This window comes from Balaenoptera musculus, chromosome 1, assembly GCF_009873245.2.
Source record: "Balaenoptera musculus isolate JJ_BM4_2016_0621 chromosome 1, mBalMus1.pri.v3, whole genome shotgun sequence".
In the NCBI taxonomy this organism is placed as follows: domain Eukaryota; kingdom Metazoa; phylum Chordata; class Mammalia; order Artiodactyla; family Balaenopteridae; genus Balaenoptera; species Balaenoptera musculus.
In genome coordinates this window covers 105,030,273-105,597,956 of record NC_045785.1, presented here as the reverse complement: position 1 = coordinate 105,597,956, position 567,684 = coordinate 105,030,273, and the positions used below count along the sequence as shown (strand labels likewise).

Sequence of the window (567,684 nt, the reverse complement as noted above, 5' to 3'; positions counted from 1 at the left end):
CTCTCCAGACCCCTCACTCCCTCCCTTCCCCTGACCCCAGCCCCTTGGGAAGAGAGCCTGATCTGATTCTGAGTCTGGGGGAAAGGTTGAGTGTGAGCCCAGGTCAGCCCTTTCTTGGCTCTCTCTCTTGGAGCTGGAAGCCCACAAAATAACGTGCACTCTCCTGCTTCCTTGTGTGTGTTGAACCCCCCCAACGCAGGCCCCACTCCACGCACTTGAGGGTGCAGGAGCTCCAGCCGCCCAGCTGCTCTGCCTGTGGATGACAAGGTCCATGGGCGAGGGGCAGCCAGAAGTAGGAATCCCATTTTTCTACTTGGAGCCCAGCTGCGATCTCCAAACTCACCTTAGGAATAATAAAACAGATATTTTGAGAGGTAGACGATGAATTGTCATCTGTAGAATATGCACATCTGGATTTGAATTCCAGCTTCTCAAATTACTGATTATGTGACTATGGGCAAATTACATTGCCTCTGTAAGACTTAGTTTTCTTCTCTGTAATATGAGACTGGCACTGGGATAGTAGTGCTTATTTCACAAGATTGTTGTGAGGATTAAATAAGGCAGAGCACACAAATGACTGCTTGGCTTTCATTCATTCAGTCAGTCAATATATATTTATTGGGAAACTGTAAGCTAGGCACTGCTGAAGGTGCTGGGAATGAAGCTTTGAATGAGACAAACACAACCTCTGCCCTCCTGGAGCTTATGTTGAAGAGAGAAAATAAGTAAATAAATAGATGAAAAATTTTAAAAGATAATCTCAGGGTGTAAGTACAATGAAGAATATGAAACTGAGTGATGTGATAGAGGATTGGGGTGAGGGGACATCTATTTTAGTCATTATGATCAGGGAAGGTCTTTCCAAGAAGATGACATTTGGGTTGAGACTGAAATAAGAAGTCAATTATCCAAAGAAATAAGGAAAGAGAATTATAGACAGAGCGAAAAGCAGGACAAGTCAAGGAGCACTTGAGGGACCTGCCCAGCAATATTTCGGTAGCTCTTCCTGTGTGCCAGGCACAATGCCAGGCTCTGTGGTAACGATACTGAGCAAGTCACGCGAGGCCCCTGCCCTCAGGGAACCCGCAGTCCAGTGTGTGAGAGCATGTGCTGCATGTTTGGTCTATATTGGACAGTCAGGGAAACCTCTGAGGAGGCAGCACTGAAGCTGAGATCTGAAAGTGGAGGGAGAGCCCTGGAGAACATCTGGGGGAAGGAGAACAGTAAGAACAAAGTCACTCAGGTGGGAAAGAGCATGGCTTTTTCTAGGAACTGACAGAAGGTCCGCACACCTGTCATGTAGGGAGAACAAGGGGGAATGGGGCCCGAGATGAGGTGGGGAGGTCGGCAGGGGGCCAGACCATTCAGGCCATGGGAATAGTCTGGACTTTTGTGGATGCAAAGAGTACCATTTAAACTGCCCTGAGGGAAAAAAAGGGATCACTCAGGTCTCTGAAAAGATCAAGTGCAGACAGAAATGAGTTCAAATGGTGTCACTGGTAATCTGTGTCCCTCTCCTGTCTCTGTCTGCCTCTGGGTTTGCTTAATTTCCAGAAAGGCAAGATATGGCATAAATGTCTGCAGAGAGTGAAGAACAGAATATTCAGCTGTATATTCTAGCAGTTTAGCATCCTGGAAGACTGCACTAGTCTTCCAATGGTTGCTGCAAAATGTCCAGACCTGATCCTCATTGGGCCAACTTGGAACATGTATCTGTCCCTGAACCATTCACTGCGGCCAGCGGAAGGGACTTGCTGACTGGCCAGTCCTAGAGAAAGCACCCACTTCAGATCTAGGGAGAGGAATTGTTCCATCGGAAGTGTACACTAATAGTGTGAGAAAAGTGGGTCCCCCCTAAAAAATTCAGGGTGCTGAACCAAAAGAAGGGGAGTGGGGGCTGTAGGACAGGCTGGCAATACCAATCGTTGACCACGACACCATGGTAAGGAGTTTGGATTTTATTCCAACTAGGACAGGAAACCATTGAAGGATTAGTTATAAGAAGGGGCAAGTATTAAGAGAAAATAAACCATCCTGAGAGAAGGTAAATGCCTGAAATAGGAGCTTGGGGAACCACCAGATCAAATGAAGGCAAGAAGAATACTATTTCATCCAAATACAATTGAACGTTAAGGGGAAAAAAACCTCGTAATATAATCAATTGTATTATAATTTTTCTGAAAGGAATATATTAATAGAAAGGCCGTTCTGCTTGTTCAAAAGGGTGATTCGAGGCAAGTCTTGGCTTTTACCCAGCACTGTTCCAGGAGAAAAAGAGGAAAACAGTGCATGTGACACACAGGAGTGCCGAGGTCATTAGTAAGGTGTACTCTCATGTGGTACAGAGAGAATTCATCAGAGAGTATCATAGTCTGTATAAAAATACCCCTGCTGACTATGCACCTCTTTTTCTTACCATTTTTCTGAGTAATTATTTGATTTTCCAGATACCCTTATGCCAGTAAGGGGCCACTGGGTGGATCTGTTTCTCAGCAGATCCCATCATCTTTGACTCCTGTAGCAAAAGGAGAAACAGGCAGAAGCTAAAAGGCTGTTTTGTGAAGGGCGCCTATCACCAGGGGAAAGCTGTGAGTGACAGGCGCAAGGGAACTGGTATGGCAGTCACTAGGCAGGCAATCCCCGTTCACGAACACGGGAGCTTCCGGGTTTATACTCTGGTCTCTTGTGAGTTAGGCTAGCGAGAATCTCTGAAACTCTGATCAATACTAGGGGCTCTGATAAAATCAAATTTTTAAACTTATTGACCCAAGAATGAACCCTGAGCTACTACCTTGGGAGTCTAGTAGTCAGAGGGCTTCCTTCTGCTATCTCAAGCTCTCCCCTCTTTACCTTCAACTGCAATGTCTCGAAACCTCTTTAGGTCACTGAACTCTACAAGAATCTGATGAAAGCTACAAACCCTCTCACCTCCTAAATTGTGCAGACAGTTTTGGGGACTAATGAGCCTCCTGAAGGCTATTCATAAGGCTTACAGTATTCCATGAACCTCTTGCTAATGTTAAAAAAACGAAATTCAACCAAATAAACTTGAAGGTCTAATTGCCTTTATTCAACGATGTACGAATGAGCAATATCCCATCTAACAGCTAGAAGGGCTCTCCTGAGGGGTGCAAAATGGAAGGCTTTCATGGAAAAGAGAGTGGGGCAAGGAAGTCATTAGCAAAAGAAAAGAAAAGTTTATATGGGGCCAGGATATCTTCTTTTGGGGACCAGCAATAATCTTTATCACATACATTGCCTCTTCTTGGGGAGGGAGAGGGAAATGGAGAGGGCCCACAGGACAGACTACCTCGTTGGTGTTGACCAGAACCTGGTCTCAAACTGGTTGATTAAGATTACATTTCTAGGGAAGGTTGAAACTGTTATTAAGTCATATATGAAGTCTAGGTTTGGTATCATGGGCTTTAACACACTGATGCCATTTTGGGCCTGAGGTTTTCTCTTTAACATAAGAAACCCATACTTTCCATGGGTGAAACATGGTAATAAACTGCAAAATAGCCACAGTAATAATACAAATATTTACTGATCATTTTTAAGTGCTAGATAAATATAATTCAGTAAATCCTCATAGCAACTCTATGGAGTAGGTACCACTATTCTCATTTTATAAATTATAAATCTGAGACACATTGCTGTGTTTTCCCCAGCTTTACAATTTAGAGAAGTAAAAATGATTTAAAGTCACAGGACAATAAATTGTAAAGTTGGGATTACAGCATTTCTTTAAATCTCTAGTTAAACTTCTAATTGTGCAGTCCTTAAATCTTTCAAAATGAAATTAAAGATCTTTCCACTTCTAGAACACCATATTCAATTTAGAAACAACAGCACAAAAGCCTTGAATGTTATAACTATTGATGACAGGCAGAAATCAGGGATTCTGTGTTGCCTGAGAAGTTGTCCAAGATACCGGTGTTTACCAAGAAATGAGAGTCATAATGTGGTAGCAGAATAATGGTCCTCCAAGATGTCCACATCTTAAAGACCAGAACCTGTGAATGTACCTCATATGGCAAAAAGGACTTTGCAGATGTAATTAGGTTAAGGAGTCTGAGGCAGGGAGATGATCCTTGGTTATCTGAGTGGGTGGATCACAAGGGTCCTCATAAGAGGGACCCAGGAAGAGTCAGAGTGAGAGAGAAGCCATGTGACGGTAGAAGCAGAGATTGGAGTGATGTGCTTTGAAAATGGAGGAAGAGACAACAAGCCAGGAATGCAAGTGGCCTCTAGAAACTAGAAGAGGCAAGGAAACGGATTCTCCCTAGAGCCTCCAGAAGGAACCAGCCCTGCTGACACCTTGACTTTGGCCCAGTGAAACTGATTTCAGAATTCTGAACTCTAGAACTCTAGGAGAATAAATATGTGTTGTTTTAAGCCACCAAATGTATGACAATTTGTTACAGCAACAATAGAAGACTAATATACTTGGAAACCATGCAAAATGAAAAGAACAAAATTTTCTAAAAGAAACAATGAAATTCTAAAAGATAGGAAGGGTAGGTGGAACATTAATGGTCTCCCTGCCCCCTTGCCTCTAATTAACCATGGAATTTACATAAAAACAAATAAACATCCTAGGTAGTTCTAGTTAAGCCTAAAGTGAGACAGGATGGATAGGACCAGAGAACTCTCCTCATCTTTCCCTTCCCATTCCTTAATCATCTATTTCCTGGAGCGATTAGCTGATTAAGGGTACCTGAGGCCAGAGATGAAAGAGAAAAGAAATGAAGGGCTGATCATCCCCCAACCAGTTCAAAAAGCTGGCTTTTGAACCATTGTAGTGTGGCACTATAGGCAAATCTGAAGGAGCTATTTAAGGGAGGTGATCCTGAGTCACAGGGGAATGGAGCACCCGTGCACTCAGGTGACAGAGGTGGGAGAGGGGAGGGGTGCACTACCCCCACTCCTCATTCATTCTTTCCACACACACTGCATAACTGAGTAACTACAACATATCCGGCAGTTGTAGGGCCCTAGCTTTCATGGAATTTACTTCTAGTGGAAGTGACAAGCATTAAACAAATAATCACACAAATTTGTTGGGGACATAAATATTCAGTCCATAGCACCCTCCAAAATCTTAGCATTTTTCCCCTCAAAACCTGGGCTCCAATTTCAGCCTTCCTCAACGTATACTTCAAGCCCAAGAGTCCATACAGCTCAGTGCACAGCAGATTTCAGAATCAAATATACATGGATAAGATGAGTTACAAATTCAAAGTCTCCATTTATGCAGTTTACATTGACTGTACTGCAAGGCATTAATCTTTCTTTTTTCCAGGCCCTTCTAATTTTATTTAATTTTATTATTCTTCCAGATAGCACAGTCCCCATTTCTTGCTTCAATAGTAGGGAAAAATTAGCCCTAGACTAAGCATTGTTTTGTTCTTGCCTAACAAAGATTAAAAGAAATATCTGAAAGGAGAAAACTGTTCCCAATTAACTTAACCACTTCCCAGAACAACTTGAGAATATATATAGAAACACAATAATAGTCAGCATGCAAGGTGGTAAAATTTGCAATTATAGAATTCAATTAAAATTACCAAGCAAAGCAACAGGAACATGTTATTCATAATGAGGAGAAAAATCAGTCAATAGCAACAACCCAGAACTTGACACAGATGATAGAATTAAAAGGCAAGGACATAAAAACAAGTATGATAACTGTATTCCATATATTCAAAAAACTAAAGGAAAGATTGAACATGTGAAGTATATACATGGATGATATAAAAAGAGTCAAATAAAATTTCTAGAGATGGAAACTACAATGTTTGAGATGGAAAGTCTCAGGATGGAATTAACTGCAGACTAGACATTATAGAAGAAAAGACTGGTAAATTTGAAGACATGTCAATATAAACTGCTCAAAATGAACTACTACACAGGATATTATGACTGGGAAAAAATTAATAGTGAGTAGTTAGAAAACTTCAAGTGGTCTAATATAAATGTTACTGAAGTCCCCAAAGGGGAGGTGAGGGGTCAGGGGAAATAAAAAACACTTGAAGTAACAATGGCCAAAAAATTTTCCAAGTTTGATGAAACTATAAATCAACACGCTCAGAAGCTCACTGAACTGCAAGCACAAGATATATGAAGAAAATTACACCAACTATCACACAATTAAGTTGAAAAAAAACTGACAAAGGAGACTTCCCTGGTGGTGCAGTGGTTAAGAATCCACCTGCCAATGCAGGGGACACGGGTTCGAGCCCTCGTCCGGGAAGATCCCACATGCTGCGGAGCAACTAAGCCTGTGCGCCACAACTACTGAGCCTGTGCTCTACAGCCTGTGAGCCACAACTACTGAAACCCACGTGCCACAACTACTGAAGCCTGTGCGCCTAGAGCCCGTGCTCCACAACAAGAGAAGCCAGCGAGATGAGAAGCCCGCGCACCGCAACAAAGAGTAGCCCCCGCTCGCCACAACTAGAGAAAGCCCGCGCAAAGCAACGAAGACTCAACGCAGCCAAAAGTAAAAAATTAAATAAATTTATTAAAAAAAAAAAAACTGACAAAGGGAAAATCTTAAAAGCAGGCAGAGGGGGAAAAACACATGATGTTCTATACAGAGGAACAAAGATAAGAATTATGGCAGACTTTTCATTAATGCAAGCCAGAAGAAAGTAAAACAGCCTCTTTAAAGTACTGAAAGGGAAAAAAAAAATCTATCTACCTAGAATTTTAAGGCCAGCAAAAACATCTTTCAAAAATGAAGACCCCAGCAATCCCACTACTGGGCATATACCCTGAGAAAACCATAATTCAAAAAGAGTCACGTACCAAAATGTTCATTGCAGCTCTATTTACAATAGCCAGGACATGGAAGCAACCTAAGTGTCCATCATCAGATGAATGGATAAAGAAGATGTGGCACATATATACAATGGAATATTACTCAGCCATAAAAAGAAACGAAATTGAGTTATTTGTAGTGAGGTGGATGGAGTTAGAGTCTGTCATACAGAGTGAAGTAAGTCAGAAAGAGAAAAACAAATACAGTATGCTAATACATATATATGGAATCTAAGGGAAAAAAAAAAAAAAGGTCATGAGGAACCTAGTGGCAAGACGGGAATAAAGACACAGACCTACTAGAGAATGGACTTGAGGATATGGGGAGGGGGAACGGTAAGCTGTGACAAAGTGAGAGAGTGGCATGGACATATATACACTACCAAACATAAAATAGATAGCTAGTGGGAAGCAACCGCATAGCACAGGGAGATCAGCTCTGTGCTTTGTGACCACCTAGAGGGGTGGGATAGGGAGGTGGGAGGGAGGGAGATGCAAGAGGGAAGAGATATGGGAACATAGGTATATGTATAACTGATTCACTTTGTTATAAAGCAGAGACTAACACACCATTGTAAAGCAAATATACTCCAATAAAGATGTTAAAAAAAAAATGAAGACAACATTTTCAGACATACAAAAGTTGAAAAATTAATCATCAGCAAACTTCCACTATAAGAAATATAAAAGGAAGTCCTTCAGGCAGAAGGAAAATGACACCATCTGGATCTACACAAAGGAAATGCTAATTATATGGGTAAATACAATGATGCTGCACAACTTGCCCAAAGTCAGGGAGTGGCAGACCAGGGACTTGAGTGCAGGTCTTTTGACAACAAGGTCAATCTATACCCACTACATCATGCTGCTGTGCATAATACTATGCCATTTATTTAATTAACAAACACTGCTTACACACATATTCTGTACAAAGTGCTATGCAAGTTTGGCAATATGGAAGACTCCAAGAATAAATAAAATACATGTATGGGACTTCCCTGGCTGTCCAGTGGTTAAGACTCCACACTCCCAATGCTGGGGGCACGGGTTCAATCCCTGGTCGGGGAACTAAGATCCCACATGCAGCACAGCATGGCCAAAAAAAAGAAGAAAAAAAAAACAACCCCATGCTCTCCTCCCAAAGGAGTTTACATTCTGTCTGGGGAATCAGACATGGAAAGGAAGGGTCTAAGTTTAGGGAAAGGCATGGGAAGTTCTGAGAATAACCTGAGAATGGAGCTCCACCATCAAAATTGTAAATTAGAGTACTTGTATCATTGGTCCACATTTTTTTTTTTAATTATTATTATTATTATTTTTAAATTTTATTTATTTATTTATTTATTTATGGCTGTGTTGGGTCTTCGTTTCTGTGCGAGGGCTCTCTCCAGTTGCAGCAAGTGGGGGCCACTCTTCATCGCGGTGCACGGGCCTCTCACTAGCGCGGCCTCTCTTGTTGCGGAGCACAGGCTCCAGACGCGCAGGCTCAGTAGTCGTGGCTCACGGGCCTAGTTGCTCCGCGGCATGTGGGATCCTCCCAGACCAGGGCTCGAACCCGTGTCCCCTGCATTAGCAGGCAGATTCTCAACCACTGCGCCACCAGGGAAGCCCCATTGGCCCACTTTTAATCAAGAACAAGACCACTTCATTCTTTAGGCATTAGAGGCTCAGGGCTCAGGAACTGTGACGGTCCTAAAACAGTTCTTACTGACAGTTCAAACTGACTCTGACATTAGAAGATTTCTTTTCTTTAATATTTATTTATTTATTTTGGTTGCACTGGGTCTTAGTTGTGGCATGCAGGATCTTCATTGCAGCATGCAGGATCTTTAGTTGCGGCATGCAGACTTCTTAGTTGTGGCATGTGGACTCTTAGTTGTGGCATGCGAACTCTCAGTGTGGCATGCATGTGGGATCTAGTTCCCTGACCAGGGGTTGAACCCAGGCCTCCTGCATTGGGAGCATGGAATCTTATCCACTGGACCACCAGGGAAGTCCCTGGCATTAGAAGATTTAAATGAAAGCATAACCCCTATTCTTTTATTTGACAAGCATTTTTTAAGGGCTTTGTTATGAGACATAGTAAACGTTGAGGATACAAAAATTGTATCATAAGGCACTATGTTAGTATTATCTTCATCATTTCATACCAGGAAAATGGAATGGATCATATGTTTGGTGGTTAGCTCAGAGGAGGACTACATCACCGGAGGCTAGCATTTCTGGAAGGCTTCATGGAATTGCTGGGCTGGGTCTTTAAGAAGGAATAGGATAGGATAGGGCAGGCAGTGAAGAAGGGTGAGCCTTTCTAGAGGGTTCTAAGCAGAAGTATGGAAGGAGCAATGTGCATAGGAGAGTGGTGGGGGGAGAAGGGGAAGGAACCTGGCCTGGCTGTAGTAGGCATTATTGCTGGAGAAGAAAGGAGATTAGTTTGGAAAGGTACATTATAAAAAAACTTTTCATATCATGCAGAGGTTTTAAATTTAGAGACTGACACAGGACTCAGGCTGTTAATAGAGGGGGGAAAAAAAGACAAGCTAACTGTAAATTCTAGAATCAAGCCTGTGATTATATCTTCATTAGCAACTTGCTCAACCATCTGTATAACCAGTAATTAGGCAATGTATATATGCAGATAAGCCATATGTTTCTGTGTTCCCTAGAAGGCAATCTCTTGGGAAATTAGATAGGCAGATAAAGTATAAATTGGCAATCTGATAATCAGAAGCTGTCCCAATGACCCCATACTGAGTGAAAGACCTGAGCTGATAGACATTCAGTTTGGTCATAAAGTGGCTATAGGATCTTTGACAGATGTAGCTCATTGTCCTCATGTGAAGAACAGAGTTGTTGTGAACACGTCCTGAAAAAAATGGTTGTGTAAATGCTTTGAAAATACACATCCTAAACAACTGTTACTTGTTGTTACTGTTCAGTGATGAGAAATAAGAGCCACTATTGTTTTGCTTATGTTTGACAAAAAAAGGCAAATGTGTTCAAAGATGACCATTATTTTCTGTTATTCTATAACCATTTCCTTCAACCTGTTTTTCTTGAAGCCATTTTATGTATTGATCTTTGTTTTACTCCAATATCCCTTCCTGCTTTGCCCACCTGTACATGGTTATAAGAGGTACCTCAAAAACAAGTCAAACAAACAAAAGAGTTGATGCATATGACGTGAATATTGATTTATTCATTTATGTATTTGTTTATTCACATTTATGGTTCAATTAAAATATGCCAGGAACTATGCAAATAAAAAAGATGCTGCATCCTTAAGGAGCTCACAGTGTGTGGGCCACACAGTCAGGTAAATCAGCAACACGATTACCAAGCAGTGTGGAAAGCACTGATGAGGGTATTCTCATATGCTCTGAGAAATCAGATGGGTTGTCTGAGCTGTGGGGCTGGGCTGAGGAAGCTCCCAAAGGCAGGGACACTGAGCTGAATATTGAAAGATTACTGGTAGTAAGTAAATCACACCTTGTGCAGAGGGAAACTGCAAGTAGAGCAGTAATATCAGAGTGTAGGATGTGAGGGAGTAGTGATGAGCAATGACACAAAAGAATGGACATTGGTGAGGTCAGGAAGAGCCATGCAATCAAAGAGTGTGTATGTTATCGACAAAGAGATAGGGAAGCATTGAAGGGATAGAGAGTGTGTTCAGGTGGGGGGGTTTTATCTGGAACACACATACATGCATGTATGTATGTATATACATGCATATATATATATATATATGCATGTATGTATGATAGATTCTAGGTGTGGAGGTGTTGACAGCATTCAGTTATAAAATACTGTGGAGTCTTTGATCCTACTTGTATTGTCTGGTCTTTTTACTCTCTTCCTGGACCTCCTACTGAATGTCTTTGGACCTTTTCATTGTCTATAATCTTTGTAACATGAGAGTAGGATGAAGAAAAAGATAAATGTGAACATTTTACGGTACTAAGCCTGTGAATGAGTGAAGTAGCTTTACCACTGACATCCAAATGACTTACGTGGTAGGGGTGGACCAAGTAGGGTAACGTATATGGAAGCAGTTTGTGAGCAACAGTGACCACCAAGTGCTAGCTATTATTATTATTATAATATATATTTTGTGTCTAGATACTTTGGTTAGAGAGATGATGATAACATAGGCAGCATTTCCAATCCATTTGGACAATCAAAGCGCTATTACGAGTAAATCTGGCAAAACCACGTAGCGAGGCAGGAAATTCACTGAAAGATCATAAACATAGTTCTGTGAACTTCTCTGGCATGAAATGCTGTGCATAGTGATGAGTTTGGTGCAGAAACATAGCAGAGAGCAAAGGGACAGCTTGTAAATTGGAATCTTACCCAAACCCTTAAGGGTCAACAGATGTCCACAAATAATTATCCAGAAAGTGGAAAAACTGGCTTGTTGAAGTTTGGGGATATTAATAATGCTCTGTTTCTCCAGTGATCCTTTCCCTCAGGGGAACTGGGAGTGGTTGGCATGCATCCTCATTACTCACAACTTTGTTCCTGCTGTGGCTGGCAAGATTGGGACGCATCGTTAAACACACAATGGTTGGTACAGCAGCAGCAATGAAAGGTACGGGGAGTCTTCCTCAGGCCACCCCAGGAAGTTAGGTCCATTCAATAGTTAAGAAACATTTACAGAAAGTCTGTATTTGCCTGGCACGTAGTAAGTGCTCAATAAACATTAGTCTCATATTCTAGCATACAGTAAGTACTGCATAACTATTGTTGTGGAAGGGATCTAGAAACAGACTTACCATGCTCCTGGGCCAGAACTTCTGCTACCACGTGTGCCTTCTAAGTCCACCACAGCAGATACTGCTAGCTAACCATCGATTCTGTTCTTCTCTAGGGCACACTACCTTATGGACACACACATAGACCATATTTCCAGCCTTCTTAGAGTTAGCTGTTATCACATGATTGAATTCTAGCAACAGAATGTAAGCAAAATTGATGAAAACCAATTCCAGTCCTGGCCCTTAAAACCTCCTTCATAGTTTCTGCTTCCCATAATGAGAGAGCAAGATGCTACAGGACCAATTCCCCCACAGAAACAACTATCAGATCTGAAAATAATGCAAAAATCAGCTGTCTCATGGTATTGGAAAGTACTAGATAAGGACTAGTATACTCTTTGCTTGTATCTAGAATATATAAAGAACTCTTACAACTCATAATAAGAAGACAACCTGATTTTTTTAATGCGCAAAAGATTTGAACAGATACTTCACAAAATAAAATATGCAAATAGCCAATAAGCACATGAAAAGATGCTCAACATCACTAGTTGTTAGGACCATGCAAGTGAAAACCCAGATTCTATTACATACCCACTAGAATGGCTAAAATTAAAAATACTGACAGTTCCAAGTATTGATGAGGACCTGGATCAACTAGAACTCTCAGACATTACTGGTGAGAATGAAAGATGGTACAGTCATTTTAGTAAACAGTATAAAATTGAGAATACACTTACCTTATGACTCAGTAATCAGACTCCTAGGTATTTACACAAGAGAAATGAACACATAAGACATACATCTGCAAATCATAGCAGAACTATTCATAATAACTAAAACCTGGAACTCATCCAGATGTCTATCAACTGGTGAATGGATTAACAAATTGTGGTATATCCATGCAATGAAATACTACTCAGCAATAGAAAGAAATGAACTACTAATACAATCATCAACGTGAATTATACTGAGCAAAGGAAGCATGACACAAAAGAATACATATTGTATTTCATTTAGTATGTAGAATACAAGAACAGGCAAAACTGATCTATATTGACAGAGAGTTGCCTGGGGCTAAGGGTTGGGAGAAGGGATCAGATGTAAAGAGGCGTCAGGAATGTTTTAAGATATTGAAAATGTCTATATTGTGATTGTCACAGTGGACATACAACTGTATACAATTACCAAAAGTTCATCAAACTGTACCATTAAAATGGGTGAATTTTATTTTATGAAACCCTCACTTGAATTTCTCTCTCCTACTCACCTGCCAGCTAATGGTGGTACCCAGAGAGGTCTTGGAAGCCCTGTGTTGACAATGGTAGAGCCCCCATCACCCTGGCTCCCTAGAGAATGTGTGGGACATAACACATTAACATTGCTGACCAAGAACCTCACACTAGATGGTTATGTGAGTGAGAAATAAATGGTTAGTGTTAGGTCCCTGAAATTTGGGGAGTTACAGAAACTACAATTTCTTTAAGTAATCTATCCCCAAAGTAAAACATACTGTCAAGACCACTTAAATTGGGCTTCCCTGGTGGCGCAGTGGTTGAGAATCTGCCTGCCAATGCAGGGGACACGGGTTCGAGCCCTGGTCTGGGAAGATCCCACATGCCGCGGAGCAACTGGGCCCGTGAGCCACAGTTACTGAGCCTGCGCGTCTGGAACCTGTGCTCCGCAACAGGAGAGGCCGCGATAGTGAGAGGCCCGCGCACCGCGATGAAGATTGGCCCCCGCTTGCCACAACTAGAGAAAGCCCTCGCACAGAAACGAAGACCCAACACAGCCATAAATAAATAAATAAATAAATAAAAAGACCACTTAAATTGTTCTTGCTCAATTCATAGTATTTAAATTAGAGGAAAATTAATGATAACCTAAATGTCCAAAAGAAGGGAACAATTAGATAATTATGATATATTCATCCTATGTAATGTTTATCATGTAACCACTTACATAATAATTATGAGAACTATGTAGTAACCTGGATACACACTCAAAGTGAGAGATGAAAAAGGCAAAACCCCAAACTGTGTCTATGCTATTGTATTAGGAGGCCCAGACACCTTAACTTGTGTTGGCCCCAGTCTTTAAACATATTTAGGCCTCTCTGAAGAGACCCACCTGGCATATGTTTGCTCGTTGGACTGAGGAACCTATTAAGTAAAATTCCATCCTAAGGAGAAGGGAATCAAATCACGGAAGCTCAGCCCAGGAACAGAGTCAGCAAAAAAAGAAAAGGTGTTGATAAGAAAACTGTCTGTCATTTAGTTTGCCCTCCTTCAAACTCCAGACTCACAGGTGCTCAAGGAAGAATGGACTGCAAGAAAAAACTGGTAAAAACCACAAGTGCGGTTTCACTAAAATCTCCACATTTGTACTGCTTTCTAGCCTGTGTCCCTGATTCTATCACAGTGGGTTTGTTGATGGAGTAGAAGCAAGCTAACCAAGAAGCTGAACTGGCCCTCCCTGGCTGATGGAAGAGGGAAGCAAGAGGGAGGAAGTGGGGCAGTTTCTGAGGTTTCAATGGCAGCATCAGCAACAGGAGACGTTTCTAAAGGGAGACGCCAAAAAGCAGGCGGAAATTGGAGATGGCACACGATAGCTGGGAAGATTACTTCCCGAAGACTCAAGAACTAGTTAAGAGGGATTTAAGTACTAGAATTTCCGCAGAATGAATAGGGGTGGAACCAGAGGAATATTATCTGATTATCGTTAGTGCGACCTGCTGTTCACCCCTAGGCTGGTCTCACCTGTAGACACACGATTTCTCTGTGTGGGCTTATGTTTATGCATCTGTGTGTTTTTCATTATCTTTGTAAAAAAATTGGCAAACATTTGAATAAAGTATGAAACATATAAATTAAAACATAGTAAAACAGTAGGTTTATACATACTTTTTACTTTTGTTTTGATTCTGTTCCTGTTATTATTATTTTAATAGAAACTGATAATTACATATGCACATATAATTATATGTATAAAATTATATTTGCATATATATATCTCAGGGTCTACATTCAATCCTGTTCCTTTTAAAGACCAACTAGCAAAGTCATTCACTAGCTTTAACACGTGGTGCTTGATTGGAATTAGTTTAATTAATTTGATAACATAATAGGCTTCTTAATAAATGAAAACAGAAAGTTTGAAAAAGACCACACCCTGGGGAAAAGACGAGAACACAGAGGCTTGATCCAGTTCAGATCACAAGACACAACAGGCTGCAGAGATGTGTAGCAGAGAGAAGCATGGGGGAAGAGAGCTGTATCTGGGTGGAGTGGAATGGGGGGCCGGGTGGGCATGGGGGCTGCGCTGGAAAATATTTTACCTAAAGAGAAGCACTTTGCTATTTTCCCTAAAGAGAAGCTCACTGTCCTGAAACTTCAAAGAAAGAGCACCTGACCTTGTGGGTCATATTGAGCTAGGATTATCAATTGACCTCATTTCAAAACTAGCCATGCATAGATGTGGGCAGAGGTCAGAGCCGCAGTGGGTCAGAAGAGTGGAAAGAAGCCTAGAGATCCTCTAGTTCATGAGTCACTCACTGTTGGCCACAAACACACGTGGCTTTTGGCCCATTGAGTGTTTCCAAAGTAATTTGAGCCAATATTGGAAAATGAAGTGATTTCACATACTAATCAAGATTTCCATTTCTTTTGAAAAGTCTGAAAACATTGCAACACTGGTCTCAGGTACCCACTGGGCCCACACATTAGCAGCTGTCCTCATTAGGAGGGAAGTGCTTGCCAGGTCCCCTGGGGCCCACTCTGGAGGCCGGGAATTGTGTTATTGGGGAATTGAGTGGGGCAGAGCTGAAATGGCAGGGACTAGTTAAATTACACCCCAGAGCACTTGTGCACCTCATGGAGTCTCATCCCAGAGGGGGCCTGAGTCCACCACCGTCAAACATTGCCTAGGCTCCGGGGAATCATATTGGCTCCCTGTGTGTCCCCCGGGAGTCTGTTTGGGATTTCAGAAGCGCTTTGGCCTGGAGTTGGTTTTATTCCTTAGTTGCAGGCATTGCACTCACCCTTGGCAACCAGGACAACTTATTTCTGGCTCCTTCTCCCAACACCTGTTCAGGCTGGATGCCAATATCCATTCCCAGCTTATAATGGATCAATATTTACTCTTTCAACAAACAATTTCTGGTGGCTTATAATCTGTCAGTTGTACAAGGTGCTGAGGCAGTGACATCAAGCCATAGCCCTGCCCAGAGAAGACCTTAAAATGTAGACAGTGATTTACTGTGACTAAAATGTTCTTGGGGAAGGCGAGGACGTATCTGAGTTGGTAATCGAAATCTTTCCACCAGATGGCGCTCAAGAGATTCCAGTTTAACAAAACGACGGGGCGGAAAATAAAAGCAAAATTTACCCCTTGGAAGACAAATAGCGCTACCCCTTCCGTTTCACATGTGCTTTCATGTTCTATCACGCCTCTTACTGTTACTTGTTCCAACCCCCAGGACTGTGGGTGTGGCGTTTGGACAGAGAGGAACTTCAGCTCCCACAGCGCACCCCTGACCTGCCAACCTTAATCTCCTGAAGGCAGAGCATTTCCGAGTGAGACCGGGAAAGAACAGGCCATACTTGAGGTGTGCTCTGGGGAGGAAATTCCTCGTTGGTTGGAGGCCTGATTCTTACCTGAGTTCATTACCCAGCTCGGTGGCGTCCTTTGCGAACAAGCCACGCCTCTCCTCTCTGGTCTTGCCCTCTCCCTATCTGCTCATCCAGATTTGATTAAATATATTGATTTTTTAAAATGTGCCATCTCTTCCAACTATTTATAGCTTTTCGAAAACTTTTTTCGGATTATAATAAACTTATCAAAAGAAATGCAAAGAGAAATTAATGACTTAGAAAGGGTGTAATTCCTCCATAAATCAACCCTTGGACATACCCACTGATAACAGTTTGTCATACATTCATCTGGAACAGGGTTTTTTAACCTCGACACTGCTGGTAGTTGGGGCCAGAAAATTCTTTGGACAACTGCCCTTGGCAGAATCGGGTGTTTAGCCTCAGTAGTAACCCCACTCCATCACCACTACCCAGCTGTGACAACCAAAAATGTACCCAGTGCCAAGCAGTTTCATACTATACATCCTTTCCTGCAACTTCCTTTTTTTCTCTTTTTTAACTTACTAACCCATCTTGGCCATCCTTTCCATTCCAGAACATCTGGATTTATTACATTCTTTATTGTATCATGATTTATTTAACCTGGTGTCTTCTATTAATGATCATTTGGATCGTCTTTAATTTTCTTACTATTACAAATGTAGCTGGGTGAAAAAATATTATTTAAAACCAAGACTGTCTGTTGCCGCTTTTGTTTTTTTTGTTTTTTTTTTGGTTTTTTTTGGCCTCACTGCACAGCTTGTGGGATCTATCTTAGTTCCCCAACCAGGGATCAAACCCGTGCCCCCTGCAGTGGAAGCACATAATCCTAACCACTGGACCGCCAGGGAGTTCCCCACTTCTGCCTTTTAAGGGAAGAGGAAAGTTATATTTCATATCAAAGGGAGAGCAAACGTCTATACTGCTTCCCTTTTCCTTATAAGAAAGAGAGGAAGTCTGAAATATGAAAATCTCTACTCATTTTCCATGTTGCGAGAGCTTGAGGCCAAATTAATGGGGTTTTGAGTAGTCTGGCCAATTACCTAAGCTTTAGATAGGCTGGGGACTGGGGAAGGTGTAGAAAGAAAAACTGCTCTGAATAACAGAGGGAGGCATTTCCCTTGTCCCAACACAGCCTAAGGAGGCGGTAAGCCCTGGAAAGACAGCCTGATAAGATGTGAGCAAAGTCCAGAGGTGAAGGGAGGAGAACAAGTGACCATCAGGACAGGAGTCCATGGGAAAATGCAGCCAGTGAGAAATTCCTCATGAGAGTGTCCAAAGAACTTTTATGTATGAGGATGTTTAACATTAATTTTTGAATGAGTCCATTTGTGTGGCTGTAAAAACCCCTTTTGTCATCTCAAACCTGTAAAAGTTGCTACACATCCAAGTGCCTCGGGAGGCGTTTTTGTTGTTTGGCTCTGTCTTGTTTTGTTTTAAGAAGATGGAAAATCAGGGAAACGGGACTTGTGTAGGTTTGTTCAGATAAAAAAGACGAGACTAGCTGTGAGAGGTGAGACCCAAGTGGGATTAAGGATTCAGACAGAGCCAGAACTCTGAGCAAGATAGAAGTAATGATGAGAAAATAAAACAGCCAAAACTTACAGAAATCATGAGGAGGGCAGTGAAAGGCCGGCAGGGTTAGAGTCTCGTGTCAATTTCACTTAACTCTCAAGGCAGAGAGTGACTGCTGGCAACTGACTTACACAACCAGGACTGCAATGACATCCTTGTAGATACAGCTTTATGTTCTTGTGCAACATTTTTTTGCTCATTCCACAAACATTTATTGAATTCCTACCATTCTCTGGAGAGAGCAATAAACAATAGTCAATGGTCTTAGATCCCTAAAGATGAAGTTTGCATTCTCTTAGGTAAATTGCTGGGTCAAAGGACATGACAATTTCAAAATTCTGAAAGATATTTCAAAATGTTCTTTCCCATCCAGAAATGAGACTCTTCCAGGCTTTGTTTATATTTGCTAATGGTTTAATATGTTTCCTCATACTTAAGTCTTATCTATCAAAAGTGTACGCATCATGTGAATCTCTAAATTGATTTTCTCCCCAAACGTCCAACTGGTTTTTTGGAGCCACAATTTATTCAGTAGTTCAACCTGCCACCATTGATTTGTGATGTTTTCCTCGTGATATTTTATCTTCTGTGTGATAGAATCTGTTTCCAAGCTATTCCTTCTGTTTCATTGATTTGCCTATCTTTTCTTATGCCAGAACCACAATCATTTTTTTCATTATTTTAGCTTTATGAATAATTTAATATCTGGGGAGGCAAGTACTCCCTCTTTACTCCCTTCTTTTGTTTTAAAAACTCTTAGTGATTCTTAGCAATTTATTCTTTCAGTTGAAGCTAAGAAAAATTTTATTAAATTCAAAAAACCCATAAGAATTACACTAAAACTATCACCCAACTGGGGAAGTTGAAAATCTTTACAATAGTCAGTCTTCCCATCCTGGTATGTCTCTCCAGATGCAGGAAGGGTCTGCAATTGTACCCTACTTGCAGACTAACAAGTTAACCTGCAACCATTTTATGGATGTTGGCAGCAGACAGGAGATACCCAGGTCAGAGACAAAGGACTTTATTTCTCACAGCATTAGCAGTCATCAGAGTATCCACATTTGTTATCAGTTTCCTGAGCCCCAGTTCCCATTCGGCAATGTGAAGAAGGCCAGGTACCACCTGCATATGCAGAGAGTTGCATTACAGAAGAACTTTGAGCTTAGGGAAACCACATCTTTACAAAGGACCTTTTTCCCAAAGGAAGATATTATCTTTATTACACTGGACAGCAAACAAACCTGTTCTTTGCTCTGGATGGAGACTCTATCTCTAGCTTCCAAGGCTATTCACTATACAAACAGCCTGGAAAAGATAGGAACAAAAGCTGCCAGTTCTACAGCTCATAAGATGTGCAGAAATGGGTGAGACTATGAAAAATTGTCTCCCAACACTTTCAGCCTATGATAATTCAATAGATAATAATAATAAGAATAACTGTAATATTGATAGTGATAATAATGAAGAATGAGGCTTAGTTGATTCTAGCTTTGCTTTACACTAGCTTTGTGACCTTGGGCAAGTTAATCTGCTTCCCTAAACCCGAGTTCCCTCTTCTACAGAATGGAGATAATGATAGTACATATCTCATAAGTGTTGCTGTGAAGTTTCATTAATTAATGGCTAAAGGGTTTTTTAAAGATTAAATTACATTGTGAATGAAAAGAACTCACACGGCGTCTGCCACATAACCTGTGCTCATGTAATATGGGTATTATCATTAATGTTATCAAAAGAAGATGCTGAAGTATACTGACCTTGGGTTTGGCCATTGTATTTCCTGTTCTTATTAATTTTTTTTAATTTATTTATTTATTTATTTATTTATGGCTGTGTTGGGTCTTCGTTTCTGTGCGAGGGCTCTCTCCAGTTGCGGCAAGTGAGGGCCACTCCTCATCGCGGTGCGCGGGCCTCTCACTATCGCGGCCTCTCCTGTTGCGGAGCACAGGCTCCAGACGCGCAGGCTCAGCAATTGTGGCTCACGGACCCAGCCGCTCCGCGGCATGTGGGATCTTCCCAGACCAGGGCTCGAACCCGTGTCCCCTGCATCCGCAGGCAGACTCTCAACCACTGCGCCACCAGGGAAGCCCTGTTCTTATTAATTTTAACTATTTTTTTTAGTTTATTTGTTCGAGTTTTCTAGTGGATATTATCATTTGTTAAACAGTAATTATTTGTGTTCTCCTTTCTAAAAGCCACTCTTTTTATTTTTGTGACCTATCTTAATGCATATTAACCAGGACCTTTCAAATGATAACAATATTAGAGATAGTAGATATACGATGAGATGACTTTCAATGATTCACTATTAAATACTGTTTCTCTTGCTCTGAAGTATATATTCTTTATCATTTTTAAGGAAGCCTTCTTGTATGAGTGGGTTTTTTTTTAACAGACAATTTTTTCAAAGAAGTTTTAGATTCACAGCAGAATTGAGCAGAAAGTACAGAGAGTTCCCATACACCCCCTACCCCCACCCATGTACAGCCTCACCCCTGCCCCTGCCCTGTATCAACACACCATACCAGAGCATTATGTTTGTTGATACAATGCACGGACCAACACTGATACATCATTATCACCCAGAGTCCATAGTTTACATTGGGTTCACTCTTTTATTTTTTTTTATTTTGGTAAAAGTCACATAATACAAAACATACTATTTTAACCATATTTAACTGTATAGTTCAGTGGCACTAAGTACATTCGCGTTGCTGTGCAACACTCACCATCACCCATCTCCCAAATTTTTCACCTTCCTAAACTGAAACTCTGTTCCCTTTAAACAGTAACTCCCCATTCCCCCCATTCCCCCACCCCTGGCCCCTGGCGTCTACCAGTGTACTTTCTGACTCTATGAATTTGACTATTCTAGGTACCTCGTATAAGTGGAATCAAACAGTATTTCTCTAAACCCAAGAATATGAATAACTAGTTTTTTATAGCCTTTATCAGGAATAGATATTTTATCAAATGCCATTTTAGCATTAACTGAATTGGTATGGTTTTCTTTTTTGACCTATCTTTAATATTAATAGACTTTTTAATAGTGCTTTGTCTTTGCATCCTTGATATAAAACTGCCCTTTCATCATGATTTTTTGATTAATGGTACTGTCACATTTGATTCATTGGTATTTTTGGTCAAGATTTTCATATGCATGTTCATAAATGGGTTAAACTGTAATTTTCTATTGTGATATGTCTTGTGAGACCATGCAAAGACCTTCCAAACACTCTGAGCCTTTCTCCCCTCAATTTAATCTTCTTTCTATTTAAGAAAATCTGTTTTTGACAATTAGTTTGCCCCTTTCAATTTGCAAAGAATACGCTCTCTCAGCTCTTCTCATGGTTCTAACAAACATTTAAAAAAGAATTAATACAAGTTATTTGCCAATTCTTCCATAAAATAAAAGAGGAGGGAGTACTTTCCAACTCATTCTCTGAGGTTAGTATTACCCTGATCCTCAAAGCAAAGACATCATAAAAAATCTACAGACCAATATCCTTTATGAGTATAGACACAGAATTCTTCAACAAAATACTAGCAAGCAGAATCCAGCAACATGTAAAAAGAATCATACACCATGACCAAGTGGCATTTATCCCTGGAATACACAATTGATTTAACATGTAAAAATTAATTAAAACAATACACTACATGAATAGACCAAAGTACAAAAACCATATGATCAGTTTAATAGATGCAGAAAGAAGATTTCATAGAATCCAATACCCTTTCATGATGGAAATACTCAACAAGTAGGAATAGTAGGGAACTTCCTCAACTTGATAAAGAGCATCTATGAAAGACTCACTAGTAGCATCATACTTAATGATGAAGACTGAATGATCTCTCCCTAAGATCAGGAGTACTGCAGGTGCTAGCCAGGGAAATTTGGCAAAACGTGAAATAAAATGCATCCATAATGAAAAGAAAGAAGTAAAGCTATTTCTATTTGAAGATGACATGATCTTGCATAAAGGAAATACTAAGGACTTTACTAAAAAAAAAAAAAAAACATTAGAATTAATAAGCAAGTTGTAGGATTTAAGACTGATATTCAAATTATCTTTCAATACACTTTATGAAAGATCTGAAAAAAATAGGAAAACAGTTCTATTTACAACAGTAACAAAATGAATAAAATAAGATTATAAAATAAGACCAGGAATTTAGCAAAAGAAGTGTAAATTTTGTTCTCTGAAAACTACAATATATTGTTGAAAGAACTTAAGACCTAATAAATGGAAAGATTTCCCATGTTCATGGATAAGAGGACTTGATGTTGTTAAGATGGCAATACTCCTTACACTGATATTCAGATTCAACACAATACCTAAAAATTCCATCTGGCTTTGAGCAGAGCTTGACAAATGAATCCCAAAATTCATATGAAATGCAAGGCACCCAGAATAGCCCAAACAACCTTGAAAAAGGAGGAAAAAGTTAAAAGATTCATACTTCCTGATTTCTAAACTTAGGAAAAGACACAGTAATCAAGAAAATTCAATGGGGGAAAGAATAGTCTTCTCAAGAAAATGATACTGGGGCAACTGGATATCCACATGTAAAAGAATGAAGTTGGACCCTTCCTCAAATCATTCATAAAATTAACTAAAAAATGGGCCATGAATCTAAGTTTAAGAGCAAAAACTATAAAACTTTTAGGAAAAAAAGAAACATCGGGATAACTTTTTGTGACCTTGGTTTAGGCAAGGCCTTCTTAAATATGGTACTCAAAGCACAAGCAACAAAAAAAAAATAGATAAATTATATTTCTTCAAATTAAACACTTTTTTACTTCAAGAATGCCATAAAGAAAATGAAAAGACAGTTCACATAATGTAAGATAATATTTTCAATCATAAAGCTTATTAGAGATTGTATCCAGAATATATATATATATATATATATATATATATATATATATATATATATATAAAGAAAAAAACTCTTAGAACTCAACAGTTAAGAACAACCCATTTTTTTTTAAAGAGCAAAGGATTTGAACAGACATTCCTCCCAGGAATATTATACAAATGGCTAATAAGTACATAAAAATATGCTCAACATCATTAATCATTAGGGAAATGCAAATCAAAACCACAAGAAGATACTACTTCACACCCACTAGAGTGGGTAATAAAAAAGAGAGATAATATCAAGTATTGGTCAAGATATGGAGAAATTGGAACTTTCATACATTGCTGATGGGAATGTAAAATGGTACAGCTGCTTTGGAAAAGAGTTTGCCAGTTCCTCTAAAAGTAAACATAGTTAACATATGAGCCAGAAAATCCACTCCTAGGTAAATAGTTAAAAGAAATAAAAACATATGTCCACAACAAAAACTTGTACACACATGTTCATAGCACCATTATTCATAATAACCAAGAAATGAAACAACCCAAGTGCTCATCAACTGATCGATGGATAAATAGGGTATGGTATAGCCATACAATGGAATATAATTTGGCCATAAGAAGGAATGAAATACAGATACATGCTACAATGTGGGTGAAGCTTGAAACACTATGCTGAGTGAAAGAAGTCAGTCACAAAATATCACATATTGTATGATTCCATTTATATGAAATGCCCAGAATAGGCAAATCTACAGAGACAAGAAGTAGATTGGTGGTTGCGTAGGACTGTGGGGAGGGGTTGGGAGGGGTAAAGGGTAGAATGGGAAGTGACTGCTAATGGGTACGGGGTTTCTTTTTGAGGTGACAAAATGTTATAAAATTGATTTTGTGGTGATGGTTACACATCTTTGTGAATATACTAAAAAATCACCGAATTGCACACTTTAAATGGTGAATTTTATGATGTATGAATTATATCTCAATAAACCTCCCTAAAAAAAAGATTCCAACATTCATCTTTTTCTTTTGTCCTATTTTGGAATATAGATTTATAAAGTGACTCAACTATTTTAAGCTTGTTGCTGTGAGCAATATATAGTCACAAATATAATTCATATGATGTATGGTTACTGATGTGATATTAATCTGGATTATTTTTAGAATTCAGTCTCCAAGCTCAAAATTATACTGGGATCAATTTGTCATTGGTGGCATCCTCAAGATAGAATCTATATTCACCTCTATTATCTCAATATGTACCACAGTGCTAGACATGCAGTAAGTGATCGATAATTATCTGTCAAATGGGCATTTAAGTAAATAAGGGGCTGACTTTACATTTATGGTCACTGTATGTGGGACTGAGGAAAAAGACAGGAGAGAAATAAGACACTGAAGTGGAAAGACAAAGAAAATTGTGAATAAAAAAAAACACACACAAGTGTGCCCCCCTTCTCCTACACATACCTGCACACTGAAGCAACTCATGCACAGATACAGATAATTCGCTCTGCTTTCAACTTTTTCTTTAATCTTCCCTTACTCTCCTGAAAAGAGACAACTGGTATCTCCTGCAAGATGCTAAACTCTAGGTTAGGTTGCTGTAAGACTCATCCCTAAAATCTGAGTATTTAAAAACAACACAGATTCATGTTTTGTGTATGCCACACGTCCATCAAAGGGCAGTTGGTGGCTCTATTCACACTGGACCCAGGTTGACAGGGAGACCACTGTCTGAAAGGTTGTCAGTTGTCATGTTAGAGGAGAAAAGAAACCTTTGGAGTGTCTCAGGGTGGCAATTCAATGCACTGGCCACAAACTTATATCTGCTTATAATTCCTTGTCCAGAACTAGCTACATGGCCTTAAAAGGGGGCCAGGAAACACAATTCTATCATGCGCCTGGAAGACACATAATTGGAAACATTTGGCCAACAGCATCAATGACGACCACACTGAGTAATTCCAGAATTTCTACAGAATTCCAGTATGTATGCACCTGTGGGTAGCCTCTGTTTGCCCTCTCTCTGGCCCACTGCTGCCAGAGCTCTAACCAGCAATGCAGCATCAGCAGGTGAGAATGTTGGGAACTGCCATAGGAACAGGTCTGGGCAAAAGCTAACTTACCTAACACTGACCCTTGTGAAGTCTCACCTGCCTACCCCTAACCTCATGGAAGAATTGATCAGCTATTCCTTGGCACCCTCCTGTATGCCAGACACACGTCGATCGATGCATTTGTAACATTTCCTTCTACGTATTTGTCCACATGCTTTTGTTTTCCTTAGCAATCTAATGATTATAAACATGTTTGTACCTTTCATACTTGGCACAGCACCTGGAACGAAGTAGAAGCTCAATTAACATTTGTGAAATTAAAGCATTTATGAATGAAGAGACGTAGTCCAGAAAGGTTGTAGACCTTGTGGTGTGTATTTCCAGCAACAGAGTGGGGTGGTGAGAGCAAAGGGGGTGGACCCGCCCCATGTGCACGAAGAAAGGCCTGTGAGGGAGAATATGTATTCAGGCCAGTGCTAATCCAGATAAGTGATTGGCATCATGAGGGGACAGCAAAAAAGTCCAGGGTGTCTCCAGAGGAGGAGAAGAGAGTTCCCAGGATCCTGAGAGCAGGCACTGGTCAGGGATTCATATAAGTGACTGACACTAGCAAGGTGCATAACCTGACTTAGGAATGCACGTCCTGTATCCAAGCACCTACCCTCACACCCTAGGTTAACTATACAATTGTCCCAATGGCCCCTCAGCAGTGGGGAGGGCAGCTTCGAATGTTTCCAGATTTTTCTGCCTGATCAAGATCCCACCCTGTGAGTAAGTTACCCTATAATAAACTGATCCATAGATTACATGGAGCTACAGCCTCGTTTTTCGGTCTCAGGATGCCTTCTCAGTTCGGTGGGCACTTTTGTTCCCTCCGTCCTCCAGCAGAAGATCTGAGAGCAGGAAGGATCATCCTGCCACCCACAGCACCAGGCAGGTGCTTAACAAATTTTTTGAGAGAATAAACAGTCCTTGCCCTCCAGAGGCTTGCAATCTGGTTGGGGAACAAGGCTATTGTACATAATCTGGGAAATTAAGAGCTCTTAAGAGGCAGTCCTTCAGAGAACAGCTGGGTAATGTGTCCCTAGTTCCTTCCTTGCAGCCAAACCCAAAATTTCCTACAAGGCTTTATGATACCTAAGTGATCTGGAGGAAAATGCTAATAATATCGTGATTCTTAAGAGTTCTCAGGTAACCTCTTTCCTGTTTCATTTCATGTGCTTCCTCATTACCATGGTCATGTTTGGTTTCTTAACTGTGCTTGTTACCAGCACTGGAAGAATGAAGCCCATTTTGCACAAATGCATAAATTTGGTTTCAGTTTAAAAAAACAAAAACAAAAACATTATTTTTAGGCCCCAATTCCATCTCAATCTTTTCAATGTTCTGATACACCGGTCCAAGTATGCTAATACTTCGGAGACAGCTAAGTCAATGACCAATGTAAAGGCAAAAATAGTACTGCAGAATTCAGACTCTCTGGGCCAAAGGTGATAACAGAGAAAACCAATCATGCACATTTTGTATATTGATCTCTAGAGTAGAAAGGCATGAGATCCTCATGCCATACCAGATTTGTTTCACTGTCTGCTATTTGGTCCTAACAGATTCTTTCCACTTAGATTAACACAGCTGCCCTTAGAAAAACGCTCTATGAGAAAACCCTTCCCTCTCAAGATCAATTATAAGAAAAGCCTTGCAGTTCCCCTACTAACACTGGCAGCAGTTCTCCGGCAATAATCTTCTCTGTTCTGGGATGTGTAGATTCAATGAAAGGTCCATATGTTACGGTATAGTAGCCAGGCATCTGAAAAGGCAAGGTACACTCTAGTAGAAAGGGTATAACGTTGAGTCCTAACTGTAGATGTCTTATAAAGAACCAGCTCAGGAGAGAAAGGAAAATTTCTTATGTGGCCATCCTTACATCTGCTTTTTTTAAAAATTTTATTTTGTTTTATTTTAATTTTGTTTCTGCATTTAGAACGTAAAAGATCTTAAAGTCTCAAAAACAAAGAAATGCTTTTTCAATAAGCCACATCTTTTACAAACATTCGATTTCCTCAGAAAGAGAAGATCAGTTGGATCTTTATATTGAAGATTTCATCTGGCCAAACTTAAGAAAAACTTTAAACTGGGAGGCACACTTCAGGGAATCTGCCAGATCTGAAGATAAAACTAAAAGTTTTATGTATTTATTGTACTTACCAGAATGGCCAAAATGCAAGAAAAGATGGTGTTGCAGAGGAGAAAAAGCAACTGGAACCCTCAAACATTGTTTGGAGAGTCTAAATAGCACAAGAAATTGCCAGTATCTTCAAAAGCTGAGCATACATATGCCGTATGACCTAGCAAGCCACTCTTAGGCGTATACCCAGCAGAAACACATCATATATTTACCAAAACACGTGTAGTAGAAAGTCCATGGCAGAGCTGTCCAGAAGATCCCCAAACCAGAAATAACACAAATGCCCAACAGAAGTAGAATGGATAAATAAATAGTGGTATATTCATAATGGAATCCTATACAGCAAAGACAACAAATAAACCACAACCTCACATAAGGACATGGATGAACCTCATAAACATAATGTTGAGTGAAAGAAGGCAAACAAAAGAGTTGCGTGTGTTTCCATTTATATAAAGTTCAAGAACAGGCAAAACTAATGTACAGTGTTACAAGTCAGGATAGAGGTTACCCTTGGGAGGGTGTGGTTACTAAGAGGGGGCGAGAGGTGGGCCTTTGGGGTGGTAATAACCTTCTGTTTCTTAATCTGGATTTGGGGTACACAGGTGTGTTCTCTTTGGAAAAATTCATTGAGCTGTACATCTGTGACTAGTGTGTTTTTCTGTAAGTACTTGTACTTCAATGAAAAGTTTACTTTAAAAAGAAGTTTAATGATGAAAGAAGCCTAAATGTCCATTGACAGAGGAGTGGATAAAGAAGATGTGATACATATATACAATGGAATATTACTCAGTCATAAAAAAGAACAAAATAATGTCATATGCAGCAACATGGATGGACCTAGAGATTGTCATACAGAGTGAAGTAAGTCAGGACAGAGAAAGACAAATATCATATGATATCGCTTACATGTGGAATCTAAAAAAATAGTACAGATGAACTTATTTACAAAACAGAAATAGAGTCACAGATGTAGAAAACAAATTTACAGTTACCAGGGGGAGAAAGGGGAGGGAGGGATAAACTGAGAGGTCGGGATTGACATATATACACTACAATATATAAAATAGATAACTAATAAGGACCTACTGTATAGCACAGGGAACTCTTCTCAATACTCTGTAATGACCTATGTGGGAAAAGAATCTGAAAAAAAAGTGGATACATGTATATGTATAACTGATTCACTTTGCTGTACAGCAGAAACTAACACAACATTTTAAATCAACTATACTCCAATAAAAATTTAAAAAAAAAGAAGTTTAATGTAATTATAGTCTGTATGCCCCGAGCTTTACTAGGCAGTTTTATATAATTATAGCCCAGGGTCATGTTTATAATAATCATCATCTATATCTCGATCCTCCATGCCTACAACTGCTGACTAGCGGGAAGGCTTTTGTTTTTTCACTCTTTATTTCTCCAACTATTTCTAAGAATTCCCAGAAATGTGTAACTTTAGTGGAATCACCAGTTTTGGTGGTCTCTTCCTCTGAGATTTCCAGAAGGTAGATCACCACCTCACATATAATCAGAGCCCCTGCTGACCCTCCCCTCTGTTGTCCACCGCCACTTGGATCATCTCTGAGACCTGGTCTTGCCACTGCTGTCCTTCTCTGGACATCTGAGTCTCTCTCAGTCTCCTGTGCTCTATTCTCTCTGACCAGTATATCCACGTGTCCTGTTCTTCTGGGAGGACTACTACAGCTGCGCTCTGTGAGCCCTTAGAAATACAATTCTAGCATTTCTACCACAGCCCTACCCTGGGTCTCCAGTTTTTTTTTTTTTTTTCCAGGTGGCTCCCTGAGGGCTCCAGGGAGGTTTTCAACAAACCTCACTCAGCAACTACAGAAGTGAATTATTGACGAAGGGGGAGGGGGATGGCCAGCCTGTTGCACATGAGTGTCCTGTGACTCCAAGTGGAGGCTTTGGAAAGAACCATTAGGTCTTCCCTGTTGGGTGGCTTGGCTTACCAGCTGGAAGACTGCTTTGCCTAGATGACGTCAGCTCAGTTAGAACCCTTTTGCAGTGGGAGAGTTTTCAGTGAGATGGACAGATGGTTTCTTACTGTAGATCAATTCGTTCCTGTGTTGGCAACAGGGAAAACTCAGAGGGTGAGCAGAGCCTCCCACTATTTGCCCTGGTTAAGCCTTAATCACTTTGTCCACCCCCCCAATATCCAGCCTGCTCTCTCTCTCTATTGGTTTACGCCAGGAAGGGTGACCTTGGCTAAGTCCTTAACCACTTCTTTTTCAACTTCCTTAGGAGCAAAATCATCCCACAACGCAGTTGTTGATCAAATGAGGTCACATGAAGGGGGCTTGTAAAAAGTAGACTGCTGGGGGACTTCCCTGGTGGCACAGCGGTTGAGAGTCCAGGCTCCCAATGCAGGGGGCCCGGGTTCGATCCCTGGTCAGGGAACTAGATCCCACATGCATGCCTCAATTAAGAGTTCACATGCCGCAACTGGGGAGCCCACATGCCACAATTAAGGAGCCCACCTGCCACAGCTAAGACCTGGAGCAACCAAATAATAAATAAATAAATTAAATATTTTTTTAAAAAAGTAGACTGCTGGTGAGGTATATTCATCTTCGTTAATCCTTTCTGGAGAATGAAACGAAGAGAATTCAACGGAATTCTGTAAGTGTCCATTAGGGGGCGCCCTTTCATTCCAAATTCCCCCAGCAGTTCTATTCTAAATTCAGCAGGTGGACTTCCACTGCTTTTTTCTTAGCCTTAAGTGGCAAGGAAAGGGAGGGTACTGCCTCATGCCCTCTCAGCCTAGAAATGGGACATGGTTCTCCTTTATTATTATTATTATTTTTAATTAATTTTTATTGGAGTATAGTTGCTTTACAATGTTGTGTTAGTTTCTACTGTGCAGCAAAATGAATCAGTTATACATATACATATATCCCCTCTTTTTTGGATTTCCTTCCCATTTAGGTCACCAGCACTTTACATTCTTTTTTTTTTTTTTTTTCACACACACACACTGTATCCTTTATTATTATAACCAGGAAGACTCCCTTTTCTTTATGCCTTTAGTAAACCATACCCTAAGGAATCTATTGATTTTGAAGCCCATTTTTATGAGATAATATTATGGCCAGCACTGAAGAAAAACAAGTGATAAAGAATATATGCATAAGTATCAACTACATCAGGGTGTGGTAATGGGGTACAAGCCACTTTGGGGGGCAAAAGGAATTAGCAGAGGTGGGAATGGTTATTTAAAGCCTATTTTGTGCTAGGTGTTTTACAGATATAATTTCACTTAATCTTTTATAACAGGGGTTAGAAAACTATGGCCCAGAGGTCATATTCGGCTGGATGGCAGTTTTGTAAGTAAAATGTTATTGGAACATGGCCACACTCATTTGTTTACAAGTTGTCTGTGTGCCTTCACTGTACAATAGCAGCAACGATATGGCCCATCGGGTCCAAAATATTTACAATCTGGCTCATCACAGAAAAGGTTTGCTGACTCCTGCTTTATAACCAGGTGAGATGGGAATTACTGATGAATAAACAGCAACTCAGAAAAATTCAGTGACTAGCCAAATTCACACTGCTAGTAAATTACGGAGTTAGACTTCGACTCAAAGTGGACCTTCTGTCCAAAGCCCTTGTTCCCCCTGCTGTTGCGGCACAACAGCCTCACCAGGTGATCCAGTGCCTCCACAGGACTGGGGTTTCACACCATGAATCTTACTTATTATCATGATTTCAAACCACTTTGCATTGTTTCCAAGGATCTGCACAATCTAATTTCAGCTTGCCTTTCCTGCTTCGTCTCCTACTCCTCCCCCAGTGAGCCTAGCTCAAGTGACCTGGTGCCTTCACTGTTTCCAAACACTCCTTTTGCTTCCTTGCCCCATGTCTCCATTTCATGATTCCACTACCTCCAAATAAATACCCTCCCTCACTCTTCAGATCCTGCCTCGTCCTCCAGGAATCCTTCCTTGACCGTCTACTCGGAGGTGATCTCTCCCTCTTCCAACATGGAGAGCAGTTCTCCTTCCTGTTGATTTAGCACTTATGGTATGCTGCCTTGGATACCATTTGATAGGCCTGTCTTATCTCCTGAGAGTGAGAACTGTATGTACCCCACCCCCTGGTAGACAGTATCATCCACATAGGGACCATGTAATGGCAGGTCCATTGATCCATGAACATTCTTCCATAGAGATAAACTCTGTTCACCCTTCCACACAACTCGGCATGTAACTAAAAGCGCAATATTGGCATCTGGATATGAGGTGTAAATGTGATAAAACGAAGAAAACTGGGGACAGGAAATAAGCAGCTTACCCTTATTTTTTAATCTAGGACTACAAGACTAGATGTCCCTTCAGGTGCCTTTCCTATGACAACACGAGGAGTAGCAGCACGAGATCTGGAGTCAGACCTGGGTTTGAAATCTGACTCTGTTACTCACTGGCTCTGTGACCTTGGGAAAATTACTGAGCCTCTCTGAACTCCGGTGTCCTCAGATTTACAGCAGAAAAAGCAATAATGCCTAACTGGTTTGTTGTGACCAGTAAATGAGGAGATACACTTAAAGCTCCTAGCACAGTCTCTGCACATATGAAACTCTTAATAATTACCAGCCATTATTTTTCCAAAGCTCTGCCCCTAAATAGGCACCAGATCTCAGCATTTAGGACTGATTTGACCCTGTCCATCTTACTGCTATGCAGTAGCCATCTGTCCTGACCATGTGATCGAACAACTACCAAGTGGCTCACTGCAATTTGAGGGGTGACCAAGAAAGGAGATGATGAATACCCTGCCCACAGCAGCTAAATTTGAATAGAGACATGGGAAGCAGAAAAACAGACATGGCATCTCCTCTCCTTCTCTCCAAACACCATTTATAGCAGGTATGTGTTTCCAAACTGGAGCCAGAGTTGGGAAAGAGTCATATGTGCTAGTCTGCTGATGTAATGCCTCAGGGTCTCTTGGGTAGGGAACTCTCTTTGGTAACAATAGGTTCCTTCATCTGCCACCTCCAAGAGAATCCAGTTACTTATTTTTGCTCTGTTGTTACCTTGGGGCTGCAGCTTAGCCCCACCCACCTATTCCTTTCTTCCCTACACTTTCTCAGCTGTTTATCAGTTCCAGGATACACTTAAGTTTTCAGATTTAAAAACGGACTCAACTATAGGATGAGGAATTGGGGTTGATGTAAGTGGTGTACAGATAGAGAAGCTCCTGATATTAACCATGGGCACTGAATCCAGTCTGAGTCACTGAAATCGGGCTTTACAGCTCCTGGCTCTTCCCCTTTCTACTTGGTCAGCCAACTTTTCAATATGGTCCTTGAAAACACCTGGGGTTTCCTGGTGACCCTGAGGTTTTATCTCTGCTTCTGGTTAAAACTGCATTCTTTGTAACCGTCGAACTCTTAGAATAGTTATTCCCCTGGATTCTGTGCCTTTAAAACACTTCACGTAATATTTATCTCTGGAGACCCTAGCCTGGGACAAACCCTTGTTCTCATTTTCACATGGAGTAAACCCAAATATCACAACAGATGTAGCTAAGGGCATAATCCCAATTAACCACCTGGCCTGCATTCCCCTCCCCCTCCAAAAAGCAGTCTTGACATGATATAATAATAACTCTCCATAACTCTTCCATTTATTTTTAATGAGCACACAGGTTGACTAGTTCCTTTTTCAGTTGACCTTTTGAAGCAGTTAAACTGGTTTATTTATATCAACAGCTGAAGCAAATGACCATGAATAAAATCTCACGGGGAAAAAAAAAATGTGCATTATTTTCTCTTCAAAGTTAAATCACTTTAATTCTGGACAGACCATGTTCTAGGCCGGAGAATATGCTAGTATGATCCAAACACATAAGACACAACCATCCTGGGACACAATTTCCCTTTTCATGGGCCTGACTGGAGGCAAACATTTCATGGGCTGGCGTGGGTAATCTCTATAAATAACTATCAGTGTTAATGATTAAAGCAACTATTACAGAGCCCGTTGGCAATGGATGAAGTGTTTCTGGAAGCAGCCAGAAGAAACAAGCTCATACAGTACAGGAGAGGGAAACAAAGTTAGCAAAAGAAGAGAATGTAGTTGAAGTTCTGGACCAGAAAGATTTCTGGCTGAGAGTAGTCGGGAATTAAGCCAGGAACTCAGTGCAGCTGGAGTACTGACTATAGGAACAAAAAATGTCGACTTTGGGGATCAGGGCCAGGAAGAGCCTTAGTGAGTTTGTGGAGGAGGACAGCCCTCAGAGCTCAGACACCCAGGGCCAGCCAACACTTAGCTCTACCCTGAGAAAACGTGAGCTCTGCATCTACTCCGGGGTGTTGCCCACCTCTGGGAAGTTTCTGCTGCGCTAGGGATGAGAGAATGCAGCTGCTGAGTTCTCTTGATACTGACAAGGGTTCTTGGCCTTCCCCAATCAATAGAAATTGATTAGAGGCCAGACAAGGAATTCAGGCAAGGCTTTATTGGGGCCCCTGCTGCAGCAGCGGGGAGTGAAAACAAGAAACAGTTTCCCTTGCTTGATCCTGAAGGGGGATAGGGGTGCGTCCAGGGGTCCAGCCAGAGGGGGGCTTAGGTGGTTTGCCCACCCCTTTGGTTGTGGTGGGTGCAGGGGGCATGCTTAGTACCCTGCTTTTGCTCCCAGTTCTTCAGAAGTGGCAGTTGGGTTTTTTTTGGTCTTTTTGTATCTTGTTGTCCATAATTTGCCCCAACTGCCAATGCATGCAGTTATTTTTAGTCCCTTACTGTTTCTTTGTATTTTGTTTCTCAAGGAGATGTTTGTCCAGGTGCAAGCACTGTGGCAAAGGGTCCCAGGTCCCAGGTCCCAGCCTGTCTCATGCTGTTGTGGAGAAGAGAAAGAGGAGACTACACTCCCCTTGGGATTGTGAACCTACTCTGTGCACACTGCAGCAAGGACACTCAGTGGGGGAGGCAGGGAGAGGATAAATATGAAGCGAGATTCCTCCGCCAAGAAGCTTTGAGTTTAGCTGGGGAGACAGACCAACAATTTGTACAAAACATCTCATGAACCAATGAAAATAGTACAAAATAAAACACAAGTGTTTTGTGGCACAGTCTATCAGAACTCCAGGCATTCACAGGGTGGGAAATATGATAGTGGAAGGAGCAAAGAATTTAGAGTTAAAAAAATATCTGCAGTATAAAAGAATGGAGTCTCAGCCAATGAATAGAGGCCTCAAGGGGCAGATCCAGATCCTGGATAATGTGGTGTCCCTTTAAATTAATATTATTTAATAGAGAGGGGTGACAAAGATGATGACTATTTCCATTAATGAAAATCAAATCTCTCTTTGTGCTCTAATAAGGGATTTATTATTTGCACCACGTATAGCAGAATATTTTACTTATTTTTCTTTTGTTTCACAGTTTTTCCAGCATTCATAACTGGAAAGCATTAGTCACTCACACTCACCATGAGCAAAGAGAACTTACTTGGATATAGTTACACAGTCTTGTTCAAGATATGGATATGGTGCTAAAACAAATATTTTTCTTAAATCACTGGAAGAGTCTCAAGACCACTCATGGTATGTGAAGAATGACTTTTATTTTTAATCTAAATATTTAACTATTTAATTCCATAATAGCAAGAATGTATTCACACCATCACTTGTATAATCTATAATGTGAATATATATATAAAGTTTCTTTTCCATTACTTATTTATTGGCTTCATACCAATTAAACATTTACCACATTTCTACAGTTTTTTTTCCTCTCTTCACTTTTCCTTTCCAACAAGATGACTTCATGGGAGGTATATTAAAGGAATTAAAATGTATATTAAAAAAAAAAATCCGTTTCCCTGCACAATGTCACACACTGTTTGGTTTTGGAATTCAGCTGTCAGTTTCAGGTCCTCTTGGAATTGGGGCAGGACTCTGATTACACCAAGAAATATGCATGTGTAGATCACAGAAAATCTCAGCAAAGATAAATCTGCAGTCCTGGGAGTGTTTTTACATTTCTATCCAAGGAAACTTCCTTCTTCAGTGGGAATAGATCCAGTTTACATTTCATCACTTGTGTTGGGAGTGTTGGTAGAAACCTGAGTTAAATGGCACAGAATCTCGGGTTTATTCCCAGGATGTTTGAGCGCCTCTGGGTTTGAGGTCTGGGGCAGCTGATCCTGCCCTTCTGGCTCTTACTTTGTAACCGTGCTCATGTCACTGGAACTCTAAAACTTATTTTCCTCATCTCCATGGGGATGTTAATGTCTACAGAGTCTACTTCTTAGGGTCCCTTGAAGCTCAACTGAGATAATAAATGTGAAAACATTTCTGTAAACTGGACAACGTTGGCCATAGGTAGGCTGTTACCTTGTGAGCGGGGGAGAAGGTTAGATTGGTATAGAAGGGCTCCAATGGGAATCCTGACTTACAACACCCCTCGACTTGTTGGCAAACACTTCTCTTGAACGCATGGCTCAGAATATATAAGGGAGTGAGGTGTCACTGGAAAGAGTAATGGCTTGGGAGTATGACCCTAGGTCAAGTCACCAGCACCCCACTACACTGAGGTATATGAATTTGGGTAAATCACTTAGTCTTCCTTGTTTCTTCATCTGTGAACTTAGATGTTTGGACAAAAAACCTTATATGTTCTATAAGTACGAAAACCATGCTTTCAGACTTTCTAAGATACTTAGGATTTGCTGCAATATGCCTAGTGCAAGCTCAAGGACCTGTTATCTTCCCTGAGGTGTCCTCTGGTGTCATACACTAGGCCTGACATATAGTAGGTGCTCAACAAATAAATGTTGAATATAAGAATGACCTTTCAATCATAGTGGTAATTGATTTGTGGGGTAATTTTATACCTAGTTTTAATGCAATTTTATTCCTTTCAGCAAAGATGAATGTTTAAATACATACCTCCATGTAATTAATAAAGTAATTAGTAAGAAATACTTTTCTAAAACTTATTACCTAAATGAATCCATGAATCCAAAAAATGATTCTGATTTTGCTTTGAAGAAAAAAGGTCATCATGCCTTAAAAGGGATATAATATTTAAGCTCAGGGTTTTCTGGAACTCAGTTCCATTGTCTTGTCTATGAGATTTCTTCTAGCCCTAAAATGTGAAGTAACACCAACTTTACTTCTATTCTTCCCCACCCTCACGCCCACCCCCTCATCCTGGCCTCATTTTAATCTTTCAGGATACTCTGCTGTAAATGCCAAGTCTTTTCTAGGCTCAGAATCTTTGCACAGAAGATTCCTTTAACCCTCCCTTCCTCTGTCATCTAGCTAGCTCCTACTCCTCCTTCCAGGCTCAGCTTGAAACTTTCCCAGAAAATGTTTCCTGACCCCTAAGACTGGGTTAGTAGCGCCTTGGATACTACTCTGATGCAGCTTGTCTGCATCATGTTATTTATCACATTAGATTGTCATCAGGCCATTAAGGTGAAAGGGATGAGAGCACAGACACTGGAGCTTTACTGCTGCAGTTCCGAGCCCACTAGCAGGGTGAATTGGGCAAGGGTGCCTCTTACAGCCTGCCTCATAGGGTTGTTGAGCGTATTAAATGATTGAAGGATTCGTATATGGAAGCATATAGAACAAGGCTTGTTACATAGTATCATATAATGTTTGCTGATTTTGGTGTTAAAATGTTATTATCTGTTTGGTCAAATTGAGCCCACAAGCTCCTTGAGAGTAGGAAGCATGTTTTATTCACTGTTGTACCCTAGCACTGTAAATATTTGTTGAATAAATGCATTTATCTTTTCTGCTTCACTGGAACCATACTGGGGGACCTTCTTACTTGATAAACCTAGTGATGAAGCTACAACGCTTCAAAGAAAAGAGATGACGAGTGGGTGGAGGGTACCAGTTATCTAGTCTGCTCAATGCTAAAGCAAGCTTATTCAGAATAGGATAAAGTTTTAGTAACACCATTTAAAAAGCTGTGACTAGTGGTAAATTACAGGAAAATTAGCATGCCAATGGAAGTGATAATTGATGCTGTTGAGTGTAGACACAGTAAAAGAAAACAAATCGGTTTAACTCCACGCCCTCCTTCAACCTATAAGGAGTGAGCCATTTTCTTTTCAGTCCATCTCAGTACCCCAGTGCTGTGTCCACAATCCACATTCCTTACTTAGCATGGCTCACAATGTCATTCAAGTCCTGGGCTCATGCCTAAAAATACACTAGCCTCAGTCATTACCATTCTGCATGACCATCCTGCCCCACCCCCTACTCTACAGCATCTCCCTCACCTGATGCCCAGCTCCTTGCTCAGAAAACCTACTTCTACTCTTTAAGACTCAGCTCTGGTGTCACCACTGGGAAAGCAATCTCTGATGATTCCAATTTCTCCTGTGCCTCGATTGCTTGCTATGTGAGCTTAGTCACAGAGTCATCTCCTCATGTGGTATTATTCTTCCACCAGATTGCGATCAGGACATGCAACTTTCATTTCAGCATCCCTGGCACCGAGCAGTGTGCATGGAAGGGAGCAAACATACACTAACACAATAAGCATCCAACTACTGAATGAATGGTTGGATGGATGAAGGGACGGATGGATGGAACTTCACCGCTCTCTTCTTCACACTTTCACTGTAAATGTTCTTATTCTTTCTTCTTGCCTCATGAGGCCTTAAATTCAGCCTCTGAGGACTACTTCTGAACAACCTTGGGTAAACGTGGCCTCTCAGAACCTCATTTTCCTTATTTTTGAAATAGAGATGATTAGTGAATACTAAACAAATAGATGGTTCCTGGTTTATAATAAGTTCCATGTAGATAATATCATCTGCAAATAACAGTTATGTTTCTTCATTTTTAATGTTTATACCTTTGATTTTCTTCTCTTATTGGATTGGCATAGATTTCCAGTACCAAGTGGAAGAGTAGCATGATGCTGGGCATCCTTATCTTGCTTCTAAACTTAGAGAGAGGGCATCTAAAGTTTCTCCATTAAGTCAGATACAGACTTATTTTAAAAGATTAGTGAACCAAGTATCTTTCTAATCTTTGGAGTACAGAGGTGAGTGAAATCTATACCTTGACATGTATACCCATTTTTGCTGTGGCTCACAATTTATTTTTCTTCTCTCCCCATCCTTCAGGGATAAAGGGTTCCAGGCTATATGTAGCTCAGAAAAACAAAACAAAACAAAAACAAAAAAACCCACAGTCTTGTGCTCACGCTCAGGGGAACATGTGTAGGAGGCCGACTATTTCAGAGCCAGCCCTCAGCCCAGCTAATTCTGGTGAAAATGTCCTCTTCCCTCCACTGCCTTTGATCACATGGGAAATATTCTCACTTCCCCTCCCCCAAATTCTCCTCTAGGGAATAAGATATTCAATATCTGAACACATTCGATTTTAATGAAATATTCATTTTTACACATTATACTTTAATAGAAAGTTTACTTTAAAAAAGTGTATTCAATGGACTTGGAAGGCATTATGCTAAGTGAAATAAGACAGAGAGAGAAAGACAAATGCTGTGTGATATCACTTACATGTGGAATCTAAAAAACACAGCAAACTAGTGTATATAACAAAAAAGAAACAGACTCACAGATATAGAGAACAAACTAGTGGTTACCAGTGGGGAGAGGGAAAGGGGGAGGGGCAGGGGATTAAGAGGTACAAACTATTAGGTATAAAATAAGCTCTAAGGATATATTATACAGAGGGGAATATAGCCAATATTTTACAATAACTATAAATAGAGTGTAACCTTTAAAAATTGCAAGTCACTATATTGTACACCTGTAACTTATATAATATTGAACAGAAACTCTATTTCATTTTAAAAAGTGTATCCAAGAGAGGTTGCCCACGAGTGAACACTGATGCTCCTCTCAGCTGCTTAAAAAATATTTCTTTATTAAATGTACTCAACATATATCTTTTCTGCTATAAAAGCTGAGCACTGTGCTGGATTCTTTGGACAAAACTATGAATAAGACAGTCATAGAACTTACTCTCATGGAGTTTACATGCTAATTGCAGGAGAGAAATGAAACAGGGAAAACAGAGAATAAAGTGTTTCAAATATGAAGAAAATGAAAGGCTCACAGAGAAAAGGGGGAGACTATTTTAGAGAGAGTGGCCAGAGAAAGTCTGTATAAGGAAGTGACATTTAGGTTTAGGATGGGAAGGAGCTCCCCTCAGAAAGGTTGGGACTGGAGTTGGAGGGCTGACTCCAGGCAGAAGAGGAGAAAAGGCCCTGATGTGGGAATTCAAGTTTTAGGACTTAAGAGGAAGCAGCTGCATGCCACTAGGAAACAAAACAAAACAAAACATAAGACAAAAAAACTATATGTTACCTACTAACAAGCGAATCAGGCTAAACAATAACTGTAAGGGTTGAAAATCTTTTTTTTTTTTTAAGCAAAAGAACCAGTACAAGGAGGAAAACACGGCTGAGCTCTCCCAACAGTCAGGCACTGACTGATGGATGTGTCCGTGTCATTTCAATCCTAGAAGGTGGTCAGTTTGCCACACCAGCCTGGATGATGGGATTAGAAAGCTGGCACTGGCTGGCAACAACAGGGGGTCTACTGAGAAGAACACTTCATGGGTAGCTGTCGTTCAGGTGAGTCTATCCCTGTCCTATTTTCCCCTCCCTCTTTCCTGAGAATTTTCACCATGAGAAACACCGAGAAACGTTCCGAATCTCCGAGTTTAGTCAGAATTATTTCTCTTGAAACAGGCAGAAATCCTATTCAATTAGATAAGTAAACAAATCACATTATGATGGCGGGATGGATGTAGTTGTTCATGGAACTGAAAAGAACAGGGATAGATTAGGAATGGTTGAATTGAAGACCTCAAATAAACTCTTTCTGTGTTTCTCCCTCTCTCTATTCTTTTCTCTGTTTTGACTCGATGTTCAGGCTACGCCCTCCAGCATCTTCAGTTTGTGTTGTCTTTTCAATTAGCAATTCCAACAGAGAAAGCGGGCTTCTTTTACCTTAGCTTCCGGGTTACATGCCCATGCCTGACACCCCATCCCCCCACCCCACCTGCCCCATCACTGGTCTGTGGGACGTGGGAGGTGCTGACTGGCAGGCCTGGGTTACAGATCTAGCCCTGCAACTGGAGGATGAAGAGGTAGAGATCAATTTAACTATCTCCACTTTATTTCTCAAGAAAGATTCTTATTGCCTATTTTCCTATGTGACCACAACCGCGATGGGAATCGGGGAGAGTTCCCAACTTTGGGACTACACTGCTTTAGGCTTCCACTTGCTAATGTAGTTCAGTGGTGTGGAGTCCTTCTGCACTCTAGACACTGGCCTAGGGGGGTTCTGTCTTCCAAGGAAAAGCCTTAGGTCTGATTCACTTTCCAGTCTTCAGCTTAATGACTGCCATCCTGACCTCTGCCTAGGGGCAATTTGAATCAATTTACTGGGGGTGAAGGAGACTAACAGATTTTGGCCTCTTGATGCAAGGCTGTGTCCTAGTGGATGTGGCTCTTTTAATTAGGGTGACATGCTCTTGAGTGTCACTCCAGTATAATTATTTTTTTATTATTTTTTAAATTTTTATTAATTTATTTTTATTTTTGGCTGCTTTGGGTCTTCTTTGCTGCGTGCAGGCTTTCTCTAGTTTCAGCGAGCGGGGGCTACTCTTCGTTGCTGTGTGGGGGCTTTCTCTAGTTGTGGCGAGCAGGGGTTACTCTTCGTTGCGGTGCGCGGGCTTCTCACTGCGGTGGCTTCTCTGGTTGCGGAGCACAGGCTCTAGGCACGCGGGCTCAGTAGTTGTGGCTCGTGGGCTCAGTAGTTGTGGCTCATGGGCTCTAGAGCACAGGCTCAGTAGTTGTGGCGCACGGGCTTAGTTGCTCCCCGGCATGTGGGATGTTCCCGGACCAGGGCTCGAACCCGTGTCCCCTGCATTGGCAGGCGGATTCTTAACCACTGTGCCACCAGGGAAGTCCCCCAGTGTAATTATTAATAGCATCCCTACTCACGCTCAAAATTGTCCCATTTTGGATGATAAATGATATGGTCACCGTACTTAAAATGGGATTAATTCTTCCCTTCCTCAGACAGGAATGGCACAGTAGGAGGAGTCTGATGTAGACCCTGGAAACAGTCTTTTCATTATGTTTTTTTTTTTTTACCTTCATGCCATTGCTGTCACTCTGGAAGGAGCAGAGCATTTCATTTTTCCAACCTGGCATGGCTCAATATATCTGATTCTTGACCATTGGAGTTTGCCAGCTAGAGGCAGAAAGAGCATCTTTTAGCCAGGCTGTAATTTCTTCCTCACTGCTTCTACACAGGCACAGTTTGGACATCAGCATGTCTCTTTCTTTAGAACATTTATAAAAACTACAAGTAGCCCAAACCTTCAAAAATCCTGACATGTGTCAAACAAGACCTCTAAAACTCCACCCTTGAAATGCTGGGGTCTGAGACCTTTCACTCAGTTTTTTTGGTTACCATATCACAAGTATTTCCAATTCTCTCACCTGGTACAGAGGGACCCTTTCTACTCTCACCCTTCCTCAACTTAGCCAATTGCACATTTAAGGATCTGCACTACTACACCCCATGACCAGCTGTATAGAACTCTCTTGGCTGCAAGAGATAGAACTTAAATAACTTAAGCCCGAAGAGAATGTTTTAGCTCATGCAGCTAAAAAGTCTGGGGGTATCTTGGCTTCAGGCATGATCAACAATAGGGTAAGGATTTGCTTGTGATTATGTTCTCTCTCTCTCTCTCTCTCTCACACACACACACACGCACACACACACACACCTCTTTTCTCAGCTCTGCTTCTTCTATTAGCTTATCCCTTGTACAGCAGTGGAATAGATTGATTGGCAGGTGTTGATCTTGTACCCACAATGATCTGCCACTCTGTAAACCGCAAAGACTAAGGACTGGGAAGGGGGTTATTTTCCCAAAGTTGCTGTTATCAGAAAAGGGGAAGATGGATGCTTGTGAGGGTAAGAAAAACAACAGATGTCCACCTTATACTTGAAAGCTTAAAAAGTGTAGGCGCAATTCCCCTTTTGAAAGGTGAGGAAGGGAACAGTTATGTAGCCTACCTCAAAGTAAAGTTTAAAAAAAAAGGCAAAGGTAAAATATTTGCTTACTTTCATAATAAAACCCATAGTCTTAAAAGTTTAGACTTTTCTGAAGTTGCTGTGTGCTTTTGAACCTGTTGTCAAATTGGAAAACTTGACATCCATCCTCTAACAGCTGGGGAGCCCTTCTTTCCCTCCTTTTATCTGCTTGCCTGTTACCTTCCCCTGAGGACAAGGAGGTTGGGAGAGGGCCCATGACGAGGGACAAAGGAATGTCATTTCTGTCTGGTCTCACACTCTGCATATCTTTGCTGGGAATGTGCAGTTTATTAATTTCAATTTCAACATCTTCAGCAATGATCCGAAACAGGCATTAGTTAATTCAACAAGCATTTGTTGAATGCCTAATCCCTTATCCTTTCTCTCTTCTCTGTCTTCACCCTCTGCCTGTCTCCTAGACCTTTCCCATCAGCATTTAAACATGCACAAGGAGCTCTCATCTTAAAAGCCAAATAAACCCCCCACAAACAGAGAATCCTCCTTAGACCCTCCTTCCTGCCCAGCTACCTCCACCCGCTTCACAACCAAATTTCACACACTAAGTGTCCCTACATACTACCTGCATTTTTTCATCTCCTGTTCCCTCCTCTGGCCACTCCTGTCCTACTCCTGCTCTCCCTGGAACAAAAGAGTTTATGGAAAGAGCACCACTTTCTGGGAACGCAGACATCTTTGTTAACTACCATGTGGTAATTGTCTGTGTGATGTTAACTGGAGTATGAGCTTCTTGAGGGTAAGACATAGCTTGTAGTTAAGTTATTGATGGTTACTCTGCAGATATCTTACTGTTAAATGTTCTTTGTCTACTCCAGGCATAGTGAATAGTTAGTGTTAAATAAATTTGTTAGAGTAACGAATTAACTTAGGTTGGCAAAATAAAATGAGGGGCAGGTTTGGTATGCAATGGAGATAGTGAAGTTTTAGGTATCATGACCTGAAATTAGAAACGTAGGAGGAGGAGAGTGTACCATATTAGAAGCAAGGCAGAAAATAGCTTCAACCAAGGCCTGGTAGACTGTGGTAAATGCTACATGCAAGTGCATAATTTTTTTTTCAAGCTGAACACTAGAAAAGGTTGCTAGATTTGCCAAACCACCATTATCAATTATCCTTTTTTGGTGGGGGGCACGCTTTCACTGGAATGTTACCAGACTGCAAATCATTAAGGAGCAGTAATTTGTAGGGTCTGGAAAATTCAGGGATTACAGCCCCATTCATTTAGGTGGACGGTCAACACAGTGACATGCAACAGGAATTTTGGGGAGGAAGGTGATCATATTTGTGTGCTTCTCATCAATTCTACACCTTAAATTAATCCAGCCCATTTTATGCCTGTGTAAGTTAAGGACCTCCAAAGAAAGAGAACTACAGCAGAAAAGCAAAGTGGATCCACTTTTCTTAAATGTAAACTAAATCCCTCCACCATAAGTTCCAATTCATGTCTTTGAAATGTGAGAGGCCAAGTGGATATGACGGGTAATTATGACCTACTACCTTGTTACTTTTCAAACACATTTTAGAGGATCCTAGAAATCCTCCTTACGTCCTATCTCCATTCACTACACTCTGATCGCTCTCCTTGTGAGAGAACACAGTTTTTAGTCATGTAGTCTCTAAGTGGCCCTTCCTTGATTTTCCCACGAGGGTCCTGGGAATTAGACAGGAATTTGTGGAGGATGTTGCAGACCCTTGATAGTCTGGAAGCGGAGTTCCTCTCTGGTAGCCAATGTCCTCCTTCCCTAACCCCCTCACCCCACGCGCTCGCTATACAGCGGCCACATCTGTTTTGTAGGACCCAGGAAACTGAATCCTAAAGGGGAAAGGAAAAGATAAGCAGAAAGTCCAGCAAGTTCTTCATTCAGCAGCACACGGGTTTTTACGTGTCTTCTAGTTAATTCATGTAATTTGTTTTCAATCTCTTAGCTTAATTACTTTTCTTGAAAAGATGCCTGGGACAAGGCCAACCACGGAGGGAGGAATGTCATCGGGTCAGGATCTGGGAACAATCAGCTCTTATGGTTTTAAGGATGAAGCGCCAAGATCTTAAGGAACCTGAATTCCTGGTGAGCAGTCAAGTTATTTAATCCGCCCCCAGCAGGATTTCGGTGGCTTAAAACAGAAAAGGAAAAAGAAAAAGAAAATCTATTTTAAAAATCCCAGATGACCTAAAGCGAACCCATCCCCAACTTCCTCATTTCTAAAGAAAAGGCCTCTCCCCCCGCAGTCCCCCCGCACACTGCGACAGCTCAGCGGCAGGACCCCAGTTAGGGACTCCCGCGCAGAGACCCGCGCCCTCCGGGGCCGCTGGCTCGGCGTGCGCCGCGGGGCGGGGCCCAGGGTCGTTTCCACGCGCCGCCCCCTTCCCGGGAGCGCTTAGGGAAGAGGGCAGCGCCTCTCCTCCGGGCCCGGGGTCTTAGTCTGGCCGGAGCTGCCTCCCGGGCGCCCGCTGCTGTGGTGGCAGGAAGTCCCCGGGAACTACAAATCGAGGCATGCTGGGAACATTCCCCTGCTCCTCCCAGGAAATGTCCTTTGTCCAGCCCTACAGGAAGCCCCAGCGAGGAGCCAGCCGGGCGACCAGCCAGTCCGCCAGCCAGCCCGCGGCCGCTGCAGCCGCCGCCGCAGCAGCAGCACGAGAGCAGACGCGCCGCGGCGCGGGGCTCGGGCCGGGGCGCGCGGTGCCCTCGCTCCTTGCCGCGCCCGCCGCCGCGCAGGTAGGAGCGTGGCTGCGGCTGGGCTCCCACGCCTCCTGAGGATGGGGCTGATCGGGACCCGACCCGACCGCTGCGGGGATGGGGTGTGCGCCCGAGAGCGGGTGGCGGAACGGCTGGGCGAACTTGTACCGCTGTCCGCGCCCCGGGGGCGCAGGGGCTCCGGGGCCCCGGGCGCAGGGGGTTGTTCCTGGCGGCCCCCAAGCCCGGACAGAGGTCCCTTCGGGGTCTGTGGCGAGGGGCGGGGAGGAGGAGGCTGAGACGCGAGGGAGGAGGCAGCGCTTGGAGAGGCAGTCAGACCGTCCCGCCGACCACCGAAGGGGGCATCCGAGACCCTCGGAAAAACGAAGCCCAGGGAGGAGCTTGGGAGGCAAGGAGAAGGTGAAGGGCTTTGTGTGCAGCTGCGGACGGGGACCGACTGCGCTCCCCTCGCCTTGTCTCTCCGCGCCCCCAGCCCCACTCGGGGCTTTGGGGGGGTGGGGATGGGAGACTCCGAGGGGGGCCAGCGGGTCATCTTGGGTCCTTGTGAAATGTGTTCTCCCTTTTTCTCTCCGCTCCATTCTATCCTGACTCAGAGCAGCGGCTTGGGCAGCCATCAGACTGGGCAAATGGCACAATAAGGATGAGTGGGTAGATGGGCAGCAGCTCGTCGTCCTAGGGGTGGTCGCCGTTTAGCTCTGATAGGCTTCCCAACGCCGAATGTCCATGTGTGCCGGTGGGGCAAAGCCGGTACCTTCACCCAGGGAGAGCACCGAAGCTGAGGGCTGTGAGTGAAGGCACGGGGTGAAGTGCGCGTTGGGAGGAGAGGGCGAGTAAGAGGTTGAGGGCGGGAGCCAGCGGCAACAGGGGCGCGCTGTGTACCTTATAGCCACGCTTCGAGAATTGGATGACCACTTCCTCTGGGACTTTCCACGATTTTCCTTTTTCCTAACCGCCTCCACCCCCATCCCAAATAATGAATCACCCACCCATTGCTACGTGAGCATTAGACTGGATTCAATCTAGTGATGTTTTATCCTTGCTCTGATAGCTGGCCTATTTGTCTTTTACCTGTTAGGTGACATGAATACTCTGCGTCCCCTATGGCGTTATCCTCCTCCCATGGGACTAAGGGTGTGGTAAAGGCGGTTGGATAATGGCTAGCAAGTTAATATAGTCTTTGAGGAGCTGTGATGGATGAGTGGGCAACTTTGAACACAGTCCAAGTGTCACTCCTGTGTAACTGAACTCCCCCGCCTAAGAAGCCTCTGTTTCTCCTTTCTCCCCTCCACTGTTTATTTTACTGCTGTACTCAAGTGTTTGCCTTCTTCTCTTAACAAGCCAACATAGGGATATTATTTAAAGTGGAATACATTTTAAGAGCCAAATGAACCTTGAAAAATGCCATTTGGGTGGTGAGGCAGGAGTACCCAAGGCTCATGATGATGTGGTAGGCACAGAGCCCTGCATCCTATATAGGGGGATGCAGAACCTTTTCCACTGGCTTCTCTAGAAGAGATGAAGCATCTTGTGTGAGATAAGAACAGAGTGGGGAAAAACCCAGTTGTTGAGGCTGAGGGCATGAGAGTGGCGAAATGAAGAGAAAAGGCTCTGTGAATTCGGAAGATGATTTCTAGTTGGAACATATTGGCTGTGTGTGTGTGTGTGTGTGTGTGTGTGTGTGTGTGGTGGAGGTGGAGGTGGAGGTTGTCGTTGGGGGAAATTTGATGTTAGAAGTTCAGCTGGGCCCCGAAGAGAATATGATGGCACCATAGTGAACAAAGGTCATAAATGGGAAGTCTGGCTACCTTTTACTTTACAGAAAGGAAAACATAGATGGCCTTCAAAAACGACTGGGATTAAGGGAGTGAATGGAAAGAAATCAGACTGAGAAGAACCGGTGATGTAGCTGAATTGGCCTGGGACGGGTGACCTCGGCTGAAGGTTGGATGATTAAGGCTGATGGCGTTGCGTCGCATTTCCTCTCCCTCCCCCCACCCCCAGCCCTTTGGATTTCCTCAGAATCTACATATTTGCCCAATTTCTAATGTCTAGTAAAGGCAAGGAGAAAGGGTAAAAGCTGGTGAAAGGTGATAAATTAGGACAAGAAAGACCTTGCCTGCTCATGTAGAGTGAAAAAAAAAAAAAAAGCTGCAATGTCATTAAGAGGTCTGGAGTGTGAACCTATGTTAATGCCATTTGGGCTTTTCCTTTGATCTAAGTTCTTACTTCTTTTTTCTTTTCCTTCATTTTTTTCCCCTCTCCTAACAGGTTTCTTAGTACATACTACGTAGTGTTAATGTAATCAGGAAGGTAACTTCTAAGTTTAGCATTCGAAACCCTTAACAATTCAGTGTTTACTTAACCTCTATTCTCCGCTGGACCTGGGCCACCTCATATTACCTACCCGTTCTTGCAGCAAATAGCTCCCCAGACATTCTTCCACCTGTGTGTCTCCATAAAGTTGAACTCCATGCCTGCACTGCCCTGATGATTTTCTCCAAATCCTAGCCCAGCTGATGCACAAGTTTTGTAGAAGTCTTCCTAGACCTCTCAGTTAGGATTAATCTCATCTCCATGGTACTTTGCATCCTTTGGACGACACCCATCTCTGGTCTTCCTTGTGATAGTTAGATTATTTCTTTCTCCCCTTCAAAATGTAAATGCCTTGAGGGCAATGGCTGTCTCTACCCTGTCCTTTGTACCTGTCTGTGCACAAAGGATGTTATTTGAAAAACATGAGTAAATGAAGGAATGAGTAAAAGAATTAAAAGAATGTATATATCTTAATTGATGTCTTTCTTTTTCTGTAAAAAAGAGGATGAAGCCTTTCCCGTAGACCTGTAAGAATTCATCGCAATTGTGGCTCTAAAGCATCTTAGAGTTTTTCCTTTTGCTCCTGCATTAGGAGACCCTAAATGGATCTATCACAGTGTCTAGTACAAAGACACTCATTAAAAGTTTGTTGAAAAGGTTCTTTGCCAGCCTAAATTTTCAAACTCTATAGGCAGGGTATGGAATGGATTAATCCCAAGGGGATAACCGATGACTTTTGTCACGTTCCTGGACTGAAGAAGGTAATGGTTTCTTCTCAGTTGTGAAGGTTCAATGCACTTTCTAGAAAGTAGCACTACAAGGGTCATCTGCTACTTGCAACTAAGCCACTGACTCCCATTATGTCGATTTGACTTTATAGCCCAAGCAGTCTACTAGGATTAAAAATGTGGCATATAGAAGTACAAGACAGATCACACTTTCATCAAACATTCCTTAAAGACATTGCAGTTTTGTAGTTGCTCATTTATCTCTAACTGGAAAGTTTTTTATGCTTCTTTTGTACATGATGACAAGAGTTACTATTATTGAACATCTATGTATCAGCTGTTGAACTAGGGAATTTCTATGCATTGCCTTAATCTGATGATTTACATATTGTTATCCCTATTCTAAAAAGGAAGAAACTGGGGCTCAGAGAGGAGTTAAGAATCTTGCTTGGAGTCCCAGATTCTGGAGATAGACTGGAATTTAGGTCTGTCGACTCTCGAGCCTGTTCAGAGCGCTGTGTCTTTGTTCTCCCTGGGAGAAAACTGCTGGATCTATTCCTTCTTCCTCTGAAGTCCTTCACTTTCCAAATTTCCTTCCAGGAATATTGTTGGGCTTCTAAATGCATCCTAATGGATCTCATGTGAGAGGCCCTGGTTTTTCATAAATTCATTGTTTCTGTGCCCTCATAATCCCATGGCCATCATTTGGAAAGACCAGGTTTAGAATCCATAATAAGACCTTTGGGCACAGAACTGTTTACCTGGAATTCTTTTCCCTTTTCTCCCAGCCTATCTGAATTCTTTCTGTTCTCCCCCCAGGCCAAGTCTCACCCCTTCCTTAGACTTTCTTGACCACTCCAGGCCACATTTAGCCTCTCCTCTAACCTTTTGCATTGTCTGAAATACCTGAGGCTCAATGTCTTCTTGATGACTGTAAACTTGAATGAGCCTCCACCGTGTGCTGGAATATTTGCATATTCTCTACACATGGCAGGGACTTTATGTCCAGAACACAACCTGGCATATGGTGGGCTTTCAGGCACTGTGAGTTGATGATGAATTGGTAATGACTCAAAATGCAAAAATGTAGGCATGAAACATTACTTGCATGTTGCCAGTTTGTAGGAGAGGGATCAGAGGATCATTTTCTTAGTTAATTTTCATCCTTTTCGCATGACTGCCCAAAAATGTAAGCACCCTCTGGAAATATGTGAGAGCAGGTCTGTGTATTGCTGAGTTGTAGGAACTTGATCAGTGCTAAATGATGGTGTTTTATTGATGTTGGGTAGCATGGGTGGGGCTATTGCTTCAGTACCTTCCCCATTGCTGTCATGCACACCTTCTACCACATCTCCTAGGAAAGACTTCTTTGCTGCACATCAGAGAAAACTGGAGGGGTTTCCCTGCTTCTGCAGATATGAAAAAAAAAAAAGGCTGGGATGAGGAAGGAAGATAGTCCCTTCTGTTTTTACCTCTGAGAAGAGTAGCATGATTTGTATGGGGTATGGAATTGGGTTTTATTGCATCATATATTAATGCGGCTGCTAAAAAGATCAGCAGCCTCTCCTTTTTGGGTGAAGAGACTTTTACTTGTCACAAGATTGAACCCATTTCCTGAGGCTAAGGCCTCTCTTTCCCTGACCTCAAGGCCCCACAGTGCTTTGGAAGCCTCGGTATAAACATAGTGTGCAGGGGTTGTTATAAGCACATTAGTCATTTTAAATGATAGGACAGTTCTTGGGGGTCCCTGCACTTGTTCAGCAAGTCATGCATGGTGCATCCAGAGGCTAGCAACGGTGTTCCAGCCAGTGTGAGGAGGGCCACCTGCAACTCTCTAGTTTCCCCTTCCTGCAGAGGGTCAAGTCTGGGTCATCTGCTCACAGCTCTAATTTGCTAAAATGTGTGTAGTTAAGGGGGAAAGGGCCTACATTCATTCAGAGAGGCATTTTACATATATTTTCTTCTGAGAACTTTGTCAAGATCTTACCCAAACTTACAAAACAGGAACCATTCTTTCTGGGTTTTATTAACAAGAAACGTATCGCTTTGGTCTCAGTGTCCTGCATATTCAGGAGGTTAGCGCATCTTTGATGCTTGATCATGCGTAGATGGGGCACTCTGGGAAGAACACCTTTCCAGTTATTGACCTGGAAAGTCAACAGTTTTTCCCCACACCTGGGAACCTTGGTGAATTTCAACGGATCACTTTTAAAAAAAGTAATCCCTCTAGCAGGTATTGACAGTGATTTCTGGTAACAGTAGGTGGTTTTGAAAGCCATGGGTTTTAAAAATTATGTCATTAGAATGTAATCTCCACAAGGCAGAACTCAGCATAATGGGTAGCACATGGTAAGTGTTCAAGAAAATTTGTTGAGTGAATGAATACGTTATATTTTAAAACATTTCACCTTGATTCTTTCCTAATATGATGGCACTGCCAATTTTTTATAATGAGCTGTGACAAAGGGTGTATGCTTATATGTGATATAAGCTGGGGAAAGGATCTTTTATATGCACATATATAATTTTTTTAAAAATAGACTTTATGTTTTAGAGCAGTTTTAGGCTCCCAGCAGTATTGAGGAGAAAGTACAGAGAGTTCCCATATGCTCCCTGCCCGCAGCCCGCCCCGTGCATAGCCTCCCCACTTCAACATCCCACACCAGAGTGGTATGTTTGTTAAAATCGACAAACCTCTACTGACACATCATTGTTACCCCAAGTCCATAGTTTACTTTAGCATTTACTGTTGGTGTTGTACATTCTTTAAATTTGGACAAATGTATAATGACATGTGTCCACCACTGTAGCATCATACAGAATAGTTTCACTGCCCTAAATATCCTCTGTGCCCCACCTAGTCATCCATCCCTCCCTTCTAACCCCTGGCAACCACTGGTCTTGTTTGTCTCCATAGTTTCACCTTTTCTTTGATGTCATATAGTTGGGATCATACAATATGTAGCCTTTTCAGATTGGCTTCTTTGACTTAGTAATATGCATTCAAGGTTCCTCTGTGTCTTTGCATGACTTGACAGCTCATTTCTTTTCGGCTCTGAATAATATTGTTTGTATGTACCACCGTTTATCCACTTACCTACTGAAGGACATCTCGGTTGCTTCTCAGTTTTGGCAATTATGAATAAAGCTCCTGTAGACTTCCATGTGCACGTTTTTATGTGGAGACCTAAGCGTTCAACTCATTTGCGTAAATAGCCAGGCATACAATTACTGGATTTTATGGCATGAGTATGCTTAGTTTTGTAAGAAACTGCTAAACTGTCTTTCAAAGTGATTGTACCATTTTGCTTTCTTATCAGCAGTGAACGAGAGTTCCTGTTCTTCTACATCCTCACCAGCATTTGGTGTTTTCAGTGTTTTGGATGTTTTGCTATTCTAATATGTGTGTAGTGGTATCTCATTGTTTTAATTGGCAGTTCCCTAATGACATGTGATGTCAAGCATCTTTTCATATTCTTATGTGTCATCTCTACATCTTTGGTGAGGTGCAGGTTTAGATCTTTTGCCCATCTTAAAATCAGGTTGTTCATTTTCTTGTTGTTGAGTTTTAAGAGTTCTTTGTATATTTTGGATAACATTCCTTTATCAGATACCTATTTTGAAAATATTTTCTCCCAGCCTGTGGCTTATCTTCTCGTTCTCTTGATATATTTTTATATATATGAACTTGTCATATCTTTTTTCTTTTTGGGAAGTGTGAGTGTACCAGATCTATTTTAATATAAAACCGGTTTACCCCAGAAATGAGGAACCAAAGTGTGAAATAAACTTGAAGAAATGCTCCCCTACTTTTTAAAAACTAAGGTAAATGTCAGTTAAATTTAACCAGACTGTGGCCACAGCCTGAACTAGCTTGGGGGCAGTTACTATAGGAACTCTTTATTTCTGCTTCCCGGCTCCCTCATAGGTACTTGTGTTTGTTGATTGAATTAGTGGCTTGGTAAATAATTCTGGTCACCTACTTCCTGTGTGGCATGTACCCTTTTAAAAAACTTTTTTAAGAGCCTGCGTTTGTCTCATAGCTTAATTATGGACCCTTAGGAAAAGGGCTGATGATTATAAGTGAGAAGAGAAATCAAGACATACGTGCCCTTCCTGTCAGAGCAAGAAAACAAAACAGAACACAAAGCCCTTGAAAACTGCTAGAGAATAAACTTTGGTCTGAGTAGACACTCTAATGATAAACACAAATTTCTTCTGTATTCGATTGTGCTCCCTGCTGCCCTCTCCTCCCAAGCAACTTCTCATTTAGTCTCCTAACTACTCTGTAAAGGTTGGATGTTGGTCTTTTTTCATCCACACTCGACTTCTGCTGGTCTAGTCCTGTCTTTCCTCCAGGGGTGGGAGAGAAGTGGTTGTCCTGTCCAACCAGGAGAGCCCAGGAACATTTCCCACCATGAATGCAAACACGGCTCTGGGCCACCTCTGTTCTTTGCTGAGTTGAGTGGTAAAGGCTTGGAGAGGAGGCAGGGCACACACAGGACTACTTGATGCCAGCAAGGGGTGCTGGCATTTGGCCGTGGGGCGCAGGATTCTTTTTCGAGAACCTTCTAACTGTTGAAGCTAATCACCACTTTCTATCACGTCTACCTATTTAGCAGGATAACTAGGCATGCTTGGCTTCTGGTGCTGACAGGTTATTGGATCCAGTTAGGAGAGCTAGGTTGTTTCCAGGGCTCTGCTTTACCGGGTGTGATCTTAGCCAGATCACTAGATTGCCTGATTTTGTTAGTTCTTCATTTTGAGGCTGAAGGAGAGAAATAATTATCCCTGACTTTATCCATTTAAAGGACTCTGACAATTAGTTTGGGATCAGCAGATATAAACTAGTATATATAGGAGGGATAAACAGCAAGGTCCTACTGTATAGCACAGGGGACTATATTCAATATCTTGTAATAAACCATAATGGAAAAGCCTATGAAAAAGAATGTATATATACATGTATAACTGAGTCACTGTTCTGTACAGCAGAGATGAACACAACTATACATCAATAAAATAAATTTAAAAAAATACAGAGTATTTGAGGGCTCATTTTGTGGGGAATCATGAACGTGCATAAACCAATATGTTCCCACCAGGACTTATAATTGGGAGGTGGTAGGGAGGGAGAGAGAGTAAACAATAAGGTACAAATTATTATAACTATGATTATATTTTAAAAACTGACATTAGGCAGAATGAGATAAAGAAAAGTACCTTAAGGAATCGTACAAAGTGAAATAATAATAATTCTTTCTGAGCACTTAACACTAATCCAATAAAATACAGTTGTTTTCCGTGTTTTATAGATGAAAAAGCCCAGGCTCAAAGAGGTTGAGTAACATACAGAGCTAGAGACTGGATTCACACGCATGGTCTGGCTCCAGAATCTGAGCTTTTAACCACTAAGAGTATTGCTTCCCTCCAGGAAAGGAGAGACTGCATCAAACCGTTGTTTGAGAACGAACAGCATGGCAAGGGAAGAGAAACATAGGGTGCCTTCTGGAAGGCTTACAGCATCCCTTTTTGTCTGAGGTTAGCTGGCAGAAGTCAGGGAGAAGTTAGAGAGCTTTGGGCTACATTGTTGAGGGCTTAGAGTTTGTGCTTCTGCGGACTCACTGGCAGAGTCACTTAGAGGTTTCGGACACACTGGCAGAGTCAGTTAGAGGTTTCTGAGCAGGAGGAGAAATGGAGTGGCAACTATGTTTTAAGATGGATCCAGCAATGATATGTAGGTCCCTGTAACTGGTAAGAGTGTTTACTTCAGTGATAATGGAAAATAGAGGAGAGAAATAAAAGGAAGGACTTGGCAGCTGATTTGATTGAAAGGGGAGAGGGGAGGGGTCAAAGTTGACTCCAGGGTTTTCAACCTGATGAGTAAGAACGGAGAGGCATTAACAGAAATGGGCACTGTCAGGAGGAGTTGGTTTGTAATGAAGATTTGGGAGGAAAACTAATGCTTTTCAATATGACTAGGGTCAGATGCTTTACAAATGGAAATTCACTTAGTGTTTTCAACAACCTTTCAAGGTAACTTGTTTTTCCCATTGTATAGATGAGGGAACTAAGTCTCAAATTGGTGAATAACTGTACTAGGAGCATACAGTGTATCAGTGACAAACTTCTGTTCAAAACCAGGTCTGTTGATGCCTTAACATGTGCTTTTCCCCATTTGGGGCTGCCTCCTGTCCTGTGTCCCATGTGACATACAGGGCAGCACTTCAGGATAGAAGGGGCATTAAAGCTCCTTAGTGGCGTCGCTTGGTGCATCATTAGAAATGTGGACCTGGAGTACAGGTCAGGGGTTCGGTGTGGGGTGGGGAGTTTCACTTTCGTGGGGTCTGTAGACAGAGCAGTTATTTATTGAAAACTAGGGGAAGGGGCAAAACGATTAAGGGGAGTGGGAGAAGAAAATGTAAACAAAAAGCTGCAAGGTTGACCTGTTTTAGTAGATAAGAAGAGGGGCAGGGCAGTAAGGTAAGTAGAGAGAGACTAGGACAGTGCAATATCTTGGATACTAAGGAAGGAGAGAATTTCAAGGACAGCATCTGAACAGGATTTCTGTAGTCATTTGTGGAGTCTCGATTATATATGCCCAGCACTTTACAGTGTTGATGATGAGATCAAAGAAGAGACTGACCACTGGATTGGAAGATGGAAAGTTATAGCTGATATTGATGTGAGCCGGACTAAATGTTAGCAATGACTATGATCTACTGAGATGGCTCACACCCTGGAAGCCCATGGTTCACCAGGAAACTGATGTCTGTGGCGATGAGGTTAGAATTTATCAGGGCTCATTGACACCAGCCCTCCTTTTCCCAATAGCCTGTAAGACGTGTTGGCCAAAAAATGGCACTGCAGAAGGAGATGTAATATTGCTTGATAATTGGCTTTAGGCATTTAAAAAGTCTCTGCAGAAGAAAAAGTCTCTCCTTTCAATGAGAGAGTTTCATAGTTTGAATTTTTAAAAACGTCTTTAAAAATGATAGTCAGTACTGGACTTCCCTGGTGGTGCAGTGGTTAAGAATCCACCTGCCATTGCAGGGGACACGGGTTCGAGCCCTGGTCCGGGAAGATCCCACATGCCGCGGAGCAACTAAGTCCGTGCGCCACAACTACTGAGCCTGCTCTCTAGAGCCCGTGAGCCACAACTACTGAGCCGACGAGCCACAACTACTGAAGCCCGTGCGCCTAGAGCCCGTGCTCCGCAACAAGGGAAGCCACCGCAATGAGAAGCCCGCGCACCGCAATGAAGAGTAGCCCCCGCTCACCGCAACTACAGAAAGCCCGTGCACAAGAACGAAGACCCAACGCAGCCAAAAATAAATAAATAAATAAATATTTTTTAAAAAAAATGACCGTCAGTACTAATTGTTCAGGTTGATATGCCATAGGCTTTCTTTTCTCTCCAACTGTCTCTTTTATGATGACTTCTTTTTTTTTTTTTTGGTGATGACTTCTTTTTCAAATGCTGTACCAAGGACATGGAATTATTAAATGTTTACCATAACACTCCATTAAGTCAATACTAATTCAAAACGACTGCTTTTTTCTGGCCAATGAGATGTCTGTTTTGTCTAAGAAATACGGTAGATAATTCAAAACCTGTTAATTCAGAGGTCATTTCTGAGGTTCACATGAAGGTAAGTTTGAAGAATATCTTTTATGTTTTTCAGTGGAAAAATATTTAAAATCAAAATAGGGGGGAAAAGCAAGAGTCCAGAAGAGAACAGGAAAAATAGGAAGAAAGAAGTCAGCATCAATGAAATGCTATCAGCAAAGCCAGAGCACTAAAACCCATGAATACGACAGAGCTCGTTGGGAGAGTCTGGTGCAGGGGAGATTGTGCTTAAAAGGAATCAGGTAACCTGAATGGTAGTCCCAATTCTGCCACCAATTCACTACCTTTGTGAGTTCAAACAAGGCACTTATCTTCTCTGGTCCTCATTTTCCTTATCTGTAAAATGAGGGATCCTTTAAAGAAATTTTCAACAAAAAAATTGTGAGATTCTCCCATCATCTGTGGATGGAATCTCTTCATTTAGCTTATGATTGGCTTGCTCCTGTCACCTGGCCCACTTCTGCACCACCTCCCACCCAGAGAAGGCAAAGCTATTCAAACAAGCAAAAAGATATGATAGAAAAGAGGGTGAATCTGAGAAACTGTATTTGTCGTCATGGGCCATGTTGGGTGAGTATGGGTTGGGTGATACCCTTCCTTAATTGTCCTTTGGTGTGACCCAGGCTCCTTGTACTGGGGAGTTTGTTTTACTCCCAGAATCCCCTTCTTCATCTGGGTATTTCCATGTTATTCTGTATTTGCAGGCAGGATGACTTTGCTAACACTCTGAAGATTTGTTACGAATGAGTTGGTGACTTTGGCCAGATTTTAATTCATTTTGTTTTCAGAAGAGAAGGATTAACTAACAAAGTGTTTCGTGTCCTGGGTAGGTTATGGCTTGATTAATGTGCTTTGACTCATTGCCCAAATAAGCAACTGATGGGAACCATAAAACCGGGGTCAAACTCGTATAAATTAGCTCCATCCTAGAGAGGCAGTGTGTTAGAGGCTTGAAGAGCAGTTTACCATCCTCTCAGTGCACCTGCCATATAACAAGGAAGTGAAAAGCTGACGAACTACTGATGGCCAGGAGCCCAAGTCTCCAGCCTGAATCTTTCAGCCAAGCCCCATAGGCTATGTTGGGCTGTGTAGAAAGGGGATTGGAACAAAAATTGAGATGCCAGTGTCTCCTGTCTGTCCTCAACTGGTGCATTCGTGGGTAATTCACTTAACCTTTCTGGGTCTCTGTTGCCTGACTCGTCTGTAACATAGGGTACTAGACTAAATCAGCAAACTGGATCAGGCAGGTTGCGTTTGCCAGGTGCCTCCTTCTGCCCCATACCCTTTGAAACTTACTGATGTTTTTGTCTGTGCTACTGCCTGATTTGAGGTTTACTGTCACTATCTTCTTCACCGGCCCACCAAAAGTTCTTGTGGCATACAGTGGTGAAATTGCTCTTATCCCCCTTCCCCAAAACTGCTCTGGATGATTTCGGAAATGATAGGAATGTATCATGAATCCTCTGTAGTACTGGTTTATAGCAGGGCTTTTGTTTTGTTTTTGTGCCATCGATCCTTTCAGAGTCCAAGGGAAAGCTATGGGCCTTCTTATCAGAAGAGAGGTTCTGCAGACACATTCACATAAGTTATCGGGGAGTTCATGGACTCTGAAGGCCCTCAGGCTAAGAACCCAGGCCTAAGGAAAATACCATTATTCTGTTTACAAGCTTCTATAGGACTGCTGCTCTCTCCAGGAAATGCCAGGAACTAGAGGTAAAAGGATGTAAGGAACCCAAACAGCTGAGCCTGACGACTGACTTAGGAACTATGGTGTTCAAGGTGTGAGTGGGTCCTGGCCACTCCAACCTCCTTCTTGAGACAGTCGCCTCACTGCCTGGATGAAAGCTGTGTCCTGTCACTGCTTCCGTGCACCATAGACTTACCATGTCTCCTTGGCTAAAACGGAAACTATCTGCAAGCTTTTGGTTTCCAATATAAAGTGGGAGCATGATATCTTCTAGCTGTTCTCTTTGTAATGTGGTAGGAGTACATTTGGATGGCATCCTTAGTGTTTCACTGAGAAGGACACTAATTTAAAAGTTCTCAGTTTGGGCTAATAAAGTAATTCTGTTCCTGCTAGGGTTCATCTCATGGAGATCACTTTTTTCATAAATCACCAGTGTATTAGCTTCCTTTTCATCTACACACATTTTTTTATCCCCTTAGAAGATCATCCTGGAGATGATGAATTATCAATGTACTTAATCTGTTGGACCCTTGCCTCATTTTGTCAGCTTGACTTTCCTGGGGATAAAGCATTCCTCTCGCAGAGATGTCATGACCGGTGCCCCCAGCCAGGTTTATTTCCTCTCCCTCTTTTTTTTTTTTTTTTGGCTACACCATATGACTTGTGGGATTTTAGTTCCCCGACCAGGCATTGAACCCAGGCCCTTGGCAGTGAGATCAGGGAGTCAGAAGCACTAGAGTCTGCCAGGGAATTCCCTCCTCTCCCTGTTGCTGAACAAATGGTGGAAATAAACAAGCACTGGCTGTGGCAGCATCCTTCTTTGAGTTCTTGGGAAATATGCAAGTAGATGAAAGTGGAAACAGTTTTCTGATTCTATTTTGTATATTACAGCTGTTCCTCTATCTCATGAAAAGAAAAAAAGAGACTCAAAAGCATGAAACTTAGATTTCTTTCATCTCTTTTCCCCACTGCCTCTCCCCTCAATACCCGAGAGCTCCGTTCAATATTAGGCATTGTAATCACTCCTGACTTGGCATACTTTGTAAAAAGCAGACTAATCGTTTTGTGGAAGTCACTGACATTTTATTATGGTGTGCTCAGAATGTAAATGAATATAATCAACCTTAAATTTCAGAAAAAAAGAAGATTTGTTATGTTTTCTATTTTTAAACTTTATTAGTAAGTTTTGTAGCAAATAGAAAAGTAAAATCACATATACCACCATCCAGCTTCAACAGTGATCAATGTATGGCCATCTTGTTTCATCTGCATCCCTGCTACTCCCCTCTGTCCTGGAATTACAGACATATCATTTCAAATGAAGCAAATTCCAGACATAGCATTTCACCTGTAAATATTTTCCTGTGTATTTCTTAAAAACACAAGAGTAATTCCTCAATATCAAATATCTAATCCTCATTCACAAGTCCACAATTGTCTTATAATTTGTTGTTGCAGTTTATTTCAATTGGGATTCAAATAAGGTCTATCACTGAGGTTGGTTGATACATCTCAAGTGTTTTGACTTGTACGTTTCTCTCCTTTTTTTTCTTGCCATTTTTGTTATCATTTTTAAAAAACTAATTAATTTTTGGCTGCATTGGATCTTTGTTGCTGCACACGGACTTCCTCTAGTTGTAGTGAGCAGGGGCTACTCTTTGTGGCAGTGAGCGGGCTTCTCACTGTGGTGGCTTCTCTTGTTGCAGAGCACGGGCTCTAGGCGTGCAGGCTTCAGTAGTTGTGGCACACGGGCTCACTAGTTGTGGCTCGCGGGCTCTAGAGCGCAGGCTCAGTAGTTGTGGTGCATGGGCTTAGTTGCTCCGTGGCATGTGGAATCTTCCCGGACCAGGGTTCAAACCCGTGTCCCCTGCATTGGCAGGCAGATTCTTAACCACTGTGCCACCATGGAAGTCCGATTTTTGTTATCATTTTTGAAGAAACCGGGTTGTGTCACATATTTTCCTATGATCTTGGTTTTGCTGATACTGTTATTTTTAAGGAAATAAGAGTAACAAGTATATAATTTTAAAAAATGTGTACTTAAGTGTATGTAAATGTTTTACTTTATGCTGAAAACAGTCTAGCTATGGAGTTTAAAATTTAATCAGGCAGGAACAATGAAGCATCAGGTGATGTCTCCATTTTTATTCTCTCTTTATCTTTGTTGGAAGACACCTTGGAGGATTATATGCAGAGGAGTCACTTACCCACTGCTGAAATGAGCTGGGCTGGAACATGCCAGCCATTCTTTATCAACGATGCCAAACAGCTATTTTAGGCAGAGAATTGGAAGAGCCATTTTTCCTGTTGAATTTGCAGTGGGAAATTGGGGTGATTGAATGTATGCCTCAAACCCTTTGGTCCCAACATTCCTCTCTCCCTATTCACTGTGATGAACATTGCTTTGAGGGCTGTTCATTCCAGTGGAAATATGATCACAGAATCATCTGGGTTGGAAAAGACTTCCTGAGGTCACCTGACCCCATCTGGTAAACTTAACGAGGGATTCCAACATCAACTCTCCCAGAACAAAGCTGTTTGTTAACAACTCCCATATCCCCCATGGACCCCCTTTGCATTCTGTTTTCTCTTTTGTCCTTCAGTGAAATAGATTATTAAATTGCTCTTTCTGCTGTGGGGTTTGTATGCCTGTACACACACATGTCTGTAGATCTTTAATTAATTGATTCTTCCCCACTGTCTTTTACAGCACATATACCCTGAGACGCCATTCCACTCTCTGTATATAGTAATGGTTTTTATGAAAAATAAGATGTTTTCATGAGTAAATTTTGACATAGATTGGGATTATTGCAGACTGTGTTTTTTAGCTACAGTGTGTGTGTGATGGTTAATTTTATGCATCAACTTGGCTGGGACGGTAGGTACACAGATATTTGGTCAAACATTATTCTGGGTGTTTCTGTGACAGAGTGTTTGGATGACATTAACATTTAAATTGGTAAACTTTGAGGAAAGCAGGTTGACCTCCATAATGTGGGTGGGCCTCATCCAGTCAGGTGAAGCCCTGAATAGAACAAAAAGACTGATTCCCCTGAGCAAGGAGGAGTTCTCCAGCAAACAGCCTGCAGACTGGAACTGCAGCACCAGTTCTCCTGGGTCTCCAGTCTGCTGGCCCACCTTGTGGATTTTTGAGCTTGCCAGCCTCCATAACCACATGAGCCAATTCTTCATAATAACTCTCTTTCTGTATACACATCCTATTGCTTCTCTTTCTCCAGAGAACCCTGACAAATAGCGTGGGGAAAAAAAGACAAGTATATGCCCCAATTTATTTGGCTGTCTGTTTTTGAAGTGATGTTTTATATTAAAGAGATGGAAAGATCACTGGAGAAGCCATCAGAAAATTGAGATTCTGGCCATAACTTTTCTAGCAAACTGCCTTTCAGTCTCTGATCTGGTCACTTTCCCTCTCTGAACCTCAATTTCTTGTCTGTGGAAGGAGTTTCAGCAAACGGATTCCCCAGTATATGATTCCATGAAATACAAACATTGAACATTTGAGCCAACTACCGAGGAGTTATCTGAAGACAGTTTTTCTGAGGACTGCCCAGGTGCTAGATAAAAAAAGACGCTGAGGCTGTACACAGGTAGTGCTGGTAGACGATGCCAAGCAGAGCAGAGAAAAAAATCTTGAACAGAAGTATTCCCTGTGCATCAGGTAGAATATTCTATTTTAGTTAAATGTAAAATCTGGGACAAGTAAATGCCTGCATGAAAACCTTTAGCTTCTGTGCCTTCTCATCTGAGGGCAGATGGTCTAACTTTGAAGGAGCTTAGAATCTGTCTCTGCATTGCAATAATTCTTATTTAGTGCAGGAGTTGTGGGGTGGTGGCAGAGGCTTGGCAGCTGTGACAAGCTGAGGCCCTCCAGCCAAACTGAGGGGTCCTGGCCCAACCATTAGACAGGAAATGCCTGACCCCAAGGACATATGTGCTATTCTTGACCATAAAGATTGGAAAGAATCTCAGACTAGCTCTGGCCAGTGGGGTTGTAAATGGATTTCTCTGTTGCCTTGGTTTTGAGCCTGTGTCTTTTTTCAAATTGGGCTTCCCTCTCCAGGTAAAAAAGCAGTAACCACAAGGAGGAAACCATATTATTTTAACTTCTCCTGTCTGGAGAGTGGTCAATACTTAGCTGCAGTAATCTTTTAGCTCTGTCTGAAATTACCGTGCACCTCATGCAGCAGTCTGCCACTTGGGAGGTTGGCATTTGGGGTTGGACAGTCTGGGTGTGTGACTGGGAAGTCAGCTGGCCCTTGGGATGCAGACACATTCACCCCGTTCACTGGAGCCATCCCCTGCCAGTATGGCGAGGTGGAGTTCTTAGCCCTTTTCATTCTTTCTGACCACAGGCTCACCCATGAGGAGGCAGGACTCTGATGCCTGTATCCCCTGAGAGGCTGGTTGACTGTTTACCCAGTTGGTGCCTGAAGACTGACAAATGATTAACCCCCCGGAATCCCCCGTTAGACCCCAGTTATGGTCATGAGTTCAGCCTTTAGAGCCGCAGACTTAAATTGTTTTTCCAGCATTCTACGCTGCCTGCCGGGCGCCCCTGCCGGACTCTGCAATGGAAACCCTCCCTGGGGAGACCGTGGTGCGCAGGGGGCGTGGGAAGTGAAGGGAGGAAGCACTGAGGGCTTCGGGGGAGGCGGGATCTGAGCCGCGCCGAGGTAGGGAAGGGACCCGCCAGCGCAGAGGGGACCGGAAAGGAGCTGCAGCCTGGAGGAGGCCGAGTGGGAGCCGCTTCTGGCCGGCCGCCTGGCCGCTTCCTTTCCCTGACATGACAGCCCCGCCGGCCTGGCTCCCGGCCACCTGGCAGTGGCTGTGGCACATGACTGCCTGTCCCTCCTGGGAGGGGGCGGGGAGACGTCTGCTCTCCGGCGGTGGCCATCCCGCCTGCCCAGGGGCCGCAGGTGGGCCCGCTCCTCTCCGGGGGGTACGCCCTGGCCAGCTGTCCCCTTCCCGGGGAGTGGGAATGCCATGGCAAGGAGTCAAGAGACGCTGGGGAGAGACCTGACAATACCTAGGAGCTGTGTCACCTGGAGCTCAACTGGCTGAGCCTGTTCTCTTCACGTGGAAAACCAGGGTGGATGACCGTCGGTGCTCACCCGACGGAATGACTGGAGTCAAATGAGAGGGATCCGCTCCAGTGCAGGGTCAGCTGCATTGGGCATCCCAACGGGAGACGACTGGCAGCAGGGGGCTGTGAGCGCCGCACTCCACCGCTCCCATTCCCGCCAGCAGGGGGCGTGACACGGGGGGGGGGTCCTGCGCACGATGCCCCAGAGAAGGACGGCCAGTGGCTCATCTACCAGGAAGGTGGGGGAGAGGTGTGTGCTTGTGGGCTTCAACGCCTTGGCAGGAAGCGACGTTGAATCCTTAAAGTGGTGGCGCTTTTGCTGTTGGAAAGGAATGGGTTTTGCGTTTCTATCGGTCCAGAGGGCGCTGTTGGCAGAAGGTGCCAAGAAGCTCAGGCAGGTTAAGTTCCGATTCTGGCTCCGCGGCTGGCTCCACCTCCCCTTCCCCCACCTCATTCCCTCCCTCCCCGCTCCTTCCTTCCAACATACTTTATCACATTTACTTCCACTCTGTAGCAATATCTTCAGACTGATCGGATTCGTCTTTCGCAGGGGGTTGAGCTTGTCTAGAAGGCGCTTGAGCCTAGTGACTTTATAGAGTTAGAAACATTACTCTTTTCTGAGTTGGGGGGGGCGGGTAGGGGGAAAGGAACATGAAAATATTGCAGGTTCTAAAAACTAGAATTTGAGTAGTCTCGGCAAAGTTGACTGATCCTACCCTGACGTGGTCTGCGCCCTAGAGAAGGGTTTGGCGGTGGTGGTCTTGGGTGTTTGGGAACTTAACAGCTTGCTGTGGGAGTCAGGTAAACGAGCTGGAGTTGAACATGTCTAACGAAACTGACAGTGGTGCCTCCCTGGATTCATGCTCCTGCTTGTGGCATGACCAGGAGAAGAGGACTCGGGCACATTCATACCCAACCTCCTCATTGAACAGAAGCCCAGAGGGGCAAGTACTTACTGTAAGTCACATAGCACAGTGTCTTTGGTGGCCAAAACCAGGGCTCTCCTCATTACTGCTAGTTCAGTGATTAGAACCAGATGCAGAATGGATCTTCTTTGCCTGACTACTCCCACTCTTACCTCTGTTTGGTTTTCCCCCCCTTTAAACTTGTACCCCTTCTTACTGGGGGGAGAAGAGCTCCCTTATAGATGGTTTAAGTCAGGATTTGTTGGACCACGCATACTTTAGACGAATAATTCCTTTATGCAGGATGCGTTAACAGCATCTCCAAACCCACATGGAACTGAACCTTTTTCCCTCTCCCCAGCTCCCCTAAGCAGCCAACCCCTCCCTGGTTCTTGTCTCCACGTGGTGGGCTATTCATTAATAGAGCCTTTAGTGGCCAAGCCAGAGGAAGTTTTTTGTTCGTACTTGCCAAACACCATTCTCGGTGAATATAGCTGTGAAAAGGTGACCCCCAATTTGAGAAGTGTGGGTGTGTGTGTGTGTTCTTGAATCAAGTCATTGCCATAAGTTTCATATTATGACTACCATTTATTGTGTCTCTACAGTGTGCCACCTGCTTTTACATTAACCTTATATGGTAGGTGGCAGCATGCTTGTTTTTATGGATGTAGAATCTGAGGTTCAGCAAGGTGGAGTCACTTGCACAAGGTGAAGTAGCTGACAAAGAACAGGATTTGAACCCAGGTCAGTTTAGCCACAAAGCTATCACAATGTCCTGCCACCTACTCATTAGCCAACCCTGGCCTTGCCTCAGAAAACATGTTGCTAGTTCTTATTTTGAGAATGAATGGAACAAAATGTGCCTAGATAGCTAGTGACTGACAGTTCAGTTATACTGGTGTGTAGATAACATTTCTGAAAATTAAGTCTTCTAGGTTGAGCTAAGCACAACTCCTGTCCTTGTCTTCCTTTTTGCTGCTTTTGAATAATTGTAGGTTCTCCTATAATGTATTTTATCACGTTGAAAACAAAGTTGGCATCTTTTGCTGATAATAATACATCTTTATTGTAGAAAATACTGATGTTCACAAAAAGGAAAAGTTATCCCAAACAACACACCAGCTTCTGGTTAAGAATGTGGGTACTGGAGCTGGACATCAGGGGCTTTGTCCCTGCTGTGCCACTTATGATTTGTATGACCTTGAGCTAATCGCTTAAGTGCCTAGTTCCTCGTCTCTGAAGTTGAAAATCATACTCTGCTTCACTGGGTTGTTGTTAAGATTAAATGATGCAAAGCCCCTAGAAGTGACCAAGAGATATTTAACATTTTGATAAATAATCTTCTGGTTTTCCTCTCTGAACCTGTGTAGACATGTGTAACTATATGTTAGTGTGCATATACTAATAAACAAATGAGATTATTTTTAAACCAGCTAGTTTTCATCTAATAATATATTGTGACTACCTTTCCATACTTCTAAATAGCCTTCTCTGTTACTTGATAGCTGCCTAGAATCCTATGATGTGATGGTGTGAATGGAGCTGAATCCATATTGTGGGGCATGCATAGTTCCACTTTTGCACTAACATAATGCATTCTAAAACAGATTTGAGTAGATGTTGTACCATGAATGTATCTCTCTAGGCAACAGGAGCTTCCTGCTCTTTCCAGAACATACCTAATCCTCCCTCCCCTGGTGTGAATAAGGATCTGGACATGCTCCCTTTGGGAGCTCAGAGCCTCCTTAATCCTGAGTGGGGCAGCATTGTGAACTTCATAAGACAGCCCTAAATGGGGAACTCACTCAGATTCTGCCTCTCCCTGCTCTCCCCACTTAAATCTAAAAAAAAAAAAAAAAAAAAAAAAAAAAGTTTATTTATTTAATATCTCTGGTATGAACTATCTCTTGGTTCCCAAGAAATCACAAATCAGAAAGTCTGCTTGTTCCATTTTTGCTGTGTCTGGGGTGATCTCTAAGAAGGCGCTCTGTCCTTCGTAAAAGGGTTTGGGGTAAAACCTTAAGCTTTCCTGCTTCCCAGGGTAGACCGTTAAATCCTACCCTTTATGGTGGAGGGCTGCAGTTACTTCTGTACCATTCTGGGTACCATACCCTGCCATTTTAGTTTTATGAATTTCTGGTGACACACTTATTTGATTTCCTTTACTTTATTGATAAAATTCTTCTTGCTCATCTTAGATTGGCAGAAACCATTGACTAAGTCCCCTTTAAGTCCCTCTCCCACCTCTCCACTGCTTTCAGCCACTAGCAAACCAACAGGTCACATGTTTGAAAACCTTCTACCGCCTGTCTTCGGGGTGTATTATATCTATGCTGACTCAAGGGCTGTACTTGTCTATAGAGTCTGAGCTCCAGGAGGCAAGAGGGTGATGGGTAGAAGTGACTTGGGGTCAATAGTCCCTTGCGGGATAGACCTCTTAAAAGGTTTATGGCTTTAAAGGGATTTTCTCCTACAGCCTAATCCTGAGTGTTTGGGACCTGGCATTTTAAACAGTTATACATTCTAAAGGGACCAGCTGTGTTCCAGGACACTGCTGACTGACCATCCTCAGTCCAGCCATTTTCCTGTGATGTTTAAGAAGCAGGCTTGATGTTTCCCTCTAATCTAGGGAGCATATCATCAGCTCTGAGAAAGGATATAATGTGCTATTTAGGGCCGTGAGTCTGCCAAAATTACGGAGGGGCTGGTGTGTCTTTGAGGTGGGCTGGAATGGCATCAGGACTTAGAAAGAGGAATACTGTGTGAATTCCACATTTGGACTACTCAGAGTATCGAGTCCATGCCACAGTATTTTCCAAAGTGCTTCTTAATGTTTCCTTCTGACACCCTCCGTGTGTGAAAGGTTATGTAGCATTATCCTCCTTGCACTGATGAGGACACTGAAACAATGGGAGGTTAACTGACTCGCCTTGGGCTGCAGAGTAAGGCTGACTCCACCGGAAAGGCTGCTGCTGGTAACGCCTGCTTTCCACGCCGAAAAGTCACAGAGCCGGGGCTGCCTCTGGGAAGCCCTGTCAACAGAGGCAGGTAGGAAAAGCCACATGCTCAGCCATATTCTTGGGACTGCCAAGGCAGAGAGAGAGCTGTACACTTCAACGTCAGTCCAAGATCCTTGACCTGTAAACTGTTTTGCTGCCTTGAGCTGAGCTGTAAGAGTGATAGATGGCAGATGTCAATTATTTTTGGCTCAACTGCCCAGTCTTGGCAGGGCGCCCTATACTTTTGAAACGTAAACCTGCCATCTACAAAAGGTTTAGGAATCTGATGTCATCGTCTCCCTACAACTCACACGTTGGCCTGTTCTGTGGAGGGGTTACCAGTTGTGCCAGGGGACGTTCCTGTTAAGGGCTCTCTACAATTAAAGGATATAATAAGGCAAAATATTTCATCAGGCTATAGAGATGGCTTCTAATACAGAGGGTCCCTGCATCTCTTCCACCACCCCCAACAGACCTACTAAAGCTTGAACTACTTGGCTCACTGCTCACAGGAAAGCAGCATATCCTCACTGTGGAGCCAGGATGCTGCTGTTGGTGACACAGTCTTAGATAAGAAGTTAATATACCGATGCTTTTGTTAGTCTTGTGTCTTCAATGTACTTTTCCTCTGGTTCCTTAGAGGCCCCCTCATAAGTAGCTAAAATCCTCACAAAATTGCTGTGGGTTTGAGGAGGGCAAGCTGCACCCCCGCCCCCCAGCTTTACTGAGGTATAATTGACCTCAGTAAATAAAATATTGTATACAAATAAAAATTGTATCTATTTAGAGGAGGGCAAGCTTTAACTAGAGTAAGGAACTCATGGAACTTTGAAGCAGCACAATTGGTTTAATTCCCACTTTACTGCTTACAAGTTAGCCTTAGGCTAGTGGGGTCTTCTTTTTGAGGTTTAAATTTTCTCATCTGTAAAGTGGGAATACCACTGTTACCCCACTGTTAAGGCTATAGAGCCATGTTAATAGAATAATCCACTTCATATATGGAAGCAGATGGAATTGTAGTCCAGTGAGAGTTGACATGTGGCCTCATGAGTTGCCACTGTCCCTCTGCTACCCAGACCAGCCTTCTTTTCGCTCAGTTCTATTTACCTTAAAGCGTGAGATGGAGCAGAGATCTGCCATCTGGGGCTTGGAACTCTGTACATTTTATTGGACTGTGCCATTGATTTTCATGGAAATCAAAGCCAGACCTGGTAGGGGGATGAGGCCAGACTCACGTGACCTTTATCTGTGTGTTTTGTCTGGAGCAGGGATCCCTGGTCACCTCCCTTGTCCTGTTCTTCCTGGATGGAACGAGAAGATAAACGGGGCGTGTGTGAAGCCCAGGACTCAGAAGACAAGGGGATGGGCTCTGATTTTGAGAACTCTGAAGACAGGGAAGGGGACCCAGAAGACAGAGGAATGGGCTCTAACCCACATGACGCAGACAAGAGAGAATGCCACCTGGAGCAGGAGATGGGCTCCAACCCACAGGATGAAGCTCTAAGAGGGGACTCAGAGGAGAGGGAACTAGTGTCTAACATCTGCACAGGTGAGGAGAAAACGGCAATTTCGGTGGAAGTTGCCCCATTCACATTCATTTCTAGCTCCTCCAGAGTGATAACCAGGGGCAGCATTCTTAGGAGGCAGCTCTCTAGAGGACACCATTAAGCAGATTCTGTACGATCTTAAGCCTGAGGAACATCCTTTTCATCAGTCTGGTCTGAGGTGGGCTGTACTGGTAAACATGGGTGAAGAGGGTAACTCACAGGCGTGCACTTGACAGCATACAAAATACTGCCATAAAATCACACGTGTAACAGTACAAGAGGGAACACAGGTAACATTGGGACCTACGTCCTGGGGTTGCTGGAGAGTTAGATGAGTTGCTTAGCACAGATCCAGATGTTTACAGTTAACAGTCATCATCCCCACTTGCAGATAAATAAACACAGTGGTAAGGGACCTGCCCAGGTCCATGTGGCTAATACCCAAAGTGCCCAAGGCCTCTCCTAAATCCCTTGCTATTCCTGATCTGGAAAGAGTAAACGCTGGGCCTCCATCCGCTTCCTTGGTTCCATCTTTGGGCTTTTGTTGCTTTATCCTGCTCTGTGCACGCCTTGGGGACAGAAATGAGCTGAAATACCTTATGATCAGGGCCGTGAGGTTACATTCCTTCCCCAGGACACCTCCCAGACCCGCTGCTGCCCTCCGTTGCAGTGCACAGAGCACGTGGTCTTTCACATCCCAGTAACTTTCTCGGTTGTCCTCTGCTTGGGGATAAGCAGCCAGAGGCAGACAGATGTGTGTTCTGGATCAGCCTCTAAGTTGGACTCACCAGCTCTAGGCCCTGCACTCACCTCCCCTTTTTCCCAACTCTCCACCCCCCTTACATAGTAAAGCCCTTAGGTTGGGGTGTGTTTGGTTTGTTGTTTCATCTTAAGCGGTTGCAGACTGACCAATCATATTTAAAAACTCAGTTCGGCGCCTAGTTAGGTCGGGTGGTCTTTTCTTGTGGTTGGCTGGAGTGGCCTTGTCTTTTGAGGCTAGGGCCTTGAAAGGCATTGGTGGCTCTTGGAGTGGGCAGATGTCTTCCGAGATCCCAGAGAGTCCCACTTGGCCCAAACTTGACCATTTCAAGCTGACTGTCAGGCCTTCAGGTGGCCCTGGGGAACAGAGCCTCAGGTCCAGTGGGTGGGGCCTGGGCCAGGAGACAGCTGCCTGAAGAACTGGAAAGCCAGGGGGGCAGGTGAGCTCGCTCTCCTTTAGGCCTTCCCCAGGAGTCACCAGGCGGGAAGGAGGCTGGAATTGGGGGTGGAGGAGACAGGGACCTTGGAGAGAGAGGTTGAGAGTCCCTGGGGGAGGGGATTACCCCGTGGCCCACCCTCTTACTGAGACAGGCTTCCTCTGGGTTTACCTCTTGAGCGCCCAGTATAGTCTCCCCCATTGCCGCCTTTTCTGTTGCAGGGGGGCTGCTGAGCGAGGAAGAAGGGGTTGCTCTCCGTGAGGAAGAGGATGACCAAGCTGGAGTAGCTGAGATGGCGATGTTCGCAGGGCTGTCGGAGTCCGTCGGCATTTCCCGGAGCCCCCAGGAAGAGGAGGAAGAGGAGCAGCCGCCTCCTGCCGTGCTTCCCTGGAGGCGGCACCTCTCCCTGGGGAGTCGACACCGGGGTGACAAGCCCGCCCACCGCCGATTCCGCCGGCTCCACCACCCCATGGCCATGGACCTCGGGGAGCTCGACAGCCTGATGGCCAGCATCATGGACGCGCCCACCATCTGCCCCGACTGCGGGGAGAGCTTCAGCCCGGGCGCCGCCTTCCTGCAGCACCAGCGCATTCACCGCCTGGCGGAGGCCGCCGCGGCCGCCAGCCTGGAGCCCTTCGGCTTCGCAGGCGAGTGCGGCGGGGTGGTGGGGATGATGGGCGTGGGCGTGGGCGTGGCCGGGGGCTTCGGGGCGGGGCCCGCGCTGGCCCGGCCCCCGCGCGAGAAGCCCTTCCGCTGCGGGGAGTGCGGCAAGGGCTTCAGCCGCAACACCTACCTGACCAACCACCTGCGGCTGCACACGGGCGAGCGGCCCAACCTGTGCGCCGACTGCGGCAAGAGCTTCAGCTGGCGCGCCGACCTGCTCAAGCACCGGCGCCTGCACACGGGCGAGAAACCCTACCCGTGCCCCGAGTGCGGCGAGGCCTTCAGCCTCAGCTCGCACCTGCTGAGCCACCGGCGGGCGCACGCGGCGGCCAGCGGTGCGGGGCCGGCGGCGCTGCGGCCCTTCGCCTGCGGGGAGTGCGGCAAGGGCTTCGTGCGCCGTTCGCACCTGGCCAACCACCAGCGCATCCACACGGGCGAGAAGCCGCACGGCTGTGGCGAGTGCGGCAAGCGCTTCAGCTGGCGCTCGGACCTGGTGAAGCACCAGCGCGTGCACACGGGCGAGAAGCCCTACATGTGCTCCGAGTGCGGAGAAACTTTCAGCGTCAGCTCTCACCTCTTCACGCACAAGCGCACGCACTCGGGTGAGCGGCCGTACGTGTGCCGCGAGTGCGGCAAGGGCTTCGGGCGCAACTCGCACCTGGTGAACCACCTGCGCGTGCACACGGGCGAGAAGCCCTTCCGCTGCGGCCAGTGCGAGAAGCGCTTCAGCGACTTCTCCACGCTCACGCAGCACCAGCGCACGCACACGGGCGAGAAGCCCTACACGTGCATTGAGTGCGGCAAGAGCTTCATCCAGAGCTCGCACCTGATCCGCCACCGCCGCATCCACACGGGCAACAAGCCGCACAAGTGCGCCGGCTGTGGCAAGGGCTTCCGCTACAAGACGCACCTCGCGCAGCACCAGAAGCTGCACCTGTGCTAGGGCTGCGCCCGACGGAGGCTGCGCACTGGGGGGCGGGGCGGGGGGGCTAGATGTCCTGGGGACAGACCCTGTAGAAAGAAATGGGGAAGGGGGGGGCAATCGGAGAATGACTGGGGAGCCTTGAGGTGTTCGGGGTCCTGAAGGGGAGGGTTGAGTAAGACTTGTTCTTTCGGGGATGCTGTATTTTGCCTGCCTCCTCCCTAACGAAGAAATGTTTGGGAGATGTGTTTGAGCGTGGCGACGTCACCACATGCACGCTGCGGAGGATGAAGAGCGTGGAGGAGCGGGCACTTTGAGGACCTTGAGGAAGGGGAGTTAGGGGGGTGGGGGAGGGTACAGGATGACAGGCAGTAGAGTAGCTTGGGCAGTGATGGCCCGTGGGAAGCGGGGAGAGCGTGTGGTTGGAGTGAGGGTTACGGGGTAAAGTGAAAGGCGGGTGTCAGTAATTCTGTCCTGGTTTCAGCAGGTATTAAGCCACTGTTTACCCTGTTCCCACACATCAGCTATAGTCCCACGACAAGTAGAGGAACTTTGTCCGTCCTACAGGAGTGGATGTTTTGTGTGCTCTTCCCTTCCTTCCTCTGAGCCACAGCTAGCTGCTATTTTGAGGTGTCCAGGGGAAACTGGGCAGAAAAGCTACACACCCTCGTCTCCAGGGTGGAATCTCTGAGGTTTAGAAATTCATTCACAGCTGGTTTTCAGATCTGGGAAATCGTGGTCCTGCTCCTGGTTCTTTGCTACTTCCTTTAAAATAGTCTAGCTTCATGCTGGGTCAAGGTAGTCTGTGCGGATGACCAGACCCCTGCCGCCGGTGTCAGGTGTGTTCCAGGCCCAGTACTTCTTTCAGGTCTCATCTGTGATCTTTTAAGTGCTGGGAAATGGAACAATCGCAGCTATGTGTGACTTTTCCTTTCCCAGGTCAGCTTGATGCTTGTTTCAAGTGAAACTCAGGCCATCAACAGTTGCCCCAGCGACCTGCTACAAAAGTCAATTTGCTCAGAGTTTTCCTGAGAAATCCAGGAAAGCAAATGTTCCCATGTTGGGGCGCCAGGCTCCTTCGTCTCATTTGCCTTCATTTTGTATCTGTGTACCCCTCCCCCTCTGCAGTAATGGGGGAGACATTCGAACCCACACCTCCACCCATATTGATACGGGCTCTGGTCTGAGTAGAAATTTCTCTTTCCTGCACAGGGCGGCAGAGTAGAAAGCTCAAGACTTTACACAAGGAGGGCACAAGCAGGGAGAGGTGTAAATGCAAAATTGCCAAATAGCACAAGCAATGAATGTCCTCTGGTTGTTATATAAATGCCAAAATAGCACTTTTGTATTTGTAAAGTGCTTTCTGCTTTTTAATGCTTGTTAGTTGTTTCTCACTTCTTTGTGAGGTAGAACAGTATTATGACCCCTGTCTTAGGGAAGGCCTGGGGACAGGAGTGTGACAGTTAGTTCTGAAGAGAGGCTGATGACAGCGTGGATAGGTGTGGTCTGCCCTTTTGTGCTCTCCAGCTCAGCTGCTAGGAAGACTTACCTGTCGTGATTTATATAATAAGGACACTGAAAATTCTTATGCTTGATGGAAAATGTAAGGCTAGTCTAGAAGGGCCAAAGATGTCCTTGTTGACAAAGCTGGTCTTTGTCATGTAATTAGAGTGTCCTAGATATGTTCCATTTCTAGTAGGGGCTATAGTTAGATGACTCTTTGTATAGACTTCAGTTACCTATGCTGAAAATCCCTCCCTTAGGTTAGCCTTTAGAAGGTAGAGTTGTGGAAAGCAGTTTTGTTTTCTTTATTAGCAATTGTTAACCTATACTTTTCATGGAAGCATCTTCACAAACTGTTGGACACACTTGAAGGAAAAAAAAAAAACAACCCACAAGATTGTTTTTACGGTTTTAGCAAGCTTTCTATGGATGCTGGTAATTTATACTTGATCAGTTGTATTCTAGCAAAGAACCTCTTTGGGGACTCTAGGAAAGCATGTTTTTGCCATCGTAACACTTAAAAAAAAAAACCCCTGAGAATTCTGGGCTTGTATAATGCCTGTTGATCTTGCCCTCTTAATCAATTTGTTGTTATTCACAAATGCCAGTAGATTTTCAAACTATAGATAGTTTTGGAAGATACTAATTCCTTTTTATTTTAGTCAAGAGTAATCTGAGCAAAGCAAGCGTCCGTTATTTATTCTGACTCTGTAGTCTGAATACCAAGTGTATGAGACTCACATGAAAATAATATAGCCAATTTGTAGGTAATCTTATTACTTTGTGTTTTTTTTTTTTTCATGCGCATCTACCTCTTCCAGCTGTTTTAAGTTCTCTCGAGTCTGTGCCTATGAAATCTCATCCAACTTTTGATTATTCATGGGTTTATGATCCACATTCTGGCTCACTTGGTCTTTTGCTGACATTTTCATACTATTGCAGAGTCTCCTCTGCATCCAATGTGCTCCATAGCAGAAACTTTCGAGCATGGGTTCAATGGGGAGAGGAGATTGAAGCTAATGTAAAATAATTTACTGGCGGTGGAATTCTTCGGATCTCACTGACCCACTCTGTTCTTTCTGTTACCATAGATAAGAAAGCCAGCCACTACTTCACTATCCCTTCTGTGACCACGTCCCTTAGCAGAAGAAAACAGTCCAGCCACCAAACACCCCACTCTCATGGTGCAGCTAAAATGTGATTCCATTTTTCTTATAATTCTTCAGGGAACATAGCTGCATTAAGTGAGGTTCAGTGCATTCAGGAGGTTGTTTCTTGTATCTAGTTTTAGAAAAATAGTATTTCTAAAGCAAACCCTGGTAACTGGTTCACCCTTAAAAATGTTACTCTGAAGACTCCTTCCACCAACTCATTAATGATGGTGGAGGCAAATGTATCATTTGTTTCCTGGGGAGTTTGGTCAAGTGCAGGCTACCCTTTACTGAGAAGAAGCTAGAGCAGTTTTAAATAGGTTAAATGGCTTGATTAAATATTGAGCTCTGAGCTGGAAGGAGAAGATGAGAAGTTAACCCCTTGAGCCATGTGGCCTCTTCAAGATCCGGAGGCTGTACATATGTGAAAAAGTACAAATTAAGAACCTGTGTTCGTAGACAATCTGAACTGTGTTTCTGAAGTTTGTGCACATTTTCCTTCACTGTAATGTTATTTTACAGTTGTTTGTTAAAATGGTGAATAATTTAATGATCCTAAAAGTAACAGGTTTTGTGTGAGTGTGTACTTGTGTATGTGAGAATTGCCTTATTTTCAGGTTGTTTTATTTAATGATGGTTCCCTGGACAGCATTCTGGTGTTCAGCAACCAGTATGGAATATTTGTCATTAAATCCAGATCAGTCTTTTACCATGTCGGTCTTTCCTTTTTACTTGTCACCCATTAAATATCACTCAGTTCAATCTAGGAAAGCTATGCTCTGGTAGAACAGGAGTGAGCAAACTACCAAATCTAGCCTGTCCCTCTGTATGAATAGAATTTTGTTGGAATACAGTTCTACCCAGACAGCCTTCCTGACATAGTGTCTATGGCTGCTTTTGCACTAAAACGGCAAGGCTGGGTAGTGGTGACAGGGGCTATGTGATCCACAATTCGAAGATATTTATGATCTGGATCTTTACAGAAGAAGTTTGCTGACTCCTGATTTAGAATGTTCCAGTGGATCCTAGATCATCCTGGCTGATGTCTAAATAGCCTGTGCATTGTAACCAATAATTCAGTGCAACACTTGTGCACTAATGTGTCTTTGGGATGTTGGGAATGTGTTAATGTTATACTGTTGTACCAATTTCCAAAGATCTGTGTCTTCATTCCTTGTAAGAAGCAATCTGTGGGGAATTTCGGCAGTAGGCAGGGGGAAGATAGTCACGGAGAAGGCAGGCAGCCTCAGCTCCCATCTCTGATCTATAAAAAATGTATTCCTGAATCACATAACAAAGTATTTTCTTTCCCCCAGTTCTCGGAAATGCAGCTTAATGACTATAGATAATACTGAATGGAACTTATCAGCTAGACTGACCTTTTGCTCAAAATATTTTCTAGCTAGTCTCTGCCCATGGAGACAATGAGACAGCAGTTTGTAAGGAAGGGGTTCACAAGAAACAAAAAAGAGGAAGCGTGATAATAAAAACACCTTAATTTCTTTTAATGAGCACAGCTACCTCCTTGAGTGAATGTCCACAGCCCTTTCCCTGCCTAGCAGGGCCAACGGATGCTGGGTTCTGGTCCTGGAAGAAGGCCGTCAGTTCTGTGACTGCAGCATTCCTCCCCGAGCCTGACTATTCTGGCTTGAAGCAACCACCAGTCTAACTCCTAGTCCCTGGGAACCTACATTAAACCAAGCATTTGAAGTACTCGTTCAGCGTCCTGTGGGGACACAGCAGTAAACCTGGCCTTTGGTGCTGTACCGTGAGGGGATGCTCAACCTCAACTTCCAATTAGAGCAGCCCCTGTCCACGTTCCAGGTAGAGAAGGTGTATCTGGTCAACTTGGAATTCTCCAGGCTTGGTTAGTTTCAGACAGAGATTTTCTTAATTTAACATTAACTGCACAGTAGAATTACGTGGAGAGCTTTAAAAACAAACACCCCCCCCCCAACCCCACCCCAAAAAACTGTTCAAGACATTGATTAATTGGTCTGGGGTGATATCCAAGTACCCGTGATTTTATAAAGTCTTCCCAGGTGATTTTAATGGGAATCTCAACCAGGGTAGAGAGGTCTGTAGGATGAATTAAACACCTCCTTTCTTTCTTGGGGATTATGGTAGGTGAAACTCCTAAGCCGCAAATCCTTTCCTCTGCCTCTGTCAGAGGGCATCTGTCAGATGCAAAGGGTATTGTCAGATGCAGCAGGCTCTGCTGCCTGTCTACTCTTGGTAGGCGTCCGTTTCACAAAGGCCTTCCCCAAATAGTTAAAGATAATAAGTAAGGGCCAGGAAAAGTGTCTGTCTTTGCTGTTCATCAGATAATGCCCCAGGGGCATCGCAGGCTGCCACTGGCCCTTCTCTGTGTTTGCCAACCACAGACTGCCTGCCTTCCCTTCTTTCTGACCTTCATTCCCTGTCTCGGCTCACTTAACAAAGCAAAATTCCATTCATTTCTCTTTTTCTCAGCTGTGCTTGGCAGTCGAATTGTTTCCTGAATTTTGCTGCTGGAGGGAAAGGGGAGGAGGTCCCAGCTTGAACAGACTAGCGTCGTGCTCTTGTCTTTTCCAGCCAGAGCTAAAGTGTCTGCAGTCCCTGCTGCATGCCCCTGTTTCAAGGTCACCTCTGCTAACCCCAAACACATTCCAATGGTTTTCAATTTCCAACTGCCCTGATGGGATCCAGGTCACACTGTTCACAGCCCTCTGCATCCATTTGTGATGAGGTGACCTACCTCATCACAGCAGCCAGGATGCTCAGCTTTGGAAACCAAAGAGGTGGGTGGCAAGGTGTTCCATGTACCAAGTTGTCCTGTGCTTAAGAAGGTTGAAAAAAGGTATCAGCATATGTGCAGTGCTCAAGCTGGCATTCCCACAAATATATTTGGAGGGGTTTCATCCTGAGTGAAAGGACTGAAAAGTTCCAGGCCCCACCAGTTGCTAGAGACTTAGGGATTCAATGGAAGAAATTCAGTGCAAACATTTATTCACAGAAGATACTCCTTTGGGATGCTTTTCCTGACCTATGAGGGCTGGAGTAGTTCTGCAGAGATGTTCCCATAATATCCGTACACACATTCCTGGTGTCTGGGCGGTCTTCCTCGTGCCCCATAGCTGTGGCTTATTAAGAGTGGAGATCCTGAGAAGTTCACTCCATAGCATGCTGAGTGCGCATGTGCTGGGTAGTGCGTGATGCTGGGGATACAGGTATGAGAGGGAGAAGCTTCCATGTTCTAATACTCTACAAGGGTGAAGGGAAGACTGATTCTGTCCCCTGCCTAACATCAAACCCAGTTTCTTTGTGGTGATAACTTTGCAAACTGTAAGTATAACCTTTGGGATTTGGCCTCTGGTTGGGTTGGGGGGGAGGAACTTCTTAATATCAAGACTTCAAATGTTATGCCTAGGCAAGATGGTACTCCCAGCAAAGGCTCAGGATGAAGTAGATTCTCTGCTGAGGGCTTGTGTGACTGTAAGTTGGGGACACCACTGCTGCAAATCAGGTAGTGTCCACTCGATCTGTCTTTGCGGGTGGGGAAACAGGGCAGTGTGTGACCTTGGAGAGGCTAATGAAGCCAGGGGCTGCTAAGGGATCTGGCTAGATGTTTCTTTTGTCAGGTCTGTCAGGAGGTGTCTGAATAAAGTGGGACTTTGATAGACAAGAACCACCTCCAGGCTTGGGCTGAGGTAGCTCTACTGCTCCCTGGGTTGACACTAATGGACATAGTAGAGGTCGTGGACCTCACCTCATGGCCACAAAGCCTCTGGACTGAGGGAACCACTGTCCAACTTTGCTGCAGCCTGGGCTGGGCACTATGGGTGGACTTGATCTTGGCCTTGTCTGTCCAGTGGAAAGATGCAGGTGTGAGGTATGGAGAGAAGACCTTACAAAATAACACACAGGAAGGTTCTTGGAAGGTTTAGGGGCTTGTATCATAGCTCCTGGGAGCCGAGAAGGAGGAGAGAGGCAGTTGCTTGCATGCCTGTGTTCTCTCGAATTTCCAGCTCCTGAGGCAGGGGGATGAGGGGATGGGAGGCCATGGCCTTCACTTATCCAGGGACAGAGGGAGAAAGGAGGAACCAGTCCTGCCATCCCTTTGAGGGCGCGCGGTGCTGGGGAGAGGGCAGGGCATTCTGGTGTTCACTGTCTGCGGTCTGGAAAAAGGCTTGGATTTTTCTGGGTCTCTGTTTCCCCTTCAGGAGGCATTACCTCTATTGATTCTCCCTACTCTAGTGTCTCATAATTATCCAAGAGCTTCACACCTACTCGGGGCATATCCATAGCTCCATGCAAGAATGCCATCAGAACTCGGCTAAGTCGGCAGTAGGTTCTGCAGCTCAGCTCACGGGATGTCAGTGGAGGGTGGGATCCTGCTCAGCCACCGGCCTTGGACCTCCGCATTTAGAAGGGTATTATGTCCCTTTACAGATGAGGTGCCAGGTGCCAAGAGAGCTGGGGAAGGGCTAGGAAACCACGTTCTCAGCCTTGGCTTTGCACAAACAAAGAAATACTCAAGGGGAGGATTGTGTTATGGTGAAGGTTAGCTGCAGAAGTGCGGGGTACCAGGGGACACGCAGCCAACTTACAGCTGCCCGGTATCATTGTGATGAACCTTAGAAACGGGCCACAACCTTCATTTTGCAGGTAAGGAAACGGACCCAGGAAAGTAAAGGGATTTGCCTAACTTTGATGGCAAAATGGAAAGAGAACCCAGAGTTTTCACTCTTATTTGCGGAAATGGTCTGCTTCTAAAATAAGGGAATCCTCTCTTCCCTTTGCCCTCCTCTTCCCCCTTCCCCAGGCCCCCCTCACCCGATTACTTTTTTTCCTGTACCATGAAGCCCCTGCCTGTCTTTATTCACGCAGGACCCCCATTCCGCAAGCTGAGGAGGGAGGGTCGGCGCTATATGGGTGCCATAGAAAGCTCAGGCAGCTGGTGTGCTGGTTAAGCCTGCCCTCTGCCCTCTTTCCAAATGTTCTCTCTCATCCCCCACCCCACTGTTTTTCCTTAACAAATATGTTGGTAGGGCAGCCTCCTGGCTCTGTGCCTTCTCTACCACCAGGAGGCCGTGCTTCTCCCCACCCCCTGCTCAGCTCTGCGTTCTCAGGCCAAGCTCAGGGCAGCAAATATTAGGTCACCATTACAGGTGGGTATGGAGTCCAAGTTTGTCTTGCTTAGGGGACACTCATACTTGGACCACCTTCACTCCACTCCCTAAAATCCTGTTATTCTGGTCTGGGTCCCTTCCTTTAAGAACATTGTCTTCCTTCCTTCCTTCCTTCCTTCCTTCCTTCCTTCCTTCCTTCCTTCCTTCCTTCCCTCCCTCCCTTCTTCTTTCCTTCCTTCCTTCCTTCTTCCTTCCTTCCTTCCTTCCCTCCTTTCCTCCCTCCCTCCCTTCCTTCCTTCCCTCCTTCCCTCCCTCCCTCCCTTCCATAACTATCGGTTGAGTGTTTGCTTGGGGCCAGGTGTGCACAGGTGTCAGTGCAGGGTCCCCGCGGTGCCCTCCCAGAGCCCACAGTCTAGGCGGGGAGACAAGTCAATAAGCAACCACGCTGGACAGTGACAGGTGCCTATCGGAGGGTCACTCCCCCGCTCCCCGGAAGGTGGGAGACTTCCTGCGGAGGTGTAGCCTGAAGCAGGAAGCAGAGCTGCGGAGGGAAGGCTGCCAGGGGACTGTGAATGTGCTGCAGGCAGGGGCGGCTGTGGTGGAATGCGGTCCAGCAACGACGGGTAGAGATGTGCTGGAAGCTGTAATGCAATCCCCCACCCCCCTCCCGGATGTGCTGTCACTCTCCTCAAAATCTGTGAGTCTCCTGGCCCCAGGGCCCCTGCTACAAACTTTCCTCTTCTCCTTACCGTGGGGATTCCAGTGTGTTCTTGAGCGACACAGTGGTGAGATCTGGGATCTAGCCCGACTCTGCTACGGACTGGTTGGGTGACCTTGCAAAGGCACTTCACTTCTTGGGCCTCAGTTCTCTTATCTGTGAAATGGGGGGAGGGAAGGAGCCCACAGTTAAAAGCCAGAGCCTGTAGGGCCTTTTTTAGCTCTAAAATTGGAACTCCACAAACACTTTGACTTCCCCTGCAGGAGACAAGAGGTCCTCCCCTGTATACCTACAATTAAGCAAGAGCTGTTTTGCCCACTGCTGAAAGACATGCTCCTAATTAGGGCTGGCTGCATAATTTGCAAGGCTTAGTGCAAAATCAAAGGTGGGCCCCCTGGCAGAGCATGAAGCCAAGCACAGGGCCCCGGGTCACCGCACTGGCCACAGGCCTGTGAAGCTGCCCTGCTCACAATTACACCGGTGACTTCACACTCTGGCTGGTGGGAGGAGGAATCTAGATCCCAGCCCGTGAGCAGGCTATTCCTACCTTAATGGCCAGGGTCCATGCTAGGAGGGCCAGCAGCCCACCTCGTGGCCAAGCCCTGCCACCAGCACCTATTTTGGAAGAAGAGCTGACTTCACTGGTGCATGTTCTTCGGTTTCTTGTGGAAAGACTGCGTATGGGGAGCTTCAGGTTTCTAGAACAGACTGGTGACTGTCCAGAGTTTGCAACTGACCCCAGGGCCCCCTGCCCTTGGGGACAGAGTGGCCAGTCCACTTTTTGTTGGTCCTCCCTTCCCCCCTCCACTCTGTCATAATGAGCCTCTTTCATGCCTCGAAACACTGAGTCCATTCCCTGCTCAAGACCCCTGGGATCTTGGGCCATGGCAAAGGAAAAGGACTCCCCACGAACTTCCCCCAGAGACACTTGATGCTTTAAGAAGCACTTGCTTCTAGCCAGAGGGACTGAGTTGTCCTCACCCTGAGTCACTTAAGGGAGTGGGAGATTTTCTTCTGAATTCAGTTTTTAAAAATAGGATTTCCTTATTTTTGTAGTATAAAAACTCTCTGGGGGGGGCTTCCCTGGTGGCGCAGTGGTTGAGAATCTGCCTGCCAATGCAGGGGACACGGGTTCAAGCCCTGGTCTGGGAAGATCCCACATGCCGCGGAGCAACTAGGCCCGTGAGCCACAACTACTGAGCCTGCGTGTCTGGAGCCTGTGCTCCGCAACAAGAGAGGCCGCGACAGTGAGAGGCCCGCGCACCGCGATGAAGAGTGGCCCCCGCTCGCCGCATCTGGAGAAAGCCCTCGCATAGAAACGAAGACCCAACACAGCCAAAAATAAATAAATAAATAAATAAATAAATAAATAAATAAATAAATAAATAAATAAATAATTTTTTTAAAAAAGGCAGATACTTGCTTAAAAAAAAAACAAAAAACCTCTCTGGGCACGACATTGTTTCAGGTTGTGTATCTAATTTCCAGAACCTTAAAATCTTAGCAGCTAGGTTTTGTCTTCATAAAAGCCTTTTCCCTCTCATTTTCTCTTCACTCATGCACTCATCACTCACTCACTCTTTATATAGTGCAGATGAAGTCATCTTTCTACCTCTAACCTCCAGTGTCACTTCTCCTCTTTTTCCTGATTCTCATAGTGAAGATCCAGCTTCTTCAGGTTCATCGATGCCTTGACATGATCTCTGAATTCTTTCTCGCTTTGTCATTCCTTCTGCCTCCCTGATTCCCTTCGTTCCCCATCTCAGCAATTCAGTTGTTTGTTTGTGCTTTGTCTGTCTGTCTATTCACCACCCCCATCCACCTGTCCATCGTGTGACCACTTTGTGTCAGGCACAGGACTAGGCACTGGGGACACATAGAGATGAATTGGTGAGTTCTTGCCCTCAAGAACATAACCGTGTAGCCAGGGGGGCAGAATATATGCATAGCAATTAGATATACCCACGGTGCAGAGGTGAGAAAGTGGGGAGCTCCGGAGGATGAATAAGGAGTTGAGAAGGATGTGGTGGCAGGAAAGGTGGGCAATCTCGAAGCAGAAGGAACACCATGCATTGGCACGGGAGCATGTAAAAGCGTGATACATGCCAGCAGCTCCCAGTATTATTGGCCTATTATTGGAGCATAAAGTTGGAGAGTCTGGAGATAGGGCAGGGATTGGTGGGAATTTAGTCTGGTGAGGTAGGCAGGGGCTAGATCTTGGGAAGATTTTTTTTAAACTGAAGTATAGTTGATTTACAATGTTGTGTTAATCACTGCTGTACAGCAAAGTGATTCAGTTATACACACACACACACACACACACACACACACACATATATATATATATATATATATATATACATTCATTTTTAAAATATTCTTTTCTGTTATGGTTTATGATGGGATATTAAATCTAGTTCTCTGTGCTATACAGTAGGACCTTGTTGCTTATCCCTTCTCTGTATAAAAGCTTACATCTGCTAACCCCAACTTCCCACTCCCTCCCTCCCCCTCTCCCTTCCCCCTTGGCAACCACCAGTCTGTTGAGAAGCTTTACATGTTGTCCTAAGACACTCAGGGTGATCCTAAGTGTCCTGGGGCTCCACTGAATGGTTTTACGGAAGAGAGTGACATGGTCAGATTTTATGCTGGATGGACAAATCTGGCAACACTGAGAATGAATTTCATGGGTGACCCTCTGAGGCAGGGAGGCAAGGCAGGCAAGAGGTGATGAGGGCCTCAACCAGGCTGTGTTACCAGGGAAGGAGAGGACACATTTGGGAGGCATTTTGGAGGTGAAATTGATAGGACTGAATGATAGGCTGGTGGGAGAGTAGGGGAAGGACATCCAGGTTTCTGGCTTCAGAAAGTGGGTCCATGGGGTACGTGGGGTGCTGTGGTCACACTCAGGCATTGCCTGAAGTAGTGTCCATTCTGCCTCAGGCTGGCCTCAGCTGCCCCCTGTGTCCTCTTGTTAACACTACATAAATCAAGCCTTTATTTCTTGCCTAGATTCTTGAAGAACCCTCTTACTCTCTTCCAATCCACCCTACACATTGCTGCCAAAGTAACCTTCCAGGGACAGCCAAACGAGATCTTCAATGGTTTCCCATTGCATAGTGAATAATCTCCAAGTTCTGTAGCCTGACTACTGGGGGCAGGGGACATGGAGACATGCTCCTTGTTCTTAAAGAGTCTAATTTTCCAGAGAAGGTGAGGCATGTTACATGTGACGTAGTTAAATGTCAAATGGTCTTTGGAAGGGGGAAGAAGGAAGAAGGCAGAGTGTCTCCCAGAGGTGACCCAAGGTGACCCTGCTCTTTTCCCATCATCTTTTTCCAGGTGTATCTTCCATTCTCTCTTGCACCTGTGTTCTCTGGTCTGTCCACACTGGTCTCATAGTTGCCTGAGAATGACTCCCCTTTCCCACCTCTGTGTCTTTCCCGACTCCATCGCCTCTGCCTGCAATACATTTCCCCACATATCTGCCCGTTGAAATCCTACCCATCTGTCAATATCCAGCCCCAGTGCAAGGGCTCTATTGAGTCCCCTACCCAGATGGGACCCTCCAGAAGCACTTCACCTTTCTAAGGGCACTTGGTACATTTTACTGTGTACAGAACTTACCATGCCTTATATTTTATTGCTCCCACTAGACAGGGAGCAGAGAAGGAAAACTGGAAGCCTTAGGTGTCAGTCCAGCCTGCAGATGTGTTTTGTTAGTTTGAACTCCTTTTTTTTTTAAATCAAAATCAATGTCTTAAAAAAATTATAGCCTATACCAAACATACAGAAAAGTACAGAATATAATATCATGTGTACTTGGGACCTATCACCAAGAATGAACAGATTGCTTCGGATACCTTGCCGCCCATTTTTTTAAGAAATAAACTATTACACGTGCAATCTGAGTGCTAGCCCACACCATCCCATTCCTGGAGCTGGTTTTCACGCTGTTATTAAAATTTAGAATTAGTTGACAGTATTTAGAAATCAAAAGATTTCACATAAAAATTAGGAAGCTTTGCTTTCCTCGAAGAGTCAGAAGATCTGGTAACTTGGGGTATATTCCCACATGAGTCAGCAGGGACTCTGCAGCTGCCGTCTCCCTGACGCGAAGTATGTGCTCTCCAGCACACCACACTCCCCGCCAGTCCCTAAAGCCTCTTAGCTTAGGCTGCCTCACTTATACATGGCTCCTGGCTCCTGCAGGCATGTGTGTTTGCCATCTTCATGTAAAATCTTTGAAGTCAAAAAGCTTTATTTATTACTGGAACTGAACCACTATCTCGCTGGATGACCTTGAGCAAGTTACGGACCTCTCTGTGCCTCCATTTGCTCACATGTCAGACTAGGATAATAAGTGTACCTACTTTTGAGTGTTGATTGAGCATTATTATATAAAGTATTTAGAGCAATACCTGGCTCATAATTCTGCTGCTTGCTAAAAGTCCACAATCTTTTATCCAAAACCCTTGGGGCTAGATGTGTTTTGGAATTCAGATTTCTTTTGGATTTTAATAAGGTAATAAGTGTATATATCATATATTACAGTCCATCCCAGCAGGATCCAGGTTAGCACCTTGGAATTAAACACACTGAAATTTCTGCAGGAAAAAAAGCAAGAATACACATGAAGTGTGATACAGACTTAAACTGCTTCATGCATTTTGGGGTGGGCCAGGCTGCCTAGAAGCATTCAGGCCCTCGGGGAGAAGGCAGGTCCCAATCCCAGAGCTCCCAGACTTTGTCTCTTTTTTGGATAGTTGGGTTTTCTTATGAGAGGAGAAATCGTGAGGTTGGTTTTTGTCATTGTTCTCGATCTGTTTGTTAATAAAGTAATTGAGAATTTTGTAGTCGCCCCGGGGTTTCTACCACAGCTCGTTCTGTCTTGCCTTCCTCCCGCTCCTTCAGGCCCTCTGCCGCTTTTCTGCGGGTCCTCCCCCAGGCCAGCCACCCAGCTGCCAGCTCCACCTCGGCCCTCTGAGGCCTGCTTCCTCAAGTCCATTGCCGTCTAAGCTAAGTCAGGCAGCCTAAGCTGCCTAATCTCCCCTGGGCAAACCCTTCTCACCTGGCAGGCCTGCCTCCTCTCTTCCCTCCTCCCTCCTCCCCTGTCCCGGCTTCACACTCCTCCCCTCCCCCGGGCCCCCCCCTCCCCCCCGCACCACTGCTCAGCCTCTTCCCCCTGCCTGGACCACCTCACTCTCCTACCCAAGGCCCACCCCTCCTCCAAGGCCGAGCTGAGGTCCCACCTACTCCTTGAGGTTTTTCCCAGTAACTTCAGCTCAGCTCCATTTTCCGGAGTCAGTATACACAGTACTTAAGCTGCTGGCTGAGCACTTACCTGCCCTCCTTCACTCATTCACCTGTACTCCAAGCAGTCACCCAGGTGTGTGTGGGGCGGGGGCGGGGCGGGGGGGGCCGGCGGCTTCCTTCTTCCCTCCGGGCCTCTGCTGCCTCCGTGCGGTGCTTCCCTGCATTGCACCTCGGGCCCCTGTGCACGAGCTCGGACCGCCCCGCGCGGTTCATCCTGAGCCCGGTGCCAGTAAGGATGGGGCTTCGGTGGCCAAAACCTTCCCAGGTCTTTATGCTTATTCAGCTGAGACCAACAGCCGGCCAGATCCCCTCTCCTCTTTCTCCGCTCACACCAACCCCCGTTTGCCCTCTGGTGACAATGCCACTTCCCTTCCCTGGGAGAACAGCCCTGGCGGGTTTATAGTTGTGGGATTTCCCTGGGCTAAAAAACGGACGGAGGGGACTTTGTCCCAGACTCCACCACCCTCTTTCCTTCCTTCCCTATCGGTGTAAACATATGCGGGTGTGCACACCTCACCGGGTTGGCAGATGCTGCCTTTTGTGTTTTGTGCGCTGGAGGAAGGCAGGAAGGGAGTGTTTCTTCTCTCACCTTGTCTCACCCCCTGGGGCCACTCCACCCTGATCCCTGGGTGCCAGATCCTCTGTCTCTTGGGGTTTTGAAGGTGATGGAAACCTGTTCGTTTGGGCCAGAGTGTTTTTCCCCTTTCTCCTTAAGAGTGAATGCTTAAACTACCTCCTTTGTGGTAATCAAATTCAACCGAATCCATAATCCGTACATTCCCTGGGTAAGAAAGAGGCCATCTGGGTGTTGGTCGTGACTCTTGTTGTGTCCGTGGTTCATAAAGACAGGCAACACCCTGGTCTAGAAGGAGAGAGCTCCCCACTCCCCGCACTGAGCCCCACGCCACCTTCTCACCTGCTTCAGGTCACGTGGTCCTTGTTGGCCTGGCAGTGTTTCTTTTGACTGTTGGTCCTCCAGTCGGTTAACGAATGTGTCATCATTTAAGTCCCCAGACATGTCTCGATTGGCCTCCCTTCCTTAGGGGCATTGAGAAGGATGAGAAGGCCAGTGATTAGGGGAAGATGGAAGGAAGGGAAAGAGGCTAAGGAGGTGAGGGAAGACAGCATGCAGTGTGAGGGAGAGGTGGGGAAGAGGGAGGAGGAGGAGTTAAGTCTCTACTTTCTGCGCTGAGTAGGAGGGTTTACAACTGTCCCCTTTACTTTCCTAGGAAGCCGTGGTGCGGCTTCATTGTGTGATTTGAAAGGTTGGAATGTAGGCTTATGAGTTGCCAGAGTCGCCAACACACATAGATCCAAGTGCGTTCTAGGGACCTTCAAGGACACTGGCATTGGCAGTGGAGGCTGGCTGCACCTTTGCTTCTCCCTCTCCTCCCAGCTGACAAGGGTATGAAAACCTCCCAGATTCCCCCAAGGGGGCTGTCCTTGGTCCTAGGGTGTCTCCTGCACAGGACCGGGCAAGAAGTAGGTGACCCAAGGGAGCTGGGCTCTCCCAAGGATCAGTACCCCATGTCCAGTGCTCTGCTGCACCGCCGACAAACCATCCACCACCCCGTCCCCCCTTTTGCTATAAATTTTGGGCAGTTCAGGCTACACAATTCAGCGGATGGATAAGGGTTTTCAAGTCAGTCCATCTGGGTTAAACGGTCTCATAGCAGTTAGCGTGACTGTGAACGAGTTTCCTTATTCATCAAAGGGAATAGTCATCCCTACCTCATAGGTTTCTGGTGAGGGTTAAATAAGTGATCTATGTCGGTCATCTAATGCATGCCTGAAACGTAGTAAGTGCTTGGTCAATCCTAGGTTCCCCTTCCCGACACTTCTGCCCACCCCCCAGCCCCGAGCTACTTTTCTAAATAGGAGGTGCTGATTGGGCGGGGTGGGGAATAAAAAGGTATGCAATCACGTAAACCATAACTTCCTCAAGATTAGTCATTAAAACGTTTATTACGTTCATTGAGCTGTGTGAAGGAATATGAACTTTTAAAAGAAAAGGAATGCTTTTGCATTTAACAAAGGAAATGGAGCTAACAGGCAAAACTCTAAGTTAAAAGAAGCCCAAATAGCTCAGAATCGTCAACTGAGACGGTGGCACCAGCAGCTGCAGCAAATCACCTTGTCTGGCCGTCCCCTGGAGGGAGGGTAGGGCAGAAAGCTTCCCGTTGGGCCAGTGACAGGGAAAGGTTTCTGGTGGAGGGAGGAAGACAATAAGATGATCAAATGATGATCATCATTTTATCAGATGATCATCTGATAAAAGGGAGGCAGGAGGACCCGGGCTTGTGCCTGTGTTGTTTGCTGCATGAAACCGGAAGGGGAGAGCGTGACAGGCGTCTCCTAACCATGCCCACATCCACATCGTTCTCACCCCCAGATCAGTGAGTCTTTGTTTTCAGGGTCTCCTTGTGCTGTTTCACCAGGGAGCCGACCCACTCCTTGGTTTTCTGCTTGGCTTCCTCCCAGGTGAAGAGGGGCTCGTACCCCAGCTCTCGCTGAGCTTTCTTATAGGAGAAGGTGAACACACTGTTTGACAGGGTTACCAGGTGGCAGTTGAAGGGGGGTCGATATCTGTAAATTGGACTGAGCAAGAAGCTCACTATCTCCAGCAGGAAGGCAAGCCAATACTTCAGAGAAACAGGAAGGCTCATCCCGGAATCCAGGCAGAGGCCCCATTCTTTGCCCAGAGTGTAATTGAGGTCATCATAGCTTTGGTGAGGTGTGCCGTCTGAGATGTAGTAGAACTGTCCTTGGATGCTTGGGGCCTTTTGGGGGTCCCGAAGGGCCCTCAAGGCCAGAATGTGGGCCCAGGCCACGTTGCCAACATAGACTGGGTTGACTCTGGAGAACTTGCAGTGATTTGTCAGGATGCCATTGTTCTTCAGGGCATTTTCCACGTGGGCAAAAAGTAATGGGCTCCCCTCCCCATAGATATACATGGGCCTTAAGGCACAAGTGTACAAGGTGCCACCATTTTTAAGAGCCCACCCATTAGCTCCCAGCACAGCCTTCTCAGCAAGCTTTTTGCTGTATGGGTATGGAGAGGACCATGCCGTTTCAAGATGCTCTTCTTCGTGGCCGTCCTGGATGATCTCCCTGTAGGAGTTGGGCCCAGCCACCTCTATGGTGCTGGTATGGATGAAGACTGGCACACTAGCCTGCACACAGGTCTCCAACAGGAGCTGGGTACCTGCCCACGGAGAGCACACCGTCAGTGTCAGGAAAGCCATGCCATGGACCATGTCTGCCCCTCACCCTCAAGTGAGGTAGCTATTGCACATGAGGAGTGCATTCTTGTGTGTTTCTGGCTGAGATCAGATTATGCTAAAGCCACAGGACGAAAGCAAAAATGAAAAGAGGCCAAGATCTGGATTCTGGAGAGCAAGCATTTCTAGGCTTTTGGATTTCGTGGACCAGTGTACGTACTTTTAATTTCAGAAAAGGACAACGAGTTGCCACTTTATATTTTGCAGAGGAAAGAGATTTTAAAATGATCATTTATCCTGTCTACCACCTCATTAAAGATAGGCTATTTTAACTTAAAAAATTAGGAGGCCATACTCTTAGAATAAGGACAGCTCTGGTCCTTAGGCAAAAGAGGACAGCTGAAGGATTCACATCACACACACACACACACACACACAGAGTTGTATATAGGTAATATATACTCTTAAGTACGCATTGAATTGTTCGTATTTTTCTCCTTTTTTTTTTGAAGACCAATAAAAACTTGTCACAAGGACTTTTTTTTTGAGTCACTGAGCAAATGATTGGTGGGTTCTGGGGAGAAGCTGGAGATCCAGACTCTGTTTCTGATTGTGTGTTTCCTACAAAGTCCACTGCTAATTGTGGCTGTGGCTTGTTTACCCAGGTCTGAAAAGTCGGGGTGGCAAAGCTTCCTTTTGCTTAGCTTTCTGGAGCTAGCACTGGCCTTGTGTGTTGAGCCGGAGGAAGAAGCAGAAAGGAGTGCGCCCTCTGCTGGTAATATCTATCATGGGAGGATCTTGCAGAATCCCTTTATCTGGGTAGAATTTTAGCTCATGGAGGTAACCCAGAGCGCCTTCCTTACAAGAAGGAAGCAATTTCCTGGGCAAAGCATCATTTTTGGGTGGTATTTTAAAAAATCCTTTTTAAGGTCTTTGTGTAATTTGCTTTTCAGGAGAGACAGCCTCCTTTTTAAAAAATTAAATCTAGAAGCAGAGAAAATTCGGAGCTAATTTACCTGCAGAGGGAGAAATGGCCATGATTGTGAAGTATTTTCTAAACCTGTCAGTGATGCTAGTTTTAGTCAATGGAGGCCTCTAACACTTCTCAGGGATTTCAAATCCCCTGTTGTTGGGAGCCGTGGAGAGTAGAAGTTATGGGAGGGGGGCCGAAAGCTCAAGACTGGTTAAACTTAGCACCCTCCTGGCAATATGGGGGTGACCAGGGGTATGGCTTAGTTGAAACTAGAAATGGTCTTTTTTGAGACTGTGCAATTTTAGGCTGGAGATGCAAAAGCAATCAGTTGCTTTAGATAAGGAGTCTCTGAGTAGACTAACTCTGGCAGGCAGGGCGTGGAAGGCAGATGGACTGGGGTGCTGTGGTCCTAGAGAGACTGGCCTCCAGGGGTCAGAGGGAGGATACTACACAGCAAGCTAATAAGGGATTTAAGCTAATCCCTTGAGTGACTGTGTCTAGATTTAAAGTGAATTGGAAAGCCACAGTTCAGAAAGAGCCACCAAGCATTTAAGGGATGAGGATCTGAAGAGGGTATACTTTGGGCACCTGGCTAGGAGCTACTCTTCAGTAATAGATCTGGTAGTGAGCTGAAGAGATGGTATTACGGATAATGGGAAATTATTCTTGCTAAGAAAATATTACAGGAAGACAAGTGCTGGCTAATTCTGTACTGCCAGACCACTGTGAACCAGCTTTGCTAGTTCTCTTGTGAGGAATCCTTCTAGGGGCTGAGCAGGAGGGCTCTGGCATTCTCTTTACCCTTATTATCCTTCCTTTGCAGGAAGTCCTTATTATCCTTCCTTTGCAGGAAGTCCTGCCGGAAGGAAACCAGCCCAGAGCTGTGGCCCGTCACTCCTAACTGACTTGGGGGCACCTCATACCACAGAGCTCTTAGTTCTTGGCTGTATGGTGACCCTCAACTTACAGCCAAACAGAAAAGCTAGCATGATGCCCAAGGAAGCACTTGTAAGGTCTGGTTCCAGCCCAGTGGAGACAGGAGGTGGCTGGATAGCAAGAGTTTGAGGTTGGAGCTGAGTCAACACTTGATTGGACCAGCAGAAGGGTTTTCGTGGCCTTTGGACTCACACAGGCGTGGGTTTAAATTCTAGCCCTTTCACTCCTCCCCATAGGGCCTTGGACAAGTCACTTAGCCTGTCTCAGCCCTAGTTTCCTCATCTGAAAAACTGAGGATGATGACCTTGAATCTCTGTTGGTGGTGATGAGGAAAATTACTTGGTGCCCACCCAGCAGGTGTTCACCAGCCTCCTCCTCACTTATCCCAGCTTCTGACCCTTGCTTGCCCACTTCCCTTCAGCTCCGCCCCAGGATCCTGTACCTTTCACATTGACGTTCATGATGGTCTCTCGCTGGACGGCGTTCATGACGTCGATGACAGAGGCGGTGTGGATGACCACCGAGGTGCCCCGGCAGGCTTCCTTCAGGCACTGCTCATCCAGGATGTCTCCTTCCAGCAAGGTCAGCCTGATCTTGCTCTGGAGCTCTGTGTGAACAGGAGTCAGGTCACTGGAAGGCTTTCTGGATCTGGAAGATTCCTGATGACCCAGGTCTTTAAGGACAGGTAGATTGGGGGGGAATGAGGAGTGGGGAGGGGGGAACATCCCATGGAGGGACCAAGTCAACAAGGGCACAGAAATCAGAATGTGTAGCATGTCTTGGGAAAGAGCAAACATCTCTTTCCATCCCATCTCATTCTAAAAAAGAGAGTTTGAGCAGTGAGGAGTCAACAGTGCCTGGAACACAAAATTGTTAAAGAGACTCATGGGGAGTTTATAAAATTCATTAAGGAGAGGATCTGCGTTTAATTCGGTAGGGAATGGGGAATCCGGTATATGTTTGGAATTAAAGGAGAAGTGTAAACAGAGTTGTGCTGTAGGAAGCGAACCCTGGCTGCAGTATTATAAAGTGGATCAGTCTAGTGTATATAAGAGAAAGCAAGGTGACTGAGGGATTAATCACACCGTCTGTGCCACAGTTCACATGGGGAAGACTGGAACCGGGGATCCAGGAGTGGGAGCCGAGAAGGGGAGAGGTACACAAGGTTCGACTTTCAGACCTTACCTTGCCAGGTCCTGGTTCTTACTGGTGATGGGCTGGGAGGAAGAGTCAAAGGCAGCCCGAGTTTTTCCCACTTGAGTGATCAGGAGGATAGTGGTGCTTATTAACAGGAATTTAGGATGGGCCCGAAGGATGGATTTAACTGAAAGAGCTCTTATTAGATATCATCAAAAGCAGATATCAACGCTGAAAATGAGCCAGCCACCGAGGGACTAACATTCTGGCCATCTAGCCAAGGGTTGCAGAGACGACATCAGGGTCTCTGGCTCCTCTGAAGCCCGTGGGAAGTGGCGCTACTGTGCACTACTGGTAAGTAAGATCATCACCTCAGATTAGCCCACGTCATAAATGCCACGCTACATACAGTTTGTATAAATAACCTGCACTTATTTCGTGCTTTTTATTTTGCACACGACTTTCAGCTTTCTTATTTCCTTTCACAGCTATCTCATGAGATAGGGATTCTGATTTCCACTTTACAGGCAAGGAAACCAAGGCTCAGAGAGGGTGAGGAAACGCCCAAGTCACACTTCTAGTGAAGACTCTAGCCTGTCCCCCCGCCCCTCCGCCTTCAAGCCTTGCTTGCGCTCCCGTCACCCACACACAGGACTGGCACTTTTCTGGGGCAGAGTAAGGACGTCAATTTAAATGAAATTGGCAATGGACGGCAGAGAACAGTGAGAGAGAAATTCAGAGTGAAAAATTCAGGGCTGCAGAATTTCCTTCTTGGGTTACAACTTGGAAGAACCTTAAGCCTGCTCTCCTTAAGCCTCTGCAACATTAGCTCCGCCCCAATGCTTCCACTCCAAAAAGGCCACGAAGTGAGAGAAAGGCAGAGGAATTAGCCGCAGAGTGGAATTTTCTGATTGTGTCCCCACGTCTGCCCTGCCCCTCCCTTACTCTGCCTCTCTTTCAAGGCTAACTTCAGCAGACTGGCTCAAAGGAATTGCTATGCCCTGAAGCCCAAGGCCAAGGGAGGAAAGACCTCTTACCCATTAGTATGCAGGGCTGTAGAGAGAACAGCAGAGGGCGCTGTGGATGCCTCAGCGGTGGAGCCCTGGCTTCCTCCTCCAAGGCTCTGTGGACTTGGCCAGTGTTTTGCATAGACTGAATATGCAGTTGCTTACGTGGTGTGAGCTGGATTGGAGGGAGGCCCAGAGAGAAGCTACTAGACAAACTAGTGGTTAAGAGTACAGACGCTGCAGCCAGACCGCCTGGGTTCAAATCCAGCTTTGCCATTTTCCAGGTGGGGGACCTTGAACAAGTTAATTAACTTCTGCAACGTCTGCATGTTTGTGTCCCCTCAAATCCATTTGTTGAAATCCTAATGCCAATGTGATGCTGTTAGGAGTTGGGGGGATCTCTGGGTGGTGATTAGGTCATGAGGGTAGAGCCCTCACGAATGGGATTAGTGTTCTTATAGAAGAGACCCCAGAGAGATCCCTCGCCCCTTCCACCATGTGAGAACACAGTGAGAAGGCGTGGGCTATGAACCGGAAGAGAGCTCTCACCAGGACTTGACCCTGCCTTGATTTTGGACTTCCAGACTCCAGAACCGTGAGCAATACATTTCTGATTATAAGCTACCCAGCCTGTGGTATTTTGCTGCAGCAGCCTGAATGGACTGGATTCTTCTGTGCTTGTATTCTCATCTTTCAGAAAAGAAGGACGCTGTTCCCCATCCCAGAGGGTTGTGATGAGAAACAAATGAGTTGACACACGTAAAACACTTAGCGCAGCGCCTGGCACAGAAAGAACACCGTGAGTGGTCTCTGTTATTATCCTGACAGAGGCCCCTGCCCACCCATGACAGCGCCTGCCTTATTCACGTTGGGGAGATGTTCCTCTTAGGTTGAGCATTGCCCTCTCTGGGCATAAGTTGTCAGACTGCAAATATTGCTGAGATGTAGGGATTACAAACGGTTGATGTTGATCAGTTGTGAATTTTTTTTTAAAAATCAGAGACGCTGTTGAAGCAGAGGATAGAGGAAATAGGATGTTTGCAGAGGTCAGGGGAGAGAAAAGGAGAACAGAGCGGTGGGCAGGGTCCAGGAGAGCGGGCTGGGGAGGGGGGGCTTTGCGTGGGGAGAGGGGTCCTCTGGGCAGCCAGGGCCTGCATGTAGATAGCCAGTCCACTGGGGCCGGGGAGGGGGACAGGGAATTGGTTTGGGGGCGCCTAAGGGGGAAATGGCAGAAACTGAAGATTCACTTTGCCAAGCGTCAGCCCTAGGGCCGTGTGATTGGAGTTCTAGTCTAAGCTCTGCTACCCATTAATCCGGGTAGCAAGTCGCTTTACCTTTGCGGACCTCAATTTCCTCATTGTCCGGATGGGTGTTACCCCTCTCCTACCTTCCTCACAGGGTTACTTTGAGGATCTGGGGGGCGAAACAGGTTGGAAAATACACTATAAATCAAGCTTTTGCATTGGCACCATGGGCAGCAATCTGGAAAGAGAGGCGTGAGCTGCTTCAGCAGATTCTGCAGTCACTGCCTTGTGGTGATGAAGAGAGAGGCGAGTGATAAAAAGAGATGTACAGGGAATCCACGCGAGGTGTGTCTGCACTCATGCTGCCTCTTGTTCTGTTTCTGGCTCCCTTGTTGCAGGCCTGCGCATGCTCTGCACTTCCCTCTCTCCTGCTCCCTCTAATTCTCTCTCTCTCTCTCTCTCTCTCTCTCTCTCACAGACACACACACACACACACACACACACACTCGCTTCACCTTCTCTTCCTTCTATTTCACCATCACTGGAGATGCTCAGTGAAGCCACAGAAAGACCAGAGCAACCAAGAGGGGCGGGGACCCGCTGGTGGGGTCTCCAGGTTAATGGCACTTGCTCGCCCTTTGCAGATGGTACATAGCAAGTGACAAGACAAAAATCATCAGAACATTGAAGACTCGTTGACAAGGGAGAAAACTGAAACATGGTTTTCTGGATGAGAAGAACAGAGGCTGAAGTGGCTGGTCTACGGCCACCCTCTCTAATCCTGGGTCAGGACCAGAATCATCTCCTGACACCATCTGTGATTACACCATGGTATTACCCCATCTGTAATCTCCTTTCTGATAACATGGGATCAGCCTTGATTTGACTACAACTTTCCTTAAGTTGCTAGACAAGAACCCCCTCCCCACACCTATGCAGGGTTTAAAATGGAGCTACACACCCATGACTCAAGTTCACTTACTAGAAAATTCCTCCCGAACTTCTGGTCTGAAGACTTTGTCTAGCACCCGGATCTCCTGCAGCTCCTTCTCCTCCACCAACAAGCGGACGATCCTCTGACCCAGAAACCCTCCTCCTCCTGTCACAAGGCAGCTCCACCCTGCCATGGCCAAACCTGGGCACGGAGAAACACTTGCCAGGAACCAGAAAACACTGGGGAGCAGTTTGGATGAGAGGATGACACAGGAGAGAGCCTAAAAGAAATGTCAAGTGATTACATGCTCATAAAACCCCACTGTGTTCCTTCTACTCCATTTTTGCAAAAATCCCATGCACCCCCTCCCAGGAGTAGCTGAAAGAAAATGAAAAAGCTCTAACCTGTTAGGTTGTTGCAAGCCAGATGAAAGAGCTGGGTTCTGGTCTCCTGATCTCCCAAAGACAGGACTGAAGGGAGCTTTATGTGTTGTTGCCTCTGACTCAGCCCACTTCACCTTGAACTCTTACTCCATACTCATTGCTCACCCCTGGTCACTTCATCAAAAAGTGGTGAACTTTTAACTTGTATCTCTCATTCCTCCAAAGCACAGGAAGAGAAAGCAAGCTTCAAGGCCACAGTGTGATAAAGATTCTTGGTTCTACCCTCAACAGGACTCGTGGAGGTCAGTGTCCACTGTCTGGGATCCACAGTCTGTAAACTTAAGCTAGACTGGGAGAAATCTCCCAGCACAGTGTGAATTGCTGCTTTGTGCAGTAAATACATCTGGGTGGGGTGGGGCGGTGGAGGGTGCCTTCACTATGGAAGGCAATTTTCTTTCCCACCCAATATATCTGGAGCCTCAATTTCGATTTCCCCCTGGAGAGCTCTGGGTTTCTCTAGGAAGAGAACCATTGAAGGGAAGCTATCTGGTGATAACCACCTAGTTCTGTGACCTGTACAACGAGAGTAGGTGTATTGCTGTTAGCTTAACTGACACCATCTTGGTCCCTTACAGTTCTTCCTGTACTTTCACTGACCCTACTCAGAACTATGCAGTGAATTACTTCTCTGTCATCAAGGGCTTTGTAATAGATATTAATAGATTTTGTTTAATAACTATTAAGGCCAGGTGGCCTCTACGCTCTGTTAGTCCCCAAACAATGATGAAAACCTTTGCTGACGTATTCTCGGTGCCCATGTGACTAGTTACCCCTTCATAAATATTAATGTAGGAATGCACGTCCTGCTTCCAAGCGCTGACCCTCATACCCTAGGTTAGTTATAAAATTGTCCTGATGGCCCTCAGCAGTGCTGAGTGCAGCTGTGAATGCCTCTGGATCATTGTTTACCAAACCCTACTCTGTAAGTTACAATCTAATAAACTGATCCATTGATTACATGGAGCTGCCTGCCTCATTTTTCCTTCTCAAGATGTCTCCTCAGTTCGATGGGCACTTTTTCTTCCCTCTGTCCTCCAACAGTAGAGATCTGTAGCTGTGGGCCACAGTAGCTTTTATTATGAATGTTTGCACTCACCCCAGATTTTGGTTGCAAAACCACTCTCAGTAGATTCTGTTTTTTTTTTTTTAAATTTATTTTATTTATTTATTTATTTTCTTTTGGCTGCGTTGGGTCTTCGTTGCTGCACGTGGGCTTTCTCTAGTTGCGACGAGCGGGGGCTACTCTTCGTTGCGGTGCGCGGGCTTCTCATTGCAGTGGCTTCTCTCATTGTGGAGCATGGGCTCTAGGCGCACGGGCTTCAGTAGTTGCGGCACACAGGCTCAGTAGTTGTGGCTCACGGGCTCTAGAGCACAGGCTCAGTAGTTGTGGCACACGAGCTTAGTTGCTCCGTGGCATGTGGGATCTTCCCGGACCAGGGATTGAACCCGTGTCCCCTGCATTGGCAGGCGGATTCTCAACCACTGCGTCACCGGGGAAGACCCTCTCAGTAGATTCTTGAACTGAAGATGCCTATATGCTTCAGAAGCCTGTGCCCAGAGATGCCCAAATACCACCGCCATAAGCTTCGCAAGATACTGTCAAAAAAGTGAGGTGTAATTTACGTGCATTAAAATGTCCAGATGTTAAGTGTTAGTTCAATGAACCGTTACAATTATGTACACCTATGTAAGAAACCACCCAAAACAAAATATAGAACATTTTCTTCCCTGCAGAAAACTCTTTCCTGCCCCTTTCCAGTCAATTCCCATCCTTCCAATCTACCCCAGAAACAACTACACTCTGATATTTAGTGGATAGATACTCTCCTAATTTTTCTTCTAAATTTATGGGTCTGGGTATATATTTAAACATAGAATCCATTTAAAATTAACTTTTGTACACTGAATACAAAAAAATTTACTATTGTATTCCTTTACTGTCTATCCATTTGCTTTCATCAGTTTTTTTTTTGTTTTAATTATTTGCTTGCTTATATTTACTTTGGGTTTAATTTACACTTCTGTTTCAAGTTTCTTATGGTCAAAGATTGGATACTTGATTTCTTCTTTTTGACAATGTGCATTTGCATTTAAAGCTGCAAATTTCCCTCTAAGCATTGTATTAGCTGCATCCAACAGTTTTGATATATTAGATTTTTGTCATCATTCAGGTAAAAATATTTTCGAACTTACCTGTGATTTCTTCTTTAATGTGTGAGTTACTCAGAGCATGTTGTTTAATTTCTAAAATTGGGGATTTTTTAGGCATCTTATTGTTATCAATTTCTAATATAATACTATTGTGGTCAGAGCATATACTCTGTTTGACTTTGATTTTTAGATATTTATTGAAACTTGTTTCGTGGTCCAGAAAAAATGGTCTATCTTGGTGAAATGCCGCATGCTCTTGAAAAGAATTTTTCGCGTTTCCATCAGTTGTTGGGAGTAATGCTTTACAAAGAGTGGGTTTGACCCCCTACTCCAGGTCTCTCCCTCTCCCCATGTTATAGACATTCTCCTCTTCCCACTAGGGACCTGACTCCCAATGCCTCAAACACACTTGCTTAGGAAAGGTTGACCCTAGTCACTGAGTTATAGCATCTTGTTCCCTGAAGCTAGCAGCACTAACTAAAGGCCTTTGTCTTGCTGAGACCCATAGAGCCTATCTGAGGCCACCAAAGTGCATCATACAGCTTTGCCTGCTCTAGCAATGCTGTTAAGTGAACCATATACATCCCCCGTCCTCTTCGAGGCTGGCGTTTGTACCCATTCCCCCAGCTGCTGGGAATGTTGGAGGCTGGTAGATTTCAGCTAGTGTCTCTCTGGGAATTGCCTTCAGCCAAAGAGCCAAAAGAACAAGAGTTCAGCGTCTCTGAGTGGAACCAATAAACTCTACAGACAGTGAGAAATAAAATAAAGGGGAAGGCAGATGGGGACCACAACATCACCTTTCTTTTATTTCCAAACATTTTTACAGAGATGTAATTTACATGCCATAAAATTAACTTGTTTTAAGTATACAATTCAACTATTTTAAGTAAAATTATGAACTTGTATAACCATCACCATTGTCCTGTTTTGGAACATTTCTATCTCCCCCAAAAGATCTCTTGTGCCCATTAGCAGCCACTCCTCATTCCCACTCCCCAGCTCTGGGCAACTTTTTTTTTTTTTTAATTTTTATTTATTTATTTTTGGCTGTGTTGGGTCTTCGTTTCTGTGCGAGGGCTTTCTCTAGTTGCAGCAAGCGGGAGCCACTCTTCATCGCGGTGTGCGGGCCTCTCACTATCGTGGCCTATCTTGTTGCGGAGCACAGGCTCCAGACGCGCAGGCTCAGTAGTTGTGGCTCAGGGGCCTAATTGCTCCGCGGCATGTGGGATCCTCCCAGACTAGGGCTCGAACCCGTGTCCCCTGCATTAGCAGGCAGATTCTCAACCACTGAGCCACCAGGGAAGCCCCTGGGCAACTTTTTTTTTTTTTTTTTTTTATATATACAAATATTTAATTATGTACTGAAAATAAATTACAGGAAAGAACTTTAAAATGCAACAGAGGACAAAGTCACGATAAACATTCCTGGGCAACTTTTAATTGACTTTCCGACTCTATAGATTGGCCTTTTCTGGACATCATATAGATAGAATCATACAATATATGGTCTTTTGTGTCTGGATTCTTTTACTTACCATAATATACTTTTTTTTTAAAAATAAAACAGATAAGCAACAAGGATATATGGTACAGCACAGGGAATTATAGCCATTATCTTGTAATAACTTTTTTATTGGAGTATAATTGCTTTACAATGGTGTGTTAGTTTCTGCTGTGTAACAAAGTGAATCAACTATACGTATACATATAACCCCATATCCCCTCCCTCTTGGGTCTCCCTCCCACCCTCCCTATCCCACTCCTCTAGGTGGTCATAAAGCACCGAGCTGATCTCCCTGTGCTATGCGGCTGCCTCCCACTAGCTATCTATTTTACATTTGGTAGTGTATATATGTCCATGCCACTCTCATTTCATCCCAGCTTACCCTTACCCCTTCCCGTGTCCTCAAGTCCATTCTCTACATCTGCATCTTTATTCCTGTCCTGCCCCTAGGTTCTTCAAAACCTTTTTTTTCTTTTTAGATTCCATATATATGTGTTAGCATACGGTATTTGTTTTTCTCTTTCTGACTTACTTCACTCTGTATGACAGACTCTAGGTCCATCCACCTCACTACAAATAACTCAATTTCGTCTTTTTATGGCTGAGTAATATTCCATTGCATATATGTGCCACATCTTTATCCATTCATCTGTTGATGGACACTTAGGTTGCTTCCATGTCCTGGCTAAACAGAGCTGCAATGAACATTGTGGTACCATAATATATTTTGGGGGCTCATTTGTGTTGTAGTATGTATTTCATTCCTTTTAGGTGTTGAATACTATTTCATTGTATGGATATCCCATATTTTGCTTATTCATTGACCATTTGATAGTTGGAATGTTTCCACTTCTTGCACTATTATGGATAGAGCTGTTATGAACATTCACATACAAGTGTTTGTGTGGATACTTTCATTTCTTTTGGGTAGATAACGAGGAGTGAAATTGTTGGGTCATATGGTAAATTTATCTTTAACTTAAGAAGTTGCCAAACAGTTTTCCAAAGTGGCTGCATTTCCTACCAGTAATGAGTGAGTGACATTTCTGTTTTTCCACATTGTTGTTTCTTCATATTCTCCAATTGACATTGTGTATTTTTTAAATTATAGCCATCTTAGGGAGTAAGAAGTGGTGTCTCATCATGGTTTTGATTTGCATCTCTCTAATAACTAATGATGCTAAGCATCTTTTCATATGCTTATTAAACATTCCCATACCTTTTAGGTGAAATATCTATGTGAATCTTTTGTCCATTTTAAAATTGGATAACTTATTTTCTTGTTGTTGATTGTATTTTATATTCTAGATACAAGTTCTTTAATAGATATATGATTTGAAAATATTTTCCCAGTCTGTAACTTATCTTTTCATTTTATTGATAATGTCTTTTGAAGAACAAATATTTTTAATTTTGACGAAGTCCCATTGTTCAATTTTTCTTCTTTTCCCACTCGTGTTTCTGTCTGACTCAAGGTCAGAAAGATTTTAACCTGTGTTTCCTTCTAAGATGTATATAGTTTTAGCCCTTCCATTTAGGTCTATGGTCCATTTTGAGGGAATTTTTGCATGTGGTGTGAGTTAATGGTCTAATTCTGATGGTCAATTGATTTTGACAAAGATGCCGAGTAACTTCAGTTGGGGAAAAGTGTAGTCTTTAAACCAATGGCACTGGGACAACTGGATTGTCTACATGTTCAGGAAGGTCAGGGCATGTTATATAAATGGGGCCCATCTGGGTCACCACCGGTGGGCATCAGAGTTTGGGAAGAACTCCTCAGCATGGGTTGAATAATATGCTCTATCAGGAAAACTCACAAAGGCCAAGGGTAGGCAAAGGAATAGAGGGCATGATTTCCCACACTAATGGGACTCCCTCTATCTTCCTGTCTGTCTCTCCAATCTTAGGGGTAGCAATTTGCGCTGTGTCCTCCCCTCTTTTATGGATCCAGGAAGAGTTGTTGATTTTTCAGTCTGTTCAGCTTTTTAACCTGTTGTTAGGATGGAATGGCAACTTCTAAGCTCCTTGCCTGCAGAACCTACATGTATTATCTCCTTTAATTTTTAAAATAAACTTTATTTTTAGAAGAGATCAGGTGTGTTCAGGATGGTATGGCCATAGACATAAAATAAACTTTATTTTTAGAGCAGTTTTAGTTTTACAGCAAAATCAAGCAGAAAGTACAAAGTGTTTTCATATACACACACCCACAGCCTCCCCAACTATCAACACCAGAGTGGTACGTTTGTTACAATCATGGACCTGCATATAGAGTTATCACTCGATGTGCATAGATTACATTAGAATTCACTTTTGGTGTTGTACATTCTATGGGTTATGACAAATGCATAATGATATGTATCTACTATTATAGTACCACGTAGAACAGCTTCACCGCCCTAAAAGTCCTCTGTGCTCCACCTAGTCATCCCTTTCTCATTCGTAAACCCTAGCAACCACTGATCTTTTTACTGTGTCCATAGTTTTGCCTTTTCCAGAAGGTCATATGTTGGAATCATACAGTAGTTACCTTTTCAGATTGGCTTCTTTCACTTAGTACTATGCATGTAAGGTTGCTCCATGTCTTTTCATGGCTTGATGGCTCATTTCTCTTTAGCTTTGAGAAATATTCCACTGTGTGGGTGTACCACACTTTATCCATTCACCTACTAAAGGACATCTGGGCTCTCTATTATCTTCCATGGATCTATTTATCTATTCTTTCACAATGCTACACTCTTTTGATTACTGTAGCTTTACAGTAAGTTTTGAAGTTGGATAGTGTCAGTCCTGTGACTTTGCGCTTTTTCTTTAATAATGTGTTGGCTATTCTGTGTCTTTTGACTCTCCATATACTTTAGATTCAGTTTGCCAATATCCACAAAATATTGATAACTTGCTGGGATTTTGACTGGGATTGTGTTGAATCTATAGGTCAAGTTGTGAAGAACTAACATCTCGACATATTGAGTCTTTCTATCCATAACACAGACTAGCTCCATTTATTTAGTTCCTTTTTGATTTCTTTAATCAGAGTTTTGTAGTTTTCTTCATATAGGTCTTGTACACATTTTGTTAGATTCATACCTAAGTATTTTCTTTTATTGGGTGCTAATGTAAATGCTACTGTGTTTTTAATTACAAATTCCAATTGTTCATTACTGGAATATAGGAAAGTAATTGACTTTTGTACATTAACCTTGTACCCAGTAACATTGTTATAATAACTTATTATTTCTAGGAGAATTTTTTTGTCTATCACATTTTCTACCTAGACAATCATGTTATCTGTGAAAAAATACAGTTTTATTTCTTCCTTCCTAATCCGTATACTGTTTTTTCCCTTTTCTTGTCTTATTGCATTAGTTAGGACTCCCAGTGTAATGTTGAAAAGGAATAATGAGAGGGGACATTTTTGTCTCTTTCCTGATCTTCTTGAGAAAGTGAAAACTTCCTCACCATTAAGTGTGATGATTGCTGTAGGTTTTTTGGTAGATTTAAAAAATCAAGTTGAGGAAGTTTCCCTCTATTTCTAGTTTGCTGAGGGTTTTTATCATTAATGGGTGTTGGGTTTGTCAAATATTTTTCTTCATCTATTGATATAATCATATGATTTTTCTTCTTTATCCTGTTGATATGATGGTTTTACATTAATTGATTTTGGAATATTGAACCAGTCTTGCATACCTGGGATAAATCCCACTTGGTGGTGATGTATAATTCTTCTTACATACTGTCGCTAATATTTTGTTGAGGATTTTTGCATCAATGCTTATGAGAGATATTGGTCTGTAGTTTCCTTTTCTTTTAATGTCCTTGTCTGGTTTTAGTTTTGGGGTAATGCTGGCCTCAGAATGAGTTAGAAAGTATTCCCTCTGCTTCTATTTTCTGGAAAAGATTGTGGAGAATTGTTATGATTTCTTCCTTAAATATTTGGTAGAATTCATCAGTAAACGCATATGGGCCTGGTGCTTTCTGTTTTGGAAGGTTATTAATTACTGGTTCCATTTCTTTAATAGATATCAGCCTATTCAGATAGTCTGTTTCTTCTTGTGTGAGTGTTAACAGATAGTGTCTTTCAAGGAATTGGTCCATTTCATTTAGGTTATCAAATTATAGGCATGGAGACATTCATAGTATCCCTTTATTATTATTTTAGTGTCCATGCAATCTGTAGTAATATTCCCTCTTTCATTTCTGATGTTAATAATTTGTGTCCCCTCTTTTTTTCTTAGTTAGCCTTAGTTATCAATCTTTCCAAACATCCAACTTTTGGTTTCTTTGATTTTCCCTGTTGATTTTCTGTTTTTAATATCATTGACTTCTGTTCTAATTTTTGCTCTTTCTCTTCTTTTGCTTACTTTGAATTTAATTTCCAAGACTATGAAAGAGAATATATATATATAATATAAAAAATGAAATCAGTTTGCTATACATCAAAAACTAACACAACATTGTAAATCAACTATACTTCAATAAAATTTTTTTTAAATTAAAAAAATAGAATTATGTTATTTAATCTCCAAGTATTTGGAGATTTTCCAGTCATCTTTCTGTTATTTGTTTCTAGTTTAATTGGCTTCTAGTTTAATTCCACTGTGGTCTGAGAGCAGACACTGTATTTTTTCAAGTCCTTTATATTTGTTAAAGTGTGTTTTATGGCCCAGAATGTGGTTTATGTTGGTGAGTGTTCTGTATGAGCTTGAGAAGAATGTGTATCCTGCTGTTGTTGGATGAAGTAGTCTATAGATGTCAGTTATATCCAGTTGATTGCTGATGCTGATGAGTTTAGCTATGTCCTTACTGATTGTCTGCCTCCTGGATCTGTCCATTTCTGATAAAGAGGTATTGAGGTCTCCAACTATAATAATGGATTCATCTATTTCTCCTTGCAGTTCTATCAGTTTTGCCTCACATATTTCGATGCTCCATTGCTAGGTGCATACATGTTAAGGATTGTTATGTCTCCTTGGAAAATTGTCCCCTTTATCATTATGCAATGCCTTTTTTTATTCCTGATAACTTTGCTTGCTCTGAAGTCAGCTATGACTGAAATTGTTATTGAGACTTCCACTTTATTTTGATTAGTTTTAGCATCGTATATCTTTCTCCATCCCTTTACTTTTAATCTATACGTGTCTTTATATTTAAAGTGGGTTTCTTATAGATAATGTGTAGTTGGGTCTTGTTTTTTGATCCACTCTGCCAGTCTCTGTTTTTTAACTGTTGTATTTAGACCATTGATGTTTAAAGGAAGTATCGATATAGTTGGCTTAATATCTATCATATTATAAGAAATAACAAGTGTTGGCAAGGATGTGGAGAACAGGGAACCCTCCCTTGTACATCACTGGTGGGAACATAAATTGGTGCAGCCGCTATGGAAAACAGTATGAAGGTTCCTCAAAAAATTAAAAATAGAACTACCATATGATCCATCAATTCCACTTTTGGGTGTTTATCCAAAGAAAATGAAAACACTAACTTGTAAAGATATATGCATCCCCATGTTCACTGCAGCATTATTTACAATAACCAAGATATGGGAACAATCTAAGTGTCCATCATTGGGTGAATGGATAAAGAAATTGTGGTATATATGGAGAGTTAGTTTAAGGAAATGAACGTTATATCTTCTTGGATTGATCCCTTGATCATTATGTAGTGTCCTTCCTTGTCTCTTGTAACATTCTTTATTTTAAAGTCTATTTTATCTGATATGAGTATTGCTACTCCAGCTTTCTTTTGATTTCCATTTGCATGGAATATCTTTTTCTATCCCCTCACTTTCAATCTGTATGTGTCCCTAGGTCTGAAGTGAGTCTCTTGTAGACAGCATATATATGGGTCTTGTTTTTGTATCCATTCAGCCAGTCTATGTCTTTTTGTTGGAGCATTTAATCCTTTTACATTTAAGGTAATTATTGACATGTATGTTCCTGTTACCATTTTCTTAATTGTTATGGGTTTGTTTTTGTAGGTCCTTTTCTTCTCTTGTGTTTCCCACTTAGAGAAATTCCTTTAGCATTTGTTGTAGACCTGGTTTGGTGGTGCTGAATTCTCTTAGCTTTTGCTTGACTGTAAAGCTTTTGATTTCTCCGTCGAATCTGAATGAGATCCTTGCCAGGTAGAGTAATCTTGGTTGTAGGTTCTTCCCTTTCATCACTTTAAATATACCATGCCACTCCCTTCCGGCTTGTAGAGTTTCAGCTGAGAAATCAGCTGTTAACCTTATGGGAGTTCCCTTGTATGTTATTTGCCGTTTTTCCCTTATTACTTTCAATAATTTTTCTTTGTCTTTAATTTTTGTCAGTTGATTACTGTGTGTCTCGGCATGTTTCTCCTTGGGTTTATCCTGCCTGGGACTCTCTGTGCTTCCTGGACTTGGGTGGCTATTTCCTTTCCCATGTTAGGGAAGTTTTCGACTATTATCTCTTCAAATACTTTCTCAGGTCCTCTCTCTCTCTCTCTCCTTCTGGGACCCCTATAATGTGAATGTTGTTGTGTATAATGTTGTCCCAGAGGCCTCTTAGGCTGTCTTCATTTCTTTTCATTCTTTTTTCTTTATTTTCTTTCTTTCTTTATTCATTATTTTTTCTTTATTCTTTTCATTCTTTTTTCTTTATTTTTCTTTATTCTTTATCCACGACAGTGAATTCCACCATTCTGTCTTCCAGGTCACTTATCTGTTCTTCTGTCTCAATTATTCTGCTATTGATTCCTTCTAGTGTATTTTTCATTTCAGTTATTGTATTGTTCATCTCTGTTTGTTTGTTCTTTAATTCTTCTAGGTGTTTGTTCTTTAATTCTTCTAGGTCTTTGTTAAACATTTCTTGTATCTTCTCGATCTTTGCCTCCATTCTTTTTCCGAGGTCCTGGGTCATCTTCACTATCATACTGAATCCTTTTTCTGGAAGGTTGCCTATCTCCACTTTACTTAGTTGTTTTTCTGGGGTTTTACCTTGTTCCTTCATGTGGTACAAAGTCCTCTGCCTTTTCATTTTGTCTCTCTTTCTGTGACTGTCTCTCTCCTTTCTTAGGATATCAATTATCCTTCTTTCTTAAGTGGTTGCCCTAGAGTTTGCAATATACATTTACAATGAATCCAGGTTCACTTTCAAATAACACTATACCACTTCACGGGTAGTGTGAGTATCTTATAATAACAAAATATTCCTAATTCTTCCCTCCTGTCTCTTTTATCATTGTTGTCATTCATTTCACTTATACATAGGCATATATATAAATATATATATATAATTGTTACTTTGTTATTTTGAACAAGCTCTTATCTGTTAGATCAACTGAGATAAGAAAAATAAAAGTTTTTAACTTCACATATTCCTTCTCTAATGCTCTTTCTTTGTGTAGATCTAAGTTTCTGACCTATACAATTTTCTCTTTCTCTGAGGAGCTTCTTTCAACATTTCTTGCAGCGTAAGGTTACTGGTAACAAATGCTCTTAATTTTTGTTTGTCTAAGAAAGTCTTTATTTCTCTTCAGTTTAAAAAGGCAATTTCACAGAATACAGAATTCTATGTTGGTGTTCTTTTTTTTCTCTCAACACCTTGAATATTTCACTCCACTCTCTTCTTGCTTGCATGGTTTCTGAGAAGGATGTAATTCTTATCTTTGCTTCTCTATAGGTAGTGTCCTTTTTTTCTCTCTGGCTTCGGTCAAGACTTTTCTTTTAATCTTTGATTTTCTGTAATTTGAAGATAATATGCCTGCTTGGTGTTCTCTGACCTTCCTGGAACTGGGGTTTGGTGTCTGACATTAATTTGAGGGAAATCCTTAGTCATTATTGCTTCAAATATTTCTTCTTTTCCTTTCTCTCTTCCTTCTCTCTCTCATATTCGCATTACTCATACAATACACCTTTTATCGTTGTACCACAATTTGGGGATATTCTGTCCTGTTTTTTTTTCCAATATTTTTTCTCTTTGTTTTTTAGTTTTGGAAGTTACTATTGACATATCTTGAAACTCAGAGATTCTCTCCTCAGCCATGTCCACTCTGCCAATGAGCCCATTAAAGACATTCTTTATTCTGTTACAGTGTTTTTGATCTCCAGCATTTCTTTTTGATTCTTTCTTAGAATTTCCATCTCTCTGTTTACATAACCCATCTGCTTTTGCACGTTGTCTACTTGGCCCATTAGATCCCTTAGTGTATGCATCAGAGTTGTTTTAGATTCCTGGCTTGATAAATCCAACATCCCTGCCATATCTGAGTCTGGTTCTGAGGCTTGTTCTGTCTTTTCAAACTGTATTTTTCTGCCTTGTAATTTTTTGTTTAAAGCCAGACACGATGTACTGGGTAAGAAGAACTCTGGTCAATAGGCCTGTAGTGATGTGGTGGAAGGGTGTGTGTTGGGGAAGTGTTCTACAGTCCTATGATTAGTCTTGGTCTTTTGGTGAGCCTGTGCCCCTGGACTGTGAACTTTACGTCTCAGTCCCCCCTTCCCCCGTAAAGTGGGACAGGATTGCTAGAGAGGGCAGGAGTTGGGTATTTCCGGTCTCCCAAGTTGGTTAGGCTCTGATAAAACCCTAGTAGGTGAGGGTCTGGTAAAGTGGTTTCTTTTGAGGGCAGGCCTTGTTAAGAACAGTTTGCACTGGTGTATATCAAAATGGTTACTTTCCCCTCCCCCTGCTTGAAGCTCTAGGGAATTTTTCTCTGATATTCACTGTGAGAACCTAGTAGAGTTCCTGTAAGTAAAACAAAAGTATTGGGTGGGGGGGGGGGTCCTCCTCTGACTGGGTGCCCTCAGAGTTTTTTAACTCTCGGACGTGTCCACACCTAGCCTCCAGAAATTCATCAGTTACAGTTCAGGTTTTCTTTCTTTTTTTTTTTTTAAGGTTGCCTTTCTTTCTTTTTTTTTTTTAATTAATTAATTTATTTTTGGCTGTGTTGGGTCTTCGTTTCTGTACGAGGGCTTTCTCCAGTTGCGGTGAGCGGGGGCCCCTCTTCATCGTGGTGCGTGGGCCTCTCACTGTCGCGGCCTCTCGCGTTGCGGAGCACAGGCTCCAGACGCGCAGGCTCAGTAGTTGGGGCTCATGGGCTTAGTTGCTCCGCGGCATGTGGGATCTTCCCAGACCAGGGCTCGAACCTGCATCCCCTGAACTGGCAGGCAGACTCCTAACCACTGCGCCACCAGAGAAACCCCCAATTCAGGTTTTCTGATGCCAGTGCTGGTTTTCACTGAGGCTTCTGTTCATAGATTTCTGCTCAGATAAATTGTGATTCTCTGTATCTGCCAGTCTCTCCAGTTTGGGGGGGGGGGTGGTGTGCCCTGTGACCTCACTTTTCTGAAGGATCTAGAGAAGTTGTTGATTTTTCAGTTTGTTAAACTTTTTACTTGTTGTTGGAATGGACCGGCAACTTCCAAGATCCTTACCTCCTGGATCGGGAATCAGAAGTCCCCCATATTGTTTAATTTTCATGATGAGAATCCAAGGAGATTGGTATTATTATTTAGTAGAGGAAACAAAAGATGTTTTGAGTCTTGCCCAACATCTTGAGGACAGTGGAGTCAGAATCTGAATCAATACAACCTGACCCTGGGGTGACTCCAAAGCCGATCCTCTTTATCAGAAAACGATGCTTATCTTTTAGATACCCAGTGTTCTGTTCAATTGTTGAAACTTTCCAGTGGGGAAGATTTCTCTGCCTTCTTTATCCATGCATTCTAATGTAGGACATTTTTAGGGGCCTAGAAGTCCTTTCTGAGGTTTCATATATATCTCTTCCTGTGACTGTGGACATTCCACTGTCCACACTTCTGATGCAATGAGAACAGCCTTTGGCACTATCTTTATAACATCCCTGCTCATCTCCCTTGGGATCCTGGATCTTGGATCTAGCCCTCTGAGTTCGGAAGGAAAAGCAACTTAAAAAATGACACAAATGTGTCTAGGACCAAAAAAAGGAGTACAGTTATCACCCAGGTAGATGTATACAGGGAGAACTTATACTAGATTCTCTTGTAATGTAAGCTAACTCCATTATCTGCATCCCAAGTTGCCTTCTTGCTATATGCTATTGTGATTTGTTTCTCTCTTAACCCCAAACCAGTCTGGAATGACTCAGTCAAGCTGCCACCTGGTGATTTCAGGGCTGAAGAGACTTCCTGGCCATCATGCCTACTTAGAAGTCCCTATAATAAGTACAGTTATTACAGAGAAACTTGGGGAATTTTACTGCATGTTCATCAGCCAGCAATGTCTGAGCATGAAAAAAAATCTGATTTATGAGATTGTGGTGGGGTGGTTAGGAGAGTGGATGTTATCTTACCAATGATTTCTCTGGTTTCAAACCTTATTTTCAAGGCTGCTTATTTATTCTTTTGCACCACAAAAGACAATGCGGTTCTGAGATATTCTCATCTGATTTCTGACATAAGAGAATAATGAGACCAAAGTCATGGACTTAACACAAATTGGAAGAGGCTTCAACAAGTGGTATCTGAGACATAGTTCTGTGATCTAGAAGTGGAATTCCAGAGAATGAATTTCTAGGAAGTTCACCAAGCCCCAGTGGATGTGATGCTGAGTCCCAACTGGCGACAGGGGTATGAGGGTTGAGGAACAGGGAAGAGAAGAGCAAAGTCTATCTAGGTGCCGTCACATGCTGCTTGAGGTGGCTGGGTTGTCCAGTTCTCTCAGGAGTCTGCCCAAAGCCTGCCCACTGTCAGAGTCAATGTTCTTGGAGACCCCTGGGTAAGAGAATATTTCTCAGACTTTAATTTCTTCAGTTGGTTGAGCTCTTTAGTACTTTATTGAGAAAGCCTACATCTATCTAGTAAAACTATCCAATATGACTGAAATAAAGATGTCTCCTTTCTCATTTATTGGTCAAGGACTGGTATAGTCTAATTTGTTTCCAGAGTTCCTGAATCTCTTGTCTCTTTTCACTACCTCTCCTGGAGGTCAGTGCACTACACAGAGTAGACATTATTTAACAGGATCCTGTAGCATCCTAGGTCACAAAGACAAATATTTTAGGCTTTCATTTGTTTTTCTGTTCTCTCATGTCTCCGGCATTGGCTCTGTGAACTAGTTTCCCAAGATCCCTTGCAGTGGTGCATGAGTTAGGCTATACCAAGACCACCCCCACCCCATAACCCTTTTTGATCCTGTGAAGCTGCCATCTTTTCCAAGGCACATTGTTGCTACTCCAATCAGTGTGTTGAGGGCCTCCTGTCCCACAGTGCAGCTGTGACTGCCATGTCAGCCAGGCAGTTGCCCTTAGACATGGCACTTCCTTAGTATGTCCCTAAATTTTAGCATAAGCACCCCATCCTTGCTGCCAAATTAAGACCCCTTCTTGGCCTCAAAATGACCATCAGCCCAACAATGCAGGAGCCAATTTTAACTTTCAACTGAGTAAAAACTTAGGATCTAACACAAGGGTCATGGTCAATTATCTTTTTCCTTTTATCAACCCATTAACAATGACATCTAACTTAGTCTCCCAGGCCTCTTTTCAAAGACCATAATCCTATAGTCTACTACTCTTTAAGTGTTCTAACTACACTAGCTTTACTTTCCTTCTTTTATCTGGTTTGTCTGTTCTGCCCTGTCTCATAGATAAGGAATATGATTTTTGTTGGGGAATATTTTATATGGATAGCTCCTCTGTCCAGAGTGCAAATTTCCATAGTTATCTCATAGAGATATAGAGGATGTAAAAAAATATAGCTATTTAAGTCATTACTGATATTCCCTTTAAAGATTGTTTATTTAGAGAAGAATCAAAGGAGCTGATTATTTGGGAGTCTGGGTGTTCACTTCCCCTGTATTCCGGGTTCTGAATACACCCTAGTGTAGGCAAACAGGACTGTCTAATACCACCATACTTTATTTTCTCTTTATGAGTATGTAGGTGGCATATATTCCATACATTTGGGTTAGGCAGATGGCTATAGCATTCAGAGTTATGACCAGAGAGGCTGCTGCAGGACTGCGTTCTCTTTCTGTGTTTCCCATGCTATCTAATGTTCTCTTGACCTTGGTTATGTGGGATAAGCTGGGCAAAAGTGGAACTGTACTATGGCATGAGTTCACGCAGCAAAGTGTCGACCCAGGAATGATAGGAGACTTTTCATGTCTTTTGGCTTAGGTAGTGACCAGTTCAGCTTGGTTCTGTCCTAACTCACTGTTTTCCCTCTGGGACTTCTATACTTCTCCATATGTGACAATGCAGTTTGATCCAGCTTTGTCTTTTTGGATTAATTCATTTAACAAATATTTCCTGAAAGACTTCCATGGTGTTGGGCATGGTTCCATGCGCAGGGAATGAAGAGGTGACGGCAACTGATAAATGTTGCTGTGCAGCTGCAGATTAGCAATAAACAAACAAAGGATGAGTTAACTGCTAATTGTAATAAGTGCTGGGAGGGGAAAAAAAACAGGGTGATGCGATGAGTAAAGTAGAGCCTATTCTAGATAGGACAGTCAGGGAACCCTCACTTGTTTGGGGCAGTGACTTTTAAACTGAGATCTAAGTTTCTAGAAAGAGCCAATCATGGAAAGAGATTGGGGAAGGACATTTTATGTAGAGGGGATAGTAAAGGTGACAGTCCAGAGGCAAGAAAGAGTTTGGCTTGTTTAAGGAATAGAAAGGAGGCATTATGGCTGGGGCATAGTGAATGAAGGGGAGAGTGATGAAGCCTCAGCAAGAACAAGATCCTGCAGTGCCCTGAAGAGCTGATGATCAGTGTAGAATTGATACTGAGTGGAATGAGAAGCCATAGAAAGGCCTTAAACAGGTGAGGTATAGGATTTGCTTGTACTTAAAAAATCCATCAGATTGTTGTATAGAGAACAGAATGTAACAAGGAGTGAGAGAACATGGGGAAACCAGTTATGAAGTTATTTATTTAGGACACTGGAAATTCATCCTTAACTTTCTTGTTGACTTCAAGCGTCAGATATTATTCAGCTGGATGCCCCTGCTCTAGAAGTCTATTTTTGCTGACTACTGGTCTGGGGAATTTTTACTCTGGTAGGGCATCTATTCATTTTTCCATCTCTCCTTTCACCCACGTATCTTCAGTCCATCTACCCATCCATCCATCCATCCATTCATCTAACCATTCATCCATCTGTCCATCCCACAAACGTTTATTGAGATGCTGATATATGCCAAGACCAGTACCAAGTATATAGTTTCTTGCTCAGAGCCATGTACAGTCTATTAGTGGTGAGAGACAAATAAATAAACATAACACATTATAATAAGGATTGTAATAGTATAATGTGCAAAACACAATAGGAAACACTTAACAAGTAGCCAGGTAAGAATAGGTGACATTTGAACAAGGTCTTGAAAGATGAATAGGAATTTGCCAACTAATAATAATAAAAACTACTATTTCTTTTTTTTTTCCAAAGGAACATTTATTTATTTATTTATTTATTTATTGGCTGCGCTGGGTCTTTGTTGCTGCATGTGGGCTTTCTCTAGTTGCGGCGAGCGGGGGCTACTCTTCCTTGGGCTACTCTTCCTTGCCGTGCGCAGGCTTCTTATTGTGGTGGCTTCCCTTGCTGTGGAGCATGGGCTCTAGGCTTGCGGGCTTCAGTAGTTGTGGCACGTGGGCTCAGTAGTTGTGGCTCGTGGGCTCTAGAGCGCAGGCTCAGTAGTTGTGGTGCACGGGCTTAGTTGCTCTGTGGCATGTGGGATCTTTCAGGACCAGGGATCGAACCCGTGTCCCCTGCGTTGGCAGGCGGATTCTTAACCACTGTGCCACCAGGGAAATCCCAAAGCTACTATTTCTTAAACACACTAGAACTCTGAACTTTACATACATTATCTCAATCTTTCTCCCATCCTAGAGAGCTAGGTAGTATAATCCCCATTTTGTAGACAAGGACATGTAAGAACAGAGAGATCAAAAAACTTTCCCAAGTCACAGTCCTGTCAATCTTATGTCTGTATGACTCCAAAGCCTATGTTTTTAACTATATTATTTCCCTATTATCTACAGATAGGAGTATAATTTTTGTTGGGGAATATTTTATACGTATAGCTCTTCTGTCTAGAGTGCAGATTTCCATAGCTGTTTCATAGAAACGTAGTATATTCAAAAATTTTAATCCACTAGCTACTTCAGTCATTATTGATCTGCCCTTTTAAGATGTCTTCTTTCAGAGGAGGATTTTAGGCAAGAGAACAGCATATACAAGGCAGTGAGGCAAAGAAGAGCATCGGCACATTTGAGGAATATGAGGGATTTGGGGTGGAGTGGCTGAGGGTGCAGGGGGTGAGCCTGAGGACAGGATGGGACCTAGGCAGGATGGCATCACACACCCTATTACGATTTTGTCTTCTTCCTGTGGGCGAACTCAGCAGTCAGTCCCTTCACTCTCTTTCTCTACAACCTGGAGAACTGGATCAGGTCCCGACTGATCTCAGCAACCGACCGGCAGCCTACAAGAACAATGTAGTTAAAAAGCTCATTTCTCTAAAACCCCAGTCACCCATCCCACTGTGGGGAAGAGATGGTCTAGTGGGAACAAGCTTGACTTGACCCTTGTGCTCACCCTGATTAAATGTTATGTATACAGAACGAATCATCTAATTCTGAATGCACTGGGAATTATTTCGTGAGCCTGTGCCTGTGTCCTCCTTTAAAACAGCCATGTCAAAACGGCATGGTAAAAACGTAAAAACCGTATTTTGGCCTTTTGAAAAATCACTTTGTGTGCAGTGGATACACTTGACCTTTATCTCCGTCGTGATAAGGCTTCAGGACACAGGAAGTATCTGTCAAGGAGGGATATGACTCAGGGAAAGCAGACAAGATAGGGAGAGTGTTTCATACAACACTTCTAAGAAAAAGTTTTGTAAAACGCAACACCCGTCTTTGGTGGAGGAGCTTCATTAAAATGCAAAACTGGGACTGTCACTGAGATGTGAGACACAGGGACTGGAGAGAGTGACTCCAGACAAATGTCAAGAGAGAAGGGAGCAAGTGAGAACACGAGCTGGAGAACAGTAGGCGCAGAAGACAGTGAGAAATCACGGGTGATAAGAGGATGTATAATGTTTCACTTGAAGTTCTTTCCCCGTCTGTGATGTATGCACCGTCACCTCCCAAAACCTAACTGGCAAATTGTATTACTCACAAAAGTATAACTAATGAGAGGGTCTTTTCCCAAAAATGGAAGCAGAGGAAATGGTTGAGTTTCATGCCCGCGTGGATTATAAGGGACAGAAACAGCAGGTGTGGAATACATAAATAACTCGTAAAATGAATTAAGTCAGCAGAAGCAGGAATTCAGAGCCAGAGGTGCTCTCATCAGAATTGACAATGAGTTTGAGAGCTCTGGGTTTCCACAGGGCAGACAGAATAGTGCAGCTTCAGAGCAGGCAGACCTCCTCAAGGAGCACAGACATGCCAAAATATAAACTCTGCTCATATACTGTAGTAGAAATAAATATTTAAATTATGTAAAAATGTCTCAGTAGTTGCATCAAAGTGTTGTGATTCCATTTTGAGATGTGAAGCATCCATTCACATTTAAGCCCTGGTGACATCTGTGTACTTGTTATACTTATCAGTATAAACTCATCAGATTGGGTCTGGGTCTCACAAGGTACCATGGACATTGCCTTACTCTTGGTAGAGGTTCAGTAAAAGTTTAAGAGTGAATGCATAATTACAATGTATTCCTGCTTTTTCGTTACTGTAAATTAGGAGGATCGTCACACTAAAAAGCTTTGGCTAAATTAAAGCAAAGTGGTTAATTCCAAGCAATAAATCTCAAGAAGATTCATATACTCTTCCGATTTAGCCCCCTCGCCTTACGAGGGATGAGAACTGAGTAAGGTGGGCGCAGGCTTGCGCTGATATGATTTATATGTGCACGTTTTTGTTTTTTAAGACAAATCACAGTTTTACCCTTTCTATAAATATAATTTCAGCAATTGGGCTCACAGTTAGGAAAACATTAATTTTAAACTTCTTTTGCTTTCAACCATAGTGAAAATCATGTTCCCCTCCCAGGTCTGTGATGTCTCAGGGTTATAAGGGGAAAATATCACACATTTCTAGAGGAATTAGGGAAGAGAAGTCATATTGACTGATGACCTCCTGGGTGCCAGGTTTGTGTCAAGGCGTCTGAGATGCAGTGTGCAGGGAAAAACTGGGGGGTGACAGAATCTCTGGGGGTTCACATTATGATTTCGTACGTTAGTGAGTTCCACCAAAAACACAGCCCCCGCTTCAGCTGAGACCCCCCTCTCCCCGGGGACTAGCCTGTGGGGCGTCTTTCCTGGGGGAGCGACACACACAGAGGATGCCGAGGGATGGCCGTCGGCCTAGGTTTTTTATTCTTCCTCTTCCTCCCCAAACCCTCCTCTCCATCCCACATTTGGTTGTTGATTAGTAATTTTTCTATACATTTAAAACAATACATTCTCACTGTAGAACAATTAGAAGGAAAGGAATATAAAAAGTCAGGCATAGAAGTGTTCATAATCCTGCTTTTTCTTTCTTTTTTTCCTGCCCCCTTTAAAAAAGGGTGCTCTCCACGCTCTATTTCAGAAAAAGATTTTCCAGCCACCATTTCCACTGCAATGGTTGTTAAGTATAAACTTTTGGTGGAATAAAAAAGCTTCGTTATTGTGAACTCCCCCAACAGGCTTCTGTTAAAGAAGTTCAGATATCATTTCACAAGGACAGGAGAAAATATTTGGGGGAGCAGGAGAAGTCACCTCAATCTCCTGGAATCTGCAGAAACCATAGATCTTCCCATCCCTCTCCCCACCAAACCACCCCCCCCCCCACCGAGGGGCAAAACACACCAATACGATATTTGTTCACACTTGTGTTCTCCCCTCCCTCATGGGAGCGACTTGGGTCATTTATTGCCTTATCTTCATAGGCTTTGGCCCAAAATGGACAGTCCCGGTCCTTGATGCCTTCATCCATTTCCCTTTTTTTTTCTTTTAAACTGCTAAGTGGAAAGGGGCTGGTGCTGGCATTAATGCCCATCTAAGTTTTCTAGCTTGTACTACTCAAGCCCAAAAGGGTGAGTTTGCAGCCCCAGTGGACACTATGCAACTTGGACGCTGAGTACAAGATACTTGTCTAAATATCAGATCAAAACCAGACTTGAAAGGACCCGGACGTCTTGCCTTGTGCCTAGCACATGTCAGATGTTCAGTAACATCATCTACAGAAATAAGTTAATGGCGTGAAAGCAGTCTTCACTCCACTTCGGAGCTCTTGATCATTTCCTTACTTCTGGAGGAGGTTTCTGTTATTACCATAGTTTAGAATTGAGGCGTGAGTGGAGGTCTCATTGGGGTTCGTCTTGTCTGTCTCTCACATTGCAATTGATTACCATCTATAGCAGACAAAGCCAAAGACAGAGCTATTGGCCATTGGCATTTGGGCAGGACAATTCTTTTCTGTGAGACAGCTCCAAGCATTTTAGGATAGTCAACATCTCTGGTCTTTGAGCACTAAATACCTCCAGTACCCACCCTGCATCATTGTGCCGATGAGAAAAAAATAAATTAACCCCCCCCCGAACAAAACGCCCCTCAAGAGAGAAGTTACCATCATTAGTTGAGAACCACTATTTTACAGGATCCCTGGGATTCCAGGCTTTGCTAAACACGTATGTTTTTATGAGCACTGCTTTACAGTCATCTCATTTTTGACTGAAATAGCCTGCCTGTAACTTCGAGACATTCATGGTTATCTCGTTGTCTGCGGTTACGCAGGATGATGCTTCTTCTTCTCCCCGTTCTGTCCTCCTGTTTGTTTCCATCTCCCCAGCTCCTCCATGCTTCCCCTATGACATAACTTCTCTACTCTTCACAGTCCATGAATATTACTTAAAAGATGACACACAGAACCACATCTGACAAGCCTGATAGGATCTGAGCAGGCCAGAGTAAAACGGGACCCTCCTTCCCAAAATCTGAAACTGCATTTGCTTTTGTAGCAGATGTATCACATTTTGAGTTGGTGCTTAATCTTTGTCTGGCACGTTTCCTCCCTGTTCTTTCCTTTGGGCAGCCACTGGGTCTGGGAAAGACGAGCTAGAAGGGCCACTGCTCCTGTTATTTAGACGGCCTGTTTTCAGTTCTGAATCAGGAAAAGAATTGTAAAAACTTACCTGTCAGGGTCATGGAAGTGTGGAATTCATTTTTTAAAATGTTCAAAACTTCCTCAACACCATGTTCACCCTGCTCCCAAGACAGAGAGAGAGAGAGAGAGAGAGAAAAGGAGAGAGACAAAAAGAGGCATGAAGGAACATTCTGACCATGTGATGAGTATAAATTCTAGGTGAGCTCAGAGCTGTGCTGGGGACGGTGGGGCTACCTGTGAAATTAGAACTATGTTGGGAATCATGGAAAGCAACGAGGAAAATGTAGGGTGACAGCTCTTGAAAACGTGCAACATGCTGCAGAGGAAGCATGGTGGAGCCAGAGAGGGGTCACTGTCCTTCAGGATCTGTGGCACCTCCAACAAACGGCCAAGCTTGGGGGGTTAAACCACAGAAATGCGTGGAAACGAATGAGAAGCGTGGTACCTTCCGGCTGGTTTTCACTTTGCCACCCTCACCTTGTAGGCAAGACCCCATAGGATGGGTCTCCCCAGAAAAACGCATTTAGCCCCGAGGGCCAGAGCTTTCAGCACATCATTGCCGGTTCGGATGCCACCATCCAGGTACACTTCGATCTTCCCTTTCACAGCAGCTACCACTTCCGTCAAGGCATCGATCTGAAAAGGACAGACAAGTGTGGTTCCAGGGATTTCCCTTTTGACTCTCAGGGTGTCAGGGGACAGCAGTGCCCCATCAGCATGGGCTGGCACCAGGAGGTCCAAGTGGGGGCGATGCCTAACTGTTCCTCCCCTCCCGTGCTTGAGGCTGCAGGTGCCTGTCAAAGCAGTGCAGCCACGTTCCCAAGGTCCAGAGACTTTCTGCAGGCTCCCCGTTCTGCCATCTTCTGCTCCGACAGAGATGGAGCAGAAACCTCTTTGCTCCTCTTCACATCCCCTAGGGGACATTTTCCATTTGTAGCATTCATTTTAATGCTCTTCTTTTCAAAGAACATTTTGACTTTTGATTTTCTTCCACTTTTTCTGTTTCTAAGGTGGCACAGCTAGAAGTGCTTTCCATTGCTAAGGCCCTAAGTCTTTTTGGCGAAACAAGTGCGATCGGCCATGACCCTAGTGTCTGGACCACAGCCTGTTCAGTGTAACTGGGCTGTACATCATTCCTAATACGCCACATTTGAGCAACTTGTTCCTGACTCCTTTGGGGGTTATCTGAGACATGGGATAGGTATGCAGCAGCAACATTGTAAAACTAGGGTTGAAGACTTTGAAAGACAAAATAGAAACAGCTGATCACTCTGGCCTGGCTGCTCCACTGGACCTTTTCTCTCACCGTCTCTTTCATTCCAGGATCTTTGGTCAACAGGACTTTTGGACCTAAGGTGCCCCAGACCAAGCTGTGTTCCTCCAAGTCTATAAGGAGGAGTGACTGCAGAGTCTAGGAGGAGGGTCCTGGAGGAAGTGTTTCTGGAACTGCCTCAGGGGCTCCTGTTCTGTGCCTCTTTGAGGAATGACCAGAGAGGAGAAGTAGAAACTGGGCCCTAAGAGGACTTGTGCTGCCGAAGGCGTCAATTGGAATTCTACCTGAACAAGATGCTTCGCTGAGACTGAGCAGAGTATGAAATCAGGGAGGAAAGAACTTTGTACTTTAATTTACAGGTGGAGGAGAATTGAATACGTCGTGACTTACATGTAAAGACTGGAGGGAATTCACATCCAAATAAGGGGTATTTTTACAGTCCCACCATGATATTATTTGGAATATTTCTACAAACTATTTCTACAAATATCACGAGAAATGAATAAATATACTTGTGCAAGGACTCTTCTAGTGAGCCATAGTGCACAATGGAGCTGACAGTAATTTGAGAAACAGAATAGGGAGTGAATTTCAGCCTAGGGTTCAGTATGAGCCTAGAACTAGTATTGAGAGTTAATTTTTGATAATCCACAACAGGGCATTCATTAGAGCCTTCTGGCGATAAAAGTTGGCTGATCCTTTCCCCTGGTTCCAGGAGGACGTACAGGGGTGTTAGATATGGAATCTTATAGAGATGGAACTTCGCCCAGAGAGTCACATCCCTCACAAGGAGGGGACTGGGTTGAGATGACTGAGGAAATTATCCCCAGCACAAAATTTAAGGGGTGCCAAAAATATAAATAATATTTGAAGACAAAATTTAAAAAAATCAAATGGCAAACTTTGACCTGTGAGCTGGGGGCTTGTTTTGATAAATAAAGTTTTATTGGAATCAGGGCCAGGATTACAGTGAGATGAGCGAGGCAGTGTTATGCAAGTGCAGGGACGGATCCTGTCTTTATTAAAAATGTTGATATTTTGTTCACTACGGATTTTTTTGCATTAAATTTCATTTTTTTAAACAGTGTATGAAACTATTATATACCTTACTCAGTTTTTCTGGCACCTTCTTAAATTTTGAGCCAAGGGTGGGTTTCCCACTAGCCTCACACTAATCTTGGTGCTGTCCCTGGATGACCTTGGGTTTGGTTGTTAGGTCAAATGGCTTGGGAGAACAACATGTTGATCAACGTGATGGGGCAGGAGAACTTCTTCTTGTTCTGGCGCCTGCCTTTGCCAACACTCATTCTCTATTGAGGAAGTGCAGTGCGAAAATTAGTCGGCCACTTTTTCCCACTCCTTACTCAGTCCTCCCCAAGGGGGCAAGACTAGCTAAACTGACTAGTGAGAGAAAGCCAATTGTATTATATTTTATTAGCATTTTCTCAAAAGTCAATACTCTGCCCTGTTTGCTGCTAGTTGGTGAGGGCCTCTTTGCTTTCTGCTCCTATTGTCGGCACAGTTGGGACAGCTCAGGACCTGCTAAGCTCTTTTGCATCCTCTATTCTGTCAGTTACGAGGTGTGTGAGAGATAGCTTTGTGGGCATCCTTGCAGGAGTTGGGTGAGAGAGCTCAGTGTGTGTTCTGAAGACCTGTGTTCTTCTAAGGTCTTAGGTCAAGAGTTGGGATGGGAAGTAGGAGGCCTGACAATTCCCTGCAGTTCAGCTCTTACGGAGAGTCATAGTAAAGTGTGCCCCTTGCTCTCCATCATTCCATGCCTGTTTGCTATCAGGTAGAGCCTGGTGAAGAGGAGGAGGCCAGTGATTGGCACTTGAAACCCCCAAGCTTCACAAGCCTTGAAATGTACAAACTGGCTGATGTATCTTTTCTATTTCCTGGAATTTTTTTTAAAGAAGTAATTGAGAATGTGCTAAAGATTTAAGGATGGTCACTGATGTGTTGTTTAAAATAGTGAACGCTTGGAAGCAATCCAGATGTTCAACAATAGGAAGCTGGTCATATAAATTGTCTATTCATACCACACATCATTAAAAACAAGAAAGCATATCTATTAAAAATAAAATGATCCCGATATATTGATACATGGAAAGAAGAAAATTACATAATATCATGTATAGTTTTCAAACCTAAAATGTTATGGTCACATCAAGTTGATTACCAAACTATTGTCAGTATGATAGTGATTGTTATCTTATTCTTTTTGCTTATGTATATTTTACAGTTTACTTGAGGTGAACATTTCTTACTTATACAATAAAAAGGCCAAAAAAGACTTTAGAGGAAAAAAAACCCACTTCCCTTTCTCAAAATGAGTCAAGCGGCAATAGAAGAATCTCTTGGAAAATATAAGCTATACTCTCACTTTGTCACAGCTTACCCTTCCTCCTCCCCATATCCTCAAGTCCATTCTCTAGTAGGTCTGTGTCTTTATTCCTGTCTTGCCACTAGGTTCTTCATGGGAGGGGGAGAGATGCAAGAGGGAAGAGATATGGGGACATATGTATATGTATAACTGATTCACTTTGTTATAAAGCAGAAACTAACACACCATTGTAAAGCAATTATACACCAATAAAGATGTAATATATATATATATATATATGTATATACATATATATATAGGCTATAAATCTCCATGAAAATAAAAATTAACAATTGGACTTCCCTGGTGGCACAGTGGTTAAGAATCTGCCTGCCAATGCAAGGAACTTGGGTTCAATCCCTGGTCCGGGAAGATCCCACATGCTGAGAAGCAACTAAGCCTGTGCGCCACAACTACTGAGCCTGTGCTCTATAGCCTGCGAGCCACGACTACTGAGCCCGCACGCCACAACTACTGAAGCCTGCGTGCCTAGAGCCTGTGCTCTGCAACAAGAGAAGTCATAGCAATGAGAAGCCCGTGCACCACAATGAAGAGTAGCCCCCGCTTGCTGCAACTAGAGAAAGACTGCATACAGCAACGAAGACCCAAAACAGCCAAAAAAAAATAAGAATTAAAAAAAATTTTTTAAATAATTTTTTAAAAAAGAAAATAAATGAACAATTAACTCCCTTAAAAAGTTCTTTCCCTTCCTGCCTCCTTTTCTTTTTCTTTCCCCAAATTCCATCTATAAGGGACAAATTCATAAGTTAGGGGAAAGATTAGACTGTCCCAGATTTTTAGCAAAGCATTCATAGGGCATTTTTAAGTTTTACTGTGAAAGACAGTTATTTATTAGCTTCAGTGAGGCACTGTTTCTTTCTGGGATGTGTCATATGAGAAAATATGAGGTTCCAATCCATGCAGACAGGCAAGCTTCCAGCTGAATGCTTCTTCCAGAAGGCAGACCTCCATGCCTTGGGAACAACTCTTCTATCAAATTTCACCTTAAACACTTATTGTGTGAATTCCGACAAGTTACTTAACATCTCTAAACTCTAGTATCCTCATCTGTAAAATACGGATAATAATGCCCATCTTGCAGGACTGTTTTGAGATTTAGAGATGACATATGTTGAGTTTGTAAAAATAGCCTGGCACACACTAGGCTATTATTAATGATTAAAAGTCCTTAAAAATTCACAGGTAGATATGAACACAGGTGGTTAGGGAGAGGGGAATGTGCACCAAATTGCACAGAGTACCTTGCTGTGGACACATACATACACGCACACGACAGAGCACTCACAAACACACCCAGGCTGAAGTCATCCTACTTACAGAAGCAGGAACCTCATCAAGCTGCCTCCCACCATGGTTGGAAACAATGATGCCATGGACATTGTGCTTCACAGCTAACTCTGCATCCTCTTTTGTCAAGATCCCCTTAAGGATGATGGGCAATCGAGTAATGCTCTGAAACCAGGAGAGATCATCCCAGCAGATGGATGAGTCAATGGGGGACATCTGGAGATAAGGCATTAAATTTCCCTGTGGGGGAATAAAAGCAAACTTTAGTCCTGAACTCCTTCAAGACTCCCATTCCAAAGATGGGACACATTTGGAGAGCCACCAAAAGCTTGAAAAGAGGACCCGCAAAACCAAACACTACTTCTAGCTCCTTTTCCTAACAAAATTTGTGTAAAAGACTTTCTACTTCCATTGCTTATTCATTAACCATTACTTGTGTCCCTGCTCAATAATTATGCCAAGATCTGGGCACACAAAGACAAATAAGACACAGTCCTTACTTAAAAAAAAACCCAAAAACCTCAGAGTTTAGTAAGTGAGATAGATAAGCAAAAACATTTGTAGGCCATTGTGATGTGTTATGATTGAGATATGCACAGGGTAACAAGAACTAAGCAATACTTCAATAACCTTAAGTCAGGTATTATCCAGTATTTATCTTGGCTCACCATGTGAGTCAAATATCTATAGATCCCAATGTGTCCCTGGAATCTGAGCTAAGATTCCAGAAAACCTCAAGGCCAATTTGTGGTTAATGAGTAGAACTGTTGAGTCACTTGGCTGGGTATCAGAGCTGCCCGTTGGCTGAAAAGGCTGATATCACTACCTCTAATGTAGCCAAGGGATTCCAACTTTACCATGGCTTTCTCTCTCTGGGGCACTCCATCCCATCGGACTATAGGATTTTAATGGGAGAAGTGCCCTTTGTAGTCACCTTGTCTAAACAAGTGTGCTGTAGCACTCTGGTGCCCCATGGATGAGTTCTAGGTGTGCAGAGATATTTCCTCCCCAGTTTTCAAGGCAGGAGGGCGGGGCTTGGGCTGACTACACACCATGGGCCATTCACCTTGGGTATGAGCATCTTCTTCAGATAGTCAATTTATCTAAGTATGCCATCCAGACTAGCATTTTCTAAGTGTGGCATAAAGTAGAAAATGTTGGAAGAACTTTTTAGTTTGCTCTCCTATTTCATGAAAAAAATCCTCTCCTTAGCTTTCCTATTTCCCAGCACCCAGCCCTGCCCAGAACATTTCTGGGCTGCCAGGGATGAGAAAGAACATTTTGTCTTATATTCTGCTTTTCTGGAAGTTCTGGGCAGCAGGAACCACATCTGCTTCTTGAACTGCTGCATCCCTAGTTCCTGGCACAGAACAGGTACCCAATGACTTCTTGAGGAAAGAAAGAAAAGAGGAAAGAGGGATGGAAATCTACCTCCTGTAACGCCTGCCCGCCTGGCTCTGGTATCTTTCCTACCTTCTCAGGTGATCCGAGATCTTTTAGCAGTAAGTTCTTCATCAAGTTCACTTGGTTTGTAATGTTGTGTCGTCTGTTGCCAATTTTGGGTGCATCCACAGTGATTACCAGAGCTTTGAAACCCAGGGATTCTACCTTTTGGATCAGCTGTTTGTTTAGTTGCCTGTTTGGGTGCACATACAGTTGGAACCATCGCAGGCCCCCGGGGGCAGTGGCAACAATGTCTTCAAGGCTACAGCTGGCATATGTGCTGGTGATGTAGCAGATACCGGCTGCTTGCGCAGCTGCAAAGCAAAGGACACAACTCAGGTTGGAGGGCAGAGGCATTCTGAACTGGAGTGAGATGCCCTAGGAGTCTGTGTGGCCTCTGGCCAGCTTGCCCTGTGAGTGAAGATAAAGCTTGACTTCATTCTGCTTCCCTGTCAGGCAGGCAGGCAGGCATTGCACGTGTTTGATCAGATTGTCTGGGTCCTCCTCTGTGTAACCTGTCTTACAAATTCTGTGTTGCATATTAAAATATTTCAGGCTAGAGATGACCTTGAGTCCCCAGAACCATTTGAAGCTGTTGTGGCTTTCAGATAGGAAATGGGCTTCTTGTGAACTCATCAATGAAGCAGAAGGGAATTAAAGAAGGCAAAGGATGAGAAAACGTAATTCCAATGGAGAAGGATGAGTTTTGCAGCAGAAAAAGCATGCTATCTGGAGTTAGAAGAATGCGAGTTCTACCACTTCTTAGCTGTGTGGCCTTGAGTCTCATTTTCTTTATCTGTAAAAGGGCAGGGCGGGGGGATAATAATACCACTCTTATAGGGTTGTTGCAAGATTAAATAAGATACTAGCTATGGAAGCATTTTTTTAAAATTATGAAGCGAGGTACTATACAAATACTAGGGATAATGAGGATGATGACGACGGTGACAATGATGTGCTGATCGCATCTTTCTCATTTCCCACTTTAATCATTTTCAGGGGATTCCCCAACAGGTTAATGTCACTACCATCCTACAACCCATGGGCAGAGAATTTGACCTAATCACAATTAATATTTTCAATTCCTAATGTCAACAGGAGATACCCCATTCTCCTGCTCCACCCCCAAAACAACACAGCACACTCAACCATGAAGATTTAGTAAAGCAGTCATATTCATACAGGGTATTCATATTTCAACTTAGCCAAATTTGGTTCCTAACCAGATGGATGTCACTTTCAGCTCTAGAATCCATGGATTCATTGCTTTCTATATCACAGAGTCAAAGGAAGAGACCCCAGGGAAGCCATGGGCAACTTGAGAAAAAACAGATTTGGCTTAGGGTGAAGATTACAAATGAGTCACAGGAATATTTTTATCCCCTGCCTTTCCTTTCTCCTCTCCTCTCCTCTCCTCTCCTTCTCTTCTCTTCTCCTTATTTTTTAGTGGTGGCAGATGAGGGAAGAGAACTCAGGGATACTAGGAAGGAAACAAAACCCAATGAAAAACTTTTTGTCAAATAAGATGATCAAGTCAACTGAGGAGAAGGGAAATGGAACATTTGGACAAGAGCACCTGCCAGGGCTTTGTGTTAGGGCTTAATGTCATGACTTTCTCCTCATCCTAAATTCAGAGGCACACCATTCAGTCCCAGCCCTGGCCCATGAGGGTTCAAAGAGAGCCCTACCCTTGGGGCCACACTGATCAGCCCTTTCCCCCCAGATGCCGTGTCGGAGGGGCCAGTCAGTGCCCCTCTTCCTTGGGATGGCTTGGTGGGATTTTCACCTCCTATTCACCTGTAGCTCCCTCCCACCCTAACCATTCTTTATAATGGAAAATTGGTATTTTCTCAATCTTAGGTGAAATGTTATGCAAATGTAGCTTTAAGCATTCCTTTTCCTACCCTTAATTCCAACCAGATTGCTGTCCCTAAGCCCCTTCTCTAGAGAAATTCTGGAGCCGTTTGCCCCTGCTCTGAAGGACACCTCTGCACACTTTAAGGCCCTTGGAAAGGGAGCCTCAAGGTGGGCTGGGTTCACACCTCTGGCTGTGCTCATTTCTCCATCAGGCCAGGCAAGGCAGTGGAAACCCGTGGGTGCGATGCAAATGGGGGTGCTGATCTCCTCCCCTTGGATTGTGGTCCGCATGTCCACCTTTGACACATCTTTCAGGTACCGGGGACGGAGGCGGATTCTGTGCTGGACAACAAAGAGATTCTCTATCGGTGGGATGACTCACCAGCACGGAGGTGCTGCCTAGTGCTGGGACCTCCAGATTCCTGACACAGATCTAGACCACACTGGGTCCCGAGAAACCACTGGCGGAGTCAGTTGGCTGGTAGCTGATTAGGCAGCATAGACAAGCTAGAGGCTCTTCTCCTCCGGAAGCCTCTCCCAACCCCCTATTCCACATTAACCCCGCCTTCTCTGAACTCCTGGTACACATATGGTCCACGCTGTTCCCTGCCTTGCTCCATCAGAGGTCTGTGTCTTGGAGCTGTGCCTCCCTGACCAGACTGTCAGCACTTGGATGCTTTGATTGATCCATCTTAACAAGGACTAGAAAGGGAAGGAATAAGCAAGACGGAGTTCCAGTCTCTTCCCTCTTAGGTTGGAAACAAATCTCTATAAAGCAAGAAAAGGTCATTGAAAGAGAACAAATCCCAGAGAATGACCACGATTTTTTTTTTTTCCCCCCTAGAGGCTAATTCATTTGAAGATTTGACTTAAACACTATTTTAGAAGGTAGGGAAATTAACAAATAATAATTATATGAAACGAACTTTTAAGTCAAACAGATACTTAGCTTCAGGGTCCAAAACTGCTTATTTTCCACAGCATATTATTATTCCTATACCTAAACTGAGGAAGATTTTTCTGGAAATGCTGATTGTGCAAATTTGGGTAAGAGCCTCAGTTACTTCATCTGTGAAATGGGAATAATAATCCAACTTTCCTAATAGTCTTGTGAAGACACAATGAGATAAAGCAATTGAAGTGCCTAGTATAGTGTTAAACAAGTATGAAAATACAGAAGATAGTGTTCACCATGCATCCCATTTTCCAGTTTTCTCCTGATCTCTGTATCACAGAGGTCAGCAAACATTTTCTGTAAAGGGCCAGATGGTAAATGTTTTAAGCTTTGTGCCATGAGGTCTTTGTCACAATTACTCAGCTCTGCTGTTGTAATGCCAAAGCAGCCATGGACAATATGCAGATGACTGAGCGTGGCTGTGTTCTAATAAAACTTACTTGTGGACACTGAAATTCTAATTTCATCTAATTTGACATATTGCAATTCTTCTTCTTCTTTTGATTTTTTTCAAGCAGTTAAAAATGAAAAAAAAGCCCATCCTTAGTTTGTGCGCCATCCAAAAACAGGCAGTGGGCCCGACCTGGCCTCTGGGCTACTCTTTACTGACCCCTGCGCTACCCGCTGCTGTGCCGCCCAACTCTTCTCCCTTGAATCAATCTTCTTTCATCCGCAAGACTCCTTGGGTCTCCATATTTCCTCCAGCCTTGAGCCCTCTCTCCTGTTCTACCTCCAAGTCGGAAGTTCAGGAGCTCAGGAGATTTAGGTTTACCCAGCCAGCTTCTCCTCCCTGCCCAGGTGGCTGGAGACCTTGGGACTCTTGTTCTATCTTGTCAGGTGTCAAAGTCGCCGTGATCAGCACTCAGGCGACTCACTCATGGTAGTTCTGCAGAGGCACTGAGATAAATTGTCTCTCCATCCATGCTCTCCCCAGTCACCTGTCCTCCACCAAGAAAATCCCCCCAAAATCCCAAACAACAACAGAAACCCATTATTATGTCTTGAGTACTCTATCTTCTTTGGAGGCAGAAACCAGGACTGCTACCTTCCAAAGAGCTCTCAACCAGTGCACCTTAGCTTAGCAATAGAAAGGATACAGAAGACCAGACTTTTTAAATGCTGCGATGTTGTCATCCCGCGTGAGGCAGTCATCAGCTCCGCCTTCAATAAAATCCCAGGTTGACTTAGACAGCTGCTCCCGTGCATGGGCCTCAAAGTCTGTCAAACACACCAAGGGCATTTCTGGACCTTTAAAGGAAAAGCCAAAACTGACCAAACAAAACCCAATAAGAATACTTCCACTATAGAGGAGAGGGTGGCGGCGGGGCGGACTACAGCGTGAAGCTGTTTGGATTCAACTTGAACCCCCTGTAATCTTTATCTCAAAGGAGGTGCTGCCAAAGATGCTGATTCCAAGCCCCAAAGCAGGTAGTCATGCTGCACCCCTCCACTGTCCCGAGCCTCTCTCCCAATCCTGGTTATTGGGTCTTCTAAATATCTCTCAGGTCTGTCCCCTCATCTCTAGGCCCACTGCCTCAGATCTAGGTGAGGTCCCACCACCTCGTATAAGATTATTACAAAAATTTCTTATCTTTGTCTCTTAGCCTTCAGATTCACTCTCCATCTTGTTTCCCTCCAGCTACCCGGGATCTTTCTAAAATGCAAGTCTGATCATGGCTCTTGTCTTTCAAGGGCCCATATCATGGCATTCACAGCCTTCCAGGACCTGGTTCCTGCTCATCATCTTCATTTCTTTGTGGCTTTTCCTTGTCTTTTGAGTCACTATGAGCATTTCCTGAGCATACCGGAGATTTATTTCATATTTTTGTGCTCTTTTGGAAGGATATCCATCAGGGTGAAAAAACTGGGTCTGAACACATACGAACGCCTGGAAGTTCTCGGGAATCTCCGGATGTCTGAATATGGGGCTGTGGCTGAGTATCAGGGATGAAGCTGACTTTTGCGACTCCCTGGTTGGGTCATTGAACATGGCTAATTTTGAGACCAAGAAAACAACATATGCTCCCTCCATTTGTTCCCATCCCCAGTCTGAATCCCATAAACCTGGAGCTTCTGCTACCACCGCCCCTGAAAGAGGGAAGAGGGCAGTGTTGTGGGGTACATCCTTCCAGTAGGGGCAAAGGCCGAGGGAACAGTAGCTACAGAGATGCTGAAGGCACTGGATACAGTCAGTCTCAGCTTGTAGAGCCTCTGTGTAAGAGGATTCCTCTAGGAAGGGTGGGGAAATCTGTAGTTCACAGCGCTGCGCGTCTTCCCAGCCATTGGCAATGGGGTAAGAATTAGCCAAAGGCTATGAGTAGAAACTGAGTGATTTCCAAGTAATTGTCTGAAGAATAGGGATAAGCCCCAGGGACTAGACTAGGGCTTCAAACACGAATGGGGCAGCTCTTCTAATGAACGAGGGGGCCAAGGAGGCCAGATGAAATGTGGGGTGCTGGGAATCTTGGTAGGGGTATGGCTGTGCCAGAATCTAGTCAAGTCATACAGGAAAGTAGTCCCAAATACCCACCTAAAGGGCTCAGCAGAAAGAAGTTATATGACAGACGAGAAACAGCCCCCGGGATGCGCCATGGATTCTGAGAGGAGGCCAGGAGGTGGACTTTGGAGCACAGCCACAGAGCTTTTTATAGGCAGCACACCTTGTCAGTGGGTGGGCAGGGAGCAGTTGAGGTGCTGAGTTGAGTTTGACAAAGTACAGCACCAATGTCTAACTTATCTCATTCCTATCTGACCCTTCAAAGGCTCAGTAACTTTAATCGAACGAATTAATTATTGTAATTATCCAACTGTATTGCAATCAGTTATTTAAACCTCTGTGTGCATAAAAGAGTTAATATAGCAGGCCTGAGAATGCTAGTCTTCAAAAGGCCTGCATACAAGTTTGGCCCTTGGCTGGAGTCTGGGAACTTGGATTTCAGGAGGGCTCCCACCATCTTCTGATAAGAATGTCTCTCTGTGTCTAAACTATTTGTACAAACAATGTGCTCTATGCTGAACATCTGCTTTCCCTCTGAGAGTCTAGAATTTTGGTACGGGTTAGGCAGAGCATGTCCATATGACCAACCCCCAACAAAAAACCTTGGGCACCAAGTCTCTGAAACGAGCTTCCCTGGTAGACAACATTTCACACGTGTTGTCACAACTCACTGCAGGAGGAATTAAGTGCATCCTGTGTAGTTCTGCTGGGAGAGGACTCTTGGGAGCTTATACTTGGTTTCCTCTAGATTTTGCCCCATGAGCATTTTCCCTTTGCTGATTTTGCTTTGCATTCTTTCACTGTAATAAATCATAGCCTCAACTATCTGCTGTGTCCTGTAGGTCTTCCTCGTGAATCACTGAACCTGAGACCCTCCCCGCCCCAGCACTCTGTATCTCCAGGCAGTAGGACAATGTGTGACACTGAGTTGCTGTTCATAAATATTCATTACTTGAATTTAACATTCCCCTGTGTGTCATCTCTCTGCCTTGTGGGATGAGAATTCTCCATCAAGTTTCAACTCCCGATGTCTCAACAAATCCCCATATCCTAAACATTACACACTCACAGAAATGTTCTTCTGCAGATTTCTAGCATAAAAACTCAACAACGTTTATTTTGAATCCAAGGGAAATGACACAGCTTCACTCAGAATTACTTGCCTGGAATAGTGTGAATTATATCATCTGAAAGCTGCTTGGAAATAAATAAAAAACCCAGAATCTTTATATATACCAAACACAATTTTATCAATTTCTATCTACTATTTCTTCTTCCACCTACTATTTCCTTTTCACTTCCCTGTGAAGTAGACAGAGAAGGTATTAGTCTTTCCATTTTGCCTTTGAAGAGAACGGGGCCTAGGAAGCAAAATAACTTGTGAAAGATTAGGCAGTAAATTATTACACAGGAAGGCTCAGAATCATATCTTCTGGTAGCTTCAAAAGGTAAACATTCTCCATTTTCAATTTCATGGTGCAGACCAAAGTAGTTGGTTCACCTAAATTACTTGTTATATTGAATTTAAGAGAATTTTGTTGGGACTTCCCTGGTGGTCCAGTGGTTAGGACTCTGTGCTTTCAAGGCAGAGGCCGTGGGTTCAATCCCTGGTCAGGTAACTAAGATCCCATATGCCACGTGGTGAGGCCAAAAAAAAAAAAAAAAAAAGTTAGCATTAAAAAAAAAAAAAAAAAGGGATTTCCCTGGTGGTCCAGTGATTAGTACTCCACACTTCCACTTCAAGGGGCACGGGTTCGATCCCTGGTCGGGGAACTAAGATCCCACAGGTGGCGTGGCCAAAGGGAAAAAAAAAAGAATTTCATAGGGTGAAAATACAATTATGTTGCATTTTTTCTTTTCATAAAGAAAAATGCAACATAATTGTTGCATGAATATTTATATTAATATCTATTAATATATTAATAGATATTAATATTAATATTTAATAGCATATTTAAAGCCTAGTAGAGTCCTGAGCCCATTATTTTTACTAGCAGTCCAATACAAGGCTTATAACTGAAGAGAAGGACAACTGTGTTGTTCAAAGTTTTTCCTATTTGGGAGTGAAACTAAGCACTATATGTTTTTATGTATTTCAGTTTGATCCACACAGGCTTTAAAGCCACCAGAAACTAAAGGGAGGATGCAAGTTGTCTAATGTGTATGTTTTTTGTATTCCCATTTTATTTGATCTCCATTCCAGTATTTTTTCTTCTTTTATCTTCTACTCTCACTGTGAAAGAGGAAGAAAAAGGGGAGAAAAGGATGAAAATCTCTTGCTCACTGATGAGGAGCTTAGCTCATTTAATCTGTTTAGCCTTTTTGTCTAGGGTAAAAAATGATGAGGTGCAACTTGTATACCAGTGATAAGGAAGCTAAAATCTAGGAGCAAGGGCCCTCAGTGGTACATGTTGCTAACGATCTGAAGTTCAAATTGTTTTCCTGGAGTGAGGGAAGGGGGAGGGACATAGACTGGCGCTGGTTGGAACTTCAAGGCAGATTTTGCTTTCTTCAATATTACTGTTTGATCAAACGCAGTTAGTCTAGATAACAACCTGTCTTCCTTTGAAGTTTCATATGGCGCATATGATTCATGTTGATGTCACTTTAGGAACACTTCCACTTGTATAAAAAACACCTAGGCATTCTGTAAGAAATCTCAGGGGCGACATCATGGGGCAGGTCACTGAGATTCAAGGGGGACTCTCAGGAGCAGGTGGATGGTCTACTTTAGGACCCTTTGGCCTGGTCCCCTGCGAACTTATGTCAAGTTTCCCAATGGAGCGGTAGAGATAATGTCAAGGCTATGCTTTGGGGGCCTTGTTTGAGAGATTACCCTGTTCAAGGTTGCTGAAAGTGCTTTAATCTCTTTGTGGGGGACAGTCTCAAGGAGAGTGGCTGCAAAGCCTGGAGCCATCGCCATAGCAACGGTGGCATTGGCACAGGAGAAGCTACTGCAGGAGGAGGCCCTGGTAGGGGAAGGCATGGGGGCAGGGCAAGGAGGGGGCCCGGGGCTACCGGAGCCACAGGCAGTGCTGGGACCAGGAAGACAGGAATCTACAACACCCGTGACTGAGGCAGATGAGCCCCCAGGGAGTCCCCGAGCAAGGTCAAAGTAAAGGGCTTGGATTCCCAGGAACATCAGGTCAGATATCAGAGTAAAGATGAGACCAGAATGTCCCTAACACTGGAGTGGCCTGAGGAGCAAGGATGACAGTTGTATAGGAATGAGGGGACGGAGGGCCCAGTGTTGGTCTCACAGGCGCGAGTAGTCAAATGTCGCAAGAACGGACTCATGGTCCTATCAGCCCAGGATCAGTTCTGGCCTTTTCCCTGAGCCCTCCCACACTGAACTGAGGACTCGGGGCCCCTTCCAGGACATGATGGCCATGTTTTCAATTTATTCTGTTTTGTGAACTAATAATCTGTCCTCTCCAGCCACCGCCTCACCACCCACTCTCATTAGCCCGTTTTCCTTCCCAGGCATTAAAACTCCCCCGGTGACCTGTAGGCACGTTCTACTACGAAGAGTAGTACATGTGGGTTCTTCAGAACCAGTTCTGCAGTAGCTATGGGGAATGTCTTTGTTTTACTCTAGGAGCTCTGTTTAAGGAGTTTTTGAGGTTGTGAGGGAGGCCCATTTATATTAATGCTCATTCTGGAGCTGTCGTGACCTAATTAGGTCATTAGTGACCCACAGTTGCCACCTCCACAAGCCGTAATGACTGCCAATCCTGCCTGGCGAGGATGAGAAGACAGAACAGTTGTGCTTGATGGAGCTGAGAGCGACTTTAGAGAGATGGATAGACGTGCACAAGTTTACACTGACGCAGCATTTAAAAACGAACCCGGGTTTCCTGTCTCCAAGTTCAGTGTCTTTCTGGCATAGTATGTGACTCTCAGAATTTCTCTGACTAGCCTGGCAAAAATAACCTGGAATTGGATTCTCCTTAGTTGGGAATTAGCTTCTCAGCATAGACCTAAGGTTTCTAGAGACTTATCTACACCGGATCTCATCACTCTAACGCCTGCTCTATTCTATCTGACCCTGCTTGGTTAGCCAATATCGGCGAAAAGGGCTGAAGCTGGAGGAACAGAATAAGCTCTTGCTCGTGTAGTCAGTGGACCAGTGCTTGTGGGGGTCTGAGAGGCAGCCTGCTTCAGGGGGGGTTACTGACACGTGGCTCTATGAGCAGAGGCAAGTGACCTCCTCTCTCAGGACCTCAGCTCCACATGGGAAAAACGAAAAGTTTGATATATTTTGGAATAATCTCTACCAGATTTGAAGCCACCAGAAATGAAAGGTTGGGCTGATGTCCATCAGGTCCTCATATTCTGTGTTTCCCCTGCCCATAAAAGCGCAAAGACCTCTGTTTAGATGGATGGATCACGTTAGCGTTCTCGTTCAGCACTTTGTGGCGATAAAGTACAGAACGGGGAACTAGCCCATCATTTGGGCTGGTTCCTCACACCAAATAGCTGGGAGCTCACAGCCTTTCTTCCTTCTTCCTCACTGACCTCGAGGCTCCCATTTTTATCAGCTGTTCTGGCCCTGTGGCGCCACCTGATGGCTTCAGTGGAGCTTCTCTGACCTGTCAGGGCACCATTTCCCTTTTGGAGGAGGGTTCTCACCCAACCTGGGTTCCCTGCTGGCCGAGCAGGTAATCAATCCCTCATCCTACATATGTATGCCTCTTCCTCTTTCGCTGATTTCTCCAAACTACTGGTTGATTTTTTCAGGAAATCTTTCTCACTCTTCCTCCTTTTCCCTAGTCTCTCCTGTCTCCTTCCCTTTTCCATTTGCAAACCCAAAATAACCCCCTCGCAGTGGATGAGATTAGTGCTGTAGAGTCCCTTGGATTAAGAACAAAAAAGTAAATAAGTTTTGAAGTCACATTAGATTTGGGTAAAGAACCTCCAAAGCCTTTGAAAATATCCTCAGAGGCACCTTGAGATCCCATTTACTTCCGTTGCCACTGAACTCTTTCTTCCTCTAATTAAGCCTGCTTTTCCTCATCAACAGCATTTATGAACGCAAAAGAAACTATTTATTACATAATTTTCTTAGTTTTCAGTTTTAGCCTAAGACTAACAATACATGACTTTACACTCATTTTCATTGCAAATATGCCAACTTTCTGCTACTTGGCAAATCAAGCAGGTATTTTCAGTCACCTAGGACTCCAACCACTATTTTATTAGCCTTCTTTCTATGGGAAAATATGGGCTGAGTTCCAAACAAATGGCTTCCAAGGTTTGGAGTTTTGGAGCTTTGGAGCACAGCCGCGTCGTGAATGGTGTGCTTTCCATGGGGTGTTGGCGATCATTTAGGGCATACTGGGAGACACTGACCCAAGGGCTCATAGGGTGTTTGGAAAGATTGGGAATTTTCTTCTTCTTTTGAGCAGTGGAATAATTTGATTACACAAAGACCCTTGGAGACAGTGTGATGGCTCCTCAATAATAATAATAATGACAATAAAATTGCACCCATTTATGGAGTGCTTCATGATGTGTCATGCACTGTGTAAATTGTTTCATGTGCATTAATGTGTAATCCCCAAACACAAATATTATTATCCCCATTTCAGATGAAAAACCTGACGTTCAGAGAGATGAAAATACTTTGCCCAACATCACACATCTAGTCAGACGTGCTGACTACCATAGCTTGGCTCTCAAGCATCATGAAAAGAAGCAAATATATGTAGCCAAGTGTGGTTTGCAGGGTGAGAGCTGGCATTGAAAACGCCCTGGGCAGATGCAGCTTTGCTTCCTTCCCTTGACAAAATCATAACTTGATCAGAAAGTAAGAAAACTTTGTCATTTAGCTGGTCATAAAAAATACCCCAGCAAGTTTAAATGAATCTTAAGGGTCTCCAAAGCACTCTTCCATATTTTATTCCATGTGATGATTATAATAACCCAGTGAGATAAAGGGTGATCACAGAGTAGAGGTACCAGAGTCCTATTTTATAGATGAAAAAATTAAAACTCAGAGAATTCAAGTGAATTATCTATAGTCACATGATGAGAATGGCAGGGCCTGACCAGGAATCCCTCTGACTTGCTCTGGATATTCTTTACTTGGCCAGTACGGGTTGTTAGTGGTTCGCTAGGATACATTCAGGTCTCTGTTCTGTAGGGTCAGAAGAGCTGCATAAAGTGAGCTTGGTCAGTTCCCACAAAATCTAGGCCACTGGGAAAGGTGTCCTGTGTGGAGATCACTGCCCTGCATCTTCATTTGCTCAGAAAGGGCAGAGTGTCAGAAACTACACAAAGGGTCAGAACAAGCTCTGAACTCTACTCTTTTCACTTCTGACTTGAGGTCTCATAGGCGTAGCTATGTGTAGGAGTGGCAGCTACTGGGAGGCAGCAGGAGAGGGCTGAGAAGACGGAGCAGTGGCGATGGACCACACCAGGTCAGAGATGGAGCAGACGTCTCTCTGCCTTCCTCTAGCATCTCTCGCCACGGTGTCTATCCAGATTGCATTTCTGAAGGCCACTGCATTCAGCTGCTAACGATACTCCATGAAACCTTAGTAGCTGAGGTAGTCCATTCAGTCAGGATGACAGAGTCTCATAAGCTTTGTAACTTGGCAAACATGGGCTCAAACTCAGCTCCGCTACTTGCTCACCATGAACAAGCTATTTGTGGAAGAAGACGATTAATGCCTATTCCATAGGGCCTTCATGAGGACTAAACACTATAACCCGTGTAACGTTTCTAGAGCAGTGTCTTATATAGACTAGACCATCCATAAATCGTAGAACCATTTGCGTTATTTCTCTTGTTGATGGCATTCTCCTGGGAGGCTCTGGAGGTTGACAGTGGCTTCCAGATTTGAGTAACTCCATGATGGTATAATTTAAACCCTGCATTGGATTTATTCATTAGTTCATCTCACAAGGCTTATTGAGTACATGCTCTCAGCCAGGAAGGCAGAGGCAGTCACTGCTCAGCACGTGCTCCCTGACGTTTCCTGGTTGCTTACAGGTAGGCAGGGTTTATATGACTAGTTCTGGTCAATGGGCTATGAGTGGAAGTGACATGTGTTCATTCTGGGCCAAGAATTTAAGTGCTGATATGTGACCCTCTATCTTTCTTTTCTTCTGTTACAACATTCCGGAGGCCATATCCACCAGAGGCATAGCTGTAGGACAAAGACAGCCTGGATCCCTGAATCACCACTTGGAAAGGAGTAGCCTTGGAGATCAGCTGACTTTGCGTAAGCAACAAATAAACATTTGCCTGTTAAACCACTAAGAATTCAGAGTTTATTCTCTACTACAGCATAGCCAAACCTAACCTCACTAATATATCTAGGCATCGTGCTAAACACTAGAAATTTTTAAAAACTTAGATGATATCAACATCTGCTTTCAAGAAGCTTACAGTCGAAGGAGAAGACAGATTTCAGTAGCTGATCCTCTGTTAGTTGATATGATATAGAGTATAACAGAATTCCTTTTCTAGGGAGAGTTACCCAGGAATTTGGGAATATTCCCATTGTTTCTCAAATGGTATCCCATAAATGATGTTCCACTCCATCTAGTCTAGACAAGCTCCAATTCCCATCTATCTATAAAATGAGAATACGGCTGTCTATCTCACAGAGATCTTGTGAGAATCAAAGGATCTTGTAAAATGCAGAATAGCCTAATGATTAAGAGTAAATACTTTGGGAGTTTTGTTTCCTGTTATGAGGTAGAAAAATCACAAAAAGCAATTTCTCCCTTGATCCTGTTTCCAGACTTTCTATTACAATCCATTGATCTGTCTGTCTTTCTTTCTACCAATACCACCCTAACTTGATCACTGTTTGGGGAAAGTTCTTCCCAGATTGATTTATAGAGTCAACTTGACCCCATCACAGTCTCGGGAGGCTCTACATTGGAGGGAATTGGTACCTCGTTCCAAGCAAGCTTATTCCCCAAAGAAACTACACCAGCCCGACTGTTTGAGAAACATTAACTTCTTTGCCTTTTAGAAGCAGTCCCGGTGTCACTGTTTTCCTCTGCCCATGGCCAGGAAGCAGTGATCAAGTTACAAAGCATATCGAGAGGGCAGGAACTGTGCCTTTTAGATTTTCCAGTACCCTTGCAAGTGGACACCTTTTGAGTTATTTTCCCTCCTAAGGACACCAATAAATACTCCCCCAGGTGGTTCTGAGACTTAACTTCTCTAGACATAGCCTTCTCTAGCTGTAGTGTCTTTGAAGCAAAGCCTCCCTTTGCCAGGTCCCTCAGTGTCCTACTACCTGCCTCCACGTTACCCTTTTCTGCCAAGACTCTCCCTTACCGACTCACAGTGAGCACCTCCGATGCCTCCCGAAATCTCTGGCCTTTCTTCTCGCCCCACCTTCCAGCTCCTCTCCCTCCCCAGTTCCAAGCACACAGAAGACACGAAGCAACAAACCTGGTATTAGCCTCTTCCAGTACTTGGGGAGAGTGGCGTCCAGGGGCAGTCACCCCACTCCTGGCTCACGGCTGGCTGTGGCGGGAGTAGCAGCTCCCTACCCACAGCCCCCTGAGGACAGAGAAGTTTCAAGGCTACAAGTTAATCTTTAATGGGAACAACATCCAGCTTGGAAGCCAGTGAGCAAGTGGGCCAGAGCAAGGTTAACCATGAAACGAACTTGGTGAGCTTTGCCAAGTTACCTCACATTTAAGTGACGTTCATTGCCAAATTCAACCTCAAAATAAAAGACTTGCTTTTTTTCTCCCAAACCATATATTTTCCCAATTCTTCCAAGATGGTTAGAGGAAGGGAGTGGGCGATTTCAGGTGGAGAATTACGAAAGCCCCGTGTTGTAAAGGAAAGGCTGGTCTGGGGAGGTGGCGAGGGGATGGGTGAAGAGCGGTCACAGCCTGGGAGCCGGGAGCAAGGAGCAGTGGGGACCCAGCCAGGATGCACTGAGGGCCGCACTGTGTGGAGCCCTCCAGGCCTGACCAGAGGTGAATATGAGAGGCAGGGAGAACCACTAATATTTTTGAGTGGAAAAATGACTCAATGATCAGGCAGAAGCCAACACAAGGGTACATGTGAAAAAAAAAGAATTCCCCAAGGGCAGTCCTGTGGGGTTTGCTAAAGGTCACTAATTAATGTCCAGTTCGTCTGGGTCCTTCCCTCTGTGCTTCTGTGCCAGCCTTGCCACTTCCTCATACTGCAATAACAAATGGCTATTAAGTGCTGACAATAGGCCCGACATGTTGCATGCATTATTTCACTTGATCTTCACAGCAACCATATGGGTAGATATTATTTTCCCCATTTTTCAGAAGAGAAAATGAAAATTAACTTGCCCAGGATATTTCATCAGTAATGAGCAGAGTTGGGATTTTTTTTTTTTTCGTCCCTGGTATGGCAACTTGCCCTTTCATTGGCTTAGTGTCCTGAGGTGCCCAAGGAGGAAAGGAACACAAGACTTTATCCAGAGCCCAGTTCCCTCTGTGAGCACATCTAATATACTCCACGAGAGCAAGCTGACCTTACTTTTTAAAGGAGCCACGGCTCAGCAATGCCCAGCCCATGGGACGCGTACTGCCTTTTCAACCCATTAGCTTTCCACTGGTCCTCAGTGAAGACAAGCATAGACAGAACCCTTCCTCCTCCACTGTGAAAGCCCAGACTATTGAGCTCAATTCAACTCTTGAGCGTGGCTATTGATTTTCCTCTTGGTATAGACAAATAATTGCTCGCTAGCGTGTCCCAGTGCCTGAGATGGTTGATAGAGGATGGCTTTTAAAGTACAAGTTCACATCAACAAAGCCGGGCTTGGATCACCCTCCAAGGACTTTGCCCCACGGGGAACTTCTTTCAGGACCTCAGGAAGAAGAAACCTGTAATTATTTACATGAAAGAAGATGGGAGGAGTACTTTTTGGAATGTCATCTCACAGGCTTTCCTGAATTAGGAGTAATCTCCGGGCGCACAGAGTTGGGATTTGAATCTAGCTTGTAGCCACCATTCAGTGGCATGTGAAAACTCTAGTCTATTTCAAGGATCGTGGCAGTGGGATTTGCCCGTCTTTTAGAATCTGTAGTTGGAGTGAAAAATAACTTTTCCTGCTGATTTGTCATACCTTCCCTGCTCAAGGCTCATTCTGCGTTTGCTTGGAGGGTAATTGCTACCTGTTGTCTTACCACTAGATGGCAGTATTACCCCAGAAATGCCTTGCAAAGTGGCCAGACTCTGGGATCTGGAAATTCCTTTTCCACAGTGGTTTTCACGCCCTGCACAATCAGCCTCCAGGCCATGCCCACAGTCAGCTTTCACATCACCTGGCCTTCTCACTGTCCTCTGATCCAGACTTTCCATTGCCATTTTCCAATCCTGGACAGCGTGCCTTCCTTCCAGGAGACATTACATTGTTACGGTCAGGAACACAGACGCTGGAGCTTCGTGCCTGAGCGCCAGTCTGCAGCCGCTTACTAACAGCCACATGTTACTTAATTTCTCCGTGCCTCAGTTTCCTCACAACATCTCCTACACTTTAATGAGAAGTAAATGAGTTAATATTTATAAGGTTCTGGTAGTAGGTAGAACAGTGGAGGTTCTCCTGTAGCTCTCATAGCTAGATTCATAGTTTGAATCAAGTTCAAACTAGGTTCTCAAGTTTGAATCTAATATGAAGTCCTGGGGACCTTTTGAGCTAAGCTAAGGAACTCACTGAGCTAAGGAACATTTTCCCTTCTTTAATATCAGCCTTCGCTGCTGTAGCCTAAGTGAGTTAATCCCCATGGGGGCACACAGGAGCACAAGCAGAGCTATATGAGGTGCTTTTGTAACATCCCTCGAATCCCAGAGAATGTGTTCATGACGGGCCCAACCTCGGATCTGACACTGGGTTCGGCAGGGCAGTGCCAGTGGGTTTGGAGCACATTTCAAGATGAAGTTGTAAAGAGATGTTGGGGTTTTTTTTTTGGTTTTTTTTAGGTGGCCACGGGGTACCTATTGAACAATATGCCTGCTTAACTGGGGTGAAGAGAAATGACGGGGCATTCATGAGCGGTCATGGCCCAGCTTCTCAGAGAGCAAACGTAGTTCTGCGCGCAGAAAGGCACCCCCCGCAATTCACCATGATGGGAGGTATCCAGGCCCTCCTCGTCCCTGCTGTGCCATTCAGCCATCTGTCTTGCTTGAGCTGATTCCAGAAGTCAGACAAACCTGGGACTTTGAGGTCTGGGCTCAAGCCCACTAGGGTGCCTGACCCTTTGGAGCTGCAGGCAGGTTAATATTAACCTTGAATTGTTGATGCCTGAAGCCAACCAGTCGTGGGCGAGGCTAAGGCAAACTGAGAGGCAGTTTGCATCTTTCTGCAGCGTCGGAGCCTCGTATAGGCTATGAGCCCAGCGGTGCAGCTGCCCCGCTGGGTGGGGGTCTTTGTGCAGTGAGTCACAGGGAGGGACGGGGACAAGACCCGAAGAAGGGCCTGCTGGAGAGTGTGGTTATAGGCCAATGACTTTTGTCATGGGGCTGTATTGTGTGTCCTTGTTTTATAGGGTCTGAAGTAAGAAGGAAAATTCTCTCTCCAGCTGCTGAGTTTGCTACGTAGATCAGATCTGACTGGAAGCAGACAGAGCTTCTGGGTGTGGAGGTGAGCTAGGTAGCAAGAGCTGCGATTATGAACCTCACCAAGATCATGGAGAAAGTCGGGCACTGGGTACAGACAAGAGTTCAGGATCCCAGAATCTGCTGGGTGTCTGGGGTCACGGGCATGGCTGTCCACATGGGAGATAATGTGGGATCCAACATCAACAGCCCATTGATATGACAGCCACTGGCATCTTGGGGACGATTTGTATTCTTCGGAAGGTTTATGTTGATCCAGGATCAAACATAGCTTATATATGAGTTAGGTGACAAGGGAGGGACGGTTGGCACAGGAGAGAAATCAGTAATGTCCTCCCTAAAGACACCTCATTCGTGACATGGCCTTGCTCAGACACCAGGGTGCGTTACAGCTGCCCTGTGATAAGGTGTGTAAAGGGCCTCTCACTGTGCTCAGTAGCAGTAAGTGCTCAGTAAATGGTAGTCAGTATTATCCTCAACAATAAGCAATAACATTTAGAGGACATTTACTATATGCCAAACAGTGTTCTAAGGGCTTTGCATATATTAACTCATGAGGTAGGGATCATCTTTATCCCCGTTTTACAGATAAGGAAACTGAGGCACACAGAGGCAAAGCAACTTGTCCAAGATCACACAGATGGCCACCAGCAGAGCCAGGATTCAAAGGCAGGCAATCTGGCCCCAGAGTCTACACTGTTAACTATTATACTATTAATTCATACTTCAAAGAGCAGCTTATAGGAGACCAGAGGAGGAAGAGATTGGGGTGACCAAGGAAGTGGGGGACCTGAATATACAGCTGCTTCAGCTGGCCCTTCAGCATAAATTCAACTCTATTTTCTGCTCCCAAACCCAGTCCTTGGGTGTGAAATTGAGCCCACAGTTCCTGCTCCTACATGGACGGGGGTAGAGTATTCAGCTGATGCCCCAGACTTGCTGAACCCAGAGCCAGTGGGCCAGCTAATGAGGGACTCCTAGGGAGTGTCTGTGCCTTCACAGCTCACTGGCTGACTTTTGCCCCTGCTAGCACCAAAACACCATGTTTTCATGCCTCTGCCTGTACTTGCTGTTCCTTCTTCCTGGAATATTCTTATCATTCCTGACTTGTCCTTATGATTCAGTTGCTGTGTCTTCCCAACCACGAAGCCGTCCCCAGTGCTGTCAGGAAGAGCTGGCAGTGTGTGTGTGTGTGTGTGTGTGTGTGTGTGTGTGTGTGTGTGGAACACGTCACACTGTATTCCTGTTGGTCCATTATGGTGGTGGCTTTTGCAGGACCTTGAGTTCCTTGAGGCCAGGAACCATGTTGTATCCATTCTTGAAACCCACTGCCCAGCAGAGCCTGGCGCCTAGTAGGCACATGACGAGTATTTGTTGTAGAATTAGAGAACAGATATTGATATGAAAACCTGCAGTCTCAGACAGAGAAGCAGGCATAAAATGCCGTCAGCATCATCCCTTCCCATCCCTACCCAGTGTCTCCCTCCTCTCTCCTTTCCATCATCTGTCTTACTGGAAGAGCACGGCCAATTTAATGCAAAGGTCAGGACAACTTTGGTTCCTGGACTGTTGACTGACGTTCACATTTCTGAACCTGCAATGACCTCAGTAGATCTAGGGCCAAACTCCACGTGAACACCCTGGGTTATGTTGGGACAACTGGCTTCACGAGGTGGTAGCTTTATTAAGCCCTAAGATTCTGATCAGCCCTCCAGCCCCTTGCCCACAGACAGCACCGCTGACTCCCGTTAGAGCCCAACGTTTTGGTTGCTGAATGAGCTGCACCAGGTCCAAATGGACTAACTAGCCTGCTGTGTCACTATGGGTAAGAGGAGTCCCTAGAGCCTCTGAAAGCAGCAGCCTGAATCTGCCCTTCTCCTTCCCCCTTTGTACACTGAATTTGTAGGTTCTCCTTCCCTGAAAGTCTTCTGCATGTGCTCAGGGCTCATTCCTTGAACAAGGCATATTCAGGACAGGCGTATTCAGGTTCCGTGAATGGGCTGCCTGGCTATTCTTATATTTTGCTGGGAGGTGGCAACAATCACTTGCTGTGCTTCAAAAATATCTGATCTTTGAATGGATAAAGAAGATGTGGCACATATATACAATGGAATATTACTCAGCCATAAAAAAGAATGAAATAAGGGGCTTCCCTGGTGGCGCAGTGGTTGGGAATCTGCCTGCCAATGCAGGGGACTCGGGTTAGAGCCCTGCTCTGGGAGGATCCTACATGCCGTGGAGCAGCTAGGCCCATGAGCCACAACTACTGAGCTCTGCGCGTCTGGAGCCTGTGCTCCACAACAACAGAGGCCGCGATAGTGAGAGGCCCGCGCACCGCAATGAAGAGTGGCCCCCGCTTGCCGCAACTAGAGAAGCCCTTGCACAGAAACGAGGACCCAACACAGCCAAAAATAAATAAATAATAAAAATAAAGGAATTCCTTTAAAAAGAAAAGAATGAAATAATGCCATTTGCAGCAACATGGATGGACCTTGAGATTATCATACTAAGTGAAGTAAGCCAGACAAAGACAAATATCATGATATCCCTTATATGTAGCATCTAAAAAAAATGATACAAATGAACTTATTTACAAAACAGACATAGAAAACAAACTTATGGTTACCAAAGGGGAAAGTGGGGGGAGGGATAAATTAGGAGTTTGGGATTAACAGATACACACTACTATGTACAAAGTAGATAACGAACAAGGACCTACTGTATAGCACTATACTTAATATTTTGTAATAACTTATAAGGGAAAAGAATCTGAAAAAGAATATATACATATATGTGTGCGTGTGTGTATATATATGTATACATATAACTGAATCACTTTGTTGTACACCTGAAACCAACACAACATTATAAATTAACTCTATTCCAGTAAAAAAAATCGGATCCACAAGCTGCTGAATCTACTTCCTAGAACCATGGGTTGACTATCACTTTAACCACTAGACTACAGCTGACCCCATTGTCCCAGCCTACCCGCCCCACCCCCCCCCACCAATTATTTCCACTAAGGATTGACTGTATGATTCTTGATGATTTAAGACCTAAGGCATAAAAGAAAGAAGTGGAAGAGAAGACAGGAGTGGAAACAGAACACAGTTATGGTCTCCCAGTAGCTGAAATAATCTTAGGTTTCATTTTTTAAAAAATTAGAGTATAATTTACACACAATAAAACAAACTCATTTTAAGTGTACAGTTTGATGGGTTTTGACACAACTGGTGTAACCACTGCCGGTGTCAAGATATTGAACATTTTCATCACCACAGAAAATGTCCTTGTTTCTTTCCAGTCAATGCCTTCCCACCCACAGCAGAGATCACTGCTCTTATTTCTATCACTGTAGCTTAGTTTTGCCTGTTCTAGAACTTTAAATTATTGGAATCAATTAAATTATTGTTTATGGATGGATAGCTTCTTTTACTCAACGAAGTGCTGTTGAGATACATTTATGTTGTTGCTTGTATGAGTAGCTTATTCTTTTTTTACTGCCGGGTATTGCTCTTTTGTATTAATATAACACAAATTTGCTTATCCATTCACCTGTTGGTGGGCATTCGAATTGCTCCCAGTTTGCAGGATTATTATGAATAGAATTGCTGAGAATGTTCTTTTGCAATTCTTTTTGTGAATATGTTTTCATTTCTCTTGGAAAGATGCCCAGGAGTAAAATTGCTGAGTAACAGAGTGGGTGCATTTTTAACTTTGTAAGAAAAAGTTCTCCAGAGTGGTCATGCCATTTCACACTCCCACCGCCAGATATGAGAGTTTTGGTTACCACCTAGTCTTCATTCTATTAGCTTGCAGTCACTACTTAGAGAAACAGGTCAAAGAACCGTAACATTGGTTCTTACAAACAGATTTCAGAGAGTGTTCTGTTCCCAAGAACGTGAATACCCTCGATAGGAAAAAGGTCTTCCACTCATTGGGACCTTAGACCCAGCAATGCAAACTTAGGAAGGATGCTCAAGGAGCAGTGAAAGGGGAAGGCAATATAGCTCAGCCCACTCTGCAGGATCAACCCAACAATCAATCTGATGACAGATGTTCAAGCAAGATCACCCTCATCTCCAAGAGTGGTCTTTGTAACAAGTTACTATCCCATCCCTGAGTAATCAGAGAATTTATTTGTAATCTGTTAGCTAATTGTTCCCATACTGAGCACAGATCTTAACTAAATGCCAAGGTGACGTTTAAATTTCTGGTCTCCATTATGAAACAGCTGATAAATTACCATGCTTATATCCTGCCAGTAGAGTTTAATTTGATTTGCTTAAGATTGCAACTGATTTCTGAGATCCCTAAACAAGATATGAAGTAAATATCCCAAGATACGATGTAAAAGCTATAGAAGATATGGATTTGCAGGCAGGACAGGGGCATTGCACTCCAGATGCACGGTATTTAGCAAGGCACATCACTTCTCTTGGCTTCAGGTCCCTCAAAAGTAAAGTGGAAACAATTCCTATTTCTACCCACCTACCTGCTAGGGTGGGTTTGAGGTTCAAATGAGATACAGCTGCATTTGAATCCTGCCTCTGCCACATCCTACCAAAAGCTTGACTGTGTTACGTATTTAACTTCCCAAATCTGGGGTTTCATCCCTGTAAAATGAATTTGATAAATCAATCCCTTACAGAGTTGTTATAAGAATTAGGTAATGTACATAAAGCACCTATTGGTAATGAGAGCCTCAATATTAAGCAGACTACTTGTTTGAGTTGTACATCAACCAGATGGCAGTTTTCTCAATCAAATGGCAGATTTGCTCATTTGCCAGTCAACCTTTGTTGAACTAGGCACCATGTCCTTGACAGCAACAGTACCTGGGCTGTGATCGGTAACCCAGTTTCAGCTGTTTCCCTTTTTTTTATTCTTCATTGACCCAAATGTAAAACACATCTTTTCTCTTTCATTAAGGTCATTTCCTCTTATCTTGTATCATATACAAATAATCAGGGTGGTCTGTTATTACTTATCTGAATAAAAGGGTTTATTCTAGTCTCTACCTGTACTTCTCTTTTACATTTCTGCATTACTTGTATAGAGTGGCTTCTGATAGTTTTACTTTTCTTAAATTCACACAACCATTTTGTGTAAGTGCAAACATGTGACCCAATTACCTGTTCTACTTTGTTCATGTGTGAATATATACATATTGAAACACATTTAAAAAATCACTGTTTTAAATATAGATCAATGGAACAGGAAAGAAAGCCCAGAGATAAACCCATGCACATATGGTCACCTTATTTTTGATAAAGGAGGCAAGAATATACAATGGAGAAAAGACAGCCTCTTCAATAAGTGGTGCTGGGAAAACTGGACAGCTACATGTAAAAGAATGAAATTAGAACACTCCCTAACACCATACACAAAAATAAACTCAAAATGGATTAAAGACCTAAATGTAAGGCCAGACACTAACAAACTCTTAGAGGAAAACATAGGCAGAACACTCTATGACATAAATCACAGCAAGATCCTTTTTGACCCAGCTCCTAGAGAAATGGAAATAAAGACAAAAATAAACAAATGGGACCTAATGAAATTTAAAAGCTTTTGCACAGCAAAGGAAACCATAAACAAAATGAAAAGACAACCCTCAGAATGGGAGAAAATATTTGCAAATGAAGCAACTGACAAAGGATTAATTCCAAAATTTACAAGCAGCTCATGCAGCTCAATAACAAAAAAACAAACAACCCAATCCAAAAATGGGCAGAAGACCTAAATAGACATTTCTCCAAAAAAGATATACAGATTGCCAACAAACACATGAAAGGATGCTCAACATCACTAATCATTAGAGAAATGCAAATCAAAACTACAGTGAGGCATCCAATCACCAGTTGGAATGGCCATCATGAAAAATCTACAAACAATAAATGCTGGAGAGGGTGTGCAGAAAAGGGAACCCTGTTGCACTGTTGGTGGGAATGTAAATTGATAGAGCCACTATGGAGAACAGTATGGAGGTTCCTTAAAAAACTAAAAATAGAACTACTATATGACCGAGCAATGCCACTACTGGGCATATACCCTGAGAAAACCATAATTCAAAAAGAGTCATGTACCACAATGTTCATTGCAGCACTATTTACAATAGCCAGGACATAAAAGCAACCTAAGTGTCCATTGACAGATGAATGGATAAAGAAGATGTGGCACATATATACAATGGAATATTACTCAGCCATAAAAAGAAATGAAATTGAGTTATTTGTAGTGAGGTGGATGGACCTAGAGTCTGTCATACAGAGTGAAGTAAGTCAGAAAGAGAAAAACAAATACAGTATGCTAACACATATATATGAAATGAAAAAAAAAAAAAAAGGTTCTGAAGAACCTAGGGGCAGGACAGGAATAAAGACGCAGACGTAGAGAATGGACTTGAGGACATGGGGAGTGGGAAGGTAAGCTGGGACAAAGTGAGAGAGTGGCACGGACATATATACACTACCAAATGTAAAATAGATAGCTAGTGGGAAGCAGCCACATAGCACAGGGAGATCAGCTCAGTGCTTTGCGACCACCTAGAGGGGTGGGATGGGGAGGGTGGGAGGGAGACGCAAGAGGGAGGAGATATGGGGATATATGTATACATATAGCTGACTCACTTTGTTATACAGCAGAAACTAGCACACTATTGTAAAGCAATTATACTCCAATAAAGAAGTTAAAAAATAATAATAAAAAAATAATAAATTAATTAAAAAATCAATGGAGAAAAAATAAAAAATAAAAAGTAAACAATCACTGTTTTCACCTTTATATTACAGTTAGGACATTATATTGATTTTCATAATAATGTGCCTAACTGATTTTATTGTCAATGAATTTAATTTTAGAGTAGTAAAGGGGGCAAAAACTAAATACATATCATACACAGAGGATGTTGGGTCTGATGGTGTTGAGAACCTATGTTGTGGGTGAATTGGAGCGTCATCTTTTCATTCCCATGGCTTCTCTTTTTGCAGGCACCACTCTTGTTAGAGCAGGGGCTATTGAATGCAAACCCTGCAGTACAGAGCGGGGTCTGCTTGGGACCCTCCCTTTGTCTGTGAGACCCATACAGTATTTGTATGCCAGCCGCTGCCCTGTCTTTCCACTAGATGCCAGCAGTGTCCCAGGAGACTGGCTGGCTGGGCTGTGCCTCTATGGGAGTTTACAAAACAGCACAAGGAAAGTGGCTCCAAGCGCGCTGCAGCCCTCCTGGAGTCGGAGGGCTGATGATGGCATCTTGATCACTTGTTCCCTACCTGCTCTGATTTCAGAACAACAACAGGTCAAGTTTAGGCACATAACAACGTACCAGGTGAGATCCAGAGCGTAACCACGGATGAGATCCCAGCTCCTGTGCTAAGGGCCTCTCTGACCCACCCACTCACCCACCCACCCACAGAGTACATCTGCTGGAGACTGACCGTAAATATTGACCTTTCATTACACATGTCATCACTGCCATTCACTCAGTCTCAAGAGCACCAGCACAGAAGCCGGCGGGGCTGGAGCTCAAGATGGGAAAGAGCGAACTTGTGATTTTCCAACCCCTGGAAAACAGTGCTCTGCATTCTGCCCTGAGAGCCCAGGATAAGGCTCCGTCTGTGCTGAGAACTATCTTGGTCTTGGGTTTTGCTGAACAGAATTGAAAACAAATGAGCACTCTCTCGAAGGAAAACTATGTCTCCTCTGAACTCCCAAGGATCTGATGATAATATGTAGAGACACAGAAAGACACTGGCAAATGATACAGGGGAGTGCCGGCCTGTGGCGCTTTAGTGATGTTCCTGCAGAATGCAGTAGCCCCCAGTCACATGCGGCTACTGAGCACCTGAAATGTGCGACTGAGGAAGTGAATTTTAAGTCTTACCTGATATTAATTAGTTAAAATTTAAATTTAAATAGACATATATGACTAGTGGCTACTGTACTGAACTGGTAGATGGAGAATACGAGACAAAGGCATTAATCAAAGGCCTCCAGAGTGTCAAGCCCTGCACTAGATGTGTATATGTGTATGTGTATGATACATAGATAACTCACACATATGCATAATACAGGTGTGATTACATGTAATTTAAATATACGTAAACGAGTAACAATCTCAGAGAGGTAGTTGAGGTTGGACGTGGAACTAGAGGCTGTTGCTTTTGGGAAAGGATGAGTGGACAAAGGGGAGAACTTGCCATAAGAGAATAAGATGAGCCAACTGATTGGGGCCAGAGGTTTTCTAAGACAAAGAGATGAAAAGGAGTCCCTTTCCACCAAGAGGAAGAAGTCAAGGTGTAAGTGCCAAAGTAGTAATGAAAGGACGGTGACCAAGGAAAGACTGTTGAGGTTATCAAGGCCCTTCCTCTCCATCAGGAAGAGGAGGGGCAAGCACCCAGCAAAAGACCTGGTGGTGGTCAGTCCAGGAAAGGAAGGGGAACTTCTTCAGCCTGGTGGGAGGCGGGTGCGGTGCGAGTGGCTGGGAGCCAGGATCGCTGGCACAGACACCCGTGGAAGCTGCAGCATGAAGGTGTCCACTCCTCTGGCCCATGAGTGAGGAGGAAGGCATGCAGCTTGGAAGCCAGTGAGCAAGCTGATACCTGGTTAGCGAGAGGAATTTTCAAAGACCGTTGAAATCTGCTGGTTTAATACTTCTCCCATGCAATTTCCTTTTAATTTTTACTTACTTAAATAATTTTTATTAAGAGGGTAAGCAAGGCAGTGGGGTCATACTTCTTCCAAATTATATCTAAGGTGCTCTGGGAGAGAATCCTTCAGTGTGGTCAGAGGAGGACAGCTCATTCAAACGTCACATGCATTGTGTTACTTGATCTCCAGAACAACATTTTGTGGTTGGTATTATGGGTTTTACAGCCGAGGAAACCGAGGTTCTGAAAAGATAAGGGGGTTACTTGCGTCACCCGTTAGGAAGAGGCAGACCTCACTTTTACACCGAGATCTTAGCACTTCGTGTCTAGTGTTCAAATTCAATGGAATTAAACACATTCTGAACACGTTCATACTCTTGTTTGTCATAACCAAATAGACAGATGATGGGCAAAGAATATTGTGAAGACATTGTTTTTTTAATAATCCATTGAATACCTTACCTTTTAGATACTAAATAGCCCCAGGTTTCAAGTGTTTGTAGCAGAGGGTAGTTTTGAGCCGTCAATCTGAGTGGAAGGCCCGCACCTTCCATGCTCCATTCTGCAGCATGGCTGCTTATCAAATAATAATAATGATGATATTTAAATAATAATAACATAACCTTCGACAGTCCTACATCCTAATTAGACAGGTGCAGCTGTGGCCTCTACCGAACCAAAGCAGAAATGCTGTTGCGTGTACTTGGCTTTTGCTTTAACGAGGAAGTTGCTTACAGCCTTATCGCTGAAGTTGAAGCAAAGAAACAAGGAGAATGGTAAGGTGGGCTATTCATCCAACAGGTATCTAGTGAATGCCTCATGTGTGCCAGGCACTGTTGCGGGTGTCATCCATACTCTGGTCACTCCAGGGCTCAGTGGTTCCTCAGGGCCTCCTGAGAATTTCAGAATTTCAGACTCACTAACTTGACATTTAAGGTTCTTCTATATCTAGCCTCATTCTGCCTGTGAGGGCAGCCACGTCTGTCCCTGTACATGCGATCCTGGCTGAGCTGGTGCTGCTAGCTGGCTATGTGGCCGTCCCTCATTGCTTCATAGGCAGCCCTCCAAAGCTGTGCAAACATCCCAGAGAGCAGGAGACCACTCTTCCGTCAAGGGTGTACATGTACAAGGGTCTCACATGCAGAATTCTTTTATGACACCAAGTGGCTCTGGCTGTGGCAAAGCCTCTGGGAAACCAAACTGAGGAAAATTCCACAAAGTCTGTTGAAACTATCACAAGCAACATGAATGGCTATAAGCCCTATCAGTAGCTAACAGAAACAAGAATTTGGTACCTGCTTTTTGGCAAACTGATCATTTAACAAATCAATGATTTTATAAAGCTGCATTTTTGGTTAACTTGTTTTCAGCCAATTGGTTTTTGTGAATTTCTTTTTGGCAAGCTGGTTTTGCTTCCCAGTTCCTAACATTCTCCAGTCTTCCTATCCCCTTAAAATCTCCCTGCTTCCCCTCAGCCTAACCATCCCGCCACCACCAGACATGGGCTATGGATCTAGGAATATGCATTCCCTCTTCCTCTCCAGGGAAGCCCCTTCAGGCCTAAGGAGGAAGCATTTCATTGTGAGACTAGCTGCCTGGGACGGTGACAGTGACGGGCTGTCCCTGGTTTCATCATGGTGAGCCTGGACACACCTGAAGATCTGGCTTCAATCTGATTGGTTGGGGTTTGTACCTTAATGGTTATGAAAGATTTTGAGTATCGTCTCTGGTGACCACAATGTTGATAGCACATCCTGTTTTAAAGAGATAATCCCTGCTGTTGGTAAACGGATACTGTTTGCAGAAGCTTCCTACATTCTGCTCCCTTCTGACTGTGAGTGCCTTAGGGCAAACCCCATGTCTATATTTTTCACTGTTGCATCTCTAGTGACTGGCCCAGTGTCAGACACACAGAGGTCTAGTGGTTGAAAGTGAACTAGGACAGGTCTGGATACAAAGCCCAGTAGATATGTGACACTGGTGAGTCCTTCCACCTCTCTGAGGTGTCTGTCAACTGGGAAAAATGATAACAACCATCTGTCTCATCAGGATGCTGGGGGAAGGCATGTCAAGTGGTTTGAAAAGAGTGTGACGCAGAGTGAGCCCTCAGTAAGTGTTAACTATCACTGCTGAATGCATGAATGAGTGAATGAGTGAATGCATGAATGAGTGAATGCATGAATGAGTGAATGAGAGCTGATTTGATCCTCACAACTATCCTGCCAGGTCAGCATGATTTATTTTTATTATTTTTTTAAATTTTCTTTATTTTTTTGGCTGTGCTGCGCGGCACGGGGGATCCCAGTTCCCCAACCAGGGATTGAACCTGTGCCCCCTGCAGTGAAAGCGGCGGAGTCTCAACTGCTGGACCACCAGGGAATTCCCCAGGTTGGCATTATTATATGCAGATAACCCATGCGTCACTTGAGCCTCCATGCTCTTTGGAGATTTAAGTAAAATGTGATTTGTACCTCAATTCCAGAACTGAGTAAGCTTGATCTCTCCATAGAATTTCCTTGCTTCTTATCGTTACATTCTTACTGTTTTCTTTTCCTGACCCTCTTGATTCCCCTCCAAGAACCCCATATCAGATCCATATTTCCGTAAGAAATCCAACCATACTTAGCCTTTTCAGAAGTGGGTCATTTTACTGAAATTTTACATCAAGTCAATAGCACCCACTCACCTCCCCTGCTTCCCCCCCCCCCACCAAGTCTCCACCACATTCCCTGGACTTTTTGGACTCCAACACTTTTTCCACTTGACCCTCCTCCTAACACCACAGCCCTGGAAAGTGCCGTCCAGTTCCCACTCTCTGGCTGCATCGTCTTTCATGGGGAGAGGTCTTGCTGGGACAGTCTGCTACTCCTCAGCCTTTCTGTCCCACTCTGCCTTAGCTTCTGCCCAGAATTCTGGTGAAAAATGCCCTCAATCTCAAGTCCATCTTGTTTTGAGAAAAAGATTTCTAGCTTGTTTCAGATCACGTAAACAAATCCCCTTGTGCAGAGCTTAGTGAGAAGACAGTATCTGGTTTTCTTTGTTTTGTTTTGTTTAAAATTTTTATTGGAGTAGAGTTGATTTACAATGTTGTGTTAGTCTCTGCTGTACAGCAAAGCAAATCAGTTTTAAATATACATATACCCACTCTTTTTTAGATTCTTTTCTCATATAGGTCACTACAGAGTATTGAGTAGAGTTCCCTGTGCTATACAGTAGGTCCTTATTAGTTATTTATTTTATATATAGTGGGGTGTATATGTCAATCCCAATCTCCCAGTTTATACCCCCCACCCCCGCTTTCCCCCCAGTAACCGTAAGTTTGTTTTCTACATCTGTGACTCTATTTCTGTTTTGTAAATAAGTTCATTTGTACCATTTTTTTAAGATTACACATATAAGTGATATCATATGATATTTGTCTTTCTCTGACAGCATCTGTTTACTTGTGGCATCCAGGTTGTCAACTCACTCCTGAAGAGGTTGCTGACATGGAGAGGGTCCCTTTCACTGCCGGCTGAGACCCTACTTCCCCACACTGGCTTCATCCAATCCCAGTCAGGCAGCAATCCTGGGAGAATCCTGGATGGTCAGGGAACTGATCAAACATGGTGGCATGGAGGGTGAAAGGTGACCTGGATGATGGGCAGAATTCTCAGCTGCATCTGCTGCTGCTCTTCCTGTATCCCCATGGGGAACCCAGTTAGGTGGGGGGGGGGGCGGGATGTTCTCTCTCCCCCACCCCAGAAGTCTCTGTATTTTGTAGAGAAGAGAAATGGTGCACTTTCAAGCTTTTTTGCTCTAGGGTCGGATAGCTCCTCACTCTGGCTTCTCTATTTTCCATCTGTAACTTCAGGAGGGCTCGTGGATAACGTCAGTCACAAGAAGCCCATCTTACTGCAACTAAAACCAATGGGTAGGCATTTCCATCTCAGAGTTTTGAGCAATTGTTTGTTTTCTGGAATCTACCCACCTCTACCAGGGCCTGCTAGGTAGTGAGGCTGGGCAGCAGGTGGTCCTACCTGAGTGGTCACAGGCAAACTGTGGGTCCTCCTGATCACAGCTGGGCAACCTGGATAGGACCCAGGTCAGATAGGCTTTGATGAGGAGAGGGAAGAAAACATGTAGGAAAGCCCACCAGAACCACCAGAACTCCAGTCTCTGGAGGCTGAGCCCCACATGCAACTGGCCCTCCAGCCTGCACTGGCTTCTCTTGTCTCCACAGAGCCGATGGGCCTTGTTCCTATACCGACAACTTCTCCTTTCCCCCAGTCTCTGGTGAAGACTGAACCGCTTCCGGAAGCTCATGCCCCACCAGACCTTGCTCCAGGAGGCCCGATTTTCCAAGGTGACCTCTTGAACCACGTCATGTGGCTTACTCTTTTAGCTTATTTATGAAAATCCTTTCTTCTTTCTAGTTGCTTCTGCTCTGCATTTTCTCCTTTTCTGAAGCTGGGTCTGGTTGAGGAGCCTTCTCTCACTCTTTGTCCCACAAAGTCATGGCCCAGTTAGTGGTGAGGTGGAGGAGAGCTTCCCCTACCATCATTCCCAGCTTGGCTGACTTGCGGATGCACGCTCTGTTATCAGTACAGATCAGTTAATTTCCCAGGTCTCTTGAGATTACAACCCTAACTTGAGTCTCCCCCTCCTCTGCCATTGGACATACTTCAGTAGAAACATCTGAGAAGGTCTGGCCCAGGAGAAAGGGGCTCACCTGGCCTGCTTTCCTCCTAAGTCTTAGGCCAGAAGCACGAACAAGACTTTGGTGCTCACAAATGTTCTACCTCACCAGGAAACTTCACAGAGATGTGCGGCCCAAAGCCTCAGATCATAACAAAGTATTTTTTCAGCTGAGGCTCTGTCCCTATAAATCCCTTAGAGACTTGGACCTTGTGGGAATGTTATAGCCATAATCAGCAGCCAACAGAATTCTCCCTCTGCTACTCACTAGCCGTGGAACCCATGGCAAGTTACCCAACTTCTCTGAGCCTTGATTGCTTTATCTGTAAAAGGAGAATTATAGTTTATATTTCAGAAGGACTTTTATGAGGATTAAATAGGACAATGTGTGTGGATAACCTAATACAGCACCCGCTATGTAGCAGGTAATACAGCACCCGCTATGTAGCAGGTCTTCTGCATTGGCCTCCTGTTCGTCTCTCGTTAGACATCACACTGCATTGTGGGCAGCAGGGCAATGCCTCATGCTCCCAGCCTCTCCTACATGTTCTCTTCCCTCCCACATCAAAGCCTATCTGACCTGGGACCTATCCCCTCACAGCTCTGTTCCCAGAACTGATGAAATAATTCAAGCTAGGGTGAGACGAAATTCAATGGACATCACTATCCTGTGTTATTTTATCAGACACTGTAGGCTGCACACACCAAATTCATCCTCCCACCGCCCCCACCCCCAACTTATTTCTTGCTAATAGAGCCCTGATTTTTTTCAGGTGTCTGCACTCTTTCACGTAGCAATGTGTTCAGATCCCATGCCCAGCTCAAGGGTAAAAGCCAATCAGTCTAATCAGGGGAAGTCCATTCTCTAAGCCAGTGCTTAGTTTGGAGGTGGACATATAATCCTGTTCCAATCAGTGAGTGTGAGGTGATGTTTGCTGGGGGAGCTTTTTTTTTTTTTTTACAATTTTATTTTATTTATTTATTTATTTTTGAATTTTATTTTATTTTATATTTTTATTCAGCAGGTTCTTATTAGTTATCTATTTTATACACATCAGTGTATACATGTCAATCCCAATCTCCCAATTCCTCCCACCAGCACCACCCCCTGCCACTTTCCCCCCTTGGTGTCCATACATTTGTTCTCTACATCTTTGTCTCTATTTCTGCTTTGCAAACTGGTTCATCTGTACCATTTTTCTAGACTCCACATATATGCATTAATATACGATATTTGTTTTTCTCTTTCTGACTTACTTCACTCTGTATAACAGTCTCTAGGTCCATCCATGTCTCTACAAATGACCCAATTTCGTTCCTTCTTATGGCTGAGTAATATTCCATTGTATATATGTACCACATCTTTTTATCCATTCATCTGTCGATGGGCATTTAGGTTGCTTCCATGAGCTGGCTATTGTAAATAGTGCTGCAATGAACCTCTCTGTGCTTCCGTTTCCTCTTCTTTGTAAGGGCTTTAATGATAGCAGTTACTTTAAAGATCTAGAAGGATCCAATAAATGAAAAAATGTGTGTACAAGATTACAAGGGTGGCTGGTTCTGAGTTGGAGTGCAATCAACGTTAACCACTCTTGTTCTAGAAAACTGCAAACCTACTGGACTGGAGGGAGGCGATTATTCTGTAGCATCAAAATGATCAGGCAATTGAGAACTTAACCTTTCAAACACTGAAAGTCTTCTTTATGTTCAAGGATTTCTTTTCAAAAGAGATGTCTATAATCATTGTCTCTACTTTTCCTTCTTTTCCAATCAGGCTTTCGTTTCTCCTCTTGCAGTTCAAATCCAAGGTTGAATTCTCAGGTCTCCTCTTGAGATGTCAGCGGCCTTGAGGTAGGAGGTCACTAATTTCTTTAAACTCTTTCTTCCTTCTTCCTTTAGGATATAATTCACTCCCAGGTTTCCTCTTACCTCTCTGGCTACTCTTTCTCAGTCCCCTTTGCTGGTCTGTCCTCATTTTCCTGATGTTTCCATGTTGGAGCATCCCAGGACTCAACCCCGCGAATTTCTTCATCCCAGAGATGGAAATTCCATGTTTCCAGTTTCTCAGGCCACTTTCATCAGGGCTATTCCAACAATCAGTCCAAACAAGAGGAACTGACCACTGACCCATGCCCACACGTCCTCCGGATGCATGGGGCCTTTTTGTAGCTGTTCACTCTGCCTGTGCTTCATCTGGCTGCAGTGCTAGAGGAGAAGTGGTTAGCAATTGTGATGGTGTGTGGAGAAAGAGGTAACTAAACCAAGGACAGTGAGATCAACATCACAAGGAGGCATGTTTAATCTCTCCTCCGCTTCCTCCTTTTCTACTTCATTTTCTGTTCCGTATCCGTCCTCTTCTGTCCTGTGGATGGACTCCTTACATATGTGCTGTGAGTTCATCTCTGAATCCCTACAACACTCACACCACTGCCTTGAGCAGAACAGTATCTGCTGAATAAATAGATGGAGATTTTTCTTCAAGGATCCATTCTTACCTAAGGCATCCAGCCTGAAAGTTTTATTTTGGTGGAAACGACAAAAGAAGCTTGGGTGAAATGACTAAACCACATCAATCTTCTTTCAAGAAGGCATAAATGTGAAGGGGAAAAGAGATTTGAGAAGGCAGACATATGGCTTCTCTTCCTGACTCTATCTGGTTCCACATTCTGGAAAGTAACCCGAAAGTTCCCTGCCTTTATTTTTGTTTATCATGAAGAATGAGACTGAGTTTAAGTGGGTCAGGACCTCACATACCAAGTAAACAGGGAATCGGAATTAGAATGCTTGGTATTTGGGCAGGGAGATGGGGGAGGGGGGGTGTAGAGTGAGAGATCTAATTCTTACCTTTTTTTCTTTTTAATTATGAATATCACAAAGTCAGATAAAAACCCTTGCTGTGTCTTCTTCCCAATGAAGATTTATGAGATTATCCTAGAGGTTGCTTGCTGGAGCTCTGCAGAGAGAAATATTAGTTTTATAAACTGATACGATGCCCACAATTCCATATGAAAATGAATTTAAGGACCAACCGGGACAGGCCCCAAAGCTGCACAGAGCCCTGATGAATGAACAGAACCACATAATAAGGTTCTCCAGAGAGTGGGCAAAAGAACCGATTGTCTTCCTAAAATATACCAGCAAGAATGCAAGCCTTAATTAACAAAGCCCAAGGTTGATTTTTCTTGCTGCCTTTTTCTCCAAGAGACAAATAATAAGAAATGAATGAGGCTGAAAGCAAATGAGAACCATATTTGGAAAGCAAAGCATAGTCTAACTTTTGGCTGAGCTGGTTGCAAAGAGCTAAAGTTCTTTAATCATCTCACTGGAGATGTAGCCAAAAAATGCAATTTGACACACACACACATACACACACACACATATTTCCACACCATGCCCTCCTCCTTTTTCACTGTAGATGAATCAAGATGGTGGAGACAGGATATGATGAGAACCATTCCTGCTCTCCACCTACTTTATAAAAGGCTTTGGCAATCAGTAATCTTTGCTGCCATGGTCTGGGGAATCCATCTATCAATTCTTATTCTTTAAATGTTCATTGTGCACCATGCATTGGCTGCAAGGAGCACACAAGCAGCTGGAATAGGTAATGTACTGTGAATATGCTAAGATGGCAACCTATTTAAGATCCAGATTCTTCTAACATGATTCTTCTAGAAGATGAACCAGTTTGGCCTAAAAGAACATTACTACATTCGAAGGTGGGGATAGAATGGGAGGGGAAATGACAACTTTATGAGAATTAAAATAGTCTCTTATTAGCTAACAAACTGAGGAAACACAGAGGGTTTTCCTTGTGTCTGGGTTAGCCAGTTCAACTTCCCACAGATGCAGAACTCGTGGTTGAATACAGTGGTGTGATTTCAAGATGGTTCAGTATACAGTCCATTTCACTCCACCTCACAGTACCTCAGAGTCTGCTTTAAGGCTTGAAAAATTACTATCATCTTTGTTAACACAGAGACAGAAGACATGCCTATCTGGCTTTATGGAAGTGGGCTAAATGAGATATGGGCTTTTCTAATGAAGCCTTAGATAAATATTAAATAAATCTGGCATATTGTAGGACCATTTTTACCCAACTCCTGATGTTTCTGTTTGTTAAATGGAGCTCATTTAGTGTAACTTTTGGCCCCGTCCTCTCAATTACTCGTATTTCCCCAGGGGAGGATGGGGTATCTTAACTAACTGAAACATCTGGGTGTGCTCAGCTCAGCTCCACCCTTCCTCCTCTCGGGAGTGAGTGGCTCACATAGAGGAAGGAATCTATTCCAATCTTCTGGGAGGGATCTTTTTCCTCACTGGGGTACAGCATTAGCAGGTCTACTTGGCTAACGGAGAGCCACATCCTCCATCCTGGCCTCTATTAGAAATGAAGGATATTTTTGTCTCCATTTGCCAGGTTTTCATTTTATTTGTCAATTTGTACAGAACATGGGCAGGAAAGAGGGGTGTTATATATTGGGCTCCCTCAGACACCCCAACATGTTTTAAATATAAAGAGATCTGAATGGAGAACTTAAAAATGTTAGTTCTGATCCTGGCTCTGTCTTTCCTTAGGTGTTTACAATTAGGAAGAAAAATAACTTCTTTATATTTCAGTTTTCTTGAATGTCAAACTAGTCCATAAAATCATTACCTTATAATTATATGTGTAATAGGATGTCATCCCAAGACTTATGTCTATATAACACAGTGTACTGTTAGAGACTTTTTTTCAGCCGGAGAAGATTTCAGCGCTCTGTAAAGGCACATCCTGAGGAATCTCTGTTAGTTACGTAAGAGTTGGCTGATCAGGTAATAATTTTCCAGGGGAGGATATAATTGGACCTTCTGGCTTTTCAGCCTTCATGAAACTGCCCATTTCCTTGAGAAGGGGAACTCTGGAAAGGGGTTATGAATTATTTGCAAAAGGATCCCCAGGGCCTTCTGGGAAAACATGGTCTGAGATCTCAATCTTGTGTCCCAAGAATCAAAGTTATGGTGATCCACTGGAGGTGGATCAGGCTAATCGTAACCTAGGCCAGGGATAGGGAAGATCCATGAAGTCCCTGAAAATGAAATTATCTTGAGGAAAGGGGGAATTGAAGTTGATGGCCTGAGCTCAACACAGAGCTGATGGTCCATGGGTCAGCTAACAACAACCACACTAATGCTGCATAACAAACAACCACACAATATGAGTGGCAAAACCAATAAGCACTATTTAGGTCAGGAGTCTGCTAGTCGACTACGGGTTAGTGATCTCTGCTCTGCTCAGCTGCATGGTTGTGCTGATCTCCAATAGGCTTGTTCAAGTATATATGGGTCTGTTGGAGCTCAGCTATTCTAGTCTGGCCTTGGCTGAGGTAGCCCAACTCAGTCCACAAGTGAAAATGCATGAGGCTTCTTAAGGCCTAGTCTTAGAATTGACACACTGAGATTTCCCTGGTGGTCCAGTGGTCAAGACTCTGCCCTCCCAATGCAGGGGGCCCGGGTTTGATCCCTGGTCATGGAACTAGATCCCGCATGTCACAACTAAGAGTTTGCATGCTGCAACTAAAGATCCCACATGCCACGACTAAAGATCCCGCATGCCGCAACGAAGATCCTGCACGTGGCAACTAAGACCCGGTGCAGCCTAACCAAACAAACAAACAAATAAATAAATATTTTAAAAAAGAGAATTGACACACTGTCACCTCCTCCTTTTTCTGTTGGCCACGGCAAGTCACATGGACAAATCCAAATTTAAGAAGGAGGGAAATATACTCTGCCCTTTTAGTGGGGCAACGTCAAGGACATATGGCAAAGGATCCGGATGTAGGGAGGGGTGAAGAATTGGGACAAATGATGTGATCTGTCAGAGTCGGGTAGGAGTGGGTTTAGGCATAGGTTCATGCTGGGAGCTCCTCCAGACACAAGCACTTAGCCACCAATGTTTGCACCCTGGAGGTTAGTGGCTGAGCTGGGAAATGTGAGCTCAAAAGAGTTGTAATCTTTGCATGGAGGACTATAGTGACCTAGGCAAGGCCATCACAACATCAAAGTCAAGGGTAGCTGTCAAGTCGTGAAGGACCAACAGTGATTGAGGGGGATGTTCAGTTCTTTCTCTAGAAGATAATCATAAACCTTCTTACAGCTGTGTAACCTCCTGGAACTCATGGACAATCTGAGGGTATAGGCAAGATGCTGGGGAGAGGATTAAAAAACTGAAATTCTGGACCCCCCAATAATACAACTTGCATGAGCTATTGGAAACTTAATAGAGATATAGTCATAAATGTACCCTGAATTGATGACACGAATAATTTCATGTACAAATGAAAACCACTCACACATGGATTTCTCTCTCTGCCACTCTCCTCTTCTTCCCTTCATTTTCCTTTTTATTTTCTTCTTAATTTCCAAAGTTTACAGTTACAGATACTGAGGAAAGGGAAACCATGATTCCTATTTGGAAAATGGTCAGTGGTGTGGATCAGAGGAATTACAAGTATCATTCTGTTTCTTCTCTTCCTAAAATCAGTTTTGGAATAATCCTTTCACCCCCACTTCCAACAGTAAGGTGTGTGATGAGAATCTAACCTACAAGGCTTCATTCAACCAGGGCAATGATTTCATGTTTCCTGTCTCTTGTTCAGATGAAGTATCCTTTCTTCCTACAAGGCCATGAACAATCTGACAGGAGACCCTGCTGCTGGCTGGCTATGTGTTTGGAAAAGAGCAGAGATTTGAGAGCAGAGGATACTCTTCTGCCTGCACTGCGCCCCCCCACCCCTAGTACATGGGGTCTTCCAGTATACCTCTCCCATGTCACCACATTGTCCAAAGTCTGGAGTCACAAAGGTTAATGAGCAAACATTTTTAATGAACAAAGAAAGAATTACAGATCTTGTTTGCTGACCAGGGCACAAGGCCATATCAGCCTACACTGCCTGCTCATCTCTGTTAAAGGAAAGTACAGCTCTGCTGCCCAGCTGAAGACTGGTTCTCAGGGGTCAGTGCTTTATTGACACTCGTAAAGAAGAGATGGAAAAGGAATTCAATGGTTTGTGAACATCAATGTGCTTTCATACAGGGAGGATACAAAGACTGGGATAAGGTATTGTAAAAAAAAAATTTGCTTTACATGGACATAGAGAACAGACTTGTGGTTGCCAAGGGGGAAGGGGTTGGGGAGAGAAATGGAGTGGGAAGTGGGGGTTAGCAGATATAAGCTGTTATATATAGGATGGATACACAACAAGGTCCTACTGTATAACACAGGGAATTCTATTCAATAGCCTATGATAAACCATAATGGAAAATAATATAAAAAAAGAATGTATATATGTATAACTGAATCACTTTGATGTACAGCAGAAATTAACACAACATTGTAAATCAACTATACTTCAATAAACAATCATTAAAAAACATTAGCTTTAGTTTTGTTGTTTTAATTATATTTATTATTACATAGGTAACAATAGAGTTACATGGTTTAAAATTCAAAGGTACAAATGTTAGCCTTGATAAATTCTTCCCTTTAATCCCAAAGATGTATGTTTTAAAGTCATATAAATACAGATACAAATCCTGGCTTTACTGATAATTAGCAGGGTGACCAGGGTAGGGAACTTAATCTCTCTGGCCTTATGTAGTGGGAATAGTAACACATACATCATAGAATTGTTATGATCAAATGAGATGACATGAATAAAGTACTTGGCATGGCGTTGACACTGGATAACCATAAACAATAGCTAATGTAACAACTATTCACTTCACAAAACACAGACTCAGGTGGGCAAAAAAAAAGGACTTTTATTTTTCCTATTTCTAGCCTTACTTTCTATCTTGAGTCCTCAATCAAACTGTTACAGAAATGTTAGTGTAATTATTTTTGAGTAAAACCAGTTAAATTCAGTGATTTCCAAGCCATCCTGGGTTGCAACTGAGTCGCAGTTGAGATTTCCTTCCCCCTCTTTCACCTTCTCCCTGCTTGGTCTTTGCTCCAGTAGGGAGAGGGCTATCCAACCTCTGCGAGGCTGCTGCCATACTTGCCAACATGGTGTTGAGGGCTGGGGAGGGGTGGGGTCTGGGCACCTGCTTCTCAGCCTTGATTTGCCTTGGTGATCTGATGACTGGCTGCTTCAGACGGACCCTGTCCTGTAACCATCCAAGATACACTCGCACACATCAATCGTCCTCTGAGATGCAACTGCACCCTCCCAGAACTTCAGCAGTCCTGTTCATGGGTTGCATGCTTCTGATGTGGCGTTCCCTCGTGCTGGTCCCAAGGACCCATGGGCTTCCTCTCTCCCAGATATCTTCTGTATCTCCCTTGGGTATTTTGGAGCTTTGGGTATTTTCAGATGGTCATCCACAGCCTTTCAGGGATACAGGAAACTCAGAGTAGCCTCTCGCTCCATTACGTTATGCCACCATTTCTACCCAACTGTTGATACTTAACAATGGGTCATGCTTGTAGTCTCTCTCTGGACTTCATGCGGGTTGTAAGACATAGGTCCTCTCCATTCTCAGACCCCCAGTAGAGAGCATGCTGTCCAGTAATCCTGGTGAGGAGGAGTTTTTTTTGTTCTAAAAAGGCATCTGTGGGTTAAGGAGAAGAGCATTGGCCTTGACACGAGATGACCTGGGTGAAGTCCAGACACTGCCTCTTCATTGCTTGGTCACCTTGAGCACTAAATCCCTTTGAGTCAGGGTTTTCTCATTTTAAATTAGGAACAAGGCTCATAATAATACCTTTCTCTCAAGTTTGCTACAAAAATTGTCAGGTAATGTTTCTGAAAGTGGTTTAGTATCTGTAAAGTTGACTAAAATCTCAACTATAGTTTTCCCCAATCATCCACCCAACTAAACTACATTATTGTTGAAGGTCATGCAAATAAAATGGGAGGAGAAAAGTTACCAGACATTCTGATAAGATTACTCAAGCAATTGTAGATGTTGAAACAAAAGCCAATCATGAAGCCAACATAAACAGGTAATTTACAAGGAGAAGAGTCTGTGAACTTCTGGTGTTTAAAGCTAAATCAAATAGGATTTCAATAATAATAGCAATCCCTTAAAGAAACTTAGAGACACTTAGCTGTGATCTGATATTTGACAAAATAATTTTATATACCTGCTATGGACTTAATTGCATCCTCCTGAAATTCATGTGTTGAAGTCCTAAGCCCCATATGATGATCTTTGGAGATGGGGCCTTTGGGAGATAATTAGGTTTAGATGAGGTCATGAGGGTGGGAATTAGTGCCCTTATAAGAAGAGACATTAGAGGGCCAATACAGTTATTTCTAGAAAGAATGTAGGTAAGCTTCTGCCAGTTTTCAAATACGCATATGGTAAAGAGGTGACTTTCTTCGATTTTTTTGAGAAACTCAACCAGTTCTTTTCTCATCCTCTCTAGTAAGTCATACATTTTTTGAAAACAGCAATAATATCATCCTTGTTTTTGAATGATATGCAGACCCTAGATGAGACCTATCTAGGTTTCCATTCTCGTCTTTCAGCTATCATTCTGTCACTCTGTATCTGCATGACTTGAGTTTTTACCTAACTCCCCTGAGCCACCCAGTTTTCTCATCCATAAAGTAGGGAATGTGCCTGCCACACAGGGTTGCTGTGAGTATTAAAGAGAATGTGGGAACATCTTTACCATATTGCTTGATTCTCAGTACACGCATAAGCAGAAGGTATTGCTAATTTACCCAAAAGAAAATAGAGCCTCGAAGAAGTTAATTGTCTGTAGCTGGTGAGAGGGAGCTGGGCTCTCCCAGGGTCTGGGAGGATCAGAACCTGTGCAGACACAGACCTGAGACTTCCAGGAACACAGCCACTTCCAGGGAAGCCCAGGGCAGTTCAGAGATGCTCAAGGACTAGTGGGACCTTAAGTCAGGGAGATAAGCAGGAAGTTGCCCTGAAGCTGTGAGCCAGTTCTCTTATAAGACCTCTTGAGTAAAAAGGAAGGTGCCCTCATATCAGGACTCTGATTCCAGAGCTTAGGGGTCCCTCTCCTGTTCCGTACATGCCCCGAGCCCCGGTTCTGGGCACCCAGACAAGAGGCTCAGTGCTGGGACATGGCCATGAAGGAGGAAAATGAAGGCACAGATTCCTGGGAGTGTGTATGTGTGTGTTGAGGGTGATTTCAAACCTAAGACCTTGAGAACAAAAAGAGGAGCAGGGAAACCCCAGCACAAACACCAACACCAAGGCCAAGGGCAGGAGAAGCAGCCTGAAATGAGGAGCAGTCTGCAACTGGAGGGGAGTAGGAACAGCTCTAGAATGAGGATAGGAAGGTCCCTGGCAGCTGATGAAGGTGGCACTATAGCCCTCAGGTTCCTGAGAGTTCAGCTGGCGCACGGGACACGCTCATGCAGGGCTGGTTCATGCACAGGCTGGAGCCAAAATTTCATCTCTTTAGCTATCCTCATGCTGTTCCTTCTCATCTTGGTTCCTTTGTAAAACATCCAGCAGAGCAGTGCCCTGCACGTCGAAGGGATTAAACCTTTGTTGACATGAATTGAAAGTCATTGTTCATGGGGCTGGGGTGGGGAGGGGGACTGGGATTCACCTGGAGCCTCCATGGAAGGTCTGCTTTACCTTAAATTATATTCAGAACAGTAAATAATTCTTAGAATGTGTTTCACAGGAGCAGGACACTCATTATAGTGTCCTGGACATGGTCCAAGGGATTGTAGTCCAAATCTCCATTTCATGCATTCGTGTTTCTAACATTGCTCAGAAAGGTCATTCCCGGGTTGCAGCGGATTGTGAGGTAGAAACAAGAACTCCTTCTCGGCTCCACCACTGACTCCTCCTGTGGTTCTTGGTCTCTGAGCAAGTGATCTTCTGACTCTGCTCTCAGTCACTCCATCTGGGAAATGGGAAAAAATAAACTCCCTCTTGAAAACATGAGGATGGATTAGAGATAATATTTTCAAAGTGATTTCCCAGATAGGAAAAAACGATGCTGCATATTTCATAGATGTTCCCAGGGACAAAATCACACACATGTAAAAGCCATCTTCTTTCCTCTGGAACTGAGAAGAATCATAGAACTTGAACTGGGCAATTTATTCCTAATGTTTGAGAGGGTGTGGCTGAGTAATAGTTGGTCATTCCCAGCTAATATCTATAGGGGATAAACACTAGTGGAATCAGCTGGCTTTAGAAGGAGGCAGTAAATCCTCTGATGAAATAGTTCACTCACCCCTAGTCTTGGCTCTGGCTCAAATCCCTCCACTAGGGCTTTAAAGTCTGATGGGAAGCTTTTGGTGTTATACCTGGCACCAACACCACCTTGGGGTCCAACAGACCTTATAAAACTCTCTCACCCATGCACAAGACTGCTTCTGCTCACCATGCAGGGAAAGCACCCACTGTGTGCTCTTCTGGTGAGCCCAGGGCTCAGTCAAGCTGGAGGCTCCATGTACCATGGTCTCCCCAGAGCCTAGCTCGAGGCTTGGTACATCGTGGGTACCCAGTGATAACTGTTAAATGAATGAATGAATGTGCCTGCTTTGTGTAGCTGAAGGTTGGGTCAGCTCCACTTACTCTCTCCTGAGAAAAGACACGACTGAGGGCATACTAAAGGGACACTTGGTGGGCGCCCAGAGCTGAGGAGGGGCCCTTGATAATAATGCTAACACATGTTTAGCACTTGCCAAATGTGCCATGAGTATAAGCATTTTTTATGTTTTAGCTCCCTTCATATTCACAACAATCCTAAGAGGTATGTACTATGATTATGATTCCCACTTTACAGATGAGGTCCATGAGGCCCAAAGGAGGCTTGTAACTTGCCTAATGGTTCAGATGGTGGGAGAGTTTATCTGAATGTAGACATTCTCACTCCAGACTCCCCCGCCACCTTAACCACTCAGTTACGGTGAACATGGACCCACAGCTCTTACTGGGGAGCAGACACCTGGAGGTGACGTGGTCCTGCACCGTGTCACTGCCCTGTCCGACCAGCTAGCACAAGAACAGAACTGAGTGCCACCACGCAGCTTTACGACACCCCAGGGTAAGTTGGGCCTGGTGTTTCTGTTTTCAAATGGGGACCTGAGGCTGCAGAGCAATCAGATGTCTCATTCAGAGTCACCAGGTTTGGTGCGGCAGAGCCGTGATGAGAAAACAAATCTCCTGGCCTCTGACATGAGGCTCAGATCTCTGCAGTCCAGACACTGGCACCAGAGATGCCCACCTGGGGCACCTCTCAGCCCCACCATCAGCAGGCTGCTCGGCCCAAAGGTGACAATCGCTGCCACACTTGGTAATCAATCGATAAACAGCTGCTATGAGGGAAGGACCTCAGGCACCAGAATAAAAAGTCAGACGTGGAAGAGACTTGAAGCAACATTTAACCCAACCCTTCATTTTACCAAAAACTGCAGAAACGGAGGCAGCTTGCTCAAAGTCCCAGACTACTTGGTAGTGTGGAGAGTGGAGCCCAGGTCTCCTGACGAGATGCCTCATGTGCTTTTGCTACTCTGCCATGCTGTGCCGGGCAGTAGCAACGGACTCTGCCAAGGGCCTCTCCTTACTGCCTGGAGAGCCGCTCTGGTCTGGGAGCAACTCCTCACCACACCCTGTGGCTGTCAGTGCACAGAACGTAAGCCCTCCTTGTGGAGTAAGGCACCCAGCCTTAGAGAGTCTCCCCAGGCCTGTGTATAAAAATGATCCTCCGCAAGCCATCTGTCCTGACCATCCCCCTCCCACTCCTCACATGAAACTTAATTAATCATGTTTGCATCTGGATCCAGACAAGACAATAGCAGGGATGTGTTTTTGGTTAGGAACTGAAGCTGCATTCACAAAGGAATGTTGATTAGTTAGTGGTCGGTATCATTTTTCATGCCTTTTTAAGTTACAGAAAATTTTAATATCAAAGCATTTCTCCCTGCACCGCACATATCTATTTCTCATAAGTGCATTCTGCTGGCATAATTTTCTTTTCCTTCCTGCGGGCTCTGTTTATGAGATGATCCATCAGGTTGTCTCAGAGTCTCCATCCAGCCCTTCATCAACGGGAGGCGTGCCAGGTGAGCTGTGAGCTACAGCCCACAGCCTTCCCCCATGTGGAAGGGGGAGGAGAAAGCCAGGCTTAGGCCAGGGTTGCTCAGGGAGACGACCATCATCCATGGCAGGGACAGCAAGCTCTCCTTCTGGCCTGTCCTGGGCCAGACTGAGGCCTTATTGTAAATACTGCTGCTCTTTAGAACAGGGATGGACCCCTAAAGGGAAGAAGACATTCCAGACTTACTCTAGACCCACAGATGTTGAGATCAATCTGAATACCTCAATCCAGTCTTCACTTCTGCAGCAGGAAAATCTCCCCAATCCGGGAAAATCTCCCAATGCAGGAAGCGTGTCTTAGTGTGTACAACATGCCCACACGTGTGGGACATGTCAAGTCGCAGATGATAGGTCACGGCAGCAAGTAATGTTGGAAATATGTGGCAGAGCGGGAAATCTGTCTGTCCCGGCAGCCCTCAAGCTAGATGTGCCTTTCAGGCAAAGGTGATGGAGGAGTCATGGGAGATGGTGAGGCACCTCTTCCTTTTGTTAAGTGGCCTTTTCTGCTCAGTTCCAAACCTGGCTCAGGCACCAAGAGTACAGTTGTGACAGGACTGACCAGTGGGGGCAAAAGGAATAAGATGTTCTAAGACGCTCAGATGCAGGCAGACCCTCCAGCTGTTTTAGAAACCATCAGCATCATATGGTCACTGATTCCCCAGATGCCATTGGCCCCAGGGGATGGGAGAGGGCTTGTCACAGGAAAGGTTCATGGCAAGAAGATCAGGGGACTCAGTATGTGTCTGGAGCACACTGGTCCCCAAAGCAGTTGGGTTTGCTATTTGAATTGATCAGATAATAGCCCCAGGTAACTGCTCTTACTACTGACTTTGGCAAAGAAGGTTGATTGTGAGGTCGGACATTGGAAGCTGGTGACTGACCTGGAGACTGAGAGTACTCTTGGATAAACAAACGGCAAACTCACGTTCCCAGAAATCAACCAATGAATTAAATTACTGTTTATTCAGAAAATAAATCAAGTGCCAGTTGTGTGCCAGGCATTGTGCTAGAGGTGGACCACACTGGTCCCATCTACCCCAAGGCATCTTCCTAAGGCATAACCTTGGGGTTGGACAGGGACAAGGGTGGGTGTGGAGTTGGAGCCAGCCTCAGCCATAGGAAATATTTCAGTATGTCTGTTTTTATACTAAGAGGCGCAGATGGTATGAAGCAGAGGTCTGCAAACTATAGCCCTTGAGCCAAATCTGGCCTGCTGCCTATTTTGGTAACTAGTTTTATTGGAACAAGGCCACATCCATTTGCTGTAATATCGTCGGGGCTGCTTTTACGCTACCCCAACTGAGTTGAGTAGTTGAGACAGAGACTGTGTGGCCTACGAGCCCTAAAATATTTATGATCTGGCCCTTTACAGAAAAAGATCTGCTGTTTCCATGTAGAGAATCAGTGGTTCAAGAGGAAGTATGCTCAGCTTTCCTGATTTCTTCTCCAAGATCCAAACCACAGACTGGCCTCCTCATTAGAAAGTCCTTTTGTCTTTAATATTTTAAATCTCCGTGATTCCAGCCCCCTGGTGGAAAATGCCTAAAATATCAAGTGGCTGTGATAGGAAGCAAAGACAGATAAATGTCTTAAAATTTCTGACCCCACAATATAGTTTAGAAGCCACGGGAAGACTGTAGGCTCTCAAACTGCATGGGGCCTGATCTGAATTCAGAACTGTGACCCTCCTTGGTTACTGACTTAAGGCAAAGTGTAGACACTGGGGGAGGTTTGCACTGAGTCTAGATTGCATCTGTGGAACACACAAACATCAGGTAACCTACACTCATTTATTTTAGAATTTGTAAGTATTTATGTATTTGTTGATTTGATTTTGACCACAGATAGAGGTCTGTAAAGCCTGCAAAAACAAAACAAACATTTGGGGTATTGTGAAAATCTAAAAATGTCCTTGTGGGAAAATTAAGCATTATGTGAATACTCAGTTGTATTAGCACCTGGGTAAAAAAATAGATATTATTTTGTGGTACTTTTGGGCCTCTGGGGCAGGTGAATAGATGAAGAATGAAGGTCAGAGGTGTTAAGTTTCTTGCGCAGGGTCACACCACCGTCAGTCTGGCTACCCCAAGTAAGCCTCACTTAAAAGCCCACGTCTCAAACGTTCTACTCACAACTTTGCTTTTCAGGAGGAAGTTTGGTGCGCTGGAAGGTTGGGTTCAGAAGGTGGCCCTGGGACGCTCCTCACAGCTGGGCTCATGAAGACTCTCCCAGGCCACCCTCCCAGGTGCCTGTGTCCTCAAATCACACATGAGGCCATTCCTGGGACTCTTCTCTGACCCCCAGATCTCTTTCCATTCTTGTTGGGATGCTAAATCAGAGTTTCAGAGTATCCAAGAACTTGCCAGGACTGAGTGTGTGCCTTGGCACCTTCTCTTGGATCTCTGCCTTCTTGGACTATACATGCCATGGTCCAGGAGGGATGGGCTGGACAAAGATGGGGAAGGTTGTGGTGTTCACACAACTCATGAAAGTCAAAGAAGAGGCAGCATCTAAATTTTCTGGGAAGATTTCCAAGCTGCCAGTGGGGTCTGCAGTGGAGTGGAGGACCGTGAGGGAACACTGACAGCCCCCAAGGCTACAGTGCCACTCAGCCCAGCCCGGCACACGTTACTGAGGGCCTGCTTGGTGACAAGCCCATGTGAGTGCTGACTGTTGGGGAATTTGGGAGGAACAAGCCCCCGCCTTGCTTTGGAGGCTCTCAGTGGGGACCGCTGGCCTGGCCAGCGGAGGGGCGGATGCCGCAGTGAAGCCTGTAGTAGGGGGATTTGAGGCGACACCAGAGCTCTGGTGGGCACCCACGGAGAAGTCCTGCCATTGGCAAGCCCTGACCACCTGGTATCCAGTCATCCCTTCCTCATTCTTAAAGCCCCTTCCAACTCAAAGGCTTGGAATTATCTCCTAATCCTCAATCTTATAAAATGGGATTATCACTAGAAACATGAGGGGGCGGGCCTAGAATATCCAGATTATCTCTCAGTGGGAGTCATACTTCCCTCACAAAAGCCTTGGGAGAGAGCCAACCCTATGCCCATTTTACAAAAGTGGAAAGTAACTCAGGAAGATGAACTGATGGGCCCCAAATCACACAGATTAGGAATGGTGGAGCTGGGAATCCCCCGGCTCTGGACCCTAGGTGCCCACAATGAGCCCCAGGGAGGCCTGGAAGGGGAAGGCTGATCACAGAAGAGCAGCTTGAGGGCTGGGTCTCCCTCACAGTTGTGCAGGATGACCCCGTGTAGAAAGGATCCCTCCAGCAGAGAGAACCAGTAGGGGCTGAAATTCAGACTGTGTTCTAATCCCTAAACCATGTGTCCCAGCATCCTGGGCCCTCTGGGGAAGGGCCTCTTCTCTAACATGCACAAGAGGGACACCGGGGGCTGGTGCTCGTCCTTGCTTGTGGGTGGACACATAGTGAGGTCAGGTGTGGGGAGGGATAGCAGATCCACCGCAGTGTGTAATGCAGGGAGGGCTGTGGACTGATCTCGTGCAAACATATTTCATATTAGAGCTTTTCTTGTTGTGGCATTACCTGCTTCAGTCACTTCCTCTCTTCATCACACACCTAGATGAAGTCATCCAGCACAACATTTACCCATAAAATACTTTTTCCAAGACCAAGGCAGGAGATGAAAAAGAGGGAAGACGAGTGACAAGAATAAAGCAGGTTGTCAATTTAGACATGTAAAAAAATTGTTGCAAACACAATTTAAAATTATCCCCTTTCTACAGTTGAGGGCAGAATGAAGTTCTAGGAGAGAAGCACCAACAAGTATTTCTTGAGTATTGCGGGCCGAGTATTCATTAAGCCCGTACTCTTAAGTGAAGACAGAACAATTAGTGATAAAACCACTGGAATTCATCAAAATCATAAAATTTTTTTCACCAACCTGGGGTCCAAATGAAGTTTAATATCTTTTCTTTTTCAAGCCCCCCCCCCACCTACTCTGTGAACAGTGAAATCCAATGTCCTCTTCTTTGCCCCCATCCTCACCCTGAATTGTCTGAGAACGCTGAGGGCTCACAGTTTAAAGACAGAAGACCTGATCACTTGACTACTGATGTTTATCTTGTTGCTTTTGACGATTCTCCAAGCTTAGAAGCTAACTTGGGTTAGGCTGGTGGTGTTCCCCCACGTGCCTGTCCTGATTATAGAGATTTTAGGTTCACATTCTCGTGTTCAGCCATCTTTCCCTTAAATGCGGCTGCTGTGTCAAGCAGTTGATTCTGGAGAAGCTTCTAGCATCAGTCACACCATGCCATGTCAACACCAGACCTCCTCTGTAATTCTTTTGGCTATTGTATTGAGCAGGCTTCCCTTTTTCTTAAGTTAATTTTATTTCTGTGGCCCAGGTGTGTCTCTCTGTCCCTGGACCTTGGTTGGGGGCACCCCAGTCCCCCTCTCAGGTCTTCCTGTTTTCAAATCTTGGGGAGCAGGAGTTGGCAGCCTCAGCATCTTCTCTCCCAGAAGGTTCTTGAGCTCCTTTTACAAATGCATACAGCTTCACTTCAGGGCTGGATTTGCATGCCAGAGGGTGAAGGGACTTGCAGCCTTGCCCTAGTAACAGAAAGTTCTCTTATCTCCCAAGGGCAGAACATGGTAGGCCTCCAGGTTTACATAACCGAGGAAGACCTTCAAATTCCTTTTATTCCCCAGAAAAACTAAATCCCCTAGATGATCCGGAGTCTCTACTCCTAGAAATGAGAAAGTAGATTTTATCTCTGCTTTCAGAGAAGCCCTGCTACGTATACTAACAGAATACTGTGGCAAATTGGGGGACAGGACAATTGGGTGACAGTAAAATCCATACCCTGGGCTCCCAGCCTCAACTTCACTTCCTAGCCACACCCACACTGTTCTTCTTGCCCCTTTTCCTGGCCTCTTCCTAGTAACATCATCCTTCAGAGCTGGGTTGGAACTTTACCTCCTAAATAAATCATTGCCCCACCACATTCAGTGTGTGTTATCATCATTCCCATTTTACAGATGAGGGCGCAGATCCAGGGGAATTAAGTCACTTGCTTAGCATGCCTCCATCTAACGTGTACTAGGTCCAGAACTCCCACGCAGCTCTGAGCTCTTAAGTCCCCAGCGCCAGATGTGATTGTGAGAGACTTCAGACCGGTGTAAGGACCAGAGCGCCCAGGCCGCCGCCTGCCCCCATCCCAGCGTCGCGCTGGGGGAGGCGGTGGGGGTGGTGGTGGTGGTGTTGCAGAGGGACCGCCGGGTCCTCAGGATCTCAGGGCACCCGGCGAAATAAAGCCCGGGCTAAGACGGCTGGGGACACCCTCACCCGGCTCGGGCTGCCAGCCACGGGAGAGAAGGCGCTGGCAATGGCCCAGAGAGGATCCCCCGCAAGAAATATATCGCGTGCTGACATTTTTATGACCTGGGCCCGCTTACAAAACACAGCCCGGTGCACAGCTCCGCTTTCCCTGCCCAGCTTGAGATCACATGCTCGGCCCGCGGCTGCCACTTGGAGTCAGGAAAGCCCATATATTTCCCTCCTCAGATAGGCCTAGTGGTTCTCGTCAGGTGCAGAAAGCCAATAAATCACCAGCGAGGTCTCCGTGTATCTATCAGTCAGGAGGCTTGTCATCTTCCCGACCTTGATCCACAGGAAAGCCGCCAGCAGGCGGGGCGGGGCCGGGGTGCAGTGGGGGCGGAGCGAGCCGGGCCGCGGACACCTGGTGGGAGCGGGCGGGGCCCCGCGAATGTTCGCAGCTCCGAGGGGCGGCGGAGATGTACACCTCCTCCCCCTCCGCACGCGCTTCCTTTGGCTTTGAAGTTCCACGGCTCCGGGTGGCGGGTAGGGAGGCCAGTCCCCCAGGCGGGGGCTTTAATATTCCCATCACGTCCTCAGTGCAGCTCCTTTGTGGGGAATGGAAGCTGTAAGGGAAGTTCTGGGCGACCTCCCCTCAAGGCTGGGGGCGTCTCACACCCACTGCCCTGTCCTGACATCCCTGCCGGACCCAGTGCGGCTTGGCCAAAAACACGCTGAAACAGGAGCGAAGGGCTGGAGTGCCAGGACCTCTAGCAGAGGGCCCCCTTGGGGAAGTCCCTTTCCTCTGTTCGGGTTCTTCCAGAAAGCTGTAGAGTGGATGTGGAATCTGAGGGACCTTGATTCAGATCCCACCTCTGCCACTTCCCTCTCTGGGACTTTAGCAAATTTACTTATGTGCTGTACTTTCACTTTCCTCCGTGTGTGAGTGGGAGTGCAAACACCTACCTCACACAGTTGCCGGCAGTTAAATGGGGCAATACATGCAAACTGCTTCGTCTGTGACCACACGTAGTAGAGTCACAAAAAGATGAGAGTTGCCTTCTTATTATGTTCTTTGCCTGTAAGATGTTGATTTTGGACTACGTGCACTTTAAGACCACTTGTAGCTGTAAGTTGCACACCTGGTGCTGCTCAAGCAAAGGGGGCGTTGGCGTTGGGCAGTGCTGCAGAGCAATCCCACCCAGCCAGGAGCCGGCTCAGGCCCCGGGATCCCCAGTTCTCATGCTGACATTTCCCGTGAGGATCCCAGAGCCATAGGTCTGGGAAGTCTGACTACGTTTGATGAAGGCCTTACTTGGGAGGCATTTGGAAGGCTCCTTGTACGTCCTCATCACATCTGGGTGAGGGGCACCACCCGGTACTGGATGGGAGACCCTGAGTTTTGGAGGTGAACAGGGAACTGCTCTTGGCCACATGGTCAGCTGTGCATCACAGACTGGAACCCAGTGGTGTTTTTCCTCCCAGGGCCAAGCCGACATGTTCAGGGACCACGTTCACCAGGTAGAGGAGTAAAAGCAGTTTTTGATCATCTCCCATGTGAAAGCCATGGAGAACCAGTCATTGAACCATTCTAGGCCTCAGTTTTTTCAACTGCACATTGAAGAGGTAGGAATAGCAGTGTTTTTCAACAGGGAGCTGTTGGCATCTGGGGCCAGGACTGTCCTGCACTTAGAGAATGTTTAGTGCCCCAGGCTGGCCATTAGATGCCAGCAGAACCTCCAGACATCCAGGGACAATCAAAATGCCCTCATGTTTCCAAATGCCCTGCATTGAGAACCACTGGATGATCCCATTTCCCCTCTAGTTCTAATATTGTATCAGTTTAGGAGTTCTGCTTCAGGTACTAACCAATTACTCCACTGTGACTTTGGCCAAACTAGTCAATTTTGTAAGAAATCAGTATTATGGGAACAATCAAACTTGTCCTATACTGTCTATGTCACAGAGCTATGGTGAGGATATGATTTAAAAAAAAAAAAGCGTGTGAAAACACTGAAGTGGTCTCTGAAGGTAAGGAACTATTATTATTATGAGAAAATAATGATAATAGTACCTTATCAATAGGTTCTAGGCACTGCACGTGCATCTATTTAATTCTAAAAGGAGTCTCTGAGGTAGGTTTTAGTATTTTCATTTTACATATGAAGAAAACAGATTAAAAGGGTAAGTGATTTGTCCAAGGCCATGCAGCTAGAATCTGAAGCCAGACTATCTGAACACAAAACTCGTGCACTAAATAATGTCCTCTACTTCCTGTTCAGGTGGGTCAGAAAGAGCTTGTCCCCAGATCAGCAACGTTCTCTGTCCATGAGCAGTTACATAGGAGCTAGGTTGTTAAGATTGTTGCTTCCAGGGATGGAATGAGAACAAGGGGAGCCAGTGATCTTAAGAAGGTCTCTCTTATAAGTCACTCTGCCCTCCTGCCTCCCTTTAGTGTGACTCTCCATTTTTTGTCTTTTGTGCCTTCCTTGCCTCCTCTGTGAGAATGAAGCCTCCTTAAAGTCACTTTAATCTTTTGTATATCCCATCACTTCCCCACAGCTCTGTTCCTGCTGTCTACTGTACACACACACACACACACACACGCACACACACACCCATCCCACAACTAGGGTTGCTAGATTTGCCAAAGAAAAATATAGGATGCCCAGTTAAACCTGCATTTCATATAAACAGTGATTTTTTAAAAATATGTGTCCCAAATATTGCACAGGTCATACTTATACTAAAAAATTATTCATTGTTTATAGGAAATTCAAACTGAATTTGGTGGCCTCAATTTGTCTGACAACTCTAACCAGAATCCGTCATATTCCAAAGCTCCCCAGCCTTCAAGTCTGTCAGCACAGAGAGCCAGAGAGGAGTAGGACTCTGTACCAGACATGCAGAGAGACCCCAGAACACAGAAGTCTGTGTCCTAAGGGCATTCTTGGTCTAGCTAAAAACAGAGAAATCACGAAAGTTGATCTCAGGCGGCCTTGGCCTGCAGCAGCTTGAAGCAGGATTTTGGTTCCCAGCCAGAGACTGAGGTTGGGTCGCGGCCGTGAGAGCACTGAATCCTAGCCACTAGATCACCAGGGACCAGTGGCCAGCAACAAGGCCCTGGCCCTTCGGCTTTGCAGAAAAGAACTCCCACAAAGACGGAGAGTAGTGAAACAAGTAAAGTGTTTATTAGGAGGAAAAAGAGTACAGTACATGTGGATAGACACATGGGTGGGCTTAGAGAGAGAGTTGCACCCTTGTGGTAGTTTGTATCATGTTTATGGGGCATTTCTTGCAGGTTTCCTTTGACCAATCACCTTGCTTTGCCTGGCTCTGAGTCCGTATTTGGTATATCTCAGGGTCCTCCCCTGTGTGCGCGCACATCTCTTAGCCAAGATGGATTCTAGCGAAGAGGCCTATGGGTAGTTGACATCATTTACTAGGAGGTGGCGCCCCCTCCCTTCTTGACCTCCAGGGACCTTTTCTGCACATGTGTAGTCGGGGAGGTCTCCTTGATTTCGAGAATGAGGAATATGTGGTCCTTTATCTCTTATCTGGTCAGGGCCCAGCCTCCTCCATCATCCTGCTTTTATGGAATTTCTGCTATTATGGAGTTTCTGTCCACAGGAGAGAAACTGTTCAGCCTGGGGCCCGTATATCTCCTGCCTCCAAAGCAGCTGTTAGACACTTGTGTTGAGTCTCAAGCCAGCACCCTCTGGGGAGTCATGCTGGACCCCTTCCTCTCTGGCCACCTGATATCCACTCATTTCCCTCCCCAGTCCGTCCTTTTCACATTCTCTCAGGTACCTTCACTTGCCTCCATCTCCAACGTTGATCCATTTTCTCAACAATTTGCGTCTGAAGGACTGCAACAACCTCCTACCTGGGCTTTCTGTTTCCATTCTTGATTTTGACTGTCCATCCTCCACACTGATACCAGAGTGAAACTGCTTTCTTTTGAAATGACATGTTTCCTCTGATGATCATAGTAATCCATGTTCATTGCAGAAATATTAGAAAATTCCCACAGGAATAAAGGAAAAAATTTTAATCTTCCCTGGTTATTTTTCCACTCAAAATTTGTTCCAGGTTCTCATTTTCTACACAATAAGATCCGAACTCCAACATTGAGTAATCAAGTTAAGACCCTTGTGATTTAGCCTCACCTGCTTCTCCTGATTTTGCCTGACACAGTCTAGCTCATACCCCAAACTCCAGCCATACAACAGCCTTCCAGTCCCCTACACAGTGACCCATGCTCTTTGTCTAGGCCTTTGCAAAACCTTTTAATTCTTCTTCCTGTAAGTGGCTTCTTCTACAATGAACTAGCGAACTCCTATTTGTACTTCAGAACCCAGCTCCAATGTTACTTCTTGGAGCTTCACCTCCCAAGGCAGACCTAGAAATAATCTCCTTAGTGCTCCCATAGTCATCTATGCTTTCACAGTACTTGTCAACACCTTTCTTGTGGGTTTTTAAAAAAATAGTATGTTGAAATTATTTCTTTACACGTATATCATCCCATCTAAACTGTGAGGTTCTTAAGAGTAGAGACCGGACTTCCCTGGTGGCGCAGTGGTTAAGAATCCGTCTGCCAGTGCAGGGACATGGGTTCCATCCCTGGTCAGGGAAGATCCCACATGCCATGGAGCAACGAAGCCCGCATGCCACAACTACTGAGCTGGTGCTCTACAGCCCGCGAGCCACAACTACTGAGCCTGCGTGCCACAACTACTGAAGCCCATGAGCCTAGAGCCTGTGCTCTGCAACAAGAGAAGCCACTGCAATGATAAGCCCGCACACTGCAATGAAAAGTAACCACCGCTCACCGCCACTAGAGAAAGCCCACGTGCAGCAACAAAGACCCAACGCAGCCAAAAATAAATAAATTAATAAATTAATTTAAAAAAAAAGAAAGAGTAGAGACCATGTATCTCTGAAGCCTAGTAAAATGCCTGACCCAATTAGGAGCTCAATAAAATGCTTGTTAATCATTAAATTACTTAATTAGTGGTGCCCTTTCCTTTCCCACATCCTTCACGCATTCCACCAATGGCCTCATACAAATTGTTCTACCAATTAAACAGCTGATTTAAATGCTGTTGTTGCTTAACACTTGCCAATCCAAATACAGGATAAACATTTGTGATTTACCACAGTGGCTATTTCAGGGCTAGGCATAAATATTTGCTGAATGACTGAATAAGCTTCCCACAGACCTAGTAGAGGATGCAGCTCACAGTAAATGGTAAAACGTCCTGGTTAGGGATTCAAGGGTCTGGATTCCAGTCTCTGCTTTTCCAAGCTGTGCAAGTTACCATGGCTCACTGGGTCTTAGTGTCCTTGCCTATAAAATGTGGAGGTGGGTCCAGGGGTTCTCCTGGTCTTTTACATTTTTAAAGGGCACTGAACTTACAAATAATCTTACCAGCTGGGATTGAACATGTTAGTGATGACGGCTAACATTCATTAACTAAGGGCTGTAAATGAATGCTTTCATTTGATCCCCCCCAAAACCCTACTGGTTGACCACTATTATTAGCCCTGTTTTATAGGTGATACAATTAAAGCACATAGAATTTAAATACCTCTCAAGATTAATCAGTTAGTGATACAGCTGAGTATGAACTCAGTAAATCTGATTCCAGTCCTGGCTTCTTGAACAGGTCATCTCAAAAGTCCCCGACATTCCCCAAGTCTCTAAACTCATTAACACAAAAGCATAAGTTGCCAGCCTCCACAGCTCTGTATTAGGCATGTAGGGTGTCTAAGCCCCATACTGCTGCTAGCGGGTTTCAGAGGTTATATGAGCATGACAGAGTGGGAGGAGCTTGGACCAGGAACTACAAAACCTGAAAGTGAGCCCCAGGTCTGTGTCGGGCCAGCTGTGGGAACCTGGGGCCCCAAACTCAGTGAGTTTCAGTATTCTCCTCTCTAAAATGGTAACAATCCTAATCATGTCTGTACCTCCTACCCCACAGCACTGTTCTGAGGATCAAAAGAACAAGAGTATGTGAGAGCGCTTTGTAAATTGCAAAGTGCCATACAAATATGAGTTATTATTATCTCCAGCTGGGGTTGTCTGGGACTACTTCAATAAGGGCATTATAAATGATTGATAAGACTTTATGTGGTATTTGTGCTTTAAGAGAGAACAAGTCTTAAGTCAAATGACTGAAACTCTGGTATGGAATGTTGGTTGCAGCATCTAGACAGCGGGATTTGGGCACGTGAATAGGGGGTTTGGGCCCAAATCCAAAAGACCAGTCGGCTTAACTTAGATTCCAAGGTTAGGAATTGCTATTAAATGTTGATTATTATTTAGTTATTCATTGAACAGGTCAAAGAAAGTAATAATACTAGCAAATATTTATTTGAATGCTTACCTTGTATCAGGCATTATTGTACATATTTAATATCTCCATATATTTAATTCTTAATCCAGTGAGATGAATATCTCTATGGGGAATATGACTATCCCATTTTCCATATGAGAAAAATAAGGCTCAGAGAAGTTATGAAGCTTTTCTAGGGTCACACAGCTAATAAGTGGTGGAGCTTGGATTTGAACCCAGTCTTTCTGACCCCTAAGCCAGAAGGAACAAGGAAGGGATGGAAAGAGGGAAGGAAAAAGGAAAGGAAAGAAGGAAGAAAGGAAGGATGGAAAGAAGGAAGTCTATATACTGAATACTCCTCGGGTGTATTTTTCTGAGACCCTACCAGACAGAGATCTAGAACCCAGTAATGTCCAAATGAAACACGTCCTGACGGAGTCAAAGAAAGATCTTTGGGCCTATCCTTGCCATAAGGTAGAGCGTGTTCATCTTCACATCTATGGACTGCAATGGAACCACTACCACCGTGATGAAAATATAAACTGAGTGCTGTGGAAACGCGGGGGGTGGGGGCAGGCAAGGGTTGGGGACTTGGCAGAGGTGATGCCTGGGTGAGTCTTCGAGAATTCATAGGATCCAGCCAGGCAGAGCTGGGGGAGGAGGCGGGAGACCACATAATGCGGGTGGCACTACAAGTAATCCAGTGGTATTACATGGAAAAGACAGTGGGGGAGAGGCAAGGTATGAGGCTAAAAGTGCAAGTAAGATCCAGGTCATGTGTGCCAGGAAGCCTCTGACAAGTCAAGAAGCTTGCACCCCATCCTGTAAATGACAGAGAGCCGTAAATGGTCTTAAGCAGAGTTAGGTTTATAATTTTGATATTCACTCTGCCTAGAGTAGGGAGGCTGGATTTGATGGGTAGAGGGCAGGGCAGGAGGTAGGAAGAGTGTTCAAGATTCGATTCCACTACTCCAGACAAGAGATTATGAGCTCTATAACTAGGGAAGTCACAATAGAGCTGACGAAGGGACTTCCCTGGTGGTCCAGTGGGTAAGACTCCATGCTCCCAATGCAGGGGGCCTGGGTTCGATCCCTGGTTGGGGAACTAGATCCCGCATGCATGCCACAACTAAGAGTTCACGTGCCACAACTAAGAAGTCCACATGCTGCAACTAAGACCTGGCACAGCCAAAATAAATAAATAAATAATATAATAAATAAATATTTAAATAAATAGAGCTGATGAAGAGACTGAAGAGATATTTAGGAGGTATTTTTAGGTGCATTTAGTGATTAGATTGAAGTGGAGTGGCTGCCAATGGAAATGTCTCGGTTGATACCTGTGTTTCTTGATTCAATGACTGGAGAAACTATGGCACTGCCAGCAGGGGTTTGGAGTGCTGGAAGAGGGGCAATTCAGAGAAGTGGATTTGTCCAGCAGCAGACTGGAAAGAATAAACATGAAACAGTGGGAAGCAGTCTGGGCTAGAGAGATTCATTTGATTTGTTAAAAAATAATTTATCAACTACAGTGTGTCAACATTTGGCTAGGTGTTAGACTTGGAAGTCAGGCTAGAATAGGTTATGTCGCAGTAACAAACAATTCCCAAATCTCAGTGACTTAAGCCAAAAACAAAAGTTTATTTCTCAATCATACTACAATGTCAAATATGTGTTGTTCAGGGGCTGTGTTCTACATCATCACCCAGGGACCCAAGTTGACAAAGTTGTATCATCTTGTAACTTCAGCATCTAGAACACAAGTCCTCCTCAGTCACCTTGGCAAGAGAAGAGAGAGACTAAAGAATCACACATGGCCTTCTACCCCCTGAGCTGGAAGTGACATACATCATATCTGCTCACATATCACTGCTAGAGATGGTTTCATGGCCCCACCTAAATGCAGGGGCTGGGAAATGTAAAGGAACAAATATTGTTTGTGGTGAGCATTACTGTCTCTGCTGTATCAGGCATCAGAGTATGAGAGGTGAGGACATCCAGGAGAGAAAAGATGGTGTCAATTAAGGTGGAGCCCATAGAGTGAAAAGAGAGTGGTGAAGGGTGAAACCTCCTAGGAGTGAAAGGTGCAGGAGGAGTGGAGGCCAAGGAGGAGCTGAAAAGTGACATTAAAAGAGATAAGAGCTAGGAGCCAATAGCCTCACTCACACCAAGGGTCTGCAAGGAGGTCCAGGGTGACAAATGTGGCCAGAGCAGCAGTGGGATAAAGACTGACGCTTCCTCTACATTTGGCGATCAAGAGGGGTCTGGAGAACATTTCAATACACATGTTTCTGTGGAGGGAATATTTAACCAGATTATTGTAGAAAACATGGTGACTCTAGAACTATGTGGGAAAGGGCTGTGTTCCCATAGCCCCTAGATGTTATTCTAAAAGTCATGGTGGCAACTCAGGGAGCCCATCTATATCTCGCAATATTATTTAACATGCTTAATAAATTTTTAATTGATGACTATCCAACTGGGTAAGATAAGACCTGTAAAAGTACAAGCCGTGATCACTGAAATGGCCCTCAAGCTTTGTAAACTGTCAAACGAAAAGATATGTTTACCTATTATTCATTAATATCCTTGTGTAGTAGCAATACCAGCACTTGAGAAGTTTATCCAAAGTACAGTTATTGCTAACTAATAATCCTTGGATTTAATTGGGAGCTCACATTTGTGGTTTCCTATTGTCCCAGGAGAAGAGGGTCTCATTACTTCCTTTTTGTTTTTTCTCTTGAGAAAACTGACCTAAGGAATAAATGACTAGTCCATGATATTTTGACTATATAGCTGTTGAGAACTTCTGGGAAAGAGGAGCATGGAAGAGACATTTGTTGAGTACCTGTTACATGCCAGGCAATTCCCATACATAATTTCCCTCAATCTTCACAACCACTCAGGAAAAGAGATCTCTTTTATCCTCATTTTACAGAAGTGGCAAAATTGAATAGAAGGCCCCAGTTTGCAGACTCCAGGGGCTCTGTCCCATTTGCTATCAGCTGAGTGGAGCCTGAAAGTGGGCCCCCATTTCCATTTCTCACAGGATGGCTGTGGATTTCTCAGTTCCCATCAGTCCAAAGCCAAGAGGAGGCAGATGAAAGGCATCCCGGATCTGTGGACAGCTGCTATGCCTTCCGAGGGACGGACTTCCAGCTTCTAGCCACATGCACGAAAGGGGCTGTTTCCATCTGCCCACCTGTCAGGCTTCCCCTTGCTTGGGCTTCTTTCCTCCCTCCTTGGAGTTTCTTCAATAAAACATTTCACTCCCTTGCAAAGCATCTCTCCTGTGCGGCATGGGGAGGGCCCAGTATGGTTCCATTTAGCTCACCGGGGATGAGGAGGCATCCTCCCTTCACATAACTCTCCCAGCAAGTGGTATCTGTTTCCTCTCCCTCAAAACTATGGAAAAAAAAAAAAAACAAACAAGTTCTGGTTAACCTAGCCTTCCAACCCACAGATCTCCTGAGTCCCACTCCCACAGTCTCTGCATCACCCTGGATCTTTAGACTCCTGACTCCCAGAAAGGCTGAAGGGAGGGACCGAGTGTGGAGCCACCTTCTGGCCATGCATTGAACTGCACGTTTCTTAGTAGGTGCTTCAGGGAGGCAAGATGCTCTGGCCTTTCTCTCCAGCGGGCTGCTGTCACCTCCCCACAGACACTTCTGGGAGAAGCGGAATCAACTCTGCCCAAGACCCTCTGGGGTGAACGGACACATCAGTAAGTCCACACGTGGGGAGGGACAGATCAAACTTTCCAAACTGTACAGAAGTTTGGCTTTTGGCAGGCTCCCCTTTCAGCATCTTCCCTTCCCCCTCCAGTGCCCAAGGCTGGATCCTCTCCCTGTACCTGTTTTAGTCTTTCTTCTTTAAACGCCACCAAAGGACTGACCAGAGTCACCCGGGAGGCTTGAGAAAGCACAGATTGTTGGGGCCCATGCCCAGAGTCTCTGATTTGCATTTCACTGAGAATTTACATCTTACTGAATTTCCATTGGTTCTTAACCCCGGTTGCAAATTTGAATCACTGTTTAAAACTATATATATATATATATATATATATATATATATATATATATATATATATATATATATATATATATATGGCGTATATCTGTGTGTTAGGGGGGATTTTGCAGACCAATTAACACCCCCCCCCAATCCAGGGCAATTCTAAAATGCAGTCAGGCTGAGAACCTCTGTAAATTCACACCAGATCTTCAACTCCCAGAGGTTTTTCATCCTGAATAAAGAGATTTAAGAAAATTTTCATCATAAAACAGCTAGACCGTAAGAAATACATCTCTAAAATTAAAATTTCAGGCACTTGTGCAGATTGAGGGAAAGGGTGGAAATGTATCAAAAGAAGTCAACCTCCCTGGTATCCCTTGTATTACATTGCCTGCTTAAGCTGCCAGAATAATGGAGTGGTAACCAGCATGGAACTCTGAAGACAGGTTCCAGCTCCACTCCTTCACTCACTATGTGACCTGGGCCAGCTATTTAACTTCTCTACACCTCAGTTTTCACATCTGTGAAATGGAGACAATAAGCACACTATTATGTAAGGTTGTTACGAGGAATAAATGAAACAATTCAGGCCCTCACACATAATTAGAATTTCATCAGAGACAACTACTATATTACAGTTACTATTGTTACCACTATTGTTCTTTTTATAACTCTTTGGAGCAGCCATGAGAGAGCTAGTAGATTTTTATCCTGACTCCAAGCTTGAGGACCTTTCTCTGTGAGTTGTAAGATGTGTGGATTTGGTGCCTGAGAACCTTTCCACTTCCAATTTCAACTCCATAACTTGTTACTGGTCTGTGATCCATCCCAACTACCATCCTTGCCAGAATGTCCACCATAATCCTTAAACGCTACGTGTCCAGACCTAACACATGACCTTGTTCCCTCACCTGCCCTCACATCCTGTGGGACCTCTCTCTAGGAATGGTACCTCCATCTACCACCTACTCAACTGCCTCAGCTAAAAACCTGGGAGTCATTCTAGGCTCCTCCCTCTTGTTCACTGCCCACCACTCACTACCAAAGCACCAACTAACCAAACAAACAATTACTTACCAGGTCCTGCCAGTTCTTCTCATTCTTAAATCAATCTATTGTGCATGCCCTCTGCTGCTGCCCGTGTTCAGGCTCTCACACCTGGACTATTCTAACAGTCCCTTACTGGTCTCTATCACTAATTCTTAGTTCTCCTATCTCATGTACCATGTTACCACTAGGGAGAAACAAATATAATCATGCTATGCCCCTGCTCAAAACTCTCCAGTGGTTTTCTATCATCCATCAGGTTGAACTGGGCTTTCAACACAGACACCTACAGGCAACACAAACTCAGGGTATGGACCATTGGTAAAACAATATACACTCAGCTGTTTGCACTGTGACCTGCCTAGGTATGTGGCTTTTCAAATCTCTGTGCAAACCAAACAAAACATCTCTTAGCTGTGAAGTCCTCAGGCCACCAGTCTGAACCACTCCTGGTCTATCATACAAATTCTAATTTCTTTGGTATGTCCTGCAAGGCCTTTTCTGGTGTGGGTCTTGTTACCTTTCTAGCCTTGTCTCAACTTCTCTCTCCTTGCACCTTATGCATGTGTAATCCTGAATTACTAGTAGTTCCCTGAATAGGTCATGTGCTCTTGCACCTCATGTTTTTGCTCATACTGTGCCTTCTAATAGAATTCCCTTCTTCTTGGTATCCTGGGCAAATCTAGTTTACATTTGATAGTTCAGTTCAAAGGTTAGCTATGCATGGTTCCCCAGACTAACTTAGTCCTCCCTCTCCTACTCCTATCTGCTAATCTGACAGTGACCACATGTGTTGAAATTATTTATTTCATTTCATATTGATTCCCTCCACTAGTCTCATAAACTCCTTAAAGCCAGGGGCTGTCTTTTAATTTAAGTATCCCCAGCTCTCAGTATGGTGCCTGGTATAGAGTCTAGTGAGTACACAAATGGAGGAATGGCATCAGCTAACATTTCAAGTGCTTCCTGAATTCCAGGTACTGACCTAAGCACCTTACATACATTATTTTTTAAACCCTGTATTGAGTATACCTAAACTGAGAGAAAAGAGGCAGGTCTAGGATGGGTTTCTCTGTGTAATGTACACATGGGGGCTGTTCCTAAGAGCTTCATGCTCAGATGAAAGTGATTAAAAATGTCTGCAAGGGTAGGGTTTGAGCATTTGGGATGCTCCAGAGTGATATATGATTACCCTCTCCTACTATATTGAAATTATTAATTTTATTCCCTATAAGGTAGTAAAGTCCATGAGGGCAAGTACTACAGTTTCTGTCTCAAAATTCTCAGCACCTCATATCATACCTGGACACGGTGGGACCTGTGTAAATGTTAGATAAATGAATGAGTGGAAGTTCTGGTAGATCTCTTACTACATGTGTTTGGGAAGCTCTGAAATCCTGGATACAGGACTCTGGCAGGCTCTGTGTTTTCTCTGACTTTTCCCTTCAGAAATGTGCTGGGTACCTTGGGTATATAGGTTATGTATTATTGATCATAAATAAATGCTGAATCTGAGAAAAAGGGAAAAAGAGAAAGATGGGCTAGAGAAAATGATATTAAATATGGAAAAGAAAGTAATAAATAGAAGAATAAGGAAATTAGAAAGCAATTGCAGACATGATTTGGAGATCAAACTTCACATTTCACTTGCCACGCTAAAAAATATTCCTGCAATTAAGCTACACGGCCACGAGATGTCAGTAAAGTAATAACGTGTCTCATCAAGATTTACCAATCTCTGGAATTCCAGACTACAACATTAGGCTCAACCTCCTACAGAGATTTATAATTACAAAGTTCCTTTGTTATAGTGATGGGGGAAAAAGTTTATTAAAACAGATAACATTAAGTAAACAAAGTAAGAATCAAACATATTATACTTTCAAGGAAAATATAAAAGTACACAAATTCTACAAATATCTAAATGTATTTCTTGATTACTGTATAATAGCTAAAATTCCTAGCTCGAACTTCAACTGTTATAGTCCTTTCAGCAATTTCTGTCTAAGATTAAATAGAGATATTAAAGTTGGTTCACTCACCTATTCAAACTATTATCAATTCCTTCCTTCCCACTTGTCATCCTGGCCCCCTTACCCCAAACCTCCATCCTACCCCTCACTATACACACACAGCTTCATGACACTCAGAGTTTGCTGTAGAACCTTCTGTGTAGAACATAATAAATTAATGTTTACTTCCATAGCTAATTCTCATGCAATTCCCTGAGTGAATCTCTTTTAAGTATGTCTAACTTACATCTTCTTCACATGAGGAAAATAAGCTAATCCATGTAAAGTGTTATAATTTAATTCCCCAACTGTCTGATCAATCATATTAGGCTCCCTCTGTGTCCTCCCCCACCCCCATTATGTTTTATCAACACCTTCATGCTTTAATTTTTTGGAAGCTATACAGTGCTGAATTTTACTCATCAGCCCTAGTTCAAGGTTTGGCTTTAGTAATCCCCTTGCAGCTGACAGTGAGGTAGTGGCCAAGCTTTGAACTCTGAGCCAGACAGAACTGAATTTACATCTTAGTTCCACCGCTTCTTTCTGCCTTTGTGAAAGGTAAATGTATCCTTCAGAATAGGAAAGGTTATGTTACATAACAAGCAGCTCTAAAATTTCAGTGACTTGAAACAAAAGGGTATTTCTCACTCACACTGCATGTCCAGATCAGGTTGGCAGAAAACCTCTGCTCATTCTAGTCACTCAGGGACCCAGGTTTTTGCAGCCTCCTTCCTCTACATGGCATAAGATGTCTCAAGTTATCCACAGTCATCTCAGTTGGCAAGGAGCTGAGTCAGAGGGTTTTGTACTGTCATCTAAATACTCTGGCTCACAGTTGTTCTGGACACAATTCATTGGTCAGGGCATATCATATGGCCATGTCTAGCTTCAAGGGTGTGAAGAAGTACAATGTTCTATGTCTCCAAAGGAAAGGTGAGCTGAGTATTGGCCAGCAGTAGAAACACCTGCTAGCGTCTGGCTTCAGTCTCCAAAATTAGTGTTGCCTTCTTAATATGGCGGAACATAATCATCCCCTCCCCAAGGAGACAGCTGAAATATCCCAAGTCAGGTATTAAATTCAAAGTCTAGGATCTCTGAATGAAGCATAGATGTCCCTTCCTCATGGTATCTTACACTTTAATTTTTATGTCAGGTCTGGATGTGGCATCTTTTTATCTCAAGAGGTATGAACTAAAAAGCCATGTGATCTGTCCCCACTCCTCAATTCACAGTGATAAACTAGGGGCGTGGTAACCTCAATAAACACCGCATTCAGAAAAAAAGGAAGAATGGAGACACACAGCAAATACTGGCCTGCAAAAATTCTGAACCCTACTGGGTTAACCTTTTGAGGCCCCCTGCTTCGAGTGGAAATGTACTTTGATTAATCTTTGATTCATCAGGTTGAAAGAGCTCCCGCATCCATTTTTCTCTATCCCTTCTGTATCCACACTATGGGATGTTCTTCTTTTATCCCTCTGACTACATCTAAAATAGGCATTAGGGAATATGATTTCTTAGGGAACTGAGAATTTATCCCAGTCTACTTCCTGCCCTAGATGATTAGAAGCCCAGGTCTTGACAGTCACCATCTTTTTAGTCAAAGCCCATGATTCCTTGATGTTTAACTCTCAAAAACTCACTGGCCTGAAACTCCCCATATATTGGATTTCAGTTAGCTTTATGTGCTGCTAACCACACGCTCAGTCCTTTCTGAAAGATGGCTTCCATATTTGCTCTTTCTTTTCTTTCTCACTCCCATGTCTATCTCTAGACTTAAGTGTCACATCTTTATTTTTTATTTACTGAGTACCTCACCCTTCACTGAATCTTTAAGACACTCTACTCCATTCAGAGGTTTTAACAACTGTGTATAATGACTATACCTTCAATTTGATCCTCCCCATAAGGCTGAATTTTAATTAGCCTTTGTTGATCACAGCCTTTCTTATTCTTATCTTTTATGGTTAAGAATTGAGAAGCAGTTGATTTTGCAACCCTTCTGGTCCCTGAATTTTTAAGTCTTCTCTAGCATCTTGCTACATATAGCCAACTAAAACCAGTGCACACTACAGTATTCTGTTTTCCAACCTCTTCTCATGGATCTGAAATTAATTAGGTGCATGATATGCCTCCAAAATGACTGAAGGTGACAGTTTTATCAAATGCTTTCCCATTAAATAACATGGATTGTCAACTTCCCAGCCTCCAACAACAGTTTTCTTACCACCTACCACCTGGTCTATAAATTAGCCAATGTCACATATTTTGGGGGTCGCATTGGAGGGTTTTTTTATTGTTGTTGTTACAATATCACCCTTCTTCCAGCTCTAACATCTATATCAGTCATAATAGTCTAGGCTATGCTTTGGTAAACAATAACCCTAGAATTTTAGTGGTTTGAAACAACAAGGTTGTGGTTACTCTTATACGTTCAATGCAGATTGGCAGGGAAGCTCTGCTCATTGTAATCCCGTAGAAAACCAGCTGATGGAGGCTCTGTCACCACTCCCGAAACATGGGAGGCCCTTACCCTGGGTCATAAATGCTCCAGCCTAGAAGTAACTTACATGACTCCCCCCGGAAACTCAATGGACAGAAGTAGGCACATGACCAAACTACATTCAAAGGGTCATATCCTTAATCCATTCAGTGGGTTTTGCTTTTTACTTTCTTACCATATACACAAAGCAGGGCACTGGTGGCAGTGTCTGCCGTACTACATGCCTCCTCTATGCACTTCAGTTTATTCACTTATGAAAAAATCAAGGTGATATCTCATTTGTGTTTTGGAGAGGTTCCCGCTGACTTTGGTAAGGGGAAGGGATTGCATGTTTAATGGGCAGTGGAGCACAGGATGGAAGTAAGGAGGCCAGCTAGCTAGCAAGCTGCTGTGGTAGTCCAGACGAGAGAGGATAATACACATGAATCAATGGATTTGAAGATTATGAAGATCAGTCAAGATCGACAGTGACTAGAACAGGATAAGCTCCAACTCATAAAACAATTCCAACTGTAGGTCAACAGAAGAAGCTTATATTTTTCAGCAATGGTAAGGATATCATACTCTGAGTGACACTCAGGCTAAAACTGAACCACCAACCCAGAAAAAAGCAGCTTGACACACCTCTAAGACCAAAGGGTGAATATTTCAGAATGTGGAGAACAGCTAAAATTTTTTGTCAACTGCTCCCATTTAGCCTTGCTCATTGGGTTCTCATTTAAACCATAGTTTGTAACCTCAGACTCTAAACCTTGCAGCTACTCATGGCTGTAATTTTTACCCTAAATTTACAGGAACAGATGCTGGATATATTTTTCTATCTCTCTATCCTTACACTGTGGTTCTTTCATTTTCCCTTCAATGTCTCCTTTTGGGATTAATGAAAACTCTGTGTGCTGGGAAAGGAGGCCCTTTCCATTTTCTTACCCAAATTCCTCCCCTGTCAAGTTCTCTAGTTTCCTGTGAAAGAGTTACTGCCACAGAATCTTCAGACTTCATTATTAGATTTGGTTTTTGTTAATGTCTGTTAATGGTCTTGAGAGAGGTGATAACTGCATATTAATGAGATTCACAAAGGAGCCAAATTGAAAGCTGTTGCAAACTCCAGTGGTGACAGCAATAAACTGGAGAGAACTGACAACCAGGGATAACACAATGTGGTGAAACACACATTGTGGTACAGATACTTCAGGGGAAAGAAGTGGGAGTTCAGACATTTTTTTTTTTTTAAAGGAAAGAAGCAATGTAGAAAGCAGCAGTCAATAGAAGGTCTTAAGGATGAAATGAAAAAAAAAAATGCCAAAGTTGCAAAAACTTGTCACTGAGAGAGGAAGTTGAGAAGGTTGTGGTAATTCTACTGACATCCATCTCTGTCCTCCACCTTACATTTCTCCCCCATCAACGATGGTCACATGACCCAGGTCTAGCAAGTCAGTGTATCCTAAAACACAGTTTCTGGTTCTGGTGTAGATATGTAACTTCACTTAGTCTAATGAGACTCACTTCTGGGATAGTTTTTGTTTAACTGTAAGTTATACAGGTAATATAAGCCTGTAGCTGTCAGGGCACACCTAATGGAGAAGCCCTGGCTGTGACTGGAACCACAAAGAAAAAAAGCAGGGATGACAGTGGGTGTGGTGTGGGGGGAAGAAAGTGAATGAGCTTTCTGGAACCAGTCATGCCTGAAGCTGTAAATCTTGTTCAGTTATTTGTATTAACAAAGTCCTTTCTATACGGAAGCCAGAAGCCAGTTTGAATTCGTTTCTTCATCTGCAAATGAAAGGGTACTAACCCAAGACATGTTTTCAAACATATTGCCCTTTCTTCCTTTATATCATTTACCCTCTAGCCATACTGGATAACTCCAATTTCCAGAGTATTTTGGAGAAGTTATTCTTTTGAGGGCTTGCTTCAAGCAGTTTCCTTCTCTTGAAAGGGAATAACACCCATCTTACTAGGTTTATTTGTAGAAAACCTCCCAACTTTATGATCCAAGTCAGACCATTTCTTTTTGGACATCCCTCCTGAACACTCAGCAGAATGTCATCTTTTCTTTCTTTGCTTTACTATATGAAGAGACTAAGAGACTTGGAAAAAGAAGAACAAAGTTGGAGAATTAAAATTATTTGATTGAAAGATTTACTATAAAGCTACAGTAATTGTGTCAGTCAGGGTTCTCTAGGGAAACAAAACCAATAGGGGGACATACCTATATATAGATATATAGATAGATTTATACAGGAGAGAACACTGACTGATATATATATTTTAAGGAATTAGCTCACATGATTGTGGGGACCGCAAGTATGAAATCTATAGGGCAGGATGGCAATTTGGGCAGGAGTTAATATTAAGTCTTGAGGTAGAATTTCCTATCCAGGAAACCTCAGTTTTTGCTCTTCAGACCTTTCAAATGATTGGATGAGATCCACCCACATTACTGAGGGTAGTCTCCTTTACTTAAAGTCAACTGATTGTAGATGTTAACCACAACTACAAAATACCTTCACAAAAAGAATCTAAAAAAAACCCCAGAAAACAAAAAACCTTCACAGCGACATCTAGATTAGGGTTTGCTTATATAACTGGCTACTATAGCCTAGCCAAACTGGCATGTAAAAGTAACCATCACAGTAATCAAGACAATGTGGTATTGACATGAAAACAAACAAATGGATTAATGGAATAGAACAGAGAGTCTGGAAATAGAAGTATACACATACGGATAACTGATTTTGATAGAGGTACAAGGGCAGACACAGTAGACCAATACACAAAAAATGAACCTCTCACCACATAAAAACTTAACTCAAAATGGATCATGGACCTAAATGTAAATCCTAAAACTATAAAATCATAGGAGAAACCCTTTGTTACCTTGGGTTAGGTAAAGATTTCTCAGATATAATACCAAAAGAACAATCCATAAAAGGATAAATTGATGAATTAGACTTAATATAAAAATTTTAGACCCTATTAAGAGAATGAAAAGCTAAGTCACAGACTGCAACTATTTGCACAGCACAAATCTGAAAACGACTTGTGTCTAGTATTTAGAAAGAACTCTCAAAATTTAACAATAAGAAAACAACCAACACAATTAAAAAGTGGGCAAAAAGTGTTAATAGATACTTTGCCAAAGAAGATATTTAGATGGCAAATAAGCACGTGAAAAGATGTTCAACGTTGTTAGTCCTTAAGGAAATACAAATTAAACCCCAAATGAGATATTACTACATACCTATCAGATTGAGGAAATAAAAAGACTGATCCTACCAATGCTGGAAAGGATGGAGAGGAACTTCAACACTCTTACATTGCTGGTGGGATGTAATATGGCCCATCCTCTTTGGAAACAAATTTGGGAGTTTCACAGATGGTTAAACATACACCTAGCATATAATGTAAACATTCTACTCTTACATACTGGCCCAGGAGAAATGAAGACATTTGTCTAGATAAAGAGTTGTACATGAATGTTCATAGGAGCTTTATTTGTAGTAGCCCACCACCGCTGTAAACAACCCGAATACTTATCAGCAGATGAATGGATAAACAAACTGTGGTGTAACCATAGAATAGAATCCTTTGCAGGAAAAAAAAGAAAAGAAAAAAAACATATATATACTACAACATGAATGAATCTTATGCCAAATAAAAGAAGCCAAATTAAAAAAAAGTGCATTCTGTATGATTCTATTTATATAAAATTCCTAACAAATGCAAACTAATGGATTGTGACAGAAAGCAGATCAGTGGTTGCCTGGGAGTGGTTGGGAGGAGTGAGAAGGAACGGTTACAATGAAGCCCAAGGAAACTTTTGGGGGGTGATGAATAAGTTCATTATCTCAATTATAGTGCTGATTTCATGGGTATACGCATATGTCAAAACGTATCAAGTTGTACACTTTAAATATGTGCAGTTTATTGTGTGTCAATTATACCTCAATAAAGATGTTAAATAAAAAGTCAATGCAGGCTAATGACAGAGAATTTCAAACAAAGTAACTAAAGAACTCTTGGAGCTAAAGTCTCATATTTTTCAGCCTGCAAATTCTTTAGTGGATTTGCAATCTCAAGTTCTGACTGTGCCACTTTTAACTCTTCTGAGTCCCATATCTATCATTTGTAAAATGGGAGTAACAATGTTTTTCACTCTGCTGCCTACCTCAAGGGGGTCATCGTGAGGGCCAAAAGCGATAACGCACGTGAAAGTGCTTTGCAAACGACAGCACACTACACAAATGTTAGCTATTCATTTAGTTCTTAACGTAGCATCTGCATGCTATTCTTGCCCAATATATACGCTTCATGCCAACTCAAGCCCTAATTGCCCGTATATAAAGTGTAATTAATTGTACAAGTTACTCAAATAGCACTGAAACCCAGTATTCAGGGCATGACACACCCTAAATACATAACAGATTTTGGAAAAACTCAGTTTCAGCCTAAACTAGGATGAAGGAAACAGACAGATGCCTTCACATGTATGCCAATCAAGGGAGGCCCACCCAAACAGGATGGAGTCCAGGGCAAGGGAACACAGCCAGTATACAAGCGTTTTTTGTTTCCTGCCAGAGGCTGTTACAGGGAGCAGTGACCCCATAACACAGATGGCCCTGATGTGCTGAGAGGCTCTCTTGTATTTAGAGCCAAGCTTACAGGGAAATTAACTGCTTTATTCTTGGCTCCTCACAGTAACCAGCCAGGATAATGGAGCCACAAATCACAGTCATTTAGCTAAAGTTAAAGGATGACCATAGAAATAGGTAAATAGGGCTTCCCTGGTGGCACAGTGGTTAAGAATCTGTCTGCCAATGCAGGGGACACGGGTTTGAGCCCTGGTCCAGGAAGATCCCACATGCTGCGGAGCAACTAAGCCCATGCGCCACAACTACTGAGCCCGCGTGCCTCAACTACTGAAGCCCATGTGCCTAGACCCTGTGCTCCACAACAAGAGAAGCCACTGCAATGAGAAGCCCGCGTGCATCGCAAAGAAGAGTAGCCCCCGCTGGCCGCAACTAGAGAAAGCCCGTGCACAGCAACGAAGACCCAATGCAGCAAAAATAAATAAATAAATTAATTAATTAATTAAAACAAATAAAAATAAATAGGTAAATCTTCTCAGTGTCACCCTCTTATTCTCCCCTTTGGCATTGTTATTTGTCTGATCTGAAACCACAGCTGGTGCTTTCCCCATAATTTGAATTCATTTGCAATTATTGAAATTTTTTCCCTAATCCTCTGCAGGGACCTTGAACATGCTAGACCCACTATTTGAGCCCAGCTTTCCACTGCCGACCAAGGGAGGGGGAAATGCTGTGGGGCTGGACTACTTGCGGGCAGGGCTGCATAGGATCCCGCACAAAAGCAAGGTGAGCATTTCCCAAGTGAGCTAGGCCTGAAAGGAGCACCTGGGAAATAAAGCAGGAAGTTTGAGACATGACTAGATGGGAGGAAGGACAGTATGGTGGAGGTACTGTGTGTATAGAGGGGACAAGAACAGAATTAGAGAAAAAAGTGGGAAGAAATCAGAGAATTAAGTGGCCTCAAAAGCTGGGTGGCCAGTAATAAGTCAAGGAATAGACGGATGAGGCATCTTACCAACAAATGTCTCAGATTGGCACGGCCTTTTGTTTTTTGGGGGGACTCCATGCAACTCACTGGCTGGGGCTGGTTTCCTAGGAGATCAAGGGCATCCATCACCAAGGACCCCAGAGGTCCTTCGGCAGAGGCCCCTCTGGCTGGGGATCTCCTCGTCCAGCACTGAGCCTAGGAGGTGTGGGCAGGCAGTGTGTGGAAATTCATGGGTATCTTTACAAGCTCTAGTCATTGCAGCAATGACTGCATCTTGAAGGAGTAGAACTTGGCCCAAGGGATCCCTTCTGGGCTTTGGAAATACATTTCTCCATCTCCTGAAATATTAAGCCTGATTCAACTGAGCAACGCTGGGAGCTTGGAATGCCTGAGCAGATTTTGCTGTCAGGAAGTCCTAAAGCCCACTGAAGGGGTTCCTGGTAGGACTTGCCTTTTCCATAGGGAGAATGATGATTTGAGGGGTGCTGGGAAGGCCCACTGTAAAACAAAACGAAACAAACTCCTCTGTAGGTGCTTCAGAGTTTATCATTAAAGATTTATTTATTAGTGTTAAGTTTGCCATCTTTCTGTAATCTTCTTCTGGCAAATTTCTAAGAGGACTAAGCCACCAAGTCTGAGACCCTCAGTGTACATTCACTATGGTTGGAGGGGTGACTGTAAGTCTAAATCATCAAAGCCCTGTGTCCAGGGAACTCCTGTGGGGGACAAAGACATAGCTAGTGGAGGGGAAAGGGAAGTGGTCAAAGACCAAGCCCACTCAGGGTACCTTTCTGCTCAGTGTCAGGAGTCCATTGCCTGCCTTCATTAACTGGAAGTTATTATTGTTTAGTAAATGTGATATCATTAAGCTTCAGACAAAGGAGCACAGAGAATAAGGATACTCATAACCAGATGGGAGGCTCTTTCTGTGATGACTGGTAAAGGCATGGATTCCAGGCTTCGGCAATGAGGAGCGCTTCCCTGGCTAAGGCAGCCCCTACAGGGCCCCAAAAGGGTGAGCTCAGCTCAGCCAAGCCAGGCGCACCTCCACTGGCAACAAACACCCTTTCTCGTGTTTCCACAGTGCCTCTCACAAAGCCAGCCTGGGGATGCTCGCCCTGCCAGATGTCGGTGCACTGTTAGAGGACTGGCTAAGAAGCCCAGCCCTGAAGGAATGCAATTGGAGACATAAAAAGCATGAAACCCTTCCAGATACTGGAGATTCCTTTTTGTCCCATGCCGTGAGGAGGCCTTCTTTTGAGCCAAAGCGGCTCCCGCAAGCTCCACTATAAATGAGTGAAAGTGGGCTTCTCCAGCTGGGGTACGTGTACCGTGGGTCCATGTGACAGATGGCTAAGTGGTATGGGGACCTCAGGATAATCATCTGCATCCTCCTATGGGGACAATTTTACTCCATAGGAAATAGGTGAAAATATTCTTCTGTGTGCAATATAATCAAAACTGTATATGAGATCTCAAAAAAGTAATTTCAAGCTTTCTTCCTGGTGCTCCAAGTGGTGCCTCTCACACTCCCAGGAGTCAACCCTCACAGAGTGACAGCCTAACCCTCAAGCCCATCATGGTTTTAAGGGGCTTCTCAGAGATCCTATGGGTCCCTTCTAGCCATTTCTGAAATTAATTCTACTGGTAGAATATAATTCTTTAACTTTAAGGATTTGAATCCCAGTAACAGGAAGACAGTGACCTCCATCCCAAAATACCTTGGGTTAATAATCAGCCACGTCTACTTCAGTGTGAACATAATCCACCAGGCTCTCAAAGCAAAGGCAAGACTTGGTGAAGGGGAGGGAGAGGAATACCGCATGAGAAGCTCACCACCAGAAAGGCTGGTGGTATCAGAATGTATTTCCTTAATTTCATGACTTTGCTGAAGACCCATCTTAGAGTCACGTGATGCACTAGATTTGCCTGCACAGCCCAACCCAGTATTTGCCCACAGCCTTGCCCAGAGAGGTGCCCTGAAAGGGTTTGAGCCTAACTTCATTGTATATGGCTTGAAGGGATTATTCCAACAGAGTTACAAGAGCTAGGAAGAGAGGTTCTTATTTAGCAGAGTGACCACCAATATTGTCACGGATTTGCCATTGGACATTTCAGCCTGCCCAAGGGCAGATGTGGGTTTTGTGCAGCATGAAGCTTGTAAAATTGGGGGGGTGGGTCCTATTTAAGAAAAAGGATGCAAGAGTAGCTTACCTTTGCAAATTTACAAAAACATATGAAGAACACATTGCTAGGCTCTCCCAAGGCCTTGGAAGGGTTCTGCACAATTGAGGGACTGAAGTTTGAGCCTTGCTTGTTTGACAATAATCTACCCCTGCTCCTAGGCTTGCATTTATTTATGTATTTGCTGGGGTTGGGGTGGGGTGGTGGTGGTGCAGGGATCGCTGGTGATATATTATTTTCTCTCCCAGATGTAACAATCTGTATTTTTCCAAGCTGCATCTCATTTTATAGCTTCCTGCCCAAATTTTCCAGTCTCTTTGGATCTGTATCTATTTCTCCTTCTGGCCAGGCTTGAGAGCAGCTCCTCGGGAGATGTTCAGGGGCATTCAAACAATGGGCTTGGCCCAGAAGCATGGAATTTCCTGAAAGACAGCAGGCGTCTCTGGTGGGTTGTTGGGACAGACTGATCAACAATGTTTAATGCTGGAGATGGAGTTGTACCAGTCCATGCCAAGAGGCTTTCAGCTCATATGGAAACCATCAGTTCCAGTCCCACCCATTCGCTCACTTGAAGGCAGCCAAGCCTGGGGACCAGAGCTGCCATGGCCAAGAACAAAAGTACCACATGCCCCAAACCAGCCAAGAGTGCTGATGGGAGTTTCACACCCCCAAAGACTCTCCATTGTCCCATCCAGTTACCAAAAAAATGGGTATATTAAAAGTGGCTGGATTGGTTAGTACTCACACACATTACACTGCAGTCAAGATGGAACTTTTCACAAATCAGTTTATGTTGCTTCAGGTTTACAATCCTTCAAAGGCCTTCCTTCTGATAATTTCCAAATTCTAAATACTACTGCCTTCCTCTCATTTTGGCCCTCCTCCAAGATCAGATTGCATGAAAATTATGTCGGTTTCTTAGATGTGCCCTGCACTCTTTCTTTCTCACCTTCACACATGCCTTTGCGTCTCTCTGGAACACTCAAATCTCCTTTTCAATTAGTTAACTCTTACTCTTACTAAGCTCTCAACTTGGGGATATACTCTATACTCCCATAGTACCCTGCGTACTCATCACTTTTTACTATTATCTCCTATTTAATGGTTACCTTCTCCACTCAACTAGAAGCTTTATGTTTCAGCTTCCTACTCCAGCATAACAAACCACCCAAACCACAGTGGTTTAAAACAGCAGTGATTTTATTAACTCTTACGATGCTGCAGGATGATTGGCCTCAGCTGGACGATGCTTCTGCTCTAAATGGTGTCAACTGGAGTTTCAGTCACCTGGGGCCTGGACCAGGTGGGCATGTCTAAGGGAGCGTATCCACACAGCTATAGTTGGTGCAGGATGTCAGCTAGAATCTCAACTGGAGCTGTTGATGGGAGTGCCTACATGTGGCCTCTCTATGGGACTTGGACTTCTCACAGCATAGTTGCTAGATTCTACGAGGAAGAAAGTAGAAATGGCAAGCCTTCTCAAAGCCTGAGCTCAGAAGCTCCCAGGATATTGCTTCTTCTGCATTCTACTGGTCTATGCAGACAAAAATTCAAGGAGAGGAAAAATAAACACTCATCAATAAAGCAGTGGTATGTACATATAGAAAGTGGAAAAAATTGGTGGTAGCCATCTTTGGAAATTCTCTAGCACACTCTGAGAGAAGTGACTAGGTCTGTCTTGGTCCCCAGCATTTAGCCCAGAGCCTAACCACTAAGAGTCGGCACTTCGTCCATTTGGTCAAAGCCTCTCTTCTCTGCTAATGCTTACACTTAGTCTTCGTGTTTGCTGTATGTCTTACTCTCCAGACCATGTGGGTTGACTTTTCCTCTTGATGGTTTGTCAAAAGTCAAAGTAGGGCTTCCCTGGTGGCGCAGTGGTTGGGAGTCTGCCTGCTAATGCAGGCGACATGGGTTCGAGCCCTGGTCTGGGAGGATCCCACATGCCGCGGAGCAGCTAGGCCTGTGAGCCACAACTACTGAGCCTGCGCGTCTGGAGCCTGTGCTCTGCAACAAGAGAGGCCGCGACAGTGAGAGGCCCGCACACCGCGATGAAGAGTGACCCCCACCTGCCGCAGCTAGAGAAAGCCCTAGCACAGAAACGAAGACCCAACATAGCAATCAATCAATCAATCAATCAATAAATCTTTAAAAAAAAAAAAGTCAAAGTAACAACCTCAATGATCTATTACTTAAATAAGAGATTTGTTACTCATAACCGAAAGGGTACCTGATGCAAAAGGAACACATATGCATTAACTAAAAGTAAGGTTCTGATTGCTGTTCAGCAGATTATTACAGCCTCCAGGAACAAATCCTCTTCCACCATCATCCCCATTTGCCTTGCTATTACCTCTGACCACCAGAGTATAGCCAAGAATGAGGAACCAGAAATTGAGGTTCTGCACCCAGATGGCATACACCTGGAACCTGGCCACTACAGGTTTCTTTGGGCCAACTTCATGGTTTCTACAGAACTTGGTGAGTGTGATTAGAAATGTTTCCTGGCCTCTCTCTCATTGGTTAGAAGGACATGAGATGCCATTGCTCCTCCAATCACTAGGAAGGAAGAGGAAGTGGTGAAATCAGTTATTGGTGGAACTACGGGCAGCAGATTAAGTATGGGGTTGGCTGCCACCATAACAAACCTAGCTGGTCTCACAGCTGGTACAGTAGTAACAAGGAACTGAGATCACATATATCATCCTAGGAACAGAGTGTCTGGGGGAACAAGACTTTGCTCTTCCTCATAACTTCTGCTGCAATACCGACTCAGGCTTGAACTTTTCATGCTTCCTCTCACCCATCTCAAGACACACAAGTGAGGTGAACATACCCAGTTCAGGACACTCTCTTCAGGTCAGCGCAGACCATAAAATTTGGGGCTCAAACTTCTCTCCTTCCTTCCACGTTCTGAAGATGTTAATTACCCCTTTGGCTTCTTGTTTTCAGTGTTGAGAAGTCTGATGTCAAGTAGGTACTAGTTCTTTCATTGACAATCTTCCTTTCTCCCTAGAAGCTGATTTTGGTATTGTTAATTTGCATTATAATGTGTTATAGAGACAGTTTTTTTTTTTTTCCTTATCAATCCTTTTCAGAGTTCAAGGCTGAGGATCAAGGCATTTACCAATGCATGAAGGCCCACTAACTGGTACAGAGGGCAGATGGACATGAACATCCTGTGCATTCAAAACTGCAAATGCTAAACTTTTTGGAATGTATGGATACACACATATGCTAAGCATTTTAAAACAGGCTTTACAGACTACTACAGGTACTCAGTAAACATTGGCGAGTGAGCAAATGATTGAATGAATGAGGAGCACATTGCCTAGCATGCAGTAAACTCAACATAGCTATTACTATGAACAGAAGTGCCACGTAAGGAAAGCAAGACACAAAAGACTTGATCCCTGCCTTGAGGAGTGCTTAGTCTAGTTGAAACAGGTAGATAAATGTGCAGTACTTATCACATCATAATATATATTTGAAATTCTGGAGCATCACAGAATAGGGAGCTACTAACTCTCAGAGAAGCCCTCCAACAGAAAATAGAGTTGAATTTTGAGGATAGGATAGGATAGGATAGGATAGGATAGGATAGGATAGGATAGGATAGGATAGGATTGGATAGGATAGGATTGCATAGGATTGCATAGGAAGGAAGTCAGGTAAGTGCATTCCAGCCAAAGAGAAAAGCTTAATCCAAGGCCCAAATGGGTATGTCATCTTTAGTTTGTTGTGAGTAGAGAGAAGATAAGAGAGAGAGAGAGAGGAAAAAGAGGACGAGGAGTGAGAGGTTATCTTCAGTAGGGAACTGAAGGCTACCTTGGTCCCCTCAATCCCCAAACAGTGCTCTGAGTAGGTTTTATAGGTGAGGAGTTTGGGCTGAGATTGGTTAAGAGAGCCACCAAGGTCACCTGGATGTGAGAGACAGAGCCAGAGTATAAGCCTGACACCCACCGAATGGTGTTAAGGACCAGTCTCCCATTTTGCAGAGGATGAGTTTAGTCATGGCGAGATGAATCCAGGGATTTGCCCAAGTCCTCAATCTGGCCTGGGAAGTGAGCAGATCTAACTCGTGAAAGTCTTGGTTTTTCCATTAAAAGCGGTTTCCCATAGCAAATTCTGAATGCAGTCTGAAATCAAGGTGTGTTAAGAAACATGCTCCTTTGGGGCCTAAGTGCAGCTTGTGCAGTTTAAACCATTTGTCTTATAAACAGGAGAAAACTTACGGTTAAATATTTTCTCTGGAGAGAAGCTAATTGGAGTTTGTACTCTGGTTCTTCCAATAGCACTAGCAAATCTAGGGCCATTAGCCAGAGCTCACCTAACTTGGCCCAAGGAAAATCCAGGGCTTGCCATCAGCTGAGGTTGCAAAAGTTGTTTTAGAGAAAGAGAGGGCTCTCTCAGCTGAAAACGATGTGTGTTTCAAACCAAAACTTGCCCCTTTTCATACCTGCTTGAAGCTCCAAAACTTGACATGAGGAAGGCACATGAAGTCAGACTGCAGAATCAGGCCTGTTTTGGCAGAAAAGTGAGCTTCAAGAGAGGCCTCATAATGCAAAGCAGTTTAGGGCAAGAAAAAATATTTACACTCCAACTTCTTTATCTGTATAATTTTCTAATGGGTCTTAAGGGAGCTGAGGATCACTGCAATTTCCAGCCAAACGAAGCTGGTTTTAGCCAGGTTAAAACGGCTTGGTCGCCCTGACCTCTAGGAAGCTTAATATCGGGTCTAATGAAATGCAACACGCCTCTGACATCAGAGCCTGTCTGACCACACATCAAAGGGGAGGAAGTAACTGCTTTGATCCTCTCAGTCACTGCTCTCTACAGAACGTTCTAACAAAAGGAGGAGGGGGCTGCGGGTGGGCGTGGGGCTCGGGGACTTTGTTTTTAATTTCTGCTGTTAAAGTTCTTCCTGTTATGGAGAACTGGGCAGACAGGGCGTAGGGAATGTGGAAATCAAGCTTTGAGGGATTCTCCAAGTGTGATTTCTATGGACCGAGGTCTCAATCTATCTTCTCCAAATGCCTCTCCTTCCCGTACGATGACTCCTGAATTCTAATATTAATGAGTTTCATTTATGTAGCTTGAGTCCTAACTTTCATTAGAATACGAACCTCTCCTGGGAAAGGCAATAATGTAAGCCATATTATCCTACTAAAAAGTGCCATTTTTACAAGGCATTTCAGATCTTGTCACTGTACTAGTTACAACTGTTTTGGCTCCTGGTGACCACAGGGTGAAGACTGAATGCCTTATTGTGGGACACACGTTCCCTCCATGACCTGGCCCTGGTCCAGCCCCTGGTCTGTGTGTCCGCCTCTCCTTGCCTGACACATTAATCTCCAGCAGTCCCAAACCGCCTTGTGGCATTTCACTCACATCTGTACGATTGCTGGCCCCTGCCTTAGGACAGGCTGTTCCGCATCCCTGTGGATTCAGGCAACCAGGGATGGTGTACAGTTGACCCTTGAACGACACGGGTTTGAATGGCGGGAATGGGGGTCGGTGGGGTGGGAGGTGGGGGGCTGTGGAGGGAGACCTTTTGCAGTTCAAACCCGTGTTGTTCAAGCTTCAACTGTATAAATGAATGAATTTTTAAAAGTTCCGTCATTGTGTATCTGCTTTCTTTCTGTTCTGCAGGTTTTTAGGGAAGGGGGGAATGTGAAGAAAAGAGAAGAGAGGGGCTAGGGCCTCGCCAGCAGGGAGGGCAGCTGGAAGAGGCAAGTCGTGATATTTTCCGGCACACTGGCTGGAGTTGGGCTATGTCGGGATGATTCCGATTCTGAGGTAGCAGGGATATGACTCAGGGCTGATGTTCTAATGTTCTGAGGGACAGGCCTGGCACTTTGTTGGGGTGAGGAGGAGAGAAAGAGGAGGCAGGAGCCACAAGAGGGGGTTAGAGCTGAGGAGGGAGAACACAGCTTAGGAAACCCAGCCTAGGGGTGGGGGAGAAGGGGCTGGAAGGGTGCTGCCCACCTGCAGTAGTACCAAAGGCAGACAGCAGTTGCCTGTGAACTTTTTAGAATCCAAGATGCTGAGTGAGTATGTTTCTCCTCAGTAACTAAAGAGTCAACATAACATGGGAGGAAGTAATCTGCTAAAAACTTGAAACATGAGGAGGTGGAAGGTTAAATTCTGGTTGAAGGTGTGTGTGCTGGGGAATGAGGCTAGTTACAGGGTGGGGAGAGGATAACTAGTGCTGAGCAGGGTAGAGGGCTCCCCGCCTCTCCCCTGCGCTTTCCAGGATCCATTAAGGGAAGGAAATGCTCCCCAGGTGCCCCTCCTTCCCACCAGTTTGTGGGGGAGGATGTGTTAGTGGCCAAGGTTTCTCCAGGACCTAGACTTTGAGCATCTGCCACAGAGGGATATAAGCATGGTGGCTGGATGGAGAGGAGTGGAAAACTGAGACAAGGGACCTGAGGGCAGGGTGGGGTTTCCTCTGCTTCTTCTGTTCCTGTAGCATGGGCCATTTTCACCACTCACCCTGGGAGCACCTACGTCCCTTATCCACAGACTGAGAATGGCAGCTATCCAGCACCCTGAATGAAACATCTGGATGGGGAGGCAGTTCTGTGCAGTGGGCAGAGAGCAAGCACTTTGTGATCAGGCAAACTTGGCTTTGCTTCTTTCACAGGCCTTGTGACTGTGGAGGTAGCTAAGCAATCTGAACTTGGATTCCCACCTGGAAAGTGGGAGTAGCAATAATATCTATGTCTTGGATCACTGTAAGAAGTAATTAAGTGAAGGCATATAAAGCACATAGAACAGTGCCTGGCACAAGTCTGTGTGTAACATGTTGTTCAGGAGGGAGCTGGACCTCCTTCCAAGGCTCTGAGAGGCTTTGCGTGGACACCTTGGATTTTGGCTTCTCTGTATTGCCCATAGTAATGAAGACTGAATGCATGTTTTCACCATAAAAAAAGTGCAGAGAAATATTTCAAATGTACCAAAAGCCTATTTCTGAAAAAATAAAGCATCCCATATATCTATCTTTCTCTGTGCTTTTCTTAGTTCAGCATTGTAGCAGCCATCAAAAAGAGGATCAGAACTATGATTTTATTCTATTGAAGACCTAATCATGCTCACTGAAGTCTATACAGCTAAGAACTCCTCAGAGGTAATGTTCTCCCTTCTCAGACTGGGATGTATTAGTACCATTTAAAATGCATATGTGTTTACCCTTTAAAGTGAACTCTCTAGGAAGGGGCATAGTTCACCGTCAGAAAGAAGTGGTGGGGGGTAGGGGGAAAGAGAGGAGAGAGAGAGAGAGAAAGAGAGATATTGATTTTTAGAAAATAGGGCTCAAGGTAAGCTTTGAGTACTAACGCTTTATTGGATGGTATAATCCCAGATCCCAGAGCAATAAGAGCGAGGGAAAAAGGGAAGTGAGGATGGAAAAGTTGGCAATTGGAACCCTGGCATTAAAATCATCAGTTTCTTTTTAAACTTTAAGGTTTCAAGCATTATCTTAGGTATTTTTAGTTTCATATTTGTTGTTGCTGTACTTCTAACTGGGAGAGCCTCTGTGTGGTTGGTTTTAGCAGTAGAAGCTTTAATAGAGAACTGGGTCCTGATCCTGTTTGGGTCAAGACGTCACCTTGCCTTTCTCTTGGACTAGAAGAGTGGTTCTTAATTTGGGGGGGATTTTAGGTAAACTAGGAGTTCTGACAGCACACCTGAAGGAATGAAAAGCCTCCAAATCCCACTAATGACACCATAATCACCATATCACTACAACAACGTCTCAAAATGCCTGTAACGCTGTCCTGTGGGGGCTCTAAGCACACAGTCTCCCTTTAGTTCTGGTGGTTGTTAATAGAAGCAATTACTGCCCTGGTCTTGACTTCTCCTACCTACCCCCAACACTCTGTGTGTTCTGGTAAAGGTCACAGTCTTAGCTCTTGGTCTCAGTGATCACTTCTTACAAGATCACATGCCCTGTTCAGTTCAGTATTTTGTTGATAGCATTGCCATAAAACCCACTCACGTATAGAAGAAATAGAATTCACACCTTAGTGAACACTGGCAGCTCATCTCTGAAGGGTGTGCATGGCCCTGTTGAGCTGTGACACATGGTTGAAAAATACCAGACTAAACGGTAGACCAACTCTCTTCTAGACCTAACATCTATTTTTATAATTGCAATAGCAGAGAGTATGACAAAGCAAGTTCATGAAGAGCAACCCTAAAATCCAGAAGTCTCCTAGTCAAGGTTTAATCTGGTGGAAACCCTGTCTCCTATTTAAGGAGCACACGTTTCAATGAACAGTTGGGTTTCAATTCCTACGTGTCCTTGCCTGAGAACCACATCCTTTGACATTATCCATTCTTGACATGCCCAAGTTATCTTTTTCAGGAAAAAAAAAAAAGTGGGATAACTAGTAGACTATTATTTAGTTTGGATCTTGCTTCCCATAATCCCTCTGCTACCAACTAGCCACGTGATTTTGAGCAAGTCATTCAAATTCCTTCCCCTTCAAGCCTTCCATCACACAATGAGACACTTATAGTAGCTGCTCTAGCTTCCTTTCTGGTCCATTCTGAAGTTATGATTCATCACTGTCATGGTCTTGGACTTGGCCCTCATCATCTCACACTTAATTAATCCTACTCTCCCACCCACAGGCTCCCCCTGTGCCAAGTGTGTCCCTGGTCCAGCCTCCTCCACCTGCTGCCAAGGTCTCTTTCTAACCATAGATCTAAGCGTGTCTTTTACTGCAAAAACTTTATGATAATACCCCTTAAATAGCTTCCAATTGATCATGGGATAAAGATTAAACTGCTAGTTTGGCCTTCCAGGACCCCTAATCTTGCACCTTCCCAGCTTCATTTCTCATTACTCTTACCCTCACCCCTGTCCTCCAGGCACCTCAGCATTCTTTCAGTTTCTCTACCTCAGGACCTTTGTACGTGCTTTTCCCTCCATCTATAAAGCTCTCCTCCACTCAACCGCACCCAATTCCTCTTTACGTGGTCTTTAACTTATTTTCCTTTAGGTATCATTTGAAATGGCCCTTTCTCCAATGAAGCCTTCTCTGACCATCCTTCCTCAGACTTGGTCAGACCTCTTGTTATGCTACTTACATTCCTGTATAGGTGCCTACACTTATTTCCTATAACTCACTGCCACTTATCTTTATATGATTTTATTGATTAATGTCTAGAATGCATGTTGCTTAAGGGCAAGGACTATGTCTGTTTTGCTCACTATATTCTTCCCAGGGCTTAGTACAGTGCCAATTGCTCAGGAGATATTTGTTGGTTGAATAAGGCAAAGATGGATGGGTGACAGACAGATGATGACCTTTCCCAACCTGGCCTGGTCCACCTTTCCCAGCTCAATTTCCCATACTCTCTGCCTGTACTTTTCTTGGTGTCTCCATGTCTTTTGCATTCCAGTCACTTCAAACTACTCATATTATTATAAGACGATGCTGTGTTAACGACCTCTGCAGCTGTTTATCTAAGACCAAAATCCCTTTCTATGTTACATCAATCAGTTGCTAGAAAGATGATTCTAGTGTTACAATGAAAAGATTATAGTCTGTTTCAGGGAATGAGCAATAAGGCAGAGGTTTTGGTTTGGAAAACTGAAGACACTTAAGAAGCATGTTAGCTCTTTACAAATACTTGAAGGACTCTCATGATGATTAGGCTCATTGCCCACAACTTTAGAGAACAGAATCAGAAATAAAAGGTGGAATCTATAGGGGAACAAATTTTGGCTCAGTATAAAGGAAGAATTTTATGATAAATATATGTGGCAGAAAGGAAATGGGCTACCTCAAGTGTTCATGAGCTCTTTATCACTAGAGGGGTAAAAGCCAAGGTCAGAAGACCACTTTGAGATGGCTGGATTTAATGACCTCCAAGGCTGCCCACCCTTGGTTCACACATTCTTCCTGTGGAGTAATGTTCCTGTTAAACCAGCATCTGAATGGGACCTCCAAGAACTCTATGGGTGTACTGGAGACCAATCAGTGACTTAAATACTTAAGCCTTTTATTTTAAATTTTGACAAAGGGCTTAGGTGGAATGGAGAAATGATCTCTCAATTCAATTCAAGTGATCTCTCTGCAGGCAGAGACCAATATAGACAATGTTATCTCCCACAATGCCACTCCATCCTTTTTTTCCTTTTTAATCTCCCAGGGAACCCAGTTCTCATGCAAGGTGTGCACAGGCTTCTGGAGCCCTTGGCACTCTTCCTTCTGCTAAAATCTTGGCTGCACCTAGTGGTAAGGCTTGATGTTTTGTACACAATGGGTGCTGGGTTGGGGTTGGAATGAGTGACTGATGGGGATGCTCCTGTCACTTGCATGGCTTTCCTTGCTCTTTGACTTGATGTCTCTCCCCAGTCTTGCTCTGTTGACCAGGAGCTATTGGCTTCAGTTGGTGACGGCATCATTCCACTTTGCACCTTTAAGAGGTCTGCCTATACCAACCCACATGGTATTAGCAAGGAAGGGATTTACTGCTTCTCAAACTGTGCATCATGAAGGCCAAGGGCTTCCAAAGAGGTTTTCTGGGAGTTGCAACAGGCAGCGAAGTAAGACAGGCTGAGTTGTCAAGGATCCGACTCCCTCTGCCCACCCACTTATCCCCATTTTCCTATAAACTCTTCAACACTGTATCTACACAACTTTTTCTTTCTTATAGATTTTGTGTAAAGTTTACAAAAGAAAAATTTATGTTACTAAAAATAATAGGAAATCTCTTCTACTTCCCTTCATTTTAGAGTAAATCAAGACTGGATCGTGCAAGTTGCCCCCAAGTTTACAGAGCCGGCTCTGTTAGAACCATAACCCACACCTCCTGATGGTCACATTGGGGCTCTGTCATCCCAAAGGAGTGTAGTCTTCACCCATGGGTACCTTAGTGGTCAGGCCAGAGTTTCCTGCCCCATTCCCTCTTTACTTATGGAGAAATAGGATTGCAGTGATTCCAGAAATCATATTGTGTATTGTCGCCTCATTCTTGTAAAAGAGTTAGTTTTATAAACAGGACAACTGAATCCTGGAGAAAGCAAGTAATTTTTTAAAAGTACATGATTTGTCCAGCGGTGACCAACAAAAAGAAACACCAGTCACTCTCTTCCCTCTCTTCCCATGCTAAGTTTAGTGTTCTGTGCTTAAGACATTAATGTTACAGGAATATGTGATGAGTGAACACTTGAAGAGAAGTAAACATTTGACCATTGTCTGAGTGATGTCTGCAGTGTAATGCTCAAAGATGACAATCTTTTTGGAATTCTGATTCAAGTGAAATGAAAGCACAGACAGCTATTACTCTAATTGTCTTAATTAAATAATTACGTTATTTATTTGGTTGCTTGACTTTTCACTAGAATGTAAGTGCCTTGAAGGCAGTGACTATGTCTGTTTTATTACTGTATTCCAACATCCAGCTCACTGATGGCAAAAAGCACACACTCAATAAATAATTGCTATATGAATAAAAATATATTTCTCTACCAGCAGCCTTGAACCTTAAAAGTGCCTAATTATATCAGTTAATATATCCCATATGCTGTGCGGGATTTTGCTTCTCAACAACAGAGGGCGTTATTATTATTATTAGTGCATAATCATATAAGCTATAAATAGACAACAGAAGAAAAGAAGTAGTTGCTCTAGGCCAGTATTCACTCTACAGTTGCTTTATTGGTGATTGCTAACTCCAGTAATGAAATGTTTTTTCTATTTAATAATAAACTGTTAACAATTCTCTGAGTTTCTGTCCTGCTACCCAGGAGACTCCTAGTCTAAGTATATTTAGTCAAATGTAACCCAGATTTCCTGAACTAGTGTCCAAATCTGCAGCTCAACCTGTCATTTATCACAGAAAAACAAGTCTACAGAAGGTGATAACAGTTACTGAAATGAATAGTGTAGTGGAAATGTGCACTCCAGTTACTCATTTATTGAATGTTAATAGTGAATTAGTAACTGCAAGAAGGTATGGAACACAAAGTTCCTGCCTAGTGTGTGATAATTCTCGGATGACATAAGAAATAAGCAGATTTCATGGTTCTCTGGGGAGACTGGGAGAACATAGTTTAAGGAGACCACACAGAAACATCGTCCAGTAATCAACATAGCTCCTCAGAAGGAGATATTATTATTCCCACACCATGACCATATGAGGTTAGGAATTAGAAAGCCATTCCTAGGATTTGCAGGAGGATTTCAGAGAAGTAGATCCTCAAGTCCAACTTCCACCATTACTGGATAAATGTAGCCCCCAAGTTATCTATAAAAAACTGAGAACCCTAATTATATAGATTACATACAGGTCAAATACCATTGGGTTGTGGCTCAGCTTGATCTATGTAGAGCTAGCCTACTTCAAAATTTAAGCTCCTGATGAAAAAGTCCAGTTATGTACTTTCAATGTGTATTTTTTAAGGATTATGATGTCTTGACAACTGTATTTGCCTGGATTGTTATTTGGTCTGGTGGTGGAATACCACTGAAACCTCAGGAAACCTGTACTGATAGGGTGTGGAGGTACCCCATCTCAAATGCCTGGGCAAAAAATGGATGGTCTCTTTAAGGGTTGGTGCCTTTTCAAAATTAGTTATACTGAAGAGAGAGAGACGGGGAGAGATGCAGGGAGAGATAGAGAGAGATATCTTCTAATGCTCATGTCAGTTCTTAGAGTGATGTGTTTCAATGTAACATGTGTGCCAATTTTGTGCCCTTCTCAGCCACTTGTCTTAGGTACTCTCTCGTGGATACTCTGGAGTTGGGAGCCCCTTAAATCCTATCTTATTCTGTAGTACACATAGAGGTAGGGTCACGTATGGCTGGGAAATATCTACCTGCCAAGTTGCTCCTACAATTGGAGATGAGTCTTCTGGCTAATTTCAAGCTGGTCATTCTACCTGATTCTTCTTTGGAAACCAGAAGACAAATCTGCCCAGTTGCTCACATTGTACCTGGATCCTTCTGACTAAAAGTTCCAAAGGCACAGACCTCTTTGGATATGGATTGTTGACTTGGACAGCTTTAACCAGGGTGAGGGCTGAACTGTCCTCCCCAGAGAGTGCTGAATGCTGGTGGTTTGGGCTGGGTAAGGGCTCTTCTTCTACACTGGTGTTGGAAATTCTTGTCCTGTCCTGTAATCTGTAAAGATATAGAGCTTTATGGAAAGAAGAGAAATTTAAAAAGAGGCATAATGGTTAAGTGGAAAGACAAAAAGAAAGAGAGAGAGAGAGAGAGTTTCCAAAAATCAGAGAGATTGGGAAGAGAGAATACAGGGTTAGTTTTATCAAGGAAATTCTGCTGTGTAGATCTTAGTATAGCCTAGCAATTTAGAGTTCTCACAATATAATTGGCTCTTAAGACCAGAGAACTTACTAGCAGGAAAATATCAATCTTTCTTTAATATCATCATTCATAGGAGCCAAATCTCAGTATCCTTATCCTAAAATAAGAATTATAATATCTTCCTTGCAGGGATGTTAGGTGGATTAAGCTGTATAATGCATGTGAATTGTGAAATAATCTATAGGTACTATGCGAGTATTATACGATCTAAAACATGTCATCAAAAATATTGTTTTTGTTGAGATCTAGATTATGATGTAATCATCATGGTAGGGGTGAGTGACAACATGTGCATTTCCTATAGATGACAAAATGTCTAACATGAAAATTCAAATGCCTCTGGAATTGAAATTTTCAATTTATAGCAAACATGTCATATATATATGAATTATATAATTGAATTATAATATAATATTTATTTGTATTATATATCATAAAATATTTAAGTTAATATAATATAATTATATACATATATAACTTCAATTTTTTTCCAACAGGTCCCAGATCTTAAAGATCATGACTATTGAAGATATCTTTCTATCAGGCTCCTGAAATAAGTATCTCTATATGAACTGTATACCATAAGTTGCTAATCTGTTCCTTTCAGTGTTTTTTTTCTGATGATACCTACCATGATTTGATCATAGTTCAAGCATATCTTTGATGAGTCTATCTCAGTGTTAACATAATTCAAGTACTAGCCAATGTTTATGAAAGAAAACTTGATAGGCATAGATTTACTGTCTTTCAGCCATGTTTTAGTCCTATGAAATAATTCTGGTCAAATACCTTCTCCTCCCTGCAACCCTCATGATCACAATTTCTCTGCCTCTCTGGAGCAAGGTCCTCTGAGCAAAGGTTCCCGATGTTATTCCCATCAGAATGACAAATGGTGGTTACATCAAAAAGGCTTTTTGGAAAGGGAATTCCAAGCACTGAACATAGACCACACACAAGAGGAATTTCCTTGATTCACAAGGGCTGGGTGGGCTATGCTACCCAACACGTATTCCATTATCAGTGGCAATAGGTCCAGGGAAGCATTCTACTGTTAGATGACATTGCACATCTTCTTCATTGCAGCTCATGAAGACAAGATCATTTTTCTGCTTTGCATTTCACATTTTATACATTTAATGTTTTAGCCTTCTGCCCATGCTATCTCATTATCATCATTATCAAGACTTTTGATAATTCTCCTCCCCATTGTCATCGTATTTATGATGCATCTATTTTTATTCTGCTAGGCTTCCCACAGAGTGGGCTGGAGCTCATGCCTTTCCATACTATCTGGGCTCCCACCCCACAGCAATCAAGCCATTATCTTAGAAATTAATATAGTTCACTCACTGGCAGATTTGGAGAGATAAAAATTGGCAGATTTGGAGAGAGAAAAATTGGAGTCCAGAGGATGAGTCCTCTAATGCAAAGGTGAGACAAAGGGTGTGGTTAAAAAAAACATAAGTGAGTATTGTGCCCAAATCCTACCCAACTTATAAAGCCCTGTGCCAGTGTGTTCTCCTCTGAGAAGCTCACCTTAGAATTTGCTCCATGAAAATCACATTTTTTTAACCTCCTGAAATCTCTACCTTTCATGCATATCTTATTTTCTATTTCCATATTTCCTACTCTCTGAGCTCATCAAGTTCATTAAGGGACATGGCAAATCATCATCTGCCAAGAAAAATGTGTTGAGCATCTAGGCGCTGTGCAAAGCACTGGGAGTATAACAATGAACAAGGCAGCTGAGATCCCTGCTCTCAGGGAGCTCACAGTCTAATGGGGAAGGAAGCCCAAGAACTCAACAGGCAACTGCTGTAACATGGTGTACACTTTGATGTGATGAAATGACTGTGGAACAGAAGAAAATCATGCACAAAGCCCTGACAAGTCTCTTGGGATTCAAGATTAAATTTCCCTTCCTTCATTTAAAGCAAGAATGGCAAATCCAAATGTTTGCAGGAGCCAGGTAGGTATCATTAATAAGACAGCAGAGGGGAGTGGACTGTACTGACCTGGAGAGTCCACACTCCACCTCCAGGGCTTGGGAGCTACTCAGCTCCAGCCAATTGTAGTCATGCAGGCCTAGATACTGGCCCAGTGTTGCCATATCTAATTTTTTTCCTAGGAAGCAAGCAATTTGGATTTTTTATGTGAAATCTCCTAATTTTTAAATGTTGACCACTAATTTTCTGTTTTGTTGGCTCAGATCTGGCCTGGGAGCTACCAGTTTGCACTTCTGATTCAGGGCTTCCATTGAAGCCGTGCCTCTTAGGAGGAACCTGTGTGCCATGCCTCCCGTGTTTGAATCCCAGAGCCCAGGCTACCATCTCTCCCTCTCTCAGCCCCCTCTCCTCTCTCTATCTCCCTTTCACACCCTTTTCCAGTAAGTGGCAAAGGCTCTCAATCAAAACTATTTGGGGCAGAGTTGACACCTACAGCTCATGGGAAAATGGGTTAACCTTTGAGAAAAGTCAGAGATACAGGGCCCCTGGGAGGTGAGGATGTAAGTGGAGTGGAAGAGACCAGTAGGGAAGTCTCTTGAGTTTTGCATCATGGGCAATGCTTTCCTTTAAAAAGCATTAACCAAGGTCAGATTAACAAGTCAACACTGAAACTGTAGCCAAACAAGTCTCCCTAATTGTGGGGAGAAAGCAGAGAAGGGGCCAGAGGAAAGAGACCAGGGGACGAGACTGACTCCAAAGCCTTCCCTTCTCCGTCCCCTGGTAGGCTTGGGGCATATTTGATAAGGTGAAGGGAAATTGCAAAATTAGAACTGGCAACTTATACAGAGAGGCCCAGTGCAAGGCCGTGGGCCTGAGGCAGGCTGAGAAAGTTGAGGAATTGGGGGGGAAAGAGGATTTGGCAGCCTGACTTCCTGTGGCTATATCCAAGGCTAATTAGTTTGCAGTGTTCTGTGTGTGCCTGAATGGAAATGATCCCAGTACTGAGAGGCACGGGGGTGAGGAAATCAAAACCACATGCACCAAGAAAGAAAGGGGAAGGGATTGGTGGGAGAGGAAGGCAAAGGGGGAAAACCTGTCCTTTCAGCTACATTTTCTTTTTTTCAGGAGAGGGCTCTCATCATTCTGTTTCATGACCAGTAAATCACCACCACAGCCCTGTCTATCACATCGCCCATCTGCTGCAGAACTCATTAAACATCAAAAGACGGCCTATCAGTTCTGCTTAGTTAGAAGTCTGACTTACTAGAGGTCTAACCAGGTAGGGGTTTGCATGTTTTTAATAATAGCTTAAGGAACTTCTTAACACCCCATAAATTACTTAATGCAACAAACTCTTCCTGTAGTCCAGCCGGCATTTGAAAGTTGCTGAACCAACCCAGACCAACCCCATGGCAATGGCTTTTTGGCAGACACATTCCAGGAGACAGCTGAGTTAATTCTTTAATTCACAATTCTGAGCCCATTATTAAAGACGAGTTACCTTGCTGTGTATGTCCTCCCTGGAATGTGCAACTCAGAATTCCATTGTCTTTGTATTTCTGACTCACTGTCTACAAAGATAACTTGGCTGGGCTCCTACATGTATGTGCTGTAGAGTCACATTGCCAGGCACTTCACAGCAACAGGAAATGGTTGAGGTGAGAGATGGATTCAGAACTAGGGGCAATAAAAACAGAACCCTACCCCAACCTGCAGGTACAGGCTCGGCAGATACTTAAATCAATAAATGTTTATTGAGTGCCTACACTGGGTTAGATCTGAGACATACAAAAAATGAATTCAGACATTTTGACTCCCCTTAAAGAGTCCACAGCATTACAGACAGGCATAAACATTTTGAGGTTTTAAAAAAAAAAAATGAGAGGATGAAATTTCCTCCACCAGCACCCTTTAGAAGTTCCTTGGGTGTTGGGGTGCATTTTGCTGTCACTGCTTGAGGCCACCTAGCCTCCTATGTGCTCAGGCCTGTGAGGAACACAGCCTGCGTAATACAAAAGCATCTGCTCAAGAGAAACTTCAAAGAGGTGGAACTCTGGGAATCATGTCTTCTCTAAGAAAATACAGGGTCAGGAACTCAGCCCATACCTCCTGACTCCATTTTATTTTCTACCCACTTGACGAGGACACAAAAGAAATTTCAACACATGTCTAAGCATTATTCCCTCTACAGAGCAGTCTGTCTGGCATGAGGCTAATATTGAAACAAGTATCAATAAGGACGAATACCATGCTATTATTTTACTGTTTATGGCATGCCTGCATTGTGCCAGGAACTGAGCCATGCTGGCAAAGATTATTAGGACACAATCCCTCACCTCAGAGAACTCCCCTGCCTGTGGTGAGACAAATCCCACCCCGGTAAGAGAAATGACCAAAGTATTAAGAGGATTCTACAGGAACAGGAGAAGGTGCTCAACTCAGACATGTGTGTGAGCAGGAAGGGCCTTCTTAGCAAAGATGACGCATCAGCTGAGTCGTAAAGAACCAACTTGCCTGAGGTAGGGAAATGGACCACTGTGGCACCAATGGTGTGGCTGTTTGCAGTTATCTGTCTCCCAACGCCTCAGATCACTTCAGTATCATTGTCTTTACCAGAGGATTAATGAACAATTACTGTGTGCAGAAAACTGTGCTAGGTACCCTAGATTCTAAGATGACCTCTATTCCTAAGTGACACACAATTTAGGAGTGATTAATGGATAACTAGATAGGTAGATAGATAGATAGATATAGATTATAGATAGATAGATGATAGATAATGGATATATAGATGAGAAAGACAGAGAGACAGATGACGGTGATACCTAGCCTGCACTTTACTTTCATGTGGCAGTACCAGTTTCAAGGGGCTTTACACAGTGCCTCATTTTACCCTCACTTTCTCGAGAGGGAGCTAGGAAAGACATTACTCTATCCACTTAGAAAATGGAGAGACTCATGGTAATGCATACTGCAGATGATGAGTGCACAGGACTGACTGCTTGAAGGAAGAGGGAAAGGGAGGATACATGTGGATAAAGTGATGGAGAAACGGCCCAGGACAGTGATGTCTCCAGGGGAAGCGGATGAACTGGCCAAGCTGAGGTGGGGAGAGAAAGCCATCGTTCTGAGCACCCGGACCAAGTGCAGCTGTCAGTCTTGGAGCAAACTCTCACGTCTGGCTGAGGCAGTGCCTCTGTGAAGGCTTGGAGGCCTGGGTAAGGCGCCAGGGATACACCATTAACAGTTACGTTGAGAGACACAGAAGTGGAAACACTGTAAATAGAAATGGTCTGTGAGAGGCTGCCCCGGGCTGACCCCTTACACTGTGACTGACAAGGTCAGCAGCTGCTCCAGGTGAGGTCAGCATGGGCCAGGGGCCAGGACATCACTGCAATGACTCTCCTGCCATCCCTTCTCTTCATCCTTACATGCCAAGTCCCACAAGGTTTAACTCTAGACCCTGCTTCATGCTCTTCCTCCAGCAAGCCTTCCTTGACTTCAACAGCTGGGTCAGAGGCCCATCTGACAGTCACCACAGGGTCCTGAAGCTCTCGGTGTCTCTGTCTCTCCCTCTAGACTGTGGGCCTCCTGAGGGCAAGGATCATGTTCTTATAGTCCCAGTACTTTCTACAGTGACTGGCAAAGGGTAAGTACTCGAAGGCTGCTGAATGACTAAATGAATGAATGAGTTTGTGTACCTAAGAATATCACCAGATCCTCCAGACAATGACATCTGTGCCTTCTACATAAATCGTCTAGTTCCTGGAGTCTACGGGATACCATTTTTTTTTTTTTTTTAAATCTAAAAGCTCTTCTCTTTAGAAATAGGCTAGGTTCCAAAACACGATTTGTGATGGTCTTTTTGATATGTCAGCTTGGCTAGACTCCGGTACTTAGTGATTTAATGAAACACTAATCTAGGTGTTGCTGTGAAGGTATTTTGTAAACGTAACTGAAGTTCATAATGGGTAGATTTTTAAATAAGGGAGATTCTTTTAGATAATCTCAGTGGGCCTGATTCATTGGGTTAAAAGTCCTTAAAAGCAGAGCTGAGGCTCCTCTGAAGAAGAAATTCCACCTGTGGACAGCAGCTTCAGCCTGGCAGCTGCCCTCCTGACAGCCTGCCCTATGGACTTGGGACTTGCCTAGCCTACCCCCCCAATCACGTAAGCTAATTCCTTGCAGTAAATCTCTTAATATTTATGTCCTACTTGTTCTGCTTCTCGGATTGAATCCTGACTGATACACTATAAATTCAAAAGGTCTGAAAGGGTGTGAGCTTGAGTTTCCCCAATGTGTTTTCAGTAAATAAGAAGATGTCAGGCTTTCACAGCTTTAAATCATTCTTGCTGATACATTCTATCAAGTATCTTTGCCTAACAGGGACCTGTTTGATCTATGTTAAATCCATTCATCTAACCCATCCTCTCAATCATTTCTGCAGGTGTGGTGAGAAACAGATCTCCTTAGCCTCAGACCAGGCTGCTTTGCCGCCTTGAAGTAGTACAGATTTGAACTGGCTTTAAGGCTACAGAACTGTCCATGACTCTTGAGTTTTCAGACCCAATTCCAATCTGTGTATGTGGAGGGTTCCCCGTACCAACAAGCAATTCTGGGACACCAGCAGGGTGTCCAAGAATTCATCTCAATCCTGACACTATCTACCCGGAGACAGATTCAGATTCCACAGGTGAGAGCTCAATCCCACAAGACCGCCCTCCATTTCAGATGCCAGTCACAAGCCCAGGTTTTTACCTGTACTTTTGACCAAGTAGCTCTAAATCAGAAGTTCTCACAACCTCCTCCTCAGGTTCAATTAATGTGCTAGAGTGGCTCACAGAACTCAGGGGAACAGTTTATTTACTGGATTACTTGTTTATTATAAAAGGATATGATAATGGATACAGATAAACATCGGAAGAGGTGCATACGGCAAGGCATGGGGAAAGGGCGTGGAGCTTCCATGCCTTCTCTGAGTGCCACTCTCCCCAAATCTCCACATGTTCACTAACCTGGAAGCTCCCTGAACCCTGTCCTTTTCGGTTTTTATGAAGGTTTCATTACATAGGCATGATTGATTGAATCATTGGCCACTGGCAGTTGATTCAATCTCCAGACCCTCTCCCCTCTAATCAGGGGGAGATCAGGGGGTTGGGGCTGAAAGTTCTAACCCTCTAATGACATGGCTGGTTCTCCTGGCAACCTGCCCCTACCCTTGGGTGGGATCCCCAAATCCCCTTCCCTGAGGCATTTTCAGAAACTGAGGACCAGAGACCAAATATTATGCCATTGTTCTTATCGCTCGGGAAATTCCAAGGGTTTGGGGAGCTGTGAGCCAGAAACATCTGAATGACCAAATATATATTTTTCCTATAAATCACAATATCACAATGACCTACTCCAGGAGTTTAAGTAGCAGAACTTTTACCATGCTTAGTTCCAAGTTGTGGAAAAACACGCCCAGACTTCCCCAGAATTAAAAACAACCTAATTGACACTGCTTGGTTTTGGCCAGCTGAATGATACTGGAAGGAAAGAAAGAACTTGGATGGCTGGTGGTAGAAAAAGCACCAAGTTCTGTAATTCTCTAGCTGCACACTGTAAGTTTTCCATTTCATCCGTCTCTGCATCTCTTGCTTATTATTGTCAATTGCGTAGGCACAGCCCCTTTCTCAAGCTTCATGATTCACCCTGCCCTTTGGGATTGTTTATACTATCTAAAAAATTAATTCCATATGTATGTACAACCTTCTATTTATTTTCTTACCACCTTCTACTTTTAAAAATTATCTCTACTTTCATTTTGTCATATTTGTACTCCTTTTCTCAGTAGAAATTTTAATAGTCTCATCACTTTCACACTTCTGAGTTATATGGAGTCAAAAATGTTTATAAAACATCTCCAAATCATGCACAAATGCAGCAACTATACTAAATATTAAAGAATAAATGGTTGGCAGAGACCTAAATGGCAGGGCATTGGCCAATAGCGCCATCTGTTGGTCCTGGGTAGAGTTGGCTTCTATTCAGCTTTGTTCTTATTTATAAAGCATTACAGTTGACCCTTGAATAATGCGGGGGGTTAGGGGTGCTAATTGTCCTCCTTGCTGTCAAAAATCCACGTAAAACTTCACAGTTGGCCCTCCATATCCTTGGTTCTGTATCCATGGATCCAGCTAACCATGGATTGTATAGTACTGGGGTATATATTTATTGAAAAATCTGGACTCTCGCAGTTCAAACCGGTGTTGTTCAAGGGTCAACCGTATTCCTGTGACAGCTCATAGGAGGGGGAACTTCTGTCATGATTTCACAAACCCTAGAAATACCTGCTTCCTGTGAATGTTAAAGTTCTTATGGTAAGCTCCACATTTGTCACCAAGCGACGAGAGCTGGGCCTTTTCGGAGGCCAGGGGAGCTACACAAGGGAGAGCTGCATGAGCTGCTCACTGCCCCCAGTGCTGAGGCTCTTTTCAAGTGACCTCATGGTGACCGGGGTGAGGGCCACAACCCAGACCAGAGGTTCTCTACTCTGGCTGCACATCAGAACTTCTGGGGTGAGGCACAGACTTTGGTACTGTTTCTAAGTTCCCCCAGTTGATGTTGGTGTATAGTTGGGACTGAAAACCACTTACTTAAAGGCATAAGAGAAAGACATGGAAGAGTTAATGTTCCACACATTTGTCCACCTTCCTCACCCCAGAGTCCAATCCTTTTAGCCACACTGCCATTTCCCAAATCCACTCCCAGGAGATATTGGAGACCAAAATTGTAAACATATTATAAGTTTAGCTACGTAAAACAAAATTTATATATAAATATATTAAAAAGACAAGAAAGTTCACCAAACGATTTAGTTAGATACGAATAATTGTCTGTGTTTTGTATTTGTCCATGTTACTTATTTACTAAAAGGATCATTATTACCTTTATTATCAGAAAAAATATATGTAAGTTCAAAAAAATATAAACCAATCATTCTGTTACTAAAATATAGGCAAATTAAAGAAAAAGAGATGGAACAGCTCAGGGAGAAAGGGGTGAATGAAGCAGATTGTCTCTCCTGAATATACTCACTTCTACTTTCCATTCTTTGCTTTATCTCTGCACCACGCATGACTGTGTTTTCTTTTAGTTATTGATTACTTATCATGCTGAAAGAATGCTGTATACTCAGACCAGGCCTCTCCATGACTGCACCTGGGATGAAAGCTAGTCCCTAGAATAACAAATTGGAGCTAAAATTTGGTGAGTAGACCTCTTGGAACACATTGGTCCGCGCATGAAAAGGGGCAGTGGAATAGGCACATTGTTTGATATTAAGATGGTCACTTATTTGCTGCACCTTTTATGTCTAAAAATTAGGCCTAACAAGTAGTGATTATGGCCTCATCTGTTGCTTTAGACCTGCATTCTCTCTGCCTCAAAAAAAATAAGTACACCACAGGTGAACTTCATATCCCTTTTAGAGAAAGGAGAAACCAGGGATGGCTTCTGCACCCTGGCATGACAAGGTAGCTTTCCACAATCTCAGGAAGGACCATGGGTCTTGGCCACAGCAGCATGCCAGCCCAAGGGCGAGACAGGAAGCTGAATGCAAGTTGTCCTGTTCTTAGAAACTTCCTGAGAATTTCATTAAGGGCTTTTTTCATGAGATGTTCAAGTTTAATGTTTAGCAACGTTTTAGTATGTATAAACACAAAGCTTCACTCAATGGAAGAAAATATTGCATTGACAAATCTATCTACCAAACATTTCTGTGTCCATAGATTGCACCCTACGTTGATTGATATGCCATCTCCTGACACATTCCTCCAGACTTTTGTGACCATTAGAATCTTGAGTTGAATGGACCTAGGATTGGATCCAGCTCAGCAGTTCCTTAAACCAGGAAAATAACCTCAGCTGTTAAATGGCTCTGAGCAAGTGCCTTAATCTTACTGAACCTGGGTCTCTTTCTGCAAGAAATGGAGTTGCTGTGATCATCAAATAAGATAGAGTATGAGAAAGAGCTTTGTAAACTATAAGGTGCTTTGTAAACTATAAGGTGAGGCGATATTACGAGAACTGTTCCTCACTCTCCAAAAAGAAAGTTTTCCCCCCAAGCAGGACCTTTCTTTTTCAACACAGCATGCTCATGCCCACCCTTACTCAGGCTGTCCCTCTACCTTGCCCTCTCTTCCTGTCCAAATTCTACCATTATTCAACACCCAAATAAATTTCTACCTAGTCCAAGAAAACACTTTCTGACCAGTCTAGTTGTCAGTGATTTCTCTTTTTCTAAATTTCCCTAGCACTTGCCATTGGTGCCAAAGAATGTATCAATTCAGATAATTTGTCTTGCCTCCTGTTCTTTCATGTCTTTCCATCCTGTCTTTTAACTCAATTTTAAAAAAAAAAAAACGTGTTTTGTAGATATAAAACATACATACAGAAAAGCGCCCATGTAGCACAAAGTAATCCATGTAAACACCACCCAAATCACTCATGGAACCATCACAAAGATTCATAAACAGAACCTTACCAGACACGGCCCCTACTCTTCTCTCCTGACTTCTACTGCCAGAGATTAATTTCACCTATTTTTGAATTTTCTATGATGTATGTATTCTTTGATGTCCGGCTTCTTTTGCTCAACATTGTGTTTTGATAATCATCCATGCTGTTGTATGTGGCAGTAGTTTCTCCATTTTCATGGCTGTATATTTCTCATTGCAATGGATATACCACAATTTACTTCTCCATTCTACTGTTTGAGGACATTTGAGTTGTTTCCTAATTTGGCTATTTGAAAAAACACTGCTATGGACTTTCTAATATTTGGTTTTTTGTAAGCACTTGCATGAATTTGCTTGGAGTGTATGTACATAGGAATGGGATGACTAGGTCATAGGATATGTGTATGTTCAGGGTTAGTATATATGAACAGTTTCTCAATGTGGTTGCACCAATTTACACTCCCAATAGCAACAACATGTGTCCCATTACTCTACAATCTCACCAACTGGTATTATCTATCATTCTTTTAAATGGTAGCCAATGTGTTGGTATATCATATATTTCATTGTCATTTCGATTTGCATTATCCTGATAACTAATGAGGCTGAGTAATTTTTCATATGTTTATTTGCCATGTGGACATTCTCTTTTGTGAAAAAAAATGTCCAGTTTTTACTAGGTTTTCTGACTTTTTCATATTAAACTGTAGGGAATTTTTATGATATATATATAATCCAAGTATGTTCCCCCCCCATTCCATGGCTTTCCTTTTCATTCTCATAAAGGTGTCTTTTGATAACAGAAGTTACCAATATTTCAGTATTTTCCTTTATGGATAGTGCTTTTTGTGTCTTGTTTAAAAAAATCCTTGCCTATTCTAGGATCATGAGAATATTCTTCTATGTTATTTTTTTAGAAGTGTTATTGCTTTATATTTCACATTTAGATTTAAAATCACCTGGAATTGATTTTTTTTTTTTGGAATTGATTTTTTAATAATGTGTGAGGTAGGGGTCAAGACAGTTTTTTCTCATATGAATTATCTAATTGTGCATCATTGATTAAAAGGAGCACAGTTTCCCACTGCTTTGCCAGTGATGCCCATATATGTGTGTGTCTGATTCCAGACTACCTGTTCTGTTCCATTAGTCCACTTGTCTATCCATGTGCCACCATTCACACTAAATTAATTATTGTAGCTTTATAATAATTCTTACATGTGGTAGAATAAGTGTTCCAACCCTAATCTTAAAGATTTTCTTAGCTATTCCTGTCCCTCCACATTTCCATATAAAATTCCCTATAAATTTTGTCTACTCCTAAAAAGAAAATCTGTTGGAATTTCAGTTGAGATTGCATTGAATCTATAGATGAATTTGGGGGAAGAACTGGTATCTTTACAATATTAAGTCTTCCAATCCTCGAGTCCATTTTAGCTCTTCTTTAATTTCTCTCAATATTGCTTTATAGTTTTCTGTGTAAGGTAATATACATTTTTCACTATATTTATTCCAAGGTAGTCGATGTTCTTCTCTTCTAAGAATTTGGTTTAAATTTCATTTTCTATTTGTTTGTTGCTACCATACATACACTTAATTTTTGTTTATTGTCCTTGAATCCAGTAAGTTTGCTAAATTAACTTATTAACTCTAAAAGTTTACCTATAGATTCCTTTGGGATTTTCTAGGTACACAATTATGTTATCTGCAAATAATAAATTTTACTTCTTTCTTCCCTATGCTTATATGTTTTCCTTTTCTTATTGCACAGTTGCATCATTGGACTTGTAGTACCATGATAATTAGAGAGCAGGGTTCCTTGTCTCATTCCAGGCTTGGGGAAACCAACAATATTTCACCTTTTGGTATGATATTTGTTGTAGATTTCTGATAGATGCCCTTTATCAGGTTAAGGACAGTCCTGTTCATTTCTATTCCTAGTTTTCAAGGAGGTATGTTTGTTTTCTTTTTGCTTTTATTCATGTATTTTTAATCATGAATGGGTTTAAATTTTACCACATAATTTGTGTCTACTGAATACATAGGAAATTATCTCTATCCTGTACTATGTTAACAGAGTAAATTCAAGTTTTATTCATATTTTGTTGTTAGCAATATGGACTGGAATGGATGGAATACCTTTGTCAGGTTTTAGTATATACATGGGTTATACTGTTCTCATAAAAATGAGTTAGGAATTGATTCCACCAACTCTGTTGGTATAATTTCTTCCTTAAATATTTGATATAATTCACTAGTGAAACCATGTGGGCCTGGAGTTTACTTTGTGAGAAGATTTTTTTAACTAACAAATTCAATTTATTTAAAAGATAGAGGGCTATTGGGGTTTTTAAATTTTATTTAGTGCTCACATTGGTAAATTGTGCTTTTCAAGGAATTTGTCCATTTCATCTAAGTTGTCAAATTTATTTACATAAAGTTGTTCATAATATTCCCTTATTATATTTGAATGACTGTAGGATCTGTAGTGACATCTTCTCTTTTATTCCTGATATTAATTTGTGTGTATTTTTTTCTACCAGTGGTGTCAGGGGTTTATAAATTTTGTTATTCTTTTCAAAGAAGCAAATTTGATCTTTGTTAAGTTTCTCTATTATCTGTTTTGTATTTTACGGTTTTACCTCTTTTTTTTTTTCCTTATTTCTACTTACTTTGGGTTTAACTATGTTTTTCTAGCTTCTTAGGGTAGAAACATAGATCATTGAATTTAATCTTTTCTTCTTTTCTCACATAAGCATTTAATGCTCTAGATTTCCTTCTACATCCTGCTAAGTTCAGTTACATCTTTCCAATTTCGATATGTTGTATTTTTATTATCATTCAAATAAAAATAAATTTAGTTCCTCTTGTGAGTACTTCTTTAATTTTGGGCTATTTAGAAATATGTTTTAAAATTTCAGAATATTTGGACTTTTCTAGAAATTTTATTGTTGATTTCTAATATAATATTCTTTTACTAGGTAATATATTCTGTAAAATTTCAGTTTTTAAAAAATTTGCTGAGCTTGTTTAATGGTCTATTTTGTGTGTGTGTGAACATTCCATTTATACTTGCATATGTATTGTGTAGTTGAATATAGTGTTTTATAAATATCAATTATGTCAAGATGGTTGATAATGTTTTTCAAATCTCTATTACTACGAATCTTTTTGTCTAGTTGTTCTACCAATTACTGAGAGAGGAGTATTAAAATCTTGAATTATGATTGTGGACTTCTCTATTTCTTTCTTTTGTTCTGTCCATTTTTGCTTCATGAATTTCAGAGCTCTCTGGTTAGGTGCATACACATGTATGATTGTATATCTTCCTCAACATGACACTTTTATCATGTTGATAAAATGCTCTTCTTTATCTCTGGTAACACTCCTGGTCTTGAGGTATATTTTATTTGATATTAATATAGCCAATCCAGCTTTATTAGGCTTAATGTTTGAATAAACATCATTTCCCTTCTACTTTGAATCTATCTGTGTTTTTATGTTTAAAGTGCATTTCTTGTAGACAGCATATAGTCCAGTCTTACCTTTTTACAGAGTCTGACAATCTATGTTTTTAAATGGAGTGCTTAGCTCACTTATATTTAGTGTAATTAGTGATAGGGTAGGATTTAGGTCTATCTTTTTTTGTCCTGTCTGTTTTTGTTTCTTTTTTCTCCCCCCCCTTTTTTTTTTCAGGAGTAGGGGTTAATTCAATATTTCTAGCACTTCTTCATAATCTCTTTGTTGGCTTTTTAGCTGCACCTCTCTGAATTGCTTTCATTTATTTATTTTTATTGAACTATAGTTGAACTATAGCTGATTTACAATATTGTGTTACTTTCTGGTGTACCACAAAGTGATATATGTGTGTGTGTGTGTATATATATATATATTTTTTCAGATTCTTTTCCATTACAGGTTATTACAAGATATTGAATATAGTTCCCTGTGCTATACAGTAAATCCTCGTTGCTTATCTATTTTATATATAGTAGTGTTTATTTGTTAATTCTATACTCCTAATTTATCCCTCCCCCCACCCCTTTCCCCTTTGGTTAAGTTTGTTTTCTACGTCTGTGAGTCTGCTTCTGTCTTGTAAATAAGTTCATTTGTATTATATTTTAGATTCCACATACAAGTGAAATCATATAATATTTGTCTTTCTCTAACTTACTTCACTTGGTATGATATATATATATATATATATATATATATATATATATATATCTCACATCTTCTTTATCCATTCATCTATTGATGGACACTTACTTAGGTTGCTTCCATGTCTTGGCTGTTGTAAATAGTGCTGCTATGAACATTGGGGTGCATGTATCCTTTTGAATTAGGGTTCTTGTCTTTTCCAGATATATGCCCAGGAGTGAGATTGCTGGATCATATGGCAACTCTGTTTTTAGTTTTTTAAGGAACCTCCATACTTTTTTCCATAGTGGCTGCAACAATTTACATTCCCACCAACAGTGTAGGAGGGTTCCCTTTTCTCCACACCCTCTCCAGCATTTATTATTTGTAGACATTTTGATGATGGCTATTCTGGCCAGTGTGAGGTGATACTTCATTGTAGTTCTGATTAGCATTTCTCTAATAATTAGCAATGTTGAGCATCTTTTCATGTGCCTATTGGCCACCTGTATGTCTTCTTTGGAGAAACGCCTGTTTAGGTCTTCTGACCATATTTTGATTGGGTTGTTTGTTATTTTGATAATGAGTTGTGTGAGCTGTTTGTATATTTTGGAAAGTAAGCCTTTGTCAGTTGCACAGTTTGCAAATATTTTCTCCCAGTTTGCAGATATTTTCTTTTCGTTTTGTTTATGGTTGCCTTCAGTGTCTACATTGTTTTTATTGATTGCTTTAGGAATTACTATATTCCTCTTTAACTTACAGACTTTTTTTTTGAATTTTATTTTATTTATTTTTTTATACAGCAGGTTCTTATTAGTTATCCATTTTATACATATTAGTGTATATGTGTCAATCCCAATCTCCCAATTCATCCCACCACCACCCCACCACCCCCGCCGCTTTCCCCGCTTGGTGTCCATACGTTTGTTCTCTACATCTGTGTCTCTATTTCTGCCTTGCAAACCAGTTCATCTGTACCATTTCTCTAGATTCCACATATATGCATTAATATACGATATTTGTTTTCCTCCTTCTGACTTACTTCACTCTGTATGACAGTCTCTAGGTCCACCCGCATCTTTACAAATGACCCAATTTCGTTCCTTTTTATGGCTGAGTGATATTCCGTGGTATATATGTACCACATCTTCTTTATCCATTCGTCTGTTGATGGGCATTTAGGTTGCTTCCATGACCTGGCTATTGTAAATAGTGCTGCAATGAACATTGGGGTGCATGTGTCTTTTTGAATTATGGTTTTCTCTGGGTATATGCCCAGTAGTGGGATTGCTGGGTCATATGGTAATTCTATTTTTAGTTTTTTAAGGAACCTCCATACTGTTCTCAATAGTGGCTGTATCAATTTACATTCCCACCAATAGTGCAAGAGGGTTCCCTTTTCTCCACACCCTCTCCAGCATTTGTTGTTTGTAGATTTTCTGCATATTCATTTCTGATGTTTTTCTTTTCAGGTCTAGAATTTCCATTTAGCACTTTTTAAATAGTTACCATCTCTCTGCTGAGATTCCACATTTCTTCATTAATTATACTCATGCTTTCCTTTAAGTCTTTGAAAATATTTATAGAGCTACTTTAAAGTCTTTGTTAATGGCAATATCTGGATCATGTTAGAGTAAGTTTCTATTGATTACTATTTCTGTTAATCATATTTTCCTGTTTCTTTGTGTGTCTAACAATCTTTAATCACACTGTAGAGAATGGATATTGTTATCTTCCTCTGAAGAGCTTTTATTGTTGTTTGTTTTTGGTTTTTTCCTATCAAGGAATTAACTTGGCTGGACTCAAACTCCAAACTCTCTCCCTTATGATGTGTAGTAGCTAAAGTCTCTGCTAAATTCTTTCAGACTTCCATTGTTGCTTTTCACTGGGCTCCTTGGAATCTGCCCCACACATGGAAAATTCAGGGGTCATCCAGGGATTTGAGCAGAGTTTAAATGCACATTTTGGGGCTCCTCTCTTTGCTACCACTTTTTTGAGATGTCCTTTCTCTCTAGCTGCTCTAGTAGTCCCGAACTCCATTTAATGACTCTTCAGACTAGTAAGACTGATGTTCCCTTATTGGATTCTTGTTGCCCTATACTGGATGGACTGAAGAGTACCCTCAGGCAAAAAGCATATAAAGGCAAATCTCCTCCAGAAAAAAATGCTATCTTGAAAGGACTGTTTCCCTTCCAGTTTTTGTCTGCTTTTGGTCACTATCCAGTGCCTTCAAGTAGGTTATTTTTTTTCTCCATAATTTATCATTGTTTTCTACAGAAAGATTTATTTAATATAAGTTACTCCAAAATTATTGGAGTAGAACTAAGGGGAAGGTTTCAAATTATGGACTATATTTCTTTTTTGGGTACAGGACTTAGTCTAGATTTCTTATTTTTTCTTGTCTCACATTTGATAAGTCATGTTACTCAAAGAATTTAAATTGAAATTTTCAAATTTATTGGCATAAAGTTGTTTGTAATATCTCTTATTACAAATAAGAGATAAAACAGATTTTATCTATTAGATTAAATATTTTGAATTAGATTAAATATTAGATTAAATAATAAATATTTTGAATTTGTATGTAACTGAGATTAAATATTAAATATTTAGATTAAAATTAGATTAAATATTTTGAATTTATATGTAACTGAGTAGGAAACTAGAGAAAATTGCATAATACTGCCCAAATCTAAATCTAAAAGCTCTTTTAAAAATAGTGTCTGTGGGGGCTTCCCTGGTGGCGCAGTGGTTGAGAATCTGCCTGCCAATGCAGGGGACACGGGTTCGAGCCCTGGTCTGGGAAGATCCCACATGCCGCAGAGCAGCTGGGCCCGTGAGCCACAACTACTGAGCCTGCGCGACTGGAGCCTGTGCTCCACAACAAGAGAGGCCGCGATAGTGAGAGGCCTGCGCACCGCGATGAAGAGTGGCCCCCACTTGCCACAACTAGAGAAAGCCCTCGCACAGAAACGAAGACCCAACACAGCCAAAAATAAATAAATAAATAAATAAATAAAATTAAAAAAAAAAAAAATGAAACTTAAAAAAGAAAAAAAAAATTAAAAAAAAAAATAGTGTCTGTGACATTTATTTATATTTTTATATTATCCATTTCACTTCAACTTGATAAAATTTAAATGACAAAAAATGTTAATTATATATTTTTCAAATTGTAAAAGTTTTGGCTATTTAAAATTTCTAATATTTAAAAATATTATTATCTATAAGTAAAAATATGGTTGGATTGCCCTCTTCATAAATTATATATCCTGAAAATTACCTAAGCCTTGTACTTTTCTCTTTAGTAATAAAAAAAGTCCTTTGAAAATGGTACTATAGTTCAATTATAAATGAACTAGAGTATATTACCTAAAAAGTAGTTTTCTTGTAAAATCTAGATTCCAGTTTTTCTAGCCAAAAGGAAAAATAGCAAAAAGATGTTGATTTAAAATCAAATAGAAGTTTAAAAGGCTAGTTCTGTGAATTTTAATTCTCAAGTTACAATCCATGGTAACCTCATCTGGGAGGTAAACTTTACTTGATACTCAATAAGAGAAAGTTTTCATACACTTCTCAAGTATCTTTTGTTCATTCCCTTGTCATTACCCATAATTCAGTTATCACAATGAATCCTTAATTCATTATTTGAAACTTATACTTCGTTTTCTACACTTAAAATAACTTCATGTTTTCTTTTCCATTCAGCAAATATCAATTTCACCATTCCTGTTTTCTATCAAGGGGTGAGGTTAAATAGGAAGAATGAGGTTAGGTCTGTGTCTTCTTCAGTCTAATGAAAAAATTGCTTTACTTTATCACAAAGGACATTACTCTATTTTCTTTTTTAGTAAGTCAGGTTTATTGAAGAGTAATTTGCATTACTCAATAAAGGTAGTAAAATCCACCTTTTTTAGGTACGATAAATTTGAACAAACTCAGACAGTCCAGTAGCCACACCACAATCAAGATACAGAACATTTGTCTCAACCTAAAAGTTCCCTTATGCTCCTTTGTTGTCAAATCCCTCCCTACATTTCCAGTCCACAAATAACCACTAATCTGGTTTTTATCCCTGTAATAGTTTGCCTCTTCCAGAATGTCATGTAAATGCAATCATGTAATTTGTAGCATTCTGAGCCTAGCTTCTTTCACTTATCATAATGCATTTGAGATTCATGTTGTTGCATATATCAGTAGTTCATTCTATGTTATTGTTGAGTAATATTCCACTGTATGGATATACCACATTTTGTTTATTCATTCACTAGTTAATGGACATTTGAATAATTTCCAGTTTTTGGCAATGATGGATAAAGCCCCTATAAACACCTATGCATATGTTTGTGTGTGGACATACAGTTTCATTTCTCTTAGGTAAATATCTAGGATTGGGATTGCTGAGTCATATGGTAATTGCATATTTTGTTTTATAAAAACTGCTAGCCTGTCTGCCAAAGTAGCTGTACAATTTGCAGCAATGTATGAGAGTTCCATTGTTCTGCATTCTTGCCAGCCCCTTTTCTAATAGGTGGTTATCTGATTGTTGTTCAAGTTTGCATTTCCCTTATTACTAATGTTGTTGAATACAGTTTTCTGTGCTTTTTTGCCATCCTTGTATTGTCTTTATTGAAATGTTTGTTCAAATGTTTTGCTCAGTTTTGTGTTGTTTGTTTTATTACTGAGTTGTAAGGGTCCTTCATATAATTTAAATATGTGTTTTGAAAGTATTTTCTCCTAGTCTATATTTTATATTTAAAATTTTTAAAAAGTATTCAAATATGATAAATTTTTAATTTTGATAAAGTCCATTTTATCAGTTTTTTCATTTATGGGTTGTGCTTTTTGTATCCTAACTAATAAATATTACCTGACCCAAGGTCATAGAGATTTTCTCCTATGTTTTCTTCTGGAATTTTTAAACTTATAGGTTTTACATTTCAGTCTGTGATCCATTTTCCAGTTAAGTTTTGTATATAGTTTAATGTATGGGTCAACATACATTTTATTTCATATGGATGTCCAACTGTTCCAGCATCCTTTGCTGAAAAGACAATTCTTTCACCACTGAATTGCCTTGGCCTACTTCTGAATTCTTCACTGATTTTTATGTATTTCATTTCACTAATACCCCACTGTCTTGATTAATGTAGTTTCCTAGTAAGTCTTGAAAACATGTAATGTGAGTCCTCTAACTTTTTCTTTTTCAAAATTGCTTTGGCGATTTTAGTTCCTTTGATTTTTCTCATAAATTTCAGAGTCAGCTTATGGAGTTCTACAAAAAACCTGCTGGGATTTTGACTAGAATTGCATTGACTCTGTAGATCAATTTGGAGAAAATCTGACATCTTAACAATATTGAGTCTTCCAATCAATGAACACAATATATCTTTCCATTAAAAAAAATTTTTTAACATCTTTATTGGAGTACAATTGCTTTACAATGTTGTGTTAGTTTCTGCTATTTAACAAAGTGAATCAGCAATATGTATACATATATTCCCATATCCCCTCCCTCTTGCATCTCCCTCTCACCCTCCCTATCCCACCCCTCTAGGTGGTCGCAAAGCACCGAGCTGATCTCCCTGTGCTATGCAGCTGCTTCCCACTACCTATTTTACATTTGGTAGTGTATATATGTCAATGCTACTCTCTCACTTTGTCTCAGCTTACTCGTCCATTTATTTTAAGTATTTTGTTTCTCTCATAATACTTTTAGGCTTTCAGCATACAAATCCTGCACATATTTTGTTAGATTTTTCCCTAAGTATTTCAAGTTTCTATGCAGGCTCTGCATAGGCAATCATGTTATCTGTGATTAGAGATAGTTTTGTTTATTTTTTTTCTTATTTGTATGCCTTTTATTTCATTTTCTTGCCTTAATGCACTGATAAGGACTTTCAGTATGATGTTGCATCAAAGTGATGAGAGTGGGCATATTTACCTTGTTCCTGATATGAGTATCGGCATTCAGTCTTTCACCATTAAGTATGATTTTAGCTGTAGGTTTTCCATAGATGCCCTTTATCAACTTGAGGAAGTTACCTGTAATTCCTGGTTTACGTAGAGTTTTCATCATGAATGGTTGTTAAATTTTGTCAAGTGATATTTGCATCTAGTGAATGATCATATGGTTTTTTTCCTTTAATCTGCTGATATGGTAAATTATATTGCGTGACTTTCAAATATTGAACAATTTTGCATTCCAATGACAAACCCCACTTGGTCATGGTGTGTTATCATTTTAATATATTGCTGGATTTGATTTGCTAATATTTTGTAGAAGTTTCTTACATCTGTATTCATGAGGAATATTAGTTTGTAGTTTTATTTTCTTATAATGTCTTTGTCTGATTTTGATATCAGGGTAATGCTGGCCTCATAAAATGAGTTGGGAAGTTTTTCTTCCCACTATGTTTATTTTTCTTTTTAGAACTTATATGACATCTTGCTTAAACACAGAATTCACCAGTGAGGTATCTGGGCCAGGAGTTGTCTTTTGGGAAGGTTTTTAACTATGAATTCAAAAAGTTTAAGTAAGTATAGGATCGTACAGTTTATCTTGAGTCTTGAGTAAGTGTTGCTGATTTGCATCTTTCAAGGCATTAGTTCATTTATCTAATTTGTCAAATTTATTGGAGTAAAAGTATGCATCATATTTCCTTACTATCCTTTTAATGTTTCCCATGTTGAGGGTAACCGCTCAAATCTCAGTTCAGCTCTTCCAGCTTTACTAGGTGGCTTGGTGTCTGCCCTATGTAAGTGTGGTTCAAAGTTCAGTCAGAGTTGTAGGCAGTTGGGATTCCCCCTCTTGGTCTCTGCCCTTTTGGGGATTCCCCTTAACTTTTTACTGCTGTGCTTGCCCCGTATTCTGGTTCTTCTCCAGTAAGACTGTGGGTTTCATACTGGAGTTTTAGCCACTCTGCTTGGTGCAGACTAAAGTCTGAAAACTATAAAATCTGGAAACTCTTCTTCCATGTATTAACTCTCTCCAGTAGCTTCTTGCTTATAATAGCTCTCCAATGTCTTTAGATAGCATTTTTTAAAACACATTTTGACAAGTGTGTGTGTGTGTGTGTGTGTGTGCGCGCGCGCGCATGTGCGTGAGTGTGTGTGTATGCACGCGTGTCCACATAGGTTGGTCTGTTAATAAGTACTCAGATATTACTGGAAGTGGAGCCTGTTCTCTTTTTTTAAAATCACTGGTACTATAACCCCAATTATTAAGTCTGTTCCATATGAAGTATAATCCTTTTCTAAAGGATCAAGACTGTGAGAGAAGTCTTCCCTAGATTCTATAAATCAAAGATAAATCATCTCAATAATTTCAGATTCTGCAGCATTTTCTTGAGTCATTAAAAATCTGTGGGCCTCAAGTAATGATCCAGGAACCTCTCTTTCTAGCTTTAAAGGGAATGAAGTTTGAGTTCTCACTTTATTGCTCTCTGCATCATGCTTTCATAAGAAACAGTACGAGAAATACTCCAGTCACATGGAAACTTATTCCAGAGAGAGGCTTTTACCCTGAATCCTGCCTCTTTCCTGTCCTTCCCTGCTGGGCTAAGCTGGGAAACCTAAAAGGATATCTGAAGATCCCTTTGTTCACTTTTCCTTAAGCCCAGAAGGAATTCTACACAATCAGAGACTTGTTTCTTTACTCCAGGTCCATCTGGTTTGCTCTACCTTCCTGGCCACCAAAAGGTCCCAGAACGTCCCTCATGTTTAGATTTCTAAATATCTCCAAATAAGATAAGGAGGAGAATGGTAAGTTGATTAAGAGTGGGGCTTCACTCTACATCTGTAATACCCGTCTATTCTTCCTTCCTTCATCAATAAACAAAATGCTTATTCATGCACCAGACATCTTGATAGGCAAAGGAGGGTCAATGAGAGCTAAGACATAGTCCTTGCCCCCAGGTGCCTTTTGTTTAGCCATGTAAACAAAAAGGACAGCAACATGTTACAAGCTTTGTGCTGGAGGGGTGGACAGTATTGGGAGTCACAAAGGAAAGAGTGGCCAATTCCATTTGGGGGGTTCAGGTGAGACTCTGTTTGAGTACGCGTTGGCAAGGTGAACAGAGATGAGGATGGGAGAACTAGCCATTTAGGTATAGAGATCACACGCCTGAACCCATCTGGTGTTTTCAGAAAAACTGCAGAGATGTTGGTGCCATTGCAGCATGAGTGAGAGGTGTGGCAGCGGAGGAGGCTGGGGAGGTAGGAAAGAGTCCCAACAAGGAGGGCTTTGTTGCATGATTAAAGAGTTTGGACTTCATCTTGCAGAGTGTACTAAGCCATTAAAGTGTCTTAATCAGGAGGATAGCAGGATCATATATGTGTTTTAGGAAAATCCTATGTTCATTCCTGTATGTTCTTGATGCCTGTCAGGGTCCCTCCCTGAGGAGGTGGTCTGATGGGGATAAGAAGCGGGGTCAACAGAGAAGAAACATGGTCTTGAGAACCATCTGGTCTAAAATTACACTACAGTCATCTATTGTGCACTGCACTGAACCTCTTTTCATGCCAGACACGGTCTGGGGACCAGACCTGTTTGGACATGGCTTGGGTGAGAAACCGGTTGTCTTTTCCAAAGACAATTTGGATTTCAGGAGGAAAATCACAGCATCAGAGTTCCAAGCAAAGGGGCATTACAGGCCAGTCAGACTGCACAAAAATTACTGCTGCGAAATAACCATAATTAAGTCTTTCTGACAGCATAACTGGGAAGGGAGTTGAGGCCATAGGTTGCTGGGAGTAAAATTTGGAAGTGTTATCAAATACTATTACTGTTTGGAACTTAGAAAAGAATGAAGATAGAATTCATTCTTCTTTTGGGAAGCAGGACTAAGAGGTTCAGGCAACTTCTTTGGAGCTCTGAAATGAACAAAATGCATGTAATGGCACAGGAAAAATGTCTCTCCACAAGCTTTGCTTTTCTTCCCAGAATCAGAAGGTGCCCAGTAAGAGTTGGCGCAGCTGACATGACATTTATAATGTGGCAGTATCTGCCTAAACCATTTGACCTACATTAATTGTAACATGATAGCGAAGTAAAACTAAGAGGCACCTCTCTGGAGTCTTCAGAAGCAACCCCACCTGTTCCACCCTGTGCTGAGGTTCCCTGCAGGAATGGCAGTACCTGGTGCATTGGGAAACAGGAGACTTAAACAACACCTGGTTTCAAGTCCTAGCTCGACTACTTACTAGCTTGAAATTAAGCCTGCTTCTTCAACTATAAAGTGGAAATAATGGCACTTATCAACATGCTCATTACTAATTAGTTAATAAAAGTAAGGATTCTTTGTTAAGCGTTGCTCAGATGTTAATTAATAATAATATTGACTAGATATTGATAGTATCTAGAGCTAAACTGTTGAACACAGTAGCCACAAACCATATGTAGCTATCTGAAATGTGGTGAGTCTGAATTGAGATATGTTGCTAGAGTTGGCACCAAAAAAAAAAAAAAAAAAAACTCAATGATTTTTACATAACTTATATGTAAAATCATAATATTTTAGATATATAGTGTTACATGAAATAAAATTAATCTCTTATGTCTCCTTTTACTTATTTTAATGTAGCTACTAGAAAATTTAAAAGTATGACTGTGGCTCGCATTGGGGATTTGTATTACATTTCCAATAGGCAGTATTGAACTAGGGTGTTTCCTGTCCATGAAACAAGTGATATGGAACGTGAGGATTCTGAGAACCATCTTTCAAAGTAAAGTCAGGATCTATACGACACATTTATCTATCTCACGAACTCATCCACTTTTAAAATTCATTTCACTTACACGCTTTGAGCATCTACCTTATGCCAAGGACTGGATACAGCCTAGTTGTGCCCTTTGGGAGCTCACACTGTGACCATGAATGAGGCTGGGGAACTCCTATGCAGGCTACAGCATTCCACAGTCATCAGGAGTTTGTTTTGTTCTCCTCCTACACTGTTGGTGGGAATGTAAATTGGTGCAGCCACTGTGGAAAACAGTATGAAGGTTCCTCAAAAAACTAAAGATAGAATTACTATCCAACCCAGCAATTCCACTCCTGGGTATATATACCAAAGAAACCCCAGAAATACTAATTTGAAAAGATATATGCACCCCAATGTTCATAGCAGCACTATTTACAATTGCCAAGACATGGAAACAACCTAAGTGTCTATCAACAGATGAATGGATAAAGAAAATATGGTGTATGTATATATATACAATGGAATACTACTCAGCCATAAAAAAGAACGAAATTTTGCCATTTGCAGCAACATGGATGGACCTGGAGGGTGTTATGTTTAGTGAAATATGTCAGATAGAGACAAATACTGTATGGTGTCACTTATATGTGGAATCTAAAACATACAACAAACCAGTGAATAAAACAAAAAGAAGCAGACTCACAGATATAGAGAACTAGTTGTTACCAGTGGGGAGAGGGAATGAGGGAGGGGTGACATAGGAGTAGGGGAGTAAGAGGTACAAACTATTGGGTGTAAGACAGGCTCAAGGATGTATTGTACAACACGGGGATTATAGACAATATTTTGTAATAACTGTAAATGGAAAGTAACCTTTAAAAATTGTATAAAAATTAAAAATTAAAAAACAAAAGAATGTGTTTGGTTCTGACAGGGTAGCACCCCAATATATCCTCAAGGTAAGAGGACACAACATGATGCTAGGAAATCTTTCTTGGTCTGAATGTTCTCCTTCTTGCTGCAGCCAGCGGCCTTTGAGTGTTTCAATGTTGCATATGGACCTGAGTGAAGGGTGGGCTTTCAGGAGGCACTGTTAGCTGAGTCTGTAAGGACACTGAGCTTGAGAGGCCAAGGTCATAGGTTTGTTCCCTATACGGGTCACTTCACTTTGCTCTGATCCATGCCTCAGACTTGCCCCTGCAAACCCCAGCCAGCTGCCTTGCAAATATCTTTGAATCACTTGGGGGACAGGGTGAGAGCACGTAAAGGGAGCAGGGCAAATCTCTCACCATGGCTGGAGCAACAGCTGAAAACATTCTTGACCAACAGTGAGGACTCTTGGGAGGAGGGCCCATGTAGCTTAGTGTATCACTTTGCACAGTGGACCCAATTAAAACCGTTTTTCCCCTTCACATCTCTACATGAAATCATTGACCAGGGTGGAGCTGGTAGGACAAGGCTCCTGGACATCACAGCTTTTGGACAGAGCAGAACACATGCAGCATTCACTGGGAATTCAGAGTTTTTCCTAAAGATGATATTGCCAACAAGCACATGGGGTCTTCGTGTCTGACTGACAGAGATCGTTTAGACTTGGAAATATGGACACCTATCTCTTGAGTGACCTGCTGGTAATATTTACATCCACATTCACACAGAAAGGTGGTGTGTTTTAATTCCAGGCTAAGGTTCAGCCCCATACACCTCACAGAAGCATCGCTGACAGAAAGGCTGGTCTGGGAACTCCAGCTACACAAATAAATACTGGAGCAGGGCCTAACAGGAAGACCCTCACTACCCAATTTTTTCCAGATGGCAGTGATGGATGGCTGTATGTTTATGTTTCCTTGGTTTCCCAGGTGACTGGTGTCCTGGTTTCTACTGGTCATTGCTTGATGAGCTTTTCTTCGAAGATGTGAGCCACCTACCCCAACAGCCCAGCTCTTGGCCTGCAGGTCTACACCGCATTCAACATCGTCAAGACATCATTGTGTTTCTTAGATGGCTAGTTAACTCTTTTCTCACCACTGCTTCCCTGAGCCTTTCCTCGTAAATTTCCAGAACTAGTACAGCAAGATTGAAATCTAAAATCATGTAAAGAAACTTGCGGTAGGCAGAATAATGGTCCTTCAAAGATGTCCACGTCCTAATCCTCAGAAGCTGTGAATGTGTTCTGTTTCATGGCCAAGGGGAATTGAGGTTGCAGATTAAATTAAGGTTGCTAATCACTTGACCTTAAAATGGGGAGACTAGCCTGGATTAACCAGGTGGGTCCAGTGTAATCAGAAGGCTTCTTAAAAGTGGAAGAGAGAGGCAGGAGGAAAGATCAGAACCATGTGATATGAAGACGGGACTTGTCACTGCTGGAGGAGGGGGGCCACGAACAAAGTGGTGACTTCTAAGAAACTGGAAAAAGCAAGGAAAGAATTAATCCCTAAAGCCTCCAGAAAAAAACTCAGCCCTGCTGACACCTCGATCTTAGCCCAGTGAGACCCTTGTTGAACTTCTAACCTACAGAACTGTAAGATGGAAAGTTCACACTGTTTTAAGCCACTAAGTTTATGACAATTTGTTACAGCAGCGATAATAGAAAACTAATACAGACCTAGACAGGGTGAACACTGGCTGGGCCTCCAAATTCCACTTGATATAAGAAGTCCTCCCTCCTTCAGCATGATGTAATCTAACAGAATACATTCTTCCCCGGGCATGCTAGAGACTGGTGCACACACACTGCTTCCCACAAAGTTTTGGAAAGTGAGGGATGATGGAACCCTAATCACCAAGTCCTTTTGATTCCTTGTGAGTAGGGAGAAAGAGCATGGGCTTTGGGATCCAGCAGACCTTGGTTCAGGTCCTGGCTCTGCTGTTTAATGCCTCTGTGACCTTGAGTGAGTCAGCCTCCCTGTTGTTCAGTTTCTTGAGGGGGACATTACACCCTCACAGGGTTGCTGTAAAGAGTAAATGAAATAAAGTGTGTAAAGTATCTCAGGGCATAGGGGGAAGGTAGAAATACAATAAATCGTGTCCTCTTCTATCCTCTTTGTAATTCTTTCTCAGATCTCTCCTGTCCTCTCTGATCCTGTGGCCCTGGACTGCATTTACTTTCTTAATATCTCTTACTAGGAATGTTTTGACAGCTCCCAAAGGGCTAACTGCAGACTTCACTCCTCCTCGACAGCCCTCTAGAATTTTTTTTCTAGAACACAGATTTTCTAGAACATGACACCTTTCCTGCTGCCAATCAGTAGCTCCCTGTTGCCTATGGACTGAAAAATGTGAAGTCGTTTGAATGGCTTGTGTGCATCCTTCACAATTTCATCTCTGCTCCCTTCTGCATGACAGCCCTCTAGCCTAGCTTTTCTCCTTGTCATGCTTTTACTTACTTCTGCGCCTTTGTGGCTTAGTTGCTGTTTTCTATCTCTGGAATGCCAGCCTCCTCTCCTTCACCTAGAGAGCTCCTTTTATCTTTTGAGGCCTGGTTCAAATGTCCCACTTTTGCAGAGACTTTTCTGATTCCTCTAAGAATTTAGCACGGCCTCCACTGTTGCCATCATACTTTGTACACTACGGAACTTATCAGAGCTCATTTTGATTAGTTAATACACCTGCCTCTCCCTCTATCTTTGATGACAGAGACAGTGCATTTTGCACCTTTGTTCTCAGAACTTTGCATATAAAATATATTCAATATAATATATACTGTTTTTATGGGTATGGATGAATTAGTGAATGAAAAAATATGTGAACAACCCACATCTTTAAAACCGTTGCCATAGAATTCAATTTTACCTTTCACATCCCAGGTTAGGTGGCCCCAGGATGGCCTTTCTGTGATGTTACACACACAGTGAGCCATCTAAAACAATAAGATTATTGAACAACTTTGCATTTGTTCCTTTTACTTTGGTTCCCCAAAGGATGTTACTCTTAAATTTATAGGAAATATGTTTTTGAGTGCCAATGAAACCATAAGCCAGTAATTCCAATATAATGGTTGTGGAAAGATATGAAATGTTTTTGTCTACCTGGTCAACTAACTCCCTCTTTTCTGGGAAAGTACCTTCTTTCTCTTAGGAATTGCTTCTCCTGCCCCCCACACCAACTATCACCATGGAATTTGAGCAAGGACTGCCTGTCACAGTGGAGAGGTAGGGACAGAACTCAAAGCTATCCAATCAGAACCTTCTCTGCAATTAAAAAAAAATTGAAGCCGGAAGGCCTCTTTTCCCCTTCCAAAATGCATTTTAATACAATAATAATATCATATTATATATTGTTCATTATCTGATTCCTCTGCCATAAGGTAGAGTTTCTGTCTTTGTACCGAAGGTCTTGACGAATATTTGTTAAATGAATAAACAAATGCTGGGGATGTATGAGCTAAGGACTTCCAGGAGCCATGAAACCTGCCATCTCAAAGAAACTGGTAGAGAACATGTAGAAGGAAGCAAAGAAGTAAGACAGGGTCCCAGGAGGTTCAAGTGTCCTAGTTCTGGTCCTTGAGGTTCTTGGAGCTTCTGTGGTTCATACCTTCCATTCATCCCTTTCTTTTGGCTTATGTTAGTTTAACTTGGGGTCCTGTCACTTGCAACTAAGAGAGTCCTGACTGATCTAAAAGTTTTATTGTAATAAACTGAACTGGGAGAGCCCAGGAAAGTGACATGTGGAGCTGACCTGGGGTAGGATATGAATGCATAGCAGTCAAACTCCTGGGTGTCTGAGTAAAGGGACATTTGAGGAAGATTCATGCTGCCCAGGAAGAGAGAAAAAAACTATAGTCAATGAAGATGTACTGGGTGAGATCACATACGTGTTTCCCTTTCCCTGTTAATTCTATTTACCCCATCCTCTGACACCCTATCAGGGTCCCACCAGAGAAACAGAACCAGCAGGAGATACATATTAAGAGACTTATTGCAAGGAATTGGCTTCTGCAATTGTGGGACCTGGCTAGGCAAGTCTGAAATCCATGGTGCAGGCCATCAGCAATTTCAACTGATTGAATCAGGCCCACCCAGATTATCTAGGGTGATAGCCCTTAAAGTCGGCTTATTATAGACTTAAATTACATTTACAAAATATATTCACAACACCACCTAGATTAGTGTTTGACTGAATACCTGAAGACTGTAGCCTAGCCAAACTGACACATCAAACTGACCACTGCATACACCCCCACAGCCAATCTACCCTAGGTGGTCTTAGGGCTTGAGACTGCACTGCCGTGCTCAGGGCCCACCTAGTTGGCTCTGGCCACATGTCCAGTATCCGATCAGTGTCACTCTCCAGTGACCCTCGGTCCTACTGGATTCCTAACAGTTTTGTCTTCAACTTCTACTTTTTGGAGTCCCAGTTCCTGTTATCCTTTTTGAAGTTACATGACTGTCCCTGCTATTAAGCCAACTCATGATGGACCAAAGTAAGGGTTCATAGGTTTTAACCTGGTCACTCCTTCACTTAGAATTTTTCAGTGGTTTCTCCTTGCTTTCGGAGAAAATCCAGAGTCCTTAAGACAGGAAGTGATTTAGCCTCTACTTAGCCAGCTTTTTGCTTTTAATCACTCTGCATGCCAACAAACTTTTTTTTTTTCCCCATTTAATTCCCTAAGCATGTCTTGCCTTCTCTCACCTCCATTACTTTGAAAACAGTATTTCCTTTACCTGGAGTTCCCTGGCCTTGATCTTTATCTAAGGACTTCTTATCCTTAAAAATGAAGCCCAGGCCTCCTCTGATGCAGGAAGGCTTGACATTCCTCTTGCCTTACTGGTTCTGGTGCCCATCCTGCGTTCCATGGCACCACCACCTCTCCTTTCATACACAACATATTGCATACAATAGTGCGTCTATTTATTTTATTTAAATAAGAGGAAGGTAGAAAAAAGTGCTATAGAGAGGTGTAAAAAGAGAAACATGTGGTCCCACCTCCCAACAGATCTTTCTGCCAAACTGTTAACACTTCCTTGTTAAATTTTCAGAAACATTGTTTATGCATATATCACTATACACACACATATAAAATCCTATTTATGAATGAGGTTATACTAAACATGCTGCTCTGCCTCTTGCTTTCTTCACTTAAATAAGAAAATATTTTCATCCCAACACATAGCCATTTAATATATGTAATGGCCAAATAGTATTCCATTGTAGCAATAAAAAAAAAAGTTATTTAATGAGTCTCATATTGATGAATATTTGGGTTATTTTGGGGTTTTCATATTATTCATCTATCTCAGGTTACTTTTTTAAAAAATTTATTTATATTATGTTTATTTTTGGCCGCGTTGGGTCTTCGTTGCTGCGTGGGCTTTCTCTAGTTGCAGCGAGAGGGGGCTACTCTTCGTTGCGGTGCATGGGCTTCTCACTGTGGTGGCTTCTCTTGTTGCGGAGCACGGGCCCTAGGCACGCGGGCTTCAGTAGTTGTGGCACGTGGGCTCAGTAGTTGTGGCTCATGGGCTCTAGAGCGCAGGCTCAGTAGTTGTGGCGCACGGGCTTAGTTGCTCCGCGGCACGTGGGATCTTCCCGGACCAGAGCTCGAACCCGTGTCCCCTGCATTGGCAGGCGGATTCCCAACCACTGTGTCACCAGGGAAGCCCTCTCAGGTTACTTTTATAAGTGTATCTCTAGGATAAATTCCTAGGACTGGTTCAAAGGACATTTAAACATTTTGAAACTTACTGCCAAATTGCATTCCAAAAGTGTGTACTAATTTAAATTTTGACTGACAGTATGCAAGTATTCTTACTTTGATATTTTCTTTCCAATATCAAATATATAAAACTTTCTAATATTTGCCTATCTGTTTGATGAAATTTTTTTGTTGTTGTTGTTTTGATTTGCAGTTTTAGGTCCCCATTGAGGTTGGGCATCTTTTCACATATTTCAGGTCATATGTATTTTATCTTTTTCTCAGAACTCCCTGTTTATAAATACACACACACACACACACACACACACGTATTTATTTATTTACGTTTAGCTTTTTCTGAGAACTCCCTGTTTATAACTTAATTAATTTATTGTCTCTTTGAAGTAAGAAAATTAACACTTTATCTGTCATGTTTGTTTTGAATATTTTTACCAATGTATTATTTGTCCTTGGACTTTGGCTATGGATTTTATATAAATGTTTTAAAGTTCTCAAATGTAATATACTAGTTTCCTTTATGGCTTCTGGGTACACTGTGTGTTGAATGTCTATTTTCTTGGCAGGAAAACCAGACCTGGGATTCAAAAGGGAAAATCACCCTTCATGCTAAAGGATTATTTTAAGAGCCATGGAGAAGTGAAAATGTATAAGGAATTTTATTACAAAATGCTTCTGTTCTGGGTCCTAAGGAGATCCTGTCTCAGCTCCTAAAAGCTGGCAGGGTGAAGAGGGCCAGGCAGTCTTAATTGAGGATTTCTTAACTTAATTGAGGTTGGGTTTCAATTCCAGCCTTGGGAGAAGCCGTATCTCTCTAACCATCTCCCTCGTCAATGCACAGATCTCACCCAGCCTTCTTGCTGAGAAGTCTGAGAAGAAGAAAGGTCCCAAACTATGTGGAGCCACAATTCTGACTCACACTGGATGGTTCAAAAGAAAGTTAAGTTCACTCCTGGCATCTTCCCACATGTTCTTTCTGTGTCATGAAATGAAAAATAAATAAGGATCATCATTTGGAGAAGACAGTGTCCAGGCAAGTTAAAAGGGATAGACTGGTTCAAGCTGGTGGCTTTCCATCTCCCTCTATACAGTCATAACTTACAAAACGCACACCACCTTAGGCACATTGCTCCCAAAGTGTTGGGGGCTGTTAGAAACAACAGCACTGTGACTCCAGCATGTTCATTCCCACTGACTTCCTGTCATCTCATTAAGAACCACATGTGAAGTTAAGGACAGCTTCTTCCCAGACAGCAAGTGTCCCAGGTGCCCCATATGTAAAGCTATCATGAGTTATCATGTCTTGTAGTTATCATGTCTGTAGTTCTGTTTGGGCCCATGCTGGCCTCTTTGCTGGTGACATGAGCATTGAGACAGGATGACAGAGTTAAAGGTAGGGTTAGAAGAGGATTAGGTGCTGGAAGCAAGCGTGAAGAAATTGCCCAAATCCAGCCCCTGAAGAAAACCTGAGTCATGGAATTGGCCAGAATTGGACAGTAGGTTACCATAAGAGAAGACACAAGATTGGAGCAGAGGCAGAATCAGAATCTGTGGTCAAATCCAAGGTCAAAGCCACAAGGAGTTAATACAAAAACAAAGTGCAGAAGTCAAGGAGCAGGGATAGTCAGTCCAGTTAAATTCTCAGGAACAGAACAGTCTCTCTTAGAAGCCCCAGTGCTTTGCCCCATGGGCACGACTCTTAATTTCAAAGGCATTTGCTGCAACCTTCAATTTCAGAAATAGGAAAACAGCTGGCAGCACTGCAGTAGGAGCGGCAACTATGCAGACACAGACCGACTCTGCCAGCAGAGCACCACACGTCCAGGAGGACAGGCGTGGTCCTGAAACCTCAGTGGTCAGGTGTGTGTGGGAACAGCTACTGGGGAGACCCCAGGCATGTGGTTCTCTGGGCTCTGTGCCCCTGCTTCTGTTCCTTGGTCTTACCCCTACCCTTGGCTAGAGCTCTTTAATTATATTTTATTTTATTTTCCCTAGCTTAAATATTGGTTTAACTTTTCTTTTTTGATTTCTAGTTGTGTTTTAAAAATTACAAAAGTAATGCCTGATCATTATAAAATATTCAAGTAACATAAAAGTATGTAAAGCAAAAAGTGAAGTCTCTTCCTTACATTCTACTCACCCTCTCCAGTGGAAATCAATGTTAAAAGTTGGATTTGTATATGTTTAGACTTTTTCTAGGTACATATATATACCTAGGTTATTTTAAAAACATATGGTCACACTGTTTATACTGTACTGCAGCTTGCTTTTTGTAACTCAATCATACCTTACAGATAGCCATTCCATTTCTATATCTATCTATCTATCTATCTATCTATCTATCTATATATATATATATATATACACACACACACACATATATATGTATATACACACATCTACTTCATTTTTGTTAATGCTGCATAGTCATCATAACAAGAATATGCATTAATTTTATATTGTATTTTATAATATAAGTAATGTTGCCTTGAACATTCTTTTAGTTTTTTTTGTTTTGTTTTTTTTTTTAGGCCGCACCAAGTGGCATGTGGGATCTTAGTTTCCCAACCAGGGATTGAACTTGTGCCCCCTGCAGTGGAAGCGCAGAGTCTTAACCACTGGACCACCAGGGAAGTCCCTCTTGAACATTCTTGTACAGGTATTCTTGCTCACTATAGAGTGTTTCCATCGGATAAATTCCTAGAAGGGAATTGCTGGGTGCATATTTAAAACTTTGATAGGTACTGCTGACGTGACTTCTTTGTTCCAGTTTATACTTTCACCAACAATGTGTGTGAGACTCTTTCCCCCCACCCTAATCACCACTGGATATTATTATTTTATTTCCCAAACCAGAGTCTAATTTGATGTGCACTCCAGGCTTCGATGTACACTCCAGGTTATGGGTGTTCTGAACCTGGCACTGATCTTTAGGTTGTGAATGCTGCTTTGGCAGGCTAGAAACTCCAGGTTTGGGCCTCTTGGGTTCTTCTACTACTTCTACTCTTATGTTCTCTGGGGCATATAAAAATTTGATATTAACAATTCCATACATTTTACAGTTTACCTAGTATCTTCCCCACCTTATTTTATTTAATCCGCACAAAGTTTCAATGGGGTATGTAGGGAGAGAATTTTTATTTTGGGGACTCAGAGCTGTTAATGACTTTTTTAAGTTCACACTGTTAAGAAAGAAAAGAACTAGGACTTGAATACAAGTCTCTTCAGTTCAAAATCCATGTTCTAGCCACCATTTCCCCCTCCGGCTCTCTAGAACAGACAGCCATCAGAGTTTGTGTTTCCGATCAGTAGTTTTCTATCCTTTTGTTATGTGTACTATCTCTAGAGAAACTTAAGTTTGTTGGTTGGTTGGTTAGATGTGGGGTTGCTGTAATTTGTGACTTAGGGGTATCAATTTTGCTCATAAAATGTTTTTGCAATTTGAATATTCTGGTATGTGGCCCAAGGTGACCCAGGGTGACATCTCCAGGAGAAGATAACTGGCGGGGTGCCAAGAGGCCTCGTGGTGACCTTACCTAGTAAGTGTCAGTGCCAGAATTGGAAGCAGGCCTGTCTGACTCCAAAGCCGAAACCCTTTAAAATTTACTCTAGCCACCACCTCATATAGAGCAAGATGCTCAGGGCAGAAGATCAATGCATTCTTTCTTTATAGGCAAATTACATGGGAAGCCAGATTCTCACAAGGTTGCATGCTGAGCATGGAATCAGAACAAGGAGGGTTCAGGGTCTTAAGAAGCTAATTTCAGCTCAAGTAGCTGAAGGCCAGCTTACCCACTAGGCGGGTCACACACTCAAAAACCAAGAGGCTCAAAAGACTGAAACGTAGATGAGTCGAGCAGGTCAGGGAGCAGGTGTGATAGGGAATAGTGGAGACTGCGGCAATCTGGAGAGTGAACCCTCCTCTAAAGGGAGCAGCTGCTGCTTTATAGCTCCAGCCCATTGTAGCCAGTTTAGGTAAGCCAGGTCTTCCCAATTTTTCAATAAAAGCTAGAATCCTAGATTTTCCTATGTGAAATTAATTGACAACTTTTAAAAATACTGTAACTCAATACAGTGTAGACAAAGCAAAATTTGTATGTGGGCCAGACTTGGCCTATCAGGTGCCAGTCTGCGAGCTTTCACTGTAGGAAAATGAAAGATTTTCTTTTACCAAGAAAATCATAAAGCTCACAGCCATTTAGAAAGGCTTCTTTGCCTCTAAAAGATTAAGATCGGCACTCTTTAGATTTTCCTTTTTATCCTCTGGGATCCATCTCTGTTTATAGTTGATCCCCAGATAGAATAGAGTATATTCCATTCCCTTTCCTCTTACTAAATTACACCTACATTTCAGCCATGTCTCCTTGGGAGGATTCTTAGCTCAACTTTTGGTTGGATTGACACGTATAGAGTCAGTCCCTTGCATTCTTATTACTGCCATTATTATTTTGGGAGTTGTCATTATTCTTATATGACACAGCTAATCACTGCCACTGAGTGTGAATTTTACTAATTCAACTCTCAGAGGACAACCCAATTTTCAAATCCTTAAAGGGTCCTTTACTGCTGCCAAATTATAGGGACAAAAAAGCTGTTTTCACCTTTTTCAGACATTAAAAATTGTTTTTAAGTACATAAATATACCTTCATTGGTTTACAGACTTTTTTTTAGTGAGTAATTTTTTCTTCTAAGAAGATTTGGGGGAGTTGCAGCTTATAGGAGACGAAGGAAGAAATAGGGACACTCTTCTAGATACCAAAATAAGCAAGAGGAATTGATTGGATTTTAATTCAAAATGAAGACTGAACTTTGCTTCTAGATCTCAGTGATGTTAGCATTGACCCTCCTTCCCTTCAGTTGAAGAGACAACCATTCCTGCCTCATGACACACAGCAGCCTCAAGACCAGTTAAGCTATCACTGGAAAGCGGAGGAGGAGAAAAAGCTCCCAGAAATGGAAGGCAGCTCCGCCCTTTAGGCATATCATGCCAATCAGAAAGACACTGTAACGCATCAAGCACATTTCCAGCAGAAAATAACATGTGAATTTAATGGCATTCAGGCACAGGGGATTCTATCAGCATCTTTCCTTCATAACAGAACTATTAACAAGACACTAATTCAAGATTTACTAATCAGACTTCCCCACTAGACATTATGTTGCCTTTAGTGTTGAGACATGACATGTGGTGACACATTACAAAATAAATGACATTTAGCCAGAATCTAAATAGCTAGGAATCTAAAATAACCAGATCTCATCTCCCACCCCATAGTCTTGTACAATGATAATGATGCCAACCCAAAAAAGCCTGACATTTTGAAAGTTTCTAAAGTTTCTCCAAATCACCATAAACATTTATTTATTCTCTTGTGAAATGTGTGTTCATTGTTTTTATGGTAAGCCGATTCTTCGAAAATTAATAATCTGAAATATGAGACTCCCAAGGCAGCTTTAGCAAGAAAATTTCCCAAATTTGCTTCTCGACTATCCCATCAGATTACCGAAGAATTTTGTGGGTTTCCACTTCTTAAATTTGGGTGGTGAAGAGCACAGTTAAACAGACATGGGCTTGAATCCTGTGCACTTAACCCTATGATCTTGGGCAAGTTTATTAACACTCTGAGCTCAGTTTCCTCAAGAATAACAATACTTACATCACGAGGGTATTTGTGTGGGGACTGAATGAAATAACGTATAATGATAACATACCATAGAGTAATTCTTTAATAAATGGGCCTGCTAATGTCTTCAACTCAACCGCCTGTTTAGAGGGCAATCAATGGCAATGAGGCATATAAAAATGCATACTGCTCTGAAGGAACCCTCTCTGCTGGAGACAAACTGCAACCACCCAGGAAACCTTGAGAGATCAGTCTAAGACCATTTATAGAAAAGGGCTAAGTGACCACCGTACAACATCAGTTTGGAAATTGAGAGACATTGTAAATGCAAGAGGGAGGAGATATGGGGATGTATGCATATGTACAGCTGATTCACTTTGTTATACAGCAGAAACTAACACACCATTGTAAAGCAATTATACTCCAATAAAGATGTTAAAAAATAAATAAACAAAAAACCACACAAATGGCAGGGCATTCTTACTTCCCCATTCTCACCAGGTCCCAATACTGAGGAGCAGAGCTGGGCAGAGGGAAACCAAGACCAAGCTCCCCACCTTCCTGCCCAGTGCGCTTTACAACCTGCGAGCTGCAGGCTGAGGCATCACAGCCAGGCTGAGGATGGTGGATGCAATTATCTCCCAGCCCTTTGAAGCTTCAGCCAGGAATATTTGTTGTCACTATCACATGTGATTATGACAGCAACGTCCTCCTGCAGAAGACAGAACTCTTTGTCCACCACCCTCCCTCTGTCACTGCCAGAGAGCAGGAAGTGGGGAGAGGGGCTGGCGCCCCTCTCCTCTTGGTCCAATTTCACACATTGGTTTTTCGGCATTAATAAATTGGTTACATTTGCCCCACATTTGGCAGGCGAGGTTTCTAATAACACTCTGATCCCTTCAGAGAACATGAATCACTGGCATGCGGGGGGCTCTGGTTACCTCCCCCCACTCTCTGCTGCTAAAGGTCCCACACATTAGCAGGGGTCAGGCGCTCGCCTGGGCTGGGGCAGAGTCTAGGACAAGGGCCATGGCTTCGAGGCACTGTCACGGAGCTCAAAGATTTTCCCTCAGAGGGAGAACAGATAACTTTGAGCCCAGGCAATGTGCAGCTTTCTTCAGCTGTCAATCCTACCTGGTTTGCATATAGATTGAGAAAACGTGTGAGATTTTACCACAAGAATCAGTCCAGAGAATTCGAGGCAGGGAGTGGGGGGTGGGTAGTGGGTGGAGAGGGGATGGGAGAGAAAAAAATGTGGGATGCAGATGTCTGAGAGTTACGTGCTGCCCCAGCACCACTTCCTTTGTGAAGCCGGGAATCTTGAGGGATGGACAGCCTGAAAGAGGACAGTGTACGTTTCTCAGAGGCAGCTTTTCTTCTTGCAGAGCAATTAGGTGTGCAAAAGTTCCATGACCAAGGAGAAGTCCTGAGAAGGGGTCCAGAGTTAGGAGGCGGCCACAACTGCAGCCTTGGCAGGACAAGTAGACGGGTAAAAGAAGGGGAAAGAAAGAAGCTAAACAGAGCATGGGCAGGCCTGGGACAAACACAGGGAACAAACTAGGGGGAACAGAAGGAGAGAACAATGGAAAAAGAGAAAAAGAGAATCGAGACGAGATGGAGAGGAAAGCAACTCAATTGAATCTGATAGATATTTTATGCTAACCTCCAGCTGGGGGAAAGAAGTGTTTTTACCTAACAAGTATACATCAAATCCAGTTCCTGCCTTCCAAAGAGCTTACAGATCGTTTAAAAAATTGGCCACACAACTCCTGGAACACAATCCTGGAACAGAATATGACAGGATATAAAACAGACAGCAGTGCCATGGAGCATGAGAAAGAAGGGCAGAGGTTATCGTGGGGAGGCTTAGTAGACGAGGTGGGTCTTGAGAGTCTTCTAGAAGGCAGGTGAGCTAGGCACAGGTGTGGGGTGGGGATTCCTGGTAGTACAGAGAGAGGAGAGGATGAGAGGGAGGAGGGGAACAGTGGGTAATGAAAAGACCAATATAGAAAGGAAAGGAAAATGAAGTCTGTCACCCACAGCTGCCTTAGTTACCACACAGGCCACAGCTGCCTTAGTTACCACACAGGCCACAACTACCTTAACACTTTTATACAAAGGAATTAGAATTAGAAACTTCCTATGGGATCCAGTAAACTCAGGCAAGCCACCCCCAGCAGCTCAGCTCCAGGCCTGGAGGGAACGAAGGGAAGCAGCTCGTGCACCCTGAGCAAAAGCAGGCAACTCTTCTCTCCTGAGGGCACCAGGATGGCCTCAGAGGTTCCCAGTCAACCCACCTAAGGTCACGGACGCATCCCAGTCTCACCTGGTAGGTTCCCAAGCGCCCTCTCTCTCTGCCATATCCTTCACTCTGGTTTTCACATTCCCAGGAAGGAAGATCTTTTCTGTTTTTCCCAACTTTTTTAATTTGAAAAATTTGAAATCTTCACGAAGGTTGAAAGAATACCATACTGAACACAAGACACACTTGAATTGTTTCACCAGTTACTAAAATTTGATTCCATATTCCGTGGTGTGCTGATAAGCCTGGTCTCTGGGGGCAGGGGAGGAAGCCCTAGGTGTAGCATGTGTCAGTTTCTGTGGTGTAAAAAACTCTCACCACGACTGATTTCAAGCTAATTTTAAACCATTAGTTTAGCAAATGGCTTGCAAAACTCCTGAATATTTATCTGCTCTCAGGAGCTGGTAAGAGCCGGTTCCAGTATACCATATTTTCCTGAACTATTTTAAATAACTTGCAGATATCATGGCACTGAACCAAATAACTTCAGCATGTGTCTCCTAAGAATAAGGACATTCTCAAACATAATCACAACATCATTATCACACTTAAGGGAAAAATTAGCAACATATTTCATTATCTAATATACATTTCCTACTAAAATTTTCCAAATTGTTTCCCAAATGTCTTTCATAGCATTTTTTAAAAAATCAAGAATCCAATGAAGCCTCCATATTGCATACGGTGTTTGTTTGTTTGTTTGTTTGAATCTAATCTGACTGCTTTTTCAGCTACAGTCTTTTTATGACTGACTTTTTTGAAGAGTCCAGACCAACAGTCTATAGAATGTGCCACAGTCTGGGCTTATATGGTTGTTTCTTATGGTTAGATTTAAGTTAAATATTTTTTAGTAAAAATAATCCAAAGGTGGGCTTCATATCAAAAGGCTCAAATAATGTCAGATTGTTCCACTATTGGCGATGCTGTTTGATCACTTAAAGTAATAACCACCAAATCTCTCCAAACCAAACCTTTTCCCCTTTGTAATTAATAATCTGTGAGGAAATATACTGATTCTGTGTGAACATCTTGTTACTCAAGAACTTTTTACTCAGTGGTTAGCATCTGCTGATGTTACTTGCCTGAATCTATTATTACAGTAGGGGTTGAAATATAATGATTCTCTAATTCTATCACTCTTTCTGCATTTATTAGGTGGAATCTTTTTTTTTTTTTTTTTTTTTTCTTTGTTTTTCAGTATGACTGTGGACTCATGGGCTTTTTTTCAAAAAATGCAATGGATTTTAATCCATTACTGTCATTTTCTTTTTGATGTTCAAATTATTCCAAAGTTGGCCAGTGGGAACCCCTTCAAGCAAGATCCTGTGTCCTTTTGACATGACCTCATTAATCTTTAAGTATTTCCTTTCTTTCTGGCACACCAAGATTCCCCAGGCTCCCTTATGTTTGCCCTGCACCAGAATCAGAAGCAGTTAGTTCTTCAAAGAGCCCTGATTTCTTTAGTGGGAAATGATATTTAGAAATCAAGATCTGGGTGCAAGGTGTGCTCATTGCTGCAGTGGTGTTATTGCTTTTAGATCCTTTTGGTTGACATGGTCAGGGGGAAATACATACAGATATATATATGTATGTATATGTGTGTGTGTAATTTATAAACAAAATATAATTTGTATATACATAATTTACAAGTATATATATATACATACATATATACATATACACACATATTGAGTTCCCTAACCCCCAGTATCTCAGAATGTGATCTTATTTGGAGATAGGGTCTTTACAGAGGTAATGAAGCTAAAATGAAGTCATTAAGGTGGGCTCTAATGCAGTATGACTGGTGCGCTTATGAAAAGGTGGAACTTGGATACAAAGGCACATACAGAGGGAACATGATGTGAACACATAGGGAGAAGACGGTCATCTACAGGCCCAGGAGAGAGACCTGGAACCGATCCTTCTCTCATAGCCCCCAGAAGGCACCAAGCCTGCGACACCTTGATTTTGGACACGGCTGCCAGATTTTCTGTTGTTCAAGCCACCCAGTTTGTGGTACATTGTTATGGCAGCCCAAGCAAACCAATACACTACCATAAAAATTACCACAAATTTAGCAGCTTAAAACAACACATATTTGTTCTCTCACACTTCTGTCGAAGGCTGGTTATGAATCTCACCAGGGTAAAATCAAGGTATCAGCAGGGCTGCATTGCTTTCTGGAGTCTCTATGGAAGAATCTGTTTTCTTGCTCATTCAGGTTGTCAGCAGTATTCAGTTCCTTGTGGCTGTAGGACTAAAGTCCCCATTTTCTTACTGACTGTCAGCTGAGGGCTGTTCCCAGCTTCTGGAGGCCGACTGCATGCCTTTGCCCATGACCCCTTTACCCCAACTTCAAGACCAGCAGTGGCAGGTTGAATCCTTCTCATGACTTGACTCTCTCCTGCCTCTCCTTCCCTTACCTGCTCTTCTGCCTTCCTCTTTTACCTTTAAGGGCCCATGCAATTTCACTGAGCCCACTCAAGATAATCTGGAATAATCTCCCTAAATTAAGAATTAATCTTAATTCTATCTGCAAAGTTTCTTTTGCCATGCAAACACAGGTTCCAGATGTGGACAACTTGGGAAGGGGGGGCGTTATTTTGCCTACTACATGATGACATCAATACATTTAGTTATTTGCTTTGTCCAACAATATGCATAGGATAGTTTTAGGATTCCAATAGCATTATAATTATTAACAAATAACCAACTAAGTAAAACTAAAATTTCTTTGAAGTCCTTTTTATCCCTACACTGAGAAACTGCACATAGAGCACTATGTTCAGAATTTTACTTGAACCCTTTTCTCTGTGTAGTTAGATTGTCAATTTGATAAACAACTTGATGCGTTTGTTTCTGTTTGTATTAAAATTTAAGGTTTATTTTATTTTTTATCTTTTCACACAATTCTATCTTGTGAATAAATGAAACATTTATACCACTTAGAAGCCAAAACTATTCAAAAAGATATACCTAGAGAAGGCTCATTTGCATCCCTAATCCAACTCCTAAATTCCAAGGACTGGTGTGCTGGGAGCTGGCTTCTCTGATTGCTATCACTGCTGCTATGTAAGTCAAATCTTTGACATATTGATAGCAAATATCCAAGTACAAATCCATCATCACTTTCGTCAACTACAACCACTTATTGCAGATCAATTACTGAGAACAAAAAGAACAGAGCAGTCCCTGTCCCAAGGTATGAGAGTCTCCTTGAATAGACCTGGAATGCTACAGAACAGGTGAGGGAGGCTCAGTACCTGACGAAAGGTTTAACTACATGGGGGGGTTAGGGCCTCAGGATGATTCCCCCATTGATTAGGGTTCTGGAGAAAGGCTTCATGGAGGACATAAGACTTGATTCAGAGCACGTTAAGAAAGGAAAATGGCATGAGCAAAGGCAAAGAGGTATATTCCAGACTGGGGAACAATTAGCCAACCAGCTTGGAAGAGTGGAACAAACACTTGAGCTGGAACTTGGTAAAAGGCATCCAGGTTCAAATGCTGCCATGTGACCCTAGGCAAGTCATCACTCAACCTTTACATTTCTCAGTTTCCTCAACTAAAAATGGCAATAAGGCTAAGTAGTAAGCCATTCTCAGAATAATTTGATAGTAACAGAGTTTCTTTATGGATATACTGGGGGTGGGGAGCATGGAGCTGGAGAATCAGGTCTGAAGCAGATAACAAAGGACCTTCATTACCAGGCTAAGAAGTTTAAATTCTATATTATAGGAGCCAGTGGGAGGATTTTCTTTTCATAAGTAATAAATGAATTTATTGTTTTTAAACAATATAAACTGTGGTTAATAATATGATAGATATTTATTTCTGCAAATTATTGGGTTGGCTAAAAAATTCATTCAGGTTTTTCTGTAAGATCTTATGGAAAAACCCAAATGAGCTTTTTGTCCAACCCAATACTTTTTTATAAAATTAAGCCATATGTACTAATGATCTTTCCATGCTAATATTTTTTCTCCTTAACCAATGCATAAGTATTTCACAGAATAAATTAATAAAACCTATTTAGCAATTTCCCTACTGAATACATAGGTTGTTTTTTGTTTGCTTTTTAAAGATTTTTTTGATGTGGACCATTTTTAAAGTCTTTATCGAATTTGTTACAATATTGTTTCTGTTCTATGTTTTGGTTTTTTGGCCGCGAGGCATGTGGGATCTTAGCTCCCCGACCAGGGATTGAACCTGCACCCCCTGCATTGGAAGGCGAAGTCTTAACCACTGGACCACCAGGGAAGTCCCCGTAGGTTGTTTTTAATTTTACAACATTACAAATAAGGTAGTAATGTATATTATTGTACGGTAACCCTTGTGCCTTTGTTCACACAAAGGTACCTCCTTAGGAAGGGTATTTCTTGTAGTGGCTCTAAAATCTCAACATGCATCAGAATCACCTCTCCAGGTGATCTGTTGAACCACAGATCCTGGATGCCACTCCCATAGTTTCTGATTTAGTAGGTTAGGGGTCGCACCTGAAAATTTGCTCAGGTGATGCTGCCATTGTTGGCCTAGCTCAAACTTTGAGAACTGTCTTTCTGCACAATTGATTCCTAAAATTAGAGTTGTTGGGTAAAAGCATATGCAAATTTTTCACTTTGATGAATCCTGCACATTATCTTCCACAAAAATTGTATCAGTTTACTTCCCCACCTACAGTGCATGAGCATGCCCGCTCCCACACCCTTGGAAACACAGGCTATTATAACTCTTTTACTTTTTTTGCTAATTGAATGGTAAAAAATGGAATCTTGGGAGATAAGATTGATGTTGTTTAAGGGTACAAACTTACAATGAGTAGCAAATAAGCCACAGTGATCAAATGCAAGTATAATGAATATAGACAACAATATTGTACTATAATTATGTAATGATAAATATAGCTACAAAGGCAATCATACTACAATATACAAATGTATCAAAGTAACATGTCTTAAATTTACACAATGTTATGTCAAATATATTCAATTTTTAAAAATGGAATAGAATCTCATTATTGTTCTCTTTTACAGTATCCTGAATAGACAATAGTGTACTATAATTATGTAATGTGATAAATATAACTACAAAGGCAATTATATTTCAATATCTAAATGTATCAAAGTAACATGTTGTACACCTTAAATTTACACGTTATGTCAAATATATTCAATTTAAAAAAATGGAATAGAATCTCATTATTGTTCTCTTTTACACTATCCTGAATACCTTTTCATTATTTTTTACTGTAACTTCTTGTTTTTTTATCTTATTATAAGAATAATGTTTATTGCAAAAAATTTAAGAGCTCTGAATAAGCAAAAAGAAAGTCATCCATGATTCCACCACACGTAGATCACCCATAGTAACACTGGGTGTATTTTGTAACTTTTTTTTTCATTTAATAACATACTGTGATCATTTTTTCCATATCATGTCATTAACTGTTCTTCTCCAACATCAGCCTAAATGGATGCATCATATCAATGGAATGTCTCTGAATGGGAACTGACATTTACAAAATGACTCTGGGAAGACTGATCTAGGAGCAAGATTTAGAATGGGAAAAGCCTGGAGGCAAGGAGAAGTTAGGAAACTATTGAAATAATACAGGAGAGTGGTGACAGTGCAATTAGATGACAAGGAATGAATACAGGAAACATTAGGAAGAAAGAGTCAACAATCTTGTGAGCATCCATGGTGGAGTGTGAGGAACAATTCAAAGCTAAATCCAGCGGGAGTACCCTGGTTTCAGAATCATAAACTTGTGAGATGCCTTGAAAGGGACAGAGATCATCTTTCCTATCTTTGATCCATTCATTTATCTCAGTGTAAAGGTTTAGGGGATGGAAGTTAACTTTATAGAGGACGAAATTCATTTAGGAGCGCAGCAGTCTTTAAATCCCAGAGCCCAGTCTTCACGCCTCATTTCAATGTAGGGATTAATTATTTGAGAGACTATGGTGAGGTGGAAAGGCCACACTCTTGAGTATTAAAAAGAGGGCATTGTGCATCGCTGCTTTGTCACTTATTGTGACCTTCAGCAAGCCTCTTAACCTCCTTGAATTTTTTTGTCTATAAAATGAGAATAATATTTACTTCACTGAGTTGTTGTCAGAATTAAAAGAGACGATATATGTGAAATCCTGGTCCACAGTCAGCAAATGTTTAAGAAGTGGTGGTTTCTTTTATCACTGTAAGAATAGCAATAATATAAAGTAACAACATCCCTATAAATCATCCCACAACTTGGCTCCTCCCTGAAGGAGTGTTCATGGACAACCTAGGCAAGTCTGTTTGACAATGAAATGAAACTCATCAATGAAATGAAGTTAACTCTGAAACAGTCCCTTTCGTGAGTAGCCGAATGCAGTGGCATGCAGAGTGGGCTGCGGCTTACCTCTTGAGCTGAAGCTCTGGGGATGTGCTGTGGGGTGGCTGCAGATATTCCGCGTGTGCTGGATTCCTCCAGAGGTTGCCTGAGAACACTGCAGAGATGTGCACAACAGAAGCAATGAGGAGTTTAAATCAATACTGACAGACTTGGTCCTTTTTCTTCTTTCCTTCCCCTTCTACCAGCTCACAAGGAACTCAGGCTCCATATTTAGCTCTAGCCTCAGGGTACGGGTGCTGATTGCAATAAGTCTGCAGGCAAATCAATCTCTCTCAGTGGTGATCTTCCTTCCTTAAAGTGGGGATGTTACTTCCTAGAGTAAGTCTGAGGAGCAACTGGGGTATTGCATTTGAAAGTGCTTAGCAGGGTATCCAAGAGGAGTGGACACTTACTGTTGAGTTTCTTCTGGGAACCTCTCTAAGGCTACCTCTCTATAGGCCAGCAATAAGTAAACCATGCCAGAAAATGTAGTTGTTTCAGCTGCTTGGCAACCACCTAGTGTATGATTAACAGAGACACGAGAAAAGCCATCACCCTCCCAGCTCCCCAACCCGCCCCCCAGCAAACTCTCTGACATAGCAAGAAACACGAAATATCCACCCTCCTAACTTAACTCTTGTCCCTCGAGGTTGAGGAAAAGAAAACTTAAACTCAATCACCAACACCCCATTTGCCTTAGGTGACATGAAACGCATTTCTGCATGGCAGTCAACAAATGCTTCACCAGAGAACGTGGTGCTCTGCCAGAGAAAGTGAACCAACACTGATGCGTCCACTATCTACTCCTATAGGTCAAGCCCTCTTATATGCCCTGTATAATCTTATTTACACAAGCCCATGGGCATTATTATCCTAATTTATCAGATGAGGAAACAAAGACTCAGAAAGATTGAGATGCACAGCATAATAGGTGGTAGCTACCTCCCCCTTTTCCACACTTCTTTTAATTTAGTTTCCCAACATATGTTCCTATCATCTTGGTTGCTTTACAGACCAACAGTCTTCCAGCCCACATGAAAGAAGAAGCAATAAAGACCATATTTCCATCTTTGGATCTGTCCAGTTTCATCCAATCCTAAATTAGTCACAAGTTAAATTCAGCACATGCAGTGTTAAACTCTACTATCTACTATAGTATTAAACTCTGTAGCTTTACTATGTACTATCAAGCCCACATTGATGAGACAGTGAACAGGAGAGAATTATATTTTTTAAGTTAAAACCTGACTTGTTTACTCACTTGCTAAAAACAAATTTTCATACAGGATGAACCAGTTCCTGAATTTTTTTTTTTTAAGAAGACCATTATGTTTTCAAGATGAAATGAATGGAAATGTGCTGTTTCCTGCTGCCCTGTCTCCCTGCTCCTTTTCTCTTTCTCACCGTGTGTGCGTCTATCACGGGTTTCTTCTATCCAGAGATGCTCACAGCTGTTTCCCTTCCTCTCTCTTGAGCTCTCTAGGGCAGCTTTCATTCTTCTACCTCAGCACGCCTAGGGCCACGTGGAAACTCCCCCACGGTATGATTGCTTCCACACTTTTCTAGGCTTTAAAGAGTATCAGCTGAGAACAGCTTATTGATCCCAAGTGGGGAATCCTCCCTGGCAGAGCAATTTGCAGTCGATGAAGGAATGTTGAGGCGTCCTTCTCTTCTTCTGGCCCCCACCTCCACGCCCACCTGCAGGCTGACACCCTCCAGCCTAGAGCTCATCCTTGCTAGTGCCTCCTTTTCTAAGTATTTCTGGGGAAGCTGACTTTTCTTTCTCAAACACTGATCACTTTTTTTCTTATCAAAGTATAGTTGATTTAAAATATTGTTAATTTCAGACATACAGCAAAGTGACTCATGTATTTTTTTCAGATTATATTCCATTATAGGTTATTACAAGATACTGAATATAATTCCGTGTGCTATATATAGTAAATCCTTGTTGCTTATCTATTTTATGTATAGTAGTTTGTATCTATTAATCCCATACTCCCAATTTGTCCCTCCCTCCCTCCCTCCGTCCCTCTCCCCTTTGGTAACCGTAAGTTTGTTTTCTATGTCTGTGAGTCTGCTTCTGTCTTGTATAGAGATTCATTTGTACTATTTTTAGATTCTACATATAAGTGATATCATATAGTATTGCAATATTTATCTTTCTCTCTGACACTTCACTAAGTATAATATTCTCTAGGTCCATCCATGTTGCTGCAAATGGCAATATTTCATTCTTTTTTACAAATGAGTAATATTCCATACACACACACACACACACACACACACACACACACACACACACATCTTCTTAAGCCAATCGTCTGTTGATGGGTATTTAGGTTGTTTCCATGTCTTGGCTATCGTAAATAGCAGACACTGATCATTTGAACCACTTGATCATTCCAGTTTTAAATTAGACCTCTATCTAGTTCAGAGGTTTTATTTTGAAACCCAAATATGGAGAAGAATCAGTTGCTTCCCAAGTGCTTAAGTCCCAGGAGACATGGATTCCACATGCTCAGGCAGCATCATACCTTCTGCTACCCACCAACAGAAAACCGGTGGCGGGGCTAAGGCAGAGCAGCAGATGCCGTTGAACGTGTTATTCTCGGTTAACAGGGACTTGCTGCGGTCTTGTCAGTGCTCAGCACCGAGAGAAGGAATGAGGAAGGGAGCAAGCAGGGCTGGAGTGCTCACTTTGCTCCAGGCACTATGCTAGTCATGGTCAAATATGGGATTTTATTAATCCTGTCCATAACCTCTCTAGAAGATTCAGCCTCATGCTCCTAGAAAATGAAGACTTTCCAAGGACCTTTCTCCTATCATCACTATTTTATCAATGAAAAAACTGAGCTCAGAGAAGTTCAATGGTTTGCACAAGCCCACGCAGCAAACAAGTGGCAGCAACACAGGCAACCCAGTCCTCTGCCTCCAGGTTCAATGCCCTTTCCGTTTCTCCACCACTGGCAAGGGTTCCCTTGACTCAAAATTCACACTGGAAATAAAGTCAGTGTGTTGGGTTTTCCATTTTGGTACTGCGATGTCTGCCATTATTTTATTTGGTCAACATTCCAAAGGTGATGCTCCTTTTCAGCCCAGGTACTATGAATGCAGCTGCCTAGTTTGCAGCCTCAATATTCAAACCCTCTGGATCCCCTTAGCCCACTTTCATAATGATAGGCTTTCCCTTCACAAAACAGAACTTTCATTAAGCAGCAAAACTACAGATTTACTTATATTAGCATAAGTTCACATTTAAAAGGCTAATAAAATTTGGAGCAAGATTAAAAAAAAATAGAGTTAAAAACAAAGATGAGTTAACCTCTTAAACTTAAGCCTTTCCCTCTTTCCATACTCTGCTTCAAAAAGGAATGGTTAACTGTTCTTTTCAGCTACAGTATTAAGGTCATAAATTATTCTTCTTCCTGACACTCAAAGTCTGCTGCAGGATTTTTCCTCTAAGGAAATATGTCACTGCTAGTCAACAAGAAAGACTGTTCTTTGCTTTTCAGTGTGTGCCCTTTCTACTTTATATAAAAGGCTTTTTTTTTTTTTAAATTTTATTTATTTATGGCTGTGTTGGGTCTTGGCTTCTGTGCGAGGGCCTTCCCTAGTTGCGGCAAGGGGGGGCCACTCCTCATCGCGGTGCGCAGGCCTCCCACCCTCGCGGCCTCTCCTGTTGCGGAGCACAGGCTCCAGACGCGCAGGCCCAGCAGTCGTGGCTCACGGGCCCAGCTGCTCCACGACACGTGGGATCCTCCCAGACCAGGGCTCGAACCCGCGTCCCCTGCACCGGCAGGCAGACTCTCAACCACTGCACCACCAGGGAAGCCCAAAAGGCTTTTAGTTATTATTAAAAGTGGAACTGAAAATCCTAACCTATAACAGAATTAAATTAAATTTTACATTGAAATAAATCATCATATAGGTTTTAGAGACATTATATAATTCATTCACAGGTATTCAGACCATCTAAAATAGCCTCACTCCCATGAATGTTTTATCAATACCTCTGTTCCAGTATCTTCTCATCTTTCTTTGGTGAGTAATTTCTAAAGCATTGTTTATTCACTCTTCCAGAACAATGGCCCCAGAACCAAACGGCAGACCAAAGAATACAGTGAAATCAATAAAGTGTAGTAGGTGGTGCTCAGGGTGAAAACATCTAGAGAAGTGATGAAAGATACACCAATTAGCCAGTCATTCTGCAAGAATTTACTGTGTGCTTGTTTGATCAAGGCTATTTGATTGCAGGACCAGCTAGTTTAAATAAAGAAGGAGATAGTTGTAAGGATATCAAGATCTCAAGTGAATTGGAGCTGGAAACTGGAAGGCCACTGGGGGCTAAGACAGCCCTTCGCCCACCTTGCTCTCTGTGGGACAGCACAGTGAGGCGCAACAAGCATGACAGCATAGATAAGACTTTCAAGTCCACGGTCTGCCACTTCCTAATTAATCCGGACAAGTTAACTCTCAGTGTTGATTTCCTAATCTGTAGAATGGGGATAATAACTACCTCAAAGTGTTACAGTGAAGATTAAATGAGATGATGTTTGCCAAGTGTTTGGCACAGGACAGTACTCAGAAAAGGCTAGTTTCCTTTTGCCCTCGTTTGTGCGAGGCTGTATACCAAGTTTAGAAGCACCACATCTGAAAACGGTTTTCATGGCACGTGGAAAGCAAACCATTAGCGTTTACACTGCTGAAAAACCAAGAATTCTCTACAACACAGAGAGAAGATATTAAACAAATGGACACTTTCCCAGCATCTCCCTTTTTCTGGTGCCAAATAACAATATTATTAATTAACATTTACACAGTGCTTAACAGTATAGAAACCATTTTTCTCTAATGTCTCCTTCTGTTCTCATAATGACCTTGTAAGGCTGATATACTTACTAGCCTCCTTTTACAGCTGAGGTTAAATAAGCTGGTCAAGGTCACATGGCTTATAATCGACACATTGGGATTCAAGCCTGGCCCTTCAACTCTAAAATCTGTTATGCTTTTCAATGCAGTCGCCAGAATCTAATTAAGTTCAGTATTGACTATTTCAGGAACTGATTGCCCAATTTATTATCTGATTCCCCACCCACTTCCGACCACTGCACAAGGTAAAGTCCAAACAATGTACTACAGCTGTTAAAAGCCCTTCACAGCTTGGTTCCAGATTCTCTTTCCAGCCTCGCAGAGCGCATTAACCAAGCACACTGTACTCTCCTGTGCCTCTGTGGGTTTGCTCACCTTTTCCTGCCCTAAAAGTGTCCCTTCTAGTCCAGCGATGTCCCACAAAACTTTCAAGGTCCAGTTCAAGTGCTGCTCCCTCTAGAAAGCCTTCCTCTTAGCCCCACACCAGGCAGAATTATTCCTTCCCTCCTCTGGCTTCCCTAGAGTGTGTTCACACAGCTTCAAACTAGAGTAACTATAGATGGTGACAGGAACAAAAGTTTTTTCACCTTTGCATCCTCAGAATCTATCACAGCACCTGGCACATAGTAGATACTCAATAAATGTTTATTGAATTGAATTTGTTGAACGTTCCAAAAATTGTGTAACCACAACAGAAATGGTTCTGTAAGAACGTATTTTGGTCATTACGATTATGTGCATATACTCTGCCTACCCCAGAGCACTGTAAATGAGGTCAGAGTCCTTTTCTTATTCATCACTGTACCCCTGACAGCACTCACCATGGTTTGTTCTTAATAAACACACAATAACATTCAAGAAATGGGAATTCTTTAATATAATATAAAGATATACAATAATTACATGAAGAGAATTGTGAAGTATAATAATTAAATTTCATGTCTTCTGGTCAAAGGGCGTATGTACTTTGAAGCCTTACCTTGTAGAGTGTGCCCAGGTTAGAAACACCTGGGCACACAATTCCAATTGTGGAATGCAAAGTGCAGCGCAGGGAGCTTGGCAGCTCTGCAGCTCACCATCCCAAATCCCCCACTATGCCAGGAAAGAAGCAATGCTCTGACCAGGCACTAGTTTCAAATAATTTCTCCAAGATGGCGCAAGGTACCTAAGAACAAGGGGTAACAATAATTAAAAGCAAAACCAAACAAAGTATGTGTGAGCTGAGCCCTGCTATTATATGACACAGTGATCATCCTACTGGTAATTTATAAGAGGCAGGGAAAGCAGTGGTTAAAGCAGGAACTGCCTCTGCTCCAGTTTCCTCACCTATAAAAGGAGAATAATGCTTGTAACTACTTCATCAGGTTGATGTGAAAATTAAATGAGTTAATATATTGAAAGAGATTAAAACAGTGTCTGCCACATAGAGTAAGAGTTTGCTTTTCATTATTATTGTTGTTGCTGCTGCTGCTGTTATTAATGACAGAACAACAGGGCAATTTCAGGGGGAAGATGCAAAATGTGCGCCAACCTCAACCAAATTCTAGGCCAAAGTCACTTTGTTTTACTGACCTAGATTTCATTACCAGACTTGAATACTAAAGGAAATCATTAGGTATCCTTGACTTTGCCCTTGAGTGGATCTGAAGCCTCAGAAGTAGCTGGAGATCTTTCCACATCTCCAATGGGCCTTCTGGATTGGATAAAGTGAAAGATTAAAAATTGAGCCCTCCCCCTTTCTTTCCCATCCATCTCCACTCTACCCTCCCTCTGCTGTAGACCACCTCACCAGTGCCTGAGAGCACTCTGTGCCTCTCTGACTGTTGTCACCCTCATTCTTCCCCTGCCAATTGTATCCCACTTGTCCTTGGGTCCTTTAGCCCTTTCCCTGTGACCATGAACCTCATTTATCACTCATTTGTCTGCATCCATATGGCACTCATCATCTGGCTTATATAGGTCCCTGTACTTTCCTGCGTGTTAATCTTATTTCTCAGCGAGCAATGAACTCTGCAAAGGCAGGCCAAGCACCTGCCTGGTGCACCAGGTTAATCTGTGCTCTGAATTCCCGCTGCCTGCCTGTAAGGAGGCGCATGATTTTACTCTGATATTTCGCTGTCTCTTTAGAAAAAAATTTTAGTGCCTGTGATGGGTTGAGAGAACCTAGTCATGTTTTACAAAAGTCCTTAAAAGAAAATGTAGAGTAACACGTACCGGGTATTGTCCAGATGTTTATTTTAAATAACTTTTTCCTAGGTGTTAATTTTAAACCCTCTTCTGTTTTCACAGAGGGTACTGCTCCTTTGACATATGTCTTAGAAAGGAAGAGTTCTTCCTTCCCAGGTAGCTGCACGGCCCAGTCCCACCCAGTTTTGAAGCCAGTCTGACAAAGACCAATGTTTTCCCAGGGGCTCAGACCCTTACCTGGTAGGTCTGGAACCTGTCTTGTTGCTACCCATCGGCACCATATCTGCTGTACTTGATGCTGAGCCTGACAAGCCACAGCTATCCCTTTCTCCCATCAGAAGGCCCAATTTGTGTGATGGGGCTTCTCCCTCTGTTTCCTACAAAATACTTCCCTTGTGCGCTGGCATGTTTCCTGGTGCCCCAGCTCACTTAGGCAGCCAGCGTGCCTCTGTTCATTCCCCCTCCATGGCAGGGGAGCAGGGCACTGCCAGACAAAAGGCTTCAACTTTCAGTGCTCTTATGGGACAAGCTAAGATTGCCGAACATTAAGGCCAAGATCAAGGTTAATTCACTACAGGGAAACGCTTACGATGGAATAGTAACCCAGAACCAGGAACTCAGAACCAAGCTTAACTGTATGTTACTATGCTATACTGATTGCTGCCAGATTGATTCATTACACTGGACCTTCTCAGAAAGCCATGGCTTGAGTCAAGTATGAATTCACTGACCCCTGCAGTGGGTAGCTGGGCATCTTTCTGATGAGCTCCTGAGCCAGAGCTGATTCCAGCTTCTCAACTTTCACCTCCAGCCCCTACCACAGAATCCTGCACAGCTTAATGCCAATCCCTCTGAGACAAGACTTTCTAAGGTTTTCCTTCATGGGAACTAGAGCTCAAAAATAAATCTGAGGGTAGGAGGATACACCAGTCCTCGCATGCTACCTGGAGGCTCCAGCCTCAGCACCACACCAAGTTAAGAGTCCTTTAACGGAGTTCCAGGAGCTGCCACCGGCTCATCAAAACAGGGTGCCCTGGTATGGTTCTCCAGCCCTCGTTCCCCTAATGCTGTCATTTCCAACTAAGAAAGTTTTTATTCGCTGTGCCTGTTTGCCAAAACTCATATAAATCAGAGTGCACCACTTTGCAAGACTTAGATTTGATTAATCTTAAAAAATTTAGAAGCTGCATGAGTGGGGTTTGAGATTAAGTGTGCAAAGACGTTTAGGTGCAGCCTCCCCACAGCCTTCAGATTGAGATGGATGAGGAGCAATACTGGGTTTGAGCTGCCCATAATTGAAAAAGCGTGTGCCCCAAATATCACATTTATCCTTCCTTTCTCCAAGAGCCATAACTCTAAGGCCTTCCGTTAGAACCTCAATAAAGTGAATGTCTTCAACTTTAAGGGTCCCAGATACCCTCGGCGTTTATGATACTTACAGAACAGGGTTAGGAATGCTGCGGATAAAAGGTATTGTGCGGGGAGAGGGGGGTCAATTTCCTAAAGGGATCTGGCCGCTAGGCTTCCCTGAGAACGCAGCACAAAACTGTAGATGAGCAGCATTTGTGTGTGAGTGAACAATAGGAGGGAATGTGAACACACAAATCCAATGTGCTAACTCCGGGAGGGAGGCTGTGCCCATAGCGGTCACAGCATCCTCCCAGAAGGCGCCCCGGGCACAGTGAGAGTTGCTAGGGGCCAAATTCTAGGGCCTCCATTCACACTCCATTCTACATAAGTGAATGTGGTTCCTGAAGCTTTGCAATGTGGTGGCTTGTAAGCAGCAGAAGCCAAAGGAGAGACCAAAATGTGAGCCCCAGGGGTGGGTTCATACGTCTGCCCTCTCTAAGCCCTGAAGTTGTGCCAGTGGCATCTTCATAAGAAGCTGAGGGATGACATTCATATAACCATTCAGCAAACGCCAAGCACCTGCTCTGTGTCCAGTCTTGGGCACGGTGTTGTGAGGAATGCAAATATGTACAAGAAACATTCACCCATCTGAAGAAGCATGCGGGGTCTCTTGCCACGACTCCGCTGCCTGACTATGACTTCAGTGTGCCAACACCTAATCTGCTATTTGCTCCCTGACCACCCGTCCCCATCCTTTTCCATTTCACCCATCCCTGCTTCTTTAACTCTTCTTATTTAAAATGACATAATGCACACCCCAAAACAGAAACAACTGTAGATTAGACCTTGGACTTCAAATCTCTCCAGAAAATTAACTTTGTCCTTCGCTCCCTTTGGAATACTTAAATGTTGACATTTAAAAGTTCTACTAGTGTTTTGTGTGAGTGTGTCTGTATTCACACCCATCACCCATACACAAATAATTCATAGGGGATGTTTCTAGTTAAGCACAGGCCCGGGGCTATGAAACCAACTTTCAATGTGAATCATAAATTAAACTTAAGTATTAAAAAGTTGGCAAGAACCTTAACACGAGATTTTATTTTCATTACAAGTCTGTTGAGTTTGAATAAGGGTCATGCGTAGTAGCTAAGCGGAAGAGTGCCATGTTAGAAAAGGAAAAGGGGCTGATTCCCCTTGTTTATATTTTCGAAGGTATGATGCAGGGTCTAAAGAGATGGTATCAATTAGTACAATATTCTGACCACTCATTGGAGCTGGTGGAGTTGGTAACACAAAGAATGAAGGGGCAGGGACTTCCCTGGTGGTGCAGTGGTTAAGAATCCGCCTGTCAATGCAGGGAATACAGGTTCGAACCCTGGTCCGGGAAGATCCCACATGACGTGGAGCAACTAAGCCCGTGCGCCACAACTACTGAGCCTGCGCTCTAGAGCCCACGAGTCACAACTACTGAGCCCACACGCCACAGCTTCTGAAGCCCACACCCCTAGAGCCCGTGCTCCGCAACAAGAGAAGCCAAGCAATGAGAAGCCCGCGTACCGCAACGAAGAGTAGCCCCCGCTCGCCGCAACTAGAGAAAGCCCACGTGCGGCAACAAAGACCCAACGTAGACAAAAAAGAAAAAAGTATGAAGGGGCAAGTTAATAGACGCCTGAGGATCACAACAGGACAGTTCACAGGTACCAGCCTATCAACACTCCCTGGGGAACTGCGCAGAGTGCAGCATCCCAGGCTGCCCTGCGGTCCTGAGTGAAGAGGTCTGGGGGTGATTCTGATGTAGGTGGTCAGGGGACCATACTGAGAAACTCACATGCTTACTGAAAACCTGCTCACCAATCCTCCGTCTATATGAAGGGCACACAGGGGTTCATATGATTATTCTTGCCATTTATTCTTAGGTTTAAATTTTTGTAAAATAAAAAGTAAAACAAAAAACCCATCCTCTCACTATGTGCCTAATTCTCCAACACCTCCACATCTCAGAAACATAAGCAAATAAGACAAAGGGGAGCTGGAATTTACCTCCAGCCCCTAGTTCTTGGCTCAGTCTGGATCTATGTGTGCCTTGAAATTCTTCTACACTTGTTGAAAAGCCACATAGGGGATGCTTAGTCAGAAGCCTGGCCACTTTAGATCAGACCAGATGACAGACTGACAGCGTATACTAAGGGGTACTTTTGTGCTGGACCCTCCAGAGGACAGAAGAGGGGCCCTGCCAGATCCACAGGTGTAGATGCATTTTCCCCACTGGGTGAGGAGCCGCAGTCAGAAATTCTTTTCCTAGGGGCTAAGAACCCAACATATGTGACTGATTAGAGCTAATATCTCATTTCTAATTCCATTGATTCCTTGAAAAGAGCATGTCTCAAAGACCACGGCTATTCTTAGCAATTTCAACTCCTCCCCCACGGTGCTCACTGCGTCCGAGACAGGGAGAAGGTGGCCAGCAGGGACTCTTGTCAGACGTGGGCAGCGAGGATTCCTGCCCCTTTCCAAGCGCCGGTGGGACACGGTGTCCAAAGCACATGTCTGCAGTCAGAGACACAGACTCATACGTGGGTCTCTTCCGCCTCCCGTCTTCCCCGTTTCCAAGCCACAGCTGTGGTAGAGCCACCGTTAATAACGAGAAGTCTCCTTTCTGGGCTCAAGAACTCTCCAACTTCCTCATCCAAAATGCATTCCTTCTCCCTGGCCCTTTAATCTTCCTGTGGTTTCGTAGGAAAGCCGCTCCATGGCCTTCCTTTTTGTTACCGCAGGGAATAAAGGAAAGGCTTGGGTCCCATCCATCCAAACAAAAGATTTTAGTCTTCAGAGTGAATTTCTCAATGTAGACACGGCAGCATTTCAGGAGGCCTGACCCTTGTACCCCTCGGACAGAACTGAGGAACAAACAGAGTTGGACTTGCCCAGTCAGCCCTTTCGAGCCATGTGGGGTTCCACACAACACCTCGCTGGTTTTCCCTGTGGTGGCCTCAGTGAGTGTTTATTGAGCTGAGTTAATCACATGGAATCTCCCTCAGCATTCTTCAGGCATAGCCAGCCCTTGTTTTTAAGAGGTCCTGTGGTTTCACAGACAACACCTCAGACCCAGAACAAATGACCTGATGCCTAGTTCCAGCACTGCCACCAAGCAGCTGTGTGATCTCAGGCAAGTCTCCTGACTTCTCTGAGTCTCACTTTCTGCATCAGTGAGAACAAGAGCCTTGAATCAGAGCTACTAAATGTTTTCTATGACCTCTTCAAGGTCTAAAGAGGGACGAATAAAGATCTGAGTCAATGCCGTAAGTAGATATTTCCGCCAAGTTGCCAAAGGCCACCATATATTTCTATGTTCTGGTCTCTATTCTTCTGGCTTTGAAATAGACCAAGTTGAATGCAACCTCATGGTTCACATTTGTATGGCAAAAATCAGAGCCCCCAAAGCCAGCACTGGGGATAAAATGATGATAAATGGAAACTAACTCTATCATCCAAAAGTACCCCCTCAAACTCTGAAGAAATATTGATAATAACTCTCCATCTGCTGAATAAATCAGAACAAGACTGGAGATCCTACCCGACATTGTTTGAGCATGGAGGACAGCCAGTAAAGTACTAGGGTTTCATGAAAACTGATCTCAGGAGGACTGACATAAATAAAACATGTCAAAGTTTTAAAGAGGAAAATGAAAATAAAAGGGATAGCAGAAGTGTTTTCTGTTTATTATTATCCTCATTGTAAAGAACTTTTGTAGAAACAGCACAGGTCTAGGAATCAAGACGCTTGCCTTCCAATATAGTCTGTACCACTGTTTCCCACCTAAACTTTAAGATCATTTCACCTCTCTACCCAGGCTACTTCACCTGGTGATTGTGAGGCACGAATAAAAAATTAAATAAAACATATAAAAGTTCTTTGAGAAAAAAAGTGCCTAAAACCTAAGATGCTATGTGAATAAACCGCATGGTTAATTACAAATAACAGTAGTGGAATAACTCCTCCAAGTACTAGAGTGAAAGAGCTGTGGAAGGCGGCGCCTGTAGAGCGCCCCCTGCAGGTTGTCCCAGATGCTGGCACCAGGCTACAGCCCAAGATTTCCAGCCCTATGGGACCCTCAGGGGATCTGAGCTCAGCTTGTGCTAAGCAGCGAGACCTGTGGTGGGGATGAGTGAGGGAGAGCTGAGTGAGAAAGCTCAGCTTAGTCTTTACTGCCAAGATTCCTACAATGCTATTAAGGCCCACCGGGGTCCCCTCACCACCAAGTCCCAGATCTGTTGGAAAGCGCCCAGAGTTTTAGAAGTGAGGCTGTTAGTTATCCTGGCCTCTTGCTCTCTTTGATCTAAATACTCTGGGGGAGAGCCCAGGTTCTCCCAAAGTCCTCTCAAAGTGCCAGGTAAGCCCTGGGTGACTGATGGTCAGTTACAACTTGGAGTGTGAGAGGGGTTAGGGAACCTCTACCAGTTTGCAGAACTGTTGGCTTATATATAGATTTTTGGTGCCTCCAGTGGATATCTGTTATGTTCCCCACCCCCAAACAATGTAAATGTAGTCTACAGTCTAAATGACTAATCAGCCATATAATGGACCAAAATATCTTCTTAGGCTAAAGTAAGAACAGCTGTAATGATTGTAGTACATAGTTGGAAACTCAAACTGGGATAAGTCCAATAATTTATAGTTATCTCTGCATGTTTACATAAATGTGGTCAAATGCCAGGATTGCTAGCATGTACCATATGGAAAATAAACTCATTCTTTTGGGGGGAGAGAGGGGTGCTCTCTTAGATATTCTGTCTGAGAAAGAACTTGAAAATACATGGCACAGAAAGTAGGGCATGCAATCTGAGATACAGATAATAAACTTTGGGGGTTCAACACCACAAAAAAAAATTCTCCTTTTTAAAAGTTGTGTTTTCCAAATTTCTCCTTTTCTTTATCCTTCTTCCCCAGATCCTGAGCTTCTGATGCTGATAAAATGTCTGAAGGGCATTTTTCAGGGGCACACACTATTATTCCCAGGCTTCTTGGTTTGTGGGTGGGGTCACAGGAGTGTCAGAGATCGTGTTTGACTTTCTAATATTGATGCAGGGTAAAGTGATTCCCCAAAGAGAAAGAAAAGGGGATTGAATTATCACTTGCCTTGTCAGCCATGATATGGTCAATTTCCACAGATTTTAGGGCAAGAAAGTTGTGTTACTTGAACAAAACAGGTATTCCAAAGAATCACAGCATTTTAGCATTTGAGGGAAATTTAAGAATCATTACATTTTACTGACAAAAACTGTTCCCCAAAGAGGTACAGTGGCTTATCTGAAATGTATTAGTATCAGAGCCATGACTTCCACTTGAAAATACGTATAAAGAGGAAAAATAGGTGAAAGAGGAAGAGGCAAAGGGAGGAAGTTGTTGGTTTTGCAGAGAGAGAGAGGGAGACAGAGACAGAGAGAGACAGAGACAGAGAGAGAGAGAGGGAGAATAAAGAAAAAACTAAGAGACTTGAGAGAAAGAAGAGGTAGTCTTGCAAGAGGGCAGAGGCAGAGCGGTTGTTGCACAAATAGGAGGAAAAGGCCACGGTGTATATTTAACAATATCCCACGCTTCCCCTCTTTGACTTCCTCTGTGTGTTAATCAACCCTCCAACTTGCCAGATGGCATATCTCAGAAGAATCCAGATTTCTGGGCAATCCCAAGCATTGGAAAGCCTGCCACCAGCTTTAACAAATAGATCTTAACAAATAGTCTAATTTGGACCGTGTCTAGAAGAGACCTGAGAAATCATCTTTTCATTTTTTGATTTTTGTGGGGTTTTTTTCCCCCAGCCACACCTAAACCATTCCAGAGAGATGAAACTCTCTAGTGATTCTATTCCCAGAAGGAAGTGGACTGTCTTAAAGCATCTGGCCTGGCGCACTTATGTTGTCTCAGTTCATAGCTCATCTTTCTCTGTGCCCTGGGCAGCTGATCTGAATATAGAGTTTACATGAACTTCAAAGAAAGCTGGCAGGATGGAGTTGGGGCCTCACTGCTTTAATCAAGATGGATTCAAAACCTTTGCTTACCAAGTAGAAAACTAAAACCAGCAATGGAGAATTAATTGACACTGACTAGAAAGGAAATGACAATTGAAAAGGTGCGGGAAGCTCAATTATATTTAAAGTGATAATACCCTCCTAGCAGCTGATGACGGATCAAGTTTACTTCTTGCCTCCATAAATAACGTTAGCACGTGGAATTAGATAGCCTCCTACAAGGCACGAAGAGTGTGGGAAAATGTGCAAAAGCTCAAAAACATTGTTTCCACCTGCATGTCAGGATAATGATAGTCCTCCCTCCTTGACTTGAGGCTCCCTGTTCAAGCTTCTTTCGCTAATGGTGGGAGCTGCACCAACTGGCCACTCCCCCGTGACTCTGCACCTCAGTGGGACATCACTCAACCCTCCACCGGCTTCTTCTCTTCTCAGGCTCTTCTTCACATGGGGACCATCCACATGGAATGCATCAAACGTTGACTTAGGTTCTAAGTTGTTTTTCCCCAAGTTGGTCTCCTTTGGGAAAGCACCAAGTCGGGCACATAGTAGGTGCTCAAAGATGCTTCTTGAGTAAATGAGGGAAAAAGAAACTATCACTCCTGTAACCTCACCCCAGTGCCCAGCACCATGTTAAGCACACAGATAATATCTGAGCCTTGTTCACAACATGGGGACAAGATGGAGCCCCTACCACTCTAGACTAAGACGCTTACTGAGTCCCTTGCTGAGAAGATACTGAAAGCCACTTGGAAGTCTTTCAGTGCCAGAGCAGGAAGAAGAGGTGGGGAAGAAAGAAGGCAGACAGGGGAAGAGGTGCCTGGAGCCAGTCCTGGCCACGAATGTCTCACCAACTTCTTCACGGACTATTTTTTGTTGTTGTTGTTCTCTCCTTCTTCTAAAACAAAGAAACGATTTCTAAGACCTCTACTTCCCTCACCATCTTACAGACATCAAAGGGGGAATTGTTCAAAAATGGGACCCAAAGAGAAAGATAAGCACTAACATATTGAATGCTTTTCACTCTCCCTTAGGGAGTTTTTTTCAAATGACACAAAGAACATCACCCCCTTTCCCCAACCTACTCCCACTCCGAGTCTGCTGCTGCTTCTGCTGTTCAGTCCTCTCCAAGTAAAGATGCCATCAAGGGGAAGATATGCACAATACGCTAGGACTCTCCTCTCATGTTCTAAGGGGCAGAGGAGAGGCAAAAGAAGAAACTAGACAGAGCTAGTAACCAAGGCAAATCCCTCTAGGAACATGTACAGTATTTTAAAAAATATTTTTCAAAGAAGATAAGTGGTCAATAAGCACATGAAGAGATGTTCAACATTGTTAGTCATCAGAGAAACGCAAATCACAACCACAATGAGATATCACTTCCCACACACTAGGATGGCTAAAGTAAAAATGACAGAAAATAACAAGTGCTGATGAGGATCCAGAGACACTGGAACCCTTCTATATGGCTAGTTGGAATATAAAATCGTGCAGCTTCTTTGGAAAACAGTTTCACAGTTCCTTAAAAAATTAAACACAGACTTATATGACCCAGCAATTCCATTAAGTTTATACCCAAGAGAACTGAAAACATAGGTACACACAAAAATCTGTACACAAATGTTCACAGAAGCCCTATTCATAATAACCAAAAGATGGAAACAACCCAAATGTCCATCATCTGATGAATAGATAAAATGTTCTATATCCATACAAAGAAATATTATTTAGCCATAAAAGGAATGAAGTACTAATACGTGCTACAACATGGATGAACCCTGAACAGACGATAAGTGAAAGAAGCCAGATACAAAAGTCCACATACTCTATGATCCATTTATATGAAATGTCCAGATAGGAAAACACAGAGACAGAAAGTAAATCAGTGATTGCCAGGGGTTGGGGAGAGGTGATAATGCAGAATGACTGCTAAGGGGTCAGGGTTTCTTTTAGGAGTAATGAAAATTTCCTAGAATTAGATAGTGGCAATAGTTGCACAACCTTTTGAATATATTAAAAAAAAAAACACTGAATTGTACACTTTAAAAGGGTAAATTGTATGGTATGTGAATTATATATCAATAAAAAAGATTTTTTAAAAGATTCTGGTATTTCTTAAAGGACATTAAGGACTCTGCTGGGAACTCTAATATCAACTTAAAAAGTTTTTCTAGTTCCAGTGAGCACCAGCCTCCTCATCCCTCATCCCCCAACTCCAATCCCAATGAAGCCCAGATCCATAATCCCTAGCTAGCTACCCCTAAGGGAAAAAAACAGGAGGACAGATATCAATCAGCAATTGGAAGGTGAATTCAGACTCACCTGACTTTTGCGGACATTCCCTGTGCGGAGGTGGGGAGGAGGCTGGACAGAGGAAGAGGAATAATGGAAGGCGAACTGCCAAATCCCTAGAAGTGGCCACACAATGAGTGTGAAAGGAAGGCAGTGTCTCCAGAGAGGCCTCTCTTGAATTCCTCTCCAAGTGTTGACTCTACATTAGTGTGGCCAGCATAATCCGCTTTAGACACAAAAGTAGTTGACGGAAGACGGGAGGTCAGCTCTGAGCAAATGTGAGGCTTGTCTGCCTGCTGGGCTCCTGCCTGGGTTCCCACTTTGCTGGCCTAACCTCTCCCTTTCTCTCTCCTAGGATGTGTGGCCTCCTCTGAAGGGATGCCAGTGTATCGCATGATTAGTTGCTTATTTAACTGTTTTCAAAGTTAAACTCTAAAAAACCAAAATGATATCTTTAGAAGAGGCTAGGGGACAAAGTGAGAGAGTGACATGGACATATATACCCTACCAAATGTAAAATAGATAGCTAGTGGGAAGCAGCCGCATAGCACAGGGAGATCAGCTCGGTGCTTTGTGGCCACCTAGAGGGGTGGGATAGGGAGGGTGGGAGGGAGACGCAAGAGGGAGGAGATATGGGGATGTATGTATATCTATAGCTGATTCACTTTGTTATAAAGCAGAAACTAACATACCATTGTAAAGCATTTATACTCCAATAAAGGTGTTACAAAGCAAAGAAGAGGTTATGGAACTTTTTTTCTTTTTTTTGAAAATAGCTTTTATCTTGCTTTTCCTACGCAAATCATACCACTAAAGAAAACAAAACTATCTGGGTACTTAATTAGAATAGTTTAACAAATTCACAAAGAAAGAATAATAGAATTGGAATGTCAGTGTAACCTTAATGAATTAACAAATAGAGTGTTGGACATCAATGACTACTAATACCACAAGGATAGACATTGAGATGTATACGCCTCCTGATGAAGAACATACCACCCACGAGGTTGTCGTGACCAAAAGGGAAAAAAAAAAAAAGAGAGAACCTGGATTGGGATAAGTGGAAACATAGAAGAGGAACAGACTAAGCTTTGCTCTGGGGAAGCAATCAGTAAAATTCAGACTGTAGGAAACTGCAGAAAAGTGATCCAATTTCTTCATTAAGTGAATTGTAAGGAAAAATAAGGTCATGGAGGGGAAAACCTACGGATTAAAAGATGTTTAACAGATAATTTAGGGGAATTCCCTGGCGATCCAGTGGTTAAGACTTTGCCTTCCAATTCGGGGGGTGCGGGTTCGACCCCTGGTCAGGGAGCTAAGATCTCACATGCCTTGCGGTCAAAAAACCAAAACATAAAACAGAAGCAATACTGTAACAAATTCAATGAAGACTTTAAAAATGGTCCACATCAAAAAAAAAAATCTTAAAAAAAAAAAGATAATTTAAAAAACAGGTAAAATGAAACTAGTGTTTAGGAACATACACTTAGGTGATAAGACTAAAGAAAAGTGGAAAGTGGCTGCAGTGAAAGTTGGGTGGGATGGTGGTTACTCTAGCAGGGAGAGAGGCGGTGGTTGAGGGGGAGCATTTAGGGGGCTTCTGGGGTGGCTGGAAAAATTCTCTTATCATGGGTAGTGTTTAAAAGAGTCCCAGCCTTAAAGCAGTGATTTTAACCTGCACGTTTGCTTTTTATGGTTTTCTGATACTTATTATAACAGTAACAAAGATTTTTAAATAAAATTTAAATTAATTAGATAAAGTCAGCAATGATGGGAGAGATGGGAAAGAAAACCCAGAAAATGGAAAGAATGATACTAAGAGTCACATTTATGTGACACCATTACTTTTTAATGTAATTAAAGTTCTCGCAAAAGCGAGAACTCGTTTCTTCACTACAAAGGGGACTGTTGGTGTCACTCGGGACTTCCCTCTTTCAAATGCACACTTAATTTAGCCACCTAAAATTCTTGCCATGGAGTTAAGGTGGAGATGGAAGAGTTAGTAGGGAAGAGACTGAAACAGAGACTGGCTAGGTGATCGTTTGTGTGGGCTGGGGGAACGGGAAACATCTTGAGACCACCATTTGGTAGAGGCCTGGGCAGCAGCATGGAAGGCATATGGCACAGTATCTGCAGTGACCCCCACCAGTGAGACACCAGCTTCCCCAGGAGCAGCTGGGGAAGTCAGGACCCGTGCGGGGAAATGTCAGCCGTGTCACAACCTTGGCAGCAGAGAAGCGAGGCCTCTGTGTCTGCCTGTCCGCATGTCTGTCAGCATGATATTTTGGGTCAATAAATATTCACTAGGATGCACCATTTCAGCTGACCTATGCTACCCCCTCTGCTGCAGGAGAAAATAAACAGGGCTGCTAGGTGCAGAGGACTCCTGCCCCCTTCAGAGCTGCCATTGTGCTCTGTGTGTGAGCCAAGAGCTCAGGCAAATGTTTGCCTCCTTGAGTCCGTTGGGACTTGTGCATCTAATATCTGGCAAGAACCCAACTCCTTCCCTGTGTGTTAAATGGTAACATAGTGCCATCGACATGTCAACTCTGAGAGAATAACATTCAAGGGGAGGTTAGTTCATCAGTGAGCAACTCTCTGTAACGTGCCAGTGGGAGGATTCCCCTGGCACAGTTTCTTTCTTCCTCCTCTGTGCCCTCAACATCTATGTCCATATATCTGTTTCCATTTTTCCTTTCATTGCTATTGTCTAGGTATCTGTGTTCACAGCTAGACTGGGAGCCATTCAGTAAACAATAAGTGTTCAATAAACATTTACTGAGCATTCTTATGTGCAAAGCATTATGCTAGATAAAGTGGCAAACAAAATAGTACCTCACAGACCTAAGAGATATTAAACAAATATACAAATAAATGCATAATTACACATTGCGAATGCTGAGAAAGAAGAAAAAAAAGGTAAGATGAATGATTATGTAAGGAGATCTGTTTGATATTGCCACATCAACGAAAACTTCAGTGAGAAAGAATAAGTAGGGATTGGCCAGCCTAGGGATGCAGAGTGTGCTGCTGGGCAGGGAGTGTGTCCAGAGCATGAGGGTGAGAGGGACAATGGTGCAAGCCAGGGATGGAGACGGATGACGCAGGGTCATGATATGAAGATCCTGGTAGACCTTGATAAGGTCTTAGATTGTTTACCTAAGGTCAAGGGGAAGGAGCACATGTTTAGAACTGGAGGACTGGTTAGGTAACTAGCACAGTGGACAAAAAGAGTGATGATGGAGGTATGGACCACAGTGGAGAAGGTAGTGATGGAGAAAAGTCAGCAGATCTGAGACGTATCTGGGAGGCAGATTTGTTAGGAATCTTTGGTGGATGTGAGTGGTAAGGGTTCATTTCACAACTTTTGGAAAAAGCACCCAGGTAGGTGAAGGTAGCATTTACTAGCAAAACACAATATCCAAACAATACAAGACTAGCACATAAATGCACAAATGCTAAAGCATGACTAAACTCATTTCTGAATATCAATACAAACGCTCCAAATAAAAAATTAGCAAATTGAATCCTAGTGTAATACTAGTAGCTAACATGTATTAAGCATATATATTTACCATGGGCCAAACACTGTTCTAGCTATATTAACACATTTATCTCCACAACCACAACATAAGTACTATTATCGTCCTCATTTTACTGACGGGTAAATTGTGGTTCAGAATAATGAGCTACTTTACCTGTATCAACATGGATGACTCTCCCAGACATAATGGTAAGTAGAAGAAGCCAGAGACTTCTTTCTACCTACTTGTTTCTACGTATGATTCCATTTAGTATATGAAGTTCAAGAATGGGCAATACTAATCTATGGTGTCAGGATAGGGGTTACTCTGTGGGGAAGTACTGACTGGAAAGGAACATGAGGGAGCCTTCTTGGGTTCTGGAAATGTTATTTTTCTAGATCTAGGCGATTGTTATGTGATATACACAAACCAGTCTGTAAACTTAAGATCTGTGCACTTTACTATATATGTTTTACCACGATTTTAATAAAAGGCAATGACAACCTTGGAAAAGATATTTGGAAGACATGTAGAAGACAAAAATAATAATATCTTTATAGGGAGCCCTAAAAATTAATAAAGTCAAAAAATCAATCTATTTGTAGCCAAAGGACATAAACACACAGTTTAAAAATAAAGAACTATAAGTGAAAATAAATATATACAAAATATGTTTAAGTAGTAAACTAAGAAATGCAAGGTAAACATTGAGATAGTTTTCTCCTAACAAATGACTAAAATAAAAACGGTTGATAGTATCAAGTATTGTGACAATGTGAGGAAATTCATACTCAATGTTGAACATGGAAGTACAAATTATTACTAATTTTTTGAAGCCAATTTCACTACATGTATCAAAATTCTTTCCACTAAATATACTTGAAACAGAAATTCTATTTCCCTAAATTAGGTAGTTAGTGAAAAAATAATTTGTGAATAGGTGATTAGTGAAAAAATTGTGTATTTATATAACGGTATGCAGCCTTTAAAAATAATAATGATCAGCATTTATTAGCATGAAAAGATACCCACAACATATTGTTTAAAGTTTTAAAATTGCGTACAAAATCATATATAATTATTATGTGTATCTACATACAAATTTGTGTGTATATATATCTATATATGATAATACATATACATGAATAATGTACATATTATATAATTATAACTATATTAGATGAATGGATGAGTATGAACCAAAATGGTAAGAGTAGTTATCTGCTGGTAGAATTATTGGATGATTCTTATTTCTTCCCTAGAATTTGTCTGTACTTCATGAATTTTTTATAATGAGAATATATTTCACAATCATATTTATGTGAATACATATATATATTCACAATAAAAAAGAAAGCACATCTGGCTAGATTTCCTTGCAATTTTCATTTCCAAGCTCCAACTGCCTTATTTTTCTTTCTATTCAGTAGGTAGCAATCACCATTCATACAGTGCAGGGGTTCTTACCTGGGGCACTGATTTTTCTCCTAGGTAGTAGTTGGAGGCTTCCCAATATCTTCTGAACATATTTTCTGAGCTCTGGAGAGTTTCCCACATTGTAACCCCCAAGACACAGCCAGAAGTCACTGTCCTAGGCTCCCTCGTTGCTGACATCAGACATGTGATAGGTGTTGCCAACCAGATGCACCCACGTGAGTCCTCAGCTTGGAAGCTAATGCTACAAGGAGGCTGACATGAATGTCATCTATCCCAGGTGAACAGGACCACAGGGGCTCAATGGTTGAGTTCCTGGCATTATCAATGCAAACGGAAATGTCTCTCTGAGAAGCAGAGTTGTTGCCAAGTGTTGGCAGCAATGGTGTTTTCACTGGAGCAAATTCTACACCGTAATTTGGTGTGGTTTCTGGCCTCACTATTTCTAAGTCTGGCTCTCTTGGCCTCCAGAGGATTCTGTGAGTTGCTTAATATTTTGAACAAATTCTTTTTCTGCCTAAACTAGCCAGAGTGGATTCTATTATTTGCAACAAAGAATTATGCCTAACAGTATTACCTTCACCTCATTTTACAGATGAAGAAATTGAGTCTTTAAAAATGGAGAAAATTTCCATTACACAGCTAGTAAATAATGAGCTAGTAAATAATGACACAAGACAGAAGTCCAAGACTTCTGAGTGAACTTCTAGGCTATTTAGGATTCTAAAATTAAGATATTCCAATATTCACCATGAAGGAAGCTCATCAATAAAAATAAATTTGACCATTTAATGAATGATTTCTATGCCAAAATTGCACATCAGCTGTGAGAGGGATCCTAAAGATCATCTAACCATCCTAATTTACAGATGAGGAGACCAGGGCCCAAAATATGATGGAATTTGCCCAGTGGCACTCAGGGAGGTAATGGCACAGCAAGGAGAGACAACCAGGTTTGTTGATTCCCATTTCCCTTATATCAGTAAAGGGTGAAGCCATTTATTAACCTACAGAGAAATGCTTATATCACATAAGTCCAATGCCTAAATGAAAATCTTGTTTAAACAAGATTAAATATTTAAAAGGAAGTAAATATTAAATGTATGATGAATAACCACATTGAAAATATTGCCAACCCGTTACACAGATACTCTGGACTATACCACCATCACCCTCTTTGGGGTGTGTAACTGAGAAGCCTGAAGTAGCTTTTGAGAGAAACCTTATGAAACTGGGGAAATGAGATCACATTTCCACTTGGTTATGAAATGAGAATTTAATCGATCAGGTTTGATGCAAGAAAATTGTCCTTTGTGAAGAAATTGGGAAAGCTGTTAGATCCCTTGTTGATCAATAGAAAATTATAAGACTGAGTGTCTAAATATTTTAAAATAAAAATATTTGGGGACAGACATTACTATCTGCACATGCATAGATAATAATTTTTGTTTCAATAAAATCTAAGATGTGTTTTACCCTATGGGCTATTTCTATTGCTTCCGGGGGTGGGGGGAAGTCTTGCTGCATACAAGGAAAACTGAAACTTTAAATTTTTGATTCATTTCCCTTTAAATCATCCAAATATTGCTTTTTATGGGCTATGTAATAGCGAAACAGTCTCTAAGGGGTATTAAAGTATTTCAAGCCTTGCTTCCCTTAAAATAAAACAATAAAATAAATGTTAAAATGGAGGAGGTAGGCTCCAAATGATTCTACTTGGTCTACAACAGTTCTCATCAGTCCAAGATCTAAAATGTCTAAGTAGTTCTGAATTTTCTAAATTCTCCTTTTCTTGTTAAGAATTGACCCTTGTTGTGGAGACTGCCTTGAGTGCTTAAAATCTATCTTCTTATCAGAAGAATAAACTTTGTCCCTGAAAACAGAACACCCTGTTTTTCTCCATCAGAAATTACCTTGAGGTGTTTTAAGGTGAAAGTATTATACCAATCTAAACCATATGCTTGTTTACATCCAATCTAAGAGACTGGATATAAACAATCCAAGAGACAATTATTAAAAAATTGTACCTAAGAGAGTCTACTTTTACAAAGCCATCGAGTGGTTCAAATAGTGAAGTGTGCAGTTTATTAAAGGCCAAATTAAGTAAAATCACACATTAATACAATGTGGACTCCTTCCCTTCTTTATCACTATTTTTGAGATGAACACCTCTGAATGGTTGAAAGAAATCAGGTCACTTTTGCCTTAAACCCTCCTTTATCTTAGCTCTCCCATAACTCGGGTAATTCGGAAAGAAGGTTTAAGGAGTCTAAGATTGAAGAAGCCTTTTTTCAAACAACAGTTTAAGACATTGTGCCAGTTTGTATAGCAGAAGAAATCACCATAGAGACATCCCTGGTGGTGCAGTGGTTAAGAATCCGCCTGTCAATGCAGGGGACACTGTTTGATCCCTGGTCTGGGAAGATCCCACATGCCGCAGAACAACTAAGCCCATGCACCACAACTACTGAGCCTGCGCACTACAGCCCACGAGCCACAACTACTGAGCCCATGCACCGCAACTACTGAAGTCTGCACACCTAGAGCCTGTGCACCGCAACAAGAGAAGCCACCACAATGAGAAGCCCGCACACCGTGACGAAGAGTAGCACCCGCTCGCTGCAACTAGAGAAAGCCCATACACAGCAAGGAAGACCCAACACAGCCAAAAAATAAATTAAAAAAAAAAATTACGAAGACACTAAAATATACTTATATATATAAAAAAAGAAATCACCATAAGTTCTCCATTTCTAGGCAATTGGAGAACTGATCATTAGTATTTTGGGCTGGATTTTGAATCTGAAGACAGATTGGCAGAGGTAACAACACAGCATCTTAAGCAGAAGTCAGAGGAAACCACTCAGAAATTAACTAGTTCATTCCATTAATACTTACTCAGTGCCAAATATAGACAGGCACTATATTTGGCACTGATGATACAATAGCAAACCAGAGAGACAAGCATTTTCAGAAAAATTGGATGACTAGAGATTTGTTTGGTTTGGTAGTAGCAAATACTGATTCTGGGACCTTTTAGTGGCATGTTTTATATTTTCAGAGAAAGGAAACATGGAAGTACAAATACCCATTGATGAATCTTCACTCTTAGTCCTGAGATATTCAGTCAATGTTTTACATACCCATAGTGCTTTCCTTATCTGGGATCCAATAACCTCATTTATAGTACATATGATTCACTTAAATTTCCACTGCCCTACTCACTCCCAACTTCTTTGCCTCCTACTTCACCATGAAAATTAAAGTCATTGAACTTGTACTCTCCTGACTCTTCACTTTGCTACCTTCGAATTTGTCTAGATCATACATTTTTAATGCAATCCCAATAAATAACATATATAATATATCAGAAGAAACTTGAAAATGATATTAAAGTTCAAGTATAAAAATAACATGTGTGGATACTCAAGGAAATCTTGAAAATAAAAAGAAATAAGAAATAATTAGCTCTACTAGATAATGCAATATATTTTGAAACTTCAACAAGTAAAAAGGCTTGCTATTCAATAAAATGGAAAATCAAAGGGACAGAATAAAGAGTTCAGAAACGGACTCAAGTATCTATGAAAGTTTGGCTTATGATAAAGGTGACATTTCCAACTGGGTGAGGAGGGAAGGGAAGAATTCAAAATATGATTTTGGGCAACTGGTTAACCATTGGAAAAAATATTAAAACTATATTTCTTTCAATAAAAAAACAAATTCCAGATGGATTAAAGATATAAATGCATAAAACAAAAGATTTGGAAGAAAGCATGAGGAATAACAGAGACTTTACCTTATCTCTTGAAACACTGAAAAAAAAAAAAAAGACAAATATAGGAAACAATGATTTTAAAACATTGGCTATCAGGCAACAAAAGACAGCAGTCTCTGAGATGGAAACAAATGAGTCCCAAGATTGCCCCAGCTCACTGCTTGAAGAGAGTTTCAAGGCTGCAGAATAGGGAAGGGGAAGCTAGTTATAGTCCAGTGATCTCTCTGAATTGAAAAGATGCAGCTGGGAGTCCAGCGAGGCCAAGGTAGTTAGAGTTTAAGGGTGGAGTACTACAGAGAAAAGAGCTGCACAGCGAGAGCTCTGGAGATCTTCAGAAGGTCCCCTTGCAGGTAGAGACCTAGAAATCATAAAAAGACACAAATCAAATTTCTAGGGGTGAAAACTATTACACACATCACATCTTCTTTTTTTTTAAGTGTTTCACTAATGAATACATTGTAATTTATTTAACATTCCCTTACTGATCAACTTTTTTTTTTTAAAGCTAATTTATTTATTTATTTTTGGCTGTGTTGGGTCTTCGCTTCTGTGTGAGGGTCCTCCCCAGTTGCAGCAAGTGGGGGCCACTCTTCATCGTGGTGTGCGGGCCTCTCACCACCGCGGCCTCTCTTATTGCAGAGAACATGCTCCAGACACACAGGCTCAGCAACTGTGGTTCACAGGCCTAGCCGCTCCGTGGCATGTGGGATCCTCCCAGACCAGGGCTCGAACCTGTGTCCCCTGCATTGGCAGGCAGATTCTCAACCACTGCGCCACCAGGCAAGCCCCATCACATCTTCTTTATCCATTCATCTGTTGAAGGACACTTCCATTACCTTGGCTATTGTAAATAATGCTGCTATGAACATTGGGATGCATATATCTTTTCTAATCAGTTTTCACTTTCTTTGGTTATATACCCAGGAGTGTAATTGCTGGATCACATGGTAGTTCTATACTTAATTTATTGAGGAACCTCCATACTGTTTTCCATAATAGCTGCACCAGTTTACATTCCCACCAACAGTGTACTAGGGTTCCCTTGTCATGTGCCAGTTGGCCATCTGTATGTCTTCTTTGGAAACATGTCTATTCAGGAATATTGTAAATCAACTATACATCAATCAAAAAAAAAAAAGTAAAAAAAACCCAAAGCACAAAACAAAAATGTCTATTCAGGTCTTTTGCCCATTTTTAATCAGGTTATTTGTTTTTTTATATTAAGTTATATGAGCTGTTTATATATTTTATATATTTTGGATATTAACCGCTTATCAGACATATCATTTGCAAATATTTTCTCTCATTTAGTAGGTTGTCATTTTGTTTTGTCAATGTTTTCCTCCTTTGCTGTGCAAAGGCTTTTAAGTTTAATTAGGTCCCGTTTGTTTATTTTTTCTTTTTCCCCTTTGCCTAAGGAGACAGATCCAAAAAAAAAAAAAACCGCTATGACTTATGTCAGAATGTTTTGCTTACGTTTTCTTCTAGGAATTTTATCATTTCTGGTCTAACATTTAGGTCTTTAGTCCATTTTGAGTTATTTTTGTATTTAGTGTGGGAAATGTTCTAATTTCGTTCTTTTACAGAGAGCTGTTCAGTTTTCCAAGCACCACTTATTGAAAAGACTATCTTTTCCCCATTGTATATTTTTGTCTCCTTTGTCCTAGATTAATTGATCATATGTGTGTGGGTTTATGTCTGGGCTCTCTATTCTGTTCCATTGATCTATGGGTTAGTTTCTGTACCAGTACCATGCTGTTTTGACTGCTGTAGCTTTGTAGTATAGTCTGAAGTGAGGCAAGGTGATACCTCCATCTTTGTTCTTTTTTATCAAGATTGCTATGGCTACTCGGGGTCTTCTGTGGTTCCATATAAACTTTAGGATTGTTTGTTCTAGTGAAAAGTGTCATGGGTATTTTGATAGGGATTGCATTAAATCTGTTGATTGCTTTGGGTAGTATGAATATTTTAACAATATTAATTCTTCCAATCCATGAACATGGGATATCTTTCCATTTATTTGTATCACCTTCAACTGCCTTCTAGTTTTCATAGTATAGGTCTTTCACCTCCTTGGTTAAGTTTATTACTAGGTATTTTATTCTTTTTGATACAATTTTATACAGAATTGTTTTCTTGCCTTCTCTTTCTGAGAGTTCATTATTAGTGTACAGAAAAGCAACAGATATCTGTTTCCCCCTTCCTCTTCTGTGTCCCCTGCTAGGGGTGTAATCCCAACCTGACTGCTCTCCTCTTTTCCCACTTGACTCCATGTGAATCTTTCTTTACAGCCTTGGTTATAGAAGAGCCTTTCTGCCAGTCTTCAGTTTGTTTTCAGCAAGTGTTGCTCCACATGTAGATGTATTTTTGATGTGTTTGTGGGGGGAGGTAAGCTCAGCATCCTCCTACTGCATCATCTTGATCTCTCCTCTGAAGAAAAAATTTTAAAAACACATAACAAAATGTGTTGAAAATACACACAATGTATTTAAGAATTAAAGGGTTAGCCTAAAATGATAAACTTTCTTAATATCAGTAAGGAAAAAAATGAGCAATTTATGGAAAAATTGGGGGAAAATGTTATATTAGTTATACATTGCTGTACTATGGATTACCCCAAAATTTAGCAGCTTAAAACAACCTACAAACATCTACTATCTCACAACTTCTCTGGGTTGGGGACCTGGAGTGTCTTATCTGGGAGGTTCCAGCTCTGTGTTTCTTGTGAAGTTGCAGTCAGGCTGTCAGCAGGGCCACAGTCTCTGTAGGCCTGATTGGGGGAGGATCTGCTTCAAGCTCACTCATAGCATTGTTGTCAGGCCTTAGTTCCTTGGTGGCTGCTGGCCAGAGACCTCTTCCCATATGGGCCTCTCTCTAACCTGCCTGCATGTCCTCATGACATGGAAGCTTCTCCCAACATGAGTGATGAGGGAGAGACAGACAGAGAGACAGAGAAAGAGAGAGAGAGATCTCAAGACAAAAGCCACAATGTGTTTTTTTTTAACCTAATCTTGGAAGTGACACACCATTACTTCCGCCATATTCTTTCCTTTAGTCACACAGACCAATCCTGGTACATTGTGGGAAGTACTATACAAGGGTCTGAATACCAGGAGTTGAGGATCTTGGGGCCATTTTAGAAGCTGCATACCACAAATATGAACACATAGTTCATAGACCAAGAAATACAACTGGCCAATAAACATATTAAAAGCTGCCTAATCTCACACTTCATTAAAGAAGTATGAATTAAAACAACAATAAAGATATTTTTCATATATTAGACTGACAAGGATTAAAAAGTCTGGTATTAACAGTGTTCAAAGGATGTGAAGAAATAGGCATATGGATACACTCACTCTAAGATAGGAGTATAAAATAGCTTCTTCTCTTTGGAGGGGTAATTACTAATAGCTTTCACCTAGATATTCAACTTCTAAAATTTTATCCTATGCATATATTTGTACAAGTGGACATATATGTACACATACACACAGTAATGTTCATTACAGTATTATTTGTAAAAGCAAATAACCGGACATGGCTTCAATGCCTCTTCCTTGAGTACTAGACTCAAATGAATTATGATAACCCATTCATTGACACATTAGCCAGCTATTAAAAGAGAATTCTAAGATATATTATTAGGTTAGAAAATTAAGGTATAAATTGTAAGAATGGCATGCTGCCATATATACTATATATACACACACATACATACATATACACATTCAGCTCTGCTTTCTCCTTTTTTTAAATTTTTTTTAACATCTTTATTGGAGTATAATTGCTTTACAATGGTGTGTTAGTTTCTGCTTTATGACAAAGTGAATCAGCTATACATATACACATGTTCCCATATCTCCTCCCTCCTGCATCTCCCTCCCTCCCACCCTCCCTTTCCCACCCCTCTAGGTGGTCACAAAGCACAGAGCTGATCTCCCTGTGCTATGCGGTTGCTTCCCACCAGCTATCTATTTTACGTTTGGTAATGTATATATGTCCATGCCACTCTCTCACTTTGTCACATCTTACCCTTCCCCCTCCCCATATCCTCAAGTCCATTCTCTAGTAGGTCTGTGTCTTTATTCCCGTCTTGCCACTAGGTTCTTCAGTACCTTTTTTTTTTTTCCTTAGATTCCATATATATGTGTTAGCATACTGTATTTGTTTTTCTCTTTCTGACTTACTTCACTCTGTATGACAGACTCTAGGTCTATCCACCTCACTACAAATAACTCCATTTCATTTCTTTTTACGGCTGAGTAATATTCCATTGTATATATGTACCACATCTTCTTTATCCATCCATCTGATGATGGACACTTAGGTTGCTTCCATGTCCTGGCTATTGTAAATAGAGCTGCAAGGAACATTTTGGTACGTGACTCTTTTTGAATTATGGTTTTCTCAGGGTATATGCCCAGTAGTGGGATTGCTGGGTCGTATGGTAGTTCTATTTTTAGTTTTTTAAGGAACCTCCATACTGTTCTCCAGAGTGGCTGTATGAATTTACATTCCTACCAACAGTGCAAGAGGGTTCCCTTTTCTCCACACCCTCTCCAGCATTTATTGTTTCTAGATTTTTTGATGATGGCCATTCTGACTGGTGTGAGATGACATCTCATTGTAGTTTTGATCTGCATTCCTCTAATGATTAATGATGTTGAGCATTCTCTCATGTGTCTGTTGGCAATCTGTATATCTTCTTTGGAGAAATGTCTATTTAGGCCTTCTGCCCATTTTTGGATTGGGTTGTTTGTTTTTTTGTTATTGAGCTGCATGAGCTGCTTGTATATTTTGGAGATTAATCCTTTGTCAGTTGCTTCATTTGCAAATATTTTCTCCCATTCTGAGGGTTGTCTTTTGGTCTTGTTTATGGTTTTCTTTGCTGTGCAAAAGCTTTTAAGTTTCATTAGGTCCCATTTGTTTATTTTTGTTTTTATTTCCATTTCTCTAGGAGCTGGGTCAAAAAGGATCTTGCTGTGATTTATGTCATAGAGTGTTCTGCCTATGTTTTCCTCTAAGAGTTTGTTAGCGTCTGGCCTTACATTTAGGTCTTTAATCCATTTTGAGTTTATTTTTGTGTATGATGTTAGGGAGTGTTCCAATTTCATTCTTTTACATGTAGCTGTCCAGTTTTCCCAGCACCACTTATTGAAGAGGCTGTCTTTTCTCCACGGTATATGTTTGCCTCCTTTATCAAAGATAAGGTGACCATATGTGCGTGGGCTTATCTCTGGGCTTTCTATCCTGTTCCATTGATCTATGTTCTTCTGTCTTTACAGGGTCAACTTCTCCACCTTTTCTCCTCGTTCCACAAACTCATTCCCCCTTTGGACTCTAATCCCTAATTACCCACTCTATTGTGTCATTTCTTCTTCTCTTCCTGCCATTTGCATCTACCTACAAATGTGCTCATCCAAAAGTACTGCCCTCCTTTCTGTCCCCACCCTGTCATCCCAAGCTGTTGACTTATTGCTTTCTTTTTCACCACTTCACTTCTTGATGGAATGATAATAGCTACAGCTAATTGAACACTCACTGTGTGCCAGGCAGTAGTCTAAGTTCTTAATGTATAAGTCACTTAACCTTCAAAACAACTCGATGAGATAGGTACTATTATCACATTTTATAGATATAGAGACTGAGGAAAAGGGAGGTTAAGTCCCTTTTAAATCTAAGATCACAGAGTTAGTAAACAATGGAGCTGGGATGCTAATGCTAGCAGTCTCATTCTAGGGTCTGTGCTTTTAACTACTGCTTCCCCTAAATAGGTTTTTATTTGTCCCCCACTTCTTTCCATTAATTTCTCAGACCTTGCAATCTGGCTTCTACTCTTTAGCTCCATCAGCGAAACAGTACAAAAGTTTGTTTTCAAACTTTAGCCTACTAAATCTCTTTGTGGCATTAATTCTGATAACTCCCTCCCTCTTAAAGTGCTTTCCTTTATTTTTATAAGACACTCTTCTGTTTCTCTTCCCACTTCTTTTACTAGCCTTTTATCATTTCCTTTGCAGATTCCTCTTTCTTCAATCACCCTTTCCAAAGGGCTGTTCCTGAAGATTCCATCAGTGATCCTCTTCTCCATCTCCATGCCCCTCCTGAAGTGAGGTCCCATTCCATGCCACTCATCTCTAACCCTGTTTATTCTGTGAACTCTAGGTTTATACTCTCGTCAGTGGATATCTACAAAGGGGTGTTTCCTGGTCACCAAACCAGTAACTCCAAAAATCTCAAACCATATCTATCTTCCAGCTCCTCTTTTTGTCTTCCTTATACTTGTATTTTTATCAATTAGGTCGCTCAAATAGAAACTGCAGAGTCATCTTTTAATATCATTCTCCTCCTTCTTATCCATTTGCTTTAGTTCAGGTTGTCTGACTATACAACTATACTATGACAGTACCTTCATGATTATCTTCCAGTCTGTCTCACTTCCAAGATATACTTCACACTGGTACTAGAATATTCTAAAAAAAATCTGTTCCCTTTACTTCCATAATTAAAGTCCCTTGATGTCTATTCATAGTTAACAACAACAATAAAAAGCCAACCTCCCTAGCTTATCATTTAAAGAATTAAATTATCTGCTTCTACATACCTTTCCAGCCTCACCTCCCATCAGTCCCTCTCACCTGCCCTAAGCCGCAGGTTCCTCGAACTACTTCCTTGTCGCCAAGCACATGTCCCCATGTTTTCACACCACTAGGCTCTTGCACTTGTTATTCCCTCTGCCATGAGTTGCTTCCATGCTTTTCATGGTTGGAAAATTCCTGATAATATTTTAAGACTGGGTCAAATGGTGCTTCCCTCATGAAGCCTTCTTTAGATTTATTCATCATTTTGTTCTTTCATGTCAACCTGACATTATATACATTTATCTATTATAACATTTGTTATAGTTTACTTAAATTACCTGTTTACATGCCCATCTCCCCACTAAACTCTGGACCCATTGTTGCTAGGCCCCATATCTTATTTAGCCTTATATTCTCAGAACCAGGCACACAAACTTTTTTCTGTGATTGCAGAGATGGTAAATATCTTTGGAAAATATTCTAATTGCATCTTAGGTATGTTTGCTAAAATATGGGCTCAAGTCATACTCTATCCAATTTGTAAAAACACACAACCAAAACCTATTCATCCCCTAGAAGTGAGAGATCCATGAGTTCATTGGATTTTGAGTGAGATTTTTCCTCAGTTCCTATTTTATCTGGATCACTCTACTCAATAACCCACACTAACAAGCAAGTAATAAGCAATAAACCTGGCTTTGTCAATCAACAGGTTATTTTAGGTGGTCTTTGCAGGGAGGCAAAATTGGCAAAGGTTTAACGATAGATTAAACACAGCTGAAGAGAGTATTACAATGAAATAGAATCAGGATCAGCAAATCTTTTTAATAAAAGGCCAGATAGTAAATATTTTAGGTTTTGCAGGTTCAGGTTTCTTCATAAGTAGTATTCAACTCTGCTGATGTGGCACAAAAAGAGCCATGGACAATACAAACACAAGTGAGTATGGCTATGTACTAATAAAATCTTTATTTATAGGTGCTAAAATTTGAATTCTCTGTATTTTTCATGCATCACAAAACATTATCTTCTTAAAAGTTTTTTCAACCATTTAAAAATATAAAAGTCAGGGCTTCCCTGGTGGCGCAGTGGTTGAGAATCTGCCTGTCAATTCAGGGGACACGGGTTCGAGCCCTGGTCTGGGAAGATCCCACATGCCGCGGAGCAACTGGGCCCGTGTGCCACAATTACTGAGCCTGCGCTTCTGGAGCCTGTGCTCCACAACAAGAGAGGCCGCGATAGTGAGAGGCCCGCACACCGCGATGAAGAGTGGCCCCCACTTGCCACAACTAGAGAAAGCCCTCGCACAGAAACGAAGACCCAACACAGCCATAAATAAATCAAAAAAATAAAATTAAATTAAAAAAAAAACTATGACAACCAACCAATATGCAGCATTAGAGCAGATATTTAAAAAAAAAATATATATATATATATATGTCAGTCTTCATTCATGGGCTATAAAGAAAGAGGCAGTGATTCAGGTTTGGCCATTGGGCCATAGTTCACTGACTCCTGAACTAGAAAAAAAAAAATGGTTCTGTGCACAATTATCTAGAAATACAAATGGAGAGACAAAATGATGAAAAAATACACAAGAGATGGTAAGATACATAGAGAATATAGTGAGAAGGTCCAAAAGATGTTAATTGTGAGGCCCATAAGGAAAGGAAAGAGATGACTGAGATTTTTCTGGAACTGATAAAAACACCATCCACAGGTTCAAGAAGTCCAATGTTTCCTTAATAAGTTTTAAGTTTATATATAATGTTGATATATCATACTGGAACTCCGGACCATCAGAAATCAATGAAAAAAATCATTAAAGCACCAGAGAAAGACTTAGACTTACAGCTGATATTTCAACAGCAATAACAGAAACCAGAAAACAGTGAAATGATAACTTTAATACGAGAAAAGCAAATAACTGCCCACCTAAAATTATTTAGCCCAAAAATCCATCCTTTGAGAATGAAAAATAAATGAATTTTTAGACAAAACCAGAGTCTATCACAAGTTTTATATTTATATAAAACTATAAAGGAAAACAAGGAGGAGGAGGATTGTGATGAGAAAAGTATCCACTGTTCTGGGGGCTGGTAATGTGCTATTTCTTAATCTGAGCAGAGGTTACCCATTAGGTGCTTATTTTTATACAATACATTTAAGTTTTGTACATGGTTCTATATGTGTGTGGCATTCCAAAACTTGAAAAGGACTTCAACAAAAAAATAAGCAAGTCCAGCTAAATAACACTATCATTAAATTCTGTTTCACTTCATAAAAACATGATTCAGAACAAATTTTGCTCCTCTGCATCATATATTATTCTATAGTCAACACTGAATTCCATATACAGGAATCACCCACAAAGCTGACTGATAAGGCCCAGACTATTTAGATTCTCAAAGAGTCTACATCCAATAAATAAGAAATGATAGGAATGGATGTTTCCTACAAAAATATCTGACTTTCAATAGTATCAAGACAGTCTTTTCAACCTGTTTTCCAATATTTCAATCAATACTTTAAATTTTTTAATAGATGATTTAGATTAATTTTAGTCTTAATTCTTCAGATAAAGAACTTGTATTCATATAATAATAATGAAGATAATAGCTATCACATACTGAGTGCTTGAATTTTTAATGAGAGTTTAAAATGTATTGTGTTCTTGCTATGTTCGTGTTGCATCGTATATGCGATCTCATCTAATCGCCACTGCAACCCTACAATGTAATATTCATAACTGTTTTGCGAATGACATTTACAGAGATTAGGTAACTTGCATATATAGCTAATAATCTAATGACTCTTAACTAGGATTTGAATACAGATCTTTTATATTTCAAACACTCTGTCACGAACCCAGCACAATTGTACATATTGTAGAAAATGTAAAAATGGCATGACACAGTTGAGAGTGTTAAGAGGGTGCCAGATGTGATGCCATGCCTTGAGGAACAAGTCGATATCCCTTCAAGCCTGAGATGCTATGACTCAAGCCAGTGGAGAAGACTGTGATCACACCACTGAAGAGCTAGAGAACATGCCAGACACCATACAATGAAAATCGAAGGTGTGTGATACAGAAGCAATAGATTCCGCCTCCTTCTCTTTATTACTTTTAATTTTTTTTTTTTTCTGGCTGCACCACACAGCTTGTGGGATTTTAGTTCCTCGACCAGGGATCGAACCCGGGCCCTCGGCAGTGAGAGCACAGAGTCCTAACCACTGGACCGCAAGGAATTCCCTACTTTTAACTTTTAAATTCATGAGATTTGTATCTGTGACTGACTTACACATGTAGCTTGGCCATGAACTATGAATAACCATCACTTTCATGGCTACCTCTAGGCATTGTTTGTTCTTATAACAGAACATTGGGCTTTAGCTATTTCCGTTGTTGTGATTAGACCCAATAGTGTCTAACAGAGCAGTGGGTTGGGAGCAGGTGGAAATAATGAAGACCTTCCTTGGATTATGGACTAAAACAATGCTTCTTAATCAGAGGCAACCAGTAGAGGTAAGGAATGCTGCTAAACATCCTACAATGCACAGGACAAGACCTCCATCCCCACCTCCCAACCACCCCAGCAATGAGAATTATCTGGCTCAAAATGCCAATAATGCAGAGTAGAGAAACCCTGGCCAAGAAGATCCTCTGAGAGAAACTCAGAGAGAACAAAAGAGAATTTGGGAATGTGCATGGTGATTACAAAATTAATCAGCAGAAAGCCAAAGCACATACACAAACAACTGGTTAGAAGAGATGATAAAAGATCTCAGTTTATAGTGGCAACCAAAAAGATAAAAAATTACCAAGAAACGGACACAACTTATAAAAATAAAACTTTAAAGTGCTACTGAGAAACACACACACAATGAAAAAGTATATCATGTTCTTGGAAAGGAGCAAGCAATATCGTAAACATGCCTACTTTACCTAAATTAATCTATAAATTTAAAATGCCCCTGATTTTTTAAATGCCAAAATGATTCTTTTAACATCTTTACTGGAGTATAATTGCTTTACAATGGTGTGTTAGTTTCTGCTTTATAACAAAGTGAATCAGCTATACATATACAATATCCGCCTATCTCCTCCCTCTTGCATCTCCCTCCCACCCTCCCTATCTCATCCCTCTAGGTGGTCACAAAGCAACAAGCTGATTTCCCTGTGCTATGCAGCTGCTTCCCACTAGCTATCTATTTTATATTTGGTAGCATATATAACTCCATGACACTCTCTCACTTCTTCTCAGCTTACCCTTCCCCTTCCCCTGTCCTCAAGTCCATTCTCTACGTCTGCGTCTTTGTTCCTGTCCTGCCCCTAGGTTCTTCAGAACCATTTTTTTTTCAGATTCCATATATATGTGTTAGCATATGGTATTTATTTTTCTCTTTCTGACTTACTTCACTCTGTATGACAGTCTCTAGGTCCATCCACCTCATTACAAATAACTCCATTTCATTTCTTTTTATGGCTGAGTAACATGCCATTGTATATATGTGCCACATTTTCTTTATCCATTCATCTGTCGATGGACACTTAGGTTGCTTCCATGTCCTGGCTATTGTAAATAGAGCTGCAATGAACATTTTGGTATAGGACTCTTTTTGAATTATGGTTTTCTCAGGGTGTATGCCCAGTAGTGGCATTGCTGGGTCGTATGGTAGTTCTATTTTTAGTTTTTTAAGGAACCTCCATACTGTTCTCCATAGTGGCTCTATCAATTTACATTCCCACCAACAGTGCAAGAGGGTTCCCTTTTCTTCACACCCTCTCCAGCATTTATTGTTTGTAGATTTTTTGATGATGGCCATTCTGACTGGTGTGAGGTGATACCTCATTGTAGTTTTGATTTGCATTTCTCTAATGATTAGTGATGTTGAGCATCCTTTCATGTGTTTCTGTATTACATCCTTTCTGTATTTCTGTTTTTGTGCCAGTACCATACTGTCTTGATTACTGTAGCTTTGCAGTATAGTCTGAAGTCTGGGAGCCCAATTCCTCCAGCTCTGTTTTTCTTTCTCAAGATTGCTTTGGCTATTTGGGGTCTTTTGTGTTTCCATACAAATTGTGAAATTTTTTGTTCTAGTTCTGTGAAAAATGCCATTGGAAGTTTGACAGGGATTGCATTGAATCTGTAGATTGCTTTGGGTAATACAGTCATTTTCACAATGTTGATTCTTCCAATCCAAGAACATGGTATATCTCTCCATCTGTTTGCATCATCTTTAATTCCTTTCATCAGTGTCTTATAATTTTCTCCATACAGGTCTTTTGTCTCCTTAGGTAGGTTTATTCCTAGGTATTTTATTCTTTTTGTTGCAATGGTAAATGGGAGTGCTTCCTTAATTTCTCTTTCAGATTTTTCATCATTAGTGTATAGGAATGCAAGAGAGTTCTGTGCATTAATTTTGTATCCTGCTACTTAACCAAATTCATTTATTAGCTCTAATAGTTTTCTTGTAGCATCTTTAGGATTCTCTATGTATAGTATCATGTCATCTGCAAACAGTGACAGCTTTACTTCTTCTTTTTCGATTTGGATTCATTTTATTTCTTTTTTTTCTCTGATTGCTGTGGCTAAAACTTCCAAAACTATGTTGAATAATAGTGGTGAGAGTGGACAACCTTCTCTTGTTCCTGATCTTAAAGGAAATGGTTTCAGTTCTTCACCATTGAGAACGATGTTGGCTGTGGGTTTGTCACATATGGCCTTAATTATGTTGAGGTAGGTTCCCTCTATGCCTACTTTCTGGAAGGTTTTTATCATAAATGGGTGTTGAATTTTGTTGAAAGCTTTTTCTGCATCTATTGAGATGATCATATGGTTTTTCTCCTTCAATTTGTTAATATGGTTTATCACATTGATTGATTCGCGTATATTGAAGAATCCTTGCATTCCTGGGATAAACTCCAATTGATCATGGTGTATGATCCTTTTAACGTGCTGTTAGATTTTGTTTGCTAGTATTTTGTTGAGGATTTCTGCATCTATGTTCATCAGTGATATTGGCCTGAAGTTCTCTTTCTTTGTGACATCTTTGTCTGGTTTTGGTATCAGGGTGATGGTGGCCTTGAAGAATGAGTTTGGGAGTGTTCCTCCCTCTGCTATATTTTGGAAGAGTTTGAGAAGGATAGGTGTTAGCTCTTCTCTAAATGTTTGATAGAAGTCGCCTGTGAAGCCATCTGGTCCTGGGCTTTTGTTTGTTGGAAGATTTTTAATCACAGTCTCAATTTCAGTGCTTGTGATTGGCTTGTTTATATTTTCTATCTCTTCCTGGTTCAGTCTCAGAAGGTTGTGCTTTTCTAAGAATTTGTCCATTTCTTCCAGGTTGTCCATTTTATTGGCATATAGTTGCTTGTAGTAATCTCTCATGATCCTTTGTATTTCTGCAGAGTCAGTTGTTACTTCTCCTTTTTCATTTCTAATTCTGTTGATTTGAGTCTTCTCCCTTTTTTTCATGATGAATCTGGCTAATGGTTTATCAATTTTGTTTATCTTCTCAAAGAACCAGCTTTTAGTTTTATTGATCTTTGCTATCGTTTCCTTCACTTCTTTTTCATTTATTTCTGATCTGATCTTTATGATTTCTTTCCTTCTGCTAACTTTGTGGGGTTTTTTGTTCCTCTTTCTCTAATTGCTTTAGGTGTAAGGTTAGGTTATTTGAGATGTTTCTTTTTTTCTGAGGTAGGATTTTATTGCTATAAACTTCCCTCTTAGAACTGCTTTTGTTGCATCCCATAGGTTTTGGGTTGTCGTGTTTTCATTGTCATTTGTTTCTAGGTATTTTTTGATTTCCTCTTTGATTTCTTCAGTGATCTCTTGGTTATTAAGTAGTGTATTGTTTAGCCTCCATGTGTTTGTATTTTTTACAGATGTTTTTCCTGTAATTGGTATCTAGTCTCATAGCATTGTGGCCGGAAAAGATACTTGATATGATTTCAATTTTCTTAAATTTATCAAGGCTGATTTGTGACCCAAGATATGATCTATCCTGCAGGATGTTCCGTGAGCACTTGAGAAGACAGTGTATTCTGTTGTTTTTGGATGGAATGTCCTATAAATATCAATTAAGTCCATCTTGTTTAACGCATCATTTAAAGCTTGTGTTTCCTTATTTATTTTCATTTTGGATGATCTGTCCACTAGTGAAAGTGGGGTGTTAAAGTCCCCTACTATGATTGTGTTACTGTTGATTTCCCCATTTATGGCTGTTAGCATTTGCCTTATGTATTGAGGTGCTCCTATGTTGGGTGCATAAATATTTACAATTGTTATATCTTCCTCTTGGATTGATACCTTGATCATTATGTAGTGTCCTTCTTTGTCTCTTGTAATAGTCTTTATTTTAAAGTCTATTTTGTCTGATATGAGACTTGCTACTCCAGCTTTCTTTTGATTTCCATTTGCAAGGAATATCTTTTTCCAGCCCCTCACTTTCAGTCTGTATGTGTCCCTAGGTCTGAAGTGGGTCTTTTGTAGACAGCATATATATGGGTCTTGTTTTTGTATACATTCAGCCAGTCTATGTCTTTTGGTGGGAGCATTTAATCCATTTACATTTAAGGTAATTATCAATATATATGTTCCTATTACCATTTTCTTAATTGTTTTGGGTTTGTTACTGTAGGTCTTTTCCTTCTCTTGTTTCCTGCCTAGAGAAGTTCCTTTAGCATTTGTTGTAAAGCTGGTTTGGTGGTGCTGAATTCTCTTAGCTTTTGCTTGTCTTTAAAGGTTTTAATTTCTCCATCAAATCTGAATGAGATCCTTGCTGGGTAGAGTAATCTTGGTTGTAGATTTTTGCCTTTCAGCACTTTAAATATGACTTGCCACTCCCTTCTGGCTTGCAGAGTTTCTGCTGAAAGATCAGCTGTTAACCTTATGCGGATTCCCTTGTATGTTATTTGTTGTTTTTCCCTTGCTGCTTTTAGTATTTTTTCTTTGTATTTAATTTTTGATAGTTTGATTAATATGCCTTGGTGTGTTTCTCCTTGGATTTATCCTGTATGGGACTCTCTGCACTTCCTGAACTTGATTGACTATTTCCTTTCCCATATTAAGGTCGTTTTTAACTATAATCTCTTCAAATATTTTCTCAGTTCCTTTCTTTTTCTCTTCTTCTTCTGGGACCCCTATAATTCGAATGTTGGTGCGTTTAAAGTTGTCCCAGAGGTCTCTAAAACTGTCCTCAATTCTTTTCATTCTTCTTTCTTTATTCTGCTCTGCTGTAGTTATTTCCACTATTTTATTTTCCAGGTCACTTATCTGTTATTCTGCCTCAGTTATGCTGCTATTGATTCCTTCTAGTGAATTTTTAATTTCTTTTATTGTGTTATTCATCATTGTTTGTTTGCTCTTTAGTTCTTCTAGGTCCTTGTTAAACGTTTCTTGTATTTTCTCCATTCTATTTCCAAGATTTTGGATCATCTTCACTATCATTACTCTGAATTCTTTTTCAGGTAGACTGCCTATTTTGTCTTCATTTGTTTGGTCTGGTGGGTTTTTACCTTGCTCCTTCAACTGCTGTGTGTTTCTCTGTCTTCTCAGTTTGCTTAACTTACTGTGTTTGGGGTCTCCTTTTCACAGGCTGCAGGTTCGTAGTTCCCATTGTTTTTGGTGTCTGCCCCCAGTGGGTAATGTTGGTTCAGTGGGTTGTGTAGGCTTCCTGATGGAGGGGACTAGTGCCTGTGTTCTGGTGGACGAGGCTGGATCTTGTTTTTCTCGTGGGCAAGACCGTGTCCGGTGGTGTGTTTTGGGGTGTCTGTGACCTTATTATGATTTTAGGAAGCCTCTCTGCTAATGGGTGGGGTTGTGTTCCTGTCTTGCTAGTTGTTTGGCATGGGGTGTCCAGCACTGTAGCTTGCTGGTTGTTGAGTGGAGGCGGGTCTTAGCGTTGAGATGGAGATCTCTGGGAGAGCTTTCGCTGTTTGATATTACATGGAACTGGGAGGTCTCTGGTGGACCAATGTCCTGAACTCCGTTCTCCCACCTGAGAAGTACAGGCCTGACACCCGGCCAGAGCACCAAGACCCTGTCAGCCACATGGCTTTTGGGAAGTCTGAGGTCTTCTGCCAGCATTCAGTAAGTGTTCTGTGGGAGTAGCTCCACATATAGATATATTTCTGATGTATTTGTGGGGAGAAAGGTGATCTGCACGTCTTACTCCTCTGCCATCTTGAAGGTCTCCTCTGATTTTTTTTTTGAAATAGACAACCTGATTCTAAAACTCATATGAAAAACCAATAAGGAAAACAGGAAAATTCTGAAAGAGAAGACTAATGAAGAAGAACTATTTCTATTAGATAATAAAACAATTTTTTAAAGCTACAGATAATTAAAATAATGTGATACTGGCATGACATAAATGGTACGGACTAGGAATATCAAAAAGAGGCACAAATGCCATGGAGATTTTATATATTGTAAAAGTCACATTCAAATCTGTGAGGAAAAGATATCTATTCATATTGGTAAATTTTCTATGTGCCCTTGAAAATAATGGTATATGTAGTTTGGGATATAGTGTCAATTAGCTAAAGTGCTCTACATAAGTTTAAATGCTCTGTTTTTCTGGATTTTTGTCTACTTACTCTTTCAGTTATAAAGAGATGTATATTAAAATTTTTCACTCTAAAAAAAAAAGATATCTATTCAATAAACAACGTTGGGACAACCGGGTAGCCATCTGGAAAAACAAAGTTTGATTTACTTGTCATTTATATGAGTACCAGAAGAAACCATGGAATTTCTTAAAAACAATGTCAAAGTGGGAAAAACTTATGTAACTATGTCACAAAAGCAAAACCCAGAAATCATGAAATAAAAGGTGAATATATTAATATATGTAAATAGAAAAAAATGACAAATAGGAAAATATATTTGCAACTTATGTCACATGGATCTAATCTCCCTAATTTATAAAGGAAATTCAAATGTCTCTTAAATTTGTGAAAAGAAACCAACCTCACTTGCAATAAGGGAAATACACAAAAATGATTTACCTTTCCCGCCATCAGATTGTCAAAGTTCTAAAAATTCTGTATTTATGTGGGTATGGAAAAACGGGATATTCTCATACATTAGCGATGGGTGTATAAATTGACAAATCGGTCAGCTTTGAACTAGACAACCTGATGCAAGTACCTTTTAACCAGGGAAGTTCACTCTACGTATCTATTCCCACATGTGTAAAACGTTTTAAGTTATTCAGTGAGTCACTGTCAGTAATTTAAAAGAATGGTAAGATCCTTAAATGTTCATTGATAGTAACCATAAAAAATCAGAGATAATATAAATGTTCATTAATTGTGGTCTACAAAATTAGAGCACATTTATGGTATAGATACTATGTAGCCATAAAAAGTACTTAAGGAGCTATTTATGTGTGAATATGGACCAATCTCCAAATCTCCAAGATATACTGTTAAGAAAACGCAAAGAGGAGAGCAATGTGTGTAGTATATCACCATTTGTCTAAAAATGGAGGTGGAGAGATACATGGACACACAGATATAAATATATATTTGATCGCGTGCATACAATATTTCTGGAATTATACGTATAGAAACAAATAACTTTGGTTGTTTCTTCAGGGTTGTTGACTAGGTAACAGTAATAGGAGCAATACTTTCCGTTCATTTTATATACTTTTACACCTTTTAGATTCTGAACCAAATGTGACTATCACCTATAAACAATCAACCAACTAATCAGTCAGTCAATAAGAAAATTTAAAAACAAACCCGGCACAATCAGCATGGTCTTCCGCTGTGGCCAGCAAAGTTTCTTGCCCCTTTCCCTACCTCCCCTGGCCTTTTCCAGGATGTCACTGCTGAGGAACACTGGGAATAGAGAGTTTAAAACGTGGGCTTATCTTTCCTCTGTACGCACCAAACCCAGGCTAGAACTCTGCATGGGTTTGCAACAGCCTGCTTTTAAATCCACAGGGGTGGAGAGTTTAGCTTATTTTTAAATTGGGTGGAATTCAGAAAAGAACTGCCAAAATGATTAAATAGACTGGAGAGACTGGTTCATAAAGAAAGATGAAAAGACCTAAATGTGTGTAATTTGGCTAAAGGACAGCAGGGCCAGGCCGTGGTAAGAGCATACAAGTATTCAAAGTGTTCAATCACCAGGAAAGGAGAGGAATAGCTGAGGATGTTAATAGGAGAAAGACGAAAATATGAAAAGAAAAACAAAGTGTCTCCATCTTTCTATCTCCAGAGCAGCCTCTCCAGGAAAGCCATGGATGTTCCTTGGATAACATCCTAGGAAAGCTTTTCCTTTGCAGAGTTACAGGCCCACACCAGCTCCCAGACCAGAGGGTGAGATGTCACCGCAGAAGCCTTTTATCTCTACCTAAGCTCCCCTTCCCCACTACCCATCTCCTTGAACCGCTGCTGTCCTGGATCCAAGTGGGCACTTTGCTTGCTTTTTCTCTCTTCCCTATGCACACTCAATGAGGGTCAGTCTTTGGGGGGGGGGTCTGTGCAAGGTATATTAATCATTCATTCACATTTCAAAATCTTGCTGGGTGCCTATAATTAGGCTGGAGAACAAGATTGCCGTTCCTTGCTACTCTCAGGGAGTTCACGACAGCTTATGAGAATTCTGCCATCACGAACTGACCAGTGAGATAACCAGGTTGACACAGACCAGCTTAGCAACAGCACTGGGCTGTGCATTAAGCCCATCTTCCTAATCAGCCTCTTACTAAGCCTATCGCTGGAGCATGTACAAAATTTACTTTACTGCAATGCCATTAAAAATAAGTACCGTGGAGGTTGATTTGCTCTTTTGTCACCTCCCTGCCTAGCCTTTTTAGCTGCTATATCTACTCCATCCTTACTTTTCCTATTAACTAAACTTCAATCCATATCCCTTTGAGCTTGTGTATCAATGTACCAGGTGTATGTTTAAGGGTGTATATACTGATGAGGGAGTATATACAAGCATCTATGTGTGCATGTATACTCATGCACCGGTCTGTGTGTGCATTTCTGGGTTCATATTCATGCATTGCTGTGTATCTAAGAAAATGCACATATGGGTAGGATGAGCCAAAAATAAGATGAGTCAAAAATAAAATTTAAGAAGCACTCTGGTAGGGATCCCAAAACTAATACCTAAGAGGATATTTTAAAACCACTTGTGGTTTATGTTTATTTTAAATGTTCCCCATCTATCAGATGAAGGAATTGAGCTGTGGCTGAAATGTGAGCCCGATGTGCTTATTACTGGCAGAAGCAGGTGAGGCCACACCCCTGTGGGCAGAAAGTAGGGTCTGGGGGAATAATCATTATAACTCAATTATCCTGGGAAAGAGGCAGCTTCTGCATCAGGAGATGAAAAGTTGGCAGTTGGGCCCTTCACTGTGGGTAAGGAGTTCTCTCTGGGCTCTGGTTCTCTTGGGAAGAGGCTCTGAAAAGTCTAGAAGTGCTGCAGCATGTTCCTGAACAATGGAGAGAAACTGAACTCTGCCATATGCAACCAGGTCAGCCGCTGAGCAGCCTCGTAGCAAGGGAGGAAGCAGGCTCATCACTGCTGTGCCATGATTAGGGTTGCCTGTAGATTACAGAAAAACCAAACACACATGAAGAAGTACACAACTAATTATTCCAAGGATTCTGTGGTGACTTCACCAAGTCACTGGTGACTCCACCTCCTTCTCTCTGCTCTACCATCCTCAGCACTTGCTTCCAGCCTCAAGACCACCTCATGTTCCAAAATGACTGCTATCAACTCTGTCCTCATATACTCAATTTCAGGTATCAGGAAAGGCGAAAAGGAAGCATCTCCTAGTGGTATCAGCTCCAGCAAGGAGCCTTCCCAGAATTCCACCTCTGTTGCATTAGCTAGAACTTAGTCTTGTCACCATACCTCGCTGCAAGAGAGGCTGGGAAAGATATCCTTTTAGTCTGGTTCATCACCATCTCAAATGAAATTGTTTTTCTACAGTGGAAGAAGAGGAGAGAATGGATATTGGATGGAGTTTTTCTGCAGTAGCTGGGCAGAAATGTGGCCTATAGCAAACTGCATGAGGATGTATAGTTGCCAGCTAAAGGATGCTTTTGGTGTATGCTTCCTTTTGGTTATACCTGAGGCTGTACAAAAAAAAGTAGTATTAAGTTCTGTTCTTGGCTGCTCTGTGGGGTGTTAAAGAAAGTTTCTGTGTCCACTCTGGGGCAGAGGGCAGAGCAGCACCCAGAGGCTATGGTGGTGGCTTCAGTGGCCACAGAGAGCTTTCTGGAGCAGCAGAGCCACTTCACACTCAGAGACAATGTGTCCACGCTGTTACTACTGACGGCGGTGGCGGGGTGGGGGGACACAAGCTAGACATCTCCTGGAGACTCCCTGAGACATACCAGAGGGTATACCACCTCAGAAGTCAGCTGGGGTCCTACTGTCCCACAGGTGAGGGTTACCTGGTCAATGAGCTTTGTGCTGAACCACATACGTGACCTCATCTATAACCATGAGCAGGTGAGACCTGGAGGATATTTGAGTGACTTGAAGTAAAAGACATATTTCAAAATCATATGTTTTGTAAAGAAGGAATTGGTTAACAAAATGTGGAGGCATGCATTTTAGACTAAGTTCCACCTTTTTTAAGTGAGTGCTAGTTGGTGCTCACTTTGGTGATTGGTAAACCTGGTGATTTTCAAAGCATGTTTCATGGAACTCTTGTTTCATGGAGTACCTCAGAGGCCAGAGTGAAGCCAAATGAGCTAGGTCCCCAACTCCTACCGCTTACATGATATTCATATTTTTGCATTCCATATAACTTTGTATTTGAAAAACAATTTCCACTGCTCAAAAAATTAGAAACTACTGGCTTAAGTATTAAACTTATTAATAGTGATCATCAGTAAAGCTGGTCTAATTATCTTAAACGCAGCAGTAGTGCAGAAAAACTGAATAAAAGGACATGAATATACCTACTCTTCTAAGAAAAAAACTCCAGCCTACAGCAACATTAACTGAGATAAGGAATACCAGTCACCATGATTTAAGTACTAAGATAGGTTCTGAACATCATCAACTAAAATATTTAGAAGGAGAGAAAGGGATTCTCCATGAATTCAAGTTTTGAAAATTCCTGTTTATTCATCTGGGAAGATGAAAGTGGTGGTGGGGGGAATGGACAGATGAGTGGAATATATAATAAAAATCTGATTAAAGTTTTCCAAGTCATGAAGGATATAGAAATGGGGAACCATAGATTCTTTAACCAAATCCTGGAATATGAGAACTTGATGAAACTCCTTGAGTTTGAAAGAAGCAGATACACCACAAACAAGAAGAAGTACTACCCTACGAAGCAGGTGGTGAATTTATGAATCCTATTATTTCAAGTGAGCATACAAGGTGAAAACAGAAATTGGATACAGAAAAGATTTAGATACACTATCGGCCACATCAGTTCTTCAGGTCCTGACTTCAGTGAATTGCTCTTGGAAACCTGAAATAGGAATTTGAGATAAGCTAGAAATGTCTTGAAGTCTATTCTAACCTTTTGGGACCAGTATTTTGTAGGGCGATCGTTACTTTCCACACACAATCCCATAATTCTACTTTCAGACTCAGATACTGGTCTGGGTGGACCACAGACTGACATGGATTCTTATGCGTGTTTATATAATGGGAAGTACTGGCATTTCCTCCATAGCCAAGTTTTGCTAAAGCAGTGGGGTATAACATCAATCAAAAACACAATTTATAATATACTGCTGTTACTCTCAGTGTAAGAATATATGCCTGCTTTGCTTGATTGGCTTTGTGCTTTGTTTATCATAACATGGATGATAATTATGACAAGCAAGTATTTATGTCACACTATGTTAATAAGAGCGCTTTTAGTAATCACTATAGGCAGGTCATTCCTCCTGATTAAAAGTGAAATGTCACTGAATGCTGGCTTTGTACAATGAATTAAAATATTATAGCTACGTACATATAGTTTTTATTAAAACTACTTTTGTTACTGAAATTCCAGCAGGAAAAAAATTAATTTTGTTACTGCAAATCCAAGCCTCTATCTTCTAGCACTGCATTTCCTTCTGAAACAATGGTATTTGGGACACACGAGGTTACTTAAGAATATAATTATTGCATGACAACAGAGCTGCCTGCAATTGGGACTTCAAGTAGGTAGCATATCATAATCAGCAGCAGGAGATAATGATTCATTAAAGAGAAGAGCAGGCTGTGATTCAGGATACTCTGGAGAGACATGAGTAAATCCCCTTAAGACGGAGTTTGCTCCAACACTGTGAGAAGTGTGGCCCTTCACAGAAAAGAAGGGGATGGCTGCAGAATTTAAAAGCTGCAAGTGACCTTCCAAGGTCATCTAGTTCATCCCCTTCAGGCAGAAACCCTTAGATTCCATAGTAATTCGAGGATAAGGCAGCCTGAGAGAGAGAGAGGGCGCCTGCATTCCAGAATCACTCCAACATTAAGAACTTCACTGCCAAGAAATTCTTCTTGGGTTTAAACATAATTCTTCATTTCTATGGCCAATTTGCTTTTGTTTTTGTTTTCTCTTTTCTTCTCCTGAGAGACAAATAAGCTGGTCAAGTAAGACTAAAGAACCAAAGAAGGACAAACTGCCTAGAGATGGTGAATTCAAAACTAGAGAACTCGTTATGTATCCATTCTTTCCCTCAGGTCTGAAGAACAGCAGATGCTTTTCTTGGCAGGCAGAGGGCACTGGCAGGAGGCAGCTGGTCTACCTGTTTTTAGATAACTAAAATTCTTTAAGGCTCAGGGTACAACACACCAGGGAATCATTTGCTAGTGCCTACCAAAAAGAAAAAGAAAAGTAGACAAAAGGAGAAGGAGAGCAGCAATGTAGAAGTCTATAAAAATACTGAGCTCCATGGGCCTGAGCCTGGTGCTTGAGCATGGGGGTGAGCAGGAGGTCTCTTTTTCACCCAGGTAATGATTGTATGAGCCCCATAAGGAGATGGTTAAATCAAACACTGAGATGACTGCTCTTAAGAGGGGAAAAATATGTCAATCACACTTTGCCTTTGACACAAGGAAATTCCTTGAAACTGAGAATGGAGAGTGGAAGGGAGGGAGAATGTCTCCTGATGTGGGTGGCCAGGAAACCAGGGGCCAGGAAAGCATGAGAGGAGAGAGGGAGAGAGAGAGACAGAGAGGGAAAAAAACACAAGATTGAATTCTAATCAAAATGCTATGAGGCGTTCACACCAGGCCTTGAGAGAATATTAACAAGGTTACCCGAGGGGGGGCCTTTAGCCCCAGGAATTATTAGTGAATATGGAATTATATTTGCACAAACATTACCAGATGCAAGGAGCTAAATGTCCTGCAGATGTGGAAGGAGCCAGCGTATGTTCCAAATAGGCAGCAACTTTATTTGCTTTACCCTTCTTACGAGAGCCTGGGCAGCACATTTCTGAGGGGTTACATTTCTGGAATGACCACCACGCCACTGGCCCTGTTTTCTAATGGCTGCTTGCACCAGCCTTGAAAATACCTCTGCCTGGGACCATGTGGAGTGGCCCTGAGGTACAGCATGCTTCCACCACCTCCACGTATCACAGTGCTCCAAGGGGGTCATGGGGCTCTAAGAACGGATTTTCTGAAAGAGGGCAGAGTTCAGACTCAGGTAAATCACAGCAATTTCAAAGAGGAGCTTTGAAATCAAATGTAACCAGCTGACGTTGGGGTGAAAAAACAGCAAAATTCAAGAGAAACAAAGAGCTCCTTCTGATGTGCCACCATCAGATCCTCAAGACTCTATTTAATTTACATTCTCCACTGCTGAAGGGGACACATCCCACCTCTCTGGTTGGACAACTTGTTGCCTTCAGGGAGTCTCCTGAATTTGTTACCCCAAATCCCCACCACCATCTTGCTCACTTCGAGGAAGACTTGCCAGTAGCAGGGACAGAACTGTTCTGCACGTTGCTATCACATGTAGGGGCAGTTGACCACGAAGCTAATGGCATGAGACCCTTCCAAGGCCCTGCTAGGGGCTCTATCAGTGTGTGGGCACGGTTATATGTTTTTATAAAGTTTACAAAATTAAGGTATTTAACACCAACTAGTTAATACTGCTCTGACGTCCCCTCTGCCACACTTGCTTTTGTGTAAGTTGGCTTCGGAGTTGAGTTGAAGATACATTCAGCTTGAGTAGAGTGGGATGTATTATGTGTGATACACATCACTTCTGTGTATAATTGACCCTAGCCATCCAGTTGTAGGAGTGGAGTCCAGAAACACTCCTACCATTGTCTGTTCACTCAAGGAGCTGAGACCAAGGTATGTCATGCTGAGGTGTGAATGCCTCCTATAATGACCAGCCTCCAAATTAGGAGGATAATGGAGGAGAAACAAGATTTGACATGTATAGTCAGAAGCTAGTCTAGGAAGACTAAATCTTACAACACTTTCATGAAAAACTTTTGTAGAAGTTTTCCCAAATTTGACAACAACCGTAAAATTTTGCAGGACAGTAGAAGCAACAAGTTGTGCTGAAAAAACTTTTCCTAAACTATCAGTAGTTAAAAACAAATTTTGGTGAATCATATTAGAGGTAAGTTGAAATGTTTCCATTCTCTCTATACAACGTATTACAAAATTTTTGTCATATGAAAAGGCCATCAGAATATATACACAGACATACACACACACACATAGCAAACAGAGATATTTCAGGTAGTTAATAAGTTAAAATATCATGATGTAATGTTTGTGGATTCTGTGATATTTGTGGTATTTATTGGTTTGTTGGGGTTTTTAAAAGTGTGATTTCTTTTCTCATTCTAAATAAATATTTGCTTTAATTTGATAACCAGAATTGTGTATTCTTTTTCTTAAAGAAGGCCTCCATATTGTAAAAGCTTCAGACTCAGTATAACCCAGATTTGCCTCTGGTGCCATGTGCCATGTAAACATACTTTCGCTTATTTCACTCATCAACTTATAAGGTAGTCCTTGTTCGTACCATTTTAAAAAGGAGGAACCAGAGACTTTTAGTCATGCAGCTTCTAAATAGATTTGAATCCAAGGTCTGTCTTATGCCAAAGGAAGTAAATGAATGCTAGTCCTAACCATATTCCCCACTCCCACCAGGGGGCACACTGCTTCCTGAAGTCACCATTCTGGGCTTTATCTAGTCTGGTTTAAATGGGCTCTACTGACGCCTCCCCTGCCACCCTAACCATCTGCCCCTGAACTACCTCATTGTTAATAGATCTGAAAGATCTCACTGTCAGAAAACATTTCTTCATTTCCTTTCCATTACTCTGAAACGTGCCCTTGTGGACCCCTCAGTCGATTCCTCCTTCTTGTGATATTTGACAATTTTTTGGTAGTGTTTATGCTCCTTGAAAAGAGACAAGAAAGATATTTCAAAGCTTCTGGGCTGAAGGGCATACTGTCTTTGAAATCTTTTTTTTTAATTGAAATTCAAAACACCCCCCCCCTCCAGGAAGCCCACCAGATTAATTCCAGGCAGCAAAATTCCCCTGCTAACCTCTCGCAGTCCCTTTATAACTTGCTATTGGCTAAATGCAACCACGCTGGACGTGTTTGCTTATATTTTTTCTTATTAGAAGACTCAAGATTAGCAATGCCTTACAATCTTTACTACTTAAACTTAAATGCATATTTGGATTCCAAATTTTTTGTAGGAACTCAGTATAATTTTCACACTATATTAGGTAAGGAAGTGAAGCCTGTTTTTTTCTTCAGCACACCTCAGTATCCATCATGTTGCTTTCAAAATGAAAAATAGGCAAATTCGTTTTGTGTAAAAACAGAAAACCTCACTTCTATGGTGAAACAAAAGTTCATCAAACTCCCGGTCTGGTTTTCCCAAATTCTAATGTATGGCTTTAGCTCTTTCAGTGTGTACTAGTGGCACTGGTGCTTCAGTTTCTCTCTCTGTAAAATAAGAATTGTGTTATTTCTTTCCCATTTACTTCACAAAAGTCTCATGGGGAACAAGAGTTAAATGATTAATGACCGAAAGCTCTTGGACAAACACAAAATGCTTAATAAAAATAATCCCACATTGCCACAGTGATAGGCACCCATGACCTGATGCTAAGCCTTGACCGAGATTGAAGGCAATTCAGATAAACCGTGGGCCCTTGTCCATGAATCCAGGTTCCTTTTCCCCTTGTGAGGACACTCTGGGCTCATGTTCTTTGGCCTCCTCCACCAACAGGCCCCTGTTCATGGCCCTCCCAGGCTCAAACCCAACCCCAAAGTAACATGAAATCTGGCTTCCTGGTCGTGGAGAAGTAACATGTGGGGAACTGTAAAATGCACGATTGTGAGGGCAATATAATTTTATCCTCCCTTTCTCAGGGAACGCGCCTGCTCAGCCCACACCACGATATTATTAGGAAAACGATTTGAGATCAGAACTCAACTTTTTGTCTAGTTTAGGCCCTTCCTGAGAGAAGCCTTTGCGTACCTACGGAAAGAGTCTCTAGGTGAAACAATGTTCCCTGTCGTGACTGAAAGAACTGGGGTGTGCTTGAAGAGTAAATACATCTCTATGGGTAGAAACTGCAAAGGTTATTTTACAAGGGAACTAGGGATTCTGGCATATTTTTAGTTTATTGTCTTGAATGAACGTAATCTATTCCTGGTGTGCAGGTGTAACACAGCCATGTGAAATCGCCCTGGACTCAAATCTGATCCCTGAGAAATTCAGAAAACTCAAGATGCATACTTACTCAACTGCCTTGTCCTAAAACGACTTTCTTTTTATTCCCTTCCATAAGAGAATGAAAGAAAAATAAGAGAGTTCCTGTCAGAGAAATGAATCACTAAGCTTCGTTATGCGTTATGAAACAGCATAAGTAATACGAAGTAATACAAGGAGCTTTGGCTTTGGAATCAGATAAAACTGAGTTTGGAATCTCAATAGTGTCAGTTACTAGCCGTGGGATCCTGAACAAGTTATTTACACTCCCCTGAATCCATTTCCTTGTCTATAAAGAGAGACTAAAAATCTCTCTATCATAGAGCAATAGTGAAGACTGGATTAGATATTATATAAAATGCCTGGCAGAGAGCCTAACGTAAAGTAGACATACACAATAGCTAGTCCTAATCATAACAGTGAAAATAATACTATATTCCTGTACTACCAACAAATCTATTACAACAATTCAACAAATGATTTGGAAGATCTATGTGCCGGGCACTACAGGGGAGGAAATAAAATGACTCACACAAAATGAAACCTACCCTCAAAGATCTGACCAGTTAATTTCAGTTTTGAAAATGTTAATAAAAACATATCTTTTTGTATTTTCTGCTTTTGCTTAAGGTATATGCCAACCATAGCATATGTCCTTAAATTGTATAGGTTATAACTCTTATACTACAATATACTCATTCCTCAGAAACATTGTATACCATAAAATTGCAGGTTAAAATAGAAGGGAAATAGAGAAATAACACATTCAACTTTGTAACTAACAAAAACCGTAATAGTCATGTGGGAGATAACTTGAACAGCTCAGGAAAAGCCGATCAGCTGGAGGTTGCCTCAGGGGAAATTTTAAAATGCATACAAACTTCTCCTGCTTCTGCCAAGATGGAGTGTCAGGGACTAGGTTTACTCTGCTGTGTAAAAAACAACAACAACAATAACAACAAATGGCTTGGACAAATATATGAATCAAACAATAGCTCTCAAGATATTGGAAATAAGCAATGAAGGTCAGTGATCTCTGAGAAAGCCCTATGATTGCCTAGCTTACTGTCTGAACAGTTTCCAGTCTGTGATGCAGAGAGAAGATGAGGAGATGGAGCTGGGAGTTCAGCTAAGCCAATGTGCCTAGAATTCTCAGAGCAGAGAACTATAGAGGGGAGAATTGCACAGAGAACTAAGAACTACAGAGTGTCCCTTTCGAGGTTTCAGTAGGTAACTGATTAACCATGTCAGTGAGTAAACTACCTGAGACTAGGAAATGAACCGCCTTATGAAATAAGAGCAAACGATTCAGGGGTTCATACAGGGTCAGGAGAGTGGCCATTCCCATCATCCAGAGTGGAAAATTTCATAATTCGTGAAGCTGAGGTTAGTAATAAGATTCTTGACTCAGGAGTGGGCAAGAATTAACCCTAGACTAAATATTGTTCTGGTCCCACCAAACAAAGCCTAGAAGCAAGACCCAAAAGTATCAACTGTTTCCAAATAACTTAACCATATCCCAGAACAAAGTACAACAATATTTTCAAGAATATAAAAATATCCGACATCCCGCAAGATAAAATTCATAATGTTGATCATCTAATCAAAAATGCCCGGACATGCAAAAAATCAGAAAAATAAAATCCATAATTAAGAGGAAAAACCAATCAATCAAAATATACTACAAAATGACATAGATGATAGCACTAATAAATAAGGACAGTAAAACAGTTATAATTGTATTCCATATGTTCAAAAAAACTAAAAGAAAGACTGAACATATTAAATAAAGACGTGGAAGTTTTTTTTTAATTGAATTTCTACAGATGAAAACTAAAATGTCTAAAATGAAAAATACCCTGGATGGGATTAATAGCAGATTAGACACCATGGAAGGAAAGTAGCAATAGATAGCAATAGAAACTATCTAAAATGAAGCACAGAATTTTTTTTTTTAAAAAGAACAAGAAAAAAATAAACCATGGGACAACTTCAAAAAGCCAACTGTGTGTGACATTGGAGTTATTAAAGGAAAGAAGGCAAGGAGGAAATACAAAATATCTGAAAAAGTAATGTCTAAAGTATTTTTAACTTCGATGAAAAATATAAACCCATAGTTCCAGGAAACTCAATGGACTTCAAACACAAGAAACATGAAGAAAACTACACCAAGGCACATAAGCAAATTGTTAAAACTAGTGATAAAGGGAAAATGTTAAAAGAATCCTGAGAAAAATGATTCTTTACCATTCAGAGAAAAAGCAATAAGGATGACACAGATTTTTAGATAATGTAGAGCATCTTTAAAGTATTCAAAGGAAAAAAAAACCTGTTAAACTAGTCCATAAAAATTCCTTTAAAAATTAAAGTAAAATACTTTTTCAGACATATAGAGGCAAAAAAAAAAAAAAAAGACTAAAACATGATCTATCGGGGCTTTCCTGGTGGGGCAGTGGTTGAGAATCCACCTGCCAATGCAGGGGACACGGGTTCGAGCCCTGGTCTGGGAAGATCCCACATGCCGCGGAGCAACTAGGCCTGTGAGCCACAACTACTGAGCCTGTGCATCTGGAGCCTGTGCTCCGCAACAAGAGAGGCCGCGATAGTGAGAGGCCCGTGCACCGCGATGAAGAGTGGCCCCCGCTCGCTGCAACTACAGAAAGCCCTCACACAGAAATGAAGACCCAACACAGCCAAAAATAAATAAATAAATAAATAAATAAATTTATTTAAAAAACAAAATTAGGAATCTGAGCTAATATTAAAAAAAAAAAAAAGATCTATCTATGATTACCTCAAAAGATAGAGGGAAAAAACATTTCACAAAATCCAATATCCATTACTGATCAAAAAAAAAAAAAGTTTCAGCAAACTAGAAGAAAAGAAAACTTTCTCAACTTGATAAATAGCATCCACAAAAACCTACAGCTAATATCATACTTAATGGTGAAAGACTAAATACTCTTCCTCTAAAATCAGTAAAAAAGTCAAAGATGTCTGGGCCATCACTTCTATTCAGCATCATACTGGAGGTTCTAGCTAGTACCATAGGGAGGGAAAGGTGGGAGGGAGGGAGGAAGGAAGGAAGGAAGGAGGGAGGGAGGGGCGTTCCCTTGGGAAGAAGTAAAACTGCCTTTATTCACAGATGACATGATCATCTATGTAGAAAATCCTAGGGAAGCTACAAGAAAGCTACTAGAACAAATGAGTTTAGTAAACTTGCAAGATACAAGATCAATAAACAAAAATCAATTGTACTTCTATGTACTAGCAACAATTAGAAATTTTAAAATACCATTTAGGGCTTCCCTGGTGGCGCAGTGGTTGAGAATCCGCCTGCCAGTGCAGGGGACACGGGTTTGAGCCCTGGTCTGGGAGGATCTCACATGCCGTGGAGCAACTGGGCCCGTGAGCCACAACTACTGAGCCTGCGCATCTGGAGCTTGTGCTCTGCAACAAGAGAGGCCGCGATAGTGAGAGGCCCGCGCACCGCGATGAAGAGTGGCCCCCGCTTGCCGTGACTGGAGAAGGTCCTCGCATGGAAACGAAGACCCAACACAGCCCAAAATAAATAAATAAATAAATAAATTTTAAAAAACAAAAAAAACAAAACAAAACAAAAATACCATTTAATATAAATACAAAATAGTAATAAACCTGACAAACGATGTTTAATATTTATATACCGCAAACTACAAAATATTGCTGAGAGAAATTTTAAAAGACCTAAATAAATAGAGCAACACCCAGAATTCACAGTCACAAGATTCAATATTGTCAAGATGTCAAACAACAAGGTCCTACTGTATAACACAGAGAACTATACTTGATATCCTGTGATAAACCATAATGTAAAATAATATTTTTTAAAAAAAGAATGTATAACTGAATCACTTTGCTACACAGCATTAACACAATATTGTAAATCAACTATACTTCAATTTAAAAAATGTAGGAAAAAAATGTCATTTCTCTGCAAATTGATCTACAGATTCAATGCTTTCCCAATCAAAATACCCACAGGCTTTTCTGTAGAAATTGATAAGCTGATTACAAAATTTATGTGAAGTTGTACACCTGAAACCAGCATAATATTGTAAATCAACTATACTTAAATAAAAAAATATAATAAAAGTTAGGGGAAATGACAAGGCCCTAGAATACTTAAAACACTTGGAAAGGCAGAACAAAGTTGGAGAACTTATGCTACCTGACTTTAAGACATATTGCAAAGCTGTAGTAATCAAGACAGCGTGGTACTGGTGTCAAGGAAGATAAATAGGTCTATGGAACAAAATAGAAAGGCCAGAAATAGACCTACACGCATATGGTCCACTGATTTTTGACAAAGGTACAGAGGCAATTAAGCATAGAAAGACAGTCTTTCCATAAAAGCTGCTGAAACAATTTTATAGTCACATGAAAAAAGTGAACCTCAATCCATAACTCACACCGTATACTAAAAAACAACTCAGTATGGATTATACATCTAAATGTAAAACATAAAATTATAAAACTGCAAGAGGTTATTTATTTGCTGACCCATTTAAGTTACAGATACAAATCATGACAATCCAATCCTAAGTACTTCAGCAGTTATCAGAAAAATTAGGTGATTATTCTATGGGTTGGCCAAAAAGTTTGTGCGGATTTTCCATGTTAAAGAAAAACCTGAACAAACTTTCTGGCCAACCTAATATCTTTCCATGTTGTGATCACACCAATAAAATTAACCCTGACACAATAATATTATCTAGTATATAGCCCATATTCAAATTTCCTTAATTGACCTAATAATGTCTTTTTCTTGCTATTTTTTTTTCAATCTAGGAAATCTAGGGTTTCAAATCAAGCCTTATGCACTGCATTTAGTTTTCATCTCCTATAATCTGAAAGAGTCCCCCTCCCCCAAGTCTTTAAAATGTTTTATGGCATTGACCTTTTTCAACAATCCATGCCAGTATCTTGAAGGATATTCAACAATCCGGATTTGTCTGACAGGTTTCTCAAGTTTGTATACAGGTTGGATATTTTTGGCATGTATCCTACATAGGTGATATACACTTCCCACTATGGCATGGTAGATATACCTAATGTCATCTGTCCCATCGGGGATGATAAGTTTAATCATTTGGTTAAGAGGCATTTGCTGAATTTCTTCATTGTAAAGATATCTTTTTCCCTTTGTAATTAATAAGCAATTTGTGATGTAATATTTTGAGTTGTATGGATACTCTGCTCTCCAATAACAGTTTACCACTGGTGATCTTTTTTTGTCTATTTTAAAAATTGAGATATAACTGACATGCAACATTATATTAGTTTCTGAGGTACAAAACAATGATTTGATGTATGTATATATACCGAAATGATCCTCACAATAAGTCTAGTTAACATCCACCATGGATGAGCTTCACCTGATTCAATTATTGCATGGATGGTTGCAAAATGATAAATCTGTACTTTTATCATCCCTTCTACATAACTTTCCTCCCTCCTCCTGCCTTGCTTTTTTTTTAGTATCACTCTGGACATAAGGATTTTTAAAAATTCAATGTTATATTATTATATTAATGTGTTTTATGTTATTCTTTGGGATGCTCAAATTGTCTCAACTGTGGCCATTAGCAGTCCCTTCAAGATCTCTTCTGTGTCCTTCAGACATGTAATTTTTAGTCTTTGAGCACTCCCTTGATTTCTGGTACTATATATTCTGGGGTTATCTTATGCTTTCTCTGCTCCAAACCTAGACCTGACCATCTGCCCAAGAAGCCTTGTTGTTTTTTGACAAATGGTATTTAGAAACTAAGACCTAATTTCTAGGTGTGCTAGACACAGAGCTCATAACGGTGTCCTCCAATTTCAGGGTTCTTTCTTATCTTTCTTCACTGCATATTTCGAGTTCCCAAGTGTCTCTACACATTTTTTTTCTTGCTCTGTCCTACAATGCAAATAAAATTATTTCAGTACTCCAATACCAGTGCTAACAACAAACCTACTAAGTTCCAGATTTCGTTACAGATCTTTTTTTTTTAATAAATTTATTTATTTATTTTTGGCTGTGTTGGGTCTTCGTTTCTGTGCGAGGGCTTTCTCTAGTTGCAGCGAGCGGGGGCCACTCTTCATCGTGGTGCGTGGGCCTCTCACTATCGCGGCCTCTCTTGTTGTGGAGCACAGGCTACGGACACGCAGGCTCAGTAGTTGTGGCTCACGGGACCAGTTGCTCCGCGGCATGTGGGATCTTCCCAGACCAGGGCTCGAACCCATGTCCCCTGCATTGGCAGGCGGATTCTCAACCACTGCACCACCAGGGAAGCCCCGTTACAGATCTTTTGATCTTTAGACTGCATCCCATTCATGTTACTGTGTTCAAAAGTTACCTTAATTCTTTTTAGCTGCATGGTTATGTTTATCAACTTGATAAACAGGTTTATTTTTTTCTGATTGTATTCAATTTTAGGGTTAACTTCTTTCAGTTTTTTCTTTTTTTTTATTAATTTTGATTGGAGTACAGTTGTTTTACGATGTTGTGTTAGCCTCCACTGCACAACAAAATGAATCAGCCCTACACACACAGATGTCCCCTCCATTTTGGACTTCCCTCCCACTTAGGTTACTACAGTGCATTAGGTAGAGTTCCCTGTGCTATACAGTATGTTCCCATCAGTTGTCTATTTTATACATAGTATCAATAATGTATAGGTGTCAATCCCAGTCTCCCAATTCCTCCCACCCCTCCCCCTTCCCCTCCCTGGTATCCATACATCTATTCTCTACATTTGTGTCTCTATTTCTGCCTTGCAAATAAGACTTTCAATCTTTTCAAATTGATTTATTTTTGAATTTGTAAAACACCAATGTAATTCAAAAATTCAAACTACGTGAAATATATACTCAGGGATATCACACTCCCCATCCCTATATAATTGAGCTCACTACCTACCCCTTACCCTATATCAAGTACCACTGCCATTTTTAAAAATCTTTCCTCTGTGTCTATTCTGTGCAAAAATAAGCAAATACACATATTTTTATTTTTCCTTTCTTCTAACACAAAACATAATATCCTACATATACTCAGTTGCACTTTGTTTTTTTCATTCATTTCACTTAAGAGTATATCCTGGAAATCCCTTCATACCAGTTCACAGAGGTCTTCCTCACTGTCCTTTATGGCTGTATCATACTCCATTGTATGGATATACCATAGCTTACCAGTCCCTTGTGGAAGGAAATTATGACATTTCCTTTTTTTTTTTTTTTTTTGCTATCATAAATATTATCACAATGAATAATTTTAATTATATATATATTTTTTTGTGGCAGTGTATCTCCAGAGTACACATCCAAGAGTGTATTAGTTTGCTAGGGCTGCCATAAAAAAATACTACAGACTTGGTAGCTTAAACAACAGAAATTAATTTTTTCACAGTTCCGGAGGCTAGAAATCCAACATCAAGGTTTCCATAAGTTTGGTTTCTTCTGAGGCCTCTCTCCTTGGCTTGCAGATAGCCACTTTCTTGCTGTGTGCTCACATGGTCTTTCCTCTTTCTGTTTGTTGTCTGTGTCCTAATCTCCTCTTCTTACAAAGATACCAGTTGTATCGGATTGGGGTGCACCTAGATAACCTCATTCTGCCTTAATTACCTCTTTAAAGGTCCTTTCTGCAAATACCGTCACATTCTGAAGTACTGGGAGTAAGAACGTTAATATATGAATTTGGGAGGGGACACTATTTGGCCCAAAATCAAGACTAAATGCTAGGTACTGTTAAATTCCACTTCATTGGTTTATACAATTTTGTACTACCACCAGTAATCAAGCACTTATTTTTAAATTTCTTAAAATACAGCTGAAAGAATTATTGCTTAGCAGTAGCCACACTAAAAATTTTTCCTTTCATACTGAAGGTTATAATTTTATTCCAGCTATTCTAGCTTTCCTTGCCTAGGAAAATCAAGTTTGATTTCTACAAATTCCATGTTATTTTCTTATTTACCAATTGCATATGAGATACTTGATGTTGTAGAAGTATCTTTTGCAGAACAGATTGGGCTTTAAATTGTTATGACTCAGATATTTTACCCTGAATCTGGATACTGTTTTACAAAGAATTCTTGCCCTGAAAAAAAAACCTCTTCTACTACAGTAATGATTCTGAGAGTGGGACATGTGGATTTTCTAAACTAAAGAAAATTTGTAAAGCTGGGGATAGATCCAAGTTTTCCAGTCTATGTGAGGAAAAGAGGAACTGAGCAGACTCTATTCCCAAAGAACTTAAAATGAGAAACATAGATTGTATTGTCCCTAGGCTTGTCCTTTGCATTATAGGTGTAGCTTGTAAAAATAAGCCCTCATTCCAGGGATTATGACCTCATGGGAAGATAGTAACATTGCAAGAGATTTACAGCTATCTCTGGGCTACTACATCTTGGTACCACAGAGTTACCTCCTCTAGTTCTCACAGGTGAGTAGCCTATAAGGTGTATTCCCTTCCCCTCCATCAGCCTGCCCGTATCAAACAGAACTCTGCCTCTGACTGCTCCCTCCCATGGTCTTCTTTTGAGAATGGTCTCATATTCTGGGCTTTACTTTACAAGTGAAATTTTATCACCAAACAGTTACAACCAAATGTTCTGAATCTTTAATCTTTTTTAATTACAAAAGAAAACATCATCACTGTATCAAATTTACATAGCACAGGTGTCTATGAAAGCAAAAAGTAAAAGCCCTTTCTTGAACCCCAGATGTAACCTATGGCAGTGTTTATATGTTGTTATTTATAAAAACAAATTTCTAGTGATGAGAGCAGGTGGGAAATGCACTCTCGTGCACTGTTGCTGAGTGTAGACATAGGTTAACATCTTTGGAGATAAATGAGGAGATAGTTTTCAAGATGCAAATACACATAATCTCAGAATTAGTCATTTCACTTTTGGAAATTAACCCTGTAGATATTAGATTTATTTTGTCATGTGTACAAATACTTATTTACAAAAGTGTTCACTGAAGCAATGTTTGCAATAGTAATGATCTAAAAGCAATCCAAATGTCTACCAAAAAGAGATGGTATAAACAAATAATGATACTCTAATGGAATACTATGAAGCATATCATTTTCTTTAAAACTGAGTTATAAACGTTTACTGATATGTTTAGATGCTCATGACACAATAAGGGAAAAAATGAAGTTGTAGAGCTTGTAGGGAAGGAAAGCATGCGGGTTTTGTGACATCTCTGTCATATGCACAGAATTCTTCCGGAAGGATGCATAACAAATGGCTAACAGTTCTTCTTTGGGCAGCAGGATTCAGGATCTGGGATAGGATATTGGAGAAGAGAATTTTTACTTCTTGTTTTGTATTTTTCTTACAATTTGAATTATTTTTGTTTACCATGTGCATGCATTCCTTTTAAAATTGAAAAAAAAAAGATATTTTCAAGAAGCCATTTCCAAGTTCTTGTGCATGACTCTTACCCACAGTTCTCTGTTAAGTAGATCATGATGCATTTGTTTCTCACTGTTCCCTGAAAGTTTTCTTTTTTCTACATCTTTCCTTTTCAGTAGCCATTCTACATAATGGAAGAAAATGGCTGAGTTTTGTCTAAATTATAATAGGACTGGAAGGGAAAAGAAAAGCAAGTTGGGCTTTGTCTCATGTAATTTTTTTGTGTTATAATAAAACATCTAAACTCCCAGGCAACACACCAAGATAAGCTTAAGCAAAAAGTAAAAAAGAGCAAGAAATCTGAGGTGGAGAGCTTGGGATGGAGATGCACAGAATGTCTGCCTCCCCGACCATGATTCTAACATTCCTAATTGTTTGCTATATGTTTACTGTCTATACCCTGCAGACCAGGAAATAGTTTTCTCACACCAAAAATTACATTACAATTGTAAAATATGCTTAGTTATTTTGTTATTGGAGAAGATTTGACGATTATTTATTTGAGAAAGATTAAGAATTACTAGAACTCACTAGAATAAGGCTTTATGAAATAATATCTGACCATCTTGGACCTATAAGATTTTTTACAGCCACACAGAAAGATAAATATTGGTTAACCCGCACACTAGCCAAGGTGAAAATCGGACAGCACTGGACACAGGACCATCAGCATCTTATTCTGAGAACTCACAGCTGTATTTCAGAGCTGAACCATACGACGGTTGGCCATGTCATTCCACAGTACTGACATCTTCTAAAAGTACTGGATGGCACATGTAAATTAAAATAAAATGAATATTTAATTTCATTTTTAGAATATTTAAAAGTATTTTGCAATTCCCCTGGAGAACTGCAGGCTCTCTGGACTGTTGCAAAGCCAGGGCCAGCGATCCCTGCCAGGGAAGACAACTGGCGCCAGCTGCTTCTGAGAAGTCAGGGATGGTATGAAATGGCACCAAGATGTGTCACTGTCACTTGTTTGATTGGAATTTAAAAAAACGAATCAAGCAGTTGACCTCTCCAAGTAGGTACCTGAACAGCATTATTGTTCAAAGATTTCTTGAAAGCCTGCATAGCCAATTCAGTGAAAGCCATGCCTAAGCGCTTCCCCCACCATCCCTGACCAATTCCAGCAATGGAAAACCATCTGCATCCTGGCTAAGCCCAGAACAATTGAATTCTCTGTGCAAAAAGTAACCATTCCTCCCACCATTCCTGTATCCCATCCAAACACTGATGTCTGCTTCAGTCTGCAAGGGACTGAGGGCATAGGCAGTTTCTGCTTTAGTTGTGTGAAAACATAAACTAACATCTGTAACCCACTTTAGAGTTTTCAAAGCATTTTTCCCTCATATATCCTGTGTTTCTTCTTTACACACAGCCACAAGTTAGAGGGCAATTAAAATATAATTTTTATTATGTACGCAACCTACATTCCCTCCTCAGCCTCTCAAATCAGGTTGAAGATGTCACTGGTGAATATTAATTTGAGAATTGTGGGAACATTTTTGTTTTCTTAGAAATAATAAATTAAAATTGAAAATGATTTTTCAGCCTTCCAAAATGAGAGTTTGACTTCAGATGTTTCAAAATTTGCCCAAACTAGTACCTACACTGTTTTACAGTATTCAGTGCAATTAAGCAATTATTTATTGAGCACTCCCTGTGTGCAGGGCACGTGCCATACAACCTCAGGCAAGACTGGTGGCTGCTCTAGAAGGATCTTAGGAGTCCTTAGGAGAACACAGACAGTCATGGGATTGGGCTAGGGTATGAGAGACTCTATAAAATATGGGCGCACATGGTGCTGAAGGGAGCACCAGGAGGGGTGCTAACCCCATCTTGGGAGAAAAACATGTCTCGTGTGCCTTTACAACAGATAGCCACCACATCTTCACAGTATGTTAAGGAGAAACATACTGTTTGGATTATGGAAAGTGGTGTGAAAGCATCTTGTTTGGGGAAAGCAAATGAAAACATGCATATTTCCCCCTTGGCTTTGTCCACGTTCATCATGTTTTCTTCCAAGTCCCTCCCTTATCTCACCATGAGCTGTGACTCCTCTTGAGCTGTACAGGGTGCTGGCTCTAAACAGATTCATGGGAAAGGGCCTGAAAATGCCTGTGTCATGCCAGGGACCAGTGAAGGGACTAGGCAGGGACAGCAGGACAGCGGGGAGAAGGCATCCACAAAACAGCTGGCTCTGGTTAGCAAAACACCCGAGGCCAGGGATAGGCAAACCTTGATAAGGATCAGACTACTCAACTGAGATATTACTTTTGGGATTCTCTACTCACCACCCCTCCACCGCAACGCTGTCCTCCAGGCAGGGTTAGATTCCCCCCTCTGGGCCTCCACCGAAACCCTGCTTCCCTCCCTGGTGACATTTGCTTGAGGTGGGGCAATCTGATTCTCTGTTCATTTGTCACCCCTATAAAACTGTAAGTGTGTGTAGTTCAAGACTTTTCTTTTATCTCCAGTATCTACCACAGTGTGTGGCTCAGAGTATCTCTCAGAAAATATTTGTTTCTATCTTTTAAATTAAAAAACACTAGAAATCCCCAAAGTAAAATTCCATGGCTTAAAAAACACAACGTAGAGATGTAAAAGTTACCCTTTCATATCCTTCCTTTTTCTTTTGCTAAAACAGATCTATCAATATATATAGTAAATACTGGTTGAGTGAATTAATAAATGAGTGAATAAATAAATCTAATAGAGTTGAAGAGGCTGAGGGAAGGAATGTCAGAAGTTAAGCCAGCAATCCGAAGGATCTCCCCATCTCAAGATCCTTAACTTCACCACATCTGCAAAGTCCCTTTTGCCATATGTTTCTGGGCTTTAGGATGTAGACATCTCTGGAGCCCATTATTCTGTCTACCATAGAGTCTGTGGAACAGAGAGACAGAAGATCTAAGTCTTACTAAGTCCAGACTCTCCTTCTAAGGAGCACTTTGACCTCATTCACTTTCTTTCTTTGGATCTTAGTTTCCTAATCCACAAACTGGACAAATTCATTTAGCCAGTATGTTATTAGTCATGCACTTTCTAAATTTTAGATACAGAATAAAACAGACAAAAGTCCCTGCTTTTATGATGCTTACATTCTAGAGAATGAGAAAGTAAATTAAGTAAAATATGTTAGATGGTGATAAGCATTGAGGGCTGGTGAGGAGACCAGAGTGTCCAGAGCAGAGCAAGGTAAAAGGAAGGCAATAGGCAAAGAAGTCAGAAAGGGAGGCTGGGATGGAGAATACAGATCATCTGGGCCTTATAGGTCTTGGTAAGGACTTGGGCAGCCACTGGAGGGTTTGAGCAGAGGAGTGACCATGATTTACAATAACACACATTTTAATGGGTTGCTCTGGCTGCTGGTTGAGAATAAACTGAAAGGGACAAGAATGGATGCAGGGAGACGTGCTAATACCTTATTCCCCTATCTTCACTCCTCTGTACGCCTTTCTATTTGCATATCCGTGCTTCCTTCACGCATGTAGTTATCCCTCTTAAGAGCATCCTGCTCCTCTTTCCAATTTGAAATTCCATTCACCAGCCAGTTCAGTGCTCATCTCAGAGCTGCCGGGGCACTTGGGGAACTTGGTATCTTTGGGTGAGGAAAGTGGGGCAAATACCCTTAGGGAGCCTGTCCAAGGTCATCCAAATAGTAAATAGTGGACCCGGGACTGTCCCTAAAGTGTGATTTGAAGGAAATTAAAAGATCTTCTTGCTATAAAGACATTTTCCCTGTAATAGTTTGTGTTTGCAGTTTCCCTCATTAAATTGTGATCTGGAAGAGCACAGATAGTATCTTATTCGGCTTTGTGTACTTAGCGCTTAGCATGGTGGCTGGCATGGGACAGACACCCAGTAAGTTTTTGCCAGATGAGTAAATAACAGAATGTCAAGCCCTGAAGAGTGTGTGCTATTAGCATCATGTTGTCAAACTTCACCCCACCGCCTCCTGGTGTTGAGTGTCAGACAAATGGAAATGTCTAAGAATCTATGAGACCTAGGCTGAGTGTTCCAGGAAAAGAGACTTATTATTTATCAAACGGAGCTGCAACAGGATTGGAGAGGGATCCTCCTAACACAGTAAAGATCAGAGCCAGAGACCCCCTTCTTTACCTTCCCTCCTTGATTCCCTAGTGGTTCTAAGAGAAGACGGATAAAATAAGTTCTAAAGGGGTGTTATTCTTTGAGGAGGAACCACAGTCCTATTTTGTGTGACATGTGCCCTAGGCATGTGGATTTTGTTTTTATTTAGGTGACTACAGTGACAATAGAATTGGCAGGTGTAGCCGGGGCTGGTGTGGGAGCTGTGCATGTCGACCAGAAGGGATGTTCCAAGAAGTGCATCCTTGCTCTGTCAGGGGCTTTGTGGACTCATATTGAGTGATCTGGTTGCCATTTTTTAGAAACTGGGGGACCTGAGTTTACACTACCATGTCCATGCTCTAGAATGGCACCTATACTACTGTATTTTAGCAAGTTTATAAGAAATCTTCCCTGCAATACTCAAGCTTTGCCATGGTGGAATCCATGTCTTTATCCTCCATGGATCCCCAGTACCTAAGACAGTCTCTGGTTAACAGTAGGTGGTCAATAAGTGTGGGAAGAAGGTAGGAAGGAAGGGTGGGAGAGAGGCAGGGAAAAATGCTGGCTTTCCAAGTCCTTTGTCTCTGAGGTTTCAGAGTGGGAACTGGGAAACTAGAGCCAAGAAAAGAAGGTGGTACATGTGACAACATAGAAGAAGCATCACATGCTACCTGTAGTGACAAAAAGATTACATTTTTAGTCCTTCAGTTTTATGGGCATGCAGTAAGCATACGTTAAATGATTTTTGAATGAGTGAATAGTATGAATCAATAAAAGTAATGGCACATTTGCTGGACAACTTTTACAGTTAAATGATCTCCCATCTCCTCCAGTTCTTACTCTGCCTCTAGGTTCTCTCCCTGGCACCAGCTTCCAAACACCACCTCCCCCTACTCCAATGCATGTGATAATATCAGAAGACTCGTTTTTCCACCTTTGTTTTGGATTTATTATCTAATGATTTTCTCACTAACAACACTCTTCAAGTTAGTCACAGTTTGGTTCGATTCCTCCAACACGCTACTCAAGACACAGTTTCTGGATCTTTCACAGATTTATAATGAAATGATTAAGGAGTCATTGAGGTCCCAGTGGGACCATCTGTAAAATGTGAAGATAGTTCAGCCTATCAGCCTGTAGATGTATTTCCAAAGCACTGGGAGATCTTTGGGTTAAACATGTAACACCTGCATGAGTGTAAGCTTATATAGTTGAGGGCAGGAAGGAACCTTGAACATCATCTGCTTCAACCACTCCCATTTTTTCAGATAAAAAGCAAGCTGAGAGGTTAAGGACTTTTCAATGACACTTTGCAAGTTATGGCAGAGCTGGGACTGGGAATAAAGTTCAGTACACCCATTGCCTCCTGGGACACAATCTCTTCTCACACAATCTTTCCTCTTTTGCTTCCGGTTGCTTCAACCCTCCTGACGCAAGTTTATCCTCTGAGATGCGAAACTGATAGGGACAAATCCTTAAAAAGAGATGCCAGCAAACAGAGAACTTGATGATAAATAGGGAGATGATGCAAGCACAAGGACTGAATCCAGAAATAAATCATATCTTCACATAGTGTTTACTGAAATTGCATTTTGAATAATTTCCATAGAAATTATTTTACCCACCACAGGAATGTTACTCCCTCCCACAGGGATCTGACCAAACAGAAAGAGAAGCAGAAGGGAAGAAGAGCAGTAATTTAGATTTATATATAAAACATTAGTCAGAACCTAAGTAATAAGCCTCAACTAATCAGAATATTTTATGCATTCTGCCTGTTAGTGGAAAAAGCAAACCACAAGAAAGCAAGCATATATCAGAGATTTAAAAAATGCTTCTAGGGCTTATTTTAGGCTTTACATTTTTTTCCTAATTCCCTGCACTATCTTTAAAATATCCCACTGCACACCTCCTTCTCCTCACGTGTTCATTTGTTCATTTAATCAATCTGCCAATATTTACTGAGCCCTTTTCTGACGTCCCAAGTACTCTGCTAACTTAGAGATGAAAACATGGTTTTCCATCAAGTTTAATGCCTGCTTAAAAGTTATCCTAAAAAAAAAAAAAAGTTATCCTAAGAAGACTGGGAGTTTTTTCACTTTTTTTTTTTTTACAGTTATATTTCTAGTTCTATAAATGGATAGTTCTGTACTGAATATTTCCATATGGGCCGTCCAGATGCACTGTGTACCATTCTGCAATCTGTCGTGTACTTCTTGGGGAGTAGGGGTAAGGACTGACCTTTATGGAGCAGATAAATCATGTTCCTTTGCCCTGGAGTTCAGCAAATGAGAGGAACCAACAGGTCAGGAGATCAGAGTGTGGGAGGAGAGACAGGCAGGGCTATTCCCATTCCCCACACCTGCCAAGCTGTGGATGGACAGTGGCTACATTCCTCTCCTAAAGATGACAGCATCTGTTAGGTAACCCTTCCTAAAACTCTTGGATTAGCAGCTGTCCTATAAATCATTGTGATTGACAATTACAAAATAATGAGTATATTTCTGAGAAACAACAAAAAGCAGTATAGTTGGGAGCTAAGCAAACTGCTACCTAAAGTAGCTACAGAGGATGAAAACAGGTCAAGATACTCTTCCCACCTACCCTTTGAAAAGTGATCTTCGAAAAGCCACTTCATGTTCACAGCTGGGTGAGAAAAGGTGCATATTCTCTGTTTTTCATAAACCTAACCCTGCCATGCCAGGATGACACGTAGGCCCAATTTTATTCGGTTGAGAGTAGCTGCCTGGGGCACAGTCTTGAAAAAATTGTGAGGCCTGTTCTCAATCTCTGTATGCCAGTATCTGCCAGGGACATGGGTCAGGGCATATGCTTGAAATATGGCTCCTGACTGTAATACCCATCTCTGTACTTCTAAATGAGTCTGATTTGGGACAATTAGATTCTGGGACAGAAACTAGTTTCTAGAATCACAAGAGTTACAATTTATGTCATTTAGCCCTCCTAGTTTTTACTCATTTTACATAAGGAAAAGAGGCACATGAAGATTAAACGGTTCACTGAGATCAGTAATGGAACCACCATACAAATTTTCTCCAAATTCATGCTCAGTTCTAGGTATTAAGGACAAAAAGTGAAAAACAAAAATCGCTGACTGCAACTGTCAGTTGAGTTTTGGAAAGTCCAACAGAATCTAACTGGTTAGAGATGGGATTTGACAGAGACAGTGAGGGTAACACCCTCCCTGTTTTCAGAGAGATTTAAGGTATCTTTTGGTGTTGTTTTTAGAAAGATCAAGACCTAAGGATTATGTCTGACTTTCAGTGGTCACAGCTAGGATCCTAGAATCACACCAGACAGGTACAGAGTGGGCAGGAATCTGATGTAGTTTGATTACATAGACAAAATAGAAAAGAGCTTATCTAAAGACACTCCAGGAAGCTTTTTGGAGACCTTGCTATAGTTCTTTTTGTAAAACATAAATCCAGAAGAGGGAAGCCTACTCACCCTAGTTTTGAAGTAGCTGAGAGGAAAGGGTGGTAATTTAAAAATAGAATGAGTGTGCAGATAACATATGGATCTTGTCTTTAGGGCCATACCACCTGGAAAAGATATGGCATGCAAAGAGAGATAACAAAGTAAGATGTTCCTTCAAAACTTTAATTTGCTCATTGCTAAGCTCCATTTCCTCCATGGAACATATGTCCTAAGACTGCGGGTGAACAGTGGGGATGGGGAACATTGAAAACAATCTCTTACATCCCTCCAAAATTAGGCTCTCCATTCTAGATCCATACTTAAATAAGGCAGCAATTCTCTCTCTTCTTTGAAGATCTGTATTCTATTGTTGAAAAGCAGTTTGAAAAAGAGTATGGAGAGAAAACATGAAAAATGAACAGGAATCCCAGGGCCTGCAACACCCCCATATAATCAGTCTTCTTCCTAGTACAAGTAATGGAGTCAGTTGTCTGAAGATCAATAACTGTAAATTATTCACTTATGTCTGCTCTGGCTCTCCCCATCCTCACCACCTTCTCCTAACCCTGATCAAAATGTCTTCATTGTTGTGGAGTAGGAAAGAGTCCTTAAGGTAAGAAGGTGAATCTAGAAAAGACTATGGTCTTGGCCCTTAATTTTAAGAAAAAGGTACTCCGAGAAATATTCTACTTTGCTATCCACATCACCCAGCCTCTCCCTTGATTTTACTTTTTTACCTTCCAGGAAAAAAGTGATAGTAATGTCACCCTTCAAGCACCTAAGTAGCCTTCCCAAAGACCAGATAAGCCTCCTGATTACTACCCTCATGCAAAGAAGATGTTACAATTTGCACTTCCCCAAAAATTACTAGGGAAAAACAGCATCTTTTAATGTTAGGGGTGGAGAGATGAGAGCATCACTCCTTTAAAACTCAGCCATTTAGTTGCTCTGAATTTGAAGCATGACAAGGATGTGCCCTTAGGTGCAACTGTTCCTTGCTTGAACCAGCCCCAGCCTTAGCTCCTTCTGCTTTACAGTGGTGTCACTTAAAGTAGAGCACTCATCTGGAGATCAAAGTTCTTCCTATTCCTGCTCTTATTTGTTGTGTGATTTTTCATTAAGGTACTTAAAATCTCTGGACCAGTGTCACCAAATATAAAATGAGGGGTAGAACTAGAATTAAGCCAAAGGTGTAAAAGAACAATCTCCAAATCATTATTATTGTTTCCCATGTATTTTAGTGACTCTTGGAAACTATCTCACTCTAAGGGAGACTCTGCCTCAGTTTGATTTAGGTCACAATGAGTCCAGCATAAGACAGTATGGCCAGAGAACTGTGGCTGTACCCCAGATTATGAAGCAAAAGGTTTGCCTTCATTGTGGAATCTCTCCCTCTGTATTTGAAAAACATATTCAATATAAATGAAAGGTCAGAGGTCAGTGGATTGTGCTTCAAGTAAGTTTTGAACATAGATGCCATCTAGTCTTCGCATTCTGCAAAATTCTTCTTTAAGTGAATAAATGTGTAGGGTAACTCTCCATTACCTTGATCAGCATCTAATACCAACCTGACACTTAGAATTAAATTAGAGAAACAAAATTGGATACTTTGAGACTGGAGGGCTGATTATACTACCAGAGCTAAGAGTGGATTTAAACTCTTTCCTTATCCCATTTAAATCTAACTAGATATAAACTCTCCATTACTGAGGAACAGAGGTGTGTCTGCAGAGGTGGAGGTTCCCCTTGATGTTCTTGGTCAAGGAAACCTAATCCTTTCTTCTGACACACATGGTTGCAATAGAAAGCGTTCCCCAACTGCCAGTCTGGTTTTAATCTATTGTTTCAAGTAAGATGGGATTTTCAGGGAATGTTAAGGAAAGAGCAAAATTACTAGAACTTACTATAAGATAAAAGTGTTGATGAGAAATCAAATTTTAAACAAGTGTTCAAAATTCTAAGCATGAACATATGTAGACATACAGTGCATGCTACAAGTATACAAAAATAAAAGGTTTTAATTGTAAGTATATCTAAAGTCTGCTTTCAGTACATTTATATCTCATTTTACTAAAGCTCTTTGGCTTACCAGATGATAGCCATGGTAAAATATTGCCAATAAATACAGTGGTGCTTCATTTAAACAACACTGTTGGACAATGAAATATTCCATAAGTGAACTTCCCATGTAATCAAACTAACCCTGCATTATACAAACCTTTAAAATGTTAACCATTTTATATGGAAACTTCTCAAAAGTTACAACTTTTTCTTTAAAAGGTACACTGAAGAACATCTTTTCCTGAAGATTCAGGATTAACATTTACAATACTCATTAAAATATGCTGAACATACTGCACTTCTTAGAAGAGCAGAAGATGGTGAGCTTAGATGATGGTGAGCTTTTTCGTGATACTTTTGCCAACACCAAAAGGTTTCAGACCGCCATTGTAAGAAAGTGCAAAAGCAGACAAAACTAGCTTGCTTTTAATAGGTCTAGTGTCTTTTCTGCTGTCAGCTGTCCCTTCTGGCTAAAAGCATACCAATCTGTCAATTAATTGCTTACTTTGTCAAAATAAAATTTAGATTTAAAAGATGTGCCTACTTCGTGCAAGGTACTATACTAGGTGCTAGGGAAATGTAAGAAACACAAAAGAAATCATCATGCTGGCTGAGTGACACTCAAGAGTCACCAGGTCACCACTGTGGTGGGAAACACAATTTATTCTAAGTTTGAAAATAACTTTTTTTTTTGAAGTACAGTTGATTTACAATGTTGTGTTAGTTCCAGGTGTACAGCAAAGTGATTCAGTGTTATACATATATATATATACACACTTTTTCAGATTTTTTCCCTTATAGGTTATTAAAAAATATTGAGTATAGTTCCCTGTGCTATACAGTAGGTCCCTGTGAAAATAACTTACTTCTAAAAATATAGATATTGAAGTGATTACACACAGCTGTCCTGATATACCTTCTTCAACGGGAGTGTCTTGGAAATATCTCCCATGAAAATATCAGTCATGTGAGTCTTCGGAGATAAAAGACTAAACTTACTGCTTGAGGAAATAAAGTGGGCAGGCCCTGTGACAGCTTTCTGCTGAAACCCTCATATTATTGCTAGGCTTTGTCTTATAATCCAGGTGGCTGAGGATGTCAGAAGTCTAATCTTGCTAATTCCTAGGGTCATCAAATCTAATTAATATATCTGTAAAAAACTGTATTTTAATGCTTTGCTGTATATATGAGTACAAAACATTTAGGCATTTATAAAACTGCATGTTTACAAGAGATACCTTGTATCTTTATAAAGATCAATCATCACTTCCACTGGCAACGTCTCTTTCCTGGATTTCAATAATACCTCATTTTGGGGGCTTTTAAACATTATTTGGCTACTCCTTTCAATTTCCATCATCCGACTATTTTTATTCCACAAGCTCTACCTTGTAGTCTCAAAGATTTCCTTGGATTCAGTTACCATCTGCTTTGTAGCTCAGACCTCTCTCCTGAGGTCCAGACTTATCTAATTGGTGTCATATTTGGAAGTACTACAAGCACCTCAAATTTAAAAGAGACAAAACCAAACTGATTAGTTTTGTTGAAGAATGGCATTTGATTTCCTTAGTTTTATTTTTTGTCCTCATTCCTACAATTCCTTCCCTGCTTATTTCTGTATTACATCACTTATGCTTGAACTTCACCAGTACTATGTACCACTCTTAAGAGATTTTTACTGTATGTTTTTAATTGATAAATTGATAAGTTTTGTCTTACCTTGTTAGATTTCAGTTCCATTAAGAGTATCAGCATCCTTACTGCATTTATCTCCTACCTCTCCCTAATGAATAAATACAACAAAACACATAAAGGAATTCTGACGAATCTCTCCCAATTATATTTTTACTGATAGATTTTTGGGTGCACTAACAGAAGTAGGAGTACCATGTTAACTCTTCTCATAATTTAAAGCAAAACTCAAAACAATTTCTTCTATCAAGTGTCATCTTCTTTCTGAAGCCTTCCTTGGACCAGGCTGAAGCACCACAGTCATAACCACCCCACCTCCCCAATCTCGGCATTTGCTTCTTTAACACCTCAAACAGTGCATCATTTATTTATCTGCTACCCCATTAGCCCGTATACAACTTGAAGGCAAGATATATCTTTCTTTGCACCTTCAGTACCTAGCAGATGGCAGGGTTCAACGAACGTCTGCAGATCCAATGCATTAATGAGGCCACATAGGTCTCAAAAGACCACTTACTGCCCTCTAACAGGATTGGGGAGGTCCCACTCCTAGAGAAACTTCTTAAAAGCTTGCCTCAGGACGGCTAGGATCCGAAAGGCAACTTACTTGACTTTCTTCCAGTTTAAAAAACACTGCTACTAATATCCTCGTAGGAGACTGTCCCTTCACAAAACCTGCGGAAATATTATGTCTCCAGGGCAAATACTAAAGCCAAGCCCCACCCCGTTCCTGACCCCGCGACCTGCTCAGCGAAGGCCGGACTCCCCCAGGCACCAGCACAAAGGCCCGCCCCGAGGGCAAGGGCGCATGCGCAACAAGCAAAAAACGCTGCGAAACTGGGACTTCGCCTCTGAGCAGATGTCACTCAAGACTAGACGGCTCCGCCCTTCTCAAGATGGCGCTGCACTCAATGCGGAAGGCGCGTGAGTGCTGGAACTTCCTCCGGGCACTTCATAAAGGACCCGAAGCTGCTCCCGCTCCCCAGGTAACCGAAACTGGCCCTTCTTCCACTAGTTTCCCATCCCGCTAGGTCCTTCTCATCCTTCTTTCCTCCCTCCGTTTGCTTCTCCCTTCCCGCTTCCTCTGGAGAGTACCAAGACCTTCCGTTCCTAAGGTCGATTTGCCTAAGACTGCCTTCCTACTCTGAGCGTGGCGACGTTGCAAGGATTCGCGGTGACGTAACGCGCCTCTGGTGGGAGGAGCGCGCCGCCGCTTACCCACTTAGTCTCAGCCCCTCCCCCTCTGAGCGCCCTGAGAGCGCCGCACCTCCGCTGTTGCCCGGCAACGCGGGAAGCCCAACAGTGTGTGAAGTTATACGATGCCAGAGGTCCGGTCCCTCCGGCACTGCACACCTTGTCTTGATCCCGTTGCTGCTTTTACTCTCCTTTCCCTAATAGCAAGCCAAGGGTCCAGCGGAGAAATTAGAGATGTTTCGTTAGGAATCGACCCGTTTAAGTAGGTGCACCCTCTTGACGTCCTCCCTCTGGCAGTGCGGTACTCGAGCAAGTGTCAGTGCATATTCCTCTATGATTCCTCCTCATTGCCGCGAAGTAGATCTGTATCTAGGAGGTTCTATGAAGGAATTTCAGCAAGCTGCCAAAGGCGTCGTCCTGTCCTGGCAGCACTCCTGTTACCATTACTCTGTAGTGTTGAGAGCATTGACACGGCCTTCAACCCGTCCTGTCAGTATTTAGAATTTTACCTTCATAGAAAAAGGGGGAAAAAAAAAATATATATATATATATACACACACACTCTTTCACTTATTCAGATATTTACTTCACCCAGACATTTACTAAACGTCTTCCAAGTGCAATCTCAGTGGTAGGCACTTTGCCATACATCTCTTGGGAGATAGCTCTTGGGAACTAGGGAGATCTTAGAGATTCTGTGACTATTAGGTGATTTCCTGGCATCCTTGCATATTCATTGTCATAATGTGTAAGTGTGAGGAGCATTTTGCATGGTAACTGGTGTATTAGAGAGAGCACTAGACTGAAAGTTAGGAAACTAAAAGTCAAGGGATTTGTCTGCCACTTGCTAGCTGTGTGGCATGACAAGTCAATTTAATCTCGCTGGACTTATTTTCTTTAGCAAAATGGGTGGAGGAAGGGTTGGACTGATTGACAGTGTTCCTTCAAGCTTTGGAAAATCTATGGCTCCATGATTATGAAGCCAAAGTAAAGCAGTGAGATTAATTATGAAAACCAAGATTTAAGTTCAACTTGTTATTTTAATCATCCCATAAATTACTTAACTTTCTGTACCTAAGTGTTCTTCACTGATATGGGCCTCACAAGATTCTTGTAAGGATAGAGGATATTACGCTGGAAAGTTATTTGTCAAAACAACTATTTAAATGTTGTTTGAAATTTCAGGCAGCATTGTTAGGTAAAAATTGATTCAAAATTAGATAAATACATCAAATACTCCTCTCTTTGAAGTTTGAGGTTTGATTCTGCAGAACCAGAATTGGTTGATTATTATATTTATAGCTAATAGTAGCATATTAAAAGCTGTGGATTCAAAGTAACTAAGTCTTACTGTTTTTTTTATTGGAGTATAATTGCTTTACAATGTTGTGTTAGTTTCTGCTGTAGAACAAAGTGAATCAGCTCTATGTATATATATATATCCCCTCTGTCTTGAGTCCCCCCCCCCCACAAAGTAACTAAGTCTTAGACCCAAACTTCCTCTTGTAACAAACTCAAGAGTTGAGGATGTCATAAGAAATAGAGAATCAAAGAGAAAAGAAAAACAAACTGCAGCCCACTAATGCTTGTCCTAGGAAGTTTAGGGCATTAAATCATTATAAATGCTAAAGAATAGAATTCTTAAATCTCTACTACTGTTTCAGTGGCATTTATGAATACAATTATCTTAATCAACTGTTAACCTAGATGGTCTCAAGATGTAGAATTTCCAGAACAGATTAGTGTTTCAAAACCTTTAATTTAGCTTTGAGTAGAATATGAATTAAATGTAAGCAAGAGCACTTCTTAAAGCATAGTTCTACATATAAATTTTAAAAATTTTTTTATTGAAGTATAGTTGATTTACAATGTTGTGTTAGTTTCTGGTGTACAGCAAAGTGATTCAGTTATATATGTATATATATTCTTTTCATATTCTTTTCCCTTATAGATTATTACAAAATATTGAGTATAGTGCCCTGTGCTATACAATAGGACCCTGTTGTTTGTCTATTTTATATATAGTAGTTCGTATCCGCAATCCCAAACTCCTAATTTATCCCTCCCCCACCCCCTATAGTTTTCAGTCATTAAAAATGATGGTTTGAAAGACTAGTGCAGTCTTTTGAAAGACCAATTGAGAAAAGATATAAAATTGCATTCATAGTGTAATTACAATATTATATTTGCAAATAAATATTTATATAAATATATGTACAAGAGAAAAAAAGACTGGAAGGAAACAACTATTCTTAACTTTTTTTGTTTCTCTTTGGTTTTCCTAAATAGTGGATTAAAAGTGATTTAAGTTTTCTTCTTTAAGCTTGCTGTATTTTTCACATGTTCTAAGTTGAAGATATATCACTATCAGACCCAGAATAAAGTTTTAAAACATAAATCTTCAGATAAATGTATAGTCATTATATCATCTGTGATATTGTAGCTCTCTGAGAGAGATATTTACTTGTCCCACAGTGCTGTTATTAAAATGGCCTTAGAAAAGTTATTAAAATGGCTTTAGAAAACTAAAAATTTATGGCCATTTTTCTTGTATGTATCTTCTTTTTCTCTTGAAAAGCTTCCTTTGAAGTCAAAGAGATTTTGTGAACAGATGCAGAAATATGTGAAGGAAGAATTGGATCCTTAAACCAGATGCATTAGACATTTTTATGACATCTCATAACCTTTGTAGAAAACAAAAATTATTTTGCAGGGGTAGAAAGAAATGTATATTTATCACATGAGTGATTCTATCAAAAACTAACAAATAGCAGTTTGCTTGTTATTAGTTTTGGCTGCACCAGTTACTCCCTGAGGTGAAAAGCAAAAGTGTATGAGCCACAGCAGTACTTTGCTAGAGTAATGCAATTCCTAGGTTGTTTTAATGTTTCCTTAAAAAAGCAAAATCTTGGGTAATAAGCTTGGCATTGGGGACCTTTAGTTATCTCAAGAGCAGGCTTTTGCCCCTCAAGGCTAAATGTAGAATCAAGTTTAAAATAAAAACTAGAGAGAAAACAGAAATAAAAGTGTATCAAGGCATACTCATTATGAGATGTCTACAATTTATATGAAAGTGATTTATTTTGCCAGGTGTTACCTCACAGAAAACCGCTGAAGTCTGACAAGACGAAAGTAGTCACAGAGTCAGAGGAATGAAGATCTGACATGTTATGTTTAAACGATGATGGCGTTAGGTAAATTTAAGCCTGTCATCATTGACCAAACACAGAATCCAGACTTCTTTAAGCACTAACTCATGATTGTATTGTGCAAAGAGTGAAATATTGATGATTAGAAGACTTTTGCAAGAATCTTTGTAATCATTCAGGTGCAGTGTAAAGTGTCCACATTTTTATCACAGTTGGACAACACACTTCATTATTAGCTGTCCCAACCTGGGTTGGTTTGGCCAGTATTAACATACTGTTTCTACTGTTCATGGCTGCTAAATGTATCATTCAATGAAGGAATTGTACCTGCAAAAAAATAGGCAATGTATTAAATTTTTTATCTTGTATTTAGTTCTCACAACAAGGCTTTTTTAAAAATTGCTCCTTTTTTTTAGCATTTTTTTAATTTTAAAATAATTTGAGATACACAAAGTTGCAAAGTACAGAGTATTCCTGTATACCCTTCACCAAGCAGCTTCTTCTTGCACAATATAATACAATTATCAAAGCCAAGAAATTAACTTGGGACAATTTCAAATTTCACCAGTTTTTCCACTAGTCTCCTGGTTTATGATGAAATCTGGGAACCCATATTGCATTTAGTTGTCATGTCTCCTCCAGTCTATGGCACTTCCTCAGTCTTTCATGACCTTGGCCTTTTTGAAGAGAATTGGTCAATTATTTTATAGAATGTCTCTCAATTTGGGTTTGTCTGATGTTTTCTCATGATTAGACTGAGGTTATGGATTTTGGCAAGAATACTCCAGTAGAGATATTGTTCATAACAAGGCTTTAAGGCAGGTATTTAAAAGACCTTATTTTAAACATACGGGAAAAAAGTAAAAACATGTTTTACCTTTTAGTTAAGTAAAAGCTAATTAATTATGGAATTAGGGTGGTAAAATTTACTGTTGGCATTTCACTCCATGTTTTGCAATTATAATGTGTTATTATAGGTTTCTGTGATCTTAATGGCATTAAACTGGGGTAATGTTCCCAGTGACTTTTCCCTTAGCTTTTCTCTGCCTTGTATTGTTCATCCAACATGCAGCATGAGCTACTCAGCCTGGAAAGCTATCAGGAGCTGCTATGGCCATCTGGGAATTTTACTAGTTGCTAACTGTGCCGGTTTGGTCAGGTTACCTCATCTCTCTGTGCTTTACTTAAATAAGGTTGTTTCGTGGATCCGCTCTAAAGCTCCTTTCAGGCTTAGTCTATGAGTCCATTTGTTGAAAATGCTTTTTAGGTTTATTTTCCTTGTGAACTGACTTAGCTCATTCAAAACAATAATATGTCAATTTGGAAATCTCTTTGCGTAGCTGATGGAAACTACTGATGGTAACTGCTAAAAACATAGAGGAGGAACAGTCGATAAATGCTGAGCATTTATGCTAGCAAGTCTTACGGCAGCCACAGCCAGGAAATTATGAAGAGGGTGAGGCTGCTGACCCCCAGATCCTTTCTCAGTATACCTGTTGCATGGCTGCAGGTTACAGAACTGTCCGCGGAGGCTTACGCATATATATAGGATATATATATTTGTGTATTTAAGCCTGTAGGCATGCATATCCCTGTGTCTTTCAGAGAAGGAGCTAACATTTAGCTAAGGCTTGTTATGTGCTAAGGCTTCTTGCTATGTACTATACTTGCTTTATCTTATTTACTTCTCACAAAAATCCTGTGAATATTATTCTATCCATTGTATAAAACAGGAAACAAAGGCTCTGAGAGATTATTTAGTAATTATAAATGAGTCTGGTAATTTTCCCAAGTCAGAGAGCTAGTAAATGGCAGCGCCAGGATTCACACTCAGCCTTGCCTGTGCTTTTCCCACTCGACCAGTAGTAGTCTCTTATCAAATGAAATCTTATGTGAATCCCTCTTAGATAAAACAGATGAAAGTAGAGCTTTTCTGCTTTAAGGAATAGAAAAGTAGCTACAGCCCTGCTTGCTTGGCCCCTCCCAGCCCCGCCTACCACCTTCCCTCCACATACAACCAGGGGCCACCAAGACGATGCCACACAGTGTTGGACTTCTTGAGATGAAGTTTGAAAAATACTTCAGCTTCCTCAAAAATCCTAGTGAGTTTGTTGGCTTAGGACCACATATGATGGATGGATTGTTTTTAAGGAGCTACTTTGTAAATGAGTAGTTTGGGAGTACTTACTTTGGTATGTATGTATTTTATCAATAAAATGCAACCTTTCTTCGTTTATCTTAAGCTATGAGAGAACTTGAGATAATAGCAATCAGTTTTCTCTCCTTCCTTCCTTCCTTTCTAACTTCTTTCTTTCATTCCAAACACAGCTTACTTCTGCATAGTAGGCTGATGTTTGTACACAAAGATAATGCTATGGACCACTCTGTCACTATTGTGACGAACCTGGCCTCAAGTCTCCTCCCAGAGAGCACTTACTCCAGTTCTGCTCTTGAGTCTGTTTTACCACCACCACCAATCAGGGGTTCAGGAATTTCTCTTCTAGAGACTGCAGCATGAGGCCTAAGCCTTCTTGCTGAATTTCCACGGGAGAAATGTACTCGCTTAGGATAGAAGCTGCTCTGCCTATGTGAGACACTAGAGGCAGAGAGTTAATTTATAGGCACGGAGATGATACATTGACTCCAGCTTGACTGAATTTAACTCTGCTCAGCCATTTACAGTTTTCTCTCTATATCATTTCTTAGCAATACCCTATCTTTTATTCCCAGTCAGAGGCTTAACACTTTTTCTTAACTTCCCTGCTTACTGAACAAAGCAAGGTCATACCTAGGTTCGTACCACCCCATCACCTGACTTCTAATGGTCCTGTAATCATTTACCAAAATTCGTCTACAACTCTTTTTTCTTGGCAATCAGCCTTCCTTGCGTTGAACCTACTTCTGGTTGGCTAAGAACTGCCTTTTTTGTTTGTTTTGTTTTATTTTGTTTTTGTTTTATTGGAGTATAGTTGCTTTATAATGTTGTGTTAGTTTCTGCTGTATAGCAAAGTGAATCAGCTATACATATACATATATCTCCTCTTTTTTGGATTTCCTTCTCATTTAGGTCACCAAAGAGCACTGAGTAGAGTTCCCTGTGCTCTACAGTAGGTTCTCATCAGTTATCTATTTTATACATAGTAGTGTATACATGTCAATCCCAATCTCCCAATTCATCCCACCCCCCTTCCCCCCATGGTATACATACGTTTGTTCTCTATATCTGTGTCTCTATTTTTGCTTTGCAAATAGGTTCATCTGTACCATTTTTCTAGATTCCACATATATATGTTAATATACGATATTTGTTTTTCTTTTTCTGACTTACTTCACTCTGTATAACAGTCTCTACGTCCATCCATGTCTCTGCAAATGGCACAGTTTCGTTCCTTTTTATGGCTGAGTAATATTCCATTGTATGTATGTACCATATCTTCTTTATCTATTCCTCTGTTGATGGGCATTTAGGATAACTGCCTTTCTGATTGCCCTTTTGTCTCTTCAAAAGCGCAGTCGAGCTACCCTGATTTCTAACCCACAGAGGTTCTCACAACTTCCACTTTTACATTCCCTGCCCTCTAGGCTGGGACACCAACCTGGGGACAGACAGAGATGTCAGTTTCTCCTTCACATTCCTGTCCTGGTGTTCTGGCTGTGACTCTATAGTGCCAGGCAACCCCACCATGGATGGAGCCCTGAACGACCTTGGGTACGTTGCTTCTTGTTTAAGGTTCTTGGGATAATAGTTGTAGATTTTTCATCAAGGCATTCAAAAGCATAAAATAAAATAACAAATCTCACCTTGTAAAACATTTTCAAGTGGAATCTGTTATTTCCATTAATAATAATATTTTGTTCTAATATAACACTTTGTAGTTTTCAGAATGCTTCACATATTCTCATTTAATCCTGAGGACACAGCGTTTCACTATTTAGCCATCTAAAACTTTTACTCATTGATTAAGTTTTCATTATATCTTCCCATTTTTTTTAACCAGTTTTATAGTGATGATGAATCTAAATAAGTAAATATCAGTATTCTTTAAAGTTTTAGTTCAGTAGATATTATTTTCTTATTTGTACTAAAATTGAATTAACGTTTAATTCATTTTTGGGCCCTGGTCTGATAGGACTGTGATAATTTCAGTTATTACTAAATATGATGATGACCGGGGGAGATGGTACCAGCACATATTTATAGGATGCTTACCATGTACCAAGCATGGTTTGAAGCACTTGACATGCATTAGCTTATTTAATCCTAACAACCCAATGAGGTGAGTGTTAATATTAGCCCCATTTTATAGATGAGGATACTGAGAGGTTAAATAACTCACCCAAGGTCACATAGCAAGTATTTAGAGCCAAGATGTAACCCCAGGTAGTCTGATTCCAAACTCTGTGTATTAAGTGTAACAAAATACGTTAAATTCTGAAACAAATTACCCATGTTAATATGCTGATAACTGCCACGCAAACTTTCAAATCTGTTCCATGAAAGCCATTTATATATCTTGCCATGGTGACATGCAGAGTAGAAATTACAAATCATCCTTTGTTGTTGCTGTTCCTACAGTCTTGTTTGGCTCAATGAATTGTGAGAAAGGAGCAAAGCTGCCTTGTAAATTTATCTCCTTGTCTCTGTTTGGCTACTGCCACTAGGATTACCCTGTGTAAAATAAGGGCTTTTAACACGTAAGTCCCAAGGTGCGTGCAGGAAGTTGTAATTATACACAGTCTATAGCTAAAAGGTCAACCTGTGCACTGGCTTGCAGGCAGAGGGAAGGTGGTGAGTGCTGAAGCTTACGGATGGCCAGGGGACCACTATCTAGGGTCTAGTTGGGATTTATAGCTAGAGTACTTTCTTCAGAAGTAACAGAGGTGCAAAGTGAGAAGGTGGGAAAGATTAAAGTAATTAGTGTTGTGGGCCATTTCAACAAGGGATAAGTAAGAATTTTATTCTAAAAGATTCTCATTCCAAAAGTTCTTAGAGGAGTCTGTAATTAATTGAGTTAAAGTGAATTATTACCAATTAGTACATTAATTGGGATGCTGTTGAGCCTTTACAATTAGCAACATTGAACACTGAGTTTATTTTATACTCCAGACAAAGGGCTTCTCATGAACATTTCCTATACTCCCATGAACAGAGACTTTGCATGGACCATTCTATTTTATATTCATTCAGCCTCACTCTTACTATATTACTTTGGACCCCTTTTGGGAAAATAGGAGAATGTAATTGTGAAGGGAAATGGAGCTGTTTACTTAAATCCCTGATTTGGATTCCTGTCCTCCCATGGGGAGAATGGTCTGAGCAGCCAGTTCATAAATTTACTGGAAGAGAGAAGAGCCTCTTGGGCTGGGGGTAAGTGTGTAGCATGAAGGTGGAGTCCCAAGGGAGATGTTAAGGACCAGACTACGTGGAGCCCTTGCCAAATCCGGGGAGAGAGCCAGGTTGGCCCTCCGTGGATACTGGTTACCTGGACATCTTGGTTGTGAAAGGAAGTCCTTCTGTGCAGGCAACGTTGGCTTCTCCCCTGGCTGCCATGTTTCCAGACACCCCCACGCCACCAAGCTATGAAACTCAGTAACCCGGAGAAGCAAGTGTCTAGAGGATCAACAGTCACATGAACATCATACTTGTCTTTTTTTTTTTTTTTAATTTATTTTATTTTATTTATTTATTTATTTTGGCTATGTTGGGTCTTCGTTGCTGCGCGCGGGCTGTCTCTAGTTGCGGTGAGAGGGGGCTACTGTTCGTTGCGGTGTGCAGGCTTCTCATTGTGGTGGCTTCTCTTGTTGCGGAGCATGGGCTCTAGGCACGTGGGCTTCAGTAGTTGTGGCATGCGGGCTCAGTAGTTGTGGCGCATGGGCTAAATTGCTCCGCGGCATGTGGGACCTTCCCAGACCAGGGCTTGAACCCGTGTCCCCTGCATTGGCAGGCAGATTCTCAACCACTGCGCCACCAGGGAAGCCCTGTACTTGTCATCCTAAAGTTGACTGACTTCTTACTAAGAGAAAGTGTGGTAGAGCAGAAGGGGCATGGCTTTTGGGATCAGTCAGGCCTGGCTCCACTACATGCTAACTGTGTGATGTCAGGCGAGTTACTCAACCTCACTATGCCTCAGTTTTCTCGTCTGCACAGTATTAATGGTAATACTCCCATGGTAAGAACTTCATGTGGATTCGAGATTCTGCCATACGTATAAAGGCCCTTGGCCAGTGCACAGCACCTAGGGGGTCCTCTGTGCTTGATGATGATGATTTCTTCAATAATATATAATTCTCCTCAGCAGCCTTTCTCTCCTCTACCCTTGTCAATCTTAATAACCTTCGATTCCTCCCATCCCCCCACTATCCTCCCCCCACCCCGCAAAATAAAATCAGTCTGACCAGATTAACCTCCCAAAAGCAGTGTGCTAATTATGTTGTTCCCTTGCTCAGAACCTTTGGGGGCTTCTCATAAAGCTTAGACTCCTTATACCCCCACCTTCAAGACCTTCCACAGCCCAGATCCAAAATACTTCTCTAGGCCATTGCTGTCCTACATGGATCCTTTGCCCTGGAGTTAAGAGAATTTCCAAGTTTGCTCAGAGCTGTTTCCTTTTGCTTCTTTGTTAATGTCACTGTCTCTTCTTGGGAAGACCTTTCTTCCCATTCTAATTTGTCTGTATGCCACCATTCTCTAAAATAAAAAACAAGCAAACAACAAAAACAAAACTCATAGATAGGTTCCAGAAAACTTTGTTCTTAAGCTGGAAATGATTGCTCCCATTTTGAAATTTTACAGGACTTTGTACCTTTCTTATAGAAATTAACAAATCCTGCCTTATATTCTCTCTGTTTATAGACATTTGCTTTAGGACAGGTGGAGAGCCTGGGTTTTTTTTGTTTTGTTTTGTTTTTTGTTTTTGTTTTTGTTTTTTATTTAGACCTTTTGTGAACACTCCAGCAAGAAATAGTTTATGATACATACGTTGTTCCACAGATGCAGCCTCAGGCTGCCACTCAGTAGGCCGACCTCACCAGGGGAATGTTCCTGGAGGCCACCCCCAGTTGTGAAAGATGGAACAGGAAGAATTCTTCCTGTTGAGCCCTGCCTATGATAACTAAATGTGAGAGAAAATGAGTTATTACTTAAACCTTTGGCATAATAATTCCTGTAACAGAAAGAGGTCAATAAGTATCTATTGAGTGAATGAATTCAGTGAAAAGTAAATCTAATAAGACATGAGAAAGTTCATACCATTAGCATTTAGCCTATTGTTAATTTAAACCACACACTTTTGTGTATTTTTTTTTTTTTAAGATTTATTGATTGATTGATTGATTGCTATGTTGGGTCTTCATTTCTGTGCTAGGGCTTTCTCTAGTTGCGGCAAGCGGGGGCCACTCTTCATCGCGGTGCGCGGGCCTCTCACTATCGTGGCCTCTCTTGTTGCGGAGCACAGGCTCCAGACGTGCAGGCTCAGTAGTTGTGGCTTACGGGCCCAGTTGCTCCGCGGCATGTGGGATCCTCCCAGACCAGGGCTCGAACCCGTGTCCCCTGCATTAGCAGGCAGATTCTCAACCACTGCGCCACCAGGGAAGCCCTGTGTATATTTTTATGTATACAAATAAAGAAGATTTTCAATGTTCGCTGCAGTTAATAAGTGATCTTATTATTGCCTAAGGTATCCAGATGTTTATAAGTGACTGGGAGATAATACTGGTTTCATTTCAATAATTTTCCAAGTAGGCTGTGAATTTCCAACTTGTTGCTATAACTGACTTTTATTGTCACTCTGGCCCTAATTGTATTTTTCATGGATGTATCTAACTATACTGGGGTTTGCTACCTCTATATATTATACTAAAGTTTGTAGACTGAGGATTAAGATGAGAAGTTTTTATTTTGAGCTTAGTTTTGCCTCAAGAGGCTGTCTGGTTCAATAAATGTGCATATTATCTATACAACAACCGACATCGTGCTTTATCAAGAGTATGCTTTCAACTCATGAAGGAAGTAAAAGGCTCATTTATTGTGGCAACGTTGCCTTTTTTCTTAATTGTTCATTTTAAGTCCCTTTAAAGCAACCTGTGAAGGCATGCCTAGGACCTTTGCTCTATAGATCTTGGTATGCTCTGCAGAGATATAGAAAACAGCCCTAAGTCTCACTGCACTGTTCTACTGTGTAGACAGGCCATTTGTAAGCTTCCCATCTAGCGCTATTTCATTTTTCTTTGCACCATGATAAGAGTAGAGTAGTATGATTTAAGAATTTATGTCTACAGTACAAAGAACTTACATTTTCTTCTTTTAAAGTGGCCTAGTGGCATTTTAGTAGTTAAGGAAAGTTTATTGTCATGCTTGCTTACCAACTTATCATTTACATGTTTAATAAAACCCGAAATCAACCTAGCCTAATCATAGAACGGTTATAGAATGTCATGTCTGTTAGACGGGGTTTGATTGAAGCATCTTCCTGATAAGTCCGTGACTATAGTGGCCAAACATCTTGTTAAACCCAGAACCAGTTGTACCCATCAATCTTTAAAATGTCTTGGAAATTCCAATGTTTCAGCATCCACATGACATCTCCCACATTGTTTTTCACATTCTAAAATGGAACAGAAATTCTTTAGCAGACCATGTGTCCTTAATTTTGATTGAGAATATATTAACATATCTATGACTCAAAGTAAAGACACAGCTTATCCCCTCATCTTATTTTTCTGTCTAAATAGCAGACTTCTGGTCAGTCTTCCATGACTCCTGTCTTCCTGAGACTCAAATGCCTGCCTTTACACGGACTGTGGAGGTACGGTCATCCAGCTTCCATGTGGACCACATGTTAGAAGGGATGGGGAGAGAGAGGAGTGGCTCTTCAAAAAAAAAGTAACAAAGCCAAGACCACTGAGGGGATTACTGTCAGCTGAGTAGCACTTAAATTTATGTCTTTAGAGAGATCATCAAGAAAAGCCTGTAAAGTGGGAAAATGTTTTAAAAATCAGGGGGTTTTAACCCTTTGTAGTCTCAAACTGAGAGAGAGAGACCAGAGTTGAAAAATCCAACAAAGAGAGAGATGAGAGAAGAATCATTAGAGTGTGGATCTAAGGATCAAAGGGCTAGAGAATTTCAAAGAGAAAATGAAGAGCAAGATAGTGCTATGGCGGGGTGGGGGTGTGTGTGTGAGATGAATTGGGAGATTGGGATTGACATATATACACTAATATGTATAAAATGGATAACTAATAAGAACCTGCTGTATAAAAAAATAAATAAAATAAAATTCAAAAAAAAGTGCTATAGTATGATAAAGACTAAAAAATTATCCCTTAGAGTTTATAATTGGTGTATCACTAATGATATTAGCAACAACAACAGCTTTAGAAGAGTTATTGGTGCAGATTAATGATGGTGAGATGAGAGGTGAGGAAGTTTGAGGAGCCTGAATGAGAAGGAAGTGCCAAGAGAGGGAGAAGGGAGCTTTAAAGAATGGCCTGACCAAGAGAATTTTTTGGAAGTAAGGTCTTTTAAGGTGGAACAGACTTGAGCATGATTATAGGAGCCAGTGAAGATGGAGAGACTGAAGATACAGGAAGAGATGGAAAGAAATGCAATCCAGAGCAAATGATTGAACACTAGGCGAGGCAGATCAACTCTGAGACTAGGAGAAATGGCTGTGGGTCTAGATGAGTTTGCTGGGAATGGGATGGGAAATTCAGGAACTCTAAAACCTGATGGATATAATTCTGTCAGGAGGCTTCAGTCCTGAGATGATGGAATAAGTTAGTGCTTTAGTAGATGGGTACTAAAGTCAGACTGCCTGGGTTCAAAGTCAGGTTCTTCTACTTGGTTATTGGAAGTCGTTGGGCAAGTTACTGAACATCTTTACCTCATTTTCTTCATCTGTAAGATGAGTTAAAAGCTTGACCTCTATAGGCAGACTGCCAGAGTTTGGAGCTAGTAAGCTCCCCCACTAGCTAGCAATATGGCCTTGGCAAGTCACTTAACCTTTCTGTGCCTTAATTTCTTCATCTGTAAAATGGAGACAATAATAGTGTCTACCTCACAGAATTACTGTGAGCATTAAATGAGTTAATATTTATAAGTGTCTAGAACAGTACCAGGCACATTGTGAGTACTCTAAGTTTTTAAAAATTGTTCAATAAGCAGTGTTGAGAGTTGAGGGCCTAAGGAACTATAACTTAAATTTATAGGTAGATTCTGCATTGTTTTAAGATTTTTCACCTAAAGTGCTCAGCTACCAAAGTATATAAGTGAAGAGTGAGCTTTCTAGCCTTGATCCAGGATTGGAGTTTTTTCATGGCTGTCAGGACATTATTTATGGCAAGGGGAGTTGAGGTTGCTAATGAGAGCATAGTCCATATGATTGACCTTGGGGCCAGGCTGGGTAGGGAAGAAGAGAGATCAGATAGGGACTGCTGCACCAGGAGAGAATGGAAAAATCAAAGGCTCTGATTTCTAAGTGAGCTTGGAGAGCAAGTATAGTGGGAATAAAAGCATGAAAGAGTTGAACGGCGGAAGGTCATAGACTGAGTAGAATATTGACATTTATGATTTCAAAAACAGGAATTCTGGGTGATGACAAGGTCCAGGGTGTGACCATGGGACCAGGTAGTTGAGGTTGAAGAGTTCAAACAAATGTTTTGAATGCTAGAATATTGGATGGGTAATCTCCCTGATAATTGAACTCTTTCAGATGATGGAAGTTAGGGTAGAAAGAGAGCCAGCTTGCTAAGCCTTTAATCAATTTAGGAGGTGGGGAGAATACAACAAAGTGCTGAGTAAGTGTAAACATCTATTCTTCTCCCGTTTATATAGTCATGTCAGACATTTTGGACCATTTGTACCAATGTTTCCTGAACTATTAAAAGATTCTGTTCAGTATATTATTTGGATATGTCACCTGGTGAAGTATGTCCTCATCTCTAATTCATGGGAGTAATAAGGTCATGAATATTGTACACATATTGACATATTAACAAATATTGAGCACTTACTATGTGCTAAGTGTTGGAGATAGACCAATGAAGAACACAGACAAAATCTTACATTCCAGAGAGAGACAAGTAATTAAAATATATAGTATGTTAGATGATAATGGCTGATATGGAGAAAACTAAAGCAGGGGCAGGAGATGGTAACTGCCACAGGGTATTGCAGTTTTAAATTGGGAAGTCAGCAAAGGCTTCTAAGAAGGTGAGGTCTGAGAAAAGACCTGAAGGTGGTGAGAACATATACAAGGTAGATATCTGCAGGAAGATGGTGCCAGGCAGAGGAAACAAAAATGGAAAGGCCATGAGGTGGGAGACTAACCTGGCATGTTTGAAGACCAGCAAGGAGGCCAGTGTGGCTTAAGAAGAATGAGCATTTTCTTTATTTTACAAATACTATATAGTACCTACTATGTTGGACACTTTTCTAATTACTTTTTACATATTAACTCATATAATGCTCAGAACAACCCTATAAAGCAGCGCTATTATTGGCCCCATTTTACAGATGACGAACTGTAAAACAGATGTTAAGTAACTTGTCACACTGACAACAAAATGCAGATAGTTAAAAAGGGAAAGGAGCCAGGGTCCTAACCTCAGGTTGGTTTTGCATTATGCTGTCCATTCTAGTAGTAGGACATGAAGTCAGATGGCTAATAGGAAGGTGGAAGTAGAGAAGTCAATTGTATAGAATCTTAGAAGCAACTGTAGAGACTTTGTCTTTTACTAGGATTGAGTTGCAAAGCCATTGGAAGTCTTTGTTTGGAGAAAGAACGTGGGCTGACACAAGGTTTTAAACTTCACCCTGGTTGTTATGTTAAAAATAGAAGAGCACGATAGAAGCAACATCTTGTAATTAGACGTTAGCACAAGGTCTGAGAAAGGGATGATAGTGGCTTGGACAAGGATGAGTAGTAAAGATGGTTTCATCAAAGATGAGACGTGGTCACATTCTTGATATTTATTTTAAAGAATATAGAGCCAATGAGATTTTTTTTTTTTTTTTTACTGAGTAGATGTAGGATGGGAGGAAAGAGTCAAGATTGATTCCAAGGTTTTTGGCTAGAGCAACTGGAAGAATGAATTCACCACTTACAAAGATGGTAAAGACAGCAAGAGGAGTAAGACTTTGGGGGTGGGAGGGAAGATCAGGAGTTGAGTTTTAGATGTGTGGAGTTTAGATGCCTAGTGAACATTTAAGTGGAGAAGTCAAGTAGGCAGTTGGATGTATGAGACCAAACCTCAAGAGATGTCTAGACAGAGATATAAATTTGTAAGTCTTCAGACTGCTTAAAGCTATGAGATTGGGTGTGATCATTTAGGCAGTGTTTTTGGAAAGAGAAAAGATGTCCAAGTACTGAGCCTTGAGCATTTCAACATTAAGAGATTGGGATGATGAGAATAACCAGCCAAGATAGTAGTAGCCAGGTAGGTAGGAGTCCAATTCACATGCGTCTGTGCATATGTGCACATGTGCACACACACGTGCTTGCAGATGCATACATGCACACCATATATCGTATATGAAGATAGAATGATCAGGAGTACCAGCTACTTTTCTTCACTGATTACTTGCAGGAAAATTTAATTTCTCTACGTGCAGGAAAATTTAATTGGGAAGCCACATTATTAAATAAGGTAGCTTGATGGGTGTGGAATCAGAACAAGGTGTGGGAGGGTGTTCATTGGATCACCTCATTGACTAGTGTAATTAAGCTATGATAACCCAAAGCTCCATCCCCATTTTGGAACATACATGCTCCTTGGGCAATATATTCCTGGCTGTTGTCATAGCACCAATTCCCTTGGACATCGCTTTAAAACACATGGCCAGAGTTTTCCCAAAAGAGCTGCTTTTTCTAAGCTTCCACCCCTCCAGGAGGCATATTCTTCCTTTAGATATGTTAATGTACCTCATCTTGTTTCCATTAAGTCTTGTCCTCAGAGTTCTTCTACTTTTGGGGGAGGGGTCACTATTTCCTTTGATTAAAAGATGGACCTTCTACCTAGCAAAATATGTACATAAATTCTCAAAACTTTGTGTACAGTTTTACAAGTCCATGAACCCAGGTTAAGAACTCCTACTTTAAGGTGACCTATCTGTTTTGTTGACTCATGGAAGGTAAACTTATTCTCTTCTTTCAAAGCCCTCTTCCTTATTGTCTCCTCTACCACTTACTAATTACAAAGCTGGTCTTATGATCTACACCATAGGACTTTTGTGTGAAATTGTTTCATAATGAATTATTTCCGGTACTTCAGCAAGTGAAATCTCTTGTCTGAAGAGGGAGGTAGACTGTCATACCATACGCCTCCGTGTTCAAATGGCTTCATAGTGAAGTTCTAGTGTATGCTGATACAATAACACAAACGTGTAAGGCTCATGATAGCCAATTCTGAAATTCAGCCTTTAGTGGAGGGTGTGTGAATCTTACTATAAAATGCTGCTGCTTAAACATTTAAGTATATATATATATATATTATTAAAGTTTGAAGGAAATAGAGGAAGATTGAAAATATTTGCTTGAAAGGTAAAAAAAAAAAAAAAAAACTGTCTAGAATATTAAGAGCAACACCCATCTGAACTTCACAGAAAGTGTCATGAGAGTACCAGTGATTAGAACTGATCAGATATTTGGCTGTCCTTTTCAACCAGAAGATGGATTTAAACCAGATTACCACATCCACGGTTTAGTTTTGAAGAGAGGGAAAAAAAAAAAAAGCCAATTATTTGTCTCTTTTTTCAAAGGCCTTTCTTGTATTGTAGATCCCTGAAAAGCTGGTAGAGAAGCCAGCCTTTCACATCCATTAAGGTTAGCTCTGAAACTGTTCAATTTGATCTCTTCCATTTGCCATCTGGATACAGTAGAGAAAAAGCTATTCTGCACTGGGTTGCTGGACACCATCCAGAAAATAATATGTCAGGGGCATCAAAGGCTTGAGGCACTTGGTCCAGTCTGTCTAATGATCACAGGCAGGATCTGCTCTCCAGTTTTGTAGTTATGTTTTATTTTTGCAGTGACAATATATATCCCAGTAAGATAGATCACAAGGATTACTGCCAACTTGTCAAAGCTAGGATTCTTCCGTCAGACACTTCAAAAAAAGGGCCAGTTTTCACTGGGCAAAGCTTGCTTCCCAAAACTGAGGAAGCTCCATCTCATCACAACACATACCCTTTCGTATGGAGAGCACTTAATGCAAGGAGGATTTTAATTCCTAGATTGTTTCATCTCACACCCAAATGCCAAATTTAAAGTCTCCTTAAAATTGACCTCATTTAAAGTTGTATTCCTTACCCTTTTTATATGTGGGCGCAGTATCTGGCCAGCTAATGACCACGCTGGCAGCTTTCCAGGATTCTGACAACCACATCTCATTATTCACACCAACTGGAGCCAATTGTGGCTGGATTTTTTTTTTTTCTTTTTATTCTGTTATTTAAAAATGTGGGTAGGAAGCAACAGCAAGCAATGGCATGTCGTTTGGTCTCCTCTGGGATTGGGGAGGAGCCTTGCATAATAGGACCTGTAATATCAGGGAGCATATGGCTGTATTTTAAGGTAGCTGGAGGCCATCTAACTCTAAGCTCTGCTACAGCAAGCTTAGTTTGGGTCTTTGCAGGATGTACTTAGGGATGAATTTATAGCTTCTGCAGTAGGTAAAATGGTAGGGCAATTGCCGTTTTGCCTCTTACGCCGGGAAGGGGTGGCAGGAGGAGTTTCGGAGCCCTAACCACGGACATTACTTTTCTTTGTGGACAGGAATGGTCGACAAGCTGACCCTAAATACTAGGGCCACTCCCAAGTCTCCCACGCTGACCTAGGAAGCTGGAGAACCCCTGTCTGGGTTCTGGCCAGCTACTAAAGGGGGTATCGTGGACAGCAACACTGGTTGTGTGCCTTGTGCCAAAGTTATTATTTATTCTGCTCCAAACTAGTACTGTCTCCACGCTCATCTTATCATCCAGGGACTTTACTCTCAGAATCTTCCTGTTCTTCTTTTCTCTCTTCAGATACGGTATTGAGAACAACAAATAGTTCTCCTACGCTAAGAACCGCAAACGAAATCTCCAAACCATACATCAAGCAAAGCAGTGTTGATGACTCTTAGCAGCATTATCCCTGCTAAGCTTTGTGCACATGCTCACAACTTCTCAGCTTCCATCTGGTCACTCCCAGGCTGGACTGTCCCTTTCTGTAGTTGGCGAGTTGTTTTTCCTATAGTTTTTGCCTGCTCTCAGATCCCCTCCCTGGCTGAAAAACAAAATAAGGGAAAGGCTGTGATGTCAAGTCATTATCAGAGCCAGACTTCCGGGTCTGATAATGACTTGACATCACAGTTATTTACCCCCTCTGTGCCTTAGTCATCTTACCTGTAAAATGGGACTAGTCGTAGCACCGACTATTTTGTTGTTATAGGTTTGTTGTGACAGTTAAGCAAGGAATGTGAAGAAAAGAGCCTGGCACAGCAGAGTGCTCAATATACATTTACTACTGTCGTTGTTATTATTATTATTATTTGATGTACTTTAGTATGAATGGATTTCATCATTTTTACCTCAACCAAGTATTTAGCATTTTGAGCCCTGTGTTATTTATTGAACATGAAAAGATTTTTGAGTTCTGCCAAAAGAATTTCAGGGATTTGCAAGCAGGACAGATTGGAGCAAGGGAGGTCCTTCAGGTCACATTATTGCCCTGGTGGCTTTAAAGCTGCAGCAGAGCATAGTGTGTTGGAGGAGCTGAGTGGCCCCATTCCCTGCTGGAAGGTAAGCTCCGGGGTGCAGGGATTACATCTTTTCCTTCACCGTTGTCTTACCAGCATCTAGAATAGTGCCTGATCTCAACTCAGGCCCTCACAGACTCCTGTGATTTTTTTTTTTAAGATATTTATTTATTTTTGTCCTTTAAAAAAATTTTATTTCTACCATTATCTGTCTGGACCCCTTCTTAGTTTTAAAGAATCCCCTCTGAGTGAGCTTTGGTGGATATGGTGGCCTATGAGAATTAAAATACTGTTTTATTATCAACTTAGCATGGGCCTGATACCCCAGTGTGTAGCTCTGGTAAACTTGATTAGGCCCGAGACTCTTTACCTAAATCCAAACCCAAAAGTTGGGATGTGAGTTACCAGCTGCCCGTGATAGAGGGTGCAAGAGATCAACTTGATCTACCGAATGAGGGAAGAGAGAGTCTGGGGAGCCAGACCTGGTCCCCAGGCAGGCTTACAGGGATGACAGAAAGGGCAGGACTCACCTGGTAACAGACATGACCCAGGCACAGTCCAGGAAGCTGATCAATTCAATGAGCCGTTCTTTGACCCAAGCGGGGAACAAGAACAGGGGAAGAAGGGAGGCTCTCCTTTCAGTGAGCATTACCTGTCATAGCAGAAAAAAGTTGAAACCCACTGCTCTGTGGTAGGACCCCATTTAGCAGGTAAGAATAGAAAATCAGGACCCAACAGAGACAAAATTGGAGATACCAGATAGGCTAAAATATAAGCAACACTGTAGTTTTGTGGAAATCAAGGAGAGTGTTTTAAAGTACGATAATAAAGAGCGTCAGTTGGTAGATTCAAAGAGATCATTGAGGAACAACAAGATGGAAGGGGCTGTTGGAGTGAAAGATTAAGGGACCATTACTGGTTTTAGAAAAGCTTTAGTAACTTGGTGGGTGAGAAACCAGATTATGGGGAGTTAAAGTGGTGGTGGCAACAGGATTCTCATGGCAATACTGGGGAAGAGTAGGGAAGGGAGAAATAACTCCAGATAGGGCTAGACCTCTTTTTATATTTCTACACGATAGAAAAGAATGTGTAAAGAGATAAAGATTTAAGGTGGAAGAAAACTGGATGGAGAAATAGTCTTAAGAACACAAGAAGGGATAAAATCAGCACAGTGGGAAAAGGTTAATCTTAGAGGGATTTTCCTCTCTAAAACAAAAGAGAGGAGAAGATGGTTATCTACATGGAAATATTTGGCAGTACAGAGTAGAGAAGATGATGCCATGTATTGAACTCAGTAAAGAAGAACTGGAGTCATCTGATAAAAGGAAGGAAGCTCCTGGGGCTTAAGTAGACTAGAGGTTTAAAATCAGCTATAAATAAAATGAACCAGTGAATTGCTAGGCATGGAATGATAGTCATTGTACTGCAGAATTCTCAAGGGCAGGGATTGTATTTTATTACTCTTGTATCCCCACTGCATAGCACAATGTTTGGTGCATGGTTAGTGCTCAGTAAATATTTGAATGGATGGGTGCAAGGATGGATGGATGGATGGATGGATGGATGGTTGGCAGGAAGGAAGGAAGGAGAGATGGTTTGTTATCTAGATGTGCTTATTGAAAGTTTATTTTAATTGAATTTAAACTACTCTTGACCCCTAATGAGGGCCTAGATGAAATTAAATATAATCATTAGACTAAGCCCATAACAGTTTGCAGTTTGGAAACAGGACTGAATAGACAGAACCTTTTCTCTAAGCCCCCAGTTTTTTGTGTTGGTTTTCCTTAGGATGGGGGATGGCAGTGGTATTTTGTTTTGGCAATGCTGGCTGATAGGGTGAGTTGCTAGATCTAGCACACATTATTCTGCTGCTTGTAGCTTCTGGCCCAAGTTCAGAAATGTCATATTTGGGCCCATATTTGCAGTTTCAGTGGCCCCCCAAGGAACCTGCACCTTCCTGCTTTTGCCTCCTCATCCAAGTTACTAAATTCTGGTAACTTAGATAGTTCAGATGTCCTTACTTAAAACTGAATGACTAGCATGTGTGTTAGGGAGGCTTGGAACCCATGTTAGGAATCCTGTATCAGATGTAATAAGGGAAGATCCAGATTTCACATTTAATGGCTTGTGCCTTTACTTCAGTAGAAGACTGAAGAGAAAGGAAGACAGGGACAGACAGCACTTGAAAAAGAAAAGAAAAAAGACTTCCAGTCTTTTATTTTTCTAAGAGAATAAGAAAGAAACTGGTGATGACATTCTCATGTAGTCAGTAATCATATATGGAGCACCTGTGGTATGCTGAGGCCGTCTCCTTCAGATGAGGCTAGTAAAAGGTAACTTGTTCACTGGGAAAATTGTATTATTATCCTTTATAAAAAGTAGCATGGGCTTGTTTTGATTTTAAATCAGTGAACTAATATTCCAAATTGATTATTTCCTAATAAAGGGAGGTTGAAATGATTCTGATACTGAAACATAACATTTCTCCTCAACTTGCCAGTTAACATTAGGAGTTTGCTATTTCATTACTACCAGGGACACTAGTAGGACCAAAGCATTTTTCTCCACGTTGCTTTTGGTTGTTCGGAAGTGTCACAGCGGAAGCCCTGGCCCCTTGAACCATAGCAGCAGCAGGTCAGCAAAGGAGGAACTAGGTTTCAAAATATTTTGTTTTAAGAGGTTATTTGTCGTGTTGAAGTCATCATACAACATCTGATGTTGATTTTGAGATTGTTAATTTATCCTTTTTAAGGATTCAGATTAAAAAACATAGCCACATTTCCACTCAGCTTTCCCATAAATCCCATCCCCTAACTCAACTCAAAACATCCTGATCCTGCAGCGTTCTGCTGTGTTTGTGCCCCTGCTGGATTAGGTGTGCTCCTGGGTGCCTGGTGGGGTGCTTGTCTTCCAGAAAAAGGAAATAGTGCTGTATTATAGGTTAGACACACTCTACCTAAGGGCAGAACTAGTCAAAAATGAAATTGAATTTACACTATGAGCTCCCTGTATACTTGTGAATGCCTTCTGACTGCACCTTGTTCAAATAAAATGTCAGGAAATTATCACATAAAATCCACTCTCAACCTTAAGGTAAGATTGCTCGCATTCTGAGGAGAGTTGAACAACTTTACAAGGGGTTCATAAAAATAGTTTTATCAGCACATTTTATTCTAATAGTATTTTATTATAGATTCAACTAAAATTACAATACGTTAGGAATTTGGAAAGGTGTTCTGATAGTTGTAGGTATTGTTGACTAAAAGATGCCTGGCATTTACACAGGTAACCTGGGAGGGGATAATTTGAAAATGCCCTGCTAGTCTTGTAAATATCCTTTCCTCATCCTCTTCTTCCCTGAGTGCCAGGGAAGGTGAGACCAGACTTCCAGCTCCTGCATTCTATAAGTGGCATACAGTTAGTATTCATTTCTACCTCATTTATATACATGTATTAAACCTCCACCCTGTTGATGTTAACAATGTTAGGAAACATGGATCTTGCCCTTGAGGATTTCACTGACTGGTGAGGGTAGTAGACTTGCAGGAAAAGTAAATTACAGCACAACCACATGCTGTAATAGAGGGAGAACAAAGCATTGTAGGTACTTATAGGAATAAGTAACTCAACTTACCTTGGGAAGATGGGGAAGACTTCATAAATGTGGTGACATCTGAACTGGGTCTTAAAAGATAAATTGAAATTTGGCAGGTGGAGAAAGGCACACCAGGTAGAGAGGAGTGAATGGGCAAAGGGTTAGAGGTTAGAAAGAATATGGCTTCTTCAGATAACTAAAAGAAGTACAGGGCTTCCCTGGTGGCGCAGTGGTTGAGAATCCGCCTGCCAATGCAGGGGACACGGGTTCGAGCCCTGGTCTGGGAAGATCCCACATGCCGCGGAGCAACTGGGCCCGTGAGCCACAACTACTGAGCCTGCGCATCTGGAGCCTGTGCTCCGCAACGAGAGGCCGCGACAGTGAGAGGCCCGCGCACCGTGATGAAGAGTGGCCCCCGCTTGCCGCAGCTAGAGAAAGCCCTCGCACAGAAACGAAGACGCAACACGGCCATAAATAAATAAATAAATAAATAAATAAATAAAAATTGTAAAAAAACAAAAAAAGAAGTATACAATTCATGGAGTAGAGTGGTGGAAGAAAAAGGCTGAAAAAGTACCCTTGGGTCTTATTAACTCAGCAGAGCTGGTGGGATAGGGACCAGCAAAAAAGGCAAAATTGCTCGGAACATGAGAGAACTTGCAAAATACTTTGTTATGTAAATCATCTGATAGGTCATTGGGCTATTTTTTCTACAACAGTGCTTTTTTTAAAAAAAATGGTCAGGCTTCCCTGGTAGCGCAGTGGTTAAGAATCTGCCTGCCAATGTAGGGGACACGGGTTCGAGCCCTGGGCCGGGAAGATCCCACATGCCGCGGAGCAACTAAGCCTGCGCGCCATGATTGCTGAGCCTGCGAGCCACGACTGCTGAGCCTGCAAGCCACAACTACCGAGCCCATGTGCCACAACTACTGAGGCCCGCGCACCTGGAGCCCGTGCTCCGCAACAAGAGAGGCCACCGCAATGAGAAGCCCGTGCACCTCAAGGAGGAGTAGCCCCCGCTCTCCACAACTAGAGAAAGCCCGCACGCAGCAATGAAGACCCATTGCAGCCAAAAATAAATAAATTTATAAATTTATAAAAAAATAAATTGTCATCAAGATGGAAAATAAAAAAAGAAAATCATATATATATATATATATATAAATATAAATATATATATAAATACTTCAGTATAACTCAACTGATGACATTTCAATAGCATCATTTTTACCCAGTTGGAGTTCTGCCTGTCTACACAAAACAGCTCTGTTTCACTTGGTACATACATTTCTTGCTCTTCTTCATTGTTTGATGGTTAAGACACAAGCATTTGCAATTACTTTCTCAGTAACTATGATTATTTAATAGTAATATCAAAAAATAAGCCAGTGTTATTTTTCACAAAAATGTCCAAGAGTTGAGGCAAGCAATAATGTCACTTGTGGTAGCAAGTATTTTATCATTAATCATTATTCAATATATAGTAATTTGTCATCTAAGTAGTTGAAAAATAGTGTACTACTTTCAAGATGTACTTTCAAGCCATCTGATTGAAATTGTTGAAGGTAAGAGCAATACTCTGTTATTTACACTAATTATCTTACCTACTAATATTTAGTCATAAAGGAGAATTATGTACAACATAAAAAATTTCCAACTGGAGAGGAAAAAGGGGTCTCAAAAATGCAGAGGTAAAGTGCATTTAAAATCATTACAGTTTGAATGTAAGTGCTGATTTTGTGGTGAAGTTGTTGAAAATTTTTCATTTTTGACTGAAGGCATGTTTATCAAAATAGAATATACCCATATAAAGAGATAAAATATATAAAAATAAAATCAGACTTGAAAGTTTATTGGAAAACAGTGTTTACTGAAAAAGGGACATAAATAAAGGGGATAAATATTCATTGGTGGATAAAGGCAGGTTTTTGGAATTGGAAATTGAACTAAAATATAAAAGAGAATAATTATTTTGGTTTATATATTCACAACTTGATCAACACGAAAAAGCACAAATTCCAAATGAAACAATTGGAATTAGAGAAATGAAACTGTGATGCGGCTTTACCTTATAAATGAGATAACTGTTTCTTCAACTTATTCAACAATAAATGATGAGACAATTTAAAGCAGAATGAAAAAATGTCATCAATTTGTATAAACAAATCAGAAAAAGCAAGCCTCCCTTAATTAAAGAAATATTCTTGAATTTTGTTATGCACAATGGGAAAACTGACTAAGGAATGTAGAATTATTTTGTACATGTATACACACACACACACACACACACACACAGTGAGTGCAAATCAGAACTATGACGTTTCCATTAAACATGAATAGAAAATCGAATGTGGGGTGGTGAAGTTTTAGAGGAAGAGCTAAGTACTCGACTGTGCAAAATTCTAAGATTTATTAACAAGTGTGAGGAATTGGCAACTCTGAAATGACCCCCATACTGACACTTCTTTGACAACAATCTCTGCATCTACATAAGTTACCAGTTTTTTCAGAACTTGTATAAGAGGCCCAAAGATGTGACAAGCAGGAAACTGTGTGGCATGTCAAAAATATGTTGGACTGTTTGTTCTCTGACATTGTGGGCTATCATCGATAACTCCCAGAGATCTTTCAAATATAAAGAGGGATGGTGAATTAATGATCAGCTGACACTGGTTTCCCAATGTGAATTTTTCCCTTTTCTTCCCCAAGCTTATTTCATACAAAGCATTATAAGAATTCTTTCTAGGGAATTCCCTGGCAGTCCAGTGGTTCGGACTCCGCGCTTTCACTGCCAAGGGCCTGGGTTCAATCCCTGGTCAGGGAACTGAGATCCCACAAGCCCTGTGGCACAGCCCGCCCCCCCCAAAAAAAATTCTTTCTAAAGAGCTTCAAAGAAAAATTATAGACACGTTTTCTTGGTTTTTAAAATAAATAATTCACTGTTTATTATCTAAGAAAACCTATATCTCAAAACCATTTGGACTGGGGTAATTATGCCAAAAAATAATCTCTTAAGGTTTCAAAGAAAAGTCCTTTCAGAGGAGAACAACAATAGACCATGGCAGTTCAAATAGTGTGTATCATACTACTTCATCAGAGAAATGGTGCACAATCAATATTTTTTTGACCAAAGGAAATGGTATTTGCTGAGTGTAAATTTACATTTTTCTGAGTGATTACAGCACAGGGAAAATTTCAGAGGTACTTTTTAAATGGAAGGAATAAATGGAGCAAAGCTAACTATGTACAGTAATTTTATGGAATCAGTGCAAATATGATCCTAGAATTTTGTTTCTCCCAGAACAAAGTAAGAGCATCTCATTTAGGATTACATCCCTGTAGTTGATCTTAGCTGTTTGTTTATTTGATGTGGTCTACCCAATAATGCTTCCTGCACCTCAGCACACTACCTATGTATTATATGTGTGGTTGTGGTTTGACCAGTCATCATAGCCAATGCAGAATGCTCATGTTCTACTCTGCCTTGCCCCAGCATGGGCTTGTGCCGCTCTGGAGAAGATGCTCAGTAACCTGGCAAGTTACAGATCCTGAAAGACTCACCATATCAGTTTACCACATTAGCCAAGTGTATTCTCTAAGGCTGCCATAACTAAGTACCACAAACCAGATGGCTTAAAACAACAGAAATTTATTCTTTCACATTTCTGGTGGCTAGGAGTCTGAAATCAAGGTGTCAGCAAGTCCATGCTCTTCTGCAGGGGCTCTAAGGAAGAATCCTTCCTGGATTCTTTCTAGATTCTGGTGACTCCTTGCAAACATTGGCATTCCTTGACTCTTAGCTACGTCACTCCAATCTCTGCTTCCTTCGGCATGACCTTTTTTCCCTCTATGTCTCTATTGTGTCTTCTCCTCTCCTTATAAAGACACTAGTCATTGGATTTAGGGCCCACTCTGATCGAGTGTGACCTCATCTTAACTGATTACATCTGCAAAGACCCCATTTCCAAGTAAGGTCACATTCTGAGGTTCTAGATAGACATGAATTTGGGGGGCACATATTCAAGCCACTATACCCAACAATGGAAATGCTGTAAACTTAATCTGACCTAGAATAATATCAGTTGGTATATAAATATTTTTTACATTTTGGGTTTTAAATTATAGATCCTAAAGATAACTCTTGTGGTTTTAGTTGAATATGATATTGGCTCTAATGCTAGGATGATGAATGAAAAACAACATGTTATAAAATATTAAACATAAAACATTAACCCAAAACTTCTCATAGGACTTCTCAGTTGCTTAATTAGGGTTCATTCATAGAGTTACTTGCCCCTACCAGGTCTAAGTAATCTGTATGTGTGTGAAGTCACATTGTGAAGGATTTTATACACTAACTTGAGGGGTTTGGACTTGACTCTGTAGGAAAGGAAGAACCAGTGGAGATTCACTATTTTAAAAAAATAGTTCAGGTAGTGGTATGGAGGATATAGAAGCCAGATAGAAGCTACTGATACAGCATAGGTGAGGTGATTGGGGATTAGACTATGTTGATAGAGAGGGAGAAGTGAAATTGTGTTGGATAACATCCCTGAAGATTTAGCAATATGATTAGATAATGTTAATAATAATAGCTATTTTTTTCCAGCTTATGATATAATTGACATTTTGTACATTTAAAGTGAACAACCTAATGGTTTGTTACACGTATGTATTGTGAAGTGGTTGCCTCAATGAAGTTAGTTAACAAACCCACCACCCCGTATAATTATATATATATATGTGTACGGGGTGGTGGGTGTGTTTTTTATATATATATATATATTTGTATATATGTGTGTGTATATATATATATATATGGTGAGCACATTTAAGATCAATCTTAGCTAATATTTATTGAGCACTTTCTATGTGCCAGGCACTACTCTCAGCACTTTTTATGTACTAATATACAGTAAGTCCCCTACATAGGAACAGATCCCGTTCTGAGAGCGTGCTAAGTCCAATTTGTTTTTAAGTCCAACAAAGTTAGCCTAGGTACCCAACTAACACAATCAGCTACGTAGTACTGTACTGCAGTAGGTTTATAATACTTTTCACACAAATAATACATAAAAAACAAACACACAAAATAAAACATTTTAAATCTTACAGTACAATACCTTGAAAAGTACAGTAGTACCAGCTCTATCACCGCTGCTTTTACTCTTGCTTCCAGACATCCTGGACTTGAAATAAAGATACTGTACAGTACTGTAATCTATACAGTACTGTACAGTAAAGTACACAAAAGCACAACCACTTGTAGAGGATGCGCGCACGTGACTACTCCAGACACACAAACTAACTTATGTGATTGGACACGCAAACGCACGTTCACATCTTTGAAAGTTCACAACTTGAAGGTTCGTATGTAGGGGACTTACTGTATTTAATTCTTATAATAATCCTATGAAATAGTACTATTAAAATGTTGATTTCAGGTGAAGAAACTGAAGCACAAATACTTGCCAAAGATCACATATCTAGTGATTGAAGGAGGCAGGATTTTAACTCACAGAATCTGGTGAGGGAAAGGAAAGAATCTGGGGTGACTCCTACAGTTGGGAGACTGAGTGGATGGTTCTCTCATTAGCCAGGATTGAAAATACAGACCAGCAGGTTTGTGGGGAGCAGACTGGAAGGTTATGAGTCAATAGATTTGGTTTTGGATATAGTGTTAAGTTTGAAGAGCTGCTGGTGGGAAATCCAAATGGATATGGCTTGTAAGTAGTTAATAATAAGTACTAGAAATAATATTTAGTGTTAAAATTCATCTTTTCTCAAAAAGAAAATACTGTGTTTTAATGGATACATTGTGCAGCTGCGGTAAAACATGAAAAATTGGTGATGCGATCTCCGAGCTCTAAAAAACTAAATGAGTGCTTTTATCCGGGTGAAAAATCTTTTTGGGTGTATTCTCATGTCCTTTTTACATTGTTAGGTAAGTAAATAGCTATTTTACCTGGAATTTTATGGCATTTTTCAGCCAAGCAGACAGAGGAGAGGAATTCATTCGTTATGATTTGTACCCACCGATCACAAGTGAATTTACTTCATTACAAACTCCCCTTACCCTCTCACCCTTTGCTCCACACATTCCACCAAATACACCCCTGCCTGCTCTAACCACGGGATATTCCAGTTCAAACCCAGCAGTTTATGGGAACTGCTTTTGTTGAAATCATTAAAGAAAGAAAGGCCTGTGAGTTCTCCTTCCGAAGCACTGCCTGTTTTCTGTGTCATTTCAGTCTCATTAATCAGCGTTGCAGCAAGGTAGACATTGTGCTGTGTATTTTACTGTCCCCAGCACAGCAGCTCCTGCGTCTCTGCCCCCAGGCTGACGCATTGGGGAAAAAGAGAGAGGGAAACCATCAATCTTCCCAGTTGCACATGTCAGCAGTGATTCTTTCCGCCTTCCTGTTGGCTGTCTCTCTCACCACCTGTGTTTAGAATTAGCACTGAAGCTGCTGCCCAGATGAATAAGAACCACTGTCCCTGTCACCTGCCCTGTACGGGCTACCACTTCTAAATGAAAACAAGAAGTACACAGGGCAATTATCTTTACTGTGAATGGTGCAAGAGAAAGAATCTCACGTCTCCTTAGAAGTTCATTATAACATAAAATTAAAGCAGATTTGAGGTCGTACATTCTAGGAGGTAGCATCATTTATTAGATCAGAGGGGTAAAAGCAAATAATTTCTTGAGTGCCTTGCTGTATTCTCATAGTCTCCCTCTGAAATATCTACAGAGAGTCTGGCCTCGAGGGGAGGCTGGGTGCTGGCTCCAGGCTTCCACTCTGTCCTGCAGTGGATCCCTCGCCTTCACTCACCCACACCAGTTCTCTGGACCAAATGAAGTATATACAGCTGAATTTGATCTATTTATGTTCAAGTCCTGACCCCACTGTTTATTAGCCATGCACTACTCACTGAACCCCTCTGTGCCTCAGTTTCCTCATCTATAAAGCAGAGCTGATAATACTACCTACCTTATAAGGCTTTTTGTGAGGATTAAATGAGATAATACATTCATAGCTCTTGCTAGAGTACTTTGTACATAGTAAGCACTCAATAAATATTAGCCATTACTATTGTTAACCTCATTGTTCAAATAATAAAACTGAGGTTCAGAGAGATTAAATCATTTGTGCAAGGTGCTAGGAGATGTAGAAGGAATTTGAACCTAGCACTGTCTGATCCCCAAAACGCATGTCTTTTCTATTACACTATATCGTTTCCGTTCTAGTTCCATCTTACAAATAACTTCATGTGTGAGCTTAATAAATCACTTCACTTTATTCATGTCTTTATTTCTCATTATGTAAAATGAAAATGATAATAACTGACTGACATTCCTGCTGGTATGAGACTCTTGTAATTATATGTCAATTAATTATCATCAAGTCATATGCAGTAAAACTAGGCATATTTTTTAAGTTTGGCTGCAAAAAATGTTCATGCCCTTAAAAAAAAGTTAAATAGTACAAAAGTGTCGAAAAGGTAGTCATTGTGTATTCCCATTCCTTGGGGTAATCACTGTTAAGTTAAATGTGTATTCTTCTTCCTTGTCAACAGTCATCTCTTTAACAAATGTTTATGTAGAACCACTGTGGGCTAAGCATTGTTCTCAGGCCTTGAGGAGGGTGCTATTATTATACCCATTTTACAGATAAGGAGGTTCTGTAACTTGCACAAGGAAACACAGCTAGTACTTGCAGAGCTGGTATTGGACTTGGTGCTCTGACTCCAGAGTTGGGACTCTTCACCTCCACTCTGCTCTCACTACTTACAGTCTTCTTATCTGCTGCATGGTATTCCATCATATAAAAAATAAAATTACTATTTATTTTATATGTTCCCTACTAATGGACATTTAGTTGCTTGTAGTTCTTTTGTTATTAAATAGTCATATGGGGAATGCCAGGTATCCTTACATTCTAGTATGATTATTTCTATAGGACAGATTTCTGTATGTTGGATGGTTGGGTCATACAATATTTAAGCACTTAAAATTTTGACCTCCATAAATGATCAGATAACTTATGTAGAACTTACTACATGCCAGGCACTAAGCACTTTACACGAATAAACTTATCACAATACCCCCCATCTACCCTGTGAGATTGGTATATTATTATCCCCATTTTGTAGATGCTCAAGAACATATAAGTAATAGAGCCAGGACTTCAACCCAGGCAACCTGGTGCTAAATCCTGCTGCTTAACCATGGTAAATAACCAGATAAGTTATCACAGTCATATTTTACCGCTTGACTTTGTCATTTTTCTAACTTATTCTAAAGTTGACTTGACAATATGAGCTGACAGAAGGGTCTGAACAGAAGCAAATGCTTCAGCTGAAACAACCCTGGGGGTGGTGTCAGTCTACAGGTTGGATGATGAGAAAGGGAGCCATGGTTCACTGGAAAATGAGACTTCTTTCTCCTAGTAGTGGTCAGGATAGTCAACAAGATTTTTTTTTGGTGAAATATCTTTATGCCTGGAAAATAACTTTAGAATCTTTTTCTCTGTTTGTAGTATTAGTACCTTTTAAGAAATTCACACTGTCTCTCTCTCAAAGGTTCAGAACGCTTGAGAAGTCATGGAGTTATTTCATTTGTTGGGTATAAAAATTTCTGGCATCTCAGCTTTGCTTAGCCAAGGCCACCAGTTGTTAGTCCAGGTTTTCCTCAACCAGCTGAGCTGACCATGAGACCTGCCTACAGCTGCTTGAGTGTTGAATTCAGACTCTCTGTAGGGATTGGAGGGAGTTAGAGAGTTTGCCACACACGGAGATGGGTAGAAAAGAGCATCCTATGCAGAGAGAATTTTGTATTTTATCCATGACAATTCTGATGTCAAAACCTTCTTAGTGGGATCATTTTCTTGGTGCTGTCTGGGCTACCCGTGCTTCTTAAATCCCTGAGCCATAAGGATTTATGGAACTGGGCATTGTCAAGTCAATTTACCTAACGGTGGAAGATGGTGTGCTTACTTGTCACAGGTGTCTTTTCTCACCAATGTAGACACTCTAGCCACATCTTCATAAGCTGTTGACCATAATAATCTGCTGACCTTCATGTGATACTAGAACTGCCTGAAGCCAAAGGGGCCTCTGACCATGAACTAATACATAAATACTCAGGGATTTTATTACCTTGAAATGTAAATTATAAGCAAGTGAACTTTTCACATTTTTTACAGTCTATTTGTGTGTTCGTGTGTGTGTGTGTGTGTGTGTGTTTCCATGTTTCCAGTCAGATTGGCAGTTTTGGAGAATAATTATGTAGTAGTTGGCTTGGAACAGTGGTTTTTCAATCCTGGACACACAAAAAATCCCGATGCTCACGCCAAATCCCAAACTGATTAAATCAGAATCTCTGAGGATGGGACCCAGGCATCGGTATTTTTTTAAGCTCCCAGGTGATCGCTGTGCAGATAAGATTGAGAACTGGTGGCTTAGACGGTATCTTCTATTTTTTTTTTTTTTAAAGGATTTTTTTTTTTAAATTTTATTTATTTATTTATTATTTTTGGCTGTGTTGGGTCTTCGTTTCTGTGCGAGGGCTTTCTCTACTTGCGGCAAGTGGGGGCCACTCTTCATCGCGGTGCGCAGGCCTCTCACTATCGTGACCTCTCTTGTTGCGGAGCACAGGCTCCAGACGCGCAGGCTCAGTAGTTGTGGCTCACGGGCCTAGTTGCTCCGCGGCATGTGGGATCTTCCCAGACCAGGGCTCGAACCCGTGTCCCCTGCATTAGCAGGCAGATTCTCTACCACTGCGCCACCAGGGAAGCCCTCTTCTGTTTTTTATTCATAGCGTTTTCATCTGTACCTCATTTTATATAGTTGAAGTGAACTTTAAGACTAGATATTGGTGCCCCAAAGCCCGTCCCAAACTGGAGCAGGCATCAGAATCCCCTGGAAGGCTTGTCAAAGGACAGATTGCAAAACTCTTGTCATTTCTTTTCCTGGAATAAGTCCACCCATAGAATTTCTGAGTCAGTAGGTCTGGGTTGGGGCCCAGGAATCTGCATTCCTAACAAGGTCCTTGTTCGGGTGATGTTGCAGGTACGGAGACACACTGCGGGAACCCCTGCTCCAATGCCTTCCTTCCACCTTCCTTCTGCGCCTTTCTTGCCAACAATGGCGGCCAGGGCAGCCGCCTCCAGGACAGTCCATATACACACAATTCAGTGTTAGGAATGCTAATCATGCTGAAGGAAGTGCCCACATGTTGCCCCACCTCCAAATTATCATACATCTAATTTTAAAAGTCTGTATGCAAATACAAGCTGCTCTTCCTACCAGATTGCTCCCCTGAAGCGCTTTCTGCCTTAAAATCAGAGCCACCACAGGGTAGGTAATTCTCTAGTGTCCCAAAATAGAACTTGGATTTCACTTTCCCACAGAAACAATTATATGAATGGTGTTTAGGTGCAGCTGAAATGGTGCTGTTAAAACCATTCTTCAGAAATACTGTGGGTTCAATGAGGCTTCGATGGGCGGCCTTCCAGGACCATAACCGCCATTTAAAGAATTGAGTGTCTGAGTTTCAGAAAACCAATTTTCAAACGAGCTCTTAGAACATAACTTGTTTAGGAACTGCCTATAACTGGAACATCTGGTTCATTTTGTGTATAGTTATTTCGCCCTTTACATGGAGCCAAAGTGGGGAGTAGGGGTGGGAGATTTGTCATTTATTCCACTAACATTTATTAGATCCTCACAATGTACCTGACACTGCTATATACTGGGGATATAAAGATGAAAAAGACAGCCCCAGCCCTAGAGAGCTCATATTCTAGGTGGGAAAATATTTACTAAGCAAATAAGAAAATATTTACCAAGTTACCCGTGTGATATGTGCAATAATGAAGAACCGATGAAAGAGGGATTTGTTCTGCTTGGAGAGAGAGACTGACTCAGTATGTGTGCGTGTGTGTGCGCGTGTTCGTGCCTGCGTGCTTGCGTGTGTGTGTGTGTGTGTGTGTGTGTGTGTGTGTGTGTTTGGTAGGGAGAAGGTATGTTCAAGAGGTTTAGAATCAAGGAAAGATTGTTAGGCCTTGAAGACCACGGGAACTTCTCCAGGCAGAGAAGGGGGCGAAGGACATCCAGGATGAGGGAACAGTCTGAGTGCAGAGGGGAATGAGCCATACAAGAATGGCGAGTAACTAGGTCAGCTTCTCGTGGAGGATGATGGAGGACAACCGGGAAGGGGATTAACTGCCGCATAAACTTTGAACCCTAACCCAGAGGGAGAAATGAGAAGACTTAATGCATAGAGCTAAGTCTGTGCGTGTGGTATGTGCATTTTTATCCCAGACTCTTTTTTTTTTTTTAATTTTTAAATTGTATTTATTTATTTGTGGCTGTGTTGGGTCTTCGTTTCTGTGCGAGGGCTTTCTCTAGTTGCGGCGAGCGGGGGCCACTCTTCATCGCGGTGCGTGGGCCTCTCACCATCGCGGCCTCTCTTGTTGCGGAGCACAGGCTCCAGACGCGCAGGCTCAGTAATTGTGGCCCACGGGCTTAGTTGCTCCGCGGCATGTGGGATCTTCCCAGACCAGGGCTCGAACCCGTGTCCCCTGCATTGGCAGGCAGACTCTCAACCACTGCGCCACCAGGGGAGCCCCAGACTTTTTTTTTGAGAACTTTCTTCTGTATATTTCCTACTACCCCGAGGAAGAACATTTTTTTTTTTTCAACAAACTATTAATATTTTTTAAAATGTCCTGAATCAAGTTGTTTTCAAACCTGTGCTCCAGGAAGCCCCTCAGAGGCTGGCAGGGGTGAGGGCAGACAAGCCCGCAGGGGGCTGCCTACTGGGGCTCCTTCACTGACTCTCCTGTTATCCATACACCAAGCTTTTCTTTGGGCTCTTCTACATATTAGACATGTCTGGTAAGAATATTACATTTGAAAATGGGCATGTAACTAAAAAAGAGACATTTTAAAACCACACGTTTAGTAACAGTCTGAGGGCTTAGGTGTGGAGAGCCAAATCTCTCAGCGGCTGTAAAAGGATAAATGTTCTCAGATAGTCAGCTGAAGATGGGACCACCAGACAGGCATGGATCTGTAACCAGTGATAATGGGTAGGATATACCTTTATTTGGCCACAAAAGACAATGATAAAATCGTATCTTTCCAGCATGATCTCTCTAACACTTTAAGATCAATGTTCAAATTTTCTTATGAGGAAAAACTAGTATTTTCCTAAGCATTTCAGATCATTTTTATACTTTAAAAATTTTAGTACTTCTTGAGCTCTTGCCTGTATTTACTGTTCCATCCAATATAAAAATAAATGATGTAGTGGTGGTTAAGATGTTTATGTCAAGAATTTGACCCTGACTGGTTTGGTTTAGGAAGCAGTATTGTCATTAGAAATTAAAAGTGTTTCTCACTACATATCATACTACAATTATTTATGTTGTGTTTAGGTAATATATTAATCTAGTTTTAGTCACTTTTCCAATAAAAACTAAAAGGACTTGCCAGTTTATTCTGTACCTACATATAAGCTTTGCATTTAAACATAATTTAGCTGCCCTGAGGTGACAATGCAGTCTTTCCTAGGAGGCAAAGTCCCCAGATTTTATATTTCATCATCTCTGTGTGATGGGGAGACATTCACTGAGGTGCTATTTGACAAGTAAGAAAGAAAACAGAAAAAAAAGGCCTGAAGAGAATAAGCCCAAAGAGATGCTGAGGTACAAAAGAAATAGCTGCAGAAGAAAAGAATGTGATAAATATGCAAAAGCGTCATGTGGTCTGGTGAGCAGAGCTCTGGAGGTCTGGATTCTGGTCCCAGGTGTGCCACCAGCTGTGTGCCTGGGCCTTTCAGGAAACGACTCTGTGGCACACCTTCCCTTTCTGAGAGCGTGTGTGTGGAGGGGAGGTGCGGGTGGGAGTGAGGATACTTAAAGGCCAGACCAATCATGAAGTCACGAAGTTCTAAATTGGATGCAGCCCTGTGCGCAGGAAGGGGACAGAGCTCGGTGTCCAGGGCTGAGAGCTGGGTTCCAAATCTAACCACCTGCCTGTGATCTTGTGAGGGTTACTTAACCTTGCAGTGTCCTTCCCTGGAAAGTAAGGCCAGTAATTCCTACCTCCTTCACATCCGATGAGGTCCATGCAAGTGCCAGGGAATGTTTCTGATAGCTAAAGTTCAGCACAAGAATGAAAATCCATCTGCAAAAGCATTCTACTGCATGATAGAAGGATAGCTCAGTGCACCGAGGGAAAATAGATGCACAGCTCTTAAAATCTGGAAGTGGCTTAAATAAGTCTGTAAAAAACTTTTTAAAAAACCAAGTTTACTCCTTTCAAACTATTTCACTGACCTAATAATACGTCGCTAAGTACTTCTCATCTATGCCTTTATGGACCTCACAGTCTAGTGGATTAGTCACTCCTTTCTCTTTTTTTCTTTTTAAAAATAATTTTTTCCTGCAGTTTTAATTGTTGGCCGACATATTGCTTCTTGTTTGAGGGTGACATAAGACCTGCTTTCTCTTACACTGAATTAATATTTACTATGTTGATTCCTAGGTCTGAGCATCTGGTTTCATTTCTAAGCAGAAATGAACCCAGTTTTTTGTTTTTTTTCTTTTTCTTGGTGCTGAGTCAGCATTTTCTCACCAGACCCAGAGCCCTCTGTACTTTCTGGAAGAAAGAGCTGACTGTGGCAGAACAATGCTGAGCTGTGGCCAAAGAAAGCTTCAGAGAAGCACCTGGATCCTCCCAGCCAGGACCGAAGTGCTATTTTTCTGTGCCGGGTCTCCTATGTTTCAGCTCTTATATCACTAATTGGTGGTATAGACATTTTCAAGAAAGTGTTGACATATGCGAGGGGCCTAGGATTGAAATAGTAGGGTGACATACATGATAGAATTGAGAAGCACCAACAGAGAGCTTCTTAAGCTGTATTTTTTATTTAGAAGAATAAATAGACTTACAAAAAGAAATTTTCAACCTAATTAGTTGATAATGTTGATTCCTTTTTTATCGCAATCCATGATAACATGCCTTTCATGGAACCAATTAGATATAGTGCTTGCTCAGCCAAGTTTTTGGTCTGCCGTCGACTATAGTTAAAACAGGTGTGATGAATGCACAATTGATGCTACAGCTGGACACAAGCAGGACTTTGTAATAAGAATCTTGAAATCTTTAGTTGAAGTCTTTGGTTCCCACCACCATACCAAAGTTGAAAGTGTTTCAAAGCTGGTAGGCAGCCTTCTTTTGATGTATTTTATTCACTTGGGATTAAAATCAGAAGCTCTCTTTAGTTAATCACAAAAAATATCTTTTGCCATGATTAGCAGCTTGGGATTTTTTAATTGCTTTTGGGTGCAATAATTGAAATTATGATAATTACGAACTTGGGATATGCTCAGTACCTTATGACAGGAATGCTTTTAGCTACATCTGTCAGATTGATAAGTCTGTTCTCTCTTTGATTCAAACTCCCACCCTGTCTTCTGGAATATATCAAATCCCAGGGCTGAAGCTGCCCATTGGTAATGCTGATTCTGTTACAAATTGAACCAATGCATGTATTGATTGGAAGTGGCGTTTGTTAAGGAAATACACCTGAAATAAAAATGAAGACCTATTTTGTAAAATGCGCCTTTTTTTATTCTCTGTGCATTGCGATGGGATTGAAGGTTGATGCTCTAGACTTCCCCATGAGCGAATGCCTGTGGGCTAGTCTTGAAGCTGTTTTCTTTGTGGTTTGCCTTCTGTCCACTGGGAAGCCCATGCTCCTTTCATTTTCATTCTTTTCCAACTCTAGTGCTTTTGAACACAGAACCCCCATCCTCCCACCACCCAAACTCCACATTCCAGCCCCATGATTTCATGGTACCAGGCATATCTCCCCTGCCATGCCGTCAGGCTGCCTGCTGACTCTTGCAGGGGGAACAGACGGGAACATAAACTCACCGCAGAAGTGCAAGACACTCTCTGTATATTTTTAAGACCAGGAATCCAGTTCTCATTTAGATCCTGTATTTTTTTAATAGCTCCTTGAAAATTGAACAAAACATTTCTTGTTGCTCTTACTTCTTGATAACATCATTCCCTCTGCCTGGATATACAGAATCACAGAAACTAGAGAATGAAAAAGATGTATTAGATCATGTCTAGTTCATTCCCACTGGTCACAATTCTTTTTTCTCATAGTCTGTCCTCTAGTGCTTTTCTCTTCTAGTTTTCCCAAGAATTAGTTTCTCCATTTCCCTCAGGGAATAATTCCTTAGTTTGAACATGGAGGAATTTGTGTGGAAATATTCATATTTTTTTTTCAGCTTGATATTCCTGGTCCTTATAATCCTTTATATGACCATAAACAGTCCCCTTTCATCCTAGGTCAAGCATTTCTGGATGGCATTTTTTTTCCTCTTCATTTATTAAGTTCAGAGCTTGTTTTTCTGCTTTGCTTTCTCTCTTCATCAATCAGTCCCTCAAGCCCATTAATCATTTTTTACCTCACTGAAAGCTCCTTTGCTTATTCCCATATCAGGAACCCAGGGCTGGTTAAGGTCCTAAGGTACTGAAGGAAGCCTCACTGGTATGTACTTATTCTATGCTAACTCTTCTCTCTCCCTTTCTTTCTCTTTCTCTCTCTCTCCCTCAGCCTCAGTTCTCAGCTACAAACTATTTTTTTTTTTTACAAACTATTTTTAAAGTAATGTCTCTAAATTATGATTTGGGGAGTTAGTCATTTGACAGCCTCATGTGTGTGTATGTACATGTGTATGATTTTAAGTGGTAATATTATATTTGTTCTCAGTTACTTAAGAGGTATTTTTCATATTCTCAGAGCCACAAACCTCATAGGTCTCCTGAGTGCTTATATCAAGTACAATTCTAGATCATGGAAGTATGATGTAGCATTCTATTTTAGGGCTGTTATCTCAGGAATAGAGAGGAAAATAAGCAGATATAGGAAAATAGACTGTAGGATTTGAAATTCTTGGGAAAAGGGAAGGGCAAAGTATAAGTAGTCTTGGCACTCACACATGTAAAGTAGATTAGCTCTTAAGAGCTAATGTTAGATATAAAGATTAAGACTTTTTTTAATGTTACATTCTTTTTTTAAAAAAAATTCAGCTTTATTGATGTATAATCGACAAATAAATTGTAAGGTATTTAAAGTGTACATATACCATGGTGATTTGATATACATTGTGAAAAGATCCCCCCCACCTAGTTAATTATTAACACAACCAACACCTCACATATTTGTCTTTGTGTGTGTGAGAGAGCATTTGAGTTCTACTCTCTTAGCAAATTTCAATTATACAATATAGTGTTATCCACTATAGTCATCGTGTTTTACGTTAGATCCTCATAAACTATATGGTTTTCTAGATTAGAGGATCCAGTATTATAAAGATGTCGGTTCTCCCCAAAGCAATCTATGGACTCAATGTAATCCCAATCAAAAACCCCAACAGGTTGCTTTTTTTTTCTCTTGGAACTTGGGAGGATGACTCTAAAATGTATTGAGAAGTATAAAGGACCAAGGGTGGGTTAGATACTCTTGAAGAAGAAGAAGAAGGTAGAAAGACTTGCTCCACCAGGTCCCAAGACTTATTAAAAAGGCAGCTGCGGTACTGGTGCAGACATAGACAAATAGACCGTGGACCAATGAGACAGAATAGAAAGACCAGATACAGACTCAGACATATAGAGATACTTGGTTTATGCTGAAGTGGCATTGCAGAGAGCAGTGGGGAAAGGATCTTTTCAATAAATGGCAGTGGAACAATTAGGTATCCATATAGGGGGGAAAAAAGGAGAGAAAATAAAGTAGATGTCTACCTCACACCATATGCAAAAAACTCCAAATGGATGCAGACTTAAATGTGAAAGATAAAACTTTAAAGCATGCACATACATATGCTTTATATATGTATATATGTATATACACACACATATCTTCATGAACTCAGGATATTAAAAGATTTCTTCTATGACATAAAAATCTGGTCAAAAATTATATACTTGAAAAACATCTTTTCATCAAAAGATAACATAAAGGCAAATAACCACATAATGAGAGAATATATTGGCCACACATGTAACTGACAAAATATTAGGATCCAGAATATACAAAAATTCTTAAATCAATGAAAAAATAATCCAAGCTGAGAAAAATAGGCAAAATAACTTGAATAGGCTCTCCACAGAAGAGGAAATAAAAATACCAAAAACCATGAGTTCTCAACTTCTCTAATAAATAATCAGAGAAATGCAGTTAAACCATAATGAGATTCTACCCTATATCATCAGTTAGCTAAAAATAGAACTACTGGCAAAGTGTTGGTGAGGATGTGGAACAATAGGAATTGGTGGTAGAAACTGCACATTGTTACGTACTGATACTTAGGAATAGTTTAGTATGCTGTAGTACAATTGAAGGTACGTATGCATACCTTATGATCCAGCAGTTCAACTCCTACCTATGTACACTGGAGAGACTTGGCACTTAATACACAAATATACATGTAGAGAATATTCTTTTTTTTCCCCATAACTTTTTTTTGTTGCAACAGAAACGTTGCAAAATAATGCAATGAATGTAATGAAGTCTTAATAGATGGTGGTTAAGCAAAACATGGTAGCTAGTGGAAGAAGCGTACATGAGCTTTGAAGTCAGTAATACCTGACTTGAAATTTCAGTTCCACCTATTAGTTGTGTGGCCATAGGCAATCTATTAATATTTGTGAGCCTCAGTTTTCTCATCTGTAAATTAGAGGTAATCATATGCCTACCATATTGTATATTATAAGGAATAAATACATTAATGCATATAAAGCACTGAGCATAAATGCCTGAAACATAGTAGTTGTCCAGTAAATTATGGTTGTTATTAGTAATTTTTTATTATTGTTAAAAATGATAATGATGCATTTTATCATTTATCTGTATTAAGGACAGAAAATATTTTTTAAAAATTTGTTGCACTCAAAAGCTTACAAATACAGAGGCACATTTTTTTTCCTTCTCATTTCCTATTGTAACTTCAATAATAGACAGTATAGACCAATGGGTTAGCATGACCATGTCAAAAATGATTTTATAATTTAAAAAATTATGCAGAATTAAAAACTTCATTTGAAGAAATAAAAAACCAACTATGATTTTATCAAAAGTAAATGGATACTGAAGCGTGAAAAAGTTAAATAACTTTATCAAGAAGCAATATCAGAAATAGAGTATAGGTTTCCTAATTTTTAGCCCAGATCCTGCACATTAAATGATAATATCAGCAATTATTTTTATTTTTTTATTTTATATTGGAGTACACTTGATTAACAATGTTGTGTTAGTTTCAGGTGTACAGCGTAGTGATTCAGTTATACATATACATGTATCTATTCTTTTTCAAATTCTTTTATTTTTAAAGAAAACTGAATTAAGTAAGAGTAGCCTTTAGCCCTAATGCTAAGGCCTTCATTGCCTTAACTGCAAAATGAATGAAGTCACGTGAAAAACCCCTGGAGCCCCTTTAATCTCCAGTGAAATTTGATTCTATGTCTAAAGTCTCTGTAACTGACCACCAGAACCACAGTCATCTTTTCCTCTTGGGAACTCTTGCCTGTACCCCACTATTTACCTTTCCAAACCAGTCACAATTGTGTTGTCATACTGTACTGTTACTTTTATTTTCATAAGCATATCCTCTATCTCCAGTTAGATTGGAGATACAGACCTTTTCTTATGAGCCTTTGTGTTTGTAAGCTTCTAAGTGCAAAAAAAGATTTTTTTAATATCATTTCTGTCTCCTAATAGCACCTAACATAGTGCTTTACAAAATAAATGCATTTAAGGATGATGACTGTCAGATTGCAGTTTAAAAAATGCGTAGCCATCAAACATGGGCATAGGATTCATGGATTCTGCTTCAAAAGCAATTTTGTTTGTTTTTCTTCGTTCCAGAAAGATTCCATGAAGCGAATATTTTCTGGCATTCAGCCTACAGGAATCCCCCACCTCGGCAATTACCTGGGAGCCATTGAGAGCTGGGTGAGATTACAGGACGAGCATGACTCCGTGCTGTACAGCATCGTTGACCTACATTCCATCACTGTCCCCCAAGACCCAGCCGTCCTCCGGCAGAGCATCTTGGACATGACGGCTGCTCTTCTTGCCTGCGGCATAAACCCAGAGAAGAGCATCCTTTTTCAACAATCTCAGGTCAGCTTCTCAGATTAGAACCAAGAAATTTTTTTTTTATTTTCAGATTGAGGAAAAAATCGAATGGTTTATATAGCTCCTGTTTTTGATTTTTTTTTTTTTTGACCCTTCAAGTGTGACTTCATCAAATGCGACTGTTTCATTTTCATGTTTTCCCTAGATTCATATCATTGAGTATTATTATAATGCAATAGTATTTTCAACTTTTCCTCCACTGTACTAGGTAAGTTTATAATGCTTCATAAACCAAAAAGTTGTATCCCATTAGTATTTCTAACCCTGGAATTGTTTTTCTGTACTGGGTTGCATTCAAACAGATGAATTCATGCTGTTGACTAGTCTCCTGGTGATGAGGGATAGAATTTTAGCGACTGATGGTTTTACGTAACTCCGATGTTGCTTTATTGGGTATTGCATTTGGAAGGTCTATTGGATAATTCCCAATGTTCATTCTTCGTATAATAACTTTTGAGAAGATTTGAGAGAACTAGCTGGGAAATTGGAAAACAATGTCCAGTGTCTTGAGTCCAAGCCAAGAAAGGCTTTAGAACAAAGCCAAAATTTTTGACTCATATCTTTACTATGTATGAATCAGTTTACTCTTGGACAGGCAGATAACCTGGACTAGAGACAAGGCGCTTAAGAGACTCCCTAGCAAAGAAGGTGAAAATTTTAACTGGATCATGCCCTTATTACATGTCTGCTTTAACCTGGTGACAAAGCCCCAGCCAAGGAATGGTACGTTATACATGTTTTGGCACGTTAACATGTATGCATGTGTGGAACGTGTTATACATGTGTACAACTCCTTTCTTGGTCATAAACTTCTGCCGATCATTATTTTTGTATATATTTAATCACCCACAGAACTTAATATAATGATTCACACAGAGCAACCATTTAAAAATATGTAATCAATGAAAAGAGTATCTTCAAAAAATAAATGCAGTTATCAACTTAAACTTGTTGCCAGCTTAGAGATAATTTGATAGAATAATAGAATCTAATCATTAAAATGACCATAAAGGCAATTTACCTCAATTTCCTTTTTTACAGCTGGTCAGGAAGCCTTTCCTTACGTATGACTTTTCAGATTCAATCTTGGACAGATGTAATTGTTATCAAGTACTTGCTTATACTGAGCAAACACCCGCCTCCCTGTAACTTCTAGCCACTCATTTAACTTCTTGCTAAAAATACATAATAAATCAACTCTGTCTTCCACATGACTGCTCTTCCAAACTTGGAGACATTAATTGTGCACCATCTTTACCCTCCAGGTCCTTGTCCCATAGGCCTTACCTTCTTCAAACTAGCTCGCCCTAGATCTCTCACCCTCTTGGTTGTCCTACCTCAGAAGCACTCCTACCTTCTCTCTGAAAGGAAGGTGCCTCTCATATTTCATGAAACAATGTTTATCCGAACTCTTCACATCCATCTCTGACATTATAATGCTGGTCATCATTAGAGCCAGTTTTGGAGTCACCTAATGCATTTTCCAAAGCATACCATCTTCACTCCGTCTTAGCTGTTTTTGATACAAGCTCTCTTTTGATCCTTATGTGATATTCTTTTTAAAAATTGTATTCTCAGTACTTATTTCCATACTTCTTATAGGTGAAAATGTCTAATCTCCACAAAGTAACCACTTTGTCAGTTGCTTTTTAAAGTGACCTTTAAAATTAAAGGCTTATTTACAATCACATCCAGTACTTGCACTTTGAGCTCATAGCCCCAGAAATGATTACCGTATTCTAAAAGTGTTCTCCTTTGTAAAGGATTTTTGGCAGTGACCTCCATAAATGTATAAAATTTGCAGTAATTGAGGTATCTTCTTCCACGTGGTACATTGTTGTTCAAAATAGCAATTGAAATAGTAACCCACAATATGGGAGACTTTGTAAGAACATTCTCATAAGTGAGGGATAAAAAAATTCACCACCTTCCCTTTGGTTTTTTTATGTTACGTAATGAGCTCACTGGTTCCCAAACTAGTGAGCTCATTATGTGGGTCTAGGTCAGCGAGTGGAGGCAACTGGTGTTGCCTGTTTCCTCAGTGGGCTCTAAATTGGCTCCCAGTTCCCCCTCCTACCATCCCTGACTTCAGCTCCCTTGGGGGAATTTCGATAGTTTGCCAGTAAAATTTGAAGAAAGTACTCATCAGCCCACATTTCACAATTTGTCCCACAAAGACAGTATTAAAGACTTCCTCAGGTGTCTTTCTGTCCTCAAGACATGCTTGGTCTGGGCCATTTCCTTCTTTAATTCGGGCAACCAACCTTATTACAACTCAATGGATGGATGGATATTTTATCAGATTTTCTTTCCTTTTTAAAATATTTAATAAAGAAAACTTTAAATATATGCAGAAGAGTAGAGAGAAGAGTATACTCTACCCCCATCACTGACATTCTGTGATTTGTCTAGCCAATGTTGTTTTCTTTGTTGAAGTATTTTATAGCAGATACCAGACATCATGACATTTCATGCCCTAAATATTTCAACATGCCTCTCTATAAACTAAGGACATTTTCTTACATAACCACAATACTGTCATCACACCTAACAAGTTAATGATAATTCCATATTATCATCTAATACCCAGTCCATGTTCAAATTATGCTGATTCTCCCAAAATGTCTTCCAAAATGTTGGCTTGTTGGAATGATGATCCAGCCAAGGTCTATGCATCACATTTGATTATGGATCTTAAGTCTCTGTTTTTTTCATGCCTTTTGATTTGTTGATCAAGTTTTATTTCCTGTAAAGTTAATCCTTCTGCACTTAAAAAAAAAATTTGAACTTTGGTTTTTATGCTTCCACTTTTTTCTTTTTTTTTTTCCCTGATGTGGTATGTATTTTTTAAATTGAAGTATAGTTGATGTACAGTGTTGTGTTAATTTCTGCTGTACAGCAGTGATTCAGTTATACATATATATACATTCTTTTTTATATTCCTTTCCATTATGGTTTATTACATAAATCTTGAATATAGTTCCCTGTGCTGTACAGTAGCACCTTGTTGTTTATGCATTCTATATATACTAGTTTGCATCTGCTAACCCCAAACTCTCACTCCATCCCTCCCCCACTCCCCTTCCCCCTTGGCAACCACAAGTCTGTTCTCTGTGTCTGTGAGTCTGTCTCTGTTTTGTAGATAAGTTCATTTGTATGCTCCCACTTTTTTCATGCCTTTGATATGTTAATCAGGTTTTCTTTTATTTGCTATAAAATCAGCTCTTTTGGACATAAAAATAAACCTTAATTTTTTGTGCTTCCTCTTTTCACTAATCTGTGTTAGCTGATGTTTAATGGCTGAAAACTGCCATCCCACGTAGTTGCTTATCACCATTTATAATAGTTTGACTAGAAACTATGCTTACTTAGTGCCTATGGAGTGCCTAGAAAGGAGTGCCTAGATATCAGTTCCTCTAGAATGCTGTAAAGCTTCAAGCCGTTCATGGAGGATGATGGGAAGTTCTTCCTGATGCTTTATCTTGAAACTATGAAGGCATGTATTGACTTTTGCTTCTTAGGACCACTCTCAAGTAGAAAGAAGTATAATTAACTAAGCTAGTCGCCTTGAAACTATTATTTTAAAGACCTGGCCCCGTATTTGCCACGTTCTAGTAGGTGGAAGAATCATCATGGTGTTTGTATTTTATGTCTTGCTATCCAAAAGTCAATTAATTAGCAACTGTCTTTATCAACCTGTGGAGTTTTCAGTAGAGGGGGATTGAAAAGAAAATAGAGCATCTTTAAACGTGTAAGATTTACCAGCCGTTTCATGTATATGACCTCTCTTTTAATCTTCAGAACAGTGCATGAGTTAGGCATTACTGTTTTTTCACAGATGAATAAATTAAGGTATAAAGAGATTAAGTAATTAGAAAATCTCTGAGAGGTGCCTGGTACTTAGTAAATGCTTAATAATATCTTCTTAATTAGCTACCTGAGGTCATAACAGCTTGTAGGTGGCAAATCCAGGACTCTTTTTTTCTTCCTAAGGCACTACTTTTGGAAGCTATATAGAAAGTTTCTGACTTACAGTGGTTCAACTTATGATGGTTTGAAAGCAATATGCATTCAGTAGAAACTGTACTTTGAATTTTGGATGTTGATCTTTTTCCAGGCTGGCAATATGTAGTACGATATTCTCTTGTGGTACTGGGCAGCAGCAGGGAGCTGCAGCTCCAGGTCAGCCCTGAGATCACAAAGGTAAACAACCGAGACACTTACAACCATTCTGTTTTTCACTTTCAGTACAGTATTCAATAAATTACATGAGATATTCAACACTTTACTATAATATAGGCTTTGTGCTGGATGATTTTGCCCAACTATAGGGCTAATGTAAGTGTTCTGAGCACGGTGGAGCTATGATGTTCGGTAGGTTAGGTGTATTATATGCATTTTCAACTTAGAATATTTTCAGCTTAACCATGTGTTTATCAAGACATAACCCCATTGTAAGTTGAGGAAGATCTGTACTCATGGGGAGAGAACATTTTTCTGTCTCCCACCATGCCTTTGCCTCAGGAGCTGATGGCAGAGGGGCAGTGCAGAGCCAGAGCTGACCTGAGGACCCTGGACTGCTAAATTACCCTCTCACTCCTGCTTCAGTCTCACAAATCGATGGTCCATTCCCCACATTGTAGCCATGGTCATCTTTCTACTTAAAATACATCAGCACCTCTCTCCTACCCTCAAGGTAAAAATTTAAACTCAGTTTCTAGAAAGCCCTTCAAGCATGAGGCCCCTGAGAACATCAGGTCCGTGTTTCTTCCACTCCACCACTTTTATCACAGGTTATTTTGTGTTCAAATGATCTGATTAACTTTTACCAATAATTCTTTAAAGCAGAAGTTAGAGTATTTTCTTCTGGGTTTTTTGTTTGTTTGTTTTTATAAATTTATTTATTTTATTTATTTACTTTTGGCTGCGTTGGGTCTTCGTTGCTGCGCGTGGGCTTTCTCTAGTTGCGGCAAGCGGGGGCTACTCTTCGTTGTGGTGCGCCGGCTTCTCATTGCAGTGGCTTTTCTTGTTGCGGAGCACGGGCTCTAGATGCATGGGCTTAGTTGCTCCGCGGCATGTGGGATCTTCCCGGACCAGGGCTCAAACCTGTGTCCCCTGCATTGGCAGGCAGATTCCTAACCACTGCGCCACCAGGGAAGACCCTCTTCTGGTTTTATTTTGAGAAAATTTGATAAATCAATTCTTAACTTGTAAAACATAAATTAGAGATTATATGTGTAATTTTAACAAGGTTTTTTTTGTTAGTTTATATTGAGAATTTTGCAGTACATTTAAGCATTTAGTTGATCATTGAATATGATAGGAATTTAGAAAATAATTAGAATTAAAGTGTTGGGAGCCAATACCAGTTAAAATTAGTTATAACTGCATCTCCTCACAGACAATTATTTCCAAGTAAAATGAAGAATTTTTGAAATTGTGAGTTAGAGAAAAATATTTTTTATATTATGTAAGGACTCTTTTCATGTATATCCATTGTGTTAAGTAAAGTACTTACAGATAAATATAAAGACTAGTTCCTCAGGTGCCATTGTTGGACACCAGAGTAAGTTCTAGTAATTATCTGAAATAGGGAAAGAGTTTAGCTATGTTATAATGCTGATTTTACCAATAATTTTTATCTCCAGTCCCTTGCATTCTTTCTCAGCGGTCTGACTGGAACGATTTAGACTTATTGAAGATTTTTCTCATTATTTTCTTTTTCTTTCTTTCCCACCGGCCTCTAGTCATGGTGCTTCCCCTACAATATGTTTGCCATATGTGGGGAATTTTACAGAGCCTCTCCTCTGAAAGGTGTGTGTGTGCGCGTGCGCATGTGTATGTGTGTGTGTGTGTGTGTGTGTGCGTGCGCATGTGTGTGTGTGTGAGTGAGAGAGAGAGAGTGGGAGGGAGAGGGAGAGGGATCGCCTGCCTATGTGTGTGCTTGGCAGAGGTTTCCATGCCAATGCCAAAGTCAGTGGTCTCTTATTTCTAGCAGGCCCGAGTGCAGATCCAATCTGATTCCCACAGCTGCCTCTGAGGTGCATGTTTCCACATCTTTAGTTGTTACTTTGCTTGGGATTGAATCACCCTGCAGATGGAAGATAAAAGCTGGAGTTCATAGCTTTAGGCACTGGCTTTCTGCCAAGGCTGGGAGAAAAGGACAGTTTCGACCATCAGACATCATGTTACAGAGGGTCCAAAACAGTCCAGGGAAGAGTCGAGGGAGAAGAATGGAATCTGCAGCTTTGGAATGTGGCCTCATTCTCTAATTAGAGGTAGGTTTTGTTTCCCAGGAAACTAAAATCAATAATAAAAATAAAGGAAAGGGGGCTATGGAGGAACCAATTTCTGTATAAGGGCCAAAGGAACTGACTACGTGAATCTTGGCTCACTGAATACAAACAAAAGTTGTACCTGACCCATTCATTGTCCCTTATCTTAGAGGGAAAAAGCCAAAGCCTAAACTAGGACAGAGAATCTTTTGTGTTTTCACTTATCCTAGTAATTTTGGAAGCATATTTGAGTACATATTTGTATTTGTTAAACTCTCAAGTTGTTAGGCTACCAACAACAGGTGTACATTCAACTCATAATAGGAAGGAAGCAAACAAACCTCTATATAGGTTAATGGTCTTGAGGAATCTATTTGTAAAATTGGTGTCACTTCCAAAGTTTCCAGGGAGAGACAAAAGTTCTAAATGGCCCATGGCATAAATAATAAAGAGAAGTTAGGAAAATTATTATATAACTCAAACTCCTCATGTTATTTCCTTCTCTAAAAAGTTTCCACTAGTACCACTTCCTTGCCGAGATCTATACTCATGTGTGACTTGATGAGAAGCTGTAGTATTTGTGCTGCTTGCATCCTGGACTACAGGGTTAGGTCATATCTTAATGACACCTCCAAGAAGAGTTATTTTTTACTATCAGGGCGGTAGTGGAAAGAGTATGGGCTTTGAAGCCAGATACAGTTTGAATCTCACTGTGATCTCTTCTTTTTTTTTTTTGTTTTTAATTGTGAGAATGGGTACCATTTTTTTTTTTAATTTTTAAAATTAATTAATTAATTTATGGCTGTGTTGGGTCTTCGTTTCTGTGCGAGGTCTTTCTCTAGTTGCGGCAAGCGGGGGGCCACTCTTCATCGCGGTGCGCGGGCCTCTCACTGTCGCGGCCTCTCCCATTGCGGAGCACAGGCTCCAGACGCGCAGGCTCAGTAGTTGTGGCTCACGGGCCTAGTCGCTCCGCGGCATGTGGGATCCTCCCAGACCAGGGCTCGAACCCGTGTCCCCTGCATTGGCAGGCAGACTCTCAACCCCTGCGCCACCAGGGAAGCCCCCGTGATCTCTTCTTGTAGTGACACTGGGCAAGTTACTGAAGCTCTCTGAACCCCCTTTTTAATGTCTATAATAGGGATATTTAAATAATATGATGTATAATTCCTGGCAGATGTTAACTTTCTCTCTCCCCCTACATCACCACACACATACTGTCCCCACCCCAGGCTCCTTGATTTGTTTAAGGGTAGCGTGGATTTGGAAGGTGGAGATCAAATTAATGACAGTGCCTCTCTTTATACTCAATAACAAAATATTTTCACAGGCGTTTGTTATCAAAGGTTTTTCAGGACTTTTTAAGAAATATTTCAGACATTCAGAAAAGTATGAAGGTGAATGGCTGCTTTTTGAAATGCTAACCTTTTGGCATACTTGCTGCATGTAGTTTCTAGGGTTTTTTTAAATTAATTTTTATTGGAGTACAGTTGCTTTACAATGTTGTGTTAGTTTCTACTGTATAGCAAAGTGAATCAGCTATACATATACATATATCCCCTCTTTTTTGGATTTCCTTCCCATTTAGGTCAACACAGAGCACTGAGTAGAGTTCCCTGTGCTATACAGTAGGTTCTCATTAGTTATCTGTTTTATGCATAGTGTCAATAGTGTATATGTGTCTATCAAACATTACAAGTACAGTCGAAACTTTCTGTTTAGCTCTCTCTAATCCCATTCTGTTTCCTGCCTCCCCAGAGGTAACCACTATACTGAATTTAATGCTCATCATTCCCATGTACGTGTTTATATTTGTATTGCATATAATTTGGCCATAACAATCCATATCATTTATTTTGTATGTTTTAAAACTTTATGTAAATAGCCTCATGCTGCACATATCTTCCTGCATCTATATTTTTGGGTGCAACATTAGTTATGTGTTCGAGATTTATTCATTTTGACTGCTCTACAATATTACATTGTCTGGCTCTATCACAATTTATTTATCTATTTTCCTGGCAAAGGATATTTAGATTTTTTCCAACTTTTTGTTACTGCAAATAATACTACAGTGGGCATACTTCTATATGCTTTTTTTTTTTTAATATTAATTAATTGATTTATTTAGGCTGTGTTGGGTCTTCGTTTCTGTACGAGGGCTTTCTCCAGTTGCAGCAAGTGGGGGCCACTCTTCATCACGGTGCGCGGGCCTCTCACTATCGCGGCCTCTCTTATTGCGGAGCACAGGCTCCAGACGTGCAGGCTCAGTAATTGTGGCTCACGGGCCCAGCCGCTCCGCGACATGTGGGATCTTCCCAGACCAGGGCTCGAACCCGTGTCCCCTGCATTGGCAGGCAGACTCTCAACCACTGCGCCACCAGGGAAGCCCTATATGCTTTTTGTGTACATCTGAAAGGCTTTTGTAGGTGTACATACATAAGAGTGGAATCATGAGGATATATGACATGTATATATATCATCAGTGTTAGTGGATATTGCTAGATTGCTCTCCAAATTGGTATTCCAATTTACATTCCTGACAAGTGAAGAGTTCCTTTTGGTCTATGGCAATATTTGGTATAATTAGACATTTTATTTTTGCCATTATAAAGGATAGAATATGCTATCTCGTTTTAATTTGCATTTTTGGCTTTGTGAGCCTCTCTATCATATCTTTCTTTTCTATTTCATTAGTTTCATTGTTTCCTCTCTTGCTTCTGTTTTCTTTGAAATTACTTTGTTGTTATTTTTCTAACTTCTTAAGTGGACCTCATTAATTTTTAGCCATTCTTCTTTTCTAATATAATTATAAATACTCATTTCCTTCTAAGTACTGTTTTATCAGCATCTACAAAGTTGTGATATGTAGTATTTTCACTATAACTCATTTGTAAATGATTTCTAATTTCTATTATTTCTTGTTTGATCTGTGATTTATTTAGAAATATGTGTTTTAATTTCCAAATACATGACTCCTTTTCTGAAAACCATTTTACCCACTCGAATGACTAAAATTAAAAATACTGATAGTGCTAAGTTTTGGTAAGGATGTGGAGCAACATGAACTCATACATTGCTGTTAAGAGTATAAAATGACAATTTCTTATAAAATTAAACATATATTTACCAAGTGACACAGCAATTTCACTCCTAGGTATTTACCAAAGAGAAATGCAAACATTGTCTGCAAAATGACTTGTACGTAAATGTTCACAGTGTTTTTGCTCACAATAGTTCCAAACTAAAAACAACCCAAACGTCCATCAATGAATGAATAAACAATTGTAGAATATTCAATCAATGGAATATTATTAAACAGTGAAAAGGAGTCTGTAACAACATGAAGGAATAGCAGAAACATTATGCTGAAAGAAGCCGAGGACAGAAGAATTCATATTATGTACTAACATTTATATGATACTCTAGAACAGGCAGAACTAGTCCATAATAACAAAAAACAGATCAGTGGTTTCCAGGAGCAGGGATGAGGGAAGGGTGAGGAATTAACCGCAAAGCTGTGTGAGGAAACTTTTGGGGGACATTGAACTGTTCTATATCTTGACTGGTGTGATGGTTACACATGTATAGATTTGTCAGAACTCCTCGGACTGAGCAGCTAAAATGGGTCCATCTTATTGTTTGTACATTATGCCTCACTAAAGTTGATTTAGTATTAAAACTTTTTTTTTAATGAGTAGGCACTTAGGATATATAAGTCAAAAGAAAAGAAGAACCCACAGAACTGTGTGAGAACACTACAGGCAGTTCAATATAGTTGTCATTCAAACATTTAAAATGACAAAGGCAAAATAAATATGGCATAAAAATTTCATCTGAGCTTTGAGTCACCCATTCACAATGAAACCAAGAAACAACCTGCTCACAAGTTTAGTCAGTAAACTAATTATTTTATTTGCTGTTGTAACATGTTCCCTAAACTTCTTGTAAAACCAGCAAAAAGCCCCATGAAACCAAGTGTTGCAACTGTTGACCCCACTCCAAGGAAAGTATTAAAAGAGAGTAGCTCTGGGACTTCCCTGGTGGCACAGTGGTTAAGAATCTGCCTGCCAATGCAGGGGACAGGGGTTTGAGCCCTGGTCCGGGAAGATCCCACGTGCCACGGAGCAACTAAGCCCGTGCGCCACAACTACTAAGCCCGTGTGCCACAACTACTGAAGCCTGCGCGCCTAGAGCAGTGCTCCACAAGAGAAGCCACCACAATGAGAAGCCCGCGCACCACAACGAAGAGTAGCCCCCACTCGCCGCAACTAGAGAAAGCCCGTGCACAGCAACGAAGACCCAACGCAGCCAAAAATAAAAATAAATTAATAAATTAATTTTTTAAAAAGAGAGCAGCTTTGGTGAGGATAGTGCTTTGAATTAGACTGAAGGGATCTTTACTGCCAAGAATTTTAGGGAATTTTAGTCAAGAGTTAAAAAGAGTTTAAAATAAGAATATGAAAATCATCTTATGATATAAGACTTTCATCATTTTTGTTTGTTTTTAGATGATATTTTAGTTCATGTTTTTCCTTGTTTAAACATTATTTATCCAAATCAAAACAACAACAAATATATGTAGGGAGAGACATCTTTTACAAACATATTTTGTACTTATTTGTTATATACTACAGGATAAAGAACACAACCCAGGGTTGTGGGTTTTTTTGTTTTGTTTTTTAATGAAGCACAATGTGACCTCTAATTTACCTGTGCTTAGTCTTTTCTTCTTATACTTCTTTACTACTCTGATTCATTGATATATTAACTGCTCATTCCTTTTAAAATTTTCTCTTGACTCCAATGTTACAGCAGTAACTTCATTTTTCTCCTACTCTGATAGTTCATTTATTTCCTTTATTGACTCCTCTTTAATCTCCAGAATTCTGTCCTGAGGTAGGTAGGTAGGTAGGTAGGTAGGTAGATAGATAGGTAGATAGACAGATAGATAGATACATAGATAGATCTATTCTATATATATATATATTCTGCCCTCTTGAAGTCTCATCTACTTCTATAACTTTCAGCCATTTTCTCTCAAATCTTGTCTCTATCCCTGACCTTTCTTCCTAGTTTTTTGTGTTTCTAGCAATCTTCTAGACTTCTCTCTCTGGATATCTTTCCAAAATCTCAATTTCAACATATCTGAAACCAGATCTTTCCTTTTTACCTCTAACCAGCCCCTCCACTTGAATTTTTAAAATAATTTGGGATGAAATTCACATAACATAAAATTAACCACTTTTTCCCAACATTAGATATATGTTTATATTTTTTCTTTACACAGACTTTTTTTAAAAGCTGAGGTAAAATACATGAATATAAAATGTACCATCTTAACCATTTTTTAAGTGTACAATTCAGTAGCGTTAAATATATTCATGTTACTGTGCAACCAATCTCCAGAACTGTTTCATCTTGCAAAACTGAAATTCTGTACCCATTAAACAGCGATTTCCTCCCCTCCCCCCGACCTCCAGACGCTGGCAACCACCATTCTGCTTTCTGTCTCTATGAGTCTGACTGTTCTAGATAATTCATATAAGTAAAATCATACAGTATTTGTCTTTTTGTGACTGGGCTCATTTCACCTAACATACTGTCCTCAAGGTTCATCTATGCTATAGCATGTGTCTTAATTGCCTTTCTTTTTAAAGCTGAATAATATTCCATTGTGTGTATATATCACATTTTGTTTATCCATTCATTCATCTGTCAATGGATATTTGGGTTGCTTCCCCCTTTTGGCTATGTTTAATAATGCTGTTGTGAACATGAGTATACAAATAGCTCTTTAAGATCCTGCTTTGGATTCTTTTTTTTTTTTTTTAGTCAAAGTATAGTTGATTTACACTATTGTGTTAGTTTCAGGTGTACAGCAAAGTGATTCGATTATATTAATTCTTTTCCATTATAGTTTATTACAAGATATTGAATATAGTTCCCTGTGCTATACAGTGAATTCTTGTTGTTTCTTTTGTGTATAAACCCAGAAGTGATATTGCTGGATCACCTGGTAATTCTATTTTTAATTTTTTTAGGAATCACCATACTGTTTTCCATAGCAGCTGGACCGTTTTACGTTCTGACCAACAGTGCACAAGGGTTCCAGTTTCTCCATCCTCATCAACAGTTGTTATTTTCTTTTTTGTGTGTGTGGGTTTTCTTGGGTTTTGTGGGGTTTTTGTAATAGTAGCCTTCCTGATGGATATGAGGCAATATCTCATTTTATAGTTTTAATTTGCATTTCCGTAATGACTAGTGATGTTGAGCATCTTTTCATATGTTTGTTGACCATTTGTATAACTTCCTTGGAGAAATGACTCTTCAAGTCCTTTGCCCATTTTTTAATCAGGTTGTTTTTGTTGTTGTTGTTGTTGAGTTGTGGTAGTTAGTTCTTTATTTTCTCCCACTTCACAGGTTGCCTTTTCACTTTGTTGATTATGTCCTTTGATGAACAAAAGTATTTAATTTAATGTAGTCCCCAAAATCTTCATTATTTTTTAGGACCTAAGTTTTGGGGGCTATCATATATACCCACATGAAAATTTAACATAAAATTTACTCAAGAGATAAATTTTATAAAAACAACAATAAACCGTCTGCCATCATGTCCTCTACAGGATAGCTCTCTTATTCTTCCTCAAGGTAGGAATTGCTGGGGGGGGGGGTGCATGTTTATGGTAGATTGTTATCATTCCTAATTATTCATGTTCATTTCCTGTAAGAACAATGATCAGCAAACTTTTTCTGCAAGAGCATAGATAGTAAATAGTTTATGCTTTGCAGGCCACAGGTGCTGTCACCACCCTCTTCACCACCACCTCTTCTCCTCTTCCTATTCTTTTTCCTTCTCCTTCTCTTTTTTTATGTTTGACTACCCTTTAAAAATGTAAAAACCATTCTTAACCCATGGGCTGAATAAAAACAATCCACAGGTCAGATTTGGCCTGTGAGCAGCAGTTTGCTAACCCATATGTATGAGGATTATATGTCCTCATCCATTGCCGCATGACTGACAGTGCCTTCGATAGGAGAAGCATCTGTTCCTACTCCACTCATGTTGGGCTCGTCCACATGACTTGCTTTAGCCAATGGAAAGTGAGCGAGCATGTTATACACCATGGCCGAGCAGGATGTTTACAAGCCATTCCATGTTTGTTCTCTCTTGCTCTTCCTTCCTTCTAACTCCTTCAGTTTGTGTCCTAGAATGAAAAGGTATGTAAAGCAGAGGAAAAGCCAGCCTACAGCTACTAATATGTGATGTGAATGAGAAAGAAATGATTGCTGTGGACCGCTTATTTAGGGTTGTTACCCAGCATAGCCTAGAAAAAGCTGACTAATACACTGCTATAGGTAAAGACGTACATATGTATACACATACACACACATATACACACTAAGCAATAGGACTTAGACGGAGGTGACTTTTAAGTCTGGAGCAGGCTTATAGAAGCTACTTATTTAGCTTTGGAAGTACTGGACTAAGAAAAAAGCATAGAAGAATCCAAATGTGTACAGATAGATATTCATTGGCAAACATAAATACTGACGGGAGGCAGACCAGTTGAAGAGAGTGAGTGAGAGTTTATCATTGATAACAGAGTTCTTTTAATTTAAATTGATCCCCAAACAAGGTTCCTGTTAAGGGGATTTGTGATGAGGATGATAAGAGTCTAATAAAAATAACTCAGCATGAAATTGCTAGTTTCCAAGAGGAAATGATAAATGGGAATTTGTGAGTCTGAATAGTCTTCCAGGTGTCCTAACCAAAACTTATAGTACCTGATTCCTGGGAAGATAACATTTATATAGGAAATAGTAAAATCCTAAGGGGCACTTAGACATTTGATCTAAGATTTACTGAATCAGCTAATTGCTTGAATGGCTTTGATTGATACCTAGCAGCTGTATTTTTTTTGAATCATGCTATCCTGTACTCTCCGTGTTAATTAAATTTTTCTGAAAAAATTTAAATTCAGCAAAACACAGGGGATAATATAACAGACATTCATGTTCCCAACACCAAGGATGAATATTGTTGACATTTTGTCATATTTGCTTGACTTCCTATATTAAACAAATAAAGTTGAAGGACCCTTTAATTCTTTCCTTGCCTACTCCTTTCACCCCTCCTCCCTACATCCCTTTTCTCTATCCCCAGGCAACCAAATCTTGGACTTGGCCTATATCAATCTAGCCAATTTTTCACACTTGTTTTCATGTGTAATCCAATGAGTAAATATAATATTTTTAATTGTGTGGTTTTAAAAAAAAAATGATACAAGTGGTGCTGTATTGTAGAACCTTTCTGCAATTTTCTTTTTTCACACAGCGGTATGCTTTTGTGATCTCACGTTCATACATCTAAATCTAGTTCATTTCTTCTATTTGTTGTATAGTGTGCCATTATATAAATATGCCACACTTTATTTAGACATCACCCGATTAATAAACCTTTAATTTCATTCATGCATTCATTTAATAAATATTTATTGAGCACTTACCATGTCCTAGGTCCTGTGTTAGGTACTCATGTTACATCAGTGAAGAAAACAGACAAAAATCTTTGCCACCATGGTACCTACATTCTGTTGGGGTAACACAACATAAATAATAACTATAATGAATAAGCCAAACATAAAGTATATTAGAAGGTGATAGGTTATATAGAAAAAGATTAAGGGGAATTGGGAGTGGCATTGAGGGAAACATGTTGCTATTTTAAATAGCGTGGCTCGGTGAACCCCCTTGATAAGATAATATTAGAGCAAAGACTTAATGTGAGGGAGTTAGTGAGGTGAATATCTGGGGGAAGAGAATTCCTATCAGAGAAAAGAATCAGTGCAAAGCCCCTAAGGTGGGAGTATGCCTGGTGTATTCAGGGAACACAAGGAAGTCAGCATGTCTGGAGAGGAGGGAACAAAGCGGGTGAGGAGGAGGATTGGAATCCAGACGTCACAGGGTTGAAAGGGAGGAGATGATCATGATAGGCCATTGTAAGGACTTCGGCTTTTACTCTGAGGAAATGGGAAGTGCAGGATTTGGAGCAGAGAAGTGACACAATCTATGTTTTAAAAGAGTCACTTCGGCTATTGTTAAGAATAGACCGCATTGTAGCTAGGTCGGAAGCAGGGAGACCAGTTAGCAATCCAGGTGAAAGTTGATAGTGCCTCAGACCAGAGTGGTAGCAGCAGAAGAGGTGAAAGTGCTAAGAGATTCTGAATATATTTTGAAGGTAGAAGCAACAAGATTTGCAGATGGATTAGGCATAGAGTATGAGAGAAATAGAGGAGTAAAGAATGACTCCAAGGTTTTTGCCTAAGTAACTGCAAGGGTGGAGTTGCCACCAACAGAAAGGACAGCTGTGGTAGAGCAGGTTTGGGAAGGAGGGTCAGGAGCTCAGTTCTGGGTAGACTGAGTTTGAGATGTCCATTAGATATCCACACAAATATGCTGAATGGAGAGTTGGATATATGAATCTGGAGTTCAGCAAAGAGGTCTGGCTGGAGTTATACATTTAGAAGTCATCAGTTACACAGATTGTAGTTAAAGCCATGAGATGAGATGAAATTGCAAAGAGAGTGAGTGTGAAAAAGAATGTAAATAAAGAAACAAGGACTAAAACCTGGGTGTCTGCAATATTAAGAGGTCAGGGAGAAGAGAAGGAACCACACAAAGAGACTGAGAAGAAAAAGTATTGAAACTGGGAGAAAAACTACAATAATGCAGTGTCTGGGGAGCCAAGTGAAGAAAGTGAATCAAGGTGGAAGAAGTAATTTTTAGTTGTGTCAAATGCTGTTTAATATATCAAGTAAGATAACAACTTTATCTTAACCATTAGCATTGCTGACTGGTGAACAGTTGTAGTGGAGGTGAAACCTGATGGAGTGGGCTTAAGTGAGAAGGGGAGGCTCGTCAAACACAGCAGCAGCTCTGGCATCTTTTTCTTCATTGATGAGAACCCATTCTCCCCACTCACGTTTTGAAAGGATCTGGAGTTGGCTTTGATTTGAGGACCATCTATTCCTGTGGGGAGAAAAATTCCTGTGTGGAGGAAAGTGGACATCATGCCAAAGATCAGAAAATCAGGACTACTCAAACTACATTATCTTCATTGCCACAGAGTAATTAATGGATGATGCATCAAAGAACAGTTGTGATGAATTACACCTGCATAGTTTTTTAAACAGCCTTATTGAGATAAAATTCATATACCATACGATTCACTCATTTAAAGTGTACAATTTAATGACCTTTAGTATATTCACAGAGTTGTGCATCCATCGCCACAATCAAGTTTAGAGCATTTTCATCACTCCGTGATGAAACCCAGTACCCATTGCCCCTCTCCCCTCTCCATGGCAACCTCCAATCCACTTTGTCTTCTATGGGTTTGCCTTTTCTGAACATTTCATACAAGTGCATTTTGTGATTGGCTTCTTTCACTTAACATAACGTTTTCAAGGTTTGTCTATGTTGTAATATTTATCAGTACTTCATTTGTTTTTATTGTGGAGTAGTATTCCATTGTATGGCTAGACCACATTTTGTTCATTCATTCATGATGAGTCAGTGAACATTTGGGTTGTTTCCACTTTTCCAGATGTTTTCCACATGAAAAATGCTACTCTGAACTTGTGTGTAAAGTTTTTGTATAGTTACATGTTTTTGGTTATCTTGGTATACATCTAGGAATGGGATTGCTGGGTCATATGGTGACTCTATGTTTAACATTTTGAAGGACTGTTAAAGGGTTTTGAAAGTGGCTGCACTACTTTGTATGAGAGTTCTACCACCAATGTACAGAGGGTCCCTGACTTAGGATGGTTCAAACGTACGATTTTTCGACTTTACAATGGTGCAAAAGCAATAAACGTTCAGCAGAAACGGTACTTCGAACTTTGAATTTTCTTTTTTATTTTCCTGGGCTAGCGATACACAGTTTGATACCCTCTCATGATGCTGGGCATCAGCGGCGAGCCACAGCTCCCAGTCAGCCACAAGATTACGAGGGCAAACAACTGACAGACACACTTATGACAGTTGTGTACCCATACAACCAGTCTGTTTTTCGCTTTCAGTACAGTATTCAATAAATTACATGAGATGTTCAACACTTTATTATAAAACAGACTTTGTGCTAATTTTGCCCAACTGTAGCTAATGTAAGTGTTTTGAGCATGTTTAAGGTAGGCTAGGCTAAGCTATGATGTTGTATTAATTAGATGTATTAAATGCATTTTCAACTTAGGATATTTTCAACTCAATGATGGGTTTATCAGGAAGTAACCCCATTGTAAGTTGAGGAAGATCTGTATAAGGATTCCAAGTTTTTCATTTCTTTCCCCACATTTTTTTGTTGTCAGTCTTTTTTTAAGTATCCTAGTGAGTGTAAAGTGGTATCTCAATGTGTTGTTTTTTTCAATGTGGTTTTGATTTGCAATTTCCTAGTGACTAATGATGTTGAGCATTTTTTCATGTGCTTATTAGTCATTTGTATATCTTCTTTGAAGAAGTGTCTTTTCAAATCCTTTGGCCATTTTAAATTGGATTATCTGTCTTTTCATTGTTGACTTATGAGTTTTTCACATAGTCTGGATACAGCTACCCATCAGACATGATATGCAAGTAACTTCTCCTATTTTGTGAACAGTCTTTCACTTTCTTGATGGTGTCCTTTGAAACACAACATTTTAAAATTTTGATGAAGACCAGTTTATCTGTTTTTTTCCTTTTGTTGCTTGTGTTATTGGTGTCATATGGACTAACAAATCACTGCTTAACCAAGGTCATGAAAATCTACTCCTATTTTTTTTCTAAGCAGTTTATAGTTTTGGCTGTTATTTGAGGTCTGTAATCCATCTTGAGTTAAGTTTTATGTGTAGTGAGAGGTAGGGCTACAACATCATGCTTTTGCTTGTAGATATATGCCTGTAGATGTTCAGTTGCCCTAGCATTATTTTTTGAAGAGACTATTCTTTCCCCCAATGAATTGTCTTGGCGTCTTTGTTGAAAACCAATTGACCATAAAGGTAAAGATTTACTCCTGGACTCTCACTTCTTTTCCATTGATCTATATGTTCTATCCTTATACCATACATTTTCTAAATTACTGTAGTACTACATTGATCGATTTTTGGACGTTAAACCAAGCTTGCATTTCTGGAATAAATCCCATTTGATTATGTTGTGTAATTCTTTATATATGTTGCTGGATTTAATTTGCTAGTATTTTGTTGAGGGTTTTTGCATCTATATTCATGTCATTGGCCTATAGTTATTTTTGTTATGATGTCTTTGCCTGGTTTTGGTTTCAGTATAATACACGTCTCCTAGAATGAGTAAGAAAGTGTGCCCTCGTCTTTTATTTTTCTAGAAGAGATTGTGAAGAATCGGTATTAATTTTTTCAATGCTTATGGGAATTCACTAGTGAAATCTTCCCTCCACCCACCACCTAGGGTTCATTTTTGTTGTTGCTATGTTTGCTTAGTGACTTTTCTGCAACAATTCTGTAAAGTCTGTCTTCATAGTCATGTGTGGCCACTGCAGTCTTTGCTGGGTTAGCTTAGTACTCAGATAATGATTGAGCAGAAATGTCTAAATGCTTTGTTCCTATATTTTCAACCCTTCGCTGAGGGGCTTACACAGGGCCTCAGGGTGAGCTAGAGGTAAGAGATTAGGGTCTTCTCAGCGCTTTCCTGGACGTGTGCACAGCCCTGCACATACTTGTGGCCTGCTGGAGGCCCAGGAATGTGTCAGGTCTTTTCAAAGTACTCTATAAGCATATCATTTCCCAGCTTTTCTCCTTAAGTTTTCTAGACAGCCTCTTGTTTTCTCCTACTGGTATCAGCACCTCAGGCAGCTGTAATATTAAATCATTGCTGATGATTATATTTGAAAAGTGTCCTAGGGCTAGGGCTTTTCCCACTGAGTGAGCTCTAATCAGGTCAAATAATAGCCAGCCCTGCAAATGGGGCTTTTCCCCATTTTCCAAATGGAGAGCTGTCAGACAGGTCGAGTAGTGATGATTCTCTGGGGCTGGATCTTTATGAGGAGCTCCAAACCCTAACATTCCCTTCCAGTGGCTGCTAGGCTGCTGTTTTCATGGCTACCACAGGTATGGGGAGAAGCTAATGGGAATCGGGCAAGTTAAAATGCCACAAAGCTCGCTGTTTTTACTGGGGTTTGGATGTTTTTCTTAAATAAGTACTCTTCAGATTATTGTAAGCCTTTGGCTAATTTTCCAGAGTTTTGTAAAAGTTGACTTTGACAATTTTTGCTTGTGTTCTCATTGCTTTTATGGAGGAACAGATTTTCAGAGGTTATTGCTCTGCTATTCCAGAAGTCCCTCCACCTTATTTTAAGCACCAGAAATGTTTTAACTTTTATTCAAGGCCAAGTATAGTTAGATTTACAAGCCTTTTACCTATTTTCACAAACTGAACACACCCATGTACAAGTTACATGGGTAACTTGCATTGCCCTTTATGCCCCTTTCCAATCACTAAACATCCCTTCCCTAAGATAACCTGTTTTTAAACTTAATATAATTTGAACCATTTAGTATATACTCTTTTATGTCTGTCTTCTTTCATTCAACATTATGTCTGTGAGATTCTTTCCTGTTGTTAAATGTAATTCAGTCTTCCTCATTGCTGTAGTATTCCGTTGAGTGAATATACCACAATTTATACATTCTCTGTAGGTGGACATTTGGATTACTTACAATATGGGGCTGTTACAGTATACTCTTGCACAGATATTTTTGTGAACATATGTAAACATCTCTGTTAGGTGTATACCTAGAAATGGAATACCTGGGTCATATGTTATATGAATGCTGAGCATTAGTGGGTACAGTCAGTTTTCAAAGTTGGTGGACCAATTTACATTCCCACAGCACTGTATAAGAGTTCTGTTTACTCAATATCCTTGCCATACTTGGTAGTATTTTGGGTTTTTCATTTTAATCATTCTGGTGAGGGTGTAGTGGTTATCACATTATGACTTTAATTTGCATTTAATGCATTTGGCCAATTTGTATAAGGTTATCTGCTTTTTTCTTATCAATTTGTAGGTATTCTTTACATAGTCTGTGTACCAGTATATTCTGTATAGGTTTGCAGATAGCTCCTCCCACTCTGTGACTTGCCATTTTTCCCTCTTTTAATGGTGGTGTTTGATAAAGAGAAAATTAACTACATTAATTTTAATGTAGTTTCATTTATCAAGATTTTTGCTTTATTTTTAGTACTTTTTAGATCGTATTAAAAATCCTTACTGACCAAAGGAAAGATGCAATCAACTGATTTAATTTTTTCTGCAAATTTTTTAAAATTTTAAATATTTAGGCAGAACATTTTAGTCTACCCTGAAGAACGCCAGTGTTTCCCCATGAGTGTATTTTACAGATGATTGTCCTCTTTCATTCACAAAAACACCAGCAAAGCATCAAGTCTTATACAGCTCTATTCCAAAATATCTTTTATTCCTTCCTTTCAAACCCAGCACTTCCACTGAGTATATTTCTTACCCCATTTATTTCTAATCACCCTGTCTTCTGTTTTCAGAGATAACAGAACCCATTAGAGTTGAAGTTCTCTCACTTTCTGCTCTCCACTCCTATCCCACAAGATAGATCCTCATCTGTATTTATTTCTCCTCCTCCTATTTCAGTGGAAGATGTAGGTCTATCCCACCTCAAAAAACAAAACAAAATTTTTATTCTTAATCCCTACTAGTTACCTTCATTTCTATACTCCTTAAAAAAGAAATGTCTTACACATGTGATAAAATTGCATTGAACTAAATACACCCACCCAATGAGTACATGTAAAACTGGTGAAACCTAAATAGGGTGGATGGATTGTATCAAATTCAATTTCCAGGTTGTGATATTGCACTATATTTATGCAGGGTGTTGCCACTGGGGGAACCTGGGTGAAGGGTATACTGGATCTCTCAGTGTTATTTCTTACAACTGTATGCAAATCTATAATTATCTCAGAATAAAAAGTTAAAAGAGTCTTTCTAAAAGTTATCTATAGTCATAATAACTACCATTTATTGAGTGCTTACTGTGTGCTAGGTACTGTACTAAGCACTGTCAGGTGGATACTGTTGTTAATCTCATTTTATAAATGATGAAACTGAGGCACAGAGAGGTTAAGTCATTTACACAGGGTTACCCAGCTACTGAGTGGCAGAACTAGCATTCAGATCTGGTAGCCTAAGCTCAGAGAGAGAGTTCTTATCCACTCTGCTATACTTCTTGTACATCTGCCTTCATATTCTGCCTCCTAGTCACGCTTCAACCCACCCTTCTATAATAGATTTAGCATTCATCCCAATCACTCCCCTGAAACTGCTTTTGCTTGGATCACCAACAAGTCTGTAGCTAAATCTAATGGATTCTTTTTGGTCCTATCCATTCTTTCTGCAGCCTTTGTTATTGTTCATACATTCAACAGATATTTATTGAGCACCTACAGTGTGCCAGAGTCTTGTTTTACAACAGTGAACAAGATGGGCAAAACTGCTGTTAACTGAAGAATACATATGTCTTTACTTGTTATAATTAGGAGGTCAGAAATCTTAAATCACTGCTGACTTGTTTGTGGATGGTCAACAGACCACCTTATTGTTCCATGCTTTTGTTTTTCTGTGGCTAAACCAGATTATATTGTTATTTTGTTGGTGATTTCACAACATAAGGCAGAACGTACTATATTTAATACCATTTTCACTTTTCTCCAGATAGAAATCTGACCTTTTCCAAGCAGTTGCCATGAATATGAATAAATTAAGAGAGCTAAATCCTAAAGTATACTACCCTTCTTGTGTAATTATTAATGATATATTAATTTATATTATAAATTATAATATTATATTATAGATAAATTGCGAAAATTAATTGCCTTTGACCTTTTACTTACTTTTTCCAAATAAGGATAATTGAATTAATTAATGCCACATTATTTGGAAACACCAGGAAGATCTCTGCAGAATATTCAATAAGTTTCATTCCATATAGCCAAATAAAAAGCTACTGGAAAATACTTGACTTCATGGAGACATCATGGTAGCTGTTTGCATATCACCAAAGCTGAGCTCTTGAGCCCTAGTTGAAGGAAAGGAATCATCTTGTCTCTTTCCACATGTCCATGGTTATATTCTGTGTTTTTATTCCTTTCCCCAATTCAGTAAAGAAGAAAAAAAAAAAATCTCTCCTACTTCTTCATGTCAAAAAACAGCTCTTGTTTTATTAGTCCTAATGGGAATGTGTTTTGCTTGGTGATTGGAAGCAACTATAATCCTCTTGCTTCCATCCAGGGTTACTGTTTCTGTCTGATAGCTGTTTGTTTACAGCAGCAGTTAGCAATTTGCATGGACAGTGCTGTCAAAGTCACTGCCCTCAATGAACCCCAAATGCCTCTTGGAAGAAAGATGACAGATTCAGCCCAGCGACTTGCAAAACTTTAAAAGCGATTCCTTGTCAAACATGTGAAAAACAGCTCTTCCCTCTCCATGACTTGAGGGAAAAAAACGAGAAATTATCTTATGCCAGATGGCGATTCCTTGCTAGTAAAGTAGGCCTGGGCTGATTCAGCTTCATTCCTTTATGTTCCATTTGCAAAACCCACAAAGAACACATTTGGGGCCACTTTTCAGAGCTGGCAACAGCCTCTGCTTTTTAAGGAAATCAGATGGGCACACACACAAAAAGCCACAATGGATGAAGGGCTCGGAATCCCCAGGGTCCAGAAACAGGATGCGTAGGCCTTATATTCTAGGTCGCCAATTAGAACCTGGCCTGGACCCAAGAATCATCCCAATTGTTGCCAGATTTGGTGACTTGATTGAATTTGGTTAAAACAAAAACAAATTGGGAAAAGATTATATTTTCTTGTTGACTAAACCTCTTCTTTAAAAAAAAAAAAAAAGGGAAGAAATAGAAACTATCTAAAAACATGCTTTCAGATGATAAAGTGATTCCTAAATTTCAAATTCCTCTGGGTCTAAAGGACTCAGTCTTTAAGTCCAGTACCTTTCTTTGCCATTTACATGTAAAATATTAAAGCTGCTTTCATATATTTAGAATTCGTTTAGAGAGGATTTGACCAGTGTGTGCGTGTGCATGTGTGTGTCTTAATTACATTGGCTTTTTTAATTGACATATAGTTGACTTACAATATTATATTAGTTTCAGGTGTACAACATAGTGATGCAATATTTTTATAGATTACACACCATGCAAAGTTATTATAAAATATTGACTAGATGCCCTGTGCTGAAATAGATGCCTCAGGACATAATGAAACCCTCTCACTGTCAGCTGCTTGCTAGGGATGTTGTGAAGAGGATTTAAACACTAGACTAGTAATGGTATTGGGTAGTTTTGAAGATGTCTTCTTCATCTAAAATTCTATGCATTATGAATTAGCCCCCTTAATTTTTTTAATTACCCTCATTTGGGGTATTTTTAGCCAAGGTAATACTTGTTGTCTGTTTGGTTTTGCCTTATATGCAAGAAGATATTGACCACCTTTGTTAATGTTCTATTTTATTTCTTCAGGTGTCTGAACACACACAATTAAGTTGGATCCTTACCTGCATGGTCAGACTACCCCGATTACAACATTTACACCAGTGGAAGGTAAATGCCAGTGATCTGATTAATAAACAGAAAGAAGTTCAGTCCCCAATGCAGCTATTTTTCCTCTTTCTGTTTATTTTTGTGTTCGGCTCTGGGAATCCTGAGTTTGCTGGCCTCCCTGGTCTGTTACTCTAGTGGCTAGCTAGACCAGCATCTTTAACCTCACCGCCTCAGGGTATGAAACGGAAAGTAAGAGGGTTCTCTAAGATTCTTTCCAACTGAAAAACTGGATGAAAATATCCAGCTTATTAATTATTTGATTTTATCTGTGCATGGTGGGTCCTGAGTGACCTTTACATAGACTTGGTAATGACTTTGAACGTGCCACGTTCTAATTAACAAACGATCACCATTTCTGGATTACTGGACTCTGAAATTGCCTCCACCGGAATTAACTGGCATTAAGGCCAGAATGTTTTCATTGTGGAGAGAAGAGACAACATATTATATTTAATATTTAAACAAGTTGAGTCCAAGCAACAGTTCAAACCCACAGAAGAATTAAGCCTGTTCTTTTTCTAAGAAGTTCAGCAGAGAAATATAAATTGGGTAATTCAAAGTACTTTACTCCCATGTATTTTGCAATTGGATAACCTGAGGGTAGGTGGCCCGCCACTATGTCAACACTCATATTAGTATCAGGTGTCTTTCCAGCATATTTTCAGGGCCATTGATTTCCTCAAAAGGCTTTGATTTCCTATTTAGAAGGCTTCACATATGCTGCAGAGAGAAACAGACAGAGCTTTAATGTGGCAGTGTCTAAATAGGAGGTATTGGTGATGCTGCAGAATCGTTACCTGCCAGGAGTTAGAAACAAAATTTTGTAATGTTCTCTACCGTATTTTGGTTTGGGACAAGACTTTCCCATTTTATCGTAATATGGTAATGCTAAGCTGAACACTGAACGCTGAAATCCTTTTATAAGAACTGATTTAATGGGAAATGCTCCCTTTTTTTTTTTTTTTTTTTTTTTTTGGCTGCGTTAGGTCTTCGTTGCTGCGCACGGGCTTTCTCTAGTTGGGGCAAGGAGGGGCTACTCCTCGTTGTGGTGTGCGGGCTTCTCATTGCGGTGGCTTCTCTCGTGGAGCACGGGCTCTAGGCACCTAGGCTCAGTAATTGTGGCTCGCGGGCTCAGTAGTTGTGGCGCACGGGCTTAGTTTCTCCGCGGCATGTGGGATCTTCCTGGACCAGGAATCGAACCTGTATTCCCTGCATTGGCAGGTGGATTCCTAACCACTGCACCACCAGAGAAGTCCCTCCCGCTTTAAAATAGTGTCTAAGGACCTCCTGGTAACACGTTACTAGTGAATGATTCTGAAGAAGGCTTCTACTAGTCCGTGATTCCTTATCTTTGGGGAAAACATGGATTTCAAAGCCAGTCTTAATCGCAGAGCATGGTATACTGCCTTCTATGGTCATTCCTTCATTAACAAATACTGGTGATGCCTTCTGCTAGTCTCATATCACGCTAAGTGCTGGAGGTATTGCAGTCACCAGGATGGATGGATGCAGCCCCTTTCATGAGGCTTATAGTTTATTTGGGAACAGACAGTTAACAAACAAAGTGTAAAAAGTTTTAGGAGGGAAAGGTTCCAGTTCTATGGGTAGAGCTAAGAACCCCTAGGTTGGTTTTGACTGGGGCAGTGAGGGACAAAACAGTGGGGAGGAAGGGTAGGGTCAGGGCTGCAGAGGTCAGGGTTATTTGGAGGATTGATGAGATAGAACAGATGTGAGGCATCTGGGGCCCATAATAGGCATCCAATAAGTAATAGAGCTCTCCACACCTCCCCACTTCCTTTGTAGTTTCAAGGTCCAGTATTCTAATATAAGAAGACTATAAATCTAATACAGTAGCAATTTTTAAAGACTGGGTTCTTTTCCCATTTGCTCATTTCCAAATTAAATTTTTATTATAATTACCCTATGATCATTGCAAACTGGCCTTTATCATGAACATTGTAATAAGGTGTACTGAAGGAATTGTATGGTCAAACTTTCAAATTTCCTATGAACGGCCTATAGCATTAGCAGTGCTGTAAGCCAGAAACTACTTGAAGTAACTAGAAAAATTTGTAACTAAATTATGGAACATTAAGATGATTAAAGAGAGAAGCTGTTGTCTTCAGACCCAGTCTCAAAGGGTGTGTCTGCATTTTGGTTGGGAAACCCCGCGTTGTGAGCACGTGAGTTTGGTCCTCAGAATCATGCGAATTTATAAATTGAGTTGTTCATTTCATTCAGGAATCTTTGGATTTCAGGGAAGTGATTCATATTAACTAAACAAATAAAACTTATCTATACACCAAAATATACCAAAATATCCATTTATCATTTTACAGGATATGGTATACCTAGGCCTTAGAAGCAATTACCAGTGAACTGCACACCGTAGCCCCTGCTAATAAGTAGCTCTGCTCAGAAAGCCAGATTCCCTGCAGCAAGGGACTTAGTATCACTAGGGCTCACATTCAGCACCCAGTGATCGCCAGTTGTTAAATATTTCTAATATCACCTCCAGTGTTTCCATCAGCTTCCCTGTTAAGGAAATATTTTGGTTTATACCACCTGTACTGTTTATTGGATCACTTTACTCTCAGGACAGATAATTAGGATTGGTTAGATGAAATTTTCTCTTAGTTTCATCGTTTTTTTTAAAAATTTTAATTAATTAATTTATTTATTTATGGCTGTGTTGTGTCTTCGTTTCTGTGCGAGGGCTTTCTCTAGTTGTGGCAAGCGGGGGGCCACTCTTCATTGCAGTGCGCGGGCCTCTCACTATCGCAGCCTCTCTTGTCACGGAGCACAGGCTCCAGACGCGCAGGCTCAGTAATTGTGGCTCACGGGCCCAGTTGCTCCGCGGCATGTGGGATCCTCCCAGACCCGGGCCCGAACCCGTGTCCCCTGCATTGGCAGGCAGAGTCTCAACCACTGTGCCACCAGGGAAGCCCAGTTTCATTGTTTTTAATGCCATGATTTTTAGGGTTTTTGTTTTGTTTTGTTTTAGTGTGATTTTAAGGGAACATTACAGTTTTGTCAATAGCAGAGTGTGAGACTTTCTGGGAAGTTTCCACAAACAGTTTGATGTTAACTAATGTTAATTTATAGAAATTTAATTTCATGGTATTTTCTGACCTTCCCTGTGAAATCTAGAATTTATCTGATTTGGAACCTAGAAAATCTTATGTCCTTACTTTAATAAAATGAAAAAGAAATAGTGGCAGTGCAGGACTGTTTCAAGGGGCAGTGGGGAAGCGGATTCACCTTATTCCTCCCTAAGCCTGGAGCATGGAGACAAGCCAGCCAGAAGATGGCCAGAGTTACTAACAGGAACTGAGATAGAATGTTGTTACAGGTGGCTTCAGATCACCCCTTGCTTGCTTTAAAGATTTCCTAATTTAGCATTATAATTAGGTTCATGTCAGATTTGTTTCCCTCCTCTCTTTCCACTGCCGCAGGCAAAGACTGCCAAGGAGAAGCAGAATGGAACCATGGGCCTGCTCACCTACCCAGTACTCCAGGCAGCTGACATTCTGCTGTACAAGTAAGGAGCAGAGTTCACCCCTCGTCCTAGATGTAGTCATGCTGACAAGAGAATGTCTCACCTATCTCAAAAAGATTCGGTTCACGGGGAAAGATGGGTACAGAAAGGATCAGACACATGAATCTATTTGTGTCTATTCCCCGGTAATAATACTAAATTATAGAAGTATGTTTTAACGTGAAACTAATAATATTAAGAAGTAGCCTTTAAATAGCACTTGCCATGTGTTGGAAACAATTATAAGTGCTTTACATACATTAACCCATTTAATCCTCACAACAACTTTATAAAAGCTATACCATCATCATCCTTAGTTTACAGATGTGAAAACTTAGGCTCAGAGTGGTTAGTAACTTGCCCGAGGTCACGTGCTAGCAAGGCTTGGACCCAGGATTTGAGTCTAGAAAGTTTGGGTACAAAATCTGTGCTCTTAACCACTATAGAATATATCCTTCCCCAGTAATAATTACACTTCAAGAGTTTTAAATGTTGATTTCTCATATAATCTAGACTCTCAAGCAATGCTGTCCCATAGAACTTGCTGCAGTTATGGAAATGTTCTCTACCTGCGTTAAGACCATAGCCGGTAGTCACATGTGGCTATTGAGCACTTGAAATGTTGACAGAGGAACTGAATTTTAACTTGTATTTAACTTGAATTAATTTCAATTTAAATAGCTGCCTGTTGTAGTGGCTACTGTATTGGACCTGCAGGTTGAGATCAAGTTTTTCAACACGATATAGGGTGCCCTCACTTTTCTTGGACCCATAATCTATAAGTCAGCTACTGCTGCTACTTACAGGTCTCAAAACTATACAACTAGAGGATACGTGCACTCTCTGTAGGGCTGGCCAGGGCTTCTGACCCCATTCCTCTCCCGATTCTTCCCTCCGATCCCCACATCACCTCCCTCGGCCCCCATTTGGCCTTCTAGAGATAAAGCCTCCCAATCAGCATACAGTCATGGCCAAACCTTGCTACTGTGAAAGCTTCTGAGGAAAAAGAGAAACTATATGGGTCTTTTTTACCCTTTTCCCCTAAAACCTTGACCCCATAAAAGTGATTCTTCTGGTCTTCCCTGGTGGCGCAGTGGTTAAGAATCCGCCTGCCAATGCAGGGGACACGGGTTCGAGCCCTGGTCCAGGAAGATCCCACATGCCGCGGAGCAACTAAGCCCGTGCGCCACAACTACTGAGTCTGCGCTCTAGAGCCTGCAAGCCACGACTACTGAAGCCTGCGTGCCTAGAGCCCGTGCTCTGCAACAAGAGAAGCCACCACAATGAGAAGCCCATGCACTACAACGAAGAGTAGCCCCCGCTCACCGCAGCTAGAGAAGGCCTGCGCTCGGCAACAAAGACCCAATGCAGGCAAAAATAAATAAAAATAAAATAAATTTATAAAAAAAAAAATAGTTATTCTTCTGTGGGAAAACTAGAGTTTTTTGCATGTAAATGTGGTAATAGCATGGAGATGACAGTATATGTACCTGTGACATGACCTCAGAGCCCTCGTGCAATTATGATGGAAACAGCTAGAAGAATAGCTGCTTAACTTTACATATAAGGAATGTCCATTAGTACATGCAATCTATCTTTAATTCTGATTCAAACTTATATGTTAGGATTATGTGTCTGTTTGATGTATTAACTTGAATGCTGGACCCCTGATAGCATTTATTATTTATAATAAGTAACTGACTTATCCTGGGAAATCTAGAACACTTTTCTCCAGGAGCAGCAAATGAAAGTCTAATGAGGGTCTAATAATATATTTCCCAGTGAAGTAGCATATTTACTTAGAAAGGTTCTGTAAAGAACTTTGATTTTGTCACCTGTAAAGATGAGAAAAATCATTATTAAAGGATTAAAATGAAATCTGTCACTTGGCTATGATTGATGATGATGCCTTTGACTATTACAATCTTATGTCTAGTTTCGTTTTCAAGGGCTACTTCTTCATAGAACCAAAGGCTGATTTTTCAGCACCAGGATTTGGAAGCACACAAGCACAACAGATTTCTTAAACAGTTCAAGAGCTATAATGGGGGAGTCCTCTGACTTCAGGGCTGTGAAAAAGAGTAAACTTGAACAAGAATGATTGCCCTCTGTGATACCATGGAGCACAGAGTGGGAAGGAACTTTAAAGGGCCTCTTCTTCAACTCCCTTGCTTTACAAATGCGGCCCAGGCAGGTTAAGCAATCTGCCCAAGTCATGCAGCCAGACAGTGGACAGAGGAGCCTCAGAGCGTGATTATGGTCTCCTGAGGCCAGTGATCACCTCCCTTAAGGAGCCAGTCGTTGTGTTAGGAAGCAAGATCATCACATGAACAACCAGAGCAATATAGATAATATATAACAAAGTGATGATGAATTTATTTTTATCAGGTGCCCAAGAATACAATTGTCAGAATGATAAAAATCCTGCAGTTTCTTTCATTCATAAAGTGCATTAATGGGACATAGCTCAGGGGGTTATTAAACAGATTATGTATGAATTGATATCACCTAGTATATACTCAATACAAACATTTTAAGAGTGCAAGCAACATTTTAAAAGGCTGATATTGGCAGAAATATCTCCTTAACATCCCCAAATCTGTCGTATCATCTGCCTTTCTTTCAACCCAAGCCTGAAGTTGAGAATGTCCTCTTTTCTTACACAAAATAATAATTATTTCAGAGGGGGCAGGTAAACACCAAGAGCTTTCCGATAGCTTCCTGTCTGTCTTACTCTGCCCAACATCAACAGGTTCTCACAGTTAGTTAAGGCTTCCAAGTATAAGTAGTTCTTCTCTAGCCTCAGTAACCCCAGCCTACTCCCAGTAGCAAAAAAATTCCCGTACTATAAATATTCCTTCTTTAACGCTTATTGATCTATTTGGTGGTTAGAATATGTACTAAGAATGCCATAAGATGCCTTTCTTTTTCCTATTTTCTGAAAAGAAAATTATCGTGGCATATGTTTTTCTATCCCCATCAGGATTCTGATATTTTATATATAACTTGTTAAACAGACAAAAGTATTTTTCTATAAAACTAGGTAATTATCAGTATTCAAGATGATTGTCTCCTACCTTAGCCTAGAAACTAGAAACTATCTACCTGTAATGCCACGATTAGATCAAAGATGTGGAGCTGGTACCTGCATGCTCCTTTTCTTTTTTTTTTTTTTTTTTAATCAGTCATCAATTTTATACACATCACTGTATACATGTCAATCCCAATCACCCAATTCAGCACACCACCATCCCCACCCCACCGCAGTTTTCCCCCCTTGGTGTCCATACGTTTGTTCTCTACATCTGTGTCTCAACTTCTGCCCTGCAAACCGGTTCATCTGTACCATTTTTCTAGGTTCCACATACATGCGTTAATACATGGTATTTGTTTTTCTCTTTCTGACTTACTTCACTCTGTATGACAGTCTCTAGATCCATCCATGTCTCAACAAATGACTCAATTTCGTTCCTTTTTATGGCTGAGTAATATTCCATTGTATATATGTACCACAACTTCTTTATCCATTCGTCTGTCGATGGGCACTTAGGTTGCTTCCATGACCTGGCTATTGTAAATAGTGCTGCAATGAACATTGGGGTGCATGTGTCTTTTTGAATTACGGTTTTCTCTGGGTATATGCCCAGTAGTGGGATTGCTGGGTCATATGGTAAATCTATTTTTAGTGTTTTAAGGAACCTCCATATTGTTCTCCATAGTGGCTGTACCAATTTACAATCCCACCAACAGTGCAAGAGGGTTCCCTTTTCTCCACACCCTCTCCAGCATTTGTTGTTTGTAGATTTTCTGATGATGCCCATTCTAACTGGTGTGAGGTGATACCTCATTGTAGTTTTTTTTTTTTTTTAATTTCCTCATTGTAGTTTTGATTTGCATTTCTCTAATAATTAGGGATGTTGAGCATCTTTTCATGTGCTTCTTGGCCATCTGTATGTCTTCTTTGGAGAAATGTCTATTTAGGTCTTCTGCCCATTTTTGGGTTGGGTTGTTTGTTTCTTTAATATTGAGCTGAATGATGCATGCTCCTTTTCTAAAGAGAGATAGCCCTACTTTTCTTTCCTGTCTGGTCTCAGGCTGGACATACTGCTACCAGCCACCATGCTCCATCCCATAGACTCTGTTCCTTTGAGCTTTTTCCTCCTGCCATCTTCCTTCAGACTATTCCGCAGGGCGCCATTGCCACACCAGGGCATATGTGTCATTTGGACCACTGCAAAGTGTGCAGACAAGTACAATAAAATCAGCTCTGTCTACTACAACATTTATTCTGCTAACATACAGTTCTCATCTATATCATTGTGCTTCCTTCCAAGTTTAGAAATTTCCTAATTGCTTGATAATAAGTAGCAGAGGCAGGACTCAAACCCAGGTCTGATTTTTAGCCTGTACCATTGTTTTGCCTATAACAGAGCTCAAGCACTTGGGGTTACTTTTTGTTTGGTTTTGTTTCAGATATTTCTGGATTTTGAAAAATATCATAACTAGAATGTCTATGAATATATACATTATAAACATAGATAAATACAAAAAATAAAAATAGATACAAAAAACATTCATATTTTCTCTCACCAGAAAATGTATATGTGGCCTCTTCCTAAAACATTGATGTGCAGTGCAATTATAGATTTCATGTGTGCATTTGTCAAAATCAGCATTAGAATGAGTGGTACATGGTGGGCTGGAGAACAAACATGAGGGAAGGGAATGGAAGAGGAGCCTTCCAGATAAGTGTATGAGAGATTTATGTAATTGTTTTGGCAGAACTTTGTAAGGAACCCAGGAATGGAGACCTGAGACCATCTTAAGCTTGAGAGCATAATAAAATAGCAGGTATTTGAAGAGAGACAAAATACTCAAAAATAACAAGTGTTTATAATTTTTTATTTTATATCTACATTATTATTCTGAATATCTAAGTTCCAATAGCTAGATATATATATTAAGTAAATATTTCTCTCTCCCTCTCTCTCTCTCTCTCTCTCTATATATATATAGACATATGCACACACACACATATGTATACACACATACATAGTTTTTATTAACATACAGCAAATACTTGTTAAGTAACTGTAATGCCACTAATCTAGAAAAATGCACTATGCATGGACTTGAAGGAAAGGGAAGAAGGAATTCACATGTGAGCATTATTTGCTAGGTGCCATATTGGCTGCTACACATACATTATCTATTCAGATTCTCACAACAGCTCTGTAAGACATTTAAGTGGTGTTATTCCCATTTTACAGATAAAAAAATGAAGTTTTAGAGAGGTACTACTGAGTCTGCTCAACTAGAGATGAGAGTGATTACCTGGGCTACTCAGTTTCTCTTTCTCAAGAACTCGAACAGAGAAATACAGGAAGAGGATAAGAAGACAGTGAAAGCAGAAGCTGAAATGACATAGAAAAATGTGGAAACAGAGGCCTCAAGGAACTATGAGTAAGCAGAACCAAAACCAACCCCAAGCCAAGAGTACAGAGAGTAAGATGATTGGTCAGAAACGTTAGACTTGGTAATTCCAGAGAGAAGCCGAGTCGCTGTAATGTCTGAGGATCAGACCACTGCCATTGAGAACAGTTGAGATAATTCATTCCTAAAACGGCTTTGGAGACATCTAGTTTTTGCATTACATTCTTTCTTTGCAAAGTCAGTGTGTCCTGAATGTTTATGAGATTCTGAAAGCTGCTGGCCAAATGTCATCTCAGTACTCTGCTGAGGTTCACATACTTACTCACAACAGCCAAAGCAATCATTTCTTCTCTTTCACTTTTGAGCTATCAGACAAGCGCCTACAGTAAGCCAGAACCCTACTGGAAAGCAGTCTGAGAAATGTAGCTTACAGGCTGCTAGCCCCTGAAAATCAAGAAATAACGTAGAAGGAAACAATGATGCTGAGAAGTCAAGAGACAATCCAGTACACTCTCCTAAAAGCAGGGGGAAGCTATTTGTGCACTTTTAAGGACAGAGTGAAATGATTTGATTTGTACTTTTAAAAGAGAACTAATTAAAATACACAGAATGAGTTGTAGGGGCACAAGAGCAGCCGGGGTAGTCTATTAAGAGGCTCTTTCGTTAGTCTATTTATTTTATTTTATTTTTTTATAAATTTATTTATTTATTTATTTTTGGCTGTGTTGGGTCTTCGTTTCTGTGCGAGGGCTTTCTCCAGTTGCGGCGAGCGGGGGCCACTCTTCATCGCGGTGCGCGGGCCTCTCACTGTCGTGGCCTCTACCGTTGCGGAGCACAGGCTCCAGACGCGCAGGCTCAGTAGTTGTGGCTCACGGGCTTAGTTGCTCTGCGGCATGTGGGATCTTCCCAGACCAGGGCTCGAACCCGTGTCCCCTGCATTGGCAGGCAGATTCTTAACCACTGCGCCACCAGGGAAGCCCTCGTTAGTCTATTTAGACCATGATGGTGACAGTGAAGTTGAAGAGAAGAGACAAATTTAAGAGATTTTAGGATGTAAAATGGATAAGATTTCATAATGGATTGGATGTGTATGAGAAAGAGCTATCAGGGATGTACCCAGGTTCCTGACTTATGCAGCTGGATTGATGGTGTTGCCATTCGTTGAGATAGGGAATACTGTAAGAGGACTAGCCAGAAGAATTTATAGCTTCAACTGGTGTTCGCTCTCCTCTTGGAAGCTTTAACTCCCTAGAAGTTAAAACCTTCTTTATATCTCTCATAGTACCGGCACCAGGCCTTGCATAGCATAGGTCTTCAATAAATAATTGCTAAATTAAAGAGTCATTACAATATATCCAACAAGCAACCAGTGGTGGTGAATTAATCCTTTACAAAAGAAAAAACGGCACCAAACTCCTATCCCAGCCAGGCTGGTTAAAGGCAGTAGCGCCGAAAATGCATAAACACAACCAAAGAAGTAGGAAAAAAAATAAGAGAACAAATCTCTGTGAGCAGATATTTGTAGGCAATGATTATTCATCTGGACACTAATTCTGCCAGAGGGGTGGGGTGGATCCCAAGTAAACGTAGATGCCACAAGGAACTAAGCAAAAGAAAAATGGTTTAGTCACCAAGGAAGATGATCAGACGCATTATTGTGTGACAGAAGTTGTAACAATCAAAATTATGAAAGACTTTTGTTTTATGTTGTGTCTAAGAAAGTACAGTCAGGGTAAGTAAAAAAAAAAAAAAAAAAGAAAATGGGGAAAAAGAGAAGACATATTAATATGGAGATCATTATGTAGGGTATAAATTTTAAAAGAACAGCACTAAATTATTTGAAGTGAGAGGAAGACTGTGAGGAGAGAGGTTGAAATGTGAAGAGAATAAGCCCCATAAGTGAGTGGAATCAAAGACAGACTGAATTAATGTAGAGTGTAAACTCAATGGATGAGAAGTAAGGGCCAAGATAAATTACAGGAGGTGAAAGGACCAGCTGGAGCAGAGGGAGGAAAGACTAGAAACAAACAAACTAAAATCAGATGAAAAAGCCAAGTGGAGCAATAGGTCCAGGTGAAAAAAATTAAAATTTTTTTAATCCTTTTTTTGAAAAAGCAAAACCTCACAGAATTGTAAGAAAAGAGGCTAGGATCCGACATAAGGCAAAGACACATGCAGAGTCATTATGAAAACTAAATGTGTTTTCTGTTTAGTTTGGTTGCTTTGTGAATCTGGAACCATTTTGACATGTGGAAATATTCATTTTGATGTGCTTAAAGTGTATTGATTATGGTAATTGTTTTTTCTGTGTTAGCTGCAGTCCATTGTGATTTCCTATGGGCTACTGTAATTGCTTTTTAACCTGCCCTGTTGGCTAATTTGGTTTGGGGGAGTCAAGGTAACCTCTGCGTGTCAGCCTCACTATAATTACAAGACAGGAGTGCAAAGTCCAGTCAAAGGAGAGGAATTTAGGAAGGTGGGCGTGTGCACGTACATCTCAGAGAGGAGCACGTACAGGGTTGTGGACACGAGGGAAACATAAAAAGGAACATTTTTGTTTTCGCCACTTGTCAAGCCAGTGACTTTCTTCTCCAGGCTGCGCGGAAGAGAGCCCTGGACATGGCCTAACAATCATTTTGTAGAATTTCCTAAATTCATTTACTGATCTTAGAAGAAGAGAAACTACTTCCTGATCCTTTGTCATGGTCCCTGGATTTTCCCTTTGCCTTCATTATCCTGTCCCTGTTTTTCTTAAATTAAAAGACTCCTCAGAATTCCTATCACACACCATTTATATTTGGCTATAACCTAATCAGATATATGAACTATCAGTTTGAAATATTTCTTCTTCCCAAATCAGGATTGCTGCCCAGGTCTGTGACTGTCTCTGGGATTTTATGTTGATATTTATGTTTGTGGTATGAGTCAGCTATCAAAAAGAAAAATGGTCCTGGTTTGAAAAAAGCCACAAGGTACCTCACATCAAGGTCCCTAATATACCTTTCTTGTATCATTTTGTCCTTCACGGTATCAGATATTAATGAATATATGTTATAGCCAGTGTTGATTGAGCTCTTACTATCAAGTATTGTACTATGCTTGGTTAGCTCATCTAATCTTTGAAACAACAGTAAGAGCTAAGCACCATTATGATCCTCATTTTGTAGAGGAAATGGAGGCTTAGGAACAGTAAGACACTTGGCTATGGTAACTCGCTAGTAGCTGTTGGAGCTATGATTTAAATTCAGTCTGATCATAAGCTGATTTTATTATAATTTTTCTCTTGGTATGTAACTATATACATTATACTTACTTCCTCTTAAGATCATTCATTTATTGAAGAAATATTTGTTGAGCTTCTCCTACCTACCAGGCAACTCTAGTAGGTGTTGCAAATAGATTGAAAAGCAAGACAAGTTCTCAAAAAGCTTATTTGATAGCAGGAGAGAAAACAACATACAATTAAATAAACAAACAAAGTAAAATAATTAGACTAGGGTTAATACTATAAAGAAAATAAATAAGATACTGTGAAAAAGAATAAGAAGGGGAAGCCAACTGTGGAGACGGTAGTTAGGGAAGTCTTCTCCGAAGAGGTGATATTTAAGCTTAGACCTGAAATCAAGGCAACAGTAGGCAGGATTTAAGGGAGGAACATCTGGTAGGATAGAAGAGCAATATGTTCAATAGATCCAGCTCCCTGCCTTAAACATTTGAATTGTAAACTTTCCAGGATACACCATTTTGTTTTCTGTCTTTATAGGGTCTAGTAGTAGGAGAGTCAACGGTCTCTCACAGGTTCATTTCAATGTTCTAATATAGTTTAAGCATTCTCTATTCAACAGGAAAAAATTAAAATCACTGCTACTATTTCTGTTCTTTTTAACATATTGGTGCATTTCCTCCAAACCAGTTTTCAAACCAGTTTTTGAAGCTAACATTCCTTGTTTGTACACTGTCTACCAGGCACCAAACTGTGAGCTTTGCATGCATTATTTTACTCACTCATCAAGCAACCCCATGAGTAGGAACTTATCATTAGTCAGCTTTAAAAATGAAACAGATTTAGGTTGAATACCTCTCCCAGGAACACGCAACGGGTGAGTGGCAGAGCAGGAATCTGACCCCAGAACTGCCTGACAGCAGAGCGCCCCCTCTAACCACTGTGGCCTCTCCTTTATCTGAATGCACGTTATATGTATTTTCCAAAAAGCTTGCATCCTGGGTTTGTTTGGGGTTTTTTTGTCTTATATTTTCCCACATCATGAAATGTTTTCTGTTTTTATTGATTTTAATGTTTTCTTTGTTTTCTGCTTTTTGCTATATAGATTGTGGGTTTTTTTGCTTTTATGTATTCCAGTGATTTGGAAGTGTGCTTTCTGTTTTTAATTCTAGCAGTGACCATCTTTAAACAAAGACCACCCAAATGAGAAAACAACCTTTCAGAACTTGTCACAGCAAGAGACTCAGCCACCATCACTTGTGTTCTGCAGGCAAACAGGAGAGTACAGAAGCTTTATAGGAAAGAAAGTCTTCAGGGATGCTCTGTTTAGAGGTTGTTGCCATGGGGAAGCTGGAGGCTGACTAACTAGAAATGGGGCATCTTATGTGATTGGTTTGGGAAGCATATTTGACTTTCTCTGGTTGATCCTGAGTTGGACAAAGCTAGGACAAAGAACTGGGACGTTGGCAGTCATTGACCAAGTCTTGACCATGCTGGACCCATTGCTGCAGAGGCTGTGGTTTGGCTTCCTGAGCTAGTTGCTCCAGAGGTTTTGGGTTAGCTTTTTGGCCATATAATGTCTGGCCGTTGTCCATTTATATGCCAGTTTCTCTCTTTTCAAAAATGTGTTTTTGAATCTTTTGCTAATCATTCCAAGTAAAAAATGTTATCGTGATATCATGTGGTAAGATGGGTTATTAATCACACTTGTAGATCCTCAGTCTATACTCACGCTTCATTTTGATTTTGTAAACTAACCTGGGATTTTCAATACATTGTTGTTACTTAAATGGCTTGATTTTATACTACATCATTTTCTATTTCAAATTGTAACCAAAATTTAGACTTTATGTTTTTAGTCTTTACAGCCGGTCCTAATACCTCACCATCTCCATTTCTGAGTTCTTTAGTCCGTAGATTTGCTTCAAATTTTTTTCCAGTCCTTTACATGCCTGAGAATTTCTTTCTGTTCAGCTTGCCTCATCGGTAAAATGGGATTAAGTACAATAATAATACATTAAAAGTGCTTAACAAAGTGTACAGCATAGAGGAAGTGTTCAATAGCTATTAGCTACTTTATTATCATCATCATAATTATTATTATAGTTCACATATAAAACACAGCTTGGCTAGGTTTTTAATACTTTTTTCTCACAACCCTATAAACATTGTTCCATTGTTGTATTATCAACCTGATTTCTCTTATTTTTGTCTTTGTTTTCTGACTGTGGCATATAGGATTTTTTTCTTTAACTTGTCATTTAAAATTTTTTCTGGGTTTTGTTTTGGTGTGATTCTCCAGTGTCTTTTTCCTGAAACTTGTTGAGTTCCTTCAATATATATACTCAGTCTTGTTTGCTTACTTGTTTATTCTTAATTCAGTAAAGCCTCCTTCTGTTTGAGGTTATTGCTTCGTTCAGATGGTCTTGATGTCTTCCTGAGGAGGACCATAATCTTAGATCAGAGGATGGTCCTCCAACCTGTCATTTGCTCATCACGCTTCTTTTTTCCCTCTTGCTCTGAGTTCCTGAAGAGCCTCAAGTTTCTTCTCCAGGTCACTGATATGACCTGTCCTTAGGATTCTGCTCCAAATTCTTCTATTATGTGTTTAGTTTTATTTCATCATTTCACTTTCCCTTCATTTTATTGTTTTCTATCACCACCTATGTTTTTCTCCTTTTGTGATTTCTTGCTCATGTCTCATAACAGCCATGCGTTTTTGAATCCTATTGAGGTTACCCAGCAATTTTCTTTAAAAAACAAGACAGAACTATCTGTTTCTTGTAAAAGTTCATTTTCAAATGTTTGAACTTCCTCAGGGTCTGAAGGGTAAAGTTCCCTTTCCTTTGTTCCACGATATTTTTCATAGGCCCTGTTATTGGGGCCTTTTACTTGTTTGTTTGATCAATCGATTTTTATGTGTTGGGTTTTTAACATCCATATTGGAACAAGAAAACTATATTCAAATAGTGTCTGCCCATAGACAAAATCTATGAAAGGCCCTTGTGTCCACCTTCTGTCTACCTGGACGCTAGTTGAATTCCCTGCTCAGAATTCAACAGGAGAGCAGAATAGTGCGCTGTGCACCTAGCCCAATTGCTTGTGCTGCTCAACTAAGCAACACAACCACACTAGCAACAATATTATCTAAGGTTAGTATTTCTGCCTTAGATTTTCTCCAACTCCTGTCTGCCTGGCTCTTTCATTCTCTGAGCAGATGTATCACATGAAAAAGAATAGTCACCAGGATACATTGCTATCAGGTCTCATCCTGCTTCATTCTCTCACCTTCAGCACTTTACTTTTTAATTCTTTCACAAAGAAGCCTTTTAGTTTGATGCAGTCCCATTTGTTTATTTTTGCTTTTGTTGTCCTTGCCTGTGGAATCAGATCCAAAATAAATATCCCTAAGACCAATGGAAAGAAGATCACCACCTATGTTTTCTTCTAGGAATTTTATGGTTTCAGGTCATACATTCAAGTCTTTAATCCCATTTTGAGTGAATTTTTGTATATGGTGTAAGTTACTGGTCCAGTTTCATTCTTTTGCATATAGCCGTCCACTTTTCCCAACACCATTTATTGAGGAGAGTTGTTTTTCTCAATTGTATATTCTTGCCTCCTTTGTCATAGATTAATTAACTGTACATGCATGTGTTTATTTCTGGGCTCTCTATTCTGTTCCATTGATCTGTGTGTCTGTTTTTCTGCCAGTACAATCTGCTTTGATGGTTGTAGCTTTGTAGTATAGCTTTAAATCAGGGGTAAAGTAGCTAGTCTTTATGCTAGTCAAAACTACCTTCACTTCCTCATGCTCTACACAACTATTTTCAATAAACCAGTAGCCTGTGGACAGTAATTCACAAGGAAAATAATATCTCTTCCAGTTTTTCAAGGACCACTAATTAACCACGAGGCTAGGAGGTTCTCTCTGTAACAAAGTACCATAGTTTTCTAGCAGTTTTTCTTTTCTGTGGTTGTTTTGAAAAGTTGTTATTGTTCTACTCATATGTACAATTGTCATTTAAATATTCAAGTTTACTTTAAGGCTGCTGTTTTCACAGGCAGAATATTAAACTTCCTTAATCAAGATACTACAGCACTTTATTAACTATACTATCAAATGTCAACTCCCAGCCAAACATTAAATACTTAAAATCACCTGTCTCCTTCACCAGTAATATTTCAGTATAACATTTTCCCCATCAAGACTTCTCTATAATGGTTAATTCTTCCCTTGTTTGATGTACCTCCTCATGATCCAACACTGCAAACTTTATATATGGGACTAAACTAATTATAAATGAAGTCCTTATATGTTGATAATTTTCATTTTACATCTTCATTTTTTAATAAAATAAAATATTGCAGCTAAAATCAAGGTCTCCTTTGTTCCTTTCCCCAGACCCATTCTCTTTCCTTCTTTAGAGGCAGCTATGATCATGAATTTGTAGAGGAGCTTCCAGTATGTTTTTATACTTATGTATGCATCTATAAACAATATATAATATTGTCATACGTACTTTTAAGATAAATGTTCATGTACTCTACACGTCTTCTGTGACTTGCTTTTTTTCATTCAACATTGTTTTTGAGATCCATCAACATTGTACTAATAGATTTTGTTCATTTAAGTTGCCTGTAGTATATTAATTGTTCTGTGATTACAATTTACTTGAAAACGAAAGAGCATATTCCAAAAAGATCTTGAGTTACTCGCTGTGTGACAGGGAAGGAAAACTCTTGCCCAAAGAGCTTTCTGCCATCTTTGATTTGAAGAGTGGGGTGGAGTGTCTTTCAAGTGTGAGTTCAAGCTCTGAAGTAAAAAGCATCTGGTCAAAGCTAGGATAAAATGTGCTAACTGGGTGAGGGAAAGAGGAGTGGTTTAAAATACAATTATGCTCAGAACATATGCTATATAAGATACCATTCCTCCCTCCCAGCAAGATCCTGTCACCCTGGTGTTGAAGGCTGTATTCTTCTGCTATGGAAGAAACAGAACTAGAGTAGACAAATGTCTCCTTGGCATTTGTCTGATACACAGATAAAGACTTGGGTCTCAACATTCCCTCTGTAGCTAGTGAACATTTGTTGAACATGAGCAGTGAAATAGGCTTGGGAAATGCAGCTGCTTGCAATATCATTTTAGTATAAGCAGGAGCCTTGCTGAGTTTCTCTGTCTGTCTTTTATTAAAGGTCCACACACGTTCCTGTTGGGGAGGATCAAGTCCAGCACATGGAGCTAGTTCAGGATCTAGCACAGGGGTTTAACAAGAAGTACGGGGAGTTCTTCCCAGTGCCCAAGTCCATTCTGAGTAAGTAACAAACATACGATTTTTAAATCAGGATGCATTTTGAAGAGAGGATTGGATAACGGACTGAGAAGCTTGGAACTTTCTTGGGACTAAACTTGGCTTCGTCGTGAACAGATTTCAGGATTTATAATGAGAATCCCATCTTTTTCTGTAATGTAGGACTAGTAGACCTCATTGGATTATTGACTAAAATAACCAAAAGTTTGAAAAGTATGGGAGAGACTAGAAACTACAAATAATCATTTTCATTATAGAGTATCATATATATACATATATATATATGTATGTATATATATAAACATATCTCATTTGGTAGAGCAGGTATCTTTCCCTACTTCATGGATAAGTAAACTAAGCCTTGGCAAGCCTGACTTTGTATCCAAGTCACGTATCTAGCTGGTGGCAAAGCTGGGCCCTACATTGAGCTCTTCTGGTTCTAAAGCCAGCTGACCTTGCCTCCTCTATTCACAGTAGAACAAAAGTCATAAGAGTGAGAACTGCTGGATCATAATCTAGATAAAACAAGAGGGCATTGATCATCCTCGCACTTTGCCTTCTTAAATACACAACTGAGATAGAATGTACAATCTACCTACTGAATCCAAAACCTCACCTGCTTGCAAGGCTATGCTAGTCTGGAGTCTTCTTGAGGAAAAAACCTGTAAATCTCTATCAACATTTTGGTAGCAGTGTAAACTTGTGGCAGGGGCAGAGATCACTGAACCTAAGCTCTGCCCATCTTTATTAAGGTGACTGCATTTTAAAGAGTATAACATGTGCCTAGTGTCAATTTAGAAGCATAAGGTGGATATAAATTACTAAGTTATTCCAACAGTTCACACAAATAAATTCAGGGCACCCCATGCATTGAAATCAACCTTCTTTTAGCAACGAGGACTATTTTAATGCTTTGGCTAATTGTTATTTTACCTATTTCAACTTTATATGTTTCTGTAATAGCCATAAATTAGGCAATTATTAATAACACAGGTTTTATGAAGCACATCTTAACATCTTGATCCTATCAGAGCAATAAACAAGTCACTTCTCTCACTCTTGCATGTGTGTGTGTGTGTGCGTTGGTAATTACTTATATAATCATGGGTAAAGAAATGGAAAGATGCCACAGGTTGTGAAAACTGGCATGGGGGTAGGAAGGGCAGTGGTTGTGGGCAGGGGGTGATTAGCCAATAAGGAAGAGCAGAGAAGAAGGAAATAGACAATACTTTTTTTAACAGGTATGCACAGCAAAAACAGTATGATTGATACAATTTCATTTGTGTAAGATTATATGTTTTTATGTGTATACATGCATTAACAGATGAATGAAAATATGATCAACAAAATATTAACATTTTATTACACATTTCAGACACCTTTACTTTCATGCTTATAGAAATTGCTAATTTATTACAATGAGTATAATCAGATAAAAATAATAAAGTTATCTGGTGTTCTTGGCACTTTTTAAGATCTAGACACTGACATTCCTATTGGTGTTTTATTGTTTTGCTTTGTTTTTTTGTTTGATTTTTGTTTCTGGTACGTGTGTGTTGGTGTTTTTACCTAGCATCAATGAAGAAGGTAAAATCCTTGCGTGATCCGTCTGCCAAAATGTCAAAATCAGACCCTGATAAACTGGCCACTGTCAGAATAACAGACAGCCCGGAGGAGATAGTGCAGAAGTTCCGCAAGGCTGTGACGGACTTCACCTCGGAGGTCACCTACGAGCCAGCCAGCCGAGGGGGCGTGTCCAACCTGGTGGCCATCCACGCGGCAGTGACAGGGCTCCCTGTGGAGGAGGTGGTCTGCCGCAGTGCTGGCATCGACACCGCTCGCTACAAGCTGGTGGTGGCAGATGCTGTGATTGAGAAATTTGCTCCAATTAAGAGTGAAATTGAAAAACTGAAGAGGAACAAGGACCACTTAGAGAAGGTTTTACAAGTTGGGTCAGCAAAAGCCAAAGAATTAGCATATCCCGTGTGGCAGGAGGTGAAGAAATTGGTGGGGTTTCTATAGGAAGTTTCAACGAGTCACAAGAAGTCTTTTCTATCTTGTGGTCCACACACTCCTATTAAGGCAGCTTTCCTCACAAGTGAACAATTATAGTTTGGGGACACACAGTTTGGTATACCTGATCATTGGCTTCATTTGATGAATAATGATTTGTAGCCTTCAAATAGAGCAATGTTCTAAATCCCATCAGCGGAATTCTGTGGGGAAAAAAAAAAGAGCAAACAAAGAAGGCATAGCTATCTGAATCCTCAGTTATGTGAGGCACACTCGGCCTCATTTATTCACACAAATGTGATTGAGGTAAGTAGTAATCTGGCAAGTGGTTGTTTCATTTTTGTCTCTCTCTGAAGTCCTTACTGTCACAGGTGCTCACTTTATCTATCCCACCCCTTTTAAAAAGTAATATGTAGAAGTCTTAGGCTTATAATCCTTGGGATGCCATTTGAACCAATTTGTGTTCAGATCTCATAAAAATAAGCTGATGATTATCATTCATTTGTCACTGAGATGGTACCTGCTTTATTGTATTTACTCTGCTTATTTCCCAAGAGACCACACTGACTATTCTAGCAAGTATTATTTGGGTTTTTTGGTCGTTTTTTAAATTCAGAGATACATGGTATGACCTTCTGAGAAGGTTGCATTATTTCAGCTTGATTTATTTATTTTACAAAAGCCCGAGTCCATGCATTATGTTCTTAATAAGTACTTCCTTGCATTTGTCTCTCAGTTTAATATCACCAACCCACTGTGAAATCTATAGGAGAGGAATTGCCATTTTACACCTGAGGAACATGAGGCTCAGAGAGTACAATTAGCTTGTACAGTATCTCTCCGTGAGCAAGAAGCAATTCCAAGATCAAAACCTTTACTCCTTATTCCTAAGAAGAGTGCTTTTTTCATCAGCACAGAAGTCAGAGAGAAGGCACAGAAGTCAGCATGTTTGAGACTCCAAGCATTCTTGTTTTGAAAGTGAGTCCTGGAAATATAAGACCTGAACTACTGATACTATTTATATCAGCAAGTCAACCAATAGCTGCCAGCTTTAAACCTGGATTCAGCCAACCTTGGTCACATTTGTTACTCAGAATCCCCAAGGCAGGTCCCAAGTTCTGTCTCCTATGCTTATTTCAGAGACACTTCAAAGTATATTCTGCCCGACTGCAAGAGTAGTTGGCCTGACAAGTCAGATTTTCCCAGTGAGCGGGAGCTTCTCATCTTACCTTTACCTCAGTCTAAGTAGCAGTAAGTCACTCTAAAAACTACCTTCTCTGCACATCCCTTTCCCACACCTGAAGGCGGAAATGATAATTGTGACTCAGCACACCAGGGCCTGATTGATTTTGTAACAGAAATTACTTGTAAGTTTTTTGCCAATTGTCACCATTTATATGTGAGTGACGAGCATGTTGGGCAAAGAATTTTTACTCATTTCCTAAGAGAAGAAAGTAGAGTGGTCCTTTTATCAGAACAGATGTAAATACACCTAACACTGCATCCCAGAATCCAAATTAAAAGACCCTTTTTGGATCTTTTCTTGGAATGGGTTATCTAGAGAGGGCTCTAAGGAGCCTCTTTGGCATATTTTCTGCAAGCCTCTTTTTTTTTTGTTTGGTTGGTTTTTTCCTTTCAAAGAAACCCTAGTATGAATACTGGAAAATGACTAAATTAAAGGTGGATCTATCAAACTGTCCGTGTGTTTTTTTTACCCCCTTGCCACACCTTTCATCCAAAGAACTAAAGGCACCATGGAAAGAATCTCAGAGGAGGAAAACTAGATGACTTGTGGTAACTTCTAAGGAGCAAATCCTCTTCTGTACAGCAGAAGAGGTTGGGCTTGTGAGAATCCTGTTGTTGTATGAAAGTGACCTGAGGACTCATCAAGTCTAATATCCAAGTCCATAATGATTGAGAGAGGTGTCCCTTGATCTCAGGAAGCTGATAAAAGAGCCAAGGCTAGAACCTAGATTTGTTTTTACACCCCTTCCACTTGCCATTTACAGGACTCAGCATAATCTTTTTATCAAGATGAAAAATTGGAGAGAAATCCAACTTGTGGCTTACCTTCTAGGTGATTTTAATTGTTTTTTTCTGTATGTTTTGTGGAGAGTTGAAATGAAAAACACTTAGATGGTGGTAATAATGCTCAGGTAACTTGGTGCTCTGTAGCTCCATCTACTGACAAACCATACTTCAAACCCACCTTGACAGACTGTCACTCAAAATACAGTGGAGGTATCTTGCCTTTTGTAGATGCCTCACAAACATCTATCAAAATAATGTCAGAACATGGGCTACAGAGTCCTAATGAAGTATGGATTTTTTTTAAGAAACCTTCTTGATGCAGACCATAAAAATGCTAATCGTAAAACAATAACTAACACCTGAGTCCTCACTATGTATCAGGCACCATTACTCAATGTCTTATAACAGTGTTTTTCAAAGTGTGGTCTCCAGACCAGCAACATGAGCGTCACCTGGGAACTCATTAAGGATGCAAATTCTCTGGCTCTACCCCAGACCTACTGAAGCAAAACTTTGCAGATGAACCCAGCAATCCGTTTTAGCAGCCGTCCAGGTAATTCTAATGCATGCTAGATTTAAAGAACCACTGCTTTTATATATATTCTCTCATTTAGTCCTCGTAACACAATAAAGGGAAACTATTATTAATCTCATGTTATTAAGGATGAAACCAAGGCTGAGGGGGTGGTGAGTAATTTGCCTAAGATAGTTTAGCTTCCAAGAGCTAGAGTCAGGTCACCTGATCCAGAGTCCCACTAGACCGCAGTGGCTCCTGCACAATATCTTCTGTTGTATGTGGGATAATGTGCTCTGAAGCTGCACTGTCCAATATGGTATGTGTCCATTTAAATTTAAATTAATTAAAACTAAATTAAAAACTCATTTCCTCAGCAGCACTTTCAAGTGCCCAGTGGCCTCAATGGCTATTGACTAGCGTATTGGACAGTACAGATGAGAGTATTTCGATCATCACACATGTCTCTTGGACACTGCTGCTTTAAGGCATTCAGCTTATTGATTTTGCTTATAATAGGGCAAGCACATACAGTTGAGGACTCTCCCTGGAGAATTCTTCAACTGGAGAATTCATGAAGGTAGTAAAAGGATTAGCTGAGAATGACAGACCTTATAGTTTCCCAAACTTAGTATCTATAGTTTCTTAGATAATAAGAGCGTATATTACATACTTGCTATATGCTGGGTACTTTGTGTGTTTATATGCGAGATCTCATTTACTATTTATATCATAAGATAGAAACTATCAGTGCTATTTTTTCAAAAAAGTAAAGAAAGACTCAGTAACTTGCCTAAAGATACACGTTATTATTAGTCTGTACTTTCTCCTAGTTAGGAACCCAGTGGTACCTCTTAACTATAAGTGTGCCCAAGGAAATGGTGTGCCCCTTCTTGACTAGTCTAGATTCTGTTCCTCTCCTGCATGTCCCATTGTCTTAGCCCTCACATCTCCCTCCCTGCCCTCTGTCTTCCTTCAATGCTCTTATAATTATTCCCCCAAAGGTCTTGGTTTGTGCACACAGCACAGTCTTTAGGCTGCTTTCTCCCAGGCTTTGTTTCCTGCGGTTCGCTCTGTCCAGTGCCGTGTGCCTGTGTTACCAGGTAATGGGACTGTGCCATGGGGTAGCGCTTGGTCTCCTTCTCTTTTACATGATGACTGTGTCTGTTCTCATCGACTCTGTGTTTTCCCTGTGTGACCAACATTCCCTTTTCACTCTGTCAGCTGGAGGGGCCTTTTGAAATATTTTTGGCTGGGAAGAGTCAATTCCTCTCTGAAATTGAGCTGAAAACAGATTGCCTATTGCTAGCACGTAACATTTTCAAACACCCCCCTAGACAGACAAGCTGGAGGCTTCACCGTTAATCATTTAAGCCCTCATATGTTAACTTTCAACAGTTCTGTTATATTGGCTAGGCTGGGATTATCTTATTTCTCTAGGAAGGAAACTGGGGCTCAGAGCATTAGTGACTTATCCTCAGATATGTAATTCAGCATTATGACAAAAGTTTATGTAGGGCCTGCTTTGTGAAAAGCACAGGGGAAATGCAATATGCCTATAACTTAGAGGAGAACACACAGAGATACTAGCTAGCACATGTTGGTTGAGCACAGGAATGAGCAATCAACCAAGATGTTTAGGGAAGGAATAAGACAGATATAGGAAAGGAGAAAGGGCTTTCCAATCAGAAACTAGGACACAGAAACATGAAATTTGCATTTAGGGAAAAGCAAATCCATACAGTATGTGAGCAAAATGAGAATGTAAATATTAGATTGAACCATATGAAACTGTCAGTATTTGATTATTACTTTTTTACCAACAAAGCTGGCGGTTCCATGTGGATCCACCTGATATATCCAATGAACAAGCATTTTGTGGAGTGCCTGTTTTGCAGGCACCATCTAAACACCAAGAGTTAGAAATGAGACACGGTCCCCACCCTCAGAATCCTCCCTGTCTGTGTGGAGATGAACGTGGAGAGCCAGTGAGAGGTAGAATGGCAACTAGAACCAAAGTCTTCTGAGTCTTGTACCTCCCCGGAATACATCAACTCAGGCATTCACCCTTAATTATTTGAAATATGGCTTCTAAATGTTGCACTCAGTGACTCTCGAATAGAATATTTAGTATTGGGTATAACCATGTTGGCTCTGTGGAATGCAACTCGTTTTTTTAAAATGTCCCTTCCCCACTCCTACCCACATACACACGGTAAAACAGGATGACAGTCATCATTTTCTAGAAGTGTTTCTGAAAAGCAGACGATGACGTGACTTTATATGACTCTATAATAAAGTAATCTACTTTTACCTAGTCACTGTCTTACTCATCATATCCACCTTAATCCCTTTTTCAGACAAGATGTTCAGATACAGAGTCTTCCTGGGAAGAAAGCCATGTCCCATATCCTATCTGTGAGCGCAGGATGAAGAAACACGTGTGCCTGGCATTTACCACCACATCTCCCTGCACTAGCCTGGCCCACGGGGAAGCTCACTGACAGCAGTTGTTAGTTCAAACACATAGTTTGAGGATCAGTAGGAATAAGTAGGAATAAGGGTGAAATATTTCCCTGAGTGCTTGATCTGAGAAGAAGCCAGGCCTGTTCAAGGACCAGAGAGAGGAAGGCCCTCATTTCTCCACTCTACCCCCACCTTCTGAGTTAGATCCTACTCTTGGAATGCTTTCTGTTTGTTTATTCCTGTGGCTATCAGAATTACCTTGTCATTTTTGTTCATGGCTATATCTCCTTTGTCTATCTAGTACATTGGCAACAAATAAATGCTCAATAAATAGTTGAATGATTAAAAAAAAAACAACAACATAGTTTGTCCAGAGAGTTGCTTGAGTTTTCAGCAGCCTCCACCACAAAAAGGAGCTCCTGTGATAATTTTTTTTAAAAAAACTGTGTGGCTTGTCCAGATATGACCATGGGAGCCAGATCTGGGGAGAGAAGCGTTCCCACCATGAACCAGCCAGCCAGTGAGAAAGAACGGTGTTATTCCTACACTAGAAGGGGAGGTGAGTACTCTTGGGAATTCAAGGCCAGAAATTGCTTTCTGATGGATTCCTCTCCTGAGATTAACAAATAGTGGAATTTCTGAGCTTGGTGTCTCCTCAATGATTATTATATTACATTGTTTTCATGCCTGCCTTTTCTACTCACTATTTTCTAGTCATCTTTAAAACCCCTGCAAGCTCAGTACGAAGACAAAGAATGCCCTGGTGACTCGTGTGCACCACATCATGCAGAATGGGCATGTGCTTTTGCTCTGGGGCGTCTCTTCCCCACTCCCCACATCTAAATGGATGCCCAACCTAGCTACTGCTGCTGCTTCTCTTACCTATTGTTTCTACTTATTTTCTAGAGAAACAAATAAACAAGACACCTTTCAACTTTGGCATTCTTCTAGCTCAGTGCTTCACAACTCCCACCCCTGCTGTTTCAAGATCTTCCCTGATGCCTGTGTAGGTTTCATTTCTCTTCAAGTCTCCCTTCATGTCTCACACCACGACAGCCAACATAAGCTACCTCCACCGGTTCATATTGTGTCTGGGCACCTGTGTATTCCTTCTTGTTTCCTTCCCACTGTTCTGCAATAACTACCACTGTGTACATCACTCCTACCCACTCTCAGCCCCACTCTCCTTTCTGCACCAGCCACTATCATGACTTCAATGCCATTCTCACACCTTCCAGAATTTCATATTCATCAAACCACCTGTTCCTCCATATTCCTCTTTTGAGGAAAGAACATTCTGGTGTCCCTTTGATGTACTGGCATATTGACGTGTCAAGGTAAATGGAAGAGTTGTTGCCTTTTGATTCATCTTAATTTCGAAGTAACAACCTCTGTATTAAGCATAAATGCTTCTCCACCCCACCCCGTCCCACCACCCCTCCCAGAAAACAGTATGTGCAGATACACAAAGAACTCTTATTGTACTTATGGTTCAGATTTTTGTCACTTTATATGTGGATTTGCCATAAAGTTATGGCAGAGACTGCTAACTATGCCCCAGTATCCAATCTCTGCTTCTTCCCTTTTGGAATGGAACTCTCACCCTTAATCTTAGTAGAGCACATAGTCTCAGGTAGAAACTACATTTCCCAGCCCATCCTGCAGGAAGGTATAAATTTGTTCTAGCCAGTGGTATGTGAGCAAAAGTGATGTGTGCAATTTCCAAGTCACATCTTTTTTAAAGGATATTGCTTCCCCCTCTCACTTCCTGGAACGGCACGTTAGACCCATTGATGAGAGCAGCAAGAGAAAGATGGGGAGGGTCAAACCCCAGCTTGGGTCCCTGAACTTGGCAAGCAGCACTGCCTTTCTGTCCTGGATTGCCCACCTACCTCAGGACTGTTATGTGAGAAATAAACTTTTATCATATTTAAGCCACTTTAACTTGAGATCTCTTTGTAATAGTGCCTTAGCTATTATCCCAACTAATACGCTAATTCTTACTGGCCTGTTTGTCTAATGTCTTCCTCCGACTGGATTACTTCAATTCAACCAGCATTTTGTGCGAGCCTTCTGTGTGGTGAGGTGGTGGTTTCCAAAGTATGGCTCCTAGACCAGCAGGGTCGTCCTCACCTGGGAACTTGTTAAATATGTGGATTTCTTAGATAGCCCACAGACTCCATTCCAGGTTTGCTGAATGAGAAACTCTGGGGGTGACTCAGCAATCGGTTGTAACAAGCCCTCCAGGTGACCTGGACGCACACTAATGTTTGAGAACCACTGTACTGGGGGGATAAAAAAGGAATAAAACCCGGCCTCAGTCAAGGAGTTTACATTGGAGTGAAAGGGGTGCAAATAGATAATCAGCCATAAAAACATGATTATTGTCTTGACTTCCTGCTATTTCCTGTCTGCTCACCTTTTTCATCAGATTAACTCAAGATAATTTAACTCAGATGATTTTTTTGTTTATATATGTGAATTATTTATAGACAGCCTAAACATTTAGGTCATTTGGGTCTATGCAAATCCTAAAAGGGAAAATAACTGAAGTTACACTTGTAGATAAGTGTAGATAAGTTACTCTGTAGAGTAAACAGAGAATTGGTCATCAATATTAGAAGCAATGAGAATCTCCTGAAGGCAAGAGAGACATAAGAAAAGGGAGTTATTTTACACCGTGGGTAGTAAAATTACACTACTTATTACCCTAGGAAGGGTTATATGGCCTAGAAATAAAAACAGTTGAGTGTGGATTAAATTTATGAGTGAGAAAGTCATAAAATTACATTAAGCACAGGTTAGGAATGTTTAAATTATTTCTGAAAGTATCAGACGTCAATGTCATAAAAGGAAACTACCGTGTTTGCTGTCACCACTCTTATCATCCTATCATCAGTGTCCAGAACTCTAGACTAGACCAGACTAGGCCATTGGGGTATTGGTGGTGGGCTGGAAAGGCGAATGCCTGAGAGTAAGTACTCCTGTACTTGTGTTTTGTATAAAACCTGTACACACTTCAGATCTGATGGGTGATAGAGGTGGAAGAAATAAGGGAGACAATTGATGTAGTTCATAAAAGAATTTGTTATGATTTCAGATGAAGGCCAGTTTGACATTATTCTTATTAATAAGGGACAATCCATGGGAATTCCCTGGCAGGCCAGTGGTTAGGACTCAGAGCTCTCACTGCCGAGGGCCTGGGTTCTATCCCTGGTCGGGGACCTAAGATCCCACAAGACCAAGCCACGCAGCCAAAAGCAAAAAGGGAGGGGGGACAATCCAGATAAATCTGTAGATAATCCAAAAGCTAAATAAAGTATTATTACCACTATACACAGCAAACTGATCTTATGTTTTTGGTGCAGGAGCTAAACACTCTGGATAATGCACTGATATTGAAGGAGTGTTAGCACATCCCCACACTAGCCAATCTTGGGACTCAGAAACTCTAGACTCTTTGTGATAATGAAGAGGTGGCAGTTAGCATTGCCCAGCTTCCCCAAAGTTATGTGAATCTTTAGAAGAAAGGGTTTAATTTCCCCACCCACTCTTAGGAACACAACATCATTTGCTGCTAGAAATTATGTTAGCCCTGGTTTATACGTTTTCAAAATCTTGCAGTGTCTTTCAACGACCATCCAGTTTGGTAAAATACAGCCATTTTATTTCCTTCATTTCCTCCTTTTTCCCTTTAAGGATATTTCATCCATCTTCTTCCCCAAATACTGTCAGTCAGGATTTCTATTCCAAATAATTTGGAGTCAAAAGCATTCAGCAGTGTGAAGGCAACTGAGCTTTTTACTGCATTTTTATAGAGAGTATATTGAACTGCATGGGGCAGACTAGAGAGGGGCTCCTCTGTGAGGCTCCAGCATGCCCCACCAGTGCACCCCAGCAAGGACTCACGTTACAAGAATTACGTCACAGTAATCTGCTTATATTGGCTGACCAGACCCACCAGACCCCTGTGCACTGCCAGGCAGATTAACTCCTTCTTCATCCAGAAGAGAGAGTTTATGTGACCCCAGAAGTCTCTTTTTTCTTGTGAGTTTTCAGTCTTTTCCAAATTTAACATACGAAGAAGTGTTTGATAAACTATAACCATATTTCATCTTCACAAACCTGTATCAAGCGTAAGAACTGTTATCCCCGTTTTACAAATAAGTTTTCCCTGTGTACTTTGGCACCCCCTAGTCTATTTATTGCACTTGAAGTTTGTGCCATAAATTACTATTATTTTTATCTTATATGTACTTGTTTGTAAGTGCCTTTGAGTGCACACCATTGCAAAAATATTGGGTTTTTTTTTTTTATTATTGTTTTTGTCTTGTAAACTACTAATAGTCTGGAGCACAGTACTGGGTGTAGAGTAGATGCTAAATAAATGCTTATTGATTGAAAACAACCCTGGGAAGAGAGAGAGAGTTTAGGGGCTGCCAAATTCAATGGCTCCATGAGACAGATAACTAAGTAAATTCATTAACTAATTTAACAAATATTTTTTCCTTACTTACTATGTCTCAGGCACTGCCCTAGACACTGAGGGTACAGTGGTGAATAAAATTGACAAAAATCCCTGCCCCCTCTGAATTGACATTGTAGCAGAGAGAGACAGACAATGAACCAACAAGGAAAGTAGATGGTAGGTCATAAGGTGATGAGTGCTATGTAGAAATATAAAGAAAATGGGGGTAGAGTGTGTTATGGATTAAATTGTGTCTTTTCCCCCACCCCCTGAAATTCATAGGTTGAAGCCCTAGCCCCCAGCACCTAAGAATGTGATTTTATTGGGAGATAGGGCCTTTAAAGAGGTAATTAAGTTAAAATGAGGCTGTTAGAGTGAGTCCTAATCCAATCTGACTGATGTCTTTATAGGAAGAAGAGATTAGGACATGTAAAAAAAAATCAGGGATGGTCACACACAGAGAAAAGACCATGTGAGGACTGTGCAGGGGGAAGGTGTCCATCTGCGGGCCAAGGAGAGAGGCCTCAGAAGAAACCAAACCCGCCAACACCTTGATCTTGGACTTCCAGCCTCCACACTATGAGAAAATTAATTTTGGTTGTTTAACAGTCTGTGGTATCTTGTTATGACAGCCCTAGCGAACTAATATGGAACACTTCTTTGAAACAGGATTGTAAAGGATGGTTTTGCTGGACTTAAATTTAGGCAGAAAACTGAATGAGGTGAGGAAGACAGCAATGTAACATCTGGGGAAAATCAGTGCAGACAGAGGGAACATCAAACCCAAAAGCCTTGATGCAGGAGCCTGCTTGACTTGTTAAAGGATAGCAAGGAGACCTGTGTGGCTCCTTGATAGGGGATGGGGTAGATGAGGTCGGAACTGTAGCACGGTCAAGGCCTCACAGGCCATTGTAAGGATCTTGGCTTTTACTTTAGGGCAATGGAATTGGGAAGCCATTGCAGGTTTAAGTTATAAAAGTTTCACGTTGGCTACTATGTTAGGAAACAGACTATAGGGGTCAGAGATGGAAGTGGGGAGACCAGTTAGGAGGGTATTTTAATCATCCCTATAAGAGGGAAGGCTTGGAGTAGGGTAATAGCAATCGAAGTTGTAAGACATGGTCAAATTTGTGAAATTTGTGAAAGTAGAGCTAACAGGATTTGCTGATAGATTGGTTGTGATATTTGAGAGAGAGAAAAAAGTCAAGGGTAACGTCAACATTTTTGACCTAAGAAGTTAGAAGGATGGAGTCCCTGGTTACTGAGATGGGACGGACTGTAGGAGGAGCAAATTTGGAAGGATCCGGAATTTTGTTTTGGACACGTGGAGATGTTTAGTGGGCAGTTAGATATTTAAAACTAGAGGTCAGGGAGAGGTCCAGGCAAGAGATATTAATTTGGGAGTCTTCAGTATACAGATAGCATTTAAAGCCAAGAGTCTTGATGAAATCTCTAAACCAGTAAGTGTGGACAGAGAAAAGGGGAGGTCAAAGGACTGACCCTGTTTCAAGGTAGAAGGAAATGAGAAAATAAGCAGCAATGGGACTGAGAAAGAAAGACCAGTATGATAGAAGGAAAACTAGGAGAGAGTGTTGCCTTGGAAGACAAGTGAAAGAGATGTTTTCTGGAAAAGGACTAATCTGTGTCAAGTAAGGTAAGGACTGAAAAAACACCATTAGATTTAACAATTTGGGGGTAATTGGTGACCTTGATCAAAGCAGTTTGTGTGGATGGTGAGGTCAAAGTTGAATAGGTTTAAGAGGAAATGGCAAAAGAGAAATGAGATGATCTTTTCTCTTGGGCTGTGATCTTGACAGCCCTTGCAAGCAGTGATGCTGTAACAGGAAAAGGGAAATGGAACAGTATGATATTGATATGGATTCAGGAGAAAATTTTGTTACTTTTTAATTGGTGGGGGGGAATAATGGCATGTGTGTATGTTGTTGAGAATGATCCAGTAAAGAAGGAAAATTTGATGATACAGGAGTGAGTGAGAACAATTACTGAAGTCCTTGAGTGAGAAGGGATGGGATCCAGAGCACATGTGACCAGGTTGGAATTAGACGGGAGAACAGAGAAGAGAAGGAATATCTGGATGCAGATGAAGGTGGATTTTACATGTGGTAGAAAAGCAAGTAGAAGGTCTCTTCATTGCTTCTATTTTCTTAGTGTAAAAGGAATCAAGGTCTGCAACAGAAAACTAGGATGAAGGAGGACATCTTGGAGGTTTGAGGAGAGAGAAGGGGGAGGTGTAAAATAGTCACATAGGCAAAAGGAAAGGGAATGGACCAGAGAAACGTAATGGAATTGCCAGACCATATTTAAGGGCTCTCTTGAGACTAGGGAACATGAATTCATGAGAGCAGCCAACATAGTTGATTGTTTTGCTCCAGCCTCATTCCACTGTGTGGGTATAGGTGGGGTGTAGGAAAACTTGGAATTAACCTAGAACTGGGCTTTGCTAGGTAATTGCAAAAATAGGACAAAGTGGCAAAGGACCTAAGTATGTATAACAATTAGCCATGGCACCCAAATTGGGCAAAGGTGAAAGTGAGAGTGTGAGGGATGTGGAGATGGTGAAAAGAGGGCAAGATCAATTGATTGAAGGTCCCGGTGATGTCAAAGAATTGAGGGAGTGAGCTGGAAAGACAGGAGATGTTGGTCTGAGCTTGAATTCAAGATTATGGGCAAGCGATTCTTGATACTGACAAAGTTTGAGGTATGGCCTGAGGAATGATTGTTGATATAGGGAGGAGAATATTATCTCTGCATAAGAGAAGGTCAAAACTGCAATACTGCAAAGATCATTTACTTCACTGTGCAACCACAAAGACTATGCCCAGAGTAGCATGGAAATAGTGAGTGTAAGCCAGGAATTAAATCTTTAAGAAATGAAGGAGAGTGGTCTTAGGAGGCTATAAGCTAATGACATGAGTTCCAAAACCAGGGGGGTTTAGGGAAGAGAGAGAGATAATGATCTGGAAGTATCTATGAGAAGCAAAGGGGATACTTCTTCCACCTCCAGCTGCCAATATTGCATATAGGCTGTATCACAAGATTTTCTGTAACTCCAGCACCTCCTAGGTAAGAGGCCTGGGCTGGATAGTGAGCATGAAGTTTTTCCTCAGTCTGCACTTTGGAAGATTATACTGGGCACATTCAGAAACATGTGGTTGGCCACTGGGCAGTTATTTCTTAACCTATAGATGATCCATTATCATTTAAGCCATCAGCAAACTTCTGTAATTCTGCTGTTTGGCCCTACTAGTCTGATTCCTAGTCTAAATTCCTAGTCTGTGTTTTTGTTGTTTTGTTTTGTTTGTTTTTGTTTAGAGGGTTTGGTAAGGTGAAGGGCCTGACAGTCAATTAGTCCAAGTCCTCTGAGACCATCTTAGGATATTTCAAAATAGGGGTGCTGTCCTGGAACAAGCTCTCTCTCAAATAAAGGGACCCTTGAAGTATCTGGAATATCCAGGCACCCCCATAGGAATCTGCTGATTTCCTGGAGCTGCTTTGTTCTGGAGGTCTAGAGCCACTGGATGTAGTTGGGACTGGCCCACAGTTGCTTTATGCCACCACTTTGCTTGCTGTGTATGTCACAAGGACACCATCGAAGTGACACAGTCTCTCTAGGCAAACATGCTGCTTTGCACTTGACACTCCTAGCTTTTAGAGTTAGTTTCTCAGTATGGGCAGCTTTGATTTCCAGGAGTGTACTCATCTTAGCCAGCAAGGAGGAAAATAGTATCGGAGTAAGTGATGATGCCATCTTTCATGTGGCTGGTAAGCTATCCCTAAAGACATTTCCAAGAGAGACATTCCAAAAATGTTTTGAACAATCATTTGAATACAGTATAGAATCCCAGGGTTACTTCTTTGAAGGACAACTCCAATTTGAATAAATAAATTCTAGTACTTAAAAAAATATATCAGTCCCATTGCTTTCTAGTCAGTTTTCAATCCTTTAATTCTTTAGAAAAATTTTAACTGATCAAAGGAAAGAGCCCTGCCTAGTGACAGTTGCTATTCACCATTATGAGATAACAGGCAGGACCTGTGGCTGAGACAGAAAATGCTTCTGACTTGGTAGATTTAGGATCAAACTCAACACTGTTTGGCCTCCAATTAGCCAACATTCAATTCAAATATTTGAGACTTTTGAACATGCTAAAGCAGAAACACAGTGAGGAATCAAAGGATGAACTATTCATGGTTAGGAAGACCAGCATTTTAAATGTTTGTGTACTGTGCTTTATGTCTAAGTGCAGGGTGATAATGAGATGGCTCCTCAAGAAAGCAGAAAGTCTTTCTATTTGGAAAGCCACAAGGAATGATGAACAACTTGACCTTGAGCGCCTATGCTTGCCATGGAGAAATTTTAAATGAAAAATATAAAAAGAAGTGAAAAACAGAAAGCTCCTTGAAAGTACATTTTATATCTTTTTTTTTTTTTTATTACATAGTGTTACACAGGCAGATAAACCTATGTGATACCTTGGTTCCTATGGGAAAATCCAGTTGATTGGCATACCTTTTCCAAACACAAAAACCTCCTGTAAGAATACATTAAGGGTGGCACTTTCCTAGTTTCCTTTGGCCAAGTAGCATGAATTTATAGGAAAGGGTATCATGGATGTGCTTGGAATAGGCCAAACTAACTAGGGCCCAAGTGGATGGAAACTTTGTGATGATTTCATTAGTACTCACACAAACCTATTGAGCTTACAACAGAGAAACTAAAATAGCTATGGGTGGTGGGGGTGAGGTAGGAGGTAAAATGCAAGAGTCATTCTCAGGTCAACACATCCCATTCTCTGTGCTTTCATACCCTAATGTGGGAAGGTACCAGAGGAGAGGATATTGGTTCTCAAGAGAATCTGAGCAAGATAATATATGGCCCAATTGAAGGAGCAGTCTCAACCGAAATTTCCCTACCCCTGAACCACTATTGTCCCTCTACCTGACACTGCCCAAAGGGATATCTGCACATTAAATTTCTCTTAACATTTTTCATCTTGAGTCTTCCCCTTCACTATACTTTAAGATGATTCATTATGTGCCCAGAAATATGAAAGACATTGTATATAAAGAAAGTGTTAGCACTGAGTTTCTGATCTTGTACGTTACAGTTTAGTCAGTGAGATAAAACTTAAACCCATTAAACATGGTCAGTCCCTCACAATCCAACAAAAATAGTTTTGCTTTGTATGACACATTCACTCAAAAAATGTGTCATAGGGCTTCCCTGGTGGCGCAGTGGTTAGGAATCTGCCTGCCAATGCAGGGGACATGGGTTTGAACCCTGCTCTGGGAAGATCCCACATGCCACGGAGCAACTAAGCCTGTGCACCACAACTACTGAGCCCGCGTGCCACAACTACTGAAGCCTGCATGGCTAGAGCCTGTGCTCTGCAACAAGAGACGCCACCGCAATAAGAAGCCCACACACCGCAACGAAGAGTAACCCCCACTCGCCTCAACTAGAGAAAGCCCACGTGCGGCAATGAAGACCCAACACAGCCAAAAATTAAAAAAAACAAAATAAATAAACTTATTAAAACAAACAAAAGAAATGTGTCATAGAGGGGTTTTTAACTAAATGAAGTTAAATATCCAATCCCTTTTGCGCTCCTTTGCTTTATACTTCTTCATTTGTCCATTCATTCAACAAATATTCATTGACACTTGTTATGAGAAAGGCACTATGCTGGGCACAGGGAAAACCTTGGTAGACATGATAACGTATTACGGATTTAATACCTATCAATAACAACCCCTGAGAAAACATGATTCATTGTGATGCATTCTAAACAAATGATTTTTTTCACTTGGTTATTATCTTCACTTTCCCTTCCTGAGGTGACTTTTCTTTCTTTTTTTTTTTTTAACATCTTTGTTGGAGTACAATTGCTTTACAATGGTGTGTTAGTTTCTGCTTTATAACAAAGTGAATCAGCTATACGTATACATATATCCCCATATCTCCTCCCTCTTGCGTCTCCCTGCCACCGTCCCTATCCCACCCCTCTAGGTGGTCACAAAGCACCGAGCTGATCTCCCTGTGCTATGTGGCTGCTTCCCACTAGCTATCTATTTTACATTTGGTAGTGTATATATGTCCATGCCACTCTCTCACTTCGTCCCAGCTTACCCTCCCCCAACCCTGACCCATGTCCTCAAGTCCATTCTCTACGTCTGCGTCTTTATTCCTGTCCTGCCCCTAGGTTCTTCAGAACCTTTTTTTTTTAATATATATTCCATATATATGTGTTAGCATGCGGTATTTGTTTTTCTCTTTCTGACTTACTTCACTCTGTATGACAAACTCTAGGTCCATCCACCTCACTACAAATAACTCAATTTCATTTCTTTTTATGGCTGAGTAATATTCCATTGTATATCTATGCTACATCTTCTTTATCCATTCATCTGTCGATGGACACTTAGGTTGCTTCCATGTCCTGGCTACTGTAAATAGAGCTGCAATGAACATTGTGGTATATGACTCTTTTTGAATTATGGTTTTCTTAGTGTATACGCCCAGTAGTGGGATTGCTGGGTTGTATGGTAGTTCTATTTTTAGTTTTTTAAGGAACCTCCATACTGTTCTCCATAGTGGCTCTATCAATTTACATTCCCACCAACAGTGCAAGAGGGTTCCCTTTTCTCTACACCCTCACCAGCGTTTATTGTTTATAGATTTTTTGATGATGGCCATTCTGACTGGTGTGAGGTGATACCTCATTGTAGTTTTGATTTGCATTTCTCTAATGATTAGTGATGTTGAGCATCCTTTCATGTGTTTGTTGGCAATCTGTATATCTTCCTTGGAGAAATGTCTATTTAGGTCTTCTGCCCATTTTTGGATTGGGTTGTTTGTTTTTTGATATTGAGCTGCTTGTAAATTTTGGAGATTAATCCTTTGTCAGTTGCTTCATTTGCAAATATTTTCTCCCATTCTGAGGGTTGTCTTTTCATCTTGTTTATGTTTTCCTTTGCTGTGCAAAAGCTTTTAAGTTTCATTAGGTCTCATTTGTTTATTTTTGTTTTTAGTTCCATTTCTCTAGGAGCTGGGTCAAAAAGGATCTTGCTGTGATTTATGTCATAGAGTGTTCTGCCTATGTTTTCCTCTAAGAGTTTTATAGTGTCTGGCCTTACATTTAGGCCTTTAATCCATTTTGAGTTTATTTTTGTGTATGGTGTTAGGGAGTGTTCTAATTTCATTCCTTTACAGGCAGCTGTTCAGTTTTCCCAGCACCACTTATTGAAGAGGCTATCTTTTCTCCATTGTATATTCTTGCCTCCTTTATCAAAAATAAGGTGACTGTATGTGTGTGGGTTTATCTCTGGGCTTTCTATCCTGTTCCATTGATCTATATTTCTGTTTTTGTGCCAGTACCATACTGTCTTGATTACTGTAGCATAGTCTGAAGTTCGGGAGCCCAATTCCTCCAGCTCTGTTTTTCTTTCTCAAGATTGCTTTGGCTATTTGGGGTCTTTTGTGTTTCCACACAAATTGTGAAATTTTTTGTTCTAGTTCTGTGAAAAATGCCATTGGTAGTTTGATAGGGATTGCATTGAATCTGTAGATTGCTTTGGGTAGTAGAGTCATTTTCACAATGTTGATTCTTCCAATCCAAGAACATGGTATATCTCTCCATCTGTTTGTATCATCTTGAATTTATTTCATCAGTGTCTTACAGTTTACTGCATACAGGTCTTTTGTCTCCTTAGGTAGGTTTATTCCAAGATATTTTTTTCCTTTTGTTGCAGTGGTAAATGGGAGTGTGTCCTTAATTTCTCTTTCAGATTTTTCATCATTAGTGTATAGGAATGCAAGAGATTTCTGTGCATTAATTTTGTATCCTGCTACTTTACCAAATTCATTGATTAGCTCTAGTAGTTTTCTGGTAGCATCTTGAGGATTCTCTATGTATAGTATCATGTCATCTGCAAACAGTGACAGCTTTACTTCTTTTCCAATTTGGATTCATTTTATTTCTTTTTCTTCTCTGATTGCTGTGGCTAAAACTTCCAAAACTATGTTGAATAATAGCGGTGAGAGTGGGCAACCTTGTCTTGTTCCTGATCTTAGAGGAAATGATTTCAGTTTTTCACCATTGAGAACGATGTTGGCTGTGGGTTTGTCATATATGGCCTTTATTATGTTAAGTTCCCTGTATGCCTACTTTCTGGAGGGTTTTTATCATAAATGGGTGTTGAATTTTGTTGAAAGCTTTTTCTGCATCTATTGAGATGATCATATGTTTTTCTCCTTCAATTTGTTAATATGGTTTATCACATTGATTGATTTGCATATATTGAAGAATCCTTGCATTCCTGAGATAAACCCCGCTTGATCATGGTGTATGATCCTTTTAATGTGCTGTTGGATTCTGTTTGCTAGTATTCTGTTGAGGATCTTTGCATCTATGTTCATCAGTGATATTGGCCTGTAGTTCTCTTTCTTTGTGACATCTTTGTCTGGTTTTGATGTCAGGGTGATGGTGGCCTTGTAGAATGAGTTTGGGAGTGTTCCTCCCTCTGCTATATTTTGGAAGAGTTTGAGAAGGATAGGTGTTAGCTCTTCTCTAAATGTTTGATAGAATTCGCCTGTGAAGCCATCTGGTCCTGGGCTTTTGTTTGCTGGAAGATTTTTAATCACAGTCTCAATTTCAGTGCTTGTGATTTGTCTGTTTATATTTTCTATTTCTTCCTGGTTCAGTCTCAGAAGGTTGTGCTTTTCTAAGAATTTGTCCATTTCTTCCAGGTTGTCCATTTTATTGGCATATAGTTGCTTGTAGTAATCTCTCATGATCCTTTGTATTTCTGCAGTGTCAGTTGTTACTTCTCCTTTTTCATTTCTAACTCTATTGATTTGAGTCTTCTCCCTTTTTTTCTTGATAAGTCTGGCTAATGGTTTATCAATTTTGTTTATGTTCTCAAAGAACCAGCTTTTGGTTTTATTGATCTTTGCTATTGTTTCCTTCATTCCTCTTTCATTTATTTCTGATCTGATCTTTATGATTTCTTTCCTTCTGCTAATTTTGGGGGTTTTTTGTTCTTCTTTCTCTAATTGCTTTAGGTGTAAGGTTAGGTTGTTTATTTGAGATGTTTCTTGTTTCTTGAGGTAGGATTGTATTGCTATAAAATTCCCTCTTAGAACTGCTTTTGCTGCAGCCCATAGGTTTTGGTTCATCGTGTTTTCATTGTCATTTGTTTCTAGGTATTTTTTGATTTCCTCTTTGATTTCTGCAGTGATCTCTTGGTTATTTAGTAGTGTATTGTTTAGCCTCCATGTGTTTGTATTTTTTACAGATTTTTTTCCTGTAATTGATATCCAGTCTCATAGCGTTGTGGTTGGAAAAGATACTTGATATGATTTTGATTTTCTTAAATTTACCAAGGCTTGATTTGTGACCCAAGATATGATCTATCCTGGAGAATGTTCCATGAGCACTTGAGAAGAAAGTGTATTCTGTTGTTTTTGTATGGAAAGTCCTATAAATATCAATTAAGTCCATCTTGTTTAAGTATCATTTAAAGCTTGTGTTTCCTTATTTATTTTCATTTTGGATGATCTGTCCATTGGTGAAAGTGGGGTGTTAAAGTCCCCTACTATGATTCTGTTACTGTCGATTTCCCCTTTTATGGCTGTTAGCATGTGTCTTATGTACTGAGGTGCTCCTGTGTTGGGTGCATAAATATTTATAATTGTTATATCTGCTTCTTGGATTGATCCCTTGATCATTATGTAGTGTCCTTTGTCTCTTATAATAGTCTTTATTTTAAAGTCTATTTTGTCTGATATGAGAATTGCTACTCCAGCTTTCTTTTGAGTTCCATTTGCAAGGAATATCTTTTTCCACCCCCTCACTTTCAGGCTGTATGTGTCCCTAGGTCTGAAGTGGGTCTTTTGTAGATAGCATATATATGGGTCTTGTTTTTGTGTCCATTCAGTCAGTCTATGTCTTTTGGTTGGAGCATTTAATACATTTACATTTAAGGTAGTTATCGATATGTATGTTCCTATTATCATTTTCTTAATTGTTTTGGGTTTGTTATTGTAGGTCTTTTCCTTCTCCTGTGTTTCCTGCCTAGAGAAGTTCCTTTAGCATTTGTTGTAAAGCTGGTTTGGTGGTGCTGAATTCTCTTAGCTTTTGTTTCTCTGTAAAGGTTTAAATTTCTCCTTTGAATCTGAATGAGATCCTTGCTGGGTAGAGTAACCTTGGTTGTAGGTCTTTCCCTTTCATCACTTTAAATATGTCCTGCCACTCCCTTCTGGCTTGCAGAGTTTCCACTGAAAGATCAGCTGTTAACCTTATGGGGATTCCCTTGTATGTTATTTGTCATTTTTCCCTTGTTGCTTTTAATATTTTCTCTTTGTATTTAATTTTTGATAGTTTAATTAATGTGTCTTGGTGTGTTTCTCCTTTGATTTATCCTGTATGGGACTCTCTGAGCTTCCTGGACTTGATTGACTATTTCCTTTCCCATATGAGGGAAGTTTTCAACTATAATCTCTTCAAATATTTTCTCATTCCCTTTCTTTTTCTCTTTCTTCTGGGACCCCTATAATTTGAATGTTGGTGCATTTAATACTGTCCCAGAGGTCTCTGAGACTGTCCTCAATTGTTTACATTTTTTCTTTATTCTGCTCTGTGGTAGTTATTTCCACTATTTTATCTTCCAGGTCACTTATCCATTCTTCTTCTGCCTCAGTTATTCTGCTATTGATTCCTTCTAGAGAATTTTTGATATCATTTATTGTGTTGTTCATCATTGTTTGTTTGCTCTTTAGTTCTTCTAGGTCCTTGTTAAATGTTTCTTGTATTTTCTCCATTCTATTTCCAAGATTTTGAATCATCTTTACTAACATTACTCTGAACTCTTTTTCAGGTAGACTGCCTATTTCCTCTTCATTTGTTTGTTGTGGTGGGTTTTTACCTTGCTCCTTCATCTGCTGTGTGTTTCTCTGTCTTCTCATTTTGCTTAATTTACTGTGTTTAGGGTCTCCTTTTCACAGGCTGAAGGTTTGTAGTTCCTGTTGTTTTTGGTGTTTGCCCCCAGTGGGTAAGTTTGGTTCAGTGGGTTGTGTAGGCTTCCTGGTGGAGGGGACTGGTGCCTGTGTTCTGGTGGATGAGGCTGGATCTTGTCGTTCTGGTGGGCAGGATCGCGTCCGGTGGTGTGTTTTGGGGTGTCTGTGACCTTATTATGATTTTAGGAAGCCTCTCTGCTAATGGGTGGGGTTGTGTTCCTGTCTTGCTAGTTGTTTGGCATGGGGTGTCCAGCACTGTAGCTTGCTGGTCGTTGAGTGGAGCTGGGTCTTAGCATTGAGATGGAGATCTCTGGGAGAGCTTTTGCCATTTGATATTACATGGAGCCAGGAGGTCTCTGGTGGACCAAGTCCTGAACTCAGCTCTCCCACTGAGGTGACTTTTCAATCCTACTATAAAAGTACTGAAAGTATTTTGGTAGAGTGAAGTACAAAAAAACCCAAGTTTGTGATGTAAAGGAATAAATGAAATCGGAATTCTCTTCTGCTCCTAGAAATATGAGGACTCTCCGCCTGTTCTGGGGGTTCCTGTTCTTTTGGAAGCCCTCAGCTGGTCTTTAGCAGCAATGATGACATAAAGGAAAATTACATTCTGATGCAGAATTCAGCCCCTTCATCTTTCTCCTGTCTCTACAGCATGAAGCTAGGGGCCCATAGAGGATCTAATATCAAAAGGAAGAGGGTAATACCACTACATGGAGAAAAAAAATAATTACCAAATTTCCTGAATAGTACACAGCTTTTAAAAAAAGAAGAAGCTGAGCGCTTTGATAGCTTGGCCCTTGGTCTGCCCGTGAATGCCTTAAGGATTATATCATCAGACTGACTCCAGCAGCCCGTGCTATTGTTTCGAAGGAGGAAACAGCGAAGAAGGGGTGGGGGGAAGAAAAGGGGATGGCTGGGAGCAGGGCTGCACCTTGGGGAGGGGAGAGTTTGATTTTGAAAGTGCAGTTATCAGATGTTAATGGTAGTGAGGCTAGAAAGACAAATTGAACAATTTCTCAGCGTCTGTGGGAAAGAGGTTTCTCGAGGCCATTTCTCCTTTTCTTGGGGGATTAACGTAAACGTTTGGATTCAATAACTTTTCTACCACAGATGACATTAGCTCAGCAGAGAGAGAAAGCGACCTAAAGTTGCCCAGAAATGCTGTTGCTGAAAACCATCACCTGGTGGCAGTCTTGTGACTTAAATTTCCTCTGCCTCACTCTAGTACGGATTTTACTAATTTTTCCCCTCGACGTGCTCAGATTCTTTATCCGAGGTTGAGGAGTGAGAAAAAAGGGCAATGAGGGAGACAGCTTAGGAACTGAGCATTCCACCCTCCTCAGACAGGAGGTAATTCCACGAGAATGTGCAGAAGAGTCACAACAGTTTTCCTTTGGTTCCTTGAAATGGAAAGGCCTCAGAAGCTGAGGACACGGCGGGGCGGGGGCGCAGACAGCGGGTCCTGGGATGCTAACGACCTCAGCGCGGACGGCGAGGGCGAAAGACCCGGGATTCGGGGCATTTCCCGAGACCCCCCCACCCCAGAGCCCGCACCTGCGCCCCTGCCCCGCCTTGCCGGGCTAGCCCCTCGGGTTCCGAGACCCCCGGCTCCCGCCCACAACTGCGCGGGGACTCGTTAGCAAAGGGAGGAGCGGGGCGCGGACCCTGCGAGGTGCTCGCGGACTCCAACCGTGGAAACACCGGCTCCGGCCCCCAGGCCTGCCCTGAAGTTGAGCTGCGGCCACAGAAGTCAGAAGTTACCGTTCACAAGCGAGTGCGCTCCTGGGTTCGCTCCGGGGGCGTTTCTCGGCCCGAACTGGCCATCCGCAGCCGGCCCCCCGGGACGCAGAGCCGGCCCAGGTCGCCCGCCTCCCGCCAGGGCCGGGCGGGGGGCCGCAGGCGGCGGGGCGAGATCCAGGCTCACCGGCCGCACCCTTCGCAGTCGGGGCACAAAACTGTCTGCAACCTTCGTGCTGTGCGCGACGCAAGGGGGTTAATGTCTTAGCATCAAGAGCCCCTAAGACCTTCCTGCGCCAGAGGGTAAAGCCCGTGAAAGGGAAGCGGAGCGCGGCCTCCCGCGGGCCGCGGGCCAGCGCCTGGGCCTGGGGGGCTTGTCCCTCTGTGTGCAGGGGCTGGGGCGGCCCGAGAGTCGGCTGAGCACGAGCGCAGTCGGCCGTGCGGGCCGCGAGAGTGTGAAATAAAAGCCCAGGGCAACGAGCCCGAAACAAAGCCAGACTCCCGCTCCACAAAACCGCGGCGGGATTCGGGGTTTATGAGCGAGGACTTCCTCCAGGCTTTACCTCCTTCCCCCGCGGGCCCACCGTGCAGTAGAAGGGGGCACGTTTCCTGAGGGACAAAAATGTCAGGCCGGGAACTCGGAGCAAATGGGCTCCGCGCGCTGGGGCCTCGGCTTTCACCACGAGCCCGCTCCGAGGCCCCCTCCGGCCCAGGCCCCATGCCGGGCCTCGCGGCGCCAACTGGCCGGTCGGGCCCCCCCCCCCCCCGGCTCCACGGAATTCACCGCGTGGGCCCATTTCTCTGGAAGTTGTGCCCTGCGGGGCAGACCCTTGTTGGGAAAGAGGGAGAGGCAGTCTCTTTTCAAAATCGGGGGTGGGGGGGTGAAAGCTCCAAACGGCATTTTTTTTTTCTCCTGATGAAGACGGAGAAGAGGGCAATGCCTGGTTAAGGTAGATTAGGAGCTGCAGCCCTCCCCATCTCTAGCTCCTAGAAATAAGGCGGGGGTGCCTTTTTGCCCCCTCGCGAACTGCCGTACACGCCCTCGCTGCCCGCTCGCTTGGGGGGGGGGGGGGGGATCGGTGCGCGGCGGGGCTGGGTGGGGGGCGCTAGGAAACCTCCCGAGGGGTCACAGGGCGCCGGGGCGCCCGGATCCAAGTTCCTCGAGGTCCCTGCGCGTGTGAAACCCGGGGTAGCGTCCGGTACAAGTGGCCCGCGGGACCGAGGCTCAGTGGGATGCAGAGCAGGCTTCCTAGAGGGTCCTGGTCGGGAGCTCGGTGCGGCCGCTCCCCCCTCCCCTTTTTCCTTTTTTTTTTCCCCCGAGCTCCGCGCTGCGGCTTCCCTCCTGGAACAAAGGCAGGCGCAGCAGCCTGGCCTGCGTCTGAATATCGCAGATACGCCGGAGTCGAGGAAGCCTCCACTCTCCCCCGCGACGGGGAGAAAGCGCAGAGCAGCTAAGGGCACCGCCCGCTTCCTGCGCCGAGCGGCCGGGGCTGGACTCTTCCCGCCTGGCTCCGGCGCCGGTGGAAGTCCGGGCCCGCAGGCAGCCTCGCTGCCTCTCCCAACCGGCCCGCACCACTGCCCCTGAACCCGGGCCGGGGAGGGAAGCTCGTGGCCAGGACTCCTTCTGGGTGGTAGCCGCCCGGCTCGGTCATTTAGCGATCCGACGTCGCAGGGGTGTGCGCGTGTCTCACCTGTACAGGTGCAGTGGAAGTGATTGTGCGCGTTTAATTACGAGTCTACATTTCCAAAATCTAGATGGCAAAATAAGAGCGATGTTCAGAAAAGGAAAAGCCGTTTATTTCACTTGTTTAGGGTGAAAGTGAAAATGTTTTCAGCTTGATGGGGCTGGATGTTTTTCTCTGTTGTCTACTTCACTGGACATAGGTAAGGCCAATGGACATTTAGGGAGGTCGTGTGCAGTTTACACTGTCCTCCGAATCCGTAAAAGGAAAAGCTCGGTTCACAGTACCTTCACCTCCCTACCTTCGCTTTGGGGGAATTGTACCCGCCTCGGCCGTTGGTGCGGCGTATGCTTGAACGCAGCAGCATCTGGACTAGTTCCCGTGGCATACGGTTCCCACCCCCGCCTTTGACCCCAGTCCCTCCAGCAGCATTATTTTCTACTGCGGCTTGTGGCCAGCTTTTCTATTTTGGGTTCATCTTACCTTCCTCTCCACCCCTTTGTCACACTCTTCCCCAGTGGGACCCCCACCCCCGAAAAAAGGCACTTGTAGACAGAATCCGTACACTGGTATGTCTCTGCTTGGCTTGGATCATAGAATTCAAAGTCACAGCCTAGGAATATGCTTGTACGTGCAAATACCTACGCCAAGGCTGCTGAGCCTCATTCACCAGCTCCGTTAGATATGCTCAGAGGGTCTGAGCATTGATACCAAGGAGTGTAAATCTGATTTTTACCGACTATGCCATGAAGTCACGAGCCACTGGCCCATTTATTGCTGCCCATTCAGGATAGTGTTTGCTGGGCTGGTCACACACCGATAAAGCAGATAAGGTGATAAGAACTTACGGAAAAGATTGTTAAAAAGCTAAGTGATATTTTGAGCCTAGTTGTAGAGTTTCTGAATTTGGGAAGTAGGGAAAACTGAAGGCACTCTTCTCCCATTTTGCTGTTTTTGTAGGTATGATTATACGCTGTGTAAATGAATTTGTATAGTAATGTGTGTATTTGTGTATACATGTGTTTGGGTGTGTGAGCGTGCTATTGAAGTGTGCACCTGTGGAAATTACCCTAAATCAGTCTCTCCTTCTTTTCAATGGCATATGCATTGAAAAGAATTTCTTTGGTTGCAGGGTTTGTGATTCCCAAGCCCCTTAGACCGCTCCTCGCTCCTCGAAGGAGAACAGGCTTCAGGAATGGAAAGCATTATTTAAAAGGTGTTTAGCATACTCTGCTTCTCAGCATTTCCCCCCAAGGTAGTAGGACTGGAAGTTGGAGCTCCCCCGCTTCCACAACTGCACAGAAGGAAAAGTTTGAACTCCGAGGGCGCCAGCAGACTGGTTACCACCTCTGGCATTGACCCAAAGTGTGTGTGTCCTGGAGTCTGAGCCCCATCACTCTGATTGTTGAGCTGAAATTCTCACAAACCTTCCGTGAAGCCAGATCAGAGTTTGCTGGATGAATTTGTACTCAGACACACACGCATTTTTACAAAGGAGAGCATAGTAAAATGCCCTGCACACTGTAGACATTCAATGATATTTTTGCTGAGTGAATGAATGAACTCGTGAATAATTATTCTTTTCAAGTTAAGGTTTTGCTTTTTTTTTAACTAAATGAGCTTGTATATGTGTACGTAGTACGTATGTGACAAAGAATTGTGTCACATATCCCAGAATGTAGGATAACTTTTTTTGGTATTTGCCTCTTTTCCCTTCCAGTTCTCCTGAGCAGTCCCCTTCCCCGTGTCCCTGCCTGAGGCGCAGGTCTCTGCAACCAGTTGGTAAACTTATCCGACCCCCACCAAAGCCTGTCAGTCAACCAGTAAAATCAAATGCATTACTTTGGTCACATCCTTACTTCCCTTACAGGTCACACTCATGTTTCTATAAAGGTTCTTTGACTGATTTCACCCCTCACACACCCACATTCCTTTATACCCTCTCTAGGTGGTATACTGCTTGGGTTTCACAGGCCTGCAGACAGACCGGTCGTCCCTGTTAACCCACCCAGGCTCAGTCAGCATTTTCACAGACTGGCTGAAGTTCTCAGGAAAGCTTGGGGTCTTCATTTGGGAGAGGATTGTCAGTTCCAGTAAGGGTAGAAAAAAGCCACTGTTCCCAGTCTGGCTGGGGCTAGTCTAATGTTCTGGGTTTGTTTTACAAAAACATGTATTTCATCACAATGGTGTGTGACTCCAGCTATTACAAACCTGGTACCTCGGAGAAGAGAGTCCAGTGGGTCATACCCTTGCCCTCTGGTAGACCCCGAGTCCTCATCCCTCTGAGGGAGTCAGAGGATCCTCTTCTGTGCCCCAGCCAGCCTGCTACCACCTAGAGGGTGCGGATACCCTCTTCTTCCCACTGGCCCCAGACCCCTTCAGAGGGATAGCAGGCTGGAAGGAGCAGCCAACCGGTGCCCTAGTCACCACAGGGGAGGCAAGGAGCTAATTTCTGACCCCGCTGAGCAGAAATAGTCTGCCCCAGCCTGAAAGACCCAGGAAAACAAGGACAAAGACTCTTCCCATTCCCTTTCCCCTTCCTCATCTCCCACCTCTCTCCTCATACTCCCCCTAGCCTTTGGGAGTCCAGGAGGTCCTTGAAGGGAGCTGTTTCTAAAGGCTTTGCCCCCAGGGCAGCTGCCTGATTCTTCAGGAAGGAGTGGGGGACAGGGGCAGGAAAGGAGTATTATTAAAGCTCCTCTAAAGCCAAACTGCCAGAGAAACTGTGGCAGCTCTTTGGGACAACCTGGAATGTTTCAGACCCACTCCCAGCCCCTCAGGAGCGACAGTATCCCTTCTTTAAATGAGATGACAGCAATCAGGGCTCAGCGGAGTGGAGGAAGAGGGGCGCTGTAGAAGTGGAGGGGGGTCTAACTTGTTTCTATCCTGAACAGCTAGAAAAATGTCAAACTGAGGTTGCATCTGGAGCAGCTCTGTGGTGAATAGGTTCCAGGAACAGGCCTGACCCAGAGCACAGTTCTCTCAATGAGGCCTTGGATTTGGGGCAGGACGCTTGTGATCTCCCCTTTCCTCACGTGTCTGCCCCACCCACATCAGAGACTAAGGCCCAAGGGGAGTTTGCTATTTGCTAGCACTTTACAGTTTATAAAGAATGAGAGTGGTGACAACCCAAAGGCTAGTCAGGGACCTCTGCAGACTGCTGCCTGCCGCCTTCTTGAAGTTCTCCAGGGGCTGCTTTCTGAGCCGCCTTTAAAAATCGAAACCAAACCCCAACTCAACAGTGTTGAATCAGCTGCTCACTCTACCTGACCTGCCCCCATGTGATCTACAGCCGTGATCGCTAACGGTCACCTAGGGACAAATTAAGGAATTGAAAATGCTGAGCTTGAGAAGCCAAATTCCTTACACTATCTGGGGTCGTTAATCACCCAGCAGAAACCAGCCCCGGCAAGCAGGAAAAGTAGCTAGAGGGACAGAAAGACAGTGTGGGTCTGGGCGCTGGTGTTCAAGGGGCTCAGGTGGCGGGATTCAAACGTAGACGTGCACGCGTGTCGGATGTGCTGGGAATGGGCGCCCCAGTTGACGCGTCTCGGGAAAACCGTAACGCTCTTTTAGGCTGCCCCAATCATCCTAATTTTACAAATGGGAAATGTGGACTTGGTAATCTAGAGACTTGTACAAGGTTAGGTCACGACTCATCGGCCCAATGAGCCGGGTCTGCGCCCACACGCGGCTGTTTCCTGAGAGAAGGCTGACGATGTTTTCCCCGGTGTGGTGAGAAGAGTAGAAGATTTGCGTTCGGAGAGTCCCTCTTAGGAATCCACCTCCAAAGGTGGGGTGGGGTTAAGGGTAGTGCACGCTGAGGGAAGGCGTGTGCCAGGAAAAGTGGGACTCGAGACTGGAAGAGATAGGAGAGCATGTGTTCTGATGGTGGAGAGTGTAACTTCTCTGCAGGAAAGGAAGGGGAAACTTCACCACCCGCCACCCTCCGGGGTGGGAGTGGTTACAAGTTCAATATCTGGAAAGCCTGGCGCTCGAAATCGGCTATTGGGCACCGTGTCTTGCAAGCAACAAGTGCCCTGGCTCTCCCAGAAGCCCGGCGCTGCCTGACTCTGGCCCCTTGCCCACCCGGAGCCCAGGAGGCCAGGCCTGGACGCCCCGTTCTCCCGGGGCCTCGACGCCGGGTGTTCAGCTCCCCGACTGCAGCGTGGGGAAGCACTGAGGTGCTGCGGGCTTCCCTCCTTGCGGGGCCCGGGGTGGTGGAGGGCTCGTGTCACACAGCCCAGCAGGCAGGCTCTGGGCACTGGGCTCCTCCAGGGCCAGCCCAGGCCCGCTCTCCTTAACCTCTCAGTTATCCACTCTCCTGTGTGGCCCCATAATTATAGGGACAATGTGTTTAGTAAAGCTCTTCAGACAATGGAGAGTTCCGAGGTTTCCTGGGCGTTGTGTTCCGGAGGCGGGGCCGGGGCCCGCTGAAGGCGGTTTCCCCAGCCCTGTCCCCCCCCCCTTCTCTGCCCCCCTTAGACACGGGGCAGCAGAAAGAGGCGGCCAGCCTACTCCTGCCCTTCGGCCGGACGAGCCACGGCTGCCGCGCCGCCACCTCTGCACCTGCCTGGCTGAGGTGAGATGCCCGGCGCGAGGTCAGGGCGGTGCGCACAGGCCCGCGCAGAGCTGCTCAAGTCGCCGGGGGCGATGACTTCGAGTGACGGGCGGGAGAAGGGAGTGCGAGGCGGGTGGAATCACTCCCAAGGGAGCGGGAAGAACAAGAATTTTTATGTGACCTGGTAACGGGTCCTAACTTTGCCACTCAGGAGCCTAGAAAAAGTCAACGAAGTTTTAGGGACCTTGGTTTCCTCAGCGAGAAATGAGAATAACACCGTGTTGCCCACCCACCCGGGGCGGGGGGGATGACGGTTCTCTTTTCTGAGATGCGGTCCCTCGGGCGGCTGAGGAGACACGGAACCCAGAGCTGGAGAGAGCAGGCGCGCTCTCGGCTGTTTGAACCCTTCCTGCCCTGGCACGAAAATCTGAAATTTAAAACATCAGAAATGGCCGTGCAGGAACAACTGAAGTCAAGTGCAATCGAGGTGATATTGCACTCTTGGTCTTTCCAGGAAAGGAGATACTTTGGCGGTTTGGGAGAAGCCGAGTCTCCCGGCCTGCCCCCAGGGCCCGCCCCAAAGGGCGCAGGGAGCCCAGTGAGCACGTGGCTGTGCCCCTACGCTTCTTGCTTGGGAACCAGGTCCCGCAGACGCGAGAGAATAAACCCTCTGCCGCTTGGCTGCACAATAACCGTGCAGCAAAAGCGGAGAGACGGTCGGCCCCTCCCCGGGACTCAGCCCAACCCGGATTCAGCTTCCTCGGCCGCCCAAACTCCCAAGCCCTGGGGACCCGCGGTGCACCCCGCGCGCCTTGCGGCGCGGGCACCCGGGCCACACTTCCGAGCCGTCCGCGTAGCGGGCGCCAGCCCCGCGCTTCGCTTAGGGAAAGCGCTTGAGGGCCCGAGGGAGCTCCAGTCGAATCGACCAGGCCTGCGTAGTCTCCCAGTTGGTCTGTCACAAAGAAACAAATCCACAGTCAAGATCCTCGCTACTCTCTGCCCGGAGAGCCTGGGATTGACCCGGGTACCCCGAATAATCCGAATCCTATCCTAGTTCACTCCAGTCCTTCCGGCAGAGCAGAGGCGATCTGCAGCCGGAGCGCAGAGGAGGTAGCTACTTGAGTAGAGACAAGGCGATTTGGTGGTGTCTCCGCGGTTTACTCGGATATTTGGTGACCCGACGTCCTGTCGGTGATTAGCCACCCTCGCCCTCCCGCTCATCACACCCCCACGTGCTGTTCGGAGTCAGTGTCTTGGCAGGAGCCTCAGGGCTCTGATTCTAGCGCGGGCGTGGAGATGGTCAAGGAGGGGCTTCTCCACGTGCCCAGGACCAGCTTACCCGATACCCCGCTGGGCACCCCTCAAAGTTGAAGGGGCAGAGAATTTCAAGTACACTGGTCAAAATTCACTGTTGAGAACACTTTGAAGTTGGGTATCTGTGACTGCGCCACTCTCCCTCCCCCAACTCCCCGCTCGGCCAGATGCACCAGAAAGCGGTGCTTTGATCTTGCAAAGCAGCAATTTATATTTCTTTAAATTTTTTTTCTGTTAAAAGATGATTGGACCCGGGAGAAAATAATGTAATTCCGCGGGCGCAGGGCTGAGGAGAGTCTTTCTGGGCCGGGCCAGGGCTGGGCCCGAGGCGCCAGGCACACATCTGTTCGCTCGGCTTTGCAGCGCATTCCTCTCCGCCAGAGTTTCTTCTTCCCCTCCTCGGCGGACCGGTCCCTGTGACTCACCCCAGGCGGGCAGCTGGGCTTTATTTGTCTTCGACCTAGAGATGCTGAGAGAGAAGCTGCGTGTGTTGGGGGTGGGGGTGGGGGGGGAGGTGCTGTCGGAAAAGCTAAGACGGAGGCTCCACTTAGGTGACTTGAATTCGGAGGGAGGGGAGGAGGAGCTCAGAGAGAAAAAAGCACCTCCTGCCTTCCAGGGGAGAACTCGGTGCTCGCTGCCCTCCACCCTCTTCCCTGCCAGGAAAGGAGTGGGGGCAGCTGCAGACTCAGTGGGTGGAGGGCCAATACCAATCCGTTCCCATAGGTCTTTCCCGCCATCGGGATTTACTGAAATAAAACCGACACGCAACCTTTCCCGGCATTTTGCCTAATAACTTCAAACTGGATTAAGATTCGGGAGAATATTCAACTACTGAAAGCGCCAGTCAAACGCCACGGCGGGCTTCCCACCAACTCCCCCCATCCTCACACGCAGCTGGAGAGCTCTCCCTCCTCTGGGCAGACCTGGCCAAACTCCCGAAGCTCTAGTGTCTGCCTGGGGTCTCTGATTGCATGGGGTCCTCAGCCCTTTCTCCCCATAACTGCGCTCTCTGTACTCTACCTGAAATCTCTTCTCTTCCCTCTCTCTCTGGTCCCAGGAGACTCTCTATCCGGTACTTGAGGAAGAGGTGTGTGTGTGTTTTTTTTGGGGGGGGGGTCACCCTGCCCTTCAATCTGCAAGCTGGTCCTGCTAGCTTCCCTCTCTCTGGTCCAGGTTCTCTGCAGGAGTCTGGTTTAAGAACCCTTACCTGTGGGCTTCAAAACCTAGGCCACCAGGGCTCTGCAGTGCATGGTGTGCTTGCTGGAAAGACTGATTTTCCAGGCCCCTTCCCTAATTCTCTGCCCCAACTCACCCCAAATCCTACCTTGTGAAGATGGGTCAGGGTGCAGGACCCTGATTTTATGCCCAGACCACTACTGGGGCTAGGTTTTCAGAAGTTGAAGCAGTCCTAGCCTCTTTCTTTCCGTTTTTTCTTTCCCTTTGCTTTCTTTTTCCTTTTCTTTCCTTTTGTTATTTTTCCTTTCCTTTCTCTTTTTCTTCTTTAAGTTTTATCTTTTCCTTCTATCCTTCCTTTCCCTCTCATGTTTCTCTGGCTTTTACTTTATCCAGCCTCTCTGTCTTAAAAGCCCCAGTCCATGTTTTTCAGGCTCTAAGGAGGCCAACGGCCCACTACTGGGACTGCTACACCCAGATAGAGCCTGTAGGGGGTTGGCATGAGAAACTGGGAGCACGACAGAAGCTAACCATCTAGAGGGCTCAGGAGAGGGGCCTGCTGGGTCCTCCTTGTACACACCTTTCCTCTCACTTGCTTGACCAACACTCCCACTCACCCACCTTTCTGCCCACAGTCTTCCCCACAAGATACATGGGAGCTCAGCTTCCAGTTATCATGTAAAAGTTCAGGGAAAATAGATGGAAAGACGGCTAGGAGTTTTCCCAGGCAGGTAGGAGAGTGGCCAGGCCAGCTTGTTGGGTGGAAAAATGCTTCTGTGGCATCGAGGGAAACTCCCTGCTGGGTGGGACATGGGTAAAGATTACTGGTGAGGACAGGAGGGAGGTTAAGGAACAGGGAGAGCTCAAGCCTTGTGTCATATGCACACCAAGGAAACCAGCACAACACTCCATTGCCTGCACAGGAGTTTTAAAGCAGTGTTTGCTCAGAGCAAGTTCGCCAGCGAGACTGGATTTGCCATCAGGGGGAGAGAAAAAAAATAGCCCAAGAAGAGAGGCCGCCAACATTCCACCGAGAAACTGAAATTGGGAAAAGGGGAGAAGGAGGAGGGAAGGTCTTCTTGCGTTTCACCCACTTCCCTCTCTCTGGGTCCCGCAGGAAATGGTCGGCTGGGTCTTCCTAGGGACTGTCTTCCCCCACAGCTCCCTTAGCACCTGCAGCCCCAGTTCCCCAGGCCAGCCTTATGCTGGGAGTGGGAGGGAGGACCTAGGCCTGCAGCCTGGACGAGGCGAGGTGGCTGAAGCCACAGGCACTGAAAAATATGACCCAACTTAGTTTGAGCCGCCTGGGAGCTCAAAGGTCACAAGGGACTTCCGGGGCACCACTGCTGATGTGAGGACTCATGGGGAGTTGGTGTCTCCTGCCCAGCACGGGCAGCCCTCCTTGGGCACCGAAGACCTCTGCTTTACTCCCCTCTCTCGCCAAATTAAGCCAAAAGCTTTCTCTCCCAAACTGAGGTTTTTCTTGGGAACTCTGGAGTTCTGGCCCCAAGAGCCTAGGAGGTTTCCCTCTCTGTCCCCGCTTCCCTGACAAATCTGATTTCTGAGTCCTCAGTTATTCTGAGGAATAAATGACTGATACCAATCAGTGCTCAAGCCACAAGACCTGTTCCTTATCTGCATTTCATCTGGATCTGAGCCTTAGAAATAACGACTACAATATACGGAGGACCTCGATCACCTCGGAGTTGAGCCCTGTGAATGTGTGTATGGCAGACGGCAGGACAGAGGGAAATTCAGTTTCGAGACATTTGAGGGACCACCATAGGGAGCAGAATTTCTCTAGTGACCATGGAGTTCTGGAGATGGCTCCCACGCTGGATTAACACACCCTGTGCTCACCCAGTCTGAGGGCACAGCCGGTCTGCATGGCACTGGCTACCGTCCACGATGGATGGCGTGGACAGGTTCCACTGGAGAAAGACAGACGCTTGGAACTGAGTTGGGGGCTCCAAGGTTGCCTCCTAATCGCTCAGTTACCAGCCCAGAAGTGGGTGGAGGATCGGCAGTCTAGAGACTACTTGGGCGGGCGGGCGGGCGGGCGGGAGGAGGGGGGCCGCGCAGGCAGGAAACCATTAAGGAGTAGGTGGTTGGGGGCTTGAACCAAAAAAGGGTTGGAGCCAGGAAAACCAACACTTTAGTAAAGCAGCCCAGACTGATTTGGGAGGCGCCGGGAGAGCTGGCCCGGGGCTGGCAAGTCTGCCCCGGCAAAGGCCGGCTTGAGGCTGGTACCGTGGAGCCACCGGAGCCTAACCTGAGTTTGGCAGCTTGACCTTAGTTGACTGAGCCCTGCTAGGGGCGACAGCTTTCCGGTTCTGCTCAGCACCAGGCGCGCCTCCTGCCCTTTTATCTCCTTGCTGGAAAGGATGCTGCTCTCTAGTCAGGAAGGCCTCCTATTTGTATTTTAAATGAGAGTATATATATATATTTTGACCAGTAGAAGACAATTCCATCAAAGTCCCTTTCTTGAACCTAACCCCACCCCCGAGTCGCAGGAAGAGGGAACCAAGGTGCACAAGTTGTATTTATGTGTGTTTGCACCTAGAAAGGTTTGGGGGTATAGGGATTAAGAATTCTAGCTCTAGAGTTAGATTACCTGCACTAAAAGCTGTGAAACCCCTGCCAAGTTACATAACCCCTCCATACCTCAGTTTTCTGATCTGTAAAATGGGACTGATAACACTATTCTTGGTTCATAGAGCTTGAAATGGGTAGAATGAGTTAGTGCATGTAAAACACTTAGCACAGGGCCTGGCACAGAGTGAAAGGGTCAATAAATATTAGCTCTTCATAAGCGGTGCAGACCAGAAAGAGAGGACATACAGAATGAGACATGGTGGCAAGAGAGGAAGGCTGCAACACTTCTTGTTTTTTCTCTCTGCTTTTCCTGGGAGCAAGGGCCTATGGATGGTATTGCCTTCTGCTGTTTTATTGAGCTGGGTCAAAAGTTCTCTTTTCCAGTGAAGGCAGCCAAGGAGAGCAATACTGGGAGCAGGTGTCAGTGGTGCAGTTCCAGCCCACCCTAGTGCCTCTGGCCTTTGCCCCTTAGAAACCTCAAACCTCCTGCGCCCCTGGTGCTGCAGACACCATTGAGAATTAGGAGAATGTGGATTCATGGATTGTTCTGTCCTGGGAATGCTTTCATTTACCTGAATTTGTTGACTGTCCTATGAGGTCCTTGGAAAGCATGTGAGGTTAAGTGAATATTTTTTCTCATTAGGGATAGACAACTTTCCTCACCCCTGGCTCTCTGGAGTAGGCGGCTGTGGGCCAGAATACAATGCCTCCTGCAGTTGTTTGAACGCAGCCAGCAGTGGGACTGCCCCCGCCCCGCCCCACCTCTTCCCCAGCGGCAGGCCCTGGAACTCTGGCCATGTCTGGCTCTCTACAGACACCCAACGTGTCTCTTTGTTCCCAAAGACCTTTCGAGTTATTTAAAAAAGCATATAGTTTGTTTAGTTATAAAACAATATACATAATTGGTTTTATAGTATAAGTATGTATTATATGGTTTTGTATTATATATAATATGATGCATATAATATATACCATATGTATAATATGGCATATAATATATGCATATCAAATGGGTTTTTAAAATATATAAAAAACAATTTTGAAGGCTCATTTGTCCAAACAATAGGGTTTTCCTCATTGGTAATCTCCCTACCCCTGCAAGTTTTGGGGTCACCAGGGACTCAACGCACATAACCTAGGAGTTCCAGATTCTCTTCTACCCCCTGTGGTTTGGTTTTGTCCAAGAAGGGTCAATGAGGTGGCCTATGAATTATGGACCAAAACTAAGGAAAAGCCTCTCATGATCTAGCTAATGCCTTTCACCAGCTCCTCCTTCTGCACTCTGAGGACAGAGGCAAGCACCCCTCTGGACACCCCAGCTACCCCGACCTCCATACACCCAAGAATCTAATTCCCCAGCCCCTCCTCGTAGCTTCGCAGTCAGATAACTGTTTTCCACTCTTCCTTGTATGATGGACAATTCGTTCTCCCCTTGTGGAGAGGGAGAAATTGATCTGTAAGGAGGCTGAAAAATCTACTTTTCCGCATTTTTGGGTGATGGCTCAGGGTCCCCCAGCTGGCTCACGAAGTTCTATCGAGGACATTTTGCTCCTGGGTGGCCGATTTTTATTAGTAAAACGTGAAATCCAAACAATTCTGGCAAAAAAAGCCATCACATCAAGCCCCTAATGCCTCAAATTGTTTGCTTTTAGCTGCTGGTCCTCATGGGCGGCCCCATTTCGGTGTTCTAGGTGCCCCTCTCCCCTGCCTCACTATTGACAGCCTCAGCTCCCCCCCACCCAGGAATCCCAGGTAACCTCTCTAGATTCCAGGGTCCCTGCCGGCAGTGATAGACTGTAGGGCTTAGCACTTCTCCCCTCTTTGCCCCCACAAGCTTTAGATAATCCTTCCTCTCAGTGGAAAGACCAAAGAGAACTCTTAACCTTGCTTAGTCAAGCACCTGCAAACTCAGCAGGAAGGGGGAGATGGAGTCACGGTCAGGGGGCAGACCTGGAAGACCTGGGAGACTGGCAGGTCGGAAAGAACCCTGAAGAATGCTCTGCCTGGGAAGCATCTGGCTCCCCGGGTTTGGGGAGGCTGGCTGGAGGCCGGCTGGCTGAAAGGTGTAAGGGACTGCGCACAATTAAAACCAAACAGGACAAAACCCTATTGCTCCTGCTTGGTCCCACTGCTTCTTGCTGCCCAGTCTCTCAGTCCCTGCTGGGGCTCCTGGGCTTTGGAGAGTGCCCTGGTCTCACCCAGGCATTCCGTGGCTCTCTCAGGGGTTGACACTGGGTACTCCTCATTTTCCCAACTTCTTTCCTTGCCTGAGAGACCTTGACCACGAAGGTATCTCTGGGCAGATGAAAAAGAGGGAGTCGGGGAACAGCCACCTGAATTAAACTTCAGGAGGCAAGGGAGAGCCCCAGGGAGCTGTGGAGTCGGGAACTGCTATGGGGAGAACTGCCCAAGGGCCAAAGGGCTTGTAGATTTTTGCAGCCTTTGGGGTCAGTTTCGTGTGTGGGTAAGACGTTTCCCCGTATGCCTGTGTGTGACCTGTGTACCCAAGCACGTGTTGTTCCTACATGCATGTTTGATTCTAGAAAGGCATGTGGCTACACACGTGTCGCTGTACACTGTGTGTACGGGCATGTGCGTGCTGCCAGACAGCTGTGACCATGGCTTTGTGTCGTCACGCAACATAATGCATGAACCTCGTATTTACTAGCTTCCTATAAAAGTATGAAGCAGTTACTGATGTGCCCGCATTTATTTCGGGGTGCAAGAAATTTCGCTGGCGGCCTCAAAAATCCACTTTGGTTTGGGTTACCTAGGGTGGCCAAACAGCCCTGAGCTCCTGAGGGTGCAGATCGTCACCCTCGAGGCCAAACCAAGCAAGGCGAAGGATAGAGGCTGGAGGGCCTTCCAGGAAGCCCCCTTCCCTGGAGCCCCAGGCCCGCCTTCAGTAGGGCCTCGGTACCGAGGCTGGCTCCTCCCTCGCGCTCAGGGGGCTCAGCGCAGGCTCGAGGTTTCGCTTCTTGCGAAGCCTGTCAGGGCCGAAGCCGGCGCTCGGCGCGGCGGGCGCACACCGAAGGCCGAGGGCCGGCTGCGGCTCGCACGGGACGCCCCGGGGAGAGAGGAGCCGGGCCTGGGGGAACAAGATTTCCTCGCCTCCTGGGCGCGGCTGCTCGGCCCCGCCGCACAAGGACCCCTTTGTGGAGGGGCTCGGCTCCGGCGCGGACCGAAGGCGGCGAACAATAGCGCAATGTTGCCGCCCGCCGGGCCAGGCTCTCGCGGCTACACCACGGCCGCCGAAGGCGAGGAAACCGGGTGGCGCTTTTTTTATAGTCGCCAATATAAAATCGGGGTTTTCTCCCGTTACGCTCACCCCCTACCTCAAGGCCGATATAAAGCAGATAAATTTATGAAGGGCGAGCTAAGAGAATAATTACAGGGTGAAGGCCGTTAAATTTTATTTCCAGTCCCAAAGGCAAAACCTGCGATTTTATTGCAAACATCTGGAAGGACCGAGCGGTGGGCACGCTGCTGGTTGAAAATAAAAACAAAAGATTTTATTTCGCGCAAACAAAAAAACATCGTTAAAGACCCTTTCGCCCCCACGGACTTTTATGTTTTAAAAGTGAGAGGGGTTGGTTGAGTAGTCAAAGACGCACGACGGACCCACAGCTCCCAGCAACTTGGACGGAGCCGAACGACTGGAGATGCGGCCCACAGGAGTGGGCCCGCGCTGGTTCGCGGGACCGGCACTGGGCAGGCCTTTCCAGAAACCAATTCCCAGCCCACGCTCACGCGAGGGCTCCAGGCCAGTTGTGCCACGCCATAACTGGGCGCCAATTTAGGAAAAGAAGTGAAAAGTGGGTCCACTGACCTCACATTCCCGGAAGATTCTATCACAGCAATAACAAAACCTCAGGTGTGTCCGGTCTCCCACCGATTATCTTGCCTGCTTTGCTTAGTTGTAAAGTATTTAGGACCCCTTCACTCTGCGGACAGGGAAAGTGAGGCTCGGGGCCATTCATCGATTTGCCTGAGCTCCCATAGTTTAGAGCTGAATGGGACCTGGTCGCTAGGCTCCACCTGCCTTGGAGTCCTGATGATTTCCTCGCACCCCACCGCCGCCTTATAATGTGTCATACCCGCCTAGAGAGGCCGAATTCATTGTAATTTTCTCACCTCTATAGGGTGTCCTCCTAGGCGTGTAAAGGCAGCCTAACATGTCCTGCTGGCCACCTGTTTTTTTAAATTTTGTTTTCAGTTACTTACTCAAAACTGCAAAGTCACAGCATGTGGTGGATCACCTTGGTATTGAGGCATTCGCAGTGGTGGTATTTAGGGGTATTTAGTGTGCAGAAACAAAAGGAAAGGACAGGTATGTGGAGGATGCAGGGCTCCATTTCTAGGATTCGTGTCCCTATCCTGCAGAACTCTGATGTTCCTTTGGAAAATCAAATTATCTGGACACAGTCAGTTTTAGGTGAGCAGTCACTATGCTGCCCTTCTCTTCTTGGCTTTCCTCTGGTCAAGGCTAGGCCTGGACATCCACTTCCCATATATGAGGGGGTTAGTGAGTTCCCCTTCCCCTCCCCCACCCCTCTGACATCTCAGGTGCTTAACAACCTTTTCATCCTTTTGGGGGCCCTGCAGGGTGTAGAGTAGGGTTTCCAGCTTGGTCCTTGTCAGTCATCTTCAAGCCTGAAATAGACCTGAACTGGACTCACCACCTGTAGATTCCACCCAAGACCCAAGGGTGGAGACTGCGGCAGGGAAACCTGGGGATTGCCTCAGGAACTGGCCACAGACATTGGAGACCCCACTCTCATTCCTGAAGGTTAAAGGAGAGAGAAACTGTGGTAATGAGAGGAAATTTTGAAAGCCCCTTGATGTAATGAGTAGAAGGAAAATGCATATCGTACTCCCAGGTAATCACATTTAATCCCCCGACCCTCTTTTTCTTCTTCTCTCCAGTTGCATAAAATTATGTACCTAAGTCATGGACTTTAAACCATCTTGATGAATCTTTCTCCAGACCTTCTTGCCTGTCAGCACAAGGTCACACACCGAAAAACTTAAATTGATCCCTATAGTCACAGAAAGAAAATTTCCCTGCCCCCTCCATTTACCTAGAGGAAAACTCCTATTTTCATAACTATTCTAAACCAGTCTGGCTTCGTTATCATCTGATTTGTTTTAATGGCCTAACCCACAATTCTAGGATATATGTGTATGTGAGATGGGGATGGGAGCAACCTATGTGCAACCTGAAGGAAGGGTGTAGGAGCTCCTCTGAGAACTCTGTGCAGAGCATATGTTTTGGGGTGGGGTGCAGATGCAGGATGTTGAAGGCACTGCTCAGGATGTTGAAGGCACTGCTCAGGATGTTGAAGGCACTGCTCATTTTTCTACGTACGACTCGTGGACACATGTACGGACACTTACATCAGGCAGGCCTTCAGGACCTGCATCTAGGTGGTGGGTAACCAAAATGTCTTCTTTCTGAGAAACTTTCATGACCTCAGGGAGGGTGTGTGGCCTATGGTGCATTTACTTCTCAAACCCAACAAGGTCTGTGAGAGAAAGGAAGGCAAGAAGCTACCAGAGGGAGATGGGACATACAGGCGCTGGGGGAGGAGGGAAATGCTGGGAAAGAATAGAGGCCTGCCCCATTGTTACCCCATCGGGCCTGGTCCTGGCAGGCTCCGGCCAAGGGTGGTAACATCAGAATTGGGAGCCGAAAGAGAGGTCTGAGCCAGGGACGAAGGTAACTGCGCGTTCCTGACCTGCCTTGTCTCCAGCTCCTTTGCTGAAGCCTGGCAGTGGGGAATGCGCCGTCACTTTCAGCAAGGTCGCCTGAAAGCAACCCTGAGTGGTGACTGAGGTGGGAGACCCTGCACCTTGCCACCCAGGCTTTTGCCCGGCGGCACGGTGGGAGAGGCTGAAGGGCTCAGTGCCCGATCCCAGGGTTCTTGGAGTGCTGCTGGGGGACCCCCAAGCCTGAGACTCAGGCTCCTGGAATGCCTGGGAGGCCAAGCCTAGCTGAATCATACTCATCCCGCGGCTTTTCATTATTCTTTCTGCATTTGCTGCGTGGATAGCTTCCTCTCCTCTAGGCTGGAGGCCCATTTGAGGGGGCTCCAAAACTGGTCTTTTTTGCTCTCCTCCAAAGAGGCCCAAGGTACATTCAGGACACTCTGCGGTTGTCTCCAGCACCAGACCCAGAGCACATCCAACCGTAATAGCAAGAACTATAGTAGATTTCCCGGCCCCTCGGTGGTCAGGAGGGGAATGTGGCCTTTCAGGGGTCCAACAGGCCCTCCCTTCTCACCCCAAGGTGGAAAGACCAATGAGTGTTCGTTCTTGGGGGGTCTGTGACACACCGTATGCTCCTCTGCCCTAGGCTTTCGGGTTTAGACCCTGCTCAGAGCCTGGGTGTCGGCAAGACTTGTCTGCAGGGGCCTGTCGGTCTGTCGTTGGCATCTGGGAGTTGGCTCTTTCCTGCCTCTTTGCGCTGGGATAGAAGCGTCTGGACCAGGGCGTTGGGGCGATAGGGCTGTGGCTCGGCCGTCGTCCGCGAAATCCGAGACTTTTTTTTCCAGCTTGGCAGGATCAACTTCTTGGCCCCTCTGAACTTGCTCTGTGCTGGGCTGCGCTCAGGGTCTCCAGCGGCCCGAAACCAGTAGCGGGTGTGGAGAATCAGAATGTCCAGAAGTGTTGGGTTTAAGTTCCTTAGAAATCCCTGACGACCACACTGTCCTGAAAGATTTTTTTTTTTTAAAGGGTGGAGGGAGGATCAGTGGGGCGGGGAGAGCGGGGCTCCCGAGGTGATCGGATTTAAAGGGAATTTTGAAAAAGCTCCTTTTCCACTCTCAAAGTTCCTGGCTGCCCTCTCCCAGCCCCTCTCGGCGGGTTCTCCAGAGCAAGCGCCCCAAGCAGGCGAAGCCGGGCTTAGCATCCACGCCGAACAGCAGGAGAGCATTTGCTGCGTGCGGGCCCAGTCGGGATCCGCCTGAGGAGCGCGCGGTAAGCCGGGTGTCCCACCGCAGCCCTCTCGCTTTGAGGGCGCCTAGTCTCCTTCACTACCAGGTAGAGCTGGAAGGAGGAAGCGATTTTTATATTTTCAATTACAAGACCTCGGATAGTAACGAGGCTTTCTTGTTGTTTCTTTCGTTTTGCCTTAACCAGAGTCGCTTAGAAATCGTTCAACAGGAAAATAAGAACCTGTGTAGCGAAATCCCGGCGGAACTAGCAGATCTAAAAGCATCTGGGGGGCAAGCGAGAGATCGTCAGAATCTTTTTCTGGCGTATTTGGACAGGTTGACCTTTTGTCAGAGCCTCCCAATTCCAGATCCGTAATTTAAATGACTCTGCGCTTGCAGCGTCTATGAGACCTAGCAGATTTGGGAGGAAAAGGTATGGATGTGGGACTTGCAGGAGTTTGTAACGGCACAGATCAGACCTCGACTTTCAGCTCCCCTCCATCCCCCCCCCCCGCCCCACGAGGAACCGTGGGGGACTGGGAAGCCAGGAGTTAAAGTCGGCCCAGGAGCATCTCCGGGACAATCCGCGCGGAGCCTTGGCCCGAGCCTCAGTCTCTCCCCTCCTCTCATTGGCCGGCGCTCTCAGGGTTTCTCCTGTTCCCTCTTCGCCATTGGTCGGGGGCTTTTTTTTCCCCTCAGTCTTTCTCTTCCTCCCCCCCTCCCTCTCCCTCGCCCCTCGGACAGGAGCGCACCGCCTGCCCCCAGCTCCTCGAGAAGGGAGGAATTTAGAAAAAAAAAGTTTCCCAGAAGTTTGGATCAGAGGAAGGACGGGAAGACCACGGGAGGAAGAGGGAGAGGGAGGAGAGAAAGGGAGAGGGAGGAGGGAGAGAGAATAAAAAAAAGATGAAGTCCAGTCTGCACAGCCTGTGAGCGCCTGCCCGGGTGGGTGGGAAGCAGGACTCGGGCGCTCATGCAGCGAGCGGGTAGCGCTCGGGGCGCTCGTTCCTAGGGGCTGGGGCAGCCAGGGACGTCGGTCCGAGCCGGCGGCGGAGGGCGCAGGGGGAGGGTGCCGAGGACCCGCAAAGCCGCCGCCTCAGTCTCGGCCGCCTCGCCGCCGCCTCTCCCGGGCCCGGCCCGGCGGGCGCTCGGAGCGTGAGGGCTCGGGCTGCTCCCTCTGTAGCGGGGGCGAGCGGGGGCCGGGGTGCGGGCGGCTAAGATGAGTGAAAGGAGAAGATCTGCAGTCGCCCTGAGCTCGCGAGCACATGCCTTCTCCGTTGAAGCCTTGATCGGCTCAAATAAAAAGCGGAAGCTGCGAGACTGGGAGGAGAAGGGGCTGGACCTGTCCATGGAGGCGCTGAGCCCGGCGGGCCCACTCGGAGACACGGAGGACGCGGCCGCGCACGGCCTGGAGCCTCACCCGGGTGAGTGCGTAGGGCCAGAACACGGGAGGCGGGCGGAGAAGGGGCGCCGGGCGGCCAGCGGGCGGGGAGAGTGGCGAGGAGGAAGGCCCTGGCGGTGACGACGTCTTGCTCCAACCCGGGTTTCTTTTTCTTTGCGCAAATGCCTTGAGCCTTCCCCAAATTCGCCGGAACCAATTTGGGGGAACTGGCCTGAGCCTTGCAGTTTCGTCGCCAGCCTCAAGCCAGGAGGCCTTCTTGCTCGCATCCCCTTCTCTTTCTGGGAGCAGAGTGCAGTGTTCACGGTGCCCGCAGCCGCGGGGGCTGCAGGCCCCTGGGGTTAAGAGGGGCGCCGATGCAAGGCAACGGCGGGAGCGGAGAGGAGCTGGGACTCGCTTCTGAGAGGTCCGAGGACTGGCACGGAGTTCTCGGTCCGGCACCCGTGTGGGAATTGCCCAGTTTGTCCCATTTAGCCTTCAACCTCGGTCCTTTCCCTTTCCCCACCAACTTTTCTGGACTCAAGTTGTGTTTCTCCTAATGCCCGTGACGAGGGAGCATAATTATATTTCTACTAAGTTGGCATTTGTGGAAAGAGGAATGGATTTTAGCCCGCTTACCCTGCGCCCTGGGCCACTTTTCAGGGCCCACATCTCTGCGTATTTGTGGGGATCAGTGCAGCAACGTATCTTGGATCTGTGCGCATTCTATGCACGTTATATACACACAAAACGTAAAACAGCGGGCGGATGTCTACATCAGTACTTTAACAGAACCCTAGGAAGGGGGGAAAACAACGTTTTGTATTAAGTGCCAAGATTTCAACTGTGCAAAACACAGGGGGAACAGCTGTTGTCGGAAGAATTTTGCCCGCGCGCGCGCGCGCGAGCGCGCGAGCGCGCACACACTCAACGCTCGCAGCGGCTTGGTTTAGCGCTTCAGAAACTTTCCAGCCAGGATTTCTAAAACTTTTCTGGAGGTGCTCCTGCCGACCAGCTAGGGCTGGGGAGTAGATTTGGGTCAGAGCGCCGGCAAGTCGGAAGGGGAGGGCTGCCCGCAAAGGGATGGGGCTGGCCACAGGCCCAGGAGCTTGGGGACCCAGCTTGGGGCCCAGGAGCTTGGGGGCTGGAAAGCTGGCCGACCCAAGGAGAGACAGCTGTCGCTTACATTTTCTCTTTCGGCAGTGACAGTTCAATTTCCATGCTCCTGAGGCTAATAATAACGCGATTAGCGGGTGACCTGCAGAGACAGAGTTTTATGAATTCTCCGTGTTCTTGCGGCCGGTTACGGTATTTGGGTTTCGTGCTGGGGAATTATTTTTATTAGTCGATGAAAAGAAAATTAAAAGGAGATTTATTTCGTCTGCTCAAGCCTTTCCCTGTATTTGGATGCGGGTGCCTGTCCACGCGGACCCCTGTGTGGGCAATCCAGAAAGGAACGCATGGCTAATGTGTGTTTCTCATCTCTGGCCAGACCCTATTTCCTCACCGTACTTATTTGTTGTCAGAATCTCGTTTGGGCCTTCACACAGTTTAGTGGAAGTTTTCTCAGGCCTTATGACAACTCACGATTGGGGATGTAGTTTATTTTATTTTCCTGATGGTGGAAAAGGCAGAAGTTATTTAACTGAGTATGGCAGACGCCCTGTCCTGTCCACGGGTACTTTTCTCTGGGAGGGGTGTACAGGTCGTAGGGAGCCCTTGTAGGGTCTTGTGTTCAAAAGGACCAACATGTGGGATCATAATGAGACTCAACTGGCAGTTTTCTTTCCGCCGTCCTTCTCAGAAAATAATGGGGAGAAAAAAATGAGGATTTGAGACAAGGAGAGACCAGTCCAGGGATGTGAACACGAGAGCCTGGTGTCCAGAATGCTGTTTCCTGGCTCCCGCGGGATGGGGGTAGGGGGTGAGGACCTAACATAGAACTTTACATAATAGAGAGGTCAGTTGACCAGTTCTCATTACCTTTGTCACTTTTTTTTTTTTAAAGGAAAAGATGGGCGTTTGGGTTAGAGAAAACGAAATATGTTTGTGGGGCAAAGGTCTGGTAGGAGGAAGAAGTCGGAAGTCAAAAGCACTCGCGGGCCCTCTGCGGAGCCGGGCTGCGTGCAGCTGGGCCGGTCCCGTCGTGGGCCGAGGGGATCTCCAAGTTGGAGTTCCCGTAGTGGCCAAGACTTTCTTTTGAACAGGACGAACAGGATGTAGGATGAAAAAAATATCTTTCAGAAAAAGCGTGCTCTGATGTGAAGACTTGGCAGTCAGGAGAGTGGAGCAGGCAGAGCTTTGGGCTTTGAGCAGGGTAGTAGAAGGCACGCCAGGGCTTGGAGTTCCCTATAGGCCTTTCTTTTTGTCTTTAATACAGCGCCCTAACAAATACAAAGGCAGAGCCACATTTAATGGTGTGTATATGGTGGTGGAGGCGGGAAAGGGGGCGCGGGCGACTCCATTATGCCCAGGGCCGAGTCTCTAGCCGGCTGGGCCTCGCAATTATCGTTAAACTTTCTTCTCCCGATTAGGAGAAGAGGGGGCTGGACCCACTGCGTGACTCGCCGGCCCTAGGCCGAAAAGAAGTCAGGAACAGGAAAAAACCCACAGCGACAAAGAGAATATTGCCAAGGGGCTGGGGAAGGATTAAACAAACATGCACACGTACACAGGCCACCCGCCTTAGAGAAGAGTATTTATCACTCTCACCATACCCTCCCTGACTGGTACCATCGTTTTCAGCCCTCCCTCAAAATTCTGGGATCTTCAGACAACCGAAGCGTCCGATTTTAATACTTAAGTTTTTTTCAAAGACGTGGCTTTTTGCTTTTTCACAGCCCGTTTTTCTTTCGACGTCCGGACAGAGCTGGCTTTAGTTGGCGCCGAGCGCCCGCAGCCTGGGGCACCAAACTGCATAAGCGGGGGGACCAGCCCGGCCTGCTCGCGTAGGCCCTCACACATCAGAGGACACACAGTATGTATTTCAAAGATTTCCACCGAGCCTGGTGGTCCCAAAAAACCCTGAGGCCCTCAGGGCCTTGGAGAAGGGCCTGTGAGGTACCCTCATTTTTACACCCAGGCCAGCGCTCCAGTCTTTTGGAGAAGCCGCTAGCACTCAGCCTCTGCGGGCTGGGGACGGTCTCAAAGCCGGTCTCTGAAAAGCCTGGCTCTCGGGTCGGCTTGCCCCCGCCTCTCACACAGCAGCAACGGAGGAAACTTTCGAGCCAGGATCGCCGGGAACAGCTGCTCCGGCTGCGGCCTTGGAAGTATATTTCAGGCACGCGGCGGCGCCATCTGCGCTCGGACCGCAGCCCCGGCTCCACCCGGCTTCCCCAGCTCGGGTTTGGGTCTTTCCCGCCCAAACCCACAGCCGAGTGAGGCCGAGGCCCGATCCCCCGCGGAGAAAAATAATTTAAACCTTCTGCGATGGGATTTCCCCCTCCGGAGCCCGCGGGCCTGAGCTTCGCAGCCAAGGCGCTCGGCGGCCTAAGGAGGTGGCGACGCACGCGGGTGGGCACACAAAGCAGGCACACACAATAACGCGAGGGAGATCCGCACTCCGCGCACACGTGCACACAAGTCAGGCGCTCGCCTTCTCCCAGGCACCCGGCTGCGCAACCCCTAGTGAAATGAGACAAGAAAATTCCTCGCAGTGCCCCAGGCACTTGCTTCCTTCGAGTTAGCGAGACAAACTGGTCACGGGAATTAATCTGCCGGTTTACGGCTTGTTTGCTCAGAGTAGAACTCCAAGATTTTAATCCTGACATCACCCCTCTACCCACTCCCAACCCCCTAATACGGGAACATTAGGGTCACAACGGAAGAAGTGACTCTTTACTGATGTTTAAGTAATGGAGAAAAGGCGATGAGTTTGAAGCCAGTGGGGAGAACGTACTTGTGCGAGGCAAGCACCAGCCAGGGCGCAGGCCGGGGCTTGGACCGCAGTGTATGGGTATGCGGCGCTCTGGGCAAGACGCCAAGGGTCTTTCTCGGGTAGAACTCCGGTTCCTCGGCGGTGCGTGCGTCCCGGCACCGGCGCAGGCCTCGAAGTGCCGGGTCTGCGCCCTGCGAACAAGCCAAGTGTAGGACCTGATGAACGTGCCCAAAGCTCCCGGCTGCCAGGTCAAAACGGCCTTCCGCAGTGGCTGCCTCTTTGGTCAGTGACCTTGTGCCACTATTCTGAAAGGGAGTGAAGGGGTAGGCAAGATCTGAATTCGTTGTAGGCCGGTTAAGGATGGTGGTTTGCTGGGGCATGACTGCCAAATGCCTTTTTCGCGCTCTGCTCGGACAGTGGCTAAATTAGTGCCTTCTGGATGTACGGGGCTGGGAGAGCGCGCCACAATGACCCCCGCGCGGTGGGGAGGGTTATGGAGACGTTCTGCGTAAAGCTCCGGTCCTGGAGTGGTGGCACGATAGAAGGCACTCAGAAAAAGGAGATAATTCCAACCCATTCTGTCCCATAGATGGAGCAAACTGATCGAGGGCAGTGGGGAGGACAGGGAATGCGGAAAACCCTGGTGCCCAGAGTTTGGACTGTGTTGGAAGAAATGGAGTGGGCTGTGGTTTGCACCTCCGCAGGTCGCCCCCATACCCCGCCTCCACCTCCTCCGGGGGGTTCAGAAACCCACGTGAAGCGTGCGGAAGGCGCGCGCGCGGGTGGGACGGGTTGCCCTCGTTTCTTCGCTACTCGGTGCAGGGCAGCCCCTTTGCCCGGCTGGCTTCACAGCCACCTCTACCCCTCGGAGACCGTTCCGAAGAGCACAAGCCTAACGGGCGGCGAAGGCTTTCCTGGACAGATCAGCTTCCAGCCTCCGTGCGCAGCGATTCTGAATTCGCGTCTTCTACGCCCCACCCAACGCTCTTTCTTATTGAACACTTTATTTGGATTCAGAGCTAGCCACTTCAGGTTTCCTGATTTTATAGGTAAAACTTCCAGAAAGAAAAGTTCACGAGGTGACGTTCATGCAGGGGGAAGGGGGAATTAAATTTCTTACGGTGGGGTTCGGATTGAAATTATATTCACGCATACCCGCTGCCGTTTTCCTGTGCACCTCCACCCCATTCCTTCAAATGGTATCATGAACATCTTTTAATTATTAAAGAAAATTTGTTTAACATATTTAGTTAATATACCCGGCACGTGAGGAGTAAGTGAAGAATGGTATGAAATGCCTAACCTGGGAGCCAAAACTAAAATGATTGGGTATTGGTGGTTTGTGTTCCCCCGTTTATTTGTATCATTTCCTTGTGTGGACGAGAGTTTAATGGAAGCAAGTCCCTCATCATTAATCCTTCATATTGGGCCACAAAGAGGGAGGGACAAATACATTTTGGCTCAGAAGACTGAACTATTTTGTTCGTCTAAGCCTCTCCAAGGGCATTGCTAGTATTAAGGAGTGAAATATTCCAGGTCTGTGACAGTCATTTTCTCTATTGCCAAAATTATAATATTAATAAGATGAGAGCACTTTTTTTTTTTGAGATTCTTATTATGGACTCTAGTAGAAGTTTATTTCTCACACCTGGGAGAAAAATGATTACTTCTTAAATCTGGGAGTTTCTTCTCTAGGTGATTGTAGATAAAAAAAAAAAAAAAAAAAAAAAGCCAGGCTGAACTGTGCAAACTCCACAGGGATAAAGAGCAGATTGGCATTTCACTTTCCTTTTTGGAAATGCAGAGATCTGTCCAATGATTATTCTGGGGGTGTAGCTGGTTATTGCTTTCTTACTCCCAAAAGATAAAATAGTTAAGCTTGGGGAGAATATTTAAGTGGTTTTCTAGTTTTAACCTTTTGGTATATTTTTCCACAGCGAAACGTAGGGCGCTGGTGGAACGTGGAATCTTTCCCCCTTCTTTCTCTCGTCCATATGGTTTATTTTTGCTTTGCCTTTTCTGGTTTCTAGTGAGCTTTGAATTTTATATGTGCATGACTGAGATACTCAGGGGTCTGTACTGGGAACAGCAATTAGCAAATTTTGAAATTAGGGTCTGTTTACACTTCTTTGGGCAAGGATAATTATTAGTTAATTTAAGTGAGGCCCTCACTCTAAGTGTCAGGGTGGAAAATGAGACTCAGTAGGGAGGACCGGGGGTGAAATGGGAAGAGGTGGGGAATTAAAGCAACTGGTGACGACAAATCAACATTTATTCCCTGCCATTAATGGCTTCACTTTGAGGCAGGGCAGGACGTTTTTTGCTGACTACAAACTGATGATGAGCTTTTGATACCGGAGGTGAAAATAGGCCTTGAAATCACTACTTTTTATTCTGTACTTTTTTTTATCAGCCAATGTCTAGTTCTGCCCTTTATACATAAGTATATGCAGGATATTTTAAAAGTATTTACACAAGTGTATGTGTTTTATACACAAATTTATGTGTGAACTTTAAGTTCTGAATGGGACATAGATAAAATTGCAGAGAAAGGAAACTGCTTTTGTGTGTGTGTGTGTGTGTGGAGCCAGTTTAACAAATTGGGAACACCTAAAATCTGGGGGTGAGAAATTTTGTCATCTCTAAGTATCCTTCGACAATTCAAGAGTATCCCCAGACCTGGAACTTCTAGTTATTGGTGTTTTTATTTAATTCTCAAATTAATTGATGATTTTGACTAAAGCCTAAGAGAAAACAGCAGAAAATGAGACTGTGCCGATGCAATTTAAAAGAACGAGGAGAGTGGAAATTTTTCTAAATTTGGCTTTTAATTTTGTGAATAATGCCATCTTCATTTTGGATGGACAGGAGCTGCCTTGTATTCTGAAGAGTAACTTCATGTTATTCCATGCAGAGAGCTAACGGAACCACTAAGAGGAATCTGGATAATAATAATGGTTAATAGAAATAGTGAGAGAAACAGTGTGATTTGGGGGAAATAATTTAAGAATATAGGAAATATATTCAACATCTTGTCCCTATTTGTCCTCTTATATTTTCTACAATATAGTTGCTGAGGTTCAAATTCCCTGTTTCCAAATTGCCACACACTTTAGAGGATTACAGCAACAACAAAACACCAGCCCCTAATTGTGGATTGCAGAACTAATCTCCTAATACAGCCTTCGTTTGGAAACCAAAATGCTACAGATAACAGTAGAGTTCCCTTTACAAAGATCACTGGAGGTCATTACACACCTAGACGGATTCCTTAGAGTTTCAACGCCTAGTTCTCAACCGGGTGAACCGAAATTCTGACCCCGAACACCCCCTGCCTTTCGTTTACTGTCCCACAGCCCAGAACGTGATGTCAAAGCCCCAGACAAGGGCTCGGAGTGCAGTTCGCCCCCCTGTATTTCCCCTCCCTCCTCACTTCCCCTCACCCCGACCTGGTCCCCTCCTCCAACCTCCTACACACACGTTGGTAGCACATTTTTTCACCCCCTCAAAAAAATTTCAGATGACGTTTCACCGAGGAAGGCATTGGGATTGCATCTCTTTTCGTGAAACCATCCCTGGGAAACCAGGGCCGCTCGGGTGACCTTCACGAGTCGGCCAATTGGGCCGCGGCTGCGGCTGTCCGCTCTCCGCCCCTCGCTCGGGTCTCGGCGGCCTCGCGGGGCGGGAGCGGCGGCCGGGCCTCGGGGAGCGCGGCCCGCGTTCCTGCTCCGGCGCTCGGGGCTCCGCCTGGCCGATCCGCAGGGCCGCGTGGGCCCGGGGTTGCCGCGGGGCCTTTGAAACCAGTGCCGGCATCCTGAGGGATGGTGGGTGCTTTTCTCAGCTCTGCTTACGTCCTGGAGAAGTGCGGGGACTATGGGGGAAATCAGAAAGGCTTTGGTGAAAGACTGCCGTCCCCACTCTCCCAAAAAAGTCAGGGGAAAAAAACCCCAAACCAACCTCAAATCAGACAGCACCCAAGGATCTTACACCTCGCGCCCTGAGGGGAGTTTGAGCTTTTGCTTTCATCAGACTGAAGAAATTTTTGAGGAATCAAACTCACTTCAAAGATCAGCAATTAGAAACCAAGAATCCCTCGGCTTGTAGGATTTTTCATCTCTAACCATTTCCAAATGGGTAATTCTAGGGTCAGTCAATATCACAGCCAGTCCATTAAAAAGGAAGGTCATTTTGTCAGTTCGAGACACACATGATCCCCGAGTGCGTAGGACTCATAACCGCAGAGATGTCCCCCTCCCAGAAACCCGGCATTGCCCACCGAGACAAAGGGACAGCAGGCAATTGTTCTTTGCATTGTTCTTGGAGATCTAAAACAATGAAATAATTCTTTTCTTAAAAAAAAAAACAAAGAAACCACCCATCTTTACCAAACCGATTGAGAAATGACTATATTCTGTAAGAAGCCAGACAGACGGCTTCCCTTCAAGAGCTCAGCGTTAGCTGAGAGGGAAGTCCCGCCTCGAGGCATTCTGCTTCCAAAGCATCAATCACACCAGGCCCCAAGGGCCCAGAATTTTAACCTAAGGGTAAGGTGACTTGGGTGGTTCAGGCCTTATGTTTTTGCTTCTGAAAAATAAATACTTGCTTTTCACAGTGGGGAGAGGCAAGCATTTGGGCCAATAAATGATTGTGAATGCAGCAATGCTTTCCCTGGATATGACAAATCTTCCTTAATTCAGAAGTCTAATACTTTGATTCCTTTATTTGTTTGCAGCAAAGCTGGGGAGGGGCTATGTGTATATATATCTATATACCTATGTGCTATATAGGAAAAAAAGGGCTTAGAAAATTAATCGTATATGCAAGCTTGCAGAGGAATACTGAATTGTAAAACGTTTCAGAAGGCTTAATTGCTTATGTGGATATCTATGAGTCTTCACTATACTACAAATCTTTTGACACAGGCCCTCGTGTTCTAGATTATATCCATGTATTAAAGTAGGAAGAGGGCTATACTAGCTTAAATTAGACCTAGATTGTAGTGCTAGTTTTGTCATTAATGTTGGAACCAGGGATATTTGTTTTAAAGGAGGACATATAAATGTTGAAAAAAATGTTTTAAAGTTGTTTTATAGTAACTGATGAAGCCTTAGTTCCTGGTTTGTGAGATGCAAGAGAGGCTTAAATAACACCTGAAGCCCCATTAGCTATAAGATTCTGTGATCTTGTTATCGTAAAAAAAAAAATTTTTTTTTTCTCCTGATGGACTTTGGCTATCACTTGACTCATCCCTTACTTTGTTTGAATGAGGGAAGTTTTACTGCAGTTGTAGAAAGTAACAGTAATAGCAACACAAGGCCAAAAAAAAAAAAAAAAAGATTTTTACAGCTAGAATTAAGAGCTTCCATAAAGCTCTTGAAAAGTTTTTAGATTAATATCACATGTTCAGAAGTCCTGGATCAGTGATTTCTAGTCTTTTGTGTTTGATGTAATCTATTGTTTGTGTGAATGCCCAGGACCCTCCTACTAAAAGAGTTCTATGGCATTAGTGAATTTCAAGGAAATATAAGTTATTTATGCTTTGAACATTTTTTTGTGCCATTCTCAGAAATAGCTGGAAAAACTCTATGGATTTGACAAATGAAGAATGAGAAAAACAACTTCATCACTGGTAAACTAAATTGGTGGACCACCCCTCCCACCTGCCTCCATCCCCCCAAAATCAGTTGCCCCTCATTTCTATTTGAGCCTAATGGAAAGCACTAGTAACTATTTTCCATGTCCAGTCTGCTAAGCCGAGATCTTGATCTGGCAGAGTTGTGAGAATGCTAAAAGGATGACTTAGTAACAGGCAAAACGCTTGTCAACAAGATAGATCAGAAGACAGCTTAGTGTTCAAGATCTCTCTATTCATAGCTGCTGAACTTGAGGGCAGGGTCAGACAAAAAACTGGGCCCAGGACACACCTAAGAGGGTTTCTCATGTTTCTGTCTTGTGGGACTTTATTTCCTTACAGACTGGTACAGCTGGGCTTCAAACCCCAGTGACAGTTCCCCACCCTCAGTTGATGCCCCATTCTCTGCAGCCCCAGCCCCTGTGCAGACCTCTGTCATCATGGAGCTTGTAGATTTACTGGTCATCCTCTCTCACTACTGCCCTATAAACTGCTGTGGGGCAGGGATGTTGTCTTCATTGCTTTTGTATCTCCAGAGCCTGGCACAAGTGGCTGGCACAGAGCAAATACTTAGTAAATGATAAAAGTATAATGATAATGATAACACAACAAGAACAATGATAACAAATTTATTGAACACTATGTGCCAGCCACTGTGCTAAGTTTTATATATATACATATATTCCAAATGCAATATGTAACGATTATATATATATTCCAAATAATAATATATAACAATTATATATATATGTATGATTTTCCAAAACACTCTAATGAGATAATTACTCCTATTATCATTACTATTTGTTACAATGAATGGATTGTAGGATGGTTAAAAACTCAGGTTTCTGGAGTTAAACAGCTTGTATCTGAGCCCTACTTCCAACACTTGCTAGTTGTATGACCTTGGGCAAGTTACTTAATCTCTCTCAACCCCAGTTTCTGCATTGGTAATAATAAATGTATTCATCAAAAGGTGTTTGTGAGGATTAAATGAGATAGTGCACATTGAAGGAACGAAGGATTTAGCACGGTGCCTGTTATTCCTATCAATTGAGTTGACAGTGATTACTTACCTTAGTGACCAGTTTAAATAAGAAATTGTTGCAAATCGTAATCTATTGTAGCCACCACCCCCTCCCCCAGACTTTTGCTTTAAATGGGATGTTTGGGACTTGGAGTGGGATCCGTACTTGGTGTATAGCGTGTGGCTGGAAACAGAGTACAGGATTTTAAGCAGGCATGGCTTAATCAAATCAAATTAAACTTTGAGAGCCATTGCTATTTAGGGTTCCACTGAGGCAAAAAGCCAGCACCTGAGTGAACACTGAAGGGAGGGAGAGAGGGCTTCCAAGGGTGGGCATCAGCCCCCTGGCATACGGTAGGAAGAGGGGGTGGGCAGAGGGTGGGGCTGGGGAGCCTCAGCTTTACCAGCTCTTCAGGGACTCAGCTCTGGCAGCAGACAGAGGGGCCTTTCTGGATGCAGGAAAGTGGAATAACATGAGCATGTTTCTCTTTGGTTAGTTTTTGGAACCTAGAAATCCCCCCAAATTCAGGTTTTATCATATAGGAGACAAAGAACATTCACTTTCATAAGGCTTTGTTTGTAAAGCCTGTATTCTGATGGACCCCCAGGATTCTGGGCAAAATGAGCCAGTTGCACCGATTAGCTGAGGCTGCAGTGAAGGAGTTTTAGGTGCCCTTGGTTGAGTTAAAAGAAGGGGGGGTGGAGGGGAAGGGACTAAATGAAAGGAAAACCTATAACTAAGCAGACTGTTCGGGAAGAAGACACTGGGAAGTCTTTTTCCAGGGAAACAGCAGAAGCTGCAGCCATTCTGTTAGAACTCACATCTGGCTGCACAGTTTTGCACCGTTTTCTTCCTTCCAGAAAACAGAAGGCTGGATTTGATCATTTACTATTTTTTTTTTTTAAATAGTTACACCCCAGACTTTGTTTATATTGATTCTCCGCCGCAGAGGAAGAAGGTGCATTCCCGGGGAAGAGGAACAGAGAAAGGATCTCTCCCAAGGCCTCCCTCCTTCAAGGGGCCCAGGGCCCTTCACCAGCAGCACTCAGGTCCTGCCTGGCCATTCAGAGGAGGGAGCTGCTCTGCCCTGGCTGGAAGGCAGGTCTCGGTCTTCAAAATAGACTCTCTGCTCCACATTTTATCAGATGTTTCCATACTTCCAATCTTACAAGCATCATATTATCTCAGTGTCCCCACAGCGCTAACCATAAGAGCTTTCATGGCTAGAGAGTACCAGGCACTGTGCTGATGGTCTTACTCACATTCTCTCACTGTATGCACCCAATAGTCCTTCAAGGGAGGTAATTGTTTCCCCATTTACACATGAGGATATTGAGACTCAAATAACTTGCCCACAGACACGCAACTCCACTTCACTTTAGCTGGTGTGGCCAGAATTTAAACCCAGCTCCATGTGGCTCCAGAGTCAATGTCTTAACCACTAGACTGTATTGCTCCCCCCTGCGGATGACTCTTCAGTGCTGTGGAGAGAACTTTGAACTTGTGTAGATGGAAATTTATGCTTGCTGTCCGTACTGTCCCCCCAAACCAATTCTTAAATCATAAATGAGAGAGAGCTCATTTATAGTTTCTGGGTCTCTATCTTCCTTTCCCATGGTTGTTAGTCCCTCTAGCCCTAAGGTGCCTTCTTCATACCTGCTGGTAGAAGCTGCTGTGACAGCGATCACAGGGTTGAGTTTCTACACCATGGTTTTTGGAACGGGGCGAGTGCAGCCTTCCCAGCGTGACTTGCTTTTCTTTGAGTTTAATGCACAGAAATCTTAGTGTCTGAAATGCGGTGGCTACATATTGATTTTGATCTAAAACCTCCTCATCCTAAATCCCCTCATGCAGTGAAATTAAGGGGAAACTTTAACTGCTCTGTTTTACCCATTCCCTTCTCCATTCACAACGGGATGGATGGCATCTTACTGGTAATTGATTCAAAATGGAACAGCTTAGGAACGTATCAGTTGCAGTGACGAGCAATTCGTGCATTTCTAAGTACTGTTGATTTTTTCGAACTCAGCAATCACAGCTGAAATCCCTTTGCCGTGGATTGAATTTACAAAGGAGGAGATTCTGATTTCCACAGTGGCTTCTTTCTAATGCCCAAGGATTAGGAAACTGCCTTGAGGACCCACAGCAAGTACACTCACTCTCAGAGTCATGGCTTTAACTTTAACCTCTGAGTGACTGCTCTCATTCACTTATTTTGTAACAGCTCTATTAGAGCAGCCTAGTTCCGTGTGGGATCAGTGATTTGCAGAAATCTCTCATTCCGATAAACACTTACACTCTGAGCTCCTTTACTCTTCTGACCCACTGTAAGTGGTTGTGATTTCAGCAGTGAGTTTCAGGGAAATTCACAATGGGTTTCAAGTTTTTGGTCGACCTGTTCACTGTCTTTGCATCATTTCCCACCCTCTCCTCCACTCTGAGTAACCTTCCTCACTTAGGAAGTCTCATGCCTCCAACAGGGATTTGTAGAAAAACTACCCCCACCCCGACCTCCGATTTCAGTGTGTGGACTTTAGCATTAATGTATTTCCTTGCTGTTTAACTGTAAGGTCTATCATATTCCTGTCTGTTGTGCACAGTGATAGAAAAATGGCTTTTAGAAGCTAAAAAGAGGAAGACGTAAAGTCAATCTCTGTTTTAAAGCTTTACTTTCTCCTATTGCCCACCTCACTCTGGGCAGGCAGCGACTGATGGGATTTGATATGTTCTTGCAGCAACAGAAGCATATGAATCTCTGGGTCCATTTCCTTTCTCGAGGAACCCATGTGGCACCAAACTCTTGAAGTATAGAGTGTGGCAGAGGATGAGATGAATGCTGCAATCTTGGGTGATTTACTGGATCTCATCCATGAGATCTGTCCATTTAGAACTGCTGCAAGATATGAGACCAGCCAGGCCTTGGCCAGTTCAATGTTCCTTCCGTGTTCAGAGCACTGGTTGTATGACCAGCATTAGTCCTGGGAACATTAGATCCCATCTGCTGCAACTGTGCATTACCCAGATTAGACTGTGACATCACAGAGATTTAAGGCATCTCTGTGATATCCTGACTGGGTGGTAGGTACGGCCGAAGGCACTTCCTGCAGACACAGGACAATCTGACTGCTGTGCGGGTGAGCAAATAGTAAACCAAGCCCTGGCGAGTGTGTGTGTGCATGTGTGAGTGCGCGCGTGTGTGTAGGGAGGGCGGGGCGGGGCGGTGCCTGGGGCATGTTATGGAGAGCTCAGTGTAACGGTTCCCCAGCTTGTGTGGGTGAATTTGTTCCGGATGTTAACATTTTTTCCTTGGAGCTTGACTACATTCTTCTCTTTCTTTGCCTGTCTGTTTTCCTGCCCGTCTGTTAGGCCTCCACAGCTGTGTGGCTCATCGCTGGTGAGTGTTGAGAATGACAGATCTGGCTTTAACGCAAGGGCAATTTGGGGGCATGTGTATAGGTAGATTTTGAGGTGTTCTCATCCAGCGTCTTTCCTAAATGTTGAGGATACTTTTTGGTCCATCATCTTGCCAGCTGGGTACCAACCCTGTGTTGCATTGGATGGCCTCTGTTGGGGAATGAGTATGAAATTCTAAAGAAAGCAGACGGTCCTTCATATCCTAGAAGCAGAAGAAACTGGCTGGTGTGGGAAACTAAGACAACAGGTGGAGGCCAAAGAGGCAGGCTTGCGCAACAGTGAAGAGCATGGGGGGCGGGTCAGGGAGACCAGACCCCTGCACATGGTTCTGGCTGTGTGACCTCGGGCAAGTGACTGACTTCCGTGCCTCCGGTGCGTCCATGTAAAATGAGGGTAAGAATACCTGCTGCAGAGCTGTTGTGAGAATTAAGTGAGATAACAAATGCAAAGTGCTTGACCCAGTGCCAGGCCCATGGAAAGTGCTCAGTATTACCATGCTCATAATGATATTTTTGGTAAATTGGGAACTCAGAAACTCTTCAGTGTTCTTACGAGAAACCTTTTGGTGAGTGTCAGATAGGGTTGTCCCAAACTACCCTTCTTAGCTTATCTTCACTGCTTGTCCAATTCCCTTTACACAGGCTGACTTAAAAAAAAAAATTGACATACACATTGTGTAAGTTTAAGGTATACAGTGTGTTGATTTGATACATTCATATACTGAAATATGATTACCACCTTTTGTGGTCTCAGCAACTTTAAGGTATACAGTACAGTTTGTTGACTATAATCACAATGCTGTGCTTTAGATCTCCAGAACTCATTTATCTTCTAACTGCAAGTTTGTACCCTTTGACTAACATCTCTTTAATTCCCCCACCTCACACCCTAGTAACTACCATTCTACTCTGTTCCTATGAGTTCAGCTTTTAGAAATACAACATATAGGTAAGATCATACAGTATTTGTCTTTCTCTGACTTATTTCTCTCAGCATAATGCCGGCAAGGTCCATTCACATTGTGGCAAATGGTAGGATTTCTTTCTTTCTCCTGGCTGAATAATATTCACACACATACATACACACACTTATATATATATACATATATATGTATGTATATATATTTATATTTATATATCCATTTCTTTATCCACCCATTGATGGTCACTTTATTTTATTTTTTATTTTTATTTTATAATTTATTTTATTGAAGTATAGTTGATTTACAATGTTGTGTTAATTTCTACTGTACAGCAAAGTGATTTAGTTATACATATATGTACATTCTTTTTCATGTTCTTTTCCATTATGGTTTATCACAGGATATTGAATATAGTTCCCTGTGCACTTAGTGTGTTTTATATCTTAGCTGTTGTGAATAATACTGCAACAAACATGGAATGCAGATCTCTTTTTGGGATACTGCATTTCCTTTGGACAGAGGCTAACTTTTATTGTCCCCCATGCAGTTGCTCCTGTCTCGAGTACTTTTCTCCTTCTCCTTCCCTAAAATTTCTTTTGAAGAAAGTTTATCCTACTTTCAAGACTCATCTTAAGCACCTAATATAACAGAATTATTCCAAGATGAAAAAGAATAATTTGATATAAACGTTAATTGGCATGATGTACAGATTCAAACATAGGATGACCTCAGAAGAGAACCGCATATATCCATGCAGAGCTCAAATCCAATTTGGATATTGCCATAGGGAAGAATGTTCTCAGACGTCACCAACATTTTCTTCACTTGGAGTCCGCTATAGGGAACTCCTCTTTTTTTTGGATTCTGTGTTCATTTTATTTTATTTTTTTAACATCTTTATTGGGGTATAATTGCTTTACAATGGTGTGTTAGTTTCTGCTTTATAATAAAGTGAATCAGCTATACATATACATATATCCCCATATCTCCTCCCTCTTGCATCTCCCTCCTACCCTCCGTATCCCACCCCTCTAGATGGTCACAAAGCACCGAGCTGATCTCCCTGTGTTATGCGGCTGCTTCCCACTTGGGAACTCCCTTTTAGGGGCCTCTCTGTAATTTCCTCTCAAAATGGTGCCAGTGTGCATCTGTGACTTTATAGTAATAAGGCAGTCTCAGCTAGGTAAACTGCAACTATCAAATGTGTAGCCAAGATGGTAAAAATACAGAGGTTCCCCACTGGCCATCATCATCATAAAGCTCCTCTTGAGGGGAGGTCTTCATTGAGGAATCTGATTAGACCATTTATGAGCAAGGCTCCTGTCCTGCCTCTGGCTTCACAGAATCCCTGCAGACTTTGCATTGCCAGCAGGAGAGTAATTTGAATTTAGTTCTTTCTTTTCTTGGCAGCATATACACCTGTTATCCTCTTGTTGTCCTATTAGACTGGCATTAACCTGTAGACTCTCGGGTAATTGATGCCTATAGCCAAGGAGGCAGTGACTTTGGCTGTCTCTCTTGGTTCTCTGGCCATCTCTGTGCACATGCACACACATACGCTCTCACAGTGCTTTTGATTGATCTTCTCTATGTTTTAAAATTGGTCACAGAAGAAGGGATAAAGTAGAAGCCTGTAAAAGTCAATCTTTTGTACCTTTCTTATGACACTTAACACATTTTGCCTTGAGTGTTAACTTTTTGGAGGGCATATTTGTTTTGTAAGACTGGAAAACCCTGCAGAGCACTGTGACTTTCTCATCTTCGAATCCCTGTTAACTCTCCATGAACATTTGCTAAACTGAATCGGTAGTTGTCAAACTTTAGTGAGGGGTATGGTAACCACTACAGCCACTTTACAAATGATTTGGCTTCCAGATGGTCCTGGAGGCCCAGCATGAGGTGTTTGCCAGTTGCCTCTAGATGTGATCTTGCACGTGTGAGTTGATATCTCTATACTCTGAAGTTTCTATCTGTAATGAAGATAAAACCACTGGATTTTAAGAAGGAAAGAATCTCTAATTGTCCCATTAACAAGACATTTTTGTAGCTGGGATTTGCCGAATGCTGTCTGCGTGGAGTCTATTTCAGAGCTCTCTCCTGACCAGGCATTAGCATTTGGAAGCACAATTAGTTTGTGGGAGTAACGCTGCCTCATCTTACCCTATTTGTTTCAGGCCTTATGTCCATGGCAGCCTCTGTTTTCTGCCCAGCAAGGGAGAAAATGAAATAGAATAAAAGGCAATCCGAAAATCCCCAGTGTTAAACAGAAGTACAAAAATATCTCTAAATGAAAGACAGATTGCGCAAGTTTGCCTGAGAAAGTAGAGTTGGGTTAAGCTGAAGCAGAATGATAGAAGTTCTTCTGGCTGTTTCTTCCTATGGGCAGTAGGAATATGTGAGTGAACTTGCAGGAGGTCCCAGCTCAGGTTTCAGCCCCATGATGGGAAAGAAGGTGAGTTGTCAGGAGGAAAAAAAGAGAAAACCCTCTGAAACACAAGGTAATCTTTGAGGAAGACGGAGGGCTGAGGAATGTGTGGCAGCTCTGAGAATGCTTTTCAGAACCAGCACAGTCATAAAGAAGAGTCAGGGACTGAGATACACTAAGTGCCAGGTACTTTTTGGTACCTGTGAAATTACACATAAAATCCTTAGTACTGTCCGCAGTCTGATTCAGATTGTCAAGAAGAAAAACAGCCTTACTTTGCTATTTCCTTTCGTTCTTTATGCTCTGCCTTACTGCTGTGTGTAGCTGGAACTTACTTTAGAGGAAAAGGCTCTTCAAGCTTGTCTTTGTTTGGGCTCTTGGTTACCATGTCCACGATGATGGCTGACTGCTGGGACCAACACAGTATCACTGTGGGTTCCGCAGCACTGGTGGCTTTCAAGCCATCGCTCAATTCTAAACACAGCAGAAGGGAGACAAAATTACATGAAGGCTGACAGACCTGGAATGAGTTGATGCCTTGAGCTCCAAGTTGTGGGAAAAGAGAGCTTCTCCACAGTTTATATGTAAACAGCAGGTTGACTCTGAGTCTGTCTTTCTCTCATTGAATATCTTTGATCCTGAATTATGAGGATACTTCAAGATGAGCTTGTGGGTCCCTAAATGTTAATAGCCAACAGATTATAGGAAGTGTTGAATGTCCTGGTGTCTTTTGGGAGTCCACCATTCCAACTTAAGGCTTATTCTGAATCCTCTTTAGAAAGGGAATGTGATCCAGGAGCTCAAACTTAGGAGGGGTGCACATGACAGCTCACCAAGATCTAGTTGTCAGTCATGAAGTATCCTGTCTCTGAAGGACAGCTGGGGTCTTCAGATGCTGAAGGGCAAAATATTATCAGCACCAACTTTTCTAATATCTGAGTAGTCTCTGTAAATAAATTTATGTTTAATTTTAACCAGTGGGACTTATTGCTAGGTCCTGCTATACCTCACTTTTCACCAAATGTGTACATAGAATCTTTGGATGATAAACTTACTTTTCAATATGCAAAGAATGTTTGTTATTTTTGGTGATAGAGAGTGAAATGCTATGAGGGCAAAAAAAAAAAAAATCCATTGATAAAATGAAGACAAATTCCTAACACTTTGGTAATGCCAGATTTTCATATTCCAAATTTGCTAAAAGTAAGTCATATCTTCCTGTAACAGATTCTGTACTTTTTGTTGGGCCTTGAAAATAGACCCATTTTGTATACTTGATGACTTGGATTTTACCTTCTGCATTGCCAAGCTCACAGATTCAGTGTATTTCTTTTTGGTTTTTTTTCATGATTTTTTTTTTTAAACAGGCAGTACTGCTTTCTCATTTTTATTTTATTTTATTTATTTATTTTTGGTTGTGCTGAGTCTTAGTTGCGGCAGGCGGGCTCCTTAGTTGTGGCTCACTGGCTCCTTAGTTGCAGCAGGTGTGCTTCTTGGTTGCGGCCAGCAGGCTCCTTAGTTGTGGCATGCAAACTCTTAGTTGCGGCATGCACGTGGGATCTAGTTCCCTGACCAGGGATTGAACCCACGTCCCCTGCACTGGGAGGTGGATTCTTAACCACTGTGCCACCAGGGAAGTCCCAATGTATTTCTAACTGAAAATAAAAGTGTCTATTTTCAGAGAATTTCTTAAAGAAAAATTCAAAATACTTTACAAAGGTCAACTTCTAAACATTGCTTAAGTTATGACTAGGGAGAGGCCCTAATTCCATTTGCAGAGTAACATATTGAATGGAAAGTCTCCTATAAGGGAAAAATGTCAGACACCTACTACTAGTAACCAGCAGCTGGCAATATAGGTAAATCATTTACCCCTTCTGCATCCTTATTCCTCCACGGAGAATGGGGGAGAATGCAGCATGCCAACCAGCTATCGTTCAGAGGTTGGAAAATAGCCTTGTATGGTGGAGATGGGCTCTGGTTATTATTATTCTCTTTCAGATAATTAAAAAGCATGTTATTATGAAAATTTCTCAACCTGAAAGTACCATGAACCTTCATGAACCCACCATTCATCTTCAATGCCACCAATATTTTTGCTTGTCTCCGTCTCTCTTTTTACTTTTTTGCTGGAGCATTCTAAAGCAAACCTCAGACTTTATGTGATTTCACCACAAAGTGCTTCAGTGCTTGAGTAGACCTCAAAGAAGGGTTATTTTTCTGACCTAAATACAATGCCATCATCACATATAACATGATTAATACTAATTCTTGATATCATCTTAGTTAGTCCATACTCAACTTTCTTTGATTTATCCAGAAACTGTTAAGCCCTCATTGCCATCAGCTTTTCTCCTCTGATTGCCTACTTGGTTCTTTTAATGACACCACACACTAAACAAGGTTCCGCACTAGGGCTGACTGCCCAATGTACCTGAAGGGTACTTTACTGGGATAGATTCTAGGGCCCCAATCCAAATACTCCTTTCAGAAGATCTGGACAGGGAGGAGGGTGTGAAGTCTGTGTTTTAGAAAAGGATGATTTTGATGGGCAACAGGTATGGAAACTAGTGTTCTCTGCCACTGTCTTTTCATTGGTAATGCCTAGGAGACAAGGGACTGGTTAGTGCATGTTTGGCTTCTTAAATGAGTGCTCTGGACCCTGTATTTTAAAAGCAATTCTAATAGTTCTGCCAGCACCCAAATAAATGTCATAACCGAGAACATTCGTTATTGTAGCAAGGACAGAAAATTACTTTTTGTTTTAATAGGAATGACTTGTGGCTATTGAAATAACGTGGGGCAGTAAGCAAGATCTGATTACAGGCTCCCTAGGCAAATGAGGCTCAGGATGTTTTTCTGGTTGTGGCAACTACGACTTGTTATTTTATAGAGGTCATGGAAAAGGAAACTCCTTCAGGGTTTTAACATTGGCCACAGAATACCATTCTGGAAGTGAATTAAATTAGAATTAAATTTAATTTTATGCAGGTTAACTCAGGGAGCTCTGCCCAACAGTTGCAACTCTTAGAATGATATTTAGACCTGAATGAAACACCAAGTTGAGTATAACACATGTTTGAAAGTGAAACATTTGGTTAACCATTTCTTTTGTCTACATGGCTTTAAACAACTGCTTTGTCTATTTTATCTTCTATTTGTCCCTCTCCTTCACTTAACTGATGGATAGGATCCACTGAATTGGTGGGTGAACTGCTGTTTTGATGGAATACAGCTATGTCTGTCAGGCATCTGGAGAACATAGCCCTGAGCGCGATGGTGGTAAAGATATTATTTGAAGTTATCTTGATTGAAATATTGCCTAATAATGCTGCTACTTACAGGTCATTTCTTTAATTTTTAGCCAATGTTCCTACCACTGTGAAATCTGAAATGGCTACCAATTATGGGGTCATTTTTTTTGGTCCTTTAGTTTTGAAATTATTCAATGAGAGGCTTGACTAAATCCAAACAATATTAAACAAATATGTTGATTAACATTCTGATACCAAAAATTAATCCTAATCACTTGCAGATTCCTTAACAAATAAATGTGTGGTTTGGTGAGCAATTGTTACTGGCCTGTATACCTTGGTATTTGGTGAGTCAGTATTTGGAGGTTGATTCTGTAAGTATCACAGGGTCAATCCTTTTGTTTTTCTCCAGTGGCACCTCTCCTGTACCTCTAACAGAATAGGGTAGTGACGATATTGGAGTACAGTTGTTTGTTCACATATCCCCTTGACTAGACCTGGCATTTCCTATAGGTCAGGAATCTGTCTTTATCTCTGTGTCTCCAGTCCTCACACCACCCCTGCCTTGCAATAATACATAATGATATAATAATAATAAAATAATATATTTGCATGGCAATTAATGAACTAATCTTAACTTTGGGTTTTGTTTGTCTGACTGACTGTTTTGACTAAACCAAATGGCTGGACAATTCAGTCAAGTTGCTGGCTTTTCACGAAACAGATCACCAGGGTAATATTGCTAATATTTTACATTTGTATGGCAGTTTGTTTTCTCAGAGCAGGAAAATCATGATAATCTCATTTGATTCTCTCAAAACCACACAAAATGGATCCACTAGTCATCTTATTTTGGAGGTGAGGAAACGAAGGAAGACAAATTGCCCAAGATCACAGACAGGTATGAGCAGAGCCCTGGGATGGAGCCGTTGATTTCCCATTAACATCCTCCCCTCAGACTCAGTACCCCCCACTTCCCTTACCCTGGGAAATGGGGTGGGGGGTTGGAAGATGAGCTGGAGGCAGGTAGAATACTGTTTTACTGTCTGAGGGCCTTTGAATGTGCAGTGGGTTTTCCTCTGGTTCTACAGGGGTCTGTCTGTGGGCTGGGCCTGTAGGCACGTGGTAGCGATGTAGAGGGTTTCCTTCACTCTTCTAGAGGAGTCAGGGTTTCTGGGCCCAGAATGTCTACCTGTACCTTTCCTCAGCTGCTTCCCAGTAGGCCCAGGAGCACCTGCTCTGTACTATTTGTTAAATTCCTGCTGAGTGACAGTGATCATTAGGTACCTCCTTCTGGGGATGGGCCTCTGGTTACCTGTATACCTGTTAAATCAATGTCTGCTTGGCAAGTGTGTTTGTAGGTTTTCCTTGACAGACTGAATCAAGGCCTCAAAATCACAACGTAGGTTTTGTACTTTTCCTCTTAAAGTACCAGGCCCACCTCTGTGTCTTAGATGATCATAATTGTCCTGCAAGATTCCGTTCCTTAATAGTCTGTGACAGTTGTTACTTATTCTTCTCTTTTGCTTACAAATTTAAAAAACCCAAATAATTTGTACACATATTAAAAAAATTCAGATAGGATAGAAAGTAATCACTGAAAAACATAAAGTGAAAATTAATCCCCCATCCCTAGTCTCCTAGGTTATCATTCCAGGATCAGTCACTGTTACCACTTTGTTTTGCATCATATAGTTATGATGTATATGAGTAATTATATGAATGATGTATATGAATCGTTATATGTACACATATAATTGTGTATATATACAAACCTTTAAAATTAAAACATAGAATGTGGCATAATACACACAGTACTTTGGACTTTATGAAGTTAGTTTCAAACTGTTATACTGGAGATTGTTAAATAGGCATACTTACAAGTTCCCCCCTTCCCACTGTTTTAAAAGTCCCATAGTATTCCATTGTGTGGATCTATCATAACTTTTTTTTTTTTAAAGACACCAATTGTACTTGAACATTTGTTATTATTATTATTTTTTTATTAATTTATTTATTTTTGGCTGTGTTGAGTCTTCGTTTCTGTGAGAGGGCTTTCTCTAGTTGTGGCAAGTGGGGGCCACTCTTCATCGCGGTGCGCTGGCCTCTCACTATCGCGGCCTCTCTTGTTGCGGAGCACAGGCTCCAGACGCGCAGGCTCAGTAGTTGTGGCTCACGGGCCCAGTTGCTCCACGGCATGTGGGATCTTCCCAGACCAGGGCTCGAACCCGTGTCCCCTGCATTGGCAGGCAGATTCTCAACCACTGCTGCGCCACCAGGGAAGCCCTCTCATAACTTTTATCCAAACTATTTTAATGGACCTTTAGGTTGTTTTCAGTTTTCTGCTTCTATAAATAAAGCTCCTTGATTACTTTGGGGGCACTCTTGTGATAGCATTTATAGAATAAATTCCAGAAGTAGAGTTGTATAGTTGAAGTTATGTCATTTAAAACTTTGATGGATGTTCCAAAAAAGTTTGTGCAATTTACACTTCCACCCACAGGACATGACAGCCTATTTTCCCACTCACTTGCCAACAATGTATTAGAAAATGTTTCCATATTTGCTAACTAATATCCTTGTCTTTAAAAAATGTTTGCAAATGGATCTTGTCATAAATTCTTTTCAGCTCTCCTCGCAACTTCCCTATTTTTTCAAGGTACAGAACTTAAGTTTATGGGGCTGTAAGGCAATTCCTTCTTCCCTTTAAACAGGCATAGGGTTTTGTTTAATCGCTCAGGCTTCCCTGCTCCTCCATTTATTACCAATCGTTACTTTAACTTATTCTTTTAGGATCCTGGGGTGCAAGCCATCAGTGCCGGAGGCTTTCAAGGTGTTGAGTCAATAAGAAATGGCAGCAAACATTTCTTGTTAGTGAGGGAGAGAATAAAAGGCATGTCACTCAGGGTTTCTGGGTGCAACTTTGGTTCAATTATCTTCAGATGTTTAAAATCAAGGCTGTTTCCAGACCATTTCAAAGAACAGCAGGGCAACCTGCTGAGAACTGTGTGAAATGAACACCCTGTTACAACTAATTAGTGTTACTGTTTTCCTTGCAGTTGGGGGTGAGAGGAAATACATGAAGGGTGTTTATCCCTTCCTGTAGTAGAAAGACTTGGAACCACTGCAAAAGCCTGGAGGGGGACCCAGAGTATGCTTCCTACATGACTATTCCCACCTTCCTCCAAAGAATGGCTGTGAGTCGTCATGATCCATGCTGCTTGTTCAGTCCCAGTGCTTCTGCCTTCTCTGACCCATGCACAAGCTCTTCAGGTTGTTTTTACAAGAGACCTAAGACAAATGGTGCATTCAATTAAATTCAACAACTATTTATTGAACACTTACAGCATGTAGGTGAGTGAGGAACAGTCTCTGCCCTAAGGACTTTAAAATCTAGACAAAAAGGATAAATGAGTAGGTTATTTAGAGCCCCTGCAAGATTTTGAGGATAGCGGTTATCAGTTTCAGGTGGGTTTGAATTGTGAGTGTTGTCCCTTACTGGCTCTGAAAACTTGACTGCTCAAGTTTTACTTGCTTGCTCAAGTCAAGCTTACTTAACGCCTCTTGACTTCAATTTCCTTATCTGTTTAGGGCTGTTATAAGATGTACATAAAGGCATTCCATAGTTAGTGATCAATTAATGTTAGCAGATGTTTTGTCATCAGGGCTATGCCTTAGGAAGAGCTGTGTGACAGTAGGAAATAAGATGATAAAGTGTGGAATGGGGAGAGGTAAGAATGGGGAGGTCAGAGTTTAGTCAGGATAGGTGAGGTCACATGACAGTGACGAGTAAGCCCCAAGTGATGCTCCTTTGCCCTAGCCGAGATGGCTGCCTTATCCCAGCTAGTGCCTTGGACACGTAGAGACGGCTCTACAACACAGCAGCACCCCCGCAGTTTCAGTAGAGGGAACGAGTCACACTTCAATCCTAGCAGTAGTTCATTCACTCGTTCACCAAGCATTAACCTAGGCAGATGGGCTACTAGGTGCTGGAAGGCAGAAAGATGGATACATACCGTCCCTGCTCCCAAGAGACAGACATGTAAACAGACAAACGTAATGCAGGGTGATGAGCTCTCCGACAGGCTATGTGCTGTGTACAGAGCACAGAGCAGGGATGCCTGACCTAGCCTGGGTTGGGAAGGAGCCAGGAAGCAATTTTTAGTTTCCTGGTTCCCACCAGGTTTCCCAGAAGCAGGGCCTGGATGAAGGAAGACCTTGCATGCATCCCCAGTCCCTGTGTGGTCACCCCTCTCCCGCTGAACCCACAGTCCAGTACCACGGCCACCCCCCTTCGTCTGTTCTCAGCCTCTCCTCCTCCTGCTTCCTGTGGGTCTCTGACTATGGCTGCCCAGTGTCCATGACAGCAGCAGTAACAAATCTTTCCTCCCTCACACCAAGAGGATGGGTTGGGCCAAGCCCAGGATGATTAAATTACACTTCAGCCACTTCTGTGTCGACCAGATCTTGGTTTCTGCCTTCCCTCCTCCCTTCCAAGCAATGAGTAGCAAAAATTTGGTATGACTGAGTCAGAGTGGCCACTTGTCCCTACTTCCTCACACCCGCTCAGCTTTGGAACACGAAGGCCTGATCTTGAGGGAAACTCAACCGGTTCACACACTAGCCTGCTTGGGAGGCTGTGTCATGTCCTATAAATTACAACCCTGTGCCTCCTGCCCTGACATGTATGCCTGCAGCCCTTCCTTTCAACCTCCAATCTGGCCTTCTGGTCACCCTACCTTGTTGTATAAACTTTGGTGCTTTGGGGGACCGGCTCCTTCTTCTGGGGTCCTGGGAAGCTGGCATCTGTAGACACCAATGCCTTGAGAAGGTTGGGCATTGAATCGGGCCACCAAGTCAGTTACCCCGAAGATGGGGGAGCTGGTGGCAAGGACGAAGTTGCCAGTGCAGTGAAGAGCTGCAGGTGTTCTCTGAGTCTGATTTGCATCACTGTTTCCATCCAGTTGCAAAAACACGCATCGGGCTTTTGAAACTAGAGCTTGCTGGTATGAATCAGATGAAACCTGAGCTGTGTGGAAGGTGGCAAGTTTTCCAGTGCAAGCCTAGCAAGTGTGCTTGGGTGGAAAGTCACGTCAGGCCCATAAACACGGCAAGCAGGAGAGGCTGCCAAAAGCAGAGGCAAAAATAGCTCAGGGGTCCCCATCTTGCCTCACTCAAACCCACCAGCTCCTGCCAGACATTCCTCTCCCTTGCTTTGCCGTCCTCTTTCTCTTCTTGGTTTTTCTTTCTCTTTTCAAGTTTTGATTTGCCTCAGGGTCTCTTCAGCTAGCCTACAGGACTATGGTTGTCTTGCCAGTCTCTGAGTTGCTGGGTCTTTTCTTGGTGTGCAGGAGGGATGCAGAGAATCTGGTCTTCCCCAAGGGCTTCCTCTCTGGGAAGCCATAGGAAACATGCCTCTCTGCTCAGCCAAAGGCAATATATTCCAGGTGTCTGAACAAGGAGGAGAAGTTGACTCCTAACTCAAGTTTTAATCAGAGTGTTTTTGGATGTGTTGAATTTATGGCAGATATTTATGCTTACTCTGGTTTGGAAGTCAGATTTCATCTCTTTCTCATTTGGTCTGTGGGTAGCTCTCTATTTGGTAGTAATGAATTAGGAGACTGAAGTAGGACTGGCACTGAAGAACAAATCTCTATATTTTGCTAGTGCTCAGAGCGTTAAGGTGATCTGGGGAGATGGGTAAAAGATAATAGTAATGAAACAGGTGCTGTAGCAGCGGTAACGCCAGGGAGGGCTCAGCACAGCTTGGCAGACTGTGCTCCACAGACTGGAGCCCCTGCAGTGCTGACAGGGGTCAGGTACTGGCAATAACCAGGACCATCATCTCTCAGGCACCAGCCCGAGACACCTCATACATTTCACATTCAGATACAGAAGCCTTGCTCACCTGGCAGACCACAGCTTTCTGCCTTCCAACAGGGAGAGATGATGGTCTCTTTCGCAGATGTCTATAAATACATACTCTTACTTGCCTGAAAGCTTTCTGGCATAGGGGCAGAGTGTATCCCTCACAGCCCAGCATTCAGAATTGGGAGGATTCAGTGAGGTAATTGGGAAGCACCTAGAACAGACCCTAGTGCAGATCAGGCACTTAAGGGTTTTTTAATTTTATTTTATTGAAGTATAGTTGATTTACAATGTTGTGTTAATTTCTGCTATACAGCAAAGTGACTCATTTATACATATATATATTCTTTTTCATGTTCTTTTCCATTATGGTTTATCACAGGATATTGAATATAGTTCCCTGTGCCTACAGTAGAACCTTATTATTTATCCATCCAATATGTAATAGTTTGCACCTGCTAATCTCAAACTTCCAATACTTCACTCCCCCACCCCACACCCCCTAGTCAACCACAAGTCTGTTCTCTATGTCCCTGAGTCTGTTTCTGTTTCGTAGATATGTTCATTTGTGTCGTATTTTAGATTCCACATGTAAGTGTTATTATATGGTATTTGGCTTTCTCTAGGCACTTAATTGTTGACGTTCCTTCCTCTATTCCACCTCCCTTTTCTGCTTTCTTCCTACCTTCTCCCTCAAGGAAAGTTACCAGAACTTGCATTTAATTTCCCATTATATGTATACACATAATGGAAGATGTTATACTCTTTGACGATTGGTAACGCTTCTTTTCTCTGAGTTTGACTCTCTGTTAAATAGTATTTATAATACTGGAACACTAAACATGGTCTTCTACTGATCCTTTGCCATCTCACTTACTGTCCTAAACTCTGTCTTTGCCCTTCCTAGGGTGAGACATCTGTTTAATATTTTCCTTGTTTGGAACTATGTCACTGGAAAACAGAAGAGGCAGGGCTGGCCAAGTGGAGTTGTTAGGGAATTGATGAGCACCTCAACATTGCCTAAGAAGGCAAGATATTGGTAAAATATGGGCTGGAACCATGGGTATTTACTACTTTGCTGTGGGAGGGTGGGCTGGTGACGATATGTGAGGATATTGTGGGAGCAGAGTCAAGTCCTAGACTGTGTTTCCTATGGTGGGGCTAGGACTAGGGAGAGAAAAAGCTTACTACACTAATCAAGATAATACTTTAGTGCAATATTTAAAAAATCAAAGTTAAGGTGAAAAAAATCCATAGTGAACTAAATGTCAAAATATTAGAGTGATATTGGAGCCTGAGGCAAGAGGAAACTTTGGTAGTACTGATCTTATTTGCATTAGTTTGCTTGGGCTGCTATAACCAAATATCATAGACTGGGTGGTTAAACCAGGGGTCCCCAAACCCCAGGCTGCAGACCAGTACTGATCCACTGCCTGTTAAGAACCAGGCCCCACAGCAGGAGGTGAGTGGCGGGCGAGTGAGCAAAGCTTCATCTGCCGCTCCCCATCACTCACATTACTGCCTGAACCACCACCACCACCCCACCACCCCCGCCCCGTCCATGGAAAAATTCTCTTCCACAAAACTGGTGCCAAAAGGTTGGGGACCGCTGGCTTAAATGACAGAAATTTACTTCTTACAGTTCTGGAGGCTGAGAAGTGCCAGATCAAGGTCCAGCAGAGTTGGTTTCTGGTGAGAGCTCTTTTCCTGGCTTACAGATGACTGCCTTCTCACTGTGTTTTCACGTGGAAGAGAGAGAGAGAGAGAGAGAGAGAGCGGTCTAGTGTCTCTTCTTATAAGGGCACTAATCCCATTATGAGGGCCCCATTCTCATGACCTCATATAACACTAATTACCTCCCAAAGACCTCATTTTCAAATACCATCACATTGGGGTTAGAGCTTTAACATATGAATTTTGGCAGGGACACAAACATTCAGTTCATACCACTGTCTCTATTTAATATTTTGATATTTTGTTCATTCCCTGGTTGTCCAGTGGTTAAGACTTCGCCTTCCAATGCACGGGGTGCGGGTTCAATCCCTGGTTGGAGAGCTAAGATCCCATGTGCCTTGTGGCCAAAAAACCAAAACATAAAAGATGTATGTTACAATATTGTAACAAATTCAATAAAGACTTTAAAAATGGTCCACATCAAAAAAAAAATTGCGCAACTCTATGCCAATAAAATGGACAACCTGGAAGAAATGGACAGATTCTTAGAAATGCACAAACTGCCGAGACTGAACCAGGAAGAAATAGAAAATATGAACAGACCAATCACAAGCACTGAAATTGAAACTGTGATTAAAAACCTTCCAACAAACAAAAGCCCAGGACCAGATGGCTTCACAGGTGAATTCTATCAAACATTTAGAGAAGAGCTAACACCTATCCTTCTCAAACTCTTCCAAAATATTGCAGAGGGAGGAACACTCCCAAACTCATTCTACGAGGCTACCATCACCCTGATACCAAAACCAGACAAAGATGTCACAAAGAAAGAAAACTACAGGCCAATATCACTGATGAACATAGATGCAAAAATCCTCAACAAAATACTAGCAAACAGAATCCAACAGCACATTAAAAGGATCATACACCATGATCAAGTGGGGTTTATCCCAGGAATGTAAGGATTCTTTAATATATGCAAATCAATCAATGTGATACACCATATTAACAAATTGAAGGAGAAAAACCATATGATCATCTCAATAGATGCAGAGAAAGCTTTTGACAAAATTCAACACCCATTTATGATAAAAGCCCTGCAGAAAGTAGGCATAGAGGGAACTTTCCTCAACATAATAAAGGCCATATATGACAAACCCACAGCCAACATTGTCCTCAATGGTGAAAAACTGAAACCATTTCCACTAAGATCAGGAACAAGACAAGGTTGCCCACTCTCACCACTATTATTCAACATAGTTTTGGAAGTGTTAGCCACAGCAATCAGAGAAGACAAAGAAATAAAAGGAATCCAAATTGGAAAAGAAGAAGTAAAGCTGTCACTGTTTGCAGATGACATGATACTATACATAGAGAATCCTAAAGATGCTACCAGAAAACTCCTAGAGCTAATCAATGAATTTGGTAAAGTAGCAGGATACAAAATTAATGCACAGAAATCTCTTGCATTTCTATACACTAATGACGAAAAATCTGAAAGTGAAATTAAGAAAACACTCCCGTTTACCATTGCAACAAAAAGAATAAAATATCTAGGAATAAACCTACCTAAGGAGACAAAAGACCTGTATGCAGAAAATTATAAGACACTGATGAAAGAAATTAAAGATGATACAAATAGATGGAGAGATATACCATGTTCCTGGATTGGAAGAATCAACATTGTGAAAATGACTCTACTACCCAAAGCAATCTACAGATTCAATGCAATCCCTATCAAACTACCACTGGCATTTTTCACAGAACTAGAACAAAAAATTTCACAATTTGTATGGAAACACAAAAGACCCAGAATAGCCACAGCAATCTTGAGAACGAAAAATGGAGCTGGGGGAATCAGGCTCCCTGACTTCAGACTATATTACAAAGCTTCAGTAATCAAGACAGTTTGGTACTGGCACAAAAACAGAAATATAGATCAATGGAACAGGATAGAAAGCCCAGAGATAAACCCACACACATATGGTCACCTTATCTTTGATAAAGGAGGCAAGCATATACAGTGGAGAAAAGACAGCCTCTTCAATAAGTGGTGCTGGGAAAATTGGACAGGTACATGTAAAAGTATGAAATTAGAACACTCCCTGACACCATGCACAAAAATAAACTCAAAATGGATTAAAGACCTAAGTGTAAGGCCAGACACTATCAAACTCTTAGAGGAAAACATAGGCAGAACACTCTATGACATACATCACAGCAAGATTCTTTTTGACCCAGCTCCCAGAGAAATGGAAATAAGAACACCAATAAACAAATGGGACCTAATGAAACTTAAAAGCTTTTGCACAGCAAAGGAAACCATAAACAAGACCAAAAGACAACCATCAGAATGGGAGAAAATATTTGCAAATGAAGCAACTGACAAAGGATTAATCTCCAAGATTTACAAGCAGCTCATGCAGCTCAATAACAAAAAAACGAACAACCCAATCCAAAAATGGGCAGAAGACCTAAATAGACATTTCTCCAAAGAAGATATACAGATGGCCTACAGACACATGAAAGAATGCTCAACATCATTAATCATTAGAGAAATGCAAATCAAAACTACAATGAGATATCATCTCACACCGGTCAGAATGGCCATCATCAAAAAATCTAGAAACAATAAATGCTGGAGAGGGTGTGGAGGAAAGGGAACACTCTTGCACTGTTGGTGGGAATGTAAATTGATACAGCCACTATGGAGAACAGTATGGAGGTTCCTTAAAAAACTACAAATAGAACTACCATACGACCCAGCAATCCCAATACTGGGCATATACCCTGAGAAAACCATAGGTCAAAAAGAGTCATGTACCAAAATGTTCATTGCAGCTCTATTTACAATAGCCAGGACATGGAAGCAACCTAAATGTCCATCGACAGATGAATGGATAAAGAAGATGTGGCACATATATACAATGGAATATTACTCAGCCATAAAAAGAAATGAAATGGAGGTATTTGTAATGAGGTGGATGGAGTTAGAGTCTGTCACACAGAGTGAAGTAAGTCAGAAAGAGAAAAACAAATACAGTATGCTAACACATATATACGGAATCTAAGGGAAAAAAAAAAAATAAAGGCCATGAAGAACCTAGTGGCAAGACGGGAATAAAGACACAGACCTACTAGAGAATGGACTTGAGGATGTGGGGAGGGGGTGGGGTGAGATGTGACAGGGTAAGAGAGTGTCATGGACATATATACACTACCAAATGTACAATAGATAACTAGTGGGAAGCAGCCGCATAGCACAGGGAGATCAGCTCGGTGCTTTGTGACCACCTAGAGGGGTGGGATGGGGAGGGTGGGAGGGAGGGAGATGCAAGAGGGAAGAGAAATGGGAACATATTGTATATGTATAACTGATTCACTTTGTTATAAAGCAGAAGCTAACACACCATTGTAAGGCAATTATACTTCAATAAAGATGTTTAAAAAAAATTGCATTAAAATATCGTTTATCTTGATTGCTGAATTTTTTGGTGCTTCCTTAAAATTTGCAATACTGGCCCTGCCTTAGGGAAACCCTTACTCTTGGTTCTGGGGTGGGGGCATTGGGCCAAGGCATCACCCTGAGCCAAAGGGATAGGGTCTGACCACTCATTGGATTGTCCAACGCTGACCAAATTCTTCATTTCCTGTTTCTTCCTTGATTATTGTCAAGTGTATGGTTGCATTTTCAACATTTAATTATTTTCATTGTTTCACAGTACTTTGCTTTTCATCCAACACTGCAATTAGTTAAATATAGTGTTCCATAATCAAGTCTAATTTTTACATTTCTCCTATAAATGGAGGTAGGCGGGAACCAGAGAACCCATTCTGAATGTTCAGCTTTGTTAGGCAAACTTTTGTGGTGACTTCTGCATTTTTGGTGTGTCAGCAGATTTAATCTAATTTTAAAGACTACAAATGTCTCTTCAGATCTGACATTATGGTGACTTTTTTCAAAAAATTTTTGAAATTTTCCTAAAATTAAGCATTTTTTAAACTTTTCATTTTGATATAATATTAAATTTACAGAAAAGTTATAGGAACTGTGCAAGGAACTTCTGTCTGTATACTTTTTATTCAGTTTCACTGATTGTATATTTTTTTCATTTTCTTCTGTCTGTGTGTGTATACGTACACACACATTTATATAATTGTTTTCTGAACCATTTGTTAATAAATTGGAGACCTCGTTCACTGATACAATCTGTTATATAATCAAGTCTTTTAATTTTTGTTATTTGTCCTAATGTTCATTACAGATATTCTTTTTTGCCAACTCAAGATCTAATCCAAGATCATGCATTGCATTTGACTGTCCAATTCCTTTAATCTCATTTAATCTGCAACACAGTTCCTCAGCCTTTCTCTATCTGTCTTGACCTTGTTATTTTTTGAAATGCACAGGCCAGTTATTTTATAGGCCAGCTATTTTGGGCTTGTCTGATGTTTCCTCATGTTTAGATTCAGGTTATACATTTTTTGGCAGGAACACCACCGAAGTGTGTCCTCAGTACACCATATCAAGAGCACATGATATTGGTTTCTTCCGATTTTAGTGATGTTAAATTTTTTTTTTTAAGAAGACATCACCTAGCTGCATTTCCCCCCAGTCTTTTTGTGACCAGTATTATTAAGATATAATCAATATATAACATTGTGTAAGTTTAAGGTGTACAATCTGATGATTTGATATATGCATTTAATGTGAAATGATTACCACAATAAGTCCATCTTGGTGATGTTAACTTTGATCACTTGGTTAAGATGGTGTCAACCATTTCTCTCCACTGTAAAGTTAGTTTGTTCTACTTTGAAATCAATAAATAATTTATGGAGAGATATTTTGAGACTATGTATCTTGTTCCTAATCAAACTTTCACCCACTTGTTTTAGCATACATTGATGATTTTGTTCCATTTTACTTCGTTCAAAATATTTTAAAATTTCTCTTGATATTTCTTCTTTGACCTATGCATTATTTATAAGTGTGTTGCTTAATCTCCAAGTATTTTGGGATTTTCCAGCTATCATTCTGTTATTGATTTCTAGTTTAATTCCACTGTGGTCTGAAAGCAGACATTGTATTATTTCTGTTCTTTTAAACTCATCAAGGTGTGTTTTATGGCCCAGAATGTGGTCTATCTTGGTGACTGTTCCATGTGAACTTGAGAAAAATGTGTATTCTGCTGTTGTTAGATGAAGTAGTCTATAGATGTCAATTATATCAAGTTGATTGATGGTGTTGTTGAGTTCAACTATGTCCTTACTGACTTTTCTACCTGCTGGATCTGTCTGTTTCTGACAGAGTGGTATTTGAAGTCTCCAACCATAATAGTAGATTCATCTATTTCTCCTTGTAGTTCTGTCAGTTTTTGCCTCATGTAGTTTGATGCTCTGTTGTTAGGCACATGCACATGAAATAGTGTTATGATTTCTTGGAGTATTGACCCCTTTATTATTATGTAATTACCCTCTTTATCGCTGATAATTTTCCTGCTCTGAAATCTGCTGTGTTTGAACTTAATAGCTACTTCTGCTTTCTTTTGACTTTTCTGCCTTTTGTGGTTTTAATTGAGCATTTTATATGATTCCACTTTCTCTCTTTTCTTAGAATATCAATTATACTTTTTTTTTTTTTTACTTTTTTTAGTGGTTGCTCTAGAGTTTGTAATATACATTTACAACTAATCCAAGTGTATTTTCATGGGTAGTGTGAGTAATAATTTCTTTCTTTTTTTTTTTTTTAAATTTGACCACAGTGTGTGGCATGCGGGATCTTAGTTCCCCAGCCAGGGATTGAACCTGGGCCCCTGCAGTGAAAGCGCCGAGTCCTAACCACTGGACCACCAGGGAATTCCCTGATAATTTCCTATAATAACCAAATATTCCTAATTCTTCTCTTCCATTCTTTGTTTTTAAATTGAAGTACAGTTGATTTACAATGTCATGTTAGTTTCAGGTGTACAGCACAGTGATTCATATATATATATGTATGAATATATATATATGAACATATATATATGAATATATATGTTCATATATATGAACATATATGAATATATATATGAATATATATATTCTTTTTCAGATTCTTTTCCCATATAGGTTATTCCTTCCCATTCTTGAATCATTGCTGTCATTCATTTCACTTATACATAAGTATATTATTTGTATGTCTGCATATATGTATATACACATAAGCATACATAAATAAGCATATACATGTAAATATATATATACACACATAAGCATTATTCTGTTATATCAATTAATAAGAAAAATAAAAGTTTTTATTTTACCTTCACTTATTCTTTGATGCTCTTCCTATCTTTATGTAAATTCGAGTTTCTGACCTGTATCATTTTTCTTCTCTATGAAGAACTTTTTTCAACATTTCTTACAAGGCAGGTCTACTGGCAGTAAGTTCCCTCAACTTTTATCTGAGAAAGTCTTTATCTTTCCTTCACTTTTGAAGGAGAATTTTGGACAGTTCAAACTTCTAGGTTGGTTGTTTTTTTCTCTCAACTCTTTAAATATTTCACTCCACTCTCCACTTGCTTGCATGGTTTCTGAGGAAAGGTCAGAAGTAATTCTTATTTTTGTTCTTCTATAGGTAATGTGTTTTATCCCCTCTGGCTTCTTTCAAGATTTTTTTCTTTATCTTTGATTTTTTGAAGTTGGAATATGATGTGCCCAGGTATAGTTTTTTGTTTGTTTGTTTGTTCTTTTATTTATCTTCTTTGGTGTTCTCTCAGCTTCCTGGATCTGTAGCTTGGTGTCTGACATTAATTTGGGGAAATTCTCAGTTATTATTGCTTCATATATTGCTTCCATTCCTATCACCCTTTTTGGTTTTTTTTTTGGTATTTTCATTATGTGTATGTTACACCTTTCATAGTTGTCCCACAGTTCTTGGTTATTCTGTTCTGGTTTTTTTCAGTCTTTTTCTCTTTAACTTTTAGTTTTGGAAGTTACTATTTTTATATCTCCAATCTCAGAGATTCTTTCCCCAGCCTTCTCCAGTATACCAATGAGCTCATTACAACCATTTTCCATTTTTGTTATAATATTTTTAATCTGTAGCATTTCTTTTTGACTCTTTCTTAGAATTTCCATCTCTCTGTTTACATTATCCATCTATTATTGCATGTTGTCTACTTTTTTCCATTGCTAATCATAGTTGTTTTAAATTCCATTAGTAACCATAGTTGTTTTAAATTCCTGGTCTGATAATTCCAACATCCCTGCCATCTGACTCTGATTCTGCTGCTGTTCAGTCTCTTCAAACTGTATTTTTTGCCTTGTAATTTTTGGTTGAAATCTGGACATGTTGTACTGTGTGAAAGGAACTGTAGTAAATAGGCTTTTAGTGGTGTGGTGGTAAGGTGTGGGAGATAAAGTGTTCTATAGTTCTATAATTAGTGCACAGGTGAGCCTGTGTCCTGGACTGTAAACTTCACCAGTGATTCTCAGTTTCCTCCTTCCTTCCCCTTGAGTGGTACAGGATGGATAGAGGGGTGCTGAAGTTGGGTAATTTCCTTCCCCCAGGTATGTTATGCTCTGGCAAATAGTTTCTTAGGGGAGGCCTTGTTGAGAAGAGAATGCTCTGGTGTATTTCTAAAATGGTTCCCTTTTCCTTCTCCATGATGGAAGTATGAAGGGATTTTTCTCTGATATTCACTAAAAAGAGCTCCTAGAGGTAAAACTCACAAAAGTGTGGGATTCCCCCTATAACTGGGTCTCCCTGGAGTTGCCTCCAGCAATTGGTCAATTACAGTTTAGGTTTTCCTACCCTGGCACCAGTTCCTGCAGAGGTTTGTGCTCATGGGTTTCTGCTACAGTAAGTTGTGATTCTAAGTATCCCCCTCTCTGTCTCTTTGATTTGGGGGAGGGACTTGCCTCGTGACCTCATTTCTCTGACATATCTAAGAAGAGTAGTTGATTTTTCAGTTTGTTCAGGTTTTTACCTGTTGTTAAAGTGGAGTGATGACTTCTAAGCTCCTTACATGCTGGCATGGGAACTGGAAGTCTATTGATAATGACGTTTTTGTCTCCATCATTCCTTCTATATTTATTAGTTGACCTTTTACTCTAAGGAAGAGCTTTTCTTTTATATTAGTTAGTTGGTTAATTAATTAATTAACTTTATTTAAATGAACTTCTGGGCTCTTTAGTTCCTATTTTATTTAATGGTTATAATCTGTTATTATTATTCATTTTGATACTCCAATCACTCCTGACCTGGCCAGAGGAAGTCCCTTCCAATTAGCTCCTGTGTGCTTTGACATGTTCGCAGTATTCTTTGAGCACTTTCTTACTTTCTGCTGAAACAAGATGTTCTGGGCTTGACTTGTATGTTTTCTGCCCAAGCCCTAGAATAATATGATTGAATTTTAGTTCATTAACTATTTTCCTTTTTGAAGAGGTTATTCTAATTGAGGAGGGAGTTTTGATTCCATGTGGAAAGTCAACTTGATGTTATTTGTTGTGTTCACTGTGCTATGTAGCATATTCTTTATGTGACGTCATCAGTATTTCCTGTGAAAAGGTGTCATCAGTTAGTCTTCTTTGACTCTGCTTTGGTTCAACATTTCAAGCCTGGGTGTGATTCACACAGGTGCATTGATGTATAATTTTTGTTTAGGTAATTGATTTATTTGAGAACTGCAATAAACCCCTCAGTTAACTAATATGCTTTTGTCTAGGGGTGGTTGGTTCTTTGCTAGTCCTTATAGATTCTGTAGTGCATAAAACATGGTTCCTCCTCCCAAGAAGTTTATATTCTTAAAGGGAAGACAAGAAGAGCATATACTAAGCCATGGTCAGTACTGCATTAAGGTATATAAATCATCACTGTGTTATACGGGTACCAACAGTAAGTCTGTACCAATTCTGAGGAGGAGGTTATGGATGAGGATGGAGAAGACAGACAAGATTCTACAACTCATAGCCATCAGGACAGGAGGTCTTTACAGACCTAGGATGGACTCTGCACATTTACCTTGCTTGGAAAGATGAGCTCTTTTATAGGTGACCTTTTGCACAGGGGTTATAAATCTCAATAGGACATACATAGGGAAGAGTGGGCTGCTGTCACTAAGCCTTGGGTCTCACTAAATTTCCATACACAAGCATTCCTTGGAGCCTAGAACAGGATCATGGAGTTGAAGCAGGAGAGCATGACCTATGTGATTCTCTGCCTTTTTTTCACTCCATGATTGTCCTAGAGCAGGAAGCTCTTCCTTTCTGTGAACTTGTTCTGTGAGCTGTGTTTCCAGACCCTCACAGAAAGAATATTACCTAGCAGAAAAGCATGACAGGGTTTTTTTTCTGACCCAACAATTTTATATTTCTATACTGTCTACACTCTGGTTGTAAATGCTTTGGGGGCAGGGCCCTGCATTATACTTTTTGGCATCCCCCATTGCCTATGCCCCCATTGCATGAATTATTCATTGATTGATTGGTTTTCTGAAAAACCCTGACTGCTTTGGGATATGTGTGATAGGAGACAGAATGATGAAATTTGTTGACTCTTGTAAATATAAAGCCTTTGCTGTGTTAGCTTAACATTGTGGCCCTGGAGTGGCTCTAAATTTTCCCTTGCAGAAGCAAAATCACTATAGCAGTTCCAGACCTCACTTTTCCTAACGAAAAAATATATGTATGTATATACGTGTATATATATATATATATACACACACACATACACATATATCTATATATAGATATATGTGTATATATATATTTTAATATACATACATATATATATTTTAACATATTCTTCCTTATTTAAAATGCAGATGGCCTTTTAAAAGAAGGAGGCTCCTATATACTGAAAAGTTTCTTTAAATAAAAATAAAACCATGGCCTAGATGATCTCCAGTGTTGAGCTATAGGCAAACTTAGAGCAAGAGAGGCCTTCCTGGCAACCCTAAAATGAACACTGTGTAGGTGACTTCTACATTGCCTGTGAAGATGGCTTCTGGAAAGATGGCTTACATTCTTCATACTCCCTTCTTGGGCCTTACTCTTGAGCCTGATGAAGCCTGAAGCTTGGTATCCTGTAATTCCTCCAACCCAGGAGGTACTTAGGATTCTTCCTTCTTACTGGTATGGGTAGGTCTGGCGGAACCTGAAGGCTGTGCTGAGTAAGAACCTATTAAATCATGCAGTGCTCCCAGCTAGGATGCCTGCGTATATCAATTGTGGAAACCAACAGTTGGATTAAGGAAATCCCCCAACTTGAAATGAATATCGGCTTGAGTTATTAAGCCCAGAAATATTTCCTGTCTTTGAGATTTGGTGATAGGCTCTGCTTGCCTTAAGTTAAAGGGTCAGATTTTCCTGTAAGCACTTGAGCTCTCTTGCTATTTCGGGTAGTCACCTCTCCACACACATATGCTTCATCAGGAGTCGGAGCAGAGTGAATTTTGTTGGTTGTGTCCTGTGCTGCATTAGGATCTCTTCCTTGGTCAAGTGAACGCTCTTGATGAGTTTGCCCCCTTCTGTGATCATGTTGTAGGGCTTTTGATTACACGTTATTGTATGTAATCCATCCCCATGTTAACAGACATTCTTCCAAGTGAGGACAAGACCTGGCCTGTGGTAGATGACGGCTCTCCCTTGGGATCTCCTGGGGACAGGCTGGTGCTTTTAGAACTGCTGTGTGCCTTGATCTTAATTTATCTGTTGTATTCAATATCATTGGAAGCCAGGGAAAGGCCAAATACCTGACCTTCGTTCCAGGGCTGTGTTATTGCACCCACTCCAAGCTTCCTTTGATCCTTGCTTTGGCAAGCCAAGTAGGGGAACTCCTTAGCTTTCCTTGGTCCCCCAAAATTCATCTGACTTTGAGAATTTGTGACATTTAGTCTTCAAATTACAGATTGACTTGATTGCTGGTTGGAGAAAAAAAAGCTTTGACAGTCTACTGGAAAGTAGCTGATCAGACTGATGCTTTTCCAAGCGTCCATGTGAAGATTAGTATTCCTCCCAGCCATCACCTGGCTGTCATGGGACAATTCTTGAGGAATAGGACATTGGGCTTTATTTGGTCTTCCCGGTTATGAGAACCTAGAAAGGTAGGCAAGGGCCACTATAGACAGCTTACAATATTCATGTTAAGTCCACTCCCACTCCAAATAAAGACAACTGCTTGGCCCAGTTAATTTTAGAGTGTTTATTTAGAATAAATTCAGATCTGCTGAAATAATGTCTACCTTTGTATGGGGCAAGAAAATATTCACCAAAATTCATTAAAATTTTTCATTTAGGAAAGAGGAGAATTGTTGACTTTCTTGAGTGTGAAGGTCAATAAACTTAAAAAGGAAGGGAGGAAGGGAGGGAGGGAGAGAGGAAGGGAGGGAGGAAAAGAAAACTGAAACAACCCTGTGTGTAAAACATTAGTGCTGGGTTAGGAAGACATTGGTTTCAGATAATTCCCATATGTGTAACATCATACATATTATAAGCACACGGCATTTCTCGTGTGTCATCCATTCCCATCTGAAATCTTCTGGTGTGAACTGTGAAATAATGAAACTGAATTTTAAAATGTGTTTTATAATTAGAATCAGTGGCTTTAATTCATTTTTTAAAATAAAATCCACTTTTAAAGAGTATAATCTCAGCTGTCCACAGGCCAGAACCCAGTCCTTTGTAATATGGAAAAAATGTCAGTATTGGGTCTATATTTTTTTTTAAATGAAATGCCCCCCTTTTCTCCAGCCTTCTTTTGTGGCTGCTTTCTCTATTTCATACTGCTCAGAGGCCTGAGCTGAGGGCAGATCTAAGTATGAGATGTACCGTTGCTTCAAGTGCTAACAGCCTTTTCCTGGTGGTTTCCTGCTCTTGGTTTTCTGAGACAGCAGAATTTCAAGTAGAAGAAGTACTCAATTTCTGTCTTTTGTGGGCTCTAGTGCAGGTTCTTAGCCAAGGAAAAAGTCCTTGTCAGCTTTCCGGGAGCCAAAGTCTAGCTGTGATTCTATTTGCTGAGCTTCTTAGGGCTAGTCCACTTGCGAAATTCAGCCATACTTCATGTGGGTGCCCAGTCTGGGCATTTGTGGGTGTTTAAGGCTATGTTAGGGCAGGCTTACCAGGAGACAGAGGGATTAAACACCTGGAACTGATGGTTGGCTCCAGGGTTGTAAAAGGTCTTATAAAAAGAGTGGGCCTAAGACTGTTGCCTCTCAGAGCCCTGGATGAGAGGGGAACTCGCACATAAAATAATTAAGAATTGAGTCTTGGTTTCAATCTGTGAAGGCATGGTTAGTTTTTGTTTTTGTTGGTCTGTTTTTTGTTTTTGTTTTTGTTTTGTTTTGAAGGCATGGTTGGTTTTAAGCATGGAATATCACTTAAAAAAATTGCACTCCTTGTTTAGACTTGTATCATCTTCCACCCCAGGCCTACGTTCCTGCCAGCTGAATGCATTGCTGGAGAGTCACATTCAGATTTCTAACACTGGCGGGGACAGGGCCTTCTCACACTTGCAGCAGCAGGGGCGGCACAGGGAAGAGAGAGGACCTTGTAGAGGCTGTAAGTCTGGAGAAGCAGCAAGGCCCATGTTGGGACAGGGGGCACTGACATCGGGCTGGTGACCTTTGGAGTATGTGGTACAGATTGGCAGGGGTGGGAGCAGGAAGCAATTTTGGCTGAGGTCAGTGGTGACCTTCAGTTTTCAGCACACGGGATCAGGGACAATGGGGTGTTGCAACAAAGGCCATGAGGCCGAGCAGAAAATGGCACCTGCGGTTGCAGCAGGTGAACTGTGATGACTGCCAAGGAGAAGCTCAAGAGCCATTTGGAGACCCTGCCAGCCAGAAGGGGAGGACCAGGGCCTGGGATTCCACAGATCTGCTGCCCCAGGCTCAGGGCCAATGACTGTTGTTACAGTTACCCCAAAACTGCTCTAGTGGCCCTTCTCCAGCTGGGAGAAGTAGGAGGACACAGGCTACTCCTATTCCTTAGCAGAGAGACGTCCTGCTTCTTATTCTGGGGAATTTCACATTAGCAGTTGCCTGTGTGTGGAACTCCGCAGAACTCAATGTGGGATTCTGCTAAGAACTTAGGATACCAAGCCAACTGGGGCCAGTATCTCCTACTGTTGGGAGAAGAACTTTTCCCTCGTTATTTTGTTATCCTCTGACGGCTGCAATTTGGACATTGTTAGTCTCTGGTTAAGGAGAACCTTTGCTGTCAAGGAAATTTATTCCAATGTTTTGTGACATTACTGATGAAATTTACTTCTAGTCATTTGTTTTCTGGAGTAATCTGCCCTTACTGCATATAGCTGGATGGCATCTGAATTAATGATTCTATCTGTTCTTAAACTTAAATTTAAATTTTAAATTTAAATTTTAAATTGTTGCATATCAAAATTTGTTGCATATCAAAATTGCTCGTGTGTGCTGCTTCCTGGGGTCATAAACAGCAGCACCTATTCAGAGTGCCACATGACATGCTCAGACTTCCTGTCTTCACTGCCTCATTTGGCAAAGAACCAAGGTCACATGCTGAGGTTGAGATTGACCCACCTGCTCCTCCAATGAGAAACATGAAGCACGTTGTGCTTTCATACCAGCAAGCTTTGAGAAACTGAAGCTGTCTTTTCTTATTTTTCTTGGTAATGCTGTTTGAGCTCTGTTTGGTGTTCTGATGAAAGCTTACCTTTGGTAGAATGGTGAGGGGTAGTCTCACAGTTATCAAGGTATAAATATTGGATATTCATTTACAAAAACAAAACAGTAACAGCAAAGCCACATCAGAGGTCACGCAGCTCAGGCTTCTCTGGAAGGCCTCAGCTCTGCCTTCTATTTGGAGTGTGCTCTGAGGGAAGGTGCTTATATATTTACTTCTGCTGCTATTGACAGATACTTCAGTGGTCCTCATTTAAACTATCTTTATGGCCAAAAATGAGACCACATCATGAGGGCTTCTGCCCCAAGGATGCGTGAAGAGAGAGGTCCTCTTTATGCCACTGGGTCTTGGCTCTGCATTAGCCAGCTTCATCCTGGGTCTTTCATCCTCAGCCCCTCATGTTCCCTCCCTGTGGAGAAAAGTCAGACATGGCCCTGCCCCGATGAAGCTTCAGACCTCAACAGAGCAATCTCTTCTCCACAAGCCACGTATGCACAGCCCCCAGGGCTGTGTGACTGTTACCGTAGAGGGATACTTTCTGTTTTTGTTCCATAAGAAGAGCCATCCTTTACAAATTTTTTGAAATCATGACACTTCTTTCTTCACCCTCCCTATTCACTCCTCCCAGCTGTGCCTTGTGGCCAGAATGTATTAAATCAAAGGTAAAGTATTTATTGTGTACTTATGCTAAGGGATGGTTTTTCAAGCAAGATATTAGGATATTATCTCCTATCTTTAAATTTTAAATGCAAATGTATTTCAAGGACCACAGAATGAACTATATGAAATTAGGACTATTTTAGAGAAATCTGGGTTGGATGATTGCAGCAACTATAGGACGTAGAAAAGAAGTTTAAGACCATTCTTACCTTGAGAGTGTTTGGAGATTTTGTGAAACTCATTCAGAGCTCTGGAAACAGCTTGAATTGTGGATCACAATTTCAAAGCATCCGTGTTCTTTCCATCTGCTCCCAGTTCTTTGGTTCTGATGACCTGGACCACCTTGAGTCACTGTGCTGACTGAGAGGCAGAACAGCTAGCAGCTGCTTCTGTTACCCTCAGACTCGAAAGCCTCAGCTAAGGGCCTCACTGTCAGATCCCTGCCAAGGCCTTTGGCTTTCTTGAATGACTTGATCACACGCTGATGTTTCAAGGCTGGGTGCTCCCCAGCTGGAGCCCTGAAAATGCTTGCGTGGCATCCCTAGAGAAGGAAACTAACTTGAAAGAAACTCCCACAAAGTAAATCACCAGGACCGGATGGTTTGCATCCAAGAGTTAGGGACGGAAATGAAGTGTGAAATAGCACAGATACTGATGAAGACATTAGTTCTCCATTAAAACCAAAACTGTGTCAGAGCAGAGGACGTTTACTAACATGATGACCTTGCTGGTAAAGGAGAAAGTTTAGTGGCCTATCTGCTGCCTCTGGAAAACCTGGTCCACTTGGAAAGAATGACACAAAATACGAACAATGATACAAGAGCCTTTATTCCCTTAAAGCAGATAAGAGGGACAGCATTGCAGTTCCTGCATGGCAGCATTTCAGTAGAAACCTTGGAAAGAATATGATAGTGAATATGTAACATGTGGGCTGCTATTCCCTACTCCTGTGCCCATGGCAGACACCACTAATCGATCTCTTCTTCTAAGCTTGGATTGGGCCTCATACTCCTCAATTTTGTGATATCCCATCAAATGACCAGAGTTGACATAGGTTAGTTAAAACTCATTTGTCCTCTTTGTCTAAGGGGATGTATTTTATCATGGACCATCTTGGCTCATCATTAAATTGTAAATAATGACAAGAAGGAAGTCTTTCACAAGTAGTTTAGTTTAGGAGCTGACACGAAACATGTCATCTTCTTTCTTCTAAAGACTAAGTTAGCAGAACACCTAACGCCAGAGATAAACAGTTTTGTGAGAACTGAATCCAGATGTGTAATCCTAACCCAAACCACAGTAGGATCTTTCTGGAGGGGAGGGAAGTCAGTTCCTCTGAACAAGGTGCTTTTAAGAAATGAGAATCAAGGCAGCATCCCTCATTAAGCATTTCCTTGCAGAGTTTAAAGAAGGTTGTAGACATTGTTGAGTCCTGCCACAACAGTGACTCTGTGGGGCAAAGAAGTGAGGCAGGCTTTGAGGGAAGAGCTACTCTGAGGCTTGGAGAGAAAAGAGACAGGAATGATGGACCCTGGAGAAGCTGAGTAACTTTATGGAAAACCTGAGGTTTCATTGGGACTGGCCTTCATTTCACACGAAGGGAGAAGAAGGCCAGCTTTGATGCAGGTCTGGGAATTCCGTGGGCCTATGGACAAGACATTTTGCCATTGGATTGAACAAAACCTCCTGTCACTGGTAATGATTAAAGCAGTATGGCTATAATAACTATCCTACAGCCTCGTGACCTCCATATAAAGGGGTATGTGATAGAGCTGATCTCCTGGAATGGAGTATAAATGATCATTTAAAGCAGGAATCTGCTTGCCTCACTAGAGGCTGGGCTATTTTGCTTGATCGGTGAAAAGATGCAACATACTTTGATTAACAGAGAATCAGACTATAGTAAGATGTACTTAGCATCTAACTGTACTGTGATTTCTCATTGATAATTCAGGATCTTGTCATATTGCGGGGTCATCACTTGGGAGATAAGCAGGTGCTATGGTTCAGAGGGCATGGCAGCAAGGATATGATGGGGTCCATGGGTCAGCAGACCTGGGTGCTCGTTCCCACTCTACCACTAGGCATCCTTTGACTTTGGTCACATCCAGCGGAATCATAGGTCATGGAATGAGATGCTGGGAGGTCATTTTGTCTACATCTTTGCCTCACAGGAGCTAGGGATTATCATCTACATTTTAAAGACAAGGCAGTAATTGCTCAGTAAGAGTACATTAAGGGTGCAACACGAGGGGAGGTGTAGATGAATGAGAGGAGGGAATCCAGGTCTTTTCATGTCACTGCTCTGCTTCTGAGTCTCAGTTTCCTATCTTTAACGGGCTCTATAAGATAAGTGAGGATTTAGCATGTGTTTAACGCACAGGAAGAAATCTCTGTGAATGAGATGATTGATTAAATGAGTGCTGATCACTCCATTTCTAAGTCACTTTGTAGTTTACAAAGTGCTTTCATCTGCATTATTTTATCCTGCTGAGGACTCACGGAGTTGGGTAAGCCGTAGGATTCCTTAACCACTTTCCACAGATGCTTCAACTGAGACTCAGCAGGGTTAAATGGCGTCCTCAAGGCCACATCAAGGTCAGAACCAGGACTCAAGCTCCTGCCTTCTGATTCTGAATCCAGAGTTTCTTTCAGCATAGAACAATAGATAAGGGACAGTTTACTCTATTTATCATTCACTTTAATGACAGCAGAGTCTTCAGCGTCACAACATGGTAAAAATAGACTGTGAGGGCAAGGAGTTTCTCGGTAGCAAACAAACTGAGCTCATCAAAATGTTCTCGCGGGCAGGCTTGGTTGCCGTGGCCTTTAGGAAAGCCTTGGCAGTCCTGCTGAGGACAGCGTCACCTACTCACCTCGTCCAGCTTTCCCTGAGGAGCTGCCTCTTGGCTCCAGGGCCAGACGCAGGTGCTGCCCTAAAGGACACAGGGCAGGGGTGGGGGATGTGGAGTGGGAGGAGGGTTTCTTCTGAGGTTTGGAGACCATGGATTGAGAGCACATCCCTGGTGTGGGGACTGAACCGTGTGTCCCGCAGCAGCAAGCTTGCTTGGTTTTGGCACACAGAAGGAGAAACAGCCTGGGGACCCCAGGATTCCTGCGCCACTGAGGTTTTTCTGAGGGGCAGGAGGAAGGACACTGAGAGAGTATGAAAGAATAAAAGTAGCCAGGCTAAAGGAAAAGCCCCATTTTCATTCACTTAAAGATAACTTCTAATCCCCCTACTTCCCAAAATGATGTGATATGAATTACAGTAAAAAAATTATACATGCATGTATATGTGGCTAAAATAAAGACAGATAGGAAATAAGGGCCCATACAGAGAAAGTTGGGGTGGTCCCATATGACCATTTAACAGTCCCAGAAAATGCAACCACTTTGTCTTCGTAAGGCAGACAAAGAATATATTTCTATTAGGATGCACCACTAGTATTCTGTGTCATATTCTTTTGAATATTTCTCCCATTGGAAATATCCAGCTAAGGGGAAATGCTTTACATTACAGCAGAAGAGAGCTTGGAAAATAAACAATTTTCCCACTTGAAGGAATCCTATTAAACCAGTGGTCCTTGTCCTTTTAAAGTCATAGATTCCTTTGAGAATTCCATGAATACCATACATCCTCTTCCCAGAAAAATGAAAGCTCCTACAAATTTAGCTTATAATTTTAGGTCACCTATAAACCCCCAAAACCCATCCATTGACTTCAGGTTAATAATCTCTTCATTTAAAAAATTAGAAATGTATCCCTAATTTCAGAAATGCTGTCATAATGTTTTTTAACACCTTTTATTCTTCTTACTGGTGCTACTTTGTAGAATAAGAAACAATGCTGATAGGTTTTGTGGGAGTTTTACACACTTAAAAAAAATCTCAGACTTCTATTTTTGTTTTAACATTTTCATATATATATATATATTTGTAACTGGAGCCATGTAGCAAGTATGGGGAAAAATTGTGCCTTGTTTCAACAATTTTGCTAATTTTTAGGTTGAAAGATGACAGGTGACTAGAACTTACCTTATGTTGAATTAAAATCAATATTTCTCTTAAAAAGTAAAAAAATTAAAAATTAGAAATTAACATTTTATGAAATAATTTTTCCTTTACAAACAGATTCACTGCATGCAATTGAGATGATTGTAATTAAAATGTAGGTCTATGGCCAGTGTCACACAAAATATTCTGATTTCTATGAAATTCCCTAGCCTATGACGTTTGTATTTTACATGTGTAATCATTGCACAATCACTTATAATTTTATCTGTCTTTTATTGGTTTCTTTTAAAGATGCTATATAGCGTGCATTCCATTGTAATTTATATCTGATAATGTGTAATATTTGGTATAATAAGGAAAATCTGCCTTCACTGTAAATCAATTTTGATTACATGTATAATATGGTATATAAAGTAATACTTTAATATCTACAACAGCCCACACACCATCAATAAGATCTCATCCTCCAAACTTGTGAATTCTTGGAAAAAATTACTTCCACATGTTCCTAAAACTACTTAAGATTTTTGACTGGTTGGTGGTCTATTGATTCTAAATATCTGACCTGTCAAAACGCCATCTTTAAACTTTAGTGATGCATAGATGCTTGGAATTAGCCAGGGCTGAATTTATTACAGAACAAAGGGAGGTGATGATTAACACACCCATTTGAGCAGTAGGGGGGAAAAATAATCCTTGAATGGATTAGATGCCCTGATCCTAAAACCACATTCTCTGAATGTTGGGTCCTTGCCCAGAAATGAAGAGAGGCCACAAACACTGATGCCTTTTAAATGACAGGGTATCTCCATGGGACTCTGGTCAGGGACACTGGGGCAGAGAGTTGAGGGTCAATTGGGAAAAAGCCTTTCTCTCTCCTGTGGTCTAGCAGAGTTGAGGACCCACACCCACTCTGTGTGTAGCAACCCTCAAAGCCCACCCGATTAGTGTTATTTAATTATCAGTCTTCCTGCCTGGCAGAGATTATGTTAAACTGTAAATAAATTAAATTTTATTTTGTTAACCACTAACCAGGGATCACTTATACATTTTTTTGGACTCCAGTAGGCTACTTTCAAGACCGGCATAGAGCCTGTCAAGAAGATAATGTGAATTATTATGCACTGTCCCTAGAAGCCAAGTCATAGGCTAGCTCTTTCTATTCACTGGCAGTATCTGCTAGATTCTGAGCACTCCTGGGACGTAATTCCAGGGAAATTTATCTTTGTAAGAGTAGTCTGTGAACAGAGCCCTAAACCCATTTTCTGACTGGTTTTCTCTTTTTCCTCTGCCATGTCTTACAAGCTTTATAAAAAGTATGTCTTTTTAAAAAAATAACATTGTATAATAATATTGATGGAGATCGACTCTCTAAGAGATTCCTCCAACAGATGGGTCCCCTCCCGAGGAGGAAACAGACCGTTAGGAAAGTCCTTCTGACCCCCATTCCCTGGGAGGAGGAGCCCTTGAATCACAGGCCCAGGTGCTCAGGAAATCTCCTGTCACTCTGAGATGGGCCAGGACATGGTGCCATGTCCAAAACTTCTAAATACAGTTCAGGCTGGGTCATCATGACAGATGCCGAACTGGCACCGCTATGAGGGCTGAAGTGGGAACTCTGACAGTGCTTAAATGCTGCGGCCCCTGGGCTTGAAGCCTTCATGGGCTGGGATTGGGAGAGGCAGTGCAGAGCCTCATGGGGAACAGGGTGGGAGCAACTTTGGCAAGGAAATCCTGCTGCCTCTGCGACACCACCACTCCTTCAGAAGGCAACCAACACCCAATAACATACCAGCTATTTTAGAAGCTGTCAGTTTCTGAACTGCTGGCACACTTGGAGGACACTGTTTCTGCAAAGGTCATTGGGACCCTTCAAGGTAGGTAGGCCTGGGGAGAAACAGAGGCATGCTATGGCCAAGGAATGAATGGAATTAAGTGACCTGGTCAAGATGGTTCGAGGAGTCAGGAATGGAGGTAGGAATATTGACTCCGGGATTCCCAAATCAGCTTTTACATAGAAGACAGTGTTAGGCTATGTTTTACCCTGCTCCACCCTCTTGGCTATCACCAAAAATCCCACCAGGTTAGGCTCCTTTGACAACTCACTCTCCTCTGGGGAGGGCTTTGGAGGCAAAAAAGAAGGCAGGAGAGACACCTGGCAGGTGGACTTTTCCTGGAGGAGTCTGGGAACTTGGGATGTGAGGGTAAGATTCTGAGGTTGGCAAGCATCTTAAGCAGGGGATGGTGAATTGTAAGTACACAGACACTGCTATGAATACAATTAATCCAGAGTGTTTGTTTCACTCTTAATGCTTGCCCCGTGCCCCCAAAGTAGATTCATTTCTGTTGTTAAAGCATTTTATTTTAGGGTTTCTGAAGGTGGAGTGGGTGGTGGATGATTCAAGCTTTGGGGTAAGAAAGACCTGGGTCCTTTTCTTCTCTCTGATGCTTCTGGGTGAGTGGCACTGGGCATGTTACCTTGACTAAGTCTCAGTCATCTCACCTATCAAATAGGTTATAATGCACAGCTCTCAGGTCTCACCTTGAGGCTCTTGGGAGACTCCCTTAGGCACTAGATCTTTTCTGTCTCCTCAATGTATATTTTCCTTAGCCTGAGCCAGAGGGTGAGATCTCTTGACAAGGTTGTCAATTTGGAGTCAGGGGACCCTGCAGCCCCCCAGCTCTTTTCTGTCTTTCCCACCTCTTGTGGAGCAGTGCCCTTGGGCTGCTTCTTCAGCCGAGGTTGATCTCTCTGCTTCTCTGCTGAAGGCTAGAATTTGCTCTCGGGTCCCCATTTCCTAACTGAAGATCCAGCCTACATCTTTTCTCAGTGGTCTGCCCTGTTTTCTCTTCTTTCAGATTCTAGTCATTTTCCTTCTCAACTAGTATGGCAGCCATCATGAACCTGGAGTAGACCTACACAAAAACAGGCTTTCTTAGCTGGTATTTTTACTATTCCTTTGCTTTCCCTCCTTCTGCCTCTCCACAATTTCTCCTTCTAACATATTCAATTCTGATAACTTTTGCTCCAAGCCCTGAATTATTTTCTACTTTATGTGATATTTTCCCATTCTACATTTAAAATTTTCTTTGTTAGGATTTGCTTTTCTCCTTTTGAAAGAACACAAACCTTCTTTCTCCCTCTCAAATGTGGATTGGCAAGTGATTGGGAAAAGATCTAACCCTGTGGCCACCTCCCTTTCCAAATTATGGACAGAACTAACATTTAATATACTCCTACTGTGTGCCAGGGGCTTTACTGAGAGCCATGGGCATATCTGTTTTATTGAGGAAATTGGCTCAGGCAGGTTGAGTCACTTGCCCGAAGTCATAAAGCTGGGTCTGTATGATTCTAAAGAAGGACCGTGCTCTTTCCCCTTCTTGGCAGCTTCTCTGGAAACCCCACTTCACTGCACCCACTTCACTGCAGACAGCAGGGACACTTGCTATGTGGGGGTCTAGAGGGTGCAGCAGCTCTGTGTGCAGGAGTCATCCTGTTCCTGAAGGAGAAGACATCTCTGCACCCCATCCCCCACCAGGTAACACACACACACACACACACACACACATACACAAAAGCATCACCAGCTCCAGCTCTTGTAGAAGGGCTTGCTCCTTTCCTCATTTTACCCTCGTGATCACAGGCACCTTTTCTTCTTAGGTTCATGTGGAGGAGAGTTAGTATTGAGAATTTTCTAGATGATAGACTGTGACCACTACTCATAGAAGTGACCGAATTCACTGAATTCATTTGATGCCCCTGAAAGATTTCAGGTTAGACCTTGCCAACTCACGGTCATGGAAGGAAAAGCTAGTGGGATTCCAATAGCTTAGATTATGTGTAGAGGTGACCCTGTTGGGATTTTGTTGGGAACACGGCATTCAATTAAAACACCTCATTACTAGGGATATAGTGGTCTCCTGAAGAGGATCAGAAGAATAGAATTCAAGATTCTTGATGTGTTTCCAGCCTTCTTCTCTGGCCACATTTCTTCTCTTGCTTTGCTAAACATACAGTGTGGGCTTCCCTGGTGGTGCAGTGGTTGAGAATCTGCCTGCCAATGCAGGGGACACGGGTTCGAGCCCTGGTCTGGGAAGATCCCACATGTCGTGGAGCAACTAGGCCCGTGAGCCACAATTACTGAGCCTGTGCATCTGGAGCCTGTGCTCCGCAACAAGAGAGGCCGCAATAGTGGGAGGCCCGTGCACCGCGATGAAAAGTGGCCCCCACTTGCCGCAACTAGAGAAAGCCCTCGCACAGAAACGAAGACCCAACACAGCCATAAATAAATAAGTAAATAAATAAATAAACCCAAAGTTTAAAAAAAAACAAAAAAACCCCAAACATACAGCGCTTTATTCATTCATTCATTCATTCATTCATTCATTCAACAAAACCAACATTTTATTGAGTGCATAATAGGTGCCAGACACTGTCCCAGGTGCTGAGGAAACAAGAGGAATCACACAGATGTGGTCTCAATTACTTGCTGTTCTCTAGACCTGCTTGGTAGACTTTACTCCTGTGCCTCTGCCAGAAAATTTCCTTTTCCTGGAAGATCCTTCTCCTCCTTCCCCATCTCTTCCTTTTCATCTTGCACACATCTCTTCATTAGGCCCAGGAAAGACCACCAGGCGGGAAGAAGTTCTTCTCGCCTCTAAACTCCCATAGCATTTTGTTGATACTCCTTTTAGATAATACATGAAAATTAGCATTCATATATCCCTTTTACTACTGGTAAAGTATTTACATAAACACACAGACACACACTTTGTTAGTGATTCATAAAAATTTCACAAAGTAGGTACTAATGATATCCTCATTTTGCAAATGATAAAACTAAGGCTCAAAGAGGTTAAGTGACTTGTTCAAGATTAGACAGTTGGAAAAAGAAGAGATGAACTTTAGAACTTGGTCTTTTGAATTACAGTCCCTCAGCATGCTCTATGCCATGCTGGATTTTGACTCTTCTACATTTATTAGATTATTTATTAACCTGTCCTGTCTCCTAAGTGATTTTGTAAGTTCCTGAGGACATAGGAACGTATCTTATTTAATTTTGTGCCCCTCACATTACCTAACACATTGCCAGGCTCAGGCTAGATAATCAACTATTATTTGTTGAAAAAATAAATAATTGATTGAATGGATGAATTCAGAAAATTGCTGGAGAGGTTGTTATATTTGCCAGCCATTTAGCTCTTTTATTCATCAAACAGGATGGTTCTTTATGTTTGGCTTGATAGGTTGGGAAGATTTTATTTTATTTATTTATTTTTAACATTTTTATTGGAGTATAATTGCTTTACAATAGTGTGTTAGCTTCTGGTTTATAACAAAGTGGTTGGGGAGATTTTTTTTTTTTTTTTAATTATTTTTGGCTGTGTTGGGTCTTCGTTTCTGTGCAAGGGCTTTCTCTAGTTGTGGTGAGCGGGGGCCACTCTTCATCGCAGTGCACGGGCCTCTCACTATCGCGGCCTCTCTTGTTGTGGAGCACAGGCTCCAGACACGCAGGCTCAGTAGTTGTGGCTCACGGGCCCAGTTGCCCCGCGGCATGTGGGATCTTCCCAGACCAGGGCTCGAACCCATGTCCCCTGCATTGGCAGGCAGATTCTCAACCACTGCGCCACCAAGGAAGCCCGGTTGGGGAGATTTTAAACTTAGTGTAGCTGGTGGTGTCCTGAGCATAATTTGAAGGGTATTGCATGTTCCTGGCTATATACTCGAATGTCTATCCTACTTACATGTTTGACATTGCCACCTCCAAGGGCACTGTCTCCTGAAGTCATAGTTAAATTACACTTGTTGCTTGGAAACTGGCTGCTTAGTTCTTCCCCTTTAGCATATTAGCATGGGTTTATTTATTTATTGGTGCTCAGTGAGAATATCCTAACAAGGTATAAGGCAAGTTCTTCCAGGGCCTTTGGGGGAAGGCCTCCTTTTCACATCATGGAAATTAAAAGACCACTGTGGCAGACATCTGATGGTGTTAATGGTAGTAGCTGCTGTGGTGATGGGGGTGTGGGTGGGAGGTTGGGAGTAGCTGTGGTTGCAAAGAGCAAATAAGCACTGGCTTAGGAATGAACTAATGTGTCAATTCACTCAGAAAAAATGCCAAGAGCCTTGTGAAGGGGCTTGTGTTGACAGCTACTGGCCTAAAATTGACTGGTAAATCTTGAAGACCACCCAGTCCATCAGGATGAACTTTTGGAGGACCTCTGGGGCAAGAGGTATTTAGATTAGAATATTGCCACGTGGCTTCTGACCAATTTTTGATTATTCCATTTATGCATTTTCTGTGCTTTCATCAAGAATGTTTTCTGAACCGAAAGTTGGTCTCAAAACTTTTAATTTTATGGGGAGGATGAAATAAAATATTTGAAATTAGGATTGTTCTAGAAAATCCAAGACCCATAGTTGTACTTATTTTTTTCTTGGTCTTCCCGACTACCTTGATCATTGGCATATAATCTTATCTGTTAATTTGATACTTTACTGTTTATAAAGTGCTTTCATATATATAATTATCAGTTGATTTCTCCTCAAGTACAGATACATATTTAATACTGTCAAACACTTCTGTGCCCTGAACTCTGACTTAAGCCTATGTAAACCAAATTACGCACAAGTAGGAACTACTTCAGCTGCCTTTTCTTGTCTCTCAATGCTGTCATTACACACTTCTCAAAGTCCAGACATCTTCCAAGTACCTTCTAATATTATTTTGCTTATGTTCTAGGCTAAACCAAAAGAGTGATTTGACACTGACAGTGATCTTCAGTGATCTCTCTGTCACATTTGTATCTTTTACATGGGGGTGCTGGGAACAGGAAGTGAAATACAACAAAAGAGGGCCTTTTACATTTGTTCTTACTTGTTAAATAATGTTAAGTTAGTGAAGAGACCTAAAATATTCCTGAACGTAACTGCCCTGCTACTGCGAAAGGTAAATTCCCATCTGACCTGGCTTTGAATTTTCTGTTTTCCCCAAAGAACTGATAATGTTCTAGTTTCCATAGAGCTATCTTCTGACCGAGCAGCCTGAACGTTAGCTCTGCATTTCCAAGTTCAGAGTGGGAAGCACAGTACTGTGCAGGTCTAGTTCTAAAAACTGGGCAACAGTTGATGGTGGAAAGAGCATCACCTCTAGTGTCAGACTAAGTCAAATCCCACTGTGACACCTCCTAGTAATATAATGTGAGAAAAGCTTTTTCATCTGCCGGACCTCAGCTTTCTCACTTATAAATTGGCAGCAATAATGCCTACTTCATAGGGTTTTCTGTGAAAATTGCATGAGGCTTAAATATAAATGTATATAAACTATTTAGTGTAGTGCCTGTTATTTCTCTTCTTTTGTTTACTTCCACCTGCAAAGCATGCTGGAGCACTAGAGGCTGAACCTTTAATGACAATGAGCCTTCGTTTGATCAACAAGAAATAGATGTAAAAATGATTGCCGCCACTTCTTTGCAAAGTCTCTTTAAAAGGCTTAGATCTCAGGGATGACGTTGGGTCCTTGCCTGTGGTCTGCACGTCAGTGAGAGAGGTGCTGGTTGTCAGGTGGAGAGTGCTTTAGGCAGCTGAAGGATATGTGCTCTCAGTCTCCCTAATTGGATTATTGGCATGGGAATTGCAGGCTTCAGGTTACCGTCCCCCTTTTTCCCAAATAGAACTTGGAGGGCATGGAGGGCTCAGAGACTTCATTCCATTACTAAAGTCATCTAACAGGCTCATTTGAGTGTTTGCTATCATCATAATTTTAGTTTAATCCAACCTGGGTTATAGTTCATTCCCTTGAAGCTCTGGACTGGGTATCAAATTTGGGCTCAGTCCGTACTCAGGTCAGTGCCAAATGCTCTCCTTCTGCCGTATTTAGAATTACTCTATGAAAAGTTTCATCACCAGATTTTGCTAAGCTACCTGATAAAATCTGATGTCCCAGAACCAATTTCCACTGCAGAGGTCCTCTGGGAATAGGAATTTACTTGAGCCTGGTACAGAGAGTGCTACCTGGGTTATAGCTTCTGATGTCTCCTATGGTGTGAATGGGAGCCCTGAGATGACTGTGGGTGGGTCTTGGTTTTAGAGGCTTTGGGAGTTAAGAAGTAGGCCAAGGAGTGGTTGCCCTGCCAGTATCAGATAGGGGGTACCACTCAATGTAGTCATGTCCCAGTTATTGGCAGAAACAAAAACAAGAACGATTGTTTGATTATCATCTGGTTTGGGTCTTTCTTTTTTAATTGTTTCAAGCTATTTTCTCCCTTGGGTAAAATATGACAGCTGAGGTCCAGTCTCATGGAAGTGGCTTGTGCGTCTAATCTCAGAAAATTCAACGTCTCTTATCTGACTCTGCAGTAGTCTTCTACCACCCATCTTCCACATTGAAACCAGGCTATCGTGTATCATTCATTCAGGAGATGTGGCAAAGCATGAAACTCAGTTTATGGAATTCATAGACTAGAAGGGAAGACCGAACCATCATCACCTACATTTAAAAGAAAACTTTGGTATAAAGAAAATAAAGTCTAAACTCCATATTATGACACACACATTTCTCCTAAAATATAAACTCCACGTGGCCAGGGATTTTTGTTTTTTCCCTGATGATGTCTCAAGAATCTAGAAAAGTGATTGGCACATACTCAATGTTAAATAAGTTGTTGTTTAATTGCATTGAACCTGATTTTCCAACTTATCTCTTATCTCACCTCCCCTCTTCCCTTATGTATTTTTAAGCTCTGGCCATATCTGTGTGCTTGTAATTTTCTAAAAATGACAAGTTCTTACTTATGCTATTCCCACTACCTGAGATTCTGTCCCCATACTTTCTTTGCTTGCTCATATTGAACTCATATAAAGCACATATAGATTTCAAGCCCACTCTCAAATGTCACCTCGTGACGTCTTCTTGATCCTCTTGCCAATTGGCTTGTTTGCTCTTCAAAGCTCCTGGTAGCGCTTTGCTCCTCTACATCTGCCAGAGCACCTATCGCAGTCCATCTTCTTTAACAGTTTCTGTATCCTTCCTACCCAATTGTGAGCTCCTTCAGAGCAAGAACCTGTTTTGCCTGTCTTCGTACATGAATACACACCCTGGTCTATACACAGCAGAAATGTTTGGTGGAATAAAAATGGAATTAAATATAATTTCATATGCCTGCAATCCTTAGGAGGTAGAACCGAAGCAATTTGGATTTGGCTGTCCATAATATTTGAAATGGAGATAATAATAATAACTCTTAGAGTTGTTCTATTAAATGATGGTATGTATGTAAGGTCTTAGCAGAGTGCCAGTAAGTGCTCAATAGGTGTTGACTATTAACTCTTTGGTTGGGATAGTTGTTGTGAGCTTATATTCATCTCACTGTCCAAAGTCACTAACATTGTTATCAGCAGAACCGTTAGATTCTGTCTTTATCATACAGATATAAATGTAATTTTTGAGAAGGAAGATATCTTTTCCTTGACCTTGATAGGAAAATAAGGAAATAGTAAAGATAAGGAAACTGAGGCTTGGTGAAATGAGGTGACTTTCCAAGACCCCACTCTTGGTGAGTAGCAGAGCCCTAAAAGTAAATGTGCCTTGCTACCTGTAGTAAGAAATGATTCCTTAAAATTATTAGTTAAGTGGAGATGAAAATCACCTGGCAGACTATGAAATATGTTCTAATAATGTCTAATTTTTTAAAAAAATATTTATTTATTTTGGCTGTGCCGGGTCTTAGTTGCGGCAGGCAGGATCCTTTAGTGGCGGCATGTGGGATCTTTTAGTTGTGGCATGTGGACTCTTAGTTGAGGCATGCATGAGGGATCTAGTTCCCCGACCAGGGATCGAACCCAGGCCCCCTGCATTGTGAGCGTGGAGTCCTACCCACTGGACCACCGGGGAAGTCCCCTAATTTTGAAATGAAGTCAAAGAACACATAACTCAGGCTTTTTCTATACATGTCAACCAAATCAGCTTATCGTGGTTGGGTTGCTGCTGTTAGACTTGGTGGTCTTTAAGCTGTACTACGAATCCATCCGTTAAACATTAAACTTAAAAGGGACTTTATAGCAGCCCTAATTAAATGTGCATGTGCTGTGCTATAAAGATCAAGGAAAATAGGGACCAGAATAGTTATGTGACTTGGCCAAGATCAAACATGTTAAGCTATTTCAGTTGTAAGGATGGCCAAAACAGTTGAAGGGTCTTACAGAATTGCTGATTGCTTTGGCCAGGGATGAATGTAGTATGATCTTGGGGAGACCTGATCGTTGATTCAGGAGGCAGAAGACCTACTTTGTAGGCCATGTTGTTTTCAATTTTTCTTAGTCTCAATTTCCTCATCCACAAAATGGACATAAAAATATAGGCCATATCTAGCTCATCACATGGAAGGATATATTAGATAATATGTAAAATATAAATTAAGAAACTATTTTATTATTGCTACTATTTTGTATGAGTTGAGAACTGGAATTCTCTCTAAGCTAAACTCAACTTTCTCTGGGAACTTAACGTTAACAGTATCCATTTTCTCAATATGAAATAGATCAGAGATAGAAAATGAGTGACACAATGAATGGATGGTTAGATTCTCTTTTTTAGAGATTTTTTTTTTTTTGGATGGTAATAGATATGTTAGTTTGACCCTATGAGTCAGTCACATGATATTCTCCAGTGACTTGTAACTGGCTTAGCGCAGGTTCCCAAAGTTTTCTTCTTTAACTTCCTTAGTTATGTATAACTTTATCATTTATGTTCTGACTTACTAAAACTTTCCTTGTTAAAATACTACTCACAAGAGACGTCTGATGGCCAAGAAATCTTTCCAGGTCATTCAAATGAGTTCCTAGTGGTTATTTTTTGAAGGCAGGAAGTCACAAGTTGCCAAGAATGAAAAAACCTTGAAAACACAGAGGTGTTTTCTGATCTTCAAAAGACTGATTATATTTCTGAATGGATGACCTGATTTGATTGAAATAACCCACCCGCTATGTATACATTTCTCACATTCATGACTTAGGTAACTTGATTGTACATGCTGATTAATAGCTGAAATAATTGATCTGGTTAGCCTAAATATTTTATATAACTATGATTTAGAAATATGTTTTACAAAGGATTAAACTTTATTTTTACCTAGGCTGTTGATGTGGACTCTGAGATTACTATTTTAAGGGTATTGTAGAGTAGTTTATGTCACAGGTAGCCCTCATTACTCTAGGGGTTAAAAACAAACTATATAAAATATAATACTAATTTTGTTTCCAACCTATGGCAGTTAAGAAACAACCAAGAATGGAAAATTCCATGGTACATTCATGTGACTGAAAATGTGGGCTGCTGCCTGCATTCTGTATATAAAAGTCACTTGGACTCTATTTTGTGAGGGAGTGAGAGTTCAGGAGCACAGAGTATTTCCAGGGAAACAAATAACTGTCTCTGAAAATCCTCTTCATGGGAAAATACTGCCTATGCCTCCACATCTTGTCCATTTCTTTATTAGTAACCATGGGTTCCCCAGGAATGTTCCAGCCCTCTCAGATCCCTCTGTTTTCTGAATTCCTATGAGACATACAGGAAAATATGTAATAGTGTGGAAAACTGCATGGTAGTATTTGTCTTGGTCTCTGATTATTTGCGAATGCTCCCAGTTTCCACTTGTACTGTAAATACCTTTAAGAGGAGCCCCATTGTGTATTTTGATATTTCCCAGAATCTAGCACAGTACTGGGCACATAGTAAGCACTCAGTAGACGCATAATTAATCAACACTAACTGGGAAATTTCCCAAGGTCTGGATTCTGTTTCAAATTATCTGCATGGTATCTCATATAGGGCCACATGCTGATAGGTGCTTATTGATGGGTTTGATTGAAACTATAAACAGAATACTAACTCAATTCTTTAACTCCTATGATAATGTGAATTTGAGCTCCCAGTCTTTTTTCTCATTTAACTTGTCTTTCCCAGACAGTTTTAAATTTGATGCTTCTACAGTTTTTTAAACTCCAACTTATCAATTTCTTCTTTCACAAATCATGGTTTTGGTGTTTTACCTAAAAAAAAAAACATGAACAACTAACAATCTATATTACAAATGATTGGCCATTGAGTTACTTGAACTAAAGTCCCAATTAAGCAATTTGTATAATGATCTTTGAAAAGGATTATCTCTTTTGACTTATTTACATGTATTGTGGACTTTTTCCTAAATAAAAGTTTTTAAGTAGAAGAAAAAAATTTTTGATGCTTCTAATTGAGGTCACCTGGGTTATCACTGAATGTTGCATTAGGATCGAGTCTTACATTCTTTAAGCCATTAGAGGTGGAAGAGATTATAAGAGATTTCAGTTCAGTCCTTTTAATTGTACTATGAAGAAATAGGTCCATTGTGGCTAAGTGACTTGTCCAAGGTTATCCATCAATCCATTTAATGTTACATTTTGAGTACCTGTTTTATTCCAGATGACATATAGAGTTAAGAGCAGTCTCTTACTTCCTAAATCTCCAGCCACAGTTCCCATTCCAATCCTAACCTCAAGTTGGCTGCCTTAAAAATATTATCACTTAGTGCAGTGATATCTTTCCTTTCCTTTCCTCCTTCCTAAACACACATTGGAGAAATTATATGTCCAAAATTTTTGCTGGGCCCTGCCTCTTTCCAACTGTTTCATAACCGTAGCACTTTATGGTAAGGAGATTTCATAACACTTTGCTTCCAAAGGTAGGACAAGACTATTTTTTAAAAATCTTGCTTCAAGAAGTTCTTGAAAAATTCACAATTTTAGTGATAAGTGAGGAGCTCTTGGCATATCGCAGAAACAAAATGGGATTTGGGAATCCATGTCTCAAGGGATCAGATTACCATGTTTGGAGAGTGTGTGAGGATATCATGGCTCTGCTACTGAAAAGCAGATAGCATCAGGCTGGGATACAGCCTGATTGTCACTCAACAGCTCTCACCTTAGAAAAGTAGCTCCACTTTTCTGTACTTGAAGGAGACAAATATTAGCTCCTGTTTAGTCCAAGATATAAAATGATATGCTTAGACATGTAGTATCTAGTCATATAGCTTTTTAATGTTTTTGATGAAGATGGTGACTGGACCAGTGATTGTGGATAAACTAAAGATTTTGGGCAGAGACTTCCCTGTTATTTAGGAGCTTGGTTCAGTTCTGCAGTGTGCTGAATATCTTCAGCAGTGATGCTGCCCGGGTTTGAGAGAGGAACACATTAGGGCTAGAAGAAAAGAAAATTAATGGTGTCATAAGAGGGGTTGTTCACAGACCTAGAAACCTGCTCCAGTTAGTGAGGATGGCAGCAAGATGATATGGCTTTCTGTCCCAGCCTCCTTCCATCCTGCTAGTGTCAAGGACTGGTACCCAAGAGGTCCTGACCTTTGACAGCAGTGAAAAGCCAGTTGTCAGAGTAAGACATCATTGTTTTCAACCTTTCTTTATGTATGTATTTAATTATGGGGGAAGCAATCGGAATCCTAGATGTTAAGGGTGAGTTAGAGAAATAGGTTCTTAGGCTTGGCTTGCAGTATCGTTTGACATAAGGAAACTGTACTAGCTAATCCAAGTTTGGAAAATATTAGGAGATAAAGTTCTTGGCATAGGGCCTTAAAAGTAAAAAATCTGAAAAATTACAGAAAATTCTCTAGTAGATCTGACTCTAGGCTTCTCCATCGGTCTACATCCCCCCTGCCTCCCCACCCCCACCCCACTGCCAGCCCCCTCTTCATGAGAACAGAAGACGAAAGAGGAAAGGACCATGTGGCCCAGCATGCCAGCTTTTTATTTGGTTGCTCTCAATCCTACCTTCCTGTTTGGATCAGCCCTCCCCTCTGCCCGTACTTCAGAAACCAATCAAGGTGTCTCCTAAACTCATTTATTCCCTTTGTTTCAACCGCCTTCTTGGGTAACTTTTTCCATATGCTTACATCCTTGCCTCACAACAGACTTTTTTTTTTTTCATCCAAAATGGCCTGATTAGACTTAGGAAAAGCCATTTACTCAAGTATACAGCAAAGTGTTTCTAAATATCCCAAATAACTTTTCATTACTTTTGATGACCAGGATATATAAATGGAGGAAAACTCACTGTGTTTAAAAATAACTGACTGAGGGAGAGTGATGCTGAGTGGTATGGAATTAAAGAACACATTGTTGTTAGCGTTGAATCTTTTCCCCCAAGTTAAATGGTCTAATCCAGACTTGCAGCTGTAGTCTGTGATTATTATTGTTTTTAAAATTTGGCATTTGTCTATTTTGTTGCTCCAGTTTGGCTTCATTCCCTTCAACATGGTGACATTAGTACTCTTTATGTTGCCTATTGTGGACCAATTTTCTTCAGCTGTTGCTAAAACTTACTAAAATGCCAGATGTCATGTTGGAAACACGAAACCTGAAAGAAGGTCATAAATCACAAAAACAAACCATAAAAAAAAAATAATAAAATACGCTGAGTGCTGTGCTCTGGAGCTTCCCAGCTTTAAGTCTCCTTTTGTTCACCCCTCTCCCCACCCCATCGTGCTCCCTACCCTGCCTCCATCTTTTAAGGCCAGGGGTGTGAAGGGAGCTCAGCAGTTTCTCACCTAAGTCTTGACTGTTTATTTTGCAGATTCCGAGCAGAGCACTGGTTCAGACTCTGAGGTGATCACTGAGCGGTCTTCCTGCTCCTTTGACACTCACACTGACCTGGGCCCTGGTGCTGCAGGCCCTGTGCCTGCTGCCATGTCTTCCATGGAGGAGATTCAGGTGGAGCTGCAGTGTGCTGACCTCTGGAAGAGGTTCCATGACATTGGAACCGAGATGATCATCACCAAAGCAGGCAGGTAAGGACAAGTTCCTTTGAATAGCCACATTCGAAGAAGAGGAAATAAAATGTAGGAGCTGTTACATTTTTCTTTTCACTTATTTGTGGTAGTAGCATTGGTGCAGCCAAAGCAACTCACACTCACTTTTCAGCATCTGGATGTCTTGATAAAGCGCTTTGCTTGTGTTTACTGTGATTTTGCTACTTTCCTCCAAGGACCACTCAAACCTAAATCACCTCTACCCTCACAAACATTTTCTGCCTGCAAATGTATTCCAGCTAATACTGGAGATCCATGGTGCATAACAGTCAAACAATAGATTTCCAAAGCAAGTGTTACTTCACCAACCAATGTTTTCAAGAGAAAAAGCTTGCATCTTCTAAGGCATTTAAATCAGCCAGGTATTTTTGTAAGAATTTTGTTTTTGGTAAAATTTGGGCTTGGTGCATTTTTGGAGCACTGCTGATCGATCCATTGTGTTTTATAGTTGGCTTGAAATGTGATTACTTTAATGGGACCTGGTGGAAACTCTTGCAAAATGATTTATGTAGGATGATAACAGTTTTAAAAACACAGCATATCTTGAAATAAACACTGTTAATTAGGCTACTCTTTATTGGTATCTTTAAATTTTTCATGGTTAGGTATCTGTTTTGTGCTGGATATTCAACATGTATTTCATTATTTAAACTTCACGGGAATCCTTTGAGGTAGGATGTGATAATCCCATATATGGATGAGGATGCAAAAGCTGGAAGAGGTTAATTAACTTGACTAAGGCCACACAGGTAGTAAAGGGCAGCTCCAGAATTCTGCACAAATCTGTTTGGCTCCAAAACAATTGTCTCAACTATTTGTAAGTCTGCACTGTTAAGAAATGGTTATAGCTTTTGCCCCTTGGATTTAAAATGAAAATGATTTAAATCAAAATAAATTTGGACTGAGTTTATTAGTATATAGGAATAGTTCACTGAAATTAAAATAATTATAGTGCTTTCATATTTACAAAGTCAATCCACTGTCTCACATCACAGAGACCAAAAAGACTTACCTCATTGATCATAAGCTGTCTTCATGCACATAGACATTTAAAGTAAAAGCATAGTTTGATTGGGTCTAGTTCACTTGAATGCATATAGAGAAACCTCTCAATACAATAATATATCACAAAAAGGTGAGCTTAAAATGAACCTGAAGTCTTATTCATTTTCATCCTCCTCTGTAAACCCTCTTCCTTCTTTAAGTTTTAGTAGAGAATAAAACCATTAAAAAGCTTCTTAGGAGGAGCAATTTTGAAGGAGAATTACTTTCAAAATTACTTTCCAGAATTACTTGTTTTTAAAATTGAAGTATAGTTGATTTACAATGTTGTGTTAATTTCTGCTGTACAGCAAAGTAATTCAGTTATACACACACACACACACACACACACACACACACACACACATATACACATTATTTTTTATATTCTTTTTCATTATGGTTTATCAGAGGATAGTGAGTATAGTTCCCTGTGCTGTACAGTAGGACCTTGTTGTTTATCCAGAATTACTTTCAAAAACCATCTCTTTTTTGTTGCTTGGGTTTCAGTCTACATCTTGAGTCTACATTTTGAGATATGACTTGGAAGGAAACAGCAATTCAAGGAAAAAGTTTTTACTCTTTTTCTTAGTTTTTGGCAAGGGCATTGGTTTGATGAAAGGGGAAATATTACTTTTTTTGTCTGTAAGATTTTCCAGTTCTTATTTTGGGTCTTTACTTACTACTATTATGTCTGTGTATTTTAGTCACTTGTGTTCCTGATATCATTCCCTCATTCCCTGCACTTCAGTGAATTCAGTTTGCCTGAGCACCTCCTTGACAATTCTCCTGTGACCTCACTTCATGATTTTCTGCAATGTTTACTTTTCCATATCTCTGCCTTCACAAATTCACGTTGACACCTGAATATATCCAGAGATTCCCAGCACAGACATACAGTTTGTTCTTTAATCATATCCCTTTATTTAGGTTTAGAAACTACATTCATTGCTTCCATATTGGAGTGCCTCAGCTGTTGCTGTTGCTACCAGTAACTCTGCTCAAGTAATTCCAGAACCACTCAGAAACATGCAAAGAAGTCTTTATCTTCTGTGAATTTTTGTCATTCCCTCCCCATCCCCCAAGTTGATTCTTTCCTTTTCACTTCATTTTTCTTCCTATGTAGTGTCTTTTTCATTTTTAACTCCAATTTCCATTTTCTTAGTTACTGTTAGTTATGTATGACTCTCTGTTCTTTTCCCCTCTCAGAAGATCTTAGTCACCACCTACTTCTTCTCACATCCCAAACTATAATCCCATTGATTCAGAACTACTGTAGTCTACAGAGCCCTCAATCTTTGAATGCACCAACAAAACCTGCATGATCAGCACCATGGACAGAGGTGTTTGTAGGGATAAACGGGTTTGGAAGTCAAAAGAATTGGCCTAAATTTAGGCATAAAATTAAAACCAAACACATCTCATTTTATGAATATGAAAGATTAATTTTTCTCTAGGGTGTTATGACATTACTTGATATTCTGTGCTAAAATACTGACAAAAAGAAAAAGCAACTTTGGTCAGATTTTAAGAATTGTCATAGAATTTTAAAGCAAAAGGTCACCTTAAGGATTATTTAGTTCCTTTCCTCTGTTTTATAGATGGTGAGGTTAAATGGCTTATCCAGAGCCACACAGCTCATTCATTTTAGAACCTGAGTTCTGAAAAGAGACAGGTAGCTTCTCCACTCAAGGTCATATAAGTGTTCCAGACAAAACAGGTATTGAATTTAAAGACATCTTAACCCCTTTTTTAAAAGTCATCAAGAAAATAAATTTATCTCTTTCAATGTAATGCAGCCTCTTTAGATGGCTGAGAGGAACCACATTTTCTTATCTCAGATAGCAAGGGAGAGGACTTTCCATCCCTGGCAAGATGCTCTTCAAATATTTATGTATACAGGGCAATCATAAATCATTGCTATTAAGTCGGGAATTAATGATCTATATATACATGTATAGACCAAGGTTCCCAAAGTTTTGGAAAGAGTTAATGTGAGTCAAAGTGCCTCACCTATAGTGAATGTTAGATTTAGTCATTATGAGCAACCCACCATCAAATTTCATTAGCCAACCATAAGACTAAAATATAAGGCTTTTGGGACTTCCCTGGTGGCACAGTGGTTAAAAATCCGCCTGCCAATGTAGGGGACACAGGTTCAATCCCTGGTCCGGGAAGATCCCACATGCAGCAGAGCAACTAAGCCCGTGTGCCACAACTACTGAGCCTGCACTCTGGAGCCGGTGAGCCACAATTACTGAGCCCACATGCCACAACTACTGAAGCCCGTGTGCCCTAGAGCCCGTGCTCTGCAACTGCAGCAAGAGAAGACACCGCAATGAGAAGTTCGCGCACCGCAGATGAGGCGTAGCCCCCGCTCGCGCCAACTAGAGAAAGCCTGCGCCCAGCAACAAAGACCCAACACAGTCAAAAATAAATAAATACATTTAAAATAAAATAAAATATAAGGCTTTCTATTTAAGCTTGTGAGGGTAGAGAAAGAAAATCTAAAATGATATACCAATAGAAGCTTCTGAAAAGTTATAAAGTGGGAAAGAATTGGTAATAGATTATTCTTTGCAAATGTTTAAGAATTAGCCATCATCCCTGTTGAAGGTCTGTGGTCCCTCTGTGCTTTCCCCCCAAATATGATTTTGATGTCACCAACCTATTACCAGAGGATATTTGCTTTTTGAGTTGTTTTTGTTGAGTAGTAGAGTGTGTGACTAGCACAGAAAGCCTGTCATGTAAACAACCAATGCACACTTGCAAGATGGCTGTCTGGGGTCAGGGTATGGTCTATGGCCATGAAATGGAGCAAAGCCAATTAGGCCATATGTGAATCAAGCCTGTGACCTTGACCTCATTAGCACCGTGCTCTGCCCAGCTCAACTAACTGGCCCCAGATGGTTAAGTTTAATGCAACATTTTGTGTACAAGTACTCTAGAGCACATTCAGGGCAATCCAAATTTTTGAACCAAGCACTTCTTATGTCTGGTTCCTAAATGCATGACATGCACAAGAGCTTGATGTTTTTCTTCTTTCTTATGATTAAAGAAGAATGGTGAATTTTATTTTAGTCTCCTTGAAACTCAGTACCTCTTTTGGGCTGTTCCCTCTCCTCCTCTTCAATTATGAGAGTAGTTGTAAAGTGTCATATCCTGACCTCGCTTGCTTTGGCAAGTTTAACAAGCCATTGTGGTAGAAACAAGGTATTGCCCAGAGGCCACTAGAATTCATTTGGTATTTGCTCCCTATTCTGCAGTGTCCTTCCTCTGACACACACGTTGACAGCCTGAGAACTTGCAGAAATTTTTCTACAGTTTTATGCATAAAAAAAAAAGACTTTGGTGGTCCTTCATTTGGGAACTGGTAGCACATTCCTATTTTTCTTCTTTTCTTGAGATATTATTTTTAGAGTGGTCATTTTCAAATAGACTCAATCAGAAAATATTTCATGATTACTACAATCAACTGTGACAAGCTACTTGGGGAATAAGAAGAATATAAGTTATTCAAGTATATTAAGTATAAGAGTATAAGTATATTTAACACTGTTATAGTCTAATAGGAAATGTATATACACACATTCTATCTATCTATCTATCTATCTATCTATCTATCTATCTATCTATCTATCTATCATCTCTTGTCTATCCATCTATCTCACATTAAAGATTAACTAATACTATAAAACAAGTTATGGTATGAGGTCTTTGAGTGTATGAATAATCAAACAGTTCAATTTAAGTTAAGAACAGGTGCTATTTCAACAATGTAAATCCTCAGCATATTTGATAGTGATAATTTCCAAAGTGAAAAAAAACAGCCAACTTTGAGAATTAGAGGATATTGGACTTTGTGTGCTTAGCATTCCTATTAAGAAGAGACTCATCAAGCTTTTACTCTTGCTACTTCTCCCCCTCTGACTGCTGAGCTTCCTACATTATTCCCATCCACAGGAGGATGTTTCCTGCCATGAGAGTGAAAATCACTGGCCTGGATCCACACCAGCAGTACTACATAGCAATGGACATTGTACCTGTGGACAATAAAAGATACAGGTAAGGATGACTCTGAGATGTGGAACTGTGGGCATCACCAGTATCCCAGGATGGTTCTATAAACTCATTAGATGAAGCATTTTAACAGTGCACTGTACAATGTATTGGATAGGGAACAAGGATGGAGGACATGCCAATGGCCTGTGGCAGAACACCAGACAGGAAGTAGTCACTAGAGGTAGGAAGTCAGAACCAGTAATGGTTTGGTCTGGAATCCTCCTTACATCTATCTAAAGAGTGGGATTGTATAATGTCTGCCAGAGTAGCAAAAATCAAATGGATCTTAAGTCTAAAACTAATTCACTTAACATTGAAAATGATTAACACATTGAATGATTTGGTTTATGAAATACTAAGTGAGTTGAGATGATTTATTTTGGAAAATGGGAGGAGAAGTGGATTAGTACAGTACCTTCAATCATATACCTGCTGGATTATCCTGTGGATGATGGAGGGGAAGAATGGGAGAATTGGGTAAGACCTCAAGAAGAACATCTAGTTAAGGGGAATTATTGTTCATTAAAACGGGTTGTGAACAAGTTTGCTAAATAACTTTCCTTCAAAGCCATTAAAAGCCAACATAGTCTCCATGTGTCTTACACATAGTTCTTGTTTGAAACAAGTTGTGGCTTAATTGATCTCCTGAGCTCTCAGTCACATCAGTGAGTCATGGCTCATTTTTGAGATATTTCAGAACTTGGCCTTGAGCCCATGAATTTGGAGGTGAGAGGTGAATAGAGAAGACCATTACTTGTATTTTAGAGGGAGAGCTGGCTAAGAAAGAAGTGGTCTTGATGTAGGACTTAGGAGGGGAGATGCTCTTTTCTTTAAAAACATCCTCCATTTCAATGAAAATGGAGGTCTCTGCCTCAGTGCAGCCATTCCCAGAAACACCGCTAAGTCTTCCCAGTTAGTGGGAAGACTTTGATTAACCTAGTCTCATTTGCAGTGACTTTGTGGGAAAATAAAGTGGAAGATGAAGATGTTCAAAACTAGGTTTTCATTGAAATGCTTCTAAATTCAGACTCTTAGCTAGGAAATGGTTAACAAGTGAGGGGCTTGGAGGGTCTCTGCACATGGCTGTGTTTTATAGGACAATATGGAAGATGTTTTTAATAAGGAACCAAATCCTGAACAAGTGGCCAATGGATTATATGGTTTGCATTTGAAAGGTGAAAGGTTGCAGTAAAATACCTTTTCCATAGCTAAACACGTGGGTTCAGGATGCCTGTGTGCACACAGGGGTGCAAGGCAAGGAGAGGAAGAAGAAAGAAAAAGGACTGTGAGAATGTTTTCCTTGTGAGAGCTGCAGCTTTGATCATTAACTACAACACTTTTCTGCCCTCCCCCACCCATCTTGTTTTCCATTTCCATCTCTATTTCATTTTCCCTGGTTATCCACCCTTCTCTCTTTCTCCTCTGTATTCTCTGTTTAATCCGTCCTACTCCATTCTTCTCATCTCTTTGTGTCTCCTCCCCTCCTGTCCCTAATTGTGTCCTGGGCCTCTATTCCCTCTCTGCATCTGTCTCTGAGTTCTCCTCTCTCCCTCTCTGTCTCAGATATGTGTATCACAGCTCCAAGTGGATGGTGGCTGGCAACGCTGATTCCCCTGTGCCCCCAAGAGTTTATATACACCCTGATTCTCTAGCTTCTGGAGATACTTGGATGAGACAGGTGGTCAGTTTCGACAAACTCAAGCTGACCAACAATGAACTGGATGATCAAGGACATGTGAGTCAAATAATCCCATCTTCCTCTTCCTCCCTCTTCCCCCTTTTTTTGCTCTAGAACTGACTAGCCCCAGGCTTTTTTCGAACAGGTAAAATAAGAATCTTTTTGAGATTCTCAAATTCATTTGCGATTTTGAGAATCTCAAATGAATCTTTGAGTCATTTTAAGTAAGTAAGCATAAAAATTTTTTTTCCTTTTGTGAAATTACGTTTATTACAAATCTAACATTTAGCAAACGTCTGCTGTAAGTCACGATCAAGTCAGGAGAATGCAGCGACAGAAACAGAGGACACATTTTAAAATGGTGAAGAAATCACAGTATTTAATAGAACAACTCACAGGGCAGTAAACTCAGGGAAACTGTTGTGGGGACAGTTCTGGCTGATTGGTCAAGAAATTTATGAATTTATAAGAGAAGAATAGGTTGTTAGGCTTGCCAGGTATAATTGGTGCAACTGATGTTATTAATTTATTTTTGGCAGTAAAACACATACTGAATTTTCACTGAATGCCGGGATCCATACTGGGTGCTATGGGGAGATGAAAGAAGCTAAAACCAAGGCTCCTATCTTTAGGGAAATGATAATTTTCTAAGGAAGAGAGAAGACACATATACCCTTAACTCTGACATGACATAAGAGAATGTCCGTAAAATCAGTAACAAAGTGCAAATAACAGCTTGTAGAATTTAAAGACAGATGAACCCGTGCTGAAAATTTGAAGCAGGAGGGAACAACTGTCACATAGCAGAGGTTCTGAGACCTTTTAGTGGAGTGATGTCTGCTGGTACTGGAACCAATTCATTCAGTATTTATCCAATTAAAGCAAACATATTGCACTCACCACCTATGATTGGGGTATTTGCTACATGGTTCCATGGGATGTGATGCTATCCAATTACTTAGTCCTTCCAGCCATGGGAAAGTACACTGATTTCCAGTTTCCCATACATCCCACCTCTAAACTGTGCTCTTCCTGTAACGCTTTTATCCTGTAATTTTGTTTGCATGAGAGCTGGAAAAGATGTAGGGACCTTAGAGACAACGCTGGAGTAATGTTTCCCCTTCTCATTTTAGATCATTCTTCACTCTATGCACAAATACCAGCCTCGGGTTCATGTGATTCGCAAGGATTTCAGCAGCGACCTTTCACCCACCAAACCCGTCCCTGTTGGGGATGGAGTGAAAACATTCAGCTTTCCTGAGACCGTGTTTACCACGGTCACGGCCTATCAGAACCAGCAGGTAAGAGGCTGCCTTGGAGAGTCTCCTGCTGCAGCCACTTTTAAAGGAGTTTACTCATCCTTTTGTAAGAAGTGCTTAGTCCTTCTGCATGGCACTGAAATGCTGGAATGAGAGACACCAGGCTGGCGGTGCACACGCGGCACTGGTGATGACAAGGCGGTAATGCCTAGTAACAGCTGTCAGAGTCTACATTTAGATCAGAGGCAAGATCTTTGACCAGGAGAACCAAACCTTCTAAGTCATTTTCATGTCTCTCTGTACTTGTACCCATGTTTCATGATCTCTACTACATCCCGGCAAATGTTCCTCATCACTTGAAATTCTTGAGGTTTGATTCATTCCTTCCCTCTTATCCTCTCCGTGGAGCTGTCCATCAGGCTACATCAAAGTCATCAAGCCTCTCAAACTCTATGTCAGACCCACTGCTTCCATTTACACTTTCAGACTAAATTGGCCTCCGTGTGCTCACCACCACACCCTAAGATGTGTATGTTTTTATGTTAATAATATATTCATTCATTCCATTAATATTTATTGAGAATTTACAATATTCTAAGCTTAGCAGATTAAGACGTTTCTCCCTAAGAAAGGAAGAGTTTTAGTTGAGTGAAAGACACATAAACACATAATGATAATACAGTGGAATAACTTAACGACAGAGATGTGGAAATGGTTTTTTGTTTGTTTGTTTGGTTTGGTTTGGGGAATGAGGGAAGTTTTTGTGGAAGAACTGATGCTTTTTCTGACACTGAGACACATCAGCATTAGCCAGTGGGCTAATTAGCCAGTGAGTGGGTGAGGGGAAGAGAGAGGCCAAGTCTGGAATTACTGTGGGCATTTCTAAACAATGTTCTTTTTTTTGAGGAGGGTGAATGGATGGATTTACAAGTGATCTCACTTTATGCAGTTCTCTGAAAGTTGTATGTGAATCTCATTTTTGTAAGTTAGATGGTATTTCATATTTTGGTAAATTGTCTAATTAGTAGGATCCTGCAGTGAATCTTTTTCTAAAACAGAGTTTTTGCTTGTTTATTTTGCTTGAAAGTCTGCTTACTTTTATTTTGGGCCTGCTTGGAGCAATATGGACGTATACTATAGTACTTAATACCTTTTATACTGGATACTGTGCTCTGACAAAGAAAGCAATGAGGAAAAACATTCATTTACTAAATATTTATCAAGGGCTTAGTATGTAACAGGCAGGTGAAGGTGAGTTATACAATCTTTAGTTCATATAGAGTAGAAAGAATTTTTCTATCTTTCATGGCACATCCTGATAAAATTCCTTAGATGCTTTTTACCTTCAGGGGAATTTGATATACAACAACCCTTTAGTCCAATAAATGTTAAGTGCTATATGGTTGTTGGGCTTTCTCAGCAGCTGTAAAGTGTTCCCAACTTTGGACTTTCCTTTTAGATACCGCATTTGATCTAAAGTAAAAGAAGAGCTTTAGTTCGCCATGGACGCTATTTTAAAATTATTAAGCTCTCTCGAACTCTTCAGATAGTAAAATTGCAGAGACCATGGAGAGTCCTTACAGAAAACTTTAATAATCAAGATTTTTTAAGCTCTGGTGCTAGATAGAGCAGCAATATAGACATGGCTTTTGAGCAACTGGAACTTTGGGATTAACTGTGTTACAGAAAAGGGGGAATATAAGTCTAAGTTCTTTGAAAAATTGTTTGGATTTTTTCCAAGACTACCCCAGCCGCCATTTTAATCATTACTTTCTCATGAAGACAGAGAGATGTGGCAATAAGCATGACTCTAGAACGTAGTTTGTAGAGCAAACTAGAACACCAATAAATGACCATTCTACTGCCTCACTGAGATCGGTTCTAGAGGCCAAGAAGGGTCAATATAACCCAAGCTAAAACTAAAAACCTACAGTTCACTGTGAAGACCAAACATGGGTACCTGAAATCCCTTTCACTTCCTCTGCATTATTTCACAGTGTTCCTGCACCTGAGTACATTCTATTCATATAAATATTTTGTCTATATTTGGACTTGAGTGGGGCAGTCGTGGTTTGGTGGGGGTAGGATGCCATGACTAAGATCATGGGACTTGGTAGTAGACATGTCTAGTTTGGTTTCTGACCTTTTCACTGGTGAATTGTGTGACCTTGAGCAAGTTTCTTAACCCCTTTCAACTTGTGTTTCCTGGTCTGAAAATGTCCTGGCCTCATAGAATTATAAGGACTAGACGAGGGAACCTGCATTAAGTCACTGACACAAACCTGGCATCAAATTGTCAGTAGTCAGCCTACATTGCTAAATACCTGCATCTGCACAGGCATGAAGGATAGTGGGGAATAGAGGCAATTTTAAAGAATAAATTACTCATTAAGGAGAAAGTGGATTCTTGGGAATTGGAGGAGCTACATGGGCTCTCGAAGGTATTGTATTCAATAGGTAACTACTTTGATCTCTCTGTTCTCATGTCACGTTAGTGAATTCATGATGTGCTGACATTCAAAATAGATGAGTCATTCTCAATTCTGCCCATTTTAAAATCTAGATAACAGCTTTTGCCTGTTTAACAAGCCTCCAGTCCCTGGGTAAATCAAGTGTGATTGTTTAACATTCCCTTTGGCTGTGTAGACATGATTTAATATGATACAGTGCCTTCTAATAAAGCAAACTAACCTCAAGTCTCTCCCCCAGGAATCTTGAGGTCTGCATCCTGTAAGTCAGATCTGTTACCTAACCATAATTTTCAGACTTGTCATGAAGATGCTGGGTAGCATAAACTGTTCTCTTTTGTGAGCTATATTCAGTGATTACTGTGTTTTTATTTCCTTCAACCTTCTAGATTGAGAACAAATAATATTTTAAAGCAAAGTTGTTTACTTCATTTTTTTTTTTTAAAGGGAAGGGTTAGGAAAGCTATGAGAAAGGAAAGAGAGAAAAGTCAGTGATAGGTCCTCATTGTTCTTAGGGACTTGTTCGGCGGAACACAAGGCAGGAAGGACAATAGAGGGAACGGAACTGAAATGAACTGTTGCCCAGCCTTCCTAAGGAAAGGCAGTGTTCTGTTCCATAGATAGCAAGGGGTTAGGCATTTGGAGACCTGGGTTTTAGTCCTAAATTCTCCACTAGCTACCTGTGTCACTCTGAGCAAGCTATTTTGTCTTTCTGGGCTTCAGTTTGTTACTAAAATGTCATTTATTTTATGGAATAATGATGGCAGGACATAATAGAGAGCTGTTAATTCTCTTTATTTGGTAGAATAAAAAACTGTAATGCCAATGTTGATCCTTCACATGTTGGAAGGGGAGGGGATTAGAATTGGCCTATGACATTTTGAAACCCAGAAACCACTAATTAGGAGGAAGGACCCTTCCATTTCCATAACTCTAAGATATTTATAGTCTATGCATAGTACTGACTACATGCTTGGAAAATGACTGAATAATTAGCCAACATACCTCTACTACCAGTTTCGTTATGTATCCATGGTTCTGCTTCCTTGGATATAAGTAGGAGTGAAGTGTGAAGAAAGAGTTTCTATTTTCATGAAATAGTTTATGCTTTTCTTTCCCCCTTTCCCATTCCTTCTCACCCTTGCTGACTGATGCATAGACTCCCAGGGCTGCTAGCATACTGAAGTTATTATTACTATTATTTGCTCTTGGAGTGCCAACTTGGCAGGCTTATCGCAGAGAGGAAAGTACACCATGCCCAGACTCTCATCATGGAGAAAAAGGTGGTAGAAGTTGGAATAAAGGTGATTCTACACTTAATGCTTTTTCTTGGAAGAAGCTGACGCCAATATGTCCTCATGGAATTAGCAGGAAATTTCCATTGCAGAGTCTTTGTCCTCTCTAAGGGAAAAAGACTGCTGAACCTTGATTTTTTTTTTTTTCCAAACAGGAAACTAGATTTCAAAATGACACAGCCCTGTTCTCCTCAGGTAATACAGTCTTATTTCTTGATGAGAATTGGCTACATGAACTAGATAGGAAGCCTGAAACCACAGCCAGGGTTGTATAAGCAAATTCAGTAGGATTTCTGAGCCACTCATTATATCCTGAACTGTTGAGCCAGTTTTGCTCTAACTTTCCAATCAAATTAGTGCAGAATTTTTTTTTTATGTTGGCTTAAAATTTTTTTTTATCCTGATGGAACGCTTTTCAAGCAATATGGTAAAAAAAAAAAAAAGAATAAGAGAGTGTTAATAAAGGAAGTCCCTTTGAGCCTTGGTCCTGTAAAATTATACTGAGGATATTCAAGTTTCATTTTCTTTGTAGGTTGTGCTATTTACGTCTGCACTGTGCATGGTGAGATATACCTCATTTATTAACTGCCTCTATGTTACTAGGCAAAATAGTGAGGGAAAATGATTAAAATGAATGGTGGCAAGCCAGTAATCACCCCCTTATGTGCCATAGTCTTCAATAACTCAGACTACACACATCAGTATAAGGTTATGGAAAGAAAATCAGGGAAGAAAAATGCTTCCACAACCTCTGTATTTTCCATGTTGCCTCATTATCATCAGACCAAGTTTGAGCATGACTGCTGTAGCATAGCTTTAGCTACAATGGAAGTTACTAATAGACCTTGTTCTGACTGGAAAGACATTCAAGACTTTTGTCTATAAGGCCTACAGTGAAAGCAAATGGGATTGGGGGAGTTGTTTGGTCTGTATTCTCTAAGGCTTGTGATGGCTTTGGGACTGGTGATTTCTGTTTCCCACATCCTCATTCATTCATTTACTCCCTCACTCCATTCATTCACTGAACAAATATTCATTGAGTATGAATAGCATGTCATATTCGGTTCTGCTTCATAAAATGGTATATCAAATAGACAGGGTTCCTAGTTGTAGTCTAGGGGGAGAGACACATAGTAAATATGTAAACAACAAAATAAATGTATAATTACCAACTGGGTTAAGAGTAAAGATGGAATTAAAGAGGGTGTAGTTAAAGAGAGTGGCAGAAATATCCTATTTTGGAGGGATGGATCAAGGAAGACCCCTCTCAGGAGATAACATTTAGATTCAGACTTAAGATGAGGAGTCAGCTATATGAAGAGTACAGAAGAGAGCATTTCAGTCTGGAGGTAGAGTGCACGTGAGGCGTCTGAGCAGGAAAAGAGCGTGGCACGTTCCAACACAGAGCAGCTCAGGTTGCCGGGCGCCTGTGGACCAGAGTCAGGGGAGGGTGGGTGGGGGTGGAGAGATAGGCAGGGGTCAGGGCATGCTGGCCCCGCAAGGCCAGGCAAGGAGTTTGGATTGAATTCTGAGCATAGTGGTAGGCACTGAAGGAATGACATGGTCCGACTATGGTGTGTTAACCAAGATCGCTTTAGTTGCTGAATGAAGAGAAGAGATTGGACAGGGACAAGAGTGGAAGAAGGGAGATCAGTTTGAAGAGTATTTAGAGTACTTTAGTCAGAATATGACACTGACCTGGTCTAAGGTGACGAGGTGGAGATCGACCACCATATTTGAGTCTAGTTAATAAATATAATTGAGGGCAGGGTTGAAAATTAACTATTCAAATGAGCCTCGCCTCCTGCTCCAGATGGCCTCTAGATGTACGGTGCATGGGCAGGGGTGGAGGCAGTGGGGTTTATGAGCCCTCATTGTGGTTGCTTGTGGACCCCTGTGCTGTTCTCTGGGCCTCACTGGCCTCTGCTGGGGTGGGGTCTGGTCTGGGCTGGTCCTGGGGTTCCTTGTGTTGATTTGTTTTACTGGCAGGAGACTGCTGACCTTGTGCTTTTGTGTTCTTGCCTCAGTTGGACCTCCTGGGCCTCCCTGAATGACTCAGCCTCACCTCAGTTCTCATCCAGGGCCTCTGTTTGACTCCTGTCTGGACTATAGCACCTCTATGTCGGGGTCACCCTGCCTTCCCTGTCATGGCATGTGAGGACCTCTGAGTCCCTGACCCACTGCCGAAGGGCCATGGAAGGCTTGGGGATCCTAACTCAGGCCTCTTCCTACATCACTTATACTGGCGCAGCCACCCCCATGTGTGTATGGAGGTGACCCTGCCAGTGTTCCTCTGAGTCTCCCCCCCCCCAACCCTTGGATTTTGGTTTGAGTAGAAAGCTAAGGCACTTGTAAGTCTAACTGATTGCTTCTCTTCTGTCTCTCTCCTCTCTTCTCATGTTCCACTGGAGTGGAAGGGAAGGACTTTTACTTCTTTTTCTACCTGATGAGAATTCACCTTATGCAACATCCTTGTCTCCTGTAGGACAGCAAGCTGTCATTTGCATCCCTTTCTATACTGAGTCTACCAGGAGTTTCTTGATATGGGAACCATGGGACTATTAGAAACTAAGGATTATTGAGGTTGTGAATACATTGATTTATTCCTCCAAAATACTGTCATTGTTACCCTTGGTATTTGTAGATATAGCCTAAGTTGTCAGCACAGCATTAACTGGGATCATAATTTGGTTTGGATAGCTAGAATTGCTCTCTTCTACCTATAGCGTATCTAAATGTCTGCAGGGTAATAAAGGCTTTTCATGATGTGGCCTCAGGCCAGCATCTCAGCTTTCTTTCTCACTGCTTCTCTTGCTGTACCCTGTGCTCTGGTCAAATTGGACTCTTCAGTGGTTCTCAAAAATGCTTCATTCCTTCCCACTTCAATTCTATGGCTTACATAGGACCTTTCTTCTGAAATGCTTCCCTTGTTCCTTTCTCCCCTTTTTGCGGTCTTCATTAAAATCCTATGCATCCTTCCCAGCTTGGCTCACGTGCTTCCTCTAAGGTGAAACCCCAGAGCCCTTCAGGTCGGAGCGATTACTGCTTCCTCTAAGCTCTTGGGGCACTTTGCCTTTATTTCAAACCGTATCACTTTCTGTTTTACACTGTAACTATTAATATGTATGTCTTCTTTTTTCTCCTCAATTATAAACTTCTTGGGGGGGATGATACACAGCTGTATACTGACTGTCTGCCACGCTGTCACCTGTGCTACCTGTCACATTGCTTTGCACACAAAAGGCACTTGATAATAAATGAATAATGAGTAGCACAATCACACTCTTCATAAAGCGGTCCAAATCCCACAATAAAAGCTTTGAAACAAGTATAGAGGTGTTGTGTTTCCTAACATTTGGTGTCATTTGTCTATTAAATCTCCGTGCAGACTCCTTGGCCTGAGATACAGGGAGCTGTGGGGAACTGGTTTTCAACCATTTCTCCCAGGACCATGAAATAGAAGGTCGTTATATTTACAGGGGCCTGTGCCCCCAAAACATAGCAGCACAATCTTATATCAGAAACCCCTATCATAAATGAGTCAGACAGGATAAGCCAACTTGAAGGAGAAAATAAAATATTATAACCCCAACTTGAAAAGAAAATATGGTGTGTGTTTTATTGCTGTGGATTATGGAGGAAGAAAGAACTAATTTTAAGTCAACAACAGAAAAGCGGTGACAATCTTTAAACTCAATACAATATTCACAGGGCAGACGCTAAACTTTAGAAAGCCAAAGCTTCAGGCTCCTGCTCTGGTCTATAAAATAGATGTAAAATTGCTTTTGCTTCATTATGAGTGCTACATTATTAGTGTGCCACTCTAGAGGCAAAGGACGTTTAAGGGGAAAAAAATAACTTTGGTACTTTCAAGTCAGAGCCTGTTTGTCAGACTCTCACATTGCGTTTTAAAGACCTTTAGAATGTGGCTTTGGGAAATTCCACTCTGATGAAGTGAGACAGAAGAGGGACTTGGAAAGATTTGCAACACAAGAAACAACTTCAGCCGTCCTAGTGATAAGTTCTACAGTGATCAGAAATGGGAAGATGGTCTTAAAAATGAGATCCCCTTCTTTCCAGAATTACCTTCTATTGAGAATGACTTTCCTGCTTTCCTGAGCTCCTTAACCCCCACCTCTAAGTCTCTATCCCTTGAATGTAGCGAGTCATTAACATCTGGTTCAGACAGAAGGTATCCAAATGCCTCCCATGACAAAGGCTAAAGGCGGAAACACAAGAGCGCAGATGGAATTCGTTGGTCAGGCCATTCTAGTCTGGAGGCTGAGAGGGTAATATATACAGTTGCAGAGTGGGAGGGGACTAAGATAGGATGCAATAGAGAGGGACTCTTGCACTGAGTGGAGGTCAAACCAGATGACTACTAAGGACCCATCCAACCTGGGTCACACAACTGTTTGCACTGGATTTGCTCAGCCTTATGAAGCTGCTTTTTTGTTTCTTCTGATTGGCTTGTGGGACTTGGAGACTGGGTGAGTTGCACTGCGTCCTGCCCCATCCCGTCCCACATTTGTAGATTTTTCTTTGGATTCAACCTTGACAAAAGTCCAGCTACTTTTTTGTGTCTTTTACAAGACCATTTTAGGTCATCAAATGAACAACCCCTAGCGGCAAGAAAGGCACAACTTAAGTGAAATGGGAAACGCAGTCAACTATTTGGTTCTTTCAGGCTGAGGCAGGTTGTCTGGTGACCTGATTGCACCTGATTGGATTGACTGAACCCATTCATTCGTTCTTCACTCACTTGCTCACTCATTCATTTACTCATTCATTCAACAAGCATGTTTCAACTGTCTCCTGTGTGTCATGCACTATGGATCTGACCATTGTCCAGTTTTTCATTTTGATACCTTTGTTTGTCTGGGCAAGTGATTTATCACCATTTTGGGGCAAGGATGGTGAGCAGAAGAGAGCTTACAGAGTCGCATACTGGGAAAACCTTGGTTTTTAGGGAGATGTGGGTCAGATGGGTCAGACATCTGTGTGCCAGGACCAAGTCCTGTATCAACTTCAATCTAAATCTCAAACTAAGAGGAAACTAAATAAAAACAACAGCTGTTGTTAACAGAGTGATTTTTGTTAACTTTCTAGGAGCAACCAAAAAAGAAGTCAGCTAATATAAATACATTTCATGCTTTTTTTGTTTGTTTCCAGATCACCAGATTAAAAATTGACCGAAACCCGTTTGCTAAAGGATTCAGAGATTCTGGAAGAAACAGGTGAGCAAACTGGGCAAGAGACCCACTGACCTTTCTTTTCTATATGACATTCTTTTCCCCAAGCCCCATTGGTGGCTTCTGGCTCTGGCTTTTTGGAGAACATTTGCATGCTAGGCAACTGTGCTGCTGCAGGCAAAGAGAAATGAGTAGTTGATCCAAGAATAAAAAAGCTGCCCCCCAAAGGTTGAATCATCCAAATTCTCTGTTAACACACTGTAAATCATCAGATTGAATCCCTCATGGTGTTTTTCTCCCTGCATCGTACTTGGCAATTTAGTCGCTTAAAACAAATTTGACAGTGATTTATTGTCATTAAAAGATTGCAACTTTTTCTGATAAGTGTCTATAGGTGGCTACAGCACCTATAGTAATATCTCCTTTATTTTTCATTATCAGGAAAAAAGGAATTGTGGACAAATAAAATTTTTCAGAAAAGTATTCCCTATAAGAGCTAAAACTTTGTTTAAAAATTGACCACTTTTCTCCTAGGAAATATTTCCAAACTCTACTGGATGTTTTCTGCTTTAGTAAAGAGAGTTTATAGAACACTACCTTTCTTGATGACCCAGCATCATCATTGTGATTAGGTTGTTAGACTGTGGAACGCTTAGGAATTGATGACGTTTGTAGGACTATTTGCTCCTGTTGTAAATAGCCTTAGGGACTGTGCTATTTTTCTGGTTAACTCTGCTTCTGTCTAAATCCTTCCTGTGTCATTCTTCATATATAATATTAAAATCTGTTATTCACAGAGAGTTAGGAGAGAGCTGAAATTGGCAGGGAAAGCAGATACATCGAAGATTATTCAATCAGAAAATTTCATTTTATATAAACTATACTGAAACAGCAAATATGACACGTGTGTCCTGTAAGTGTGTAGACCTTGCAATAACTATTTACTTTAATGTTCAGACATTTTCCTAATTTGGGGCTTTTTTTTACATCTGAATGACACAGTTTGTCAGGACTTTGCTATTTTCTCTTCAAGAGTTTTCAGATAAACTATCTAATATATTTAGAATCACTTTGTGAACTGTGTAGCACATTATATTAGAACCTAGTTTATGCTAAAAATCAGATGTGTGTAGTGATCATTTTCTTTACAAAATGATTTATAAAAGCACTTCTTATGAAACTTTTTATCATATTTAAAATACACTTAGATTTCTTTAAAATTTTATTTTCCTCAGAATTTTTTAAGGTCACATCTATTGAGTAAGTAAAATTCACTTGAACTTCTGGTTTGAAGATGACAAAATTGAGTAATATTTTCTAGGTCAAGCAACTGGTTAGTTGTATAGCCTCAGGCATATGGACTCCAGGCCGAATGCTTTCCAGTTAATGACTCTTTGTTTAAAATAAGAGGCCTTTGTTTTCAAAATTTAACCAGTGAAGAAGCCAATACTTATTCCTTCGATTTCAGATAGACAGTCCTCTTCCTCCCAATTAGTTTCTATTCTATGTCCAGGTCACAAAACATGCCTGTGAGCCATTTCCTGTTGCCTCCTTTTCAGGGCTCTGCCTTCTGGGCTTATTGAGGAACTTGTTAGTGATAAGGAGCTCAAATAGAAGCTGGCCTTTCATAAAGAAGCCTCTAGGGTGTTTAAGATCTTTAGCTTGGGGTCCATGCATGCATTTCAGGAGTTCTGTGAGTTCCCAGATACTGAAAGGAAACGTGTGTGTGGATGAGCCGTGTGCATTTTTCTGGGGAGAGGTCTACAGCTTTCTTCAAATTTTCAAAAATGTCTATGACCAAAAGTTAAGAATTTCCACTCTAGACAACACCATCTGTCTCCAGAGACCAACCCTACTGACTTTAGTTATCCAACTACTTTCTTTTTCTTTCCTTCTGCATCTCCAGTGGCATTTAGTATTTGTTTATTTTATTCTTGGCACTCCAAAAACTGCTTTCTTTTTGTCTCTTTCTTCTTTGCTTTGTCATCCCATTGGATTCCTTGTTTTTCAGAGGCATGACTTAGAACAGAAAATTGGAATAGAGTGGCTGTATTGACCAGCATTAGAGCTTGCGCTGGGAATTGGAGCCACGCTTTAATCTTGAGATTAAGACCTTGTGTCTTGAAGCATTTGTCTCTGGTTAGGAAATTGTGATGACAGCTCAGTTAAAGTCCCAAGGTTCTTCTGTCCTCTCACTGGGCTAGAAAGGACCTTGACACATCATTTGGCCCTGGCCTGTGTCTGCCTTAAGGCTGGTGACTATCTTACTGCTCAGGACAGACAGTTACTTGTCTGTCCTGCCTGGTGGGCTGCTCTTCTTTGTAAGAACTCCAGGAAAGCAAAACTATGGATCTTCATTAGCCCATGTCAGTGCCTTATTTATTTATTTCTGATTGCATGGAAATTCTTCATTATGTCCTATTAAATCTGCAGGCTGTTTTAAGTAATATCAGTAATTATAGAAGTTATTTGTGATTGAACACTTACTGTGTTCCAGACCTTTTACTTACATTCTTTCTAATCTTTAAAGCAACCTGTATTTTTCAAATGAGGAAACAGGCTCCGAGAGTTTAAGCAGCTTTCCTAGTGTCACGCAGTAAACTGAAGAAGGGATGAAAACCCAAGTCCATCTGACGTCAAAGTCTGTGCACTTCGTGCTTTATCATGCTAACAGTTTAAACTTGACTTATTTTACCTTCAACAGATATCGAGAATAGAGCTCTTTCTCTAAACCCCCTTCATCCACTTAAAGATCCTACTCAAGTAGCCAGAACCTTCTCTTTTCCACATAAATCAACCTATATTCTCTGTCTGTGTAGACTCTTCCCCATGACTTTGTCATTTACTTCCTATATCCCAATAAAGCGTTCCATAGTCAAGGACAGGAAGTCAGGCTGAACGTCCCTAGCAGGTGAAACTGTGATATGATAAGACTGAAGTCACCTGTGTCATGAGGGGACAAGGATGAATTAGGGAAGGTAGAAGCCATTTTCATCCTCCAGCGCTCTGGGAAGCTAGACTAAAATCAACTTGTTGGGACAAGTATTGAAGCCCTTATATTTTCTCTTTAAAAAGCTCAAAATTACCTGATAATCAGACTTTAACTCTCACTAGCTGCCTGCAGGATGAGGGCAAGAATTATTAATGCCATTTTGCAGATGGGAAAATTGATAGATGAGGATATAGAGGATTATTTATAAATCTTTGGGAAGAGGTGGCCTGTGCCAAAACCAGAATCCAGTTGGTTCATCACCTTCCCACCAGTGCCCACCAGTGCCCCATCGCTGGCCCTGCTTGTGCTAACACAGTTCTTCGTATAAATCTGTGATTTTTCCCCATGCATTTTAGACATCAAATGACTCGTACAGACGAGCATGGTTTGATGAGTTGCATAGAAATGTACCCCAAACATACGGATTACATTTCCTTGAAAAACACATGAGCTTAAAAATTAGGGGGGAAAGTGCTTGGCCAATGTTTTTTGGTTTTGTAGAACACAAAACATTTGTGGAATACTTTGGAGTTACAGAAATTGCCAAACCTCAAACCAAAACACGTTCAGGTTTGTCGATCTCAATCCATGCCAGTGCGATCCCGAGGCTCCAGAAGGGAGTGTGAGAGGAAAGCTGGGGAGGACACAGCCGCCCACTGCACTCTTTGAAATGCCTCTCATGAGTCTCTCTCATCCTGCAAGCCTCTCACTGCAGTGCAGTCAGAGGCTGGCTGGGGTCACAACAGTGCCCTCTGAGTGTCGAGAAGAACTTGAGGCACCTGTGGCGAGGGCACTTAGTCCCCATTCTTATTTGAATGAAAAGAGATATCCACGAGAAGTATTCCTGGCTTCTAGCCCCATCACTTTCTCCTTCCCCTCAGTGGGAACCAAGGTGACTGATGTGATTGCTGAGTCTGGAACTCTTTAGGACCTGCTTGTCTGCAGAAAGTGTACCATCTGGACTCTTCCCACTGTGTGGTAAGCCCAGCAGAGGAGGCCTGCAGTTCTGGGAAGTCAGCTTATTTCAGGGAGTTCTAGCTCACTCCTTCAGCCTTCACACCTATGTTATAGTCTCCAGACACTTTTTATCAATAATAAAACTGGTATTTTGGTCTCTACTACATCAGTCTCCTAGGTCTTTCTTGGAAGTTGATTCTGAATTCAAATGAGGACAAGGGATGATATCCATTGGGCCACCCAGAACCCCAACAGGAGTCCTAGTGAGTTCACTGTGTCAGCTCTGTGATATCACCATCATCAGAGCCCATCATAGTTCCTCCTGCTTCTTTAAGAAGTGTCATTCACACGCTGCAGTGTAAGAAGGTCACCACCCTTCAGCCTTTACTTATGAAGCTGCTACTTTTCATTCCTATGTAATTATGTCCCTGATTAGAAGTCTCCACTAAAGTGTGTGTGTGTGTGTTCACGTTATGGAGAAGAGCAGTAGACATATGGTTCTTTTGGAGTGGAAACACTGACAGATTTTGCTTCCAGGCATTGTCTCTGCAATGGGAAGGAAATTGTTTATGTCTAAATTGTTCTTCCTTCTAGACTTCTCAGAAATTATGTGGCCCAAATATAGTTTTGGGTGAAAGGGTCAATATATATTTACCTTTAACAGGCCTAGCCCCATGGTGCAATATCCAGCATTACCTGTGGGAGATTCCTTCTATAAGGAGGAGACAGTAACACCTTCTTGTTCCTGGGGGAAAATAGATTCCCTCAGCCTAACAGTAAGTTTTGTCTTGTGGTCTGTGTTCCTGGGTTCTGTCTGGCCCCTGCTAGAATGAAGCCCTTTGAAGACAGAACTCTACCTTTTTCAGCTTCCTGTTCTCAGATTTCTTTTCCTGTAGTGCCAGGTATACAAAGTAAAATAATAATCATTCATTTAGTTACAAAACATTGAACAGAGTTGACGAGTCGCAGAGAAGTTAAAAACCAGGACCTCGGGAGTGAGAAAGCCTTACCCCAACCAAGGATGAATCAGGTAGAGCAAGAGTGGGGAGCTAGTTTTAGATACTAACTAAGAAAGGAAGAAAGAGTGAATCTATAGATAGTCTTTGTTTGAAAGATTAAGGGCAATTTTTTTTTTTATATGAATGGCTGGATTTTATTTATTTATTTTATTTTTATTTTTGGCTGTGTTGGGTCTTCGCTTCTATGCGAGGGCCCTCTCCAGTTGCGGCAAGCGGGGCCACTCTTCATCGTGGTGCGCGGGCCTCTCACTGTCGCGGCCTCTCCCGTTGCGGAGCACAGGCTCCAGACGCGCAGGCTCAGTAGTTGTGGCTCACGGGCCTAGTTGCTCCGCGGCATGTGGGATCTTCCCAGACCAGGGCTCGAACCCGTGTCCCCTGCATTGGCAGAGGCAGACTCTCAACCACTGTGCCACCAGGGAAGCCCCTAAGGGCAATTTTGATTCAAATCTGAGATGGACTGCTGCTGGAAGACACTGGTTTAGCTTAACTGTAGATTAGACATGCACACCCTTCAGGCCATCCGAGCTGGCTCTGCACAGTGGGTGCATGTCTGTGCTGCCTGGCTCCCTGGAGAAGGAAGACACCCAGCAAGTTCCAGAGGCATGAGCCTCAGGAAGGAAGGGCTCCCAGATGATGAGCCCAAACAGAGTGAGGCTTGGTTGAGAAAGGTCACTCAGTAGCAAAATGAGAGGTCAAAGTACATCTTTGGTGGTGGCCACCCCAGTGGTTCAGTTCTTTCCAAAGAGAAGACAAAGGGCATGAGGCTGAAGAGAAGCAGTAGTCTTTGCACTGAGTCTCATGGTTGAGAAGCAGCCTCGGGATGTCTATCTGTCCACGTGCCTGGGGAGCCCACTGTGCTCAGCTAGAGGGAGAATTGCCACTGCAGAGACCTTGCACTTGAAAGGGGGTAGACAGATGAGCATAAGGAAAGAAGACTCTGTGGGTCTCAGCCCACATCTAAAGTGAAAACCCTGTCCCTGTGAGAAGTGGCTGCCAAGATTTTACAGAAAGCCCGAGTAAGCTTGGGAACTTTTATATAATTCCCAGCGACTTCCTCCGAAGCAAACACATACATGAAGAGGGGAGGATTAAAATTATGACCTGTCAACTGGAGTGAAGGTTCTATGAACTTGTTTTAGAGGTGCCGTGGACTCTGTGATCCTGGGTTCTCCTCTGTCAGCAACCTTCATCCTGTCTTGACCTTGGGATTTACCTGTACTTCCAGCTTCCGTAGTATCTAAAACAACTGCAAGGGGGATTGTCCCAGGTGACATGGTTTCCTCCAGATGCTACTTACTGACCTGGTGCTCCAGGAGCTACTGCTATGGCTGCACGACAGGTCCCCCTTGGAGTGGCCCTTCTGTAGTCCAGGGAGTTGCTGCAGCTTTTTGGGAGGGTGTCTTTGTCTCTGTGGAATTCGCCCCTGGAGGCTTGAACAAGGACACTTAAGTTCCACAAGGCAGGGAGTGTCAGAAAGGGCCAGTGGCAGGCCCTGTATCATGGGGAGGTTGGTTTACATGGGAAAGTAGTTTTAATAGGTTGCCCCTCACTAAAAAAACAATAGGGCCTGCAGCTTGAAGTGTAGGAGGCACTGAGTCTGAGCTAATTCTCAGAGTGTTTCCAGCAAGCACTGCTGTTTGCTGGGAATGTGGCTGGTGACAGTCTTTCCAGTGCCTAGTGTCCCTTACATGTGTCGGGGGATGGTGATCTAAAAATGGAGCCATTCAGTGCATCACGGGAATGGATGTATTTACTTGCTGGAAGAGGATGCTTAACGAGGCTAAGACTTAACCCAAAGGAAGGAATCTCTACTGGTTGTGGGGAAAGTATTTGGCAGTAAAGATCTGTTTGTGACGCCCCCTCTGAAGCAGCTGCTGTCCCAAGGCCATGTTCACAGAGCGAAGAGCCACCTCCTTGGCACAGATGGGAACTCCAGTCACGGTCCAGCCCCTCCTCACAACACCCAACAAAGACAAGTATGCAGCCAGAAAGAGGACTGTGAGATGAGGAATTAGAGTGCTGAAAGTTAACAGGAAGGAAGAGGAAAAAAGATTAGCCCCAGGGCCAGATCATCCTTGCTTAGATCCAAAAGAAACAACTTTTCTTTGGGAGTCAAGGTACAGGGTGGGTCTGTAGTATAAATCTGTTGGTCGATTTCTCTAGTATAACTAAGTATCTCAAATCTTGTCTACACCCTTATCTAGCTATTAAGCTGAACATACAAAATTTCCTTAGTTGTAGGTCAAAAGTAGTAAGATATTAGCAATTTCATATAGTTCAACCTTGTAAATGTATTTCTAGGCATCAAATCATCAGTATACAAATAATAGTAAGAATCGTTTCATTTAGTATCTGTGGTCCAAGTTTTCTATTTTTACCTCTGAGTTGATTGGTATCAGTACAGCGTTTCCCATTTACTGATGGTAAAACTGAGTACAGCGAGGTATTAGCTTTTAGAATTCGCAAAGCCAGCCAGCGACAACATCCAGAGAACGAGGTCTCACTCCTCTGATAGGCATAGCTTGCCAGTCAGCAGACAACCTTGCCCTTGTCCACCTCCATTTCCCTGTCACTCCTGAAGGCAAGCTTAGAGCCAAGGAGCTGACCACTCGCTTTCCTTCAACCAGCACAGCTTTCCAAGTGTCTCCCTCACTTTCGATTTCTATATTTTCATTTGTTCTCCCTAGAGCCGTTGGCTGTATTTTTCCAGCCAATCTCATCCTGCTCATTCCCGGCAGTCTCACTAGCCCCTGTAGATTGTGTATACTCTTGTTATCCCTGGCATGGGTGCCATTCAGCAGATCTATGGAAGTAATCAGTGCTGGACTCCCCTGCAGGCATTGCCGCATCTGCAGTTCAAGGTAGCTGACTCCATACTGGACTCTGGCAGCAGGATCCTGCCAGACTTCTCCTAGTCATCCAGGCATTAGTTGTTTTTCATGTCCCCTGGCTTACGGGCTTTCAACCAGTATTTAACATTTTTCTCTGCCTTGTTATTTGTTCTCCCTCCTCTGTCATGAATCTTTTCCACCATTGTCCTCTTGGCCATGTGGGTTTGCCAGAGAAAGTTGGCAGTTGTTTTATTATCTATGGCTCTTGCCCAGGGATGGTGTCATCTAACAGATAGACGTCTGTTTAATGGCTAACATATTGGAATCTGAAATATCTGCAAGATAATGAGGCCTAAAGAGGCTTGAGGGACACGTTTTTTTGTTCTTAGAGGAGAGAATGAGAAATGAAATTAGGTAACATAGAGGTCCTTCCACATTCAATCCAGAGCCAGAGGGCTGACAAAGCTTTGAATCCCAGTGAAGGAAAAGTGTTTTCTCGTGTTACAGATCACAATCTGAGCAGATGGTGGGATTTCTTTTACTTGAGTTAGACCAATGGTCCTCACGTTTTCATTGTATTTTCTCTCTTGTTTTGAAATATTTTGTCTTTAATCAATATGCATTTATTAAGTTACAATTAGGAGGGAATAATATCATTATCTCCATTTTACAGGTAGGGAGACTTTAGGCGTGAAAAGGTTATATAACTAGGCAACGTTGCCCTAGTAAGCGGCAGGGTTGCAATTGGAACCCAGGCAGTCTGGCTCCTGACCTTGTGCTCTTAACCACTATGCTAATCTGCCCCTTGTGTGATTTAGTATTACTAAGTTAAAGTGAGACCATGCCAGTCAGATGCAAAGAAACTTAATGTTTTAGGCAGCCTGCTTTGTGTTATCAAGGATTTTTATTGTACTTCTTGAGGCAGCGAAAACTCCTTATGGACCACCATGTCTACCTATTCAGACTCCAAGTGGGGAAAAGGTTCCCAAGTTGGGAGTCACTGGGTAAGGAACAATTTTAACTCAACTCCAATCATCTATCCATTGGACACGTGTTCGTCCAAACCACTGTAAAGCACGTCAATGACATCCGGTTCATCAGGTAGATATATTTATTGTACATCTAAAGCCAAGTTTTGAATGATGGCTCTTTTGCCAATTTGCAGACCTCCACTGGGAGGTCTTTAAGAATATCTCTGGACAATAAATACCCTGAGGAATCTAAAGGTAGGAGCGAATTCCAGATCCAGTGAAGGAGAGGGATGTGTGGAAGGTTTGACCTAACCTCAGTGGACCAAGGACAGTCTAAGGAAAAGGATTAGAAAGTTGACACATGGTGATTAGATTTGAAAGAACAGTATATTCTGGTTTTGTGTCTTTTCAAATGTTGGAAGAGGAGGAGAAAGAAAAGGAGTTCAGGGGCATAGTATCGCCCATGGGATAAAATCCAAGCGCCTCACATGGAATAAATACCCATGGTGTCCGCCTGCCTCCCCCCCGGCCCCCATCTTGCACCCGGAGCTCCAGTCACCCTGAACTATTTTCAGTTCCTAGAACATGGCTTCTCTTCCATACTTCCAAGTCTTTGCATATACTATTAACTCTACTAAGAAAGCTCTTTCTGCCTCTTGTCTGTGTGGAAAACTACTGAGTGCCCTGTAACATTAACCTTAAATAACTGGCCTTTTATGGAATCCCCCTTGAGTTTTCCAGGTGTATTCAGTACATCTTGCTCAGTGCCTCATGGCATTGTCTACACATCTCCAGTGTAGCATCTATCACACAGTTCAGAAATTAGTCACTTACATGTTGTTATCTTTTTTGTTAAGCAGGATTCTCCTTAAGGGTAAAGACCCTGTGTCTTTTTTGCCTTTATATCTCTTGAACCTAGCACATAATTGTTTTCCTGATTGGATAACCCCGTTTTGACTTCAAGACCCCATCTCAGTAGACTGCCCTTAGTCCTTGACTGTCTTCTATTGAGAGATAACCAGTGATCTTATCAATCCCTAGCATAGGTTCCTGTTGTTAACGGTATCACCAGCAAAGAGAGTCAGATGTCAGAATTACAAAGAAAATAAATGAAAGGAACATAAAAAATAATTTTCAATCTCAAGAGAAATAAAAAGCAGAAACTATGCATCCAGTGCAGAAACTATGCACTGGTGTGTTACCTAACAGGTTCATGAATGTACTTGTAATTGTTATAATTATCATATATTTGCTGAACTTCAAAGGGATGGTCCCAGCTTTTTTTTTTTTTTTTTTTTTTTGAATGAGGAGGTTGGAAGAATATTTCTTTGCACTTTGGCTATTATTCCAAATCAGTTGATCTCGAGGCATCATCAATTTGCAGAAGAGCTCTTTGGCTTGTTTCCTCTCCTTCCTTTTCTCCCTCCTCTTCAGTACATTCTGTTGGTTTGGCCAGTGAGCAGACTGAAAAGTCTAAAGAGAAGAGGCCTGGAAATCAGAGAGGTGGTTACAGCCAAATGACTTAACAAAGGGGGTTTGGATATGGTCTCTGTTGTCACTGGAGCAAACAGGGAAAAGTAAGCAAGAGGGGGACACTTGCCAATTTGATCATCTTTGATTGGAAACTTAAGAGATGACATCAGGTCTCTGGTGTTCAGCAGACCCGGAGAGGCCCACCATGTGGAACATGTTAATGACATGTGGTTACCTAACACCACTTTTTTTATCTGTTAGACAATGAATTCACTTTTAAGAACCTTGAGATAAAGTTTTATAAAACTGGGATACAATGATGATGAATAAGTAAACAACGTGTTGCTCAGTATAAACTTTGAATAGACATCCAAGTGGCTGAAGACATTAACGGGTGGTTGGCAAGGATTCTTATAAGAGAAGATGAGAGTATAAATGACTGGCCTCTGCTAGGGAACTCAGACTCTGTTGAAGGTCAGAAATTCCATGACCAGAAAAGAAGAAACCAAAGGAAAACTGAAACCTCTCTGGGACCTGAGTCAAGAAAGGCACAAACAGCTATATGTAGAAACAATTCCCAAGTCACCAGTAATAGAGGATTCTCTCTGTCTTCAGATTCTTGATTTGATATCAAGTTGTTTTCTTAAGTTTTAGGCTTAGAAAAAATGATTGCTGGTTAAAGTTCAGGAAATTGTGACTCAGTAATAAAAATAGTAATAAAAATAATTCCTTTACTTATTAATTTAATGCATATCATTTGAAGTCTTGTCAGGTAATAGGCATTGTGCTAAGTACTGGGAGGTGGAAAACCTGGTGGAGAGTGAATTAGCTAATACTTGTCCTGCTGTGGCACTTCACCAAATCCTGATAAATAGAATTAGTACTACTGAACAATTAGATCTATCCAAGGAAGCTTAATGGAGTTTGAGGACAAATAAGATGTGGCATATAGTAAACAAATAGGATTAATTTTTTTTAAAAAGAGATCCACCCTGAATATATAAATAGATTCAGTAAGGTCCAGGATGAATCTATGAGAGAGAGATCCACAACAGATTAGTAAAGCGTGGTTAGGAATGTGTAGACTTAGCCATTAGATTTTGGTAGTCATACCCCTCACCCAACTTCATCACCAAAAAGACCCTTCTTGTGAAGACACCTAGACTGGATGGACCATGGGTGTGTCCATATGTGGTGTGCCATACATTATGTTCTTAACAGTTAAGGAAGGTCTTCCTGATGAGGATGTGGAAAGTGTCTGGCACTCTTACCATTTACCCATTGGTAATGGAACCAGTGGGTAAAAGTTACCTCAGATACTTCAGTACAAGCTCAAAAAAACTTTCTAACAGATCTGTCCCAAAACTAAATATTTTCCTTGGGAAATACTCAAACAGAGGCTGGATAACTCTCCATCGAAGATGGTATCATTAGATTTGGATAAATGGATAAATGGTCGCGATCCTATACAGAGTTGACTACTTAAATAAAATTATTAATACCTTTGCCATAGTCTTTTTGCCTGTTATGAAAATAAAATCAACATTGATTTTTTATTCTTTTAATAAATATAACATTGGCAGTATATCAGTGTATTATAGCCACCTCATAGTCTTCTATCACTTTATTATGAAATGAGAAGGGACTGTTCTTTGTCCTTGAGCTAATATTTTGTCCTCATCATTGGTACATGTTGCTGGGAAGAATGGAATAGGAGGTGGAACAATAGAGACCTTGCCATTTGCAGTGAGCCTCCCGTGACATTAAAGGGAATCCTAAGATGTTCTGGTGAGCCCCCAACATTCCAAAACAGGACAGTAAGATCTAAGCCTGGCCTATCTATTTTTTATATCCCTCAAGGCTCAGCATGGCTTTATCTGCCTATCCCCTTATTATTCTGAGCTCCCTAATTGCCTGGACTCTTTCTTTCCACAAGTAGTTTCATGTACTGCATTCAGCATTAATGTAGGGTGACTATGTGGAGATGTCTTCTATTCCTACTTTTAACAGATTAACAGCTAATAAACACCATGCAACACCCTCTCCTCTCAACCTCTTCTAAAAATACAGAGTTTAATTTGCCAACATTGGTGTATTTAAAGCCTCCAAGATTCCAGGGAAGACTTTAGAAAGTTAACTGTGCAAGGAAGGCCAGTTCAGAGAGGAAATTTTCCAACACAAAGAGCCAATCAGTGTATCAGCAGCTCCTCACAGAAGAACCTCAGGGGACCTTATAGTCATTTATAAGGAAGGGCTATTTGTTCTCACTTAAGTAAAGCTTCTCACTTTATTCTTGCTGTGCCAGACTGAAGAGAATGCTGGAAATGTATTACCTAGGGAGAAGAACAGGCAGCATAAGTTTCATCTCAAGAGGGAAAGCTTGTCTTTTCCAGGAAGGGACACCGTGTTACTTTCCAGCAACTTTGCAATGAAAGGACTTATGCCACCTACTCTTCTCCACCCTCCTTCTCCTACCTTCCTCTACCGTAACTTCCCCTCTTTCCACTTAGCTAGAAGTGAAGCAGTTAGTTTTAAAGAGGAGAAGCTGTGTTCAAAGCTTCAAACAAGGCACCAACCAATATTCTGTTTTGAGGATTCAGCAAGAATATGTCTAAGATAATCCAGATAGCCTGGATAATTATGTTCAAACAATGTTCATCAACATCTCATATACATATACATATATATGATAGAATTTATTGAAGGATAAATTAGGCAGTGTGCACATAGTTCAATTAATGGAATTTCTAGTGTCAATGAAACAGAAACCTTAAAGTAATACATTGGTAAAATATTGGATGTTTCCTGAAGTCCCAAGTACATGACTCTCAATGACCAGTTTGGTTATCATATTACAAAATACAGATAAACATTTGCAGAAATGTATTGGTCTTTTTGTTTGAGGTATAATTTCTGGGGCCAAACCCCCTTTGCACCTTCAGGTGGGTATTTCTTGTTGCAGCAGAAACTCAAGTATATTTGAGTGCTTACCTCTCCTATTTCTATTATGGTGCTTGTCTCTGTTTAAGAAGATTTAAGAAGCCTTTCAAGGCGCAACAATATGACAGTTTCATTGACTCCACATACCCAGTGGTGGAGTTGACTCTGGGACAGGCTGTGTCAGTGTGTTGTGGTAATGATGATCACATCATCCTGTGCTAGAGATATGGTCAGTGCTACTCTCTGCTCAACTCTATTCATGATATCAGTGACCTTGACCTTTAACACACTTAACATTTTTTTTTCATGCAGACCAAACCTTCTCTGAAGAAAGGTCGGAGTGAAATTTCATCATAGCTCCGACTTGCTTGCAGATAATCTGAATTGGGTTAATTTCTTCTTTTTCCTGCAATCCAGCGACATCTGTACCTGTGCTCTTCCAGACTAATTTACCCTGGTGGTGGTATCTCTCAGTGCCTATGCATATACCGCTTCTCAGACAAACCACTTCAGGATTTTTTTTTTTAAAAGTCCATGCATTTCTTGGGATTATTTACAACTTCCTTTGCTGGCTTTTCTCTGTGTAGAACCGGACTGGAAGCCATCATGGAGACTTATGCATTCTGGAGACCCCCTGTGCGCACACTCACCTTTGAAGATTTCACCACCATGCAAAAGCAGCAAGGTAAAGCCCTGGGCAAGGCCTCTGCTTTAGAGACAGCGCTGGGGAGGGAGTGGGAGCTGAACTGAATATAGCACATCTGGCCCCAAGCCAAGCCACGAGTTACACCGACTCGCCTGGAATGAAGAGAACTAGGTAGCTCCGTAAATAACCAAAGCATCACCACTTGCGCAAATAAGCAGGTTTCTGAGGCAGTGTTTCACCTGGCACCCCAAATTCTCTCTCCCTTCCCAAAAGCAAGGTTACGTAATGGTGGTGAAATGATTATTTCTATCACTAAGCATTCATGTAGCCCTTGGGATTTGGAGATCTTCATAATAATTTCATTTATTACTCATGGCAGCCTCATCGGTTTTCTTATTCTAGTTTGTAGATGAGAAACAACTTAGCTCCAGACAATGGGAATAAATCGCTCAGGTCTGACAGTGCGGAGGGAGCTGCCACAAGCCCCTCTGAATCTTGTAACTTGTGCTCTCTCCTTTTTTGCTAATGTGGAGCCACAGCCATCTCAAGTGCATGGGCGAAGTGGACTTTTTCCTTCCATTGCTGTGTGCTTTTCATCCAGTTTCTAATCTCCCTTCTCTTGCAGCTCAGGTTGGGAAGCCTGTGGCCATGTGTACAGATGGCTCATGGGCGGATTTCAACTCCTTTTCTCAGTTTAACCACTGGCTCTCCCAAGGCGCAGCACCCAAGCCCCTGGGTACCCAAGTGAAGGCTTCCCAAAATGTCAGACACTTTGTGAGTTTTCCTCTCCACCCTCCTCTTACCCCAGAGTGACAGTGATCAAAATTACAGATGGAGCTCCTTCTGTTCTGTCAAATGATTGCCATTAATAGAGTCCTAGTTTTTGAATTTGGGGCTTTGTGATGTAGGAGCCCCTTCTGGGACTTGATAACACATTATATTATACTCCCTTCTCAGGGAGGTTCTAGCAGTTTGCACACTAAATTCGGTTTTGTAACCTGAATTACTGAACTCCCTCAGGTTTTAAGATGGAGATGGTGATTAAAAGCAGCGGCTCTGGAGTGAGGCAACTTGGGTTAGGCTCTTATCACTGTTCTTGCCTAGCTTGGTGACCTTGGCCAAGTCCCTCATCCTTTCTGACATTTAGTTTTCTCATCTGCATAGTGGGAGAATATAATAGAATTGTTGTGAGGATTAAGTGAGATAATGCATTTAAAAACACAGGAAGCCCTCAGTACACGCTAACTGTCATTATCATCACCATCATCATCACTGTCTTCATTCCCCGTACGTAACTGAGAAGAAAATGCACCAGGGACAGAAAATATTGCCGTTCTGATTAATGATTATTCAAAACATGATTAGACCGTACATCTTCACAGGGATCCGGGGAGGCAAGTGATCCAGAATTTCCATCTCTTTTTTTAATAAGTGGAGGAGAAATGGAAGCCCTTCGTATGAAGCGACTTGCTCCTCATAATGCTGTGATAGAAGCAGGGTCGATATGTATTCAGGGTGTCACTGCGGCTTTGACGCCCTCATGGCCCTTAAGAGGCAGAGGTTTATGGAAGTCAGGAAATCTGGGCCTTCATCTTTCATGGCCACTAACTCTCTCTATACCCTTAGCAAGTTACTTCTACTCTGAGTCCGTTTCCTCACCCCAAAGAGGGATAATTCTTTTTTGTGAAGAATTTAATATATAACATGCTTTATTTAATATATGCATTTATAAATGCATTCAATATATTTAATACATAAACATGCTTTATAAATGAAAACGTGTCATGCAAAGACACTTACTTGACCCTATTTATTTCTGAGGTGGCTTCTTGCTCATCTGCCTTTGCTTTATGTGTTGACTTTCCAAGCTCTAGCTAAGCAGGAGTTTGTATCACAGAGGCTGGTATGAGATGATGGGCAGGGATATTGCCAGTTCCTGAGAGCAGGCATTGGTGGCGACATTGTGTTCACTGCTGTGTCCCCAAAATCTACTCCAGGGCCTGGAACCCAGGAAGTACTTAATGAACAATGAATGAGGTCACTTGGTGGCACTGTGGCTCAGGTAGGCAGGGTCACTCTCTGATTAAATCTTGGAGCACAGCCACCTGAAATGTGCGAGGATACAGATGTGGAGTGATAGTTGTGGATGGCTACCTGCATTTCACCAGCGTGTGGACCCACTGGGCAGGTGCATGCATGGGGAAGTTGCAGGGGAGCCTGCATTGCTAAGGTGTGCAGCATAGCAGGTTTCATGGTGCTTCTATTGAAAATGTATTGATCTGAAGACTTATTACTGACATGTGGGAAACAATGGTTGAAGAGAAACTGAACTTTCAGACCAAAGTGTCACACTTATTCACTGAGTCCCTTTTTATGCTGATGGGGGGAAATGAGTGTGGAATTATTGGCTACATATGGTGGTGAAATGGGCCTAGAGGAAAAGCCAAGACTCTATTAAATAGTTTAATTGGAATACATTTTTGAACTATACACTGAACTTGATCCAGATTCTCATTATTAAAAAATATGAGGCTTGGTTTCTTGACGTTAGCAAAGGATGTAAAAGTAACAACGCCCATTCCCTCTTCCTTTAAAAACTGAGAGTTCCATTAACTCTGGACAGTATCAGTCATAAAATGAAGAAAAGAGACATAGCTATCGGTGTCGAACTGTTTTGTGTCTTAGAAGACGTAAAGAGTGGTGAGCGTCTAGTGGAAGCTTCAGTGGCAGACTGATTTTGTAGTAACTCCCTTTTGGTGAAGAGAGTATTGGCAGTGTTGGCACCAAACCAAAGATCCAAAGTGACCAACCCACCCAGGTGTCCACATTACCTCATTGCTTCAAGCACATGAATATCTGGATGTCAAACACGTGGCCCTGGGACAGTTTTGTGTTGTTGCTGCTACTGGACACTGGATCAGCCATTCTGCTTGAGTGAAGTTCAGGGTGCTTTTTCCCTCTTGCCCTTGCTGTCATTGTAATTTCTCTTTCATTGAGACCCATCTGTTGATAAAATTTCAAGGAATGTGCTTAGGTGAATTAGCCATGGTTTTAAAACAATCCAAATCCTTCTATTTTCAAAAACATATTGAATGGATGCTCTATATAGTTGTTTTCTCTGATGGAGAAGAATGCGTGGGATTCATCATCCTCTGCCTTTAACACAAAGATAGACTGAGGCACAGAGCAGCCTAGTAACATATCTGCAGTTAAGTGGTGGCAGAACTAAGTTGAGAACTCCAAAGAGGATCTCCTGCCTTACTGGGCAGTTTCCTTTCCACCACACCTTCTTCCTTTTTACTTAACACACACACACACACAAAATTAGCTTACTCGTCCAATTGATGGTTTAGTGTCAGCAACTTGACTGTTAACTCTAAATAGTAGGTCCATATTTCATTTTTATGAAGTCAAGTGTATGGTTTTATTTTCAGACATCTTCATTTAGAATCAGCAAGGAGTTTATACTGTTGCAGAGTCTGGAGATAGGAATTATATTTCAGGAATGGCTTTTCCCTGAACACTGCTTGTGGCAGGACAAAATGAACTAAACAAGTAAGTTATGCTGGCAGAAGTGGAGTGAGGTGACACAGACGAAGACGTAAAAAGACATAAGAGCCAAGTTCAATCCTATTGTTCTGATGATGTCCTGATGTTGCTATGAGGTTGTTCTGATGATATATATATACAATGGAGCTGTTTGTATGACCAAAACTGAGAGAGTTTTTGTGAGTGGCGTCTCCAAGTGATCTGACAACTGTTGTGAGAAAAGGAACCATCCTGGACCAGAACACCAAAGCTGATCATATGTCTCCATCTGTGGATAGGAGACCTGCCATTTACAGAAGGCCTCCCTTCTCCTCAACTGGTGGTAGACATCACTAGATTTCAACACCTTTGCATCTTTTAATGTTTGTCAGGCAGTTAAAAATTAGGATCATGAAGGTCTCTGTTGGTGTTGGGATTTTCATCAGTTTGATTTGTGTTAATTAGAGGTTGGTCAGTGAAAGACAGCAAATACTGAGCAAATTCATAGTAGTAAAAAGATTGGGAACGGAGTCTTTGAACTACTGTGTGATCATTATAATGTTTCAAAGGTAGCCAACTTATGCTGATCTCATTTATCCCTGAGACAAGGAATAATGCCTGCGAGGAGTTCTTGACAAGGAGGGGAGAGTATCTCAATTCAGTCTATTAAAGCAAATCGTTCATATTCTATTTGGCCCGAAGTCCCTTATGCTCAATGCGTCCAAAATGGAGTCCATGATTTACCTCACAGACTTGGCGCCCTCTCCTGGGGGAAGGACGCCACTATCCATTAATCACCTTAGACGGTTCCCTCCCTCCTTACCCACCATATCCAACCTTTATCAGGTTCTTGACTCTGCCCACGTCTCTAGTCTCCCTTGCTACCACCGCACTCCAAGCCATTATCATCTCTCACCTGACTTCATTCTCGGGCTCCGCAGGGTGGTGACATAGCTACCAGCATCCCTGGCACCTGCATGTTTTTAGGCTTAAATCGGATGGGAAGGGTCATGTGCCTCTCTCTCAAGATTTCCAGCAAAATCTCACTGAGTCTCATTGACTCTAATTGGGATACCACTGAATTAATTACTGTGGCAGGGGGTGGGGATGCTGAGATTGTCCAGGCATGAGTCGAATGCCTTCCCTGGAGGCACAGGTGAAGGGGTAAGAATGGGAAAGGGGGTGTCTCTCAGTGGGAAAATGGTACTGTTGCCAGGAGAGAGGCAGATTAGTTCTAAATGACAATAACAACAGATGTAAACCGCAGCAGGGAAGGCAGTAAAACAAGTAGCAGAGAAAACAAGCAAGTTAATGGAAAGTGAAAAAGTGGGGGGTATTCCACCTAGGGAATGTGATAGGTGTGAAATAGGGCCATTGAAGAAGCAGAGAGACTCAGAACCCAGGGGACCAATGTGAAAAATGAGAATGGGTGAATATATTAAAAGCTATTCTACAGGGAAGAGGTTTGGATCTATGCATATCTTTAAATTTTATGGAGAAGGATGCACTAGGAATCTTTCTAGGATTGAAAGCACGCAATTCCCATTAGCACTATAATGTTTCACATTTGCCTTTTGAGAAGGGTACTTATTTCAACTAAGGGGAATTCCTTAGTTGGGATGAACTGGGCTCTGATCATTAAACTTTATGGCCTCTGGGTTTATTCCCTGGGATCAGTCCATAGGGTGCTGACATTTTACCTCTTACCTGTTTGAAAGCCTTGAAGAAGCCTACTCAAGGACACACAGTGAATCAGCGCTCCTCAGGGACAGATGCCATCAAGTTATATGACAGAAGAGTCTGGTTCGTGGCACCAAGTAATTACATGGAAATTTATTCTTCACTAGCCCAGATGGGGTTTTGTTTCACTGTTTTTCGATTTTTTTTTTTTTTTTTTTTTGAGGGGGCGGAAAGCACAACAAAATAAACCCAAAAGGGAACTGTATGTGAAAACCTCCATGTTACAGTCTGGAAGTGATCAATCTAAAGATGCAAAAGTCAGCAGGTTTGGGATTCAGGATTTTCATGGTCACATTTAATTTGTCTTCATGGTACACAAGTATATTCTAGGTTATTGTCTTCGTATGGAATCACTGCTAAACATGTATTCTTTTTGGTCATTTTGACTGTTAGCTTTGAATATTGGAGCAAGTTAATGTTGCATATGAATTTCGGGTACCTTCTCACTTTGGGCCATGGGTAAAATAGGATGCAGGGAAGTGGGGTGGTGGAGGATTGGTCCTGAAACGCTGGAGAGTTTTCAGCTACTTAGAGCATTACATTTTAGTCACCTCTCAGATGTGGATTAAGACCTCTGAGGATAGTGGGAAAGACACCAACCTACCTGTTTGTGTTCAATTCCACTTTGCTTGAACTGATCTGAGAAGAGATGGAGACGTGAGGCATCTCATTTCCATCCCAGGTGGGGAGTGAAGGGGGAAGGGGCCGATCGTTTGGAGAGGAAACAGAGTTGGTTTAGCCTTGGGGATATGGGCCCGGTGGGTGTCCAGTGCTCCATCATTCACTGTTCTGAAGGCTCCTGTAGCCTGTTACATCCAGGCAGTTGGCTGTGACGTGATGCTCCCGAGTGTGGAGAGGCTGAGATGCTCTTCTCCATGGACAGAGGCCGACACCCCACAGCCATCCCCATTAGGACCCAAATGCCCTAAGATGCCTTTCCCCTTCCTTCACTCCTTCTTCACTGATAGAAAAGAAAAGGAAACACATTTTTATGCCTGTGTGCACTTTGTAATCTATATTATTTCATCTAATTCTCAATACATACTTACAAGGTCGATATTCAAAATTCCATTTATATGGAGAAGCTCACTTGCTAAGGTTCCATAATCAGTAAGACAGCTGGGATTAGAACTGGGCTTGTCTGACTCTGTAGTTCACATTCATCCATCTAATGAAGTTTAAATCAAGACTCCCAGACCCAGTGAGCACAGAGGGGAATAAGGGAAAGAAGAGAAGGCCACGCAGGAAAGGGAGGCCTGCTTTCCTTTGAGAGGCAGCTCTGACCCCTCTGTATCAGAGTGGCCTGGCCTCCCACTCGGCCCTGGCTCTTCTGGGATGAGAGGCCTCTACGCAGCTGTGTTGAAATGCACAGGGAGGGCAGCCTGCCTCCTTCTGCTTATTTAGCACTTGGCCGGCGCTCCCAATCTTGTTTAACAGCTGACAAGCTGTTAGATCATAAGAGAGTAAAGACTTCTCAGTATCTCGGTTTGCTTCTCTGCAAAACGAGTGCCATAGTCTTCTCTCTCTGTGTGGACTTTGAAAAATGGCTGTTATCTGTACTGGGTATTTTACGTGCATAAGAGCATTTCTTCAAAGGGAATGGAAGCCATGTGACCCTCTCTTGGGCAAGCTTGCTCTGCCTCTTCAAACACTAGCTTGTATGGGCACTCTCTCCCCCTGAAGCTCAGCAGGCCACCAAGTCTCATTTCCAGTGAGTGTCATTTGAAAGCCAAAGCAAGCTGACTACAAACTTTTTAACATGTGCCTCTCATCTGCTCAGCAGAAATCCCTGTAACTTGTTAATAGTTCCCGTCTTATTTTTTTCTAGTGAAACCAATTGAGGCCTTAAATCAGTACCATTCGTTCCATCTTGGGCCATCCGAGAAAACCATTTAGGGTTGTAAAAAATCATCTGCTCCATCTTGCACTTCCTGCTGCAGGGCTAGGGCTCGGGCCTGATGGAGCATACCTATAACGGGACAGTACAGCCTGCTGAATAGGGGGTCTCCTCCAGGACCACATAAACACCAGATCTGGGAGGGCAAGGACAGACTTTCAAAGAGAGGAGACCAGATACACATCCCATAAAACACAAATCTCTTTACAGCTGGAGTTGAGTTTCTCTATTTGTACCATAGCACTTATTTCACTGAAGTGCCTGGCATTTAGGGTGGAAGAGGGAGAAAATGCGTAGGACGCCTCAAAGAGGAACCCCACGCCGGCAGAAAATGAATCCCTGAGCTTCACGTAAGTCACCGTAGGCTAGGCTGTTCAGTGGTACAAAAACAAGAAGTGTGTTTTTCCTCATCCTTCCTAGCTTTCCCCTTCAAGAACTTCCTCATGCTTAAATGATTCCTTGGAAAGTACTTGTTACTGGCCATTCACACTTTAGCAGAAATTTAATCCTCAGACATAAATTCTGAAAAGGACAGAAACTGAAGCCTATCAGTTCGAGCCCTTGTTTCACAGATGAGGAGATTTAAGACGTAGCCTGCCTTGCCTGTGGTCAGGAGCTGTATGGAGGCCAGTGAACCTAGAATCAGGCTTGATGCCCTTCCTTCCATGGTCAGGCTAACTTCTCCAATGGTATTTACAATGTTGGCCTTACCTCAATTTGTGGAATAAAAATCTTTTTACTTCTCTTGAGGGAATTTAAGATATAAACAAGAAACAGAGAAGGAGAATTTCCTGAAATGATTCTAAAATCAGGAGCTGTTTATATCTAAATCCAGTTCTACCTTGGAAGTTCATTGGGGAAATTCTTTTGACCAAGCAAGAGATGATATTTGTTGGGCTTTGTAAAAAAATTTAACTCTGAAAAAAACCATTAACAAGAGCTAAATTTGTATTTCTACAGCCAAAATTGCTACAATATCTGTGGAGGTAGGCTAAGTTTGTTTTTTTTTTTTAATCAGTCATCAATTTTATACACATCACTGTATACATGTCAATCCCAATCGCCCAATTCAGCACACCACCATCCCCACCCCACCGCAGTTTTCCCCCCTTGGTGTCCATACGTTTGTTCTCTACATCTGTGTCTCAACTTCTGCCCTGCAAACCGGTTCATCTGTACCATTTTTCCAGGTTCCACATACATGTGTTAATATACGATATTTGTTTTTCTCTTTCTGACTTACTTCACTCTGTATGACAGTCTCTAGATCCATCCACATCTCAACAAAAGACTCAATTTCGTTCCTTTTTATGGCTGAGTAATATTCCGTTGTATATATGTACCACAACTTCTTTATCCATTCGTCTGTCGATGGGCATTTAGGTTGCTTCCATGACCTGGCTATTGTAAATAGTGCTGCAATGAACATTGGGGTGCATATGTCTTTTTGAATTATGGTTTTCTCTGGGTATATGCCCAGTAGTGGGATTGCTGGGTCATATGGTAATTCTATTTTTAGTTTTTTAAGGAACCTCCATATTGTTCTGCATAGTGGCTCTATCAATTTACATTCCGACCAACAGTGCAAGAGGGTTCCCTTTTCTCCACACCCTCTCCAGCATTTGTTGTTTGTAGATTTTCTGATGATGCCCATTCTAACTGGTGTGAGGTGATACCTCATTGTAGTTTTGATTTGCATTTCTCTAATAATTAGGATGTTGAGCATCTTTTCATGTGCGTCGTGGCCGTCTGTATGTCTTCTTTGGAGAAATGTCTATTTAGGTCTTCTGCCCATTTTTGGATTGGGTTGTTTGTTTCTTTAATACTGAGCTGAATGAGCTGTTTATATATTTTGGAGGTTAATCCTTTGTCCGTTGATTCGTTTGCAAATATTTTCTCCCATTCTGAGGGTTGTCTTTTCGTCTTGTTTATGGTTTCCTTTGCTGTGCAAAAGCTTTGAAGTTTCATTAGGTCCCATTTGTTTATTTTTGGTTTTATTTCCATTACTCTAGGAGGTGGATCAAAAAAGATCTTGCTGTGATTTATGTCAAAGAGTGTTCTTCCTATGTTTTCCTCTAAGAGTTTTATAGTGTCCAGTCTTACATTTAGGTCTCTAATCCATTTTGAGTTTATTTTTGTGTATGGTGTTAGGGAGTGTTCTAATTTCATTCTTTTACATGTAGCTGTCCAGTTTTCCCAGCACCACTTATTGAAGAGGCTGTCTTTTCTCCACTGTATATGCTTGCCTCCTTTATCAAAGATAAGGTGACCATATGTGCGTGGGTTTATCTCTGGGCTTTCTATCCTGTTCCATTGATCTATATTTCTGTTTTTGTGCCAGTACCAAACTGTCTTGATTACTGTAGCTTTGTAGTATAGTCTGAAGTCAGGGAGCCTGATTCCCCCAGCTCCATTTTTCGTTCTCAAGATTGCTTTGGCTATTCTGGGTCTTTTGTGTTTCCATACAAATTGTGAAATTTTTTGTTCTAGTTCTGTGAAAAATGCCAGTGGTAGTTTGATAGGGATTGCATTGAATCTGTAGATTGCTTTGGGTAGTAGAGTCATTTTCACAATGTTGATTCTTCCAATCCAGGAACATGGTATATCTCTCCATCTATTTGTATCATCTTTAATTTCTTTCATCAGTGTCTTATAATTTTCTGCATACAGGTCTTTTGTCTCCTTAGGTAGGTTTATTCCAAGATATTTTATTCTTTTTGTTGCAATGGTAAACGGGAGTGTTTTCTTAATTTCACTTTCAGATTTTTTGTCATTAGTGTATAGAAATGCAAGAGATTTCTGTGCATTAATTTTGTATCCTGCTACTTTACCAAATTCATTGATTAGCTCTAGGAGTTTTCTGGTAGCATCTTTAGGATTCTCTATGTATAGTATCATGTCATCTGCAAACAGTGACAGCTTTACTTCTTCTTTTCCGATTTGGATTCCTTTTATTTCTTTTTCTTCTCTGATTGCTGTGGCTAACATTTCCAAAACTATGTTGAATAATAGTGGTGAGAGTGGGCAACCTTGTCTTGTTCCTGATCTTAGTGGAAATGGTTTCAGTTTTTCACCATTGAGGACAATGTTGGCTGTGGGTTTGTCATATATGGCCTTTATTATGTTGAGGAAAGTTCCCTCTATGCCTACTTTCTGCAGGGCTTTTATCATAAATGGGTGTTGAATTTTGTCGAAAGCTTTCTCTGCATCTATTGAGATGATCATATGGTTTTTCTCCTTCCAGCTTTTCGTTTTATTGACCTTTGCTATTGTTTTCTTTGTTTCTATTTCATTTATTTCCGCTCTGATCTTTATGATTTCTTTCCTTCTGCTAACTTTGGGTTTTGTTTGTTCTTCTTTCTCTAGTTTCTTTAGGTTAAGGTTAGATTGTTTACTTGAGATTTTTCTTGTTTCTTTAGGTAGGCTTGTATAGCTATAAACTTCCCTCTTAGATCTGGTTTTGCTGCATCCCATAGGTTTTGGGTCGTCGTGTTTCCATTGTCATTTGTCTCTAGGTATTTTTTGATTTCCTCTTTGATTTCTTCAGTGATCTCTTGGTTATTTAGTAACGTATTGTTTAGTCTCCATGTGTTTGTGTTTTTTACGTTCTTTTCCCTGTAATTCATTTCTAATCTCATAGCGTTGTGGTCCGAGAAGATGCTTGATATGATTTCAATTTTCTTAAATTTACTGAGGCTTGATTTGTGACCCAAGATGTGATCTATCCTGGAGAATGTTCTGTGCACACTTGAGAAGAAAGTGTAATCTGCTGTTTTTGGATGGAATGTCCTATAAATATCAATTAAATCTATCTGGTCTATTGTGTCACTTAAAGCTTGCATTTCCTTATTTATTTTCATTTTGGATGATCTGTCCATTGGTGTAAGTGAGGTGTTAAAGTCCCCCACTATTACTGTGTTACTGTCGATTTCCTCTTTTACAGCTGTTAGCAGTTGCCTTACGTATTGAGGTGCTCCTATGTTGGGTGCATATATATTTATAATTGTTATATCTTCTTCTTGGATTGATCCCTTGATCATTATGTACTGTCCTTCCTTGTCTCTTGTAACATTCTTTATTTTAAAGTCTATTTTATCTGATATGAGTATAGCTACTCCAGCTTTCTTTTGATTCCCATTTGCATGGAGTATCTTTTTCCATCCCCTCACTTTCAGTCTGTATGTGTCCCTAGGTCTAAAGTGTGTCTCTTGTAGACAGCATATATATGGGTCTTATTTTTGTATCCATTCAGCAATCCTGTGTCTTTTGGTTGGAGCATTTAATCCATTCACGTTTAAGGTAATTATCGATATGTATGTTCCTATGACCATTTTCTTAATTGGTTTGTGTTTGTTTTTGTAGGTCCTTTTCTTCTCTTGTGTTTCCCACTTAGAGAAGTTCCTTTAGCATTTGTTGTAGAGCTGGTTTGGTGGCGCTGAATTCTCTTAGCTTTTGCTTGTCTGTAAAGCTTTTGATTTCTCCATCAACTCTAAATGAGATCCTTGCCGGGTAGAGTAATCTTGGTTGTAGGTTCTTCCCTTTCATCACTTTAAGTATATCATGCCACTCCCTTCTGGCTTGTAGAGTTTCTGCTGAGAAATCAGCTGTTAACCTTATGGGAGTTCCTTTGTGTGTTATTTGTCATTTTTCCCTTGCTGCTTTCAATAATTTTTCTTTGTCTTTAATTTTTGACAATTTGATTACTATGTGTCTCGGCGTGTTTCTCCTTGGGTTTATCATGTATGGGACTCTCTGCGCTTCTTGGACTTGTGTGGCTATTTCCTTTCCCATGTTAGGGAAGTTTTCGACTATAATCTCTTCAAATATTTTCTCTGGTCCTTTCTCTCTCTCTTATCCTTCTCGGACCCCTATAATGCGAATGTTGTTGTGTTTAATGTTATCCCAGAGGTCTCTTAGGCTGTCTTCATTTCTTTTCATTCTTTTTTCTTTAGTCTGTTCCGCAGCAGTGAATTCCACCATTCTGTCTTCCAGATCACCTATCCGTTCTTCTGCCTCAGTTATTCTGCTATTGATTCCTTCTAGTGTAGTTTTCATTTCAGTTATTGTATTGTTCATCTCTGTTTGTTTGTTCTTTAATTCTTCTAGGTCTTTGTTAATCATTTCTTTCATCTTCTCGATCTTTGCCTCCATTCTTATTCCGAGGTCCTGGATCATCTTCACTATCATTATTCTGAATTCTTTTTCTGGAAGGTTGCCTGTCTCCACTTCATTTTGTTGTTTTTCTGGGTTTTTTTCTTGTTCCTTCATCTGGTATATAGCCCTCTGCCTTTTCATCTTGTCTATCTTTCTGTGAATCTGTTGTTTTTTTTTTTTTTTTTTCTAAAAATTAGCTTTGGGTTTCTCTTTGAGGTATCTGCCTCTCAGCTTGCACATCTGGACCTTCCTCCCTGGTACACTGTGGATGGTTTCTTTGTATCCCTATATTTCTGGAATCCTGCTGATTTTCTTCACATTTTTTCTCACTGTTAAAAACCTTATTCCTGCTCCCTTCTACTTAAAAGGAGCAGCCTTTTACCCTTGTAGAGCAGCTCATGTTCTAGGACCCCCTGCATGAGTTGTGGATGACCTAAAGGATAACATGCTCCTTGAGAATCACAGCTCTCAACAATTCTGGGAAAGTCCCAACCTTACCCTGATAGAGAAATTCCATCATGGGAGATTCACTATGGAAGACAAAGTAGCTGCCCATTCTGGAATTCACATGAAAGGTCCAGTAACCCTGACACTCACCACTGCCTTCAACTTCCAGTAGATGAGACAGGAAGTGGGTGCAGCACTGCTGCTCCCCAGCCCAGTAAAGGGGAGGCTTGGAAAGGTCATTTTTGACCTTCTTAAATTACCTGAGAACACATTTGAAGTAGACTGGGTTAAACTGGCCCTCTGTCTGTCGGTGCATCAGCCACCAACCCAGTTCTAATTTCCCCAGGTTATTAGAACAACTCTCTCAAATACAAGTTCAGGTATTTTAGGAGATAAAAGGGACCCGGACATCCTCTAACCAAAGAGTGGTCCCTGGACCAGCTGCCTCAGTATCATCTGAGAACTTGTTGCAAATTCTCGGACCCTGTCCTAGACCTACAGAATTAGAAACTCTGGGGTAGAATCAGTGATCTGTGTTTTAACAAGCCCTTCAGGTGATTCTCATGTCTCAACGGTATTTATGTTTTATTTTTCAGGAGGCAGCACAGGCACTTCCCCAACCACCTCCAGCACTGGGACACCATCCCCTTCAGCTTCTTCTCATCTTTTATCTCCATCCTGTTCTCCTCCAACATTTCATCTGGCCCCCAACACTTTCAACGTGGGCTGCCGAGAGAGCCAGCTGTGTAACCTAAACCTCTCTGATTATCCACCGTGTGCCCGAAGCAACATGGCTGCCTTGCAGAGCTACCCAGGGCTGAGTGACAGTGGCTACAACAGGCTCCAGAGTGGCACTGCTTCAGCCCCTCAGCCCTCTGAAACCTTCATGCCCCAGAGGACTCCATCCCTGATCTCAGGAATACCTACTCCTTCCTCGTTGCCTAGCAACAGCAAGATGGAAGCCTACGGTGGCCAGCTGGGGTCCTTCCCCACTTCCCAGTTTCAGTATGTCATGCAGGCAGGCAATGCAGCCTCCAGCTCCTCATCACCACACATGTTTGGGGGCAGCCACATGCAGCAGAGCTCCTACAATGCCTTCTCTCTCCACAACCCTTATAATCTATATGGATACAATTTCCCCACTTCCCCAAGGCTAGCTGCAAGCCCAGAAAAACTGAGCACCTCTCAAAGCACTTTACTCTGTTCTTCTCCGTCCAATGGGGCCTTTGGAGAGAGGCAGTACCTGCCTACAGGGATGGAGCATGGCATGCACATGATTAGCCCCTCAGCCAATAATCAGCAGGCGACTAACACCTGTGATGGCCGGCAGTATGGGGCCGTCCCAGGCTCCTCCTCCCAGATGTCTGTTCACATGGTTTAGTGGCCAGTCCTAGCACCACGGAGCCTACAGCAGCCAAGGCCCCAGAGTCTCCATGGGCAGATCCTCCTCTTTGGGAGCCCAACGCCTTTGAAAAACAGGAACTGTGTATTATTATTATTATTTTTTTACTGGAGGAGGAAAGCACATACCCAAGAACAAGAGACATTTAAGCCACTGAAGGATACTTGTGGTGGAATCATCTCTGACTCAGTGGCCATTCTCCTGCCTTCCCAAATCTTAGTTTTATAAAGCATCGTCTCTCCAGAGTGGCCTTTGAAGAAACTGAATAATCATTTTATAATAATGTTAAGGGAGATGCTAGCATGTAGCAGTCATGAAAATTACCCACACACAAATACAGGTCTATACATACATACATACACACACACATATGTGCATGCATGCATACACACATACATATATATTCATACACAAACTCATCCATACACAAACATACATGCACACTGACTCGAAACTGGGTGAACTCTGTGGAGGGAAGCCCAGCATGGGTGCTTTCACCAAAAATTTGTCTATGTACAACAGTAGATGGACTGGGCCAGCAGTAGCTGCCAACGTTTCTCCTCTGCAGCTTACCCTGTTTCTGGAATGAACCGTGTATCCTGGAACCCCTTCCAGTCAATGACGGTGGAAAGACATCAGTACTACAACTGGACTGGGCTTCCTGAAAAAGATTGCTTTTGAACATTGGCTCTCTTCCATTGGTGTGCTGTCATTGATGTTCCCAGTGGTGCCTGTGAAAAGAGGGAGTAAGAGCAGATGAAAGAGAGAGAGAGAAAGGAGAACGAACAGAGACCAAGAGAGAGGTGGAGAGCAAGACTGAATGATGAAGTGAGAGCAACGATAAGAGTTTTAATTCAGCAAGGAAATGTGGTTTGGGTTTGTTTCTCCCCCTCCCCCCCCCCCCACAGGTTATGGAAAGAACCATGAAGTCATTGAGGAGTAAACCTCTCTGGGACACTGTGCATGGTCAGGGCACTGGTGAGAAGCACCGGGGCAAGGAATGCGTCTTCATCCCACAGTTCTGACCATTGTGATCCAGAAGAGAGGGGCGCCACACAGGAAGTGCCGATTCCAGAGCATGCAGCCTGGCAGGGGAAAGGAAATAGAAGGAGTGTGAGGAAGGAAGAGTTTTATCATCCCGACAGATGATACCAAGAACAGAAGTGACAAATGGAGGTCTGGCCTTCCGAATGCCAGGTCCAGATGCCTGACCTGGATCACCTGCCCATCGCCCCTGAGGCAGGAGGAGTCCTGTCATGTTCCAGAGAATTGCAGATGGGTCTTCTACATCCTTCCACCTGCCCTTAGATCGCCATTTTTTTTTTAAATCAAATAGTTCATTGCAATTTTGAAGTTTTGGATTTTTTCCTTCATCTTTCCCTTCCCCTTCAAATCCTTTAATGATAAGAAAACAAGTGAAGTTTGGTACAAGCTAAACTTTTTAAGTGGTGTGGAAATGCAAGTAATACCAAGTAAAAGAATACAGATATTATTAAGATTTTTGGTTTTGAGGTGTTGTAGATAAATGTATTTATGTGCCTAGTGGGGAATCCAGCATTATGAATATTAAAAAAAGGGGGCAATAAAAAGGGTATGTAAAATATGTATGAAGAAAAGGTGTATAAAAATTTGCCCTTATGCACGGAACTCTGTTTCTAAGTGCCAAGCACAGAAAGCCGCTAAATAAAATCTTTGCAATTGTTTTCTGTGTGTTCGTTCCTATGGAAAAAGCAAGCAGCAGCCGATGCCTTTACATTGTGCTTTACATTGTGCACTCTCATCTCTACTATGTAACATGATCTTTATTCAGAACACATGAAGTATATATTATCGTCCTCATGTTATGATTAGTTACTAAGCTCCAGAGGGACTGAGTGAATTATCCAGGTCCACACAGCCAGTCAGAGAGGGAACTAGGACTTGAAACCAGGTGTGACTCTAGTGGGATACTTTCATGTTAGCTGCCCACTTTCATGTTAGCTGCAAAAACCTGTGAGTCTAATAGCAATCCTCATTGTCTCTAAGTGCCAGATATCATACCATGTGTCTTTCGTGAATCCTCCCACAATTCTGCAGTAGGTATTATTTTTATAATCATTTTATAGATTTGGAAACCAACTTTAAAAAGGTAAAGTAATTGACCAAGGCCCTCAGGTAGCAAGTGATTGAGCTGGCAATTTGACTTTAGGGTCTGTGTTATTAGCATTATGCCTTTCTGCTGGAGCCCCAGCAGTCTCAGGATGCCCGTGGACCATCAAGAAAGAATTCTAAGGGGTTGGGGCAAAAGTGTCTCTGAGGCTGGGTTGGGACCTCAGATTAGGATGTTTAATCATAAATATATACTCTCCCCCTTGAATGTGCCACCCAGCGCAGGAGGAGTGATTTTGAGTTGTCATGCATCAAATGATGACTTATAAGAGACTAATAAAGTGCCCAGGGCTATTCCACTTGTAAGCATTTTCACAGTGGTTGGGCAGGACGTATTGTTTTGCAAATGGGAGACTAGGATTATAAAATCTGGGACCTGTCTATACATAAACGTGGCTGGGAAGCAGCAGAGCCAGGACTTAAAATCTCCTGCTCTTACACCTGCCTCAGACTGTTTCCCAGTGGACAGTTACACTGGAAGCCCACTGACCCATTTCACCAGGGCTTGATCTGGGGGAGGTGAGGCTGCTGGATCTTCATACTCTTTCACTGGAAATGGAGCTTGGGTTGGGAAAGCAAAAACTTTAACTAGTCATTGCTTTGGTTTTATGAATAACTTCAAAGAGTGGCATGCCAGTTAATTCCATTAGCCATCAGATCGTTGCTAAAATAGCCAGGACAGTAGCTGATTGAGTATCTTCATGGATTGTAAACTCTCTGGGCGACATCTCAAAACTTAAAACGACCCTGCTATTTGAAAACCTTGCAGTCAACGCTTCGCTTCATAATGGTAGACCGAGACCAACTACATATGAAGCTTATTGTTATTTCTTACTGATTTAGCAGCATACCAAATATTGTTCACTGGTCTACCAGTGTTTGAGGTTTTAGGTAATAGATAAGCATGATATGTTGAGCAGCAAACTTGACACAGAACCTCCATATTTTCATTTAATAGTAATAATAATAATTTCTTATTTTATTTATTATTTCCTATTAAAGAGCAATAATCATTGAAGAGTTTTAAGTATAGATAATTTCTATAATTTGGATGAATTAGAACAATCTAAGTTGGTTACATTTGAATTGTAGCATACATTTTTATCTGCAACTGAGAAAGGAATAAAAATATTTATTTTAACACAAACTGGATAAAGAATTGTCAAGAATATACTCTACCCAATTATCTTTAATGAAATGGTGAAATTTTATTTCAATTGGCACAGTGATTGCATACAAAGGGCTATTGAAAGATTATTCTTCTCTGAGTTAAGATGCTCATGTTTTTGAGGAAAGGCTGTCTTGTTCCCCTTTGATCCTCAAGGCCCCAATATGAATCCTAATACACAGTCATTCTTACTGTTGAATTTGTCGGCCAAACCCAATTTTCAAGGATAGTGCAAAATGGTTACATGGCCGAATTCACTCCAAATTAATGGGACCCACATTATCAAAGATTTATTGTTCTTCACATAGCGTTCTGTGACAGATTAATGAAAATTTACTTTAGAATCTAGCTTGGCAGCATCCATTACACATAACAGGGTTTTTTTAAAAATACATGTCATAGTTCTGTCCTTGAAAGAGTTCACTTTTTAGGCAGTCATGCGCATGTGAGGCAAATGATATAAAACGCTCTGAAAATTCAAAGAAGATATTCAGTGTAAGAAGGTGAAGTTGGGATTGTTTTCACTGGGGAGGTAGAACTTGACTGAGATTTGAAGGATGCTCAGAATTTTTATGGAAGTTAGGAATGACGGGTTAAGAATGAAATAACATTTTAAAAGTCAATACAATAAATAAGTTTTGGAGGGAAAATGATAGCATCTCAATTAAAACCTGGCAATTTCATAAAATTGGAGGTCTTTGGAAGCTTCTTGCAGCCTACAGACTAATACCTTCTTCTATGAAATATTTTATCATTAGTGGAAGTTTTGAGGGCTGAGATGGAAGGGCAGAGCTGTTTGGCTGATGACACATATTTGATTCATTGCTTAGTACTTAGGATTTCAGAGAAGCTCTGCTGTACCAATTTGCATGCAATAAGCTAAAGGAGAGTTGTCCTCTCAAGGAAACCCAGTCACAAAGACATACTTTCACAAAGCTTTTCTGCTTATGATTGTCAACTGGAGACTGGATTTCCTGAGAGGGCCATGACTGTGACCAGCTTCATTCATTCAATTCAATAAATACTTATTTAATGCCTATCAATCACTGCCCTCACTTGACCTGAAGACATAGAAATGAACAATTAAACTTGATCCTGCTTTCAAAGAGCTCATGGTCTGGTGTGAGTGACATAGCAAACAAATGAAGAATATAATTTCAGACTGCAAAAATCATTTTGAGGAAATTAAAAATAATAGGATGATAGAGAGTGATTGGGGAATGAGGATCAAGGCTCATCTAGACAGGGTTTTCCAAGAGGGCTACTCTGAGTGAGTGACATATGAGTTAGTACAAAGGAAGACCTTATCTTAGAATTTGCTTACTCCAGCTTATGACAAGGGCAGCCATATCCTCACTAGAAGATGTGCTCTGCTAGTTTTGCATTAGCTGAAGCCAGGCATTTTTGTCTTTCCAAAGGCTTTGTAGCACTGATACTTATTTACTAAAGCCCTGCTGCTGACTTCCTGGGACCAGGGCCATTGAGGGACTCTTCAGATCTGAATCTGTCTTCTACATGGTCCCAGTGAAGTTCTGTTTTCATGACTTGGTAGAGAATGAGAGTCATCCCTTCTCTCTGACTTTATTAAAAGGTTACAGCAAGTGATCAAACAACCAATTAATTAATAACAATCATATTCATAATAATAAGAAGAAAATACTAAATACGGCTTAGTATTCTACAGTTTTCTCAGAACTATTCTATGTAATAGATATCAAAAATTTCTACCTTCAAAAAGATTTCAGCCTGGTCGAGGAGTCAAGATGTATGTATATGAAATAGTGAACAATAAAAGCATTAAATTGGTGGTAAAGACCATATATGTGGCAGAACTTTAGAACGAAACAAATTTTTATTGAGTCTTTACTACATGTTCCACATTATGCAAGGTTATCCTATAATCCTCATAACTACCCTCTAGGATTTGTATTTCATTCCCTATTTTATAGATAGGGAAACTGAAACTTATAGAGGTTTAGTAAGGTGCGCAAAATTAACACAGATTTTATGCAGCAAAGAGCCGCAACCAAGGCCTTTCCATTGCTGTGTTTTTCCCAAAATGAGATTTATAAGGTCAGTAATAAAGAGAGGTGTTCATGGAGAAGGTTGAATTTGAATTGTCCTTTTCAGAATTCATGGAAACCGCATAAATTGAGGAGAAAGGAGGGCGTCCTGATGCGAGGGTGGGAAGCAGCATGGCAAAGACAGGTGTTCTCTGTATGGGACAATGAGTTATGGTAGTGGGATTAGGGGAGAGGATGTTCGCTCTCTTAAGTCAAATCTCAAAAATCTTAAGTCGTATGTTCTCCCTGCTGCTCCTAGTACCATGACTCTGGATTCCCCTTTCTGATAGGAGATGTCCTAGCTCTGTGTGTGGTCAGGCCACTCAAGATGGCTGTTCTCTTGCTCTCTGGACACCCTCCTCCTCCCCCACCCCCTCACCAGTACCTGCTTCACCTCCTACATACTAGCCTCAGGCCCCAACTAAGGACTGTTCTAGCTTTAGATCAGAACCCTCCACTATGCTTATCAAAGGGGTGGTAAGGGGCGATCTCCTCTGCTGGTTTCCCTGGTAACCGATGAGCCCACCTGACATCAATTCCTCCTATAACTGGTACCCTCCCCCTCCCCCGGGGAGCGAAGCCTGCCGCCATGACTTGCCAGCCTCTCTACCGCACACAGTGGGGTGTCAACCCAGGACCTTGCTTCAGACATGTAAGCTCCCCCATCCGTTAAACCATTGATGTCTCTGTCGCTGACTCCAGGCTCTTTCTTCGGTCTTAAGGATGGGCAAGCACAGGCCTTGTAAGCCTGTGGGGTGCAGCCCAACACTCTAACTTGGGCAGTTCAGGATTCCATCCAGTGTCTCAGTGGGAACCTTCACTCTGGAAAGGACCAGTGGGGACTAGGGGGTGATCGAGGAGTCAAGTTACATCCCCCCAACACTCCCACCCCACCTGTCTCCCCCCAACCCCGCCAGGTCCCCAGGGATAGGTTCAGGTGCCATGCTCCTTGTGTCCAGCTCTGCACAGAGCCCTTTGCTTTCTTCAGCCAGGCAAGCAGTCCCACATGAGATGGTGAAAGGTGAAACTTGCTACTTAAGGCTGAGAAAACATATATCATGTTTTCCTTCTTAGCTCATTCTACTGTGAAGGGGAGCAGAATATGCCACCCCAAAATATGCCACTTTGGTGTGTGGATTATTTTCAGCTGAAGGCAAGGAAGACCCAGCAGATTGGGGAAAAACTTTTACCTCTCCCTTAATTACCTAAATGAGTTAAATAGGGGGTCTGTAGCCGAAAGAAAAAAAAAACAAAAACATTATCAGAGACATCTTCTTATATCTGATTACCTGCATGGCAGGGCAAACTTCTAACTACCAGACATCAGCTGTTCTTACCTTTCAGTGAGTCACCCTCCTCCCTTTGAAGCTCCAGGCTCCTAGTACATTCTTTAGCTCAGGAAGTCATGTAAGCCTCAATTGCCCTACTTGCTCTTTAGTCTCATATCTCTGGGGGCTTCTGTACAGACAGAATTAAATTTGTTTTCCTTCTGTTAATCTGTCTTATGTCAATTTAATTATTAAATCAGCTAAAGAACCCAGAAGGTAAGAGAAAATTTTCCATCCCTACAACTGCTCATAGCACTCATGTTTTATGGGTCAACCTAACAGCATTTCCTACTTCAGATGCTTCCTACTCATACTTTTTACTTTATTAAACTTTAATGCAGGCCCAGTATAGGCACAGAAAACCGAAGAGATTTTGAATCTTTTTAGTACTTTTATTCAATAAAGCCAAAACAGATAAAGTGAGCTGCCAAAGGATGGCCAAGTCAACCCTCCTGCAATTCTCATTCTAGGAGAAGTTCCTGGCCATGAAGAGGAATCTTGGAGCTCTCCCTGTCTTGCCACACTGTATATTCCTCTTCCACCCATGGGCAGGTAAAATCCCCCTTAAGCTGTCTCTAGATGAGGTAACAGATAAACCCCCAAATATTAACAAATTAATGTTTATTTCTCACTCATCCCACAATCTGCGTGGGCTTCCTGGTTAGGTGGCCCTTCTCCAAGCAGTGATTCTGAGAACCAGGCTCCTTCCAAATTCCACTATCTTCAACACATAGCTTGGTACCTTTCCATTCAGGTAGCAGATGCAGGAAGAATGGAAACTTGAACATGGGAAATATTTATATGCCAGGCTTGGAAGTGGTTACATGACTTCCTCCCCATTTTTTGGTTAGAACTCTAACCACAGCTAACTGCAGGAGAACCTGGGAAATATAGTCTAGTTGAG

General features: G+C 42.0%; 5 protein-coding genes and 1 long non-coding RNA gene across 18 annotated transcripts; 3 read left to right on the top strand and 3 right to left on the bottom strand.

Annotated features, from left to right (window-relative positions):
• Positions 1–44,600: 44,600 nt before the first annotated feature.
• ZNF697 (zinc finger protein 697) lies at positions 44,601–70,444 on the top strand. 4 transcript variants are annotated; one of them, XM_036831803.1, is made up of 3 exons: positions 44,601–44,711; positions 67,328–67,608; positions 69,024–70,444. In XM_036831803.1, exons 2-3 carry the CDS (start codon positions 67,365–67,367, stop codon positions 70,406–70,408), a joined length of 1,629 nt encoding a protein of 542 aa, XP_036687698.1. In that variant the 5' UTR covers positions 44,601–44,711; positions 67,328–67,364; the 3' UTR covers positions 70,409–70,444. The 4 variants fall into 4 exon arrangements, with proteins under 4 accessions (XP_036687698.1, XP_036687675.1, XP_036687691.1 ...); XM_036831780.1 differs by lacking the exon at positions 44,601–44,711 and adding an exon at positions 61,514–61,669; XM_036831796.1 differs by lacking the exon at positions 44,601–44,711 and adding an exon at positions 62,057–62,394.
• Positions 70,445–86,579: 16,135 nt separating this feature from the next.
• LOC118884274 (3 beta-hydroxysteroid dehydrogenase/Delta 5-->4-isomerase) lies at positions 86,580–93,831 on the bottom strand. Its single transcript, XM_036831810.1, has 3 exons — positions 93,687–93,831; positions 89,759–89,923; positions 86,580–87,391 (listed from the first exon to the last, which is right to left on the bottom strand). The coding sequence occupies exons 1-3, from the start codon at positions 93,829–93,831 to the stop codon at positions 86,580–86,582; spliced, it is 1,122 nt and encodes a 373-aa protein (XP_036687705.1).
• A 17,595-nt stretch (positions 93,832–111,426) lies between these two features.
• Positions 111,427–136,088, bottom strand: HAO2 (hydroxyacid oxidase 2). 7 transcript variants are annotated; one of them, XM_036861076.1, is made up of 8 exons: positions 135,978–136,087; positions 126,171–126,309; positions 124,292–124,443; positions 122,280–122,563; positions 120,837–121,046; positions 116,320–116,478; positions 115,871–115,940; positions 111,427–112,166 (listed from the first exon to the last, which is right to left on the bottom strand). In XM_036861076.1, the coding sequence occupies exons 2-8, from the start codon at positions 126,299–126,301 to the stop codon at positions 112,111–112,113; spliced, it is 1,062 nt and encodes a 353-aa protein (XP_036716971.1). In that variant the 5' UTR covers positions 126,302–126,309; positions 135,978–136,087; the 3' UTR covers positions 111,427–112,110. The 7 variants fall into 7 exon arrangements, with proteins under 7 accessions (XP_036716971.1, XP_036716980.1, XP_036717010.1 ...); XM_036861068.1 differs by lacking the exon at positions 111,427–112,166 and adding an exon at positions 114,525–115,090 and having other exon boundaries at positions 126,171–126,329; positions 135,978–136,088; XM_036861106.1 differs by lacking the exon at positions 111,427–112,166 and adding an exon at positions 114,529–115,090 and having other exon boundaries at positions 124,292–124,448; positions 126,171–126,279; positions 135,978–136,088.
• Positions 136,089–178,857: 42,769 nt separating this feature from the next.
• On the bottom strand, positions 178,858–326,293 carry LOC118881037. Of its 2 annotated transcripts, none has more exons than XR_005016422.1 (4): positions 326,177–326,293; positions 325,597–325,660; positions 253,113–253,200; positions 178,858–180,575 (listed from the first exon to the last, which is right to left on the bottom strand). It is a non-coding gene; the product is annotated as an uncharacterized LOC118881037 (long non-coding RNA). The 2 variants fall into 2 exon arrangements; XR_005016423.1 differs by lacking the exons at positions 178,858–180,575; positions 253,113–253,200 and adding exons at positions 315,714–317,172; positions 321,847–321,941.
• Positions 326,294–326,442: 149 nt separating this feature from the next.
• On the top strand, positions 326,443–413,704 carry WARS2 (tryptophanyl tRNA synthetase 2, mitochondrial). 2 transcript variants are annotated; one of them, XM_036825347.1, is made up of 7 exons: positions 326,459–326,555; positions 333,495–333,621; positions 368,198–368,455; positions 392,325–392,405; positions 395,861–395,946; positions 409,796–409,914; positions 411,485–413,704. In XM_036825347.1, the coding sequence occupies exons 3-7, from the start codon at positions 368,207–368,209 to the stop codon at positions 411,931–411,933; spliced, it is 984 nt and encodes a 327-aa protein (XP_036681242.1). In that variant the 5' UTR covers positions 326,459–326,555; positions 333,495–333,621; positions 368,198–368,206; the 3' UTR covers positions 411,934–413,704. The 2 variants fall into 2 exon arrangements, with proteins under 2 accessions (XP_036681231.1, XP_036681242.1); XM_036825336.1 differs by lacking the exon at positions 333,495–333,621 and having other exon boundaries at positions 326,443–326,555; positions 411,485–412,151.
• A 39,471-nt stretch (positions 413,705–453,175) lies between these two features.
• TBX15 (T-box transcription factor 15) lies at positions 453,176–561,776 on the top strand. 2 transcript variants are annotated; one of them, XM_036831962.1, is made up of 8 exons: positions 453,176–453,862; positions 514,847–515,060; positions 520,086–520,187; positions 521,748–521,919; positions 522,996–523,163; positions 532,057–532,121; positions 545,847–545,944; positions 559,268–561,776. In XM_036831962.1, exons 1-8 carry the CDS (start codon positions 453,658–453,660, stop codon positions 560,050–560,052), a joined length of 1,809 nt encoding a protein of 602 aa, XP_036687857.1. In that variant the 5' UTR covers positions 453,176–453,657; the 3' UTR covers positions 560,053–561,776. The 2 variants fall into 2 exon arrangements, with proteins under 2 accessions (XP_036687857.1, XP_036687867.1); XM_036831972.1 differs by lacking the exon at positions 453,176–453,862 and adding an exon at positions 501,912–502,108.
• Positions 561,777–567,684: the final 5,908 nt, after the last annotated feature.

What these genes read in the sequence shown, in the direction of transcription:
- ZNF697 (XM_036831803.1), top strand. Translation starts at nt 67,365, where the DNA reads ATGGAACGAGAAGATAAACGGGGCGTGTGTGAAGCCCAGGACTCAGAA. An exon ending in AGTGTCTAACATCTGCACAG is followed by an intron (nt 67,609 to 69,023) that starts GTGAGGAGAAAA and finishes TTTCTGTTGCAG; the next exon opens with GGGGGCTGCTGAGCGAGGAA.
- LOC118884274 (XM_036831810.1), bottom strand. Translation starts at nt 93,831, where the DNA reads ATGGCAGGGTGGAGCTGCCTTGTGACAGGAGGAGGAGGGTTTCTGGGT. An exon ending in AGTTCGGGAGGAATTTTCTA is followed by an intron (nt 89,924 to 93,686) that starts GTAAGTGAACTT and finishes CTGTTCACACAG; the next exon opens with AGCTCCAGAGCAAGATCAGG. An exon ending in CATGAACGTCAATGTGAAAG is followed by an intron (nt 87,392 to 89,758) that starts GTACAGGATCCT and finishes CTCCGTGGGCAG; the next exon opens with GTACCCAGCTCCTGTTGGAG.
- HAO2 (XM_036861068.1), bottom strand. Translation starts at nt 126,301, where the DNA reads ATGCCCTTGGTGTGTTTGACAGACTTTGAGGCCCATGCACGGGAGCAG. An exon ending in TTGATGAGGTTCCTGCTTCT is followed by an intron (nt 116,479 to 120,836) that starts GTAAGTAGGATG and finishes TGTCCTTTTCAG; the next exon opens with ATCGATGCCTTGACGGAAGT. An exon ending in TATGGGGTCTTGCCTACAAG is followed by an intron (nt 115,941 to 116,319) that starts GTGAGGGTGGCA and finishes TCTTGGGAGCAG; the next exon opens with GGTGAACATGGTGTTGAGGA.
- WARS2 (XM_036825336.1), top strand. Translation starts at nt 326,466, where the DNA reads ATGGCGCTGCACTCAATGCGGAAGGCGCGTGAGTGCTGGAACTTCCTC. An exon ending in TCCTTTTTCAACAATCTCAG is followed by an intron (nt 368,456 to 392,324) that starts GTCAGCTTCTCA and finishes TTATTTCTTCAG; the next exon opens with GTGTCTGAACACACACAATT. An exon ending in AGTGCCCAAGTCCATTCTGA is followed by an intron (nt 409,915 to 411,484) that starts GTAAGTAACAAA and finishes GTTTTTACCTAG; the next exon opens with CATCAATGAAGAAGGTAAAA.
- TBX15 (XM_036831962.1), top strand. Translation starts at nt 453,658, where the DNA reads ATGAGTGAAAGGAGAAGATCTGCAGTCGCCCTGAGCTCGCGAGCACAT. An exon ending in CGGCCTGGAGCCTCACCCGG is followed by an intron (nt 453,863 to 514,846) that starts GTGAGTGCGTAG and finishes TTTATTTTGCAG; the next exon opens with ATTCCGAGCAGAGCACTGGT. An exon ending in CACCATGCAAAAGCAGCAAG is followed by an intron (nt 545,945 to 559,267) that starts GTAAAGCCCTGG and finishes TTTATTTTTCAG; the next exon opens with GAGGCAGCACAGGCACTTCC.